Source organism: Emydura macquarii, unplaced genomic scaffold (genome assembly GCF_026122565.2).
Source record: "Emydura macquarii macquarii isolate MOO-44397 ecotype Brisbane River unplaced genomic scaffold, CSIRO-AGI_Emac_v2 contig_2636, whole genome shotgun sequence".
In the NCBI taxonomy this organism is placed as follows: domain Eukaryota; kingdom Metazoa; phylum Chordata; order Testudines; family Chelidae; genus Emydura; species Emydura macquarii.
This window is the reverse complement of record NW_027132773.1, coordinates 35,088,415-35,591,503: the sequence shown is the minus strand read 5'-3', so window position 1 is coordinate 35,591,503 and position 503,089 is coordinate 35,088,415. Positions and strand designations below refer to the sequence as shown.

At 41.0% G+C, this 503,089-nt stretch overlaps 3 protein-coding genes across 6 annotated transcripts; 2 read left to right on the top strand and 1 right to left on the bottom strand.

Annotated features, from left to right (window-relative positions):
• The first annotated feature begins 92,313 nt into the window (after positions 1-92,313).
• On the top strand, positions 92,314-375,445 carry SLC2A13 (solute carrier family 2 member 13). Its single transcript, XM_067564428.1, has 10 exons — positions 92,314-93,031; positions 154,410-154,569; positions 172,670-172,878; positions 233,270-233,378; positions 285,809-285,972; positions 292,610-292,730; positions 313,575-313,700; positions 372,996-373,117; positions 373,259-373,411; positions 374,659-375,445. Exons 1-10 carry the CDS (start codon positions 92,476-92,478, stop codon positions 374,883-374,885), a joined length of 1,947 nt encoding a protein of 648 aa, XP_067420529.1. The 5' UTR covers positions 92,314-92,475; the 3' UTR covers positions 374,886-375,445.
• A 25,114-nt stretch (positions 375,446-400,559) lies between these two features.
• Positions 400,560-501,041, top strand: ABCD2 (ATP binding cassette subfamily D member 2). Of its 4 annotated transcripts, none has more exons than XM_067563992.1 (10): positions 400,560-400,661; positions 444,535-444,715; positions 449,554-449,675; positions 454,264-454,432; positions 458,387-458,481; positions 460,288-460,433; positions 484,142-484,287; positions 493,259-493,343; positions 496,171-496,296; positions 500,052-501,041. In XM_067563992.1, the coding sequence occupies exons 2-10, from the start codon at positions 444,541-444,543 to the stop codon at positions 500,260-500,262; spliced, it is 1,275 nt and encodes a 424-aa protein (XP_067420093.1). In that variant the 5' UTR covers positions 400,560-400,661; positions 444,535-444,540; the 3' UTR covers positions 500,263-501,041. The 4 variants fall into 4 exon arrangements, with proteins under 4 accessions (XP_067420093.1, XP_067420089.1, XP_067420090.1 ...); XM_067563988.1 differs by lacking the exon at positions 400,560-400,661 and adding an exon at positions 441,308-442,593; XM_067563989.1 differs by lacking the exons at positions 400,560-400,661; positions 484,142-484,287; positions 493,259-493,343; positions 496,171-496,296; positions 500,052-501,041 and adding exons at positions 441,308-442,593; positions 479,089-479,186.
• Positions 405,574-429,170, bottom strand: REDIC1 (regulator of DNA class I crossover intermediates 1). The gene is made up of 13 exons (XM_067564599.1): positions 429,148-429,170; positions 423,963-424,002; positions 421,429-421,567; positions 420,479-420,611; positions 418,354-418,420; positions 416,154-416,354; positions 414,821-414,951; positions 411,021-411,553; positions 410,719-410,788; positions 409,152-409,212; positions 407,808-407,874; positions 406,707-406,789; positions 405,574-406,209 (listed from the first exon to the last, which is right to left on the bottom strand). Exons 1-13 carry the CDS (start codon positions 429,168-429,170, stop codon positions 405,574-405,576), a joined length of 2,184 nt encoding a protein of 727 aa, XP_067420700.1.
• Positions 501,042-503,089: the final 2,048 nt, after the last annotated feature.

Below are 503,089 nucleotides of genomic sequence, written 5' to 3'. Positions count from 1 at the left end.
CTCCCAGGCGTGTCTCCTCAGGGGCTGCAGCCAATCACCACTCCTATCTCCAGGGGCTCTCGCTGTAACGCAGCTTGTGTCCGTGGCCGGCCTGCTGGTCTTTGTATTCCTAAGAACCCAGCTCTCCTCTGCTGGCACCTCTGATACTCTGAAAGGAGAGCTTTCAAAAAACGAGACTCTAAATCATTCAGCAAATGGTCAAATCCATCCCCCGAATGAGAGGGCCTTCAAATAAAAAGCTCCCTTTCACTGTGTGTGGGGCTGGCAAGTCTGCCATTCAGCAACTAATTATGTAAGGGAGGTTTCAGATACATCTAAACATACTGCCAATATCTTCTATATTTAAAATAAGATTTAGAGTTACCTCACTGCATATCTGAAATAACTTTCAAGTAGGGTAATTGTCCCCCATCTTCCCCCCACATATGCTTCATGTGATTATATACAATTATCAGAAGTCAATTTAGCCAAACAATTGGTGAATTCAGAAAAGGGAATAGTGATAACCTATGGTAGACCAACTGAAAAGTGATTTAAAACTTGTAAACTTGATATAGCTGTATGGTGATGTGCTCTTGTGACAGATGTACACAACTAAAGGAAAAAAACCCAAAAGTTTCACTGTTCTAACCAAGTTATGTATCTGTTTGTTTAAATTCATTAATATCTGTCATTTCTTCAGAATGCTTGTAACAGATGCTAATAATCATTTTAAAATCCTCTAAAAATTAGAGTAAGTAAGTAAGAAATACTTTAACTAACCTTTAACAACCTTTTACTGTAGATTAACAAGTGAACTATTCTGAGAAAAGATTAAGTAAGAAGGAGATGATGTAAAAACAGATCGCCGAGGAACATAAACACCATGATGTATGCTTTCTCTAAGCTTTTCCCAACCTTCATTGCCTCAGATTTGTCAGTATTCTCTTGCCTCGTGTCTGGTACACTTTCTCCTTTACTACTCTTGCAAGAAGAAACCGTGTACTATCATTATTTCTGTTTTTCATCATTTTCAATAAAAGTTACTTTTGCTCCTAGCAGTTTATCATCTGTTACTACAGATCAAATTTTTAGTAAGTAAATTGTGACTATCAAGATAAAACGGTGCTGACTAAAATAAGAGAATACTTTAAGAACATTTATCTCTATTAAACCAGATGAATGTCTTATCCTTTTTGAAGGAACAAGATAGAAGTGTGGGGCTATTTGAAGGTTTCATGCTTACTTATATCCTAATGCCATGTTACTGGTAAACACGCCCAATGCTTAATTTGAGAACACCAACTTAATGCCTCTTTCAAAAATGTTTTATTTTTTAGACACAAGCATTCTGAAACACCTACAAGTTACTGGTTCCTGCATATGCTTGTTGACTAAACTCCATGGACTATTAGTATCTACTTGATTCTAAAAATGTGGGGCAATTCTCTCTGAATCATGCCATATTTTAAGTGTTTGTATACAAAAGCTTTTGTCTTGGTTTCTTAATTATAGGCCACAAAATTGTGACTGCATTTGTGACATGAAGTTTTAGCTTGTTTCCCTTTAAACCATTAAAAAGACCATATGAATCTGTGGTAGTCTGATGAAACAATTATTCATATTTAGAAACTAATTGAATGCTTTCTCATTTGTACTAGTACTAACTCAATGACAAAGTCGATTGAATATAAATAGATCCATATACATCAGCAGATCTAATGTAGTTTTCTTTCTGCAGAATTAATAGTTCAAATATAGAGATTTATAATCCACAGTGCTGATTACAAGTTAATTTTCACTGTTTTAAGGAATGGTGCTGGATTCTTGCAGTCCTGACTGTCAGACAGTAGCTAGCATCAGAGACTTCAGAGGAAGGTTTAAAATACTCCATAAATTGTAATCTTGATAATTACAATTTTGGGGGGACTCTCTAATCCCAACCATGAGGGTTTATATCTCTTCAAATGCTTATCCTAACTAGTATAAATTGCACATTTTTACTAATCCTATTCACATAACTGTCTAATCCTAAATTGAATCCTGCTGTGGATGATACTCTTCTCTTTTCAAAGGGTGATTATTCAGGTATTAACATAGAATTTTAGTGTTCATCTGTGTGTGACTCACTGCACCCCCCTGATCACCTTTATAGTGTAATTGTGTATTGTTTAATGCAAAGTATGATATGTAAGATGTTTTTGGAATGCTCATGATGTACTTAGCACTATTGTTATAGTAATATGTTTGTTCCAATGTCAAGTGTATGGTTATGAGGCTCTGCTATGTAGTGTTCCCAAAGATGTGTCCTCATAGTGTAAAACAGGTCCAGGCAAAACTTTCCTGGAGCAGAGAGGCATTTCACATCATTAAGGCATGCATAAAACAAACCAGCTCTTCCAGGAACAAAGGACTAGCCTACGTATCAACAAAGAATCACAGGGACTCTTTAAGTGAGCCACTCCCCTTTTCCTTGGCCAGCTTGGAGCCAGGATAAGGTAATGCTCACTAACTCAGGACATGGATGAACCATACAAGGACATTGTTTGTCACCTGACCCTGAAAGGGCAGGGGAGGGAAGCCCCAGAGGGAAGAAGAAACATTTTTAAAAGGGGAGACATTTTGCATTTGCTCTCTCTTCCATCTCCATCTACAAACACCACCAAGCAACTGAAGTGCTGATCACAGGGAAAGGGCCTGATTGGAGGGAGACCAGCCAGCCTATGGTGAGAATCATTTGATTTTGTAAGGTTGCAGAAAGCGTTAATTTAGAATCCAATTTCCCTTTTATTTTCTCTTGATCAAATCTGTTCTGCTTTCCTCTGAGTTATAATCACTTAATCTTTCTATACTTAATAAATCTGTTTATTTTATTTAAAGCAGTGCATTTGGTTTAAGGTGTGTTAGAGACTCCATTTGAAGTGACAAGGCTGGTGCATATCAATTTCTTTGATAAATTGATGAACATATGAGCGTTCAGTGGGCAGTTCGTAGGGTTGCATCTGGGACGGGGGATAGTGGCTGGGGTCATACCATTGCATAATCCCATGAGTGGCTGGCTAGAGGCAGCTCACTTAGTTGGGAGCAACTTACATGCTATAGGCTGTGCGTGAGCTGCACAGGAATGGGGGTTCACAGCAAATCAGAGTAAAATGGGCTCCAAGAGTGAGGGTTTGGGGTGACACAGCGATTCACCAACCCAGATTGCAGAGGGCAATGGCATAGTGTGAAGCTGCCAAAAGCTAATTTTAACCTTTTTATGGGAAAAGTTTGTCATTTATCTATTCAATGAGATAATTACTGAATTATTTTGTATACTGAATTTTGAAAAAAAAATTGAAAAGATAACTACATGGTTCTCATAGTTATTGAATAAGATATTCTTTCTTTCTAGAGTTAAAAATTAATTATTCATTATAATTAGTCATTTGGAACCATATATCTGCCTGAATATCCTTATAGTTTGTAGCTCTTGTACACGCTTATGGGCAGAATCAGTGTTTGCTTCCCATATTCTACTTCAAACTGGTTGAACTTTGATAAAGTTGGCCTGCTTTCTTTTTATGAGTCACGAAAGACTTTACCAGTCTTGTAGAGACTGTTTTTATGGTGTTTTGCTAGGATGGATGGAGTGGTTCTTAGAGGATTTTGCTGCTTACTCAAAGCTTCTAGGGCAGTGGTTCTTAACCTTTCCAAACTACTGTACCCCTGAAGCCTGAGTCCCACCCCCACGGGGCTGAGGCATGTAACTTAGCCCCTGTGGCTCCAGGCAATTGCCTTTCTTGCCACCCCCAATACCAGCTCTGCACTTGCGACCCCTCTAAAACTGTCACAACCCCCAGGTTAAGACACACTGTTCTAGGGGATTCTGATGAGGGAACTTCTTCTTTTTTTTTTTTTAGGACCGTAACACATGGGTGTTTTTAGATTTAGTTAGGTGTCAGTCCTCTCATTCAACCTGTGTGAGACTGATGAGAAATTGTGACATGGGCTGCAATGTCAAAGCATAAGATGACACATCTTTGTTAAATCTGTTCTCTGTACTTTATCTTCCTACACATTCTCCTCTGTGTGGAGAAGTAATGAAGTTCTGAACATTGTTTAGCATTTTGGGCCTTAGCAACTTTGTGCAGTGCACTCTGTAGAGTTTGCTTCTAGCTGCACCTTGCTGTGCCAAGAGTTCCTTGCTCTATTGTCTGTGTAGAAATATACAAGTGCAGTGGAAATAAAATTGGAATATCAGTGAGTATAATGGGGGTGAAATGATAAATTTTCTACTTGAGGCGATCACAAGCAGTCCAATTTTTGATGCACAACAGCCATAGTGCTCCAAAACCTTTTACTTGCACATGTCTTACTTTGAAGTAACTCCTCATGGAAGTGTCCTTGGTAGCAGGAATCAAAAGTTCTGCAAAATAAAGTGAAAAATTCAACAGAGATCATCTAGAGGAGAATATCTAGAAATATACTAGCAGTCTTGAGACTTCTGGGTAAAGCAGGTCACTGTAATTCCTTTGAAAAGGAACATCATTTGCATTTTGATTATCTACAGTCTTAAGATTTTCCCATAAAATCACTTTCACTAGGACAAATATTTTACTATATTTGACAGTGCTATGTGGACATGAGGCAAAATGTTTTAAGAAAATCTTGTGTGGCAGGGAAATAGCTTGCACATTGTGCAGTTATATTAAAAGCATATGTTAAAATATGTTCTTTAAAGGACAAATTAATATGACAGTCCATACTAGAAAAATACTATTAAATCTTGTTTGCAGCACACATTTTAATGTGTAAAATGCTGTTTATAAGAGGGAGATGCTGTCCTATTTAGTATGAAATAACTTACTTGAAAAGAATGTGAGTTGTACATCCTGTCTCTATGGGCTTTGTCTGTCCTCAGAAGCTTCTGTATATAATTCTGCAATAGGAAATTTAGATCAGGAGCAAATATTTCTCTTTTCCTCCAATTTTGTGTTATTCATAGCAAATGAAAATTCCTTCATGGATATAGCATGTAAGTCAAACATGCTGAAGTTGGCAAGCAACAGAGAAGAGTAAACATGTAAACTAATGGTACAGGTTTGAGTTAGAAAGTATTTCTCTCTGGTAATAAAACAATTCATTATTTATGAAAAGTAAATATAGTAAATCATTAATTGAACAAAGAAAAATAATAAAAATATCATTAAAGTGTCTGATCTTGCAATAGTTATATAGGATTTTATGCAAACAATATCTTTTGACTGAGCTCATTCACACAGTGAGGCAACAATAGGACTATTGATGTCAATGATCTTTTAGCCTGCATCAGGACTGCAGGCAGGTCTCAAAAGCCTGGACAACTTTTATTAAATAGCTTTTCATAGGCACTATATTAAAATATTTTCATAAACATATTAAACTAATTTTCAAAAAGTTCTGGTCAGATCAAATTGTGTTTTTTCTGCCTTTTAAAATGTCAGTGTTTTTTTTTTTTTTATTTTGAACATCAGTGCAAATTTCAAAATTCTGATGATCTTAGCAAGCAAGTGCAGATATAAGACAAGGTTTTTTTTTAAATGGAAAATGATGTAGCAAGACACTTGTAATAACGCCCTAACACCCCCCCCCCCCCGAAATTTAATACGAAAAGAAATACAGTAGATACAGATAAAACATATATTTGTGTGTGTGTGTAGTTTGAAAATGTTGAAGTCATAGTATTTCAGTCCAGCTATGGATTATCTATTTTACTTACCCAAAAACTTGTATTTTTAACTTCAAAAAGTACTGAGCACAATAACACTTGCCACTCTTATTCCAGGAGCTTCTGAGTTTTTTTCTCCAAAGGCATTTCCTTATCATTTAATATCCTGTTGAACAAATTGTAGGGATTATGAGTGATATACCCAATTTAAAAAAAAAGACATGAAGATATCTAAAATTTCACAGGATAGAAATGAGAATGTAAGGAAAATAATCTATGCTATCTGAACAATACCCAAATCTTCTGAAAGTTGAATTTACTCCTTAGGAAGTACAAAATTGTAAACTATTTGATGTTTTTGTTTTGTTTTTAATCCCTGAAACAAGAATACTGCATCTAAATTCTTTGTAGTCTTTTGCAGAGGAACCATAGGCTTTATCACTGCAACATTTAGCTCAAGCCTAGTACACTTGAGTTATTCCACTTGAGCTAGTTCAGCTCCAGTGACCACACTACAAAACAATACTAGAGCTATGTCAAGTGATTGGATTAATACTTATTGAGTTGAAATTTAAGCTTCTGCATCTCCACGGCATTACCAGTTCCAGTGTAAGTATCACTCAGAGTTTCAACCCATGTTCTCATGTTCACCCCAGCGGGCCACCTAGCTCCAGCTTAAAACACATCTTAACTCAAACTAGAGATTTTTTGTGTGGACAGGAGTCAGGCTGGGGCTCTATAAAAAAAATGTCATTCCCAACTAAGTGTTCTTGCTTAACAGTCCATTGGGACATCATGACTTAGAATTGACTCTTATGCTTCTCTGCTCTCCCCTCAGCTGCTCCTACATGGTGGCTTATATCAGGGATTCTCAAACTTCTTTTGCTGGACCCCCCCTTTGAAAATATTTCAGGCTGTGATGACATCCTCCCCAAAAAGGGATAGCAAATTACTGTACATACTTACACGAGCACTAAATGAAATATGTAATCATTTTCCCTGCATCAAAGGTGCTGTAGCCTTTCAAAAATAGTAAAGCAACAATTTACAGGAATAAATATGACGACATTTGAGAAACACATTTTCTGAAAGAAGAAAACAGTTGGGGGAGCTGGAAGCCTTTTCCAGTGATTGTGGCAATAATAACATTGTCCAATTTGTAGTAATAATCATAACATTATCCAAGGATGTGGCTTTATGCACAACTATATATGAACAAATATCTGGACACAATGTTTTGAAGTTTGAATATTTTCTATCGTGGCTCCTGGGAATGAGGTAGACCCTTAAATCATCCTCCACATTCAGTTTTGCCCAGTATTTTTTTCTTTAAGTACATCAAAGCTGAGAAACCAGATTCACATAAGTAAGTGGTTGCATATGGGAGAAGCACTTTACTTGCTGCCGTTGAGATTTGGGGATAGTCTGCTGTGAGACCAGAAGTCAACCAGATGCTGGAATTGGAATCGCTGCTTCAGAACACAGTCACACGAGATGTCAATCAATTCATCTTGAGCTTTCAGGGTGAGATTTTAATTTGGAGATAATGGGTAGTTGAATGGGTTTCCTATCCAGTTAAATGGTGGTTAAGTTTCATTCAGCAAAATATTCCAAAAACTGGGCTTGGAGTGTAGAGAGATGTTCAGTTATGTGTTCTTTTATATCCCCAACAGTGACCTTATTGGATGAGATTTCTAGGAGATCATTCAGTGTTGAAAATGTGAAAATTTTTGTTGTTGACTTGACTTCCAAAGATCCAGTTTTTTTATTAATGGCATAAATTTTGCCATTGAGTTTGAGAATTTGTTTCTTTTCCTTGTAGTGACTCATTCAATTAATTTAAACCAGCGGTTCCCAAGTCTACCACGTGGCATATCACCAACATAAAATGCCACTACCTGTAAGGGCGGGGAGAAGGGGCCAGGCCGGGAGGGGGAAGCAGTCATTGTATTGCTTGGGAATGGAGATGGCACTGGAGTGGCTCCTGGCCAGCTGCTATGGCTCCTGGGGGGGCAGAACAGCTGGGCTACCATGCTGCTTGTGGGCAGGGCTGGTGCTGGAGCAGCTCCTGGCCAGCCCCCCAGCAGCCGGTGGATGCAAACCACTGTTGGTACGTGTACCACAGTGCCCCTTCCTGGGGGAGGGAGGCAGAATGGCTGGGCTGCCGTGCTGCCTGGAGGCGGGGCCGGTGTTGGAGCAGCTCCTAGCCAGCTGCTGTGGCTCCTGGGTGGGCAGAATGGGCCAGGCTGGCATGTTGCTGGGGGGTGAGGCCAGTGTGCTGGAGCGGCTCTTGGCCAGCCCCCCAGCAGCAGGTGGATGCATACCACTAGTGGTATGCATAACCGCAGTTTGGGAACTGCTGATTTAAACGATCAGAAATATCTGTCAGATATGTGAGTGCTGCCAACCATTTGATGTTACTTAAATGCTTCTTAAGGATAGAATCCACTTTAGTGAGAAACAAAAGCACCTCATCTCTCAATTCAAAGAGACGGGTTAGAATTCTTCCCCATGACAGCCAGCAGAACTGTGTGCGCAGTAATAAGTGCTGACGCACCGATCCCACTTCTCCACAGAGAATTGTAAAAAGATGAGAATTCAGCAGCTTTACTTTAATAAAATTAATGATTGCTACAGCTTCACTCTGAATGGATTTCAGATAGGGAACTATGTTCCTACCCACAAGAGCCTCTCTGTGAATCATGCAGTTTGTCCACTGTCTGGGGCCACTTCTTTAAGTCTGCCGACAAGCCCACTCTTCATAATGGACATAACTTTTGTGGCATCAATGCAGATCCCTACACAGCTGTTTCATTTAATTAGTTCCGGTTATAAAGGCACTAAGGAACTTAAATACTTCTGCTTCTGTAGCCTATGTCAGCAGTGCCTTGCAGAAGAGAGAGTATTTTTTTACTGTGTTTTTCCAAATGTACTGAACATAGACCAGTAACTGTGCTATCCCTGAAACATTGATGGATTCCTCAATCTGTAAGGAAAAGAAGTTGCTCTTTTTAATCCTTTACACCATTTGCGCTCATATGTCATTGGACATATCAAGACAACAACTCATTGTATCGTTTGATGGTGGAATAGAGGTCAGCTGAGCAGCAGCATCTTTGCCAATTATAATCTCACACATTTGTTTAGCTGCAGGAAGAATAAGAAGTTTGGCTATGGTGTGAGGCTTCTTTGCCCTGATGATTAAAAGTGAAACAGCATAACACACCATCAGTGTTTTGGCTGTCCCAGTTGCTGATTTACATATAACAGTTTTTTGTTGCTCAAGTTCATGATGTTTTCTTTCATAAAATTCCACAGACTACTCCACATATGTATGGTGTTTTGTTTGTAAAAGTTGCTGGAATTTATTTGGTTTTAGACTGTTATTGGCCAAAACTTCACTACACAAAACACAGTGGGGACTTGGGTTGTCTTCTGAGCCAGTGTAAGTAAATCCAAAAGGAAAATAAAAACAACAATCTTTTCTGGTTTTTGTTTGTTTACCTCACAAGTCCTGACTCCTGTTCTCCACCATCTGTGTTGGCTTCAGCTCCCCTCTTCGTGCCACATACAACAAAACAATCCATTGATTTTACAAAATTAATTTATTTAAGAAATTTCAGTACTATATTTTATTTTTGCTACCTACTTTTTTCCCCAGGCTGTCTTCAACAATACATTACAAAAGTGGTACGTCACGTTCCATAACAACAAGGCCATTGCTTTAGGGCAGTGTTTTGCAACTGGATTGCCATGGAATTTTTTTAAAAACTACATGTGGGAACAAAATAGCCTTTTGATTGGCTGTCTGCCTCACTGCCCACCTCCTCCAGGGGCAGAGCAACCAATCAGAGCTCAGTCACCATCCCCTCTCGCAGATCAGCTCCTCTGCACCTACCCTCCTGGCAGTCTACCATCTACAGTCAATTTACCAAGTCTACCATCACTTTTGGAAATGATGCAAATGTGTAGATGGATGATACCTAAGTGATAAAGAAGTTGCCTAAATTGCTTTGAAAATTTTTGACAATGCCTATAGCCAAAAATGGCATGCACCTATGTAAAATAAAGGGCAATCATTAAACAGAATAGACTGAAATACAGCTGGGCCCAAATATATATGGGAAATTCATTTTGTCTTAGGTATTTTAAAGGCATGATATATAGTAAATGAATTATACTATCTTCATTTTAAGCTCATGAATTTTGGATTCTTTAAAAAGCTCAAGAAGGATTATAAACTACTTGAAAAGAAAAGCTCTCTTTTTGGAAATGACTTGCCCTTTTGTTTATTTTCTTAACTCATTTTTGTATATTCACTTGTTTTTAATCAGTCAGTTGTTTCTAATAGACCATCTTCATCCACTTTTTAGAAGCTATGTAGGTCCTTTGTTGTGGCCTTTGATATATTCAACATCACTTCCTCCTTCGAAACATGAGCATTCTGAATACTGGTTTCTGCTGTCTTGTTTTCCACTTGTTTTGATATTTATTTAAGCCTGATTAAAAGTATATTTGAGTGGAGGCACTTTAAAATGTTATGTTTGATCCTTTGCAATTTCCTCATGACAATTACATATACCTCTTTTCGTCTTGGGCTAACTGACAACCCATTTTCTAATTTTTCCATGACTTCAAGGTGACCAGGTCTCTTCCATGCATTCCCTAAAAATCCTCTCTTTCAAATGCACATTGATATGGGTGCTGTAGCCAATTAGTTCATTTTATTAAGAGAACAGTTCAGTCAAACACAGGAAGTAAATTCAGTACTTCTCTGTCAAAGGCATAGTCTTGCAAAAGAACTGACTTGCTGCAAGCAGCAATTACAAAGAGCTGGTTATGAGATTACAATGCAGAGAGATCAAGCAACAGTGGGTCAGGGATGTTTATTTGGGCTATAAGTGAGAATAGCAGAATTAGTTGAGAAAATTGAGGTGTTAGAACAAATCTGTAATATTCCAGAAAACATGTATCATCAGGTAGTAAATATAGAAGGTGAGGTTGGGCAGGAAATCCAAGGTGTCCCAAAGATAGAGAGTGAGAAAGATTTACGTACAGAGATGCAGTTGCCAGCTGTATATGTTGTTAATATAATAGCAGATAACCCAATTTCCCATACCTCAGTAGCCATCGTGGAACCTGGGAAAGAATAGCCAGTGTTAGGACATAGGTCCTCACCCTCATTTATCCGGTTGAGAGATAAGAAGAGACAGGAAAAGATTACTGAACGCTCTGGGGAGTTAGAAAAAGAGGAAGTGATAGACACAGAAGATTCAGGGGGAGTATAGGGGGGATTTGAAGAGGCTGTCAGCAGTGAAGAAAAGAAAAGTCATTCACTGAAAGTTCATCAAGAAAGGAAAAGGCAGGACGTGTGCATGGCAGGACACAATTGTGCTGCTTATTACAAGAAACCCACAGAACTATACAACTTTCTACAGATGCATGCAGGGATGCAATCTTAAGTATTGATGCCTCTCATGAAAGACAAATGTCTCTGCAATTTGTGATCCCAATCAATGAGTCTAATACTTTTCAGCCAATTGAGCCATAAGCAATAATGAAGAGAACAAGTGGAATACTTTATTATGATTCCCATATGCTCACTTTACACCAAGAGGCTTTGTGAAAAACAGATTCCCCACAAGTTCAGAACTTCACAAGATGCAGGCACTTAACCCAGTCAAAAGAAAATGTAAAGGGTTAGAACAAAACTCTCCACCTAAACTGTCCACTATGGAAGCTGCCCAAACTTGGGAGATACCTGTTCCTTTAAAAAAAGAGGAACAGGAAATCCCGATTATAATTGTAAAGGAGGAAAATTTGGAATTTTCAGAGCAAGAGAAAGAATCCACTTCTAAATTGGAACCTTCAGTATTAAATAGTGATGCCTTTCCAATAACAGTGGTAACAAATGTAAAAACACTAGATGCCATTGCAAAGATGATAGGGCCAATGAAAAAAAGAAGATCCAGTTGTAGCACGTGCAGCACATTTAGAAACAGTAGTAAAATTACTTCAGTTAGATGAAGAGAATTTGGTTAGGATTTTACAATTAACTGGTAACTACATTACCACCAGAATTATGAGAAGGGGAAAGATCATTTAGGAACACTGTACATATGATAGAACGGAATATGCATCCAGAACAGGCGGGGTTATTTTGGTAGCTAACATGAGACAGTGGGAGGGGAATCCCCCTGAGTTTCATAACAGATTATGTGATCTTGGAAATCCAATGAAATGCCTGGAAAGGAAACTGACCCTCAATATATCGATTTGTTAGTTAATGACTCTTTACCAGCAGTTCGGGGGAATGTTATGATGCATGTGCATTCCAAAAGTACTCTTCCAGAAATTTTGCGCTTATTGTCTAAAGCTTATAGTTATAGGTCTTAGGTTATAAGTTATATAGTTATATAGGTTATAAGTTTTATATATATCTATAAGTTTTATAGATATATATATATAGAGAGAGAGAGAGAGGTTATAGCTTATAGGTCTTTCTGAGTGCAACTGCACTTGCAACAGTAGCTTCTAAAGAAAGGCATGGAAAGGCAGGCCTAGCTTATGCCTCTAGAAGAATGAGCTCAATGGAACTTAAATATTCAAACTAAAGGGAGAGGTTCCAAGAGAACTAATCCTCTCATAGCAACTGTTCAAGGACCTCATGCAGACCAGTGGCTAAAGTAGATGGCCCTCAGAGTATGACACAAGGCCAACCAATTAACTCAAAAGGGTTGAGTAATAATAGGTATCAATCAGATCCAAAGGGTGTCATATCATGATGCCCCAAAACTCAAATTCCACACTAAAACAATCAAAGGAACCCAAATGAAGGAGTGTGTGGCATTTCACACGCTTCATCATCTTTACCAACTACAATTAGGAAACAATTCATACCTGATTGTCCTTGCCCAAAAAGCCCAACCTATTAACCCCCCCAATCCTAAACTGGACATGATTATTCAAGAACTTCATCAAATAGGGACATCCCTAGAAGCTCAGAAGTTTGACGTACAGGAAATGAATCAGCAAATGAACTGTATAATTTCAGGCCATCCCAACTCAACCCATTGAAGCATTAATCCTGGACTTTAATTCCACTTATGGAGTATGAAAGCCAGGAAGGGGGGAGAATGAGACCCACAAGGACAGATAGTGTGAAGCCAATTGGCCCTATGCAAATTTTTTTTTCTCCCAGGGGAAAACATTGCAGAAGAAAGGCAGATATGCAGGCATTAGTATCTAAACATAGATGCTTTTGTTAAACACATTCATCCAGTGATTACAATAGTCACTGCCATCTTTTCACACTTATGCAAGTTTCCTTCACAGAAGTGTTTTTTTGTTTTTGTTTTTAGGTTATTACCTTGTCTCTAGGAGTCAAACAGCATCCCAAGAGAAGACGGATGCAATTTGAGAATTGCCCACGCCCACTGACATGACTTCTTTATGATCTTTTCTAGGATTGGCGGGACACTACCGAGACTTCATTCCTAACTTTGTTTTCATTACAGTTTAAAGAAGGAGATCTTCTGAAAAAAAGGATTGCTTGGGCCTGGACAGACCAACATGAGAATGCATTTGTAAAATTAAAGCAAGTAGTAATGCAGGCAACTGTGCTGATCATTCCAGCTCCCAGCAAACCATATTACTTAGAGGTCTTTCTGAGTGCAACTGCACTTGCAACAGTAGCTTCTAAAGAAAGGCATGGAAAGGCAGGCCTAGCCTATGCCTCTAGAAGTATGAGCCCAGTGGAACTTAAATATTCCATTTGTAAAGAATATTTATTGGTCTCTAGCTGAACAACCAAGCATTCTGCATATTTTAGTTCATTTAAACCCAATAGTGCTGCATTCCACACACACCCCTCTCCAGTTCTTGCTTTCTAATCAATCAAGGATGGACAGGTGTCTAATGCTTGACTGCCACACTGGACTTTGTTTTTACAGGAAAAAGATATAACAGTGACCCCAGTATGGAGCTTATTTCCATTGCCAGGTACCCTGTTGTATTCTGGGAACGCTAATATGTATCCAGATGTTGATCAAGAAAAACCTTGACCAATTTTTTCCATATTAATACCTCCTCATATAAACATCACAGAAGCATGTTGCTTTTTCATAGATGGATCCAGCTACTATAATCAGGGGAACCCAATACCTTTTGTTGTTATTGATCCATTCTCTAAATGGGTGGAAGCATTTCCCCTTAAGGTAAATATTGCTTTAGCCACAATGTAGCAATGCGCTGTGGCCTTCCTCGGAACCTCGGAGAAAGGGTCGTGATGCCCCTGCTGGGCAGAACAGGGCCCTACAAGCCAAGGCAGGAAGAGGAACTATAAAAGGCCGGCCTAGCAGCTCAGTAAGGGGGAAGCTGCCGCCAGAGGCAGATGTGTCTTCCTGGAGGCTGTGGCCTAGGCCTGATCCAGATCTAGTGGCTGTTTGGAGCAACTGCCCCACTGAGTGGAGCATCCAAAACCTGCCCGGATTGCCGAACCCTGGTGACTGGAGAGGGCCGGAACGAGCCACCCGAGACTCCTGGGTGGGAAATATCCCCCGAGGATGGCCCTGACCTGGAGGAGCTGCCTGATGCCGGGGAACCCTGGGAGCTGACTGAACCCTGTGGACTGGAGGAACCCCTGGGACCCGGGACCTGGAGGAGCTGCCCTCCGCTGACGACACAGAGGAGTTCCTGGACCTGCCACCACTTGATGAGGAGGGACTTGTGGGTCTGCCGCTCGCCATGTACCCCAGCAACCCAGAGGGAGACTAATGCCTGCAGGTACCCGGGGACAGGGTGGGAGGAAGTGGCCTAGGGACACCTGACTAGTAAGTGGCTGAGTCAGGGCTAAACCCCATCAGTGTGTTGCGGCTGAAGCCCCGCTGACTCAGTGGCAAACTGCCTTGCCACTGATAGGGCCCAGGGCTGGGACGCAGTGGAGTCGAGTGGGCTTGCATCCTCCTCCCCCCTTCCCTAACCACCCTGTGAGGGAGTGCTACCCTCTGCGTTTGGGAGACAAAGGATCCTGATCTCTACTGGCCCTGCCTGCCTTCAAGGCCAGGGGCCCCAGACTATTTTACTAGCCCTGCCTGTGGGAAGGCCGGGGGCTACTGACTGCCCTATCAGCCCTGCCCGACTTGTGGGCCAGGGACTACAAACTGCTTGCCTGCCCCGCCCTGCTTGGGGGCTGGGGGGCACCAGACTGCTGTACTAGCCCCGCCTCTGGGAAGGCTGGGGGCTATAGACTGCTTGCCTGCCCTGCCCTGCTTGAGGGCTGAGGGCACCAGACACTCTACCAGCCCCACCTGTGAGAAGACTGGGGGCTATAGACTGCAAACACTAGGGGTAATTCAGATCCTAGGGATGATACTGGGGGTGGGAATATTTGGACTGATCCTGAGGGGACAGCTCCAGATGGTCATACCCCCCCCATGCCTTCCCTGAAGGACCATATGCCCCTTGAGAAGTGAACGCCAGGAATCACGTATGATAGTAGAGTTAACAGACTACCTTAAGAGACCGGAGCTGTGACATTGTAGGGGAGTGGATAAAAAAGAATTTCAAAGTGAAAAATGGAGAGTGAGTGGGTTAGCTTCTAGAGTTAATACATTAACTGCTGCAGTAGCCCAGGAACAATTAACTTCAGCAAAAAGGTCAATCTTGCCATCCATTTGGCATGCAAACAAAAGCACAGACACTGGGGGGAACAAATTTGGGGTTTGCAAGAGCAAACTAAGGCAGCTGTGTTGCAGGGATTGTACTTGGTGGCTAAATTGTTACAGGCAAAATGCACCACCTTAAGAAATAAATATAAAATGCATTAGAATCAACTCAGTGATGCTGCAGAAACAGCTGATAAACATAGCACTCAGTGAGAGAACTGAAGGTTTACGATAACAAAACCATGTTGCCAGTGAAACTTTAAAAGCTATGGCAGCAAAGAATGATATAATAAAGCTAAAATATAATAAATTGGATGCAGTAACAAGTGGTTTAAAGAAAGAGAGCAGAGAGTTAAAAGTAGCTTTGGCAGAAAATACTAGAGTTTGGAGGAATTAAATAGTTAGGAGTTGTGAAAATGTTAGAGTAACAGTTGTAGAAATGTTAGAGTGACAATGTTACAATAAAAGTCTTGATTTGATAATAAAACCCAGTCATGTAAATGTAAATATATGTGCAACTCAGTACAGTCACATCTGGTGAAACCCTGGTAGTTAAACAAATTATATAAGGGGTGGGGTCAGGTGGTGACTACTACTACCACTATGTTTTTGTCCCCAGAATCCTTTATAGCTATTCTGAAGGAAACTGGGTTCTTTATCCCAAAGGAATGGTCTGAAAATAATCAATTGTAAAGGATTGCTGCAGGCAGAGAGACAATCGGATTTAAATCATTTAACTATGTATGATTTAGTCAAAATCATTAAAAGAACATAAGGGTTTTGTATTAAAACTTAACTGCCTCCAAATGAATAAAAGGGAATGTAACATGTATACAGCTGTGTAAAAATAATTAAAACAGTGCAGAGGGTGTTAAGCAAAAGAGAGTGCGTGTGTGTGTGTGTGTGTGTGTGTGTGAGAGTGAGTGAATATATTTTGCAATTATGTAAGGTTTTAAGGATCTGAACCAACCCTCCTGATTTATAAAACCTTGTTTTGTAGGTTTAAGATGAATTGGTTGTTTTTTTTGGTTTGTTTTCAATAATGCCTGTGATGGGGCGCCTGCCCCTCGCTGGTCAGGAAAGGGTTAAGAGGACTCTGGGAGAGGCTGCACAAGAAGTAGCCAATAGGAAGGGGTGGCGTGGCAACCAGTCAGGGCCCAGGAGGCCAGTATATAAGGGAGCTGCAGAGCAGAGCAAGGACAGTGCCTCCTAGGAGCTCAAAGAGGAAGGACTATCTCAGAACTCTGGACAGAGCGATGGCTGGCTGCTGGGACTCAGCAGAGCCAAATGCCCTGAAGCAAGGGCAGAGAAGGTACTGGGACTGTGGGGAAGTGACTCAGGGAAATCTAAAGAGAAGTTGTGCTGGAGATGCCATGGAAGGCAGCCCCTGAAGGCTACCACATACATAGGGTCCCTGGGCTGGGACTCAGAGTAGCGGGCTGGCCTGCGTCCCCTCCCTTCCACTCTGTCAATCACCATTGGACTGGTGGCAGGACTGCAGTGGCCACAGCAGGAGGTGGCTAGAAAAGACTGCAGAATCCCTCCGGTCGAGTCACGAGAAGGAGGATCCAGCAGAGACCAGACTACATGTGAAACACTGCAGAGAGGGGCATCTGTCTGGCTGAGAACTGATTCCCCAGATAGCCATCAGGAGGCACCAAGCAGGTGAGGCAGACCCTATCACAATGCCATTAAAATCCATTTGAATTTCTCATTCAAAGTTGCAACACTGAAAGATCTTTTTGCCAGACACCAGCAGCTAATGTGATTTGACTTTGGTATTTAGCATTTAACCTTTTGGGTACTACTATGGTTTTATAAAGTTTAATATCTGTTTTAAATAAGGACCCGAGCATGTGGCTGTGGCTGTGGCAAGGGCAGCCAGAACCAGAAGAATGGGGAGAGATTCTGGAATTTTTTTTTGGTTTTTGGTAATAAATAGTAGCTAATAACTGCCTGAGAAGAACAAAAAACAAAAATTTAAAAGACAGTGCACCTGTGACGCAACCACAGGACGGGGATGTACAAAAGAACCATGTTAGAAACACTGAGGATACGTCTACACTGCGAAGTGAAGTTGATTTAATTTCAGTCGACATCCAACCACCGAACTAATGCAGTCGGTCAGGTGTGATCACATCACGCTCTTTGCATCGGGGAGTGCATGCCCATCAGCTGTGCTTGTATCGATGAACAGAGCATAGCTATTCCACAGTGCAACTAGCTGAAGGGGCTTTTGGGAAGATCTTTGGCCTCCCATGATGCAATGTCCTTCCTCCCCTGTTAACAGCAAACAAACATTTTTGTGCCACTTTTAGAAACCCTTGCTCAGCAGCGCATACTCCATTGTTTGAGAAGCATGGAGCCCACTCAGCTCGCACTATCGTTGTGAGCATCATAAACACCTCACGACTTATCTTGCAGTATTTCCAAAGCTGAGAGAGAAGCCTCAGTGGGGAAAATTATGATGTTCCTCAAGCCACTCTGCTACAAGCCATAGAATGAAACAATTCCCGGTTGCTGCTGGCTGTTGTGCAGCAGCTGTACTCGGTGGAGTGCCGTTTCTGGTCCTGGGAGACAAGTACTGACTGGTGGAATCACCTCCTTATGAAGATCTGGGATGACTAGCAGTAGCTGCAGAACTTTTGGATGCATAAGGCCACTTTCCTGGAACTTTGTGCAGAGCTGTCCCCAGCCCTGAAGCACAGGAATACTAACTTGAGACCTGCTCTGACAGTGGAGAAGCAAGTGGCCATTGCTCTGTGGAAGCTAGCAATGCTAGACTACTATCAGTCAGTTGGCAATCAACTCAGAGTTGGTAAATCCACCATTGTAGCTGCTGTGATACTCGTGTGCAGGGCCATTAATAGACTTCTGCTAAGAAGGGTAGTGATTTTGGGAAACGTGCAGGACATAGGGAACCCCATCGCGACAAACCCATCCACTAACTGTGGCATGGATATCTCTGTCTTAGCACCAGACCACTTTGCCACAAAGTACATAAACTGAAAGGGATACTTTTCCATGTTGGTTGCAAGCACTGGTGGATCACAAGTGGCATTTCACTGACATCAGTGTGGGGTGCTCTTGAAAGGTGCATGATGCACGCATCTCTAGGAACTCAGGTCTATTCAGAAAGATGCAAACAGGGACTTTTTTTCCAGACCAAAAAAATAACTATTGATGATGTTGAAGTGCCAGTAGTGATCTTGGGAGACCCCAGCCTACTCCTTGCTTCCATGGCTCATGAAGCTGTACACTGGACACCTGGACAGTGATAAGGAGCAGCTCAATAATATGCTGAGCAAGTGCAGAATGGTGGTGGAATGTGCCTTTGGATGTTTAAAGGCTCGCTGGCACAGTTTGCTCACTAGGTTTTGACCTCAGTGAAAGCAATATCCTCATAGTTATCTCTGCCTATTGGGTGCTCCATAATGTCTGCGAGACACAGGGAGAGACGTTTGTGCTGGGTTGGGTCATGAAAACAGATCAGCTGGCTGCAATTACCAGTGCAATGCTGAGAGCCCAACTAGGAGCTCTGCTTTTCAGGGAGACATTGAAAACCCATTTATGTAATGAGCTACAATAATGTGCTCCATTTATCTGTGCTGTGCCTTCTGTGAGATAGTGAGGGCAGAGGACAGTAGGAGAGTGCTGGAAGGGAGGTATGTCAGCCCAAGAATGCTCAGGGCTCTGTTCCCTGCGGATTAACTAAGTGCCATTAGGGGGCAATTAGGGGCAGCTGGGGCCAATGAAGGACCAGCCAGGAGCCTCATAAAAGCCCTCCGCCCCAAACAGTCAGGGCACAAGCAGGAGGAGTGCTGTGCTGTGCTGTGGATCGGATCGGATCGAAGTAAAGGGGAGTGGTGAGCTGACTTAAAGTGGAGGAGCAGAACGGAGTGCAGAGGCCTGTGGACAAACGGAGGTATCCGGCTCAAGGAGCCAGAAGGAGGGGGAAAAGTAGCTCAGGGGAAGACAGTGCAGCTGGGAACACGGTGCCAGCAGCACATAGCTGCCTCTCCTAGGGCCCCTGGGCTGGGACCCAGAGGAGCGGGTGGGCCCGGGTCCCTACCCCCCTCCTTAGGGAAGACGGGGTGACTGGACACGCCTGGCCCACTAGAGACAGTACAAGCGTGGGACCCACCAGAGGGGAGCTGACGGCTGCCACACTTCCCATAGTATCCCCTCTGTTGCATCACTGTCTCTGCACCTCCTCTTCCCCCACCACTCCCATAATTGTAATAAATAAAGAGTATTTAATTGCAAAGAAGTTGACTTTATTGTAAGTACATAACAGTCAATGGAAAGGAAAGTAATTTAACTGTTAGCAACCATTCTAATGGAAGTGGGAGGGGAGAAACAAACGCTGCTTGTCTGTGCAAGCACCAAAACCTGCACACTGATAATTCTTAGAATGGCTGCCTTCTCTTCCTACTCCCCACCCCTGGTATTGAGTGGAGTACATACTGCACCCTGCCCATCCTCCTCCTGAAATGCTCGGGGTGGGGGCCTGGGAAGAGGGCGATTGTTGCTGGCAGTTCTGCAGGGGCTGCAGAGGGAGTCTATCCTGCCGCTGCTGTTCCTGCAGCTCAACCAGATGCCTCAACATGTCTGATTGGTCCCTTATCCTCAGCATCTTGTCCTGTGGCATGCTCATGCTCTTGGACTACTTTCTTGCTCTCTATGTCCAGTTTTTCAGACAACAAAATCCTCCAGGCTCCTAGCTCCATGACCCTATGTGATATTAGTCTCCTGAGGGTAACAGAGGTGGAAAGGGAGCAGTTGCTGCAAGCATCTGGGTATGGACCTGGTCCTTATACTGCTATGCTGTGTTCCACGATGATGCCAGCAGATTTAATAATGGAGTGGCATGGAAAAGTGTCCTATTGTAGTGGAAGAAGTAAGGCTGCCCTCTCAAGAAACCTTCTGCACAGGATTGAAGAATACCTCCATTAAGGTTTCCTGAAGATATCAATGGAGGATTCTCATGCCATCCCTGTGCACACAAACAAGTCTTTTCCAGGGGCAACCCTCTGCATAGCTGGAACAATACAGAGCAGCCCATCCCCACTACACCAATTAATTTTTTTCATCTTAAACAGAACACAGAGAATGTAACCCCCAACACTGTGATTGAAATTCCATACTCACCAGAGGTGCCTTCCCTAGCATCTTGGTCAAGCAAGATGCTGTCCTGTGTCCAGTTGGGCTGCTCTGGGAGAGAATGGATACCCCACTCACCTGCCCCACATTCTTCTCCTTCCTCATCCACAATCTCATCATCATTGGCCCAGGACTCAGATTCCCCTGAGATATCAGTGCTGCGTCTGGGGGCAGTGGTGAGGTTGCCACCGAGAATCGCATGGAGCTTACCATAGGCACCACATATCTTTGGTGAATGACTGTTCGCCTCCCTTGTCTTTTGATACATCTGCCTGAGTTCTTTGATTTTTAACATGGCACTGCTGCGTTTCCCTGCATGCCCCTTCTCCAACATGCGCTGCAATATTTTTTCATAGATATTGACATTTCTTCTGCTGGATCGGAGCTGTGCCTTAACAGACCCTTCTCCCCACAGACCGATGAAATCCAACACCTCAGGTCTACTCCAGCTGGAGCATGTTTGGGGCATTCAGTCACCATGATCAGTTGTGCTGGCGAGCTCTCCAGGCTGACCAAGCAGGAATTCAAAATTTCCTGGGGCTTGACCAGGGGAGGGGCTTTTTCCTGTGTATGTTGCCGCAGAGCAGCGGAGTTAAAAACAATGTCCAAAGTGGTCACAGTGGAGAATGATGGGACACCTCCTGGAGGCTAACGATGTCAATTTATGCAATGCTCTGTTTACACTGCCTCTTTTGACCCTTCCACTTCGATTTTAGCGCTACGCCTCCCATGGAGGTGTATTTATTAGGTCAATGTTTCCGGCGAGTTAGGTCAGCAGAACAGAGCTGGCAGTGGGGATGCATACATTATGTGGTCAATGGAAGGTGGCTTCTAACTTTGCAGTGTAGACAAGGCCTGAGCCTTAAAGTGGCTCTGGGTAATCAGACTGTCACTTTAATAAGGATATATACAAATTCTATAGAACAAAAACACAGGGAAGTATGGAGGTAATTTCCTCTGTTTTGTCTGCATTCAGCAAGGAGATTTGTAAAAGGAAGGGGTATTTCAAGCTTCGTCCTCCTCCAGGGGGGTAAAAAAAGGTTTTATCTTTCAATACTTTAGGAAAAGCTGGCACCAGCTGAAGAGCAACCAGAATACTATGGATCTACTGTCATGGCAAAGATTGTGTTTTGTGATGTTTGTTTTGTAGCTCGCATTACTGTGGTGGGTATTAAAAAGGGAGGCTATCACAACACCTTCCTTGATTACTATAAGGAGCAGTACAATAAAGGCCTAGTAAAGGTCTAGCTGTCCCAATCATGATCACTTACGCCCAAGCCTGTCATCTCTCTGCCTTATATATGGTTTTTCTGACCTTTTCTGACTCTTTTTAATTGGTTGTTTTCTTAATGTCAATCAGCAGCTTCTTTCCACCCAGGGGTGTGATAATTTTTGACCAATTAACTGCTCAATAATTCAATTAGTTTCACCTGGTTTACCTCAAACTCTTGATCCTCCTCCAAGATTATATCATTTTCAACCAATCAGGAATCTGATATGCTAATTAGCTTTGCTTGTTTACTTCAAACTTGAACCTCCTGCTCCTTCCCCTTACCTACTGACCTCTCTCTATAGCCATTGAATGACCTTTATTTCACCCCATCCTATCTTTCTGCTATTGGTCAGTTTCTTAACACCTCCATTTTGTTTCTTTTCCCCTCTGACCAATGACATCATTGGCCACCATTCTGGATTTCTAACTAAAACTTACTCTAAACTATCGTTAATTACTACTTAACAGAAACTTTAAGTCTAAAACTAACTATATTGCTATTCATGCCGAATCATTTTGATACTGTCACCACTTTTGTTTTTCTTATCAAAGCAGATAAAATCTTTGCTTTTTTTCTTTCTTTTTTTTAAATACTTTTCTGCTTGCTTTTCAGTTGTGTGGCTAAATGCTCTCTCTGGTGCTGGTCTTTTATGTGGGATAGAGCAGCTTTAAAAATCTCTTGGATAACCAACACATCCCTATAATAGTTTAGTTATGGTAATGGACCTTGTCTCAATAAGTGGGTAACAGGAGGTGGCTTGCCCTAGGGGATTTGCAAGGGTTTACTAGGGGTTTCCCTTTAGATTATTGGAAAACTCCCCAAAACTGACTGCCTCACTTTACCATTAGGAGAACACGGATGCAGCCTTCTGCTCGAACACTCAGACAGTAATTTCTGTGAAAACAAAGTATGATTTTATTAAATACTGATCTTAATACTACTGGGTTCTTAAATCAAATATTAATACAATGTAACAAGTGGCACTGATTATAGGATACAATGCAGGACACCATAAACCATGTAACCTAATGCAGCACAGCACTGATCATACAGACACAGTGTTGTATACTACACGTCATACATTATAACATTCATCTATTAACATAATACAATATATCAAAAAAATTCCACTTGATGCTGCATAACACAATGCAATACAGTAACTAGTACCTTACTACAGTATAACAAATGGTGGCATTCTACATGTGGTGATCAGTCACATTTAGAATGGTAGTGACCAGCAGGCATCAGGTTCCTTTATCTAAATCTGAAAACTATGTCCATATGCACCCAATCATCCAGCTTTATTATCTCATTTATTTCCATTCATGTCTTAAAATCACTTAAAATAGAATTGTCATGCTTACTTCAATCTATTCTTCTTTCCCTCTGATTTGTCATGGGTTCTTCTGTTCTGTCAACTATTGCTTCTTTGCTCCACCATCCTGCTGTTCTCTTCAGTGATTTCTAAGCTCTTTTATGACTTCAGCTGCTTCTCCAGGGTTTCAGCCTTCTTGTACTTCTTCAGCCTTCTCATCCACTCTTCACTCCCCCTCTTCTCCTTCTTCCTGCTCTGCTGCATTACACCACACTCAAAGCCTGTCAGATGCCTGCTTTATATTCAGGTTTTGACCATTTCTGACTGGCTACTGTTTCAATCCCTGCCATTAGCATACTTGTTCTACCAGTTAGTTCTAAACTGCTCTGATTCGTTAGCTTTACAGACCGATTGCAGCTTCTGAGCTGATGCTGGACTTGACTGGGAACCTGCACTTTCACCTGACTGAACTCTCCCTTCAGATATTTGGAGTGAACTTTATTTCACCATAGTTTATCCATTTGCTATTGGTCAATATTATATCTAGGCCACCATTTTGGTCTTCTCACCTATAATCCTTGCAGTCACCATTTTGGATTTCTAGCCACAATCACCTAAAACTATCTCTAATATTCATTCTAAAAATCTCATAAAAACTAAAATAATTACATATTTAAGGTTCTCTCAACATTGTGGTTCACTATCACCATTTCAATTATACTAGTTAGACTATGCCAAATTATGATCTTTTTCCTGTCTCAGCAGTGTGACAGGGAGCTGTTTATGGTGCTGAACTTTAACTCAGACTGTAGTAGCTTAAGGAAAAATCTCTTGTATCAGTGCCCACCTTATTGGGTGATATACTTATTTATCAACCCAATATTTATAACTTGTTGGTGAGTTCAACAGATGTTTGGTTTTGTCCAGTAGTGACCCAAGGCTCCCTTCTTAGTACCAAGCAAATACTTCTTCTTACTGGCACAATTCCTCACTATCCTTGATTCTCACCAAGGCTACACATTTCATGTGCCACCATGGCTCTTTTTATACTTGAAGAGGGTACATGGTTCAGCTGCTTAAACTTTCATTTGGTCCAGGATACCAAGATAATCAGCATAACTGCCATCACAATCTGAAACAACTGTATTGAAACATCCTGTTGCTGTAGGAGACCAACCTAAAAAGATCTCCTATCAACTATGTTTGGTATCTTCTTTTATTTGTTCTGTAATTTGCTCAGTTTTATCAGTTAGGTGGTGAACAGTGATCATAACACTTTGTGCATTCTCTCAAGCTCTTTGTAGCTGTCCCTGTAAGTTAGGATGACTTATTAATTGTCTGACTAAACTTATATTCATTCCCCAATGATATTTGAGGAAACTTTTCATATATTTGAAACTGATCTCTAATTTCCTTACTTTTAATTTCAGGCAGCCAATCATCCAAGTTATGTCACTGAAACATTGGTTTTCATGAGGGTTATACGTTACGTTAAACAAATGATTGACCTCCAACAATTTACACCAGCTTCTAATACAGATGTGATTTATTTCCTATACACACAACCACAGATTCTTTAAATAGAAAAGGATCTAATTGGTAATGACATTTTCTCTTTTTGCATTTAAACATATATCAAATGGTTGTATTGCATCATTACAAATATATCCAATATCACGTTCTTCCATAGCTTCAAGTTCTACCGTTTTACATACTGAAGTTTGCTTTATAGCCCATAGTTTGTGTTCTATTGGATGCATCATACTATTGTTGATATTTAATCCTAATGCCACAATAGAGGGTATCCGTTCTATCTGAGCATCAGACATTAAGGCTATGTAAGTCGTAATTTGATTTAATTGTATTTCATATGTAAAAGTCACCATAACATAGTTTCTGTTCAGAAGCAGTAACATTTTCCACATTATACTTCTTATTTCTAATGATAGAATTCCACTCATTCCATCCCTTATGATGTCTTCAACCACATAATTAGTCCATGTCTATGCTTGTATACAAGCTAATGCCAGAGATACATTGCTTTGTAAAACTTCCACTGTGTACAATATAGTTAAGTGGCCTGCCTCTTGTAATTTTTCCCAACCAGGAAATAGACCGGTTATTAGATGATGACTAGTGTTTATCTAGTTTATAGATATTTTCAGGGGCTTAGACAAAGCTCCCAAATGCTGTCCTACTGTGTTTTGTTTGTTAGCTAGCACTTCCACATCTATGCTATTTAGTACTCCCAGGCCTGTTCCTGCTCCTCCTAGAGCAGCATCTACCAAACTTCTTTTTACATTCTTAGTAGAGGTCTTTGGTAACAGTTGGGTCTCTACTAATCTTTTCCATCCTATAAAGAGAGGTTCAATATATTTGGCACATTGTGGCTGTATGGATGAAATGTTCATGGAAGTTAAGTCTACTACTACTTTCTTTAGTGAATAGGTGGGATCTATTATTAACAGTCTTTTAATATCTTCCTTTACTACCTAAGGACCGATGTTAATTTGGATGTTAATCATGTTTGGATACCCATAAAGTGGTGACAATATTAAAATTATTAGGGCTGACAATTTTCCATGTCCAACTTCCACTTTTCCTTGTTACATTCAGCTATCCTTTACACCAATAAGAAATTGGCTTAGATCACCCTTTTGACACCCGTAGTCTTGCCCTACTAATTATTTGTACCAAGGTGTCGGCAGGTTTAACTCATTCCTTGACACAACCTTTTGCTGATGCACACAATGAATTGTTATTCTAGCATACCTTCCTCATTGATCAACGATACTAAGTAAAATATTGCTTATTTTAACATCGTTGTGGGTCCATCTTATCAGTACGGTTTCCCTTTCTTTCTATGTCCACTTGGGGGCATACCATTCTGAAAAAGGACAAGAGGGGTTTTCTTTTAAGACCTGGGTGCAGTTGTTTAATCCTGCATAATGCCATGCTTTGCTGTGTGGATGACATATCAATTATATGTGCCCATGTTTTCCCTGTGTTTTTCTAGATCCATTCACATTTCTGTACACTCAACACTACAAAGATATGGATATTTTCTCCTTCATCCCATGGATGGGGTGAAGTTACCCACTATCCTAGCATGATGGACTAAATTTCATTCCTTTTTATTGGTATCTATTAACCATTTATATATCATAGTAACATTATTTCATCCTTCTGTTGCCTGTATGCTATTTGTTGGTGTTTTAATAACAGGGGGTATTGGTTATTTTGTCAGGGGCAACAAAAAGACCAGTGGAACATGTGACTATTCCTGAACTATCTACTATGTTACATTGCCATTGTGCAGCTATAGCTGCTCTTCCCAATATAACGCCTTTCCCTTCATGAACTATCCATTTACATCCTGTTAGTCCTGGTGAGGGGAGATGATGAGAATTCAGGACTCCCAAGGCTTTAAAGGGCCAATACAATAAAATACCTGTGAGAGCTTTCTGTAACGGGTGTTTTACCCAATTTAGTCTGTGTTGGAAAACTTATGTCTCTCACAGATCCCATTGTAATTTCAGTTGTTTTATCCTCCTCTAAATATGGCAATGTAAATACACAGCTGACATTACATTGAATAGCAATTTAGTTAGGTTTGGTCCACTGGATTTTTGCTGTCAGCTTCGCAGCATCTGAACTTGCTCCACCATAATAGAATCCGGTAACTACTAATACCCAGAAGAGCCAGGATTAATAGAACTGCATCTTCCACCATCTGGCCTTTCTATTTCTATAAGACAAAATAACAAGAGACCTTTTTTCTCCCTGAGGAGTATTTTTAATTACAATATTTTATTGAATTAATGAATTTTTTATATAACAATTATGATTTATTTCTAATAATTTACTATGTACAATACTTAAATTAAACTATTAAAACAACTTTCTTAGTTTAAACATAACACTAAACCTTTTATTTGTTTATATGTATAACTTCCCTTTTTTTCTCTTCTAATGCCCCCATCTATGATAAGTCCCACAGTACTATTTACATCAATTAAGCCATCTAATTGCTCTATTACATCGATGCCCACAATTCCTCATCCATTGTTAGCTAGGTCCATCATGCCAGACCTCACATTATTGATTTGCTTATTCTCTATATTCACAGACACTGGCCGGCTGAGGATAATTAACATTTGGTTTCCCAATATTCCAGCAATTAGATACATGTCAGCAGTAATATAACACATCAAAATCTGCTAACGTATTTAAAATAGAAATTGTAGCACCCATATCTGAGTAACATATCATTTCTGTTTCCCATGAGCTCAGTCTAATTGGAACCAGAGATCTTCTATATTGGTCTAAAAATAAGCCTGTTATTATCATTGCTGATGGCTGCTCTGCTGATGGCTCATCTATCACTTGATTTTCTTCCGCTGCTTCCCTTAATTCTTCCACTGATATATCTAGATCCAATAAATCCTACATCTCTTGCTCGTTCAAATTAGGGACATCTTCAAACGACTCTTTCCTCTCACCGCATTTTATTGCTATCTTATTTATTCCCTTTTGTTTTACTTTTCCCTATTAAATAGATAATATAAAAAGATACCACCACATAAATAGTAGTATGTTATAAATGTATTTATTTACTAATTCTATAAATTTACTCTTGTGTCCACAGGACATTTTTGATAAAAATCTATTGACTATCATAATACTTTAAGGACATCCATCCCTATGATCCCAAATCCATTTGCTTCTAATTCCTTAAGTCCAAATTGCACAATCTTTATTTGTTTATTACCTATGTCAACTATTAATGGGATACTTAATGGGATTTCACTTATTATTCCCTGTATACCCCAAATTTCTGCTGTCCCTAGAGAAACATTTGGGATGAAATTGGGATATATATGGTATTTAGAAGCGGTAGGTGGATCCTGTATTTATATAACATATTTGGTGAGTCCTTTTATTATCCACACTTATATCTGCTAGAGGTCTTCCATGTCAATCTTTCCACAATGGTATTACAATTTGGGGTGTCTGTTCCACCTTTGGACCCAGGGGCCACGGAACGCCTTTTTGGTTGGGAGGGGCCAAACAAACCAACCAACCCCTGCTCCCCCCCCCAGCTCCCACCACCGATTTCTTACTTTGCGTTTATACTTAATGTCATTCTTTGTTACATACATTCTTCTCGTAAAACAGAGTATAATTTATTCTATCTTCGAGTGATTGCTCATATGCATTCCAATGTAGGTGTGTGCGCGCCCCGTGCACAGATTCCCGGAACTTTTTCCCTAGCAAGCCCCGCATGGCCAGCTCAGGCGCCCCCTGGAGTGCCGCGCTCATATCGCGGTATAAAGGGCGCTGCTGGCACCGCGGGTCCCCAGTTCCTTCTTTCCGCCTGTGACGGTTGCTGGAACTATCGCCTCTTGCTGCGTGCAAGTAGCTCATTCCCTAATTGTTTGACTGTTTTTCAGAGTTGTTGTTTATAGTGTTTATAGAGTTAGTTAGTTTATAGTTTAGTGTTAAGTCTGAACCCCGGACGGGGTTCCTCCTTCAGGAGTCATGCCGGGCTCCACTGGCTTTAAGAACTGTGTCTTGTGCACCAAAGCCTTTCCGATCAGTGACCCGCATGACCGTTGTCTCCGGTGCCTTGGGGAAGAACACCGTCGAGACAAGTGCAGAATCTGCAAGTCCTTTAAGCCTCGCACCCAAAAGGAGAGGGACGCGAGGCTAAAGGCAATACTTATGGAGTCGGCGCTCCGTCCAGCCTCTGAACCGTCCCGGTCTCCGTCGGCACCGAGTGTGTCGTCGGTGCGGAGCACCCCCCCACCGGCACCGCTTTCGGCACCGCAGAAGGCCTCCAAGGGTTCCAAGAAGTCGGCACGGCCCTCGGCCGCACCGGAGATCTCCCCCCGGCCCTCGCAGGGCGGCGGGAGCACGGAGACGCCCCAGTCACGGGCCGTAGAGGTTACTCCGGCACCGGGGTCTCCGCGCGGGTTGCCTCCCCCGACTCCTGGGGGTGGGGGAGTGCACCCGCAAGGGCCGTCGACGCCGGAGGCATTTACCGCGGCACGGGCCCTTATGGCCATGCCTATGCCTCCGTCCCCCCCTCGGCCGAGGGACAAGGGACCTGCGTCTCGAGGCAAACCCGCGCTGGGTGGTCTCGGTGGTTGGAGACGTTCCCAATCCAAGTCTCCTTCCAGACGGTCACGGAGGGTGGAGAGCGTCGGCTCCCCTCCGAGCTCCGACTCTAGGTCGTCGAGCGACTCGGCACCGGCACCGTGGGCGGTCCCGAGTCCGTCGCCGGAGCCGTGTGTCCAGCTCCAATGCCAGCAGGGACCGAAACTCGGGCTCGCACTCTTCGGCACGGAGCCCGTCTCGGCACCGCTCCCGGTCACCGTCGGTCTCGAAAGGCCCAGAGACACCGATGGCTCCGGCACCGATGGCTCCGGCACCGATCGTCCAGGCACCGTTAGGCCCGGCACCGATGGGGGCCGCACCGATGATGGGCCCGGCACCGGTTGGCCCGACGCCGACATCGGGGCGACGGGACTCTCCTCTACGTCGCCGTCATCGGTACCGCTCTCGGTCCCGGGGAGGGAAGCGGTACCGCAAGTCCTCTCACTGCAGAGGCCGGTCGGCTACGTCGTCGTCATCTTCGACTTCCTCGTATCGCCGGCACCGCCGATGTCGGCACCGGTCCGCGTCGTCCTCGCCCGACCGCTCTACGCGTCGGCGACATAGACGACGCACAGCGGGCTCTGGGGACAGGAAGGCTGTGCAGCTGCAGCAGCCTTCCCTGCAGGCCCCAGGGTGGACCCAAGGTCCTTGGCAGTGGCCGTACTGGGGGCCCTGGAATGCCACTATGCCCCAGGGCTCAGTGTCGCTGCAGTCGGCGGTGGCTCCCCCCGTACCTCCCGCACCTAAGGTTCAGGAGCAAGGGTCGGAGGATTCGGACCCAGGGGAGGGACCCTCCACTGCGCCCCTACCCTTCTCTTCCTCCTCATCGCCTGATGAGGCAGCAGCCAGGGATCGTAAGGGGCCCCTGTTTGACTTTAGGGCTCATCAAGACCTCCTAAAGAGAGCGGCTGAAAACTTAGGCATGGAGTTTAAGCTCATGTCCGAGGAGGAGGACCCCCTTTTTGGGCCCTCGAGCTCTCTGGGACCCTCATGGGCCACCTTGCCAGTACATGACAATGTCATGAAGATAGCCAGGAAACTTTGGCAGACCCCGTCCTCTCTGCCCTCTACGTCCAAGGGGGTGGAACGCAAGTATTATGTCCCCAAGGAACCATTTGAGTTCCTCTACAACCACCCGGCACCTTGCTCCCTGGTGGTCGATGTGGCCAACCAGAGGGACCGCCAGGGGAACCAGCGGAACACGCCCAAGGACAAGGAGGGTCGCAAGATGGACTTATTTGGGAGGAAGGTTTACTCTACTGCGGCGCTGCAGTTTTGAGTAGCGAACCATCAGGCCCTGTTTGGGAAATATAATAAAAACTTGTGGGCCTCTATGCAGAGGTTTGCCTCCCAGCTGCCCCCAGACCAGGAGGCAGACTTTTCCACTATCCTCCAGGAAGGGGCTGCTGTGGCCACCGCTGCGCTGCAGTCGGCTAGTGACGCGGCGGACACAGCCAGCAGGGCTATGGCCTCGGCGATAGTGATGCGCCGCTGTTCATGGCTTCAGGCTTCTGGCCTCACCCAGGAGGTACAGCAGGCCATTCAGGACTTACCGTTTGATGGCCTGGGTCTGTTCTCGGAGAAGACAGACGACAAACTCCACGCACTCAAGGACTCTCGGGCCACCCTGAAGTCACTTGGGTTGTATACCCCTCAGGCCTCCAAACAGCAGTCCAGGCCTCAAGCCCAGAGGCAACCACCACCCCCGCCCAGGCCGGCTCCTCGCCCCGCCCAGCAGAGGAGGGGTCGTGAGCGCTACCGCGGTCCCAGCAGAGGAGGCCGCCAAGGGTCCTCTGCAGGGGGCCAGCAGGGGCCTTCGAAAGGGGGTAATCCGAATAAACGTTTTTGACCCAGAACCGGAGGGTGGTACTCTTCCTTCTCTCTGGGATCTTGGCCGGCCGTTTGCAGATAGGCTTCGCCCTTTCCTTGCGGATTGGGAAGCCATTACTACGGACCGGAGGGTCCTGGAGGTGATTGCTAAGGGGTACTCCCTCCAGCTCACAGCTTTTCCCCCCAACACCCCTCCGCGGCTGTCCCCCATTGGGGATCCGGCCTCGGTTCAACTCCTTGTGCAGGAGATTGGGTTGCTCCTCACGTTGGAGGAAGTCCCACTGGCCGAAGAGGGCAGGGGCTTTTATTCTAAGTATTTCTTAATCCCCAAGGCGAAGGGAGGCCTTAGGCCCATTCTGGACCTCCGTGGCCTAAATAGGTATATTAGGCGGGTTAAGTTTCGTATGGTCTCCCTCGCCACAATCATTCCGGTCCTTGACCCAGGGGATTGGTATGCCGCCCTTGACCTAAAGGATGCATACTTTCACATCTCGATATTACCGGCCCATAGGCGGTTTTTGAGGTTTGTGGTAGCGGGACGCCATTATCAGTTTTGGTCCCTACCCTTTGGGCTCTCCTCAGCACCTAGGGTCTTTACTAAGTGTATGGCTGTGGTGGTAGCCCACCTGCGCCGTAAAGGTGTTCAAATCTTCCCCTACCTGGATGACTGGTTAATCAGGGGGAGGTCGAGTTCCCATGTGAGACATAGTCTGTTCCTCACACGCGAATTGTGCACTAGACTGGGGCTGCTTATCAATGAGCAAAAGTCCACACTCACTCCGGTACAATGTATTGAGTTTATTGGAGCCAGGCTAGATGCGGTACAAGCCAGAGCCTTCCTCCCTCAAGCAAGATTTGAGGCGATGGCAGCCATCATATCTGATCTCCACTTGTCCCCCATGACGACAGCCAGGCACTGCCTGCAGCTGTTGGGACATATGGCGGCTTCTACATATGTGGTGAGACTGGCACGATTGAGGCTTAGACCTCTCCAGGCGTGGCTGGCTTCGGTGTATGTACCACACCGGCATTCTCTAACTAGAATGGTCCTGGTTCCCCCACAGGTGCTGTCATCCCTCGATTGGTGGAGGGACCCGAGGGAAGTGATGATGGGCGTCCCCTTCAGAGAGTTCATCCCATCTGTGACGCTCATCACAGACGCATCCGATCGGGGATGGGGAGCCCACATTTCTCACGATCAGGGCACCCAGGGGCTTTGGTCACTGGAGGAGAGAGCTCTGCACATCAACGTGCGCGAGCTCAGAGCGGTCCGATTGGCCTGCAAGGCCTTCCTCCACTTCCTCAGGGGCAGAGTGGTCCGAGTCCTTACGGACAATACGGCAGCCATGTTCTACATGAACAGGCGGGGGGGGCACGTTCCTCGGCACTATGCCAGGAAGCCATTCACCTCTGGGACTTCGCGGTGAGGCACGGGTTTCATTTATCTGCCTCTCACCTCCCGGGGGTACGGAACAGCGAGGCAGACCGCCTCAGCAGATTTTTTTCTCCCCGCCACGAATGGTCCTTACACCAGGACATAGTGGCTTGCCTCTTCCAACGGTGGGGTACTCCCCGTCTGGACCTGTTCGCTACAGCGGAGAACAGGAAATGCCCGAGGTTTTGCTCGCTCAGGGGTCGTGAGCCGGGCTCTCTGTCCGATGCCTTTTTGATTCCCTGGACAGGGGATTTAATGTATGCTTTTCCCCCTGTCCCGCTCCTGCCACAAGTCCTCCTAAAAATCAAGAGGGACAGGGCGGACATTATCCTGATTGCCCCAGCGTGGCCGAGGCAGCATTGGTACAGCATGCTGCTCGACCTCTCCATCACCGAACCGATTCCGCTACCCAGACGGTGCGACCTGATCTCCCAGGACCATGGGAGATTGTTGCACCCCGACCTGGACTCCCTCCACCTCACCGCCTGGAGACTTTGTGGCTGACAGAGGGAGAGAGAGCCTGTTCCATGCAGGTTCAACAGGTCCTCCTGGGCAGCAGGAAGCCGTCCACGCAAGTAACATATAAAGCTAAGTGGCGGAGGTTTTCGGGGTGGGCAGAAGCGAGAGGGTTACACCCTAGCATCTCACCTATACAGGCCATCTTGGAGTACTTACTGCAGCTTAAACTGCAGGGCCTGGCTTTGGCCTCCCTCAAGGTCCACCTAGCAGCCATCTCGGCCTTCCACCAACCCATGGAGGGCCGCTCCCTGTTTTCTCACCCTATGTCGGTGAGGTTCCTTAAGGGGGTGGAGAGGACTTTCCCTCAGGTGCGGGACCCGGTGCCACCCTGGGACCTCAACTTGGTCCTTAACGGGCTGATGGGTCATCCATTCGAGCCCTTGGCTACATGCTCCCTTCTACTTTTGTCATGGAAGGTGGCCTTCCTAGTGGCTATCACCTCGGCCAGAAGGGTCTCCGAACTGAGGGCGTTAACCTCGGAGCCCCCCTACACGGTTTTTTATAAGGATAAGGTCCGGCTGAGGCCTCACCCGGCTTTTATGCCTAAGGTGGTGTCTCAGTTCCACTGTAACCAGGACATTTTCCTTCCTGTGTTCTTTCCAAAACCCCATGGGTCGGAGGAGGAAAGGAGGGGGCATTCGCTGGACGTCAGGCGAGCCTTGGCCTTCTATCTCGAGAGGACCAAGCCTTTCCGGAAGTCGACACAGCTCTTCGTAGCTGTGGCGGATAGGATGAAGGGCTTGCCTGTCTCCACCCAGCGCATCTCCAAGTGGATTACTGCCTGCATTAAAGCATGCTATGAGCAGGCAAGAGTACCCCTCCCAGGGCCGGTGAGAGCACACTCCACTAGGGCCCAGGCCTCTTCCGCAGCCTTTCTAGAAAGGGTTCCCCTGCAGGACATCTGCAGGGCAGCGACCTGGTCGTCAGTCCATACGTTCACGTCGCATTACGCCATCGTGGAACAAGCGAGGGAAGACGCAGGGTTCGGCAGGGCCGTGCTGTCTAGAGCAGGTCACCGATAACTCCTACCCTCCTCCAAGGTATGGCTACTCAATCACCTACATTGGAATGCATATGAGCAATCACTCGAAGATAGAAAACAAGGTTACTTACCAGTAACTGTTGTTCTTCGAGATGTGTTGCTCATATCCATTCCAAACCCACCCCCGTCCCCACTGTTGGAGTTGGCAGAAAGAAGGGACTGGGGACCCGCGGTGCCAGCAGCGCCCTTTATACCGCGATATGAGCGCGGCTCTCCAGGGGCGCCTGAGCTGGCCATGCGGGGCTTGCTAGGGAAAAAGTTCCGGGAATCTGTGCACGGGGCGCGCACACACCTACATTGGAATGGATATGAGCAACACATCTCGAAGAACAACAGTTACTGGTAAGTAACCTTGTTTTATTATTAACACACAATGCTAATCGTGAAATTATTTAAGTTACAAAAATCATACTGTGTACAGTAGTACAGGAAAAGTAACTGAAAAACATCGTTATAACACTCACCAATATTTGTCAGCTCCTTGCTTGTGAATATGGAAGTGCCATTTTATTGTCTGTGTGTCAAACTTTGCAAAGAAATCATTTTGTTGTGCAAACTCAGCTGCGGTAATGTCTGTCTGTGCATGGGTCTCCTTATGACTGTAGGCACACATTAAGTCACTCAATCTCATCTGAGTCATTGTAGATCGCAGGTAATTTCTAACATGACAGAGTGTGGAAAAGCATCTCTCTGCTGTTGTCATAGTCACAGGTATTGTGAAGTATAAACGAAATAGTTTGTGCATTTCTGGCAGTAATGTCTTTGTCATAGGCAATGCATTCATTGCATCTGAGATTGATCTAATAGTTGTTACCATTGTAGGTTCGTTTCCAGATTCTTTTATTGTATCTGGCAACATTTTCAACTGTATATGCAAGCAATCAAAATCAAAATCGCTAGCATACAATTCCAAAGCTGTGGGAGCAAAAGTGACATTGTCTCCTTTAGCTGCAGTGAGCAGAAGCTTCTCCAGGTCAATTGTCACATCAATGTCTTTCTGATCGAAACGATGAGCTAGTTCACATTCAGGCAAATCCAAATCTTTGTAATACTGTCTTCTGTAATATTCTGCTGGACACTGAAAGGTGTAGCCATCTTTTCCCCCATCCAGCATTTTTGGGGGTCTCTGGTGCCTTGGCAGCACAGGTGCATCTGTCAGATCTGTGGCAGCCTCTGTCACTGACTTGTAGAAACTTTCGCAGGCCTGTTCTGACCACTGCTGCAGAAGAAATTCCCGTGTTAGTTTCACTGCTTTCTGTGCATCCTGTAGTGTTGTGTTAACTGCTTGCAATGTTTTGGATAACTGTTCAGTGGCAGAAAAGACAAGGTAAGAGAGACCCAGACCATAAAATGTATTGAATTTTTCTAGCATTGCCAAAATGCCACAAGCTCTTCTACCATATTCATTGTGTGACTCCTCATTGATCTGTGTCATTACACATCACAGAACACTGTAATTATCTATGATGGATTTCACTGCACCAGTGCAGACAGTCCATTGTGTCGGATAGAGGGTGTGCAGGTTTTGACTTTCTGGGATTAATTCTTCAAAGACTCAAGCAAATGGTTTTGCTTTGGGGACTGCTTGATGAGATGGGTCATCTCTAACACCAAGTCCAATGCAGCCTGAACTGCTTTACAGTTTTTCCCTGCATCTTGCAGGCACAGATTTATGTAGTGGGCCAAGCAATGAATATGAACGGCTGCAGGATTTTTTTTGCTTAAATTGAGCAGCAACATCACGTATGTGACCGGATATATTAACTGCACCATCATATGCCTGCCCCCTGTATAGACCCAGTGGCATGTTGCAGCATATCAAAATGTCTTTTAGTAGAGGAGTCAGTTTTAGGTAAGTCAACAAGGCCAATGAAATCTCCGTGTATTGTATAATTTTTGTCTCAGCGAAATAAAGTGACCAGTTGTTCTTTGTTTGCAATATCCCTTGTTTCATCCACAAGAATAGAATAAAATCCCACCTCATACATCTTTGAAAGCAGTCTCCGTAAGATGTCATTGCAAAGGGATGAATTAATTCATTGACTACGTCATGGGACATTTATTTTTTCTCAGAAAGTCAGCAGCTAAGAGCAGAATAATCCTCGGTGCAAAGTTGCATGAGCTGATATAGATTGCCACTTTCGGAATTGTGGCCCTCTACTGTCAGTCCTTATCCCTTTAGGAAATGAAGGGATGTTAGCTGTTTAATTAGCATTTCTCGGTTACATTTTTGTTGAGCCTTCAGTTGCGAGTCAAGCTGAGTAGCAATGCTTGGTTGATGTGACATATATGTTTGCATTTGGGCCGTGGCTTCCCGGTGACATTTTGTTTTTTCATGTTCTCGGAAGGATTTGACAGCATGTTTCCAATTCTGAAAACCACTAACAGCAAATTCACCCTTGGTTTTTTTGGTCAGGTTTAGGCCTTTGACTGTATAGAAATGGCACTATGTGCAGAACAGTTTGCCCCATGTTTCACACTGTTAGCCAGTTAAAGTCTTTGAACCAATTCAATTGAACTGATTGAGTTTGCTGTGATGATCCAGTTCCCTGTACCTTTTTAGTGCCCTCCAGCACTGCAGGGTCATCTGGTTGACAAGGCCTGGCAAAATCCACGCAGGATTTGCTGGAGCAGTGGGTGGCAGCAGCGCAAACCAAGGAGGTAGATGCAACAGGTGGTTCTGTTTTCTGAACCTCATTATGAAAGTCTGTCTTTTCCTTAGTCGATTTTGGTAATGGTGCCGGTGGTGCTTGTGTTATATCTTCATCTCTCTTTTTGTTTTGCTTTTGAAAAAGTCTGTAATGGGTTTGTTTCATTTCATTTGTATTTTTTTTTCCTGGCATCCTGAATGTGTTTTTGCGACATTAGATGGGATGTATGCACAGACAATTTAGGTATTGACACCTGTAGGTCGGAAACATAATGTCTGTCAGGCACAAACAAAGCGGAAGTGTAGCTTGCTATTTAGCTAGCTATGCAGTTAAAAAAATAGATCTACAGTTTTAACCAGAATGGCAAGGAATGAAGCATGGTGTGAATCTACAATCCAAACATACTGTGCAGCCAGGTGAGAGGGCAGAGCGCACAGAAGTTTGTGCTGCTGGCACAGGCATGGGCATGACTCTGAGGGCAAAAACATCCAAGCCGGCTGAAATAGCGCACGGGTCAGGGAGAGCCCAGCTGAGTCCCACCTGGCTGGGTTTGGGGGTGCAGTGGTAGCAGTCCCTTTCCGACAGCAGCTACAGATGACATCTATACACTGCCTAAAGTTAAACAAGTGTGTCAGTGCAGGATCTGGACTCGCACAGTATATATGTTACAGATCCAACACAAACTAGATAGCACATGTTTATACGAGATTGTAATGACATATACACGATATCATGTATTTTATCACATCCCTATTTAATGCTTTTATTTATTCCATTGCCTTTTTTTCTCTCTAGAAAAAAAGCTATTTCCCCATTACCTGTTTGCCTTTATGTGTTTTGTGGAACACACACATTAACGAACATAACAATGGCCTTCCTGGGTCAGATCAATGGTCCACCTAGCTCACTATCCTGTGTTTTGACAGTGGCCAGTCCCAGATGCTTCAGAGCAAGTGAACAAAATAGGGCAATTCACCCAATCCTCTGGTACCAACTTCTGGCAGTCAGAGGTTTAGGGATACCCAGAGCGCAGGGTTGTGTCCCTGACCATCTTGGCTAATAGGCTCATAGAGGATAGGTTCACCAATGGCTATCTAATTCTATTTTGAACCGTTATACTTTCAGCCTTCACAACATCCCCTGGCAAGAGTTTCACAGGTTGACTGTGCCTTGTGTGATGAAGTACTTCCTTATGTTTGTTTTGAACTTGCTACCTATTCATTTAGTTGGGTGACTCCTGATCCTTATGTTCTATGAAGGGGTAAAGAACATTGCCCTATTCACTTTCTCCACACCATTCATGATTTTATAGACCTCGATCATATCCCCCGTCAATTGTCTTTTCTAAGATGAACAATCCCAGACAGAAGTTGTTCCACACCTCCTAATTATTTTTGTTGCCTTTCCCTGTACTTTTTCCAATTCTTATATATATCTTTTTTGAGATAGGGAAACTGGAACTGAACGCAGTATTCAAGGTGTGGGCATACCATGGATTTATATAGTGGCATTATGATATTTTCTGTCTTATTATCTATCCCTTTCCTAATGATACCTAATATTCTGTTAGCTTTTTTGACTGCAGCTGTAAATTGAGCAGATGTTTTCAGAGAACTATCCATGACGACTCCAAGATGTCTTTCTTGAGTGGTAGCAGCTAATTTATATCCCTCATTTTGTGTGTATGGTTGGGATTATGCTTTCCAATGTGCATTACTTTGCATTTAACAACACTGAATTTCATCTGCCATTTTCTTGCCCAGGCACTCAGTTTTGTGAGATCCCTTTTTACCTCTTTGCAATCAGCTTTGGACTTAACTACCTTAAGTAATTTTGCATTACCTGCAATATTTGCGACCTCACTGTTTTACCCCCCTTTTCCAGATCATTTATGAATATGTTGAACAACATATTCCCAGTATGGTCCCAGTACAGATCCTTGGGGGACCTCACTATTTACCTCCTTCTACTATGAAAACTGACCATTTATTCCTACCCTTTGTTTCCTATTTTTTAACCAGTTATTGATCCATGTGTAACCCACATAATAATTTTGCCACTGCTTTTAGCACAATGCTTTCAATGCCAGGCTCATGCCAAGGATTCCAAATTTGTTACCTTAAAACTCTGGGACCCACAAGGCCCTACACTGGCTTGGGTATACTGAAAATACCATTCCCTGCTCTATTTCTATAAGCAGGTAATTACTGTGGTCCACCCTAAAGGATTTACAAGGGATTCTTTTTATAATCACTGAGAAACTCCCTAGACCTGCCTGCCTCAGTTTATCCTTGAGAGGACATGGATACAGCCCTCTGATCAAAGTATTGACACTTAAACAGCAAATTCTTCAAAAACAAAATGTCTTTTTATTAACTACTAATTTTAATACAATTAGATTTTTAAATTGAAAGTCAATGCAGTAAAACATAGAAATAAGCGCTTAGTACAGTACAGAATATTATAAGTTATACGGTATAAGAATTCTGAAGATCGCAATACAGCATTCACAATATAATATGGTATTCCTTTACAGTGTTATGAATACTTAATTGCAGCACGTGTAACATAAATACAAAGTAACAGCATGAAACATAAGAAAATCCTGCATACATATTTCTAGGTTTTCCTCTTTTGTTTTAGTACTAATCAAAATGTCATCCACAAATGATATAATGCTATCTTCATTAGGCATATTATCCTACATCTTAATCACATGCATATGACATATAGCAGGACTTTTATGAAAACCTTGTGGAGTCCTGGTAAATACATATTGCTGTCCCTGAAACATGAATGCGAATTTACACCAAGAACTTTGTAAGGGTATGGCAAAAAATACATTTGCTAAGTCCAGAACTGTAAGCCACTGAACTCCTCCCATTATAGATGCTATTACTTGGTGGTATTTGGCTACCACTGGGGGCAGTCATTGGAGTTACAGTAGAACTTCAAAGATAGGAAAACTTAGGGAATCGAGATTGTTCGTAACTCTGAATAAAACAGAGTGTCTGCAGTCAGTGTCTTTCAGCTGAGGCTGGCAGAGATGTCTGCAAAGGTGGCATCTGGCAGCACTGCTTTGTTCGCAAGCAGCTCCCTGCCCTACTCCTGTTTCTTGCCTTTGGGCTGAACTGGAGGGACGTGCCCCGCACCACAGGTGCTACAAGTCCCTGCCCTCAGCCGCCTCTTCCCAGGGCTCATCCTGCTCTGTGCACCACCTGCCATGCTCCAGAGGCAGCATGTGGCATGGGGTTGGCACCAACTTGCTACCAGCGCCCCTCCCTCCCTTGCTCTTTGCACTCCCAGAGGTGCTGGCAGGATCCAGGACTGCCACAGGCAAAGCTTGACCTGTACTGGTGCACAGGCTGTGGCCCTTTAAAACTCTTCCAGAGCGCAGCATGCAGGCAGCAGCTCAGACTTCAGTTCCCAGGCTTTGGCTGCAACAGCAGCAGTTCCCACCCTAGTGTCAGCAGCTTCCCACCTCAGAAGCTTTGGCTGCCGCAGCAGCTCACACTAAGATTGCAAACTTGCTTCCCCAATGTGGGGTGGTGGTGGAAAACAGCACCTGTGGCTTACAGGAAACAGTGCAGACCTCAGGCTTCTTCTGCTCGGGCTGCCTGGGCTCACAGCAGTGCCTGTGAACCTCAATGTCTTCACCTCCTTCTTGTAAGTGGCTCCTGTCACATGGCAAGTGGAGTTGAGGACAGAAAACACGACTTTTAAGATGCAATACAGGCACAGTATAGTATCTGCTTCCCCCCGTCCCCACTACTGCCAGATTGCTTACTTTCGGTTCCACGTGGCGTGCAGTTGACTTGTCAGTTTGTAACTCTGGTGTTTATCTTTGAGATTCTACTGTACTTTATTCAAAGACCTGAAATCAACAGTTAACCTCCAGGTTTTACCATCTGCCTTCAGGACCAGCCAAATGGCTGTATTATTCAAACTTTGTTGTCTACTATAACTCCTTAGTCCGTCAGTTTCTTAAATTTTTTGCCAAACTTGCTTCTGCTTCCTTAGGATATTTATATTGTTTCTGGGGCAGGGGATCAGGTCCAGTAATCACAACTTGTGCCTCAATTTCTCCACATTCTGCCATATTAGTCACCGATATTTCCTTGTGCTTCTGTGCTATTTCCAGTACCTCTATTGGCCAATCAGGCCAATCTATCTGCTCAACAGCTTTAAGAACGGTCAATATATAACCTGCCTCAATAGTTATTGGTTGCTCTAGAACATCAATTTCACTTAAGGACATTTTCCACAGTATTTTAATTTACCAAATCTACTATCACTTGAAGGCTTCCTAGCACATCTATTCCTATTATACAATTGCCATTCAAATTTATTAGACCAAATTGTCTCAGTCCTTGTTTTCTTTCTTACTGAAAGCAAATTGGAGGGCCAAATTGTACTTTACTTTCTGCTTCATTACATCTGTGCAATTTTCTTGTTATTATTGGGGGTCCAAATAAATTCATTCTCCTAGTACTCATTAAAGAAGTGGCACCAGTATCTATTAACATATCTTGTCCGAATGCTCCCCTATTAAATATAACGTATACTGTAGGTCTCTCCCATTCATCATGTTTTAAATGTGCCCCTAGGTCAGCATGATATTTTGCTGATACTGGGGAGATGGGGGCACTTGGTCTCCCTATACTGAATTTTTCAAGTCAGGAGGAGCTGAAGGCATGCTCTTCTCAGGGTTTTCTAATTTCTACAGCAATTCCTTAGTGGGTAATCCATGAATTGGTCCCTAGTTTTGTATTTTAACAGCTGACTTCTTATTGGGTCTGGAACTCTCTGCTGACTATTCTGGTGAGGGTTATAGTTTTCCCCATTTTTCCCTTTATTTTGTTCTCTCTTGTCTTGTTTTAATCTTTGGTCTCCTTTTCCCTGTGGACCATTATAAGAGAAGGTAACTGTTGATACCTTATCCAGTTTCTTCTTTGGGAGTGGGAATATTTCCCTTTGTATTTCATATAATCTCTTTGCCTTTTTCCTATATTATGCAGACCATAGCCATTCTCAGGGTTGAACTGTTTCAGAGTATTAATGCTCTTTTAAATTGTGCTATATCCTATATTATTCTATCTGGTTGAACCAACCCAGAATGTTTATAGATTTGCTTTTTCCTGGTTATATATGGTTCCTGTCTTTCCCCAAGTTGCTGTTTTTCTCTCTAGGACAATACAACTGGATTTTTATTAGGGAAGAGGAATTTTAACACTTCTCCTATAATATGTCTATCCTTCTGGCTTCCACCACTCTGGATTTCATAAAGAAGTCCAGCAAACTCATATGAACTCGTATACTCTTTTATTAGAGCTGATAGATCTCCTGCTGTCAGTTCAGGCATTCCTGAGGTCTTGGCTAACCATCCAATTTCTATGCTCCTATTGATTTTCCCAAAGCTCTCATTTGCTCTGGAGTATAAGGTCTTTCTTCTGTTCATTGCTCAGACACTCCTCCGTCTCTATCTGAAGTAGTTTTGACATCTGTAGAAGTAATTACTGGCACCATGGGAGGAAGCTCTTCTAATTTTTTCCTTAGTGGACTGTAAGGTCCTAAAAAAAATTCTTTGGAATATTCATGATAGTGAGGATCCAGATCCTCTCTATCTGATTCTATTTCCTCACTTTTTCATGGACTACTACCAGACTTTACTACTGCTATTATTCCATTACTAGCTTTTAATTTCACTTTTAATGCACATATTTATTTTTTGCATGCCTCTCCTTATTTTTTGATTAACCTCTCCTTTCCTCCCTGCATTTGAGATCATTATGCTCACTGCAGCTTGACTATCTATGGCTTTCTGTTTCCATTCCTCAACTTCCTGAGCTCAATTTTCCTGCCCCCTTTTCTGTTAAACCCTTAAACAAAAATTGATGGGTTTACAATGGGGAGGTGATCTTTAACGGACCCCCCCCCCACAGGTTCCACCCCTTAACTGTTTCTAATCACTGGTGGTGATCTCCCTTAACCATAAAGGATAAGGAAACTGATATGATGTAATTAAAATAATGTTTTATTATTAATAACTTGGTGGTTAATTGAACAATGGCCTAAAGCCAAGACCCCAAACTAAACCAAGAAGGGTAATAAAATTAATTTACAGATTTGTATCTCACCACCATCCTCCTCAGGAGGACAAGAGAGAGGACCAGGTTGACACAGGATCAGGAGCTTCACCAGGGCAACAACACCAATGAGGGACACCAGGAATGCAAGGAACAGGAACCAAGATCTCAGCAGGTAAGTCTTTCTTCTCTTTCACAGATGTTAAGCAAGCACACAACTGTCTCTGGGGCAGACAACAGCGAATGCTGTCAGCACAGTCCTCATATAATGCTGTTGCTGGGCAGACTTTCTAGGTCACCTGACCTTCCAGGTTCCCAACCTTGCTCAAAAAGAGCAGCAAAGTCAAATAGGGTAGTCTGTGTTGGAGTGACCCCACCCCCATCAGCATGTGCGTGTGAGGTCATGCTGCACAGGGGCCACCATTTTGAAGATGTACTGCTCCGCCCCTGCCAGCATGTCCTTGCTCACATGATGTGTAGAGCGGCGCGCTGTCCATTGTGGCATCCCCCATATGATACTGGACAAAACCACATCCAGTTTTGTCTCAGTACTGGATGGAGAATGAACATTACAAAAGCAGGCTGTCTGGTGTACAACTGGATGAATGGCCTGTCTACCCCAGTCTGCCTCCACATGTTTCTGGATGAGGTCCTCACTGTTTGGCTTGTGTGGTGGCAGCACGGATGTGATAGAGTTGAAGCAATGGCCACAGTGCAAGTCCAGGGTAGTGGTGGTGCCAGAGCAGGGGCTAGGACTTGCCTGGGCAGGGGTAAGAACATGGAGCTGGGTGGTTGCTGAACTTGTGGCTGAAGCCGTAGTGGCAGTGTTCATGGTGCTACCACGAGTCACTCAGCACCTGAGACATGGACACAATACCCATACCAGGGGCAGGGAGTGATTTGGGAGGGGGCTGGAGCACTTCCCCAGCAGCCTGGCTGGGGGCCGCTTCCTGCTCATTAGACCCTTGGGTGCTGGCCACCTCCTCCACTGGGCAGACCCACCAGCCTCATCCCCCATCACCACCAATCTGTGGCAGCCGCTTTGTTTACCTATTGCTAAAGCAGCCTCTAGCTATTTATCATCAGTACAAAAACATAAAAGGCTTTAGTGAAAATTGATTTGAATTTAACATTTCACTGACCACAAAGATTCATGCCGTCACAGGAGAGATCTGATATTATTTTAACAGCTTTCATTCCCAGGCACAAACAGGGCAAATATTCTGGTCTCCAATCACTTGCTACATGCTTTTCTCATAAGCAAACATGTACCTTACTTTCTTATGCTTACCCAAAGTATGTAGGCAGAATTGAATAAACCCTGGTTTCTCATGGGCACAGCTATGACATGTCATAGTAGTCAAACGTCTTGTTAATAACCAAATTGGATGGGCAAAAGACGCTGAAAATAAAAAAACAACAATGCATGACAATCATGAGGTCTCAAGCTGTGTTAAAATTATGTTAAAAGGGAAAAATCAGTCTAGAAATCCAATACCAGGTACCAGGTAGAAATCTACAGGTACATACCCCACCAGATCTAGTCACTGGAATAGTTTGGTGTTTAATAACGAATTTATTAAAAATAAAGGAGAATTACAACAGCAAGAATAAACAACATTCAGGGTTACTGTGGGTTAAGGCTTGAAGTCCAGGCCCGTTACCATAACATAAATCCAGGGGATGAGGTAAGTAAACAGTCTACTTATGATTACTCTTCTCCCACCAGAGTGCAGACACCGACCAGCCGACTCAAGGATTTCCTCCTGGAACCACACTTGGACAGTGGAAGACGTCCCCTGGGACCAATAAGTAAGATATTCTTAAAAAAACCCGAGAGTTCTATTTCCTCCTTCGGGGGTCACTCCAGCGCTTCAGAAGGCGATTGATCTCTTCTCTGTTGAGACTGGTCCTGGCTGCCACTAGGGTGGACAGCTCCTCTCCTCAGCCTTGCTGTTCTTTTTATACCTCAGGCATGAGCCAATCAGAATACCCCATTTTTCCCCCTCTGCACCATTGACAGTACCAAGAGGAAATGGGTTTCCTGCCTCTGCACCATTGACCATACCAATGGCATTATGTTTCCCGCCTCCTACCATGGATCCCACTAATGGTGTTGGGTAGGGAGGTGGAAGCACAACTATTTACAAATTCTCATAGGATTGGGAATACACCTAAGAACTATTTACAACTGGTTCAGCACATTCATGCATGTGAGATGAGGGATGACAGGGAATCAAGTGAAACATGGGACAAGTTCATGATGCTGCTGAAAAATAAATGTCTTTGGGCCATTGCTTACTATACATCCTATACCTTCCATGTGGACCCTTCAGAATAATTGGTGTAGGCTCTGATACATGAATTAACTGTTATTCTGGGGACCTGGAATTAACATTTTGATTCTATAGTAGTATTCGGTTTTGTCTTTGTGTAAGGTTCTTCTTCCAAAGTAAACTTTTTTTTGGGTCTCATAGTTAGCAAGTGGCTAGATATTTTTCAGCTACTGTTTCTGTGAATGCAGCTTAGCAGGGTGGGGGAAGCTTTAATTTGTTTAAGACACATTAGGGATTATCAGACATTAAAAGACATTTTGGCTAAAAACTTTCTGTATGATCTCCTTTGTATGCTGTGAAAATCGGCTGTTATGAGAATGATACTTCGTGAAATGATAATAGTCTTTTTTCACGTGTAGGAATTTGCCTTAAATTGGAGTGACACCTGGTGGTTGACATGTCTTCTGTTAGTAATACTAGAGCAATGAGTGCCGGTATAGATTCTTTTTATGGTCAATCTTATGTTGAGGCAATTAAATTTTAGGGCACGACTACACTAGAGAGTTTACAGCGGCGTGGCTGCACTGATGGAGCTGCGCCACTGTAAGCTCTCTAATGTAGCCACTCTATAGCTCTGACAGGAGAGAGGTCTCCCATCGACTTCACAACTCCAGCCCCTGCGAGTGGCGGTAGTTTCTCCCACTGACATAGCTATCTCCACACCAGCGCTGTCCACACCGGTGCTTGTGTTAGTGTAATTTATGTCACTCAGAGACGTGCTGTTGGGGGAATGTAGTTTTGAGTTGCTTCTCTCTGGAATAGCAGCTGATGTTACTATAATTCAGAGTAAGAGAGTCTGGTTGAGTAAGAGAGCCCAGAGCAATCATGCCATAGTGTTATAGTGTGCCAGTGTGCTTGTGTGACTGTAACAAGTGGCTTGCCCCTCCAGGGGCCAACTAGTCCTGTTCAGTTATCAAAACCAGGTGGGAAGGGTTTGGGTGACCTCTATAAAGGGCTGGGACTGGGAGGGCTCAGTTACGGGGCACTGCAGGAGAATTGAAAGGTAGGGTGTGTCCTCCTTCCACCACTGAGAGGAGCAAGAGGAAAAGCCTCTGGAAGCTGTGGGCAGAGGAACTGTTTTGTTTTGATGTTTTGTCTAAGTTTTATGTTTGAAGAATTAGGGCTTATCTACACTTAAAATTCTACAGTAGCACAGCTGCTGCACCACTGTAGCAACTTCATATAGACACTACCTACGCTGACAGGAGTGGTTTTCCTGTCAGGGTAGGTAACCCACCTCTCCAAGAGGCAGTAGCTGGGTTGACAGAAGAATTCTTTCATTAACCACCGGTGTAGACAGCACTAGGTCAGGTCAGTTTACTTACACTGCTCAGTGATGTAGTTTTTTCACACCCCTGAGCAATATAGCTGTGTCTACCTAACTTTTTAGTGCAGACCAGGCCTAAACTGTGCCTGGAAAGACCTTGGGCATGGCAGTGAGTCCTCCCTAGGAATGTCACGAGATCTACCCTGAGTGAGAGAACTAATCTGAGGCCAGACTGGATAAGACAGCACTGCTACAGTGACATATTTTCTATATTAAATATTGTGAGATTTGTCATAGTGATGGATGCTAGGGATCAAGAGGAATGACTATGGATACACTTGGAGACTTTGCCTGTTAAGCCTAAAATGCCTATGTTACTCCAGAGGAACAAAGATAAAACTATCCATGTAAAGAATAAAAATTTGGAATCTTGAAAAAATGGTATCATGCAATCTTTCAGTCAGGTGGACAACTTCTGTTGAGAGCCAAGAAGGTATACAAGGTTTGTGTGCATGCAGCAGTGTTCCTTAATCTTGGTATGTGACAAAACTTTCCAGTACCTGATGATCTTGAGGATGACTGATATTAAGAGCTAATGACATCTATAAACAACTGATACAGAACTATTTCTCTGCATAAGATGCTTGTTGACTAATCTGCAGTGTTTCGTGTGGATGACTGACTAGTGAAATTGAGCAGTGGATTTAGAGCCAGAAATGGTATAAACCTACAATAAATGCCTGATAATGCAGAATGTTGTATTAACACAAATTGTCTCTATGTTCAGTATTCCTAAAACAACATATCACAGCCTGCTATATTGACTTGTCAGGGTTTTCCTATATTTGATAGTTTTTAATGGGTTATGGAGTTTATCCTTTAATATTAATTTTTTCTTAGTAATAGACTCAAGTCATTAATTTTATCTGTTAGGTTATACATGTCCTGAATATCCCTATCTTTTGAAGAGTACATGCACTCGTCCCCATCTCTTGGAATAACTTTTTACAACTGTGCAGCTGGCAGCCCTAGAGGGCATTATTGCTGAAATACATATGTGATTTAATCAAGAAATGTGTATACATAGAATGGCATCATCATGAATAATTTCTGCTACTTGAAAACTTGTGGGAGTGTATTATTTGTACCCTGACCTGATGGCTACCTAAGTGGACTTGCAGGCCTGGTGCTGGACACTGGGTCAAGTGAGGCTGCCTACAAGGAGCTGGAAGTTGGCCACTTTCACTCACCTCACTGGCGGCGAGTTCTGATACTAGATAGTAGATGTTCAAGGTCGTGATAGTTGTGTGATTTTTTTCTGTTCCCGTGTGAAAGGTGAAATCATATAATAGCCAATTAGCAACTGTGTGAATTTTGTAGGCAAAGATGATTAAAAAGGTATATAAGCTGGGAGGCAAGGGGGAATAAATGATTCCATCCGTCCTGCATCCTCTGTCATCAGCAGTGGAGCTCTCCACATGACAAAAACTGATAAGGAATAGAAATGTCAAACATTCATCATGTAAAGAATTGATAATTGGTTACTTCCCTATATGGATATATAGCTCACCAGCCTGTGTTTTCTCACCCACCTGGATGTCTTCTTATGCGTTGTAAATCAAAACTTAATTTAAGTTTGTCCAGAAATGGAGTATATATATATAACATCAATGACTTTGTGTTCACCAGCCTATGGTCAGCATGAGAGTGATTTTGAATAATTTATCATGAGAAAAGGAATTCTGAGAGGTCTGAGCTTTATTCTTTCTTACCATGTCACAGAACATTTTTACAGTTTTGTCACATCAGCACATGTTGGTGCATAAACAGAGAACATCTCTATTTAATATGTACTGTGCACCATCAGTGTTGTCATGAATGGCTTTCTGAATACAGTAAATAATATTATTTATGGGCTATCTGCTGACCCATTAGGCAGCTAGATTTCCCACAAACGCCTCACTGTCAGATGCCTAACTGATATGATACTTAGGAGTTTGGGTTAGCTGTGGCAAAGCGGGGAGGTTCATGTACGCGATGTCAATGCTTACAGTATACAAACACTCATTTTGGGAATGACAGATTTCTGATGTGAATCCTCACTAAGGGCTTAGTTCTTCATGGTATGTAAGCACATGCCTACTTTCCAGGTCTAGTGTAGTTCTGTTGACATCTGAGAGACTACTCAAATGCTGAAAGCTAAATACGAGCTTAAGTGCCTTGCTAAATTGGGGCCTAAATCAGTAGTAGTGATGTAAAAAGCTGTTGGAAACGATACTGATGCTGATGTTGCTATGCTCCATTGCTGCCTGTGCAGTTGCAGTACCTAACATCCTGAAAACAAATGGTATACAAGTGGAATTGACTGTAAGGGGTTAGTATTCTGAACACTTTCCTCCAAGACATGACTATGGAAGTTTCTCTGCAACAATGCTCTGTAGCAGGGCAGCCCACTCCTGAAGCACTCCCTTGGGGCTGACTATGGAACAACCATCATCCTGCCTCAGTTTCCCCATAAGCTAGGTCTTCTGTACAGGAATTCCACCTGTCTCTAACTGTTCTTGTGCCCAACCCAGGCTTCTTTACTACCCTTTTACGCCCACAGTCACAGGAGGATTCCCCACATTCTCTATATTAATCTCCATCCCATTCCTTATGCATTCTAACATCATGCCTGCTCTTTTGAACACATCTGATCATTGGGCAGAGATCTTCACTGAACCATCTATAGTTACACACAGGTTCATTTCCTGCATTGAGACAATTAATTCAGCACTTTATAGTGTATGAGTAGTTAACATTTTCCTCTCCAATGTGCATGAGTTTGAGTTTAATCAACATTTAAACTTCATTTGCCCTCATGTTGCCCATTTACTTAACTTGTTTAGGTCTCTCTCTAATTCCTGTAACAAGACACTGTGGCCTTCTTCAGAGCCTGAGCCCGAGGAAGGGTCGCGATGCCCCTACTGGACAGAACTAGGCCCTGCAGGCCAAGCCACCCAGCAGCAGAGAGGCGGAGCCAGGGCCAGGGAGGGAAGTATAAAAGGTAGGCCCAGCAGCTCAGTCAGGAGGAAGCTGCTGCCAGAGGCAGATGAGTCTTCCCAGAGGCTGCAGTCTAGGCCAGACCCAGGTCCTGTGGCTGTTTGGCACAACCACTCTGCCGACCGGAGCCTCCAAAGCCTTCCCAGATTGCCAGGCCCAAGTGACTGGAAAGGGCTGCCGGGCCCGAGTGACTGGGAGCAGCTACCTGAGCCCGTTGGGTGGGAGAAACCTCCTGAGGCCGGCCCTGACCTGGAGGAGCTGCCTGACATGGAGGACCCACCGCAGTGGACTGAACCTTGTGGACCGGAGGAACCCCTGGAACCTGGAGGAGCTACCTTCCATGGATGACCCTGAGGAGTTTCCGGACCTGCCACCGGTCAATGGTGAGGGACTCGCAGGCCACCTGCTCACCATCTACCCCAGCGACCCGGAGGGAGATACTTGGATGCAGGTACCCGGGGATTGGGTCGGAGGAAGTAGCCCAGGGACAGCCGACTAGAGAGTGGCTGAGTGTGTGGCCAGACCAGTCAGCGTGTTGCGGCTGGATCCCCGCTGACAGAGTGGCAAAATGCTTTGCCATTGACAGGGCCCTGGGCTGGGATGCAGTGGAGTCAGGTGGGCCTGTGTCCCCATCCCCTCTTCTCTAGTCACCCTGGGAGTGCTTGGCCTCCTCTGCACTGCTGGCTTAAGGACACCGAGTTTTCCCAGCCCCGCCTGTCTCTAAGGCCAGAGGGCTATAGACCACTGTACCTGCCCCGCCCATTTGAGGGCCAGACGCTATTGATTGGCTCACCAGCCCTGCCCGGCTTGAGGGCCAGGGGCTGTAACCTGCTTACCTGCCCCGCCTGCTTGAGGGCCGGGGGCCATTGACTACTTCGCCAGCCCTGCCTGGTTTGAGGGCTGGGGGCTGTATACGGTACCTGCCCCGCCTACTTGAGTGCCGGGGGCAACAGACTGCTTGTCAACCCCGCCCGTCTTGAGGGTTGGGGTCTGTAAACTGGGACTTTTGCCTGCCCCGCCCTGCCTGAGGGCCGGGGGCACCAGACTATTCACCATCCCCACCGTTTGATGGCCGGGGGCCATAGATCATTGGTACCTGCCAGCCCTGCTTGAGAGCCGGGGCCTAAAGATTCCTTTGCATGCCCCGCCCTACTTAAGGGCTGGGGCCTATAGACTGCTTGCCCACCCCGCCTGTTGGAAGGCAGGGGGTCGTGGACTCCTTACCAGCCCTGCACTTCGTGAGGGCCAGGGGGATACAGACTGCCAGGGAAGCCTGCCCCTCCTGGGGCCCAGGGCTACAGATTCATAAGCAGGGAGCTTATTCTCCTAGACAAAGGCGCTGTGGCTTTCCTCGGAGCCTGGGCCCGAGGAAGGGTCACGACGCCCTGGCTGGACCGTGCCACCAGCCTACATTCCTCAAAGTCCTCTCTTCTCTTGACTAACTTTATTATCTGCAAATTATGCAACCTCACTACCTGCCCCCCCTTACACCTAAGAGATTGAAGTCCAGGAGCTCCATGGTAGCATTGTCAAATGCTTCCAGTTCCACATGCAGGGCCAATTAGACAGGCAGAACTGTAGGGTCTCAGTGCGTGAGTGAGATTACGGCATTTGGAGGAGGAATTTAGGTTTATAGGAACTGGGAAAGAAGCAGCCTATACAGGATGGATGGGGTCCATCTAAACCAAAACAGAACCATATTGCTGGTGGATGGGTTCTACCTAAACCAAAACACAGCCAGATTGCTGAATGTAAAATTAAAAAGATTATAGAGGAGTTTTTAAACTAAGGGCTGGAGGGAAGCCAACAAATGCAGAGGAGCATGCGGCTCAGACAGAGACATCCTTGAGGGGAGGATTTGTTTAAAGGAGATATTCTATATCCTAGTAAAAGGTGAGGATAGAATTGGATAAAGTACAGGTAGGAACTGAAAAGAAACAATCAAATGAAAGAGTCCCATTCAATTACATCACATGAAGGCAGACAACTGAATACTGACAAATTTTATAAGTGCTCGTATGCATATGCAAGAAGTCTAAATATCAAGGTGGGTGAACTTGAGTACCTGGTATTAAATGAAGATATGGACATAAGGCATCAAAGACTCTTGCAGAATGATGATAATCAATGGGACATGGTAATACAAGGATACAAAATATATAGGAATGACAGAGTAAGTTGTGCGGGTGGAGAGTGGCACTGAATATGAAAAAAAGCACAGTCAAATATAATAATAATCTTAAATGAATCAAACAGTACCATAGGATCCCTATGGATGGAAATTCCATGCTTGAAGAATAGGAATATACTACCGACCATCTGACCAGGAAAGTGATAGTGAAATTCATAGGGAGATTAGAGAAGCTCCAAAAACAGGAAATGTAGTAATGATGTGGGGAGTTCAATGATCCCCATATTGACTGGGTACATGTCACCTCAGGACGGGATGCAGATATAAAATTTCCAGACATCATTAATGATTGCTTCTAGAGCTGCTAGTCCTGGAACCCACAAAGGGAGAGACAATTCTTGATTTAATCCTATATGGCGCACAGGATCTTGTCCAAGAGATTAATATAGCTGAACTGCTCAGTAATATTAAATTTAGTATCCTTGTAGAAAGGAAAATACCAAAGAAACCCATGACAGTAGCATTTCACTTCAAAAGGGGGAACTACACAAAAATGAGGAAGTTAGTTAAACATAAATTAAAAGGAACAGTCATAGGAGTAATGTGCCTTCAAGCTGAACGGAAACATTTAAAAAACTAAAATAGCTCACACTAAATGTGTATCCTCTCCCTGCCCTATGATTGCTAAACAAAAGAGCGGTTCAAAACAAAAAGACACCCTTTAAAAATTGAAAGTCAAATCCTACTCAGAAAAATAAAAAGGAGTGTAAACTCTGGCAAGTCAAACATAATTAAGCAGGCCAACAAAGAATTTGAAGAGCAACCAGCAAAGACACACAAACTAGCAGCAATTTTTGTAAAATACATCAGAAGCAGGAAGCCTACCAAACAATCAATGGGGCCACTGGAGGATTGAAATGCTAAAGGAGCACTCAAGGAAGACAAGGACATTGCAGAGAAGCTAAATGATTGGTCTTCACTGCAGCGGCTGCAAGGGAGATTTCCATACCTGAACCATTCTTTTTAGGTGACGCATCTGAAGAATTATCCCAGACTGAGGTGTCAATAGAGGAGGTTTTGAAACAAATTGATAAGTAATAAGTCCTCAGGACCAGATGGTATTCACCCAAGAGTTCTAAAGGAACTCAAATATGAAATTGCAGAACTGCTAACTGTGATAGTAACTTATTGTTTAAATCAGCCTCTAAGCCAGATGACTGGAGGATAGCTAATGTAATGCCCATTTTAAAAAAAAGTCTCAAGAGGCAATCCTGGCAATTACAGGCTGGTATGCCTAACTTCAGCCCCAGGTTTTCATTTCTGTACTCATTGCCCCTTCCTTTAGGGTTTGTAGTAACTCTGGGGTGGAGGAAACTATATGTCCTGATGACTCAAAGATGTGTAGCCCTGGCTTCTTTCCCTTGGCTATAGCTGATTGCCCTGGATGAGTCATCAAGCAGGTTGATCAGCACTGATGCTAATCTGCTTGAGGCGGTGTAACCCAGTAGCACAGCACAAGTTTTTGGATGCAGCTATATCACACCTATCCATAACTTACAATGCAAAGATGATTCATACACAAACAATATTATCAGACTTAGCAAATTATAACCTTTCCAATGGTACCATACATGGCATATCTTTCAAGAATCATTGACATTTTGTCATACTGGTTATAATAGTATTATAAATGGTCACTCATATTCCAGACAGTGTCACTGTATGAAGTCAATGTTCAGTTGTAAACTTTTGAAAGAACAACCATCATATTTTGTTCAGAGTTACGAACATTGCAGAGTTATGAACAACCTCCATTCTGAAGGTGTTCATAACTCTGAGGTTCTGCTGTATGTAATAAATACTCATGATTTATATCAGGTTGCATTTGGATGAAATTTGGCATTCAATTAAATGCAAAAAAGCAGCATTTAATTTCTTTTCTTAAATAAAATTGTCCTAAATGTGTTGGATACATAAGAAAAAATAAGTATTAATTGTATTAACAAAGCAGTTCAATTCATTGATTTGTTTCTGATCATCATATCCTTCAAATATTAAACATCTTCCACCTTGCCTTTATGCAGAAACTGGAAGATGAGCTTTCCAGCTTTTTCAACTCCTGCTTGTTTTCTCAGCTTTGAATGAACTAGTCCAAATGAAGAATTTTTTCTCTGTATCTTCAGAGCAGTTACTGCCTTCAAAAGCTGGCTTAGCATTTCAGTGAACTCTTACTCCAGTTGCTTAGCCACCAACTTTCACCAATTTAGTGGTTTGACTTCCTTTAAACATCAGCAAAAAACATGTATAGCTTGAATAGTTTGCTTTCAGCCCTGAAATTGATTATGGTTGGCATGATTGATTGGGTGATTATTAGATGCCATAATGGACTTGCATCCCTTTTTTCTACTGGCCTCTTGTGTCCAGTCATGACATAGTCCTCCCTCTTACTCCCTCTTCCCTGGGGCTACTAATAAGTTTGACAGGCTTTATAGTGGAGAACACCCCTTTATTCAATAAAGAATCTACCAAGCAAGAAAAGAAATTTCATCACCAATACTTCTGGTCCCACTCCTGTCCCTGGAGTTAAAATTCTCCTCTAAACAGCCTCTGAATCTTTCTTTAAAGCAAGAAACTTCCAGCTTTCTCCCCAGAGCTGGGATACAGCAATCTTTCCATTATCCTTCCTCACCGCTAGAACACAGTTCACACCAGTTTTCTGTTGTTCTTACACAACTCCCCTCAGTTTTCCTACCCAAAGCTGGGCCAAATAGTAAGCTTGTTAGGACTCAGACTGTTGAGGGAGAGAAACCACTGGGAAAGAAGGTCTCCCAGAGGACGGAGATCACTGTAGATTGATCATAATAAGTTTAAACTTTAACACAAGTTGTCATAAATTCAAATGTATTTTAAAAGCTTTATCTCTTTGAAAGAAAAACTTATTTATAATCTGAATTTAAAAATGTTTATTTCTTAAATGATTGATCTATATCCACCTTGCTGTGTATTGGAGACTGTTGGCATAGTATGAGCTCTTATGGATAACTGAGGATGGGTTCTAGTGCCCCTGAGAAACGACTTTGCAGTGCTTGGTGGAACCAGTGGGTAGTCTGTGATCTAACCACTTCTTGTACTGGAGACAAGTAGCTATTTATACAGCTGCCTGCAATAGCCATTCCATTTTACTGAACTGTGCCTCCCTCTCTTGCATAGCACCTAGCACAACAATGATCCTGATCAGGATGTTACTGCAGTAAGTCAGTGCTCTGTAGGCCCATTTATAACCATTTGACTGTGGAAACAAGTGCAGATTCATTGTTGGGTTTGGGGACGATGAGTCCCTCACGGCTTAATTTAGGTTTATGTACACAAAGTATTCCCTTTTAGTTACTCGTGGGATTTTTGCAGATGGACATCAGCAATTTATTGTGCATAGACAGGGCCAGCTTTAGGAGTAGGCAAGCAGAGAGGTCAGCCTGGGCATCAGCTTCCATGGAACTTCACACTGCTGTGTTGTGCATTCATTTTTTTTCTGCTCAGCTGATTGGCTCGCCTTTTGTTGTTGTAGTGGGGGGAAGGGAGAGGGGTTGGGAGGTTGGCTCAGCCTCTCTGGGTGAAGGGGAAGGGGGCCTGAAAACATTTTCCACCTTGTCTGGCAAAACACCAGGGGCTAGCCCTGTGCAAGTAGTAACAACAATTATTTCTTTGCTTTACTGAAGCAGTCAAAGAAGACATGGAAAAATGTTCACATCCCCCTGGTGAACTGCTAAAATAAAAGTAATGACCTAAACGGACTGATATTTTAGGTATTCATTTTATATTTTCAAAGCAAATGTACATCATGGAGGCTCTTGTCAAATTTACTGTTGTAATTAGATTACTAACTTCTCAGGCTATTGAAAGGGAACTTTGCTAGCCTACTTTTTCTAATCCATTGCTTATTCTTACTAGACTGTATGCTGTCTATTTTTCTCTTTATAACATTAATATTGTAATAAGAAAAGGTAAAAAGGAAACAATGCTGGTGGGGAAGAAGGAAGGGCTAGTGGTTAAAGCACAGAACTAAATCTTGAAGTCAGAGTTCTGTTCCTACCTCTACAATAGAGTTGCTTTGAAATTTGCATGTGCATTGTGCAAGTCAGACTCCATCTAGATTTTCCTAACTGTAAGGTAGGTATAATATATCTACACTACAAAGATGTTGGGAACTTTAACTCACCTAAGTATTTGTGAAGCAATATGAAGTGCTAGGATAGAATGTCATATTGCTTACACATGTGAATAAAGGATCAAGATTGCTCAGGGCCTTGATATCTCTGAATGATAGTTTTACCCAAGCTGTGCCCTACTGGAGCTTTGAGAGATGCAGAAGAGTAGTTTATCTTACTGTAGTGTTCATGATCACATGTCAAAATGGAAAAAACAACCCCAACCTAACTACTATCTAAACAGAGTTAATATGGGCAAGCTCAACACTGCATCTCACGCTGAAGGCAATTGAGAAGGAACTGAGGGTGGTTTGCCTGTATAGCCTTATATATCCTCAGTACAGAACAAGGGGGTGTGTGAGGCTCATGTGCAGGCACTGCTGCCAAAAATCTCAGATCCAAGGTGAGTGGCGCACACACAGGGATTCTACTTAGAGATGAATCAATGATTTAATCAAATCATGATCTTGAGGAAAGTATTAAAAATCAAACTTATTTAAGCATCCTATTAAATTCAAAAATGACATTGCTTCACAGTTTTCATTGTTTTAGGAATACTGAATAGTATGAGTGGATCCACTATATCTGAAACAACTCCTTGGATGCTAGTAATCATAACTGTTTCCCCATTATTTTTCAGTGTTTCCTCCCTTCCCCCCCCCCCCAATGTAAAGCATAGCTGCAGTTTATACTAATCAAACCTATTTTGTTACAACCTTAACATTTACTTTACTGTACTGTACAATACCAGTCCTGTGACGACTTATATAAAATATCCAGAAATAAATTATTGCGATGACTTACTAGTTAGCCTCTTCACCGTCCCAATCGCTGAGTTCATTAAGAATGTCTAACAGTTATTAGCTGACCCTTTCACTAACTGAATCGCTATTTTCTGCAGTAGCAAACTGGATTCCTGTTTCTGCAAACTAACATACATTAACTTGAAAATTCGTTATATGTAATTAGGAAATCAAATTGACACGGAATATTTTTAGAATGACAGTTGTCAATCCTGTTGTCTTGATGTGTTGAAGATACTTGATTTCCAGACACCCATTGTGGGCTTTCCTGTTTGTTGGTAGAGAAAGGATCTGAAATTTATTATGGAAATTAAATATTTCCCTTCATGAGCGGGTTTAAAGTTCAGTTATTCTCTATGACTAGCACTGTTTGTAACGTATGTTTGTAAGTTTGTACTGTTTGTTTGTAATGTATAGTAGCAGTTGTCTCATGTTTATATCATATTATGCCACACTTGTACCCTTTGCCACAGTCATATGCTGTATTACAAGTGCAACATCAGGTGCCAATGGCAGCCACAAGGGTGAGATTCAAAATGTCTAGGGGTCCTATTTAAAAAAATAACTAAAACAACAAAATCATGCCCCTGCCTTGAGGGGTGACTTAATTTCAGCTTTGGGAAAAATAAACTCTTCAGTCACCCTACGTGGGCAGTTCTTCCCCACTTGCCAGCATCCAAGTCTATGTTAAAATATGGAACACAGGAATCTTACTGAAGGGAAAGGGAACACAGTATTAATATAAGAAACTGAAGTTGACATACCAGGTCGACATACCAGGTGTTTCTTCAGCTCACTTCCCACCAGTCTGAGTAAGTGATTAGCAGAAGAAAGTCCCCAAACCATGATCGCCCAGGGGCATTGACAACTGGGGGATTTGGGAGAGGGGCTTTGGCAACCCCAAAACTAGGGTCTACATTAGTAAAGAAAACAGTTTGTAACAGAAGTTTGTTTCACTTACAATAAAGTGGATAGTTTAGTCACAGTACAGAATTACTCATTAAAATATTGCTTTTATTATTAAAGTTTTAATATTTGTGCTTTTTAATACAATCACAATACAAAAAGAAAAACAAAGTGAATGTTAAACTTATAATTACCACTTGCACAATATCTGCAACATTAATATTAAAATATAAAATCAAATACATCCATACTTTACAACTAACAGGGTTTGACCCAAAAAAACCCTCCCAAGTGGCAAGAGGGTCACAAGATTATCCTGTTCCTATTACGTACGCTCTAGTTCACTAAACAATATCCTTTGAGGTCTCACATGAAAGCCAGGTCACATGAGTCATGAATAATGTTGTGAAATGTACATAGAGATGCTTATATAAGGAGTTACGTATGTAAACTGAAAATGTATTTTGCTTCCCAAGCACCTAAAGAAATGCTGCCTTCCTTCCCCCTCCAGCCCCCAAATCTTGCTTTGTCTTAAGTAACCATTTCAGGAGTAGCCTCCAACTTTGTACCGTACAAACTGCACAACTTAAGAAAATGAGTGTGGGGCATGAGGGGTGGGGATGGGCTTGCATAGGTCAGGCCCAGTTGTGCAAACATACAGACTGTAGTAGTGTTAGGAGACTGTGGGGGAGGTGGTGGCAGGGCATGGGCCAGAAGCACAAGCTTGAGGTCTTCAGCTACCTGACTACATGGATAAATGACAGTGGTTCTGCAATGAAGTAGAGTGCAAAATACTTGCAAGGTCCTGTCAGTATGTGCTGGCTTCTGAATAGTCAGGAAACAGATATTTGCCATATACCTGACATCTAGACCCTTGGTGCATATCAAGAATGATACCAAGTGAATTTAGCATTGTGTGTCATCTGCTGCTGTGGCCTGACAGAGGCAGCCTCTCACTCAGATGGTGGGAGGGTTGATCCCCCAAAACGTGTGTTGATTATCACCTTTATGAGGGGCTGTGTTTGAGCTGGATAGCTACTAGTGCTGTTTTTGCTAGTGAGGTTTCCCTGCTGCCCATGGTCCTTGATATCAGATCATTCCATGTCTGAATGTCACTATTAGAGTCAGGGACATGCTCTTCCCTGGCCCCCCTAGGAGGTGGGAAAGCTGTGAAGAGAAATAGTAGGTGGAGTAATGGAACTGAAAAACAGTGGTTGGCCACAATGTGTCTGACTGCTTGCACTTTCTAGTCCCATGTTTGAAATATGAAGTGCAAGAAGAAAATAATTCCTTCAAATTATCAAGACGCATAAGACTTATCAAAAAGGGATGAGGAAAAATGACTGTGAGAAAGGAGAGATGCGAGATGGCACTGGACTACATAGCAACCTGTCCCCAGACCAGGAACGCACACAGCAGATAAAACTCTAAACAAAATGTGTAACCGTACCCTAGGTGCATCCTGTGACCCGTCCGTGCCTAGGGTAGCCACCTGAAAATGACACGGTCAGGGCAGGCTGTAAAAGGAGAGCAGATTCTCCCAGCACTGATGGGTGACATTGAAGTCAGGCTTCCCAAACAACCACAAATTGCTTCTGATTTCCCCTACACGGGTTATCAAGAAGTCAGTCCACAAAAGCACACAGCCCCCTTTACTGTATTCCAGTTCCTGGCTCCCAAATTAGCCACTAAGTCCAGTAAAGATACCAGTTCTTTAAACTCTATACTCTTTACTAAAATGGTTCCCTCTGACCCCAAAGGGTCAGCCACAGCACCAGATCAATATAAGTTTGGATCTTACCCAAAATATCACGCTGCCAGCCAATCCTTTAGTAACTAAAACTAAAGGTTTATTATAAAAAGAAAAACAAGCCATGAGAAAAATGTTAAAGGGTCAAAGCAAATCAGATACATACAAATGATTGAAAGTCCATATACATCCAGTTTACGGGAGAATTGTGGAGTTGCAGGCTTGTACAGTTCCTCTGGCATACATCCAGTATCGGGATGGGTCTTAGTCCTTCAGTTCAGTTGCAAAATGAATTGATCCAGAGGTAGGTATGTGTCTGTAGCTGAACAGGAACAAAGACAAAATGGTTTCTGTGGCTTGGCCTTACATACCCTCTGGCCTTGGCCATGCTGTCTTGTGGGATATTACAAGAACTAAAATGGAGTTCAGAGTCACATGAGCCAATCCTGGTAACTCTTCAGATACACCTTTAGTTTCTTCCTGGGCCCCTTGCATCCATGAGTGTCTTGATGGGCCATTAAGCAGGCTATTGTCCTGCCGCCATCCTATCTGGGGTGTTGCCCAGGCAGCACAATTTGAAATACAGATATCGCAAACATATCTATAACTTCCATTTCACATATTACACATGAACATAAGTATTATCATCTGACTTAGCATATTATAACCTTTCTAACAGTACCTGACATGGCATCTTACATGATATATTATGATTTTGATGCACTGATGTTAACCAATATGACAAATGCTCTCTCCCCCTCTCCCCAAATCTACCCAGCATGACATGCCCAACGTGAGACTGGTGTAGAAAGGAGTAATCAGAGCTCCTGAATACACCTTAAGGCCCCCCTCATTCAGACAGCGCAACACATCCAACCCAACCCTGAGAGACAGCAGAAGTGTCTGTCTCTTGTACGCTTTAACAACACTTTTAAGTAGCTTGTCATGCCAGTAAAGTCTCAGTGAATTGAATTTCTTCTGTTGCTCTGGTCTGAGGAGGGCCCATTGCTTTGCTCTGCTACTTGTTATAAATGGGTTTGCTCCCTGTTGTCTGACCATTTGTGGACCTCAGATCTTTGACTTCTAGGCTGGGGGGTCAGCGTGTGATGTTTTTCTTGTCTTACTATTTACTTGTACTCCCGGTCTGTCTCTGTCTGTTATCTCTGATCTTACGCTTGGATTGTAAACTCTTTGGGACGTGGACTGTCCTTTGTTCTGTGTTTGCACAGCACCTAGCACAATGGGATCCTGATTCATGGCTGGTGCTATGATAATACACATAAATATTCATAGAAAAGTAGGACTGGAAGGGATCTCAGTAGGTTATCTAGTCCAGTCCCTTGCACTCAAGGCAGGACTAAGTAATAACCAGACCATTCCTGACAGGTGTTTGTTTAACCTGTTCTTAAAAACTCCAGTGACTATGTCATGGGGTGTCAAATCAATGACAACAAATACAGGGATTACAGTTCAAGTGGCAAGAGTAAGTACTGCTGGCCTAGCCTACGGGACAGGTAGCATGGCCTAATGGCTAGAGTCCACAAAGCCACCCTCACTCACAAGGTAGCATAGCCTAACATCTTGGGCAGTCATGCCCAGCCCTTAGGGCAGTGCCCACATCCAGCAAGGGGTACTGGGTGGGGTAGAGGGACTTGGGCTCACCCTACTCCTTCAGGTCCCAACCCAGGGCCCTGTGAAACCAGTAATCTGTGACTCAGGCTTAGTTTCCCATTTTAAAAGTTGCATTCCCTGGGTTGCTTCCTACTCCATCAGTTCCCCTGGGGGTGTCAGCTTTCTATTTCTCTCATCCTCCAGGGTCAGCAAGCAATCCACTGTCAATTCCATTGGGTCAGCCTCTACTATCTGGAACACCACCAACTCCCTAACTGGCATCTGCATTATGCATCTTCACTTCTCCTCAGCCAGCCCAGCCCTTTTATATCCTGTTTCCAGTTAGAGCATGCCCAGCAAAGGCAAAGGGATATGGCCTCTTCAGCCTACAGTGCATGGTTAACCCCATCTGGGCTAATGTGGGGTAGATACACCCCATCACAGAGATTCCACAACCTCCCTAGGTAAATTTGTTCCAGTGTTTAACTGCCCTGACAAGTTTTAATGTCCTAAATCTCCCTTGCTGCAATTTAAGCCCATTACTTCTTGTTCTATCCTCAGAACAATTTTTCACCCTCCTCTTTATAATAACCTTTTACATACTTGAAAATTGTTATCATGTCCCCCCACAGTCTTCTTTTCTCCAGACTTAAACAAACCCAATTTTTTCAATCTTCCCTCATAGGGAAGATGTTTTCTAGACCTTTAATCATTTTGTTGCTCTCTTCTGGACTTCCTCAAATTTGTCCACATCTTTCCTGAAATGTGGTGCCCAGAACTGGACACAGTACTCCAGCTGAGGCCTTACCAGCATGGAGTAGAGTGGAAGAATTACTTCTCGTGTCTTGCTTACAACACTGTTGCTAATACATCCCAGAATGATGTCTGGTTTTTTTGCAACAGTATTATACTGTTGACTCATATTTAGCTTGTGATCCACTATAACTCCCAGTTCCCTTTCTGCAGTACTCCTCCCTAGGCAGCCATTTTCCATTTTGTAAGTGTGCAATTGATTGTTCCTTCCTAAATGTAGTGTTTTGCATTTGTCCTTACCGAATTTCATCCTATTTACTTCAGACCATTTCTCCAGTTTGTCCAGATCATTTTGAATTTTAATCCTATCCTCCAAAGCACTTGTAACCTCTACCGGCTTGGTATTGTCCATACACTTTGTAAGTGTATTCTCAATGCTATTATCTAAATCATATAGGAAGATATTGAACAGAATGGGACCCAGGACCAATCCCTACAGGACCCCATTTGATATGCCTTCCAGCTTGATGGTGAACCACTGATAACACTCTGGGGACAGTTTTCCAGCTGGTTATGCACCCACCTTTTAGTAGCTCCTTCTAGGCTATATCTCCCTAGTTTGTTTATGGGAAGGTCATACGTGATAGTATCAAAAGCCTTACTAAAGTCAAGATATACCACATCTACTGCTTCCCCCCCCTCCACAAGGCTTGTTACCCTGCCAGAGAAAGCTATTAGATTGGTTTGGCATGATTTGTTCTTGACAAATCCATGTTTACTGTTATTTATCACCTTATTATCTTCTAATATCTCTCTGTGGTGTCTCTGTCCAATCTGCACTATTTGCAGCATTTGTGCTTATCCTGCTAGTGTGTTCCTTTTGTACTGCAGTCCTTGTGCGCTGTGAGAGTTTGAGAATCCTGATAAGTTAACCAATAAAAACTGGGTTTTTGTTGTTGTTTTTTACATACCTGCTTTTTTGACCTACTGACCTGCAGTGCTGATCACATTCTTGATTTATGATTGGATCGAGAGGGGGAGTGTTTTGTATGAGGTAAGCTGACTTACAATAAAACACAGTAATGGAAGCCATGTATCTTTTCTGTTGCCCTCGCTGCTATAAAATAATACTTTAAAAAAAATAGTTTTAATTCCTTTGGAGTCTCAATATGAAAATTTAAAATGTAAGTAATCTCAAACATCTACCAGTAATAGTAGCCCATTTAACTGATCAACAGCTGATGAAAATCTAGGAGCTCTCTTATGTTAAATGCTACACTCACCCCTTTTCATATATGAAAAATAGGAAACCCTATTTTGAATCTGCTTAAAGTCTTTATTAGATAATGATTTTTTTCCAGGTGTTAATGTGTTTTGGAAGGAGATGCAAAAGGTAGATGCCTCAAATAATCCTTGTGCATTTAAACTAGGATCAAGCTATGACTGTGCCTTAAAGAGTAAGCAATGAAGGCTATGGTTTAGTTCAGTTTTCTTCAGTTCATTGTCCTTCTTTATTCCTTTATCTTGTGAACAGGTGCTCATATTCTCTGCAACTTTTTTTAAAACCTCCATGCTTTCCCTACATAGACTTTTCAACACTTTAAACCTGAGCATAATCTTGGCATATGTCTAAGGAAAACTTCACACAGTTTTCTGAAAACTGATACGTTACAGCTGACAAATGTCACAGCTAAACAGTCATTTTCTTTTTATCTACACAAAAACCCTTGTAGCATACAGTTTATAATTCCTTTGAGTCTATACAAGTTAGAATTTGTTCCTCAGTGCTAGCAATAAACTTAACAGCTGTTTTCTTTGAACTTGTCAAATTTTAACAAGTGACTAGCATAATGCAAATATTAAACACTGCACATGGCAGGCCTTACCCTAAAAGGTACTGAGAATGTCTTCTGCAAGGTTTCAGATACTATTCATGTTAGGGCTAACCTTTATGTAGCCCCTCCCCAAGATGTGGCTCAAGCCTTCTCCCTTCTCTTTGTCCCTGCTGCTTGCTAACACCAAGATTTGAAGTAGCTTTTCCCCTCTCACGTGGGTTGGATCCTGGTGCCTGGCTCCTCCACCCAAGGTGACTCCCAGGGGTGCTGTAGTACAGTGGTTCTCAACCAAGGGTACGCATACTTCTGGGATACGCAGAGTTCTTCCCAGGTTAAATCAACTTATCTAGATATTTGCCTAGTTTTACCACAAGCTACATAAAAAGCACCAGAGAAGTCAGTACAAACTAAAACTGCATACAGACAATGACTTGTTTATATTGCTCTATATACTATACATTGAAATGGAAATACATTATTTATATTCCAATCCATTTATTTTATAATTATATGATAAAAATGAGAACATAAGCAATTTTTCAGTAATAGTGTGCTGTGACACTTTTATGTATGATTTTGTAAGCAAGTAGTTTTTAAGTGAGGTGAAACTTGGGGTACACAAGACAAATCAGACTCCTGGAAGGGGTACGGTAGTCTGGAAAGGTTGAGAGCCACTGCTGTAATATAATCATATACTACTAGCTGGCAAGAATGTAAGGCCCAGTGCACAAGAGACAATAGAGTAAATAAAACAAATCCCAGCAAAGCAATGACACGTCCACAACAACATTAAAAGAAATGGTAGACTTTACTGGAACAGGAAAATAGAATATGGAGAAGGAAAGGGTTACATTAACTAATACAGTTCCTAACTTCTCAACAATCCCCTCCCTCCTTGGCACCTTCTTGAGGCAGATGGTAGGCTGAGGTTTCGAGTCCTGAGCTGGAGTATTGCAGCCCTGTGGCATTGTCCGGCTTAAACAAAAGTCATCTTTATCTTCTTCATCCCCTCCTGACTCCATACGGGCTCATTGGTTCTCCTGGTCTAAAATCCTCCTGGGGTCTCTTCTGGCTTGGCTCTAAGTGGCCAGTGCCGAGTCAGTGCTCTCTCTCTGCTGGCTGCTGATGACTGCAGTGCTGGAATAGCCTTATCCATGCAGCTTGATCTCCCAGTGGTGCAAGACCTCCCTTGGGGGGAGTGGGAATTTAGCAGGGACTCCATGAACTGTGCTGTCTCTGTTCCAGTTCCCAAAACTGAAACTAAATTCTTTATCCTTTGTGTAGAGTCAGGCTGTCTGTTCACTGGGGGGCTGTGCTACCCTGGCTTGTCAATGGTCTAGAGAAGTGCTTGTCCACCTCACCCCATGCAGAACCCTCCTTATGGGCCTCAGCAGGCATTTCTAGTTGTTTTTGTTCCCCCCTCTCCATGACACCAAGCATGCTGGGAAATGGAGGGCTCTGATAGCTGTTATAATTGTAGTCCCTTTGGTAGGACCCCTTACAGGTTCAGTCTAGAGCTACCCCAGCTGGCAAACTACAACTGGAGGTAACAATTTATAAAGCCCTAAATGACTATGGAGAAGTTTACTTGAGAAACCATCTCAGTCCCAGAGCCATATTGCCACAGTAGTAATGAGTGAAAGCATGTGAGCTATTTATTATCAATGGGGTTGAACAACTGGTAGGACATTCTCTGTGATGGGCCCAAGTCTCTGAAATCCATTACCTCACCCCGTCTGCCAGAGCTGTTTGCCTTCCAAGCACATAGTTAGACTCATCATCTTTAAGGTAGTTGGGAAGGGTGTACTTTGGGGGCTGAGATGCTTACTGTGAAGGGGATTTTGTTTCTCTTTTGCTGGTGGGTGTTTGGGATCTAATATGAACAATCCATTATATAAATATTATATAAATTATTATATACATTATATAAATATTGGAATACTGGAATTTTAACCAGTGTAAAGGTAGGAAAGGCAACAATGCAGATGAACACCCTATGTGTTTTAACTGTATCACACCAGCAGACTCCCAAAGCTATATACAATTTCAGTTCTCTGTGAGTATAGGTACTCAGAATGCCCGGTCTTCTCCTCTTCAAGAGGCAAAACCCTATCTTATGCCTAAGAATCATTAAGTACAGTGCTATCCTCTCTGATACTGCCTTTCCTAGCTCTCACTGAAAGTTAGAAGAGCCTATATTATATAATAAGGCATCTAACTCCACCCAGTGGCAGCATGCTTTGTTAAAAAGGATACCAGTGGGTGAAACTAGCTGATCCATATCAGAGGTCTAATTTTAAGAAAGGAAGCAGCTTTCTAAGGCTGTCTGTCTGATGTCCTTCCCTTAAAGAAAAATACTAGGTCAAAAAGGGGAGTAAATCCAGCTTGTTATAAGTACATTTCTCCCTATGACAGTTCACTTTGTCACAGACTGTGTACAAAGTTATCTGAGAGGCCATTTTTCTCCTTGAGCCATATTGCCAGAGTAGCAATCAGTGAAAGTACTGAAGTGAGAGCTTTCTTGTTATAAATGAGACTGAACCGCCAGATGAGCATTCTCAGTGAGCATCCCTGTATTTTGAAATGTATTCCCCACTACTCAAACTGGATCTCTTTACCTTCCAGATATGCTGTAAAGCCTGCTTTGGTTCCTTTGGGAGGGAGGTGTGTGAACATGTGCAGTCATCCATCCATGGGTGGCAAAGGTATCCCCCCTTGTGTCTTAATAATTACCAACCAGACACTTTCTTATGCACCAAAAAGCTTGGTTGCTGGAGTTTGATTTACTTTTCTTAGTCCCAGACTATTACGTCAGGTTCTTCAGACTTTGCACCTTCCCAGAACTGTCTTTTACCTACCCCCTCTTCAGGCTTATAGTTAAATTTATATTTCTACTTCCCCAAGGCCTACCTTCTTGCTGAGGTTTCATGTAACTTTCTTTGCAGCTAATCCCAGTTCTGCCCTCCCTGGGCCTACCTCTTCCTGAATGATTTGTGCTGCTCTTTGCAGTTAAGTGCAGTTCATTCCTGACCTCCCCAGGCCAACCTTTATCCTGAAGGGGTTTGCTGCTTTTCATAGCTAGGTACAGTTTATTTCTGGGAAGAACCTTTCCTCCACCCCTCTTCAAGGTACCCCTGTCCTACCTTCTACTTCTTGTTATACACCCAGTCAGATGTGCTAGGGTGACCAGATACCAACTGTGAAAAATCGGGACAGCGGATGGGGAGTATTAGGTACCTATATAAGACAAAACTCCCGAATATCAGGACTGTTCCTATAAAATTGGGGCATCTCATCTCTCTAAATGTTTCCCTCAGGAGGAGGTCCTGTTTAGTCTTCCGGGAGGCTGGATATCCTTCATTTAAGGAGCCAGCCATGCTGTGACAGGGCGGCTTGGAGACTGGGAAGGGGAGTTACATGCTGTGGAGAGGCTTTCATCTTTATTTTACTGGTGTGTGTCTGAAAATGTATTTAACAATCCTTTATGTAAATATCTGAATATCAAGACTGTGAAATTTTAACGTGTTATAGTGCCTTACATCAAAGTAACTACATTCCCACTGACTTAGTTAAAGGGACTCGCCACTTTACAGAAACAGACACCAAATGTTTCAAACCATTTATTATAGGGGTAGATGAACATTTCCCATTATAAAGGTGTGACGGAGTGTACAAACCCTGCCCAGGCAGGACGGGCTTAGGGAATTGCTAGTTGCTATGCCATTACCCTGTGATGGGGTGTAATCCCCACACCAGCCCTGAAAGGGTTGAATTAGGCCAGGTGGGCCCAGTCAACCAATTCAGCTGCAAATGGGTGAGATTTAGGCTGTGGAGAGGCTGCTGATTAGGCGGAAGCTCACCTGGGAGGGAACAAGCAGGGATTCTATAAAGGCAGGAGGCTGGCAACCCCGTTTAATAGTAGGGAGGAAATCTGCAATCTTTCTCGTTAAGGTACGGGAGAAGGAAGGTGGGAACAGGAGCCCCTGAGAAAGGGTTTACCTAGTAGGCCTAAGAGAGAGAGGGGTCTAACTAGGAAGGCTGGAAAATAAAAAGCGTGGCGCAGTATGGTAGGAAGTGGTCTGGGGAGAGAGCAGTAAGGTTGATGTAGCTGTAGACGTTAAGTGCTCACTGGATGAGACCACAGTGTAGAGGGTGGGTCTGTCTTCCCCTACCAGAGTGCAGCGTGCTGGTACTGCTCAGGGCAGTGAACTGGAAGACTGTGGAAGTGACACAGTAAGGGCAGAGAGTGTGCCTGACATTGCTTGTTCAGAGAAACTTGGAAAGACTGTCCTGGAAGGGGAAAACACAGTGTGACCTGGCTGGAAGGCTGAGTCATGAAGTGGCTGTGCTGTGACCCTGTTAGTGGGAGAAGAGAGGGGGCACTGACCTGGGTGGAGATAATCCACAGAATTGCCTGAACGGGCACCACCCTGCGGTGAGTGACACCTCCACACCTGCAAGATATGTCCGGACTATAAACAATTACTTCAAGAGACTTGCTGGTGGCTGACTAGAGATTGCTGAGCTGGAGCTCCCTGTAGTTCTCAAGTGTGGGGGGAGGTTAGGTTCCCCCACTAACTCACACCTGTACCCAGCACAAAGCCCTCATGGCCCATCCTATCTTCACACCTAGGGGCACAACATGGGGCAGGAACTTCCCCAATCTTGCGTGCTGGGTGAACCATACTAGTCTCCCTAGCATTTGGATTCAGTGGTCCCTTTGAGACAGCCTACTTATGTTGCCACCTAATGTAGTTTGTCTGTAGCTCAAGTGGTAGCAGTCTCTGTGGCAGTGCTGAAGGTTCAGGTTTCAAATTCTGCTAATGGTGCATGATATTGGGAATATTACAGTTACCCATATAGAAATTGTTTTTACTTATTTCTTAAAGAAACTCCAAAAAAACTAGGTAACTACATACAAAATCCTCTGTTCTTAAAATACTATATGTACTTTGCGGAGTCAAGCACCCAAAAGGTAGGAAATGTCAAATTTAAGGTTGCCTATACAGCTTTTAATTTCATGATCACATACTGTTTCTTCCACAGGACTTCTGCCTCATTTAGTGCACAGGATAGATGCACAAGGGGACAGAATTAGCGTTCATAAACAACTAAATCTAGCATTTCGTACTTTTCAGACTTGAACTTATAACCTAAACAAAGTTCATTTAACATAATATTGCATACCAAAAAAACCAAGCATGTATCTATAATGTCTTGTTTACATTGGCTAGAAGAGAGCCAGATTTGCAAATAATAAGAAATACATTGACACATGGAAAAAATACATGTATATTTATTGAATGAAAGTTTGATGTGTTTGCATACCTCCAACTAAATACCCATTTTTACCCACCAAAATTGAATTTGGTCCCCGCCTTCTCGCTGTTTGAAAATCTGACACTTAATAGTCTGAGACTTAGTTATAAAATATAATAAGGTTCACACTGCTTTTCAAACAAGTTTCGTCCTTATGTAGGGCCTGATCCAAGATCCACTGAACTCCTTCTATTGACTTCAGTGAGCTTTGATTCAAATCAATACACTCTAGAGATTCCTGTATTGTTTCCCAGAAATACCTTTTTTTTTTTTATTTTCTCACTGTGATACATTTCTTTTAACTGACTGTTTACATTATCTGACATTTCTCATGTTTTATATATTATAATTTTTTCCCAGTATTTAATGTTAGTTCATTCACTAGTAATGTATAAATGAGAGCATTTGGCACACAGTGTAGTAGTTTTCTTTTTAAAGGCAATATTCTCCATAAGGCATGGACAGATGTCGGTATCAAAACAGCAGATGCAGCAAATAACATTCTTTCTTTAAAGTAAGAAGGGTAATTTTATCTCTTAGAATATGAATAGCTCTTCAGTGTTAATATTATTAGACAGAAGGATGTTGCCTCTCGCAATCAAATCTCTAGCCACTGTTTTCTGAATCCTGTGATGCTGGTATTGTCCAAATCTCAAGGGCAGTAGCTTTTAGAATATAAGGACTACAATTATTTCAGATTTATAAAACTTCCTTTTAAAAAGGATTTACAAACTCTCTTGTCTGGATGAATAGGTCAAAACCCAAGAGGGTGACACTGTTTGCAGTGAAACTGTAGTGCTTTGTTTGCATAAAACAGATCCCAGAAAGCGTGATGGGTTTTACTTGAAGAACCTGGAGTCCTGTTAGAGAAGGGCAAGTAAAAGGACCTCACTCTCATAGATGCTTTTTTAAAAAAAGGCTTTTGCTAAAATGTCATGTAATAAAGGTACCAATCACTTTGAAAACTTTTACACATTGTTTCATGGCATACAACAGAGAATTAGAGTAAAAAAAAAAATCCTGTTGCTAGAAGGTTTCAATATAACACCACTTTATTTCTTAGACTTCAGATTGATAAACACACAAGAACCCAACAATAGAGACAAAGCAGGCTACTCCCTAAATTAGTGGTTTCCAAACATTTTTCCCCAAGGATCCCTTTGGCACCTTTCCAAGTGTTCTGGACCCTTTTCATTTCCAGTACTACTGCAATGCCCCTACCAGCGGAGGAACACCGCCGCCAGCGTGATTTTACATCCACAGTGTGTCATGCTGTGTGTAGGAGGCTATTTTGACAACAATGGCTCTGGCTCAAGGGAAAGACACCCCCACAACCACAGCAGACCCCAGGAGTCCAGGAACCCCACTTGGGGAACCACTGCCCTAAATCCAAGGCACAACTCACTCACCTTACTGGAGGCTGGCTGCCTGAGGCTGATAGCCAAGTCACACACGTCTCTGCAGTGCCCCCTTCCGGCAGGCAGGACCAGGAAACTGCCTACAAATTTAAAGGGATAGATCTCAATTTTAACAGTTTTTAATACACCACACAGATGATCTTTAAAGGTAGATTTATTTGTTAGGATTTTCACAGTAAAAATGAATTGTAGGATCCCGAGAGAAGCTAAATATTAAATATTTTCATCATCCAGTTTTCTGCAGTTACCTGAAGATACATGGCCCTACCTTGACCTTCAGCCAAGGGCCTTGTGGGTGTTTTTGCACACACATGCATCCCATATGCTCTGCTGTTTCAGCCACAGCTGGAGGCTGCTATAAACTGTGTTGCTTACAGCAACCCCTGTGGACATATGGCAGCCAGGAATCACCAAAGCAGAAGAATACCCTAGCCATGCTCCCTCTTCGCTGTGGTGGCTCTATACTACATAAGGACTCCCCTATGCTATGAAAATCCTTGAGTGATCAGATAAGCAGTTCTAGGCCAGCAAAGTGGTGCAAAGCTGGCCTAGAGTCCCACAGCAATCCCAATTCATTATGACAATGTGTAGGCTATTGCTGTTATTTTTAATCACTGCTACAAAAGGCCGACCCATGCCTTTAGTAACAAAATGTAACTTCTTATTGTGACACTGCTTTGCCCTTGTAGCTACTATTTTGCTTTGGACAAAGTGAGAACATCACTAATCCTTGTTCTGACTTGATAGGATGCCCTTATTTTCTGTGCCAGTTTGAAAGGGATGCCTTATTTTCCTATTTCCTTTGAATGTCCCTGTTATTTTCCTTTGCTTGTTACCTCCTTCAGTCTATCACTCTTTTTTCTGGGATATTTTTGGAACACTAAAAAGATTTACTTTAAATCCAACAGTTGCTTTTTTGTTGAATAATTATTGCTAACAAACTTTATCCTTTAATCCCTTACTCATATCATTAGCCACTTTGAAGTCACAGGGACTCCTTGCATGAGTAATGGTTGGAAGGATCATTCCCATAAGTGGTATCTTGTTGCAGAACAAATCTGTTGTGGCAGTCTGCTGTCATAAAACTGCTGCTTATAACAGATGCATTCTGTCCTATTATGTAATGGTTCCATCCTGTATTATCAATCACAGACACAGTTTTGGGATGCAACAGTCTTACTTGGTAAAATAAATTAAAATGAATGAATGAGCTAATCTTCTTGTATAGAAGTCATTTTTGGGGTTAGCTGTCACTACCTTTAGGCCTAGAACTACCTTTTAGGAATTAAAGTATTGCCTATAGATTGTCTTATTAAATAATACACTTTAGCACAGAATATAGGGTATGGCCTTCAGTCTAGCAATGTACAAAGTAACATGGCATGCTGCTTAGCAAGTAAGCCAAAAAGGAACACAAACATTGTACTGAATAGTCAAGTGCGTCAGATTATTCTTATAGGTGGAGCTGGTAGTGCTGTCTGGTGTTAAGGTTGCCTGACACTTCCCATTATCAGATCCTATTTTCAGTTACTTATAACTGTGCCAAGCTCTGATCATCTGGGGAGAAATTTTCCATGTTGGGTGTCTGTCTCCAGTTCTTTTTTAAGTTTCAACAAAATTTGTTCAGCCATTTTCAAGTATGAGGAGGGGAAAAAATGTTGCATTGCCCATGAAGTAGAAGTTGGATGGGGAAGTGCTCTGCGACTGCAGGGCCTGTTTCCATTCCCTTGTACAGTCAGACCGCCAAGCAGATTTCCTCTGGGCAGTGACCACTGACTCCCGAGATGCTCGGTGTCTCCTTCTGGTTACCTGAATTTTGACCTCTGACCATCATTCCTATCCCTGTTTTTTCATATGTTGTCCTGTAATTATTTGTTTTCTGGGTGCAGTTCAGAGGCAGACCAGCTGGATGTTGTACACCTGAATTAGGTTGCTTGTCAGGGGTGGCTAGAGAGGCTTGTGGACAGATGATGCATTCTGGAGGGTCTGAGGTGAGAGGTGGGCAAGGAACATCTTCCTGCAGGACCCACTCACATAAAGAGAGAGAAGCAGGAAGCAAGGCTGCCCTCACTCCTGGAGAACATGATGGGGGATGTGTGGGGTGGAGTGAAAGCTGCGTAATGAATAAGGTAGGGGACTGAAGGAAGGGAGAGAATGGTCTCATGGTTACCACAGTTGAATACTGCCCTGGAGAATTGGATTCTATCCTTGCCTCTGCCACAGAAAGTTCCTATGTGATGCTGGGAAAGTCATGTAAACCAAACTTTTCCCAATGGTGGCTATTAATTATGTGTTCCTCATTTTCTTGGTGTCCAACTGCTACCTAGGAGCTCAGCACTCACAGCTGCAACTGAAGTCAATGGGAGCTATGCTTTGGACATATGAAGTGCTATATAATACGTTTCCTGGAAAATCAGGCTCTGTGTCCCAGAATGGGCCCACAAAACTAGTGGACACTTGTGACCTTAACCTCTCTCTGCCTTGTCAGTTGGATTGCATGTGTGTGTTCTTTCTGTGTGCTGTCCCAGCTCTGCACAGATAGCTGGTTCAGCAGACCTCAATAGTGTCACCCAGTGTTGTTAAGTGCTGAAGGCTGGAATGTTGTTTGCTCAGTAACGCTGTTCAGGGTGCCCAAAGCTTCTGTCCTTGAAGCTCCAGTATTATCACTATTACCAGCAGATAAAGCAGCCTGTTCATTCAGCAGACCTCAATGATACTCATAAAGAGAGACCATAGAGACAGTTCGATGACAAAGGTGCTTGGTCGAATTTATTGCCACCTAGGCATAGTATTAATGCCCTGGCTCCATGGTTATAGTTCTACTAAAACGAATACCTAGTAGCAAGAAATGGCTCAGTCAGCAGCAGAAATTTCTGCTGTCCCCTGGGCCACACAAAGGATTAAGGCAACGTACCCCAACATTTATAGGCTGAGACAAACAACTGGAATGCATAATTTCCACATCACCTGACTTATTTTATGACATCTGTTTGTTACCATCGTTTGTTCCTGATATCTTGAACAAAACATTCCTATTCATTATTCTGTCAAACCATCTTATCTTATACTAAATCGGGGTGTATCTGTACTAGCCTTGAAATATATGTATGTAAATATCTAATCCTAATATGCTAGCAACACCTGTACCAAATTCATAAACTTATAAATGTCTACTTTAATACTTAGCCTAACTTTAATACATAGCCTCTGGTTCAGGCCTCAGATCTTGTACCAGGCCCACTGCTCTAGACTCTCTCTCTCTCTCTGTAACCCATTGGTAGAATGAGGATAGTAATAGCCCCTTGCCTCAGTAGAGTGTTGTGAAAATTAATTAATGTTTGCAGAGCACTTAGCTAGAATAGCAGTGAGTGCTACAGAAAAGCCTGTGAGGAAATGAATAATTCTGTATATAGAACAGGGTTTGAATAGCATGCAGTAAATAAGGCCCACACACTGAACAATGAGGATAAACTAAAATATTGAGCCCGTGCAGTTTTGCACCATTTATTCTGTGCATTGAATGAAGCAGTGGTACTGTAGGGGAAAAGTATGTGATCATGTAATTAAAGATTGTATTGTAATGCAAATGCACAAGAGCGGTGGACTGAAGTTGCATGGGCATCCTTAATTCTGGCACTTCCTAATGTTTGAGTTTTTAACTTTAGAATCTTAACATTCTTTTAAACATAGCTACATAATTAATACAAAAACTAGCGCCATAGATGCACATGGCACTTTACAGAAAAAAATGCATCTCCACCCCAATGAGCTATCTAAATTAGATACAACTTAGCAAGAAATGAATTTAGCAGGTGAGATAAAAGGGAAAAGGTCAGATTGTGGTTGGGGGAGTAGGGTCAGGCGAGCAGAAGATCATGATGTGTATTCAACAATATGCACAACTTCTTCTTTTAGCCAATATTTTGGAAGTACTGGTTGTGATTCCATAATTACTGCTGAATTCCCTTTTGCACTTAAAGCAGGGATTCAATTCTTGCATCTGAGTAATTCTTTTTTGTCCTGAATGAGCTTAATAATGGAATGACACAGCTTCTTCAAATGTTCCATGTAGTTAAAATTAATTGAAATCTTAGGCATAGTCTGTAGTCAAAGAAATTAGGTTGTATCTAATTTATGATTACTAGGCTACAGACAACTCACTTCAGCATCTCAGGTTACTCTTAAATGGGGCCATTGTGACATCAGAGGTAATTCAGTCAGTCATCCTCTTTCCTCTACAGCTAGTTTGCATACAACAGTTCTACTGATTGTACTGACTCAGTGGCATGAGGAAGACTTGACAGGTCAAGAGTGGATTACTTTATCACTGCTCCTTAAAAGTTCTGTGGCCACATGCAATCTTGGGCATCAATTCTTAAAAGGCTCTCCATAGCACCGCTTAACAAGGCAGCACTGCTGGGGTAGCTAAGGCAGGAGCCGTTCAATCATAGACATCAGGGCCTTGGCTCCCTTTCACATCACCAAAATGACTAACACAGCCCTTGCAACCAATATAAATTGCAAATAAAGCCTAGATTCTGCAGTACAGCTTGTATACGTACAGAACAAATATGGTTCTGCTTTCAAAGAATACATTTTCAGCATGGGAAGATGTTTGTGAAAAGTTTTCTGTTGATTTGCAATTTAAGGGCTGAGTATAAATGACAGTGGACTTCTGACAGGTGCCAATGAGTGCTGAGCTCTGAGATGCACACATGAAATTTAAGATTTTCAAAATCATCCAGGAAAAGTTTTGGTGTTTTAAGTGTCATATTAATTGATTTTAATGATTACACACCTAACATTAAAATACCCCATCCTATTTATGCCCCCATTTGTGCCTGGTAAACAGCCTCCAATAGCTTTCCTTCACTTCCATCAGATTAATAAATGACCTCTGTAACTGTCAAGAAAATTGGTGGAGAAAAGCTCGTCTTTGTTACTGTCCAGTGTATCTTCTGGGAGACTCTTCATACTACACCAGAACGCAGCTCACTTGTAATTCCCCCACTCTGCCACACACTTAAAAAGATTTTTTCTTTCATCATTTTCCCCTGGAGTCCTCACACATCTTTGAGAATGCTAAGGATGCTTTTATTCTTTCTCCTATCCCAAGTCATTCACTTTCTTTCTGAGTTGTATTTGGAAATCCAGCAGTATCACTCCCTGCTTAGCAGGAGATATTGCTGTTTTAAAAGGAATTTTCTCCCCTGAAAGTGAACATAACTCCGTAAGAAACAATGACTAAAGTGCAGATATTTCATACAGGGGTCCTGAAATGTGCTATAGGAAATTAGTTATTTCATTACTGAAGCAGTGGGCTTGAAAAACAGTGTAATGCAATTTGTTCACTTCAGTGTGGTAGCATCACCTATTCCCTTTTCATGTGAAGGTTGCTGAACTGTATGGCAACTTATACATTTTGCAGCTCAACAATCTTTCAGATGGGTGCATAAGTTCAGCAAAAATATGATTCAGGTGGACAGAAATGTTTGGACTAGGTTTGCTCTCTAAACTGCACGCTTAAGTAGTGAACAAGAGTGTAAAATTTTAACACGATTATTTTATTCTTTAAATAAAACTGTACTTAGGCAGTTCAGTGTACTGATAAATGTCTATCTAATGAAAATATAAAGACTTGCTCCACAGTCACTGCATGTCAACTAGCAAATTTGAAACTTGAATCCAGGCCCACTGACCGCAATTCCGGACCTCAGGGTAGAACAGTCAATGGCCCACCTAGAAAGGGAGGCTGAGGTCTGAGCAGGCTTCCACTGAATGTTTTTACTTATTTATTAAGTGTCGTGCAGGTTCCCGGGCTGCTGATGAGAATGCAGTCTCTGCTACTCAGCTTCCTGGATCCCTTGAACTCCCCAGGGAGATTACTGATGAACCTGGAAGCTAAGTAGCAGATACCGCCTCCTCAGCCACCTGGGAACCTGCGTGGTGCATAATAAATAAGCTTGGCTCAGGAGAGGGGCAGAGAGCACAAGTGCACAGAAAACAAGGGGGTGTGGAGAAGAGGGGATATGTATCTATCCTCCACTCTGCCCAAGCCCTTTTAAATCACCAGGCCCCTGGGCAATCATCCCCTTTCCATCTCCCTGTCAGTGGGCCTGCTTGAATCAGAGGAGGACGGTTGTTTCACAAAGAGAAATTAGCTGTTTGCCAGAGAAGCAAGTACTCCTTCAAAGAGGGGATGACCTGTAAAGCCACGCTGAGACCAGAACCATTTTCTTACATCACCCCAAGCAGGACCAATATTGACTACCCACGTTTATCCAGCCAACATCACACTGCAGTGAAGCCCAACATGACTCCTTTCTTTCACTGTATTCGACCCTACACCACTCAGGACCAGAACTTCAGTTGGAGGGCAATGAGTGTGGTTGTCTGAGCTGAGGAGGCAATTTGGTGAGGATCTGGGGGGAGATGGCTAGATTCACTTTTATGTGGGAAGATGACTTGGGCCTCCGGTGAGTCTGCAATAAGGAAGAGAGGGGTCAAGAAGAATCTGGTGGCCTGAGTCACAGTGAAAATCTGTGTTGTGGTGAAAGTAATAGCCACTGTAGCCTTTGATTATAGCATAGCATCTGGGCCTGTATTTACATGTTTAATCTATTGTAGCATTGGTATACATAGCACAGACCAACCACTGGTTTCTCACCCACTGTGTCTTCTAGACCTCTAAGCAGGTCTTGATGACATGTTGATTAAAAATGGTAAGTCCTTATTTCCACTAGTACTCCCACCTTTGCTACTACCAATGGAGCTACAGTGGTGGGCAACTTACAGGAAAAGCTCAGTGTTGACACGGATGAGATGCTGTTTCCTATTCCAGTGTGTCCTTTCCCTATTTCTTCCTTTGTCCTTAGAAGAGGTTGTAAGAATAGAATGTTAGAATATGGGTTGGGAGTGCCTATGTAGATGAAATGATGATGTAATGTTAGTGTAGGGTTTGTTATTTTAATACTTGTGTTAAGCCTCTGAGCATGCTCAGTCTGAAAGAAATGGTTCCAGAAGCCTAAGCAGAGTCAGAATGAGCTGAGTGTCTGTGCAGTTACATGTTTCACCTTTTCTAGTATCAGCTACATCAGTTCTTCACAACAGTATTCAAACATGGTAAAACTTTGCAGTAGACTAACTGAGGTAGACCTGGTAATTTTTGGAGAAGTGAAACATCCCATTTGGTCATTATGCAATGATCATCTTGTGTCCTAGATGGAAAATAGGCTAAGGCCAAATGTCCAGATTTGAGAGATCTCAATACCAGAGAGATATTTAAGCTATACAATTCAAAGAACATGAATAAAAAATACTAGGAAACTGGATAGACAGGTTTATGAACAGCAGCATCAGATATGGACACATTTAATTTTACAGTTGCATAGTTATAAATGAGGGGTGTTTGGATTTCCCTAATAGAAATTGGAATTCTGTAACTTGAAGTAAATAATTTGAACCTTCTGAGTTTGAAACAGCATCTTTGTTTCTGGCTTTGGGGTAAATCAGGAGGATCATCTTATGGTAATGTTTCAAATAGTACTTTTGTGTGATCAGCTGCAAGAATGGGACACCCTTGCCCTCTTCAATAACTACTTCACTTGGACCTGGCACGACCGTTTCTCTTCCTGGACTCATTGCTGTTTCTCCGCCACTCTCCCCTTACTGCTGTATTTGCTGTTACAAAACTTTCAACAGGGCAGATTACCTCTCAAAAGACTCTCTCTTTATTTTTCATTTCCTTGATTTCTAGTTTTTCACTACAGCTTCATTTAATATTTTTGCTTGCTCTCTATCTTTTCTTGTCACATTCATGAAGTGTATCTTTTTTTATTTTATCTGAGGGATATTAATCCTAATTATCGTTTCCCCGTTTGTTCTCTGATCTCCATTATTAATCTTTATTTATCCTCTTGGCCCTTTCCATAAATCTACCTCATCAATTGCACTCTTTGGAATGCTCATTCCATTTCCCACAAAATTATCCTTTTCATAACAATAGTTAAATATGTTTACATAATCATCTTTGCTTAAGGACTTGTTTGTATTTGACCTGGAGGTTGTAGGCCTAATTACATACAAAACTTTCTCTTCCCTTTTTAACTACTGCATTGAGTCAATGATGTAAACTAGATTTAACTCATAGGCATTTTATATCAGCAGCTTTTAAGCAGAAGTCCCTATTCATTTCAATAAGGAGTTTACCTAAATAATAATGGCATGATTTGGTTATAAAGTCTTCACACATCAGTGAATTTGCAACATTTCCTACTGGCAGCCTCAACCTTCCCATGAGATTAATGCATATTACAAACAACTGCTTGGCAGTGGTAAAAAATTATCCCTATTGATGCAATTTTCATCAGGATTTCATGAAACTATTCTTGAAATTCACAGTCTGATGGGTGTGTTGCATGCTGGTGAATTTGTTTAAACTTCTACCAGGTGCTCCATAAAAGATTCCAAATGGGATTAATTTCAGATGTGACCATTTTATTACTCTGTCTGCCAAATTAGTCCCTTACATAAAACCATTAATTTCAATGTATTTATACCAAGAATTAATTTGAGCCAATGACTCTCAAATTGGCTTCTTACCTACTGCAGAGTACTGTCCAAAAAATACTGAACAAATTTTGATTGATTCACCATCTGTCAGATATAGAGAATATGACAGATTTAATCCGTCAGTAACCAACTTCATCCCAATCTGTGTTCACTTTCATTTACAACCCTAGATCAAACAATTTCATATAACATGTTGCTCAATAGGGATAAATTTTCAAAAATGACAGCAAAGTCAACCTTTTAATGTGTTGAGTGAATAACCAGATGGTTTTCACTTTTTGAGGTTTTAATTTGAAGGTCATCTTTTACTTTGCTAAAATGAGGGCTTGTAAATATTCAACCAGTTTGAGTCAACAAATACGTATTAAAGAACCTATCTTGATCACTTTTTTAATTTGGTTTATTTAATTAAATTGTAAATAGTTAGTATTCTTTCCTTAAATTATCTTTACAGGGGGTTCCATAGTGGAAGGAGTAATATGGATGTGGTCTAACAATACTCTTTACCTTTTAAGAAAGTGGCCATTGTAAATTGGATTAGTTAAGTGAATAGTTAAATCTAAGCCTTTGGAACTAAAATCGATTTTTGCAGGTAATTCTTTTATTCATGTATGTATGTTTTTTTTATACACACTGAATGATAGTTATCCCTTCAAATACCTATCTAAATATGTTTCTGAGAATGCTGAGATCACTGAGGGATGATCTATTCTGCTAAGCCTATCTGCAGCATTTAAAGAGGTTTCTATCTGGCAGGCCGAACGTAAAGATTCTTCCGACATAGGTTTATTCTTGGATATGACATTTCAAGAGTGGTGTTTCTCTGGAGCTCTGTATCTTGTGGGTAGTGCTGTCCTGAGTCTTTAATTGTATACTGTCAAGTCTTATAATTTAAATACACTTTTCATTATACAACGGAATGAAGAAGGTAACCGATCACTCAAGTATGTAAAAATAAAACAACCCCTTCCTAATGATACAGTAGTCAAAGGTGTTTTTTGTCTATTTTGTTCAGTCACTTATTTTTAGCATACACTAGCCCCAATTTTTAAAGGGGAGCATCTGACTGGAGCAACAAATCTCACATTTGAAACTTGAGGGGGATTTAGGTGTAAAACTATCAGTTTAATGAGCCTATATATTCATTTGGGCACCAAATTTAAGTGCCCAGTTTTGAAAACTGGGTTTAGAATTCCTATATTTGTCAAATAATCAATTGATGGTATTTGCATGGAAAATAAAACTAAACAGCCACTTTAACAATGTAGTAGTAGTAGTACAGATATGAAGTACATTCTGAGATTTAAGTTTAACTTTTCTTTGAGGAGTCTGTCCCCCACATCTCAAATTTAACAATATTAGGGGACATACTGAAGTATTCTAGCGAGTGAAACTAAGGACTCCGTGCTTAATGGCACATGAATGGGGAACACATAACAGTTACTGTATTATAGTCTGATTTCATAGGGTGCTTGTATCACCTATTTTCTCAAAAGCTGAGGTTCTTTTCAAATATGGTAAGTAGAGTGGGTACCCAAATATCTGTACCACAGATGCAAATATTCTGAGTCAGATCCAGATGTGGAGGTGCAAAAGTAGTGTTAGATAAATGTACGTATTTATTTGATTTAAAGATTGTAAATCCAAGATGCAATTCAGGTGATAAGATGTCTAAGTCCTACACAGAGAAATCATATTTTCGCCTGGTTCAAATGGATGAAACACTATTGAAATGACAGAGTTGCATCAATTTACATCAGCAGAGAATTTGGCCCAGTGGATAGGCAGGCTGGAACAACAGATTGACAGGTTAGGACTAATGCACAAAATGAAGAAAAACTGATCAGTGACACAACATCAGGCAGACAGAGGAAATTCATAATCTTTGCAGAAGGGCAAAGGGCACCACAGAAATTGAAGCAGTGGCTTCAAAGAAACAGGAACTGTCTTCTTGAATACTGAGCTGTGTTGATGGAGTTCTGAGAAGTTCCTCTACTGCACCTGTGAGTGAGAAGCTAGACCTCTTTTTACCAGCTAATATCTGAGTATACTTATTTATCAATTACTAATAAACAAAACCTAAAAAAATGCTAAAAGTGCAAAGTCCAGAAATGAAAAGTTAGGAAATGCCAGACATAAGGTATATGCATAGGCATTATGCATATGCATTATGATAGTCCTGCACAGAATCACATTAAAAAATCTGTGAAGAGCAAGAATAGAAGCCAACTCTTTTGGGTTCCAAGCCAGTGCCTTAATCTTGGAGGAACCTCCTTTCTGGTTTTGCAACCTTCTACTTCAGTCACTGCTGACCCCATGTACTGAATGAAGCAGGGGGTCCTCCTTAAGAATAGATGGCACGTGATCACGTAATCAAAGGCTATACTCAAATACATACATACAAGACACAGCCTGTGTCTGTGGAGTCATTAGTGTAGCCAAGCACAAAGATTTGGTGAACTCATTCTTTAAAGCAATGTGGCTGTGGATGATATTTGATTCTGCCATATTAGAGACAATGTTCTAGTACTGGCTCTGCTGCAGATGATCTTGTGCAACCTCTGTTACACCATCTTTAAACTGGGGGAATGATATTTGACTGCCTCCTAAAGTAAGGAGTTGCTTAATGAGAACTGTAAAAATAGAAGAGGTGAGATTTGAAGTTCATGGCTTTCTCTTGGCTCTCAGCCAAGGACTCCTTTCCCTAGGTTAAAGAATATGCTGCTGCTGTTCTTTGTGTCCTATCTGCAGCTCCAACTCTGTTGAGCTAGAAAATATGCTTAAGATTTGCAGTGAGAGTGGTTAATCATTAAAACAAACTACCAAGGGGAAGTGGTGGATTCTCCATATCTTGATGCATTAAGACTAAGTGCCTTTCTGGAAGACATGCTTTAGCCAAACACAAGTTATTGGGTTTGATACATGGGTAACTGGGTGAAATTCAATGGCTTGTCATATACAGTCAGACTAGATGATCTAATGGTTTCTTCTGGCCTTAAACTCCATGAATCTATACACAGTGCACACTGAGGGTCAATGGAGTTAGCGAGCATGCTCAGTGCAGACAGAATACTCAGATTTAGTAGAAAGTCTCCTGTAAGATCTACTGAGAATGTACAAATGGAGATTTTCATAAATTCAGATTCAGCCAGATCTGGATGGATTTTCCCTTAGACAGCAAAAGACATCTTTCTGACCCCATGAATATTCTCTTGCCAAATATCAAGTTCCTGCTCCAAAGCATGGAGATAGTAGAGGTCTTCAAAGAACTAGGTAAACATTTTTTTCTATTCTCATCTTAGAAGTGGCAGAACTGTTTTTGCTTCATGCCAAATATGTTTCAGCAGTGAAGCATGGAAAATATCATCTTGTAATGGGGTGTACCAGGCCTGGAGGCCCTGCTGAAGGCCTTGCAGTCCTATCACACCTTGTCCCAGGAAAGAGCAGTAGAGGTGAATCCTCCAAGCTGCCTAGAAAGGCTGTGGGGAAGCAGCCAATCAGAGAGAGGCTGCGGGGAAGCAGCCAATCAGAGACCAGCAGGTGCATCTAAAAAGGAGCTGCTGGACAAAGCAGTTCAATTGTTGGCTGGAGCTAGGGGATTAAGAAAGGTGTTCCTGGCTGGCTACAGGGAAGCAGGACTTCAGCCCTGGGGTAAGGGTAAAAGGAGTATGGCAAAGCGGCCCATGGAACAGTAGTAGAAGCAACAGTGTAGAAGGGATGCAGCAGATAGCTTCTATTTTTAGGGTCCCTGGGTCAGGACCTGAAGTAGTGGGTGGGCCTGCCCTCTCCCACCACCAACCACAGTTGGAGTTGCTAAGCAAGGGTGTAGACCAAAGAAGGGGCTAAAGATCCAGAGGAGGTTGGGTAATTGTTGAACTTTACCACCCCCACCTGAAGGGATGACTTAGTTGGGGCACCAGATGAAAAGTCTTCTGGGAGGAAGCCTGGGGCACTGCTCCATTCCAGAGCAGAGCCCAGGGGGGGAGGGTTTCCTTAATTTTCCATTCATTCCAGTGTGTTTTTTATATATAAACTTATTTAGCCTTTGCTTTCAATTTACCTTCTAGCCAATGCTTTCTTGAAACTACAATGTTCTTTTGTCTCTCCCTTATGTTATTGATACATATTTACAAACTTTAATCCTGTTTAATTAATTGTTTTGTTTGAGAATATAGAAACTGGATTTGTGTCTCTTCAGAGGATGGATACACTTTGCTTTTCTTATCAAAGTACTGGTTGATAAAAATATCTATTACAGTTATTCTTTGGCAAGCAAATATTGTATTTTAATTTTTCTGTGCTCACAAAAAGGATTTATTTGAGCCTCGAGTACAAGTCAGCAAATGAAACTGAAATTAATCCCCTGTATTGCATATAAATATAGGAAACTCATAAAGCTTTTTGTTTGTGCTGTTGTATCTGTGTTGGTCCCAGTGTATGAGAGAGACATGATAAGCAAGGTAATATCTTTTACTGGACCATATTCTGTTGGTGGAAGGGACAAGCTTTCAAGTTTCATAGAGCTCTTTTTCAGGACTGGGGAAGATAACCAGAGTGTCTGAGCTAAATGCAATTTAGGACAGATTGTTAAGCATAAGGGGCTCATATATGCTGTAGGAGACCACTTAAAATGAAGTAGGCAATTAAGAGTTATTAGGTAGCAGGGTGTATTACAAATTGTTGTAATGAGCCATAAAACCAATGTTTGTTTAGTCTATGGTTTTTAGTGTCTAGCAGAGTTATGAATTTCAGTTACCAACCTTGTCTTTTGAAGGTGGTGTTCAGGATTCTTTTAAGAATTTAGATATGGATTGATCGTTTTGTGAAAAGTGTTTGCTGATGGATGATATGGTGTTTGTATCTCTGACCACTTTTCTGTGAGAGTTCATTCAAGAGGACAGTAATTGTCTGGTTTTGCCCACGTAGTTGCTGGGGCACTTGATGCACTGGATGATGTATATCATAACATGTGGCATAGGCATGTGTAGGACCCATGGATCTTGAAAACTGTTGTGTGGAGGATATTGGTCATTGCAGCAGTGGAGATACGTCTGCAGGTTTTGAATCTGTTGTTCTGGCAGGGTCAGATGCTGCTTTGAGCTGGTGTGCTCTGGTCTGTGGAGAGCTTGCTTCTGTTGAGGTTGGGGGATTGTCTGAACCCCCAGAAGAGGGAGTCAGGAAATACTACTTTCAGGATATGGTCCCTATCAAGTATGGTGGTAATTGTTTGTTTGATATCTTCATATGAGTTCTAGTGCAGGATGGCAGGAGACAACTAGGAGTGTGGGCTCAGTGTTTTGTTTTTTGTTCTTCCTCTGTATGGAAGCAGGTTCTCAGAGTATTTGGGTGGCCCACTCCATGATGCAATCTAATTCTCTGGTGTCTTTTTATAACCATGTTTAGTAAACAGTGTGTTGAGGTGTGTATCCTGGACTTCCTCTCAGAGTATATTCTGTGGTATAAGTGCCTGACTTTAGAGATCAGATTTCTTGGGGTGTGTGTGGTGGCTGCTGGATCTGTTGAAATAAGCATGGTGTAGTGGCGTACAGAGGTTCTCTGGTGCCCAGGGGCCAAGCCTACATTTGTAGTCCACCCAGGCTGCATGCCCCCCCTTCGCAGGACAGGAGGGGTCCCGGTGCTGCCCTCCAGCTACCCCAAGAGGGGGTCTGTACCTGCGGGGGGGCCGCAAATGCAGGCTTGGCTCCGCTGCTTCCAGCCCCCGTACTTACTTGGCACGGAACGCCTGCCTCTCCTGCCCCGCAGCCCGGCGTCAGTATGGATAGGGCAGCCTTACCCCCCTGGCCTGGGGCTGAGCCAGCCCTTCACGACACGTGGGGGAAGGTGCTGAGGGGCGCGCCTCAGATCCTCCTGCACCCCCCGCAACTGTCGCGAAGGGCCGGCCCAGCGCGCACACTACCCCTCCTCCCCACACACACACTTCAGCCCCGCAGCCCGGCACCGGGTCGGATGGGGCTTGGGTCAGCCTCACCTCCCCAGCCTGCGGGGAGGGTCCCAGGTTGGCCCTTCGTGACAGGTGGGGGCGCAGGAGGCTGAGGGGTGGCTGCTCCCACTTTCGCTCCTGCTCTCTCCCCCCCCCCCCCCACATTCTGAAGGGTTGCCCCCTCCCCCCCCAGGCTGGGGGATTAGACTTCCCCATCTGAGCTGGCGCTGAGCTGCAGGGCTGGAGCGGTGGGTAAGTGTGCTCCGGACCAGCCCTTCACGATGGGCAGGGGGTGCAGGAGGCTCTGAAGGACACAGATCCTCCTGCACCTCCACCTCCTATGCATTATGGAGGGCTGGCCTGGGCCCCAGTCTATCATCCCTTTCTCCTGCCAGCTGGAACAACCCACAAGACCCCAAATTTTGGCTAGCTGCTTGGGTCAAGGGGTAACAGTATCATCGTGATTACCTTCAGCTGAAGTACATGGTACTTATAGGGCAACTGCTCATAGCCAAATAATTTGAATATATGGAGCAGAGCAGAGGGCCTGTCAGAGTCTAAAAGAATAGCATTTCCACACTAACAAAAAGCTACCTCCAGGAAACTAAAACTGTAAGCAGTTTTGTACTGTCATTTATATTCATATTAGGCCATCTATCAGAATACCAGCTCAGGAAGAAAGGAGTAACATGTTTCACTAACAAAGTATTAGGGCTCTAATTCAATATGAGGTCCATAGCATTTTGTCTGTTTGGGTGCATTTATCATTAAAGAGCACTGTCCTAAATTCCACCCCAGTTAGTACAAACTATTTTTGGGGGACCATGGGAGTGAAGGTTATAGTTACAAACACCTGGGTGGTAGCCATTGTAAAGTTCTTCCCCTCTTGAAAGGGAAGAAAGGAGAATCCAGAGCACTGTGTATGTCTTTGAACAAAGATAAACGTGAAGTAAACCAAATATGGTCCAAATAACTATACTACCCATATGAAAACTAAAATATACTTACCTTTGTCTGTGGCTGGTATCTGAATTCAAGTCCTATTTAATGATCAGGTGCTTACTGTGAAAGCCCAAGAAAAAGAAGATAGACTATGAAAATTGATTTTTCAAAGCTGAAGATAAAGACACACAGTACCTGTTAAGGTGAATAAATGTTGCATGCATGTCTAAGACCCCTAGCTGACTTTCAAAATCTCAACAAATGTATGTTTGTTTTTGATCCAGTTTTTAGAATGCAAATCATCCTGTAATGTTAAATTAGGAATGGTCTCCAAATATCATACTTACAAATCATATGAATTTTATACTGTGTTCTGTATGTCAGCATTTATAAGACCCCTATTAGTGTGAAATCTAGGCATTAACAAAGATTATATAAAACAGTGGGAATCTGCCTAAAAGAGATGGGCAAATCCTCTGTGCTTCTATTTTGGATTCTGTTGCTGAGTTTCTTTGTTTTGGTTCTTTAGGGAATACTTTGAAGAGGTGAGTATTGCAGCATGATCTGAAGATGGCATGACTATTTCAGATCTCCTTTAGGAGAATGTTACAGAGCCTTGAGCCAGCTATGGAAAAAATTCTTCCACTGGCTCTCTTGGGTATATGCCTGGACTATGTTAATCATAATACACAGAACAACTGCAGCTTCTGGAGTGGCTGCTAGAAGAAGAGGTGGTCTGTGAGAGCCAGCTGCTGTGGTCAAAGTAATTGTACTGTACTTTATGTGGCCAAGAATTGGGTATGAATATGGTTTTGCTTATTTCTTTAATGCATTGTCTCCTGCACTTTAGATTTGGGGTCTCTATATGAGAGTACTGGGTACTGAATCTGTAACACTAGGTTAAGTTAGCAGGTAAGAGACTGACCTACCCCTGGAATGGTCATGTTCTCCTGACCACAGAATGGCTTGGAATTCCAAAACATCAATCATTGGAGAGCTCCTAGCTGTGAACAGAAGACTATTTTGGCTCAGAATATTTCTCATGGCAGAGTAAAGCTTTAGATCCTGATCCTGCAATTTGAGCTGTGGGGTTGGATTCTAGTTCCATGTTTGAGTGGGGCCCGATTGGCTCTGCATAGGAACTAGAGGCTGCCGGTACAGATCAAATTGTATGATCCAAACTGTAGTTGAGAACTGAATGTTGTTAATTGTTATACAGGTCTGATTCATGCCTGGTCCATATCTCTCCCATGCTAATTAATTACATACCTGGAAGGTCAAATCATACACATTTACAAGTATAATGCAATCCCAATCAAATTGGGTGAACTAAATACGTGATTAGTTATCTTTTTATTTTTAAAAGACACTGAACATTATTGCATCTACCTATTAATACCCAGACTTTAGAGAGTACCTAATCAGTTAGCAAAATCCTCCATCTGCTGTCTGGACTCATTATCAAACCAACATACACTGAAATAAATGGAAAAACTTCCACTGACTTCAAAGGGTGCTAGATCAGACCCTAGGAGAGTAACCTGAATGCTAGTGAAGTCAAATTGGGTTTCTAGAGGCAGCATCTTTGCCACATGAACAAAAAAGACCATCCTTTGATACTGGACTAGCAGGGGCTCTGCTAAATTTCTCAGGTGAAAGTCATTCATTTATATTTATTAAACCTAACATTTTAACCACCAGGAGGCATAGTTTTCCTACCAACTGCATGAAGTATTGCTGCCACTGTAATCTCTTTTGTGAAGTGAAATGCTCAAGCTTTTTGGTTGGTGAAAAACCCAGTCAAAACAGTTAAAAATGGAATTCAAGACTGTTCAATGTTTTATAATCTAGTTTCACTTCAAACTCCAGAAAAAGTTCCAAAATTGATTCTGTATAAGATTTTAGAATACCAGATTTACAACTGATTTTTTTACTCCATTTTTTACCTCTTTTAGCATAATCAAATCCTTTAAACTTTAAAAAGGTTAAAAAGTTGCATGATTTCACAATTTAAAAAAGAGATCCATTCAAAAAGAAATGATTAAATGTGTTGTCCTAGAATAGTTACTTCAATAATTTAAAAACTTCACTCATACTTTTGAGATGTCTGTCATTCAAATTGTCACCTCAATAAATCATATGTAGGATGGTATTAAAGGGACACTTACTAATATCACTTCATATTGGGGCTGTGTTTCTAAATATAAATTCACACTTTTTATATAGCACCTTCCAACCAAGAATCTCAAAGCTCATTAAATTTTTAATGAATATTGACAGCCATTATTTGAGATAGGCAGGTACAAATGGGAAAATAAGGTAGAAAAGCTAAATTTTTTGCCCAAAAGGTTTTTGGCAAAGCAATGAATATAAAACCGATTACCTGAGACCCAAGTGTGCATTAGCTGAATAACCCCCCTTCGCCCCTTTCCTGGATAAAAATTTCAGCTTTTACAAAAATCTAAGATCAACAGAGGTTTTAACAAAGTGTTTTTTAAATGAGATTACAGGTTTGGTTGATAAAGGTGGTAATGTTGACTTAGATTTCTGTAAGGCATTTGACTTAGTACTGCATGACATTTTGTTTAAACTAGAACAAGATAAAATTAACATGGCACACATAAATGGTTTAAAAAGTGAGAGTTAGCCAATGGGGAATCCTTATCAAGCAGGCATATTTCCAGTGGGGTCCCACAGGGATTGGTCTTTCACCCTATGCTCTTTAACATTTTCATCAATGACCTGGCAGAAATCAAAATAATCACTGATAAAGTTTGCAGATGGCACAAAAATTGGGAGAGTGATAAATAATTAAGAGGATAGGTCACTGATTCATAGCGATCTGGATTGCTTGTTGCAAGAAACAATGTTTTAATATGGCTAAATGTAAACATATACAGCTAGGAACAAAACATAGATAGGGCCTCATCATGTAAGTGTGGCCTATCTGGGAAGTAGGGACTCAAAAATATTTGGGGGTCACAGTGGATAATCAGCTAAACCTGAGCTCCCAGTGTGATGCTGTGGTCAAAAGAGCTAATGTGATCCTGGAAGGCATAAACAGGGGAATCTCAAGTGAGTAGTAGTAGAGATTATTTTACCTGTGTTTGGCTCTGGTACAACTGCTGCTGGAATACTGTGTCCAGTTCTGGTGCCCACAATTCAAAAAGGATGTTGATAAATTGGAGCGGGTTCAGAGAAGAGCCACAAGAATGATTAGAGGATTTGAAAACCTGCTTTACAGTGATAGACTCGGAGTCAATCCTACTTAGCTTAACAAAGACAAGATTAAGGGGTGACTTGATTACAATGTACAAGTATCTATGTGGGGAACAAATATTTAATAATGGGCTCTTCAGTCTAGCACAGAAAGGTATAACATGATCCAGTAGCTGGAAGGTGAAGCTAGTCAAATTCAGATGGGAAATAAAGTGTAAATATTTAATGGTGAGAGTAATTATACATTGAAACAATTTACCAAGGGTCATGCTGTATTCTCCATCACCCACAATTTTAAAATCAAGATACACTCTAAGAATTATTTTGGGGAAGTTCTATGGCCTCTATTTTACAGGAGGTCAGACTAAATGATCACTATAGTTCCTTCTGGCCTTGGAATCTGAGGCCATGCAATGTCTGTGGTGCAAACCAGAAATTTTCATATGTTACATGCTATCTGGCCAAGGGCAGACAAAACAAAACATCACATGAAGACAGTTCCTGCTCTGGAAGACCTTATATACAAAGCACCTGATCTGCAAACAAGTAACTCTACATGCAAATAGTTCTGCCTTTAGTGACCAAAAGTAATTTTCAGAGCATTGGCAGGATCAATCCCTAAAGACAATGGGCTAGTTTGACAAATGCATTTAGGTATCTGTCTGTTTAGATGCCAAACTCCAAAATTTAGATCCCTAAAGTCCTTCTCAGCTGCCACCTAACCCTGTAGGTGGTAACGTTCTGGCTAGAAAAATCTCCTACGTGCCTAAGTTTTTGCTGGTGGACATGCACACTGCTGCCTAAATTTTTATGCTGTCAAGCTGCTGTGGCTAAGCCCCAGGGGGATCCTTTAGATGTTCCTCTGCCTGTGGGGCCCTATGTGGCAGGCATTCTCAGAGACCGCCTTAGAGAACACCTATCAAATAAGGCCTTGCACAGAACACAGTGAGAAGGTTAGAAAAAGAGAGTGAGTGAGTCTATAGCATTGTGGTTAGTAAACTCATGAGGGAGACTAGGTTCCGGTCTGTGCTCCAATGAATATTTTATTCAAAGTGGAACAGGTTCAACAGGAGAGATTGAGAACTCACCCCAAAATACTTTCTCTCTGTAACTAGGGCACTCAGCTGGGAGCAGACCTGGCTTCAATTCCCTACTCTGATTCAGGTAGAGGGGGGAGTTGAACCTGGCTCTCCCATGTCCTGGGTGAGTGTGCTAATTACTGGGTTATTGGGGATATACACCACGACATCCACATGAATCCCAACAGAAGCATCATTTCAGAAAATTTGCGGTGGCAGGGGAAATTGTCTGCACCACTGCTTCTGCCTCCTCACTAAGGCCATGGCTTCTCATGAGGTGGTTAATGGGCTGGTGCCATCCTGGAAGGGCATAAGGAGGTGATGTACCAGTCCTATCCCAAGAAATAAGCAGGGTGGTGAGTTGGTGGGGGATTTCTCACCTACAGCTGGCCTGGAGCAGGGGTTGGGGGCTGGCTTGCTCCAGCTGTGTCTTCCTGCCCTATTGGTGGGGGGAGAGGGTTGAAGCTGACATTGCAGTTAGGAGCCCGGCACAGCAGCCCCTGTAAGTCCAGAAGAGAGACTGCAGCAGTGGCTGGCAAGGAGCTATGAAAAGTCAGGAATGGAGGGGGCAACAACCCTTTCTGCCCCATAGCAAATGATGCCCTGAATCCCAAGCAGATAGGTGCCTAACTGCCTTTTGAAAAGAGTAGGGCTCTTTGGAATTTCCTAGTGGCTAGCTTGGGCTGCTCTCCACTCAACATACTGGCTTCTGTCAATCCCATTCTTAGGCGGCTAACTCTCCTTATTCATTGAATAGAGATCCTGAGTGCTTTAACTCTGGGCTGAGGATTCCCTGGAGCAGCAGGGTGCCTAAAGATAGGTGTTGCAGTGCTAAACCTAAGTGTCTGCTGTAGATCTAGGCCCAGTGGAGTCTGAGTAGCACCCTGGAATTCTACAGAGAAAAGAGACACGTATTAGGAGAGAGAAGCAGATATTAGATATTCAGCTCTCCTTGACATACCTCTCTCTGTAAGTAGCTTGTATTGTTTGCATTGCATTACTTATTTTGATTTTTTTTTCTTTTGCTTGCCTTTGAGAATCTGAAATAGACTAAGGGCAGCCCTAATGCCTGCAGGGCTTTTTCCACTGCCACCCACCATCAGGCTTTCTCCTTGACTGTTGCCATCTCTTAGTACTGTCAGCAGTAAGTGTCTTGTTGTCTCCTCCCTCTCCGCTATACTATGCCCCATTGTCCCAGTGCCCAGAGAGCTCTGTGCACCTGGCAATCCCAGTGCTGGCTGCAGGGTGGTCACTAAGCAGTGTTGTCCACCTTGCATTTTAACTTTTACTGATATGAAGATCTGAAGTTGGTGTCACAAAAGTGTATACTTGCTTGTAATATTCTGTTCACAAGAATTTGGAATTATGCAATTGTTTTAGTTGCAGTTAATTGGTCAATTGGGTTCTTTGGGCATGTGCAATAACAGAAAACAGGAAATTGGTAAAGTCATGATCAGTGGAGTTTTATGATACAAGAAGTGATTCTGAATGACGGCAATCAATGTCAAAATACGATGTTTTATTTCTACCAAATTTTACAGACCTTTTAATTTATTTACAGATTTACTGACAGTGTTAAAATTGTACTTTTTTACTGACTGTCCATACATTTACAGATGGTTGGCAACCCTGTCATGGAGCAGTAGGGTGACCAGATGTCGATCTTATAGGGACAGTCCTGATATTCAGGATTTTGGTGTATATAGAAACCTATTTCCCTCGATTTCCCCCCTCCCGTAATGTCCGGTCCCCCGAGGGAGCAGTGCTTGCTGGCTGCCAGCCAGAGGCCCCACTTCACTGGCTGGGCATGGGATGCACAGACTAAGACCAGGTTCCCAACCCCGCAGATTTTTGCTCTGAGCTGCAAATACTGCCATGGACTTCCTTCCCCTCCCGCCCTCGCCTCTCCTTGGACGCCTGCGGCCCACCCGGAGGAGCCAGCATCTCACCGCGTCCCACCACCCACGCTACCCGCCCCCGCCCTACTGGGCAATCGCAGGGCACGTGGCTGGGCGGCTGCTGCTGGGCCCGGCCCGCTCACGCGAGCGATCGTTAACACTGGCCGGGCCCCCGCCCCGCCCCCTGTTCACATTTCCCGCCCCTCCTCCCCAGTCGCGCCCCTTAGTGTTCAGCTCACTCCGGGCATCCGGTCAGGGCGCAGGGCTTCGCGGTGGCTACCGTGCATGCGCCAAGCTCTCGCGCATGCTCAGTAAGCGCCAAGAGGGCCCAGCTCGTGATAGGCAGGCCAGACGGCCCCGCCCCCCCTGTGCCGGCCCCGCCCCGCCCGGCCAGCTGGGCTCGAGTCCCCTCCCCGTCCTCCCGAGCCTAACCAGCCAGCCTGCCTCCGGTTCAAACAACTCCGCGCCTGGGCTGGCTACGGGAGTGGCGGCCGCGGCTGGCAACTTTCCCCCAAGTGTGGGCGCGGGCGGGATCTATGCCCCCCAGCTGATCGCGGCCCCGGTAGGGCAGCAGCAGCAGCGGCCCCGAGCCCGCCCCCTCGCCGGGCGCGGGGGCTGAGCGGCGGCGGCGGCTGCCCCATGTCCCGCAAGGCCAGTGACAATGTGGAGTACACGCTGCGGAGCCTGAGCAACCTGATGGGCGAGAAGCGCCGGAGGCAGCAGGACGGCTCGGCCGGCTCCAGCGCGGCGGCGGCGGCCGGGGAGCGCAGCCTGATCGCCGCCGCCGAGTCCTGCTCCAGCATCAACAGCCAGGCGTCCGGCGGGGAGCTGGAGCGGGCGGCCCGGCGGCAGTTCCAGCAGGACGAGACCCCGGGCTTCGTCTACGTGGTGTCGGTGTTCTCCGCCCTGGGGGGCTTCCTCTTCGGCTATGACACCGGCGTGGTGTCCGGGGCCCTGTTGCTCCTCAAGAGGGAGCTCAACCTGGGCGCCTTCTGGCAGGAACTGCTGGTCTCCAGCACGGTAGGCGCCGCCGCCCTCTCGGCGCTGGCCGGCGGCGTGCTCAACGGGCTGTGGGGCCGCAGACCTTGCATCCTCCTGGCCAGCTGCCTCTTCACCGCGGGGGCCGCCGTGCTGGCCGCTGCCCAGGACAAGGAGACCCTGCTGGGGGGGCGCATCGTGGTGGGACTGGGCATCGGTGAGTGACCTGCGCTGCCAGCGCGCCTGATCCCTGCCGCTGCCCCTTCCCTCCCCGGCTCGGTTTCTCTCCCTTCCCCCTTTCCCTCCTGCGCCGCGGTTGTCCCTTCCAGTGACGTGTGACTTTGGTTCAGTAACTCGGGGAAGTCTGACCTGAGCGCTGACAGTCTCCGGCGAGTTCAGAGAAGAGCCGGGGAAGCCCTGGGAATGAGGAGGATGCTTTGGGTCTGTCCCTGCCTGCCCCCACCGCACAGCTCTCCCTAAAGGGAAATGCCACTCAACCTTAGACTGGTACAAGGGAGGGACCAGGGCTAATCCTTCAAGTGGGGGCACTACCACATGCTCCCCTCAGAGTGGGGACAGCTGGCCGCGATCGCTGGCCCAGAGAAGTGGGGCATCCCCTGGTCTAGGGATGGCATATACTTATTGTGTAGCTGGGAAGTGGGAGTCTGTTTCCTCTGTGTGCTCTGGAGGAATGACTGGGCTGGGGGTCCGAAGGTCCTGGATGCTGTTCTGTTTTCTATAGGGTTTCATCCAGGACTCATCACTGTAATATCTGAGCACTTCCTAGTAGCACATTAAACAGTGTAGCTACATATCTGCCCTGTGTGGTTAGCTCTCTCCTTCTCTCCCCAGAGGGAGAAGTACTGGCAGTAGACTGGCTGGTTTTGTTAGGTGTTTTGATTTTGTTTTGTTTTTTAAATGTAGTTATACCTGTTGCTATGTGTGTGTTAGAGAAATCAAGGTCAAAGAATGGGCTTTCTGCTTAGCAGAAAGTGGTGAGGCTTGCAATGGAATGCTAATTGGAGCTCTGCAGTAGACCCACTATGTGGCCTTGGGCAGGCCGCTTTGCCTGTCTGCCTCCATTTCCCCATCTGTAAACTGGGAATAATACTACATCCTGGAGGTTGTTTGAGGATTAATGTCTGCATATAGCTTTGAGTCTGTAAAGTGCTATATCAATGCTAAGTGTTTGGTGAGTGTGAAGATAAAGATCTGTCCCACCATTTTATTCATGCTCAATATCCTACTTTGTTTTTGGCCAGCACTCTGAGTAGGGTGACTAGACAGCAAGCATGAAAGATCGGGATGGGGTGGGGAGGTAATAGGTGCCTATATATGACACAGCCCCAAATATCGGGACTGTCCCTATAAAATTGGGACATCTGGTCACCCTAACTCTGACTTTCCTCCATCCATGACTATCTGCCTGGATGCTGTCATTTTTAGAAAACCATTTTCAAAACTGAGTGTAGAATGTTGCTTATCATGAAATTGCCTTCACATATTCCTACTTTTGGAATCATGTGCCAGGCCATAAAAACCATTAAAACAGTTAGCTGTGGGAGGAAATGAGCTGTAATGTGGGTGGAGTGGCACCTGGGTATTTTATGAATAGGTTTTTAATAGTTCCAAAATTTGTACAGAATGAGATTCTAAGAATAGGGATCTGTGGAGATAAAAGTATTTAGAGAACTACACTTACTGGTTAGTAACTCAAAATACTGATTAATTAGGAATAAGGCTATATGGAGATGAAAGCAAGTTTAGCAGCAAGTAGTAGCTACCCATACCACCAAAGAACAACCTTAGGCCAGGCCTACTCTAAAAAATTAGGTTGGCCCAGCTATGTTGCTCGGGGGTCTGAAAAATCCATTCCCATGAGCCATGTAGTTAAACTAATCTAACCACTGGTGTAGACAGTGCTAAAAGAATTATGTTGACCTAGCTTGCGCCTCTTGGAGAGGTGGATTAACTACAGCGATGGGCATAACCTTAGACTGTTCATCTTGGAGCATTCACAACTCTTTTATACTAGTGCAGATATTAAAGCAACATAAGAGCTGATTTTTGATATTTACCAGACACCTACCAGCTAGAATTGGATATGAGATGATGCATGTGTATGAGTGGGATCCTCATGTGAAGTCCGGAGCAACTGAGAAAGGAGAGAGTGTTTCTGTCCCCTGCTTAGGGACATCATCTTTCAGATTGGCCTCTAGTTGGTATGGGATTGTATTTTGTCATTCCAGCACACTTAGAATGGAGGGGTGCTGCCTTTCTCTCTCCAGTGCCTTCTGGCATGTGCAGTGAGATGAAGGAGAAGATCTCTGCTGTTTCTTTCCTGAACTTTCAGTTTTGGAGGGTCCTCCTCTATGAATATCTCTCACCTCATATCTAGAGGTGGACGGAGTGATCAAAAGTAGAGAATATGAAAAAATAGATTCTGGATTAACACACTTAAAGAATGGGTCAAGGTATCTAACCTCATAACAAATGTTCCCTCTCTGGGTCTCTGCTCTGTTGGATACATACTGAAGGTACAACTGTGAAAATAAACTAACAAGCTAGTACAAGTTCTTTGGTTCAGCTAGATAGCATTTGTTTTGGAAGCCAAAAAATCAGGATTTAGATTCCATTAGTGCCTTCTTGAGCAATATGAATTGCTATTTTGTTTCAGTGAGTGGCTCTTGATACACATCTGTATGGACAGTAAATACAGTTAGTTCTGACTAATGGCTTTTTTTCCCATGGTGTACTGGATGATCTTAAACTGTGAGCAATACTTACTCCGTTTTAATCTTGATGGGGGCAGGTGGTCTTTTGCATGCTAAATGAGTCCTAAATAACACCTTCTACACTCTAATATCCTGGGACCCACAGGGTTACAACAACACTGCACTCAATATTCTTGTCACTGACCTAGGTTGCCACATCTTCAGAGTTAAAACTTTTATTGCCACCAACCTTCATCCAAGGAAGATTGGATGGGCTCTTCAGAGCCCTTCAGTGCAGCTCCTTTGGTTTTTAGGAGATTGCTCTTCTCTGTCGTGCTTTCAGCCCTGCTGCCTGTTGCTATGTAGAAGAATCCAGTTTGAGACTGAGTGCTATTTCTCAGACATTGAACGAGCCCATTGTTTCAGACTTCTGTAGCTTGTTACATACATATTTGCTGTGATGCAATTCATAGTCTTTTTAAAGAAAAAAGTTAAACTGAGTCATAATGAAAAGAGATTGTTTGTTTGAGATAAAATTAGCCCCTTAATGTTTACTTTGTGCTACACATCTTGTCAATGTGTTCCAGTTAAATTTACTACAGTGATAATGTACAGTAAGAATATACACTGTATATACTGTTGATGGAAAGCTTTTGATGCACATTTCATAATTCTGCTACCCAAACATATTAGGTTAGGAATGATTTTTTTAACACTAAGCCCTCATACTTCGTATGCACACTCATTTCTGCATTGCTTTACTGTATCATGGCTACATACTGTGTATATTTTTGTGCTCTGTTAAAGTTGTATCAAGTACAACAAGGAAAATTGCATCATTACCATAAATACTTACTCCTGTTATAATGTTCTGTAATTGGGGTTTATGAACAATTGAAGATGATACACATGAATTGGAGCTAATTTGTGTTATTTACCTTTTGCATTTGAAATGTTTAAATTTATTTTCATTCCAGTTTAGGGCCTTAGCCTAGTACACTGGCAAACTTCTTTTGACTTCATTTGCTTCCATTAATTTCAGTGTCAACGAGACATTCTTGTTGACACTGAAATTAATGCCATGCTCAGGATTATTAGCGACTCTCTCTCAAATCAGTGCTTATATCATGGCTTCTAGTTCTGGGGGCAGAGAACCAGCCAGTATCAGGCAGGGATGCCGCTGTGGTCTGGGAATACAATGAGATCCTGATTGCACTGGACCTGGGAGTACACCAAGACCTCAATCTACTGCCCGACTCAAATCCAAGAAGCCTTTCTGGATACATACATCAACACTCCAGTCAATGGAAAGGACACAGTCACTTGCTGGTTAAAATCAATGGCCACTGGTCTTGTCCCAAACAAAGACCAGCTTCAAGATCCAATGAAAAACATCCAGGGATTCTGCACTTCCCATAGATAGTGGTCTACACTCAACAGTGTTCAGACAGTGTATGGAAGGTGTGGATATCTCTTCCACAAATGGAAAATCAAAGAATCACCAAATTGTGACCTTGGTGAGGTACAAACCATGCGACACATCATGAATAGCTGTCCCATTCATCCTTACAGTGGTGGTACAAAGAGGATCCATCTAGCTATCCCAGAAGCATTAGAATGGCTTTTGAATCTCAAAATGCAATTATAATCTCAGCTCCTTGCTTTTCAAATGCTATATGGAAGATTTACTTCAAGGGCACTAGGACTGACTGATCCTTTTGATTTGATTTTTGTGCATCTCTGAGCTCTCTTGCAAAGGTGTTTATTTATGCTGGTGTCAAACCAGTGTAATATTAGATTTTGGCTCCATATTTTTGAATGCAAATGGCTTTGTGGGTTAAAGTATACACTGGAAATCAGGAGTCAGGGTTTTATTTGTGGTGAACTCAGACCTCCTGTGTCATCCTGAATAAGTGACTTGACCTCTTTGTATTTCTCTTTCCCCATCTGTTCAACAGAGATAATACTTGTCTTGTAGGGGCTTTGTAAAGTAAATGTGCTGAGATTCTTGAATGGAAGGCACTGCAGAAACAGAATAAAAATTGTTGACCTCTCTTTCATGTGATGACGTTTTGATATTGTTTGTGTTTTAGTCATTCATTCATAAACTTCTAATTTTCTATCTGAGCAAAATAGTTAATAGAATATTTAATGATCAGAACAGGATTTGAACAACCCACAACCTTCCATGTAAAACGAATGTTGCTCTTATCAAGTAAGCTGTACAATCTTTTGTTACATTTTGAGTGTTACGTTAGCCACTAGAGGGAGCTTGGATAATCTCATGAAGACAACAGAAACTTGGATATTCTGAGTAAAATTTCTGTTTTGCGTGTTTCTGTCAGTTCAGCCAAACTAGAATCCTGGTATTACATATGAAAAGGAAAGGACAGCAGATGCACAACAACTCTTCCTCTCTTTTGCCATATATTTTTGCCTAAGAAATATGCCCCCTAAAAATGTCTTGTAATTGTATTAAAATATACTAGTTGTTGAAAAACAAAATGTAACAGAACTGGGGTGTGTGATAAAATTCAGTCCTATATGGAAAGCAATAGGAAGTCAGAAAAACACTATACATACTGCCAATCTTGTGATGTTAAACCTAACCTAATCTCATCTGTTTGCAATTTTTTTATTCTGGTGGTTATCTAAGATGCAAGTCTAATTTTCTTTCAGCATTGTCTACATCCCCATTGGTTTTTAAAAAATGAAGCCACAGGCTAGGAAAGAAATGGTCCTACATTTGAATTAGGATTGCACTGTTACATGTGAATGACATTTGGGATCCAACATACTCTGCCTCTATATGAGAAAAGGTAATCAGGATCTTGTACTCAAATTGAGCATTCTTCTCTCTGCTTCCATCCCTGTACCATTGCAAACTAAGAATTGTACCCTGCCCTCAGATACCCAGTAGAGCATATTTAGTAAAATGAGTTACTGTATTTGCAGACGTGCAATAGCAGTGGTGTCTTGAAATAGGTATAGTGAAGTTCACCAACTCATCTCATTCTGTCCTAGCTGCAACAGTGAGGCTCTGTTCACTGTCTTCATGTATTAAAACAGACATTTTTTTCAGATTAGTATTAAGGTTCTTAGAGAACTTGATCCTCAAAATTGTGAAAAGAAAACTTATAAACAAGGGGCATTGAAACAGGGACTACCTTTCAGTTTTTTGGTGTTTTTTTTTTTAAATACCTGACAGAATAAGTGTGGGTATAGAAACAAAGTGTCCACAGTGTGTGCCTTTTTGCCAGTGACTTGCATAAGGAGACATTCCTGGGAAAAAGGAACTTGCTCTCCAAGGATTGGCTGGTTTGTCTGTATATTGCATTAGCTCCCAAAGTATACATATATAAGTAGTCCTTGTTCTTGAGTGTGCAATCTGGAAAAATGGACGGGTGATGAGGAAAGGAACAAAGTGAACAGGCTCATGAATTGTCCATGACTTGTTAGTTCCATAGATTCTGAAATATATAATCATGTTATAACATAGTTTTTAGATGACCTGGCGGTGAGGGGGAAGAGTTTGAGGTGAAGGGGTTGGTAGAAGAAGAGGGAAAACTGAGAAGTGAAGTGGGAAAAATTGAGGGGCCTGGAAGGTCCTGACTTGTTTAATTTCTTTGTTTTCTTTTATACATGTTTGGTTTACTGTAGCTCTCCAGGATCAGGGAAGGGAGAAATTATTATTTCTCTTGACCTGAGCAGTTAACCAAATTTGGGGTGTTTGGGGTTGGTTCCAGTTAGGAGAAATTGTTAAGTCTGGTATTTTCTTTGTTGTAATCTTGTTTATTTACAAAGTACTCCTACTGGAATTCTGAACCACTGCGTGAGGCAGAATTAATGTTGCTCGCAGAATTTTTCCCCCGCACTCTGGGGATCCCGGTGCTCAGACACCGGGATCATCACTATACTGTGGTGGTTTGACAAAATGTGCAGAATTTTTAAAATATTGTGTGCAGAATTTTTAATTTTTGGCCCAGAATTGCCTCAGGAGTAACAAAGATTATACATGAAGTCCAGTGTCCTAGAACACAGTTGCGGATAGTTTTTGATCGGTGTTAGAAGCCTGCCTTTCCAACCAACACTTTGCATCCATCAGTTTTTTCTCTTAGGGCCTCGTTACCATCACCTCTGTTATGCCTGGTCTACACTAGACTGTTTTGTCGACCAAAGTCTGCTTTAGTCGACAAAACAGTGCTGGTGTACACACTGAAATCACCCCCAAGCTCCCACTGACACAACTGTCCTGTTTTTGCAAAACCGCCTTGATGAGAGGCATAGTTTTTTTGCTGAACTTAAATTAAAAAAAGTGTCAGTGTAGACACCATGGTTGGCTATGTTGCAGTAAACAGCCTCCGGAGGTGTCCCACAATGCCCATCCTGACCGTTCTGGCAATCAGTTTGAACTCTGCTGCTCTCCAGCCTTCCACCACTCCCCCTTTAAAGACCTGGGAATTTTTGAAATTCCATTTCCTGTTTGTCAGCATGGAGAGCATCTTCCCAGCTGACCATGGTGGCTCCACACAGGAAACACTCTCCTGCTTGGAGCACACCGGAGCTGCTGGATCTCATTGGCATTTGGGGAGAGTTGGCCATGCAGTCCCAGCTCTGCTCCAGACGAAGAACTTTGATACCTTCGGCCAGATTTCTCATGCCATGGTGAAGAAGGCCTATGAATGGGACACACTGCAGTGCCGAGTGAAAATCAAGGAGCTGTGGCAGAACTACCAGAAGGCCAGGGAGGCAAACCATCACTCTGGTGCAGAGCCAAAGAGCTGCTGTTTTTATAAGGAGGTAGAAGCCATTCTCAGTGGCGACCCTATCTCCATTCCCAAGACACCTGTGGATACCTCTGTGGCCCCAGGGCCAGCAGACACTGAAATCAACCCTGACAAAGTCGTTGACGAGGAGGTGGAGCTGGGAACCAGTTTGTTTGGTGAGGTTGGGTTCTCGATCCCAGAAGGTTGCAGCCAGTCCCAGCCCTACAGCTTAGGCATGAAGGAGAGAGGAGCTCTGGTAAGTTTTTAAATTGATGTTGCTTGTGTATAGGAGGCATGGGGGTCCTTTGTGTTGCTAAATCACAGAGGTAGTTGAAAGGGTAGAAATGCACAAGAGGAGCTGTGTTTCCATGTGCTTCCCATTCCCTTGTGCAGCTAGGCGGTGTGGCTGAGAAGCATGTCAATGTATGCCAAGATTTTATGAGTATCCTTCAGTGGAATCCCTAGCAAACTTTCCTGGAGGTACTTGCCAATTCTCTGCTTCAGGTTCCTCGGCAGAGCGGCTCTGTTTCTTCCTCCGTTGTAGGACACTTTCCCATGCCAATCGTCAATCACTTGTGCAGGGACCAAAGCGGCGCACAAGCAAGCAGTATAGGGACCCGGTTTGAAGCTGCTTACATGGAGGAGTTGCTCCCTAGCATCCCTGTTTACTCTCAGGAGCCAGATTTTGGCTTCTATGTCTCCCGCCTGTGGAGAAAGGGAGAAAATTTCAAATTGTGCAACCAATGTACCTACGTTTATGCCCCAAGCAACCACTCATCCGGAACCTCCACCCCAGTTAGATTGCCCCCTACCCCCTGACAAAACTCACCTTTCCTAGGCTGATTACAGAGCTGTGCTCTTCCCAGGGTACAGTGAGAGAGAGGTATGTTTAACAGTAATGCATCTATAGTATTAAGGCACCCACAATACTGCTTCTGTTCATTGTTTCTTGTGCTTCCACAGATGTGACCTTTGCAGCTAAAACCCCTACATTGGCAGACTGCCTCTGATTGATAAGGAAGTGACCTGGGAGAAACAAGGAGGAGATGTTTCAGGAACTCCTCCAGTCCTCTGAGGCAGCAAAAAGACAAAAGGGGCATGGAGACAATCTGTCTGAAACTCAGAAAATTGATAGATAGGAAAGGAAGGACAACCATGACTGGGTGATGGCAAGTCATGAGTGCATGATCAAGGTCGTAGAGGAGTAGACAGAGCTGCTAAAGACTATCATGACATTGTAGCATTGCAGACAGTGTTCATGGCCCCCCACACCCTCAAGCCACCACGGAACTGCTTTCCATGCACTCTCCAAACTCCCCACACACATTCCTACCAAACTCCTGGTCCGTTCATTAGCCCTTACACTCAACCTCTTCAGATAGCTACGAGAGTGACAGCTTGACTTACACCCAGCTGTCAGAGCTCACCCTGATCCACACTTTCTCCTCTCCAGCTCTGTTTTTTGGAATTGTGAACTTTTTTGCATTTAATAAAGACAAGCTGTGAGAACAATAAGCACTCTTTATTTCTGTGTTGCACACAGTACTTTCACCTGCCATTGATACACAGCTCAAGCTGGAGAGCAGTCATGGAATGGCACAGTGCTGTACACAAAAACTTCTTATTGTCAAAATGGGCCTTAATGCCTTCTTATAATCCAAATGGGCCCTCCTTATGCCCCTCTAATAACCCTAGCATCTGGCTGTTCACATGCAGATGCAAGGCGATCCGCTTCTGTGGTCCACCCACGGGCAAACTTTTCATCCTTAGCTTCACATAAATTATAGGGACCACAGCAGGCGGTGGTAACCTTGGAACTATTGTCCTCATTTAGGTCTAGCCTGCCATAAAGGCACCTCCAGTGTGCTTTTAATCTGCCAAATATACATTCAAAGGTCATTTGGCACCTGCTCAGCCTGTTGTTGAAGCACTCTTTGCTGCTATCCAGGTTGCCCGTGTAAAGCTTCATGAGCCATGGCATTAGTGGGTAGGCTGGGTCTCCCAGGATCATGATGGGCATCTCAACATTTCCCATTGGAGTCTTGGTCTGGAAAGAAAGTCCCTACTTGTAGCTTCCTGTACAGGCCAGTGTTCCTGAAGGTACATGAATCATGCACCTTCCCTGACCAACCCGTGTTCATGTCCGTGAAACGTCCAGTGATCCACCAGTGTCTGAAGTACCCCTTTCTATTGATGTACTCCATTGCAAGATGGTCCAGGGCCAATATTGGAATATGCATGCCTCTTTCACCCTGGCACAGTTACGGAATCCTATTGCCATGAAGCCGTCCACTATTTCATGAACGTTGCCTGGAGTCACAGTCCTTCACAACAGAATGCGGGTAATGGCCCTGCACACTTGCGATAACACAACTCCAGCAGTGGACTTCCCGACTGCAAACTGATTAGCGACTGACCGGTAGCAGTCTGAAGTTGCCAGTTTCCACACAGTGATCACCATGCACTTCTCCACTGAGAGGGCAGCACTCATTCATGTGCCCTTGCACCGCAGGGCAGGGGTGAATGCTGCACAGAGTTCCATGAAGGTGGCGTTGCGCATTCAAAAGTGCTGCAGCAACTGCTCATCATTCCAGACCTGTATAATGATGTGATCCCATCACTCGGTGCTTATCTCATGTGCCCAAAAGCGGCGGTTCACCGTGTGCAGCTACTCCATGAATGACAACAGTAACGTGCTGTTTGAATGGCACACAGCAGGTCAGGCGCCTTGGATTCCTGTTCCGATTGGGAGCTCATGATATATTGCGCGACCAGCCCTAATGTGTTCAGAACACTGAGAGCAACAATGGAGGGCAGTGCAGGATCCATCCTTTCAGACAGAGAGGGCTGGTGCTCAGGAAATGGGGACGCTGTTGAAAAATGCTACGAAATGCATCTGCGGGCGCAATGAATGATGGGATGGAAATCAATGCATCATGGGACATTGAGCCCACACCCATGATGTACCGTACTCCTTTCTGCCTTCCCACAACTCCTAGCAGCAGGAGAAGGTGGCAAGTTGCACAGAGGGATAGCTGCCCATCGTGCACTGCTCTCACTGTTGATGCTAGATTACCAAGTGTAGACGTGCTTTGGCAATGCAATGAGTGCTGTGTGGCCGGGCACAAGCGCTGTAATTACAGTGCTTTTTGATCACCAGTGTAACTATCATCAACAAACTTTCTTGTGTAGACAAGGTCTTACTGTCTGCCTGGCAGTCTTTCTGCTTCCCTCGCTCCTGCTTCTCATTCCCATACCTTGACTGAAACAACACAGTCTGAGCATCTGCTCAAATAGCTCAAATTCCTGAGGGTGTGTCTACTCTGCAGTTACAACCCAGGGGCTGGCTTGTGCCAGCTGACTCAGCCTGAGGGCCTGTTTAATTGCAGAGTAGATGCTTGGGACCAGGCTGAAGCCAAGGCTCTAGGACTCTGCAACCCGGGAGGGTCTCAGAGATTGGGCTGCAGTCCAAGCCCAAATGTCTACACCCCAATTAAACAGCCCCATGAGCCGGAGTCAGCTGTCATGGGCCATCTGTGGGCATTTAATTGCAGTGTAGACACACCCTGAGTGATCTTGGATGTGCCTTTGTTTTGGCTGGAGACATGCTCCTGTGTTTTGTGATGGAATCCACTTAAGTATCTCAAACACCTGGTTACAATATCTTTACACTTATCCTGAATGTAAGGTGCTAGTTATATCCCACCCCTAACAACAAGCTTTAACCCAAACCATAGCACTACCCTGCTGAAACTGCTCCTAGCTATGTCAACCCTCCTAAAGCTCACAAGAAGTGGGACTTCATCACCGTGTTTGAAAAGTTACTGGAAGTAGGTATGTCAAGAGCAACTTGCCATATTTAGTAGTGATGACAGAAACTCAATTCCTGAGCAATGCATCAACAGACTTTGTGCCTGCACTCCATCGGCTGGTCTGCCTCCTGTGCTCCTGTTCTCTCTGTCAGTCTGAAGCATACCCTTCCTGTGTGACACCAGCACTCAAAATGCTTGCCAAATGTAGCGAGTGTTTGTAATAGATTTTTTTTCCCAGCCTATGTAGTTCATGTGGATTAAATAACTTAGCCGTGTGTAAATCCTAGTTAACACACCCACACATCATGAACAGCATATTCCTGCTAGCATCCTTCCGCTGGATCACCATCCTGTCTTGTGACCACAATAAGGCTTATCAAGCTACCGGAGGAGGCAAAGGTTAAGATCAAGGGTTGGAATATATGGGGGGCTCCCAAGAGAGGGAGTTTCCTTGACCGTGAGGGTCAGCACCAAATATAGCTTTTGGTCAAGCATTAGTGTCCAGTATTGTCAATGTTTAATGCTGATCCCATTTGCACTCTATTGTTATTAGATGTTGTTTCAAATGCCTTGGACCATAATTTATACTGAAAACACTGCAACATCCCCACTAACAGTGTGGGTTTGTCCCCCTCTAGTAGCTATGCAACATCTTGAGGATTGAGCCGCACTTGCCTTTTAAACTAATGGCTTTAGAGCCAGGTTTTTAAAGCTATTTAGGGCACTTAAAGATGCACGTAGGTGCATAGCATAATTTAAAATATAATGTATATAATTTTCCCCCCAAAAGGGTGTAGGAGCCTAATTCCCCTTTAGCTCAGGCAGTAGAGGCTCATGCTTTTAAATCGAGAAGTTTGGGGTTAATTCCCTGACATATGACCAGAGTTGGAGTGTTGTTATACCCCACCCTACAGAGAGCAAAGAACCGAGCTGTCAGAATGAGTTATGCGCTCCTTGTGACTAGAGATGCTCATCCCAAGCTTTAGAGGTCCACAGCTATTCAGAGCCTCATGTGTCTGAAGGGATTCAATGCCTGCATCTAAATGCATGAACTGCTGGTGCATGAGCTGAAATAGCAGGTCCGTTAGCTCAAAGGCAGAGCAGACTCATAAACCACTGTCTGTGATCTAGCCCTTACAGGGGACAAAGCCCCATGATTCAAGATAGGTTACAGATGCATCTTCTGAAAACTTCTACCCTTCTATATTTGATATATTGCAGCATCTGGCCTCTGCATTTGCCCTCTACACCCTCTGCCATTGTATTGACATAGTTCCTGTGCTGTTTCCATAGTTTGTCATAAGTAACGTGTCAATATACAGGATGTTAACTTTTCCTAACCTTAATTACTAATACAAAACACATTACCACTTTTAACCCACACTTTCCCTAACTACTCATACCAAAGAACTGCATATGTTCAGTTTCTTTCCTCAGACTGTTCTAGTGCACTTATTTAAAAAGAGGCCTGAAGAAAATGGAGACTTTGGAAAATATTTGGTCACATGAAGCTTTTGGAAATAGTCATAACTAACCTCCTTATTTTTTCCTTCAAAAAGCCCTAAGAAATTCACGTAACTCATAAACTAATATGCATTTGAAATTGATCTGTTAACTCAACACAGATCTTGCAGAACACTTTCAAGTTGTTACCATGGAAATTTCAGTGTAAACTTTACTGTGTGGTGCTAGAATTTCACCATAAAAGGATACATGCATTTCTTGTACAATGTGTAGATTAAAGTATTTCAGTTCATGTTACGAAACATATATCATAAAACACACGGGCCTCTTAGTTCCAGGTTAGTATGTTGTACAAACATCAGCTTTTGCACTTCCTGACTGTAATTATAACTCTGCAACCTTAGCATTATATTAGCATAATGTTTACATTTAACTTCGTGGGGGGAGCCGGGAGGGAGAGGAAAACTTGTCCCTGTTTTAAAAAATAACTAAAGGAGTTGAAGACCAAATTGTAACTATTTTTACACATAGTGCAAAGTCCATGCCATTATTATATATGAATTCAGTTTCAAAATCCATTTTTCCCCAAGGAGGGAGATCAATGACATCAGTCTAGCAAGCATAAAAAAATATAAAAATCATAAATTACCCAGATGGATCTCCAGCAAAATAAACTGCTTAAATGGAAGAGTTTATAAACAGTTCAGTCAGTAAATATATATGATCAAGGGTATTACTGGAAGGCAACCATAACAGTATCATGGAGCTTTGGCTGAACTATAACACCTTCTGGTAGGGATTATTAGAATCTTTATGAAAAGTTCCAGAGGGGTAGCCGTGTTAGTCTGTATACAGCAAAAACAACGAGAGTTCTGTAGCACTTTAAAGACTAACAAATTTAATTTGTTTCTGCATATGCCTGCAGAAATTAAATTTGTTAGTCTTTAAAGTGCTACAGAACTCTCGTTGGTTTTTTTTTTTTTTTAAGAATCTTAATGTAATCAATGTAATGTCCCTTTTTAGTAATACAGTGGTTCCATATTCTTATGTACGTGAAGTTTCAGAAATTTAGGTTCAATTTTTTGGAGTTACATTCAGTAGAAATGTGTTGTGTTTCTAAGCTGTAGAACCCTACAACAGCTCTGAAAAATGGTTTTTTGTTTTTGTTTTTTCCAATTAGGTTTGCTTATTCTTGTTTAAACCAGATTGTATCTTTTGCATACCTATCAAGTGTAGCATCAAACAGGAAAATGTACCTGTGAATTTACAACCTTATATCTGTTGTTTAGAATAGAATAGAATAGAAAATGCATGGTAAAGACTTCATTTTGTTTGCTTCAACTCAGTTGGTTTAACAATTCAATTGCATCCACTAAAGCCAATTCACACACCACAATTAGCTGTGAGATAAGGAAATGTTAACAATAGGGGATGCTTCCATGCATTTAAAAGTGACTAACAAGCAGATGCTTCACTGTGATTGATTGCGCTTTAAGCATTGCTTCATGTCAACAAACTAAATCCCTAAGGTAGAGTAATCCGTAAAATTTCCAAGACTGTACATCCCTTCCAGTGGGATAGGCGTGTGGTGCACCGTACTTGGGCTAATTAGTTCAAAAGGTTTCCCATCCTATTAAAGTATGCTTCAAAGGAAGAAGATAAAGAATGGATCACAGAAAGTAACTCTTGTGACATTTCCTCCTATCTAAAGGAAATAAGCTGTTACAGCGTGCCTACTGACTATGAAGTGAGGAAACCATTTCATGATTATTGATTTGCATGGTATGGGTATATCACTGTCCTTACAGAGGGTGAGCTACACACGCAGAGCAACACAAATTGTTTTGGTGCATCCTCATAAAACATGAGTTATGACTCTTGTTATGGTGCATTCTGAGACCACTGATGCTCAGATCCCATAGGACCCATTACTTTTACTGGGAATAGGCTTTTTGTGGTTAGGTTAACATAGGACAGAAAGGTACAATCAGTATTTTAAACTATAAAGCTGGCATCATGAATGTGCATTTTGGCAAATGTTTGCATTAAGGTACCTTTTTGTGTGTTTACAGGCCCTTGCTTACAGGGCAGTTGAGGTCAGTAGTAGTTATGGGAGTCAGAAATGGGGAATCTGCCTGAGGAGAAAAGATAAGTCCAGTTTTATTCACTACCAAGTTTGGATCGCTAAGATTTTTCCCTCATAGATAGATCCCTGCTCCTACATTATTAGGTGCTGCTGACCTCACCAGTCCAGTTCATGTTGGGACAGCTCATCCTTGGTGGGAAACTGGAAACTGCGGGACAACAATTGCAGGAACCTGCAAAAGGACTAAAATGCTGCAGATGTCTGGGCATAAGCTATGTGGTGTTTGTTTACATTTTTGAAAAAGTAGGGTCCAGCTCTGTGGCGATGTCCTTCCTATGTTAGAGGGGAGTAAGATACACAGAAGGCAAATCCTATCCATCCTAAATCCGAAGGACTGACTTCAGAGTTGTTTGCTGTGTTGTAACTGCTTTGGTCCCAGGATATTTGAGAGACAAGGTGGGTGATGTAATAGCTTGTATTGGACCGACCTCTGTTGGTGATAGAAATAAGCTTTCAAGTTTATACAGAGTTCTTCTTCACATCTGGGAAAATTACTCAGGGCAGGTCTACACTTAAAATGCTGCATCGGCACAGCTGCAGCGCTAAAGATGATGCTATGCTAGCATAGTTAATCCACCACCCTGAGAAAAAGTAGCTGTGTTGATGGAAGAAGTTCTCCTATTGATATAGTGCTGTCTGCACGGAGGGGGTAAGGTCAATATACTAGCAATGTAGTTATACCAATATGTCTGTAGCGTAGGCCTGGCCTCAGTGTCACAGCTAAATACAAGAGTGGAACAGATAAGGAGTTAACACATGTTGCAAGAGACCATTCAACACAAAGTGGGCAGCTAACACCTCTACAGTGGCAGGACAAAGGAGGGTTAGTGGTTTACAGATTGTTGTAATAAGCCATAAATCCAGTGTCTTTATTAAGTCCGTGATTTTTGGTGTCTAGCAGAATGATGAATTTATGTTCCCAGGGTTCTCTTTTGAAGGTGTTGTGCAGGTATCCTTTGAGGACAAGGACTGAAAGATCAGATAAGAGTGATCGTTTTGTGAAAAGTATTCACCCACAGGTGATATGGTGTGTTTTGTCTGTTATAATTTTTTCTGTGTTTTTGTGTGTAGAGCTGAGAGACGGGACCTTGGGATTCTGTTCCCAACTCAACAGCTGGCTTGCCTTAAGCAAGTCATCAAATCTGTTTGTGTTTTGCCTTCGCTTCCTCGGCTGTAAAGTGGGAATAATATCATCTCTGCCAAATATTTTGAAAGCTCTTGGTGAAAGGTAATATGTAAGTTCAACTTTATCTAAAATCTGTTTTCTAAAGAACTTTGTAAAAATCTGGAACTGTTGAAGAACACATTTTTAATTAGGTTATCTTACATTGTCACATCTGATCTCATTTTAAGAAAATCAGCTCTGGGGTAAAAGCCAATGAGAGACTTGACCCTAAGGAGTAACTTTTAGCAAGTTATGAGCATCTGAAAATGGAAATTCAGTTTCACCAATAAAAGTAGCGTTGGTAGAATTACTATGAGCCTGTTCCTGCAAAGTGCTGAATGTCCTTGATTCCTGTTGAAATGAATAAGATTTGAGAATGGTGTTTTTTCTTTAGACACTCTCTTCCCCCTCATTCATTCCACTCGCTCTCTTATCCTGGGAGCAAAGGGTTTGTTTTAAAGCAGGCTAACCGGTCATTTTCTTAATGGGTATCATCAACTTTTGCAGAGGGTGTGTGGGGAGGCAATTCAGTGTGGAGACCTACAGCTCCAATAAAACAGTTTGCTATTCTGTGCAAAAGTTCTCTGTTCAAAATTAAAATATCAGCTCGCACTGTGGGTCAAATGTGTGGCTCACAGAATGCCAGTAAGCAAACTACTGAGGAAGAACTCTCTTCAGACCCTAGTCTTCCTGCCTGAAGAGCACACTAGTGTCATCTGGGAGTGCTGTAGGCCTGGGCTAGCTATGAACTGCCATGGGAGAGCTGCAGGAATTGCTCTCCTGTAGGGACTAAAAGCTTTATTGTATTCTTCTAGTATACATTTGAAACTTGCACAGTCGGACGGCATAGTAATGGAACCTGCCTGAAAAGATAGCTTTTAGGCTTGTAATATTAATTTGAATAAAAACTTGCTTTTCAGAATCAGTGTTCATCTCTTTGGAGCAAATAATAATGTGCCAAAGGTGTTAAATGGAAGAGGTATGACTAACCTAGAGCCAGCGTGGGCAGAATACAAAGGGACCTAGATAGGTGAAAGGAATAGGTAGAAAATAATAGAATAAGATTGTGGCAGGGCCTGGGTCTTGTGCAGCTCACTAAGCAAAGAGAACCCTCACTGGAGTATTTTGTTTAAATATGAGAGGTTTTTCTGTTCCATTTTGAGGCTTTTTTATGCAGTGCAAATAAGACTTTAGTCTCTGACCCCATTCCCCTTACACAGCTGAATAGACTTTACATTATCTTGATGTTTAAACAGGTCAACTCCTGTGTCTCTAGGAAGGAAGATGATGAACTAGCATTCTATGATGAGAACGTTGTGTATTCCACAGGCCTGAAATTATCCCCCAATACAGAATTATGATTGAGTTTCAGCTTCCATTTGAAAAAGGAACTGTTTCTGGTCCTTCTGGCTGTGGGGAAAACAAACTGAATGTAAACTAATGCAGTGATAGTGTCTTCCTGAGTCTATAAAGAGCCTGAAACAATAGATCTGAGGTGTCAGCTGCATAGCTCAACTGAGTCAGGTTTCTATGAACTCCATGATACCATAAGTTGGCCTTTTCCCAAGATCCTGCAGAATTCAGTGTTTCTGCTATGGCATTCACCATTTTGTTGCAGTCAGTCAAAGTACACAACATTTTGTTTTGTCTCCCAGCCTTGCCAGGAGTGGCCCACACTTTCTTCTTGTTCTCTAAATTTCCCTCTCAAGGGCAGCTTAATTGGATTACTGTTCCTTGCAGTGGTCTGTGGATCCAGGTATCAAGGCACTGATGTCCAGCTTATGGCCTAAGGAGTCGGGGGGAGGGGTCCAAAGCACTGGCAGTCTAGCTGAGAATAATGAAGCAGACAAAGCTGAGGTAGATGAGTTGCTGAAGATGGCTACAAGCTCCTTGTTTTCCTGGCTTATGTGTGGGGAAGTAAATTCAGAGCTAGGTTTCCTGGACAACATCACAGGAGTAAGGGACTGGGGGATGGAGGCAGGCTTCCTAGATAGCCAAGCAAAAAATAGTCATAAATAATTGTGAATAATTTTACACCAATGAGTATTTTCAGCTATGAGCCATAGTTATGTGTCCATTCTGTGGGTGGAGGGAAGGGAATGAAGGGTATATCATGGAGAGAGAATAAACTAACTGCAGAATTTTAGAATTCTGACTATGGAATTTGATCCCAGCGTGTTGCTGAGTACGTGAGGAGATACTGTTTATAACATATACTGGGATGTATTCGTATAGAGGAAAAGTTCTTTTCAAAGGATAAAGAGCTTAGCTGACTTCATCAAGTGTGAATAACTTCCTTGATCGGATAATGTGGAGAACAGACAACTGTATAGGCCAGTGTTTCTCAATTAAATTTGGCCACGGAACCCTTTTGAACTCGATAAATAATTGCAGAACCCCCCAAACTCTTAACAGTATTTTTACATATGGGGCCAAAAAAAATGTAGAAATAAGCAAATTATATACAAACAACTAGGTCAGCGTTTCTCTATTAAATATAAATTAAGTTACACTTACACTCGATACCCTCCACCGAAAAATCCAGGACATCTTCCCTAACAGAGTTCCCGCGGAACCCCAGGGTTCCACGGAACACCAATTGAGAAACACTGGTATAGGCCAACACCAACATGGAAATAATAAACTGTTAGCTGTACGATGGTATCAAGTGGTAAAGCAAATAAACGAAGCCTGATTCACCACTACATTTCACCAGTTTTAGGCCAGCATGACTCCCACTGATATCACATAAGCATGAAACTAGTGTAACAGAATGGTGAATCAGGCCCGTGAAGTGATAGAAATAAAGGAGCTACACATTTGAATTTTTGTATGTTGCTTTCTGCAGCTTTTTTAATGTTCAGATTAATAATACTTAAATTCTGTGGTAAATATGCTGAATTGTGCTGAGACATAGATTGGAAATCTTATGCTTTGGAATTTTTCTTAGCTTTAAGGCACTTCCTTATGATACAGTAAGAGAATACATACAATTTTATTATGTTCATTTAGAAACACTCATATTACTGGTCCTGTGCATTAGATCATTACTTTTGTGTAGTTTGTTGTATTTCTTACACTTCATTGGATTTGAGGTTTATTTTTCAGTAGCACTGCTGTTAAAATGAAAGCTTCCCATCTTGCTCAGAGCAGTGCTGCATTTCCTGCTTAAGGCAAAGGATAAATGCTGTTGCAGCAAAAAATATATATTCTTTTAAACTTCCCAGGTAGTTATCTACAGGTAGTTGTGTAAACACAAATTTCCAACCTGAGTGAACTAGCAGCACTTTACAGCATTTTCCGTTTACAGCATGGACTTTTATTTACCCCATGTTATCTGGCATAAACTACTACTGGGATATATTGACACATTAAGTAGTTTAATATGCATTTCCCCGCTTTGGAGGTAGAGATTTTCAACACTGTCCTATATGCTTTTTCTGTTCTGGGTATATACCCCATTACAGCCATCAGTAGTCACCACTGTAGCTTCGCCAATACAACCGCCTCATAGGACAAGCCAATCCAGGCTACTTAGTGTTTACCCACTTGAACCCAGGGCAGGCTCTGCTAGTCTAAATGGTGGCGTTGCCTATAATTAAAGATACGACCAATTTTGTGTCTACACTGGGAGTCTGCACCAGTGCAGCTAACCTAGTAGCTGAACTTGGGACGAAGCCTCTGACTAGATCAGCGGTTTCCAAAGTATGGGTCACGACCCCAGCTGGGGTCACACACTCAGCAGATAGGGTCATGGCGATCCCTCCTCTGTGGAGGACATAATTTTGCTTGCAAAGCATGACCTCGAATGCACAATGCACATGAGGTCACAATGCAGAGAGGACACCATTTTGCCCTACTAACTGGCATTCTCTTCACAGCATGAACTCACACACACCATACATATGAGGTCGCACTGTGCAGAGGGCACCATTTTGTAGAGCAAAATGGCATCCTCCATGCACTGTGACCCTCATACGTTGGGTGCATGCAAAGCCATAGTGTGTGGAGGATGGCATACTGCTCTTCAAAATGGCATTTTCTGTGCTGTTTGGGGTCCCGGCAGGAAAGACTTAATTAAAATGGGGTCATGCTGGCAGAAATTTTGGGAACCCCTATCTAGAGCAAGGCCTAAATCCTTGCTGCTTCAGAGTGTGGGCACCTGTTGTACACCTACCCCATGTGCCAAGATGTTCTGCTCCAACATATACAGCTGTAAGGCTGCATGTGACCATATAATATATATACCTCACTTCAGCATACGATTTTAAATACAGTAGATTCTGCTTAATAGCAATCCTGATATTAGCAACTCTGGTTAATGGCACCATTTTGCAAGGAATCAATCCCATCCCATTAGCCTCACTGTTACTGGGATTCCGATATTGGCAATGGCATGTAACTAATAGCAACTTTTTTTTTCCAGGTGCCACTTGCAGGTAGGTTTGTAAAGCTACATGTAGCCAGGGAAGGAAGTGCTGGGATGTCTTCCTTGGCTGCAGTCTTTAAACCTGTTTGTGAGTGTGCTCAGCCTGTCCAAGGGCTTCCTTGCTGGGGCTGTAGCCTGGCAAACCTGCCTGGATATAGGGACTGCACAGGAGGTAAAGGGCTGGGATGGGAAGAGAGGCACTGGGCAGGGCAGTCGTGGGGAGGAGGGCTGTAGCTCAGATGTTGGAGCTGTACAGTGCCTCCCCCTGCTCTATCCGGGCTGCGCCTTGCTGGGGGATGGCACACGGGGAAGGAATCGCTGGGACATACTGAGTCTCGACCGCCGGAGAGCACAGAGAGAGGGACAGTGCAGCTCCACAGGCTCCCAGGGCCCCTTCTCCCTGTAGAAAGTTTGGGCATCCAGTCTGCAGCCCCTCTTCCCGCTTGCAGGATTGCATCTAGGAAATGCATGTCCCAGCACTTCCTTCCCTGGCAGCTGCCTCGCAAACATGCCTTCCACTTATTAGCAACTGCCAGATAAGTTAACTGTTTGCTGGCAACGGAGTGTTGCTGTTAAGCGGAATCTGCTGTAATTGTATGTATGTCTAGGTATGTGTATACCACCTTTAAGGTTGCTACTTTAATATTAAAAAGTTAAAATGTGTGTACTAAAGAACATTACAAAACCAACCCTTTAACATCTGAAAGTATGGAAATCAACTGTTATGGGAAGGTAGGAAATTGCTAAATACCCTTACAGATCGTATATATCTTTAAATGCACACCAGCAAAATATGATCTTGCACGTTCCAAAAACTGCTTTAATTCTGATTCTGTGTTCCCGTCCAAGCTCAACCTGTAAACCAGACACTCTTAAATCCACCTATCTAGCTATCACACGTGGCACACAGGACATCTTCCACTTAAGCTATCCTTCACTGCTCAAAGATGACGACAAGGCCTGGGTTCTATTTTTGGCTGTGCCACATACCAGTTGCATGTGATCTTGTAAAAGCCACCTCATTTCAGTGCCTTGATTTCCCCACCTGTAACATGATACTGTGAGATCCCAAGGTGAAAAGCATTGCATAGGAGTCTAAATGTTATTGCCTAGACTTCATGAACTTCATATCTAACCGTCTATGCTTCATAACAGTGAATCAGTATACTAAACGATAAAATGGGTTGTGAATCTCAGGCTGCTCCTTAGTTCTCATCTCCCTGCTGCAGAGAAGGTTCTGTAGCTTCCACGCAGCCCCTGGGAGTGATTTTATTCTCCCTACATAATTAGCAGTGAGGATAGAACTGATATTCAGTTTCCCTCCTCCTTTGTATTAAATGTTGGTACCACAGGAGTTTGAAAGAAGATTTCAAGACACTATTTGAAGAAAATGTCCTAAGCTAACATCTGGTGTTCTTGAATACTATGTTATGTCTAGCTTTGCTATAGAAGTTGCTTCCTGTCTGGCCCAGCAGCTCTGTTTCAGAGAGTGACTGTCTGTTTCTGTTCTTTCTTCTGGTAGGTTATTTTGAAAAAAGTGATGTGGATTTTTAAGCTTGTTTGGTCACTGGAAGTTTGTGACAAGTTAATCCAAGATGGCAGAAGCATGTTGCCTATCAAAATGTAAATGAAGGGGTGGATTGATACGGATGGCTGCCAATGTAGTGACTCCCAATCTTTTGGAGTGGTTGGGTTGCTGTGCTTTGAAGCTGTCTGAGGGTCAAGTTTGAGAATAGTCAGTGTGTTGATTTGGAAAGGAGCATATTTGTTCTATGTTGGTTGGTTCTATGTGGTTGGTTTAAACAAGTGTTTGATCTTTGCACTGTGTTTTCTTGGTTTTTATACTTCATTCATCACTGTGGAATCCAAGTCTTTTACATAGCTGTGTGGTCTGTGTGAATGGTCTACACACAGACCTGACTTGCCACTTTTCTACCCCTCTCCTCTCAAGAGGCAGATCTCTCTTCCTGTATTTTTTTTATTTTTGGTTTTCATTGGTATTAATGGGGTTCCACTGCATGTCTGTACCAATAGTAAATAACTAGTTGGTGTACTTAAGTAGCACATCTGTACACTATATCCCATCCTTTCCTTGTGTGTATATTTATATGCCAGTAATGTGGTGCAAAAGCTTTATGGGGATGAATTTGGGATGGCTAAATTCCTTATGAATGGCAATGTCATGAATGTTTTACGCAGGTAATGCCCGACAATGAAAGTGGTATGGCTGCCACTTCCCAAGCAGTTAGATAATTGGGGTGAACCAATGAAACTAGATAGAAAAGAGCAAACCGTTAATTACCAATTGAGAGCATCTGGAATCAACCCAGTAACTTAAAATTCCTTTTTATAATGCAGTTTTAAGGTGCATCTGAAAGCGTGTCATTTTAAAAGAAGTACAGTATGCTGTGTGGTGTGTGTGTGTGTACACACCACTCACATGCTAGCTACCTAGCTAACAGCCTAGATGCCACTCTTATTTTTCTATTATTTAGATGCTGCCAAAAGTCTCAGTTCTTTAGACACTCTAAAAGTTACTAGGAGACTTTAGTTCAGATGCTGACAACACTTCGCAGTTAATTGTCTGCGATGGATCACTCGAGTTATGGTGTATTGAAAATGCTGTCCGCGTTTTTCGTTTCTTAGATATTTGCACTTTTCCAGTGAGTAGAAAATAATCTTCTAAAGTGGTTATAAAGGAGAGAAATCCAAACATATTCAGTACGAATGGGTAAGGTTCATGGATTTGAACTCTGGAGATTTTAAAAGGTAAGGTTCAACCTTGTTATCCACATGTGTAGTAAGTGGTGGAAACCTGAATGGTGCATTGTAGATAGGCACATTGTATCTGAAGACAGTCGCAGTAGCACTAGTCATTATTACATTACGCTGGGGTCAGTGCTGCTATGGAAAGGCATAGGCCGGATTGTACTGTTAGAAAAATCGTATGGGAATTTTCTACATTGGTGGCTGGAATAATAACAGGATAGTATTGGAGAACATGGATTTCTTATGAAGCCACTCTAAATGTGTAAATATGTGTCCTCACCTATGGAAAGGCTCATGCCACTGATTGACTGGTGCAGTTGGAAAGCTGTTTAATATTCTTATTTTATTTTCATAGCACAATAACCTGGTAACACTTCACAGAAATGTGAAAAGACACGGTCTCTGCCCCAAAAAGTTTACAATCCAAGATGGACAGATATAGAGAATGGAAAAAGGAGAAGAGGAAGGGGAAAGGAGTTAAAATAAAACCAATGTGAGTCATGTAGCAAGCTGGCTCCTAGTCTGCTGCCAGCATCTGGTACTAGAATGCACTTAGGCCCAAATCTACAAAGGATTTCAGTGGAAGTTAGCCTAAATAGCTTTGTGGATCTGAGCCTTCCTGACTGTAGCTAACTAGAACAGCCACTAGTAGTTCATTCCGTCCTACAATTGCCGCATTAGGACTTGGTTGTATCCACAAACTAGTTCTCTTCCATTGGGCAGCAAGGGCTCCGCCTAGCTGACTCCCTAATGCTGTTCTGCATCACATGTCGTTAGAGCAGCTCCAGCAGCTCTTGCCTTGATTCAGGATGTGAGGAAGAGGCTTTAAGTCTTTAAAAGAACAAAGAAACTTCATTTAAAAAAAGAAATCTCATTAGACTGAAATAGGGATTACAATCATTCAGCTTTCAAAAGTCAAGAAGTTTTGACTGATGCTTCACCGGCACCAGCTGGTGAGTTGCAGGTCCAGTGCACATGAAGCAGGTTGAGATGCCATCTCAACCTCCTTTTGAAGGAAGTTATGGGAGGAGAACGACAGGTCATTGTATCCTTCCTGGAGCATTAGGAATCTGACAACAAAAGCCTTGTAGTTGAGGATACTGTTGTAAAACAGCTCTGTGTTAATGAAGCTTCTGCTGTCAGCAAGGTGGTAGAGCAGCTGGGAGAGGGTTCTTCCCCAGCTATCTTTGAGGGGATAAGCACTGAGCTGTGGCTCCAGGCAAAGTGCACTAATCTAGACTCCACTCACTCTGCTTGACTTAGTCCTCTGTCTGACCCTGAGACTCCATTCATAGTTGCCCTATGGCCCATTCACACTGGCATACGTGGGAAAACTTTGCAGGCTTCTTACACTTCTTTGCAAACATTTCAGGAGTGCAAAAACTGTACATTTGGGATCTCTTTGGACTATTTTATAGAAAACCTGTTTTCAGTTTTTTCTTTGGTATTTCTGATGTAATTTCACTTAAAACTGGAAACCCTCATTGCAATGTTGTAAATCAGCAGTGATCCACCTCACTTCAAAAAGAGGCATAGCTAAAATTGAAAATGTCCAGACCGGTACAATGAAATGTGAAGGTTAAGATTACTTAATGTGAGCATATGTGAGGGAGATATGTAAAATAATGCACATAGCAATGTAAAAATGATGGAGCACTTGATGGAACTGAAAGAAAATTGTTTTCATTGTAGTCTATTTAATCCATCCTGTGACATTCCCCAAAAGAAATAATGGAGGCAAACCAGATTTTTTGCATGCAGGGCACATTATATCTTAAGAAGGACAATTATTGCAGCTACTTTAGCAAGATCAAGAATTTACCAGCAATATCACTTGAAAACTAAGTCATTCTTTCTTTCCAATATTGGGTGAAAAATTGACTATTTCCACTATTGCTTTAAGTGTCAGTTATGGACAGCTGCAAGTTACCGTTACTGGAACACAATAGGCTGCATAAACTGTACCCATTACATGGAATGGGTGCCTCTTGGAGCAAAAACTCCCCCAGTTTTCCATGTGTGTTTAGCTGCTTTTTACAATCATGCTGGTGGGTTTAGCTTTTTCTATTGTTCTGCATAGTGGTTCTCTAGGTCACCTCTCTTTCTGTTCCCAGGTGATGTCCATATTATCACTTGCCGTGGAAGTAGTATTGGTGGCATCGTTAAACTGTGTCCTAAATATGTCCATAGGATTACCCTGAACTATTTAAGTGTTTGAGCTGGAGCATATCTTTTTGAAAAACATCTCCATAGACGTAAACAGCATTGTATGCCCACCCTCTTGTGTAAAACACCCATTTTCTTCTCTGACTGATCAGAGGATTGCACCCCATCCTACTGAACACTGACCTGATCATGCATTTGTGATTACCAAGACTCTGACAATTGCAATGCCTTATCTAGGAATGAAGCCACATGCCCTGGAAAAAGCTCCAGCGTAGTTTAGGAATGCAGATTCCTTTCGAAGGACTGTCCAGCCCTCCAGATCCCTTTCTTGATAGTGAAAGCCTCTGTGGGTTTGGCTCTAGCTACTTTAGAGATAATCTCTGTCTTTGGTGGATATGTTCTCCACTGGAACCATGAAGCTGATGTCTGATAGGAGTAGGCTTGTGACTATGAGAGAGAACTTTCATAGTAGTTGGACCTAGATGAAGGAACTCACTCCCACAAAGGATAAGAAACAGCACTTTCAGAACTACAGCAACCTCACTATTTCAACTTAGCTTTAACTCGAAGTTACACACACACACGACCTCCTCACCCTCTGTCCCTGGTAAAATGAACCTTATCAAGCTATTTTTTCTACTGGAAGAAGAGAGACCATTTTTGAAGTACTTGGGAGGTGCTCAGATACCCCTTTGTTGAAGACCATTTATGTACCTAGAAAGAAAGACACTATACAAAAATAAGGTTGTTCCGCGTTGTGCTTCTGCACGAGTCATTTTTTCTCTCTTGAACCTGGCATACAAACCACAACCATATTCACACCTGAAACATCTTCAGCATAATAGGAAAAGGAGTATTAACTTAAAATGATTAAAAAATTGTTCTTTATAAAATGCATGGTGCTGAAATGTGTTTTGTAGTTTATCCAGTTATTTAGCTATTAGAAAGTGAAGGCTTGCAATGTTGGTTTTTGTTTTTTTTTTTTAAACAGTGATATTTATAAAATTGAGTTTGGTACCAATCCTTGTAAATTGGATTTCTGCCTCTTGCATAAATAGATAATTACCTATCTGTAAGTATTTCATATTCAGATAGACAGGGTTGCAAGACATATACATTTCAGTCTTTTTTACACATGACAAGCACAGATTCACTAGTGATGTGAATGTAAAAATTCTGTCTCCTTTAAAATTTCATACCTTATTTTTCCTAAAGTAACAGATTCATGTTTTGATTGTTCATAATATACTTCCAAAATATCAAGGATATTATCTAATTTACAAATATCCTTACACTGTTTGAGATTTATTTTAAAAGCTAATCCTGAGAGTAAAACTAGTGATCTGTTAAGCAAGAAAAAGAGGATTAGCATTGTCGTCATTGACAACTGAACTTGGTAGTGGACTCTGAGTAATTGCTCTTACATTGCTACTCAATGAAACTTTATTGTATTATATTTTTGCACAGACATTCTGACATCACACGCACAAATCATTTTAATAGCTACCCTCTTCATAAAAAGAGACATAATTAAAATGCAGGAAAGCTTTTACTTATAGTTTAAGTATCACAATTCACTGTAAATTAAAAGGAGGCTGTCAGGGTAAATTGTGGTCCAACTTCCAGCATTTAATTTAAAAATAAGCTTAATCAGAATGTTTTATGAACATTATGTTTTGTAATTCATTTTACTATGATGAAATCAATCTGATTTGGATATCCACCTTCTCCTGCACTATGTGTGACCCAAACATTGCTGCATGAGAATCAGAAAACACAGTTCACTAGAAAGGGATGGTAAACAGGAGTGAAATTGATTAGTTAAGTGATCCAAACTCAGTGTTAGTTCCTATGTTGTGTTTTAATTAAATGTTTGCTTATATCTTTCCCTGTTGTTGCATTCATGGGAAACAAGAGGGCTGTTCTTGTAGCTAACTTAGCCATTGTGATTTTGATAGATAATAGCTGAATTCTGTAACCCAGAAGATAAGGCCTCTTCCTTTGTTTTAAAAGTAGTGAACAGATGTTCTAAAGTTCTGATCTTACTATTTTTTCCTATGAATATGATTCTAAATTAACTTTATTTAATTATTTTCTCTTACATGCTTTTTCTATGATCCAAAACATTTCACATATAAGCCAACTTAGAGAACAGTCCAACCATATAGAGATTTGATATTGATTAAAAACAGCCACATTAAAAAAGAGTTTATCTTTTCAGTAAGATATAAGTAAGGCATTTTATTACACTTTGTAAGTCATCACAGGGAAGTTTTGAACATTTTTATGAGGAAAAGAAATGGTTTCACTGTGTGAATCTAGACCAGTGGTTCTTAACCTTTCCAAACTACTGTACCCCTGAAGCCTGAGTCCCACCCCCACGGGGCTGAGGCATGTAACTTAGTTGCATGGCGCCCCTGTGGCTCCAGGCAATTGCCTTTCTTGCCACCCCAATACCAGCTCTGCACTTGCGACCCCTCTAAAACCCCAGGTTAAGAAACACTGATCTAGACAAATGATCTAAACATCTGAGGCCTGGTCTACACTACAGAGTTAGGTTGACGTAAGCTGCCCTACATCGATTTAACTCTGTAAGTGTCTACACTAAAATGTAGTTCCCATCGATGTAACTTGCCCACTACACTGACTTAAGGCGTGGCGCTTAAGTTGATGTAATTAGATCGACACAGTGTCAGTGTAGACACAGCATTGCTGACATTGACTGTTGCTACCTTTCAAAAACTGTCCTACAGTGCCCACACTGACAGTTAACTCAGTGCAAGCACTCCTGGTGAGGACACGCACCACACACAAAAGGAGCGTAGTGTGGATGTGTAAAACTGATTCGATTACTGCAGTGGCTGTACTGGGGCAGAATGTACAGTTGGGCATGTGCAGGGCTATACATCGGCATAACTTAGGTTAACTTAATATTGTAGTGTGAACTTGCCCTGAGCCTCTTTCCTGACATGTAACGATATAGGCAAAACTTTCCTATCTTGCATGATGCTTCATTCATTCACATTTGTACAATGTTTTGCAATCCTTCCATTGTTTATTTTAAAATGCAGGCTTACGTGATGGTAATACTAATGCGATGGCTGTCCTGGCATCTATTTAGCTGAGCCACAACTGCAAGCACCTCTGTAACTGTTTGTAGGCCAAAGAACCGGTTTATGGCAGTCAGTAAACACCTTCCAGCATAACAATATCCGTGTGTGATCTCTGCTGATCCTTCCAATACAGTTTTTTAAAATGTTGGCATTCTCCCTGACTTATCTCCTAGACAGAAAGAAGAGAAGAAATAACGATGGTTGGGGAGTGCATCTGAGGGGTGCACGGGGACCCTGGTATTGGGGAAATGGGGGCCTTACAAACCCTTGCAAGGGAAAAAGGGGGTGCCCTCAGAGCCACTAACATGGGGGAAGTATGAGGGGTACACAGAACCCCTGACATAGAAATAGATGGGGAAGCAAGGGTGGCAGTATGTGGGAGGAGGTAGAATGGAGGAATGCAGTGAGTTTCTTGTGTGCGCAGTGACCTTGGCCTTCAGAAGCTACAAAGCATGTGACCCTCTTGTTCAAATTATTATGTATTAAGACCACTTAGGGTTAGGAAGTGTATAGCAGCTCGAGATTAAGTTATTACAACCTCTGTTGAATTTTTCCTTCTTTATCCCTTTTAAAAAAAGATGTTTTTGTGTTTGTGAATATATAAACAGCATTCAGAATGATGCTCTAATATTTTCTTAATAGGAGATAAAAGTTTTCATTATGGTACAATGCCATTCCTCTTTTTTTGAAATCCTTACCTTATCTAGAGTTTGATTTAAAATAACCTTGCTCTATGCTTCAAATACATGACTAGTTTGTCAAATGAAATGAGATCAGTCATTTTTATAACCATGTAGAACTGTAATCTCCAAAAACATAATTTTAAAAAGGTTAGCAGCATGTTTTTAACTTCTGGTGGTGGTAGTTCAACAACCTAATCTCCAGATTAAATCCTTTGAGAGGCAATTTAGCGTCATTAGGTATATCTGCACTGCAGACAGACACCCATGGCTGGCCCGTGCCAGCTGAGGTGGGGCTTGGACTTCCAGGCTATTTACTTGCAGTGAAAACTTCTGGGACTCTGGGACCCTCCCACCACAGAAGGTCCTAGAACCTGGGCTCTAGCCTGAGCCCAAAAGTTTACACTGCAATTAAACAGCCTCATAGCCTGACTCCCGTGAGCCTGAGTCAGCTGACACGGGCTAGCGGCAGATTTTTAATTGCGGTATAGGTACACCCTGGGGGCTGGTCTACACTGACAATGGAGGTTGACGTAACATGGCTTACGTCAACCATCTAAAGTATGCGTCTTCACTGGCATGTCAGTTCCATCGACCTAAATCGCAGTAAAATTCGACTTAATAAAAACATCTCCGCAAGTGGCGTAGCGCTGAAGTCGAATTCTGTGTGTCAAATGAGTGTCAGTGTAGGCAGAATGCAATGTAAATCGATGTCATTGGCCTCTGGGAGGTATCCCATAATGCTCTGTTCTGACCACTCTACACATTCGCAGTCTGCTGCACTGTGGCCACATAAACAGAAAATAGCTCCTCCCTGCAAGCCCAGGGAAATTTTGAATTCCCATTTTCTGTTTGGTCAGCGTGGAGAGGGCTTGCCAGCACCGCTGATCATGGCGACTGCACGCCCCAAATGGGCTCCAGCCTGGAGTCGACCTGAGGTCTTGGATCTCATCGGTCTGTGTGGTGAAGAGTCTGTTCTGGCTCAGCTCCAAGCCAGCAAAAGAAATTTAGATATTTACGAGAAGATATCTTGCGGCATGTTGGAGAAGGGGGCACAAACAGGGACATGCAGCAGTGCCGCGTTAAGATCAAAGAGCTCAGGCAGGCTTATCAGAAAACTAGAGAAGCTAAAAGCCGTTCTGGCTCCTCACCCAAAACATGCTGCTTTTACGAGGAGCTGCATGCGATTCTCAGTGGAGACCCCACCACTATGGCAGCATTGATACCCCACCACTGAGGAAATGATGAGGAGAACAGGAGGGGCAGGCGAGTGTGGTTATCCCTTCTCCCTGAAAATCAGGAGCTGTTTGCCACACAGGAGCAGCCCACCCAGACACAGGAAATCGTGACTGACTGGGATGCTGGGGAAGGCACATCTGGTGAGTATGTACTGCAAATTGCATGTCTTTGGTTATATCCCCTGTTCAGAATCTGTACCAGTGGGAAAAAGTGGTGTGTGAGGCAGTGGGGCTGTGCTTTCTCGTACTTGGTGCGCCTAAGCATTGAGTTCACCCTGGAAAAGATTATTTATGTGCACAGGGATGCTCTGAGAATCCTCCATGCATATCTCCAGGAAGCTTTCATGCAGGTATTCTGCAATCCTTTGGAGAAGGTTTCTAGGGAGGGCAGCCTTATTTTTTCCACCACAATAGGACACTTTCCCCTGCCACTCTGTTATTAATTGGCATCATCACGGAACACAGCATAGCAGCATAAGGGCCAGGCTGGTAGCCAGATGCTTCTAGCAAATCCTCCCTTTCCACCTCTGTGACCCTCAGCATGGCTGATATCACTCATGGTCATCTAGGGAAGATGGCGCACATTTACAGTAGCTGACTGAAGAAAGTTTTTCAAAGTGTGTGTTATTGCACAGCTGGGGATGGTTTCTTGGTTCAGCACACTTCAAGTCCCTAAGCAGGACGTTGTTGCAGTGGCCCTTGGGCATCCGCAAATGGGTTCGCATTTTTTTCCTCCAGAGACAGTTAACCCGTACTCACCCCTCACCCTTTCTACCACCTGTTAAAAGCCTGATTAATTGGCAGCCTGACATCCATGCTGCTCTAGGGAGCATGAACTTGTGCAGCATGGGCCCCGGGATTTCACTAACATAGATGCACTCACCCCTTACTTACCATGGCTGGAACGGCACTCCGACCCCTGCAATAGTCAGACAATGGTATGCGGTTGTAGCCTTCCCTTGGGAATGTTCAGGGGACTTATTTTTACATTGTAACATTGCTTTTCATCATTGGGATGAGTTAACAGTGGGTACCTTGTGCTTTGCTTCCCTCACAGTGGACAACGTGGCCTTCAACATGCCACTGTCTCATACTCCTGTAGAGTGCCTGTCGCAGATAGGAAAGTGGAAAAAACAAACAAACCCAGGATGACATGTTTAATGAGCTAATGAATGCCTCTGTGGCTGCTTACACAGAGCTAAGAGCGTGGAGGATTTCATTATCTGACAAATTGAACATGGACGTGGACAACAGGAAGGCAACACAGGAGTATGAGCGTTCAACACAAGAGGAGATGCTGCGTATAATGCGTGATCAGTCAGACATGTTGAGGCGTCTGGGTGAGCTTCAGGAAGCTCAATGGCAAGACAGCTCCCTCTGCAGCTCCTGCAAAACTCTGAGCTAACACATTCTTTCCTAGCCCCCACCCCAAAACGGTCTAGGAGGAGGTTGAACAGGGTGCAATACGTGCTGCATTCCTCGCCGGTTGAGGAGAGCAGAAAGAGGCGTCAGCCCCTTTAAGGAGAGGGGATGTGTGATTCTTTCGTGTGTGCATAGCCAAAATGGGCTCTGTATCCCTGGCCCCACAAAATGCAAGCAGAACATTCCATTTTCTTCCATTTTCCCCCTCTGTGAAGGGTCACCAATAAAGAAAGTACTGCTTTATAATTCATTACTCTTTATTTATTGATAAAAAGGGAATAAAGGCAGGGGAAGGTATCAGAAGGAGAGGGGGAAGGTTGGGGGGGAAAACACTGGTTCACATTTCATCACTGTTTATTTATTGATAAGAAGGGAATAAAGGGAGGGGGAAGGAGGGGGACTGGAATGGTGGGTGAGGGGGATGGGGGGAACTGGCTCAGTGGGGTATGGGTAGGGGATGCGAAGTGAAAGCACAGCACAGATAAGCATTGCACCTTACTGTTGTGTCTCATTGCAAAAGCGGTTTTTCAGTGCTTCCCTGAGGCGCAGCGCTCCCCGATTGGCTCTCAGCATTGCAGTGGCATCTGGCTGCTCAAAATTTGCGACCAGCCTATCTGCCTCCACAACTCAACCCAATGGGAACTCCCCCCCCTTTGTCTCACAGACATTATGGAGCACACAGCAGGCAGAGATAACTATTGGGAGGTTTTTTCACTGAGGTCTAACCTAGTGAGCAGACTTCACCAGTGTGCTTTTAAATGTCCAAATGCACATTCCACCACCATTCTGCACTTGCTGAGCCTATTATTAAAGCACTCCTCCTCGCTGTCCAGCTGTCTGGTGTAGGGCTTCATTAGCCCTGGGTAGGCAGGATCTCCCAGGATCACTATTGGCATTTCAACATCACTAATATTTATTTTTTGGTCAGAGAAGAAAGTGCCCGCCTGCATCTTTTTTAACATACCTAACAGAGTTCCTAAAGATGCGCACGTCATGCACCTTTCCAGACCACTCCACACTTATGTTGGTGAAGCAACCCCTGTGATTCATAAGGGCCTGCAACACCATTGAGAAGTATCCCTTTCGGTTTATGTACTCTTTGGCAAGGTGGTCCGGGGCTAAGATAGGGATGTACATGCCATCTATTGCCCACCCATAGTTTGGGATCCCCATTGTGGAAAAGCCTTTCATTATGTCCTCCACGTTTCCCAAAGTGTCACTACTCTTCTTAGCAGCACACTTGAATCACAGCTGCTCCCACCGACTCCGAATTGATTCCCAACTGACCGGTAGCAGTCTGGAGTTGCTAGCTTCTACGGAGCGATGGCCACACTCTTCTCCACTGTCAGAGCTAGTCTCAAGTGAATATTCATGTGTTTCAGGACTCTCCACAAAGTTCAGAGAAAGTGGCCTTTCACATTCGAAAGCTCTGCATCCACTGCTCATCATCCCACACCTTCATAATGATGTGATCCCACCAATCACTGCTTTTTTCCTGGGACCAGAAGCGGCATTCCACCAACGGCAGATGGTGCATGACAGCCTGCAGCAAATGGAAATTGTTTCGTTCTATGACTTGTAGCAAGGCAGTCTCTGTAAGATCGCAATTTTCAGCGCTGCGGCTCCTGTCTTGCCCCTGGAAATACTGCAGAATAAGTCGTGAGGTCTTTGTGATGCTCACAATAATAGTGTAGAGCTGAGTGGGCTCCATTCCTCTCAGGCAATGGCGTGCGCACAGCAGAGACTGAAGGGTTTGAAAAAATGGCGCGAAAAGGCAATCGTCTGTTTGTTTTGGACTGGGACAAGAAGGGGGGGGAAGGGAGCACATTGCATCATGGGAGGACGACAACCTTCCCAAAAGCCTCTGTGGCTGGTTGCACTGTGGGATAGCTATCCACGGTGCACTGCTTTGATTTTTGACCCAAGCATGGCTAGTGGGGATGCAATTCCCCGATGCAATGAGCGTGGTGTGATCACGCTCCTCCGACTTCTAAAATTCAGCAGGTGAAAGTCCATTTAAAATAAATTGACTTCACTTTGCAGTGTATACATACCCTAAGTCTCCTAAGGAGTCATAAGTCTCTTAATTTTTAAATCCTTGAGAAAACTGTTTACTCTGATTTATGTAAGTGCCAACCCTTGAAAGTTTGTAAAATACATTGAATCAATTTTTGAGTACTTGTCCGCCTTTTAAGTAAAAATAATCAAAATGAGTTCTTTCTGGAAAACTACACTGTGAACCACCTCTTGATGATGGATTGCCTTAATATCATTAGAGAGAAGTTCTGAAAACATTGTGCTAAAATTTTTTCTGAAAGCATCCAGGATGGAGCAGATTCAGTTAGATGCTAAAGGATGCAGGTTAACAGAGACAAAATGAGAGCTGTGTCAGTGATCTGGCAAAAGACTGCATGGTAGAAATATAGTTTGCCAAGGAAGTCCTAGTCCCAGAACAGCAATCTAGAACTTTGCCTATAGTCCTTGGGAAGACTATTCCCAACAACAGGCAACTTAACTATCTGTTTTCCCTTGTTACTCTTTTGGCTATCTTGTTAGCTGATTCTTTTTGCTGATTAGCTTTGTTCAATAGGCTAGACTGCTGTGGGGTAACAGTACCTATTACTTTTGTGAATTTATCAGGTTTCTAAGGGATTGCTTTAATACTTTGAGTTTAAATCATTCCAAGGAAAATACTCAATACCAGTTATCACAGACACGAAGCTTCTGTGAGCATGCAGTGCTTTGTGTGAAACTTAGTTAGTTTGGCATGAAATGTCATGACCTTTCTGTTCTGCAAATATCCCTAGGTAGCTTTTTGTAATGTGTCGTGAGCAGCATTGGTTCTGTGGCAGAAGTAAAATAGTTGGAGTTGCCTATTGTATCTTCTGTTAACTGTTGGGATAAGCCTAGTGAGTGGGCTCAGGAAGGTGTAAGCAGAAACCATGTGACTTGCTTCCTCAGAGGTAGTGATGACATTTTGTGTATGCTTTCTGGCCCAATCATGAGTGGTTTTCCTGGAGTGCGAATTACGGCGTTCACTTCACAAGGATATATGGAGTTTTAGCTCCGTCCCAGCACCGTGTGAGCTGCAGTAGCAGCAAAGAGCAGCATGTAAGGGCTGCTTATCTCCATCTCCCCACCCAGACCCTCCTGGATTGATAAGGAGCAGGAATTTGGCATTTCCTTTAAGGTTCTGGGATTGGGTCACAAGCTACTTTTTTTTTTTTTTCATGCCCATGTTCTGGAGATAAAAAAAACACTGATAGGGAAGAGGGTTTGTTGCTGGGGGTGACAGTAGGTTGTATATGGGACAGAGCCTGCTATCAGCCTGTTAGGTCAGCTTTAACACTCAAACATTTGGGTGCATATTCAAACCCAACTCTAAGCCCTTTGATGTATGAATTTCATATGCTTGAGCAAGTTGCCTGAATATTAATATCCTTTTTAAAGCATATTCTGAGTGCCTTCAATGCTGTTTTGTTCCTGCCAATCTCATGTAGTCGTTTTTCATTCTAACTACACCTGTTGATGGGATCAAAGCCCAACAGTTTCAAGTTTCTTGATCTTGAACCGAACCATAAAAGCATACATGACTCTATCCTATGCCTGTCTTGTAGATCAAATAGGTGGTCTAATACTGTATTTTTTGTCACCCTTCTAAATGCTAGTGAGTATGTGTTGAAAGTCTCTCTCTCTCTCTCTCTCTCTCTCTCTCTGCCGGTCAGCAGAGGAAGTGAGTTGTTAAGAGCCAAGGCTCTGTGACTGGGGGTTATAAGGTGCTAAAGCTTGAGCTAATGCTTTTAGCTTCGGAAGTCCCTTCAAGTGATGGAGACTCTGTAGAGAACCCTTCCTTACACTACCTTTCTAGTGCTTTATTTAGAGACTTCTAGCGCTTACACTGTGCAAACAACCATGTCTGCCTACATTTCACTGGAAAAGTTTTTTTTTCCTGGGATTCATTCTACATATAATTGATTTTGTCCCCTTTATTGCTAGTTATATCACAACGTCTCTCACTCTGAATCATTCTTCTCTTCATGAAATAAGCAGTTTGGAATACTCTTTGTAGCATAAGGAAACAAACGTGTTTATGAAGGACTTTAAGTTCCAAAAATGAACTCTCTCTACTTCTATCATGGATTAAATACAATAGTAATGTGTGAGGCTAGAAGTGACAAGACTGCTAGTTAAAGTGGCATTCTTAACATTAAAAGATACATTTAAAAAACGTAACTTAGTTTATGGGGCAAATAAATCTAACTTTCCAGCTCATATGCCCTTTCATGCATTACATCAGCTCGGTGTCCTTTGTTGGCCAATATGTCTGAGAAAGAAGGTTGTCTTCCTGCTTTTCTTGTTCTGCCACCTGCTCTTGCACAAGAGCACAGCCTCATTTGCTCCTTTGCTGCACTGGAAGTCTGTGTGCACACTCTTTTCCCCCTGCACTTTGTAGGAATATTATTTGGTAAAGCTGAACAGCTGCAGGCTTCAGAGCTGAAAATGTTTATTTCTTATTTACTGTAATGTGTGAATGTTATTAAAGATCACTGAGAAGCTGCAGTATGTTTCCAGAGTTTTTATTAAACTTCTTAAAATATAAACACAATCCATATTTTCAATCTCTAGCCCACCCAACCAGTTTCTTTTTGCAGCCCCCTAGACTCTGGCCCATTATCTAGCCAGTCTTACCCTCTGGCTTCTTAGCCAAATTTGAGTTTTCCAATTCTCTTGCCACCTGGCATCACAAACAAAATTAGGAATTGCCCTGATTCACATAATCCCCATACTTTTCTGTCCCCACGACAATATATGCAAGCCAAAATACCCTACCTCCAGAATTTGTCCTACAAAGCTGCCTCCCTCCCAGCCTTGGGCTCTCTGAGAGATGACAGTCTGTTCACGAGAACATCAGGGAAAGAAATTTGAGCATATTTACTACAGTAGAGATATTGTTTTTACATTTAATATCGTGTCCTTAAATCAGAGCTTCAATAGATCATTTCTTGTAACTGTAGGTTAACTGTGTATGGGGTTGTCTGATCAAGACAGCAAGTAAAGCTTAGAATGGTTTATAGTTCACAACCACTAATACTGAGTCACCAGATAGCACCATCACACATAGACCCACAAGTCTTTTTAACTGACTGCATAGATAGGGGAAATTCTTGTTAGCTGTGATCCAATTCTTTTTAGAAGCTATACATATCAGTGAAGATTTTTGTTCATTTGCCTGAACATTTTTAGATTCAGACCTACTGCCTACAAAGTATGACCTCCCTGTGATGCTGGCAGACAGGTGCCAGCTCATGCTGAAGCCCCAGATCAATTCACTTGCGTACTAGTATAGATCAAAGTAATTGTTAAAAGTATGAGAGTATTTGGTGTTTAAACTTTATGAAAAGTAATGGGATGTTACATGCAGTTTTCTTTTATCTGTATCCTGTTATAATGTGATAGAAAACGTTTACATGTGTATATCCCTGTAACTGAATAACCCATCAAAGGAGAAAGAAGCCTTGTAAAATGCAAATGAAGAACTTAAACAAAGAAGTGCTAATTTCAAAGCAAGTGATCATTGTGTGTCGTGATTGGAGATCAGAGACTCTAAATGCATTCCTCACTCTCTGTCATCAAAGGAGAAGCCCACGTGGATAGTGATACAGTCACCTTGTTTTCTGTGAAGAAGCTAGAAGTATGGATTCAAGAAAAGATCCTTAATCTTTGGACTGTTTGGATTCTAACAGGGCAGATTAACTGAACGATAAAACGGAGATTCCCCAGAGTTATTCTGGGTAGCCCTTAGACACATTTGGAAAACTGGCAGATTACTACATCTCTGCTACCATTTGGAATTATAGACTGTGACTCACCTGTACATATATTTTACCTGCTTTAAACTGTCAATAACTCTCACTTCCTTTCCTTAACTAATAAACCTTTAGTTAGTTTACTACAGGATTGACTGTCAGGATTGTCTTTGGTATAAGATCCAGAGTACCAGTTGATCTGGAGTGAATGACTGACCTCTTGGGACTGGGAGCAGTCTGTTATGATGTGACTTTTAGTTTGTGACCTTTTATCACAAAGTCCAGTTAATCTGCATGGTAAAATAGACTGGAGACTCCAAGGGGATGTAACTCCATGGTAAGACTGGTATAATGATCCAGGTGTTTACATTTGTCATTGGTTTGGTGAAATCTAGTTACAGAACACACTGCCAGTTTGGAGTGTCTGCCCTGTTTTCTGACAATCTGTCCTGAGGTAGGCACTCACAGTTCTGAGCCGCTCCAGACAGCATGACATCCCCTTCCTTCCCCCACTCCTAGATTAAACGCATAATGGGTGGAAAATCAATGGTGAGCTGAGTGAGGGGATGTGAAGAAGAAGGTCTAATTAGGTCATCATGACCCAGCAAAACTCAATTGTTCTATACAGACCACCAGATACCTACTTCTAAAACTTGCTACTGTCTCTGAGTCTCTGAATATTCAGTTCCCAAATTGGATTAGTATGAGGAACCAGGGTGGAACATAATTTATTTTCATCCAAATGATTCTAGGATTGATGACTCTGCCGCCTCTGTAGAGAATGGGCCATGACACACATGGAACCCCCAGGACCTTTAACACCAAGTGCAAATCTCTGCCACATAAGTTAAGGACCAACTCCATTAGCAGCAGACTCTTACACCCCCTGTGGGCCAGCCTCTGGAGGGTGATATGATCTCAAATTGTAGTCACTACAGTTGTCACTACTCTTTTCCTTTGCTTCTGCTTTTTGCTAGGAAAATACAAAAATCGCAAGCTGTCCAATTCTTTGTAACTCATTGAGATGGGACTATGTAGAGTTATTGTGCATTGTGGTTGTTCACTTACACAATAGGGCTTTCCCAGTGCCAGGGGCTTATACCACATAGTCCTTGACCTTGTCTATTCCAGTGTGCTGCTGCACAGACGGGAAAGTGCTGCTGTCCTTGGCACAGCTGCTATGAAACAGTATTCACTTTTCTCAGTTGCTGGTCTGCTCATCTACACTATAAATCACTCCTGTCATGAACTGATTTTCAAGGATAAATCTTGAAAATTGTTCCAAGTAAACATGGTTGTGCTAGTTGAGTGTTGGCCTGTAAAAATAGGAAATAAATGACACTGAAAGAAGAGCTGCTACTAACTGAAGTTGGTTGGTAGAATCAATTTCTTTAGATCTTTTTTGATTTTTTTTGTCGGGGTAGTGAACACATGCATGTATTCTTGCTCTTCTCTTAGGAAAAAAATTCAACCCTGGCATGTGCATTAAGAGACAGTATTCAGGAATATAACTCACTTCCTGAAAAGAAACTCTTATGAAGTTTCAAAATGCTATAGATGAATGTTTCATAAAACTAGGGCTAAAGGGGACATATTGCAGAGGTTTCATTTTTTTTAAATTGGTGTAATATTTAAGGTGCTAGTTTGGGACTGTTACCTCATATTGCCCATAGCCTCAACACAAATGGTGAATTATTAGCTGTCCTAATAAGCATTTTAATCTTAGAGCTGCAAAGCACAGGTTTGTTATTGAGTATACTAATTTGAATAATGATCAAATGTGCAGCTTCCTTAATCTTCTCTATTAGCATGTCTAATGATGTACTATTATCTTCTCTGATGTTGACACTGTCATCACTAATAACACTTCAGTTTTCTGTAACAGCAAAAAAAAAAAATCCCTGCTAGAATATTAATAAGCGTGATTAATTTTCTTTGCATCTTAGTCCTCATATCATAGAAAATTGTCACTAATGCATTATTGTGGAAATAGCTGTAAAATGTAGTTGTTTTGAAATAGATTGAGGTAACATTACTGGAGTGGGGGAGAAATACTGGTGGCTAGTGGGTCTCTGATTGAGACACACTTCACAATTATTGTCAAAAAGTAGATTTTTTTTTTTTTTTTTAAATTAAGATTAAGCCTCTTTTTCTTCACTGGCACCATTTAAACAGCTTCCCTCAGATACACAGTAAAAATAGTACTGCAATCATTTTGAAATTTGTTACTCCTTTTAATATGTTAACTAGTTTGTGGACTTATTAAAGCTCTTGACTGATACAACTCTGAAATATGAGCACATCTTTTTAAAAAAAATCATTTTCCAACTGGCAACAGTGCCTCATTTAAAGCCTATGTATCGAGAGCTGTGTCCTTTTTATCAGAAATAAGCTATAAACCCTTGGGCATAATTCATGGGAGTAAATTTGAAAGAAAATTCTTGATGAAAGTGTCTTTTGGTCTGTAGATTGTGCTGTTCTTCTGGGACTAATGGTTTAGAAAGAAAACAGAATAAAACACAAGGCTCGTGGCACCAACTTCAGGTTTCATGTCTGATAAATTTCTTACATCTTGAGTATTAGTCTTCATATAAAGTGCTTGGAAGAGCACATTATTCTGGTGTTCATGTCTAGCATGGCAAATGTCATTAGTTTATCTCATTTTTTTCCTTTGGAATTTGCTGGTAAATTGAAAAGCTTAAATCAGAATCAACAAATTTAGACTTTTTTATGCCACAAAAACATCTATTAAGTTGCGCAGTTTTTTATTATTGAAAAATAAGAGCATTTAATTCCTGATTTTGTTTTACAATAAACTTCTTCATCAAATTGCCTCTGCAAACCCTCGCTCTCTGCTTTGCTTATGAGACCAAATATTTACTAGCAGTAAAAACCATGAAAGGCCTCACTACATTGGGTTTTAGCACATTGTGTAAACTGGGTATACGGAATGTTTATTTTCGTTATAAACTCAGTTGTATAGTACTTAGTAGTGCAGATTTTGAATTCTTAGTCTCAAGTGAAGCTCTGGAAATGGAATATTGCTAAGTATTTTTGCTGGAAAAATTGTCCTTTTGGTGTCTGTCTCTACATACATATGGCACATGTTTATGTATTATAGTGACTGTTTAAGTAAGAACAGCATACTGCACCATTAATCTTAGCTCTGCTGTGAAGACTTAACTTGAGTGTAGATAATTCAAGTTAGTCTAACTGGAGGGAGAGCAACCACACTGTGAATAATATTTGAGCAGCAGAGCGTGAATGGATTAGTATCTGCTGAGTTAGGCTAAAACTAAAATGAACACATCTTCCTTGACTGGTCTTCAATCTGGTCTTCAAACATCACCACAATTGAGGTAAGGGTATTTATATATGGATGGGATTGATAGATTTAAGACCAGAAAAGACTCGTAGATCATCTAGTCTGACCCCCTGTATAATTACAGGCCATTGGTATTTTACCCAGTTGCCTCTGTGATGAGCCCAATAACTTGTCTGACTAAAACATACCGAGCATAATAATGCATCAGAAAGTGTGCCATTAATTTATACAATATCATTTTTCACTGAGCTGTCCATACCGCCTATTCCTCCCCCTCCCTCCCCCCTTTAGTGGTTACTATTAACTTAGAACCCAGTAACAAACATGACTAGTCCGCATTATTACTTCCTATATGCATTACCCTTAGATCTAGTCCCCCCATTTTGTTATAACAAGTTCTCCAAAATGGTAGAGCTCTTCTTGAGAAATGAGAAGGCATTTGCTATAAAATATTGCTCAAGGGACTGAGGAGTTTGAAAATGTTATTCACAGCTGAGGTAATTTCTGACCAGAAGGTCATATTTTACAGCTATTGCTAGAAATGTCTGTTTATTCATCCTTCTTTTTATGAACTTGAAGCAATGGAGAATACTCTCACCACATATTACTTGGCTTTTCTGAAACCTATGCTGCCATCTGTTGCCTGATCATCTAGAAAATAATAGCACCACTAAATGTTTCCTTCAGATTTTAAATAAAAATGTATTAAATAGTTTGTGTATCATTACTGCTTTGTTGGTTTTCCTTTGGAATTTCTTGGATAACAGGAAAATTGGGAGTGAAAATATTTATATGTTATACTCCTAAAGCCAAACACCTTGATGATTGCTCACAACACGTCTCTTCCCTCATTTGGCTTGATAAAAACAAATGGGATTCATGTGTTCGGATGAAAATAATCTTTACAATCCTGGCAAACATGAATTCTTATGAATAATATTGGAAAATCATATTTAGAAAGTGATGCAATAACATGAGGGAAATAATTCTCAGCATTAGCAGTACAATGAGTAATTTACAATAGTACAAGGGAATAACTACATGCACAGTAGTTCTTAGCTACTCTCTCTCACCAGTACTAGTTTGTATCTTCCATGACAGCGGTGGGACTACAGCTATCAGAGCTGACTGACACTTTCTCCTCACCCCCTGTGCATGGATATTATTCACTCCTACCCGTGTAGGCAGGATTTGTGGAGGAGCAGGGCTGTGCAGAAGTGGAGTGTCAAACACAGTGGATATACTTTAAAACAATGTTAACATTAGTATCAGAATGGGATTCCTTCACCAGCACCCACCTTGCACTGGAAAGAAAAAAGTAGCTTAAACTAGAGTGGGGAAGAGAGCCTGAGCCAGCCCTGGAAGCAGTAATTTGTGGCTCTCACAGTAATCCTATGCTGTGTGGCCAGCAGACAGTTACTAGCATGGAACTACTGTGGCTTCTTGCAGTTTAACAGTAGTTTGCATATATATGCTGCTTTATATCTTCAAGTACTGTTCATATACTAATTAATGTATGATAAATCCCAATGTTGGCAACTGTTCTGAATTATCAGAATAACCAAAGTTTCATGCTGGGCTCTTTGATGGTACATAAATTTGAGCCTCAGTTTTTTTCTCTTTCTGAGAAACGTTATTTTTCTTGAAACACACTCTTCTGGACAGCAATAAAAGCTAATCTACCCCCTAGCTGGTTGTTTGTGACCACTCTGCTGTGTTAATCAGTAAAGCATTCCTTAGCAAGAGCTCAACTTTTATCCTGCTGTGTAGACTATTAGCTGATTGTATCCACACTTAAAGATTAAATGCGTGGACTGCAGTCTCCAGGGCACTGTATATACCGTGAAGAAGTCCCTTGTTCTAGAGAACTTGAGGCTCCAAGTGTTGCTAGCTCTTGTGATCTTATCATGAGTCTCACAGTATTTTATTTTTTCTTAAAGCGCCAGCTCCTGGAATCATGTGATTTACATGAAAATAAATAAATGCTAAGTTTATAGACCTCATGATGGTGGAGAAAAGCTTGAAATCAGGAAGTGAGTGCACCCTAAAGGCCCAGATAGCAGAAGTCAATAAACTCTCCTGCCCCATGTAGTAATTAAAAAAAAAAGTTATTTCTGAGACAATCGTGCATGAAAGGGATACAGAGAGAGGATTTTTTTAATGCTTGGGCTTACCAATACCCTTGTGGCTGATTCTGAGCAGCATGCTCAGGGTCTCAGGGCTATACATGGATGAAGGTTGATGGTGAAGGAGAAAAGTCCTTCACTAATGGACCCAGCTCCATGCATTCTATTGCATTGAATTTTAATATAATTGAAAAATTAGAGAATTGATTGGCAGAGCAAAGTGAGGCCTTATGTTCAACTCGATGGCATTTCTCTCTCTTTGTCCGGATGTAATGCAATAAATTTTGAAGATGGCATCCAATCAGTTCCAAACTTTCAGGGATTGTTCTAGGCATTAATGGGCAGAACTCTATTTATTTTGATAAAAATTGGAGAACCATAAGGGAAATGGAGGACATGAAACACCTGGCAGCAGATCCATCAGCTTCAACCACATCTGTAAATGTCTATAGATCAAAGCACTGGTTGATCGCAGCACATAACACCTCCTCTCCCATATCTTAGCTCATCCCATCCTCCCAATACAGTTTAAAATATTGATGTCCTGAATGACTTACCTTTGGCTGGGGGGTAGGGGAATGGAGGGCACAGAGAAGTTTTTATATGGGGGGGGGGGGTATCCAGGGTGATTACAGGGAGCCCTGGAAACAGTGGGGGGTGGAACAATGCAACACAAAAAGTGTGTGTTTGTGTGTGTTGGGCGGCGGGATAAGAAACCCCTGATGTGTGCAATGTGCTCGGAGTACAAAAGGAGCAAAGTGTGCGACTCTAGTTTTTGTGTTACTTCATTGTTGATCCTGTTTTTATTTTTCAAGTAATGAAACATTAGCATACTATGGACTGGGTAATAGGTGCAAGCAGCATTTTGCCTGTGGAAAAACTCTTGTTCCAAGCTTCAACTCCTTACTGTAATATTTGTCTGCCTAAGCCCCATGTGTTTCATGAAGCAAATTATGTTCACCCCTGTGGTAAAAGCATTTTCTTCAGTGTGCTTTTTTCCAGGCCTGTTAAACATGGCTCCTCGTTTGTCCTACTCAGACTCATGAGTTGGCTCATACTTACATTTAAGTGTTATGGAGATTGGTATTCAATGTGGTCTGCACTTAAAATGCTCTTCTGGCCAGCCACTGCCCCATGCCCAGCTAGGAGCAGTAGTGACTTATTGAGGGTGGGCGTGCATGAGCCTAAATTAGAACGTGTCTTCAGTGGTGCTCAGTCCCACCATAAAATGCCCCAAGGAAGCTGCATACACAGAGGGCCTGTGGAGTGCTCTTGTCACAGATTTTGGGGAAATCTGAAGTGTTGTATGTTCATTGTCCAGCCTGTCATCAAAATTCTAAGAACTTTTGCTAAAGCATACTGTACAAAAAACTAACATACAAAGTCAGAAAGCATGACTTGTGGCTTGGCTGCTTGACTGTTAAAAACTGGGTTTCTCTGCTGCATCTTTTTCTGAGTGTCATAATTGATGGTGTGCTATGTAGAATTTAGAATAGCTGGCTTGTCAGATCTCAGCAGTTGTTTCTAATGTTCTTTTCCTCACACATTTTGTCACTTATTGCTACATAACCAATAAAGCTGATATTCTTGCCTACAGCAACAGTGCTTATTTGTTGAGAAGAGTTTAATATTGAGAGCATATTAGAAAATGTCAATTAAGTGTAAATTACAGTATTCTCTTGTGAGAGATTGAGGGGTGATTACTTCCCAGGCACCTTTCCTGTGCTAGGAAATCATTTCTGATTTAGTTTTAAATTATTTTGAAAGATCTATAACACTACTTGAAGTGATTATTAATTACATATTTTGCAATGGGTATTAAAACTGTAGTCTTAAAAATTTAACACACGAAACATGTTATCTAGAATGTCCATGCTTTATATCAGGCTTTCTGTTAGGAAAAAGTCATTATCCCAGTATACAATATCTAAAGCTGAAACTAAAAGAGCAAATTCTGTACAATATTGATATCTCAAATGCAATTTAATATCGTTAAAAACAAATCAATAATTTAAATGTTAACATTCTGAAAGCTTAAATGTGGTAATTAACAGTTTCTCCTGAAGATGTGTAGTCTTCTTGAAACATGGCCTGATCCAGAATAGATCGTGATGGTTTTTGCATTTGCTGCCTGCCTAGATTTTGTGACACCCATCAGTATTATGTCCAAGCACCTTGCTGAATGACAGCTAAACAAATTACAGTTTCTCTCTCTGATCTTTTCCTCCATTTTTCTTCTTTACTGTATTCTTACCTCTCTGTAGTACCAGCATATGCATATTGGTAACTCCAGTGTCCTATCTGTATCTCATTATTTCTTCCTTCCTTCCAGACTGGGGTTTCTAACAGCCAAGAAGTTTGGAATTTCAATTTGTTGCCTATTGTGATGCAAATCTGCTGGGCATATGCAGACTATGTCTAAGGGGTCCACGAAAGGAGACCATGAAAATAAAATTTCAGATCCCAGAAAAGGCATTGTTTTTCTGATCAATCAGAAGTATATGACTATCCCCACCTACAGGTCAAAACCCAGAAGTGCTGGCGTTACCATAGAAGTCCAGTTTAGTGCCCTTTCTCATGCTGTGTCAAATGCTGTTCCGAGCATATGCAACATGTATAGTTAAATTCTGTTCAGTCAATTTTCAATCCACAGGTTGAATTTCCAAATGGGGCCACACCTCCATTTGAAATTTTTTAGAGGTTTGCAGATGAGAGGTTGAAAACCACTGCACTGGAGGGATTAAGAGATGGGGACTGTGAGGCTTGGATGCCAGACAAAGAAGGGAATTTTTAGTGGCATCATTCTGGAGAGACTTAAAAAGGAGGAGGGGGATACGGGATGTTGTTTGCGGGAAGTACCATGTCATCATATGTATTTGTGCAATATATAGCACAGTGGTAGGAGTGGGTGGGGGAGGGGCTGTGATTCTGACTGGGACATGTGGGCAATATCCCAGTATGAATAAAGGATGTAATAAAGTAACAGAGGTGAAAGATGACTTAGGCTTGAGAAAATAATGTAGTCATCAATAGAATTGAAGAGTAGAATTTTTGGTGTGTTTTGAAGGAAGAAACTACATAGGGTTACCATATTTTAGGTTCCCAAAAAGAGGACTCCTGGCAGAGGTAAGCGGAGCTAAGGGCAGGTGCTACATTTGGGGGTGCTGGAGGGGGTACCTGAAGCGGGAGTACTCACTGGAGATGGAGGGCAGTGTCACTCCCTGTCAAGATGGCAGGGCAGCAGGCACAAACCCAGGATGCAGTGACAGCCATCAGTCAGTACCGTTGTGTGGGACCCCTTTCTCAGGGCTGAGAACTGGGGTCTGGGCAGTGGCATCTGTGGGCAGGGGAATGGACCAATCAGGAAGCGGACCAATCAGGGCTCTTTCTGAGCTGCAGCTTGTCTGCTCTGTAAAAACTCTGGATGTTTCCTGTTACTTGAAAAAACTGCCGGGACAGAGAAAGGAAGCTCAAAAAAGAGGGTATGTCTGGGAAATCCTAGACATATGGTAACCCTAAAACTACAGAAAGAACTTCATTTAAATTTCTAAGGACAGAAATTCCAGGCTTGAATAATAAGAGACTAGCAGTAGGAATATACTGCTGACTGCTTGACCAGGAAGGTGATGGTGATTGTGAAATGCTCAGAGAGGTTAGAGAGGCTACAAAAAAAGAAAACTCAGTAATACTAATAATTAATGGGGGATTTCAGCTGTCCCCATTTTGACTGGGTACATGTCACCTCAGAATGGGATGCAGAGATAAAATTTCTATATACCATTATGACCACTTCTTGGAGCAGCTAGTCCTGGAATCCACAAGGGGAGTGGCAATTCTTGATTTAGTCCGAAGTGGATCACAGGCTCTGATCCAAAAGTGAATATGGTTGAATCGCTCAGTAATAGTGACCATAATGTAATTAAATTTAAACATTCTTGTAGGGGGGGAAATGCCAAAGACGCCTGCCACAGTAGCATTTAACTTCAAAAAGGGGAACTACACAAAAATGAGGAAGCTAGTTAAATGGAAATTTAAAAGGAACAGTCACAAGAGTGACATGCTTGCAAGTTGCATGAAAATGTATTTAAAACGCTATAATAGAGAGTCAGACAAAATATATACCCCAAATAAAAAAAACAAAACAAAACAGCAAGAGGATCCAAAAAATGCCACCATGATTAAAGAGAGTAAAAGAGGTGGGCAAAGACAAAGACATCCTTTAAAAATTGGAAATCAAATCCTGCTGAGGAAAACAGAAAGACAAGTCAAGCATAGAAGTATAATTAGGCAGGCCAGAAAATAATTTGAAGAGCAACTAGCAAAATACACAAACACTAACAGGAAAGGGTGTTTTTTAAGTACATCACAAGCGGGAAGCCTGCCAAACAATCATTGGGCACTACTGGACTCTTGAGGTGCTAAAGGAGCACTGAAAGAAGACAAAGCCATTGTGGAGATGCTAAAGGACTTCTTTGCATCAATCTTCACTGCAGAGGATATGAGGGAGAGTCCCATTCCTGAGCCATTGTTTTAGGTGATATATCTGAGGAATTGTCCCTGAATGAGATGTCAACAGAGGAAGTGTAAGGATAAATTGAACAGTAATAAGTCCCCAGAACCAAATGGTATTAACCTAAGTGTTCTGAAGGAACTCAAATATGAAATTGCAGAACTACTAGCAATGGTATGTCATCTATTGCTTAAATCAGCCTCTGCACCAGATGCTGGAGAATAGCTAATGTAAAGCGGATTTAAAAAAAAAAAAAAAAAAGGCCCCAGAGGCGATCCTGGCAGAGGCCAGTAAGCCTATCTTTAGTCCCAGGTAAATTGGTTAAAACTAAAGTAAAGAAGAGAATTATGAGGCACATAGATAAGGCAATATGCTGGAGAAGCGTCAACATGACTTTTGTAAAGGGAAATCATGCCTTATTGATCTATTTGACTTCTTTGATGGGGGGAGGGGGTCAACAAACATGTGGACAAGGGTGATCCAGTGAATATAGTGTACATGGACTTTCAGAAAGCCTGTGATGAGGTCCTACGCCAAAGGCTCATAAGCAAAGTAAGGAGTCATGGGATGAGAAGGAAGGTCTTCTCGTGGATCAGTAACTGGTTAAAAGCCAGGAAACAAAGGGAGGAATAATGGTCCCTTTTCACAATGGGAAGAGGTAAATAGCGAAGTATTCCCCTGGATCTGTCCTGGGATCAGTGCTGTTCAACATATTCAGAAATGATCTGGAAAAAGGGGTAAATAATGAGGTGGCAAAGTTTGCAGATGATACAGAATTATTCAAGATAGTGAAGTCCAACGTTCATTGCAAAGAGTTAAAGGGACCTCACAAAAATGGATGACTGTGCAGCAAAACGGCAGATGAAATTCAATATTGATAAATAAAAAGTAATGGACATAGGAATACATACAAAATGATGGAGTCTACATTAGCTGTTGCCATTCAAGAAAGAGATTTTGGAGTCATTGTGGATAGTTCTCTGAAAACACCCGCTCAAATTGCAGCAGGTCAAAAAAGCTTACAATGTGAGAAACCCTTAGGAGAGGGATAGGTAATAAAACAGAAAATATAATGCCACTTTGTAAATCCATGGTATGCCCACACCTTGATTACTGCAGGCAGTTCTGGTCACTCCATTTCAAAAGAGATATATTAAAATTGGAAAAACTACAGAGAAGGGCAACAAAAATAATTAGGGGTGTGGAACAATTTTCATATGAGAAAAAATTAAAAAGACTGGTTATAGAAAAGAGACTAAAGGGGGATATAATAGAGGTCTATAAAATCATGGTTGGAATAGAGAAAGTGAATAGAGAAGTGTTATCAACCCCTTTACACAACACAAGAACCAGGTGCCACCCAATGAAATGAATAGGCAGCAGGTTTAAAACAACACAAGGAAGTGATTATTCACACAGTGCACAGTCAACCTGCGGAACTTGTTGTCGGGATGTTGTGAAGGCCAAACGTATAATTGGGTTCAGGAAAGAATTAGGTAAGTTCATGGAGGATAATCAGATAGTCAGGGATGCAACCCCCTGGTCTGGGTGTCCATAAACCTCTGGTTGCCAGAAGCTGGGACTGGATGATGGGATGGATGACTCAATAATTGCCCTGTTCTCATAATTTTTTTTGAAGCATGTATCACTGGACCTGTCATAAGACGGGGTACTGGGCAAGATGGATCATTGGTCTGAGCCGGTATGGCCATTCTTATTTTGTGGCCTGAATATGAGGGGAGAACAAGATGGGGGAATTGAAGATTCTCCATTGTTGCGTGCTTAAGTGACAATGAAGATGGTGATGGTGTCAACAGCACAAAGGATGTAGGAGGAAAAACCAAATACTTGAATTTAGACAACATTTAGCTTCAGCCACCCAAGATGAGATTTAAGGTATGCAACCTGAGATGCAAGATGGAAGGGAGCATACATCAGCATGGCTGTACTTCATTTACTTGTGTCTGTATGAAGATCATTGATACATATTGCACAGGCTTGGGTAATAAGCTTTAATCACTATAGCTTGTGCTTCCTCTACTAGTATACTCCACAAAATTTATTATAATCCTACAAAAATAGTTGCAATTGAACTAATAGTTTAATTTCTCAGGCGCTTCTAGGAAATTAGAATACAAACGATATCCTTCCTTTGATCATAAGATTGGTGCTAAATTCCTTAAACCCTGTTGTTAAAATCCTTGTCTGATTCTAATCTCAAAATCTTTAGTTTACCATACAACTGATGCTACTGATACCATTGCAGTTGCTGTGTTAGATAGAACAGGGCATGGTGATAAGCATGCAGCTGTAACAAACCTTCACACTTTCTTGGTGCCTTTCAGCCAAGGACCTTGAAGCACTTTGCAGACATTAATTAAGCCTCCCAACACTTTTATGATGAAGATACAGTGATCAGCATTACATTGACAATTACCATTTGCATGCAAAATTAATTTAAATGCAGCATTCATAGCATTCTTGTACTCAGTGTACTCAGAATTCAGGAAAAACAACGAGAGTCCTGTAGCACCTTAAAGACTAACAAATTTCTGGGGGCATAGGCTTTTGTGGGCTGCAACCCACTTCGTCAGATGCATGAAATGGAAATCACAGATAGGAAGTAGATATATATATCCAAAGGTAAGAAACAACAATGGGGAGGGCAAGTGCTAACAAAGTCAATTCAGTTAGAGTAGATGAGGCCTATTCATAACCGTTGATTAGAGGGTGAGAATGTGTGAACAGTGACAATTACTTCTTGTAATGAGAGAACCATTCCAAGTCCCTATTCAGACCCAGTCTGATTGTGTCGGGTTTGTATATGAGTTCCAGCTCTGCAGTTTCTCGCTGAAGTCTGTTTTGAAGTTTTTTTGTTGAAGTATGGCAACTTTCAAGTCAGCTACAGAGTGTCCTGGGAGATTGAAGTGCTCTCCAACTGGCTTATGGATGTTACCATTTTTATATCTGATTTGTGTCCATTTATTCTTTTGTGCAGTGATAATCCGGTTTGGCCAATGTACATGGCAGAGGGGCATTGTTGGCATATGATGGCATATATTACATTAGTAGGTGTGCAGGTGAATGAGCTCCTGATGGTGTGGCTGTTGTGGTTAGGACCTGTGATGGTGTCATTAAAGTCGATGTATGGGCAGAGTTGGCAACGGGGTTTGTTGCAGGGTTAGATTCCTGGATTAGTGTTCTTGTTGTATGGTGTACAGTTGCTGGTGAGTATTTGCTTCAGATTGGGGTGCTGTCTGTAAGCAAGGATACCTTTAAGGTGCTACAGGACTTTCGTTGTTTTTGCTGTATACAGACTAACACGGCTACCCCTCTGGAACTTCAGAATTCAGGGTGTTGAAAATTGATAATTGTTAAACTATTAATGGCAGCCATTGCAGCTTGTAACAGGTGGAGAAAACTGAAGTAGAAAGATGAAATGGCTTGCCTTAGGTCATACAGCAAGTCAGTGCCTGACTGAAATCTAGAACTTCTGAGTTCTAGTCCCTTGCTGCTGCACTCAACTATGCTGTCTTCCATGTATAATAAATGGTAGTCCAAACTGTTTGACGTATACTTCAGTTTCTTTATGGTAAATATTCTATGCTCTGATGCGTAATGGGTGACTTCTGATTTCCACCTAGACAGAATAATTTTCTCAAGTGTTTTTGTCTTTCTCAATAATCTGAACATTTATAACTTGGCATGGGACCAACATACCAATTTTGGGGGGGGATTTCGTAATGTTGAGTAGATGATTGCTCTTGTTCAATGTGAACAGAACAAATAAAGCCATCTTAGGTTGAGCCGTTTGAAGTATCGCAGCTTGAAACAAAATATTCTCTATTTTCTAATTAGGCAATGAGTCAAGGCTTATATGATACTTGGTTATTGTGATGCCTCAGGTATGAGGCAAATTGCCATGAACCTCCTTAGAAGCAGGAAAGTCCCAGCATGACACAAGCCATGGAATGTTTTAGGCTGATTTTATTATTCCAATATTTCATTCTAAATTAGAGATTGAGTTTTAAAAAACATAATTTAGTTATAACTATATTATTGCACAAATAATTTGAAGTAAAAATAAATAGATTCACCAAAGTGTTGTTAACCTTATGTATGAAGCTTCTTTTCCTCTGTAGTCCTGTTTCTAACTCTGTTGGTCAGGTTGTCTTACAAAATGAAAATTAAATGTGCATGTGCGATACCCATCTGGCAGTATCTGGATCTCCGCTTCCCCCTCAACAAGACAGTTCTGCAAGTAATCAGACTGCCAGGAAAACAACCTCCAGGGGCAGCTGTTCTGTACATTTTGGTGAACTTCAGCTTATTTTAACATGAATATTGCCATTTTCAGGGATGCAGAAGCATTGGGTTAAGTATCTGGGGATTTGGATGCTTATTTGGACCTATGAAATCCTCCTGTGGGGTACATCAGTCCTCAAAAAAACCAGCAACTTGATCCCCATCTTCAGTGGGGTGGGGACGGGAATCCCAAAAGTCATCTCTTCACTGACCTCTTTGGAGGCGATTGCCAACCTGTTTATAAGGGCATTGGATGGGACATACAGGCTCACTTGTCCCCCTGTTCTGTCCATTGCATGGCTCAGCATCCTGCCCCTGCCTCCACATTCACACGTCTTTTCTCTCCACCGAGGATGTGTGGTAGGTTTGAGGTTTTCCTTTCTGTATGCCCCCTACTCCACTCTCACCTTTGCCCTCTTATCTCCTTCTCTTATTCCCATGTCTCCCTTGTGACTGTCTCCCCTATATGCTATCCCACTAACCCTTGTCTTGTCTCAGGAGTGGCTGAAGGTGCAGCCATCTCAGCCAGCCTCTGGCTAGTTGACACAGCAGCTCTAGTGGCAGAGGCTGGTTTTGCAGCTTTTCAAAGACTTTTTATTTTAATTTTGCCTTAATAAACAATGTTTACATATTACATTGTATGTTACTTACTCAGGATATGTAATAATGTAAATAGCACAGAGATCCTGCATTTTCAATATTCACAAGTTTGGCGTTATTTTTTAAAAACAGCCTGCGGCTGCCACAGAGTTCCAGCCAAAATGGCCTCTTGGCTGTGTCAACAGATTCACTCTCTAAACCACTTTGCTCTGGCTGTGATGGGTGGCTTCCGATTTTCATCTAGGGGTTTAACAAAAAAACTTAGACATCCCTGACTTTAACATGTTAATAAAGTAATGTGAATTCCAGGCTGAAAGAACAGTGTGAAGACACATTTTGAGGGGAAGAAAGGGAGGAATGTGTGAAGACCCTCTTCTGGCCACCCCTAATCTGGCTTCTGCGGACCATTGCTGCCAAGAGTTTACTTACCTTTGGTTCATTGTGATACCTCTGAAGAACATGTTTCTTGCTTGTTGGAATACACCAAAGACATATGCTTCTGCAAATCCCCTGGCTGTTACCCGTTAAAGCTGTTCTTTTAACTATTAGCATATTAACCCACGTGAGCACACTGCCTTTCCTATCAGGCCTGCCTTGCATGTGTCCGATTGCCTTCCTGCTCTTGTATGCACATGCTTTCCTGGCTGGCACAAGACCTACATCTCTCTCTGCCTTACTTTCTGGTCTGAAGACTGGCACAAGGTATACCCTAGGCCTCTTTCTCTGGGCTGCAAGGAGGATGGGTAATAGTGAGGAATTTTTAATGAGCAGTTTTTAAAACAGTAATTTTTAAATATTCAAATCAGAAAGACTTTGAATGGATTTGAATCTGCATTCCCTGCAGAACTAGCAGTAAATGCCCCAATCTGGGCTCAGTGTTACCACACTAGCTAGTTATCTAGCCACTTCTGCATGGAAGGGACAGTATATAGGCAAGCCAGCTGGGCTGGAGCCCTGGTGTTGTCTTCAGGACTGGCTCACTATATTCACATGGCATTATCTTTCTGTATCAAGGCATGGTGTCTCCCCTCACCTTTTTCAGGTTGGTGACAACTTATCTAAAGTCAAAAATATTTTTGACCCCAGATAGTTTACCTTTTTACATTAAAGGTATCCATGATAAAAAAGTCTGTATAGTTTGTGTGTGTTGTGTGAGAGAGAGGAGGTTGAAAAAGAATACTTGACCTTGAAAGGTAAAGGTATGTGGGGAATAGTGGAGAGAGATTTGCTTTAGATTGTAATAAAATTTTCAACACCTCACAACTTCGATTGCCTTTTGTGATTTCCTCCCACCTCCCAGGGGCTTGCAACCCACTGCTTGAGAAACCCTAATCTAAGGTATATTTATGTCCTCAAAGATACACGAGCAGCTCACAATCTTTAATGTATTCATCCTCACAGCACCCCAGGAAGTAGTGAAGTACAATTATTGTACTTACATATGGGAAACTAAGGCACAGAGAGACTAAGTGACATGCTCAAGGTCACAAAACAAGTATGTGATAGAGTAGGGAACTGTTGCCCAAGTCTCTCAAGTCATAGGCTAGCACCCTAATGACTATATCCTTCCTTTCTACCATAGCATGAGCTCCTTCATACTGCCTGCCAAGGCTATAGTCATTTTCTTTACTCTTCCACTCCCTTCCTACTCTCCCCTCCAAAAAAAAAAAAAAAGGAATGTAGGGGAGGAAATACTTCAAGATACTACAAACGATTTATCAGTATGCACTACCACCAATGCCATAAACGTTATTTAGTTCAAACACTGGTGATATCAGATACTTGTTGGTAATGAAAAATGTGAAGAGAATGTATATCTAATACTGGTATGTGTTTGAAATTTTGCTTCTGGATTAAGTGACAAAATACAGAACACATAAAGAGCAATCTGGGTGCTTTTATAGTTGGTCTTTTCATTTGGCACTGAATGGTTAAAATAACTCTTTTTAAAATCTTTTTATCAGCATTAGGAAATTGTAATCCTGATGGGTCAGTGGTAACATTAAGAGGTATTGATGTATTTCTGGTAACTTAATTAGCTGTGGATTGGGGTGTTGTGCTGAGCGTGTCTCAGGCTTTTACCCATCACAACAAAAGATTTTCCCAGTGCCATTTTATTATTAATGATCTGTATTCCTCACCCAAGATTTTGAAGGCTTCCAGCAGGTCTGTAAGACTAACTTCTATACTAAAGATAGCTTTGTGCTCTTAGTGTAGTGAATCAGCCAGACTGCAGGGTACTTGTGAATCATGTTGCTTTCTGGAGTATGAGGTGTTACTTTTTCTGGCAAAGATGTTCAAGTCATGTGTTGTAACCCCCTTCACAGTGTGTGCGCCTATAACAATAATCATAATGGAATCTTCAGTATTAAGATATAGTTATACACCTCAGGCACACTCTGAGGCATAAGAACAAAAGGAGATTACCTTCAGTCACCCAAAAAATGCACCATTGCCAAACGTCTTGCTACTGAAGTATAGTTACTTAATATCAAAACTTTTATTTAAACAACAAATAAAAGAATATTTTTTTCCTAAATAAATTGCATTAATCACTTTAAAACTATTCAAAATAGATTATAGAAAAATAATAAAAAAGAGTAGGGCAACGTAATTTTTTGAAATATTTTTTTTATTAATTCTGATGTCCTGAACACATTGGTTCTCCTTCAATCCCGGCGTCCTTTCTATAGAGATCTGTGATCCAGCAGCCACTTCAGATTCTTTCTGTAATGAAACTGGGAGCTATTCAATACCTCTGTTCTAGGCTTCAGTCCTGCAAAGGATTCCATGACTTCAGTTGGACTCTACAAGGGTTCTCCCGCTTCAATTTCATTGCAGGGTCTAAGCATTTTGTTTTTATAGTAGACGGTAGCTGTTGGACCTCAAAATGCTAAAGGAAGGAAGCTGAAATGCTATTTTTAAAACTTGACCCTTCTCCCCTTGGTTTTCCCCTCTACACAGAAGTAATGGAATGTTAACTCTTTTATACTGTTCAATCACTAGTGGCACTCTGTATCATATCTCATGTGAGCATACAACAGCTATATCTGACAATACATTAAAGAATCTTACAGGGAACACATCTAGTGTGTATCTCTCTGAGAAGGAAGCATTGGCGAATCCATATCCATGCAGAAGCCTGACCTGCTAGTAGGAGCAGCCCTGCAAACTACCATGTACAAGGTTTCCATGACATGGTGTCAGAAGTAAACTAATGTTGGAGGAGAACAGAAATAGAAGGAAAGCAGCAATAAAGATTGTAAACGGAAGGAAAAGAAAGCAACAAACGTTGTAAGATCTTATCAACATACCACTCCGTGTCCCAAAGAACTTCTGTTTTGACAAACCTTCATAGTGGACAGACTGGAAGCAGTATTTTGCAAGATTTTGAATTGTGACAGAACTCCATAAGGAAACTGGAGATATTCAGGTATTCTCTGTAATTTATGCTATGGGAAAGCATGCAGAACATATCTTGAAATCTTTTTGCGTGTGCTGAAGATAGTCACAAAGATGACTATGACTATGAAAGAGTTTTGGCTATTTTTGATTCATACTTTATACCTCAGAGAAATGTGGTTTATGAAAGAGCATCTTTTTGCCAGAGAATTCAGGAACCAAGGGAAAATGTTGACTCTTTTAAAAGAGCTTTGTATACATTGGCTGAACATTGTGCTTTTTGGGGAATGGACAAATACCAGAGAGAGGCTAATTATAGGTCTTGTAGACAAGAACTTTTAACAGAAATTAAAATTGAAGATAGACTTAACCCTAAACATGGCTATCCAAATAGCAAAGCAGACTGAACTTGTGAAACAGCAGAACAAATCTGAAAAGCAAGAAACTCATTTAGAAGCTGTAAACAGATGCAGCATGAGTGCTAAAAGTAATTATCTTGAGACCCCTTTGGCTAAGAGGGGCAAATTCCAGGCAAACTACAAAGCCTTTCACAATAAATGTACAATGTTGAAAATTTTATTGCTCAATACATGTGTCCAACCAAAGGTGAAATATGTAATAAATGTGCAAAATATGAACATTTTGCAGCTGTTTGCTATAGTAAAAAAATGAGACAGCTAAATACAATTACAGATAATCAAGAACCATTTTTCTGGTATCTATCACATGATGACAGAGCCTGTCTGGAGAGTGAAACTGAATATTCATAGAAAGACTATTGACTTTAAAACTGACTCAGGAGCAGATGTAACCATCATCTTGGTTGGGATTTACAATCACCTTCAACTTCCCCAAAGCTGAAATCCTGTGAGGCAGACTTGATAACTCTGGAGGTATTCTGAACTGCATGGGCAAGTTCACTGCAGAAACAACTTACAAAGAAAAGGTATGCATTAAGAATGTATGGGATGAAAGACTGACAACTTTTTTTAGCAACAGCTTGGAAGCCATGACGGGCCTGATGAGAATGGTGGAAGAACTTGGATAATTTGGGGATACTGGACTTTTGAAAGGAGATCCAGTACAAATAACCTTAAGATACAATGCTGGACTTTATAGTGTACATGCACCTCACAGGATTCCTATTATTCATAAAGTGGAAGCTAAAAGAAAATGGAACAGATTGGCATTATCAAGAAAATCTGAGTCAAAAGTATGGGATGCCCCAATGGTACTGATTATTTAAAAAATGGAAAAATATTAATGTGTGGATATTAAAAGACTTAATGAAGCAGTTGTGAGAGAAAAATATATCCTCGCAACACTGGATAACTTCCTTCCTAAGGTGAAAAGTGCTATAGTATTCTACAAGCTGAATGCCTTGAGCAGGTTCTGGCAAATTCCTTTAGCCTGTGAGTTCTAAGCTGACTACATTTGTCACAATGTTTGGGAGATTTTGCTTTTGAAGATTACCTTTTGGGAACACTAGTGCACATGAAATCTTTCAAAGAAAGATGGCAGAACTGTTAATGAAACAAATGGAGTTGTAGTTTTCATGGACAATATTTTGATATACAGATATTCGATGAAGAACACAACAAAACCCTCAAAGAAATTCTAAGGCTAATCTGTCGGTCCTGATTGAAGGTAAACAAGGAAAAGAACATTTTCCAACTACTCCAAATTGAGTTTTTCAGACAAACAATAAACAAAGTTGGAATCAGTCCTAGCCAGGCAAAGTAAAAGCAATTCAAGAATTGAATGTACCAGAACTAAGATGTGTACTGGGGATGGCAGATTACCTTAGTCAATATCTACAGGACCTTTCTGCAGTGGCACAACCACTGAATGAACTGATTAAAGTCCAACACATTGTGTCTCTGGAGGTAAAATTAAAAAATTGCCTTAAAAAAAGGTAAAAGAAATGGTCTCAACAGCTCCAGTTCTCAAGTACTATAATGTGAAGAAACCACAATGGTCAGCGTGGATGCAAGCAGCTATGACCTAAGGTAGTGTATCGTTGCAACTATGTGGATTTGAGTGGAAGCCAATTGCATTTTGTTCTCATGCACACTCAGAAGCAGAAAAACAATGTGCACATTTTGAAAAGGAGTCCCTGGCAAGCTTATAGATATTTTACATATATTTGTGTGGATTGGATTCTTTTGCACTGTAAACAGACCATAAACTGCTCACAACCCTAATCAACAGAAAAGACTAGGATCAGACACTGCTGAGATGCTAATGTCTTTTGATTAGTTGAATGTGTTTAAATCTAATCTAAATACATTCCTAGGGAAAAGTCTGGTGGTAGCAGGCACTCCTGTCACAGAGCCGAGCATCACACTCAACTATGTATGAGCTCAAAGATGATGTAAAGATGTACAAGGATGTTGTGAACACATACAAATCTGTGTCAGAAAAGAGACTACACCAACTGCAACAAGCAACCGTGACAGACACACAACTTCAAGATGTTCTAAGTTACATTAAGATCGGCTGGCCCAAGTATCTAACGGACATTAAAGAAGTGATAAGAAACTACTTTGTGGCACATGGACAATTAAGCGAGTCAATTGGATTCATGTTTAAAGGTGATTGCATTGTAGTTCCAAATCAAATGAAAGAAGAAATCCAGAATCTCATTTATGAAGGGCATCAAGGACTAATTAAATGCCATGAACAGGCCAACCAATTAGTATAGTGGCCAGGAAACAGCAAGAACACAAATAATAAAGTGTCTCCATGTGAACATTGCAGAAATAATGAACCAACACAATGCAAAAAACGTTTAATAACAATATCTCTACCAGACAGACCTTGGAAGAGACTAGCTGCAGATTTCAGAGAACATCATTACTGGATCATAGTGGACTATTTTTCTAGGTATATATGAATAACATACTTGAAAGACATAACATGTCTGTGCTATCGAGAAACTAAAATGCACTTTTGCTCATTTCAGTATTCCAGAGCAACTAGTGATGGACTATGAACCACAATTTGCTGCAGCGGAGTTTGTCAGTCCAAACTAAATATGATTTTGGTCATATTATTAGCAGCCCACATTACCCACAAGCGAATGGAGAAATTGAGAAAGCTGTACAGACAGCCAAGAAAATCCTACATTAGGGAGAGCCATTCCTTGCTCTTCTGAGCTACAGATCCACACCAGTAACAGCTAGTGGATGTAACCCAGCACAACTCCAGATGGGATGACAACTGTTTCGACTAAGTTCTTTTCTAATCTCTGAAGTAGCCAAACATGAAGAGAGTAGCTGAATGAGATAAAAAGGCAAAAAAAAGCTTATGAATGCTTTTATGACAGATGTCACTCAGCTAAAGAACTGCTAGTTTTAGAACCTGCTGACTGTTTTGTATCAAACTGGATGAAGAACTTCAGCTATCATAAAAATAATTCCTTGGCAAGTGTGCAGAAACTGTTGACATCTACAGTTTGTTCCTCACAAAGAATAATCAACAGAGATGGCAGATGCAGAACAAGAAAATGACTCAAAGATTCCAAACCAATCATAGTCGCTTCAACTAATGGACAGAAAGATAACCAAGTTTTTACAAATTCAGGTCATGCAATTAGATAACCAGTATAATTCAGAGATACTTAGTAGATTGATCTGTACTGAAATTTAAAGATAGCATGATAGTGTAAATTTTGAAAAATGTTGAAAATGGTAAGAATATTTAAAACTCAAAGGGGGAGATGTAATGGAATATTAAACTGTAGTATACTGTTCAGTCACTAGATGGGGCCATGTGTAACATACCTTATTTGAGCATACAACAGATATACTGGCAGTTTATTAAATGATCTAATAATGAACACATCTGGTGTGTATCTCTCTGAGAAAGTAGCTTTGTGTCCAGTCCATATCTGGTAGAGCAGCCTGACCTGCTAGTAGCAGCCCTGCAGTCTACCATGAACAAGGTGTATGTGGCCACATAGATTTTGTTTAGACTCCCAGCTGAGCTGAGAACTCTGATAACTCTTCTAATTCAGTTTTAAATAATAGCTAACCTATGAAAGGAACTTGGCTGCTCCTTTAGCACTGCCAAAAGGAGGGAAGAGGAAAAAGAGACAAAGTAGTTGCAATGGCTGTAGGAATTTTATATTACATTTTGCTGATGAAGTGCTATTTGTGTGCTAATAAGAGGTAGTGCATGGTTGTGACCTCATCAAAAGGCTCAGCTACCCGTTCAGCGTGGGACTTTGCCTTTGGACACAGTTTGTTCTGTCCCTGCATAGTGTATTACACTGTGCTCCATTTAAACAAGCTTCAGTAGAAATATTTCCCTTCACTCCCCAAAAATATCTTTAATTTTAATTAGCCACACCCACTAGCTGTTACTGGTTGTTTCTCTCTGCCAAAAGGTATTTTTTATGTTCTTTGGAAACTGCACCATAAATTTGCATGGTATATTCAGATTTTCTTTTCTTCAACTTTAAAAAAATCATGTTTTAGATTTCTTACTCCGAATTTTTCATTTGGAAACATCCGTCATGGGGATAGTTAGCTACATTATGATAAGGCAAGAGACGACCAGGTATTAACCGGAATACCCAACATTGTATTTCTGATAACTTTTTTCATTGCATGGTCTGAATTACTCCTTATAAATAATTTGAATCCTGACAGACTTTCTCTTTATTCCGTGTGAGATAGCTACAGCTCAGAGAGCAGCCATACTATGAATTTTAAATTCTGTTAAACGTTAATGAAATTCCCCACTCGTAAGGGAAGCATGAGACTGATTTATTTCCAGAGGTGGATAGCACCTACAATTTCATTTGAAGCCAGGGAGAGCTGTGGTTGCACCGCATCTATGAAAATCTATCTGTAAGTGCGGGGGACTGGAGTAGATGACCTCACAAAGTCCCTTCCAATCCTATGATTCTGTAATTCTATAAAATCAGGCCCTATGTGTTAATCAGAGCTTTCAGTACTTTGCTAGTGGTTATGTATCTATTTAGATTATAAATGTCTGACTGTCTTTCATTCCAATTCAGTTTCAGTAGAGTACCTGCTTGTTTACCCTTGAACTAAAACTATAAATATATTTACTCATATTTTAACGTTATCTTTACTTCATCTTAGATGGTTTTTGCTTAAAAAGAAGCGATTTTTTTCACTATACCAAACTCTATTTTTAAATTCCTTTATGTATTGTGAATCTGTAAATATTCACAAACACAGTAACTATTATTACTTCCCAATGCATGTGTCCATCTGCTTCAGATAACAGTTCTCTAGAGCTTATTAGCAGTGCAACAAAATGCTGCTGTTTGTTTTCTCAATTGGAACTCAGAAATCAAATGCTTTCAGTTATAGACTCATGGACTTTAAGGTCACAAGGGACCATTATGATAATCTAGTCTGACCTCCGGCATGATGTAGGACACAGAACCTCACCCACCCACTCTTGTAATAGACCCTCCTAACCTATGACTGAGTTACTGAAGTCCTTAAATCATGGTTGAAAGACTTCAAGGTACAGAGAATCCACCAGCAGCAAGTGACATTGTTGTCACATTTATTATATACTGTATTTTAATACTTCATGACTAAGGAGAACGTTGTGTACAGTTTTGTAAGTTTAATTCATCACTTTTCTTGTAGGTGTGGCTTCTATGACAGTACCGGTATACATCGCAGAGGTCGCTCCACCCCATTTAAGAGGCAGATTAGTTACCATTAATACTCTCTTCATCACAGGAGGGCAGTTCTTTGCAAGTGTTGTTGACGGAGCCTTCAGCTACCTCGCAAAGGATGGATGGAGGTTTGTAAATTCTTACATTTAAAAGTGAAAATAGAGTTGTCATGACTTGGGAAGGAACTAGCTCGATGATTGAAAGAATTCTAAATTGTTGATGATTACCATAATTCATGTTTATAAAACAAAGCTACTGTAATAGTTTGTATTCCCCCATTGCCCTGCCCAGTACCCCACTCTCCCCAGAAGAATTCAGATGTCTAAATTTCCCTTCCCCCAAATATTTTGATTACATTCTCCCCAAAATAAAATTGCCACCCATGACTCATAAATTATAGAATTCTCCAGCTACTCCATTCAAAACTCCTTTTGTCTTAGCTAGGGATTTGTGATTAATTTAGCCTTAGATAGGTGAATTGAAGGGTGAGTTCACAGCCATCAGAGAGGTCTGTGACTTCTCCAGTCATTAGTAGACCTCAGTTTAACAGTAGAAGGCAGCAGAAGAAAACTTTTTTTTTTTTGGGCAGGGGGAGCGGGGAAGGGGCTGTAACGTGGGAAACTCTCAGTCAAATGACCCCACATTTTAATAATTAATGCTACATTGCGCCCCCAGGAGATGCACCAAATTTCCATTCCTGCTGTTTTATATAAATGGTGGGAATAGAAACCTTCTAGCTATTTTTCTGTATTTATGCATGCACAGTGTAAAAAATGTACATTTTCTTAAATACTCTTTTCAAGTTGGGTCCCCTAAAGATTTATGGATGCCATGTACTACCTTGAGTAAAATGTGACAGATTGAGATCTTTTTGACCTGCTTCACATTAATAGTTTGATCTCTAGTTCTGGGCAAAATAATCCTACCAAGAATTTTTTTTTAAATGGCTACTTTTTGAATCCTCTGACTCCACATTTGAGTTACTAACCCTACCTTGCACCCTCCTGAGGTATACCCAAATTTCAAAGAAATCTGACTAAGCTTGTTGATTTTAGAGGATTTAGAACACCTTTAAACAGAGATCATAACACAACCTTAACTATAGTGGCACTGCTGCACTACTTTAATAAAGCCAGCTTGCCTCTTGCATTTAAAATATATTAAAGTAAATATTGGCTCCTTAAAAAGGCTCAAATAAATGTGGCACTTTAAAAATGATATTTAAATGTATGCCTAATATTCTTGCTTTTAGCAATAATTATCTGTTGAGAATTGGATGTCATTTGTACTTAAGGGCAGCATTCTGTTTAAACCATGGATTGAGAATATGTTAGCTAATATCTTTTGTTTCGCTCTCTGGATTTTGAGTTTTTCTTTATTAGTTTTAGTCTGTTGAGCTTTGATTGAGTATCCATCCTATAGGGCTGTATATTTCAAAAGAATAAATAAAATAGAAATTAAGTCTTCAAAGAGAATGTACTAAGTTCTTGGCTTAATGCATTATAACTCTGGCTTTCTTTTTAAAGGATGACTTATAAATGTGTTCATGAAGGATAATTAAAATGGAACTACCCATTAAAAGATCATTTTAATGTTTAGGAAATTATTTTTACTTAAGTGTGTGGGGGATTCATTTGGAACATCTGTTCGGGAACAAGGGTGCGTGCATTGGTTGCAGAGTCTTCAAAAGAATTGATACCTGGAATGCTTGGATCTATATTTCATAGCTTTTCAATCATATCACTGTGGAGCTTCACTAATTGTCATTTAAATATAGATTTAAAAAGTAAGTAAAGGAATCCTTTCCCTTCATCTAAAATACCAGTGTATAAGGGAACAGAAAAGCCTTTTACGATATAAAGCATTTATTTCTAAGTATCTTGACTGATCACAGTTGTACTTGAGCGTGACATAGTGATCATTGCCACAATATTGGATTACATTTTAAGTGTGCCATATTGTAAGTATACCCAGGTATGGTATGGAGGAGGGATAGGTTAAACATATAGAGCAATCAATTTATAAGCTAATAATTACATATTATTAAGGTTGCCTAATACTTCTCATTACAAGGTCCTGTTTTCAGTTGCTTATAACTTTGCCAAACTTAACTGTTTGGACTGAAATTTGTATGCCAAGTGTCTGCCTCAGGCAGAATATTTTTTTCTGGAAAATTTCAGTCAAAACAGTTCCGCCATTTCTCAGGATGAAGCTAGGGAAAAATACCTTGTCTGTCCAACCTTAATTCAGCCCCCTTGTGTGCCTTCTGAATAATCTTTGATGTCATCACATACTGTTTTTTCCATAGGGCCCTTGCTTTATTCAGTTCACAGGGTGGACAGTGCTTATTTCTGTTTTCTCCTCACTGATCAGTGTGTGACACGAGACCTTAATTACTGCACGCTATTCAAATTCAGCCCTGTAGACAGAACTGTTAATTTCCTCATTGGCTTTTCTATGGTGCTCATCGTTACAGTGCTTCAAAAACATCACTGAATTTATCTGCACAACACACTTGAGAGATGAGGAGGTATTTATTATCCCCATTTTATAGACGAGGAACAGAAAGATTAAGGTCAAAAGTATCCACTTATTTTGGTGCCCCAATCTGAGACATCCAGGCCTTATTTAATAGAATTCTATAATACTTCCTATATTCAAAGCACAACTATTATTGACTTCAGTTAATGCAAATTACACCCCAGTGGCCCAAAAAATGAGGAACATAGTTAGTGACTGCCTGTGAAAAGTTGGTTTAGGTGACTTGTCTAAAATCACATAGAAACTCTGGCAGAGACAGACATAGGATTCAATTCTGCAGGGCAGAATTCAACTGTTTAATCATGAGACCTGCCTTTCTGTACTTGCAATCCCTGTATTATTTGCTACACACCTTCTAATTTCTGCAGCAAATAAGGTCCTACTGACAACAGCCTCTTTCAATACACAACCATGATCTATCCCCTCAGCATAAGCTATCCTGTGCAAGGAAAGAGGCAGGGATCCTCTGGGAAATATAGTATGTGATTATTATTTGATCACAATCCGTATGCCCAGGGGGCCAAATTTAAGTTTCCTAGGCAACCTAGTTCTGTTATTTCCTAAATTTTAAGTGCTTCACTTTGTAACCTTAATGATGTTCTTTTAGTTTTTGTGTGTAAAATATATTCATATGTATAAAATATATTCCCCCCTCTTTTTTGACCATTTAAAATACTCTAGCTCTTGGACAGCACATTGTAATCCATAGTAAAAAAACAACTATCCTAATCGATGAGTGTTATATCTCACTTGAGACCTACAGTACTGAATCATTGAGCCTGCCAGATCAGGAAGCTCACTCTAAGGGAGAATGGAGAGGACACCTCATCTAGCAGTGCAGGAAGAGCTGCTGTGCAGTGGAAAAGACTGCTTTGGTGTCTGCGTGAAAAGAATGTGGGAGCCAGGAACCTACTGTCAAGGATCTTCTATGACAGTGTTTCTTAACCTGGAGTTTTAGAGGGGTCGCAAGTGCAGAGCTGGTATTGGGGGTGGCAAGAAAGGTAATTGCCTGGAGCCACAGGGGTGCCATGAAACTAAGTTACATGCCTCAGCCCCGTGGGGGTGGGACTCAGGCTTCAGGGGTACAGTAGTTTGGAAAGGTTAAGAACCACTGTTCTATGATGTCCATCATCAAAGTATCTGAGCACAATTTGGGGTAGGGTGTGAAGGAAATCATCACAGGGCCTGAAAGGGGTAAAAGACGCATGTACAGAGAGTAGAATAAGTTAAAGTACCATAACTACAGAATCCCAGACAAAACACTTTAAGCTGCAATGTAAGTCACAAGTAAATAAAAAATGCAGGTTGAAAAATCATACAAAAACGTTGCAGTTATCAATAAAGTACTTTTGGAAAGCAAGGAAATTAAGTTAAGGCTGAACTTAAAAGAAACCCAAAAATCTGAAAATATGGAAAAGGACATTTAAGGTACTCAAGCCATTTTATTTCTGGCCTCCTATTTTCCCTTCCTTGTAACTTTATTTTTGGATCAAATTAGATAGTCTCCTGAAATGGCTTTCTAAATCATTTAATACTAGAGCCATAGATGAGAACATAATACATTTAGAAAAACCACTTTATTTGATGTTTTGCCAGTGAAGTATCAAAAATGTGTACCAGAGAGGGTTGGCTCTATAATTTAGATTTATTCTATATGTACACGTTTCTCATGAGATGTTTTATTAGCTACCCTAACCATTACTGTTTTCATATCAATATTATAAGTCACATGGACTGGGCTAGGAGGTATGTGTATGTGGATATGCTTGCGCTCTCTGATCACATTGCATAATTGGTGGCACAGGAATTTTAATGAAGAGTGGGGAATGAAATGACTGCCGTCAGTATGCTATCTGTCTAATCAGGAATTCATAAGGCGTCTTTCTGTGGACACTGCATGTCTGTAAAAATAAAGCCAGAGTCAGTATAAGAGCTGCATGACTAGGAGCAAGACATTCCATTTTTGTAGTCTCTGCAGAATGACATTTGGGTAGATACAATATTCTCAACACTTGATTTAAGCTGTTAACAGGGTTGAGGGAGGGCAGAGTTTAGGTTCTTTAGTGTCAACTGTGTGTGCCATACTTTGGATTGTTTGGAGTTATTTTTTAAAGTTACATTTATTTTTTACATTTCTTCACATGCTAATTTTTGATAACTCCCATCACAAATTAGTAGTTATCAGGGTCGGGGGAGGGGAAAGGTGGCATCCAGCTTCCTGCATTGGAGTAGTTTTTCTGCTGGTGGCTGCAGCCTCCCAATTCTCCATTTGTACACACAGTTGCACATTGTAAATTTCAAAGCACCCTGTGCTTTTGTGAAAGGAAGAAAGTAATTTTGAAATGATGCTCACAAAAGTCATAGAGTACATGATTCTCCACCTGAGTCCAGTGACTTCAGGATCAATGTCTCACTGTTGCCATGGGCTGCAGGAGATGGAGAGAGCCAGAAGAGTGTGTTGTCTAATCTCCTACATGGGGGGTGCTAAGGTTCTAAAGCTACCAGTAGCAGTGGGTTTGTTGAAAATTCTGCGGTCATTTGTCTCCTGTGCAGGGAACTGAAGATTGTACCACTGTGTAATCCTTGGTTTAAATTACTCATCTTGTAGAAGAGGCCCTTTAAAACAAGCTTGTTCTGTGTCTTGACTCAGCCCAAATCACTCCAAAATCAAATAGTGTTTAAATTAGACGTGCCTTATTTATTGAGAAATGTATAGCTAAAATTTAGGAACATTTTATCATGCATTTTCTAAATGTAGTTATTGAAGCAAAACAAAGTAAATTTAGCCTGTTTGGTATAATTTTGCATATACATAATGAATTGTAAGGAAAAAACAGCACAAGAGCTACAAAGTTATGTGCTTTCACCAGGTCATACCAAGAACTTTGTTTCTATTGTATTCAGGAAGCAGGGAACCCTCCTGTAGCCAATATATTGCCTTTGTATTCCCATGGTTGTAACAAAAATAGATCTAGCATCTTTCTCCTACTTTTAAAAGATAGTGAGTCCAAATTCTATGAAGGTTAAGTTTCTTTAAAATTTCTGATTCTCATACCACTGTAATTATAGGTACATTGTTATCCCTTTTTCTTAAAACAAAAGCAATATTTTATGTTGTCCACGGGCTCCCAGAATTTATTGGTTCACTTATTACCTTCTTAAAAAGTTGGTGAAGTGAATGGATGGAACAACAAGCTCAGGTATCACCACTGGTGCAGGTATCAGAGTTTGGGAACCTCTGATCCCAAACATTTCAATGTTTTGGAAGTTAAGAAAGTTCAATAACATCAATTCTAATATAAAACCAGCCACATTAAAATAACATTAGCTATTTGAATGGAGAAGTTAAATAGTCCTAATTATCTTCTAAACTTGATTAGCTGTTTTAGAGCTGGATGCTATTTTTGGTTCTGCTGTGGACTTGCAAGACTTGGAAGTTATTTAGGCTGGGATTTTCAAAAGATCTTAAGGAAACTAGAAATCCAAACTCCCTGAGGCACCTTTGAAAATCTCAACCTTGGTGCCTCGGTTTATTCATTTATGAAATAGAAATAATATTGGTGCATAATGAACAATGTTTGTAAAAAGCTTTAAAAGTAGGGCTGACTTCAAAACACTTCCTTTGTGCTATGTGGAACAAAAGAGAGACCTTCCAAAAACGTTAGTGGAAAAATACGAGAGAGCTACCCACACCATAATTGCCAGTAGTCCTGTGGGAGGCCAAGTTTCAAGTCTCTGCTCCAAATTAAACAGAGAGGGACTTAGACCTGGGTCTGCCATATACCAGGTGAGTGACCTAACCACTGAACAATTAGCTATTCTGGGGTGCAGGTGGCTCTCTCTCTCTCTCTCTCGCACACACGTACATGTTTTTTCATGACAATTTTTGAAAGGTCTTTTTTTCATTCCATGTCACAAAACAGAATTGAGACCCCCTCTGTCTAATTTGGAGCAGGGACTGAACTTGGGTCTTCCACATCCGCAGTGAGTCCCCTGATTACAGGACTGTTGGTTGTTCTGAACTTGGGGTGCATGCACGTGCATGCGTCTTATGTTGATAAGAAATCTTCTCAATCACATTTTAGCCGAAACTGATATGTGTCCACAGTACATTTTGGTTTTGATGAAATGTCTCTTTTCAATGGAAAAGAAGTTTAATTGAAAGTTTTTTTGACCAATTTTCACTAAGAATAATAATCCTAAATCAATTTGCACAGACGTTACATGTGGTCGGTCATTTATAATTCTATTTAGTATTACTTATAAAATATTGGTTATTTTAGTTCAAATGAAAACGAAGTATCACCAGTGTCATAAAGGGGAATGTGTTTTGATAACCTTTTCATTGTAATTCAGTTGTAGTCTACTACAGTCTGCTGTTCAAATCGCTGGTGGGAAAATACTTTTCATTTAAGAAAAATAAATTTTTAGAGATGTGTATCTGGCTTACACGTAAAAGGAGTGTGCTCAGTTTTAAGACTGAAAAGGTAGAAACGTGAAGTAATAAACTTGAGGCCAAAATGCCAGCAAACCAAAGTGCAGCTAGTCCCCACAGCATATCATCCTATTATGTGTCTAGACCATGTAGCTGTGTATCTTATTTAAACTGGGCTTTAAATCAAGGTACACTTGCTAATATAATGCCTCCCTTGACATAATACTGGTTAAAAAAAGAATAGTTCTTATGGTGGAAACGTCATTTGGAAATGAAACTGTGATGCACTATTTGATACGGTATTGGGCCCTTTCCTGCAGTTTCTATTTAGGTCAATCTCCCTTTGATTTCAGTAGGAATTTACTAGTTTGCTTCAATTAATGGCCAGAAATACATCAATTAGTGGCTACAAGTGTATTTCCCACCAATAGAAAGATAACATGCACCAACTGATCTCAAGGGTATAGATGGCATTTGAGAGGTGAATGAAAGATGTGGCGCTTTTATAATTTAAATGCCCCATGTCCTTAACTAAAATGCATTTTAATAATTAAGAACATAAGAATGGCCATACTAGGTCAGACCAATGCTCCATCTTGTCCAGTAATCTGCCTTTCAACAGCTGCTGGTTCCAGATGTTTTAGAGAGAATTAACAGAACAAGGTAATTACCAAGTGATCAATCCAATGTTGTCCAGTCCCAGCTTCTGGCAGTCAGAGGTTTAGGGACACCCAGACCATGGACTTGCATCTCTGACCATCTTGGTTAATAGCTACTGATGGACCTATCCTCCATGAACTTATTTAATTCTTTTTTTAAACCTAATTATACATTTGGCCATCACAACATTCTCTGGCAAAGAGTTCTACGTGTTGACTTTGCATTGTGTGAAGAACTACGTCCTTATATTTGTTTTTAAACCGGTTTCCTATGAATTTCGCTGGGTGACCCCTGAATCTTGTGTTATCTGAAGGGGTAAATAACACTTTTCTATTCACTTTCTCCACACTGTTCATAATTTTAAAGATTTCTATCATATCCTCCTCACCCCCCCCCTCCATAATTGTCTCTTTTCCATGCTGAACAGTCCCAGTCTTTTTAATCTTTCCTCACATGGAAACTGCACCGTACCCCAATCACTTTAGTTGCCCTTCTCTGTACTTTTCCAGTTCTAATATATCATTTTTGAGATGGAGCAACCAGAACTGCATGCAGTATTCAAGGAGTGGGTGTACCATACAGTGGCATTTTGATATTGTATCTTATTATCTATCCCTTTCCTAATGGTTCTTAAAATTGCTAGCTTCTTTGACTGCTGCTGCACATTGAACAGATGTTTTCAGAGAACTATCCACAATGACAGTAAGATTTCTTTCTTGAGTGGTAACACCTAATTTAGACCCCAATATTTTGTTTATATAGTTGGGATTATATTTTCCTATGTGCATTACTTTGCACTTATCAGCATTGAATTTCCTCTTCCATTTTGCTGCCCAGTCACCCAGTTTAGTGAGATCCCTTTGCACTCCATTTTGGACTTAATTATCTTCAGTAATTCTGTATTGTCTGCAAATTTTGCCACCTCACTGCTCACCGCCTCTTCCAGATCATTTATGAATATGTTGAACAGCACAGGTTCCTGTACAGATCCTTGGGGGAACCCTGTTCTTAACTCCTCTCCAATGTGAAAATGACCATTTATTCCTACCCTTTGTCTTATCTTTTAACCATTTACTGATTCACGAGAGGATCTTCCCTCTTATCCCATGACTGCATAGTTTGCTTAAGAGCCTTTGGTAAGGGATCTTTTCATAGGCTTTCTGAAAGTCCAGGTACATTATATCAACTGGATTACCTTTGACCACATGCATGTTGTCCCCCTCAAAGAATTGTAACAGATTGATGAGGCATAGTTTCCCTTTACAAAAGCCATGTTGACTCTTCCCCAACATATTGTGTTCATCTATGTGTCTGATCATTCTGCTCTTTACTACAGTTTCAACCAATTTGTCTGAGACTGAAGTTAGGCTTACGAGCCTGTAATTGTCAGGAACGCCTCAGGAGGCTTTTTAAAAAATTGGCATTACATTAACTATCCTTCAGTCATCTGGTACAGAAGCTAATTTAAGCAATGGGTTCATACCAGTTAGTAGTTCTGCAATTTCTTATCTGAGTTCCTTCAGAACTCTTGGGTGCATACCATCTGGTCCTGGTGACTTATTACTGTTTAATGTGTCAATTTGTTCCAAAACCTCCTCTATTGACACCTCGATCTGGCACATTTCCTCAGATTTGTCACCTAAAAACAATGGCTCAGGTGTGGGAATCTCCCTCACATCCTCTGCAGTGAAGACTGATGTAAAGATGTCCTTTAGCTTCTCCACAACGGCCCTGTCTGCCTTAAGGGCTTCTTTAGCACCTCAGTTGTCTTGTGGCATCACTGATTGTTTGTCAGGCTTCATGCTACTGATGTACTTAAAGACATTTTTTGCTCAGTTTTTTGTCTTTTGCTGGTTGCTCTGTTTTGGCCAGCCTAATTATACTTTTACATTTGACTTGCCAAAGTTAATGCTGCTTCTTATTTTCTTCAGTTGGATTTGATTCCAATTTTTAAGGGATAGCTTTTCGTCTCCAACTGCCTCTTTTACTCTGTTTAACCACGGTGGCAATTTTTTGATCTTTTTGTTATTTTTTTTTATTTGGGGTACACGTTTACTTTGAGCCTCTATTATGGTGTTTTTTAAACGTTTCCATGCAACTTGCAGGCATGTCATTCTGTTCCTCTTAATTTCTGTTCAACTAGCTTCCTCATTTTTGTGTAATTTCCCTTTCTGAAGTTAAATCGTACTGTGGTGGGTTTTTTTTTGGTATTTCTCCCCACAAAGATGTTGAATTTAATTATGTTATAGTAGCTATTACTGAGCAGTTTAGTTATATTCACCTTTTGGACCAGATCCTGTGCTCCACTTAAGATTAAATCAAGGGTTAACTGCTTAGTTGAGGAAAAAATAAAAACTACAAATGAACAGTAAATATAAAGGGCTTTTTTATGCTTTGCGGATGTAGTCTGACAAGCATGAAAGGTCTTGTTATCTGGACTGTATTTTTATATAATTATGGAGCTAAATTAAACTTTTTGCATAGCTTACAATTCACTGCATACAAATGAACTCCTACGCATGTTTGGGGAAACCTCTGTCAGTGTCTAAAGAATTAGCTTTTACAGTTTGGGGAGATTTGGGTTTTTATTTTTAAATCAGAATGACAGAAGAGCAAACAGACTGCAGTTGCTTGTAACTCAGAACAGTGACCTTATTCAAGTGTAAATTATCATCTCAGTTTATTTTAAGTGTCAGTTTCCTACTTTCAGTTTTCTTGAGTAAATTTATTAAACTGAAGTAAAAGATAAAATAACCTTTTATTCTTTATGTTCCTCCACTAGGTCCCTTTTAATTTTTTCTTCTGTTGCTTGATTCTAGATACGAGATTCTAAATGCTTGACTTATTACAAAAATATTGACTTTACTAGTATTTGTGCCAAAATGATATTAACCATTAGCCAAATGGCTGTTTTCCTAACACGTGGGATTGGGCCCTCTTAAATGGATTTGGCTTGGACAAATAGAGGTCACTAGTCCAGGCATCACAAAGATTTTCTGGCTGCTAGGAGTTAAGTCAGCCTGGGGTTTCATCAGAAGTGAATCTTACTGCACCTTTCCACCTTTCTGATAGGAAATGACCTGAGTCTCCAGCATGGATTTCCCACTCTTTGATTAGGAATTAGTGGGGGGAAGCGGATGACTCCTCAACTCTCTTTTTAGATTATGGTTGTCAGAACAGGGACTGTCTTTCTATGTGTTTGGAGAGCCCCTTATAAATTTTATTTATTTATGTCTATTATCCTACAAAAATGGAAACATGGATGAATTATTAACAAAGAGTACACAAGGAATAGCACAAGCATGTAGGGACAAAATCAGAAATGTTAAGGCACAAAATGAGTTACACTTAGCAAGGGACATAAAAGGCAATAAGAAGAGATTCTATAAATACATTAGGAGTAAAAGAAAGATGAAGGAAAGCGTAGGTCCTCTACTTAGCAGGGAGGGACAGATAATAACTGAAGGCATCAAGAAGGCTGAAGAGTTGAATGTCTGTTTTGCTTCATTCTTTACTAAAAAGGTAAATTGTGACCAGATATGTAACTCTATTAATATTAACAACAAAGGGGAAGGAATGCAAGCCAAAATCAGGAAAGAACAGGTTAAAGAATAATTAGATGTATTTAAGTTGGCAGAGCCCAATGAAATTCACCCTACAGTGCCTAAGGAACTAGTTGATGCAATCTCAGAACTGTTAGCGATTATCTTGGAAAACTCATGGAGGATGGGTGAAGTCTCAGGGGACTGGAGAAGGACAAAACAAGCTTGTTGTTTGTATACAAAAACTACATAGCAAGCAGACAAGAGGGTTAAAACAAGCAGAAGTCTACACACCTCTGATCTTACCTAAACCTTAATCTTTTATTGCCATTTCTGGTAAGTTCCACTTAGCCCAGTTATTTCCGTCTCTGGGCAGGGAGAGACAGACTGCCCTCTTGCAGTTGTTCTCTGTTGCTCCATGAGCAGCAGCTGCCCGTGCTTTCCCCTTCCTCGCCCCCCGCCAGCCCTTTTAATCTCAAGGCAGAGGTTTTTAATGGCTGAGGCTGGTGTAGCCTCATTGATATACTATACAAACAAGGTGCTTCTAGTGTGGATGCAGATTATAATTGTAAATGCACAGTTCTGTCATTATAACTGCATTTACCCGATGGCCTTTTTGTTAGCATAGCTATGTCAGTCATAAGTCACAGCCCTGACCTAAGTAGCTATGTCAGTAGAAGTTTTTAGTGCAGACCTTGTCTTATTTTTCTTTTTGATCTTAGGCTCTTGCCTTGGAATAATAGGACTGTTAACCTGGCTGGTTATTTCTCAGTGAACAGCTCATCCATTGTTTTCTTAAGGAACCTTGCTGCTATTCTTGGAGAGACCTTATACCTTTCATTTTGTTTCTTCCTTGTTCTCCCAACCTTCCCAACAGCCTCCTTTGATTTAACTCCAGGCAGTCAGACAGAATACTATGAAGCAGGTAAAATGAAGTACTTCTAATATTAAAAAAAAATTATAGCTATCTCCCTCATTCTCCACACCTCATTTCTACTATATTGAAAATTATTACAGTTGGAAATAATGTCTCTGTTCTGCTGTTTTTTGTGCGTACATATCCTTTCTGGAGTAACACACTTGTAGAAGGACCTGACAAAATTCTTCTGATGTTTCCATACTAAAGAGTCCAGAATCTAGCTAAAACATCTGGGTGAAAATTTTCAGCTAAAATTTTTTTTGTGGTGGGGAAAAAAGGTAGACTCAGCAATCTGAAAACATTTCGTGAATCTATTGTGTCAATTTTGCCAAATAGTTTTGATTAAAAAGATCTTTAAAAAAATTCAGAAAACAAAATATTTTGTTTTGACATCTTCTAAATTAAACTAGAATTTTTTTTATCTGAACTGACTTCATTTCAGAATTTTCTCTAATTTTATTCTTAAGAATTACAAATATTTTGAAAAATGTTCAAAGTGAAGCATTTGGTTTTGGTTTGAACAAAACATTTTATTTCACCCCAACTTTTTTTTTTTTCTTCAACTTTTCAGTTTGCCAAAAAATTAAAAAAGTTATGTTTTCAGTTTGACCCAAAATGATTTTTTCCCCCCACAAGTTTCAACAGACTGAAAAATCAATTATTCACTCAGTTCTGTTAACAACCACATTGATATTTTTATATAAATCTTAAGTATTTGTAATACTTTAGAGAAAAATATGCCAGTATAAAGATTATAGTAAATTAACAGTATTGAAAAGATATGGACTGTGGAGGAGATCGATAGTTCAGATATTCATCAGTAGGTGGAAGTAAACAAATGCTGCCTCACTTGGTAAACAATATGATGTTCATAGGTCTGTTCAGGTTGGTGATCAATAGCTCTAGTGTATGCCTGGCACTGCACTGACTTGCATGTGCAGACTACACTTAAAAACTATGTTGGTAAAGGGTCTGATTTTTTGCCAGAATAGGTAAGCTGATAAAACCCTAGTATAGAAGCAATTATACCAATTTAGTTTATTGTTAAGGTTAAGATTTTGTCATGTGTATTTTTAGTAAAAGTCATGAACAGGTCGTGGGCAATAAACAAAAGTTCACTGAATCCCACAACTTGTCCTTGAATTTTACTAAAAATACTCTGGGGAGTGGGGGCGCTGCTCCAGCATGAGCCCTGGCCCCGGCCCCAGGGGCAAGCTGAAGCCGAAGATGCCACGAAAGTCCACTGAAGTTACGGAATCCATGACTGAATCAGATCCTTCCTTATTGTGCTTTGCCAAATTAGACTTTCTATGATGGTATAAAGCACCTTCATGTTGGTCTAACTGTGAATACAGCCAGGGGTGTTGCCTCTTTAGCTACCCTGGCATAAAGGGGAAAACAAGGCCTTAGAGTTGATATCTTTATTATTTTTATTGCACTAGCAACCAAAATGACTTATGTTGTTATGAAAAAGTTCTGTTGGTTTTATTGTTACCTCATCCTCCCATCCCCATTCATTTTTCTCATCCACCTGTTGTGCTCTGTATGAAAATGAGACTCTGGGCTTTCAGGAGCAGGGACTGTCTTTTATTTATTTGTACAGTATCTAAACACAATGGGGCCCGCCTTGACCTTTGTTAGGACTTCCTGGTCACTGACATAATCATAGAAATGTAGGGCTGGAAGGGACTTTGAGAGGTCATCTAGTCTGGTCCTTTGCACTGAGGTAAGACCTGGTATACCTAGAACATATCTGTGACAGGGGTTTGTCTAACTTGTTGTTAGAAACCTCCAGTGACCTCCCTTTGGAAGCCTGTTCCAGTGCTTAACTATCCTTGTGCTGGCTATTTCTTATAACCCTATTATCCTCAAGGTGCTTACAGTAATTGTTCCAGTAACTTTCAAGGTTTTGAAGTTATGCTAACTGGTCTAGGATTCCCCCAGTAATCCCCTTTTTAAAGATAGGAACTGTGTTTGCTCTTCTTCAGTCCTCTGGGACTTCACCTGTCCTCCATTAGTTCTCAAAGAAAATTGCTAACAGTTTCAAGATTGCCTCATCTAGTTCTTTAAATACTCCAGGTTGAATTTCCCTGTCAACTTGAATACAACTAATTCATCTAAATACACTTTAACCTGCTAATGCTAATGAAAATGGTAAATACCTTCTCTAGTCTCTACTTGTCCTTGCAAATGCTGGGCATTAAATTAAAAAAACACCAAAGCAAAACCAAAAAATTCGACATGATTCTCCTGTCATGTTTATATACTCTGCTAATGCAAACTTAATAGTACTGTAGTGATGTCTCTGAGGAGGAGGAATGTTACAGAAGATATATTAAATTTCATATTGGATTTTTTCATTTCTGTTAGGCATTTGGCTTCAAATTCAAAGTCTTATACTCTCTATAGGAAAGAAATATATTAGATTTCTGAATGCTAGCTCACTAGATGTATGTTTTTAAAATTGCCTGAATGACATTAGGACCTGCTATACTATAATATACCAAATCTAGACTGAAAGTTATTCCCATTTCCAGACCAGGCAACTAGTCAACTTGTAGTAGATTTGGGCTCTTGGCTCTCCAGGTATTTTTCCTCTTGGCTTGCTCTCCACACTCCACCATGACTGCAAACAGAACTCAGGCATATTAATTATATTGATAAAGCACTTTGTTATGGACAAACCAGGAAATATTTATCTGTTGTCTATAATCTAGAGGAGTAACCCTCATAGACCAGGTTGAAAATCGGCTGTGCTGCTGCACTCCCTGCAATTTAAAGGAATAAATCAGTTATGTCCTATATTTAATGGTAACATTTATAGTCCACTCTCTTTTAAAACATATAACTTATTATTAGAGCTGGCCAAATAGTAGAAAAGCCATATGTTGAGTATATCATTTGATGAAGTTTACTGGTGTTCATTGAATAAATATATTCATTGAATAGTACATGATAACTGCATGGCTAATTGGGGAATTACTTAGTGAATACTGGTGATGTTTGTCAGATATGTTGGTCAAATACTTCTCAACCAGCTTTGCCTACTACAGCTTTCTTCTCCTGATTTACTTTCTCTTTGTAGTGTCCATTTTTCTTTTTCTTTTGGGATGTTGGAATATTGAATATTAGATGGGATATTGTTTCCTGAGTTGCCTTTACTTATCATTTCAACATCTCTCTCATGCCAGTGCTAATCTATTCACAAATAAAATTTGGAAATTTCTACCTGACAATTGGTAGCCAGAGGATTAAATCTGATAGCCACAGGTTGATATGAAAGATTGGGGTTGGTGCACTCTTTTCAGAGTAGCCAACCTGTCCCTCTTCACCTCAACTACTAGGTGCTCCTTCATCCTCCTCCACCTCCTCCATTCTCTGCCTCTTTGCACTGCTGTTCCATTTTCATTAAACCCATAAATAAAATTCAAAGAGGGCCTTTATATTGCTTCCATTTCCGTTCAGACCATGTTTTGGTTTATCACTAAATTAATTTGAGTAGTAGGCCTGAAATTAAATTCCTCTAATGTTTGAATGATTTCCCCCTCATCCTCCACTCTTGGGTCATCTCTTTATATTGTACTTCATGAAATGTCCAGAAATGAGATTTTGATGCCCTCTGTGTGGAAGCATCCGTCTTGAGATAGAAAAGCATTTGTTTTGCAGGTCCAGTTAAAATAACCACTGTTAATTCTATTAGTTCATGGAATTAATTCAAGATATGAGGGTGTTTATTAATACAGCAAAATTTAGTGTACAAGCTTGTAGGGATATGTTTTCAGCTAGTACAGTCAAGATAACTAATGAAGTGAACGTGTTATCTGGATATTTTACTTCAAATGGTCCTGGAAGCACTCTAAATGCAGCTATCTTCAGGTTTCTTTGAAGGCTAAGTGATTGTGGTGTTTTCACATACAGTAAAAGGATGACTTTTAAAAACAAATTACTTTAATTATGCTCTGTTACCTTCCTGGACGTTCCTTTTTGGAATACCCATAATCTTTAAACAAATCAAACTTTGGCTAGAAAAGCGGAAAGATTTTTTTTGAGGTAGGTCATGAAACTGGAGGACTTCTGCCTTTGCCTGATCTACTGTGACACTTTAAATGAAAGACCTTTTTGTGAGCTAAATAACTGTTACTTTGTCTTTTTCATTACCACACTGAAAAGCCAAAACACTAGCTAAACTTCATACACATGGGGATGCCTTGGAGTATAGTCTGAACAAAAATATGTAGAAAAACTTTGTTATGAGCACATATGATTGTGAAAACTAGTTATGCATAGGTAGAAACCTGCTGTAGGTTTGAATATTATGGAATATCCTGGATTCAGAGTGAAAAAGGTCACTTTACATCTGAAGCAAATGTGTCTGTTTCTAGAATTGTATGATTGGATATGTATATTCTGTAATTATATTCTGTAATTCTTCAGTGCAGTGTGCTACAAATATGTAATAGTTTTCAAAACAGTAAAACTGAAACACCAATATATTTGTGTTTGCAAATACATTATTTATTACTGCACGTATCTGTCATTGTATTATTGAAGAAATAAAACAGAAGAAATAAGCAGCACACAGATCAGAGCCACCCTAGAACTCTGTACTGTCAGTTCACTTTTGTCTTCTTTTCTAAATGCCCTGCATAACCAGGGCAAGACATAACAAGGTTGTTAATCACAGTTGGGTTCCAGCATTGGCAGCCTGGCTCATTCTCCCAGCCGTGATATTCTGTGATCATCTGCCAGGTTGTTAGATCAGCCAGCGTATTGGATATGGCCGAGTAAACTCCAACTCTGCATATGGGTGTTATTGTTATTTTGAGTTGGACTTTTAAAGACTCCAGAGCTGGATCAATCCAAACTTAGGAGGCAAACTGCCTTCCAAACCTCAGACATGAACTCTTCGTAACATGGGAGGGTCCTGTGTCAATTAAAATAATATTTCTCTGTTGCATTCGCGCATGTGGTCAGAAAGTTGTAAATATACCTGCTCCATAGATCCTTACTCCTGAGCACATGTAGAATCATACCAGCTTTACTGACCAACATAAGTGTGTTACTTTTTAGCCCTGCAAAGCGAATAAGACTATGGGAGAGTGAGGAGGAGTCTATTCTGATTCAAGCATCAGAAATAGAATTTGCCCTCTCTCCCTGTAACCTGTTTGCTGTTCTTAAAATTGCACTTTTCATTTCCTCCCTTGCTTCCTTTCATTGAAGGGATAAACCCAAGTTCTCCAGAACAAAAGATCAAAATTGTAAATACCCTCAGCTCCTTAACTCCTTAACAACCCAAGACTCTTGGCTCTTGTAATTGCTGACATGTGGGGCTTTTATCTCCAGCCTCATTCGTGTGAAATCGATGAGCAGCCAGTCTTCCAAGCATTTCAGAGCCAGTATCCTCAGCTGTTTAAGTTTCCTTCTGGTCCACAAGGTCCATCAGGGATGGGAAATAGAAGAAATTATGGGTCAGATAATCCTGTAAATGATTTTATACCAGTGTGATTCCACTGATTTCAGTGGGGTTAGTCCTGATTTACACTAGTGTTAGGTGAATATTGTGTTATCTTGTGTGTTTGTAATCTCAACATAGCTGGAGGTTGCCCAGTGAAGAATTTGGGACTTCTAATATCGCTGTAGCATTTGTTTTTGAGGGCTATTTTCTCCATCTCCTGGGATTTTTGTAAAACAGCATGGGAACGTCTTGGGGGAGTGTTTCATTTTGGGGCCATCAATTTGAATTGCCCTGTAGAAATTGCAGTTATAATAATTATTGAGTCTTCTGGTGGTGGTGCTGAGAAGTGACATCAGCCATAAAGGCAGATGATGTGTTTTAAAGTAATTGTTTTGTAAAGAGCTGAAATTGAAAGTTATATCTTGGTAGTGAATATTATGTTTTTTGACACTGAAGTTAAACTTAAGCAGCAGGACAATCTCTTTAAGATTGCTTTTGATGCTGATAGAAAATCCTGGAAGCTGCTTTTGTAAAGCATACATTCACCCATTTGGTTATTTAAGCTACATGATGTGTTTTCAGAAAGTGGCTAATGAGAGCTGGAGCACTTGTAAATTTCACTGCTAATAAGAGAATTTTTAAAATTTGAATTAAAGATATTTTTGTTTGTTTGCAGATACATGCTGGGCCTCTCAGCAGTTCCAGCAATTATACAGTTTTTTGGCTTCCTGTTTCTTCCTGAAAGCCCCCGCTGGCTGATTCAGAAAGGCCAGACTCAGAAAGCACGGAGAATTCTGTCTCAAATGCGTGGTAACCAGACAATTGATGAGGAATATGACAGTATCAAGAACAACATTGAAGAGGAAGAAAAAGAAGTTGGAGCAGGTAGGTTAGAAATTTATTGGTCTCTCTACCTACCTATATCACTATTGAGGCAAATAACAAGAAATTGTACATGTGGTAATATGTTGCTTTTTCCTAATCTTGATAATACGTGAAATATTTACATATTGGTAATTTAAGTCTAAAGAAATTCATCTGTAAAACTGAAGAAGCTATTTTAAATACTACCCTGATTTTAAGTGATAAAAAATGAAGCTATAAATTATAAGATTCTATGTTGTCACTTTTACTTTTTTAATATAGTTGTATAATAAATGTATGTTTAAAGAAGGAATAAACCAGGCATATACTTCACAAATAATCTCTATACTGTAACATAGAAATGAGGAGTCAATTTATACTTACGTTAAATATATTTATTTTATATATTTATTTTATATATTTATTTTTATCATTAATAAAAAAGAAATTGGGATGTAGGAAAACATACAAAAATAGAACGTAGGCAAGGGTTAAAAGGTTAATCTCTTAAATGCCTGAAGTTATTCAGAGGCTGTGCCCTGGCTGAGCAGAATCTCAGCAAGCAACTGTTGGCATGACTTACATATAAAATGTAAAATACTAACATATAGACATATAAAATACTAACAACATTTTAGTAAACACAATCTTTGGAAGTCATTTATGCTCTACCTTAAGACTGTGGTGTGTCATTGGAAGAGAGGAAGGTGATCAGAAAGAGTCAGCATGGATTCACCAAGGGCAAGTCATGTCTGACCAACCTGATTGCCTTCTGTGATGATAAAATTGGCTCTGTGGATGTGGGGAAAGCGGTGGATGTGATATGTCTTGACTTTAGTAAAGCTTTTGATACATTCTCCCACACTATTCTTATCAGCAAGTTAAAGAAGTATGGGTTGGATGAATGGACAATAATGGATAGAAAACTGGCTAGATCATCGGGCTCAATGGGTAGTGATCAGTGGCTCGATGTCTATTTGGCAGCCGGCAACAAGCAGATTGCCCCAGGGGTCGGTGCTGGGGCCGGTTTTGTTCAACATCTTCATTAATGATCTGGAGGATGGGGTGGATTGCACCCTCAGCAAGTTTGCAGATGACACTAAGCTGGGGGAAGTGGTAGATATGCTGGAGGGTAGGGAATAGGATACTGAGTGATCAAGACAAATTAAAGGATTGGGCCAAAAGAAATCTGATGAGGTTCAACAAGGACAAGTGCAGAGTCCTGCACTTAGGATGGAAGAATCCCATGCATTGCTACAGACTGGGGACTGACTGGCTAAGCAGCAGTTCTGTAGAAAAGGAACTGGGGGTTACAGTGGATAAGAAGCTGAATATAAGTCAGCAGTGTGCCCTGGTTGTCAAGAAGGCTAACAGCATATTGGGCTGCATTAGTAGGAGCATTGCCAGCAGATCAAGGGAAGTGATTATTCCCCTCTATTTGGCACTGGTGAGGCCACATTTGGAATACTGTGTGCAGTTTTGGGTCCCCTGCTACAGAAAGGATGTGGACAAATTGGAAAGAGTCCAGTGGAGGGCAATAAAAATGATTAGGGGGCTGGAGCAAATGACTTATGAGGAAAGGCTGAGGGAACTAGGCTTGTTTAGTCTTCAGAAGAGAAGAATGAGGGGGGATTTGATAGCAGCCTTTAACTATCTGAAAGGTGTTCCAGGGAAGATGGAGCTAGGCTGTTCTCAGTGGTAGTATATGACAAAACTAGGAGCAATGGTCTCAAGTTGCAGTGGGGGAGGTCAAGGTTGGATATTAGGAAAATCTTGTTCACTAGGAGGGTGGTGAAGCACTGGAATGGGTTACCTAGGGAGATGGTGGAATCTCCATCCTTAGATGTTTTTAAGGTGTGGCTTGACAGAATCCTAGCTGGGATGATTTAGTTGGGGTTGGTCCTGCTTTGAGCAGGGGGTTGGACTAGATGACTTTCTGAGGTCCCTTCCAATCCTAATCCTCTATGATTCTATGATTTCAGATTCCTTGTATTTCTTTTACATCCTTAGGCTATGATTCTGCATATGCCTGTGCATGTTTAACTTTAATCACGTGAGCAGTTTTATTGACTCCTTAATTGTTTTCCCTAATTTTGTCTGTGGTTGACAAGTAAGGAACAGTAATTATAGTAGTTCTGAAGGGATGCATGAAGTACAAGACAACCTTTGAAACTCATTATTTCTGAAATCACCAGGGAGACAACTTCTACCTCTCTGAGCTAGTAGGAAATGTAACGGGATTTACCTGGTGGTTGTGTATCTTAAATTTTTTCCTCTGATAGTACATAATCAAATTCCTGTGTTGCAATTGGCTTGGCATCTGCCACAGGTTAAGCGATTTGAAGTGTTTTGGAGTCACGCACATTTTGGTTGGGATTTTCAAAAGTGTATCGCTCAGGAGCACAAGTCAACTCAGTGGCACTTTTCATGAGTATACAAGTGTCATTGAATTGACTTATGCTCTTGAGTGCTTACACACTTTTGAAAATCTCACTCCAAAGCAAACATTTCTGAGTTATTCTGATTGTAACAGTTTTGGGCACGGCTTAAAAAAAGCAAGCAAATATAAAGTCCAGTAACCTTTTCTAGATAACTTTTGTCTGATAATATGATTTCTTACTTTAAATACATAAATAAAAACAGGTTAAAGTTTTTGTGGTGCCTGATTGTTAAAAATATATAGGAAGCTAGTGAAATCTAACTAGGTCATTAAGTCAAATAATGGACAAGCCTCTGACTAGTTATTTAAACTATTCTTTGAGTTGCTGAAAGTACCCAAAAGCATCCTGGCTCCTGATCATGTATCCACTCTTCTTCCAAGCAATATAAAAAGTACTGATGTAGCAAAGCACACTTTGCGAGTGAAAGCAAAACCGAAACTGAGCACATTTAAATTTGTTCAGGATCCTGTTGAAATTGCTGTTATCTGCACAAGGACTGAATAACTGGAGTTCACATGAATGTTGTATGTGGTGTGAAATTGCACAATCTGGATTCACAGTGCAGGGCTTCAGCAGAATCTCTTCCTTCCCCCATTCCTTCCACACACGTGCTACTTCCACCTGTGGACTAGATTAGTGACTGCATCAACCTCTATGCTACTTTGCATGGGCAGCTATATAATCATGTGCCTCTTGACCCCCTCCCTTGGTTTGCCCCAAATCCCAGTTTTTGTGCCAAACGCAGGAATACGTAGTGGGAGTGCAGAGGTCCCCCCTCCATGGTGACTTCATGTATTGCTCTCCCTATGTAACACTGTGGAGTTGAGTGATGCACTAATCCTCTGCTGTTGGGTGCAGTTCACCCAAAATGATTTATAAAATTAGACAATGTTGCAGTACATGGTGACCAAGCTATATTCTACTCCTATTTCAGACTTCCTAGCGATGGGCTTTGCTCTTTGATTAACAGTCTACCTGTGTCTGCCCTATCCCTCATAAAGTGTGTTCTCTGTAAATAATCCTTAAAGCTTCTGGAAACAAGAGGAAGGCATCCATCTCTTTCTTTTTTTTCCCCTCTTATCCGTCCAATCTGGAATGATTGTTAATTTTTGCATTCTGAATTCAGACCTTTCTTTGGGCTGAATATGAGAAGTGTTTTTTCCCCTTTGAAATGGTATATTTGATTAATCTTTGATTCCCTGAGAACTTGCTCCTGATTATCATAGTCAAAACTGGCATTCCCATTTCCAGTCTTGGCTTTTTTGTTCCCCTGCTTAGAGCCCATGTGTTATTTCTTCATGTAAATTAGTTCCTCCTCTTCACTTGGTTTCAGCTTGCAAAAAAGTTTCCTGTAAAGTTAATTGGGCCAGGAATTCTTCCCTTCCACAACCCTGAATACAGGTTATTCCTGGCTATCATTCAGTTTTCCAGCTGCTCCATTAGCAAACTGCACCTTATCAATATTTTTGCAGAGATTTCCATTTCCACTTCTTTTATTTCTTGTAACTTTTCTTTTATGACAATGTTTAGGTTCTGTCACTCTTTTCGAGTCTGTGGCATTTTGTTGCAACGATTTTAAACTGGTCTTCCAGAGAGGTCCTAGTGGTATGAAATTAAAAGTAACTCTTCCATTATTTTCCTTTGAAATGCCTTTATCCTTACTGAGAGTTTCACTGTCTGGCAGGCCTGCAGCCCAAAAAGATATTAGTGGGCTTGCTGCTGTGGACATCAGTTGAATTAGAGTGTCATGGAACATGGTGTTTCTATGATCCTGCATTAAGGATGCAGAGCTCCTCTAGGTCACCCTGGTTGAGGGGTTAGAACCCTGTATAAAACCAATAAATAATTATTGCTGACTCATACTTACCTCTAACAAAAGGTGTAAGATGGATTGTTGTCTCTGAGACAGAGGGAACTAGAGACTTGAACAGAAAGATTCGTAAGGAAAACCTAAGAACAGTGAGGTTTGTGTAAACAGCTTAGCCTGAAGCTTTTGTTGTCTGTCACAAAACCAAATACCAGGAAGGGTATAGGTCTGGATCTAGTCTTGTGTGTATACTTTGTAGGGAGCAAGGTGGAAAAATGTCCTGCTTACAGGAGAATTTCAGTTTCATTCTTGGTTTTTCAACAATTTGAGTTTAGATCCACTTTCTTTATATTCTAGTTGTTGAAAGGAACAAACAACTCTTCCCATCTGATAACACATCTTCTGTAATAGATTTTGACTCGCTTTGAGCTGAAGCTAAAGAACAACACTGTTGGATGACCTGCAATTCTGAGACCATAGGCAAATGAAACATGAAGATATCTGATGTTCCCAGAAATGTCTAAGGAGAGCACTAAGCAACATATTGTGAGATAGTGTAATTACAAAATGACTGCTGAAGTAATTTGGCCATGAATGTGGAAAGTGTCAGACAGTTAACTCATCTAAAATACTAAAGAGTAGATAAACAGGGCAGCAAATAAAAAGCTGTTTTGATGCTCCTTCCATTTGTTAACATGCCCTTGAAAGGTTGGCTGACTTTGTCTGCCACATTTCTAGTCTTCATTGAAAAGTGTATTGTATAATGAGCATAATGGTCATGTCCTCAGTGAGACAAATAAGGTGAAGACTGCATATTTTAAAAGGATATTTTTATTCTATTTCTAGCATTTTAGAGCCATGCTAAAATATTAGAAACTCTCCTGCCAACAAAGCTACTGTCGCTCACAGGGCTGCGGTACTGTAAGCACTCTAGTGTAACCATAGCCTAAGACGTCATTTTCCTAATAGTAAAGTTTTCTGAGAGTCATTTATAGACATCATTTTCCTATCTTCACAAAAACTAGCTTTAAGCCCTAGTTTTTAAGGTAGCATTTTGTAAGTAAAACCTTGGTCTGGAATTTTAACCTGAAAATGGAAGCTAATTACTTTGCCCTTTAAAGGTCAGATATTCTTCAAGGAAGGGTATGATGCAGAAGTAAAATACATTTCAGAACAAAATCCCCTTTACTTTACAGCCAAGAAAGAAAAGGCTTATTCAAAGGCCACTTCTGAAGACAAGACACCTTTCAGGCATTCACCACAAAAGTTCAGATTTGCACATTTCTATTTTTGCTTTTTTGTTGCCTCTCCCAGACAGGACAAGGGTAGAGAATAGTTTGACTCTGCCCACTGTTTCAAGAAAAGTTTGATGTCAGTCTGTTATTTGTTCAGACATTATCAGTAGGAATGGGACAGAGAATTCACTTCTGGAAAACTTATATTAAGAACTAATGGGCACTTTCAATAACTTGAACTTACTTCAAAGTTTTTTGGTTGGCTCAAGCTTTAACAGGGTGTTACATCTTTTAAAAAGAAAACCAGGCCTTTGGAAGTATAGTAAATCTTCCAGATATGAACTTTGTACCAGCCCCACAAAACAAAATTTAAAATGTAAAATGTAATAAATGTAATAACATGTAATAATTAATCAACAGAAAATTCAGACCAGAAATTTGGAAAATAACAAGGATAAATCAAGGATATTTGGTCTTCATCAGTCTTCAGAATATTTACCAGCATACATCAATTGCTTCAAACCAATCATCTATAGATTGGAATTGGATGGCAACACTATATGTATTATTATGTTAACTTTTGTCTAGCTATAGCTCAAGTTTTAAAAATATAGAGAAAGTGGCAGAGTTTGCTTCCATAAAGCAAAGAGTACATGTTCTTTTCTGCTTGGATTACACCAGTGAGAGTAACTAACTTGGCTTTTAAGTCAGTTTCCAGAAGTTACATACTTTCAATCCCAATTTCCATACCATTTAGGAGCTCAGTTGAATTCTAAAAAACTATAAAATCAAGATTAATTTCTTGAATTTGAAAGAAATAAATCAGTCAAATAAATTCAATATTATTAAAAGTCCACTTTATGGAATTGTATACTTGCACAATGCTTTACAAGCTTAAAGCAAGATACATTCCATGCTCCAAACTTTTTGCAACGTGATGGACAAGACATAGGTGAGATGGAGCACAACACTTCAGGTAAAAGAGCATGTGTAGAGGTGGTTGGTTTGAAAGATTTCTGGAAGAAGTAAGCTTGAATGAGGGGCAGTTGCTTGGCTGACAAGTAGAGAGATTATTATGTACAGCATAAATAATGGCAATGGGACAAAAGGAACAGGAAAGAGGAAGGACTGAGGGAAATAGGAAGGAATGAAGAGCAAAGATGAGGGGGTAAGGTTCTGTAAAGTTGAAGATAAAGCTGAGGAGCTAGGCTTACTCCTTCTCTGAACAATTCAATACAAAGATTCAATGGAGTTTGAATTATGGTGAAGATGGAGAGATGGCTTTTGTAGTAACATTTAATAAACTGGAGGGGGAGCACGCCTTTGATTAATAGGGGCTTCTTTTCTTTACAATAACTGTTTTGATGATGTGGATGGTAAGGAGGGCAGATTTTGATTATATTATGGTGAAAGTGACAACACTTAGTTCGTGGCCTGGGGCACATGCCATTGGGCCAGATTTATCAGTGGTGTAATTCTATTTACCTAATATGTTTGGACAATATTCCTTGAGGTTTGCTTCCCTCAAGATGACTGTGATATCTAATCTGCTACTAGTCTCAGTGCTAGAATTCGTTGGTGGAAAAAACATGCTTGATAAAGATTATAAATGTGTCCCTTCATGTTGGATGAAGAATAACCCAGTAATACTGAAAGAAGAGCATCTAAGTAGCAAGTTCAATGTAAGGTCAACTTGGTTGAGCATGTAGTGTAATCAACCTGGTGAATATTCTCTGTTTTTTGTGTTGATTTGTCAGGAACAGGGAAACACAACTTTGAATTTCCTGATTTTGTGTGCATGTGCATTAACCAGACAACTTGTGCTCTCTTTGAGCCTTTGTTTTTCTGTGATAGTCATATTGATATCATTTTGGATAAGAAATAAGCATTAAGGCACATCCATATTGTGCTTATGAGGAAATGAAATTATGCTGCCTTCAGAATATCTAATGGTATTCAAGAGTTCATTTAATTAAAAAGAAAAAAGTCTGGTTCTTCACTATTTGCCTGCAGGTTCCAACTTCAGAACTGAATACACAATTCCAAGAAGACTACCCCCACTGTAGCTGCATATTTACATGTAACATGGATTTAGGCAAAAATGAAGTGTTATGTGAAAAAGTAAAATGGGCATGGGGGAAAGGTTTTGACTAGGAAACAATTGTGACATTCCACTGCATTCAGCAATACGATTCATTGTTTGGTCACAGAACATACTCTGACAATTAAAATTGGAGGTAAGCTTGTAACCCCTTTGATCTCTAACCTTGTGTAGATGTGTGGGAGACTGTAAAATTGGTGTTTTAATTTGATGAATAAAAAGTCCATAAATTATTTAATAAATTGAAATTTGTAGGATGAAAGGACTAGAGTTGAAGAACAGGTTTTCTTGTTTGATAAACTTTTGTTTGTTCAAGACATTAGTTACTGAAGCATTAATCTTTTAACCTTATTTATAGTCACCTTGCTGAGTTGTAGGTGCCATGATTACAAGGCTACCTGCACCTCTCCCCCCTTCCTGGCACTCTGAGTTCAGAAATTCCAAAGCCAGAAGGGACCATTGCCATAATCAGTCTGACCTCCTGACTAACACACATTTCCTCACATAATTCCTAGAGCATAGCTTTTAGAAGAACATCTAGTTTGATTTAGAAAGGATCAGTGATGGAGAATCCATCACAACCCTTGGTAAATTGTTAAAAATGTATAACTTATTTTCAGTCTGAATTTGTCTAGCTTCAACTGCCAACCATTGAATCATGTGATACCTTTCTCTAGTAGATTGAAGAGCCTATTGTAAAACATTTGTTGACCATGTGTGTACTTATGGACTCTAAACAATTCACCCTTAACCTTCTCTTTGTTAAATAAATTGAGCTCCTTGAGTCTATCACTATAAGGCATGTTTTCTAATCCTTTAATCATTTTCCTGGATCTTCTGTGAATCCTCTCTAATTTATCAACATCCTTATTCAGTTGTGGCACCAGAACTGGACACAGTATTCCACCAGTGATTGCATCAGTGCCAAATGTAGAGGTAAAATAACCTCTCTATTGCTACTCAAGATTCCCCTGTGTATGCATCCTAGGATTGCATTAGCCCTTTTGGCCACAGTGTCACACCGGGACGTCATGTTCAGCTGATTATCCCCCATGGCTTCTACATTTTTTTCTGAGTCACTGCTTCCCAGGATATAGCATGCCTTACATTTTTTGTTCCTCGATCTATACATTTAGTCATACTAAAATACATATTGTTCGCTTGCACCCGGCTTACCAAGAGATCCAGATCACTCTGAATCATTGACATGTCTCCTGTGTTGTTTTATCACCCCATCAGTTTGTGTCATCTGTTAACTTTATCAGTGATGACTTTTTCTTTCAGGTCATTGAAAAAAATGTTAAATAGTGTAGGGCCAAGAACTGATCCTTGTGGGACTCCATTGGAAACACACCCACTCAGTGACGATTCCCTGTTTACAATTACTTTTTGATACCTCTCCATTAGTCAGCTTTTAATCCATTTAATGTGTGCCGTGTTAATTTTATATTCTAGTTTCTTAATTAAAATGTTAAGTGGTACCCAGTCAAACACCTTATAGAAGTCTAAGTATATTATGTCAACATCATCACCAAACTCTTAATCTTATTTAAAAAAAAATCATATTAGTTTGACTGGATCTATTTGCCATACACCCATGTGGTTTGCATTAATTACATTACCCTTGTTTAATTCCTTATTAACAGAGTCATTATCAGACATGCCATTATCTTGCCCGGGATCAATGTCAGGCTGACAGGGGTATAATTACCTAGGTCATTCTGTTTATGCTTTTAAGAAATTGTGCACCTCCTCAGTTGTCAGGCCTTGGGCCTTTACCTTTCACGGAGCAGAATTCCACAATTTTCATGCTCTTAGATGGTATAAAAGACTATGGGATTAGAACCTGGAACCATGTGAGGTTTCTGAGCCACTGATGCTTCCACAGTGTTACTGGAAGCTTAGGTTGGATTTCCACTGGAGGACTCTCTGAAGCCAAGCTCTGCAGGAAATATCACCCAGTGGGGCCCGAATGGCGACCCCTCACAATCCCACTGATTGGCTGATGCTAGTATTTAAACCAGGAAGCTGTCCTGGGGAGGTGCCTGAGCAACACCACAGATGGCCTGCTTGCTTCCTCTCCCGACCCTGCTTGCTGTAGATTCTAGACTGCAGCTTCTGACCTTGGTTTGCCCTTGACTTTGCTATTTACTTGCTGCCTATAATCTGGTGCCTGATCCTGACTTCCTGTTACCTTGACCTAGCTGTACCCCAACCCCGCTACTCATCACCTGACTGCGACTTAGCTTCTGATTAGTGCACACAGGCTACCCACAGCCCATCCCTGACAGATGGGGCCCTAGGCTACTGTACCATGTACATCAGCTGTTCTTACCCAGGAGATATGACTGAGCTTAGGCAACTGCAGTTTTTCCCTTGGGGAGTCTGTCACTGGAGACACACAGTGATTATCCAGATAGCCTTCTTAAACCAAAGTATTGTGTATTTTTAACAGCAGGAGCAAAGCACTAGTGGAAAAAAGAATTTAAAAACACTTTACGTACATGTTTCTCACCTAAAGGCTCAGCATCTTCAGATGGTAATTTAGGCAGGTCTGATTTCTGCAGACACCCCCAGCAAGGTGTCACATCTCAGTCTGGTTCCCCTGAACAATTGCACTCATCTCTTGAGAGAGAAAGAGAGAGAGCCCTTTTTTAAACGCCACTATAATTATTTTGATCTCATGTGTTTCAAGGTCTTTTCCTGTCCTGGCATTGTCTTCTAACAACCCTCAAGTGTTTGCTGAAGGGATGGCTTATCTTGAGCCATTCTTCTTCCTTCCTGCTTGTTTTTCCTGGAAGCCTCCTGTTTAGTTTAACAGTGTATTCATACATTAAACATCCCAATAACCATACGCAATTACTAAATTCTATTATATTGTTTTTGTACTCTGACTAGATAAGTGTGCAAGAACATACTCCTACAAATTTAAAATGTGGCTTCTACAAATACTTAGACATATTTGAAATTCATGCCCAGAAATAACTGTGGCAGTAAAATTCAATAGGTCAATTATTTACAGAAAGAAAACACATAAGACCTTATGTTTTTCAAAATCATTAGTGATTTTGAGTTCCTCAGTTTTTTGGAGTCCAATTTGAGACATTGAAGGGTCCTGTTATTTTTAAAGTACAGTGCACTCACTCTCTGAAATTCAAGCACACATAAAGTGTATGAATTTGGGCACTGAAATGGGATGGCACTCACATCTCGTGAGTGACCTCTAGGTGGGTGTATGTACCTGCACTCTGAGTCTGCGGTGACCTCTGTCGGTGGTTTCTCAGGCAGGTTTTCAAAGACTCAGCCCTCCGGGCGAGTCACACACAGTCTATATGTGAAACAAAACAGACCCCTCTGAGGTATACAGTCCCACAGGGACCTATCCCAGTACCCATCCATTTGGTATCTCCATAGTCTCCCTGGGCTCAGTCTTTAAAGAGTCCTGGCCCTGCGGGGGGCCGTTCCCTCAGAGCTTCTTTCTTGGAGACACTGTCTTTGCCCGCTCTGGGCTTTTCAGATCCCAGGTCTCCAGCTGGGCCACTAAACAGTCTGATCCCGTTCTGGGAGTGTGAAATGAAAACTACAATTTTATAGTACTGTGGCATTGATGATGACTGACTCCTGTGCCTAGATGAAGCTAAGCACAGGTGAAGGGGTCTGTTCTCATGGAACAGCTTTTCAGGGTTGGCACTTTTATATTCAACTATGTAGCTGTAGTAATGCGAGAGCCACCAAGTATTTCTTAACCACGTGGTTGCCCAGGAGAACAGTGCTTAAATGCTGCACTACACTAAAATCTTATTATAGCTGAAAGACTATTGCAGATCTTCCTTGTGATACTATATAATATTATATTATATATTAATTATATTAATATAATATAATTATGTATTAAATGTATTAATTTTGATATGAGGACTTTGGAATTTTAGTTAGAGGATTTGGTGGGGGGCAGCAAAGCAAATACAAGATTATATTCCTGTGTGCATGCACGTGTGCCTATTTTTCTTGACCTGCCTGCCTACTATAACTTCTTATACAGTGAGGGTTAAAAGTTTGAATGCAATGATCCTGGGTTTTTCCAATAATGAAATTTATATTGAGTCATAGTCTTACTGTAGTGCATCTGAAAATGAATTAAATTATGTGCATAAACCATTTTTAAAAAAGATATGTCCATTTGCAGTTACATATAATAGATTACATTAAACATAATTTAATTATAACACAAGTGTGCTGTACAATACTGAATAAAAGAAATTTCTCGTAGCTGAGGGGAACGTGGCTTACTTACAAGAGTGCAAGTATGGAAACTGAAATAATTAAGTTGTAATATCTGTTGTATTATTCACAGTGTAGATTAATGGATGTGTGTCAATCCATTTTTCTTTTTTTCTGGTGTTAAAATGAACACACATTTCTGTGGCATTAAAAGTTCAGTTAAAATGTAGGTAGTTCTGAGTGTAGCTGGTTTAGAATAAAGCTGGCAGCTTGCAGAGTAACTGGTATCTTGTAAGTGAAGCAAAACAGGATTTTATTAAAGGAAATTATGTACATGATATGAATAAATCTACTACAGCAGCTCGTTTTAAGGGCAGGCAGAGAGAGGAAGGGTCTCTCTCATTTCCAAGAGCCCACAAGGATCAGCAGCAGTCATATCTTCATTGAAGAAAATATTAATTTATCTCATCAACAGATAAAATAGATATTTTTCCATTTTAAAATATTGCTTTCTATTAATTTTGCATTTACATATCTGTAAAAAGAGAAAGTAAATACCCAGGGTAAAAGCAGAATTTTGTCAGAGCTGGCACTCTTCTCCAGTCTCATAGGCTTAGTATAGTATATGAATTTATTAAAACTTTTGTTCCACAAAATAAAAATTGTTCAGTGGTCTTTCAAAACAAAGTATCTGACATATTTTATCAAAGCTTTGCATGTTCTGTCTCTGAGGAATTGAACTCATTGTTTTGGTTATAGACTTTCTCAGCACTTTCAGAAAAATATAACAAAAGGTACTAATTAAGATAAGAATAAAGATATTACTAGTAAGAAGGCTTACCGTTTTCATTGATTACATTAAGCACATAATACCCAGGGCAAGAGCTGCTGCAAATAGCTGGAATTTTGAAATCAAAATCTACATTATTTTGAGAAGTTTTACATAATTTGTTGTCTTGAAGTTTTATGTTCTATTGCTTAAGGGTACGTAGATACTGTCTACATAGATACACACATTATTCTGAATGGGTGGTTAGCCATGTTTGCGTGTTGTTTTTAAATACTCAATATGTTAGAAAGTATTTAGCTGTTTCTTTAAACATTCTTTTAAGGGAGATTTAAAAGTTGTTAACTTCTAGCCTTCCGTTTAACAATGTACTGCGTGGCCAAGAATTTCAGAAGTGACTTATGTTTTTGTATGCCTTTGTTTTGGGTACCCAAATTGAGACCCCTTAAGAGGGCCTAATTTTCATAGGGTCAGTTTGATCACTTTCTGAAAATCAGGGCCTTTAAGGTGTTTCAAGTTGAGCTCTGTGGCTGATGGCCGGCTTCCCTCCAGTGGGTCTCGCACCTTCCTGCTTGTAGTGGGCCAGGAAGTTGCCCATCACCCCGTCTTCCCAGGGGAGGAGGTAGGGACCCGGGCCCACCCGCTCCTCCGGGTCCCAGCCCAGGGGCCCTAGGAGAAGCAGCTATGTGCTGCTGGTACTGCTTTCCAGACGGCACACTCTTCCCCTGGGCTAATTTTCCCCCTCCTTCAGTCTTTCTGGCCTCTTGAGCCGGTACCTTCCTCCTCACTGTTCCACCCCAGAGCTCTGCTCTCCAGTCCGCTCCTCTGCACAGCTCAGTACTCTTATCACCACAGCACTCCTACTTCCTCCAGCTCATGCCCTTTGTGTTTGGGGCGGAGCCCTTTTATGGAGCACCTGGCTGAACCTTAATCAGCCTCAGCTGCTCCTAATTGCCCCCAGTGGCTCTGAGTTAGTCAGCAGGGAACAAGGCCCGGAGCATTCTGGGGCTCACATACCTCCCATCCACCACTCTTCTACTGCCTCCTGCCTGCACCATATCACAGCTCCTAAAAACTGATATAGTCAATTTTTTATAAAAAATCTAGATTAATAGAAATCATAGAAATATAGCACTGAGAGGCATCTTGAGGTCATTTTGTTCATCCCCATTTGCCGTGGCAGCATGAAGTATACCTAGACCATCCCACAGGTGTGTATGTCTCACCGGTTCTTAAAATTCTTCAATGACAAGATTCTGCAGTCTCCATGGATAACCAAAACGTGTATATCTTTTGTTTTAAAGGCCATCATAATGATTCAATACCAGTTATATGAGAACTGGCTGGAGTTTTGGAACTTGATACAGGAAATTATTGGGTGAAATTCTGTACCTTCTGTTAAGCAGGAGGTCAGATTAGAAGATTATAATGGTTCCTCCTTAAAATCTATGAAATCTGTTAAATGTAACTCAGTTGATAACTTGCTTCCAATAATACCCTGTTATAAAATATCTTACTGCAGTTGTAAATGGGAAATTGGAAAGATATTTGACAACTTGTCGTGTTAGAATTTGGTGTTCTATCAGTTAGTATGAACTTGTTTTATTTTAAAGATGTATGATGGTAAATGTGGAGGATGTGTATGTGACCCAATCACATGGAGTGGACTTAGTTAAACATAATTTGTTTTTAATGAAGTTTGGCATAAGTAGTTTGTTAATATGGGGGCATGAACTGTTAATGCATCACTCAAATTACCTCAGGCATATGTGTCACAACACAGTGCCTGTCTTATTTCTTAATTATTAGCACAAAAAGAATTGGATAAATTCCCTCTCTCAGTACTGTAATTACTTACTTTGAGTAAATTCACTACATCAAGACAAATGAAAATGTTAATAATTTCACATGACATGCAGTAAGAAATTACTTCTGTAGCATGCAGAGCATGGGACAGATCTGAATCTTTTATTTCCCACTTTTATGCAAGTTTCTTTATTTTTTAGATTGTAAGCTCTTTGGGACAAAGATATTCTCCCTCTCTATATGTACAGTACCTAGAAAAAATAGGGTCCTGATCACAATCTCAGACTCTGTACACAAACATAACTATAATATAAAAATTTGTTGGAGTCAAGGTATATACCTTTAATGATGGCTTGTAATAACTTGCTTTATGTAGATTTTATTAAGACCTTTAAGATTTGTATATCTTCTTAAACACTATAGCTTTTAATGGCACCCAGTGCCAGAAAGTATCTGGGAACTTTAACAGAAGATAACTACAATCAGTGTTCATAAAACAGGACAACATGCCACACTCAAATGAAATCAAGCATGGTGAGAAACCATCATCCTTCCCCTAATTACATTACAGTATAATAATAATACAAATAACATCAGACAGCCATGCATAGGTAGATTGGTTCCAATATTTAAAGCTTTAAATACTAAAAATCATATTTGAAGCACATTGCCTGAACAGTAATCCATTGCAGAGCACACATAGATTGCTAATTCATGGATGAATGCCTTTAAAGTAGTTGTCTTGGTGTCCCATTTTGTAAAGCTGCTATCCCTGAGCCAGATTCTGCTGCTTTGGCTCGCATTTAGTGCCTTGGTCTGCAAGTTTTCCCAATTCGTTGAGGTCCCGAGGGTTGCCCGTGATGGAATTTGTTTCCCAGCTGTTTTTTTTTTTAAATGGCTTGCATACAGTGAAAGTATGCCCTTGAAGAGTTTTATATAAAGAAACAATTATAATGTCTGTTATGATGTGGCTCGCTACAAAAACCCAAGTTCTTCAATTTTTTTCACTTTACATACTTTGCCAATGTATGATGTAAGGAATCAAAGAAAATCTTGAAAATGTGTCCTGAGTCTAACTGATACAGCAGTGTCCATCTGAATTTCCAGAGAGCATGCAAACAAAAGCTCTGGGATAATAAGAGACTTCCATTGCTTTCTTATGAAGATCTACACAATGTAGTCTGAGTGACTGCTTATTTTGGTGCTAAAATGGTGAGCTAAAATGGTCAGAATCACCACCCCCACCCCTGCTCCCCAATTCAAGAAGGAGCCAGGCCATGGCCAGCCAGGATATCTAAACATCACCATGGGAAAGATGAGCCTGAAGAAACCAGTGAAGCTTTGTCAGAAAAAGAACTGTGATGTTGTCTTTTTGCAATAACAAGTACAACAAATCAGTGTTAAGTAATACTGTTGTAAACTTTAAAAGTGATGTTTTATTTTTGTGCTATGTTATGTGTACTGAAACATTCTTAACACTCAATATTGAATATATACATCACTTCTTTAAAATAAAAATTTAAGGAGTTATTTTAAAATGCTACTTAATTTATTTAAAATTATAAAGTGAGTAGAGCTTTTAACACCACATACCGGTGTGACATGAGGAATTATTGGTTTAATTTTCTTGGAAACACTGCCCAACACAATACTTTCCTTCAAACATTTTCTAAGAAACATTCCCTGCCATCTGCAAGCAACCAGCATTTGTGGTACTTCATGCCAGGCTCCAAATACAAAATATCAACCTCTGGAGCCCGGAAATAATCCACACAGCACTGTAGAATCATAGAAATTTAGAGCTGGAAGGATCACAAGAAGCCATCATGTCCAGCCTCTGCAGTGAGGCAGGCCAAGGAAACCTTGACTGTCCATGACAGATATTCAACTATTTTTTAAACCTCCAGTGATGGGGATTCCACAATCTCCCTTGATAACCATTCCAGTATAGTTAGTAAGTTTTTCCTAATATCTGACATGAATCTTCCTTGCTGCAGATTAAGGCCATTACTTCTTGCCCTAGCTTCATTGGACATTCAGAACAATTGATCACAATTCTCTTTATAACAACCCTTAACATATTTGAGGACAATTATTGGGTCTTCTCTCATTCTTTTTTCCTCAAAACAAAACTTGATTCCCCATTTTTAACCTTTCCTCATAAATCAGGTTTTCTAAACCTTTTCTCATTTTTGTTGCTCTCCTTTGGACTCTCTAGTTTCTCCACATCTTTCCTAAAGTGTGATGCCCAGAACTGGACATAGTACTCTAGCTGAGGCCTCACCACTGCTGAGCAGAGACAGACAATTACCTCCTGTGTCTTACCTATGAACCTTCTGTTAATACACCCCAGAATATTAGTCTTTTTTGCAGCTGCATCAGATTGTTGGCTCATATTCAATTTGTAATCCACTATGACCCACAGATCCTTGCCACCAGCCAGTTATTCCACATTTTGTATTTGGGCATTTGATTTTCCTTCCAAAATGAAGTACGTTTGCTCTTTATGACTTTCATCTTGTTGATTTCAGTCCTATTTTCCAATTTGTCAAGGTTGTTCTGAATTATAATCCTATTCTCCAAATTGCTTGCAGCCCCTCATGTTTTGGTGTCATCTACGAATTGTATAAGCATACTACCTAATCCATTATCAAAGTCGTTAATGAAATATTGACTAGTACTAGACCCAGAAATATCCCCCGTGGGACTTCACTAGATATGCCCTCCCAATCTAACAGTGAACTGTTGATAACTACTGTATGAATACAGTCTTTCAATCAGTTGTGCATTCACCTTCTAGTAATTTAGTCTAGACCACATTTCTCTAGTTTGCTTAGGAGACTGTCATGTAGGACTGTGTCAGAAGCCTTGATAAAATCAAGATATCACATCTGTTTCCCCCTTCCCCCATCCACTATGCCAGTAACACTGTCAAAGATTTTGTTAAAGACTGTATCATAATGCATACGCACAAGAGGGCTGAATGGAGGTTTCACAAGGCAACCTTAGTGTTGACATTTCCTAACTTTTGAGTTCTTGACTTTGCAACTGTCTTTAACAAGCATTAGATTAATAGATGCCAAGGCCAGAAGGGGCCACGGTGATTGTCTAGTCTGACCTCCTGTCTAGTCCAGTCTCTAAAATAATTCCTAGAGTATATATTTTTATATAAATATCCATCTTGATGTAAGCCTTGCCAGTGATGGAGAATCCACCACAAACCTTGGTAAGTGGTTCCAATAGTTAATTACTGTCACTCTTAAAAAATTATGCCTTATGTCCAGTGTGAATTTGTCTAGCTTCAACTTCCAGTCATTGGATCATATTATATCTTTCTCTGCTGCATTGAAGAGCCCATTATTAAATATTTGTTGCCCATGTAGATACTTAGACTGTAATCAACTCACCATTTAACCTTCTCTTTGTTTATGCTAAACAGCTTAAGCTCTTTGAGTCTATTGCTATAACACATGCTTTTTTAATCCTTAATCATTCTTATGGCTCTTCTCTGAACCCTCTCCAGTTTATCAACATGCTTAATGAATTGTGGGCACCAGAACTGTACACAATATTCCAGTAATGGTTACAGTTTACAGAGGTAAAATAACCTCTCTACTCTTACTGGAGATTCCCCTGTTTATGCGTCCAAGGATCTCATTGTCTCCTTTGTCCACCAAGAAATATGAATGACAAATACATTCCCAAGGAAACCAAACTGTTCCCCATTTAGGTTCAGTCAGTGCTATAAAAATGTTAGTGCTGGAAAACCTGGATATGTACCTGACCTCGGTGAGTGTGTCTGTGCTGGTATCTAGATATTGCACTGTATGATGTATACATTAAGAATGTCTGTAGTAGACAGTGGATTGTAAATAAAGGTTTCTAGAAACACTTTCAGCTTAGTATTTTGCCTGATTTCAAAAACTGCTTGAGTTATTTTCGAACAGATTTAACCAGTTTAATGACCTTTCCACACACTGGTGCCAACCTTTTTCTTTGCTCTCTTTTGGCTAAGTAAATGGGAGTTAACATGCACAAGGTACACTGTAGCTCTTTTGCACTGTGGTATGTACCATATCAGATGTATACGATGACATTTTTGTTTACTTTTTAGCAATAATGGAATTGAGATGTTAATGCTACATTGATTAAAATAAATTTGTGAGTTAGCAATAATTTCCTTTAAGATATAAGCACTGAAAATCACCACTCATTTTTCATTTAAACATGTAAAAAATAGTGCTCAAAGGGTTTAGTTTGCGTTGCTATAGTGACAAACAGTATTGTGTATTTCTCACAATAATTTTGGGGATTCTTGCACTTGCAAATGGCAGGGAAGAGAAAAATGTTTCCTTATTTGTTTGATTTTTCTTCAATCTTTCCACGCTTTGGAGTATGTGTGAACTAAAACATTGATTTGTATATGACTATTTTTGTAATATAAATGACTTAAGGCAGGTGAGCTCCTCAAAAGGAAAAAAATATACAAATATGTTATATCCAAATAATGTTCTTGGAGTGAACATTTTCAGTCTGACAGTTTTAAGCAACAAGAATAAATTGAAAAATAGTTCAGTCAGATTAAAGTACTTTTTAAGAGTTTTTTAAAAGCATGTTATTCTCCTTGGGGCATGCAATGGATTTTCCTTTTTCCCATTAGACAAATGCTACAAGGCATTTTTCAGGTTGATAATTATTCTTGTTTGTTGGTATAGTAGAGACTTTCAAGTATAGCCTGTACAGTTCAATAAATCTTGTCTGCTCTTTTGTTTCATTCTCGATAGCAAATAAGCAAAACTATATGTACATTTAAGTAACTTATATTTATAACTATAAATGGAGTGGTAGTTGTGATGCTGTCTGGATATTTTAGAATGTGATTTAATATCAATATTGCAAAATTACAATAATTTGTACAAGATAAGCCATGCCAGGTACCCTTAGAAGAGTTAAATTTGCTAAGTATGATGATATTGTTTATGTGTATGTGTCATATTTGTATTGGAAGTTATGGATATGTTTGATATATCTGTATTTCAACTTGCACTGTTTCTGGGTGACACCTGTGACAGGATGGCAGCAGCAATAAGCCTACTTAATGGCCCATGAAGGGAGCTCGAAGGTACAATGAATCCAGGGGATACACCTTATGAGTCACCAGGACTTGCCCAGGTGACCCTGGACTCCATCTTCTTTCTGTGAATTTCCACATGCTGCATGGCAAAGGGACATAAAAGGCAGCTGCTCCATCCCATGTTGTCTTCATTCCTGCTTCCTACTTCTGGATGAACTCATCTACAACTGAAGCTGTGAAACAAAGGACTTGAGATCCATCCATGCGCTGGATGTACCCTAAAAGGACTGTACAAGACTGCAAACTCCACGATTCTACTGAAAACCTGATATATATGGACTTTCAGATCATTTGTATGTATGTGATTACTTTAATCAATTAACATTTCTCTTATAGTTTGTTTCTTTCCTTTTATAATAAACCTTTAGTTTTAGTTACTAAAGGATTGACTGGCAGCGCGGTATGTTGGGCAAGATCCAAATTTATATTGATCTGGCAATGTGGCTGACCCTTTGGGGTCAGGAGAACATTTTGGTAAAGGGAATAGAGTTTTAAATAACTTATCTCTTTACTGGATCTAGTTGCTGCCTGGGAGCCAGCAGAAAAGGGGCTGTGTATTTTTTGTTTTAGCTTCTTGATAGGCTGTACGGGGAATCAGAAGCACTGTTTGTGACTGGTTGGGGAGTCTAACTTCTGTGTTACCCACCAGTACTGGGAGAATCTGCTCTCCTTTTGCAGCCTGCCCTGACCTTGGCATTATCAGGTGGTCTACTCTAGGCACGGACAGGTCACTGTGGTGTAGTTGGCAGGATCCACAGAACTAGATTGTTTGGGTTTTGGATCAGAACCCCACATTATACTGAGGATGTTAAAGGTTAAAGTCGATCACAATGAGTGATCCATGATCAGATGAAGCAATCAAGCTGCATGCCCTGAGAGAGACCTTGCATCTTCAGCTTGAGAGAGAAATGGCAGAACCTCGATTGCGAGAGAAGGAAGCCCTAGCCCGGTTGGAAAGAGAAGCTGGAAAGAGGCCTTTTTGCTGTTCCTGCAAAAACCTATTCAGATTTTGCTGTGGTTTATAAACCACAGAAAATCATCATTTGCTTGTGCACAGTGGAACTCTTTTTATTTCCCAACAAACTGGATGTGAATTTTCTGAGTATTCTAGCAGTTCTGTGCTCCTAAGCCCTGTGGAACCTTGTACGTCATTTTGAAGAAGCTGTGACTAGAACCCAGATCTCCCCTATGTAGCCATCCTGTCTCTCATAAAGAATCTATGACATTTGTGGTTAGGTATACTGACTTGAAATGAGGCTACTCCTGCATATGTGACCTACTAGTTCAGTGTGTTACATGGCTTCTTCAATGGCTGGAGGATAACAGCCTACTATTGCTTTCAGCTAATGGAGCTATTCTTTTAGCTTAACTAATAGGTCCTGGTTTCAGACCCATGATAACCCCTAGATCAGCTGGTAGTTACACAAAGATAGAATTTTTTAAAATTTACAAATAAATGGAAAATAAATAAAAACGATATTGAAGAACATTAAGACTGTAAAGTCAGGCACTCAAATGTTTGGGCAAATAACAGAATTAATGTTGCCTTGGCAACCTTAATTCTTCTCCTACGTAGGCATTACTCTTTTAATTGCATGAATATATTACTTTTTCCGCAGAATGCCGGTCTTCATAGGTGTATAGGATCAATGATAGTGAATGAGATTTATTTGAGGACTCCTTGCTTTATTTGCTGCAGAACATAGAAGATGTGTAATGGTTAACACAGAGTTCAAAGATGGCCTTATTGTTAAGGCACTTGACTATGACCCAACTGAATTAGATTTTCATCTCTGGTTCTGCCATAAAGTCTGGATAGGATCAGGCCCCGTTGTGATAGGTACTGTACATATACACAGAAAGGTACAGTGCTTGCTCTCCAGAGTTTACAGTATAAATCAGGTTGCCAATTTCCTGTCTTTTCATGCTTCTCACTTTTCCTATACTATTCAGTTGGCTTTATAGACAAGGAATCTATCAAGCAAGTTTTGCTTTATAAATACTATCAGCTGTACCATTTATGTGGTACCTGACATTTATCATAACTTCTTATTTGCATCACAATAATGCCTAGAGATCCCAACCAGATCAGGGCTCCATTGTGCAAACATACAATAACAGTGTCCCTGAGCCAGAGAGCTCATAAACTAAATTTAAGACCACATACAACAAAAAAAATAGAGGGAAGATGGCGATAATGGTAATTGAAATACAGTTTTGAACTGAATAACTGTGCTCACAATTGTAGCTATCAGGTCAGTTTTTGTTTGTAGTATTTTCTTCCCTTCCTTGACCCTAGAGGAACTGTAATTGTCCTGTTCCTGGACATAATATCTTCAATATTAGTATAATGTGTTTAATTTCTGAATTTTGCTGAGTTTCAGATAGCTAAGACAGTTACAGCAGTGAGACAAGTCATGCAATAAGTCAGTCGTTTGACCTCTACTAAACATGTTTATTGAGCACACTTAAAGCTTTTTCTGGTTTGAAAGCATTAACTGATTTATGGCTGTTTTCCATTATACCTGTATACACCAGCACAAACTTTCAAGTAGGTAGAAACTTTAATTTCTTCTTCAAGTGGTGGTTCCTATGGGTGTTCTGCTGTGGGTGTGCTTGTGCTACATGTGCCTGAGCTCAGAAAATTTTAACTAGCAGTGTCCGTTGATCTATGCTTATGCCTCCTTGTGCAATGAACCAAGGGCACAAAGGAAGGTGCAGACCAACTGCCTGTCCAGTTCCTTTCAACTACTGCTGGTCTGAGGCAGAATGCCTCAGTGGTCTGTCTACAGCATCACTAGTGTTCCCACTTTGCTTCTATCCTTCTCCTGTAAATAGTTTACCTTCAGATAGCTAATTTTAGTAGCTAATTGGTGTTTCAAGGTTCCATTGCCTGCCTCACCATTTGAGGTTCTTAGCATGGCTAAGATCCCCAGTTTCAAGTCCTGCATGACTTGCTCCTGGGTCTTCCTGGGGAGTGACCCTCATTACTTAAGCTTATATTGCCTTGGAGAATCACATTCTTTTCAAGTGCAATATTTGCCATTTGTTTCTACCTTGAACCTGACACCGCCATGAGTTCTGGCTCTGAAGACACCTCATGGAATGGTCAGTAAAGCCCCTGATCCTGGGTCATCTGATTCCCCTGCTCCCGGCCCCCAGTAATTGGCAGGAGGCACCTACTGGTGTCCTTCCTGGCCAGGTGGTCCCTACCTCCAGACCATCAGAGACCAGGCCTAAGGACATTAGCAGATGACATCCCCCTAAGAAGTGGGAAAATTTCCCTCCCAAGGCCTCTAAGAGGAGGGTCACCTCCCCATCACTTTCCAGATCAAGTGGGACTTTGTACCTCAGTATGGGTATGTCATGAGTTCACGGGGAACATGGGTCTGAACCCCAGTACCAAGGGCCAAGAGCTACAAATACTGCTGTAACCAGCGGCAGAAGCGGCAGGACCAATCCAGAACCAGCAAAAGGTGGGGGAGTGATTGCTGGATGAACTGACAATACCACCCCAGAGTAAGAAAAAGAACTCCGCAGTACTGACATTCACCACCCAACCTAAATCCATCACTATTAGCTCCACCAAGAGGCAGAACCCCCTCTCACTCACCACCTACTGGACATGGGTATGCTATCCTAGATGACCCTGGGATCACACTCGTGGAACTGGTGGTCTTAGGGAGATACCCACACTGTTGGTGCACCATTTGCTGGTACTGTCCACCTGCCAAGGTATCCCAAGATGAACAGTAACAATGGCTTTGCTGGTGGAATCTAAAATGTCCTATTTCTCTTGTGAGCTGGAGGCTCAGACACTAGCCCCTCTGCTGCTCCAAGGCATGACATTAGTTCTGACAGGTGTTCCCAAGTCTCTTGGGCGCCTTCGCACTCCTACAGGGCACATTACAGAATTCGGAAGCAATGGTACCCTCCCCATTTGGTACCAGCTCCTTCCCCTTAATATCTCACTCATTGGCCCTATTGGAGTTCTTGGATCCTTACTTCACACCTCCCAACTTCAAAGTTTCTGAGGGTGGGAGTTCAGACAAAGGTCACTGCATAGAAATGATTGTCAGCTCTTTCAGGAGTAGTATTTTGAGGAGGATCAATTCGAACAGACAGATCCACTTAATCCTCTTGCAGAACTTTCATCCTCATTGTCTGATGAGATGCTGGCACCGGCCTCACCATCGCCACCCGATGACCACAAGATGTTCCAGGACTTCCTGCAGAGGATTGTGGAGTCGTTCCAGATTCCCCAGAGGAAGACCCAGGACTCTACTCCCAAGTTGCTGGACATCTTTCCGCGTGCTGGCTCAAGCAAGGTGGCACTTCCGATCAATGAAACTAAGTGGAGCCAGCCAAGATGGCATGGCATATCCCAGTCACCTATATCCCCATTCCAAAAAGGACAGAGGAAAAAGTACCTCTAATGGTGCAGAATATTTGTTTTCTTACCCCCACTCTGAACTCTGGTGGTTCAGGTTGTTGCTGAATGCAACAGACTGAAGATATCATTTCCCCTACAACCATAGGGTTTTTGAAAAGCCTTAACAGAGCCTTTCCTCTGGGACTCAAACAGATGTCTCTTAGGGACCTCAGTCTAGTTTTGTCAGTGCTCATGGATTCTCCTTTCAAACACTTGGCCATCTGTCTATGAAGCTGGCCTTCCTGACTATAGTCACTTCTGCCAGAAGAGTAGGTGAGCTCAGCACACTCCTTACACAGCTTTCCACAAGGATAAGGTTTCTTTGAGGTTATATCCCAAGTTAATTCCACATACCTCAGGTCTTATACCTGCCTATATTCTAACCAGAACCTCACAATGCCAGAGAAGACAGGAAGCTTCCTTACTTGGATGTCCATCAAGCCTGAGCTTTCTATCTGCAAAGGATGAAATCCTTCAGGAAATCTTTTAGACTTTTCATTTCCATTGCGAAGAAGATGAAAGGGGGAAGCTCATAGACTCATAGACTCTCTAAATGGATCTCAGATTGTATCCTGCTCCACTATGAGTTGATGGAGCTCCTTCACCTCAAAGTGTAAGGGCTCACTCAACCAGAGCCCAGGCTATCTCAGAAGTTTCTCTTCTGGATGTTCCCCTCCTGGAGATATATAAAGTGGCAATGTGAGGCTTTGTTCATACCTTTATTAGACATTACAAGGTACTTCAGCAGACCCATCCTTCCATATAGCAGTCCTGCAGTCTGTGATTTAGATGAGCGCTGAAATAATATGCAGCATGATTCCTCGCAGCCTCCTCGATGAATACTGTTTGAGGGTCACCCGCAGTAGAATACCCATAGGAACCATCACTTGAAGAAGAAAAGGTTACTGACCTTACAGCAACAGATCTCAGCTAGAGGGCGTATCAAACTTTCTAGGTGGGTGTGGCAAGCCTTCCCACTCATGAGGTTACAACTCCATATTTGGCCTGGCCACTCTTCCATTGTGAAGGAGAGCTGGCTGGGCTAAATTTGAGTGAGTGGTAATGTGAGCTGGTGATTGGGGTCTTAATACCCACTCACACTCTCCAGTGCTGAACTTGAGAAATACTGCCCTGGAAACTTTATGAATATTAAGGTATGTGCTTTTAAAAGATTTCCTAGCCTATGCAGTTAGACAGCAGGGTCAAAGGACTGACTTAAAGCAGAAGTTCCTTTATTGGAATCAGCGTATTAATGTCCCCAGTTCCATCTAGATTATATTGGTAAGTCACGTTTTGTAAAGGGAGAGGAGTTCTCCAAGCTTAAAAAAAAAAAAAGTTGAGTCGGGGAGCATTATTCAAAAAAGTTTGTAAGCCCTGCCTTATAGTAAAGGAGTTCTTTTAGATGTGCAGTCCTGATGTGTATTCCACTACTCTCCCTCCTTCCTATCTGCTTTGGATCTTTTCTTAAGGTGATTCTCAGAAAGAAACTGTAGAGGTGACTCCCCTGAGGCCTTTGGTTTGGCATGCTGCTTGTAAAAATTTTTCCAGTCTCAGGCACTTGGAGTGCAGGTCCATAGGGACCACACATCTTGAAGAACTCCAGTTACTGCAAGGTTGGTAACCTTCATTTTCAGTGTGACTGCTGTTGCTGCAATTGTTTTCACAAGTTATTTTAGAGTGGTAGGAAAAGACGGGGCAGCATTTCATGGCAGCTCAGAATGACTTGTCAACACTGTCAATTTGCACTGTATTAAGTTCCACACATACATATTGCATGAGGCTGGTTTCCCTAGCGCAATTATGTCTGTGCTTCTTACCATTTCACCTTACCTACAATATCCTTTTCTGTTAAGAAAAAGTTTGCTTGAGACTAGTTCTTGCTATTCCTGCTAATGCACAAAAAGAATAGAATAAGAACAGTTCTCTGTATAACTTTTCCTTCCCATATTCGCCTGTAGCTACCCGTATAAAATATGATTGGAGATCACCACTTGTGATCATTTTTGACATTTTTTAAACTGGAGCTAGTTTTCCTTTTATTTGCCAATGCACTGTAACTTGTCTTGTTTGACAAACTTTAAGATCTCTTTCAATATGCAAAGGTAACAGTTGGATATTCCCAAGAAGTATAAAAATTCTGTCACTTTCTAGACAGACCTCTTTAGTAACGTAAACAGTGTATAAATCCTAACCTCTCATATGTAAATGCAACATCCCTTTGTACTTTGTTTAGTTTCTCACTTTATCTACCTTAGATAATATGGCAAAGAGGGCCGTTACTATCTGAGCACCTCACAATCTTCAAGGTGTGTATCCTCACGACACCCCTATGAGGTAGGGAAGTGCTGAAGGACAGAGACCCAAAGTATCTTTCCCTAGGTCACGCACGAAGCTGGTGGTGGTTCAACCCAGTTTTCCAGAGACCTGGGCAAGCACTATACACACTAACCCACCCTTCAGGTCCTTTTCTGAAGTATTATCCCCAGGGGCATATATTGAAGTGTCCGTAGGGAGGACTCTTCTTTACAGCAGCTTCAGACTAGATAACTGAAAAGGCTGAAATGAGAAGTGACATTCCTGTCAAATGTCCCCAGGCAAATGACTCTAAAACTATTAGTATCCAGGCTGTTATTCTGGAGCTAAGCTGTCTGGATTTTCATGTAGGTTTAGCAGTATGGAAAAATATTCTTTTTCATACCCTTCACTGAAGATTAGCCTGATTTATTTCTCTGAATGGCACAAATAAGAAAGTCATGACTAACCTGCTGCATTGTGAAACCAGGTACATCTAAATAAGATGTCTAAACAAGAGACAAGTTATCATGGAACTCAGGGTATTGCAACTAATCTCTTCCACTGCCACTGTCAACCTGTTTCTTAACTGCTGGGCAAACAAAGACTTAAAATACTGTAATTCAGGTCTCCTACTTTTTACGCTGTGTGCATTTTGAGTATCTAAAGCAATCAAAATGGTCTAATATTCTTTCTTATGTTATATACAGGCTTGATATTTGATAGACACTAACCTGTTAAACAAGGGCAAAGTAACCCAGAGGCAATCATTTAAAACTTGACATTAAGCAGCTTGAACCAAAGAATTAAAAATTGTCAGCTGTTGAATGAGACAGTGGGTTAGGCCAGGGCAGTTTCTGGAATCAGGTTCCCCATTGCTAAATGAGAGAGGGCAATCACATAACTCCTTTCCTTGAGGGTCTGTGACCCTAGAGTTCACAAATATTAGTTATGCTTAGAGCATGTGTATTTTCTAGTCCAGATAATGGCTGTCACAAGTTAATACCCATGCATGTGTAAAGTATGGACCATCTGAGATGATGTATGGGAGGAATGCACAGTGGCCCATAATTTCTTAACAAAAATATTTCTTTTATTGGTAAAATCTGATTTCGGTACAATGCTTGATCTCAAAAGGTTACTACTGGGATTATATAACAAAGGACTTCATGGGGATGGAGTTGTTGTTCTGCACTTTTTATTAGCAAATGATTTAGATAACAAGGACTAAGAAATTGGTTCTGTCACAATTTCCGCACTGACTGCATCTGACTCCATTATGACTTCCTTGAGAGCATCCCACCTGGACCACAGGTTTCTATCTGTCACATTTCTCGGGGAAGAGTCCTGCAATTCTCCCCTTATATATCAGAGATTTAGGCTGCAGTTCCTCCGGCAACTCAGTGTGTTTATTCCAGTAGGCCCAAGTTTAGTTCAGCCTGTGTAGCTCTGCTATCTCTCAGTCAATGACAGGGTTAACCAGTGACCATCTAGCCTTCATTAAGCATTTTTTATTTATTTGACAAAAGCCTTACAGAGAAAACATATATGAAAAACCATAAACTTAAACCATAAACTATTTACATTCAGTTCTTGGCTTACCAGACAGTCATCCATCTTCCATGTAGAAACCCTGCTAGGAACAAAGGCCTGGGTCCACCAAGGGAACTGTGATCCACAAAGCCTGAGTTAAGCACCTAGACTCCCTATACAGTGAATGGGGAAAGATAGGTGCCTTAGAATGTGATTCCCCAAATCCAGCATGCTAGGCAGGAAGCTACCTGAATTAGTTTATGGGAGATGCAGGACAGGGGTGTATCCTAAGCCCCATCCCTCTCACGGAGGTAGGTGCCTAAGTCTGGGCTGTAGGGAGATGCCTCTCTCTGCTTGCAATCCGTATTCCTTCTCCTAACTGACATCAGTGGCTGGGTCCAGGAGGCATCCTCAGAGGCTGCCTCACTCCACACAAAACAGCCCAGGTGGGTGTGAAAAGGAGGAACTTCTTTGTAACCTTTAACCCACAGACTTGGGTACTCAGCTGGGCTGTGAGAGGCCACCAGTTCAAGTCCCTCATTTGCCTGATGAGAATGGATTTGAACAGGAATCTGTCACCTCTTAGGTGAGTGGTCTAAGTATTGGACTGTAGAGTGATTCTCTTTCTCTGGCCCAATTAAATAATTGAATGATTAAATATTAAGTGGAACAACCTCAATAGAAGAGATTGAGGGAGACCCCCACCCCATCAGAATAGTCTATAGCGTACTGGTTAGAGAGCTCACCTCAGATGTGAGTAATCCCTGTTCAAATCCCTTCTCATCAAGCAGAGGGGGGACTTGAACTGTAGATCTGCCACATCTCAGGTGTGTACCCTTACCATTGGGCTAAAGGTTATAATGGAGTGCCTCCTTCCCAGCTGTTTAGTGTGGAGTTAGGTGGTATCTGATTATGCCCACTGGATGAAGCCCTGCACGTGAGTGAGGGGAATGAACACTTTTAGTCCCCTGGCTTATGTGTCGCTGTCGTCTTAGATGGGAGAGAGAAGTCTGGACATCTAGAGGGAGAAGGTAGTGCACATGCCCAGAGGCAGAAACAGGTGCTGAGGGAACCTTTACTGCAAAAGCTTAGTGGCCAAGTGAGTTTAGATTCCTGTAGGTTTAGGTGACTGCTGAGTGGGTGTTTTGTGAATTGCAGTGATGCCTGAAAACAGTTCAGGAGTCTAAATCTGGGGGTTAAGCATCCGAGTGCCTGTGTGGATCTGAGCTAAAGTACTTCATGCTCTTTCCACAGGCCTGTCCCTCTTCATCAGCTCCTTGTAAGTTCTGGGGTTGAAGGAGCGTTATGTCAGGGTAGGCTTGTCATACAATTTTTTTATACAGCGTTTGCAGAGTCTCTTGATCCGGGTTCAGTTTCCCCTAAGGGTGAGGCTGCACCAGACTTGCTATCTGCCTAGGGATTTGCATTTATTTCCATCCCTCAAGCCCCAATGATTTTAGTTCCTGCAGGAAACTCCTGTAACTCCCCCACGGAGCTAAAAAGCAAACCCAACGAGATACGTACAACACTGATAAAGCAGATACAATAATCTCAAAGATATTCCGTGTGTCTGTAATATCTGTGACAGGCACTATCAAAAGAGGCGTCGGCAAATTTTAACAAAGATTTGCTGCTAATTGTTGGGAGCTTTGCAGTAAAAAGGAACCAGGACTCATCCTCAGCTTTGATAATTAGAATGGTGGAATATTAGAGTCGGAAGGGACCTCAGGAGGTCATCTAGTCCAACCCCCTGCTCAAGGCAGGACTAACCTCAGCTAAAATATCCCAGCCAGGGCTTTATCAAGCTGCAGTTTAAAAAGGGCTAAAGATGGAGATTCCACCACCTCCCTAGGTAACCCATTCCAGTGCTTCACCACCCTCCTATTGAAAAACTTTTTCCTAATGTCCAACCTAGACGTCCCCCACTGCAACTTCAGACCGTTGCTCCTTGTTCTGTCATCTACTACCATTGAGAACGGCCTAGCCCCATCCTCCCTGGAACCCCCTTTCAGGTAGTTAAAGGCTGCTATCAAATCCCCCTTCATTCTTCTCTTCTGCAGACTAAACAAGCCTAGTTCCCTCAGTCTCTCTTCATAAGTCTTGTGCTCTAGCCCCCTCATTTTTGTTGCCCTCCACTGGACTCTCTCCAACTTGTCCACATCCTTTTTGTAGTGGGGGAGCCCAAAACTGGACACAGTACTCCAAATGCGGCCTCACCAATGCCGAATCGAGGGGAATAATCACTTCCCTTGATCTGCTGGCAATGCTCCTCCTAATGCAACCCAATATGCTATTAGCCTTCTTGACAACCAGGGCACACTGCTGACTTATATTCAGCTTCTTATCCACTGTAACCCCCAGGTCCTTTTCTGCAGAACTGCTGCCTAGCCCGTCGGTCCCAAGTCTGTAGCTCTCATGGGATTCTTCCATCCTAAGTGCAGGACTCTGCACTTGTCCTTGTTGAACCTCATCATATTTCTTTTGGCCCAATCCTCCAATTTGTCTAGGTCACTCTGTATCCTATCCCTACCTTCCAGGGTATCTACCACTCCCCCTAGCTTAGTGTCATCTGCAAACTTGCTGAGAGTGCAATCTACCCCATCTTCCAGATCATTAACGAAGGTGTTGAACAAAACTGGCCCCAAGACCGACCTCTGGGGCACTCTGCTTGTGACCGGCTGCCAGCTAGACATGGAGCCATTGATCACTACCCATTGAGCCCGATGATCTAGCCAGCTTTCTATCCATTTTATAGTCCATTCATACTTCTTTAACTTGGTGATAAGAATACTGTGGGAGACTGTATCAAAAGCTTTGCTAAAGTCAAGGTATATCACGTCCACCACTTTTCCCATATCCACAGAGCCAGTCACCTCTTCATAGAAGGCAATCAGGTTGGTCAGGCATGACCTGCCCTTGGTGAATCCATGTTGACTGTTCCTGATCACCTTCCTCTCTTCCAAATGCCTTAAAATGGATTCCTTGCGGACCTGCTCCATGATTTTTCCAGGGATTGAGGTCAGGCTGACCGGTCTGTAGTTCCCTAGCTCCTCTTTCTTCCTTGTCTTGAAGATGGGCACTATATTTTCCTTTTTCCAATCAGTGGCCTCCCCCAGTTGCCACGAGCTTTCAAAGATAATAGCCAATGGCTCTGAAATCACATCAGCCAACTCCCTCAGTACCCTCAGATGCATTGCATCTAGCCCCATAGATTTGTGTATGTCCAATCTTTCTAAATAGTCCTGAACCTGTTCCTTCAACACTGGGGGATGTTCGCCTCCTCCCCTTTCTGTGCCGCCCAATGCAGTAGTCTGGGAGCTGACCTTTTCTGTGAAAACTGAGGCAAAAAAGGCATTGAGTATCTCAGCTTTCTCCACATCCTCTGTCACTAGGTTTCCTCCCCCATTCTGTGGGGGGCCCACACTTTCCCTAATCTTCCTCTTATCGGTAATATACCGGTAGAAACCCTTCTTGTTCCCTTTCACGTTCCTTGCTAGCTGCAACTCTAATTGTGCTTTGGCCTTCCTGATTTCATTCCTGCATGTTCGAGCAGTATTTTTATAATCCTCCCTAGTCATCTGACCAAGCTTCACTTCTTGTAAGCTTCTTTTTTGTGTTTAAGCTCACCAAAGACTTCTTTGTTAAGCCAAGTGGGTTCCTACTGTATTTGCTCTTCTTTCTGCACATCAGGATGGTTTGTTCCTGCCCTCAATAAAGTTTATTTAAAATACAGCCAGCTCTCTTGGATTCCTTTCCCCCTCATATTAGCCTCCCATGGGATCCTGCCCATCAACTCCCTGAGGGAGTCAAAGTCTGCTTTTCTGAAGTCCATGGTCCGTATCCTGCTGTTCTCCTTTCTTCCTTTTCTCAGGATCCTGAACTCTCCCATCTTATGGTCACATGGTCTGGATCTATCTAGTTTGCCTGGCAGTTAAGTGGTTTTCAGTGATTTTGTCATTAATGATGATGCTACCTTTAGGTCTTGTGAATTAGGTCTTACAGAGTTGTCCTAAGCTTTCCTTTAAAGGAAGCAGGAAATGTGACCACCTCTCTGGTTAGAATAAAAACTGAGCACTTTCTTTGATAGTTCTTTACCATTAGATGGAATTTTCAGAAGAATAGTATTTAGTGTTACAGTACTTCAGTTGTTAATAAGATTGAGGTGATGGGTACAGCTCAGCATTATTTAGCTAGCACCTCTAGTTTTACGGACTTTTGATGGATCAGTATGGACATTTTCCATTATACTATTACACTTTTGCCACTGTAGAATACTACCAGCTTTTGGGACCTGTGAAGCCACAGTTGCCGTTCAACCTCCAATTCTAAGGGAGATGCTAATATCAAAGCTGTGATTAGGGGATGGGGATGGGGGGTAGGTTCTAGCACCTTTCATTGCAAACATAATGGTGAAAATGTTAATGCTAATGGCTGGTGTTGAAAGTGTATCACTGTGATATTTTCCAAAGATAATGAATCCCCTTCATGCAACCATTCAGGCTGCGCTTTGGAACCTGAGCAACCCCTGTCCAGGGGGTCCCTCATTTCTAGGGGTCAGAGATGACATCAGACCAATTTCTTCTGTGTACTCGAAAGAGATGTTCAAATTGTATTGCAGAATATTTGTATATAAAATTTGTTTTTAAGTTCACAAAATTTCTGGTTAATGGCATCACATTTAAAATGAAATATTTATTGAAAATATTTTCCATTAAATGGATGTCTGTACTTAATTTTGCCAGAAAAATGCCTGGTACAGTTTGAGTGTTATATAAATAATAATTCGGTTTCTCCTTACTTTGGAGAGAGAGAGACTTTATTCTTCTTGATTTGCTCTTGTCTTTTGACGCCAGTGGTCCTAAAGCATTGTGAAACCCTTAGAAAAGGGAATAATAAGCATGGATTAAATAAGAAATTATTCCATTTTTGTTCACTTCCGATCAGCTTCAGTTTAATTACTGTGCTGCAGTCATTCATTTTGTTTCTCCTGGTCTTTGGGTCTTGCTTGCTTTTGCAGCTGATACCCAAATATGCACTGTCGGTACAGTACATCTCTTTGAAGCAATGCTCTGATGGAAAAAGTCAATGACATATTAATGTGTTTATCATTATCTGTACTGACATTTCTATGTGCTGCAAAGAATCTTGCCATAGTTTTAACTGCTGTAGAAAACTAGTATAAATGTGAGGCTTCCAGAGATTATTTGTTTGGGTCACTGTGTTTTGGATGTATTATTAATACTTAAAAGACTTCACGTGCTGTCTGAAGCAGAGATTCTTCTTCCTATGTTTGAAACAAGTTAGCACATTTCAGGTGGCACTGCAATCTAAGAAATCCTTTTGATTTATGGTGGGATTTTCAAAAGTGCCTAAGGGAATTGAGTACAAGTCTTATCAATTTAATCTTGTGAGTAAAGAACAAATATATTTCTTTTTTTACTGCAAGGCTCATATTAAAAAACTGGAGAATGGGATTTCACCTGATGGATTAGGTGTTTGTGGCATATAACAGCCCTGTACTAATATTGCATGTGCTGAACCAACAGGCTGTGTTAGTGTTCCAAAGAAATGTCACTTTTGATTACAAGAGCCACTCTGCTTTTATGCTGACTGGGAGCGTCCAGACAGGGATCTACTGCAGCAGAGTATTTTCAAGTGCTCAGGGTTACAGGACAAGCAATGACACAGCCGTACTGGTCTGAATTGCATCCCAAAATGTGACAGTGTGTGTGTTTTGCTTGTGGTGTGACACCTTAGTTGTTGAGCATAGATTTCTTTCCTATAGCCACCAGGTCCACCTGAGTCCAAAAAATGAAAAGGTTGAAAGGAAGACTCTCTTTCTTGTCTCTTGACGTCCATAATCACTGCTTTCTTTATTGACTGAGGATGGAAAGTGAGCCCCTTTTTCTAACTTCAGTGTTAATGCAGCAGCATAAGTTGGATGCGAATGTTGACATGAATGGCTGCTGTCTTCTCACAAATACAGTCTCGTTATGTCTTAGAAGGGTCAAAATAATTTATAAATCTCAATCTCCGTATTGTAGCAGACTGGGACTGATATTGCGCTGGCTTCTTCTGAATCTATCCTGTACTCTGGTTTACAAAGAAGAATCAGTCAGTGTGGAAAAAATTCAGTCTTCACCTGAATAGCATTAGACATGGTATCTCCTGAGATTTGTAATTCATAAAATCTTAGTTCTCCATTGTTGTTGCAGAGATGCTGGTGGAGGATTTGAGTGCATGTTAATAAGATTTTTTTGTGAGATAAACTCTCAGTTCCAGGGGCAGCATAAAAAAATAGGTATCTGTCAGTACCATTTTATTCTTTAGAATAGAAATGGTTTTTCTTTAATGAAATTCAATGTCAGCTCATTTTTTAACACTTCACAGATACAGTTCATTAGGTGATTTAATAAAATGGAATGTACCAGAATAAAATAATAATTTCAGCATGGGTTGATTTAATTCAAAGCAAATTGCCACCAATTTTAATCATGATTTAAATCCACAAGCAATAAACCTTGATTGAATTTAATCAATTTTAATCTTGTTTTGCATTTGTACTTTTTAGTTATCCTAAAGAAAGGGACATGTTGATTTGCAACTAAACACAGCCTGTACTCTAAATTTGGTACTTCTTTTTGGTAACCAGGAGAGTACTTTGTACACATTTGTTTAAGTAATTATACAGCTTAACATTTATTCAGAGTTTTAATTTTTTACATTTTTGTTAAAAAATGGTGAATGATGCATTTCTTAATTAGTAGATAAATGTTTTATGTGTGATTTGTGTCATTCTGTTTGGAAAGAAATTGGAATTAAATTAATGCACAAAAACACCATTTTAAAATTGTTTTTAGTTAGATAAATCAACTTTAAATGTGCTAGTTACAAGAGGAAGAAAAAGTTTATCAAAACATGTTTTGCATTTAAAGCTAACTGATTTGTTAAACAAGGGAAGTATTATCTGTAGTTAGTGAATTAAACTGACTGTTTCTGGTCTCCATGTCCTTCCAGATTTTAGAACTAGTAGATCTTCTCTCTCACCACCTAGTGTTTATTCATAGATTGGAAGAGGAAAACAAGCTTTCCCGTTTTTTCATTCCCTCAGTTTCTTAACTTTGAATGAGTTGAAATGAAGAAATATTTTCTTTGTACCTGCAAGAGAGGCTACTGCTGTCAAAAGCTAGGTTAGCACTTCAACAATCTCTGGATCCAGGTGCTTAGCCAGTGACTTCCACCAGTTCAGTGGTTTGACTTTCTTTAAAACTTGAATCAAACACATACTGCTTAATTTTTTACTTAATTCAAATTATTTTAATAGATTATATTTAGTCCTTAATATAAATGGTTGTCATTTGAAATTTAATTTTCAATAGGTTTATGCTTAAAAAAGAAAAAATATTTCATTTAAATTAAAAAACAAACCCAACTTAAGTAATTCTTAAAAATGTGTTTAAAAATAAATCATTGATTTTTATCCACCCTCCATGATTCTCAACTGGTCTTAATCTTATATGTTTCAAAGCAATAACGCTGATAAAGGCTTAATTCTGGGGAGTGCTGAAAGCTCTCAAGACCCCACTGAAGTCAATGGCATTTGGGCATGCCCAGCAGTTGCAGGAACAAATCCTATCTGCACTGTGTTTATCCTTTTCTAATTTACCCTGTGTGTGTGCGGAAAAGTCGTTTAGAAAACCTTCATAATAAATAATTCAAGTTTAAAGAAACGTGATAGAAACAGTCTTATACAAATTTAGAAATTGAGGCAAGTACATCAAAAAAAAGTAAAAAAAAGTCTGATTAAGCTGCACAGGTGATAATGCTCTTATCTCTCTCTCTGTAATTGCATGTTGTTTGTTCCTTTGAATGTTTTCAGAACATAGAGGGTTTTCTAAAATTCTGTGTTAAATTCACCACAAGCAATACCAGAATGAAATTGCAAACCTATATAGAACATGAACTGTCATATCAGTTCAGAAGTTTTTATGAGCTAGTTTTTCCTTGATAAGCAAGTGTAGTTCCCATTGATTCTAATTTGCTCCCCACACATACTGAAGGGAAAACAAAAAAGTGAGTGGTGATTTTATTCTGATAAAGTGACAAAATAATTTTTTTAAAAGGTTAACTCCAGACACAGAATAGTATGGTGCTCTAAAAGCCAGTGTTGACTGGGAAATTGCTTGAGTGACCAGTCTATCCTGCTGAGCCAAAAAGTTGCATATATAGAGAGAGTTCAGCGATTAGAAGCAATACTGTATTTCAGTAGAAGTTTTATCCTGTAAAAATATATTAGTTATGGGAGCTAATACGTTTTTCTGTCACTTCTGAAATAGAAAATAAATGTAGTTCTTTCCTATTGGAGTCCTCATAAGATTTTTATTGAATTATAGGTTGGATATTTTAGAGAGTCTTAATTTGTAGTTTGTCTCTCTAATTTTCATCAACAGGCATGCAATTAACACATCTAGTTCTGTGGCAAAGCACTGAAATAATTTCAAGCAATGCCCATCTTTGCAAAAGATGCCCCTTAAGCATGACATTAAGTGCTGAATCTTTTTGTCATTTGTCATCATCTGTCATCCTCAAGTGTGGTATCTGCACCACTCTGGAGCAGACAATGCAGCCAGATCATGCTGGCAATTTAAACTGGTTTACATCTGGGTCATAGTAGAGTTTTAGAAGGCAAGGACAGGAGACTTGAACTTGATGGAGTGGAAGCGAAAAGCAGTAGAGAGGTCAAGGAGGATGAGAATGGAGTACCAGTCCTAATATTTGACCAAGAAGAAAACCTAGATAAATCCAATTTAATATTCATTGGATATATTTATTTTCAGTTAAATTAAATAAAGAATTTCTTCTGTGAGGTAAATATCATTATCTGATACGGGATTTTTTTCCCCATTGTGTGTATCAATGTTAGATAATGACTTTTTGAGATCATGTTAATACTCGTTAGATAAAACACTGTAAGAATTACTACCCCAGCTCCCACACATTTATCTGTTAAATAATATTGCTGAACTAACTCTGAATAGTATCTCAAAACAATTAGGGGGATTTGCACTCTTACTTGTCATGTTTTGTGTTTCCATACACAATATGGCAATCTATCAGCAATGGATGAGTAAAATGATCTTGTGGCATGAAGAACTGATAGTATATGTTGTGCTTTTTGGAACTCTGGAAGCCCAGTTACAAAATAGGGACAAACTGTTCGATTTTATTTACTAAAAGTTTTTGAACAACCATATTGTTAAATGTAAGCCATAACATGTAAATAATAGCTGCCTGATTCAATCACAATGCCTCCAGGAATCTGAGCGTGCGTGTGCGTGTGTGTGTCCGTGTCCTCTTCCCCCTCCCCCACTACATTTAGGGAAGTTACTATTACTGGTACTAGTTTCAAGTAGCTCTTGCTGGGTGGAAGCCCCAGGACTCTGGTTAGCCCCTGTGCTTTCTTCCATGGCCTTCCCTGTGCAGTGATGTGGGTAATCACAATGTAGCTATTTCCCATGAGAAACTTGTATGGTTTTAAATAAATGTTTTAAAATGTTTGGTATTGTAATTACATTTTCCCCTAAATAATATGCTGCTTATTAATTAAAACAAATGATGATAAAAATAGTTTCAATTTTTACATTGTGCCTCAGGATAAGATAAGGGTAAAAAATACAGCATGCAGCATACCTATACAAATCTATATGCAGTCAACTGAGCTTATTTTGCATCTCCTATCGCCCACTTGTAAACAATCAACCCCATCAGAAGTAGCTGTTAGTTGTAAAAATAATTAAAAAAAACCCAAGTGGCTGACAGTAAAAATTGAGAAATCCCACAGAAGGTTTGCAGTAAATCTCAATATTGGCTTTGAATGTGAATCCTGTTGTATATGCTTTAGTATACTCTAAGATAACTTTGGGTAAGTTCAATCTGTTTTATGTCATCAGTTCAAAAGAATTCATCACGTTGTACTGTTTGTGTATTTGTAGACTTCAGCAAATGGATTCTTTCAAAAATTATATACCTGAAGTTGCTTTCTTCCCTCAAAATACAATAATGTGTTTATATAGCTAATCCCATGAGCAGACGTCAAAGTGACAAACTTATGTCTGAGCTTGCCTAAGCAAACTAAATCTGTGTGTTCTCGCTCTGCCCGGCTCCCCATATCCCCTTTACTTTGCAAAGGTTGATTTTGAAAAAGGGGAAATGAAAAGTATGTCACCATAGGTTAGATAGCTATTGAGCTCATCATTACCCAGACCTGATACAGAATCCCCTTTTCTTTGGTGTATCCTAGCAACCAACATTGGAACACATGGGAAAGATACAGACACACAGGAATCCAAGACCTCCGCTGACTATTACAAAACGGTCACCTGTTGCAATAAAAAAATAAGAACTTAGCCCTGTACAATTTCTGTGATGAAAGCTTGCCTTGAAACTTATATCCAAACTATAAAAAGGCATGTGTGGGTGTGTGTAAGAGGTGGTAGTGGTGTCAATATTTTTTAGTTTTCAAAATTTTTTAAAGATTTAAAGAAAAATTGGGACTGTGGCTTATTTGCCTAAAGCATGAAAGGTCAATGCCTGAAGGAATCAGATATCAAATGTATTTTTAAAAAACTTCTGACTTGAAATATTAAAACCTTTACCCATAATATTATAGTGAAGTTATTTCTTTCCCATGTCTGAATTCCTTGTAACTGAAAATGTAGGCTTTAAATGTGTTTAATAAAAAAAGTCCATTAAAGATCCAAGGCTACAGATATATGTGTAAAATATACTATTGTTAAATTTTTTATGATATGCTAATCTGATGTCAGGCATATAATAGAATAGATTATATAAAATGCGAACCCACTCATGTAAACACACACATAAAATCTTATAAGTGAAAAATTGATGATAAGCTAGTAATACTAACTTCCATTGACAATGTAAAATTGGTTTTCTATTTTTACATTTGACAAGTCATCTTTAAAACTTTGTTCCTTAGCAGTGTGTGCTGGATGTCCCCCAAAAGCAGGATGTAAAAGGATGATTTAGAACATTATTATCCTCAAAACTTTCTTCTTTCTTGTTTCGTGTTTCTTGACATCCATGCTTACCAACTTCCAGTCAGTTATGGATGTTTAACCCCATTGACGAGAATAAGGTTGTACAGATTCACTGAGATTATAATTTAGCCTGTAATACTTTCTGCCTCATACTATACATCACCATTAATAATGAAAGGGCCCCTCTTAGATTCCAGGCTGAGGTTGCAGGCATGGCAGTTTGAAGACAGGCATGTAGGCACCTGACAGAAAGATGTTGCTACACTTTGTTTCTGGCTGTGGATGACTCACTCACTGTGTTTACACTCTGTTCAGATCCAATACTGATGGTGATCCTGAACTTAATACATTAAAGCAATACATTGCTAGTTCTAGGTCTGATAAATTATTTGTGCAATCAGCTGTAATATCCATGTATCTGTATCAAATCTTGTCATCACATATTTTTGATGGATGTGATTTATATTGAATTAGTAATGACAAAACTTTATTTGTGGGTGTTAAGACATTGGAATTCATGTACTTTTTTATCTGTTCAACTCCTACAATGAAGGACTCCCCTTGCTCCTCTTTGTTTTAGTATAGTGGAACCATCCAGTGTTATCTGTTATAGCTCTGACTTATGTGGATTTTTTTTTGACACCCACACAGTTCATGTATTATACTAGCTAAATTAAGTTGAATTTCTACATACTGCATTCATGTTTATAAATGGACTCTGTCTCTGTGCAGACATTACTTCTTTTGTTGACTTAATAAGGGATTGGTGTGTCAGTAACAGATGGGACTTTCCATGTTTAGAAAAGTACTTCAGTGTATATTTTGGAGTCTTCTGTATTGGAGGTAGCCTCCTTTATCTAAATGTATTCAGCAGTACAGGTCTCCATACCTGCCAGCCCATTGTGACAAAGACAACAACAACAACAGCAACAAAAGGAAAAAGAAAAAAAGATTTGCATTAAACATGCAAATTTGCATAAAGTATTGCCTGATAATGCTGAAGCTTCAAGATCCTCCCAAAAAATACGAATCCCAGTTAATTTTGCAGCCCAAAACAGGTCCTGTCCCCCAGGCCCACATCAATTAATCATGTGTGCCTCATCCCACCTGGCCTGGCGGGGGAGCAGATGCATATTAGTTCTGCAGTGTACAGCCCCACATCTGCCCCTTGTCTCTTCCAGCATACCTCTACTCCTCTTGAGCTCTGGAGATTCCATGTACGTGCCCACCCCCTCCTCTTGGACTAGGGGAGAGGGGTCTAATCCAGGGTTCTTTTCTTTTCCATCCTTTCTATCCCAGATCTTGAGGCGTCAGCGCCAGGGAGCTTCTTCTTCTTCTCCACCCCTTCCACTTTGAGGCCTGAGGTTGCTGGGCTAAGGAGGGAAGAGTAGAAGAAGAGTAGATATCTTTTTTACAAGAGTGTGGAGGAGGAAGCAGAGCCGTCCTGAACTACTTCACTCTTTCTGCTCCCCACTCATTTTGTGTGTAAATGGTATCTGCTCCTCCTTCTCACCCTCTTCTCCAAAATTTCTGTCAGCTCCTGAGGAGAACTCTGACTGCCACATGTAACAGTTCTGATTCCTTTCTCTTTCCCCAAAAGGCAGTAGAATGGGGAAGGACAACCAGTCAGCATTTTGCCCATTGTGTTGTCTGATGATACTTCACAGACACAGGAGGTCTCATACTATAAGTGAAAATTCCGTGTAGTTGGCAGTTCTGCATCTGATTGTCTTTAAGTGACAATATAAAAGGTTCTTGCTTTAATGTATAGACTACTGATTTATAAATACAGAGTTCTGACATTATAAATTGCCATGGTCAAAGTTAACTGATATGCTGTTCTGGCACTGAATTATGAAAAGGAATTCAATCTTCATTGACCGCGAGAAATAACCAGTGAAGATTTGTTGCTAGAGGTGGAAAAAAATCATGCCAATTTCTTTCTTTCTCACCAAGCCTCCCTTTTAGCACTTCCTGCCTTCTCCCTCTCCCCAAAAATTCTCTATAGGGAACTGTGAAGCTTCTGTGTGTCATAATTTATACATCTGCACAGAATATTGAAAAAACAAAATAAAAAAGCTGTGGTTTCAGTTCCTATGCTTCTGTTGGTAGGAAAAGTTAGCTTGTGCCAGAATAAGTTTTTTATAAAATAAAAATATTAGATACCCACGTGTAAAATCTGTCTACATTTGTAACATTTATATTCATTTCACAGAATTGCTAGTTTGACTGATGGTGTATTTCTAAAACACATGCATCTATGTATATGTTGTGTTTATATACATAGCTAGTTGTCCTGATTTACTTTTCAGTGTCATTCATATACCTTCTTTGTATGAAGAAGTTGAAGCAATTGTTTAGGTATGGATGGCTTTATAAATAGAGAGAGAGAGAGAGTGTGTGTGTTTGTGTGAGAGAGAGAGAGAGCGACCTTTTTAGACAAATACTTCAACAGAGCTAACAATCGTATATTTATTAAAAGATTTGTGATTTAGCATCTCTGTATGGACAGGTTATAATTAAGATATTTTATCCATCTGTTTCGTTCATTACTGCTTTCCTAAAGAAAGTTAGCCATGATCATGTTTCATATTTTTTCTTTTATTTTTACAAGGCACTAAAGGTATCATTATTACAGTTCCCTTAAGTAGAAGAATCTCAATTTCATGGGAAGTTTTGTCATTTTTATTATTTTTTTAAAAGTATTTAGAAACAGCGTACTGTTTGTACTGTGGCTTTACTATAAGATATTCTCTCCCCTAATGATTCTGTTCTTTCAAATCTCTCACCAAGACTCACATTTTCAGCAAAGCCCACAAATACTAACCTTCACAAGTAAAAATACTTTCACCCATTAGATTTAAAAACCAAAGAAACTCCAAAATAGACCGTTCCTCTGGGCATCTCACTGCATTTTGTGTTGTCAATCTCAGACTGTAAACTCCACAGGGAAGGTGTCATTCTTTTCTCTGTCATGACAATATGTTTTTCCATCTGGCATGGAACTTCTGGGATTTTGCTTCCAAGTGCTGGAGGCAGTTAAAAGGTTCTTCTCTTCTCTTCCCTTCCCTTCCCTTCCCTTCCCTGTCCGGTGCAGTCTACCTCGTAGCACCCCCTATAGTGCATCTGGAGAACTGAACTGACATTTCTTTCCAGTCTTGTTTCCAATTTCAGAGGCAGAGACTTTCTTTGCAGCTCTCTGGCAGCTCAACAGCCGCTAGACCAGTTAGCAGGGGAAGAAATGTGAAGATAATCCCCCATCTCCAGACTGTCATAGTGGCCCTACTACTTCTGTCTTTTCCCTGCTTCAGTTCCCTCTCCGTGCCCTCCTCCCCCCTCCCAACCTCTGTTTTGTTTGAGTTTCCCCATAATCTCCCTGACCAGGAATTTTCCTCTCCAGCCCATTTAGTAGGTTAGGGGAAGCTGACAGCAGACATAGTTGGGAAATGATGCTAAGATTGACAGACCTGAAATATCTTCCCAGTGACCTCATAAAGACATATGGTGCTCATATATAGGACACATGAAAAACAACTTTAATTGTTTCCTGACCCAGTACACCATCAACTGATCTGTTATAATTCATAACTTTATGAAGTATTCCCACTGACATCTTCAGGTTTGCCTGTCCTTGAAACTTGACAAAGTATGAATGGAGCCATTGCTTTCTTTCATTGATAAATGTGAGATTGTACTAATACTTTTGGCGTCTGCAGGTTCTTCAGACATAGCTCACTCTCACAGTTGTATTTTCATAGCAGGTTACATGCCACCTTCGGAAAATTGTCAAAGCGTTATGAAAAGTCACTACTGTGCATTGAGAGACATGCTTATCAAAGAAAAGAACTTGCCATTTTGTAGGGTTCACTCCAACCATAACTAACGTCTGTGGCAGATAGCTGGCATGGCTGTGGGGTTACCATATGCTATTTAGAGTTCTGATGATCATAATTGTCTCTTCTGACCTTAATCTGTGAAAAGCAGGGGATATGAGTGGAAGTGAATATCCCCGCTTTAGTAGCCCATTGGCCAGCCAGCACTGGCATGCCAGTGCAGTGAACTACCATGGAGAATTTATCAGCTGGATTAATTTTTAACTTTGTACAGTGCCCATACAGATTGCTCTGAAGTCCTGGACAAGGACTTGGTTTTGAACAGATACAATAGGTTTTCATTTGTGTAGTGTAAAATTCTGAATTTATTTAAGAGTGAGAGTCAGTTTTCCAAAGTAACAAAGCACAAATCCAGATCCACACACTTCTCTGCCACTGCCTGTTTATCTCTGGTGACATTTGCCCCAACCTTGGCCCTCTTTCTATCCCATTTCCCACACTCAATGCTGCCCTCACCCCTTCCTGTCTCATGCCACAATTCCTACGCCCTCTCCCATCCTCCCCTTCTGTTGTCTCTGGAATGCCCACTCCATCTAAAAAGATCAGTCATCCATGACCTGTTTGTATCTCTCTCTCACAGAGACCTGAATCATTTCATCTGACATCGCAGCTGCAGCTACCCTTTCTTACAGAGGCCTTTCCTTCTCTTACAATTCCCATGTTGGATCCAACCGTAGTGAGGGTGTTGGTTTCTATCCTGTTCCTTTCTCTTCCCACTCTTTCTGTTCTTTTGAATAGCACTGCATCCCACTCTGTCTTCTCCTCCTCACTGGTGCGGTCATCTGCTGTCTACCCAACTCCTCCCCATCAGCCTTCCTCTCTGATTTTGACTCCTGATCACCCTCTTCCTTGCCTCAAAATCTCATATTCTTATTGTCAGTGACTTCAGTTTCCATGTTAATAACCCTCTGACCCCTTAGTTGCCTGACCTCTTAATTTGACCTGCAACTCTGTTTCAGCTCTCCCACTCACCAAGAGAGCTGTTTGCTTGAGTTAGTCTTCACCCATCACTGCGTGCTCTCCTTCTCTCTGTTGCTTTGCTCCTATTCCTCAGTCTCTTTCAGCATTACCCCACAGATCATGTCACTGTGCCTCTTCATGACTTCCAATCCATCAGCATTTAATAACTTCTCATCTTCTCTCAGCCCTCTTCTTCCCTCCCTCTCTTCCCATTCTTCCATCGCTATGGTTATTGGCTCTCTCCTTGATTCACTCTCCTCCTCTCTTGACTTTGTCCCTCTCTCCCATCACAAGGTCTCCTCTGCCAAGCCCCAGCCCTGGCTCACCCCAGCATCGGTGTCTTCTGCTCCTGCTCTTGTGCTATGAAACAATTCTGGTGGAAATCCCATGACCAGGCTGACTTCTTCCACTACATATTTATTATCTCCCCCTGCAGTAGTGCCATCTTCCTAGCTAAACAACTCTACTTCTTCAACTTAATTGAATCCCACATCTGCAATCCCAGCCACGCTTTTGCCACCTTTGGACTCACTACTCACATCCTCCCCTCCTCTTGCTTCCGCTTTTCTCTCCGCACAGGACCTTGCTGATTTCTTCCAAGAAAAACTTGATAAAATGTGACGTAACCTTCCCTTCCCTTTTCTCCTCCTATAACTCTTGCCTTCTCCCCATCACAAACCTAGAAGTTGCTCATCTGTTCTCCTGTAATCCCTCCCCTTGTCCCAGGACCATCCCATCTCCTGATTTCCCTTGTGCCCACTCTTATTCCCGTCCTCAGTTTTCTCCTTAACTTCACTCCCCTCTGGCTCTTTCCTCTCAAGATGCTCTAATCTCTTCCAATTTAAAAAACTCCACCCTCGACCCCACTTGCCTCTCCAACTACTGCCCCATCTCCCTTTTGTTTCTAAGCTCGTTGCTTGCACTGTCTGGTGTTCCTCTGCTCCATTTCCATCCTAAACCCTCTCCAGTCCAGCTTCTGCCCCTTACACAGCACTGAAACTGCTCTTGCCAAAGCCTTTGACTTCTTCCTCGCTATAGCTCAGAACCAATATTCCATCTTCATTCTCCTTGACCTGTCAGCAGTGCTTAATCGGTAATGAAAGAGGTGCTGGGGTTTAAATAATTAGGTGCCATGTCTCAAGCAATTTTTTTGCATTTATAACTGATGCAGCAAGGCCACAGGTGCTAGGTCTATGAATTGCCAAACCCTGGCACAAATTAAACACTGCCTGTCAGCGGTCTTCAACACTGGTACCCATGTTCCTCTTCTTGAAATCTAGTCATCCCTGGGCTTCTCTGATTGTCCTCTCTTGGTTCTCCTGCCGCCTCTCTAATTGCTCCTTCAACTTCTCATTCAGAGGATCCTCCTCATCCTCCTCCAACTTTCAGGGGGCGGGGGAAGGAAAAGGGAGAGGTCCACAGGGCTGTGTCCTTGCTTCCCTTCTCTTGCCCCTCTACACCTTATCGCTGGGTAGTCTCATCAACAAACACAAATTCAACTTCCATCTTTATGCGGATGACTCACAGCTAAACCTCTAATCCATATCTGTCTTCTTCTGTCCAAACTAAAATCACAGCTTGTCTCTCTGATGTCTCCTCATGGATGGGTCGCTGTAAGCATAGCTAAAACAAATCTCTTGATATCCCCTCTCTTAATATCACTCTGTGCATCCCTCCACTGGTTTTCCCTCTTCTTCATTGCATCAGACGTAAGCTGCTTGTCTTCATTCACTATCAAGCCACTGACTCATGCCTTTGATCAGCCCATGAAGCCAGTCTCCATTGCCCACTTCTTACATTTTCAAATAAGTACATTTGTGCTTATCGCATGCTGTCGCTCATGCTTGGGAGGCGCGTCCCGTAATCATCTGTGTCTGCAAAGCTACCTCATTGCCTCCTGAAAGCTCTTCTTTATCATCATGCCTACAAAAAACCTTGATAATGGTTAGGCAGCTGGTGTGCTGAGACCCCTGTCTGGCATGCTGATTCCTTGTACTCCCCGAATAGTCTGTATTCATCTGTTGTCTTCTGTCTTAGTGAGTTCTTTGGGACAGGGACCGTCTCTTTTGTTCTGTGTCTGCACAGTACCTACCACAGAAGGATCCTGGTCCATTACTAGGGCTTCTCGGTGCCATGGTAATGTAAACCATAATAACTTATCACCATGAAAAATATTTAGCTGAGTTTACTGACGTCATGATCTTAAAGTTGGATCCTGAAAAAATACCCCCAAAGACTGTAATATAGAAGGTTTTCCCTTATATTTTAATTTTCTGGTTCCTCCGCAGCATAGAATCACTTTGTTGCTCTGTGTTGCTGAATGGTGGCTGGAATTTGAACAGGCTTGTGATGTGGAAGTGGTGTGATCAGGTGGCACATTTCATGTGCATCAACTGTCCTACAGCTCTGTGTGTTTGTCTGAGAGAGAGAGACACACACATCCAGTAGTGGCAGACACAGTGCAGATAGGTAGGTGCCCCAGCCCTTTCTTATGGGTTGGCAGGAAGGGTTCCATTGCCACCATCCATCCCAGTTCCTATGGTTTTACCTGGTCTTTCCGTTAGAGACCAGGATATGTCACTGTGATGGGCTATATCACCTCTTTGAGTCTTCGTAGGTAGACAGGGCAAGAACTCCTGAAACTCCTCTCTGAAAACTTAAGGAGAAGAAGAAATGTTTTTGCATTCTCCTTTTCCAGCTGTTAAAGGACTACTATTATTTTGGGACAGGAGAATCCCAGAGACTGTGGCATGGGACAGAGACGCAGTGGCAGTTTTGGGGAGTCAGAGAGCAACACTCCGACTTTGCCTTTGTTCAGAGTTGAAGACTGGAGTTCTCAAGAGCAGGGCAGGATGGGAGCTTGCCTGCCCCTTTGGCAGTGGATTGCCACCATGTGTCATGATTACTGTCTGTAAAACAGAGCACATCTGGCAAATGAATGATATTCAGAGATAATCCTCAACATGTATTGAAAGCATAACATAATTTTTAAATGACATTTTAAATTAATAAAAGCCTTAATGCTTCATTGATTAGAATAACATTTTCATGAAAATGCATGAAACCAAAACTGCTCCCATGCAAATTCTGATCTGCATCGGCTTTAGTACTGCTTTGCTTTTGTGTAGGAGAATTTTATTGGATTTTATTCAATGGTTAAATTGTGTTTCAGGAGTGGTAATATATTGTGGTTTTACCTACACAGAATAAAATAGCGATCCTGAAGCAAATTATTCCCATAGTTGAAACAAACTGAAGTTTGTACTCTGCCCCTAAAATAGAGCTTTCTGAGCCAAAACCATGTACTGGCTTTCCCTATGCCTGGGGCATATTTGTAAATCAAAGCAATATTCTTATGTACTGTACAAAGGATATCGTGTGAACACTTGGAAGTTGTACCAAAATTTACATTAGCTGCTTGAAACACTTCAGTTCTCCTATGAGTATGGCACATTGTACTTGGTTGTTTGTGCGTCAGAGCTGCACTTCTTGCTTTACTACCATGTTGGCCTCTGTTTGCCTCTGCTCTCAACTATAAAAAAAATTGTTCCTGACATTTCTCTCTTTTTTTTTTTAAAACCAAGAAAAAGCACCTGCAATGCAACTTACTGCTAGTATTGTAGGAAATAACATTCTGTGTCAATAGTATTATCATTTTGAGGCTTTCCTTGATGAGATCTCTATTAAAATTAAGCTTTTATCTCTGCAGAAGTCTGAAACTTCCATTCGCTTGACAGCTGGGGTGGGAGGGGGAGTGATTTGGACTTGCTTAATTCCTTTGCAGTGTTGGAGTGAGAATACTTGCATTTAAAATTATGGGAATGCCAATGGAGCCCAAGGCCAATCATAGTATTCTTAAACACATTTTATTATTATTAAATATTTTTATTCCCAGAGTGTCTAGGAGCTCTAATCATGGACCAGGACCCCACTGTGCTTGGCACTTTACAAACACAAAATAAAAAGACTATCCTTTCCTTACAGAACTTACAATCTAAAACAAGAGACAACAGATGGATAAACAGATAAACAAATGCGGGGAATACAAGGAAACAAGTGGACAGTATTGGTCAGCATGATTGGCAGTGGTCTTGGCACACTCATGGCCAAACTGTTGTTCATTTTTGTATGTATACTGCATTGTCTACGTTTTTAAGAGCTCCATAATTTGGGCTCATCTAGATGTTCCCCTCACCTTTAGGTGCCAGCTCAGTGGGGTCAAGGTTGTAAGTTACAAATTCAGGAAGGACACTGTGGAAGAACTCAGTCACTGAAAGATGTTGGGTACAGTTTTCAAAAGCACCTATAACACTTTTAGAAATGGGACTTAGGCTTCTAAATCACTTATGAAAATGTCGACAATGTCTGGAGGGTATACAGCAGCAATGGGAAGCTCCTTGTCATAGTCATAGAGTTTAAGGCCAGAAGGGACCCCCAGATCATCTAGTCTGACCTCCTGTATATCACAGTCCACCAATGCCACCGGCACTTACACACTAAAGCCAACAACCAGAATTAGACCAAAGTATTACAGCCTGCAGGAGACTAAATTATAATATGCTACATGCAGAGAATAGGAGGTGAACCAATGCTGGAGACCTGTGCAATAGCAGGGAATTGATTAACTGACTTGTCCAACGTCACATAGGAAGCCTATTACAGTGCCAGGAACTAAATCCAAATCTTTTGAGTCCTAGTCCAGGGCCTTAATCACAAGCCCATCCTTCCTTTCTTACTTCTGGCATCAAATTATAGGCCATTCTAGCTCACGATATGCTCTGTCCTTTTTGCAAAAGTCTCCCACTCTTCATTTGCCATCGACTCTGCAACATACAATGTGACTTGGAAGCCTAATGGTACAACATGTTATGCAAACAGGACCACCTTCTACCACTCATCATGACCCTCTCGTATTTCTCAACTTTGAATTTATGTACTTCTGTGTACTGAGAGCAGGTCTTGGGTTGTATCATTTGCTTGCAACGAAGCACTAATGAGAGCAACTAGGTAAAAACCAAGTACAGAGTGATTTTCGTTTTTTAACTTAAAAAATCAAGAATGATCTTGTGCTTCATTGGATCTTCCACAGCTTTATAGGGCACTCCAGCCAGCCTTTAGAGAATAATATCTTTTTAAAACCAAAGAAATTTGATTAAAGTGGGACATGATTAGTGATAACGTATTTTGTGTTATTACATAAATGTGATATTCAGGCAACGTAATTTTGTCTTCATTATGCTGAAAATTATTAGAGTTGTTTCCACTTAGGCAGATTCCAAATTAAATATACTTCACAGTACAGGAGATCTTAGTGTGTCTGTTTGTGATAGTACTTGTATTTTCAGTTGATGCCCTTCCTCCTTCATGATTCTGCTGATTTTCTGCCTTACTATCCTATGCGACTGTGCACTATATTTGTGAATGTAATTATGTCAGAACCCAAGTCTGTCCTATTAATTAGATGAAGAAAACAGCTTTAGTCTGAGTACATACAAACAATTGAATTGAAAAGAACAAAGAATTACTGCCAATATTCAAATAAGTCCAAAAAGGGGACCAAGCAGGAAACTCCTATAAAGGTCAATACAATGACAGTCTCTTCCCATAAACCTTGAAAACCAAATAGGCATTGTGGGATGAGGATTTATTTATTTTTTTTAAATCTATAAATTGTGAGACAAAGTTGGTTGCTGTTATTGATGGCATTATAAAATTAATGCACGAAGAGAGCAAGAGAGAGAGAGAGAGACAGAGAGACATTATGGATTATCCAGAACCTTGCAGTGGTCACAACCTTGTGTAGTCATTAACGCTTGTGCAAAATTAGAGTAAAATAACCATTCTGACTTCTTACTCGCTTTGCACAGTCACTAAAAAGTAACAAGGTTCCAGGCAATGAAGATTATATACTTCATTAAAGCTTTGTTACTGTCTAAAAACCCCCAAACTAGCTTGGACACGAAAATTCCAATGGATAATCAATATCAGAACCTAGAATATTTTGGAAGCTTTATCTTGGAAGAGTTCAGTTTCTGCTCACATTCTGCATTTTCTCTTAATGGTTACTAAAAGATCTCAGAACCAATACCCAAAAGGTCTAATCATTTCTTTTTTGGTTTCATTCAAGGTTCGAATTTCTTTTAGAATGTATTCTTTTTTTTTCAGTTAACTGCAGCACTTAAATAAAACAAGTCAATGGATTTGCTGTTTTGGTTTTGGTGTAACCTACATTATAAGGGTATGGAACTTTGTCCTCCTCTAGTGGCTGGTGCACATAAGAGGACCTGAGTCTGCCCTAGCTGCCAGCAACAACAGTTACTACGTTAGCTCAGTCAATAAAGGTTATGCTCTTAGAATCCAGTTCAGCAAAGTTCTTAAGCATGGCTGGGTCCTGCTGAATTCAGTGGTACTTACAGTTAAATGTGTACTTAAGTGCTTTGCTCAGAAAGATGGATTTAATAAAGTGCTTAAGTATTAGCAGCAAAGGTCTTGAGTTTTGAACCCATTGGCGGCTCATGCAGTTAGTGATACTGGGTATCATTAGTAAATCCATTGTTGACTTTGGTTTGGTGTTAGAAAACCACATGTTAAGCACTGAGGCAGACATTACATTTAAGTTGTGAATTTCCTGTTCCTGGGGGAGGGATGTGTGTGTGTGTGTGTGTGTGTGTGTGTGTGTGTGTGTGTGTGTGTGAGAGAGAGAGAGAGAGAGAGAGAGAGAGAATTTTGGAATCAATCAGCCATGTTGTAATTGCATTGACTTCAACGGTTACTTTTTACCAACTTTTAACCATACTTGAATGTGGCCCTCAATTTTAATTTAATGTAGTATTATGTCTTTTCATTTTTAATAAAACAGTGTCTCTCTGCTAATGGTATTTCATTTTTTAGAATGAGTTACACAAAGTTAGAGAAAAATAATTGATAGAAACTCTCATGCAACTCCACAGGACAAACCAGACTTCCTGGGAGCCAATCTAAACTAAATATATTATCACTGACGCAAACTAAGACCGAAGAACAAATTGTATCTGGAGTTTCCCATAGAGACTTCCACTGAGCTCCAGGTTACTTGATCAGTTTAAATATTTCGCTGCTTGTGTTTTTATTTGTTAGAGAATATTTCCATCCATTTTAACTCTTTTCAGGGGAACTGGTTTACCATTGCTAAACACTGGTAAGAGGCTTGGCTAGCGATCTAAACTAACCAGGAGGAAGGGACAGCTATTTGGAAATGAAGAACAGAGGTTGAAGTGTAGCTACCTTTATGTCTCAAAGTCTGAAGAAAATGCACCCATCATTCACTTCATGAGCTAGAAAAGCATCAGGCAAAAATTAACTGATTGTAAACAGTTCTGGGATCAGACTTCTGCAGTAAAATTCAAAGGAAAGTATGAGAAGTTAAAATATGTATTGCTCAGAAAATGAAGTACGATGACTAATGTAAAAATTAAGTGCCTAAACAGGCTGAAAGGATCCAATGAGAGCAGATTGCTAATTGGGGTTGGGAGGGACTTTGACACATACTCGACTTCCTAGGTTCTGTTCACATCTACTAATACACCCGTCCCCAGAGCAACGCTGCCATTCCTGCACTGAACCAGGGTGCAGCATATTGTAGATGTGTGTATATATAAAATATTTCAAATGTAATTTAATAACATCTCTCTAATATGAAACTCTCTCTGATTGGATTTTTCCCCAGATTCCTTCACTACATTTAAGATCATAAGTAGAAGCATCTTTTAATTCCAACATAATGGTAAATAGAGTGTGGTGTACTTCAACACTCTCTCTTTTAAACCACATTATTACCTTTTCCACTTATGCTAAATTGGTCTTTCTATTACACTCTTTCCCACTTTGTCAAAAGATATTTAGCAAGGCTGTAAAGAAAGCAGAAAGTGTACACATACAATTTACACATTGCTTATCAGTAGTCTTAAAAATTAAATTTCACAGAGTTACTGTATTATGGTGTTCCATCTCTGTTGTCTCTGAAAGAGCTGACAAGCTAACATCACAAACAGAAGCCTCTGCTTTCACTTCTCCAGTTCATTGCTTCTCCACACTCATAGCAGCAACTTTTCTCAGCTCCCTGTGGTATCATTTTAATTGTCACTTTTTGTCTGTGCACTGTCTGTTTCATCATTATTTCTGTGGGTTTTTGAAGGCTTTTATTACAGTAGTTTGTACTTTCCAGAAAGACTGTCATATGAGGCCAAAATATTCTTCCTTTACTTCTGCCCCATTTTGTTTCCCTACTTGATTCTACTGCTTGTCCTACTTAAAAGCATTCTTAAGAGATGCATCTGCCTCCTTCTTTGTGAATGTGCTCACGGGTCTAGACTTTCCATCAACAAAGCTTCAATTCAAAGAATACGTTATCAAAGGATAGATTTTTTTTTTCTTTTCTGACAAAATAAAATGTCTTTGTTTTCAGGATTCTCAGGAGACCAACCCAACTCACTGTTAAAATAGAAAAACCTATTTGCCGTTGGAGGTCTACCACCCTTCCCATGTTTTTGCTTCTGATGTTCTGCCAACCTTTCTACGTTTTTGTTCCATACCTGACCAATTGCATCCTGGCAATGTACTCCCCTAAAAGAAAATAGCTCTGAGCTGGGCAATGTAATGTTATCCTGAAACTCAGTAAATACATCATTTGTGTATTTGCTGTTGTTTAAATACAGCTGTGCCCAGTGTGCAAAGTCCTCTGCAGATATATAGGAAGATAGTCCCTGACCAGAAGAAAGGGGTGAAGGAAAAAGACAAAGTGGTCAGGGAAGAGATAGGCACAAGACTTGTATCACATTTTGGTACTGCCATATTTTCTAAGATGTAACATGGGTGATTTTTCTTTACAGGGGAGGGCACCGTGGGGAAGAGGTAGGGATGAAGGGAATGGCAGGGAGGGATGAGTATGGAGGATAAAAATGGGAGGGGGGAATGAGGCTCTGATGCTAAGGGATGTAGGTCAGAGGAGCAGGAAGACGTCACTGCTCCCAACCAATCAATAACATGTAGAAAATGAGCAGAGTTCAAGTCTGATTGTCCAATGACAAGGAATCTGATAGGGCAGCCGCCCACTGCTGCTGCTCCTGACTGATGAGCAAGAAGCTTGGGGGCTCGAAGGTTTCCCTTGGAGCTCCTCCTGCTGGAGCTGGGCTTCACATGGGCTGAGGCCTCTGGCACCTTGATGCTCCTTGTTGGGGCCTACTTGTTCCCATTGCAAGGCAAGGTGTGGGTTGGAGATCCTCTAATTTTATTCCTCTCTTACCTATTGTGTTGCAACAGTGCCTATTGCTTATCCCTAACGTGTACTTTGGAAACTAAAGCTGTGCACAACAAGTGCTGGTTGAGCACATATGCCTGGTGTTGAGCTCGGAGTGGTAGTCACGGGAAAAGTATTTTCCTTCTTGCTCTGTATCTCTGAATAGGATAATTCCTGTATTGCTCTATATAGATGGAAGAAAAGCCATGGATTGCCATCAGGATAAGATTTAGTCAGAGGAACTACTCTCTGGGTTGAGATTATTTATTCTAAACAACTGAGAGGTGGATAATTTACTGTTCCATGCCCTTGCTTCCTTGGAAATATTCCTTCTCAGTAACTGCAGAGTAATATTGATGCAGGCCTCCATTTTTTAAGCTGTTGCCACAAGCTGCTGCCTAGATTACTTGGCAAGATAATTTTGAAGACTTTGCAGATAACTTTGCATTGCCCAGTATCCTATGATAGTTGCCAGAGTGTGAAATTTTGCCAGGGACAGAACTAATAAGCTGGTGGTCTGGGGATCGCCAGATGGCTGCCTGTGCTTGCTGGTGGATATTAGATTGTTTTCTTCCTACAAAGATATGAGAAAAAGGCAGAGAAAAATATCCAAATATTCACCCAAATAAACTGTATTGGCAGAGCTGATGTTAAAAAATCGTGAGATTGGTTTAAAATTCATGAGATTAAAAATAAGAACAATTTGGAAGGGTTTTTTTGCTCTCTGCTCTTTGAGTCTGTAGGGTGTGCATGGGTCACATTTTCAAGCTTTTCTCCACATTCATGATCTCCAAAGCTTTTATTTTTACTTTTTTAAAGTCGAGTGTCACATAATCATGTGTCTCCAGAAGCTTTAAGTGAAACATCAAATAGTAGGAGACTCAAGATAAAATAGCTAGGGTTGGCAACACTGTGTATGTAAAACCTTCCACCAATCCCAGGACTTTTGGGTTTTTTACTTGAAAAATCATTCATTGAAAATAATTTTGTCTTTCTCTGCCCCCTTTTTCCTGGGCTCCCTCATGTCTCTCCTTCTGTTAGGACACTTCCAGGGCTGAAAACTGAAATTGATGTAACTTTCATCTTGATCTTGAAATAAATTATGTCTTCCAAAATCATGACGTTAAGTGACTATCAAGCTCCAGCCTCTCATTTGTTATTCAACGGCCCACTCTGGTTGTAATCATAGCCATGTTTTGTTGTCCTTCTCTGCCTCTCCATTCTTGTGAGCAGGCAGAATTCTTACAAATTTCCATACTTTACATTCACAATAACAGATCAGGTTGGCTAATTGGAGTTGTCACATGAGACACAAAAACATTCGGGTAAAGGAGACCATGAACAATACCCTGTCGGCTCTCCAAGGGGCTCCTTACTGAAAAAGAGAAGGCGGTAAGATGTAGGATGTGGCCCACAATCCTACAAATGAAAAAGAACTGCAGCTAAAATGAAAAAACCTAAAATGTAAAACGACAGAGAGACTTTATAATGATGTACAAAGACATCTGTAAAGGAAAATCCAACATTTGTTAGTAAATCCAAACGTTAACTAAAATAACCCAATGTGTTTTCCCACATGAATAACTAGAGGGGGGCCTAACCAAGTCCCCTTTATCTCCCCAACACCATCCTCATTTAGGGAGGGAAACCAGTAGGAGTTAGTGTGTGGCCCAAAACCTTTAAATCGGTGACTGATAATGACTGATGCATCACCCCTGCAAATAATGAAGAAACACAGCTAAAAGCGTAAAAAAGCTGTGAGAGAGATAGAGAGAGAGGTTCTGTAAGGTTAAAAAAGAATGTTTATAAGAAAAATTCTTCGGAGATTTTAAGTATTAATGCAAAATACCCGATGTGATTTAATTAGCAGTTGGTTTGATGGGAGAAGCATAGGGAAAAATACAGAGTTTTGCCCATGCAAAAAAATTCTAGTGACCTTTTCTTTGAAATTCTCTAGTGACCCCATGTCTGGAGAAGGGAAATTTGCCAGGGGCATGGCTCTTGTTTCAAGGATGTCTTGCTGTCTCCATGAAAACCCTCTGGAATTTGGCCAAGTTATAAGACTTCGAAAAATTGCAGTTTGCATGCTCAGTAGAAACTACTTAGGGCTAAAATCTCTGAAGCTTCCATTTGCTCTGGGCTGCTGGGGGCTGTGTCGGATCTTGGCCCGGGTCCAGATCCAGATCCAGATCCAGGCACTGGAACTGAAAAGAGGGAGATTGTCTCTCCTGTGCTCTAAATGCCCACCATCCTAAGCCCAGGCAGCAAAAAGGAGGAAACTGTCTGAATTGAATGCAGAGGATGAGAAAAGATGAACCTGCAGGAGTAGATTGGGACAAAGAAGTTGAGTGTGAGGGAGACGGAGGCTGGAGGTTGGTGATGGGGAGAGGGAAACTGGGACTGGGATTTGGAGTGGTGGAGAGACGAATTGGCTGGATAAGGAGAGTGGGACTGAAAACCAGTGAGTGAAGAAAATGAGGGGGAGGGGAGACAGATCTGATGGGGATCAAGGGTGTGTGTGGGGGGGGAAACTGAATGACAGAGCAAAAAGACTGCTACAAGGAGCTGGGGGAGAACTGAGATTGGATGAAAAAGCTTGGGGAGGGAGATTGGGACTGGGATCACTGTGACTGGGATACAACTGGAGCCAGGTGGAAAAGAGAGAGACATTGGATAAGTTCTGGAGGGAGACTGGGAGTGGGAGAGGACTAGATGTCGGGGGAGACTGGGACAGGGAAGTCCACAGTGGGAGACTAGGAGTGGCTGGGCAAGGAGAGTGGGACTGGGATAAGGAGCAGGGGTAGGGAAGGGCAGGTTGGAAGGGATGGGGTTGGGCAAAAAGGGTAAAGCTTGGGGAGAACGGACAGAAGCGTTTGTGATCGCTAGAGCACACCCCTCTCCAGAGATTGGAAAAGAACCCAAGATTTCTGAGTCTCACCATTCCTCTGCTGTCAGCAAGTAGCTGCAAAGCCCAGTGGCAAAGTGTGTCCCCACCCCTCCTGTGCTGGTCCCATAGAGACTGAGATTCTGGTACTGTTATCAGTCACTCTCCTACCTCCAGTAAAAGAGGTCTGTGTGGTGGAGCTAATGGTTCCACCTCTGCTAATGAACCATGTGGGTGTCAATTTGATGCCACGTAATGGGAATTTTCCCCCCCCCGGTTTGCTCTTTTAAAATTCTAGGAATTGACACAAAAAACTGCATTAAAATAACATTAAGATTGTGAAGTCAAGCACTCCAAAGTTAGGAAGTGCCAGAATTAAGAGTGTCTCTCTTAATTCACCCCTTTTTGTGCATATGCATTGTGATGCGGTCATTAGTTAGATGCTTGCATTCAGTGGACAGGATGGACAGTGCTAATGTAATCTTGTTCTCTTGTCATTGTTCAGTGGGATGCCCCAGACCTTGTTTATTGCACACTTTCAAACCCTGCTCTGAAGACAGAATTATGAATTTCCTTCTGGGCTTTGCTATGATTCTCATCATCACAGTGCTTCACAAACATCAATGAATGTGAGATGAGGGGGTATTATTATCTCCATTTTACAGAGGGGGCGCTGAGCCTCAGAGATTAAGGTCAAAAGTATCCACTAATTTTGGATGATCAATTTGAGACAACTAGGTCCAGATTTTTCAGTGTATGTTTAGCATTTTATATCCCTTCTATATTAAAAGCACAGCTCCCATTAACTTCAGTTGCCACTGAGAGAACTTAGCACTTCTGCAGGTGGGATCCCAGAATCTCAAGTCAGGCATCTGGAAGAGCAACACAGTCAGTGATCGCCTGTGCAATGTTTGTTTTAAGTGACTTGCCTAGAATCACATAGGAACTCTTTGGCAGAAGCAGGTATAGAATCCAGTTCTCCAGGGCAGTATTCAACTTGCTGTAATCATGAGACCATCTTCTCTCTTCCCTGCCTCATTCACTACATACTTTCTAACTTCTGCAACAAATGAAGCAGGGGTGCTATAAGCCAGTGGTTCTCAATCTGGGGACCGGAGCCCCTAAAGGGGCCATGAGCAGGTTTCAGGGGGTCTGCCAAAATAAATTGGGCTTCAGCCCCTGGTGGTGGGCTTTGGGGAGGGAATGTCACCTCCACTCCCTGACTCATCTCAGAGGGCCACGCAGCCTCTGGGTTAGCACCAGCAACAAGTTTCACACGGAGTCAGTAAAACAAATAGTCAGTTTTTTATTTTTTGTACCAGTCTTATTCTTTTCTTTTTTATATATAGTTTGTGTGTTTAACTGTATAGCTATCAATTTAATACATCTTTTAATCTACTGGATATGCAGAAAAACAGTTGTTGTGGCACAGGTGGGCTGTGGAGTTTTTATAGTATGTTGGTGAGGCCTCAGAAAGAAAAAAGGTTGAGGAACCCTGCTATAGACAAGAGTCTCCTTCACTAAGCAATCCTGATTCATCTCCAGAGCAGGTCCATTTTGGGCATCTAGTTTATGATCATGTAATTAAAGACTATCATAATGACTATCCACAAGGGGGGCTAAATTAAGGTTGCACAGGTGTCTTAACTCTGCCGTTTCCTATTTTTATGCCTAAAACTTATATATCAATGTCACTATTTTAGATGCAGGTTTTTTTCACTTCTAGAGGGGGTGTGACATATAAGTAATTGGGTTAGGGGTTCTGAGCCACATACCAACTCACTTTGGTTTCCCTCTGTAGGTAAGAAGAGCCTCAGGGAGGTCCTAAGGATTTAGGGAGGTTCCCCTTCAAATTAAAAGAACATTGAGGTGTTTTTGGTGAACACTTAAATTCTAAGAGGTCTTTTATTAAAAAAAAAAAAAAAGTTATTTTTTATAAAAATCAATTTTTTCCTTTACAGAACTCTTTGCATATATTTTTAATTACCTTCCCCTCTCTCCCCCTCACAGATTTGTTATGTTTTTAGCTGTGTTTTTTTTTTTTAATCATTTCTGGGGGGTGCAATACTTATCAGTCATTGGATATGGGGTTCCAGGCCAAACACCAAAATCCATTGGTTTATCTCTGTAGCTAAGATAGGCTTTAAGTTGGGGGTCTGGGCACAAGGTGGTAGGTCATACCCTGGAAGAGCAAGCATTTAGGTAATAGCATCATATGTGGTACATCTTTATTTTCTGTGAATCATTTACGATGATGCCGTAATCATTTTCTCTCCTTCAATCTCTTACTTCATCCATCAGTCTCATTTTGACATAAGTTAGGGGCAAGTTATTACAATCCTTTACTATGGGATATTATAATTCATTTCAATTATATGTATTGATATTACTTTAATTGAGGTAGATTTACTTATCTGAGACCATCACAATAAATAAATTCAGCCAATTCTATTTTATCAGAGGTCACACTTACATGAAGATCTAAAGTAGATGTGGGATTCTTTCATTTAATCAATTAAGCAGAGTGTTTCCTCGGAAACATCTTCTCTATGTCTGGGCTTTTTCTCATGGAAGAAGACAAGTATTGCCTTTACTAATAGCGTCTGACTCTGAAATGCCCCACCCATGACATAAACCCAGGGACATCTCCTCTCCCCTATTTAATATCATAGATCTTGTCTGAAAAGTATTCTTGTAAATTGATGACTGGTCCTGTTCAAGAACACCTTTTATTTTGCTGGCAGAAGGAGACACAGAGAATGCAAAATACTGAATACAATTAAAGGCAAGTGGTTTTCAATAATATAAGAATCACACACAATAGCTTTTTAAAAGCATCTGTCTTACAGATGCTCAGTCAGTTAGTTTCTTTGGATTTTCTTAGGTTTGCAAAGCTTCTTTAATGCTGAGATTAATGATGCATTTTATTTGTTCCGTCGCTTTATTGGTTTATATTGCCAAAAGCTGTGATTTTTATGAAAGGAAATTCTTTAGTTTTGTTTGTGTCTAATCAGATGTGCAATTGCCATAGCACAGATTTGTGGTAAACATTCTATCTTCTATCTTCAACATAAAGCAGGATGATCATTCTGATATATGTGTGACTCTAGGTCAAAAGCATGAAAAATTACAAATTTACTGAATTTAGCTGATGGGACATTTTAAAGGTATCTAGGGAAGTAAGATTTGAATCTCTGGTTAGCCATCTATTTTAGTGTGTTCTGTTTAATTCTGTACATTTTGTTTTCTCCTGTGCTGTGCCATGAATCTTCTTTTAATGATGGAGAGATAGTTGGTTGATTATTACAATTAGGGTGTCAACAAAAGCAATATTATTTTTAAAGTTGTTAAAAGTAGCTCTTGCGTAGGCTGGTTTGACCAGCTTTTAATAAGAGATTCTCTCTGAACTTGTTTCATAATTCAGTTGTTGAAACTACTTACAAATATCCAGCATCCCTGAATTAGAACTGTTTATATCATTGTATTGAAATCTTTCTTACTTTGTTAGTTAAAAGCCCTTAATTTCACAAGAGATTTCTACAGTTCATGTTAATCGTTAATCAGGAGCAATGTATTGAGGAGAGACATTGAGGAAAACCTAGAATTACAACCATAAAGCTTAGATCCTTGAGGACATCAAATCTGATTATTTTTGTTTAGCTGTATTATTCCTTTGACTGACTCCATTTTGATACTTATGCATATTTTGATTTTTTCATTAGGTGCTCTCACTAGGTATACTATATATAATGTATATGTGTAAAATATAGATAATTATGATCAGAACATCTTCTGTTTAATGGCACTATGGGCACAAACTCATTCCGTTAACCAACAGAGTCAAGTATTATACACTTTTTGTTTGTTTTCATGTTATACCTGTCTTTGTCACATTGTTTTTATGGCAATTAAACTTGAAAATTAAACTTGACAGGGAAAGAAATGTTTTCTGTTTGGCAAATGTGTTTCTGTCCTCCTAGTGGAGCACAAGGTTACTTCGACTATTTCATTTGCTGCTCTTTTAATGTCTCCACATTTGGAGGATGTCAGCAGAGGCATAAGAAAGTTTTTTGTCAATTAACTTGTGCTCCTTCTGCCGGCTCTACTGCTGGAGAGGAGAAACCCAGCTCGTTCCTAAATGTTTCCTCACCTTAAATCATTATATAAATTAAGTCAGTGGGATTTGGAGATGCGTTTTGATTGCAAGATCTGAATATGAACAGTGGCAGAGCACACTGATTTAGTTTCATGGTCTATGTTAATATCAGTGGAAGTTATTAATCTAAATTTGCATAAGCCTTTTTAATAAATGACCCTCTTGCAATCAACAAGATTTATTGGAATATAATAGGGATTTTTATTTAAAAAATAGTTACATTTGGGCCTAAACCTCCTGAAAGTTTCCTCTTTAGTAGAATGCAGAAAATGGGAAACCAAACCCAGTATGAACAAACTATTCCGAGTTTGGTGAAAGTGAGGGGGAAAATTGGCCTAACTGGGAGTACTGAACTGGTGGGTTAATAATAGATTTTGTATTTTTTTGTTTTTAAAGCTGGACCTGTGATCTGCAGAATGCTGACCTATCCCTCAACTCGAAGAGCTTTAATTGTGGGTTGTGGTCTACAGATGTTCCAACAACTGTCCGGCATTAACACCGTCATGTATGTATCAGTTCCTTCTTTCGATAAAATATTGGAATGATATTTCATGAGGTTTTTCAACTTTTGGGTTTTAGACTGAATATTAATGGGGTTCTGAATGATGAAATTGAATATTATATATGTGGAACATCACAAGTTTACCATATTTTGAGAATCACTAATTTAATGATGGCGATTAAATGTTTATTTCAAATTAGATGTTGATTTCCTTGCATCCTGCTTACGGTCAGAAAGATGGTGTAAAGCATTCTTCACAGGTTTGCTGTATGCCATATTCAGAGTCTCCTGTACTTCACTGGCAAAAACAGCATTTTATTATTGTGCACTTCACTGCTTTCTCTATTGCAGACCCCCTACTTCTCTGGTTGACTGGGCTGGATTTTACTCTGGCCTAAGCATGAACAAATTGTTAACAATGTTCTGTCTGCAGAATCTTTACCTTATGATATTTAGAGGTTTACACCTCAAAGACATCCATGTGTAATATTTGCACAAACAAAACTTCATTTGGTTGGACAGAGAAAGTTACATCAGGACATGCCCCACCAATTCAGATCTTTAGGAGCATGAAAATAAGTTAAGGGAAAAGTCTTTAGCATTCCTTGCCGCCTTCGCATCATCTACACACCTATAATTTTCCTGATAACATACTCTAGCACTCCCTAAAGCTTTCATTTCCGTCTCCAACACCTACTGAAAAACAATATGGAATGTAACTTATACACCCATGCATGACACTCTCACTGTAATGAAAAATCTGAAGAGCAACCTCATGCTCTTTTTCATCAACAGATTGTCACATCTGACTATCATGGTCTATTTCTGGCTTAATATTACTGCATCTGCTTTTAAGGTTCAACCTTTGGCACAACCATAAACTTAGAAAATGAGTAACTCATAACCACCCTCCCTAAATGGCATCCCTGCCGGGATGTGGCGGAAGTGGGCGAGATTGAGGAAGGAAAGAAGCCAGATGGAGTGGGGCAGTGGAGAGGGCTTTGGGGATTGGCCCTGAAGGATAGTGATTGGGGAGGACAGAAGGCCAGGGTTGCGTGTCTGGGGACTGCTTGTGTGGCCCATGCCACACTCAGTGCCCTGCACAAGCGGGTGCTGTGGGACCTGGTTGGACACTTAGTAGCCGAGTTGCCTGGTAGAACCCAGGGCCCAGGAGTCACAGCTCCATAGCTCAGCTGGAGAAGAGTTTGAATTAGGGCCCTGGCCACGCTGCCCTCTGCATGGGCTACAGAGTGAGCACGTGACACCCCATCACTCTCTGATTGTAGGAGCAGGGCATAGCTGAGACACATTGACCAGGCTCCGTCCCTCTCCCTACCTCCAAATGTCACTGCTTGCTCCCCTGAATGTTCCTCCACACCCCCTAGGGGGATGTGCCCCACTTTTTTTGCAAAACTGGGCATTAATATAGAATCATAGAATATTAGAGTTGGAAGGGACCTCAGAGGTCATCTAGTCCAACCCCCTGCTCAAAGCAGGACTAACCTCAGCTAAATCATCCCAGCCAGGGCTTTCTCAAGCCTCAGCTTAAAAACCTCTAAAGATGGAGATTCCACCACCTCCCCAGGTAACCCATTCCAATGCTTCACCACCCTCCTAGTAAAAAACGTTTTCCTAATGTCCAACCTAAACCTCCCCAACTGCAACTTGAGACCGTTGCTCCTTGTTCTGTCATCTGCCACCACCGAGAACAATCTAGCCCCATCCTCCCTGGAACCCCCTTTCAGGTAGTTAAAGGCTGCTATCAAATCCCCCCTCATTCTTCTCTTTTGCAAACTAAACAAGCCCAGTTTCCTTAGCCTCTCCTCAAAAGTCCTGTGCTCCAGTCCCCTAATCATTTTTGTTGCCCTCCGCTGGACTCTCTCTAACTTGTCTACATCCTTTTTGTAGTGGGGGGCCCAAAACTGGACACAATACTCTAAATGCGGCCTCACCAATGCTGAATAGAGGGGAATATCACTTCCCGTGACCTGCTGGCAATGCTCCTCCTAATGCAGCCCAATATGCCGTTAGCCTTCTTGACAACTAGGGCACACTGCTGATTCATATCCAGCTTTTTATCCACTGTTACCCACAGGTCCTTTTCTGCAGAACTGCTGCCTAGCTCGTCGGTCCCAAGTCTATAGCTGTGCATGGGATTCTTCCTTCCTAAGTGGAGGACTCTGCACTTTTCTTTGTTGAACCTCATTAATATAGTATTAGTGAATAATAATACTCTCAAATTTCACATGACTATTGTGTCATGTTAATATTAATTGGTTAAACTTTGATTTTTAATAATCATTTTATTTGCAATTTGCCCAAAACTTCATTACACCAGAAATATATTGAAATGTCCTAAGATCTATAGCACTGAGTAGCTGACTTTGCTTATCCTAAACTGCAGATGTGTTCAGATCAAACATCTTATCATGCAATAGTTTTTACAAACAGCTTGTAATTGACCTTATTTGATAGTGAGAGTGTGGTCAGAAGAAATGACTGCTATACACTATAGCTGGACTTTATAGACTTTATATAGAAAGATGCCTAAACCTATTAAAGCAGTGTTGATAAAGGAATAGCTTGTAAACCATTAACAGTAGCCAGTATTTTGAAAAAAAATCTGTATAGTTGAATTCCCTTTGGAGTGCCCAAATTTTGCAAGCTATGTGAACATTTTCCCATGAAAGCAGTTTCTTTATACAGGGCATTGGCCATCTGTTGATGGTTTGGTTGCACATAAATTGGGGAGAGCTGTTTTTATTTTCTTTTTAAAAAAATTGTTACCTTCAAGAACTGTCAGGCTGTGCAGTAGCTATATATGTAACCAAATGATCTTATTTTCACTGTACTCATCCTCTGTCTTCCTTCCAGCCTTTTTATGTGCTGTTCTCACTCTTTTTGCGTGATCTCAAATTAGACTGTATGCTCACGGGGGCAAGGATGGTCTCTTACCATAAGTTCATACAGCACTAACACAATGAGACCTGATTGGGACTATAGATGATAGTCTGTAGGTGATAAAGCACAAAAAGTTAATAATAATAGTAAAACTTTCGTATAAGCCTAGCTATGTTCCACTAAATGATTTAATTCCAGTTAGAAAGGACTTCTAACAACAGACCTAATATTAGTTTTACAAGCACCTACTATGGGCGTAATCTTCAGCTATGGCCAAGGGGCAGTCAGCCAGAAGTGTTTGAGGGGCAAAGATGGCTTTATTTCTTAGGGCTCCTCACAGTTGCCATGGCTGGTAATAGACCCCTATAAGGCTGTTTTGCCAGATGAGGTTCACCACAGCACAGCAGCAGTCTGCTGTGTTCCCTTCCCCCAGCATCCCCTATTGTGAGGGAAGGGGCTGACAGTTCTGGCTCACTGCTATCTGGGTTTTCCTTACTCTGCAGAGATCTCCACCTGGCCTGTTAAGCTGGCTTTTCACCTTTTCTGTACTGCCAGAGCACTCTTTTATCAGTTGATTTAATGTAGCTGTATTCAGGTCAGTACATATTCTGTTCTAGTCTTCAGGCTGGAGACTTTCCATCATTTGTGAGATGATAGATTCAGTATAACTGTGTCCCCCTTTAAAAAGACAAGGCTCTAGAAGCCTTGTACATTTTATTTAAAAAGTCAGTAGTTGAATGATAAATTAATGGTAGTAGTAAGATGAATTCAAGATATTTACTTCATAGAGGAGGCAGAAGCTTGAGGAATAGTATACCCACACTCTTCCTTATTTCTGTTTTACCACCCTGTACTGAAAAGAATAGTACTGTGTCAGTAAAAGAAATAGAAGTTTTGAATCTCAAAGACCAGGTGACTAGGAAGCATGAAAAAATCTGCAGGTTCATTAGACCTTCTGTAAAGTTTCTGAAAGAAAACTTTGAAAAGAAATCTTGTGTAGTTGTTGAGCATTCCAGGACTAGTGAACGCTAGGAGAACTCTCAAAAACGTAAGTGTAAAAACTAAAAAGAAACACATACAAACAGAAGTATTGTAGTGGTTCAGCTGAAAGGTTTAGGTCTCTGCTATATATTTTCCAATTGAAAAAGCAGCTAATTTACTTGGAGAACCCAATAACAGCTACATCAGAGAAATGGGTCATTTGTAATAGGCTTTTTTTTGGTGGGAGTGAAAGGGGAGGTATAAAGGAGCTCTTGTGAAAATTCCCATTGACTCTGTTTTTGCTATGCAATTCTATAGTAAAATGGGCTTGTATTACAGCATATATAACAAGAGATTCATATGACATCTACATGTATCAGATAGCAAAACTCCTGCAGCATATCCAGCTGCACGAAGGGACAAGACGTGAAGGCATAAATAGGAAGCCATTGTGGGTCTGTCAACACTGCAGTTAAAAACTCTCAACTGGCCCGTGCCAGCTGACTCGGGCATGGTTGCAGGGTTGTTTACTTGCAGTGTAGACTTCTGGGCTGAGGCTGCAGCCCGAGCTCTGGGACCCTCCCACCTTGCAGCGTCGTAGAGCCCAGGCTCCAACGCAAACCCAAACATCTATACTGTAATTAAACAGCCCCTTAGCCCAAGTCACCTGGTATGGGCCAGCTTCGGGTGTCTGATTGCAGTCTAGCCATACCCTGAAACTGCATGAGCTGGATGCAGAACAATGTTCTCTCCATCAAGGGCATGGATTTAAAAGGGAAATAAAAAAGCAGACTGTCTAAACAGACAAATATCAGTGGAGTAAATTTTGGAATGCGAATTTGATCACTAGAAGAGCAAATGTCAAGGACCAAAAGTTCTTTTTAAGGGACAAGGACACGAATATAGGATATATTGTTGTGGAAGAATCCTTTTGGAGCTTAAACGCATTTGGACATTTTAACTTTAGAGTTTGTGCTCTAAAGGTACACACAGATGCCTAAGATAGTATTTTAGAGGCAGGTGGTATATCTTGATTCTCCTCTTATCTCCATAAGATGCATTTTGAGAGCACCAGACCAGATAAAGCCTAAACAAAGGATTTTCTTTTCCAGATGGACCTTTAAATGTAATGTTATGGAGCCTTTTGATATTATCATCAACCACATTGTGCTTTTCAGTTTCATAACGTTTTTCTAATAGTTACTTCAACAATCTGAATGTTAGTCCTTCTGTGTTTCCTTACTGCTTAACCTTGGATTGTCATAAGTCTCTTTGATCCTTATTAGTCCAAATTAATAAACATGCCACTTGTCTTCATTTAATTGTAAGTGTGTTTGTGCCCTTTCCCCTCCCAACAAACAAATTAAATGAAACTGTCTACATAATACATCTGTGCCTGGACTTAGTCCATAGATATCTTCAGTCTGTAATAAGCTTGCATTGATTAAAAAAAATACAAAGAGAACAAGAAATGAAATCACAGAAACAAGCATCCATTTCCAGCTGGCAAGAAATATAGTGAGAGAATAAAATATACAACAAAGAAAAAAAAGCTCAATGGAAAAAGAGAGAAGAAAAATAAAGTCAAATAAGGCAGTTGAAAATAAGAGATAAAAATGGAAAAGACAAAAGAGGGGAAAAGATAAGTAGGTTATAGAAACAGAAGCTGAAGGAAAATTAGAAATATTTAAAAACAAAATGAAAGCGAACAAATATCACACTGAGTATAAATGAAAGAAAGAGAATAGAAACTGCATGGAAGACATAGAATTGGAGATAGATGGGAATGAAGCCAGGATGCTTTGGAACAGTGTTTCTCAACCTTTTAAGTAGCAAGTACCCCCTAACTTCTGAAAATTTTAATAAGTACCCCAACACTCAATTTTCCACTCTGAGAAATACAACCTTTTCCCCCTTTACTGCTGGACAACTGTATTTCTCATAAAGCAGGAGAGTTCTGAGTTCTGCAGTGCTGTGTGGCTGTGGCAGATCACAAAACCCCGGCTGTTTCTCCCCACCTTCCTCCTCCCCTTCCTCCATATAGGAGCAAAGGTCAGTGCCAGCCAATCACTATGGCCTGATGTCGGGGTCATGTGGTGTTCTCCTCACACAGGCGGGAACTTTTGAGATATGAGCAGGCACTAGCAGCCCACCAGAGTGGATAGCAGCGCTCCCCATGGCCGTCCTAGGGGGGTGCGGGCCTGGGGCAAATCAGACTGTGTGGGCCCCTCTTAAGATTTTTATACTGGTAAAGTCTGTGGGTATCATAGTTGTCAATTTCACTGCTCAGCTAGAGCAATGCAATTGACAAGAAGGCCTGCTGGTAGAGCCCAGCTCCAGGACTGGGCAAGCCACTGGGCTCTCCACCTGGCTTTCTGGGCACCGGGCTTTGAGCCGTGGAGAGGAGCCGCCACCTGGGCAAGTTGCAGTCAGCTGTTGTCTGGCTGCCAGCCCGGGAGGTGGGCGACTGCCACCTGCTCTGAGCTGGGGCAGAAGAGGCTTCCATGCAGGCTGGGCCCCGGGGATGTGGGCAGGTGGCAGGCAGTTGCTGCCCGTCTTCAAACTGGGGCACGGGAGGCTGTCTCTCGGCTCAGAGCCAGGGCGTGGGTGGCAGCCACCCAGCTGCAAGTCCAGCTTGCAAGGCGCAGGAGGCTGCCACTGGGCTCCCACCTGGGAGCTGGGACCAGGCAGGACCGGGAAGCTGCCGCCCGCTGTCCCAAAAAGCCAGCGGCTGCCGCTCAGCTTCCCAGGACTGGGGCGGCTGCTGTCTACCTCCTAGCTGGGAGCTGGGACTGGGCAGGAAGCAGGCGGCTGCAACCTGGCTTCCCCAGAAGTCGGCGGCTGCCACTCACCTCCCTTCACTGGATTTTTCACCACGAACCCCCTGCCTGTGTCTCGCATACCCCCAGGGGTACGTGTACCACAGCTTGATAAACTATGCCTTGGAAGATGGATAGATATTAGAGAGAAATCTATCAGACGCCTAATAAAATAAAGAAAAGCATTTCTTGATAGCTTTAATAGTCTCTTCTGCAATACACTCTACTGCGATTATAGGGCCTGATCATATGAGGTTCTCTGTGCCCTCAGCTTCTGTTAACTTAAATGAGATGTTGAAGGTGTTCATTCACTCACATGACTGTACCCAAACAGGGGAAAAGCAAGCTCCATCTACTAGTGCATTTGCTAATAGCTAACTTGGTAAGAGTATCCAACTGACAGCCATTACAGTAGGAACAGATGGGGAAACACTACAATTCATCTTCAAAAATAAAACACTGGAAAAATAGGTCACAAAGTAATGGTACAGATAAACATTTGTTAAAGACACTGTGGAAATTTAATGATGATCCTAATAATGTTCATTCTTATTTAATAATACTCTTCAATTCGGAATATTTTTAAAGTAAAACAATTAAAACCAACCCTCGCCTATCCACTTGAAAAAAAAATGAACAGAATTGTTTTCTGAAAAGGCCATGTTCTCCAGTAGTTGCAGCAACCTTAGAGGGCCTGTACCGTGTTTCAGCAATTCAAGATGTAGTTGGAGGATAACACCGGGACTCCAATAGTCCATACACTTATTGGCTCCTGATACTGCAAACCAACCGCTTCAGTTTGACAGATGTGAACAAGGACACCAGTAAAGGATTACCAAAGAGCAATTTCTCAAAGTCGGTAACGAATTCATATTGAGACGTGTGTGTGTGGCTTTGTGTGTTTTAAAGTATCTGTTTTTGAAAATATACAGCTAGCTATGTGTTCAAAATGACATCCAAGTCTGACGCATTTGTAGTTCATTCCAGAACAGAGTGTCTTATTTTAGCATATATTTTAATTTCAGATCCAGGAGCCGTAATGACAACCATCATTTATTTCCAAGCAGAATACCATGAAGGCTTTATTGTTGCACAAGTAATATCTTGCTTTCTCCTCTTGTTGTCACAATTTCTGAGATCAATCTATAGCTCTTTTAATCTCAGACTAAAGACAGTTCTGTCTATTAAGACCTTTTCTGCCCACTGTAAAACATTCTAAATAAGTGCTTGCTGAACTCAGATGGGGGTTTATAATATCTGAAGGACAACAAAAATCTCTCTAAACTAATTAATTCTGAATGGCTGTGGCAATCGTAAATGCTTTTAGCTACAAGTATTAGTGAGTTAACAGTATGCAGCCACTTTCAAAGGCAGTGTTTCAAATAGAGCCTGAGGCTTGTTTCATAATTACTATTTTTTAAAATCACTTAGTTATGGACAGTTTTTAAAAACTTGTCCAGAGTGGATGACATCATTTCACTACACCCCAGGTTGTCTCACCGAGACTTTGATGTCTTGCAGCAGATTCACCAGTCAGAAGTCAGACTGCACTCCAAGTTCCCAATGCCTGGAATGTAAGCACGTTGCAGCACGTTGACAGGTCTGAAACCACCTGGCACTGTCTTAGGCTATATCTGCACTACCACTTATGTTGCTATAACTTATGTCGCTCAGGGGTGTGAATAAGCCACTCCCTGAGTGACATAAGTTACACCGACTTAAACACCGGTATGGACCTAGCTACTACCTGTCGACATAGCTACCATCGCTCGTTGGGGGTGGATTAATTGTTAACAGCAGAGCTCTCTAGTGTAGCCATCACCTGGGTGGGAATCTGTTCCTTTAGTGTTAGGAAACTAGAACACAGTCTCTCTCTCAGGAAAAACAATCATTTTGATCTAAAAAGCACATTTTGTGGTTTTTGTTCCACTTGCCAATGCTGTGACAGCTACTCCTCATCATAAGATACGGAGTTTGAATAAAGTTCACCCGACAAGAGAGTGCATTTTATTAACAGGGCCTGGAAGGATGATGCATGGAAAGATTATGGCCTTGATGCAGCCAAGATTTCAATGAGATTATTCATGTGCTCTAAGTTAAGTACGTACTTAAGGGCTTTGCAGAGTTAGGGCCTAAAGAGGTACAGAGAAATATGTGTAGTTTGTCTAAGTGCTAATAGAGAAAGGTATAAATCCACATAGTGTAAACACAAAAGTGAGAGAAAAACTTAGGCCTGGTCTATACTAATGCTGAAAGTCAATCTAAGTTACACTAGTTAAGTTATGTAAGTAATGTAACTTAAATCTACGAACCTTAGATCAACTTACATCAGTGTCCACACTACACTCTCATTGAGGTGGATTACAGACATTGATGGGAGAGCACTCTCCCTTTGAATTAGTGTCTTCACAGGACACACTATCGATGCTGCTGCATTGATGGCAGCAGCGCCGATTTAACGCAGTAATGAAGACATGCCCTCAGTGTGGCACAGAGGTAAAACTTGGTCTAATGGGATGAAAGTAAGAAAAGGAAAACTTATTTCCTGACAACATTTGGTATTAGGCTGTGGGATTTGGAAAAGTGAGGGAAGCATTTAAAGGCTTTCTTGTCTCTTCCATTAAAAGAACATATGGCTCGTGTTAAAAAGTTGAAATGACTGTTCTTTGTGATTCTTCTTCTACTTCTTTTAATGTAAATGATCCTGCCTACAGCAATGACTAATGCATTGCCCTCAAATGCACTGCAGTACCTTAACTTAAATCACATTGGATTTTACCATTAGCTTTCTGTATGGTATATGTTTGAGGAAGGGTGGTGTCAAATTGCATGCGAAAATAGCTGTATCTGAACTAAATCAATACTTTTTTTCATCTTATGATGTGGGAATATCAGACTGAAGGACAGTGGTGTTTCTTGTAGACCAAGTTTTATGACGTGAGCTGTAGATAAATTACAGTACACTAAACTACTTTGATTTTCCTATGAAGTGGAGGATAATACTCTCATCCTCTGAAATAATAAAGGCTGCACCCCAGAGCAATTGTAACTCAGCCTCCATGAGTATCCAAAGCTTTAATTTTCCATGTGGTGCTTCTGAATTAATTTGACCTGGAATGATCTCATTGTGCTAGATTTCTGTTTCTGCCCACACATGGGAATATGGGAGTATAAGGTATAAGAAATACCCATATTTCAAAGGACAATGCTGAGGAAAGGAGAGCAGCCTCCATTGGGCTGCTACTCCCCCTCCTGAATAGGTGAGTGGGCACGGACACAGAATGAGTGGAGCCTTGGCCATGGTTTCCAGCATGCCAGCCAGTACAGCTAAACTAGAACAAGGGGCAAATAGTCTGTGTCAGGTTCAGGAGGGATGATGCAGATTATTCTCCCTCCCTGAAGCAAGTGGGGAGCCAGGGACCATATTGTGACTGTGATTCATAAACTAGGCATGATCTGCTCTAGGGAGAACTGCATGGTGTCCCTTACTCAGAGGATGTGGCAAAGCCACAACATAGCCTTTGATTAATGCCAGCAGGCTTGGAATTAAAATGGATGGAAGACTAGAAAATAATAATACTTCAAACTCTTTTACTGAAAGATAAAGAAAAGGGACTGATACAACTTTTTTCACTCTATTGTGCTGTATTTATATGATTACCAGAAAATTATCATCACCAAACTCATCACACCAGGAAATCTGTTCTTTACAACCAGGCACTCAGATACCACAGAATATGCTCTGAGGAGAAAGTCCAAGATATATACCTTAACACTCTCGTGGGAGACCTTCAAAGGCATAAAAAGGTTTTGAGTGCTTACCTGCCCTTTGGGCCTTTCAAAATCTTACCCCTGAGCATTAGGCTATGTCTACACTAGAGACCTTACAGTGGCACAGTTGTTCAGATGCAGCTGTGCTACTGTAAGATCTCTCGTATAGCTGCTCTATGCCAATGTGAGAGAGCTCTCCTGTCGGCACAATTAAGCTACCCCCAATGAACAGTGGTAGCTGTGTTAACAGACGCTCTCCCACCAACATAGCGCTGTCCACACCGATGCATCTGTCAGTGTAATTTATGTCGCTCACGGGGGTGTTTTTTCATACCCCTGAGCATCATAAGTTACACTGACAAAAGTGGTAGTGTGGACATAGCCTTAGGTATGAGAGGGTAGGTGAGGGCATCGACGTAGTGTTGTGAAGATGCTGCACTACATGAATGTAAGTATGTCGATGGGAGATACGCAAGCTACAACATGTACAATATTGTACAATATGTCCATATTGTAGCTTGCGTATCTCCCATCAACCGCCGTCGCCAGTGTAGGCCAAGCCTTAGTTACTATAAAGATGAATGTTAAAGGAATTACTATAACTAAACTTTTAAAATAGTTAATGTAACAATATTCCACCCTGGGCTATTAAAGAACAGGACTCGACTACTTCACTTAAAGGAGTAACTTTATTAGCTTATAGCAGTAATAAGTTATTCTCAATCTGGACCAGCCAGTAGAGGAAGACACTGCACCCTTAGCCAGTGCGTAACATTGCATTGTACAGTGTATTAATGCTATTAAAGTGTTGTGCTATAATCGTAAAGCACCTTTACACAGAATCAGAGAAATGTAGGGCTAGAAGGTACCTGGAGAGGTCATCAAGTCCAGTCCCCATAAGATGATTTAGACTGTAAACTGAAGTTGTTTTTGTTCAACCATCCAAAAATTGGAACAATGTTAAATTAAAGTCTGATGATTCATTAAAGAAGCTGGATTTTAATCTTAAATAGCTTTTTGGTTCAGGTACCTTTCCTGGTTGAAATTCACTTAAAAGTCACTAACAGTGAAATGTAATTAATATAAATGGAACAAAGTCAGTTTCATCTTGAAACGGGAGAAAATACATTTTGACATTATCTGTTCCAGGAATCATATAAAAGTTAAAGGGGTTAACTGATGTTCATTATTTTGAAGGAATAGACAGGGTTATTGTCTTTTTAATTTGGAACTTTTCTTTTCTTTTCAAAAGAAAATTATTCGAGAATAAATAATACATTTTCCATTTCTCATGAATACCAAGATGGTTTACATCAGTAAATCATCCAGAATATTGTCAGCACATTTATGGGAAATTGAAAGTCAAATATACTATTAATAATAGTGAGAATTTGTACCTTTGTTTTGCATTCTTTTAACTTCAGAGATTGTAGATGGTAAAATGGATATGCTTCAATTTTATTAATTCTGTGAAAGACTATGTAAAGATGGATTTTCACAATAAGCAAAACTTGAAAACAGAATTATTGATTTAAAGAAGAAAAGAAACGTACCTAGCCAATACCTTTGTAGTGTTCCCTTTGCTATAATTGAAGGCATTTGTGTATTACTAAAGATTTTTCCCTCACAGTCCAGCTTTTTCTACTTGAGCCTGTAGTGAAGTCATAATATTGTTTGATTTCAGTCTGTTGCCTTGGTAATATCTGTAATGTCAGAAATTCGGAATTATAACTTCACTGCAGGATCAAAAAGCAGGGAGACTATAGATCGTGTGGGAGGGAGCAAAAGCCTTTGTTGAAATATGCAGCTTGGGTAATTAGCAATTATGGTAAGACAATTAAGGAAAAATGTGAGAGATAACATAGCTTTGTTTTAAGCCTTGTATCATCGAAAGTTTGCCAGAGTACGTCAGCCAGTTAAATGCATCACATTAATATTTTTCATATGTAAAGCTTACTAATTAAATTAAACCAAAATAGTAACGTTGTTCATTAATTATTCATGAAGGATTGATAAGGAAATGTTCTTAAATCTCCTCATATTTTTCTGATGTTTTGTCTAGATACTCATTGAAGTACAATTCTATTTATCACGCTCTTCCCACACTTGTAAAATGGCATTGTCCTATTAAATTGTCTCTTGCACCCTTGATTAAACAGTAATAGGCATAATTAAAAGATAGTCTAGATACTAACAAAATTATCTTGCGCAAGGGCCATTCTTAAGATAAATAGTGTCCTGAAGTCAAGTACCTCATTAGGGCTTGAAAAATTGTTATGATATCAAGTACTTCTGACTCAACTAATTAAAATGCACAATAGTTTTTCCTTCAGATATAGTACACAGTTGGGATGTTTGTTTACATAATGTGTTTGCTGTACTGTGGAGTGTATAGAATGTAAGTTATGAAACGTTGCAACCGATTCTTAGTGACAAAAAGTGGGATGCTCTTTAATATCCAAAGTAATGGAATGATGCAAATGTAAAACAATTCAAAGTTGATAGTGTGAAACCTTAGGAAAGAGGAATAAAAATAAACTGTGATAGGTAACATTGTGAGACACTGCCCAGTTAGTAGTATGAAAGATTCAGTGCAGTGTCCCTGTGAAGTCTTTATAAAATTAAAAGAGAACAAAGAACAACATAAAGTAAAAGATGTGATGCCCTTTGGATTTGTTTATTCACCTTTCCCTTGACAACATGAGAACCAGTTCTGGAGATTAGATTACTCAGGGCATTTGAATATGAGTAAACTCACTGCAGTTTAAGAAAAAATAATCATCAAAATATGAGGTGAGGGAAAGAGAAAATAAATGAAATTGTATATGACACAAAAATATGCTCTGTATGTCATGCAGACTAGGAATGTCAAAGTTAATTAGATTATTAAAAAGTCCAAGCGACCTGGTACATTTATTTGGCTCCAATAGCGACAGCTTAAAAAGAGCACAATTCTTTGTGTTTATTCTTTACACACCTTGCATTTGTGTATAGACATCTAAGATGTTGATCAGATTCTCCCACTGTCTTCCCTCATGTAGCTCCTATGACCCTATTTTAATTTTCCATTCTCACCTACCCCCAACTTCCAGCCCTCCGTCAAACTCACCTTTCTTTTTACTTACCTGTGGGCTTTTGTCACCTTCCCCCTTTGAATCTAGTTTACAGCCCTCCCTCTTCACTAGGTTGGTGAGTCTTATATGATCGTATAGTTCTTTTTATCTACAGATCTCAGTGCATTTTACAAAAGAAGGGAAGTGTTGTCTCCACTTTTAAAAAAGGGTAAACTGAGGCACAAAACTGCCTGCAAGCAAGTCACAGCCAGAGCTGGGAATAGACACCTGGTTTACTGATGTACAGGCTGGTACTTTTATGTGTTGGACCATAGTGAGTCAGTTCCTCATGTGTTAACCTTCTGCTTTCCCAAGGCCTCTGTCTTCACTTAAACTCGAGCTTTTAGCCTGCCGTTTGAAATGCAGTTGCTAACAAACAAATAAATCAAGAAGATATCTAAAAGTCCTATCCACTTCAGCAGCAGCATATTCCCTGGTCCAGGTCATTGTATGCAAAGCCAGAGGTATTGTGCCTGAGATGGCTTCTGAACTTTCTTAAACGGGATAGACAAGCACTTGCTAATAGTTCTAAGAACATGTGCTCTTTCAGAAGTAGTGCTCTTGTGGGAAGATTCAGAGGAAGGAATTGTAGGATGACATCCACTCAACTCCAAAGTCCTGAAAGCAACTTTCTATCTCCTCGAGGATACCGCTGGAGTTTTGACTTTGTGCTCCAGAAACTAAGCCCTTCCTGGACACTCATTGTCCATTTTTTTAGGGGGAAGGTAGTCTTTTTAGAAGCCATATCTTCAGGTACGTGAGTATGTGACCTGGTGGCCCTCCCCCATCCCATTTTATAAGTATTATGAAGTAGTATTATGCACCTGTCCTAACTTAATTCCCAAGATGGTATCGAAGTTCCATTTAAATCAGGCTATTTACCTTCCAAATGTTTGTCTTACTACGAAGGACCTTAAAGAGAAGTTTTGGCATTCTCTATATGTATACAGTGCACACAGAGTCAATCTTGCTGGGACAGCCTCTTGTAGAAAAGTAGTCTTTCTTTTTGTACACTTCTAGTACCCTTAATGGGCCACAGCAGTTTTCCGCTTTGCTATTCCCCAATAGTTATATTCCTGTATCTTTGGAGCATGTAATTTGCTTGTTACTTTAGACCAAATTACATAAATGCTTCTACCAGTAAGCAGGGGGCTATGTACGAGAAGACAGGGAGAAGTTTCAAGAGAGGAACTTCGTAAGGCAGCCACTTCTTTTGCAAACACCAGGTGTTCAAAAAGCAAAATAATAAAATGGGCTTTAAAATCATGAGATTTACAATAATAAATTTTAGCTTCTTTTTATGTGCCATATGTTTTTTGACCAAATAGGATTAATAATTTCAGGCTTTTCTGCAGAACCATGAGAGCTACAAACCTTTTTTTAAATAAAAGCTGAGATTCTGATATATTTGCAAGGCTGGGGCTTTAAGAAAAACATCAAATACCACAAAACTGACCCCCTTGCTGGTCTTTAAATAACCCGTTGGGGTTAGATACAATGACCTTGTTGAATGGAGGCTTGCAGACAGGTTCTTAAGGAGGTTGTGTTAAAAAATTCTACGTTTGTAAGTTGCACTTTCACTATAAAGATTGCACCACAATACTTGTTTTATCTATTTAATACTATTTCTTTTATCTTCTTTACAGTGTAAATATTTGTAATAAAAAATAGTGAGCACTGTACATTTTGTATTCTGTATTATACCTGAAATCAATATATTTGAAAATGTAGAAAAACATCCACAAATATTTATAATAAATTTAAATTATTGTTTAACAGTGTGATTAAAACTACTATTAAATCTAGTTAATTTGTTTTTGCATTAATTGCTTAAGTTAACTACGATTAATTAACAGCCCTAAAAAAACATTTTTAAATAACTACCTTACCGGCAAATTCACCTGTTACTTTAAAAGCCTAAATGGGTTATTTTCCTCTCGGGCATCATTGTGTGCAAAAGATTCTGTATTCTAAATTATGTCTTGGATTACGTCTGTGGAACCCCATTGTATTCTACTTATACCCTAAGTCACAGCTTAACCCAATTAACTTTTATGTGTCCAGGCTTTTTAGAGACTCTCTTCAGCGTAGAACCTCATTTTAATTTATCAGTTGCTAAATATAAGTAAACCTCTTCGGACTGAGATTTTTCTTTTTCTAGTTGAGGTGCCTAAGTGTCGTGTTTTGATAAGGTTACCAGGGATAAACAGCCCCCCAAATTACGGGAGCGGTTTGAAGGGTGCTGTAAGACACTAAGGCGGTTCGTGTATATATTCCCTTTCAAGACAGAATGTGGGGTTTGGAAAAACGGTAACTTAGAAAACCTTGGCAAACTTCCTGAAAAAATTTGGCAAACTACTCAAATTCTTAACCACTTAATAGTCTTTATTTAACAACTTACTAATACAACTACTTGAATCAAACTTTTCTCTTACTGATTTACTTTATAAATAACTACAAACAACAAAAATTGATTACAGTGATTACATGTTAGACACAAACTTACTAATACAACAACTAAAAACTTAAGCAATTCGTTTTACCACAAATCTTGTTCCCTTATTCTGTTACAAATTCTTAAAACACAAACAAAGCTAAGAAAACAAAAAAGGCTTATACATACAACACTAACAATAGTTATTATTATTATTACACTTACAATAGTTCCTGGAACACAAGTAGAATTGGTACACCTAAACAAACATTGACATTGAGTACTCACCACATGTAGAGATGAACTCAGTAGCAGCAAAGTTAACAGATGTTTCATGACCTGGTCTTTTTCTTTAGAGCTCTATTTTTTCATCCAGGTGGGACCTCTATCGTATCCGCACCTAGGGTATTTTCCTCCAGGCAGAACCTCTATCATATTCACGCCCAGGGTATTTTCCTTCGGGTGGAACCTCTATCGTATTCGCATGCAGGGTATTTTCATCCGCAGGACAAGTCCCAACGGGTTATCAGCTCAGTTACCTGACTATTCTAAGGTGACGTAGGCGACGAGAGCTGGAGAGAGGCCAGAGAGCTGATCAGACCCTCTTGCAGGCACGATTCAGGTGTGCCCTTGGGGAGGCTCGGTGGTCCTCACGACAAGGCTCTTCAACTTTTGCTTTGTCTGACAACCCATTTATCTCCACTCCAGCCATACGTCCACCAGACCAATGATGGGCATTCCTACGTCATTTTGTCGGTCCCTCCTTGGGAAGGTCCCCAGGCCAGAAGTTTATCCGTGACCAGGTATAACTTGCCAAATAAAAGTTGCAGCAACTGCAAACTTCCAAATTTGGGCCTAGGAACTGCTGTGCTCGCAAGTTACCCCTATTTCAAGTTCAACTGGTTACTTTTTGGTCAGGGTTTTTGCTGCCTCTGAGCCCTTCTCCCATGGGGCTTACAACTTGTACCTCTTTGTCCATTCTCGAGGCCAACAACTTCTCCTTACCTCCTACAAAAAATAACTAGGAACAGTTACAAGAACAGATGGTTACAAAACCTTGAAGTATAATGAACAATCTGCAATGAACTTTCCCATTCATCAGATATAAACCAACTACTTGTTCTTTTCTCAACATAGACTCAGGGCACACACACAATACGATGATTTTAACCCGTTACGACACTAGCATTAGAATCTAGCACTGTTCATCTACTAGGAGGAGCAATATAATATAGTAACACAAATGATCAGGTGCATTACTGAGAGCAGATAGTACTAAAGAGGAGATTACAGATAGAAGGATAAGTAACAGACCTGAGTAAAGAAGAGTAAAGAAGAGATTTGCATTGGAAGAGATGCTGCATATGGGGCAGCATGAGAGAACCGTAAAGCATAATGTTGGAGAAAAGGACAAAGAATACTGAGGAGAAGAAAGGTATAGGGTGTGAGAGACAGGGCTTGAAAAATCTACTAGACACCTACAGGACTCATCAGACTAGCTAAAGGTTGATAGGAAAGACAAGGCTGAGAAGCGTAACTAGTGAAGTCCAGGGGTGACACCATGGACTGAAGCTGAGCCCACCTGGTGAGAAGCTGACTGCTGGGAAGGAGAAAAGTTTTAGATACAGTCTTAGATTTTTGCTTCATTAAGAGAATGTAATAAATAACTATTAATTCTCTGTTCAACACCATGATTCTTAAGCTCTAGTTTTTACAGCCTTTTAAAACATAACCTGTGGAAAAAATTTTGATGCAAAGGTTGGATTGATGGTAATTCAGACACTCCCCTCTGGTGCCCTTTTGGGCATCCCTGGAAGCAATGTTCATTCTCTTTGGCTGTGTTGAAGCAGAATCTACTTTTTCTTAAGTATTAAGGAGTGTAGAGCTGTTAACTTATTCAACCAGGGTTAAATAATGAAATCAGTAGCAGTAAGACTCCTGTAAGCAATTATCCTGCCTTCCACATTCTCCACACAGATTTATGTACTGCATAGGAGTACACACTTGCATGCTGCTCTAAGCAATTATCTCTGACTCAGTGTAATGAAATATCGTCTTTTTGTCAACTGACAGCTTTTTTTCAGGCGTTCTGCTGTGTGTATTTCTAGTATGTCTATCACAACAGTATTTAGGCATCAGGCGTGGTGCAGTCCATTCACAAATCACTGTCTTTCCTTCTCATTCATGAATGAGTAGGTTAGTTATAACAGTCTGACGGGTCTTCCTTTTCAGGGGTATGCTGAGGATTGAGCTGCTTCTGGTCCCCATGTGTCTGTTTCGATGTTTTTGTGTCATTGTATGTGCTGGATTATCAAAAGTGGCTACAAGTACTATGTTTGTGAGTGACTTGGGTTCTTCTTAGGTCTGCCCTCCATCTTCTGCTGAGTTCTAAGCCAGTGTCGAACTTGTTATCATTAATCTTTTCTCACACAATACTTATATAGTCTAGCATCCAGTCCCTTTCAAATTTTGGTTCTTGCTCACTGCTGCACAATGTGGTCTCTCAAAGGCTCCATGCTTGCTGTTTGCTTTACTATGACATACAGAAGTACTGGATATAAATTTATACCATACTTATAAGGGTATGAGACTGTTCTTCTTGGTTCTCTGAATTATCTTACAGCATTCCTAGGATTTCATCCTCATTTGTGAGCTTTAAATATGGTTATTATTAGATAGAAGACATACAAACACCTTCTATCTATAGTAACTTCTTAAACTGTGCATTTTAGTAGGGTGATGTACTAGTCCAGGGATTTATCCTGGCTTCACAGAAGATTTTCCCAACTGCAAAACTCTTTTTTTTCCAAACAAATATCTTTTGTTCAAGACCTAATTCATTCCTTCATGGCAATAGAATACTGTTTGCTCTTCAGACTAGCTAGCTGTTATGCTCACTGCCATAGACACTCTCCAGAGACTTCAGATCAGGACCACATCTGCTGTTGCCCCCTCTAATAAGGTTGCAATATTCATTAGATTAATTAATGCAGAAGTGAAGCAATAGGACATGGTTTGGCTGTTGGGACGAGTTGGGTTTGTGCAAAATTCAAGCTGCTCCAACAAATCTGTATTCGTCTTTGATTGTGGTCGATATAAGAGTTTAAATGTTCAATTGATTACCTTTATTTGTTTTAAAAATATCTATAGACATTGTAATTAAATATGAAAAGTAAAAACAAAAGCAGTGGGAGTAAATTCTTAGTGCAAGAGACTTTGCACACTTGTCTACACTTACACCACTGCAGCTGCGCTGCTGTAGTGCTTAGTGAGGGTGCTACTTATGTGTAGTTAATCTACCTCCCCAAGAGGTGGTAGCTTTGTTGAAGGGAAAAGCCCAGCCATTGACATAGTGCTGTCCACACCAGGAGTTATGTCAGTGTAACTGTGATGTAGTTATATCGACATAAGTTGGTAGTGTAAATTAGAAAATGGTAACAAGCATATTCCCCTTTTATGTCTGTACAGACGGTCCTACACGCAGCAGAGCAGATGGGGTTTCACTATGCAAAGTAGGGGATGGCTTATTCTACATGACCTAGGGCAGTTGTGTTCCAGGAGAGAAATAGGAGCAGAGCAGGAGCACATGCCGCATGGAGCCTGCTACCATCTCAAAACTGCAGTTGCTTTTCCACTGCATCTCTGTAGCATGTGAGGAATAGGATTCCTCCTCTTGCCTCTGCAGAGAGCCCCACTGTCTTGCCCAAATATTTGGTCAGGGTGTTGGGAACAAAACTGGCCCAGTAATACTTATTAATGGTAGCATGAGTTAAGTACCTACCTATGAACAATAGTTTAGTCTCCTATTGACAGTAATGCTTTGATCTAATTCTGGTTTTTGGGCTTGGTATAGAGGTGGCTGAGTGGCGGGTGTTGGCCTGTGATACACATGAAATCAGAATGGATGATCTGGTGGTCCCTTCTGGCCTTAAACTTTCTGATTATGACATAATTTTAAAAATTTGCATTTATTATAACATTCATCATTGATGCACTAGTATTATTAAAATTGTGAATTTCTTTTGTATCCACAGTATGTACTGTATACAGTATGCAATAATTTAAAAGGCTTTCTTCGTCTTTAAGGGACTAAATCTAGAGGCTTCATTTAGAAAGAGGAAATTGTTCAGTAATAAAGAAATTAAGCTATACAGAATCTTAGAATCGTAGAACTGCAAGGTCATCTAGTCCAGTCCCATGCATTTATGGCAGGACCAAGCATTATCTAAACCATTATCAGGTATTTGTCTTACTTGAGTTAAAAGATAAGTGAGAAAAATGTGACTGTTTCTGGTTAGAAAAAAAAAAGTAAGACTTTTTAGTTAGAATGACTGGAATGATAGGTCATAATTTTGAAGTGTGTGTAAATATATTGCCTTCATTTTGTTTAACTTTCTATCCACAAATCATAGAAAGAAAGCACATTGTAAAAACAAACTGCAGGTTTTGATTTGACAAACACCTACATGACAACCTCCTGACAGAAATACATATATTCAGTAATATGTACCACTTGCGGTGTTTGCAAATGAAATGTGTCTGGGAGGTGTGCATTATGTATACTGAGTATTGGAATTTCTCTTGTAAATCACAGTATCGGTTTCAGCCAAGTAAGAAAAAAAAGCACTACCCTTACTAACAATGAAACTGGGATACAGACATTGACATGATGGGTGTTTACACAGACCAATTCAGTGCCACACAACAATGAAAAATTGTGTTATTAGGGAGTGGTAAGACTCTGCAACTCTCAGTTGTCCATCACCATTGATTCATTGGCTCTCAAATGCTCCAGACCCACACTCTCCAGATACACAAAGGGATAAAGTGTGAGCAGAAGATGGTGAATGTGACTCCTACCTTGAGAGATGTCAGTCTTGTTTATGGAACCAAATGCCCTGGTAACACGGTGGAAAATCTGAGCCCCCACATGCAGAGAGGACACATGTTCTTCCTGGCATGTGGAAACCACAAAAGGGCAAATGTGTCTGCTGTTGATAGATAACCAGTACTTCCTTCAGAAGAGGTACCCTACCATTCATGTGAAACAAGCAGTGTTCATTCGGTGCTCAAAATGGTCACTTAATGCAAATGATCACACCAAGTACAACTTGCCTAACATCACCTTTGTGGTCAAGATTATCAAGAAGTATGTGGACTTCAACAATGTTTCATCTTTGCTGCTCTCTTGGGTCTCCATTAATGTGGATAGACTGTGGTACAGAGATAGCGCTGGTAGCACTTGTAGATTCTCCTACTCATTGGCAGATAAGACTCCTCCACACTGATACTATCTAATACCTGCCTTCAGAACCACTATTGGCAAAGTGCTGTTGACTTCCCAATAAGACTTAGCAGAGGTGAGTAAGAGTAGTTTCATTAACCAGGCTATGCTCGTTTCTATTGGATAGATCCCAGAGTAGCAACATGATGGGCAGCTTTTCCTTGCCCTTGAGGGCTCTTACCTACGGAGTCCCACAGGGATTTAATTCTCATAAAATGCAGACTTTTCTGTTACTTGCAGGTCCCAGTACTTGAGCAAATTAAGGATCTGAATGAAAGAAAGCTGACTTAAGTTTTACCCAAGAAAAATATTAGTGAGGCTGGTGGGAAGCAGAAAGCATTTCAAGCATACAATATGCGTTTTAATGTATCTAAATGTAAATATATACATCTAGGAACAATGAATGTAGGCCATGCTTACAGAATGAGGGACTCTATCCTGGAAGCAGTGACTCTGATTTGGGGGTCATGGTGGATAATCAGCCGAACATGAGCTCCCCGTGTGACACTTTGGCCAAGAGGGCTAATATGATCCTTGGATGCATAAACAGGCGAATCTTGAGTAGGAGTAAAATGGTTATTTTGCCTCTATATTTGGCACTGGTCAAACCACTGCTGAAATACTGTGTTCAGTTCTGGTGCCCACAGCTCAAGTGCTGATAAATTGGAGAGGGTTCAGAGAAGTGCCACAAAAATGATGGATTAAAAAACATGCCTTATGGTGACAGACTCAAGGAGTTCAATCTGTTTATTTTAACAAAGAGAAGGTTAAATGGTGACTTGATTGCAGTCTGTAAGTATCTATATGGTCTGCCTAGTAGACTGCCACTTAGACCAATGAGTACAAGTCACACTAATGGTCTGAACTTTACACTGACTCTATTTCCAGTGCTGTGTCTGCTTCAAAATCCTGGGGCAAGTCATTCATGCCTTCAATAGGATGGGAGCAAGGCTATTTTCAGACTGCGTCTCACTTTGTGAACCACCACAACAGCTGTCAATAATGGGAATGTTGTGGCTGATCGATCCCAGAATAAAACAGTCAGAGCTGTGCATTCTCAGTGACTGGTCCTCTGCTGTGGAATTCCTACTACTGAAGACCCAAATCTTAACTGCAGGGCAAAGCAAAGATGCATCTCTTTGTATAAGTCCTGCATCAGTGACAATGACTGGAGAATGGCCAACAGCATCCTTCCCGGAGACAAAGCAAGGACATCCCACTGAAATAAGCAAAGGAAAGTTTCAAATGGTTGCTTTTGAAACTTGTGTATATACTGCTTAAATTCTACACTAGTAGGAGTATTATACATCTCTGAAGTAGAAAATCCTTTCTGTTTTCATAAAGTGTTACAGTAAAATAGATTATAGGAAAAGTGTGTACTTCACATATATTGGGGGGGGGAGTCAAGGATTTTGTGAGGTTTACAGATTAGCGAGTGTTAGGGGCATTGCCCTACTGAAGGGCATCAAGCTCCTTGTTTAGTGAATGAATGAGTGCCACAGTACTTCTTGGTCCTGTCTCCAATACTCAGTAGTGCAGTGAAACGGGCCCTTTTACAATTGACTGATCCTCTCCTCCTTTATCTTGCTGTTCTCCTTCGGATAAGTGTTTATCCAAACATTCCAGTGCTCTCGCAGGATTGAGGAGACAGAATATACAGATTGGATTACAACATTATGGGGGAGGATTTAGAAAAACTCTGCTTGTGTTCCCTCCCCAGTACGGAGCCCAGCTGGGAGAAGTGAAGGTAAAGACTTGCCCTGCTGCTGAAGAGGATAGATCCTCACCTTTACCTTCTCCCCGCTCCAGTTAGCCCTTAGTAAAGGGCATGTTGTTAAGACTGAGCTCCTCAAACAGACAAATATGCTGCAGAGTGGGGACAAAAATGTGTGGGCCATCTACACTTGACCAGGTGGGAAAATTTCCTCTCCTTTACCAATTCCACTTCAAACCTCCCCTGCCCAGGTACTTTGATCTCTACTACCGATTGCAAGACAGCCATTTCCATCAATTTCCCTCCTCCCCAGGGATCCAGGTGGAGACTCTGGGAGTCAATCCTGTCTCTCCTGAGAGGAGCAGCCTTCAGGCATGAGTCTGTGTGACTTGTTGCCTTCCCCCAGTGTGATGTCAAGGAAGTGGCAGGCTTTCCAGGTACATAAACAACAATTGTTTTTATCCCTCTGTACAATCTAGTGACTTTTTCTTCTCCCTCCAACTTCACAGATGGAAACTGCTTTTTTTGTTGTCGTGATTGTAAAACATTCCCTCATGTGGACAGCTGCTGCAGTGCAGAGCTTCCTGCCTTCACTGAATGACCAGTGGTAGCCTCTCCTTTTCACACTGTGGTGGCGATATTTGTTTAATATGTCTGCTGGTTGCCCACAGACAGCCGTTTGGAAGCATGTAATCACTTCTGCTTGGTACTATGTGGAGGGAAAAGGGCTTTACTGATGATAACATCTGTCACCAGTAAATTATAGGCTTTAAAATTGTTTGACATGCCTTAAAATGTTAAAATTTCCCTTCTCTAGATAATGCAAATACATACTGCTTTTGACTGTAAATTATAGTAATTCTAACATAAAGCCTTTCCGGTGTCATTAATGGTAGCTGAGCATACAAGATTCATAAGAAGTCATCATAATTTTGTAATTCCACAATGTCATTTATCTATTATGTAACTCTGTCCTACAAAATGCTGTAATCTCAATGTATTGTATATCTCAATCAAATGTTTAAATCTAGAACATGCATGACTGCATCACATTTAAGACTTTGGAAGACTTTTGGAATTCAGCTTTAGTAATGGCTTTCTGCCATCTCTTTTTAATATAAAATACTATCTTTGTGATAAACGCACTCATGATAGTACATGTTAAAGTACAATAATTACATCTAGATGAGAAGGATACTAATGTCCCAGTGAGTCGCTTGCCAGAGCATTGATTGTATTTGTGAGCTCACTATTAGGCTCACTTTGAAATGTACATATTATGAATGCTTCTGTTCTTGATGGTTTAAATGATTTGCAGAAGACGACACCAGGATGCCACTTAGAAACTCAAACAGCTCCTTGGTGGAGCCAATGGAACTGCTGAAATCCCAAAGGTAATATTCACAATAGGATCACAGTATTATGAGCCAGTTCTGAACTGTGTGTATTTCTGTGTGTGTTGTCGTGGAAAAGAATCACACTGCTACATTTTAGAGTTGGATCGGGTGCAGCTTTAATTGTGACACACACAATCACATAACCATAGCTATGGGGAATACTATAGCCAGAGGGAAAACCCAGGTGGCTATAGGGAAGTCAAGCAGCATGTCTGGATGCTGAGCAAATGTACTTCACCTGGCTACCAGATACAAAAGACTTATATAGGGGTTGCTTAGGTTCATTTACATGTTGATCGTATAGTGGAATTTGATTAACAGTTTATACTTAACAGGAAAGACAATTATATATACAATGGGGTACGCCAGATGTCTTCACAGGAAAGACCAAAGAGTCACTTGATTATACAATGTGGTTATCAGGTACCCTGGCTATCACCCGAAGATGGGTGGTTACACAATACATGTTAAAATGCTAATTTGTATGGAGTAACTTCCTATGGGGCCAGGAAGACAGGGGGGCATGTACCGATACTTATTAGAACAGGAGATGTAGACATCAAAAGAGCTAGAGTTCACAAAAGGAGTTTGCATTTAGATTGTGGTCCTGAGACATCCTGTGGGATTTTAGCATCTTTATCTCAGGCTCAGTTTGGGGCATCCTGTCAATGATTTACCTGAGGGCTTCCATCACAGTTCAGGCTACCCAGTTTCAGGCCAGGCCTTCTATAATCAATTCTATGATTAATTCTTTGATTCCACAGTGTGTAAAAATTAAAACAGTAAACTTTCATTACATATATTATTTATTATCATGAAAACAGAACATAGAACAGCCTTGAGAGATCAACTTTTAGGCAGTTTTATTTGTAAATTAAATGTATAAATTTCACTGCACATATTGGGGGAAGAGGAGGGCAGTTGCCACATTACCTTATTTTGCAATATGCAAGCAGTGTGTCAGAGGGCAGTATAAAGCCATGTGTATGATGGAGTGGGGTTTGCAGCGTATTGCACCTTTTTTCCTTGCATTGTTTCTGCCAAAAAGGGCCCAGAAACAGGTTTGCACTGGTGCAAGTGAATCTGGCTCTGAGCTACAACCCATAGGACTACCTTGCCCTTATTATATTCACTGCTTTGCATTATATAGTATTCAGCAGCACTGCAAGGAACGTATGGGCCTATATCCTGTAAGACATTAGCTTCAGTGAGTTAGCATAAGACTGGAGGCCTATGAACTTTGAACTGATAAATGGCCCAACAGAAAACCCCAAGTATTGGGGAGCTGAAAAGAGAGTATTTAAAGGGAATTTCTGACCACAGGAACATGACTAGTGAATATAATAATAAAGGCAAGTTAGCCCTATGGTTTACAGGGCACACACTTTTTTTTTTAGTTTTTCTTTTTGTTTGCTTTTAATTACTTCAAGATTTATTAATAGGGTCTCCAGGAGGAAGGTTGGGATGGAGGAAAGAGAAATGCAGTCAAATGTAATTATTCTTCGAGTGATTGTCCTATGTGTATTCCACATGTGGGATATGCATGCACATCATGCACCTGAGTCTGGAATTTTTTGTAAACTGTGTCCATTAGGCCACACGTGCATCATAGATCTCCTTGCTCCCCAAACCAAGGGCATAAAAGGTGGTGCGGGCAGATGCCTCTACAGTTCCATCTTACTGTTAGATGGTCTGACTCAGAATCTTTGGTGTCCTCAGCTCTCTTTTTACTGCATCGTTTACTACATCATTGCTGTTTGCTAGAAGCTGGGAATGGGCGACAGGGGGTGGATTACTTGATGATTACCTGTTTTGTTCATTCCCTCTGAAGCACCTGGCATTGGCCACTGTCAGAAGACAGGACACTGGGCTAGATGGAGCATTGGTCTGACCAGTATGGCAGTTCTTATTGCTGTAAGATATTGTATATAGTTAGTTTTAGTAGTTTTTGGTAGTCTTTATAGTATAATCTACATTGTATAGACAGTGCTTTTTCCCCATTTTTTCCCCACCTGCAGACTTTTACCCCCCAGAGAGGCCATGCCTAAGGCCTCAGGGTTCAAAAACTGTGTTTTCTGCCCTGACTCCATTTCAGTGAGCAATGAACATCAATGCTGCTCTGCTCCCCGGCTAAGGGTCATGTTTCTGCCAAGTACAGCATCTGCTGCTCTTTTCCCCCAGAACTCATGAGGGTTGGGAATTGACACTCAGAAAACATCTAATGGAGAAGGCAATGAAGCCCCAGTCAGATCCAGGCTGGGGCCCATTCCCCATCCAACACCTCAATTTCACTAAACAGGCAGCTCCTCTCTGAGCACAAGCTCAGGAATGGGAGCTAAGACTGTTAAGCCTGAAAGCAAAGACTTCACATTAGAGCAAATCACACTCTCATAGACTCAGGCACAAGCTGTCTTTGTCTAAGACTGCCCAGAAGAGAGGGGATCCCCTCCCTGAGCCAGTCAAAGTTGAGAGAACTGGCATGCACAGGTGCTGAGGATGTAGGCCCAAGGGAACCTTTTCAACAAGAGGAGGCATACAAGGGTATGGACACAAGATGGATCCAAGTTCCGATGGTGAAGGCTCAGGATAAAACAACTCTTGCTGCTCCCATCCGCTTCTAGAGCCAATGTGGTACTGGTAGTGACATAGCCCTGAAGGGAGCTGACCACCACTGTGACCAGGGCAGCTCTGCTTTGATGGCTTTGCCAGTGGACTCTCCTTGTACCCCTGAGTGGTCAGAGACCTGTGTCTCCCTGGAAAATATCTTTGCTTTTTCTTATCCACATTCACCTCTCCTATTGGGACCATCTTTATTCTGGGACATGGATATGGCAGAGGAAGAGGCTATCCTGGTACAGCAGAGTCTTTCTCTCAATCCCCATGCCAGCCTTGAGGTGCAACCACCATCACTGTGGGTTCTGACAGAGATAGGGGATTCATCTTTCTCTTCAGATGAGTCTGAGGCCACGCAGGAGCCTCTGCGGCATAAGACAGCAGTAGCATGAGACAGAAGATTGGGGTTCCGACTTGCAACCACATATGATAGGCCAAGATACAGATAGTATGCTATGCCATTGAGTCCTCCTCTACTAATTGATCCATTCTACTGGCAATACTGGGGACCATGGGAACCCCACCCTAGACACCCAGGATTATTGCAGGAGTCCTATTTGCCATTACCCTGGCACCCAAACCAGCCTCATTGGAATGTTTGGAAGGTGAAGGTGAGTGAAATCTGGTGGTTCTGGAATAATCTCGTTGGCTTCACTGGATGAGGCATTTACTCCATCTTCACCATCTCCTCTAGATGACATTAAACAATATCAAGAGTTCAAGCACAGGGTGACTGCAGAGCTATAGATTCAGCTTGAGGAAGTCCAGGTGCCTCAGCACTGTTTACTAGACATTCTGCAGTACTTCCGGTCCAAGGCAAGTGGTCCTCCCCATCAAAGAGGCCATCACAGATGTTGCAAAGATGGTTTGGCACACCCCTGCTTTTTGGCCTAAGAGGGCCAGGAAGTGATACTTTTTTCTGTCCAAAGGAGGGGAGCGGAGGGGAAGAGTTTTTGTTCACTAACCAACTGCCTAGCCCTTTGGTGGAGCTGGCAACTACAAAGCAGTTCAAGCAACAATACCCAAAGACTGCTTCCTCTGACAAGGGACACAAGCAATTCAACTGTCTAGGGAGAAAGGTCTTCTCTTCCACCTCCCTGCAGTTCAGGATCTCAAATTATCTGGCCATTTTGGCCAAATATGAATTTACTAATTAAAAGTTTTTGGAATTTAAGGACAAGTTTCTTAAGGCCCGCTTCCAGGCCTTAATGGAAGAGGACATATTGGTGACCAAACTTTCCCTCCAAGCTGCAGTGGAAGCAGCAGGTGCTGCATCTAGGTGGATAGCTATGGCCATTGTTATCAGGAGAGACTTGTGGTTACAATCCTTAGGTTTCTCCAGAAAGGGACAGAGTACCATCCAAGATCTGCCCTTCGATACTATCAGCCTATTCCATGAATCTCTCCACTCCCTCAAAGACTTGAGGACAGTGCTTTGCTAGCTGTGTATTTATGCCCCTGACCCTAAAAGAAAACATCATAGACAGAGTGTAGATCACCTCCACATCCGTTTTATCACCAATGTCCTCAGGAGCCACCACACAAGAGGCAGAGGGTGTACAGACCTAGAAACCCAGACTGTGTAGCATCCACCGCCACATAATACTCTAACCCCCAAGGAAAGAATTTCTTTTAACTGGACTGTCAAGATCTGAATTCCTTTCCTGATGCTGCTTCGTTCCCCTCCTCTGATATTTGGAGGCCGCTTTACCCAATTAGCCAAAATGTAGGGCCTAACTACAATCAAATGAGTATTAAAGATTATTACTGGCCACTATCTGATCAAGTTTCTTGTACCTCCCACCACTTTTTATGCCCTCAGTTTGGAGCATGAGGAGAGCTACGGTGCATGTGCAGGCCAATGGACACTGCTTACAAAAGATTCCGGATTCAGGTGCATGGATTGCATGCATATCCTACATGTGAAATACAGATAAGGACCACACATCTCAAAGCACTGCCATTAGAGATAAGTAACCTCAACGTCAAAGAAGTCAAACTCAGAAATGGGAGCAGATGGTGTTAGGATGAGAATTCGCCTTAGAAGGTTAATGCCAGAATGTGTGTTGAGTAAGAACGTGAGGGATGAAGTGGAAATTAATTGGCACATGAGAAGAGAGAGACTGTTCCCAGAATGGGGTGTGGTGTGAGGAAAACGCCAAGAGAGAAGAAGACAAAGGAAGTAGTTAGCAGGGCGGATTAGGCAGAAGCAGAAGCAAAAACAAGATTTGAGACCGAAACCAACATGATCAGAGCAGTGGAAGAAAAAGAAGACCCATCAGTTACAGTCTGTCATACCATGTACTGAAATATAATCCTGCCGCTAATTATTCTGTTATTCATTTAAAAAATATACATATACAGGCTTTAAAAAACAGAAAGTGTTTGGGATGCCAGAGAATCTACATTGATGTATATCAGATTTTAATATGATGTTTTAATCTCATTTATCTTCTGTCACAGATTGGCTGGCTCTTTAATGGGAGTTGGGCCTAGCTTCATCTGTGACTAAGCTGCCGTCCATCTGATACTGTGAGGTCAGGGATCAGGTGATAGCTTGACGATCACCTGGTCCTCATAAACACCAGCAAGGAGGACAGTTGAACTGCAAGGAGTAGATAGGCTTCTGTAGGAATTGTAGGCCTAAGTAGTAGGTGTAGGTAGTATTTATGCTGAAGTGCTACAGCGGTGCAGCTGCAGCCCTGCTTCCATAGAGTTTCAAGTGTAGGCAAGCCCCAAGTATTATGCTTATCACACTTTCTTTCCAAATGGTTGCATCTCTAACTACAGTAGAACCTCAGAGTTATGAACACCAGAGTTATGAACTGACCAGTTAACCCACACCTCATTTGGACCCAGAAGTACACAATCAGGCGGCCACAGAGAGAGAGAGAGAAAAAAAGGTCTCATTGACTTCAGTATGGTCAGGATTCCATGCAGAGTTCTTGGATTCCCTCGAGTTCTTTAGACCTCTACCATGGGACTTCTAAGTGTAAATTTCTGTACACAGCATGACATATACGAGTGGCAATTGTGTAATGATTTAAATGCAATTCTGCTAAAATGGCCCTACAGGTCTCAGCATCCCAAGTTTCTGAGAAGAGAAAAATGTCTATGTCCTCTATGTTTCCATACTAGTTTTTACATTACACTCATATTCCTAAGGGAATTCCTCCATTTTGACTTTCATGTAGTCTTTCTTAGTAAAGAGACAGCATGAGGATATGCATGGCATAACCACATCAAGAGAGTATAATGGAGGTATTCTAAAGGTACAAACCAAAGTGAATTTTGTTAGGCATCATAGTATATAAATAATACATATGAGAATAGCCATGATAAATATTGTTGAGGTAACAGAAGAGTGAGTCAGGATGGAGAATCACAATGAGTCAACACTTTTTTTTTTTTGGTCACTATATTTTTTTCCCTATGTAGTTTGATTCTTGGTCTATATACATACTATTACAGCAGCAATTCTGACAGAAGTGATGTACTATAATAGAATTGCCTTAAGACATAATAAACATGGAATATTATGGTGCATGACACATACTGCATCATTAACAGAAAACAATGGAGGTTGTTAAGAAAAGAAACTTCCTACATAGAGTCTGTCATTCATTTTCTGTGGCTTAATCAGTATTGCTGAGTGATTAAATGTGTAAAAGTACAATTAATTACTATGTAGAATGGAATTCATCTTCTGGATGAGGTGAGGCATTATTATTTACTGACTAATTCTACATCCATTACACTTTCATGATATAAAACACATTCCTATTCTCTTATGGACTGCATAAATTGGGCTCAGTTTGTTTTTCAACTTAAATATTTTATATACTTTGTGTTGGTACAGCATATAGCATTAGCTAATGTGCCATTTACTAAAAGTCCAGTAAATGTATCTTAAAGCATTTCGTAAAAATCTTCTGAGTAGCAGGAAAGAGAAGAGTAAGTGGCTACATTTACTAGTATGCTTTATTATTTTATGGCCTTGGCATTTCTGGAACTAGAAGTCTGAGAAGAAAAACACCACATAGATGTTTTTATTAAATGTAAAAAATCTATGCAATTCCAAGGCTTGGAATTCAGCCATGATCCAAATAGAATGCAAATATACAGACATACATATTTATATTTCCAACAGTATACATTGCATTTTTTTAAAGATTGATTGATACTTTCCCTGATAATAATACAGTATTTCAACAAAACATCAAACTATTTGTATGATCTAGGTAGCCATTGGATGTAGCCTATTGGTGAATCTGACTAGAATATTGATTCGTTTTTTCCAGATCTCTCATACCTATGGGGACTGTAGTTCAACAGAATGATAAATGTAAGAGTGGAAGTATTGAGCAAGATACAACTGAGTTAGAAAAAGTCCAGAAAAGGGTGATGAACTTATTGAACTGTAAATCTCTTGTTTACCATTCCCCTGCTGATCAATGGTCATTTAATGCCCACCTGGGTGTGGGTTATCTTCTTTGTTGTCACTAGAGCACTAGCAGTGGGCGACTCTTTCTTTCCTGGCAGTGGTCTGATAGTCAGTCATCAATTTGTAATACATTGGTCGATAAACGCATCCAGGCTGGTTGGGGTTCTACCCGCGCTGGCTTGTCCTTGACATCATTATTCAGGTGGAGCCAGAACTGGTGGTGCTGAATGGTCCTGTTCCGTTTGGTGTCTGCCACAAAGCACCGAAAGTCCACAACATAGCTGGCCTCCAACCAGGCTCTCTGTCACATGGCCTGGAGAGTAGCCTTACCTGTGTTCATACAGTTGGGTCATCAAAAGCTACCTACTGACATGGCATAGTCAAACTGGCCCAGGAGAAGACCAGACTTCTTGAGCAAAGGAAAGGCCCAAGCCACTGCTTCCCCAGTCAGTTTTATAAAAACTGCTTCTCACACATTTATTTCTAACCGCAACTTGGCTGTGATAGTATGTGTATGTAATTCTTACAAAGTCTTTAAACAAATCAACAGTAGTAACAATATTTAGTGATGTAGAGGCCAGTTGTGATGCACATCCATAAACTGAGCAGTACCTTACTCCCTAAGTAGTCCTTTTGAAATCGATGGGACTATTCATAGTGTAAAGTAGTATTCAATGGAAATAAGGGTTTTGCAATCTGGTCCTTCAATAGCACATGCACTATATATAGACACAAATCCTCTCATCACCCCATGAAGGCGGTGGTATCAACAGCACTTTACAGATGGGAAACTGAGGCAGAAAGGTTAAGTGACTTGTCAAGGCTACATAGTGAGTCAGTGGCAGAACTGGAATTAGAATTCAGTTCTTGGCTCTCAGCTTTGAGTTCAAACCACAAGCCTCTCAGGGATAGGGAATATAAATTAGGTACAGTCAGGCATTCCTGAACATAAGGGATAATTGGTTTGAATACTGTGAACTGGCAGAGATGTAAAACTTCCCAGCTTAATTAGATGCAACAAAGAAATCATAAACATGAAAGTATATTTTACCCAAGGGCAACAATGAAAAACAGACAGCTGATGTGAAAAACGTATTGGTTGATGCAATTAACCACAAAGCCAATGCAGTATCCACCCTTTCTCATAAATCTGAGTGATTATTTAAGAAATGAGTTATAATGTGGATTCAAAAGTCACTCTGTTTAAAATATTCAGCACAGAATTATTTAACAAAATCATCTGTCAATACATATGTTTTATGCAAGAATTTAACACAAGTCATTTTATCTTAAGCCTTGATGTTTTCTTTCATGCTAATTACAGCAGTTTTACTCAATTGTAAATTTGGTGTCTTTAAAAATTACATAGATATGGATTAAAGTTTAAACTGATCAAAGTGAGGTCAGTAGGATGTTACATATATTTATATATATATAAGTTGATATACCAATGGCACTTTTGTACGTTAGTTCAGACACAGAATAAGCGTGTTAATAAATCCTTCCCTATATATTTGTCATATGAAAGTAGTTGCAACGATTTAGAAGATTTGTTTATATAAATTAAGAAAACAAGACCTAAATTTGGTTATATAATAGGAGTATATAAAGTAATTTAAGTTCTCCAGTTGAGAAGTTAGTGGTTGAGTTTATTGCCAGAGATAGTCAAGCATTTTCTGCTTAACCAAGTATGGATCTTATGACATTTACATTTTTCTGTTATTCACTGCAAGGTAGTTTTTCTTAAATAAACTATTTCTCTTGCATTTGTATCCTCAAACCTTGTTTGGGAATGACTTCTTTCATGTCTTCCTTTTAATCTTCAAACACTACTTTAGATAGCCCTAATAATTTTGATGTATTCAAAGAATAGCTTCTGGAGTTTCAGAAAAAAGCTTACTTTGTCTTTTTAATAGCTTGCAGAGTCACAATTTCTGAATTTATGTACAATAGGCAGGCTATGTAAAAGACGTGGACTTAAAGCAACCATGAAATGTTTTCCTTAGTTCAGCCATATCTTTTATAGTATATTCTTTTAAAAAGGTTCTTGGATTTCTAATTATCTGTCACAGAGCTGTTTTCTGACCACGTTTACCTACCTCTCAATACTATATACTAGTACTGATTATATTTAGCAGTTATAGATGATAAGTGCTGCATTAATCTCAGACCTCTTTACAAGTGGTAAGTATCAATATACCCATTTTATAGATTAGAAAACCAAGGTGCAGAGAGGCTAAGTGACTTGCACCCATCTTCATATCAAGTTTGTGGTAGACCTTAGTCACTTTGCCATGTTCTGAACTTCTGTTGATATCATTAAGAGGAAGGTTTAAAGGCATTATATAAAGATCCAGACCTCTTATAGCTAGATTAAATATTTTGCTAAATATTTTCAAATATCAAAGATTCACATTTTGGGGCTAATGGTTGGCTCTCTTATTATTTTATCCGGGCTAGTTTTCCCACTCCTAAAAGGAAAGAAACAGCTTCGATTCATTAGTAATGTCACTGCTGTCAGAAGGTCTCGCTGGATCATAGCTTCCAGAAGTTAGTATCTGGGTCTTATAGCTACCAAGGGGTTTTTTGGTTGCTTTTTGATCTCCCGTGATTGTTACTTCCCCTGATAGAACAGATTAAGCAGAATACAACTATTAAGATTATGTGTAACAGGGGCAGACACTGCCAAATTAGTATTCATGTTGCACACATTAGGTTTGTTGCGCAGTTTATATATATTGGCGGGAGAATGGGGGGTGAGGGAACAAAGTTAAGTCTATGTGAAGCATGATTCTGAAACATTTTGAAAATGTCTTGATACTTGAATCTATGGCCAATATTTTCAAACCGGGGTTCATAAAATAAGGTTTATAAATCCATTTCTAGATATATAGGTAAAAGTGGCCAGATTTTCAAAGTTACTCTTGACTTCCCTGGTATCTCTGAATGCTAAGCATCTCTGAAACTTGTGCAATTTTATTTAAGTTCCCATGTACAGATAGAGGACTCTAACATTAGACACCCAAGTCCGGGCAGTTTTGCCAAAATGTTTATTACAAAAAGAGTTCTAACCTGTACCCCATTGTACACAAGCAGCAAGAGATGAGTTCAGATGGTTACGCTACTCTGAAATTATCCTTTATTTTAAAAAAAAACCCCTACAAATAAAATTGAAAATGTACTTTTCAGTGTAGTAATATAGTTATGATAAAAATGCAGCTATAATCAATATTGCAAAGTACTTTATAAGTTTCCAGTAATTACAGAGTATTTCCCTTCCCTTTAATAAAGTTACATTTTCAGCATGTTACTAAAAAGAGTGTTGTGCCAAATTATGTGCACTACTCTGGATTTTTTACTTGTCTGTAATGACTACTGCTGAGTGCACATATACTCACACGTTATATGATCTGTTGTTGTTCTACATGCCGTTCACAGACAAATGTCCTAATGAATTAGCAAGATTTTTCTCAGAATGGCTATAGGATTGGGGCAGTGGATTTTTGAGTTGCACTCTCATAGACTAATTCGGGATGAGTAGAAAATTTCTGCCACATTTGGAAGTTCCCCGAATTAAAGTTTATATAGTTTGTTCCACTATTATTTGGCATTACATACAGTGGGAGATTATGGTGACTTTAAGTACTTTTGCATGCATGCGTGCACACACACACACACACACACACATGTGCATGCACCCTGGGCTGCTCCAGCAGCTAGAGAAATCCCCAGCATAATGTAGACCAGTGGTTCCCAACCCATGGCCCGCAGGCCAAAAGTGGCCTGCCACTCCTTTCCCACTGGCTCCCGAAGGGAGCTGCTGCTTAAGGACCTGGCAGAGCATGTTACTGTGGGGCTAAAAGACTGGTGCAGGCTCCTTGCTGCAGCCAAGGGAATGGGAGATCAGCGCTCCTCTCCCCCTAGCTGTAGCAGGGAGCACGGCAAAGCTCTCCACCTGGGTCCCGAGGTTCTGGGATCCCTGCTGGAGCCAGAAGGAGGGGAGCATTGATCTCCCATCCCCCTGTCTGCAGAAGGGAGCCACTGCCCAGGGACAAGATGGAGCACACGGGGCTACAGGACAGTGCAGTTTCCCTGCTGCAGCCAGGGGGCCGGGAAATCAGCAAGGACTCCTTCCATCTGGGTGCTTGGAGGGGAGGGGGCTGCTGGCGGAAACTGGTGGCCCTTCAGAGTTGCAAAAATGCTATCTCTGGCCCTCGAGCCAAAAATGTTGGGAACCACTGAAGTAGTCAATCCTGGAGGCTAGTCTACCATGTCCTGTGCTTTGGCCCAGCTCAGGACATGCCTTCACTTGCCTCTGCACATCCTCTAAACTGGACCTTGGAAGGGCGTCCTTTGAAGATGGGCTTAGGGTTGTCTACCACAGTGCCCATGTTGAGAACATCCTCCCTTGGTCAGAATCAGGGCTTTTAGGGTACTTTTTTGCTGCTCCATCCGTTTTACCCAGGACAAATTAATTGCAAAGTACTTTATAAGTTTCCAGTAATTACGGAGTATTTCCCTTCCCTTTAATGAAGATACATTTTCAGCATGTTACTAAGAAGAGTGTTGTGCCAAATTATGTGCAAATTCCGTGGCCAGGATGAATATCTCATCTGTAATTTGTCTAGTTTCAACTTCCAGCCATTGGATCTTGCTATACTTGTCTGTAACATTAAAGAACCCTCTACTATCAGAAGTCTTCTCCTTGTACAGGTGTTTATAGACTGTGATCAAATCATCTCTTAACCTTCTCCTTGATAAGCTAAATAGTTAGACCTGCTTAAATCTCTTCCCAAAAGGCATGTTTTCCAGACTTTGGATCATTTTTCTGGCTCTTTTCTGAACCCTTTCCAATTTTTCAACATCCTCTTGAAGAGTGGACACAAGAACTGGATGCAATCATGCACTTAATGTATACCACAGACATGGTAATATCAATATTCATGTAGCAATCTTAAATTTTATATTTCTGGCTTCTTGCGATGTGTAAAAATTCATCCTGTATGATGTTTATGATGCTTCTTTCTCTGGAGTTAAGTATTTTTGAGCACCCATTGTAGGTTAGAGATGTATATGAAGCTGATTAACTAAAACCTAATTCCATCAAACAGTGTCTGGGCTATTTGGAAGCTTTTTTTCATAACTAGATCCATCTCTCCTTTCCCAATTTGTTCTTCCATGTGGTCTCAACAGTTTTCCTATTTTTCCATCTCTGTAAGATCAGAAATCTTCTCTACCTTTTGTAGATGACTTATTTTGTGGAGTCTATGTATCTGTTGTATGTCTGGGCACTATGTACTTCTGGGCCTCCCCATCAGAGATTTCTCAGATTGCACTGTGTGTCTGACACAGGAAGACAGAGAAGCATAAAACCCGGCAACAGATGTAGGTCCCTCAATGGGACTATGTACAGCTGTGACCTCTGAGGAAGTTATAGTAACAATCAGAGGATTTGCTGGGGAGAACTGAAAGCTAGGGACTGGGGTTGTATCTATTCCTACAACTTCAAACACGCTACAGGAAAATCTCAATTTACTGTTGTTAATGATGCAAATTGGTAAATAAAATGTTACATGAAGATGCAACAAATGAAAAGTCTTGGGCACGGCAATGCGTCATCTGGTATTTTACTGTATTCTTGGTTAATAGATTTAGTCAATATATGTTCTAAATACTTGCTATTCTGCAGCAACAAGTTAGAGTGTGTTAAGAGTAGAGTGGCATATATAAATATAAAATACACACATGCACACTAATAATAAATAAATATAATATTTGAAATGAGAAACTGCTGTGGTGCAGCAGTGATCTTCCTCAGCATAACATCCCTAGCACATGGTTTCCCCTCCCCCCCTTCTTCCAACCACAATATTAATTGCTTTGTCTGTTCCTTTCCATTTATTTCCAGCCCCTGGTCCTAAATAAGATATTTTCCTCTGCTTTTGTTTTCCTTCTTGCTAGAATCCCTTTATGGTGAGTCGGTCTCCTGAGTTACTTAACCCAGAGGAACGGGCATGAGTACTTTATCCTATAACACTGCCTTACCCTGTCCCAGCTCATGTGCTGATAGCTGGTTTCCTTTATGCAGTGCTGCCAGCTAAACTGAAGTTTTCTTCTTTCATCCTCCTCCCCTTCCTTCCAAGGCTGCACATGCATCATCTTGCCTGCCTCTTAGCTGGGCTGGGAAGTTGTGAGGGAAGTATTTAAGCCCTGATCCAAAGACTGGTGAAGTTAGTGGGAGGTTTTCTATTGACTTCAAATGATTTTAGATCAGGCCCCTTACTGCATGCTCCTTTCTGGCTCTGGCCTGCACACAGGAGCACCATCCTCCCTGCCTACTCTGTCTATGGCAATAATAACCATAGAGATGAAAGGGAAGAGGGAAGATATCAGTACTATAATACAAAGCAGCTGCTGGCTTCCCCAGCACTAAAATTGTCAAAAGTCTGGCACACAACCACCTAAACAAAGGAGGCTCCTCAAATGTGGGACAGATGACCAGTTTCTACAAACCCAGTTAGGATCACAAACCCATAACATTCCTGGATCGCTGAGGAGGGTGGTTACCCCAGCATGTGTTTAGCTCTACCTGTTTGGATAATTCACTTGGGGGTCTTCATTCCTTTGATGCTGTGGTATAAATGACGAAGTTCCATTAACTGTTTGATAACCATTTTGTGGGCCTTTTGTGAGAATTAATTACAGACATTCCCACAAGCTTTGGTTTTAAAAGATAAACATTCCTGATGCATCAGATTTTAATTAAAGTGGAAAAAAGGAGAGAATATTAATAAGGTTTTATGTATACATGAATATTTGCAATGTCACTAGACCATTAAGAACTTTCATTGTGCCTCAGAGAATTATGCTGATCATCAGGTGGATAATTTCATTAGGGAAACAAAATTCTGTGTGCAGGGTCGATGGTGTTTATTCATACATTTTTAAGAATTCTATATTTCTTGTTTTTGATGCTGTATGGGTGTTATTTTAAACTATTGCCTTTCATGTTGGTAATGGTAAATGTAAATTAGTCTCCTTTCAAGAAAGGAAATCTTTATTTGTAAAAATTCTTTTGGTTTCCATGAAAGTAATTATTTTTCCTAAAATCTAGTCACCCATCATTGGTGCCTGAGTCTCAGGAGATTTCACTTCCTCAGAGAATAACAGATGAACTTCTGGTTTTTTTTTCAGTGTGCCTTTTTATGCATGTGGGAAATGACATTTTTTAAAAAGCTGTTAAAACATTACTTTTGCTCTACTTCGCCCTGGTGAGGCCTCAGCCAGAATACAGTGTCTAGTTCTGGGAACCACACTATAAGAAAGATATGGACAAATTGGAGGGAGTCCAGAGGATTAGAGCCCTGCAATCCAATCCTGACCCGACGGGTTTGGCTCGGGTCTGCTCTCCTCCTCTTGCCCGGGGGTTGGCGTGGCAGTGGCTGCTCATGCTGGCATCTGCACGCTCTGTGCCTGCTGTTGGCTGGCCCCTGATGCATGGTGTGTGAACTTCTGAGTGAGAAGTGCTGCAACACCTCAAGGTACTCAGTCAGGGCAGGGCAGGTCAGGTGGGTTTGGGTCCAGGTTGGGCCTAAAAATTGGGATCCAATAGAACTCTACAGAGGGAGAAACAAAAAATGATAATAGGCTTAGAAAATCTGACCTGTGAGGAAAGGGGAAAAGAATTGGTTATATTTAATCTTGAGGAAATAAGGGTGAAGGGGGACCTGATACAGTCTTCAAATATGTTAAGGGCTGTCATAGAGGATAGTGATCAGAAGGTAAAACAGAAAGTAATGGTCTTAATCTGCAGCAAGGGAGATTTAAATTACATGTTAAGAAAAACTTTCCAACTATAAGGGTATATGTTCTGGAATATGTTATCAAGGGAGATTGGAATCCCCATTATTGGAGGTTTTTAAAGGACAGATTAGAGAAACACATCAGAGAGGGTCTAGGTATACTTTGCCCTGCCTCAGCACAGAGGGCTGGACTAGATGACTTTACAAGATTCTTTCTGGCCCTACATTTTTGTGGTTCTATGATTATCGTGCATCTGCACAAGGGGGCCTAATTAAGGTTGTACAGGCAGCCTAACTTTTTAGGACCTGACTTTGAAACCTTAGCATTCTTTTAACATAGTTTTTTGTATGCAATATATAATTTATATTACATACAGTGCAACTTCCTTATATAAATACAGTATAGATTGACACTGGAGGCACTATAACCTAGTTCTTTGCTGAATAAATTGGCAGAAATTATGCTAAATCTGTGTCCCCTGTGAGCTGCTTTAGCCAAATAGATGCATTTCTAGGAATATTCTCCAAGTTGTAACAAGATACAAGATACTTGTATCTTGTTACCAGTAATGACAGAAGAGTAAGACTGATCAACAAGTACATTATTGGGAAATAGGGAATAAGGAATCCATGGTTGTGTCATATATCATGGCCATTGAAACAACTAATTTTAAGATAACTGTTTTCATAGATATCACATCCTTATATACTGTAACTCTAACTAAACTTTTGTACATCACATTTTTATAAAACAAAAAGTAAAGAGCTCTTAATTTTTTAAAAATATTTTGATTTAGATAAATAGCTTAGCTACTGCAGTGATGGGTGGCAATATAAAGTCTTAAGATACTGTGGCAAACAGCTGGCTTCACCCTAGTGGGTCTCATGCTTCTACCCCTTGTAGTGGGCCAGGGAGTCACCGGTTACCCAATCTCCCCAGGCTGAACAAGTCTTTTGTCCTTTCCCCTCAGCATGCCCCCAGGTTCTGGCGGCGGCAGCAGCAGCAACTTCCTTCTTCTGTGGCTCTCCCTCCCCCTTTAGGGAAGATAGGGTTTAAGTACACCTGGACTAGCCCTTCATTGGGTCCAGGTGTCTCTAATTGCCCTGCAATCATTTCTCCTCTGCTTTCAGGAAAAAGGGCTTTTGGTGTTCTTGGGTTTACATACTGGCCCTGGTATGCCCTTTTGAGGCCCTCTGGCCTGACTTTATCACAATACATATTTCCAAGGGGTTCTACTAAATGTGAAATGGGTCTCTTCAAGCAGGTGGAATCTTTATAAAGTTAAAACAGGGATAATGATAGTGATCTCCTTTGTAAAGCACTTTGAGATCTACTGATGGAAACCACTGTATAAGAGTTAGGTATTATATTATGAGGTGAGAATTACAAAAATAGACTAATTTATAGAAGAGAAGAAGAAAAAATTGAGATTTGCTTTTATGCATCATGCTAAGACTCATGATGGGCAGTAATAAATGGTCAAATCCAGCTGCTATAATCTGGAAATGTCATCTCATTACTTTTGTCATTACTGTGTCAACCCCTGGTGCCTGCATTTAATTCCAAATTCTGCTGCTTGGTCTTCACAATCGCTGTTTCATTCCTTGCTCTAGCTAAACACATTTCTTTAATTGGTTTAACTTTAGAGTTCTTTAGCTAAATATAAACTGACTTTATTAACTTCAATCCAGTTGGGTTTTTTTAAAGAGTTAAAAATAATTTGAGATGCTACACTTAATTTAGAGTGATCAGCTAGCAAGTGTGAAAGATTGGGACAGGGGATGAGGATTAATAGGCACCTATATAAGAAAAAGCCCCAAATATTGGGACTGTCCCTATAAAATTGGGACATCTGGTCACCCTAATTTAATTCTAAGTTCCCCCCTGCCATTTTGTTTCACAATCACATTTTCCTATCTTTTTTTTTTTTTTAATGATCTTTTTCTACTCTTTTGCTATGTGTAAAAGATCCACAGAAACAGGAGAAAATGACTGAGCCTACAAGGGAAACTGACTATATCCAAAGAGCTGTTCAGTGCACACAGTAAACAAATGGAAAATTGAGAAGTAAATTTTTCTCTGATCTTCCGGTTTATAGTAATAATGGGTGTTATTTGCAACAAAGGTTAAAAATATCAGAGAGATATGATTGTGTCTCTTTTAATTGGGGAAATTGACATACTTCAAGTATGGATAGGGATCTTAAACATTTCAAGGTATTATTAATCCTCAGTGCATTCTCTTAATTTGCTTAATAGTGATATTGTCTCTTTGAATACTAATGCCTTCCTCCTACCCCCATATTTTCTTAACAAAGTTAAATGGTGATCATTAAAATCTTTTCAAATGACTTTGCACTTATTTTTTCTGTATCCACAGTATATCCTAGATATAGAAAATTAAGATTAAGATTTTGTCACAGTTATTTTTAGTAAGTCAAGGACAGGTCATGGGAAATAAACAAGAATTCACGGAATCCCAATCTCTGCCGCCAGGGTAGCAGGGGAGGGGGCTGACAGCCTGCTGATCCCCACCAGCATGGAGGCAGAGGAGGAAGGGGGAAGGGTGGTGCTGGCTGACAGCCCAAGCCCTGAAGTCGCAGAGGTCATGAAAAATCATGGAATCCATGTCCTTCATGAGAATCTATGAATCTCTGTGACAGACTTGTAGCCCTATAGATAATTATCTATGTACAATCCAAAATTCTAAGAATTTTAATGTTATCCTCGGTACCTAGAAAGGAACAGTATGCTGACTTTCACTAATACAGTCACATTTTAGAACTGTGCTCAAATGTCTGTACACTACAAATACTGTGGAATGTTCTAATGTACGTAATACACAGGTTCCCCTAATAGTACAGAATCCATTTACAGAGTCCATGTGATCTGGTGCGAGCAGTTGGATGGTACAATAACATTTGCTTCACGTTGAAGCATGATATGTCCTCCATTCCTCCAGAATACAAATATGGGCAAGAACATTTCATTTGTGTTGCCGTAAACCCTTATCCTGCAATTTATTGTGCAAGAGTGGGCTCTTGTGCCCAAATGGATCCCCACTGAAGTCAATAAATTGCAGGTTCATGGTCTTAAAGTGATTAACTTTGTTTTGGTTTTAAATGGACTGTAATGGAACGTGTGTATTTTCTAGTCCATTCTCAACTTACTGCAGGGAGAATGCATTTGAAGTAGAGGTTACTTATGCTGTTGTGTAGTAGTCTACAGATGGGTGTGAGACTATCTTGTATTATCTATATGGTGTATAGGATGCTTGCTTTGTCCTTTTTACTGCCCTATGGTCATTTAGTTAGGGAGCTAGAGAGCCAGAGAACTACAGGGTCTTGTTTGTGTCCAATGGATGGAATAAAGAAACCCCTTTATATTATTATCATTGAGATTTATCTCACTTCTGCCACAAGGGATACCACAGGCATACCTAAATCTGCTTAGTAATAATCAATACAGGCAAGCGTTAAGAGTCTTTTGGGGGACAACAATGGAGATGACAAAATGTTCTCTTTTGCCCAGATGAAATGGCTATTTGGGATTTACTCAGTCATGTTGAATAATAAAATATGACAAATTATGTTTTAGAGGAGCCATAAAATCATATTAACCAAGAAGGTCTCTGTAGATATATTTCTTTTATATTCTCTGATACAAGTATTGTACCAGTTTGACACATTTAAAAATCATGAAAATATGTATCAGAGTCTGTAAAAATGTTTCCTAGTATTCATGGTACTTGATTGCTTTCCTGTTTTTCAGTCCAGTACAGAGTCTGATAGTTGGTGCTAAGCCACAGATGTATGGCATTACTTAAACTTAGGGAGGGTTAAGATGGTGATTTTAGGAACTGAAAAGATGCAACAAAATAACAACGGTAGAAATCTAGGTTGCAAGGTACATTTTAGAATTTGAATTGGAGAGAGTTATAAATGCTAAAGAGGAAAGCAATCAGATAATACGATCTCCAGAGAGAGTGACTGCATAATAATTTGGAAATGAGGCAGCATGATAAGAGGGAAACACAATAAAGATGCATGTGAGGAATGCACTGATAGAGTGGGAGGAAGTTGGACAAGATCAGATTGAACTAATATGTCTGACTTTTGGCCTAGTTACCCATGACTCACTGAGGTGGAAATCCAGAGGATTAATTTAGTTGTTCAGGTGCATTAAATCTTTTTGAATGGTAACTTCTACATCAGTTTAATGGATGTTAGCCTAATCTGAAGTTCTGTTAATTAAATGGAGCGCATAGAATGTTTATTTTCTCCTCTTTCAGTGAGTAGCATGCAGATGGACCATGCTGCCATTGTGATTCAAAAGTCTAATCTAAATATGGATGATCTGTAATTTTACGGTGGTTGAAGTAGTTTTGATAAATGGACAATTTTCACCATTTACAGAAAGAAAGACTTGAACCTTTAATGGAGAGAATAGAGTTTATAAACTGCCTAGCAGTTTTGCAGTACCTTCTGATATGGAAACAAACAAGGAGCTGAAGCATTGATCCACTACTCAGTGAAACACCAAAAGGAAAATTATATTTTTGTAGGGGAATTTAGAGGCTGCTGCAAATCTGTTAGATAAACTAATGCTGTAATCTCTGAACTGAGGCTCGGTCAGAATAACGAAAAGATAGTTTTACAGTTTTTGTGTTCAGGTTTGTTACACATACTAATGTTAAAAGGAAATGTGAAGTTAGATGTCATTGCAGTGACTTTCTTTTTTGTATCTTCATTAAGTTGAGCTACTGGAGGTTCAGAATCAGAGAAGCTTTGTCCAATAAAGGCAGATTTAGCACCTTCCATTTAAAAGCAAACCTTTGCTAAGTTACCACAAAATAGCTGAGCTATTGTTGTTATTGTTATTTATGTGTATTATGGTAGTGCCTAATGTTCCCAATCAAGATGGGGGCCCAGTTGTACATAACAATATGAAATAAGAGATAAGACAGACACAGGGGCCGAGAGAGGTTAACTAAGATTTGACTAAGGTCAAAAGAGGTCAGCAGCAGAGCAGGAATAAGAATTTAGGTCTCCTAATCACCAGTCTAATGCCTTATCCGCTGTACTACAATCTTGTATCAGTGGACACTGCGATATCTCAGATACCAGTAGGACATGCATGATATGTAGGTACAAAGATGAACCCTTTTATCGCAACACAACACTTGAGTTGGACTTTGGGGTCACATGACCAAAGGCCTGCTGCATTGCCATTGCCCTGCAGCCCTTTGCTCACACAAATACAGCCCAGGAGCAACTTCCTTCTGCTAGCTCTGTGGTCACTTACCCCCATGTTCAGCTCCCTTCCCAGGCTCCACTCTGCTCCGCAGTCAGCGCACACAACTGCAGCTTCTACCCTCTTTGGCTCCTTCGTAACTACATCAGCATCTCTCTCTCTCTCTCTCTCTCTCTCTCTCCAGTTTTCATTCCCAGTGCTTCCACCCTTGTGCACACAGCCCCTTGCTTCCCCCTGCTCTCATTAGTTGACTGCTCCTTTTGCTCAGGAACTCCATCAGCAGCTTCACAGCTCATGCTTGTTTTCTTCATTCTCCTTCCTCCCTTTGCACTTGTGCACTTTCAAACATACAGGGATGAAGGGGTTAATGTGCTAAGACCACAAATAAATGACTAAAGAGGAAGGCATACACACCTGTGGTGCTAGATACAAAGTTTACTAAGTACAGCACCATTTAAACCGTTTCATCTTAATGTGGAAAACAAAGACATTGTTTTACTTGAAACTCTCCACTAGACTCTGGTGCAGGTGTGGTACCACCAGAACTCGTGGTCAGCAGAAGCTCATAGCTTAGAAGTACTGTAAGTTACTGGCCTCCCCTGCCTTCTCTGATACTCCCTAAGTGGAGAATGACAAGCCAAGGGCAACAGTTTTCTTTTTCTGGAGTTCTATAGCCACCGTTACTTTGTAATGCAGTTTGCTGTAATGTACTTGTTCAGGTTAGCAATATTTAATGGCTGCCTGATCTTCCCCCACAAAAAATGACATGCTAATATAATAAAATGCTTCGTGTCTTGTATTTTTCCATATAAAAGCATATATTGAAAGTTCACTGGAGATAATTAGGGAGACCTATTAGATATCCTCATTTATATGTGTAGCTGACAGTTGGGAAAAATAGGGAAACATGAAATATATTAGAAACTTTTTAATGAATGTTTTTATGTCGCTTGTTTGGCTCTTGCTTGCTAGGTAAAAGGAGAGTGTAACAAACAGTCAAGGTCAGACACCCTGAGAAGAGAACAGAACGTTTAAACCCCCAAAATGAACAGTTAAACCACTGATTGAATTCTGTATTGTTGCATATTGAGAGGTCTTTTATGAAAGCTTGTAATGCTCCAAACTTTATGGTCATTATGATATATGTATACAGACTGTGGTTATGCATCTGTGTGTGTACAAATATAGAATACAGTGCTCATAATCTGTGTTGCAGTTTTAGCTACATCTTACAGTGGGGAGGAGCACCTCCCAAGACAAGTGTTTACATGAAACTGGCTCAAATAACCATCAGTAGTTCAGCCCAGGAAAAGACAATGATGGGCCATTAGAGTTAATGGGAAGACATTCAAGCAATCAGGTTAAGGGGGAATTTCCCCCATTCTGAATGACTATGAGTCACCATGCCAGGAGTGGGAGGGATGAGTGGAGATAGAAAGGAAAAGGAAAAACACTTTTTAAAAAAAGGCTTTATTCTTAGATTTTTGTCCAGAAAGTGAGGGACAGCCTCTAGGGGATAGCTGTCCATGAATGCTGGATCCCTCCTATAGCTAGGGGGGCATGCTGGAAAACTGTTCAAAGGCAATAAGTAACTTGCATTTGAAAAGGGATTTTATCTAATATAGAAGCCTGAGGTTGTGCCTTAATGCTTATTTTCTGTGTAACTTGTATGCTTGTTTTCCCTTACTATTTCATCTTTGAATCTGTCTTTTTTCTATTAAATAAACTTTTTGTTTACTTTTATGCCAAGCATGTCTCTGTTTTGCAATCCATGTGGAGTGTGTGTGCGCCAAAGAGAACTGATAACTGGGGCCTGGTTTCACATCTTCAGGGAACAATCTGAATGTCTGGTAGCTAAGAAATTGGGGTAGCGGGATTTGGGGATACTCGGGACTGGAGGGCTGTTGATGTTACCCTGACAGGAGTAACTAGGCTGGTGGAAGTCAGGGTAAGACCTTATGTTTGTGGGCTGCTACTGGTGTCAGGGATCTGAGCTATAGCTGCACTGCCCCCAAAGTTACAGCGCAGGTGGTGATGGAACTCTAGCCAGCCTGGGTGGTCCCCATAATGTCCCAAAGAGGCAGGTATGTTTACAGGCTGCAAATCCTGGTTCACACTCATGGGTGGGGTGATCTTTCCTTGTTCATGCTCTGGGGTCTCTTTCCTTCCACACCTTGACAAATAACCAGATATTCTCTTTTCTATATTTGCTTTAACTGAAATGTACACATCACATTCCAGGTAACCATCCTCTACCCAGAAAATGTTCTCCTAAATGCCCAAACTCAAAAACTGCCACGTATTACCCAGATACCAATGCTATAACCTAGGCACTTCTTTGTCTGACCTTATGATCACCCAACAATACTTAAACACCTTCTCTTTGCCCATGAACCTTGCATTTGTTCACTTACACTATTGCACGTTAATATCCCATTTCTTATTCTTCATGTTTTGTCTTGTGCTTTGCAGCAGAAGTTGTTGAGTGGTGCTGCCAGGATGTAGGAGTATTTGGACAATATGTCAATGGGACTTTCTATAAGCCCAGATGTGTTTTGGAGATAGTAAAGAAATCAGTTCATTGGCTGGGACAAGTCTCAGTGCAGACCAGGCGTGGGTGGATACACTCATGGAGCCCTTCTTCTGGAAGTCGTCAGGCCCATTAAGATATGAAATGTTTAGGTCTTTTGAGTCCCTTCATTGGCTGTCCTACCCCATCACTTCAATGCAAGCATCTGGGTCAGTATCAGTAGGATTTGGGAAAGAGTTTATTTCTTTTCTTTTTTTTTTTTTTTAAAGGAAAAAAAAAAAGAAAAGAAAATCATTTGGGGGCCTAGAAAAAGATGAGAAAGAGACCTGCCTTGATAGTAATTTTTTATTAGGAAATAAGAATTTAAGCCTCATTATAATGGAGGCTGGGATTACATATTTATATTTCCTTTCATTTTCAAAAGTTTGGGTTTTTTAGATATTTTACTATTAGTTCTTTTTTCTTCAATATTTAATAATTCATGTTTGTTTCCAATACTCTATTCGCAATATCAGATTGTCTCAGGCTGAGTCACCTCAGTTAGTTGGGCTACCCTTAAAAAATTGAGTTTCCCCTCCACCCACTTGTCCAGGCAGGGCCACTTTTACTGTTTTTTAAAATGCTGAGGAAGGTGCTTTTGGGTTAAAGCCAGCTATACATTCTTTTTTTTTACTGATTCTGCAAATTATGTCTTCTCACCAAAAAGCTAACATCATTACATACAGAATTTATAAGAATGACCTTGGTCTGCAGGATAGATTGGAGTGGCGCATCATAGAGGATACAGGCAAGCAAAATTGGGAAACTGAGGATCTGACAGCTGATGTCATTTTTTCGATTGAAAGATACAGAACCTGAAACATTAGGTTTTTTTGTCTGCTTTGTAAATGGACTAAGCAAGAAAATCTAATGCATTACAGATTGTCTGAGGACCTGGTTGTAAATGAGGATTTTCCTTTCCTTTCAACAGGATGTCATTTTAAACAATGTCAGCTCTAGAGGAAAGAGATGAAATGTATTGTTTCATTAGAAGCTGAAACCTGCCTTGCTATATATTTGTGTGTGGATAGCAAGTACTTCATTATATGAGGATTACTTTCAAATAATGTGTATATTTAACTCCTTGTGTTTACAGAATTAGTGATGTGCATTTGACTTTGTAGACTGTGATGTGTTAAAGGCCAGCTTTCTTTAAGTTCAGGAGGCACAACTTCAGAAATCATGTTTTATTTAAGATACTTTAATATGCATATGATTGCATAACTTTACATAATCATATAGATTTGTGATTGTCTTTCTGTATTCATCTGCTTTCAACGATATTACATGTGTTTCAAAGACTGTCCTTTGCAATTTGCTTTAAAAGACAACATCCTATACATTGATTTTGATGTCCTTTATAATATTGGGGGCAAGTTCAGTGTTGTCTGTAATACATAGTGTCTCGACTTGACCTTTCTGGGCCTAATGGTTTTTCCCCCTTCTCAGGAGAAATGTAAAATGGGCTGTCACTTATTGCTTGTTACATTTAATAAGCAGCTAGAGCTATGCACATTGATGATAGAAAGAGAAATAGTGAAGTATGGACTCAAGTGCTAAATTCAGTCAATTGTTATTTCTTATAGCTTGACCCTAACAGATACTTTTTCAGCTGGGATTTTTATCCCTTTATGTTACCATACCATAATAGAGCTGGGTCAAATCCAGAACTTTTATACTAATCAGGCTTCCACACACCAATGCCTGAACTTTAGCGGCTTCTGGTTTGGTTTTGCAAAATGCAAACTGCCCCAGTTTGCTCACCACAGAAACAAGACGCAATAGAAACCTTTTATCCAAACTATCTACCCCACCTCTGAAACTTTTGTGGTTCAGATAAGTGCTTAAAATCTAGTTGAGATAGATGCAATAAATGAGTGCAACAAATATCTGGAAGGAACATAGAGAATGAAGGAAACAATAATGTGAATGTGTTTGCATAGAGGCCATGCATGTGGACGCCTACAGGGTTTCAAGTTGATTATTTTTATTTTTAAATAAATAATAAAACAAAAAAAAAATATCAGAAATCTGTACCTCACTGTTAACAGCTGGCAATTTCCTGTAGACATGATAGTAGAATTGAATCTTAAGGCGGGACTTGAAGGAGAAGAGAGTAGAGGCTTTTTGTGCTACTTCATGGGGTGAAATTCTGGTCCCATTGAAGTCAATGTGAATTTTATCATAGACTTCAATAGGCCAGGATTTCACCTATGGAGTCCATTTCCTATGCATAGTAGAAAATGTGAAGATGGTTGTAGGAGACTAGAGAAATGAACAAAGAAGGCAAAGCATCACTGTATGAGCAGGCAGCAGTAAGAGTAATGCAATAAGTCGCAAGAGTGGGTAAGTAAGGAGAGGCTAAGTTGTGAAGGGCTGTAAAGATGAGGACCGAGATGCTTGTATTGAAGTGATGGGGAAGGGCAGCCAAAGAAAGGATTCAAAGGGCCTAAATGTTTCATATCTTAATTTCATGTGAACATGAAATGCTATAATTTCATTTATAAAAGAAAATCTATACCACTGCAAGGTGCATTTGCACTGAATGCTTAGCCGTAGGTTGTTTGCTGCAAATAAGAACTGTATGCTGTCCGAAAAATAAAATAACAGAACCATCAAATTTCAGAGGATGGAGTCTGGGGCATTAAAGAAATGAATTGGCATTTAATGCAAACTACATTGAGACCAGAAATAAAAGGTGAGCTTTGACATTTTGTTGGGCAGTTGCTGCATCAAAACCTGAGGAGCTGTTATGTATTTGAAGGCGTTTCTGAATGACTGAATAATCGATTCTTCAGTCAGTGCAGCTTAACAAAACAAGATGAAGATGGTTGTGTAAAACAAACCAACCGTGCATATTTTGTTGAAGTGTGAAATACAGCTCGCCAAAAGGGTAAGAACTGGCATGCAGGCAAAAATGTCCATTTGCTGCTTATTTTTTAATTGTGCCCATTTTAATTGACACCTCAAATTGCTGTGTTTCCTCAGCAAATGTTGGTTTTTCTGAAAGAGAAATAATACTATTGTTCCTGCTCTCAAGGTTCTACAGTGTGATAAGGGGTTTTTATTTTTTCTGAAAGAAGATTGCTTTTTTAAATACAAACAGCTATTAAAAAGATAGAGAGAGAACAGGAATCAGGAACCAAAGCCCATCACTTTACACAAATAAACAAACAGTGTTAGTTGGCACTTTAGTTGGTGTGCAATAGCAGCATCTGAGCCTTCACACAGCAAACCAGATACTTCAGAAGCAAACCAAATAAATTAACCGAGCAGGATAAAACTAGCAGAAAATTGGTGGCAGGCTAGCAGCATGGCCGTGACCTGATTAATGAGCTGTTAGTAAATGCTATGTGATTAATGATGAATCCCAATCCTGAGTCCTATCCTAAATTATATTTACTAAATGAATGGTTAGTGTCAATATTGCTCATGTCAGCTGTTAATGGTAATAGTATCAGAGTTTGTTCCTGGTGCTGAACTCTTAAGGAGTTTAAAGGAAGAGGAGCCATTACTGCTGCTCTCAAAAGACATCCGCCCTGATTCTGTTGTTGCTGTATCTGCATTCATTTAGACAGCCATTCTTGCTCTTTTAAAATAGTGAAACTTAACATTTTGTATTTTCATCTGGGTGGGGGTGTGTGTGTAGAGGCTTCCTAGTCCCACCCAGACCCTACTCCAAGTTATTTCTAATGTCCTTGCCCCTAGTTCATAGCACACAAGGGGTTCTCAAAGCAAATACAAAAAGGCAAAAGAAAAGTCCTTTCCTTAATCTTTCACTTATGGGAGAGGGGAATCCAAGTCAAAGTAAAGAAAGGGGGAAGGGTGGCCTGTCTTTCAAGCACTCCCCCCACCACCCAGTCCATACTCCCCAGGAGCTGCAATCCAGAGCCAGGACCAGGAGCGAGGCCACACTCAGGAGCTGGGGCCAGAGCTGCGGCTGGGAGCCGGGGCCGGGGCTGGATGGCACTTCCTCCCCACCCACCATGGGGACTGGCCCAGGCCTCACCACACCTCCTTGAATGTTCCCCCTTAGGGGGGCAGGCCCCACAGTTTGGGAACCTCTATATTAGGGTCTACCACCTGCCCCTCTTCTTGGGGCATCTTGCTTTGGAGCTGCTCTGCCATTTCAGGGCAGTGAGGCCTGCATATCTCTCTCCCTCTTGGCTGACATGTCTGTGGTGTAGCAACCCTTCTCCTCTTCACCACAGCTTCCTGTGGCAGGTTTTCCCTTTTTAAGCTCCTCCACCTCCAGGCAGAACAAGCCTTACAGGTGCGCCTCATTAGTGCTGAACAAGCCCAGAAGAGCTTGTTAGTCTCCTCTCCACCAGACTGAGGGCATGTCCCTTCAAATCATCCCTTTTTCTTGCTCTTGTTTATCTGTCTTCCTTCCGATATTTAAATATTGCAAAAGAGCTAACCTTCTAACACTCGGTGCTCTCCCATAACAAAAATTAGAACTGGAATTACAGCCAGCAAATACAATTTAAACGCATGCTCCAGAATCGATTATTAGCTTTTCTTTGTCAATGTTCAATAAAAATTTTACCTGAAGTGTTTGAGACATTTAAAATAAATTAGATTAGATAGGGCAAAGCTTATGTGAGATTTGGGTAATGGGGAGTTTTGGATAAATGGAGCTCTGGTGTATTTCTCCTGAGTTTTTCATTGACTTTTCCTCTTTTGACGTCAGCACAAGTCTGCTCCCTTTTCCAATGAGCAAAAATGCTGTTTATCATAAGGGTAAGATTCAGGGCAAGACCCAGTGACCCTACAAGCTAACGTAATGATTGCTGTTCTTCTTTTCTCCCTTGTGAATTGTGATCCATTGTTTCCCCTGCCAGTGAGCAAGCAGCTGGAGTTTTTGTTTTGTGGTTTTTGCTGCAGAAAAACTTCTTGCCTTGAAATGGCACTGAATATATTATGTATGGCTCTAGTTAAAGCACTTTTAAAGGTTATGAAATCTCTCAGCAGCTTGTTCTCTCCTTGAGGATAAAGACCATTCTCCACTTCACTTTAGCTAAAATATGTTTAACTTTTTAACAGTGAGGGTGATTGACTATTGGAACAAACTACCAAAGGAAGTGGTGGATTCTCCATCTCTTGGAAGACTTCAAATGAAGACTTGGATGCCTTTCTGGAAGCTATGCATTAGTCAAACACAAGCTATTGGGCTCAATATAGGGGTAACTGGGTGAAAATCTATGGCCTGTTTATACTGGAGGTCAGACTAGATGATCTAATTGTCCCTTCTGGCAAACTGTATGAAGGAATCTGTGATCAAAGCAAAGGTCAAATCAGCGGTAGTACTTATATTTGACTCTTATTCATTTTACAGGTACTACAGTGCAACTATTTTGCAGATGTCGGGGGTTCAAGATGACAGTCTTGCAATCTGGCTGGCAGCAGTGACAGCATTTACAAACTTCCTTTTCACACTAGTGGGAGTCTGGCTAGTTGAAAAAGTGGGTCGCCGGAAACTTACGCTTGGTAGCCTAACAGGTGAGAAATTACTTGGGGAATACTGATAGATTCATAATGAAAGTGAATAAAATGAAAGGTTCTGAATGCTACTTTGATCAACACATTCTTCTAAAGAAAAGTAAAATAAACTACTGACTCGTTATTTTGCCTCCACACATATACATATATATAAATAAAATGTGTGTGTTTAAATACATTAAACTGAAGTACACAGGGCCATTTAAGAATGAAAACAAGGGGAAGCTAGGAGCTAAGAATAAAAAGCAATATTTACATTTATCATAAGGCGTATATTTATTTAGCTTCAATTTCTGCTTCAGGGCACAGTTGACAATAATATGTATACCCTTTAAAGACTTTAATTTAGGAACAATCAAATGTGTCTAACTTCACAGTTGGTTAGTTTTTAAATATATAAAATGGCATATGTAATTTTTAGATACTAAAGTGAATTTGGAACATTTTGTCAGAAACTACTATGGAAAGCAAAAAAATAGATAGTTGCTGGGTCCTTTTAAAAAGAAAAGAACACTGTTCTTTTCATTGCCACTCCAAATATGAAATAGTAAACACATCATAGTTAATGGTTTAACATAAAGTGGCCAATCCAACATGGTCACATGAGACACTGAAGTGTAAAATTCTGAATGCCATATGAATTTTAGCCATTAGATAAACATTATTGTATAATGGCATTAACATCACACTTTAACTCAGTCAAAACAATCACTTTTAGGAAGATGATATAGGCAGAGCTAGTAGCACTGCCTACACTTAATGTAGCCCAACAGTTCTCATTATAAGACCCTGTTTTCATTTGCTTATATCTTTACCAGACTTTAACTGGCCTGACATTTTCCATGCCAAGTGTCTGCCTCAGGTTGAAGGGTTTTGTTTTGTTTTGGAAATTTTCAACTAAAACAGTTCTGCCATTTCAGAGAACAAGATTAGAGAAACATACTGTGTTTTGCCCATTTAAAACAAAAATTATAACTGTGTAGTTGAAAAGTTCTACTTCCTCCATACTTTGGTGCAGGAACTTGAAATTTGACAATGGTGGTCTTTGTATCAGGGATCTAAACATCTTAAGATTAAAAATAACCAATTAGTTCATTTAATAACTTATTTGCCAGAGTGGAACACCAATACATTTGGACAGAAGGGTTGAATCTGGACAGAGATAATTTCGATAAAAGAGCTATCACCATTAATCATCTACCCAAATGAGCTTAGAGCCAGAATGTTACATTAAGGGTATGTCTTCGCTGCCGGCTCCGTGGTGAGCGATTCAGCGTGATCAATTGAACGGGTAGTGGAGACCCGCTCAATCAATTCCAGATGGGCTCTCTGGTCTATGCTGGCAATCCACCTCCCTGAAAGGAGAAAGGCTGCGTTGACAGGAGGGTGTCTCCAGTTGACGCAGCACCATGAAGACACTGCGATATAGCAATGTAAGTATGTTGACAGGAGTGTAGACTAGGCTTAAGTTATTTGCCTCAATAGTATCTAATAACTTAGCTGCTCCCCTAGCAGGCAGTTTAAGGACATTGCAGGAGACAATATAGCATGAGATAGCAAGATACATTCCTTGCATTCTTGTAATCTTTAGTATTGTGTAAAAACCTGTATGAGTATAATTCAATACAGCCACAATGAGAAAGTATTTCCTGAATTTTAGCTCAAGCAAATAAGTTTAAGCTTAAAATTGTAAATGCATGGAATGGGTCTCCATGCTAGCAACAGTCTGTTGCAATCACTAATTAATGTTGAATTACTTACTCATGTCTCTGCAACCTGCATCTTTTATTTTTCCAAATTTCTTCTGATTGTGCTCCCTAGTCATGCAATTGATTTATCAAATCCATCTTTATTGCTCTGATAGTTTTCATGCTGTTGACCTTTGTTTAGATTTCCTAGTGGTTTAAAGCACACATCAAAGTAATATGAACTTCGGTGAATCCAGACCAGGCCACATGTTTAGTTTGTAAATTGCTTATTGTATATCACTCTTACACCGATATATAACTTTGTGTGAATTTGTCTAACTCTGCCATCTAATGCTATTTACTCAGTTGATAGTCGTTCTCTTTCTGTGTGGTATATCAAATGCTATAGTGGGGCATGAACAAAAGCAGAATTGTATTACTTTCTTATTGCTCTCCAAATCTTAAAACCTATTTCTTGCAGTGATGCAATACTAACCTTGTACTCTCTGCTGGGCATAGTGTATCTTTCACTGTCTCAGTGCCAGAATTACAAACTGACAAGTTTTCCTTTTGGGTCTTGACCATCAGGCTTTAGTCACTGCCTCTGGAATTTTTGGGCCTTTTGTGACCTTGCCTTCTGACTAATATATTCAAAGATCATAGATCTGAAAATGTTCACACAAATATCTCTTGCAGAGCAATTTAGTAAAAGAACAGATGGCTAATGTAGTAAAGCTAAGAAGAATACTGTAAGGAGCATGTGTGTTTATGATACTTAGCTGCAGAACAGAATTAGTACATAAAGATGTCCTTTTCTAGGTTCCTTCTCTGAACTGAATTGCCTTCTTTCAGTCATTTAATCAGTGTTGTGTCACTTTTAGTCATCTTTATCCTGTGGCCTTTGAAAAAGGAAAAATGCAATATTAACTCCTCTCCAGCTTAAACTGAAATCACATGCTATTTAGAGCTTTTCATGGGGTGCTTAGCTTTTAGGGTTTGGGGTGGGAGGGGCAGCGTTTTATTTTTAAGTCACATATTCTGTGATGATTTCATTCTTGCATATCTTTTATTATTGTATTTTAATTGTCTGTGCAGCATACAGAGCATCTCATCAGGAGGGATGCTTAATAAATAAACATCAGATCCTATGTTGATCTTTAGATCCTCTAGTGGACAGAATTCTAAATAATGTGTTTTGTTATGTTGATAAGTGTTCATTTTTCACTCTGCTACTTGGAACTGCCTTTCAAGGGAATTGGGAAATCTTGAACTCTAAACCTGGTTAAAACAGGTGCTGCCTCTGTGGGTAACCTCTCTGCTGCCAACTCTCAATATGTAAAATGAGGATAATACTCACTGACTGCATAGATACATAAAAGCCAAGTGTATGAAAAATCTGAAAAGTGTGCCTTTGCATACGTACAAATGTATGAAGTTATGAAAAGCACTGTATAAGTCATAAGTATTTTACATACGTGTAACAGTTATGCACATTAAGTACTGTCTTGCTGTAGTGCCTTGACATTTATCGGACTAGCTATGATCTGTAGAATCATTGTTAATGGTTGAATAAAAAAAAGTAGATTTACTCTAAATTCATTTTCATAAACTGTGATACAGACTTTTTCCATTCTCTGCCAATGTTCTATAAAGGAATATTTACAATTTGAAGCTTGGCATCTTCCCGAGTTTCAAAGAGCTGGCAACATTTAAAAAATATCCTACCATGCTGATAGATCACTGAAAAGTTACGTAAATTACCATATGCTTCTTTCTGCCAAAACAAAGGGAGAAGACTGCCAGAATTTTTAAATGGTTGGCTACTGACTCCACTTATTTTCAAGCTCCTGCTATATCTTGATGACAGTTGTCTTTCTTTCCTTTATTCTGTATCTTCAAAAGCTGGTCATTAGATGTAAAATGTGCAGAGATTTTGACAGGTGTAAGATCCGTTTTAGTTTTTTTTCTCGGGCTTTGGCAGTCCGAAAACACAGTACTAGTACATATGACAACATTTTAGCTTTATGTAAGAGAGAGGACATGAAATATCTTCAGAATACTTAATTTTTTAACCTCAGTGAATGATATGCTGTATTGTTTCGTGGTGTTAGTCCGAGGAAAGCTTTCCATGGAATGAAATACTATAGAATTGCCTATTTGCCAAATCTGAATATTTTCCTACTCCTTTGGACAAGGGGTTAAGGGGTTCAGGGATTAAGGAAGATGTTTCAGTATTAGGCCAACCTCTCAAAAGATGGACAAAGCATATTTAGAATTAGTATAAATTTGATGATAGTTCCCTGTGTGAAACATGTCTAAAAATGTTTGATGTTCTGACTTATAACACTTGGGAAGTACATTAAATCCAGGATGAAATCCAGCATGCCCAGAGCACCGTCATAGTTGATGTAAATAGTCATAGTAGCAGCACAAAGCCAGATACAGACTAAATTGAAAATCCACATTTTTATTCTGATGATGGCTTCATAATTTCTCCAGAGATTTAGGCTTCCTGATTTGGTTTAAGCTTTTGGAATAAGAAACAGAACTACCAGCATAAATAAACTGACTGTGAGTGCTCAAAAAAACACCCAGTTAATGCACACACATTCATGTTGGCCATATTGCTGGCAAATGCCAGTGCACAGTATTATAATACCAGTATAATAAAACTAGTAATACAATACATCAGACAAACACTGCTACACAGGAAATTATTTATTATTAGTAGTGTTTTTCATATTTTGGAAGTTGGTTTTCTCAACAAACCTATGTTTTCCTTAAAAAACGTAAGAACCATATTATGTGTAGTTCTTTAAAGAATATCTGCCTAAATGTTTAATGTGTAAGCTAGGCACACACAAGTATGCATGAATTTTTAGAAAATGTGAGTTTTGCTCTTCTTCTCAGATACAATTGCATTCTGCCTGCAATACCTTTGTTCCCCATGGGGAAGGAACTGGGTAAAGTATTTTTCACTTATCCTGAACTGTTACGTAGTGTTGCTGTGCACTTCTAAACTTCTACTGCATTCCACTTGTATGGTGTTGAAGTGGTTTGGGAATCTATCCCCATATGTTATAGAAGGACTTATTATCTCTGCATAAATAAATAAGATCAAAGCTAGCTTCACATTATAAATATTTTGTAGGATCCTTGGAATAAAAGGTGTTACGTAATATGCATTACAGTATACTGTATTACACATATAGACATATACAGATATTTTGTGTGTGTGAAATGTATACTTAAATAAAGGAATGCATGAGGGTGTGGTATATTATAAAGATTTTATCAGCATGAGTTTGGGATCGTTTCATTACTCATGAGTGGTAAAGCCATAAGTGAGCTTTACAAACAGTTCCAAATCAGCTTTCAGTAAAACCACTCCATCATGTATTTCTCTCTGTGCCATTTATATTAGAAAAACACTGATGTTGGAATGGTTTGGAGAGGTGTTTTTTAATTATAGGCACTAGTTTTTGTATCCCTCCATCCTGACACCAAGTCTCTTTGTCATCATTAGTCGAACTATACAGGGTTCAGAGGGAGATATAAAACCCTCTAAAATTAGCTTAAATTGGTTTTCTGTACCAAAAGATGCTACATTTTAAAGTTCTAATATCTGTGGTCTTTCCAGGACTAAAAAATGAGCGCTGAGTCCTACTGGGAAGTTGAAAATCATGATCTTCCCTTTGCAAATCATGATCTTCCCTTTCCAACAGCATAAAGCTCTGTATGGCTGCAAGATATCAGGTTTTGAAGTCACACTATTTTTATGTAGAGAAAAGCTTTATCTGGTGTAGGATTGATTCTTGTGCATCCTGAGCCTTGAACAGGTGAAATATGGGGGAGGAAGAGAACCATTTTGCTGGTGGATTGATATTAAAAATGTATTTAAAGTTGCTTAGACTTTTAGAATGAGTCTTGGAAAGATGGATTATTGGGCAAAGGGCAGGAGTGCTGGTCAAAAGTGCTGGTCAAAATATCTTCATTTAGCAAATGACTCTGACATGTATAATATTTCTTTGTAACTTATCACATGACTATCAACTTCATATATATGGTATGTAGAAAGATATGTATATAAACACAAACATAATATAAAGTATGATATGTCATTATATAGTGATTATGCTTACTAGAAATAAATAACACAAGGTATAAAATAGATAATACAAGATATAGTACCCGGTACGGTATTTTTCCCCAATAGCAAAGTAACCTATGTTAGTTGTTAGGGCAAAGGTGAAGGCTAAGCAATATGTTATCAGTTTATATGGTCCAATGTTTTGTGCTAGGAATGAAATATTTTTAATATATTGCATGTATCATTTTTTGCTTATATCATCCCCTTTTGGTGTTCTATATTGTGACAATATCGTCACAGAGACTCCTGGGGGCAAGTGGATTGGTAGAAGGGGTTTGATTCATAACAGCATGTTTATATTTTTTGGTAGCATTACTACAAACTGAGCTCTGTGGGGAAAAAAACATATTGATTTTCTTGTTTCTAATAAGTACGGATTTTGTGCTGCAGAAGTGTGTGGCTGTTATCCTTCTTCCAGTTGGGTCTGGATGTCTGGGAGCTAGGGATGTAGTTATTTACAAGCCACTGCTTAAATCTGCTTTTTGAACATTATTTGTGTCACTGAAGGGAATACAAGTTAATTCATACAGTATTCAACTCTGTGTTTTAAAAAAACCCTCGAACAACTGAATAATTTAGTATTTGGATAATAAATCAGGTGCTGTTGAATTTAACAACCCCTAAAAAACAAAGATTTTTTTTTCCTCAGATCCTTGTAACAACAGGTTAGCATAGCAAGGAAATACTGTGCTAAGCTTCATATAAATTAGGTGTCTTCCTTTTTCCAGACATAGGTCTATGCAGCAGAGAATTATTTTGCCTCCTTTGAAGTAAAATCACATTATTTTTGTATTTTTAGGTACTACTGTAGCACTCATTATCCTAGCTCTGGGATTTTTGCTGTCAGCTCAGGTTTCTCCTCGAGTCACTCTTAACTCAACAGATCCTTCAGGTCAAAATTCTACTTGCACAAACTACAGGTGAGATTTCATGATAACTGATTTGTTAAATGTCTTCTGGAAGACTTTTCCCAATTTCTCAGGTTTTGCAACCCTGTTAAAACACATAATGTTAATATCCAGTGAGAACAAGTCTCTGAATGGTTTTTTTTAAATGTAAGCAGGGAATGTGCTTGCTGTTACTAGTCTGTTCACATACATTACACTGCACCACAACTGTGAGCTCTCCCAGAGAACATTTGTGCCCATTGCCCTTTATTTTACTGGTTTTTAAAGGGTTCTGTCTTTTCAAATCGTGATAATTACATTAATACCCATTAATAATGAATTCAAAACCAACATAATTATTTTAACCTTTATCTATGGTAAATTGAATTTGCACTTTCACAGATAGCTCACATACTGTCTTTGTTTCAAATAATGGATCACTTACTGAGAATGTTTTTCTAAAAAATATTCTATAATTTTCTGTATTTTGAGTTTTCGTTCATTTTTTCCTAGTAAATAAAATATCCAAACTGATATGATATCAAAATGTGTGCCTTTCTGCATGCCAAAATTTAGTAAAGAATAAGCATCTTTAGACTTGACTTACCTATTGAAATGCATAGGATAACAATCTATAGCTAGTCTTTATCCCTTTGCAGACTGCAGTCTGGTATATGTGCTCCTCAGCATTCATGTGGTTGGCAGGCTGGAAAATGTTAGTGTTCCATTGAGAAAAGTTAAATGTGACTGAATTCAAATGTTATAAAGGCTGAAACAATTCTTGTTCCAATCCAGAATCTTTGCCTGACAGGTTAAGATTGCAGTACAAATGAACCTTGTGTTTATTTTAGAGATGAGTGAATTGAATAATTTCTCAAATACTGTAAATATCCATGAAATTAATATTCAGTTGTCTGTCCCTGTTATCTGCTATGCTGTCTCAGCATAAGAACCCAGGCTGATCAGTGATTTTCTCCATACTCTGTTTGGATTCGAATAAATTAATAGTGGATAACTAACTCCTAAGAGATAAAAGGGGGTTGTGATGATGAGGACCTTCCTAGGGGGCCCTGGGAATGGGAGAGGCAAGTCTAGCTGCTCCAGAGATGTTGGAAGAGGTGGCAAGAAGTATATTTGGCTGCTTTTCACACCCGAGAAATGAGTCTGGGGAGAGAAACCTTATACCATCCTGGGGAGTGGGCAGGGTCTGGGCCTCTTGGAGAGAGTGTAGCACAGATGCTGATAACTAACTTGAATTCAGGGCTTTGGATACCATTCATGTATTAGATTCCTGAATGCAAATGTCATCCTTTTATCTTTTCACTACCTCAGCAAAGATTTCATATACTACATCGCCTCGTTTTGATGGTTACTCATCCTCTTTCTCACATGGATCTAGTTAAGAGATAGAAAAAAGAGCCTAAAAAAAGGTCACTTTAGAGGGTGAAAGGAGAGTAACAGTGGGATGGCTCAAGGATCCATACTAGGTAGGACCTGTGCAGTCCAAGAGCTCTGTTTGTCATTTGAAAGTGGGGTGAATGGTAAGTGGTGCAACATTAGCAAGGACACAAAATTATTTAGGTTAGTCACATCTCAGGAGGACTGTGCTGTCCTTCGAAAGAATCTAACAAAGCTAAGTGATTTGCAACCTGATGCCAGATTAAATTTGATGCAGACACATTCCAGATACTTCCCATTTGGAAGAATAATTTGAATTACTTGTACACATTGTTGATTTTGGAATTAACTGTAACTAATATCATTGTGGGCATCTCAATGTGTAGTTATGGGCAAAAAAAGCAAACAAGTTGTTAGACCATTAGGAAAGGGATGCCATTATATGAATCAATGGAATGTGTTCATCAAAAATCTTGTGTTCTTTCTGACAAGCAGTGACCAAAAGTGGACATAATAGATGAGGTCCAAAGCAGGGGAAAAAGAAAAAAGGATTAGAAGTCATGAAAAACTTCCATATGGGGAGAGATTGAAAAGACTAGAACTGTCTGCATAAAGATAAGAGTGATATGTGAAATAATGAATGGTATTAAGAAAAGGTCTCAGGTGCTCCTATTTGTACTCATAGCACAATAACAAGGAGACATACAATTAAACTAAAGATAACAAAGTTAAAACTAAAAAGAGGAAATGGTTTTCCACAAAACACATAATTAACTTGTGGGCTTCAGTGCCAAGAATTTAGCAGAAATCAAAAAAGGATAAGACATTTGTATGAATAACCAGAATGTCTACAGTTATATTATATAGAATAAAATTGTAAGTGGGATACCAATCCTCTTGATTCAGTTCATCAGCATACCATTAATTTCCTGAGGTTAGAAAAACCTTCTCTTATAAGCTTGTTATCCATTACTGTCAATTATTGGGGGTTTCCCTCTTCTGAAGTATCTGGTATTGGCCATTGTCACTCACAGTACCACAAAACCTCAGAGTTCCTTGCTCCTCCAACCAAGACAATAGGAATAGAAAATTACCAATTTTTGCGGGTTTTCAAGTGAAGAAAAAGCTATTTAAAAAACACTTAGTCTCCTAGAAGAGTTCAGCTCCAACCTGCCTCCCTTCTAAATCTTTTCAGCCACAAGTACAGAATCCAGGAGAATAGCTTCCTCCTGATAGTCTATTCCTGTAATCGACTTCATACATAGACATCACACTCTGGTTCTACTCTGAAAAGTGGCTGTGCTAAAATGGCACCTTAATACTTAGTAGCTTTGCTTCCTGTGTACTCAGAGTCCTATCACGTGACTTCACTGGTTAAAATAAGTTTTAACTACCTTTGCTCCTGTTAGAACTGCAGAGCAGAAGAGGGAGCTGGATTCTATTCTTTCTCACCAGAGCCCAATTAAGAACATAAGAATGGTCCTATTGGGTCCGACCAATGGTCCTTCTAGCCCAGTATCCTTCCAACAATAGCTAGAGCCAGGTGCTTCAGAGGGAACGAAAAGAACAGGGTGATTATTGAGTGATCCATGCCCTGTCATCCAGTCCCAGCTTCTGGCAGTCAAAGGTTTAGGGACACGCGGACCTGGGGTTGCATCCCTGACCGTCTTGGCTAATAGATGGAGGATCCCTGCAGGATAGCTGCTTCAGTCTTTCTCATTGATTAGACGTTTCATAAGTCATAAAGAGGTCTATATAGGGGTTTCAAAAGCAAGAAATAACAGGACTTCAGGGAGGGTGCCAGCCTTGTAGCCACACTGGAGAACTAAGAGGCACTTTCAAAAATGCCCTTAGTTAATGGCCATGTACACAGGTCATGAAGCTAACCATATCCCCCTTAATGTTGATCTAGATCTGTCCTATGAGGCAAACACCCAACTGTGGGTATGTCTACACTGCCAAAAAGAAACTGCAGCAGCGAGTCTCTGAGCCCAGGTCAACTGATTCCAGCTCATGGGACTCGTGCTATGAGGCTAAAAATAGCAGTGTAGACATTCCCACACATATTGGAGCGTGGACTCTGAGATCCATCTCCCCTTCATCGGGCATGAGAGCCCAGGCTTGAGGAAAGTCTACACTGATATTTTTAGCTTTGTAACACAAGTCTGAATCAGTTGGCCCAGACTCTGAGACTTGCTGTTATGGGGTTGTAGATTATTTTTTGGTTTGTTTTGTCTTGGATTTTTTGCAGATGTACCCTAAGTGGTTGAAGTAAGATCTTTACAAGTTTTGATTACCGCTGAGTAGTAGTGTGTGGGTGTGTTTCTGATACAGGCTGTAAAATAACTGTAAAACTGAAAATAAAGTAACTGTCTTATATTCCATACTACTGTCCATGTAGTCTACTGGAAAACAAAAATTCTCTGGCACTTAACAGATTGTGAATAATTTGTTTAAATTTGCATATTTGTTTTGTAGGAATGAGTGTGGTGTCTATAAAAGAAGCCTAAATACTACTCCACATGTCCCATTTGTCTGCAGATTGTTAAGATCTGTATTCCCCAGCTCATCTTTTACAGATATTGCTAGAATAAGATTGAAGATAGAACAGACTCAACCAATAAAAAAACCCACAATTGCTTTCCTGACTCAAAAGTAATTTCCATGTGTGTGTGTTTTCCCTATGGTAGTTTAGGGGACAGCTATCCCCACATGGAAGACTGATACTTGCATTTGGTTTAAGATCACAACATATCACAATTCATCAGTACCTTCAAAAATAATAAAAGAGCAAAGGGATTGAACTGCTTTGAAGTGTAAATCAGAGCAGAATTTGACCTTAATCCTTATTTACAAGGATATTGTGGAAATAACATATAAACTCTGACAGGCTGCAGTGTCCTTTATGCTCGCCTTGCCTATTCACAGATAGAGTTGGGCCAGGGAAGAAATACTGAAAAAAATACCCGGTGTAGGTCATCTCCCAAGCTCCTTCCTCAAATCCAGATTGTGCTCACAAACTAGGCTCCACTCACATAAGATGTCAAAAGAAGATGACACTCATCTTTCTTCCTACAGTCATGTATTGCTCACTAGCAAAATCATCATATAATCATAGGACTGGAAGGACCTCGAGAGGTCTTCTATTCCAGGCCCCTGAACTCAAGGCAGGACTAAGTATTATCTAGACCGTCCTTGACAGGTGATTGTCTAACCTGCTCTTAAAAATCTCCAATTGTGGAGATTTCACAACTTCCCTAGGCAATGTATTGCAGTGCTTAACTACCCTGACAGTCAGGAAGCTTTTCCTAATGAAAACCAACTGAAATCTCCCTTGCTGCAGTTTAAGCCAATTGCTTCTTGTCCTGTCCTCAGAGGTTATGGAGAATACTTTTTCTCCCTCCCCCTTGTAACAACCTTTTATGTACTTGAAAACTGTTAGCATGTCCCTCCCTCAGTCTTCTCTTATCCAGATTAAACAAACCCAGTTTTTTCAATCTTCCCTCACAGCTCATGTTTTCTAGACCTTTAATCATTTTTATTGTTCTTCTTTGGACTTTCTTCAATTTGTCCACATCTTTCGTGAAATGTGGCACCCAGTTAAACACAATACCCAGTTGAGGCCATATCAGTGCAGAGTAGAGTGGAAGAATTATTTTTCGTGTCTTGCTTACAACATTCCTGCTAATACATCCCAGAACAACGTTTGCCTTTTTTGCAGCAGTGTTACACTGTTGACTCATATTTGCGATCCACTATGACCCTCAGATCCCTTTCCACAGTACTCCTTCCTAGGCAGTCATTTCCCATTTTGTATGTGTGCAATTGATTGTTCCTTTCTAAATGGAGTACTTTGCATTTGTCCTTATTGAATTTCATCCTATTTATTTCAGACCATTTCTCCAGTTTGTCCAGATCATTTTGAATTTTAATCCTATCCTCCAAAGCACCTGCATCCCCTCCCAACTTTGTATCATCTGCAAACTTTATAAGTGTACGCTCTATATCATTATCTAAATCATTGATGAAGATATTGAACAGAATTAGAACCATGACTGCAGGACCCCACTTGATATGCCTTCCAGCTTGACTATGAACCACTGATAACTACTCTCTGGAAATGGTTTTCCAACGAGTTATATACCCACTTTATGGTAGCTTCATCTAAGTTGTATTTCCCTAGTTTGTTTAGGAGAAGGTCCTGTGAGACAGTATCAAAATCATTAACTATGTTAAAGTACAAATTAGCATTAGGCTTCAGAGAGAAGTTTAGCTACCAGAGTTCAAGTTAGCAGCCTCCAAAAATGAATTGGCTCAGAAATGAAAGGGTTTAAAATAAACTAACCATTCTCTAATACTGGCCTAACTGCTCTTAACTCCACAAACTGCTCCCAGCCTCTCCCCTAGGGTTTGTTTAGCTTTGGAAAGAGGTCGAGATTCAGTAACTCATGTTAGCTCACCGCAATATCTTTCCCAGATCTTAACAAACTTTTAGCAAATCAAAGATCCAGTGGCTTGGGCAAACCATTCATCTCTTTTCAGGGAAACAGACCCAGTTTTTGACAGCCCTTATTGTAATTTTGTTCGATTTTTCAGTTTCTCTGTTCTTCTTTCCTTAATTTGTCTCTTCTCTTTACCGTTCTTTTTTGTTTTTCATTGACAGTTTGATCACCAGATGTAGAAGAAATAGTGCGGAGTTGTCCTTTTACCTGAAAAATATTTTTGTCCTTCGTACTAGCTGCAATGTGAAACTAACAATGGATGTGTCCCTCCATGCCAGGTTAACTTTTAAATACAGACATTATTTTACCTCTGTATTTGGCATTGGTAAAATACTGTGTCCAGTTCTGGTGTCCACAATTCAAGAAAGATGTTGATAAATTGGAGAGTTCAGAGAAGATCTGCAAGAATAATTAAAGGATTAGAAATCATGCCTTACAGTGATAAAGTCAATTCAGCTTAACAAAGAGAAGGTAAAGGGGTGGCTTGATCAAATTCTATGAGTACCTTCATTGGGAACAAATATTGATAATAGAGGGCTCTTCAGTCTGGCAGGTAAAGGTATAAAACAATGTAATGATTGGAAGTTGAAGCTAGAGAAATTCAGACTGGAAGTAAGGTATACATTTTTAACAGTGAGGGAAATCAACAAGTGGAACAATTTATCAAAGGTTACAGTGGATTCTTCATCACTGGAAACTTTTAAATCAAGATGACATTATTCTAGAAGATATACTATAGTTCAAACGAGAATTATTTGGGGGAGGTTCTCTGGTCAGCAGATGGTCAGACTAGATGATCACAATGGTCCCTTTTGGCCTTGGAATTTATTAATGTATTTATGAATGTAACTGTTCAACTCACATCATTGTGGGTACAGTGCAAGGACTTTCCTGTTCAGTTTCTTTCAGAACTGGTTGCCTTCAGAGTTCGTTTAAGGTAAAGGAACCAATCTGCTATACCCAGCACACAGACATTGATTGTGGTATTCATTCTTGCCTGAGTCATCCTCACACAATTAATCTTTCTAATCTCATCAAGCAAATATGCATCACTAACTAAAATGAAGCCATTCATGCTTAATAATATTATACATCAGTTATATTACACAGTTAATAGCTGTAAGTATTTAATAGTAATTAATAATTTTATTTATAAAGCACCCCCCACACACACACACACAACAGCTCCTCCGGGTGCTGAATGACAATCATAAAAACACATTTTCATTAAGTAAAAAGAATATATAATTGAATTCAACAATAAAATGGTATTGTCTGTATTCTCTTGAAAAACCCTGTAAAACAAATAATTGAAACTTGTTTTACCCACAGTTCATACTTTTGTATACAGTCAGTGAGTATGAAAAAATGGGCATTGTACCTTACATCTGCCCCACTAACCCAAATTCATAACTTTGATTATTTAAAATGCAGTGATCAGGATTTGTGATATATTGATATTGCAGACCTCGTATCCTTTAAAACATTATTCCAGTTCTATTTTTCTGATATTAAAGAGACAGAACTACCAGGCACCCTAATAACTGAGAATTACAATGATAAACACAAAAACAACGAGAGTCCTGTATACTTTAAAGACTAACACATTTAATTTCTGCAGGCATAAGCTTTCGTGGGCTGTAACCCACTTTGTCAGAAATGAAATTTGTGGTTGTTTTTGCTGTATACAGATTAACACGGCTACCCCTCAAATGATAAACAGTGATAGCTTTCTTCTCCAATGCCCAAAAGAACTAAAAGTAAATTTAGGGACAAATATATGTTCCAGAATACTTTAGCCTCCTCTAGTTAAAATTCAATTAAAATTCTAGTGAAGAGCCCATGCTGTAGAACTGAAGAATGACCTTAGTACAAATCCTGAAATGGTTTAAGTACGAAAGTCATTTAATGTGTTAGCACTTCACCTTTTGCTGCTATGTTGCTGCTCTAAATCAAACCTGATAATGTAACTTAAAATAGTAGGGGACAGAAAGGTCCATTTCAGCCCAGTGTATTGGGCATTCTTCCTATTAGTAATGAAAGTTGTGTGCATAACTCCTTTCACATCACACTGAAACACAGCTCTTGATAGCTGTTCATTTGGAACATTAGTGACGAACCTGATCCAAAGCCCTTTTCCATTGACTTCAGTGGTCTTCAGATCAAGCCCTGTATGAATGGGGGAACATCCAGTTATTTCTACCATCCAGTAGAATAACTTTGGCACTTTTACCTTCATTCCTGAGTTATTTTTTTTTAAATGTTAATCACAAACAAGGGTTAAAAAGTACTGCTGTAAGGTAATTTGTGAAACCTCCATATGTGGTATTATTATGGTATATATGCGCAATACATGTTAGTCACAAAAGGGTGACTTTACACACGTGAGCAGATCTCATATTTTGTCCAACAGAGGGCAACAGAATGCTCTCTCTCTGTCTGAAAGAATGGGTTACAAATGCATGTACATTATAGATACTATAAGTATGTTCTTATCAAAGGCCTCTGTACAATAAAGTCAGCGGTTATAATTATGTATTTATTATTTGTATTACCATAGTGCCTAAGAACCCTAGTAATGGGCTAGGACTCTATTGTGAGAGGCACTGTACAGATATAGAACAAAAAGACTAGTCCAAAGTGCTTGCACTCTTAAGATAAGAGACAACAGATGGATTCAGACAGAAGGTGGAGCACAAGGAAACAACACAATAATATTGGTCAACATAATAGACAGTAGTCTCAGCACACCAGCTGGCTAACCATTGTCAAGTTTATTTTTGTTGGCATCACAGCAAAAAAGGGTTTTGAAGGTGGATAATGATTTAGATTTGCAGACATTTATGGGGAGTTCCTCCCAAGCATTGGGGCATCCTGGGAGAAACCAGGAAGGTGCATTTTTGAAAATTTAACAAAGGGGCAGTAGAGGCTGGTATCAAGGGCCAACTGGAGATAGGAGCAGAACTCTCAATAGTGAATGAGAGATGATATATAGGGTGGTAATAGGCTGGGAAGGGCTTTGAAAGTGAAGACAAGCAACGTACATTTGATGCGATAGAGAAGGGAGAGCCAATTGAAGGATGCACAGAAAGGGGCAACAGGCTATGACAGTGATCTTTGCAGCAGCATTCTGGAAATGAGTAAGGCAAGATTGCATTTGTCAAGGCCAAGGGAAAGGATGTTGCAGTAATTAAGATGCGAAGCAATGAGAGCCTGGACAAGGGATCTAGTTGTAGGAATGGATAGAAATGGCCATATTTTGAGGTGCTAACTTATGCAGAAAGAATCAGTAAGATTTAGACATAGCCTGGATGTGAGGACCTAGAAGGAGGTCCAAACTGAAGGTAACGCTCAGGTTATGGGGCTGAGTGACAGGCAGGATGGTGGTGATATTCACAGTGATCAAGAAAGGAGGAAATGGAAAAGGAAGATTAGGAGCGCTGTTTTAGACATGTTGTGCTTGAGCTATCAGCTAGACATCCATGAGGAGATTGAGAGAGATGAACTGAGATCTTAGTTGGACAAAAGGAGACGGGTCTGGAGTAGAAAGGTAGGTCTGAGTCTTATCGTCATAGAGATTGTAGTTGAATTTGTTTTGTGGATGAATTTCTGTGGAGATAAGGTGTAGAGGGAGAAGAGAACCAGTTATAATAATTGGTTATTTGTATTACATCAGTGCCTCGGGGCCCTAATCCTGGATCAGAAGCCCATTGTGGTAGGCGCTGTACAAAGACAGTCCCTGCCTCAAGGAGCTTACAATCTAACCTTACAGTCTGTTCAGAGCTGTTGTTTATTACTTGGCTAATGTTTCTTTTGAACTGCCTGGTCTCTAATCTACTATAATAGCTTTATTCCATGTGTTTCATATTGTAGATGGTGGCCTCCATCATTGTTCTGTGACATTCTGCATTGTGAGAGAGACAGATTCCACAGTCAGATAGGTCTTTTCCATTTTTAACTTCTATAATTTCATGTGGAGATATTTGGAGATGCTTGGGGAGGATTTATTAGGAATTTGGGGGGATCGTAGAAAAGTCAAGTGGATAGAGAACTGAAACAGGAGTTCCTGGATTGCCCAGAGTAAAGTCAGAAGATAAATCTGTGGGTGGTAGGGTGGTATTGGGGAACTGGGGTTTATTGTGTATGTAGGCAGTAAGCCAGGGCTAAAGGAATTTTTTTCGGAGCAGTGACAGAATTTGCACCAGCATGGGAAGGAAACTGCAGCTAGCAGAAGGGGAGGGAGAGAGGAATGCTGGGATTCTGCTGAAGCGGAGAGAAAGCAAGAGAGGGGCTGAATGGGGAATATGCACAAGTTTCAAGTAGGAGACCTGAAGCCAGGTTAGGGGATGAGGATAAGGTATAAAGCAAATCTGTATATTTTCCAGATGAGCACCCTCACCTGTCATTGAAATCAATGAAAATTGTAGGTGTTCACTAACCTTCAGGTGGGGCTCAGCTCTTTACTGGACCAAGATCTTTGTCAAGTTTGCAGTGAATTAGGCATGACTCCTTACCTTATAAGGTAAAAACCACACATCTCTTAAACTTCACAGCAGAACTTCTTAAGGTGTACAGGGGAGAGGTTGCCTTCTGCAGATCTTCTAAAGTGTGTAGGACAGAGCCATTACTGTCCAGCCTAGCACTTCCATAGTATGGAATATCGAGTTTAAAATGACTTAAGAAAAAAAGAATCCTAGGAAATTTCATTAGAAAACAAAGTTGAAAGTGTTAAGATTGCATAGTTAATCACTCAAAAGTAAGAAAATGACAAAATTACAGTTGCATCTGGAGTCCTAACTCTTTCCCTCTCACACCCTTATGTTTGTTTAAAAAAAATCATGATATATTATCTTAATTTTTTGTATCATTTTAGGCATACAAATGTAACATCTTGCAGACCTGGATGCTTTTCTGTGCATGCCAAACAATCCTGTGATTTCTTGGCTTTTGACTGCTTAACAGAGCAACTTTAGCATTCTTCCTGAGTCGCTTTTTAATGAAATTTAATCTAATTAAATTTAAATATTTAATTATTTAGTGTCAAGATTTAGGTTAATCTTTGGAAGTAACACAAGGATAATCAGTAATACTAAGTATGTATTAATTCGTTGCATGAGGTAATTAAGGGAAGAGACCGTATGAATGGGATTACGTGACAGGAGCACTGCCTGCTGCTACTTACAAGATGCTTTGCTCCTCTGCGTGAGTAACTGTGTACTCTGCCTCTGCGGTAGGACAGTACAAAAACATATTACAAACTAAAAGAGAACTATTAAGCCCAGAATAGATTTTCAGGACCTGTCTTGATTTGCCTAAACAGGCAACAAGAGTATATTAATAGTCTTCTGTAATCAGTTTTTGGAAGAGGATTGGTGTACATAAAAGAATTCAAAAGAAAAAGTTGAAAATTGAGCAAAAGCTGTACAAAGAACTCAAAAATCTTAAAATAAATCAAAACTGAACAACCCCAGAACTGAGGTTCAGAGTAAGAAAAACTGGACGATTCTCTTGTCAAAAAGAGAAATGACGTCCATAGAACAAGCTTCCAGAAAAAAGACCTTTACTGCTAATTCACACCACAAAAAACACGCATTGTACTATTTGCATTTCAAATTTAAGAGCCTCTGAGGCACACAGAAAAGGCAAACTGACAAGGACTTTACAGAAAGTTCACGCATGAGGTGTAATTGTCTGACAAAATACAAGTGCAGAACATCCCAACCAATGAAAAGTGAGGAAAGAAGCAATTGCAGAACTTAAAATGGACAGTGACTAAATTCTACTCACCCTGGGAGAATAGGGAGATATAGTCTAAAATATAGTCTATTTTATTTCTAGTTGGACTAAGTTATTTATTTAATGGTAGACAAATCCTGTAAATCTGAGTATCAGAAAAGCTATTTGCAATGAGCGCCAATAGGCTGTCTCACAAGTGATTTCCCATTGTGAAACAGCATTCTCCAGAGCTAATTTTCATAATAAAGGCTGCTTCCACATAATTTTCACTTTTAAAGCTGCGATATTAAAAAATTGAATGGTTGCCTTTGTCAGTTGCAAGTGTCCTAAGTGATGAATGGCTTTTCATTTTTAAAGATTTTTTAAATCCCTTTCCCTTTTCTCCCTAGATTTCCTCTCCCTCCCACCGATCCACCCCATTCCATGCCAGCAAACTGACAGGTAGCCAGGCAGACTTCAGAACCTGCCTGGCAAGAATGGTCCTGTTGCAACTTTGTTGAAAATGGAATTGTCTCCATTAGATATTTTGATTTTACCTGATTGGCTTTCTCTGATGAAAAAATGTTCCACTGGAGAATTTCCAACCAGCTGTATTCTGGAGCTTCTATGGAACGCTGCTGGGGAGATGGCACCTCCTTGTCGCCTCCCCCATGCTTCAGGTTAAAAGCTGAGGGATCAGCTCAGGGAACACATTTCAATTTGCAATCATTTTCTTCTTAACACTGTCACCTTTGAGGGCTACAGTGTAGAGCCTTAAGGGCCCCTGATTGGACACCACTGCTCTGTGGGTGGGGTTGAATACATGTCAATAGTTGTAGTGTGTACTTGAGTGTCCATTGGGAGATGAGTACATGCACACAATTCTGGCACATGTTTGAGTGTTCTTTGGGGCTACTGGTGACATTTCATAATGCTGGCGGTCCACAGTGATATCTGCTAAAGCAGTGTTTCTCAACAACTGGTCCATGGTCCGGCACTGGTGCCTGAGATCTGACACAGTATAGGAAGTCTGTCCTTGGTATTAAAAAGGTTGAGAAACACTGTACTAAAGCAATAAAGATTACGATGCGCACAGTACTTTTTTGTATGCTACATGTAGTATAGCTACATCACAGTTCCTAAATACATAAGGATATGTGATTAATATATTATATGTACCATAACATTTGCTATTTAGCAAATAGTTACAGAGTCACTGTCAGGAAAGACATAAGGTTGAAAGATTATTTCCATTTTAAGCTCTCTTTAAGAACCCCTTATATCTTTGCAGGCCAAAATGATTTCTTAAACTCTTATGTATGTTCTGTGCCAAATTGATTTTTATGTGGGATAAAATTTAAAGCAAACTATCTATGCAAGTTCAGGATGTTAATGCTCTTAATTTTCCCTTTCTCTTTCTCTCTCACCCCTTTCATTCTGCATCTTCTCTTTTTACTTTTTGTTAACTGGGATAGCTTAGTCTGTGGTGCTGTGAAATAAGTTTTTAATATACTACAATGGTGTATGCTTACAAGACATACTGGAATAAACCACTTGACTTTACTCAGTCTTGATCTTAGAAAAAGCTATGAATTACCTTTCTAGATGCAATCAGTGCAAAAATTCAGCTTCTCCGTTAACATAGTGCATGGAAGAATGCAAGATGTTCTGACTCATCAAGCCACTTGCAGTACGTAAAGCTTAATTGTAAATTATGTCTGAAAAGGCTTTTAAGTCTTTTATCTACTAGATTTCTAGTTTTCCTCTGACACAGACTGTTCTGCCCTCCGAGATTTTAGGTCATACCCTGACCTGAATTTATGTACAGCCAGTAAAATAGGCACTCCTGGTCCAAGAATAAATGGCTTTTCAATGGTTGTCATTTGACTTTCCTTTGGAACACAGTTGAAGGCTACAAGCAGATGAAATAGAAAGAATTCATTAAGGTGGTGCTTCAGCCAAGCTGCGGAAAAGAACTCTGGTTGGTTTTTACAAATTTATTTAAACTGTGCTACTGAAACAAGCAGCCCTTATTCTACTTGCTCTCCACTGCAGTTCAGCTGAGTATGCTCACTAGGGCCTGAGTCACAGCTAAGCTGGGAATCACATGAGAAGAGCCTGGAGTCAGTAACTGAAGCTTGCTATCATTTTCTTATTTTGTTTTTTCTGTTTATTTTTTAAATGCGTTGAGCTTCACATTTCACAGCTTGATGAGCAGTGGGACCAGGGCAGATTGATAGTTTACCTGATACTCAGTACATGCAAAGGCTCCTTGCAAACCTCAGCAGTCCAAGAAAGCAGAACTATCTGTTCACCCTATTAGAGAATAGTGTACCTACAACTCCCTTGTCACTCTGACTCATCCTCATTCATGGAATAATAGAGTCATATACTTTATCTGCAAATTGAGCATTCTTTCCCTGCATAATGTAGTGACAGGGCATATGTAATCTTTGCACAGATTGTTCTTAGAGGACCAACAGAGAAATAACATGCATGACTCTTTATAAGGTTTTATAAACTATGGCAAACAGTACTGTGCCAGGATATACTTGAATCTTCGTGACCATATCACCTTATTCTGATCCCACCAACTCTTACAAGCTAAGCAGCCAAGAAAATTCAATATCTGGACGGGAGATGTTGAAGGAATACTTGGGTGCTGCAAGAAGCATGGTCAGCAATGCAGGAGATCGTGTTCTTTTCTCTGAGTTAATACTGAACCATGGCTCATGCATCCTATTGGCTCTTAACATCTCCCTTCTGATACTTCATCCTTGCACACCACAAAGATGCACAGATGGCGTGCGATATAGAAAGCGGAGAAGAGGAGGCTGATAGGTATCAGTGGCAGAAAACACATTAGGTCTGACTGGCTGTAGCATAGGTACATTTTTGAAATCTCATGGCACTGCCCTACAGAAAACGCTATTCTGCAGAACAATTCCAACTAGTAGGCAGGAGATGAGTTTTCTCTGCATAGGTACGTAGTTGCTGGGCTGTCTGAGCTCTCTCTGTTGGTCTGTGTGAAAAGTTTTCAATCTGCTACACCAACACGAACGTTCAGATTTTTCTGCATCTGTGATGGCAGATTATGCATTCAGAGTGGACACATCTAATGTCTCTGCCTCTCTGAATCCCTGAGGTGGAAGTGTTTGGGGAGCTTCTGGCTGCAGCTTGCATTTTGGAGCCACATCCTTCATGGCTGATGAGAGTTTGTGGAAAGGAAGCATTGGTTCACTGTAGGTGGAGATGATGGTCAGTGCCTTCTTTAAGAGGACAAGGTTCCATCACCTTTTATATAAGTTTTTATTACATACTAAAGAAATCCCCTGTTTATTTTCAAAGTCTTGCTTATAATTGCCATGTTCCTACCGTATTATTTTAGGATGGTAGAAGGCCAGGGGCAGGTAAGGTAGAATATTGTTCGTTTATTTTCTTTTGATTTAATGATTTAATGATAAATGTTATCAGACTGACTTGGGGAATGTATGTGAAGTTTATATCATCAAGATTCAGATACACTCATATCTGTACCTGAAGTATGTGGAGTTCCTTGACACCTTTCAGTCTGGCTCCAGGCCAGGGGATGGCAGAGTCTGTAGTGGTCAAATGGATGGTTGCTGTTGTCACAACAAACTGTGATCAAGAGTCCATGCTGATTTCTTTAGCTCTACCGGTTGCCTTTGAGACTGTGCATGATGGTTACGACCAGGACGTGAGCAGTCTGACCTAATGGTCAAAGCAGAAGTCAGGTCAGGTCAGATATTGGGAGGTCAGAGTCCGACGCAGCCCAGAGGGCACATGAGAGTCAAATGTCAGGAGGCAGGCAGGGTCAGGTTACCAGAAGATCAGAAACAGGAGACAAACTTGAGAGCAGAACCACAAATTGATAAGCAGAGTGAGGCCGGGTCAGGATACCAGGAAGTCAAGCCAGGGGAGCAAGAGTGAGAGCAGGAGCAGGAAGTGCAAGGTAGATCCTAGTTGCATAGGAAACTTTCTGTTCCTGGGCTGGGTTTATATAGAAGCTGTGGATGAATCAAGACCCCCAGCATTCTGCCAGTCAGATTCCAGAACTTGAGTCCTCGCTTGGGGTTCGACTTCTGCCCTAGCAACTATTAGCAAGTTGTTGTGTGGCCGGTTGGAGCTTGCTAAGCCCTAAGAGTCCTGTTGCTCCGAGTTTGAGTTCCACAGTCCCTAACAACGATGGCCACTGGCATTGGCAGATCCAGTTAAGGTGATGTGGAGTGGTGGGCAGTGGACCCAAGGGACTAGTCTAGGGCAGTTCCTGATCTACCCCAAGGCTTTCTTGTGCGACCTGCTGTGCATTGTTTTTGGGAGAACGCTAAAGGAGATAATGAGGTGTTCTGTAGTGTGGTGCCATCAGTATGAGGGTGACATTGAGCTTTACATCTCTTTATCATCCATCGGGACAGTGCATTCTTTTGTCTTTACCAGTCCCTGAATCCTGAATACAGGATATAGACTGAAGCGTTGTTAGTAGGTTATTGAAAATGTCTTGAATATAATCTGTCTGGAAGAGATGGTAACTAGGAGAACTGCCTCTAAATCAAGGGGATTTGGCCCTCTTCTGTTGCCAAGGTTTTCAATCTTGTTTTGATTCTTGCCTGTTTCTGGTGCTTGGATACCAGATACAAGAAGTGGCCAAGTACACTTTTATCTCCTACAGAAGCACTGGAATAGTTCAAGATATATTAGACTTTACTATTATTCTTTCATTATTATTTTATTAACATGGAATTGAGCCATAAGAACCTCTTAAAATGACCTAAAATAGCTTTTCTATACCCGGACATCAATTTGTAAAGTCTAATCTTGGGGATTTACAGAGCTAGAAGTGAATGCAGGATCCCTTTTGGGAAGCTGGGAATCTCTCCTTCCAAGATATTGATCTTTAAAGTCATGACATTTTTAGGTATAAAAATAGTGGTACAGGACTGAAAATTACAAAGGTAGGTGAACAGTATTATCCTCATTTTTCAGAAGGAGAAACTGAGATACAGAACTGTTAAGTGACTTACCTCACACAGTGAGTCAGTGAGAGAGCTAGAAATAAAATCCACGTGTCCTGACTTCTTCTCTCGTGTCACACACATTTGACCACATTTCCACCCAGAAGCAGACCTAATAAAAGGAAAGAAAAATTCTAGGGAAGCCTTGAGCCCCTGGAGTTGTGTTTCCCATAATTCTGACTCATAAGTGGTTTATTTGGATGAACTGGTGAGGCCTGAATGGTGGTTCCTTGTCCATTTCATCTGTCTCTTCTGTCTCCAGTTGAAGTCTCCCATAGGCCCCAGAACCTGTTTGACTGCTCTTCGGTAGCTTTTATTTGGTTCACTCACAGTGCTCCTCTGAGATCTCTCCTACCCTTTTTTTTTCTCAACCTCTGAGGAGAGTATCTACACAGGTAACTTTTCAAGTCTTATCATATGCCAGGTAGTCCTAATGACATTATACCCAGAGAGAGAAGCTTAAATGGCTTTTAGTGTCATCATAGACATGAGATCTCTCCATTATCTTATTCAATTGTCCTTTTCTGTGTTTTTTACACACTGTAATTGATGGTTTATAGAGGGTTTTAAAAGAGAAATGTTTTAAATGAAATAATGACAATGCACTTCTCTCCTCCTGAGTGTTTGAATTTTGTAATAACTTGTTTGTTAGATATTTGCTTTTGTTCTTGCATATTTTATTATAATTTAATTAGAAGTTATGAAATTATTCACTGCTAGGTGGGAGATAGTGATTAATCTATCATCATGCAACTAATTTTAGTGTATTTGTACACTGCAGTCATACCGATTGTGATGCAGCATATGGATGATGAAAATATCCATAGTTACATTTGATAGGAAGGAGTTTCTGGAACTGGACACTTCTGAAGCTAGGATATTGGCCTAGATGTTACAACCAGTATCCTCAGGTCTATAGCTGTGTTTCTGTGGTAATTTTTATGTTCCTAAATAAAGTTTGAGGGTTTTCTCACGCTTAAAAAGAAATCATATGACATGTTATCACCATGTTAAAATCAGCAATATAGCCTTCTGTTGTCATCACAGCATCATTTTCACTAGTAGGTCATACAATATTTTATATACCCATTATATGCCATATATGAAATGTGCTGACACGCGCGCACACACCTCTATGATTTTTTAAAAACACTTTATCCTGTTTTATTTGAAGTCTTCTGTTACTGTTAACTGTTTTTGCTGTTGAGCACAGCTGCCTTAACAATTGTTAACAAAATTTAATTAAGACTCACTAATGTAATATTGGAATTGTTGTTTCCTTTTGCAATTGATAATTGCAGGACTATATTTTTCTCATGTAACCATGTAAGAGAAATATTCTTATGAAGAAAATTACCTTTCAAATTGATATCTCCCTGAAAGCTTTTTCTATTTCTGTTGCACAAATTATTAGATTGGCGTGTTTTTATATAGCAGCATGAGTGAAATTAAGTTGATTTATCCTTTTACTACTTCTTTTTCTTGGAAAACTTTCATTTTTTTGCAGTTTATATCATTCTGTAGAAACAATTGATTTAATACAGTATTCCCAGGCAAAATATTTTGTTGAACTAGCTAAGGTTGTAAATACCTATGTGTTATATAAAGGGAAAATGTCCTTAAGAATATTAATTGTCTCAAAAACACAACAGTCTGGAAATTCTAAGGTAAATATTATATTTTAAAAAAAATCCCAAACTTAATGAAGCAGAGACTGCAGAGTTGATGTTACTAAAACAATCTTAGCTCTGTCCCCAGCTCCTGTCCACCCTGCAAACTCATCTTGTCTGAATGCATTTTAGAAACATTTTGATGGAGATTTTCATGGACTTTGTGAAGTAAGGTTTTAAGCCAGCAGCTGTGGGACCCCTTGAATACCCTAAATCTGCCTGTTGATTTAATTTGCCTATGGAGCTGAGGAATTTTGGAGTACACAAGTTGAGTATACAATTAGTTTGTCAGCAACAGTAAGGTAGTCCAGTTAGATCACTTGTCAGTTTTTATGAGTCGTTGTGATGAAAATGCACCCCAAGAATAGGATTGTTTACTGTAGCTTTTTTGTGGTACAGGGCCAAAGTTAAGGCTGTCTGTCACCTTAATTTTATATATCCAGACTTTGTTATGTTACATTTTTTAAGTTTAATTTTAATTTGGAACTTCCAGGCTTTTTACTGTTTTATTTTATGAGAACTACAACACTGTCTTATTTTACCCTCCTTAAGTAATTTAGAAACATTTAGAAACAAAAAGGTTTAAAGAATTGCTCAGTGACAGGAGTCCACATAGAGCTTGAAAGGAAAATTAAATTGCAGGCCACCACCTTGCTTCTCCAGTGCAGCTCCACTCCTCATGTCATGAATTATGTACCACCATCACAAAGAAACTGCAACAAGATCTTGCACTGTGCTCTGGAGGTCAGCAGATTCAGGTTCTGAAAGATCAGAGAGGGAAGATATTCTAGGGTACGTTCCTGCACGTTTGTCATTCGTGTGAGTAAGGACTGCAAGATGGGGCCCCTAAGAAGTTAAATGTAACAGTTACTTATTTTATATATTTTTACAGTTTGCTCCTTTAATTCCGTATAAAAAACCCTGAATGCTCTACAGTACTTCACCTGGAATAACATGTTGTTAGGATACATGCTTTTTCAAATTCTTACAACTGAAACATAGCAACAAAGCAGCAGCAGTAAATATGTATATCATGATTGTACCCAAAGCCCCGTTTGAGATCGAGGCCCCCTTTTGCTGGGTGCTCTAAATCACAGAAAAGAGACACAAGGACTTACAAAACACAACTGAATTTTTATCCTGAAAACATGTCTAATAAGAAAAAGTGTGTTCCTTTTTCATAGACTTGCTTCAAACAGTTAGCACAGCTATCTTTTATTTATTTTTTTCATGCCTTTTAAAAAAATTATTATTATTACTATTATTTACTGCTGGTATTTATTTGAGGAAGTTTATTTAGCTGTTCAGCTTTTTTTTTTTTTTGACTGGCGCTTTTAATTCTATACATGATATGTTCACCTAATTATGTGCAAGTAAACTTTAAAGATCAAATCATGAATATGAAAGAGATCATAACACTTGAAGCAGTCAGATTTTGTATTTAGATGATATATTATTAATTCAAAAGCTGCAGTATGTACATTACCAAGATCCCAAAGGCAGGATAAAATTTGGGTTTTCAACTTCCAGAACCCTCATCAGAATAAAAAATAAATAAATTTTAAAATAATAAATTTAAAGAAATGAAAAAATAATTCAGCATGCGTCTTTGAATCTCAATCATTGCCACTACGCTTCTCTTTCTATTGAGAGAGATAGTGGAGGGGAGGGAGGGCAGGCTACACTATCTCTTTGGTACTTACTCCGATAATAGGGAATATGCATCTGCGTGCCTTACAATTTTTAATGTGTTTTAGCCTCACAACACCCTTGCGAGGTAGGGAACTGTTATCCCCTTTTACAAATGGAAATTGAGGCACAGAGAGACTAAGTGACGTGCTCAAGGCCACCACAAAAAGTCTTTGGCAGAGCAAGGAATTGAACCTGGTCTTCTAAGACCAAGACAAGCACACTTACCGCTGGACATCCTTCCTCCTCCTTACCATTTACACTGTAGAAGAGAGACTATGAAACAAATAGCTATACAGCTACTATTTTCTTTCTGCAAGATTCTTTTATCATATAGTGGTTTAAGAGGATTCAATATATATGGGCATTGTAACTATAATTGTCATATTATAGCCAGTCACTTTAACCAGTTGATATGTAAAATTAATGTAATATAATGTAATTAACAGTTATTTATTTAAGTAAATTTTAATTAAATGTAGCTTCTAGATAAATTCCTCTTTTAAAAAAACATTTATTCACCTTTGTATAAGGATTATGTGCGATTTGCTCTTTCTAAGTCTGGGTCTTAACGATCCTCATACTCTCAGGGTACTTTCTCTGTTTCTCAGTCAAAAATGTTCTGTAAGTATTTTCCCAATACCAGTGTTTGATCGGCTGCAATTTAGTATGCATTATTTTAATGTTCACCACAGCACTGATAGGGGATGCAGAATCTCCCCTTCACCAGCATGTGGCGCAGAAGAAGAAAAGGCAACTTCATGCTTTTAACCTGGCATGTTCAGTACAAACTCTTAGGTAAATGTTTCACTTCACATGTATAGATAAAAAAAATATTATTTAGAATGTCTGTTTGTTTCTCTCTTTCAGTTATTGTAATGGATGCATGTTAGATCCAGATTGTGGTCTCTGCTACAAACTGAACAAGTCGAATGTTGTTGAGTCCTCGTGTGTTCCGGTTAAGAAAGAATCTACAATGGAAGCAGCATGGGGCAGGTATGCCATTTCGAGAGTTTGTTTCTTAATTCATAACAGGCCTCAATCAAAATTTAATTGTAGGCTGCTGTGAGCATTTATGCTTTCATTGAAAATGGTATTCTTTCCAGAAGACTGATCTTTTGACTGGTATTTTTGACATTATTATTTCATTATAGTGTATAGTACGTGTTTCCAGTGTGAAAAAGGTTCCATGTGGACTTCATTTTTCAAGAAAAATAAAAACTGTCTAGGAGTAAAGTACTTGTGATGGTTGACGTAAAGGTCTCATTACATTTTTCAGAACACTAATTGCGAAGAACGATGAAAAATTAGTACTTGTGCTAGGACTGAATGATAGCTTTGAAATACATTATGCAGACTTCTGTGCTGCACAGATGAAGTGACTGAAAAGGCAAGATATACTGGGTATGTTTGTGTATTGATACAGCTGTACACACACATATGTTTGAGTGCTGCTACTTGAAAAGGGTGGCAAACCTTTAGGATCAACTCTAAGGACACTTCATTTCCTTGCTATTTTGGATTTTTTTTCTTCTGAGACTGCCTTCAACTCCCCCTGCCCTCCCTCCGCCCACTACAGTTGCATTCAAAGTTGTAAAGTTTCATTTTCTTTTAAATGGTTTCTTTAAACCTTACCTTTGTTCAAACATTTTAAAATGAAGGCAGAACTTATAGGTCTAGTCACTCAGCTGAACAAATCTAAAATGTCAGCTGAATGATGTGTGCAAGAATTTGTGAGTTCCCTTGTTTTTAAAGTGGCAACACTTGTATACCTTGTGCTTGTATGTGAATGTATATGTATACACACACAGAGGTTCCCAGTAAAATGTCAGCAGTTACCACACCCTTGTGCATGAGGTAGCATGGTGCTTAGAAAGATTCTGTGTAGTGTTCACTTTTATAAGGCAATCAATCACTTTATGACCAGGAACCTGTGATAGTATGGTTTAAAGTTTTTATCAACATGAGTTTGGATTGGTGTGAAGCCACCAGGAAATTATATAGGTCATATATGACTGCTGATAAAACATTCCTACCTCATCTCATTACCATGTATTTTGTTCATACCACATGTTCCATAAAAGTGTTTTAGAAAAGTTTTAAAAGTTTTTATTGGAATTGCTTTTTGTCTTTTTCCAACTTCAAAATCAGGTGCCTTAGCCACAATGAGTCTCATTGCCCAGGGCTCAGAGGAAATGAAAATAACAATCTAAGTAAATAATAAATGTTGTGTCTCTGAAAAGGACCTCATCTTTCTTTTCTATACATTAAAATGTTATGTCCAATCTCTTGGGGCTTTCCAGGCATAGGGGTGAATGATGTGACTCCATTAGATCAAGGGATATTATGTTTATTCATTTATGAAAAAGCATCATTGCTGTTTTGCTGTATCACCATACTGTGGCTTGATTTTAAAAGTTGTTGGATAATTTTGTGACCAATAAAATTTGCAGTTAGAAAACAAATCTAAAATAAAGGCTATAGAATCTCATATGTAAGGGACCAAAGTGTTGGCTGTCTGGGCTGGTGTTCACAAGCCAAGGATGGCCACAAGGCAGTAGTCCGCGGGTAGGGATTGGAATAATCACTACAGTCGGGATTGATAAACAAGCGTCAGGCTGGAGTTGGAAACCAGACGACAGAAAACAAGGTGTGATCTGGAGTCACATCAGGCCAGAAGTCTGTGTGGTTGCCCAAGGCACCCACCAGGGTTAAACAGTGCCATTGGATGGTACTTCCTATAGCACCGTATCTCGAAGAGTGTTCTTGGATGTGGCTCTGCCCGGCCTGCCAGTGGTGATGTGGGCATGTCAGTTGTTCCAGGCTCCAGAGACCTGTGTTACTCATTCTACAGATCCTTATATCCTGCTTTGGAGTATATAGTGAAAAGCTCCCCTCTAGCTTGCACAATTGTCCCCAATATAGGCACATTGGCTAATGCCTTGATTTTCACAGGAGCACCCACAGCTCCAATATTCTTTTATTTGTCAGGTATTAGGTCTTTCTTCATGTCCAGGATCAACATTTGTTTCATGTACTCTAGCATTTTAAATACCATCTCTGTAGCTAGGGAAGATGTAATAGTATACAATAAGACTTATCTGGAGACATAAACTTGTTACAAACAATTGCTAGGTAAATCACACTTATTTATTAAGCAGTTTTCTTGTTTAACTTGCAATGGACATGGGCATCTGTAATCTTTTTATTTTCCTCATCTATCCTTCAATAGTACTATTCTCTACCGCTGTTGACACAGATAACATATGAAGGAAAAAATAATTCTGTTTCATAATATAAATTATCATAAGGACACTGATCTAAACATTTTGCCAGATAATTAAACTTATTTAGGTTTATAGTTACTCTGAAAACCTTGCCTAAGAGGAGGAAAACTACTGCAATACTCACTGTGAAGATGTGGGGACTAGAACCCAGAGCTGCAAAGCCTGGGACAGTTAATAACCACAATGCCACCAGGAGGCCATGCAGAGCTACAGCCAGGGAACACTGTGGAGAACAGATGCAGCAGGAAATATCACCCAGGGAACCCAGAGTGACAGTACCCTGCAGCCCTCTGATTGGCCAACTACCCTATTGAACCTGGAGGGCGCCCCAGGAAGTTGTCTGGGCAACAACGCAGACTTGTCTCCTGATATCTGGTGTCCAATCCCAGTCTGACTGACTCTTGCCTCCTGACTCTAGCATGGTGCTACTTTGGATCTCCAACTTCAGCCTCATTCTGACCCTGATTCCAGCCTGGAACTACCTCTGGTCTCCAGTCTCTGACCCCATCCTGACTTTTACCCTGACTCTTACTTATTGAAACCAGCTCTAGCGATTCCTCTGACCCCTACTCACCGACTACTATCCTTGACATGTGGACCCCAGCCCAGCTGTGACTGCTAAGCCAGACTACTTGTGTCTGGTCTCTTACAGTTTGCCCAGACCCAGTTCCAACCTCCTTCCTAGGAGCCCATTAACTGGCATATGAAGGGGCAGGTCTACCGTCACCCACTGGATCCAATGGGGTACCAGACCTGCAAGGGCGGGTCATGCAACTCCAAACCAAGAATCATCTGCTGCGGTTCCACGTGGTGCAGCTCCTGATGGAAAATCAGATACTCCACGAGCAGCCAGCACAGTCCCTGGAAGAGAATTCTGTGCTCCAGGCTTGGGTTGGGCCACTGCCCTTTGAACAGGGCCCCACAGCACCACTGCCCAAATGTTTTGACAGGAACTGTCAGAAGTTCAGAGGGTTCCTGAACCAATGCAGGCTCCTTTTCCTGCTCTGCTTTTGGATGTATCCCACTGGCCAGGCCCGGGTGGGACAGTTTGCAGGCTGGAATAGTGCTGGATCGGGCATCCCCGCTGCTGAAGTAGGACAGCCCTTGTTAACGGACCGATATGCCTTCCTGTGAGTGTTTTCAGCAATCGCTGGCGACCCTCATTGCGCTCACTCAGCAGAAGCTGCACTATGAAGGCTCCAGCAAGGACAAGGGTCAGTTGCCTCATATATTGCCCACTTCCATCGACTTGTGGTTGGTGTTGAGTAGAATGAGGCAGCCCAACTGCATCATTTTCAGTGTGGACTTAGTGAGGACATAAAGGACAAGCTAGCTTGTGTTGAGACCCTGACCTGCTTGGATGCTTTCTCTCTCTCCACATCAGCAACCAGATGTGTGAGCAAAAGGAGAAGAGAAGGGTACGCTGCCACTGCTTCACCCACACCCTTAACCAAAATCCCTAGGGCCCAACCATGAACTGATGTAGGTTTACCTGGGTCACCAATGCTTGACCCTGGAAGAAAAGGAATGGTGACAGCACAATAACTTATGGTTTTATTGTGGAGCACCAGCGCATGCCATGATCTCTTGCCCATTGCAGACCTCGACCTGCAAGGAATCAGGAAACAAGCAAGGCCAGGCCATATGGGGAGGAGGCCAGCCTGGACACCACCAGAGCACTGTGCTCTGGAACTACTCCCAAGCCCTCAAGAGAAAACCAGTACAGGACATGTGGGTCCTCCCCACACTTCCAAGGATAAAGTTACATACCATGGAGGGGGCCAAATGGATTCCCCCTTAGTGGGCCCTGATTGATTCCAGGACCACCAATTACTTCATAGATGCTAAAGCCACTCGAGCGCTACAAATCCCCCTCCATGTAAAGCCTACATTAGTTCTTGCAGAAACAGCAGATGGGTCTCTCCTTGGGGCCAGTAACGCAGGAAATAGTTCCCCTAGAGGACATAATTCAGGGCCATCGGGATGTGCTACAGTTCAGTGCGATCCATTCACCACACTTCCCCCTAATTTTCTGCATCACCTGGCTGGAGCAACATGACCCTGGCATCTCCTGGTGAGAAAAGAGAATCAGCTTCCCCTCTGAATGCTGCCAAAGAGTCTGCCTATGTGCAGCCGGCCTCAACCCTTTGACCCAGGATCCTGCAACTGATTGGAAATGACAGCGCCTCTGGGGGCACTCCAGATGGCTAGCCAGAAAGAGTCACTCCCAAGCCCAAGTCCCCATCTCCCTGAAAAGTATTGGGTTTATGTGGAAATTTTTTAAAAGAATGCAGACATACTAATTCCACACTGGGTCTATGACTGCCCCATAGACCTGCAACCTGATTTAGTTGGGGTTGGTCCTACTTTGAGGAGGGGGTTGGACTAGTTGACCTCCTGAGGTCCCTTCCAACCCTAATCTTCTATGATTCTATGAACCCAGGGCTAAGGCCCTTATGGATAGATTTATGTGATGGCTGAGCCAGAATTGGCAGCCCTTCATGCCTACATCCAGGAAAATCTCGCCAAGGGCTTCATCCAGCACTCCTCCTCCCCAGCAGGGGCACTTGTCCTTTTTGTTAAGAAAATGTCTATGCAAAGGTGTAACATTCTGTCCTGTTGGGCCCTAAACCAGGTAACTGTCCAAAACCAGTTTCCCCTGCCCCTAATCTCGGTGTTACTAGGTTGTGTACGATCTGCCAGATTTCATCAGCTGGTCTTCTGAGCCACTTACAACCTAATGTACATCAGGGCAGAAGACAAGTGGAAGACTGCCTGTCGAACCTGCCGTGGGCACTTGGAATATTTAATAATGCCATTCAGACTGACCAGCACACATGCAACCTTTCAACACTTTTTGAATGACATATTTAGGGACCTCTTGGACCAGTCTGTAGTCATCTCTCAATAGCATAATTGTGCTTTCAGATAATCCTACCCAGCGTTGTTACCACATTCATTCCATCCTGGAAAGACTACAGAAGCATGGCCTCTTTGTGAAATTGGAAAAACATACCTTTGACCAGTCTTCCACAGAATTCTTGGGTTACAATCTTTCCTCAGAGGGAATCAACATGGACCCCCAGAAGGAAAGGCCATTTGTAGTTGGGGAGTACCCAGATCCCCACAGGAGTTACAGCGCTTCCTGGGCTTTGTGAATTTTTACCAATGGTTCATTCCAGGCTTCTTGGGGCAAATAGCCCCTATGACCAACCTCCTCTGCAAGAAAGTCAAATTTGTTTGGTCACGCGAAGCTCACCATACTTTCAAACAGCTCAAGGCTTCTTTCACTACTGCTCCCATTCTAGCACACCTGGCCCTGGCATTCATAGTGGAAGCCAATGCCCTCAATGTAGGGACCATACTCTCTGAGGTAAGGTTCAAAACAAGTGTTGTACCCTGCACCTACTACTCCCAAAAACTCACCATTACCAAGTGGAATTATGGGATATTAGATAAGGAACTACTTGCAATTAAATCAGCCTTTGAAGACTGACATCATCACCTTGAGGGAGCCTGACACCCAGTGCAAGTCTCTTCTGACCATAAGAACCTTGAATATCTGTGGAAGTCTCAAGCCTTGAATCACAGACAGCTCAGGTGAGCATTATCCCCAAACCCTGCAGCTGCCGACTAGATCCAATGAATTCACCATATCCAGGAGAAGCTTACGGACCACTTCGAAGATGCAAAAAGGAGACTGCAAGTGATATGCAGACCATTGACATCAGGAAGACCCAGCTCTCATAATGGGTCAGAAGGTCTAAGTTGCAACAAAACTCCTCCATAAGAACTGACTGTCCCACAAGCTAGAACCACCACCTCCTTGGACCATTCTGAATTTGTCAGCAAATCAACCCTGTCACATTCAAATGGCAGCTCCCTTGATCCTTTAAGATACATCCTGTTGTCTATGTGTCCCTCCTGAAGCCTTAGAAAAAGGACCCCTTTTCTGATCGGTCCCAACAGCCATCCCTGCCAGTCCAGGTCCAAGGGCATGAGGTATATATAGTCCATGCTCTAGTGGACTCTGAACTGCAGATGGGGAGACTGTGCTATCTAATCAGCTGGGAGGGCTATGGTCCTTAAGAACTGTCCTGGGAACCTGCTGCCCTGGCCTGGTTAAAAACGGTTTCACCAAGGCCACCTGGATAAACCAGGAGTGCCAACCTGGAGGAAGGTAGGTAGTGGGGTAATGTAAGGATATTGAGATGAGAGCCTGGGTCTGCAGTGCCTGGGATGGCTGACATTCCCACAGTGCCACCAGGAGGCCATGCAGAGCCATACCCAGAGAGCAGTGCAGAGAATAGGCGCTGCAGGAAGTGCTGCCCAAGGGACCCAGAGTGACAGTACTTTGCAGCTCTCTGGTTGGCCAACCACCCTATTTAACCTTGGAGGGTTCCCCAGGAAGTTGTCTGGGTAACAACAGAGACTGCAGGCCTACTGAGGCTTCAGACTCCATCTTGTCTCCTGGTCTCTCTTCTTTGATTCCAGCCTGACCCTGACACTTGCCTTTTTCACTCTAGCGTGGTGCTACCTCTGATCTCTGGTTTCCAACTCCAGCCTGACTCTGACCCTAATCCTGCCTCCCAGTTCCAGCCAGGTGCTACTATCTCAATTTGGAGAGAGTGCAGCGGAGGGCAACCAAAATGATTAGGGGGCTGGAGCACAGGACTTATGAGGAGAGGCTGAGGGAACTGGGCTTGTTTAGTCTGCAAAAGAGAAGAGTGAGGGGGGATTTGATAGCGGCTTTTAACTACCTGAAAGGGGGTTCCAGGGAGGATGGAGCTAGGCTGTTCTTGGTGGTAGCAGATGACAGAACAAGGAGCAACGGTCTCAAGTTGCAGGGCGGGAGGTCTAGGTTGGACATTAGGAAAAAGTTTTTTACTAGGAGGGTGGTGAAGCATTGAATGGGTTACCTAGGGAGGTGGTGGAATCTCCATCCTTACAGGTTTTTAAGCTGAGGCTTGACAAAGCCCTGGTTGGGATGATATAGCTGAGGTTAGTCCTGCTTTGAGCAGGGGGTTGGACTAGATGACCTCCTGAGGTCCCTTCCAACTCTAATATTCTATGATTCTATGATTCTATGATCTCTGGTCTCTAATACTGACTTGACTTTCACCCCGACTTTTGCTTACTGAACCCGGGTCTCACGATTTGTCTGAGCCCTGCTTACTGACTGCTGTCCCTGATGTGTGGACCTCAGCCGAGTGGTGAATTCTAGGCCAGACCACCTGTGCCCCAGTCTCTTACACTCACATTATAGGTCTATAAAATAGATCCATCCCCATGTTTAGGAAGTACGACTTTTGCTGGCCCCAAATTTTGGCCCCATTGCACTGATAATCTGGGTTGTGTGCTGGGCATGTTCTCCTAAAATGGGTCCTGCAGGATGTGAAGTAACCATGGGGCCAATCAGTGGCTTCTGTTCTAGCCTCTGTGGTGGAGTAGCTACCATAGTATCTCACGCTCTCCCCTGTACACCCATGTGGGGGAATGGCCATGGATCAGGAAAGTGGTCCTCCTCCATTTGCTCCCAGATCCTTGCTGTATGATGGTCCACAGGGAATCCCCTTGGATCTGGGTTCCAAGTTAGCCTAAGTGCACATTCATGCAACCCTTTGCTGGTTCCTCAAATCCGGGGCTCCCTGTGCAGCAGAACCTCTATACAAAGAGAAGTGGTAGAATTTTCATTAAAATGGGGAGATTTCTTGAGTAAGGACTGAGAATTAGGCCCAAAACTGTTATTCAGAGCAATAGGTATTTAATAGCTATACATTTAGTTTCTTATTAAGAAATGGTACCCTTACACAGTGTGTGCATACCAACAGTGGAACAGAAATTGCCTTTCTCTGCATGCTTGAAAATGTTTTTTCATTTGACAAAGTTATTCTGTCTGAAGCAGAACTGATGTTGGCACAATCCCCTTAAGTATCCTATGTATGTTTAAGATGGAAAGATGTTTAGATGATCCCAAAGAGAAATTGCGTACTTTGTCAATATCTCCAATTCATACATATACATAGTTTCTTTGCAGGGTACATCTCTTCTGATGGTATGATTCCCACCCACAAGTATTCTTCCCCTAAGGAAGGCATGGCTTGTAGTCTGCGTAAGATTAGAATGACCTATTGAAAGCCCTCCGAGGCTTTTAAAAATAAAAACAAAACCTGCATTATTCTTCAGTAATGGCCCCCTAAACATCATAACACTACTGTAACTTGTAATGTTTTGGACTACTATTGTAGAATACTATAGATATTTTTAAAAAGGTTTCCTCTCCTCCTATTATGTATCAATAACGCTGCATGTGTGTTTATAGTGAACGACAGCTATTCACAAGTACAGTATGTTCCAAATCAAGAATATCTGTACGGTGGAGGAAAGGAAGATAGAGAGTTCAGTCTCTTGAGACTACCAGCAAAGCTGTTTATGTTCCAGAGGTTGCCATGGTAACCTGGAAAGACAATTAGAGCATCAATGTTTTTTACAGGAAAAATATGACACGCTGATTCTCTCAAATGTAGGGAAGTCCATGGCAGACCGTGGCACCAAGGGACGAAAAGAACCACTCAAAAATAAATCCAACCCAAACCTATGCTATGAGAAATGTGCAGCCAGCATAACTATTAACTGGCTGACAACAAGGAATTGGAGGATGGTGGGCAGTTTCCATAGAGAAAAGGCAAGAAGAGATGTTGCATGTTTGATCTGTTACATAAACATGACTCATATGTCAGGTATACTTGAGGGTAAAACGCAGAGGGATAGCTCATCTAACTCATTAGCAGAGACACAGCCGGCTTTGGCATTCTTTGTATGGGCTTGAAAAACGGTTTTTGTATGCACTGCCAACCTTGCTGAAAGCCAGGGTGGGTGGGTTGCTCCAGCCTCTTTAGAGCCCCGCTGTCCCGCAGGCTTCCCACTGGGAGCCTGGCTGCACAGAGGCTCCCAACTCCTCATATGGAGCACGGGCTCCCTGCAGGGAGCCTCCACACAGCCGGGCTCCCACCCAGAAGCGGGGAACTGGGAGCCCAGGGGACAGCCCGGCTCTAAAGAGGCTAGAGCACCCCACCCACCCTGGCCTTTTGGTCAGTTTCAGGGCTCCAGCACAGAGCTGTGAAATTGATAAGAATGATAGCCAACAGCCAATGTAAGCAACCGGCAATGTTCTACACGAACATGGCGTCAGCCTAACTGCACCGACATGAGCCCTACGCCTTGTGTGGAGGTGGAGTTGTGATGTCGGTGTCATCGGGCACTTACGTTGGCAGGACCCAGGCTGTAGTGTGTACACTGACATCATTAGGTCGACGCAAGCTGCTTTATGTCGACGTAACTCTGTAGCGTAAACCAAGCCTAAGTAAAAGGAAGGAAAAAGAGTGGGAATCTTCAGATCATTACCAGCAACTTTCTATGGGGGAAGTAAGAGCCCAGAATGTGGAGTTGATTATTCTCAGTTCTGTGCTTAATCCACTAGACCACACTGCCTTTCTTGAACTGCTCCTGCACTTCCCAAATTAGGAACCAGAGACAGTCTATCACTGCAAATAAATCCTTAGTCTTCTCAGAAGCTATGTGACTTCTCTCTGTGCATTTAATTGACCCCCACCCTCAGGCCAGTCTAGAGGGCTGCAGGGAGTTTTAATTCTCAAAATATGTAATTTTAAAGAATTTATCTCTCCAAGAAAAAAAGAGGAGAAAAAAGTAATGGGACATGTAATTAGCCTTGATGCATCTGTATCCTCAGTGCTGTAAGTGGGACTGTGGATGTGGGCCCCCAAGGTTGGCTCTGGGCACAGTCAGGATGTGGATAGAAACAGATCAGCACCCAAGGCTATAACTTTATGCACTAGATCATGCATTAGCACTGCGGTACATAGGTGTTAGCAAGAGCTATGTGCATTTTACTTTATAATCAGTTGGCTATAGGGGTGTTGTCGGCACACCTCCAAGAATTCAAGTTCACTATTCTGATTTTTTTTTTTTAAGTATCCTGATTCATCAAAATATAAATTGGACAGTTAGAGACCAAATTTTGAGAGACCAAAAATCCTAAATAGATTCCTCCTATGGGGACATTTTAAAAGTTTGCTTAATTTCAAAGAGATTTAGATATTACTGATCATCTTGGTTACCTCCCTGTGGGTTAAACTTTAGTCTAGAGAAAATATTTAAAAGGCTTTGTAAAGACTCTGATTCATCCCAGGTTTTCTGTTGACCGGTACATATCAGACAAGATCACTGAAAAGCAATTAAAATACATTTTTCTTTGTGGAGATAGTAGATTTATATGGAGGGGTGAGCTGGTGGAGATTTACTAGCAAAGAGTCCTTTAACTGTTTGTAAATGACCCTCCTGTATTTTTTTGATATCCAACACAGAAATAAGCTCATTGTTACTCAGTTTTCCAAGCCACTAACCAATTTATATAGTAGCTTCTGATGTTTGATGGGTATACTATGAATCACTTTTTAAAAGACATTTTATTTACGCTCAGAAATGTGTGTGTGCATTTGTATATTTAAAGACTCTGAGTCTCTCTTGGTTTCTTCATAGGAGCTAGTTGTGTAAATCCCCCTTGTACAGCAATCTGAGAGCAGTAAATACTCTGAGAATGAAGTTCTCGTCAATTCAAATGAAGTTGCTTGTTTTGTATTACGGGGAGAGTATCAGTAAAAATGACAATCTTCAGAACCTTTCCATAAAGACTTGCATTTAAAAGTTATTTCCGTGAAAACTGAAGTGTTGAGGAACCCCTTTTCTCTTTATATTCATAAAATTGCTCCTGCATTTTTTAAATGGTAGCACCACAAAGTGAATAATTAACTGAAGTTACTAGCTAGGTCTATCATATTGCCAACACACAGAAGGACTACATTAACTAACCAAGTACTCCCAAAAGGATTTCTTTCTGGGTAGTGTATGTGACCCTTAATATAATTAAGTCATCTAAAATATCCTCAGCCTTAATAGGCTGCAGAAAACAGTATTATATTGCTTTTCTTTCTCACTGGGTCATTTTTAGAAAAAAGAATAAGGCCTGGTCTACACTGGCAGTGGAGGTCGATGTAACATGGCTTACGCTGACCCCCTAAAAAGTATGCGTCTCCACTGGCACGTAAGTTCCGTCGATTTAAAGTGTGGTAAGAGTCGACCTAATAAAACCACCTCTGCAAGTGGAGTAGCGCTGAATTCAAATTCCATGGGTCGAATTTGCGTCAGTGTAGACAGAGCGCAACGTAAATTGACGCCATTAGCCTCCTGGAGGTATCCCATAATGCTCTCTTCTGACTGCTCTAGACAGTCATGCTCTGCTGTAATGTGGCCACATAAACAGGAAATAGCTCCTCCCCTCAAGCCCCGTGAAATTTTGAATTTCTGGTTTAGACAGCGCAGAGAGAGCTTTGTGGCTGAACTGCTCATGGCGACTGCACGGCCCAAACTCACTCCAGCTTAGGGTCGACCAGAGGTCTTGGATCTCATCGGTCTGTGGGGTGAAGAGTCTGTTCTGGCTCAGCTCCAAGCCAGCAAAAGAAATGTAGACATGTACAAGAAGATAACTTGCAGTATGTTGGAGAAAGGTCACAACAGGGACGAGCATCTGTGCTGAGTTAAGATCAAAGAGCTCAGGCAGGCTTATCAGAAAACTAGGGAAGCTAACAGCCATTCTGGCTCCTCGCCCAAAATATGCCACTTTTACGAGGAGCTGCATGCAATTCTCGGTGGTGACCCCACCACTGTGCCACCACACAGCATCTATACCTCTGAAGAATCCCAGTCCAGAACAAAAGAGGAGGACCTTGTGGACAAGGAGGATGAGGACGAGGAGAGCAGGGTGCAGGAGAGAGGGATATCCATTCTCCCTGAGAGCCAGGACCTGTTCGTTATCTCAGAGCAGTCCAGCCACACACAAGACAGCAGGACTGATCGAGATGCAGGGGAAGGCACATCTGGTGAGTGTGTGGCAAATCTTTTTTTTGATGGTTATGTCCCCACTCCAGCTTCTTAAAAGAAGTTTGTGTTTTTCAGGGAAGGGTCTTACTGGGTGGTGGCAAACTTCAGTGGAGGGTTACTCCCAGAACAGACTATTTATGTGCAGAAGTATACTCTGAAAATCCTCTGTGGATATCTCAAGGAAACTTTCACACAGGTAATCTGTTAACCTTTGCAGAAGGTTTCTGGGGAGGGCAGCCTTATTTCTTCTGCCATGGTAGGGCACTTTTCCCCACCACTCTGCTATTAAATGAGCAGGCATCTTCATGGAACACAGCATAGCAGCATAAGGGCCAGGCCTGTAGCCCGATGCTTGCAGCAAATCTTCCCTTTCCGCCTATGTTACCCTCAGGAGACTGATATCACACATGGTTACCGAGGGAAGACAACGCAAGTTTAAAATACCCGACCAATGCAATCATTCCGTTTTATTTCTCTGCCATGGGTGGGGTCCCTGGGCACCTCCTCAGGACTATTCCTAGTCCTAGTACCTTTGCAATGGGCATTATGGGTCGGGATGCTGGTTGTCCTATGTTTTCTGCCTCTACAATACAGTGTCCTCTAATCTGTTCTGCCCACCTCTTCCCAAACCAGTCTTTGGAATGTTACAGGGGAGCCCAGTGATCCCTCTCCTTGCTCAAGTATGGATTGTGGATTTTAGTGCTAATGAAGCCTCTCTATAACAGATGCAAGGGCCCCTTGCTTACCATGTCTGTAACGCCAGTCTGACCCATCCGCTACGTACAGATTGGAATGTGGGTCTGGCTTAGCCTTGTGAACATGAAAGGGAGTACTTTTTACATTGTAACATTTCCTTTACTACTTTGGGTCAGCTAACAATGGCAACTTTGTGCTTTGCTTATCTTACAGTAGACACCTCGGCCTTTGGCCCCCCTTGCCGAACTCCAGCTGAAAGTCTTTCCCAGATTAGGAAGTGGGAAAAAAAAAAAAAAAAAAGCGGGACAACATGTTCAGCAAACTAATGAATGCCTCCACGGCTGCTGACACAGAGCTCAGAGCCTGGAGGTTGTCATTGTCTGAAAAACTAGACATGGACATGGAACACAGAAGATCTGCACAGGAGCAGGAGCGTGATACGCAACAAGAGATGTTGCGTATTATGATGGATCAGCCCAACATGCTGAGGCATCTGGTAGAGCTCCAGGAAGAGCAGCAGCAGGACAGACTCCCTCTGCAGCCGCTCCAAAACGCTCTGCTGCCTACCACTTTATTATCAGCCCACACCCCCAAGCGATCTAGGAGGAGACTGAGCAGGGTGCAGTATGTGCTGCACTCCACACCAGTGTAGGCAAGCTGAAGGACGCGATGGCCCCTTTAAGAACTGCATGCAACCACAGTTGCTTCCACAGTGACACTTTACAATGTTAACTTATCCTCCTTTCCTCCCATTAAAATGGATCACAAATAAAACTTTGTAGCATTAAAAAACTTCTGTCTTTATTCATTCATAGTTTGGGTGGGGAGAGAAGGGGAGGTGGCCACTGGAGCAAGGGTGAGGGATGGGAAATAAAGGCACAGCACAGACATACATTACTGCAATTCATTGCAAAACCGGTTTTTCAATGCTTCCCGAAGCTGAAGTGCTCCACGGTTGGCTCTGAGCGTAGTGCTGGAATCTGGCTGCTCAAAATTTGCAGCCAGCCCTATCAGCCTCCACGTCCCAACTCTGGGGGAACTTTTCCCCCTTCCTTTTGCACAAATTATGGAGCACACAGCACACAGATATAACTGATGGGATGTTCTTTTCACTGATGTCAAGCCTAGTAAGCAGACATCTCCGTCTGGCTTTTAAACAGCCAAATGCACATTCTACCACCATTCTGCACTTGCTGAGCCTGTTATAGAAACATTGCTTCTCGCTGTCGAGGTGCCCAGTCTAGGGCTTCATTAACCAAGGGAGCAAGGGGTAGGCTGGATCCCCCAGGATCACTATTGGGATTTCTACATCCCCAATGTTTATTTTTTGGTCAGGGAAGAAAGTGCCCGCCTGCATCTTATTGAACAGACCCGAGTTCCTAAAGATGTGCACGTCATGCACCTTTGCATGCAACCACATTGATGTTGGTGAAGTGTCCCCTGTGATCCACAAGGGCCTGCAACACCATTGAGAAGTATGTCTTCCAGTATAAGTACTCTGTGGCAAGGTGGTCAGGTGCTAGGATAGGGATATGCATGCCATCTATTGCCTCCCCATAGTTTGGGAACTCCATTGCGGCAAACCCGTCCACTCTGTCTTGCACGTTTCCCAAAGTCACTACCCTTCGTAGCAGAAGTCTATTAATGGCCCTGCACACTTGCATCATAGCAGCTCCAACGGTGGATTTACTGACTCCGAATTGATTCCCAACTGACCGGTAGCAGTCTGGGGTTGCCAGCTTCCACAGAGCAATGGCCTCTCACTTCTTCATTGTCAGAGCTGGTCTCAAGCGAGTATTCACGTGCTTCAGGGCTGGAGACAGCTCCGCACAAAGTTCAAAGAAAGTGGCCTTTTGCATACGAAAGTTCTGCAGCCACTGCTCATCATTCCACGCCTTCATAACGATGCGATCCCACCAATCTGTGCTTGTTTCCTGGGACCAGAACCGGCACTCCATGGACTGAAGATGATGCATGACAGCCTGCAGCAAACGTGAATTGTTCCACTCTATGGCTTGTAGCAGGGCGGCCTCAGTAACATCGCTATTTTCCGTGCTGCAGTTCCTCTTTCACCTTTGAAAATACTGCAGGATAAGCTGTGAGGTATTTGTGATGCTCACAATGATAGTGCAGAGCTGAGCGGGCTCCATGTCTCTCCAGAAATGGCATGCACGTGGCATAGTAAAACAGCATGAAAAAGCATTTGCACTTTGTTTGAGAGAAGAAGGGAGAGGAAGGGAGCACATTGCATCATGGGAGGATGACAAGTTTCCCAAAAGCTTTTGCGGCTAGTTGCACTGTGGGATAGCTACACAACGTGCATTGCTTTGAATGTCGACCCAAGCATGGCGAGTGGGGATGCAAGAGCCCAGCGCAAGGACCGTAGTGTGATCACGCTCCCGCGACTTCTAAAATTCAGCAGGTAAAAGTAATTTAAAGTAAATCAACTTCAGTCTGCAGTGTAGACATACCCTAGCATATTTTCTGAATTAAGTAAATCAGAGACTTGGGGAGAATACAGCCATTCTGATTGTAAAGTGACTGATCATTTGCCAAAAGCTGAAAATTGCAGATTGTTGTACAGTAGTAATCACCATTATCGGTGCAGTCCCAAAATAACAATATGGCCATATTGTCCCATTTGCGTAAATACATTGTGCAGAATTGTGCTGACTATTTCATATAAAATAGATGAAAATAGCAATGAAAAAATGTATTTTACTGTTACAGGTTCTTCAAATTTCACTATGAAGCCTAAAATCTGACAAACTATCTTTTCTTTGAGAATGGAGTATGGGGTCACTTTCGTTTTTCCTATGCTGATCCTGACAACTCCATTCTTAAGAGGTAGCAGGAAATTTAGAAATCTTGGATGTACACTTCAATACCCTCTCCACTAACTACTAACAGAGTGAGCCACCAGAACAGCAGGACAAAACAATGTGTATATTAGGTCCACAATCACAAAAAAGTTGCTGCTCTTGTCACTTTGATGATCAGGTGGTCAGCCGAGTAGATGGTATTTTAACCATCCTTTCCTGTCAGCCCTGAAAAATCTATCAACTTGCGGGTAACATTTTTTAAAAATGACCCTGTCAACCTTGGCACTATCCCTTTAAACAGTTTTTAAAATAAAACATCAATTTTTTCATATTTGTACATAAAGAATTCAGATTAAGGCTGGGTTTTTGTCATAACTGCCACAGAAGATACAGATTTCTTTGTTTTTAAAAAATTGGGGAGAGGGAGGAAATAAGTAAATTCATGACTTTTTTGTATATGCTGTGATTTTTGTTAGTGACTGGATGTCAGACAATTGAACAAACTTCACTGAGATCACTTGAGTTCTGTAGCTAGGCTAACAGGGAGCGTGACCTGAGCAACAGTTCTCCAGAAACACAATAAATCAGACCCATAGACTCTCAGCGATGGCTTTAATTCCACTCCAGCAGCGACCTATAGTGGAATGCACAAAAATGCACCAAGTCAATCATACTATGAAGAGAAAATTTCTTCTGACTCTAGCTGATTATCAGTTTATATCCTGAAAGCAAAAAAGAACTTTTTAACCACAATTGGGATTTACAAAAATTAGGGCTGATTCATTTGGAGACTCCGTTGTCAAAATGGTTCCGTTTCCCATTATTTGTGCTCTTCTCCAAACCTGCAGAGCAATCCCGCAGGTGGTCCTTTAAGCCCATCTAGACTCCCATTGACTTCAGTGTCTGATAGTGCAATATGTCTTTTCTACCTCTGTCTTTTAGACTGTAACAACTTTGGGGTTGACAAGCTGCTTCTTTTATGCCAGGTAGGGAACTGAGCACACTGTCACCTCCTAACAAATAAATCCTAATCAATAATGTTCCTCAGTCCCCTCCTGTGCATTATTTTGTATCCACAAGTTATTTTTTCCATTTAAATGATTGTTTCTATATCCTGCTAAGTGATCTGAATGGTCATAGGAGCCCAGTGGGCCTCTGTGCAGGCATGTGACCACCCACCAAGATTATTTTGCACAGTCCAGGCCATAATCATTACAATTAAAAAAATAAGTTATGGGTGCAAGAAATACACAGCCGAGCATTCAGGCTAATTTGTTTTAGGGTGACAATCTGCTCAATTCTGTAAAAAGAATAAATGGAACTCAGCCCTTGCCCTGAAGAAAATATGGTTTAGAAGATGGATACAGTGAAGGCAGTGTCATCCTGGGAAATGCAGAGGAAGGGAGTTTGCTTGAAATTGGAGTGGGGGACTGGGAGAGTTGGGGGTAGGGGGTTGTTTTGTTTTACGTTATCCAAAAAGAGCTGCTGAAATAAAAGCAATTAAGAGATCACAAAGCACAGTGTGATGTACAGTTATCAGGAGACCTGAGTTTACTTCCCAGCTCAGCCACAGACTTCCTATGTGACTCTGAGCAAGTCACTAAGCTACCCTGTGCTTCAAATCCTCATTTATAAAATGGGGGTGTTCCTTTACTTCAGAGGAGTGCTATGATGATAAAACCAATTAAAGGTTGTGAGGTGCTCAGATACTACAGTGATGGAAGATAAGTACCAAGATAGATGGAAGGATAACAAACCAAAACCACCACCATCTCTATTAGAATATTTCCCTCAAAGAAAAAATCTGCAGGTGGCCCAGACAGTGGTGCACTGGTTAGGCGAGTACTCAAAATAGCCTCACTTCCCAAGCCTCTATTTTTCTTTCTTGGGTAAAGTCAAAGAAAAATTAGGGGTGAATCAACTTCAGCAGCAAAATTCTGTTGTTCTCAGATATACTACAGTCTAAAAGATAAAACATAATGGGAGGATGAGATGAACAAGCTGGTGTGTCCGATTCTTAGACAGTCAGGTATAACAATTGCAGCTCACCATCTTCCTAGTCAGTATCATGTTGCTGTGTATTGTATGCGTTGTGGAAGGAATGAGTCTTGAGGAGGGACTTTGGCATGGATTTCCCACTTGTAAGAGGTGGCATGGGAGAAAGAATCAGGCAACTGAAGTCAGTGTCAGTGGCAAAATGAAGGCAGACATCCATAAGATAAGTTCTGCACCACCAAAGTTGTGAAGGGCTTAGGAAACAAGGTAAGAAATTTGTGTTTGCAGTGCAAGAGGGAGGAGTCAGAGGAGAGACATAAAGAGGGGGAGGAGATCTAGTCAGACAAGTCAGGACAATGATCTTAGCAGCAGTATTTTGAATGGATTTGAGCGGGGCAAGGTGGAATCATTGAGGTCATAGAGGAGGAGATTACAGTCCTTAAGGCATGGGATGATCAGGGCTTGAAAAAGATTTTTGACAGTGGCCAGAGAGGAAAGGTCAGATCTTGAAGATGTCATGCAAAAAGAAGTGGCAAGGTTTAGGCTATGTCTACACAAGGAGCACTTTTCCAGTACAGGACACAGCTATGCTAGCAAAGCTGGGCTTTGTACTGGTATAATACTACTATGCCCCACAGGCGAAACAAGCTATACTGGGGGTAAAAATGCAGTTCTACTGATGCTACTGCATCTGTGCTAGGAGCTATTGCCAGCACGGCCATGCTGGTCAAGGATCACACCTCTTCACACACCTGACCGACATAACCGTGCCAGCAGAAGTCTGTAGTGTAGATCTGGCCTTAGGTATACCCTGGGTATGTGGATCAAGAAAGGGCAGAATTTAAGTCAAGATTACAGGAGTTCAGCCAGCAAGTCAATCATCATAGAAAGACAAAGAAGTTGTCAGAATATAATGCCTTGTTTATTTTGTTTCCAGCAAAATTCAGGTAAAGGTGAAATTCTGTATCTTCTGGAATGCTCCTTTGGCTAAGAAATCAATAGAACATTTTAATCTTGAAAATGCAGCTTGCAATCACAGGTCTAATAACGTTGTCACTGTTTAATAATAAAAATTGACACAGAAGGCTAAATTGTTGAAAGTGTTAATTTTGTTTTAGTTATCGTGAAACCATGTGAGGTGGAGAAATCTTGTTTGGTTAAGAGCCTTTTGCTTCATCTAGGAATTTATGTTTGCTGTCTTAACAATATATGGTCAGTGTAGAAGAAATTATGGTGCTTCAACTGCTTAACTATTCTACTGGACCTTAAAGAAGGGGCATTGCTGTTGTGTTACACAGCCAGACAGATAAATGCTGTAATAGCTGTTAGGTTATTGTATTTACTCCTCTGTGTATATATGGGGATATACAATATCCATGAGAGAGTTTTATTAATTTGTTCTACATTCTTTATGTATATAGAATTGAAAAAAGAAAACTTATAGGAAAAAATCTATGTGACTTTGGATGATAACATAATAATAGTCCTATATCTTTTGCCCTTTTCATCATGGTCTTCCCATGATTTTTCTTTAAAATTATCATTATAAAATTGCAGTCCTGCTTATGATTCACATGGTTGTGATAGTAAATGCCCTTTCTGAGAAAATTGCAAAGCAAATTACACCATAAAACCTACATAATTTTTTATCATGTACATTTATTACCTTTAGGTTGCACTAAAACACTTTGTTTCAGTCTGATATTTTTTTAATTGAATGTACTTTTTATTTTTAGGGTCTAGAACATGTTTTTTTCATTCTTCCCACTGTTAAATTCTGTATTTCTTAAGTTCGTAGTTGAGTAATGTTAATTCACAGTATAGGAGGAAACAAATTAAAACAATTCCAAAGTGCAGAATATTTTATGCTGTTCTTTGTTAGCAAATAGTTTTATTAACTTTTCATTAGAGCCTTATGTTCCATGAAAGGTTTTTTAAAAGGTATAAGAAATTTTTTTAGTACAATACTTGAAAACAAGCTAGTATTTTCTCACATCTTAGAAAGAGAATATTTAATTTGCTAATCCATTGATACTTAGCCACAGAAGACTGATGTTCTCTAAGGGAAGGAAAAGCAATGCTGCCTTTCTTTACTGTGTGGAGTAACATTTGTATCTTGTTCATGTTTGGCTAATTCTTAATTTGTTTTGTTTTATTTTCAGAAAATCTAATGGGACTTCATTTTTTTTGTCTTTTTCTCTGATGCCTGAAGACACTTTATAATTAGCAGACAAATATAGTGTAGATGTACAGCATATATGAAGTTGAGGCACAATCTTTCTGTGTACAGTATTGCATATTGTTCTCTGCTGTACAGAAGGGAAGGCCTTTTATGAATATACGTGTGTTTTTCCCCTTGTTTCATTAAGCCCCTCAGCAGCAAGTCACTAGCTTTTCTCAACTATCTTCTATAAATGTTTCATGTCTTGCCATGCTGCAGTTTCATTCCAGGCAAGACACTGTGTTCCATGAGAAATTAAGGTTGGTAGCAAGTAAGTTACGAAGGGTATAAGACTGGAACAGAAATAATTATCCAGCTCTGGAGGCTGTCATGGCCACTCCAGAAGAGACAGTGTGAAGCTTGAATAGAATGAAATGGCATCCATTAGTTATGTAGGATCCAGGCCAAAGCCATTTGAAATCAGTGGGCTTCAGATCAGTCCCCTGGTGTATTTCTACACATTTAGAAAACTCAGGAAAATGGTTGGGCATTTTATTCTCTTTGTTAAAGCCTCCACATTAATGTTTGAGATGATATCAGTTCCCAAATGGTCAGAGTGGTGGTAACAGAACATTGAAATATATAGTCCCCATGTTTTATTTTTTATATATATATATTTTATATATATATTCTATAGATGTAGATCATTCCCAATCTTAGAACTCCCCAGATTGTACAAGTGTCTCAGACAATGGGAATACTCTTTGTTTTGGAATGGGCCAGATTCTACTGTATATTCTAATAGTGAATAATGTCCTTTTCAGAAATTTCCTGAACCATTGCATAGAATTCTATAGCTGTGATATGATTCTCTATTAACCTTTGTAGGATGATTCCCCTGTGCAAAGGATGTAATTTTTAAATAAATTCTAGTGGACTTTTCCATAGAGAGAAACTGGAACAAAATCTGATTGCAGGTTAATTGGCCAGGACACCAGGATGTTCCCAGTAAACTGGGAAATCTGCTCACCATCCAGAAGGTCATGGGAAAGTTTTTATGAATTAACACACAGGTGTGGTTCTGAAAATCATTGTGTTGTTCTTTGAGATCAAAATGAATCAGTGGGTGGGATTTTCAAAAATGCCTCAGTGATTTAAAGCGCACTAAACCCATTGATTTTCAGTGGGACTTGTGGTCCTTATTCATGTAAGTGCTTTTTGACAATCGCACCCAATCACAATGTAGTAATGAGTTTCTGTCCTGGGATAAAATCTTCTGTCCTTTTCCCCTATTTCATTCCTTTCTTAAATCTTTCCTTCCCTCCTCCTCTTCACTTATCTTTTTGTTCTTTTAAAGATGCTGTTTAGTGTTCAACAGTCATTTGAAAAAAGAACAAAGGAAGAAGGGAGGGGAGAGAGAAGAGACAGATTTGTGCCTGACTGGCAGTTTTTATTAATTACAAGAACAGCTTCAAATTCTGTCACATTTGAAGTAGCTGTGGAATAGGAGAAAATAAGTGCCCGTAGTATAAAGTGTCCACGAATTGTGCCTTATAGCAGTAAAACACTGGGTTACAATAATTTATATGCCAAGGTGTTGAAATTAGTACTCTGTATCAGTGCAAGGACAATGCTCTGTGTCTTGAATTTGGATTCCTATCCTGCAGGAATACGGAGGGCTTGGCGCATTTCAGTTGTCCTCTGCTCCCTTACGGTGGAGTAGAAGGAAATTAATCTTGTCTCCCTTTTAAATAATTCTTGCCCTGTGACTAAGCTTATGTGGGGAATAACAAACCACAAATAACCCTAGAAGCAAATTTAGCATTGCCCAGATACACAAAGGAGCACAAAAAACCCAACCTGCAGCTTTTCCAGAGTGCATAAGAGAACTCACAATCCCACTCGCAATGGCATTAGAGTAAACAGGGGGATCATGCAAATTCTCATACCCCATTTCTGCCAAAATACATGGTGGAGAAACAAAAAAACACCTCCAGTATAGATATAATGCAAATAGGAGGACTGTTGATAATTAGCTCCATTGCCTCCTGTTACCTGTAGGCCAGACAGCAGCTTTGCCTCCCCTCTTTGATGTGTTCTCAGGATAGCTCTCCTAACACAGAGAAGAAAGAGGAGTTGTCATTCTCCTCACTGCTGGGAATGAGTCTGAGGGGGTGAGAGGGTGCATGAACCTCTGGAGAAGAGGAGCCCCACTTCTAAGCAAGCGCTACAGTAGGGTAGGCGGTATTCCCTCCCTTGGTTTGGATCAGACCTGGAACCAAAACAGAAGGAGCTGATTTGGAGCTGCAGCTTTCTGGCTGACCCCCTCTAAAGCTCAGCAAGGAGGAGGTGAATAAGATCTGAGGCTTTGGTTCATGCTCATCTGTAACATTCATCTCTCAATACCGTTTGAAACAGATTTTTTAAACCCTTCTTTAATGAATTCTACTGGGGAAAGCCATCAAATGATTTTTGTTCACATTCATTCAATGCTGACTTTAATCATCAAATTTAACATTTAAATTTTAAACAGCCAGGGGATGTTGTGAATCCCAAAAGTATAACTGGATTCAAAAAAGAATGAGATAAGTTAATGGAAGATAGATCCATGAATGCCTATTAGCCAAAATGGTTAGGGACACAATCTTATGCTTTGGGGGGGTTCCTAAACCTCTGACTGCCAGAAGCTGAGACTGGATGACATGGATGGGTCACTTGATACTTGCTCTGCTCTGTTCGTTCCTTCTGAAGCATCTGGCATGAAGCCACTGTTGGAAGACAGGATACTGAGCTAGATGGACCATTGGTCAGATTCAGTATGGTCATTCTTATGTTTTTAAACATATGACCATTCTATAACAAATTGACTCGGTAGAAGAAGATCTCTTATAGGGTTTTATACTCTGGGATTAATAAAGTAAAGTAAAGTAATATCAAATGTTAAATTAAAAAGTATTTTTCTTAATTTGAAAAAAAAATGTGAAGGTTTGTTTTTTGTTAAGTGGCAAAGTCTATTCAGCAGAATGGAACCTTTCTCCTGATGGACACTTTTAGTATAAACTGCTTTCATCTCTTCATTCTTATACACTTTCCTTTGAGGATCATAGTGCTGACCTGATAGGGTTATATGACTGACTATTGCTAAGTGAGTCATCATGTCATCTGATGTAATAAAGATTATCATCTCTACTCTTCTTAAAAAGAGGAGCCTTGTGTGGATTTTTCTTTCTGAAAGAACAGATTTCTACACTAGGACTGTTGAATAATTCAATATCTTTGATTAGTTTAATTCACAAGAATTATTATATGTGCTGCCTGCATCTGTAGCTCATTTCCTTGAAAATGAAAGCAATGACATTAATCCTTCGCTGGCACAAGTTGAGCCAGAATTATTGATTGATTTGGTTCAAAGTCAGGTCCCCATTTTAAGTTAATTCATGTGATAATAAGGACAAAGAAATGAACAACAAAGTACAAGAAAAAAATATGTATATTTGGGGACAGTGTCTCACTTTAGGAGATTTGATTAAAGACTTCTAATTGCTTTTATACATAGATTATTTTTCTATAGCCTTTTTGCATTATAATATATTGAGTAGGTGGTAAGAAGGAATCAGTTTAAGAATCTGCATGATTATTTGCTCTTAAGGCTTTCACTTCATAGTTTCCATTGTATTTAGCACTGGTTTTCTTTTTGTTTTAATACCAGGAGAGGCACCACAAGTAATTATACCTTTAAAGATCATTTAAAAATTTTAATAAGGCATCTTGTGGATGGGGTTGCACTTGATTTCTGTTAGGTTACAGGCTAGAGCATTAGAAAAACTCTGGGGCCATAAGAGAACTGGCAACCATATCGTGCAGCCCTCCAACTATCCCAAACTTTTGGTATATTCACAAATGTTTCCAGATAAGTGTAGGGTCCCTGATATCTCAAGTGATGGTTATAATGTAATCTTTTCACTTTTGTACTTATTTTTATAAAATTCCTTAACTTGCAATGGTTTTGAATATATTCTGCATCTGAATACAAAGAACCAAGACACAAGTATGAGAATAATCAGTTACTACTCTAAATCATGAAATAATTGTCTGACTGTAGATAGATACTTACATAAGGGACAAGATGGGTCAGGTAATACTTTGTATTGGACCAACTTCTGTGGGTGAAAGAGACAAGCTTTCAAGCTTACAGGGAGCATTTCAGATCTGGGTAAGGTACTCAGGGTGTCATCCATAACCCACTAACCCTTCTTTGTCTTCTGACTGCAAAGGTGTTAACTGCCCACTTCAGCTTGAATGGTCTCTCACAACGTGTTAATTCTGTATGCTAAACAATCTGTTCACCTTGTATTTAGCTGTGACACTCTTGAGTACTTTCCCAGACCTGAAGAAGAGCTCTGTGTAAGCTCAAAAGCTTGTCTCTTCTCACCAACAGAAGCTGGACCAATAAAAGATGTTATCTCACCCACCTTGTCTCTCCAATATCCTGGGAACAAAACAGCTACAATAACACTGCAAAATACTTACATGGCATTTGATTTCTTTTTTGTCCCCTTGCTGTAAAATGCATTTGCAATAATGAATTAACCAGACTAATACCATGAGACTGTTGTCATGCTTGTGAGGTAATTGTGTATAATTTTCTTTTTATATCTGTTAACACCAATGTATATATATATTTGTTGCTTGCTTTTCCCCAGTTGGCTGGCTGCTTCCTTATCTGTCCTTCAAACAGTGGGCTCCTTGCAGAAGGGATTGTTCCGCCTTCTATGTTTAGGAAGCATTTACCTGGAAATAAATACATACTTTCTGTGATTTTTTTTAACTTTATTTTTAACACCACAAACAAAAGTTCTCAAGTTTGCATTCTAGATAGATTTTAACTATAGAGTCAGAGATACTGTTGCAGGAATGTCATGAAATATAATGCTTAAGTCTAAGGTTACGTCTACACTGACAGCGGCAAAGTCACCACTGTCAGATCAATTTCTCTGGATTGACTGAGCGGTCAGCAAAGACCCGCTCAGTCAATCCAGAAATCGACATATTAAAACCACCTTCACAAGTGGCGTAGCGCTGCATCGACGGGAATGTGGTTCCCATCGGCGCAATGCAGTGAAGACGGCACGCAGAAGAGAAGCAGAAAAGGCAATGGGAGTTATGCAAGTTTTTTGCGTAGCTTGCGTAACTCCTGTCGACTGCCGCCAAATCCCGGAGGTAAGTGTAGACAGAATCTAAATCATTATTACATGAATTGAACTGTGAAATTTCAAAAGGGATGACCTTTTCCATGTAATTGTTAAGATAGATATCTCAAAATATACTGTAGCTGCTGTGAATTTTCCTTTACATTCTTTATTCCTTTATACTTTTGTTATTTAAAGAGCTGAAATGAATTACACAGGAAATGCTTTTAAGCCTCACTGTAACTTTAGAACAGCAGTTTTGAAGGATATGCATTGGATATGAATGAAATTCATAATGATGCAATTTAGAGTACCACCTGCTAACTTGTTATAGTTATGAGTGTGTCAGCATTTCCAATATGGAACATGTGGTTTTGTGAAGCTTAAAATTAGACCATAAAAATTCACTGTTCTCTGAAACTTGGTATATGAGGTTTCAGCATGGGAGTGATATTTTCTTTACAATCTTTTGGTTTGTCCATCTGAATGTATTAGATTCATAAAGTTTTGTTACTTTTGCAATTTATTATTGTTTTATGGACTGTACTGGGGTGTTCAGAAAAGTGAAACCATAGCATTGGAATAGGTCATACTTTGTTTGGAAAAAGTTGTGCAAACTTCAAACAATATTTCCCTTAAGGCACCTTAACATTGAGTTACAAGCAACATCCTAACTTTCATTGTCTGGGCATCTTCTGAGAACAGGACTCAGAATCACTTTCTGCAATTGTAAATTAAGTGATGATTTTCAAATGCCGACAAATATCTATTGGATGTGTGCACTGCCATTTCTGGGAGTCCTGCGTGCATGTCAGAGGACAATATTACTGTAAATTGAGACCATCAAACTTATTTTCACTTTTGATCTTAGTGAAATTTGAACACAAGACCCAAGAACTGAGATTGTCATTAGCTGCACCACTTAGCTTCCCAGCTTTCAGCATAAACATACACTTTTACAAGTGTGTAATTCAGAATTTACTCAAAGTAAAAAGCTGAAATGTGACAGCAAGTAGTCTATAAATGATGCAATTAGTGTCAATAATTTGAAGGGGGATATTAAATAGCTAATTAAACAATTTTTCTACAAACACACTTCCATAGTTCAATACATATGTTGTTTTGAATCAAATGCAAATAAAACATAACCAAAAACAACAAACACAAATCAATGGGGTCATTTAATAAAACATACATATGGAGATGACTAGGATGGAAGTCTGGGTAGTCTGTCTGCAACTTTAGCAGGTGTAGATTGTTCTGTCTTACTGAATAAAGTAACTACTACTACTGAACCTCAGCGGCTCTATGGTCCCATGGCCACTTCTTGTTCTCATAGCAGTTCTTTGTGTAGTAGCAGCACTGTAGGAATCACCACCAGGAGTCTGTATTTGCTGCTTCTGTATTTTTTCAATGTCAGTGACTAAATGGGAATGTGTTACTTCTGTCACTAGCATCCTGGATGACCTCAGGAATCAAAGAACTAATGTCGTCCGGGTTTAGGTATAGCCTGTTCCATCTGTAGGATTGACCTTCAGAATTTCTGACTTTGGTTCAGGTGGCGTGGCAGGTACCTTAGCTGGTTGCCAGACATTTTGTTTGCAATGAAATATTCTCACCCGCTTGAAATGAAGATAACCATTTGGTATTCTTGCAGTATTTCTTCTGTTCTAATTTCCTGTCATGTAGCTCTTTTCTAGCTTTAAGGTTACATCGTGCCTGAGGTTAGCTCATAAGCTCTTTAGGGCAGATGTCTTGCATTTTTATGTTTTCAGATGCACCTACCAAAGTTTTGGGCACTGTTATACATAATGAGAATCTTGAGAATCCTCTCTTTGTGTGGGGTATAGAGTGCAAGGCCATTGCTCTCTGGCACAAGAGTGATACTTATGAATAGAGCTGGTGAGAAATTGTTCAACAAAATGATTTTTAACTAGAAAACTGAATTTTTTTTTCAAAGGAAAGGTTCAATTTCAATGCAACTTTGGTCATGGCGGTTTCTTGGGTCCAGGATGGAGTTTCTGGTCAAAGAGAGACCCACCCTGGAACAGCCAATAATATAATAGTTATGGTACTCACCTGGGATGTGGGAGAGCTGGGTTCAAGTATCTGCTCTGTCTAATGTGGAGCAGGAACTTTGAACCCAAGTCTCTCACATCTCAGGTCAGTATCTTAACCAGCTGGCTATTCTGGGGCAGGTCGCTCTTAACATCTTCTGTTGTAGCTGTTACATTTTAATTGGAGCAAGTACTTGAAGCTGAGAGTCAGTTTCTCTCTTTCTGGCCCAGTGGATACTTCCACAAAGTGGAACAGGAGTGATTGAGAGGGACAGACAGAGAGACTGACTCTATAGACTCTGAATTAGGCGGATCAGGTACTTGAACTTGGGTCTCCTGCATCTAGGCCTAACCTTGCCACCAGGCAATTGGCTGTTCTGTGGCCAGTGGGTCTCTTTCTCTCTGTGGTTTTTTCATGAACACTTTGAACAAGTCTTGGTTTGGTCCCAGTGTGGAACGGGAACATTTTAGAAATCTCAACTTTTTGTGGGATGGGTAAAACCTTTTGCACCTCCCCTTTACTTCTGAGGTCAAATGAAGTTAAGCACTAGGTGCTGGTACTCTTCATGGTGCAAAAGTTAATTCCAGTCAACCCTGCATGTTTTCAAGACTGCAGGGAGAAATAAGAAATGGGTTGTGGGCAGAGAATGGGCTTGCCTGGGAAAACCTAGGTTTAAGTAGTGTGATCTTCAGTATGCAGATGAGGTGGCTTTCTTCTTGTTACTAGAAAGGAGTAACTTTGAGGGCTGTGAAGCAGCACTCTAATGTGGATAATCAGGCTCTCTTTCTTGCTCAATACTTGATATCTAGCATTTCTATGTGCGAGAATCCACAGCGTCAATATGTAGAAATTAACCCCTGACTGACTGTCTGTGTGTGAGAGTGAGTGAATGAAGAAGTAAAGTGCAGGTCCTCATAGAGCTAACAAGTTTTTGTGCTTCTTCCTTTAACAAAATGCATGTATGATTGGAAACCTTGATGATAAAGGCTGTTGAAATGTGGCCATTAACACCACTGAAAATTCCTATTTTACTAGGTGCCATACCAAATATTGGACTTCCTAAAACTGCCTGAAACCCCAAAAAGATACTGTATTGTTTCATTAATGTCACTAGCACCTGGTTCCATGAAGTCAAAAAGACTGATTGCAAGGAAGTCTTATGAAGTACTGCTCATTACAAGATGTCTGTACTTCTTACACCTTGGTCTACCTACAATATTGTAAGAAAGAGCAAAACTTTATGATTACATCAGGCCTGACTATCCCTTGTGATATTTATGAATAAAATTGCCACAAGTCTTAACTACTAGTAAGTAGGCTTTGCTGTAATTCTGAGAGGTTATGATTTCTTTATGTTAATAAAGAAAGAAAATCTCTTCACATCTATTTAGATAAAATCACAAAACAAGTTCACAATCAAAGTTGAGAAAACTAAGTTATAATTAGAAAGATAGCATCTTTAAAGTAAGAGAATCCTTACTAATTATTTTAATCATCTATGACTCAGCAACTAAGGATAAATGGTATATAGTTAACTTAATTACTATATCTTGGGAACCACTGATGAAAAAATTACCTGTTCATCCTAAATTCTCATCCATGTGCGTTCTATCTACAGAAGTGTGGAAATTATGCACACAGGGATCATTGTTATTTATTTCTATTACAGTAGCACCTAGAGCTTTCAACTGAGATTGGACCCCACCGTGCTAGGCATTGTACATGAACATAGTAAGAGACAGTCCCTGTCCCCAAAAACTTATTATATTGCAATTCTTACTTCCTGTATTCAGTTTCCTACCAGTCTGACTGAGTTCTGATCACTTTCTAGAATCTTTAGTCAGCATTAAGGGCCTGACCCAATGCTCTCCTGAAGTGAATGGAAAGATTTTCATTGACTTCAGTAGGCTTTTGATTTGGCCCTAAGTATGGCCATTTCTTATACCATTAACATATAGGCCATCAGTATCAACACTAAGCATCAGACTAACTAAGCATCTCTCCTAGATGACTGACATCTACAAGTCCAAACAAGAGAACCTTCAAGATCTGTTACACAAATAGTTTTAAAAAAAAATTAAATCTGAGGTCTAGAAATCAGTAAATAGATTAAACATATAGTGAACAGACAACAGTTGGCAGTGGACACCTTGACCCTTGAAAATGCTTTATTTGATTTTATGCGGTCTACTAAAAACTGTTTAAAATATGAAACAAGTAATCTTCAGCACAATTTGTTTCAGTAATTTAATTATGTATCAACTAAATAGTAATTCAGCCAAGGCAATTTAGCTGGAGAGACAGGATGATGTAGTGTTAAATCAGGGACTCCTGAATTATCTAATCCCAGCACTCTACCACTGATTTGCTGTGTAAATGAGGGCTAATCCCATAACCTCTCTTATCACATAACAAACACAGAAATAACGGACAACTTCTGCACAAACGAGCCCTGTGTCTGCAGGAGCAGGACTGTTGCCAATTAGGTTAGAGGTATGTACCATTGAGCTGTATCTGTATGGTGAGTTTGCACAGTACCAGGCTGCACCATGTCTATCTCAATCCACCACTTTTAGCCCCCAATCATGAGCATCATGCCATTGTCATTAAAGAATAGAATTTTTTTTAATCCCATGTATCTTCTACACGTTGCAGATCAGTGTTAGATTAATTTATAGGCAATTGTCTTTAAAATGTATGCTTTACTTCTCAGCTGGATCTTTGAGCACTAGTCCCTCGAAAGTCAAAAGAATGTCTGTTCAAACAAGATAATGATTCAGTAATATTTTACTCTCTTCAAGCACTTCAGACAACTCCATAACATATATCACTGAGTGCTAATAGACAGTGTCCAAACCTTTTAGCTTCTTTGTGTGTAAATCATCGTACTGCACTGGTTACTTCTGAATATCCATCACAGCAATTTACAACCTTCCTTCCAATAGTTGCTCATCATTGGAATTCACAGAAATAGAAATTTAGTCACAGTTGTCAGAGATAATAGACAGTTCGTTAGTGAATGTTCCACTCTGATTTCAAATCATTTCACAGAAATGAGTGAATCCTTTTTTTTTTTCCTTCCGACATATACATGCATATTAAAGAGGCTAAGTTGGCAGCTCTAGAAAGTGAACAGTTCTGTTTATCCACAGAAGATATACTGGACAAACAGTGGCACTACAACTTACTCCATCCACTCACAAATACACAATCCCAATAGTAAAAACAACGAGAGTCCTGTAGCACTTTAAAGGCTACATTTACACTGACGGCGGCAAAATTGCTGCCGCCAGATCGATCTTTCAGGATCAATTGAGCGATCAGTGAGACCCGCTCAATCGATCAGGAAGTCGACTGAGTAAGTCCACCCCCTCAAGTAGCGTAGCGCTGAGCCAACGGGAACACTGTCCTTGGATAGTTGATTGAAGATTCAATGAAGCATTAGTGGAAATGAAAACATGCAGCAAGACACTGTCAGAATTTTGAACGAGAAGTCTCATAGATCCAAAATATGACTTGTCTTTTATTGTATCTTAAATCTTTGTGGAGATTATCATGTTTTTCTTAATTTGGAAGCTGTTTCCCTTAGGGTGTATATACATATCACATACAGATCTGAACAACTTCTTCTCAGGTATCCCAAATATATAGGAGGGAACCTTGTTGTTTAAAACGCCATAAAATAGTTCATGCCGCTGCTTATAACAAAATTCTGGAGCATATCTACATGTTTATAAAATTGTTGGGGGGTTCTTTGGCATTCCTGGAAACAAATAGAATCTATCTTTTTAACAGAACGAAAAAGATGACAAATGTTTCATTTCCAGAGGTAGTGAGTTCAGCAATATCATGAGATGCATATCATTAGAAAGAACAGACACAAAAATTATGTTTAAGTAAAAAGTTAAATGGTCCAGATGAATGAAGGGGAAATAGGTATTTCAGTAAGAACCACCAAATTTCATGTTACTTGTGATATTTGATATAATTCCTGACAAGATCAAAGTTTGCATCCTATAAACTAAAGAATCCGGAAAAACTATTGAAGAACTTGATCTTAGAATTCAGTGCAAAGTTGCTTTGTGATTGCTCATGGTAAATGGAATCTATATAGGAAGTTCAGCCCAGTAATATAACTCTTAGATTGTGGACCACTTGGATTCATCATTGTGGTGGTAAATGTATTTTACCCATCATTGCCTTTTTCACCTTTACTGGACCCCATTGCACTCTTTCTCTAATACTTTGTTTATTTTCATTTTGTTGTTGCAAAAGGAGGAATGTGTAGGTCTACTCTTGGTGGCAAGTAGGTAACAGGCAGTGTAAATTAGAGAAAGAAGGTTGGTGAGAGAGACACCAACAGAAGCTCATCCAATAATAGATATTACCTCACCCACCTTGTTTCTCTAATATCCTGGGACTGACATGGCTGCATATAGTATGTAGACAGTGAAGTTCTGCTTAGAGAAGTAAAGTACAGACGCTCCAGAACTCTACCTGGCTCTCTACATGCCCCAGCAGTGCCTCCCACGTCTACACTGCTATATTTTGCAGTGTCATGTCCTAACCTGTCATGTCCTGGAGCATTGTTTCCCTGTTGCAGTGAAAGACTGGGAGGGGAGAAAGGCTCCAATAGGGGGAAGGCAGTGGGGAAAGGCTCTGGTATTCAAATCTTTACAGATCTCAATTTCCATCAGATCTTAACCAGGTCTCTTCTTGAAGACCACCTCTTTGCTAGGCTTCAGAGCCTCCCGCCCAAGCCTCAATTTAAAAACACAGTCTACACAGCTATTTTTAAAGCGTTAGCATGAGCCCCACTACTCCATCTTACTACTACTACTACTGTCTACCTGGGCTGGTGAGGCATGCTTCCGCAGGCTGTGTAGATATATTCTAAGTACTTGATGTGTGTGCACCTTCAGGTATTTAAAGACCGGAATAGTAGAGCTAGTTGAAATTTTCAGTTCAAAACCTTTTTTTTAAATGAAGATAGATTTGTCTTTGAAAATTCTCACAGAAACGTTGGGTTTTTTCCTCTCTAAATGTTCCACATTTTTTTATGAAAAAACAACTAGGAAAAACATTTTTTGATTTTTAAACTGAAAACCAAAAAAAAGTTCCTTTTTTTCTTTTTCCTGTGACACCCCTTTATTCCTTCCTTCCTCTGCCCACCTTTTTTTCCCCCTTTTCTCCTTTTTGCCACTGAAAAAGGAGGAAAAGAGGGGAGAGAAAAGGAGGGGGAGATAAGACAAGTTGGGAAATGTAAAACTATTTGTTTTTTAATTAGGCGGAGGGTCGCTAAAAAAAAATACAAAGGTTTTGGAAAGTTTTCAGAAAAAAATGAAAATTTTACACATTTTTAATTAAATATATTTTATGATTTTTTAGTCTGATTTACTAAATAGCCAAAATTGTGCCTGCACTTATTTTGTATCTGAAAATTTAGGATTAAAGTGGCCAGATTGTGAACAATGGTGTTAATGTAAACTGCTTAAATTCAAATCTGAGTAATCACCAGTTACATTTCTACAGAAGATACTGTTAGTAATTAGTCAATTGAACATACAGTGAATACCTGTTCAAAGCTTTTGTCTAGCTTTTCATAAGCTTTCAGCTTTTTTGTTTAAATTTTTAGTTAATTTGTGGTTTGCACCTGATAAAATTGTGAAACTGTACAATGAATTATTAATTATTTTTAATTTTTATTTCAGTAAAATCCACAGGCCCCAATAAAGATCAGTGCCCCATTGTGCTAGGTGCTATACAAACACAGACACACACAGTCCCTTTCCTGAAGAGTTTATTATCCCCTTCTGCCTCTAGACTACTAGAAATAATTTAGGAGGAGAAAAAAAATCAGCTGCAAATAATATAATCATTGTTCTTATGACAAAAACAGGCATTTTCCTATTCTTTTTCTTTAGATGCACTGTACATTAGAATTCCTATAATGGATGGGCCCAATGAGAACTAATAACTGCTATAAAGTTTCAAATAATAGCTCTTTAAAACCAGCATAAATACAGTGATCTGCTTCTCCCTGTTTTGAGATCTTTTCACATGCTCAGGAGAACATAAAAGAAAGGCCAGATAAATATGCCTGATATTATCCTCCTAGGAAGTAGAAAGGTGTCTTTATTGATTCATGAAAGATATGATGAGGAATGAAGCTGGAAACACATGAAGACAGTGTGACAAGAAGTAAAGGTGCATTGGAGCTAATGGTGTGAAGGAAGCCACGTGGAAGATGTCAGTGAAGCATAAAAGGGGGTCTGAAGGCATGTAACAGAAAAAATCAAAGACGCTTGGAAGTAGAATATGTCAACATCGAAGAGGACTCTCAGTTCAGAAACCAATCCAAAGCTGAACATTTTTAGTCAGAGGCTGAACTATGTAAATATTTGTATAATGACTTCTAAGTAGCAGTGGGTGGAATTGTTTTGGTAAATGGTAAATTCACCAGAAAATGTCATTTTGGGGCATTGAAACTATTCATATACACGGGTCAAATTTGACAAATGGTTTTAGCTGAAAAATAAATTGATTTATTTTCCCCAAAAAAACAAAAATAGTTTATTTTTACCATTTTGAAATGAAACATTTCAACTTTCAATTTCAAAATGATATTTTGTTTTGAAATCTAGCTATATTTATTTTTTAAAAAGAGTGAAAAACAACCTCAAAACAAAACAATCTTTCCTCCAAAAAGCAAAACAAACCTTGTTTTGATGTGTTTTTTGTTTCGGGTATTTTATTATAAAAAATTTTCAGATTTTTGTTAAGTGAGAAAAACTGGGGGGAAAAAAAAAACAGTTTCAGTTTGAAATGAACCAAATTCTTGTTGGTAGATATTTTAGTTCAATCCTCAAACTGAAAAATCAATTATTCTTTCAGCTCTGCTACTAGGGTCGATACTAACTGCTGAACAAAAAATATCAGGATAAATGACCACATAGGTACTCATGTTCAGCTGCTGTGTACTTTACATTTTATATTCTTCCTTGGCCATGAGACACTTTAATCTGGAATCCTTAACTTCTCCAGAAAGTAACAGAGCAGATGATAACATAGAAGAGATTCAAATGTATAGCATAGCTCACTGTGCAGCATCCCTTTTGTGCAGCAGGGCCCATTGTGGGTAATTGTTTTGTCACGTGTGAAAGTACTACCGCATAAACCATCCTGATGCCTTTAGTCATCCCATTAATGTTACCAGTTGATTACATTTTTGCCTTTGTTCCAATATATGCTTGACATATTAAAACTTGTTTTCAGATGATACATATAACACCCTTGGGGAAATTCTGCGCACAATATTTTAAAATTCTACAAAATTCTGCATATTTTATTTGTCAAAATCACACAACATAATCACACCAGTTTCAATTATTTTGGTACTTTATTTCAAAACACCCATCAGGAGGTATGTCTGTAACAGGACAGACAACCAAAAAAGATTCACGAAATGTTTTTGACAAATGGATTCCAAGTGGAGGCATATTAATACAGAACTTTGAGTAGTAATTCATTTAAACTACAATACAGAAACGTATTTCCTGCATCCCTCAGAAGCAGTGCAAAGGCTTGGGGGAGTCAGGAGTAATGGAGGAGCTGAGGGAGAGGGAAATAATTGCTGGGAAGAAGCCTGGGAGTGAACCTGGAGGGTTGTTGGGTTTGGGTGTGAGAAGTATGTAAACATTTTTGGGGGTGGGAAGGAAGGATCGTTAGAATTGGAGAGCCTCCCCATGCAAAGGCCATCCCCTAGCCTTTCCCATTCAGTCAATCATACCTGCTCCTGTCCCCATGTGTCTCTGCACCCCCGCTCCATATATCCCTGCATCCCCACTCAGCCCCTCTTCCTTTCCCCCCATCCCCATGTGTCCCTGCACACTCAGTCAGCCTCCCCCATCGCCATGCAGCTCTGCACCCCCACTCAGCCATCTGCTCTCCTTGTCCCCTTATGGCTCTGTACCCCCACTCAGCCACCCTTCCTCCCCAGTGCCTGTGTCCCTGCACTCTGTCCCCTCATCCCCATGTGTCTGCACCCCCATTCACTCACCCCTCCTCCTCCTGTTCCCAGAGGTCCCTGCACCCTCATTCAGCCCTCCCAGCCTCATGTTGCCCTGCACACCCACTCCCATTCAGCCCCTGGCTCAATGCTGTCACCCCACTAGCTCCTGGGCCCCGCCCCAGTCTGTGTGACGCCCCCCCTCACCCCGCAGCAGCCCCATGTGCCCTGCTCTGTCCGTCATCCTCCCAACATCCCATGCCTCCTCACCTGGCCGCGCAGGCCGGGCTCTGTGAGGAAGGCAGCCACTTCCCTGTTCCCACTCCAAGGCTGGGTGCACCAGCCCTGAGCTGGCTGCCCTCTCTTCTGGCACCACTGCAGCCCCTGGTGGGTGAAAGGTGTAATTGCAGGGCCTTCCCAGCAGAATCTATTTTCTGCGATGGAGGGGGGATCTGCAGGGGGCATGAATTCTGCATGTGCAGTGGCACAGAATTAAGGATTCTCAGTGCTTTCATAGGAAGATGTCTGGTGCTGGTTTTCCTGTGCTTTCTGTGAAATACAATAGTTAAAGTCTGTTTAAAAAAAAAAAAGGATTTATTAATTGAATTTCTGATTTTTAAAAAAAAGTAACTTTCAGTTGTTGAAACTTTAACTGAAAGTTTGTCTTCCTCTTGTGGTGATTTAGTGCTAATGTGGAGACACTGTAGAAGTGTGTTAATGTGAAAATAGATTCAGCTGACATCTCATAATGCATTGAAACTCTATTATTATTAGTCTAGTAGAGAGCTACAGTTCCTTTCATTTTAGCCTAACAATGTTGGGTAGCCAATTAGAAGTCATATTATCCTATTTACATCGATCATACTGAGATTAGGAAAATAGGTTGTGTTAAAAACATGCTATTGTCTTTCTCCCATCCTGGGTCAGCCCTTTCTATTTAGACTGTAAGCTCTCTGGGGTAGGGACTGTCTTACTATGTGTTGTAAAGCGTCTAGCACAATGGGGCTCTAATCTTGGTTTGGGCCTCTTGGCACGTCTGGAATAAATACTGTAAATCTCATGAATTCTGAGAATCTGTAGGCACACAGGGTCTGATGTAAAGCCCTTGGAAGCCAATGAAATGATTCCCGTTGACTTCAGTGAATTTTGGATCAGGCCCATATTGCCTAAGGAGGAATGATTGTGACACAATATAACAGATGTGCTCTGTACCAGGAAAGTCAAGAGCTAACTTTATTAACACATCCAAGAAATTCATGTATATCACTACAGATTATAACACCAACTAGATCTGGTTCTAAACACTGCTCTGAGTAGTTGCCTTTCACAGCCTGCTCTAAAACTAAGTCCACATGCGCTGTTGAGACAAAAATTCCATTCCCTTCCTGGAGTTTGGATCTAGTAGCAAAGAAATGTAAAACAATTACATAAACAAAGTTAGCTCAAGCCTTCTCCCTGGGTATGGCTGCTCCTAAAGTTCCTGCTTCAGAACTGTTGACCCTACAACCTAGGGCTACAGACACCCTGCCCATAGACGCATAGGGTACATGGTGCTACGTGCCACAGTGAAAAAACAGCTGTAACCACACTGCTGTATGTATCTGCACATGTCAGGGAATGACTCTGATGTGGGAGACAGTGAGGAAAGGCTTGGCAACGCAGAACAGCCTGAGTTTTTTCCCACTGCAAGAGTCAGTCTTTGTGATGAGTAAAGGTGCTGGGAAGTGCCTGCTGCTGGAGCCTTTCCTTGTCACAGGGAACTTCTAGAGTCTTTCCAGAGAACAGTCCAATCAAAAATATATATTTACTTGGCACTTCAAAAGGGCTAATTTCCCAAAGCTGAGAAAAATTATGAGCAAAATTGATTGAGAGAAAAAATTAGATGGAAAAATTTGAATGAAAACTGGGAGTTCTATAGGAAGGGTTTCTTAGATGTCGTAAAAGCCACAATTTCATGATAAAAAAATAATACAATATGCCTTAAACCCATCCAGGCTCAGTGGTGAAGAGAAGGCAACAATTACAAATAAAAAAATACTACTACCAAATGAAGAAAAGTGGAGATAGACAGCAATAGACATAAATGAGACGTTATGAAGTGTAGAAAATTGATAAGGGAAACTAAAGACATCAGTTTAAAATCCGTGGCTTTCAGTGTATAGGACAATACAAGAACAAGTTTTTAAAGTATATTAGGAACAAAAGAAATCCTATTAATGGTATAGTTCATTTACTAGTTGGAGATGGTGAAATTGTTAATGATGCAGAAAAGGTAGACGTGTTCAATAAATATTGCTGTTCTATATTTGGAAAGAAACAGGAGATTTACGCATATCACATGAGGATGGTGAAGTATTTTTCAGTCCATTAGTAGCTAATGAGGATATTAAACAATATCTACTAAGGATAAACATTTTAAAATCAGCAGGTCCAGATAACTTGCACCAAAGAGTCCTAAAGAGATTGCTGAGGAGTTCTCTGGTCCACTACCATTATTTGTAATAAATGTTGGAATATTGAGGAAATTCCAGAACACTGGAAGAGTGCTAATGTTGTGTGACTATTGAAAGTGGTATGACTCGAATAATTTTAGGCTGGTTAGTCTGACATCAATCATGGGCAAAACAGTGAAAAAGTTGATACAGGATTCAAGTGAAAATAATTAAAAGATAGGAGTATCATTAATGCCTGTCAATATGGCTTTATGGAAAATAGGTCTTGACAAACATGATATAGTTAATTTAGTGGTTGGAGATGGTGAAATTGTTAATGATGCAGAAAAGGTAGACGTGTTCAATCAATATTGCTGTTCTATATTTGGAAAGAAACAGGAGATTTACGCAAATCACATGAGGATGGTAAAGTATTTTTCAGTCCATTAGTAGCTAATGAGGATATTAAACAATATCTACTAAGGATAAACAGATCAAGACTGGATGTCTTTCTGGAAAATATACTTTATTCAAACATTAGTTGTTGGAATCAATGCAGGGGTAATTGATTGGGTTAGACCTTTCATATGCAGAAGGAGCCCAGGCAGCAACTGAACCAGGAGTCAGCCCAGTTCGGAGTGGGGAGTCTGGGGGGCAGCCCGGCTTGAAGTGGGAGCCTGGGGGCAGCTGGGCACTAGCTGGAGCCCCCCACCTGCCCCGGGGTGACAGCCTGAGCTGTGAGCAGGGCACAGGGTTCACAGAAGGGAGCTTAATTGTCTTTCTTGTCAATTTCACGGCTGTTGGAGCAGTGAAATTGACAAGAATGATAGCCCACAATCTCTCCAGCAACTGAGCTCTTCCAGCAGCAGCTGCTCTTCCCACCCTCCCAGTGGCAGAGGCTGATTGCGATTACTGTGGTAACTGAACTTTTGGTATAGTACTGACCGGACACCGCACAGGTCCCCTTTCAGCCACATGTTCTGGTCAAAAACCGGACACCTGAGAGCCCTAGGAATGGAATGCTACTCCTGGAAAGCAGTGACGCTGAAAAGGATTTAGGGGTCATAGTGGACAATGACAACTCAATATACACTACCGGTGCAATGCTGTGCCAAAAGGGGCTCATGCAATCCTTGGATGTATAAACAAGTGAGCAGGAGCAGAGACGTGATTTTATCTCTGTATACAGCATCAGTGAGATTGCTCATGGAATCAAAACTGAATAATGAAAAATTGGAGATGGTGCAGAAAAGAGTCACAAAAATGATTTGAGAGCTGAAGAAAATGCCTTACTGTGAGAGATAAAAAGCTCTATCTTTTTAGTGTATCAAAAAGAAGATTGAGAGGTGACTTGACTGCAATGTATAACCTTCACAGAGAGAAATACTGGGTACTAGAGGGCTCTTTAATCTATCAGAGAAAGGCATAATAAGAAATCATGGCCAGAAAGTGAAGCCAGATAAATTCAAATTAGAAATAAAGCACACATTTTTAACTGTGAGAGTGATTAACCACTGGAACAAACTACCAGAAAAGTGATGGATTCTCCCCCTGTTGAAGTCTTCAGATCAAGACTGGATGTCTTTCTGGAAAATATACTTTATTCAAACATTAGTTGTTGGAATCGATGCAGGGGTAATTGGTTGGGTTAGACCTTTCATATGCAGAAGGTCAGACTAGAGGATTTGATTCTCTCTTCTGATCTTAGACTCTATCCATGAACTTGTACCACAGTCGTCTTTGACATCTGTTAGTAGCATATTATCCATTTTCTGTTTATTCTTAATAAATGGCTAAGAAGAAGTCATGTAGCCTTCTTACTACATTCAGCAGGTAAAGTCTCATTTTTAGAGATTACTTAACCAAGCTTAGACTTAACATGGAGCTAATTTAGAAATGTATTAGGGAGATGTGTGATTTTGTTAGAAGCAGTTTCACTGTAGTCATTGCTATTTTACATCTTTTGACAGTTTGTTGACAGAGTAATAGCTCCAGCATTTTATTGATTGGATAAAGAAAGCTGCAGCTGCAAAGCAGGAAGACAGCACAGATTTTTCAAACAGCCTATGAAAAATGCTAGTATCAGAATAAAACCTTTTAAACATTTTGAATTAAATCCTAGGAAATTAGCATGCATGCATATGTGCAGACAGTAATGGGCAGAGTTAGACATAGTATAGCATATTAAATCTGATACAAATATGTGCAACATTTTACACTCTGCCAAAATTTGAGGAGCATGATTGAAAATACAATTATTAAATTACATTTGTTATTTTCATGGAAAAATTATGCAGCTAGTTATTTTATGCCTGTGTATGCTTAGATAAATAAAGCACTGAATTTTTTTTATATTAAAATATGTATGAGATATAGAAATAAAGCTTCATCATTGATTTGAGGTACTAAGATTCTGCAGAGCTTCCTGGGAGAGGGAAGATGAGAGAAGGTACAGAAAGCAATATCCAATATGGGGAAATTGGCACTTACTACAGTGTACTGACAAGTGTTTCTATACAGTCCTCTGCTAGGATCAAACCCTCTCAAGTGAATTTCATGAGCCCTAATAAAGCTACTGCTAAAGGATATTTTCTTTTAGCTAAAGTGGCAAAGACCAGGCATTTAGAACAGAATAAACCTGAGATCTGTCACCACTTATGATGGTGAGGTGCTGGATGGCAACAACGTAAAGTGATGACAGTAGCATCCAGGCCTGCTGTGGTGGCTAGAATTACACTAGAAGTAGAGAAACAATCAATTTTGGGGGCACTTAGATAAACAAAGGAATATTTGAAAAAAATGAAACGCACTGGAATCATGCCTTATTTGTAATGGCACAAATTACAGTACATGCAACAAACATATACATAATATTAAAGCAAAATGACATATGCACTAAATTTTGAAAATATAGCCCTTTATTTAAAATAACACTGCCACAGTTGGCACCCTTGTGAGCAGTCAAAGAACAGGCCATGGGCTGAAATGACAATGATACTGATTTACTGACGAAGTGGTCGTTTCAGGTTAATGTTGAGTTGCCTTGGCCAGACGATGTAAGAAAACTTGCACTGCAGTTGCACAGGCTATACTTACTTTGAGTGTTAATAGCACATATTTCCCATTGCTATCAATCCAGAATTTTTAACCATAATATAATTAATATCTTTAAAATATCCCATGTGAAAAAGAAAAAAAAAACCCCACTGTCCCAACATTTTTATTCCTGGTTTATTTTACTTGTCTCCAATTTTTTTTAATACTCTGTCAAAAACTGGAAAAAAACTAAACTTGCTTTTTTCTAGTGGCAACGTTTTCTGTTAAAAAAAATCCCCTTTATGTTTCCAGTACTTCTTGAAATGAACGTCACTTTTGGAACACTCTGTGCATTAGTCTTATGGATGATGGCCCAGCTCTGGAAGTAAGATTTGGTATTTCATGCAATGTTTAGCACTTACAGGGGGCTTGACGTTTTCAAAATGCTGTAAAATTAATAATCCTTGCAACACCCCTGTAGGTGTAGGTATTTAAGTATTATCATCTGTATTTTACCAGTGGCAGAACAGAGACACTAAGGACCTGATCCCAAATCCACTGAAGTCAGTGTAAAGACTCATGCTGAGTTCAGTGGATTTTGAAGCAGAAGCCCCTATTGTCTGGAATCAAGGCCACACAGTAAGTCAGTGGCAGAACCAGGCAGAGTCCATCACTTCCAGCACCAAGCTCAGTCCACTAGACTAAGCTGTAATGCGCTAGCAGTACAGCATAATGTTTTATCTAGGTCCTCTAATCAATAAAAATTAATGTAAACATCTCATATATAAACGAAATATATTATAGGTGGGACAGGTAGCACCATCTATGATTAAGCTTACCCAACACTTCCAATTATAAAACACCTGTTATAAAAATCATGTACATATTTAAGTTGCTTAGAACTTTGCCAAATATATAGAAAGCAGGTCTTTTCCTGCTACCTTACAGTAGTTCCAACATAGCTTCATTGCTAAACATGAGCGGGTCGACGCTGACCCTGAAAAAAACACTGTGACGTTTTTCTTTTAAAGATCTTCTCATAAACTTGTTCAAAATTTCTGCTTTTGTCCGAACTTTACAAAACAATGGTGTCTGGCCAACAGATTCCTCTGAAACACCAATTGTAATGTAGAACTTTTATTGCAAAAATAATTCACAGCATAATACAGTACACAGTGAAGAAAGCTTCTCACTCTGGCAGCTGCCAAGAGCAAAATGGCTGAGCTTTTGTCTGCTTTTTATTTATTCTTGTAACTGCTTTTTATTTCCCAGACCTACAGTAGAAACTGCCAGTGAATATTTTCTCATTAGTATTGTTCTAGCCATACTAGCTGTTGCTGAACTTATGTTCTGTTCACTGCATTGAATAGAGACAGAAACTACAGTTACCACTACAGTTTCACATTTATTAGATACTTTGGCCTGCTGCAATTACTATAGCTGTTATTCAGTTAAAATGCCAAGCCATGTTTCCCTTCTTTGCCGAGGAATATATAATCTAAGATTCTCCATATTTAGTTGGTAGACATTATAGTGCTGGGACCTATAGAAAGCTCTAAGAATGACAGATGGATAAAGCTTTGTCATCCACCAAGAATAGTATTCATATTTACTCCTGTTTAATCTCATCAAGAACTTTGCAAACATGACATTAGGTTTCTTGCCCAAATTAATCTTATTTTCCAGTATCTTTCCTTTTGGTGGATGTCAATATTTCAAAAGCCCTTTATCACTTTTAGCAAAATGCTGCAACTGTCAGAAGATGCCTCTGATATTATTGTGTAACCAGAGGTTAAATAACATCTAGCTAAACATAGTAGTAAACATTATGAGCACATTTGTCAAGCCTGGATCTGTTTTGCTTTTTAAATTGAGTCTGATCATCTGGCATAAAATATTTTACTCACATATTGGTAGCAGTGTGTATTTTAATGATCAAGATGTTACTCCAGAGCTTTTTGTATGTTACAGATATAAGATTGTGGATGTCGACATAAGCTCCTCCAGAAATGCTTACATTTTCAATGGGTCCATCCTGAGGCGTGTGAACCAGTGACTCAGAAACTGTGAGAAAATATGCCTATTGATATTTCAGAATTTAGTTGCTTTTGAAATCAATTTATTCTTCATGTTTTGGCAAAGAGAATTATGCTTTGGGTCTTAGTTCAGATGGCATTAAGACCCACATACATATCATCTGATGCCTGCATTGAAAGGAATACTATGCTTTTGCTCCAAAATGTACGTTCTGCTTCATTGGTTGCCTCCCCAGATTCACTGAGGATGTCTCTATGTGGAGATGAATCTTAGTTATTACATATGGCACTCAGACATTATGAGGACGAGGACCCTAGAAATACTAATGGGAGGTAGTGATTCTTGGATTTGCACACTGAGACACATGAATCTGGAATTGGTAAAAACAGGTGGAACCTTGCTGTGGTTGGATGCCTTGACATACATATATTGTGATGTCTGTGATATAGACTAAGTCCCAAGCAAGTGTAGAGATGCTATCTTTCCTTTATGCCTTTTTTTCACCTGTGATATGCTGCACGCTGGGACAGAGAAACAAAGGAGCACAGGAAAGGTGAATTGCAGGCTACAGCTAGAGAGTAGTAGGAAGTTTTGTTACCTTATTTCTCTGTACAGAGTTTCTATTTTTAAAAAGTTAATCTTAAATCCAGTTGTCTCATCTCTATGATGCTATAGGACTAAGACCATGTCTGAGGCTTGCAAAATTCAGCTCTTATTCCCCCACAGTTAGTTCCTGTGATTGAGTTGCCACATTGGCAGACCTTGAAAGCTAGTTTCTGCTGAATCATTGGTGGAACTAACAAAGTATTAGTTTTCTCTAGATTCTAATAGTGGCAATAGTTAATGTTTAATTGTTTGTCACTGTTGAGTCCTCCAGTGAAGATTAAAGCTCTGGTTTCAATTTAGTAAGGATTCTTTATTCCCATGAGCTCATCTCCATATCAGTGTGTTGGGGGTGAGGAACATCAGACTGGAGCTGGCTGCTTTTTCTAGAAAGCAATGGAAGAGTATCAAGAGAAGAGAGTAGTAAGGGATGCGGGTCAAAGCAGAGTTGTACAGCGCCTCGGACATCAGAGTGAATAGTTTAAATTTGATGCAGAAAGTGAAGGGAAGCCAGTGGTAGAAGTCAAAGGTGCGTGATGTAATCAAAGAAGAAGGCAAGGAAGATAAATTTAGGATGAACTGCAGTTGAACAGCAGTGCCAGATAAGAGGAAGTTGCAACTGTTGAGACAAAAAATGACCAAGGTGAAAACCAGGTTTTTAGATTTAGGAATGGAGAGAGAAGGAAGCAGTTCAGGGATGTTTTATGGAAAGAAGAGACAGGATGTAGTGGGAGAAGTACTGGAAGAGTTTGGGTAATGCCGCTATGGCCTCAGTTCCCACAAAGAGAAAATCCCAATTGTAAATCCCCTCCATTTGGTAGTGTGGGGTAATGCTCACTGAGTGACAAACACAGTTCTGGGGATCAAGTGTTCGCTGTTATAAGTGATCAAACTTAAAAAAATTCCAACAGCTAACTGGGCAGAGGAACGTTTAGTGTAGGGCAGCTTTTGCCGAAAAGCAAGAAATAGGTCTTAAATTCAGGTGTCTCAGGCTTCAAAGGTTTGGATGGCAACTGATCTAGAAGAAGGGTCAACAAAGTGGGATAGCGCCAGAGGGCTACTTCGCACCTAAATTCTTTGTATATCATGGATTCTTCACACTCGAGTCATTTAAAATATGCTGTCTCATTTGGGGTAACCAACATGCCATCTTTTGGATGATGGGAAAGTGGGTGAGGTCACTGGAACTCCAAGCCCTATGAACCCATGCAATGGGCCAGAAGGAGTGGCAAAGAATTATAGACACCTTCAACCCTGTATAACCAGGGAAAAGAGTGAAGTGAAGTGTTGGATGCAGTAGGAGAAGAAGAATTCCTAAATGAAACCAAAATTTCATACCTAGGTGACAGACAGAGAAGATGGTGATGTTATTAACATGGATTGGAAGGTGAAAGTTTGCATCAAGTGACAAGACATCAAGGTTGAGGTGCAAAACTGACCTGCAAGGAGATATGGACTTATGAGGTATAGGTAATAGTTAACACTGTGAGTATGAATGAGTTTGGCTAAGGATAGTGAGTAGAGGAAGAAGAGAAAAGGGCCAGCAACAAAATCCTTTCTAATCCCACCCTTCCCAACTCATCTCAAAGAGAAAACAAATATTTGTGGGAGATGGACAGTGGTATAAACGTATGGCTGCTCAGACAAAGTTATGTGATTAAGTATATTACTGTAAAGCTCATGGCTAAGAATGTTGTATTAGTCTCCAAGTTTACAGGAACATTAGATTTATTACTGTACTGCTGCATATTGCTTTCTTCCTGCCATATGGAAAAATAATTTAGATAGCATTTGGAATATTACATCACTTCTGGGGTGCAGGAAAGGTTGTTTCGTTTTTTGTTAGTTATTAACTTGACTTTTTATTGTTGTTTGTTTTCACTATTGTGGAGAAAACGTGTAATTTAAGGTTCTTCTTCAACTGGATGCAGCTGTTTATTCCACTCTGGTGTGTGCACACCCAGCTCACCAGAGCCAGAGAATTTGCCCAGCAGTATCCATAGAAGGCAGAGCTCATGCCTCCTAGCCATAGCCTCTCCCCTGGCTCTATGAGGCAGAGCCACCTTGACCACGCTCCACTTCAGTTCTTTTTTACTGCCCGTGGCTAGAGTCGGAGCTCTTTGTGTGATTCTTAACCTGACAATCCCTAAATTCTTGACTTAGTTGTTCTAGTTGTATATAATTAGTTAGTACCCTTAATAGTAGTGTTAGTAAGTTAGATTTGTTAAGTGTTTTCCATGGTGATGCCCTCACCAGTTCATTGACCATCCTGTTGAGGGGCAATCCCAAACAATGACTCTTACACAAGGTGCTTACTCTGCTTAGGCGAGGCTCACCTCAAAGAGTGGTGTTCAATTTGCAAATTGTTCACAAAATGCAAACAGGTGGCTAGAGACCTTTGTCTAAAACAGCACCTTCTCAAGAAGGCCATGAGACCAGTTTCGGCATCAAGGCCTACATTGGATAAGAAGTCACCCTCAACCTTGGTGAGCAGTACCAGCTCATGGTTTGAGACTGACATCTCTCCGAAGAGGCGAAGAAGCCGATTCCCATCGAGTATGCCGAGGAAAAGGTCTTGTAAGATCAATCGAGGGCACTCCAAACCTTGTGGAGACTCTTTCTCCTCCTATTGTGGGAGTACACACTATTGTGGGAGACTCCATACAATCGACTCCGGTTCTGGCCCCAGCGCATCTGTTGAATTTAGTACCAATGAGAGTGATGCTGGCACTGGTTGTTTTCATGCCGGCAGCAAATCAGGTAGCAGTGGACCTCCTCTACCTTTCCATCCTGAGCTCCCCCGTCAACACCACATCCCGATATTTCCTTATCACAGAATGTGGAAGTGAGGCCGGTGCTGGCTTCAAGGGACTTCTTTGGGACCAGAAAATTCCTCAGCACTGCCATGCTTCACAGCATTAATGTTACCATGGCAGCATTTCCCACCCTCCACATCAGCACTGTCAGCGGCATTGGTGATGCCACTGACTTCAGTACCAACACAACTCCCAGCACCAGAGACAACTGAGCCGTACTCAGTGCCAGCTGTGCCATTTCCACCATCGGCACCAGTCCCTTCCTCAGATGTGTCAGATGGGTTGCTCGTGCTTTTAGGGCAGCTTCCACTTTTATCCCTGGAAACCCAGTCCTCCTCCTGCTCCTCATCACCTGGCCCATATCCAGGATTGTTCATGGAGCAGCATCAGTACTGAGATTGGCACTTTTCCCAAGGTAGGGAGAGAGGGCCCTGGCTTGGCACTTACTGACCATCAATGCCTTACCCCTATGCCCGGTGGCCTCCATGGAATCTGAGGGATGCTCCTTGAATGCAGAGGTTGCACTTCTCATCTTACTGCAAGGTGGGATCATTGGGCACCTCAGTGGTTGGGACTGTCGACCCACCACAAATTCAAGCACCGGTTAACCTTCCCCTTGTGGAGCCTCCGGCGTTCTCCTGTCCAAGTCTGCCAGTTCAGGACCAGGACCAGGACCCATCATTCACACAGTTACCTGCCTTGTCATCATCCCCAGATGAGTCAGGCACTGATGTACCTTTCTCCCTTTATTGCCTGAGGATTTCAAGGCCTACCAGTACATTTTGTGGCACATGGCTGCTTCTGTGGGCATCCAGGAGAAGTTCCTGTAGGAAAACACCCATAAATTGCTAGACATCCTACAGCTGTCTGCCCCAGGAAGAGTGACCCTCCCCATTAACAAGATGCTCCTGGAGCCTGCAAAGGTTCTTAGGAGCATGCCAGTTTCAGTGCTGGCTATGGCAATGCATTTGTCCTGATGTAGGGATTTGAGGGGTTTTACTCCCACTCGTTCCCTAATTCCCTGGTCATAACTGAAGTGAATGACAGAGGTTGGCATGGCAGATTTAAATCCATCCCTCAGGACAAGGACTCTAAAAGAATAGATTTAATGGGTAGAAAGATCTACCCCTCTTCCTCCTCCCTGCAAATGTGGGTTGCAAACCAGCAGGCACTGTTGTCCAATACAACTTTGTAAATTGGATGACTATGTCTAAATTTACAGATCAGTTGCCTGAAACCTCCAAGGAGGAATTTTTGGCATTTATTAATGAAGGCTGCTTGGTGGCCAACACATTGCTACAGTCAATGTGGCAGACACTTCCGCCAGAGTGATGACCTTGTTACCCGGGGTTCTGCCAACCCAAAGCTCGTGATAACTTTATTTTGTGCAAGGTTGTGTCAGGAAATAAGTCAAATGGAGACACAGCTGTCCAGCCAATAGATGGACTGGTAGAAACAGTATAACACAACAGTGCTCTTACTACAAAGCTATGCTTTACTTAGGCTCAACCACAACACGAGCATGCTCCTACTTTGAAGGTATACTTTTACTTAGGCTCAAGCACTTACACACATCCACAACAGGTTAGTAAAACACCGCAATCCTCAACCCTTAATAATTATCGAAGTCTGAGGCAGCTTTCGAGTGGGAACAGCGACAGCTTTCCGACTGGCCAGATCTTTCAGCTATCATTTCAGAATCCAAAAAACACACTCACTCACTCCCTCACTGCATCCAAACAGAGATTCCTCCCCTCCCCCCTCCCCATTTATCCTTGTTAGTAGACAATCACACATCAAGGAACAAGAAAAAAAAACTTCAAAAGCTACACTTAAGGTTACCAGAGTACTTAATTAGCAAGGTATGTTCTGACAGAATTTGCATATCTTGAGGCCAGGACAAACATCTCCCACTGGGCATGCATAAATAAGCTTATTGGTCTTTCCCTGAAACACAGATCCCAGCACATCCACCAGAGCATCAAGGAGGGAGAGCAGGGTCAGGCAAAGGTTGATAAAGGGGCGCCTCTCCCCTCCTGGCTTAGTCATGCCAAGGCTGCACAGGCCTGCTGAAAGGCCTATCAATTTTGGCTGTTGTTAGCAACAAGTATGATACCCTATCACATGGTCCTTTGGCCTTTTACTGGTCTATTCAAAATCTTCCCATATAGCCTCGGCAGTGACCAGGAGAAGGGTGTTTTGGCTGCAAAATTTGGGCATTGCTCCTGATGTGCGGCAGGGTATGGAGGACTTGCCCTTTGGCAGATGGGTGCTCTTTTTGCAAAAAAGGGTGAAACTTTTCATTCCTTCAAAGATTCTAGGGCTACCCTACGTTCCCTGGGGATGTATACACAGCAGTGCAAAGTTGCCATTATGGTGGTCAGCAACAGTGCCAACAACAATACTGCCCGCAACTCTCCTTTGGGCAATCTTTCCCTCCCCTGAGACATTGGGACTACCTCAGAAAAAGGCACAGGTCCCAGAGATGGGGGCATTCGGGTTCTGGGTTTGGCCAGTTGAAACACCCTCTCCGAGCACCTTCCAAGCACCCGTTTTGACTTTTTTGTTCAGAACAGTGGTCCATTTGTGACTCCTATTACCTCATCCCCCGCATTCAGGGACAGGCTTGCCTGCTTTCATAATGTTTGGGGCTCAATTACCACTGACAGCTGGGTCCTAAGCACTGTCAGATTGGGCTAAGCTATCCAGTTCCTCTCTGCTCCTCCTCCTCCCCATCCCTCTTCAGGGACCCCTCTCACGAGATACTGCTCCTTGAGCAGGTTCAATCTCTACTTGCTCTGGGAGCAGTGGAGGAGGTTCCTCTGGGGCACCGGGGTCAAGGTTTTTTCCCCTTGTACTTTCTGCTTCCGTAATCCAAAGAAGGGGTAAGAGCTATTCTCAACCTATGCAGCCTCAACAAATATATCAGCTACATAGGGTTCCGAATGGTCACCCTATCAACTAACCTCCCCGCATTGACTCAGTACAGCTGGTTTGCTGCTTTGGACCTTCAGGATGCTTATTTTCATGTGGCAATTCTCCTGAGACACAGAAGAGCCGATTGCCATTTTCAGTACACAGTCTTTCCTTTTGGTCTGTCTTCAGCCACTTGGGTTTTTACCAAATGTATGGTTGTGGTGATAACGTACCTCAGGAGGAAGGAAATCCATGTCTTCCCATATCTGGACGACTGGTTACTAAGGAGCAAGTCCAGAGAAGAAATTCTTTCTCATGTTCACGTTAAACTGCACTTGCTTGACCATCTGGGTCTCATCCTAAACACAGGGAAGTCAACACTGGTTCTTCACTCAGAAAATCGAGTTCATTGGGTCCCTAACAGACTCTACAAGTTCAAGAGCATTTTTGCCGACTGACAATTTTCAGACAGTTCATCACTTTTTTCTCAGTATGCAGTCTCAACCTTCCGCAACGGTTCACATGTGCTTGAGACTCTTGGGTTCCATGTCCAAATGCACGCAGGCAGGCCTGCCGACATAGGGGGCAAAAGGGGAAAGTGCCCAGTGCCCAGTGATTTTAACAGGGGGCCGTGCCATGGGCAGTGGGGTCAAAGCTTCCCCGTCCCTTCTCTTCCACCAGTGGCCCCTGCCCACAGTCCACCCCCACTTCGCCCCAGACCCCACCCCACCCCACTCGCCATCGCGTCCCTCCCCACCAGCCCACCTCCCCGCTTGGCCCCTTTCCTCTCTTCCACACCACCATTTCCCCACTTGGCCTCCCCACAGTGCATCTCCCCTCCCTGCTCAGCTTCCCCCGCTGTCACTCTCCACATGCATCCCTCCTCTCTTTTCCCACTTACTCCCCCACCGCTGTTCGCCACGTCCCTCCTGCCTCCCTCCCTCCCTGCTTAGCCCTCACAGCTGTCTCTTGCCACCTGAGGGAAGAGGGAGTGTGGAAGAGAAGAGGGGGACTGAGCAATGAGGCAGGAAGGGTCGTGGCGGTGAGCAGGCCGAGTGGTGGGAGGGGGTGTGGCCTGAAGCGGGGTTTGGGGCAGACTGTGGGCAGGCCACGGGCGGAAGAGACGGAGCGAGATTGTTCTGCCTTGGAGCCCAGAATTCCTGTCAGAGGGTCTGCATGCAGGTAATTCAATTTGCCATGTTGCACTTTCACCCTCTACAAATGTGGCTCACGACAGTTTACCATACAACCCTTTACCCCTTGGACAGGTTTGGTCTGCTTCCCTCTATTGATCCTGGACTCTTTGAACTGTTGGATGGTTCAGAGGAATGCCCGTCAGGGTGTTTCCTTTGTCTAACCCTTAACAATCAGAACTGTGGTCACCAACACCCCCTTCATGGGTTGGGGAGCATATCTGGGGTCGCTGAAATTTCACGATCAGTGGTTGGAGCAGGAAGCTGTACTACATATCAATGTGCTGGAGCTTTGGGCCGTCTACAATGCCTGTCACACTTTTCTAGACCACATCAGGGGTTCAGGGGTTCGCATACTTACCACCAATATCATCATACGTATTATGTGAACAGGCAAGGGGGAGCACACTCCAGAGTCTCTGCCAAGAGCAATCAGACTGTGGTAGTTTTGCATTGAGGCGAGTATCACTCCAATAGCTGATCATTTGCCCCAGTACCAGACTCATCTCATGAACCATCTCAGCAGGAATTTTTCCATGAGTCACAAGTGCTCTCTGAAGCGCGGTGTTCTGCAAGTCATCTTTGTGGCTTAGGACATCCTGATGATTGACCTGTTCCCAACAAGGAACAACAAGAAATGCCGTCTGTTCTGCTCTCGAGGGGGGTCTCGATCTGGGCTCCCTGACCGATGCTTGCCACCTCAGCTGGCAATCAGCTATCCTATTTGCTTTTCCTCCTATCATCCTCAACCTGAAAGTGGGCCAAACCCATCCTGATTGCCCCAGCAAGGCTGAGACAGTGTTGGTTTCCCAGCCTTCTTGTGTTGTTGATTCAGCCTTTATATCCTTTCCTCTCCATTCCAGCCTGCTCACACAGAAACCATCTTGCACTTTGCATTCCATTCTGAGATCCCTGCATTTCACTGCATGGCTGATCCATGGTTGAATGAGGAGGAAGAGTGATTCAGTCACTGTTCAACGTGTCCTATTCAATAGTAGAAAGACCTCTAGCAGAATGGCCCATTCAGCAAAATGAAAGCAGTTTTCAATGCAGTCACTGACCAGTGGGGTTCAGCCAACGCTGTATTTGCTGCATCTTCAGCTGCAGGGCCTTCAAGTTGCATCTGGCGGCGATCTCAGCATTTCATCCGCCCATCCATGGAAGATGAGTATTTTCCAATGCCATGGTAGCAAGATTCTTAAAAGGAATTCTTCGTCTCCATCCACTGGTGTGGGAACCAGTTCCTTTGTGGGACCTTAACATGGTCTTAGAGATTCTGATGGGACCTCCATTCAAGCCTCTGGGATCTTGTCCCTTTCCTCTCTTGGGTCAAAAAACTACATTCCTGGTGGTAATAACATCCCCAAAGAGAGTGTGTGAGTTGCAGGCTTTGATGGCGGACTCTCCCTACATACAGTTTTCCAAGACAAAGTGACCTTGCGGCCACACCCCAAATTTTTGTCTAAAGTGGTCTCTCAGTTTCACTGGAACCACGTCATGTATTTACCCATGTTCTTTCATAAGCCATATTCATCTCAGAGGAGCAGGACCGTCACACATTAGACGTCTGATGATGTCTAGCCTTCTGCGTGGACAGGATTAAGTCCTTTAGCGTTCACCTCCCCTGTTGGTGTTATGTGCAGACCCTACGAAGGGGCAAGAGGTCTCTTCACAGACAGTCTCTAAATGGGTAACATACTTTGTCAAGACTGCATACAAAATAGGTTCGTCTGTGCCCCCTCAGTGGAAGCAAGCCCATTCTGCAAGAGTGCAAGCTACATCAATGGCATTCTTAAGTGACGTCTCAATATTGGACATTTGCAGGCCTGCCACATGGTCATCAACACATATGTTTATGAATCATCATTATCATCATTATTGCAACATCCAGAGCAGTTGCAAACTTTGGGAAGGCAGTCCTATAGTTCTTGTTTAAAAAGACTCCAAGCCCCACCTCCTGTGTGTACTGCTTGTGAGTCACCAACGTGGAATCATGGCTGCATCTACTTGAAGGAGAAGAAACGGTTCCCTACTGTAACTAGTTCTTTGAGAGATGATGCAGATGTGTATTTGACGACCCACCTTCCATCCTCTCTGCATCAGAGTCTCATCTCTGGGCAATCAGTTGGAAGGGACTGAAGCGGGGTTGAGGCAGCGCTATCTAAGATGGCCCATGGAAGGGCTGTGGACATGAGTGCTCCCTCGTATGGACACTGCTAGGCAAAATTCCCGGCTGTGGTGTGCGTGTATACACCTAAGAGGAATACACATCTGCATCACATCTCGAAGAACCACAGTTACAGTAAGTAATCGTTTCTTATTATTGCATTAAAAAGCATTTCATTTTACTTTTTATGCCAGACAAGTTACTTTTTTTTAACTAGAATCTTTCTTTTCAACTACAGAGCATACAGTAAGAAAATACTCCTATGATCATCTCTCTCTCCTTTTTCCCCCCTTCTCGTAATAGAGACATTGGTTGGGGAGAGGAATGTTTGTAAAACTACAGGTGATGAAACCTGGCTGCATTTAAAGAAAAGGATGGGTTTATATGTATAGATGTGTATGTATGTTACATTTTCAAATTGAAAATCCGCCATAAGGGATTTTTTACCATTCTTCAAATACCTTTTCAAAGTGCAATAAAAACAAAATTATGGAGTTGTTTTATTTTTTAAATGCGGTTAGCAAGATTTTTCCGTTCCAAGGCCATCTCAGCTAGAGCGTAAAGATGCTTAGCGGGAAAATCACCTGGACAGTATAACGGGAACTGTTTTTAATGTAAATATTAGGAAATGCATCCAAATATTTATGTGATTAGCCCAGATTCTTGATTTTGCAGGATGAGCCTCTGGTGTTGATCACGAAGGAATGCAAAGATGGCTTTAGACTTTGCACTCCTCCAGTCCTGGTGCAGTGAGCTCCAAGACTGTCCCAGCTGAAATTTAGATCTGCCTAAATGCCGAGTTCTGGTAGATTAGATTGCCTCTGTACCACTTGAAGATCCACTTTACACAAGGAGAATCCTCAAGTGGTCAGATCAATTAATGGGCTAATTCTGCTTTACACCAGGGACTATGAGGCAGAGCAACCAAGGTGAGTCAGCACTATTATCTTATAGTAAAAGTAAGTTGTGGCTCATCATCTTCATAACTTGGCACAGGAATTTGGCATTAGGAGTATTAATAGCCCCAAAGTGGATTTACACTGCTAAAGCAGTGAGAAGAGAGTGTTGTGTAAATGTGAATGAGACCCAATATATTTGTACATCATTAGCAACTAGGATTACACGTCACCTCCAGGTACAGGGTATCATTTTGAAATGTGTTTATTTTACCAAGAGGTTAAAGAGACGAAACATAACGCTGATGAGTTTGTAGAAAATTGTTTTATATCCTTAGACTTTATCGACTAAAGCTTTGAACTGTGAACATTTTTAGTCTAAAAGGCTGCTGACCAGGCCAGAATGTTAACAAAGAGAAGGCCATCAGCTTAATATATATATATATATATATATATATATATATATATATATATAAAATACTATAAATAAATCTTGAAGGTGGGACTGGATGACAGGGGATGGATCACTTGATAATCACTGGCTCTGTTCTGTTCATTTCCTCTGAAGCCTCTGGCAGTGGCCATAGTCAGAAGACAGGATAATTGGTCTAGATAGACTATTGGTCTGCTCCAATATGGCCATTATTATGTTCTTATTGTCTATTTCATGATATTTCACCTATGTGTCACCCTTACAAAAGAGAAAAAGTTCATAGGAATTAGAGAATGAAGAGATCAGTTTGGTCATCTTCTCTTCCCTTGTTGATTTTTCCCCCAATATACTTGCTAATGATTTCTCTGATGTTCTAAATTATGCCCATGCTGGTATTTCCAGTGTTGCTCTGGGGAGTTATTCTGCAGTTCAATTGCCTTTGTTAGGAAAATTTATGCTGACTATCAAGGAAAATGTCAGTTTCATCCCTTACTCCTACCTGTACCACTTTGGACAACTCAGAACACTTCTTTCTCCTCCTGGGTGCTTATATGTTTTTTAAAATGCGTTAATATATTGCATATTAAGAATACGCATTTACAGTTATAAAAATCTAAAGACAATTGAAGTCCATGGAAAGACTCCAGTTAACTTCAACAGACCTTGTATCAAGCACTTAGAAAATAAGGTTTTTCAAATCTTACTAACTACAGTCTCTTTTCTGATAAAAAAAAAAAAAAAATGCATTCTGTGATCCCAGTGAAATCAGAAAGTGACACACTTCTGTGTAAGCATAAGAACTTTAAAACTATTAGCAGCATTTGACCTGAGACTTTCTATATATAAATGGATGTATCAAAAAATACATAACCCAGTAAATTAATCATCTGTTTCAAATGAGTTTGTTCCATATTTACCTCAAGTAAAGGAGAGTGCACACTTCTCATTAAAATCAAATGATCTTATCTAACATTAATATAGATAAGAGTCAATAAGCATCTCAGCTGAGTTCAACACAAATAGTGTTACCACATGAATGTGAATTACTATAAATTGGCTTCTATCTGGAACTCCATAGCCTACTATGTCATTATATAAACTATTGCTCTAGATTTGTTTCCCGCCTGTGAGGTTGATAAAATCTTCTGTTAGCCGTTTGAGTGCTCCTGAGATACTGACAGTAATTTGGGGTGGATTTCTCAATATGCTATGGTTTTTAGTTTCCATTAATTTTAAAGGGTTTGTAGAAAATATATGACAAAAGCAACTAACGTGAAAATATTTTAACTGTGAGACTACCATGTTTTCACTTCAGCAGCAATTCGAGTGGTAGTGATCTTATAGTTATATGGTGTGACACGTTCTTGTTATTTATAAACTCTTTGTGCTGGTACCTGATTTGCATAATTTCTTTTGTAAACTATTGCCATGGAATTTTCTCCTTGTATTTGCATTTCCATTAAAGCAAAGAGATTGCTCAGAACTATCATAGATATTCCATTCACGCAGTTCCAAATACTGCCCTTTATGTGGTAGCATGCTGTATAATTATTTTCTTAGTAAAATGGTAGATGATTGCATTAGACTACATTAACAGTACTTCATGCAGCAGTCAGTGTCTAACCTATTGGCCTTGCATTTATTTTATTTATTTATATATCTTGATGTGTCCACTTTCAGCAAGTGCAAAAATGTATCTCTATCTGTAGCTAATGCTTTTCTTCCGAGTGCCATCTCATTACAGCGAAGATAAACAAAGCACAGAGGATCATACCTGCCCAAGTTTCCACTAAAGTTTAGTTTCCAGTGCTGTTTTTTCCTATTCCTGTGACATTGAATCAGCTTTCCTTGAAACAGAACATCCTCTCAGTTACTGACGTTTCCAGAGAGCACATCAGTGGCCCCAGCAGAAGGAGGCTTTTAATGACCTATGCTTTTTTTCCCTGTATGCTCTATGTTTATTCCATTCTGTCAAAAGTAGGAGGACAAAACTGGAGAAAAACTGTAATAGAATGAAACATCGAAGCCTCTTGGTGGTGGTGCCTATGTGACTCAATAGGTTGGTTTATGCCAATAGATATATCTCCAAGATGATAAATCAGAGTAACATCTTTGTTTACTGAGAGAAAAATTCATAAGGAAGCAGCAGATTCTTCTTTGATGGGCAGCTGCCATGCTGGCTGAAAGGAACAAAAAAGCAATTACAGTATTGTTTTCAACAAGACATTTTAAAGTGATAATCAGCTTGTATTCATTACTACGCACCTGCACATGAACTAAGAGTAACAGTGAAAGAAACAAATGTGGGCTAATGAAACAGTAGGACATAGTCTGAGCAATTCCATGATTTGATGGTGACGCAAATGCAAATGAGGTGTCCATGCAGAGGTGGACGGGAAAAGGCTATACAGTCACCAGGTGCTAGGATATTAAATATATCAAAAACCATTTGCTCAGTATTTGAGGAAACACCAACTTACACACCAGGATAGTCTTCCAATGCAATTCACAATCTTGTGTGAATACCACACAGTGGACATGGCATGAATCAAATTGAACTCTTACCCATCAGCGAGGAATGCATGAAACCTGTTTACATTGTAAAAGTTTGCCAAAACAGGGGGAGGAGATGTAATTTTCCTAGCCATTTCAGTACACAAAGTGACATTGAACTAAGCCACAAACAAAATATCACAGGTGAGATAAGACAAGACCCGGCGTAATGTTTAACAGTTGGGAGAGCCAACCAGAAGAAATGACAAAGATTATAGCAGTTTCCTTGATTGTGCATAGTCCCTCAGTCTTAATCAGGTTTGCAACCTGGGATTTTGTAGATTACCAGCTGCTTCTGGTTATTCATGTAGCAGCACTTGCTAAAGATCTGTTTATTATTTCTGCCTGGCAAGTTGATAGCCATCTTCTGGGGGGTACTTCACTGGCCTTGGTTATCCATGTGTTTGTTTCCTGAAGGCAGGAAACAAACCAGCAGACACTGAATGACACAGGGTTACTAAATGTGTCCTTTATTGCAGAGGGTAAATTATGGTTCCACAGGTCCATCAGAGTTAGGCGATGAAGGGTGTCACTTAACAGCTATGTTCACCACGCATGCACAGCCCAGCTTTCGTAGCTTACACCATTTGAATAAAAGTATTCAAAAACGTAAGAGTACTGGACACATGCAAATTGGTGATTTAGAAATTCTTATAGCTCACTTAAACTAGAGAAGAGTTACGGTTTTTTTTCTGGCTTTAAATGTGCATTGACAATCTATCCAACGTTTTTATATCCAGTGATTATTTTTATATCTATTTTAAGGATGCCTGGATTTTGGATTTCCAGGCATCCTGATGTCGGGATTTGGGTTTGTTTTAAATTTGAAGATTACTTAAGAAGGTAACACTTAGCAGTTAACATTTAATTGATCTGTACGCTCAAACTTAATAAAGATCTTTGCTTTAGGTTATATAGTGGGTATATTCCAAGTAGGAAGTATTATGTCTTATCAGCCTGATTGTTATCTATATGTAACAGGGCATGGCCCTCTGCTCCTGTCTTCCTGGACAAGTGGCTCTAACACCCCTGGTTTGTAACCACCACCATGTAGTTATAGCAGCACTACTCTCTGAGACTTCCATACAGCAATTCTGTCATCATCCCCTTTTGCCAGAAAGAAGAGGTCTCCATTCAGAGATCTCCCTTTACTGTGGCCCTGATGGCCTGACCCATCCCCACCTCTCTCTGTTTTTCTCCTCAAACTTCCCTCCTGTGCTCCTTTTCTAGCAATTTAGCTCTCTCTGCCCCACCTATTTTAGTAATTATCCACTCCTTCCCTCAGTCAGGCCTGGGGGGGAGGGGGAACAAATTGGATTTGCGGTGACCAGGGTGCTGCTTCAGCTGGTTCTCAGCACTCTGTCACAATTTAGCATTCATTTCATAAACCAGTAGAGTACCAAGTTTAAGAGGGGGTAGCAATTTTTCTTTTGGAGTTTTTTGGGAGCCAATTGTAGTAATGATAGGCCCAATAATACATTCCAGATGGTAACTCCTGCTCTTCCTCTCTGCTACTTATTGCCCATTTACACCGATGCATCCTGGTTTTCATATCCTTTTATATGAGTGTGCAGCTGTATCTGGAATTTTTAACCCCCTACAGATGTTCAATTCATTGTACTTTCTCCTCTTCAAATAAGTGACATTGTGTCCAATGTTAAGGGACACTATCATCTTAAAAATCACATTTCTGACTGAAAATGTGGTACGGTGATAGTCAACAGTAACAGCTAAGGTTATTATAACTAAAAAGTTATTTGGGGAAGGAAATAGCTCTTTCAAGTTTGTTTACTTTATGCATTTCACAGCACAGTTGTGTGTAGTCAGTTTCTCTCTGACCATTTCCAGAGGGGTAGCCGTGTTAGTCTGTATACAGCAAGAGTCCTGTAGCACTTTAAAGACTAACAAATTTAATTTCTGCAGAATGCCTGTTTGTTAGTCTTTTAAGTGCTACAGGACTCTCGTTTTTTTCTCTAACCATTGTAGAGTCAGTTAGTTAATTTCTAACTTGCTGAAATGATCCCTATAAACGTCAACAGGGAAGCAGTAAAATCCTCACAAAAATAATTAATGAATTTTAAAAAGCCAGAACGTACTATTTAAAGAGTGCTCTATCAGAAAGTGGATTTAAAAAAAAGTCAGTTTCAAAAAGTTCAAGTTTTTGGTGTCCCTGTAAATTCATAAAAACTAAAATACTACTAAACTAGTTCATTGATGATAACCTATTTGATGATACATTTTGATATGCTTTTATATGCCTAGATCATAAGCTCTATTTTGGACACATTATTTCTGGAAATACACAATTTCTAAATAAATGCAGAGTGAAATGGAGAAGCATACTTTGTCTCCACCAATTAACATACTTCTCCTTACATACATTTTCACTCATGTCGTACTGTAGATAGACCTTAGTGTCGTTTTTAGAATAAAATAGCTTTTTCCCCCAGTTGCACAAACATGCTCTTCTTAGTTTTTGGTACACACCAGTGTCTTACTGGTTATGTCCAAAGATTCCAGTGTAAAAAATACATACTTTATGAGTTAAAAGCTCAGCATCTCACACTTCTGGCATGAATACACTATTGTTGCAGCACTTTTAGCTTACAGGCCTGATGCTGCTGTTATGCAGGTGAGTAATATTTATGTGAATTGGTTTTGGTGGCACTAATCACGTACAGCAAAGACTATTCATCTAATGGAGGATTATAGGATTGGGCTCCAAGAACATGAGTACAGTATTTAAGTGAAGGACCTCTAGTTACTATTCCTTGGGCAACAATGTAAAACACAGAATGTCTTTGAAATAGGCATGTATCTGAAAGTAGTGTTTGGCTCCAAATAGCTTTATTAAATTAAAGAACAATTCAGCTTTCAAATATTATAATTACTTGATCTTACATATTAAAGGTGTTGAAAATGTATTTGCTTGTTGTTTTTTCATTAACACATTCCAGGTACCATATTTGTATTGAAATGCTGCTAATTTCTTTGACAATGATTATCTAATGATCATTTTATATGGTTATTTTTCAGATGTTCAAATGAGACCAGATTTAAAACAGAAGAGTTATTTTGGGCATACAATTTCTGCCCTACTCCATACTCTTGGACAGCACTTCTGGGCCTTATTTTATACTTGGTTTTCTTCGCACCTGGTAAACAAATACTTGTTTTAGCACATAAAAACTTTAAGTAAATAGCAAACATTTAACGTTCTTAATGGTCAGACTACTTGATGCTTCTCTTACTGTTCAAGCTGATTGTTATACTAAAATTAATCTTTTTTAAATTCTCAGGAATGGGACCAATGCCCTGGACAGTAAATTCTGAAATCTATCCACTTTGGGCTAGAAGTACAGGAAATGCATGTTCATCTGGCGTAAACTGGATTTTCAATGTTCTGGTGTCACTGACATTTTTGCATACAGCAGAGTACCTTACATACTATGGTAAGAAGTTGTGTGTGTCTTGATCTGCAGTATTAGCATTTGTATTGTCTGACATGGCACGTAGATTTACTACTGTTTAGATGATGGCTATATTAGCTGTTTTCTGGTATGCCATTTCAGCTGCAAAGCTCTTGATTAACACTAGTTTATTAACTTTCACTCTTTCAGAAAGGAATTTAGAAAGGTAATTTAAAATGAGGAAAATGAAGGAAACCTGTTTAATGAAATACTTTGGTGCCCATTTAAAAGGGTGGCATTTGCCTACTTTTATCACAGTATCTGAGTCTTGTCTACACTACACAATTAAGTCAACCTCTGTTAGGTCGACATACAGCCACCTTCTGCCGGAGGTGCGCATCCTCACCAGGAGTGCTTGCAGCGACTTAAAAGGGGCGGAGGGTGGGGCCGAGAGCCCAGGCTTTCAGCTCCCCACCGAGTTCCCTGCTGGGAGCCAGCTGCCTGGGCTGGCAGTGCCAGGCAGGATGCAGAGCTGACAGGCAATGTAAGTAACATAGTGACACTGTGTCGCTCTAATTACATTGACCTAATCTCTGTGCCTCTCGTGGAGGAGGAGTTATTAGGTCGGGGTAATGAGGAACTTACATTGGCAGGAGCAGTACTATAGCGTAGGCTCTTACAGAGTTAGCTCGATGTAAACTGCCTTACCTCGACCTAACTCTGTAGTGTAGACGTGGCCTGAGAGTCTCCTTCACGTCATTACTGTCACAGATCTGGTGATAGGACTCCCACATCTGGCCATGTGGTCATACAGTCATTGTAAATAGAAATTAGGTATAGGATAGATTCAAGAGTCTTAGTTTAATCTGTGCAATCCTTTTGACTATTTTTGTTAAAGTTTCTCTGTTTTTTGGGTCTCCTCGGGGCCCATTCAACCAGGGGGACAGCCGAACCTTCCCTTTTATGTAGCTCTTTACTGTAGACCTCCAATAATGTTATTGCTATTTATTTTAACTGATGGGAACTTAAAAGGATCTGTATGAGCTTCCATGTTACTTTAAAAACAAATGGAGTATTATGCCCTTGCAAATTTGATTTATGATAGAGTGATCTAAACAAGCACCCTTTTCTCATGTCCACAGACATGTACTCCTTTATTGTAATGCTGCAGCTCATATTTCACAAACCTCTTGGATTTCTGTAGCCTCCTAATTCTGTGGGAGATGGGGGAAGGGCGGGGAGAAGGGCAAAGTTCTGTAACCTAGTCCGTGTGTTGTTTTGTATTGCAGGCGCATTCTTCCTCTATGCAGGGTTTGCTGGCATGGGACTCATTTTCATCTACGGCTGCCTTCCTGAGACTAAAGGGAAAAAACTAGAGGAAATTGAATCTTTGTTTGAAACCAGGCTATGTACATGTGGTATTTCAGATTCTGATGAAGGGAGGTATATTGAATATATTCGGGTGAAGGGAAGTAATTATCATCTGTCTGACAATGATGCTTCTGATGTGGAATAATTTTCAGCTGCTGGTGTATTAATCATTTAAAAGCCTTCTGGGGGAAGAGCAGCTCTTGGTGACCTCAATGCCCTGCTTCTGGTCTGGTTCTCCTTTCTGCTGCCTAGTTACAAATGCCTTCGTGTCCTAAAATACTTAATCTGGGAGAAAATAAAATGTAATGTTGTTTTCTTGATCATGGGAAGTAATGGTTTCTAAAGGGGATTTAATTCCTTGATTGTATGAATTTACCAATGGTGTGCAATACAGGTACTCCAGACTGTGCATTATACCAAATGAAATGCATACGATGCACCATACTGTATATCCTTATCTTTCTTTATTGACAAAAGTAAAAATAATGCATTGGCTTATCAGAAACCAGATGAATCAAAAACATAAGAGTATATATACCAGGTAACACGGCTAGATTCACAAAGGAACTTTAACTTCAAGGCACCTATAAAATCACTGGGATTCACAAAGCTTGAGTTAAGTACTCAGCTTCCTGTGCAATGACCGGAGGTAGATAGGCACCTAAGAATGGGATTCACCAAAGCCAGCACACTGGGCAGTTTCCTGGCTAAAATAGCCATGGGAGATGTCAGCGATAGGGGTGTGTCCTAAAACCCGTCCCTCTCAGAGAGTTTGGCACCTAAATCCAGGTTGGAGGGAGGCACCTCCCTCTGCTTACGATTCTCAGCTGCAAACCCTCTCTTGGAGATACACCAGGGGTTAGGGCACTCACCTGAGAGATGGGAGGTCCCTATTCAGGACCCTTCTCCATCTCAGGTGGACGGGTGACTTGAACCAGGGGCTTCCACATCCCTGATTAGTCCCCCAACCACTGGGATAAACGTTATGAGTGAGGTTCTCCTCTTCCTCTGCATCCTCCTCCTGTGAGCATGCTTATAAGATTGGGCCCTGCAGGCGAGTTAGGTGGAGGAATGCCTATCTTGTGCACTACACTGGGGCTTAGGCATCCAGACACAGTGCGTGTGCTCAGAGGCACAAACATCAGCACCGAAGAGAACTTCTAATGCAAAATCTTAGGAACCTACAGGATTCGGCAGCAACTGAGCAGGGGTTCTGTGAATCCCAGTGGTGCCTAATCCTGGGATTTAGGCACCCAAAAGGGCAGTTAGGTGCCGAAATCCCTTTGTGATGCTAGCCCTGTGTGTATGGTGTTCTGGCTACAGCAGGCTGTCGAATGTCTCTGCTATGAAATAAACAGAATGAAAAATCCGCAGGATGCTGTAGCAATAAGCATTTGAAATTATAACACAGTTTGAAAATACAGATATCTTTTGCCTTTATGGGAGAGATGTGTCTCTAAATGTCCCTACTGGGATTCCACTCGTTTCTTTGCAGTGATCTCCAGAGGTCTGTAATAAATTGCTCCATGTTTCAACTCTAGTGTCACAGTGGATGTCGGTTCAATTACTCTATCCCGCTATTGATCTTTGACCATATATTATGATCAGTAGTTGGTATTTGTGAGCTAAATTGCCAAAGAATGACCTTAAGCTCACAGTAAGGTGTAACTGAACATAGGATTGCCTGGACAAATAAACTGACATATATTGATAAGTGCCACTTAAAGGCCTCGGTTAACTGGAAATAAGTGATTTTTCATTCCCATTTGTGCATCTGAGCATTCAGGTACATGGCGAGTGTTGAATACAAATATCATCAGTTTTAAAAAAAAAAAAGAAAGAAAAATCAGGGTGAGATCTTGGGTTGATAAGTTCACACCAATCACTGCCCTTTTGCTCTTTAATAGACATGTCACTTTCAATTTATGTCTTCTGTGCAAAGTAAATGATTTCTAGCAGGTCTTTCCTCCCTTTAGTCAAACAATGTCTTTGGATCCGAAAGGAAAATTAGCAGTATTGAAAAGCTCATATTTATACATATTAATTGTCTTATGAAGCATTGCAAAATTGTCAGGAAAATTCGCCATGTCAGGCGCAAAAACCTGCTCACCCACATTCACCATGGGAATGAAAAAATTAATGGTATTTTATTCACCTGCCAAAAAAATTACTTGCATTGGCAAGTAGAATTTTATAAGGCTGCATTAAAATTTTATGATTTTTTTTCCTCCCTCTCCACTCTCACCCTTTTAGTCCTTCAGAGAAATAAGTTTTTTTAAAAGCTGGACGTTCAAAGTCATACCTCTGAAATACTGAATGGAGGAAAAATCCCTTTTTGCATATACTGTTCCCTGCCTTTGTTTTAATGTTGTACAATTTTGATGAAAATATATGAGGTAGTTAGGCTTTAGGTTTAGTGGCCTTTTCATGTATTCGGAGACATATTCTGAATGTGGGTTTGCTCTCTAAGAACAAGAATGTTATTGGTTGCCTAATTATGTTTAGTGGGTCAAACATGGATGATAAGTTTTTATTGTAACTCTTTGATAGATCTGATTTATATTGCCCTAGATAATTTTATACAGGGGTTTCTCTTACTCTTTGAGTTTCCATTGAATTGTATATTTTGTCAGTTGGGTGTGGCTGTCTTTTTAACTTTGTAAAAACTGTTAATGAAAGAAATTTTTAAAAAGCCAATGTTTTAAAACATTCCTCTGTAATTTGGTTGGAAAGGGAGGAAATAAGCACAATAAACAGGGCTTTTAAATAAGTCAGTCACAAGTTTTGGCACGATTGGACTCTGAACATGTACCTGCACAGTTAGAAGGCGAGGCTCCCAAGCCTCAGATCTCTGATCTCATTTTGACACACACCATTTTTATGCTCTTAAATATGAAATCTTGAAAATGTTCCATCATGTACAAGTTCAAATATATACTCTGTTAGGCATACCGTTGCCAGTTTATAGTCTTCATTGAAGGCACAGCATAGTCTTAAATATTTATAAGGTATACTTCTAAAAGACAAGAACAAAATACTTGTATGGGTAAACTGGCTTCTGCCTGAATCCCAAAAAAGTCTATTCTCTAAGGCCCTGATTTCAGAAAAGAATCCCTATTCAGGACAGCACGTAAACATGTGCTTAAATGCTGTCCTAAAATGGGGGATAGACTTTAGCACATATCTCTCCTAAATTTTGATCTTTGGCCCTGATCCAGCAATGCACTTAAACATGTGCTTAATTTTAAGCATGTGATTAGTTCTACTTGATTTAAGTGCTTTTGCTGGACTGGGGCCTAAGCCACTTAAAATGCAGCTGATCATTAATAGCTTCAGTGATCAACTGTCATTCTACTGCACCAATATCCATCATTAGATGAAATTATTGCACTGCTGTCACTCATTTGACACAACTGAAGTAAAGTTACTGTAATAGAAATTGTCATAAGATCAGTGACTTGTTTTTCTTAAAACGCTGGGGCTTTTTAGGGAAAGAAAACCATTATCCTTTGTCAACAGCGTTTCTTGGACATTCTCATAAACGACATTCAGCTGTGCACAGGACTCAGCTATTTTTCTGACACCTATGACTTTTATCTTATTGAAGACAATTTTCTAAAATCATGCATGACATTTCCCTACTCTCCAGGCATAGAGGCTAAAAACACAATGCATTTCAGCTGTGAATGCAGCTGAGTAATGAGGGCACAAAACCTATTGGCTTCTTTTATGTCACTTTCTTTCTGTCCCCCTCTCCCCCCAGTGGAGTTGGATTTAAGTCTTCCTCTTACTATTGCTTTATACAAAGGTAATATTCCATCTCTTATAAGTATTAGACATAATACCAAGAATTATTTATAATAAAAACAAGATCAACTGAATACTTGAAATTAATCTTACATAATTAGGGTTTTATTGTTAGAATCTGTGAACATTTATAATGTATGAAGAAACTTAAACAAATATTTCTATTTTGCAACAGGTTTTTATATTTCTGCATATTTTAAGTTCTAGGAGATTTTGTTTGCATGGTAGACTTACTAACATTCCAGATAAAAGGATATATATGTACAATGTAGCTAAATAATTTCTTGTGACAGGACTTTAATTTATAAAAGAACATAAATAGTATGTCGAAGCACAAGATCATTTTTATGAAATGCTTTCTGCAGAAGATGTGAAATTATTTCTTCATAAGTACTACATGCTTAATTCAGGTGCATCGGGAAAGTTAACGTAGGGATGGTGGTATAAATTTTGTCTAAATTGGCAAATCAGTTACTGCAGTTTGATGCTTCAGATCATGTTGGTCTGAAAACAGGTAAAGGAGATGTTAGTCCAGATGCATATTTTATTTCCTTAAATTTAATTAAAAATTAATTTGTTAATCCATTTTAGAATTCTAAAGCTTCTTTAATGTCATTTGCAAATTGTTTCTGCCCTACATCAAATAGTTGGTCCCAAAAAGTGGGGGAGGGGTGTTTGGTTTTGTTCTTTTTAATTTGATTTTGAAGATAACCGTTAAAGTGGAGTAAATCCTTTTGGAATCATTTAGAAATCTTTTAGTAACGAAGTTTTGTTGCTGTGCATACACAGTAGTTAATTTTCATCTTGTGAGTTGTAGTGATAGCAAGTCAGAATCTTATAACAAGGGAAAAGGCATTAAAAGAAATGTTGTGCTAACTTCTTTTTGAATAAAATAGAAGTTGCAATATCTCTCTTGTATAGGAGTTAGTGCTGGAGAAAAAAGACCAAAGCTATCATATTAAAAGACTCAAAGTAACATTACAGTTGAGACACCCATTAAGGAGGACAAGGAGTTGTCTTTTACTTACCTCATTATGCATCCTCTAATAAGCAGGCACTTGGGAACGTGCAAGGTTATTCAGAAACGTGAATATGCCAAAAGGGAAAATCCTGCCACCTCCTCTGCAGGTGTGAATGAACCTCTGGCAGGGGCAATGCCGTAACTCTGCTCCATGGGAGGGCAGAGAATTGTAGAGGCCACGCAGGAGTACATGCCCCTTGTGTGGCATGGATCCCAGTTCCCTGGATTATTCCCATTAACTTCAGAGCAAGTGCTCCACATGAAATTAGGTGGCCTGGCAGGAGTGAGCTGGAAGAAGGATGCAACCGCTCCACATGTCCTCCAGTCCCACATTCTCATAGGAAAGTGGGGACTCTGGGCTGGAGCTTCGGTAGAGGAGATCTAGGAAGAGGGAGCTGCCTTTCCTCTGGCACTTCCATTGTCCATCTGAGTTCCTGGGGTCAGGCATTGGAGGGAAGTTTTAACCATAAGGATTTAAAGCTCATTGAATTAATGGGAGCTTTTCCTTTGACTTTCGGGGCTTTGGAACAATCCCTCTGTGTAGGAGTAGCTATGTACAATGGGTTAAGATGGCCCAGAATCATAATTCTGTTTGTTTGTTTCTCACCTTTTCCATTATTTTAACAAGGATTTTTTTGTTTTTAACTTTACCTGTAATTTAGAAACAGAAGCTTTATTGTCCAGACACTGTTCAACAAAAGAGAGATGCGGCATTCCATGTTACAGAGATATTTTAGTATAAAAAGTGAAGTTCTGCTAAGCACTTTAAAAATGCAAAGATATTTGTGCACTTTTTATGAGAGATTGAAACTGACCAAATCCCATTCCTCTTCATCTAGAAGAAAATAGAGCTTTGTGTACCAGGCCAGAAGCAGATAATCCACAATATGTGCTTTATGGCAAAATGTGTTTTATTGCGGGTAACATTTACAGCTTACATGTAGCTGCTGCCTATAAAAATGACTCTGAATTATTCTCCAGATTTAGACAAGTCACCTTTTTTGTGCAGAAATACTTGTTGTTTTCTATAAAACTTCATAGCCTTGTGTACAGTACAGTTAAGCATAATCCATGAAGTGGTTTAGGTTGTGGCAGTGTTAAAAATGTCAGAACAATAAACTCTTCTAGGTGAACATTGTTAAAGATATATTGTTGTTCGGGTTACTAGGGGGAAGATTCCTTAAAGATAACTATCTAGATTTTAAAAGTCAGAGAAATTGGCAGTTCTTACCTATTTTGTGTATATTTTCACATAGAGGAGTTTTTTTGTGCCAATAATCATTACTGTAGTGTTTGTAACAAAGTGTTAATGGTGTTCCAAAGTACTGTAGATGAAAATGTTTTAGCCACACAATCTGTTTGTGTTAACTGAGGGCACATTTCTAATCTCACTTACATCAGTTTCTCAACAGTTGACTTCAATGGAGTTACTCCTGAGTCACACCAGTGTGTAAGTTAGACCAGAATCGGGCCTGAGGAATCCGGAGTTTTGATCAATCGTTACTTTTTTATGTAGTAGATGTACAAGTATGTTACATTTGAGTGATTTGACAGGTGTAATTATAAAGCTCTAAATATGATTCTGTTAAACTGTACACTTTTTATTTGGATTTTATTTTTCAAAAATTAGATTGACATTTTAGCATATTTATATGGCTAGCAAGGGGTAGCTCAGATTAGTAATGTCCATATGCTTAAAAATACAAATAAAGTTAGTGAAGGTCTTAAAATACAGGAAAGTTTTTCCTCACTACCTTAAACATTCAGTGAAATTAAGGATTGAAAATGTAACCAGCATAATTTCTACAACAAAGGCTCAGCCTTGTGGGACAGATCCTCAGCTGGTATCAAATCATGTAGTTTCATGCTTCGGCAGACCACCTGCAGTTAATGCCAGAGTCACAGTCCAGCAGAACACATAATCACATGCTCAGTTTTAAGTACTTGAGTAGTCCCAGTGTAGTCAATGGAATCAGTCTTGAAATTAAGCATGTGCTGACATGCTGTGCTGGATCAGGCCCCAACCGGGGATCAGGCCCTAAGTGTACAACAACTTCTCATTTAGACTCTCTTAGAATCTTTAACTTGATATTTCTCTAATAAAGTCAAGTTTAGAATACTTGAAAACAAAATAGTATTTGAGACTAAATTTAGTTATATTTATGTGCTTATTACTAACACGTACACATGTGAAGCCAGTAGGCATATACTAATCCCTGAATGCATGTTACAGTATGTAGTACTTAACAAATGAGTTTTGGCAAAACTAATGTGAATATGTTATTCACCAGCCTGTTGAACACGTGTTGTTTCCTTTTGCAGCCAAACAAGTCTATAATATATGAAAGTGTTGTATATTTTATGAAATTTTAGTGATGTAAAATTAAATGATTGTTTTATGTTCTAATGGCTTTACATAAAAAAAAAATATCTTCAAAGAATTGTCATTGCCAGACTTGTAAATGAACAAAATAAAAGGTGAGATAGTTAATTACAGAATCCTTCTAAGGGTTTTATTTGTTACAGAATTTAGGTCACTTTTTATAGCTGGAAAAACAAATCGTCTAGCAAAATGAGCTAGAAAATTATATATAAATGTTGGCCTACATGATATTAAAATATTTTTAATATATTTGCTTGCTATGCTGTTAAATAACACTAGTAGTTGAAAGCCCAAGGTGACACACAGATGAATTTCATAAAGTCATGTGAGTAAAAGAGCCAAAAGTGGCTGAGAATTTAAAAACGGAATGGTAATAGACCATGAATCCCCCTGATGATTGAACCTGGTAATATTCTAAACAAAAAGAGCTTTCAACCATGCCTGCAGCAGTTTCCATCACTTCACGCTAACTCCACAGACATTTTAGGCAGAATGACACACTGACATAGAATCGTACTGTTGCCCCTATTAGCTCAAGTGGCTAGCCAAAGTTTGGGCCTTGGGGATGTTCCAGCTGAGAATAGAAATTGGTGATAGGTATTTCTTTGATGTAGTCTCGCTTATTTACAAGGACTGTATAAACTAAAGTCCTGTGTCTCTGAATGCAGAAGGAACCAAGAACAAAAGGAGCAGTTTCTTAGCTTACCAGCCAACACTAGACCCAAAAGCACTCTCTCTAGCTTTTGCCCTGTCACACTGTGGTTACAGTCTCCTGCTTGGTTTTTTCTGCTTGCCTCTTTTCCTCTGCCTTTCTGTCTCTTTTTTGTCTGTGAGCTCAATATCTGTGTGTTCTCTCACACTCCACCGCACCACTTCCCAAAATAATACTCTGTCCAAAAGCTCCCGATTGGATCCACACACCCCTTTTGTCTTAGGTGGACATATGTTTACAGTTACATTAATTGAAGAGTGAGTTCACACCTATCAACCTCAATGGGGCTTTCCAACCCATAACAAGGTTTTTAACCCAGCTCATAACATTATCATATAGATATCTCCAAAAAAAGGATGTTTTTCTAGTGATGGTGGCAGCCTCACATAAAAATTGACTGGTCTACTTTCCTGCCTGGAGCCTTTAAATAAAATGTATAATGGAGCTCTGGATGCCAGGGCAGCCCTGAAAAAAAGCCCTCTCTAAATAAAATGCAGCAACCATCATATGATTTCTTGCCAGCAACACTACACAAGTGTTTTTGATGAGAAGTAACGAATGATGATCACCTCACTTACAATTACAGGAGGCACTGAGGTAGGCGGAATATAATTACCCAAAATGGAAGATGACATTGGTAATCCGGTTTACATGCCTATTCTTCTGAAAAGCACCCTAGGCTTTTTTAGCACTACAAATGGTCAGTGCATTATGTGTCATCTGAAATAAGGTACTCCAGCACCCTGCCTCCTTAACATCATTCTGTGGTGTTGCTTTACTACTGACTGCAAGGGAAGCGTACCACCTACTGGAGCACTAACACAGCTGCCTTCAGTGTCTGGATAGTTTGAATACATCTCCCATCCAAGTACAGACCAATCTTGGCTCTGCTTCACTTATAACAAAATCTAGTGGTGTAGGACGGAACTGATACACAAAGCTTTTGTCTGGTTGTGGGGACCGGGGAGAGGGCTGAAGTCACCAATGTATAGCCAAAACTGCCATGTCACAGAGTACGTCGTTTAATCAAAATGAGCTGCAGCTAAAACTGTTCACAGCCATTTGATGGTGTGTACTGAATAGTCCAGCAACCAGCTAAACCAGCCATCCCAGTGGCTGCTGGGTCAGCCACACTACCATGCAGAAGGATGGGCCAGGAGGGCAGCTCCCCCAGAGCTCCTCCCCAGAGCTGCTTCCTTGACTCAGCCTCTACAAAGGGAACAAGGCCCAGCAGCTCCCTTTGAAACCAAATTACAATAGCTGTGTGACTCCCCCAAAATCCTGCGCCAATGAGGCCACGCGGTGGACACACGCTCGCACACACTGTCTTAGCAATTAGCCCTACCCCTACCAATGCGTGCTCCTGCTCACTTACATTTTCAGGAAGGCCAGACTTTAAAAGAGCAACTCTCGCGATTCTGAGTGAAAATGGTCTTGCTGTGCACTATGTCCCTCTATCCGCACACACAAAGGCCCCCTTTCACATGTGTGACAAAGCTGCAGCCTTTTCACATGAGTGCGATGAGCACAGACCCCAAAAAGGTAGGGCTTGTAGAAGAGAGAGTGGCAAAGGGTGTTTGTTGAGCAAATTCCCTTTATCTGTGACAGAGCTCACCACCAGGAGTGAGCAAAGGGAGGCAAAGCCCGCTGCACTGACGGGTTATGCTTTATTAGGTGTCTTGTCAACGTGATCGACATTATCCAGTCTGAATTCACTGTCATTATAGGCATACATCAGCTGCGTGGAAAGTGAAAGTGGACAGAACATGGGCTTTCAAATAATCCTTTTCTGTGCTGCCTAGCATCCCGTTCTGCCTCAGCAGTATTCAAAGAAGAGTTACCGTTCAATCAATGGACACAGCTTCAGTAGAAGAGAAGCCAGATTCTGCAAACCCGTACTGAGGTGCGCAGTACCTGCTCCCAGGAACATGCTCAATGACATGAATGCAATTGCTCATCTGAGTAAGGCTTTGCAGGCTCACACCCATAGACATCAAACCTTTGAGGCATTGTGGTTAAACGCAAATCATCCACACAGGACATTGGCATTCACTCCACTTTCCCTGTGAAACATGGACATGTCCCCGCCTTTTGTCTGATGCTGTTACAATCTATACTGCAACAACATGAATCTGCTACAGAAGGTAAGACAGGTAACGCAAGAAGGTTGATCTGATTGTATGAGGCTGGGTCTATGCATTCCCTGGGTAGCTATATATGCTTACTACTTTTACCTGTAGTGCTCTCACCCCACCGCCCTCCCTTCCCTTTTTTATCTTTTGGTTTTTATCTTTTGGTTGCTTATGACCCTCACATATTGGCACATCACGTTGAGATTGCACACGCCTTGGGACAGGGACCCTGGGTGAAAGCCTGGCTTATTGACATCAATAGTTTTGCCACTGACTTCAGTAAAACCAAGGTTTCACCTCATGTCTTTATCGTTGCATATGCCTAGTGCATTCTGGGTCCTCAAAAAATAGTAATTTCTGTGCTTGAACATGCTCGCATTCTTGTCATAAGAGTGACATTCACGCCTGTGCAGAGGGCCAACACAAGGACTACCTAAGGGTGGGAATGGTTTCTAGGCCTTGTGCTGACCCTCTGCATAGGGTTAAAATTCACCTCATAGAATTCCACTCTTATTTCCATATTGCCAAGCAGTTATTTGAACACCTGCACCTGCTCACTTATCCTTTACACCCACAACTTCGGTTCCAGGTCTGATTCTGTTTGCACTTTTAGAAATTGTAATCAAGGCATAGTGAATCTTTGTTGTATACACTGTGGTTACTTGAAATGTCACGTACTTAGGCTAACAAAAGGTAGGAGCTGTGTAGCTTTGTTTTAGAGACTGAGCTCCTTAGAGCTGAGAACTATGTCTTTGGGCTTCTCCACATGAGAATGTTGCACCAGTTGAATTTAAGGTGTGATTATAAACCCATTTAGTTAAACTGGTCCAAACCCCTGTGTGGATGCTCATTTTGGGGTGTAAGGCGCAGTCTACACTTAAAATTTAGGTTAGCATAGCTCTGGCACAAAAATCCACACTCCTGACCAACATAGTTATGCCGACCTAACCTCCAGTGTACATGCATCTGTGTCAACAGAAAAATGTTCCCATGACCTAGCTACTGTGACTCAAGGAGCCGGTGGTGGTAACCTGAGAGAAAAGCCACTTCCATCTCTGTCAGCTGCATCTACACCAGTGGGTAATTCCAGCATAGCTACGACGCCATAACTGTGTCACTGTAGTCCCCATAGTGTAGACATACCCTAGGAGTGACTTATTTCAGTTTGGCTTCAGTGGATTAGGAACAGGTTTAAAAGTCAACTGAAATAAGATATGCTTAATAAGCCAAAAAAAATGTCCACACTTGGCATTTACACTAGGTTAACCAAATCCATTTTAAAAATGGATTTAAGTTAAACCAGTCCAACATCCATGCATAGACCAGGCTTTACTCTGTCTGTAACACCCTGTTGAAGTGGATGCAATGGGAAGGACATTTCCTCTCCAGCGTTAACCTTGCAGAGAGCCACACGGTTTCCCCTTCCTCTCCTCCCCCAATTTTCACTCCCCTTTGGTAGCAGGGGAGGCAGCAGCAAGAAGGGGAATAAAACAGTCTAGGAGCTATTCCGGTTCAGTGCATTTCTCCATCGTATGTGGCTGCTCAGTTCTGAGCTCAGTGTAGTAATAATAAATGGGCTTCCTCTGCGGCTTGCAAAGCTGCTGGAGAGCTACTCATCCCAGGAAGCATGCTCTCCATAAAAACCACAGGCCTTCTGAGTGGGTTCTGTATCGTAACTTTGTGACTTGCGGCTGTAAGGTCTTCAAGTCAGGTGCTCTCTTGTGTGTTTGTTTGACACCCGTCATCCATTGTACAGACCAGCACACATACACAGTGCAATATTAAAATGGCAGCATTGCATGGAGTTAAAATTAAACGGCTTTCAAATCAGGTTTCCTTTTGAGAAGGTTAACTGCAGTATAGTCGGGTATATCTTCTGGGGCCAGTTCCTAATGCAGGCAAAAAAGAAACCCCCATTGAGCTCTATGAGAGGGTTTTATCCAGTGGACCGGATCTTATGAAGTCTGTCAGTATAAGTCACTTCTTTACATACAGCAGTCCTTTGCCACAATTAGCAGATATTGATTATACTGCACTTTTGAATTTCAAATGAGAACATTTCCTATCTGGGTGTTGATAGAATTCATGGAGGGAATAAAGAAATGCAGTGTTTTGAAAAGATCAATAAGAAATGGATACTCACGGTCTCATAACTGCTGTTCTTCAAGACGTTGCATAAGCCCATTACACTGTAGGTGTGTATGTGTCTTGTGCTTCAACGTTGATGGTACTTTTGGGGGCAGCCCTGCATGCGCCCTGGCTTTCTCGTGCTCCCAACCAAGGGCATAGAGATACGGAGCTACCCCTGTGGTTCTTTCACACCAGGATCCTGATGATAGACTCTAATATGTTGGGGAAGGAGGGTGGATTATGTAAAGCAACAGTTCCCAAACTGGGATGCATGACTCCTGGGGGGGATGATAAAGATTATAGGAGGTCCATCAGGCTTCAGTAATATTGAGATCATTTAGCCCCCCCCAAGCTCTGCACTGGCCAGAGTGGAGGAGCAGCCCCCTCCTGAGTCCCGTGACAGTGGGGGCCTGGAGCAGCCTCAGCCAGCCCACCAGCACTCGCCACCTCCATCACCCTCTGTCCATGAAGGACAGGAAAAGGCGGGGCCACACGGGGCATGTGGTGGCAACTGCACCATGGAAAGCTTAGCTTCTTACTCAGGTAAGAGTAATTTATTATTAATGTAATTTACTGTTCATCATCATCATCATCATCATATGTGTTTATAGGGGTTATATGTATTTATGGCTGGTGAGGGGGTGGGTGGGAAGGGGGGGGGGGCACGTGTTTTACCTAGTATTAACTAGTGAGGCTTTCACTCAGAAAGGTTGGGAACCACTGATGTAAAGGAGAGATGCAACACATCTCAAAGGACATCAGTGATGAGAAGGTGAATGACTGGCTGTTCTTCGAGTGCTTGTGTTTGTCTGTTATCAATAGAGGTGGGGCTAGGAGCCTCATCGGAAGAGAGACTGTAGGACCACTTTTCTGACATTTGCAGCTTCCCAGGATGCAGCTGTAATTGCATAGTAGCTAGTTAACGTGTGGACCAAGGATTATGTCGCAGCTCTGCAGATATTCACAATAGGGACCTTGTTCACAAACACCACAGAAACTGAGAGTCCTCATGGTTGAATGGACTGATAGCTTCATGGGAGGTGTGATACTTTTGGCAACATAGCTCATGACAGTGTAACTGGTAATCCATTTAGTGAGTTGTGTTGTCAAAGGATAACCTCTCATCTTGTTCGTTCTGCATAAGATATGAAGAGCTGGGAAGAGACCTGAAAAAGGCTTTAGTCTAAAAAGCTAAGGCCTGGCACACATCTAAAGTGTGCAGCCTTTGTTCATCCTCATGAGAATGTGACTTTGGAAAAAAGACTGACAACTATATAGATGGATTTAGGTGGAAATCAGACACCAGCTTGAAAATAAACTTGGAGTGGGAGGAGGGCTAAGCTTCACATTGTCCTTGTAGAATGTAGTGTATGAGGGATCCATTACCAGGCCATGCAGTTCCCCCACTCTTCTAGCAGATGATGGCCACTGAGAAGGCCACTTTTACTGATGGGTATAATAATGATCAGGAAGGTAAAGGCTCAAATAGTGAACCCATAAGAGCTGACAGCACTAAATTGAAGTCCAAACATGGAGTTGGATTTCTGATAACTGGAAACAGCCTGACCTTTTAGAAATCTGATTCTCATAGGATTGGAGAAAATAGTCCTACCAATAAATATGGGGTTGCAAGGCTGAAATTGCAGCCAGGTGCACCTTAATAGAGCTGACCATAGTCCTGATTCTCTGCAATATAAAATATAGTCCAAAATCTTTTGAATTGTGGATTAGACACATCATAGCTAGTCACCCAGATGGAGAAATGTTTCCATTTACTAAGGTAAGTAGCTGTCATGGAAGGCTTCCTGCTATTGAGCAGGACATGCTGGACTCCCACTGAAGAGTTCCCTTCTTCGGTATTTAACCACACTGTGAGGTGTAGCACCAGAGGGTTAGGATGCAACACTCACTCTGACTTTAGGATCTCAAGTCTTGGCTCAGTGGCAGAAGTAAAGGTTTGCTGGTGGATAGCTCGTGGAGGTTTGAGTACCAAGGCTGCCTTGGCCAGGCTGGAGGGATGAGAATCATTCTGCTTCATTCTTACTTCCGCTTAACAGTAACTATGGGAATGTGTGGCATTGATGGGCACTCATCAGCATGTGCTTGCCCCATGGGAAAGAAGAGTGTCTGAGATGGACCCAGGACTGTGACCTACTCTTGGACAGAACTGGGGACATTTCCTGTTCTACTGAGTTGCTAACGAATCTACTTGCAGAAATTCTCCTATCTGAAATGCTGATCCTGGCACTGTTGCATTAAGAGATCATTTGTGATCTAGCTTGAAGGATCTGCTTGGGCAGTCTGCCAGGCCATTCTGTACTGTTGACGCACTTGGAATATATTGCATGCTACTCAAGAACATTTACATGGAACCTGGCCTCATGGGTAGCCCACAAGCCCCAAGCCTGACAATCCCTCAAATGAGCTCCCCACACTATAGCTGACACGTACTTTACCAAAGTCATAGAGTGGAGCAATGGAGAGAAGGCGACTCCCCCGTACCCATTGTCCAGACTCATCCATCAATTCAGAAATGATAACACCTTGTTGGGATGCATACTAACTTGTCCAGATAGAATCATAGAAATATAGGATTGGAAGGGGCCTCAATAGATCATCTAGTCCAGTTCCTTGCACTGAGGCAGGACTAAGATATAAGTATTATAGACCAATGGTTCTCAAATGCGGCCACCAGGGGGTTTCTGTGCAGCCACAAGCAGCTGGGGGGGGGCAAGGATCCACCCAGCGCAGCCAGGTTTCACCTGACCACAAGCCAGGACTTGTTGGGAGCAGCCCCCAGAGGGTGAATAACCCCCGGCCCTTGGCTCCCAGAAGCACCTTCTGCTGCTGGACTGCAGTGCCAAGGTAAGCGACCCCTCCCCACCTCGGCGTGTGTCTGCCTCGGGGTCCACACCCCTCCCTGCCTGCCACTGGCTGTCCGCCAGTGCCTGGGGTCCCGACTCCCACTCCCTTCCCTCCCTGCCTTCCAGTCCAGTTCCTTGCACCCTAACCCTAACCCATCCCCCTTTCCTCCCTGTCAGCTGCTGGATTGCCTCCAGGGTCTGACTCCTTGCATTCATCTACTCATGCCCCCCACCCCCTGCTGGCCACACCAATGCTTCTGGGTCCCGACTTCCACCCTCTTCCCTCCCTGCCTTTCCGGTACCCAACCCCCGTTTCCTCCCTCCTGCCAGCCGCTCAATTGCCTCCAGGGTCCTTGCATTCATCCACTCCCTATAACCATGCAAGTGATCCTCAGCAGTCCCTTCCCTAAGCTGCAGTTCTTCTCCACACCACCAAAGCAGCCCCCTCCCTGCCTCTTGCCAGGTGGCTCAGGGCAGTTGCTGCACATGTAACCAGACTGGCTGCTCTGCAGGGAAGAACAAGTAATTCCCTCCAGCCACCTGGCAGGAGCTGCAGTTCTTCATGAGTGGGGCAAGTGAGGCAGCCTTTCCATTCAGAGAGCTCCTCAACTTTTGCTAATATTCTGATCCACACAATTGATGCATCAAAACCCAGAACTTATTATTTGGACATGTATATGTACATATTTATTTGATTTTCCTAATGTTAACTGAGTACATTAGGAAAAATTGTCAATGCGGCCACCAGCAAGAGTTGGTGGCTGCACCCTGAGGCCACCAAAAAATTGTTGTGAGAACCACATCCCTGACAAGTGTTTGGCTACCCTGTTCTTAAAAATCTCCAACAATAGAGATTCCACAACTTCCCTAGATAATTTGTTCCAGTGCTTAACCACCTTAACAGTTAGGAAGTTTTTCCTAACGTCCAACCTAAACCGCCCTTGCTGCAATTTAATCCCATTATTTTTTGTTAAAGAGAACAATGTATCATCCTTCTCTTTGTAACAACCTCATACGTATTTGAAGACCATAAACATGTCCCCGCTCAGTCTTCTCTTCTCCAGACTAAACAAGCCCAATTTTTTTCAATCTTTTCATGACCTTTAATCATTTCTGTTTCTCTTCTCTTGACTTTTGCCCATGTCTTTCCCGAAGGGTGGTGCCCAGAACTGGACACAGTACTCCACTTGAGGCCTTATCAGTGCTTTGTGGAGTGGAAGAATTACTTCTTTTTTCTTGCTTACAACACTCCTGCTAATACATACCAAAATGACGGTGAATTCAAGGGCAGTAGACTGACTTGAGCCATGTCTATATGGCACAGGAGATGCAGCTTGACCTGAAGGGTCACATATTTACAAGCAGCCATGTGACATAGGAGCATGAGGCAATTCCTCACAGTGGTTTGTGGTTGATGTTTAAACAACACACACAGGTTCTGTATGGCCAAGGTCAAATCCAGAACCGCACCAGTTAATTCTAGTCTTTAAAAAGGTGACAGGATTGACTTTTCTCTGTTTATTTTCATGTCCAAGCTGCTGAACAGAAGAGTCAGATGGATTATGGTCTCTGTCTGATGACTGGAGTGATCCTGTACCAAATAATAATCCAGGTAAGGATATACGTGGGTGTCCCACTGGCAGAAATAAGCTGCCACCATACACTGGGGAAAACCATTAGTGCTGATGATAGTTTGAAAGGTAGAATGGTAGATTGATAGCGTAATCTCCTCCTACCATGAACATTAGGAACCGCCTGTGGCCAGGATAGATTGTCACATGGAAGTAGACATCTTGTAAGTTGAAGGCAGTCTCCCAGATCTAGAGAGGGGGTAACAGAAGCAAGAGAAATCATGTGGAATGTTAACATTTATCTGATTAAATGCTGAAGATCTAGAATGAGTTTGGGATCATTCCGGCTTTGGTTATTAGAAAACATTGGGAGTAAAATGTTGCTGCTCTGTTGAGGAGGCACTTCCCTTTATAGCTCCCAAAGAACATAGAATCTTCACTTCTTGTCTTAGCAGAGTTTCATAAGATGGGTCTTTGAACAGGGGCTGGGACGGGAGGGATAGAAAGAAACAGTAAGGTGTACCCTGGTCCCTCCGTGCATAGCACCTACCTGATGGCATGCCATGCTCTTAGGAAATGGAATAACCTGTTTCCAGATAGAGGGAGATGGCCGGCATGATCAGAGTTGATTGACTGCTCTGTCAAGGACAGCATGCCTAACAGACTGCTTAAAGGTTTGTGGTTGCTTCAATGAAATAACCGTGGAGTTAGAACATGGAGATTTTTGAGATCCTTCTTTGAGATCTTTCTTTGCACGTAGAACAGTCAAGCTGTCTGTAGGGGGAAAACTGCTGTCTTATCTGGAATTGAGGCTGATATTTTGTCCTCTTTGTGTCCAGTGTGTATAAGTCTAGGACTTTCAGATGGCTCTTGAGTCTTTTCATGTGTGTAAAGCCTCATTAGTTTTGGAAGAAAATAAAGCATAGCCTGTCAAAGAAAGGCCTTTAGTCATCTGCAGTGCTTTTGCAGGACCCCTGATGACTGCAACCATGAGGAGTGGTACATAGTTACTGCCGTTGCCATGACTCTTGCTGCAGAACTGGCTGCATACAAGGAAGCCTGCAGAGCTGATTGAGAAACCAAATGACCTTCCACCGAGAATGGCTGGAAATGTTCCCTAGAGCTTTCAGGCAATTTATCCATGAACTGAGACATTACCTAAAATTTGAATAGTCATACTGGGCCAAGAGGGTGGTTGGCAATGCAGAGCTGAAACTCTGCAATTGAATAAATCTTTCTACCAAAGAGATCTACCTTTTTTGCATCCTTTTCTTTGAAGGTAGACTCAGCTTGACTTTGACAGTACCTTTTGTTCACCATGGCCACTAACAGTGAGCACAGTGCAGGATTTGAATAAAACTGCTCAAACTTTTGGGTTAGAACCTGGTTTTGCACTCCATGCACCTAACCACTGATGGAACAGATGAAAGGGGGTTGGCCCCAGTGACTTGATGTGCTGTATTATCATCTCGTTTATAGGAAGAGCTACCTCCCTTGCAGTAGCTAGGTGCAAAATGCCTATAAACTAGTGAGGAGTCTCCTTCATCAGCTCCATCTGAATACCAAGAGATGTAGCCATCCTTTTCAGGAGCTCTTGATAGAATTTGAAGTCATCCACTACCAGGGAGGAAGCTTCTGGCATGAAAGCCTCATCCAGTGATGAGGATGATATTCAGTGGAGGCTCAGCTTACACTGCCATGATAGACTATTTGTGCAAGGCAGGATGGGTAAGGTTCAGCAAATCTGTCTGGAAGCTGTTTGGTGCTGACCATTTTGGTCTCAGTACCATCGGGGGAGGCCTTCTTTCCTGGTGATCTGCTTCTGTGAAGAAGCAGAGGTGTCAGAGTTGATGCTGGAGGCATTCCCCAAGGCATCCAATATGGCCAATGAGGAGGCTGATATTGTACCAGAGCCATTTGTGCCTAGAACAGGCTTCTCAAAACTGGGTTTGACAGAGCCTCTTCTATGGGAGCAGGGAATGGGTTCCGGAGGCAGCCCTGAAGTGAGAGACCTGGGAACCCACTTCAGACTCTGACAAAGAGTAAGAATACTATGAAGGGCAAGACGGTGCAGTACCGGGAGCAGTTCTCAGAGCCCAGAATCTGGATCAATGTCAAGACTTCGGCAGCATCAAAAGCTTCCTAGCTATTGGTGCTGTGCAATGAGGTTGAGCTGGTACTAGGGATCCTAGACATCATCATCAAACAGGCTGATGAGCACAGGACCAGATCTGAGACTGATGGGGGCTGCAACAGACCCTGATGTCACTGCTGATGACTGCAGTACATGCAACAATGTTCATAGAGGGTCTTTGCCCTGAATCAGCAGCAATGGCAGCATCAATAGGTACAATAAGTGTCTCGCAGCCATGTAGGCCTCTGGTGTTGTCCACACCAACACGGGTGGCTGCCCCGCTGTAAGCAACAATGATGGATCTATGTCATCACTGATGAAGTAACTGGTCTTGACGATCCCAGGGTAAGAACCAGAGACAACAGTATTGAGAGCCACTGTGAGCTGGTGGTACCAGACAGCCAAAGGGCACACTCTGCCTTTAAAATACCGGAGCAGCCTTATCGTCATCATCATCTTATGCTTCAGAGGATGGGAAATGTCTGAGCTCTTATGCCTTGAAGAAGAAGGCCCTGGTGAAGGGGATCTCCCACGGTCTCTGTCTGCTGGCAAGGCCAAGGGAGCAATCCTAGAAGGAACGGTCAATGAACTCCCTTTTGCCAACCCAGCAGGTTCCAATGCCAGGCAAAGTGCATGAGAATATATCTTAGGGGCTCTTCTTGCTTCCTCATTCTGGATTTGAAACTCCAGCATATCAGACACTTGTTTCTAATGTGACCTTCACCCAAACACAGTGAGAATACAGATCATTAACAGGCACTGGCTGATTTCAGCTGAAGCAGGGCTTAAAATCAGGGGACCTTGGCATAGGTGCTTCAGGTACCAGGGAAGGCCTTGAGGCCCCCTGAATCCGGAAAAAATGAAAAGAGAAGAAAAAATGTAACAAAGAACATAGGGATGTCCAGAGGATGAATAACAAGTACCACGAGATAACAAAGTAACAGTGAGCAACTTTGTTCACAGAGGAATGAGGCTGTAAAGTCTGGAAACAGTCCAACTGCCAGCCATGGAGGTAAGAAGGAATGGGAGGATGGCTGAGGTGGCTCCACACCTTTATGTGTTTAGTAGGGAGCAGGAGGAAGCCAGGTGTGTTACCCTGAACAATGAGTTTTGAGGCACTGCTATAGTAACCTGCCTATCCCCCCCTTAGTCTGTTCTTCTCAAGGCAAAAGTTCCCAGGGTTGATAAGGAAACACTAAAAGGACACAGATGTTACCTTCTGGTAAAGCAATTGACACAGGCAGTATCCTTTCCATAACAAAGTAACTAATAATCCCTACTACAATATGATCTAAACATCCTAAACAAGGCACAAAATCCCTTATTACAAATTAAAGGGCATTTAAACTACAATAGCATAGAGTTTAAATGATTCTATGCAACGCAATTTGTTGCAAGTGGCCAGTTTGCAACAAATTGCTGACAGCAGATCTTAAAGTGCTTTAAAGTTTACATAGATAAGAATGCATAAAATTCTGTTATTAATTGCAACATATCAACACACACACACACTAACCCTATATACTATTCTATACTTATCTAAACTATAATTAAAAGAATATTAAGCTTACTTTATGAGTCCATTGTTAAAAATTACTGCTGCTGTTGCTGCTGCTCAATTCCTGGTCAGTCTCTGCTCTGCTCCAATTTTTCTCTCTCTCTTTTTGCAGCAGCTTTTCTGACTTCTCTTCATGGTTTTCCTTGCTTCTCTCCTTCTCAGATGCAGACTCTGGACTCTGAAACTGTTATTGTTGCTGGCAGCTGGCCCTTTTATACTACATTGTAGCTCTCTCCTTATATGTCTTACTATTATTAGAAGCAGGCACCTCACATGCTCAGTCTTGACTGTTATCTCAGAATTCTGAAGGACAGCTCTGACCTTTAAAGCAAGTTGTGACTGGTCTGGGTGGGTTCTGACGAGCCAGCTGCTCAGCTAACTGACTTCTCTGTCACCCCTCCTTTACTGCACATGCTCAGTAGCACTTTGCTGTTGGCTGGCAGGTCTTTGACTGGGCATGTTTTGCACATGCTCACTGCTGTCATTTACCTCAGAGCTGTGATTCTGCCAAGCCACACACACACATGTACTTGGCTCTTTGCTAGGGTGGAGTGACTTTTGCCTCTTCGGAATAGAGATCAGAAGTACAAAGTAGAAACAGGAGCATTTCTCTGGTAATAGGAGCAGGAAGGTCTGTCCCTGCAGGTACCACTAGGAAAAGCTCCATGGCCCTGGAGCAAGAGGCTTGCACTTACCTACAGTGTAATGGACGAATGCAAGCACTTGAAGAAGAACTTTTATTCTATAGTCAAATTAGAGGCACATAAATGAAAACAATAACATGCTGTATAACAAGGGACAGAAATCCATATTGTAGCTAATACTGCACCTGTTCTGTGCACAATCCTGTAACAAGAACATAGTTATGCGGGATAGCCACAGACCGATGGTTTATACCTATTTAATAACAACATAAAAAAAGGGAAAGAGGAAAAAAACCATAAATCCATATTCTGTGTATTAATATTTGGAGAGTGTCATGAATGTGAATAGCACTTTTCATGTATGTAGGAATGCCAGAGACGCTGAGGAAATTACAATCTGCAGTGCATACACACAGCGCTTACTGTTCAGGCCCAGTTACAGGAGTAGATAACATCAGAGCGGAGTTTGCGCTAGAGAGCAAACTGAAAATGAAGTGAGAGGGTGCACAACATGGTGGAATAGCGAGGCTGTTCCAGGGGAGGGGGGGGGGCATCAGAGAGGGCACCGACTCAGATATGGGAGTAGAGAAAGGGGGCATTAAAGCCCCAATTCAGCCAAGTGCTTAACCAGATGCTGAAGCTCATCCCTATTTAACAAAGCTTTTAGGCATGTGCTTAAGTCCTACTGAAGACAGCAAAAGAGAAAGGGGCAGAAGGGAGCATGTCAATGTTTGAGGAAGAAGTAAGGAATCCAGAAGGATCAGAGGAGCAGTTGGCGATACAGCCAGGACCAGACAGCAGGGGAAAGGCTGGGATGGAGAGTTAATTTGAAAATTTTCTAAGTGATGATTAGGATCTTCTGGGATTCAATTAGGTTGCCAAGGAAATGAGGGTACGAAGAGAAAAGACAATTGAGAACAAACCCCTGACAGATGTCAGAGTGAGGAAGCAGGAGATACTGAAGGAGGAGAATCAGGAGAGCCCAGAGACATGGTTTCTCTGGGAGAAGAAGGTCTCCTGGCAAAACAGCTATTCTAGAATTAAAAAGCTGCAGAGACCAAGGAGAATGAGTGTGGCTGAGAGGCCTTAGATTAGGGTAGAAGGAGGTTCCCAGCTACAACCCACACAGCCCGTATTAGATCATAGGACCGGTAGGAAGTCTAAGCATCTGCAGCAGCTTAATTACTTGTAGTGTAGTTTCAGGAGGCATTTCCAAATAGTGCCATAGGTATCAGGCAACAAAGAGAGTTTTTCTGCCATTAGCTAAATCCAGGAGAGCAGAGAACCATAGCTATATACATGTTTTTTCCAGGATCTTAAAAGGGTCTTTTTGGCCATCAGCATATTTCACAGGAAATACTTTTTACTCCACTTCCTCTTACACTACAATAGATCAGTGATCCCCCCAAATCAGGATTTTAGTGTTATTTGCCAAGACAGGTCCCAAAATCTGAGCTTGAACCCCATTCCAAGAGTGTATGATAATTAATGGGACATTCCCTGGCCCTGCCAATGAGTGAAGCTTTTTCATTATCATTCCTCCAACAAGACGATTATTGTGTTTAATTGCATGATGCAGGCATATTGATACCTTTTAAAATGGAAATAAATATTCGCCGCAAGACACTTACTACGTTAAATGGAACTGTATATAAAAAATGTCTTGCTGCAGTGATGGTGCTCAAAATGCCTATACAGAAAGACAGTCATCTGGTATTTCTCTTATAATCACCAATTTTCGGAGACTTCTGACTCACAGAGCTGAAATGTAAAATACAAGTTGTCAGCCCAGGTGCAATTTTGTTTTCAAGATTCATCATGATATGTGCACCCATGTAGCTGATAAAAATCAGAAGGTTTACATTATAGATTCATAGTTTAAGGCCAGAAGGGAACATTAGGTCATCTAATCTGATCTCCTGTATATCACAAGCCATTAAATTTTACCCAGCTGCCCCTGTATTAACCCTAATAACTTGTGTCTGGCTAATAATGCAGATCTGGTTTCCACCACTTTCTTTGTAGTTTGCTCCGATGGTTAGTCACCCTCCCTCTTTAAAATGTGTGCCTTGTTTCTAATTGTCTGGCTTCAGCGTCCAGCAATTTGTTCTTGTTATACCTTTCTCCAATACATTAAAGAGCCTTTTTGTACCCAGTATTTTTCCCCCATAAAGGTACTTATACACTATAATCAAGTCACCTCTCAATCATCTTTTTGATGAACTAAACAGATTGAGGTCTTTAAGTCTGTCACTTTCTCCACCTCTCGAGTAATTTTTGTGTCTCTTTTCTATACACTTGCCAATTTTTCAAAATCCTTTTTAAAATGCAGACCCCAGAACTGGTCACACTATTTCAGTATCACTCTCATCAATGCCCTATACAGAGGGAATCACCTCCCCACTCCTACTCACTACTTCCCTTGTTTACACATCTAAGTACTGCATTAGCCCTTTTTGCCACCGCATCCCAGCACGAGTGCATATTGAGTTGCTTGTCCTCTATGGCCACTTAATCCTTTCAGAGGATACGGCTTTCTGGGACAGTCTCCCATTCTATGGGTATGGCCTGCATTTATTGCTCTAAGATACAGAACTATGCATTTGGCAGTATTCAAATGCATTTTGTTTGACTGGGCCCACCTTACCAATCAATTCAGATTGCTCCATAAGATGGCCAGGGCCTCATAATTATTTACCGTTCTCTGAATCTGTATGTCATCTGCAAATTTCATCAGCAATAACTTTATATTTACTTCCAGATCATTGATAAAAATGTTGAATAGCAGCATTGGGTCTGATACTGATCCCTGTAGAGTACCTCTATAAACTACTCAATGACGATTTGCTGTTGACAACTACTTTTTGAGAAATGTCATTTAGCCCGTTCTGAATCCATTTAATGTGTGATTTATTGTCTTGTATAGTGCTAATTTTTAAATAAAAATATCAGGCAGTACTAAGTCAAACACCTTACAAAATTCTAATTATATTACATCTATGCAGTTACTTTTGTCAACCAAACTTATTTTCTCATGAAAGAATGAAATCATTTGTTTGACAAAACCTATTTTCAATAAAACCATGTTAACTAGCATTCATTATATTCCTATCCTTTAATACTTTATCAATTGAATCAGCTTTTTTATTACTTTGCATGAACCTATCAAGCAAACCAGCCTATATTTACCCTGGTAACCCCATATGCCCTTATTGAATAGTGGCATAACATTAGCACCCTTCCACTCTCGGAATTTCCTCAGTATTCTAAGATTTATTAAATATTAACAATGACAGACCAGAGATCTCCTCTGCCAACTCTTTTAGGACTCTTGAGTGCAAGTTATCATGGCCCACTAATTTAAAAATGTCTATCCCTAATACATGTGGTTTAACATCCTCCTTCATTTCTAATGGACTGAAAAGTATTTAATCATCCTCACGTGATATGAGTACATCATCCTGCAAGTATGAGATAAGAGTAACCCTTCCTAAATGTGGGAATCACAGCCCGTAATAGAACAATACTTTGTGGGTAATTATATTCCTTAAATAAATGCCCTATTTAATCCTATCACACTAGAACAGCACCAAAGCCCATGCTATAGCTCTCACTAATCTTTCTTGTTTTGTCTAAGATATTTGATCAGATAATCATATCCTGCTTGACTGTCACAAAGATGAGATGGCAGTTAGACCAGGTCTTTAATTCTCTATGGTGTCTTCCTCCCTTGCCCGTCTGTTTTATATGTGACAATGTCTAACAAGTTTGCTGAGGAGTAAAGGGGGAGGCTGTATGTATTGTAGAACATCAAAGTTAAGTCAGGAGTTGGTACTGGTGCACCCCCTGCTTTCTTATTACTGGGCAGAGATTGCGTGGTAAAGATAATGTAAAAATAGTCACAACATAGCAAGCAATTTTCGTATAAGCTGGATAACGGGATGACTTATGCCCCCTGTCTGTTAATAGCTGAGATAACTTTTACATAAAATCTCCCAGTATGTCAGAAATTATTATTGAGTATTAGATTCATGGGGAAAAGTTGAAAGCTTAAGATAACCCCATAGGATCCAGCATCATGTATTTGTTCAAAATTTGATTTGTATCACTCCCTAGTCCTGGCCAGACCGGTGTTGTATTTCAGTAAGTATTGGGGCTCACCACAGCTGTTAATTATCTGTTAATTGTGTTTACAACCACCTAGACCAGGGGCAAGGAACCGGTGGCTCAGTAAAATGCTGCCGCTGTCCATTGCCAATGAAATCTGGAGCAGTGACAGGCAGGAGATTTGAATGCAGCAAGCCGAAGGGAGATGAGCCAGCACTGAACAGCTGCCTCCCTTTGTTTGTTCACTGCACACCTGAGTCCTTGATTCCATCAGCCCTACAGCTGGAACACAGCCCATGGAAAAAAGATGAAGCTGCTGCACGGTCTACTGGCCAAAGGAGGAGATCCAGGTTTGGATTGCTCCATCACTCATGACAATGACAGTAGGGAAGAGAGCTCCCACGTGAACACTCTAGCCTGTGATCCCATTATGTACTAGTGGCCTGTTGTTGCCTATTAGCAACTATAGTCTCCTGGTGAGTGCTCATTTATGAGCAAGAGCTGGGAGATAGGCTAGCCCAGCTGCTGCTGCTGTTCTTCTAGGGAAGGGAGACCCAGCTGCCACAGATACTGCTTTTCAGGCAGCCAGGAGGGGGTCATGACCCCACTCCCAGGCGCAGGTGTTCCAGGAGGAGGTTGCCACTCACATTTATTGGAACAGTGGTCTAGCTGAGGCCTTCTACTGGGGGTGGTAGAAGAATCCTCTAGTGGGGTGATGGTCTACTACTCCAGCAGATGGCTCTAGTGTGAGTGGGACAGGGCCATTAATTCAGCCTTTGCTCTTCCAAAATATCACAAAAAAAACCCTGAAATGTGACAGGAAAGGCTGTGATTTCTTGGAAATGGATTGACATTCAAGTGAGTATGAGAAAGAGATATGAGGTAAACAGCCTTCTCTGATTATGGTACTCTGATGTTATTAGATTGAACCCGCACCACCCAGTTTGAACTGATCATCCTGGGAGATCTATTTCAATACTTTGATGCTCTTGTTTTTTTGTTTTTGTTTTTTTATTTGGGATGACAGACATAGCAGATTTCAGCAGGGTCAAGTCTATTTGGGTTCCTGCCTGTAAATAAATGGTCCTGTGGTGCAAATTGGGTTTCAAGAAAAAGTTAGTAGTACAAATGCTGAGGTTAGGATACAAGGGTAGGATTCTGTCTGTGCTAGCTACTAAGACTTCATTATGGACTTCATTATAGCACATGTCAAGTTTTTTTGAGATCTCAATAGGATATTAAATGTGCTTTTATTCCTTCGGGGAAGCATATGAACAGAATGAAGGACTAGGTAAATGAGACACATGCCTATTATTAATCTTTTGTCCATTCTGTAAATTGTATAGAATGTTATGGTGAATGTATTTGGATTATTTGATTATATGCATTATTTGCATGTAAATACTTTAAAATACCTTTTGTAGTGACTCAAGGGAACATGCTGCCATATTTATAAATAGAAAAATCAGTTTATTTCTTTTCATTGGTTTAGCATTATAAGTGAGAAGTGTTGAAGAGTGAGTAATTGGATTTTACATGCTCTCATCCAAAGGATTTGGAGTACGATTATCTACTTCGATAGATACGTTCCTGGCACAGAATTATTACAGTAGATCCTCAAAGATACGAATACTTCGGGAATGGAGATTATTTGGAGCTCTGAACAGAACATCATGGTACAGTCCCCTGCAGTCAGTGTCTTCCAGCAGAGGCTCAGAGAGATCTCTGCAAAGGTGGCACCTGGTAGCACCACCTGGTTTGCAAGCAGTTCCCTTCACTTCACTATTCCTGTTTCTTGCCTTCGGGCTGAACTGGGGGGGGCTGCCCCACACCCTTGGCACTACCAGCCCCAGCCCTCAGTCATCTCTCCCCAGGGCTTGCTGTGCTCTGTGCCCTGCATGCCACTCTCCAGTGCCCCGCCTCCCCACCTCGGAGGTGCTGGCAGGATCCAGGAGTGCAGCTACGGATAAAGCTTGGGCTGCACTGGTGCACAGGCTGTGGCCCTTTAAAACTCCTCCAGAGCGCAGCGTGCAGGCAGCAGCTTGGACTCCAGCTCCTGCTCCAGGCCTGGCTTTGGCTGCAACAGCAGCAGCTCCCACCCTAGTGCTGGCAGCCCAGCTTCCCCCTCAGCAGCTGGAGCTGCCCTGCAGCTTCTTTCCTGGGCCTAGACTGAGCTTGCAAACTTGGCCCCCTCCTGATGGAGGGAGGGGGGGATGGATGGTGGTGGTGAAAACAGTGTTACCCCTCCCGGTGGGGTGGGGTGTGGGGTGAAACAGCACCCACAGCTTACAGGAAACAGTGCAGACCCCAGGCTGCTGCATGCTTGGGCTGGCAGGAAGGGCTCATCGCAGTGCCTGTGAACCACAGTGTCTTCACCGCCTACTTGTAAGTGGCTCCCTCACATGGCAAGTGGACAGGAAACTCAGATGTGCTGACCTTTAAGAGGCAACACAGGCACAGTATAGTATTTGCTTTCTTTCCCCCACCCACCCCTCCGCTGCTGCCTGATTGCTTACTTCCAGTTCCACATGGTGTTCGGTTGACCAGTCAGTACCTAACTCTGGTGTTCGTATCTTTGAGGTTCTACTGTACATAATATAGACATTTAGACCTGTGTCTGATTGGTTATTTACATGATACAGTCTCTCTCTCTGGCATATACTCAGTACAATGCTTGCTTTTGCCATTGAGCTGCATGTTTTCAAGTTTAACTGGAAGACTATTTAGCCTAAACTGAAAACTTAGTAAACTGGTAAGTACATTCTGGACAGAATGAGCTGTTTTGGCACCTGAACCAGAGGGGAGGTACAAAGCTTTGCAGCTTCCCAGTCTTGGAGCACTTAGTCTCCCTCTACCTAGAGCAATTTTGAACAGCTTCAAGCTGGCTCTAAACTATCTGTAGCCCCAGGGAACCTTTCCAGCATTCCGATATTGTGAGAGTGCAAATTCATCCACTTTTCCCTCAGACCCTACCTGTAAATTGGGGTAGAGGCCAGTCAAGAGCTGCCAAATTATTCTACACAACCAAGTGATTGCGCTTATTTTGGGGAATTATCAAGAAGCTGGTTAAAACAGCTTTATGGCCTCTTTGCACTGCCAACATCCGTGGCAAGGACCTGTCTCAGAGGTTGAAGGTGTTGTTCAGGATTCCTTTGAGGATGAGGACTGAGAGCTCAGATATGGAGTGATCGCTTTGTGAGATATGTTGGCCCATGGGTGGTATGGTGTTTGTCTTATCATTTTTCTGTGTGAGTTCATTCAAGAGTGTAGTGATTGTCTGGTTTCATCCACATACTTGTTGTAAGGCATTTGATGCACTGGATGAAGTACACCATGTGTTGTGATAGGCACATAGGGGACCCCAGGATCTTGAAAAGTGTGTTGAGGGAGGGTATTGAACATCATAGTAGTGAAGATGTGTCTTCAGGTTGGCATCTGTTCTGATAGGGACCAGTACCACTTTGACTCGGTGTATCCTGATCTGTGCAGAGCTTGCTTCTAATGGGTGAGAATGGGGTGCTTGTTTGAAGGCCAGAATAGGGGAATCTGTGAAAGATTAATTTCAGGATGTGGTTACCCTCACGTATGAATTGTAACTGTTTGATACCTCATATGGTTCTAGTGTGGGGTGTTAGGTGACAGCTAAGGGGTGTGGCCAGTCGTGTTTTTTTCCTCTGTATTGAAGCAGGTTCTTCCCATGTGTTTGGATGGCCCATTTCATGATGCAATCTACTTCTCCGGTAGAGTGTCCTTGTTTAGTGAAGGTGATTTTAAGTGTGTAGCCCATGCCTAAACTCTTTCATACATTTCCACCACAACATCAACAACCATCACCCATCCATCACTCTCTCTAGAACGCTCCCAGACCAGTTTCAGTTTCGTAGACACCACTCTCAGCTTCAACGATGGAACCCTACAGATAGCTATATACAAGAAGCCCATGGATCATCACACTCACCTCCACAGATCCACCAGATAGACCAGGAAATCTGTTATCTACAGGTACTCTGATACCACAAATTGACTTTGAAGAGCAAGTCTGGGATACGCAACTCAACATGCTTAAAACTTCCTTCTTGTGGCACAGTCTGCACAAGTTTCGCAGATGTGTATGCAGTGTATTGTTATGTCCCTGTTACAACACACTATCTTACATACTCGTAGCCCATATTTGTTATACTGTATGTCACATTTTTACTAAATATTGTCAGGAACTGTGGGGACAGTATTTCAGATGATATATCAAGATTGTGCTTTTAGCAAATCATAAATATGATTAAGATAATTGTATTCCCTGGCAGAAAGAGGATCACTGTAGTTTCAGGAAAAAAAATTACTAGGAAGCTTGTTATTGTGTTCTTTGAAGTCAACTTGAGATAACATGAATAAAGAAAATCTGCTTGTGTCTGGCCCCAAGAATCAGGCTTGCTTTTCGCTGAAGACTGGTCCGATATTTCAGAAGTCTTGATAGGCAAACCTCCTACCACATTAGAATTGTGAATGTGAAAAGGCACTCTCCGAAAAATTTTAGTGCTCTCAAAGTGCAGAGAGATCCATTGAACTTTCTGACAAGCACATTTTTAGAACTGTCCTAGTCTTAAATCTGCAAATTGCTGAGCACTGTCAACTTTCTTCTTTAAATAGCTCCATGTAAGTGTCCCTTAGCTCCAAAAATAAAGTGTTGTAGAAAGTGCAACCTATAACTTAGTGATGGGCCTGGGGATAAATAACGTTCTGCTTACAATGGAAAAGGATTTTAGCAATACAGGGATTGCACACATCCCTTCAGCCATGAATCCTCTCTGGTCAAAACTGACCTAGCAGAAATAGAACCAGTGAAGCTATCAACAGGAGCTAGCAAAGGAGAAGCCACAGCATATTAATCTTGTAAAGAAAATCCTCTGCACTGTTCAAAGAACAATTGCTAATGTATCTTTTGACTAAACTCATTTCTCAACAAATGGGATTGTTGCAAGCAGTCAGGAGGCTAAGGCTGGAAAGGAAGTAGACAACTCTAGAGGTGGCCTTTTCAGAACAGGATTGAGCTACATGGGTGGGAGCTACACTGGGGGGAGATGTGCACTTGTACTGTTGGTCATGTAGGTAAATAGAAGATTTCAGTTGTAGTCTACCTGGTACCTTTCATGAGAACTACATTTTAAAGGGGGGTGAATGGAAAATAAGGTGAAAACAGTATTATGGGAAATACAGCTCTTTATTTTTCAAGACTTACACAGATATTGAACTGAATAAGCAAAGGTTAGAACTCAGCATTTTAATTTGCAGGCAAATGACAAAAAGATGAGTCTATTTACAATCAGAGAATGAACCTAACATCACTGCTCATTTCAATATGTAGTAGTAATTTCAGCTTCGTCTGTGTGCACAGATGTGAATTTACTGATGTATCCAATTTTTGTGATTTTAGTATATGTGTACTGTAAAGACTCTGTGTTAAAATGGGTGCATAACCACACGTTTCTGTGCACCAAGGGCCCTATCCAATGTCCTTTGAAGTCAATCGGAATGTTTCCAGTGACTTCAGTAAGAACAGGATCAGTCCCAAACCATAATGTTATAACTGCATGGTGGAAATGAATCTAATCAATAAGGGCTATTTTCAATAAGCTACTGCAAAATATTGAGTACATTAGTTGTGTGGACAAGATATTTTTTACTAAAAACAAATGTACCAAATAAAGGAAATGTACTGTGGAATGAACAAAAGCCCCCTAAGAGAACAGGGAACGTTGATGTACCCACAATATGTTTAATAGTTTTCCTTTGTACTCAGTTGTTCTTTCTTCATTATATTAATATAGTTCAGTGCACCTACAGTCATCTTGTCAGGCAAAGTCAGATACTCAGTTTCAGGAGGAAATTCTGCAGTGATTGTTGATTTGCCTGTACTTGAAGATTGAAATGCCTCATCTGCTGGAATTTCCTGCCCTCCAGTGTTCTCTGCTTTGCTAGCATTAGATAGTATTTCAGCACTGTGGACAGAAGAAAGATTATTTCTGCAGCAGCATGCTTGTATTATATCACATTGTATGGCAGTATCTAATTTTTCTACCCTTATATTAGGGTTCTGAGTTTGTGACCAAGCATCACATCTTCCATTGCGATTAATATTCATCCTTTTAAATGGTATATCTGATGAGATGTGCTGGGGCTGAGCAGCATGGTCTTTATTTTCCTCCTCTGGAGCTTGTAAACTGGGCTCTTTCTGTTCAGGAGTGATGGCTTCTTTCATAACCACACCAGTGCAGGGAGGGAATAGCACACTCTCTGTGCAAAAGCTGTGTTGTAGTCCTTTGCTTGTTGAAGCTGCAATTGGAATGGTGCTGTTCATTTGAAAGGAGCTGTCAGAAAGACACTTCTTTTCAGCAGGCTCGTCCTCTTCAGACTGTACAAACAGATTTGAATGAACGCAATAGTACACAAGTCCAATAAGTTGCTATCAGAACTAAAGTAAGTAAAGTGAAAAGGCCAGACCTATGATCTTGTTTAAGAATAATTTAACACCCCCCTCCAAAAAATGCACCAAATTCAGTTTGCTAACACATATGTAATGTGTAAGGCACTGCATGGAGCTGAGCAGAACTGTGCCCAACATCTTTATTTCATTAGATATTATCAAAATTCCCTATGGGCCAATATCACTTACAGTACATGCAAGTTACTGCTTAACTGGGCTTTTTTAAAGCTTAAAACTGATGCTTTTTTGTATTTCTCACAAGTGATGTTTGCTTGTATAAAGAAAGTTTAACAACAAAATTAAAGGTAACACAGTAAGTACCTCAACATGTGGTTTGGCACCAGATACCATGGTGATGAGCTCTTACAAATAAATGCATAATAATTATTAAAAATAAAATATCAAGATAAAATTGCATTGCTTACCATCTCGGAACTAGTACAAAAACTACTGTCTGTTTGCTTTGGAGAGTAAGTGGGGGATTGACTGCTCAGTGATGATTCAATGTCTGCAAAATGAGCGTAGAGTGAAAAAAATTAGGTTCAAACAAACCAACCTCTCACATATTGTATGCACCGGTACAATGCTTTAAAATAACATTGACCCAACTTATAAATAATTTTAAGACACTATTTATAGTATTGGGGGTTAGCCAGTTCATTGTGCAATACATTCTAAAGTGCCTACTCTCCCCGCAGAATAGGTGTTGCCTCCCGGTAGAATCCATGGGAATTATACTCATGTGATAAGGTCTCAATTGAGCCATTAAAGTGCAGCCCTGGACTGAACGCAGTGTGGAGCTGCACTATCTGATTCAAGCTCCAGGGAGAATGTGCTAGCTGCTGTTGGGTGTCTTGTGCCCCCAGGAGCTGGGGATGTTCCTGGGAAGCCCAGGGACTTCATCTATGCCCTGTTGCTACAAAGGGACTGAAGGGGAGGGAGAGGAAGTGTGGATTCTTTGTAGACTCCTACCACTACTATGTCCCTGTGGAGCTACAGGACATATCCTGGTAGTAAGAGGGTGAAAAGTCTAGTAGGAGACTTGGCTGAACTTTCAGTGCAGGGACTAATTCATGTCAAAACATTTACAAAATATTTTCAAGCTAATCATGGTCTGAAGGAATAAGAAATGAAGCAAATGAAAAACCTAGATCTGGAACCATCACCTGGTACTACCAAATGCTTAATATTCTCAGACTTGTGCTGCAGTGTTCATAGCAGCATTGCTAAGCTATCTAGTGGAATTTTTTTTAAATGTTTTTGCCAATAGTAGCAGAAATGGGTCAATGAAAAAAATTAGATCAATCACTAGGGAGATGCCAGCTTTAATCTTTTTAAATACTTTTAATTGCTTGTATCTTATGCATTAAAGTTCAGATTTCTTCATTCACTGTTAGCTGAATCAGACGTATTAGTAGCTCACAAACAGGATGCAATCAATCACTTTTACTTGACTTTAGCTGTAGCTGTATCAGTTTTACATGGAGAAAATCTACTTTAGAACTAACTGTGTAAATGATACTGACCCTTTTCCATCTTTCCAAGCTTTGAACTCACTTCAAAATTATACTGCTCCTCTTCTGCTGTCAGAACCTTTTTTTAAAAAGAGACTGAAAATGTATTCACTTCAATCATAATTTTCTGCATTGTGTTCCTTTATATAGAATTTTTTTCTGTATCCCATGGGATGAGGATACTAGAAATCTCCATGATGATTCAGCCATGCATCTAGCCTGACCTACCAATGTGATCAGCCTTTCTCTCATCTTGTACCTGGCCTAAAAGAAGGGCAAGGAACTGGCAGCTGGAGCAGACCAGTCAAGTCAGGAAGACAGGATAGGGAATCAGGGTTTCTGATAGGAGGGGGATCAGGCAGGAATTGCTCCAACCCTTCTACCTCCTAAGCCTACCCTAGTGCCACACAAAACTTTGGAAATTTAGCCAGATCTCACACAATAGCCACATGGCAATTATCTAGTTCTCTTGTGGTTAATATGCCTCCACCTTATAACTGTTGTCAGTTGATTCACAGATTAAGAAATATAAATTAGTTGTCAGATCATTTATTATAGTCGGCACAGGTAGTGCTGCCAATAGTTAAGGTTTCCTGACACTTTCTATTGTAAGACCCTATTGTCAGTTGATTATAACTTAGCCAAACTTCAACCTCTTGGGCTGAAATTTTCCAGCCTTGGGTTGAATTTTTCTGGAAAACCTTTGTAGAAGTGGAGAGCAGGGAGGCAGGCCAAAGTGCCTCCTCCCTCTCCACAGCTGGCTGCTCCAGGGGTGAGGCCGCTGCCCTCTCTTCTGGTGCCATAGCAGCCCCTGGTGGGCAAAAGGTGTAATTGCAGAGCTTCCCCACAGAATCTATTATTCTGCTTGGGGATAAAAAAAAAAATCTGCAGGAGACATGAATTCTGAGCGTATGTTTCTTTTGTTAAAGAGTGGGATGGTGCTGAGAAGTACGAAGAGCCAGGAACCCCTTTCCCATAGGGTTACTTGCACCATATTTTGATCAAATGATGAATGTTAAGAGCTCCACGTAAAGAGCAACACAGAGGAAGCCACTGCAGTGCACAAGTATTATTGGGCCTACAAAACCCATGAACAATGCTACATATTTTTGAATGCCATCTACCAGTTCCTTATCTATATAGCTATTTACATATACACAGCTATAAAGCACTCTCCTAACACTGAATGGTATGTGGCAACATCTTACACAGCACCCACTCCCAAATAGTACCTGTCTGCTGCCTTCAGGAGGTGCAGCAAAGAATCTGACCCAAAGTGTCTGGCACCAACGTTTTGTAGTATATAGCACAAGTATATCTGTCTCGTTAAGCAAAAGCTAAGTAAAATTCTTTTACCTCTTCGAATCCCAAGACTTGTGAGCACCCATGAGTAGATTGTTCCAGAGGAGCACTGTCACTAAGGAATACAAATAAAATAAGGTCCTAAGACAAGAGATTCATACTGGTTTTCAGCCTCTAATTACTCAGGTTAAAAATACTACTACTGTTAACCTTACAGTCCACTTTGATTAATAAATCAAAGCAGTACTGCTACCTGTAAGCTCATTGTCACTGCTCTCTAATTACAAAATGCATCCCACTATTACAATTTGTTAAAATTGTGGGGGTTTTTTAGTTCTCAAGATTTAATACAAAGAGTTTGATTTCAGAAACATCACTTCTGTGAAACAGCATATTATTAAATATTACGGAGGACAATGCCACTTTGTAAAATTAAAAGACAGACTAGCTCCAGAGGAAAGACTGTAACATAAGCTACTTGAGGTAACCTTGAATGTGGATTGTAAACATTACCAAAAGGTGTATGTTTACTTTTAGGGTTAGGTCTACACTGCATACCACTAGCAGTGGTGTGTAGGGTATGTGTAGCCATACGCCACTGTGAAAGACAGGCTGCATCCACACATTTTGGTGGCCACGGGGCAGGGAGCGGGCAGAGGAGAGAGGCTTTGGCAATAAGATCTCCCCCTAGCCAGAGCCTTTCCTGGCTGCTGGAATCTTTCACTGCAGCAGGGAATCTTTCACTGCACAGGCAGCTTCCTCTGTAAGCAAAAGGCTCCAGCAGTGTAGATGGGGGAGACACAATATGAACGTGTAGAGAGCCATGTAGGGATCATGTATCCTGAGATTCTGGCATGTCTTTACTCTCCTCACTTAAGCAGTATCTCAACATCGAGTTTGCTACTTATACTCATTCTAAGGCAGCCTGTACAGTACATACTCTATACAGCCGCATGGACATATGGTTTGATTTAGTTGGGGTTGGTCCTGCTTTGAGCAGAGGGTTGGATTAGATAATCTCCTGAGGTTCCTTCCAATCCTAATCTCCTATGATTATATGATTTAATGTATGAACATACTTCCCATTAATAGAAATGGGAATTGCGTGCAGGAACATCAAGGGGAGAACAGACACTTACACCAGGGCCAAAGTTGGCCCTGAATTAAACTGGTGCAAATCCCACTTGAAATCTCTGCTCTAGTCCAAGGCAGGAGAGGGATTTGATAGACATATTCACACTGTTTTTGATATGAATAATGGCTGCTTGTTTTTTATAAAAATTTTCACACCATCTATTTCACTTATTTTTAAAGCATTTTGCATTAGCTGAGTCTGAAAGGCACAATCTAAATACTAATTCTGTGCAGTAGAGGATGGTGCATGATCAGAAATAATTTGTATATTAAATATTTGCATACTTATTATAGATGCAGTAAAATGCATGCGCTGCAAAGCTAATCAAAGAAATCCTCATGTTCTTGTACACAGTGGATGAAACTGTGGACCCACTGAAGTCAATTGGAGTCTTGCCAGGGACTTCAGTAGGGTCAGAATTAGTCCCATTAAGTCTATCATATCTAGATATCACCTTTTAATTTAACAATTGCTTATAAAACTTACTTATTCACCGTTGAATAATTCTGCATTTTTTCCTCTAAATTGATCTTGTGATTGTGATTTGTAAATGCTCCTTAAAAACAAAAAATTAAACCTTGAATTTGAAATACAATTTTAAATTAAAACAAATTATTCCATCACAATTTTGATCATAAATTACTATTAAATGACATTAGCTCAGAAGAGGATTACCATTATATAATTCTACATGAAACAAAAATACTGCAGTGCCTAATTTCAGAACATCTTTCTCATTATGACATACAAATCCTGTGGATCACTAAAACAATGCCAAAAATACTTACTTGTTCTTTCAAATTTTGAAGGATTGTCTTGGTTTTCAGAAGATATAAGGTAAGGTCCTTCATGGTATTCTTTCAAGTGGTCTTTATTAGGCTGTTTATTTTCTTTGTGGCTTCCACATGAAATATTCTTACTTATAAAGAAAGTCTGCTCGGGACCTGTGAAAATCTCCTTAAGGCATCTGTCTGCAGTATACATTTCAGTACATTTAGTCACGTTATAAATCTCTCTAGTATCATAAGGGCTACATCTGTTGAATATTTCATTCCTATCATCTGGATCTGTAAATAATTGGCTGATATTGCCTTGGTTAGCAAAAGTACTACAATACTCCATGGAAGGAATATTATGAATCAGCTGTCTCTCATCTTCAGACAGTGCTAGAATACAATGACCACTTTCATCATGAGTGTCATTTGGTGCTGCTGTTTCTTGTAGAATACCAAAGAATGGTTCTTTTATTTTATTGCTGCTTCCAGAATCTTTACCGGTAATTAAACCTGAAGTACTATCAACAGAGTTTATATATTCTGGACTTTGAGGAAAAAGAGAAAAAGTCTGCTCAGTACAAAAGTAAGCAAAATACTAAAAGCTTCAACATTACCAATTTTAAGTTAAGAATCTCAATAAAACTTTACTCTGTATTCTCTCCACACTTACTTCTATCAAAATGTATGTTCTTTTAATTGATACATTCTCCTGTATTGTGGTTGTGGTTTTATAGTAAGACAAAAATGTAGAACCTAAACCTGCAGTTTTAAAGAGAATTAGAATTTGATTTCATGCCACCTCTGAACATAACAAGACCTGAGGTATATCCTCTTGCACAAGGAGCTGTGAATAACCAAATCAACCACTGTATGTCACTGCTGCTCCACTCAGCTGAATAGACAGTGTACTGTGCACAAAATTCATATGCAAGACAGCCTTCTTTAGGTTTTTAAAAGTTGGTTTGTTCTTGTAGGATAAAATTCACCTCTGTACAGAAGGCCCATGCCAGGTCACTGTTACCGCATAAGTCACTGTTCTTAAGTGGTGACTAGGCCTTCTGCAAGCTCTCTGGACAGAAAGGAATTTCATTTGTATCTACTGGCAATGATTTACATTTGGGACAGATTTTTTTAACATACATTTTCTTTTGCCCATTGTACAACTTTGGCCTACAGTAGCAGTGACATTAATGACCACTATAATTAAGGTTGCATAAATATTTGCATTCTAAGCTCACTTGACCCTTAATGAAATTTTCAACTTTCAAACTGAAATTTTCCAGTTTGGACCCTACCTGCAGGATAACTTTTTGGGACGTCTAAGTAAATAAGTTTAACTGTTTTTGAGTGTTTTTTTTCTGAACACCAAACTACTTAAACATCTGGAAAAATCTTTCACTGGAGAGAAGTGCTTTGGGGTGTTCTGGTGAAAATTGTTTTTTGATTTGACCAAGTGAAGAGCCTTTGAGAAAAAAAAAAAAATCACACATATAGCACACATTAATGTAACAGTGCGCATTAAGGAAGGGTACACAGTGTGTACCTGTGCAGCATAGTTTTTTAACAGAAATACAGAGGTAACGTGCAAAACCACATTAATGCTCTGATACTACTGACAAAAGCAAGAGTGCGCAAATTTAATGACTGATGATTCATCCTTTAGTCTTGTCACCAATGCACAGGGCACAACTACATGAGAGTCGGAGAGAGAAATGCCACAGTGTTGCATTCCATGGTAAAAGTTCTGTAGTGTCTTTGTTAGGAAATACTAGAAATTGCACAGAGACTCAAAAAGATTATAGGGTGAAAGCAATGTCCTTTGCCTATGTAAAAACTGGCAAACATTTAAGTTTTAGGAGACTGACTGCATGAGAGGCGGAAAAATGTTGTTATTAGCTGAAACCTATGGACATACATCACTGTAAGAATGTAACAGAATTTCCTGAAGCAACACAGAATTCAGGGGCTCTGCTCTCTTGCGTCTGTCCTCCTCCCAGCTACTTTTTGCCACTCTGACCGTCTTTTAATTACTACTTATTCTGCTGATTTACCTTCCCTACAGCTCCTACCTTGTAGTCCATAATCAGTTGAGTCCTGGACCCAGTGACTCCTCCCATTAGGCTGGTAGAAGGGCTGACCAGGAACCCAATAGAAGCTCCTAACTCATCTCCTCTCACTTCATTTTCCCACAACTATTGTCCCATCTCCTGTTCTTTCTTTCCCTCAAATGGTATCAGTCATACCATGCTGTTTCTGAAATGGCTTTCAGTAGTGTGACCAAAGCTAACTTGTGGTCATTTTAATGACTCTCAAATGACACTTTTTAATGCTAAGTAAAAGTAAGTAATCTATGACCTTGTCTATTACTATTTAGCATCATAGCTATCTGGCATTTTTACATTACATCCAAGTTTTTGGTTACTGTTTAATAAGCTTGTGGGTGGCCACAGCTTTCAGATAAATGCAATTTATTATAAAAAAAGCCCCTCTCCTATAATGTCCTAAGGTTTCATTGTACCTTACAAACAGTGAAAAACTCATTCTCTACCTTTGAACAACTAGCAGTCAAAGACAAGATAAGATGTGGGACAACAGTTCAGACAAGAGGTTGTGGGGATTATAGATGAGGATAATCAGGTATGGAGGAGGGGAGATGTGAAGGAGTGAGAGAAGGGATCTCTCATTCAGCAAAGAAGAAAATGTTCCAAGATTTAATATGCAACCCTTGAGTGGGAGAAGTAGACAAAGAGACAAAGTGAGAAAGAGGACTGAGAAGAGTGAAGGGGTGTGGGAAAATGAAAGGGGACATGTAAGTGAGACACGATTATGTTGGGCTTTGAACGGGAGCATGAGGAGTTTGAATCTGAAGCAATGAGGACCAGGAAGTTAATGAAGGGATTCCAGGATGGGCATGATGTGGTCAGAGTGAGAGTACAGGAAAAGGTCTTCAGTCATCTGCATTTTAGATAGGGTGGGAGAGGTGAGAAGCAAATATAAGTTAAATTTATGATGACCAAGGTTAAAGTTAGTGGGTCAGTCCAGTGTTCCTGTAGCTAGTGCTGCCTGCCGCCGAGTGAGAAATGCATAGTCCCTTTCTTGTAGGTCCAAGAGAACAGACTGGGAGTACTTCACGGACAGCACAATAATGGGAGCTCCTCTCATCATTCTACATTGATCTCTCCAGTCAATGTTGAACACAATGATGGATTCCAAAAGCCATTCCGTCTAGCCCTCCTCAGTCAGATGGTGGATCAGGGACTTGAGAGCGAGTGAAGGAATAAACTGGGAGGAAAATTAGACTCCTTAGGAGTCCAAGAAACATGCAGAGAATCCCTGAAACAAACTTGAAATAAGATATTTATTATAAACTGCGTATGACCCTAAGTCCTCAGTTAAAATAGGTAAGATTTTTCTTTTATCGGCACATTTTTCAAAATTATTTTATTTTCGGTTCCCGTTTCTCCTTTGTGAAAAGGGAATGATTTCATGGAAAAAAAATAAATTCTTAATTAAAAAAGGAAACTAGAAGAATTATTTAACCAAACAGAAGGAAAATGCATGCTTTTGTTCCCCAAATTACATGTATAATGGAGGAATTCAGTACCACTACTGAATGCATTGAGAAAAACAAACAATTAAATATAGGATATTGAAGTAAAATAACATTTTGATGTATTTCAGCAATTTAAGTAATCCGGTATGTTTATCATTTACATTTCAGCTCAATTTAATTTTCAAAGGCATTGAAGTACAATGAAAAAAATCATGGGTCTTGAAAGTCCTTTCTTTTTAAATGCAAGATCTCTGCCTACCTATTCATTTTCTTAAACACTGTTCCCAATGGCATTGCTGTATTGGACTTGCTGAAAATGCATTGCCTATTTTGGGATTTTGATACCCAAGGGTCTGGACAGATATTTCCCAGCTGAAAAAATGGTAGAAACTGTCAAAATATATACAATAGTTAATATATTTTAATATTTAAAATGACATTACATAACTATATTAACCATTTTGATTCTTCTGAATATTTTACAATACAATTCAATGAGAAAATGTCCCTTCTATCTTTATAGAATAAAATCTTTTGGTTTCCCCCCAATATAGTTGAAAAAATGGAATAATGCTATCTATTTCCATAAATTCTTTATGGAGGAAAAGTGGAAAACATTCATTGAACTGCTCCATATAAAACGCCAAGTCTTACTTGCCTTATTCACATAAGTGGCTCAATTGACTTCACTGAGGTTCATATTTTAAATACTGGCTATCAGCCAGCTTGCAAGCAGAAGGCCTTCAAATGTCTGTCTAGCATCCAATGCCATCAGAACAACAACGAAGCCTCATGAGATCTGACTTCCTGAACTTGCATTGAGATGCCATCACTAATACACATGTAAATCTTTTTCATTCCATGGAAAAAGTATTAATTTTCTAAAAAAAAGGTTTTTAGCAAAAACCCACCCCCTTCATTACCATTCTATGCTTTCACAAGATTTTTCAAATCTAAAACTAGCAAAATAAAGCTATGAAATCAGATGGCCTAAGGATGGACAACTGTCATTAATTGCATTCAAATAATATATCAAAATATTGATGCAAGTTAAAAGGTATCCTCTGGAGCAGGGAGACAAACTTTTTCAGAGCATTGACAACATCTTAATGGAGAGATTTTGTAGAAGGATGTTGTGATTTATTAGCTTATAATGATCACCTTCCTCCAACTTAATCAAACAATACCCAATTATAGCAATCGCTTATGTGGGAAAGTAATATTAGGAAAATATGTATTTTAGCTGCCTTTACTTTAATGCAGCAGAGGGAAACAAAGGAGAGTCAGCACCATATGACCAACCAGCTCTCCACAGACACCACCAAGTGCTCTGTGTGTAGCCCATAGAGCTCGCTTAGCCTTTACACTACTGTTATATATTCATGAATAAGAACTCAAGACAAAGTTCTCTGCATGTTTATAAAATCAAGCTTGGCTTATTTTCAAACCCAATCAACTTTTAAAAAATTAATTTCACTCTAAATGTTATTTGCACCAATCTGTAAGAAACCACCTATTGTTTCACTAGACCTATCCCAAAAAAAATGAAATTTCATTTAATACAAGTCCTCTGAAATGACAAAACATCAAACCTGTTTGTGTGGCTTCTCCTCATCAGCCAGTTCCCAAGAACTGCATGCAAGGTTTCTTCTGAAATTTTGTTCTGGAGATCGTTTGTAATTAGAAGACCAGGAAACCGAAGAGGACACTGGATAGGAATTGCAGTCTGCTGCTAGATTGTACTGATGTTTGAGACTATAGTCTGCGCAAGTTGATTCCATAACTTGTGATAACTTAAGTACACAAAAGAGACAGTTATCTAAAAATATTTTGATTTAACATTATACTTTCAGTAAAATTCTGTATTTTACAGGTTACATATACCTACTACAGGAAAAATATAAATATTATGGTAGGAATATTTTCACTAAGAAAAAATTCTGCTAATGCCCCATTTCAGCAATTCACTTAAGCATATACCTAACTTTAAGAAGGTGCATAAGTGCTATGATGAATAGAGATGGACTTAAACATATATTAAAGTTAAATATATGTTTAAGTGCTTTGCTGAGTTGGGGTTTAAATGGAAGATATTTCACTTTAGAATGGAGAACCGTCCTGTGTGAGGGAAGGTGCCATGTTGGCTCCATGCTGGTCAGCATATAAAGGAGATTTGGAGGCAGACTAGGTGAAATGCCACAAGATCTGCAACTACACAGATCTGGTGGCCATTAGAGTCAACGTAAGGAGCACAGTGGCAATGTCTATTGTTCAAATTTATGGACAATGCCTTTGCATTGCAATCCTCTGGCTTGCCAATAGGCTGGAGAATGTGAATCTTCAGCCCCACTCTCTCTGCTTAGTACCTTGTACAAATCCCACTTTTTCAGGCTTTGTGCAGGATGGATAAATTTCACCCAAAGAAATTGTTATTTTTACTCTTTTGTAATAGATTGAAAGATACATTGAACCAGTTTTCAGCCCACAAGCTCCATTTTTGGATGCAAACAAGCATGCAGGTGCAAATGCTGGTGCATACTTTTCATAACAGCCTGACACCTGTATGTGCACAGTGTTAGCAAGTCTTTGAACATATGAAGAGCAGGCACAGATCTGTACACACAAGTGGAAGTCAGGTAATGGTCCATTTGACAATTTATCCCATGAGTTCTGATCATTCTATACCAATCTAAAATAATGGACTCTCTCTCTCCAACCAGTAAGAGGGATATAGCTGTAACAGAAGACTTTTACTAAAGTGATTTCTAGGAAAGTAATTTAATTTATTGTAAGCTGTGATCTTTGTTAAAATACATTTTCATAGCCAAAAATCTAACTTAGGCTAAGTAATTCTCCTTTTCTCAAATAGGAAATTTAATCCTACAACCAGGTCTATCTTTCTTATTCTAATAAAACTTGGCCTGACTGCATGACTTTAGGAACAACTGATCAAATTCTCCACCAACATAACTCCACTGATTTCAGTGGAGTTATGTCAGTAAAGAACTTGGCCCAATTGCTAGGTCTATAGAGATTCTCTCTCTCTCTCTATTCATAGAAGAATCTGTATTTAGTAGCTACATCTGAGTAGCTGATAGTAGCATCCTTTGAATAAAGTTATTAGAAGCGTAACTTTTGCATAGATCTAATACTTTAATGTGTGTGTTCTAAGGCCTATACACACTACCAAAGCAAAAATGATGACTGAACTTTGTTGTGAGACACACACAACAATTTGGTTTGGTTAGCCTAGGAAGAGACATAATGGGAGTTTCTAAAGCGCCTAATTGAGTGGAGCACAAGTCCAAAGGGGGTGATGCTCCTAACTCACTTAGGCACTTAAAAGTCCCACTTATACGTTTGATTCACTTAATGGATTTTGCTGATGCAAGATTACACAACCCAGGATCTCAGTGGCTGACAGTCTGAAGAGTGCAGTGTCATGAGCTACCAGCAACCATTTCTTCCATGCTGCTCCCAGCGAATCAAGCTGACTTTATGTACATTTTACATAATTTGCCTTTTGTTGTTCCCATTCCTTTCCCCCTAATCTCTGTGTGCTTTTTGTCCTTTTACTATAAATTCTTTGGAGCAGAGACTGTTCTTCTTGAGTGTTTTGAAACCACATAGAATAATTTGGTAGATAATTTTAATGATGCAATATAGTCTTAAAGAGGAAAGCGTCACTTCACGTCAAAATCTGTGAGATTAGGCATTATTTAAAAAAAAATTTTAAGGGTCATTATTGTTATATATTTCTAATTTGACATCAGTTTTGTAAACTTAACTTACCTGAGGTTGGTATTTCACCTTGTCTGAGACATGCTTTCTTCTGTTCTCTAATACTTGTTTTTGTATCCTTGTAACAAAATATAAGAAAAATGTCTCTGACATTTAGGGTTCGTGGCCAAAATTTTCAAAAAAGACTCATGATTCTGGGTACCTTACTTGAGACATCTTAAAAAGGCTTGATTTTCAAAGAGCCCTGAGCAAACACCATATGCAAATCCAGCTCCTTTAAGATGTCTCAAGTTGGGCACCCAAAGATTGAGGATTCAAAATAATGTTTGAATACAGTGGCCTGCTCCTTAGATACAGCTACTGCATGCAGTGTTTTACCTGAGTAAAGAAAAAGAGTAATTAATCACTTCTGAAAATCTTGGGCCTCATCTACAACTTTTTGTTTGCTCAAAATACATTTCCAAACTCCTTTATATTGGTAAGGATGTTTGTGACTCCCTCTAAGTGAAACTTAAAGCACGGGTGTAGAACTATTCCAACCCTAAAATATTGTATTTGTTTTCCTACTCACAAATTTACATTTCTCCTCAGGTGAGCTTTTCAAAACAGGACTATCTGGATCACAAGACACCTATAAGCACGGCAACACAGATATTCCTCCTCAGTGCAGATTTCCTCACCTGGGCAGATCCCCCACTTCAGATCCAGAACAGTCCTAGGCTTCGAATCACCCACTTTTCCTCCAACTGCCTTCCTCCCATGGTGTCAGTCTTGAGAGTGGGGAGATGACGTCCTGATCTCTATACAGTATTTCTATCCTATCCAACATAGCCAGTGCTGTTAAGCATCTGGCCCAATATCTGGAAGAGACTGAGGCATGGAAAAGACCTAGCTGGCTACAACTTAATCTGGGGAAGGCTAGGGAAAGCAACAAGAAAATCTAGTAAGGATTGTATCTGCCTCTCTGTGGAGGATGCGTGCCTGCCAATTCATAGATTCTGAGATTTTAAAGCCAGAAAGGACCATTATATCATCCAGTCTCACTTCCTGTATAACACTTCTCTGGACCCTCTCAAATTTTTCAAAATCCCTTTTAAAATGTGCACACCAGAACTGGATGCTCTATTCCAGTATCAGTCTCACCTCTCTAACTCACCACTCTCCTGTTTATACATCCAAGGATTACATTAATGCTCTTTGCCACAATATCACACTGGGAGCTCATGTTCAGGTGTTTGTCTCTATGGTTCAAAATCCTTTTCAGAGTCACTGCTTTCCAGGACACAGTCCCCTGTTCTGCAAGTATGATCTATATTTATTTGTTACTAGGCTGGCAATTTGGAGTGTTGTTGGATTCCCAGCTGCTGTTAAATGATCACATGGCAAGTGTTTTTCCATCTTGCTCCAGTTAGGAGATAGCAACCATTTCCTCTGGATGCAGACCTGTTACTGTGATCCCTGCCTTTGTCAACTCAACATTAGACTACTGCAGTGTGCTCTACATAGGGCCATGTCTTAAGTCAACTCAGAAACTGCTGCAGAATCTAGCAGCCCTCTTTTTGAGCAGTGTATCTTGCTGACAGCACATGATGTAAATACTCTAGGATCTGCAAAAGCTGTCTGTAGATTGCAGGTAGAATTTCAGGTGTTGGTTTTGACTGAAATGGCTTGGCACCTACTACTTACTTGAGAGACTGTTTCTCTCCCAAAGCCATACTGCCACATCACCAATCAGCAGAGGTGTTTGATGTTGTTTAAAAAAAGGGGGGGGGGGTGGAGGCTGTTGGCAGCACGGTCTGTGTGAGGGGTCCTCAGCTTTGGAACCAATCCTTTTCCTTTGTTCTGAAATAGCCCAACTTCATTGACCCTTAAGCCCTGCAGCATGCTTTATCTATTTAACCAGACTTTTGGGGAGGGAGGAGCACAATAAGGGCTGTTAAGGTGGATTGAGTATCTATGGGACTGGTTATTTTTTTGATTGGGGTGGTGGAAGTTGCTGGTTTTACTCTTGTTCTGATTGTATTTTTAAATTTTGCGAAGGTGCCTAGATCCTTGGATAGGCACTTTTAGAATACATCTTTTATAAATCAAAAGGAAGAAAGAAATGGCATCATGGAGCTCTTATCTTTGCTGAACTTCATTAACATTTGACTAATGTCCATAATTATTCAAGTACCTGTTCTGGATGTCATCTAGGCCTATTTTAGATGATGTACGTTGTGGTGACATGGGAAGTTCTATATTGTGTCTCCTTATAGGAGCTTTTATTCCCCTGTTCATATCCACATGGACTGGTTTTCTCACTCTGTCTGTAATGAAGGTGTTCAGAGTATTAGTCACTGAGAGATCTGTGATTTCTGAATTTTAATAAGCATGCAGAACCCACCTTTCAATCTACATAAACAATATAAAACACATACATTCTGCTTTATTTGCCATTATCACTATCTGCACTGCTTACTAACAAATCTATTTTACAACCATTATAATATACACTTTTTTATCCATCGGATTCTAGGCATTGCAAGGCTCTATTACATTTCTCATTTAGTTTCTGACTAGAAAGGTGTTCCCACAGTCCATGAAAAAACATGAAAAGGCAAGACCTCTACAGTGTGATTTATACAAAAAATGCAATACAGGACAACAGTTAAGGTTCAGGAGGTATGGAAATGTGATTGAAGATACCAGTACGGGAAGTCTGTGAAAGGAGTGAATTTTGATGAGGGATTTGAAGGAAGCAATAGGTTGTTCCAAATGTAAGGTGTTCCAGAAAAGAATGCATTAAACTGGAAGGAGAATATGAATAGAGTGTTTAAGAAAGAATCACCAGCAACAAAAAAGGGATGTATGATGAAACAAGTGCAGATACTTAGCCAGGTGCAGAACTGTGAACAGCATTGAAGGTGAATTTACACTGCTAGCCAAGATTATTGGGTTCCTCTTCTGTCCTCTGACTTTGTGTGGTTGATATTTTCACTTTTAGTTAGATTTTAATTAAAGATAAATGGAATTGTTTTTATAATCTGACAGAGGGGTATAGAAGAGTTGAGGCAACAGCAGTTATAGACTACAGTAAATGGGTCTTCTAATTATAAAGTCTGACTGTTACTATATTAAACTCACCAGCATTATCTTTCTTGGTGGCTATCTGGTTAACAACATACAGGTTGAGGAGATCTAAACTGACTGTTGAACTTTTAGACGGTGATGATACTCCTAGCAGCTTCATCTTTGATCTAAGCTTTTTCTTTTCAAAGTATTCCTATAATTTTTCAAAAGACAGAACAATAAACTGCTTGATATAAACAACAGAGCATCATGTATACCGCTACGGTGCATTTTCATGATTTAGCAGTACAATTCATGTTGTAATCAATAAAACCACATGGCTGAATCCCTACATACATAAATCTAACATTTCAATTCACTTTCATCTCTTTTAAAAAGATTATTTCTTGTACAAATATTATCTGAATTTCTTTTTTAAAGCTAAATGAATCATGGTGCTTCCGATGGAAAAATTCAGTCCCTGAACTTTCACTGTTTCAACCTTCACCTCTTAATTTAAAACCTTTGAAATTAAGAGAGTGCCAGACATGGGTGCTGGAACAATTTGTACAGTGGGGGTGCTGAGAGACATTGAACCAAACTGTAAACCCTGCATATAATGGAATCCACTTCAAGCCACAGGGTGCAGTAGCACCCCCAGCACTCCTAGTTCCAGCACCTATGATGTCAGACTCCCTTGAGAAAAATCTTCTGTTTTTCAATCATTTGAAAAGCTGAGATTCTTTATGCATATTATAAACCAGCAAGCAAATCAGCAAGGATTATATACACATGGCCATCCACAAAGATGTAAAGAGCTTATTGTTCTCTTAGACTGTCTTCCTTGGCACAGAATATACTGTCCTATGACAAAAAGAAAAAAGAAACTCCCATGGCTGCCCTCATGTAGCAAGAGTTTAAAGCAGATCTGGTTAACACTTCTGATGTCTATCGGTTATGTAAACAATTCAGTTTAACCCTTAAATTCCATTCATAGAAATGCAGGGAACAAGCTTGGGATGTTGCAGAAGAACAGTTTATTAATAATTATCCTGAGATTATCAGTATCAAATGCAGCAATTAATAATGAACAAGTAAATAAAAACAATGATAACTTTATTCATTTTAGCCACCAGAAGGACATCAAAGACTACAGACTGTAATAAGATACAAAATGCTGCAATCCTTCTCATGGAAATATAATTTTGAATTTGACTAGGGACCCTCCAATGTGATATGACAGATTTCTTATATGACTTTTTGGTAAATATATTCCAGAATAAGCAATTGCAGAATAATCTTTTGGGTTAATAGGATATTGGTCTTTGCAAAAACATTCATATGCTTCAGATAAAGATATTTCCAATTAGGAGGACATTGGGTCAAATTCAACCCTAGCATAAGTGAACACAATTTCCACTGTTATCCTCTTCTAATCCTTTCATCTCCCTCAGTGTTCTTAACACTGCCTCATAACCTGCCTCGTCTCCCACTTTTATCCATTCCCCCACCCTCTTCCTCAATCCCTTTTCCCCTCACAGTACATGAATTCTCTGAATGCCTCTACCCACAAAATCCCTCCCTTATCAGTGTATCCAGATACTGTCCCATAGACCTTCCTATTACCTCTACATTTATTACATGCACTGTTTACAGTTATTACCTCAAATGCTCCTTCAACACCTCGGTTGATCCCCTCAAGCCTGGCTTCTATCACCTCCCCCACAGTGGAACAGACTACATACATGTGATGTTATTGATTAGCCCAATTAGCCCTTAATGACCAGCTGCCCCATATCCCTTGTGTATCTAAGGGATTGGGAAAGCATGTGCGTGCACGCATGTGGGAAACAAGGAGACCCCAGAGGGTCATTCTATTGCATAGAGTCTTTGCTTCAGGAACTGGCTACATCCTGCAAGCCTGCTTTTCCTCCTCCTCCTCCTCTTCCTCCTCCATGGCTTGGCAAAAGGTGTCGCTTGGAGCCTAGTCTCCAAGATCTTTTCTGTGTCCAGGGTGGGTGCAGGCACCCCATGGCTGGGCTTCCCAACCCTGCCTTGCTGTTCCCAGCTCCTGCCAAGAAGGAGAATGTCTGTTTTTAGAGTTACATCCACCCTCCCTGCTTTCTTTCACGTTGTTCAAAATTTCCTTGGCTTATATCAGAGCTAAATTTGATCCACTCAGTACACTTTGGAAGCCAGAAAAAAATACTTACAGATTCCTATGTTTAGTCCCAGGAAGAGTATATGTAATTAGCTATTAGTTGAAATGATCAAGTAATTGAGTATTGTCAATCTGCAAGCCACTCCTGCAGTCAAACCTGCATAACAGGCATACTCTTGTAATGGGGTAAGAAATTACTAAACCTTACACTACCCTTTTGCATGGAAATACACACACAAATAATAATAAAAACAGGAATTTAGCATGAGACTCTCCCAGACAAAATATTTGTGCCCTGAAATGTTACTCTGAATGTTTGCACACTAGTCCAATTCCATAGCGCTGTACCTCCCTTCAACTGCTTTAAAAATTATCTGTACGTGAAATCAATGTTAAACCACTTCTTTTAGATATGTAAAATATATTATAAATAACCATAGCAATTTACCTTTTGCTTTCTCCTTTCCTGTTTAAGTATGATTCTGCTCCTGAAAAGTGGCAAATAGTTAATTAGTTCTTCAAAAAGGGATTATTATTTATTTGCAGTGTAGTTTAAAGTTAAGGCATGAGGCTGTAGGACTGTAATTTCTAGTAACACTAGTGGGAGCTAAATGTGTAAACCCTCATGTCTGAAGATGAGACAGTGGGCCAGTCCTCAGCTGGTGTGAGTCAGCTAGACAATTTGAGCTATGTCTATTTACATCAACTGGGGATCTGGCCCACTGTCTCTAAATCAGGGCTACTACATACATTGTGCACCCAAAAGTCCAAACCTTTATGTGACTAACCAGCTATGTAATGATCTATTTTTAAATCCTTAGAATAATACAAGAAATGTTTGACAATAGATATATTCCTGCAATTTTCCAACAACCCCTTTTCTGCCTTTTGCACCATGGCTCAACGGACGTACAGAAGTTATAATAGCAAGGAAAAACAAAGGCTAATATATATAGCTCAAATTCCCCACCATTCTAGGCTTCAGAGATCATAACCCACACTTTGAATTGAAACCATAACTAAAGGTGGTAGCCAGTGCAAATGTTATGGGATCATGGAATCCAGCATCACTCAGATGGCAGGGAATTACATCTGGAGCTTCTAGGCGAACTTCAAGCCCTATGCACAGCATATACATTTATTTATGCTTTACTTGGAAGTTGAAAAAGTGTTGGGTTTTTGACCTTTAAAATCATCTGATGGTTTGGGTCCATCCACATGTGAAACTGTGATGAGGTATCCACCCTCACACAAGGCAGAGCAGGTTAAATCAGGTCAATTAATCTGATAGACTGCACCTAGGGGAGATTCAGGGCTTGAAAGTCTGATTGAGCCCAGCTGGGCAAAGGTAGGAAGAGTTTATATAAAGCCAGTAAACTGAGCCTAGAAGGGGGCTGTAGGGGAAATAGCCTGCAGTTATTCTGTGGGAGATGGGAACTGCTACAGTGTTAAGTAGTCATTCCCTTGGTGGAGGTGGGGTTGGTAAACCTAAAGAGGATAGGAGAACAGATAATAAAGAAGTGGGAAGGAATCCAGGGAAATAACAGGGTCTGGGAGCAAGCAGACTGTGGTTGCTAGACACATCGTTCTTGGACTGAAACCCAGGGTAATGGATGGATGGGTGGGCAGGTCCAGGTTCTCCTATCAGCTGCTGGGAAAGGAGCACAGGACTGGGCATTGAACTGGAAGATTGGATGAGTGGATGAAGACAGCTGATCCAGTGGGACTTTGATATGCTGAAAGGATTGTACAGTTACCTGTTCAGAAGGCTGAGTCACAGAGAGAAGCATGTGGCATCTCAGAGACTGAGTGGGGCCCCAGAGAGAATGAGAAGACAGAAGGGATGTCAGACCTGGATGGTGCTAATCCCCAGAGTAGTCAGGAAGTGGTGCTGCCCTAGCGGTGAGTGGACCTGTGACCGAGACCTTGTGTCTCCTGTTTTAACATGGCAGCTGACACCACGTGAGATGCTTGAGCAAACAATCCTTTCTTGATATAAATGGAGGCAGGTGCTACTAGCAGAATGTCTTGGTGAGGAACTGACTTCCCTCTCTGGTTCACCATAGCCTTAATTATTTTCAGGACACAGGAAGAGGATTGACTTTTTTTGGTCTGGATTCCAGTGGTAATTCTGGGCCTGGATTCCAGCCCCAGGGATGAATTCAGGGTGACCAGAGGTGATTGAGGGGCCTGAGTATGCTGGATTGGGAAATGTATGGGACTAGGAATGTGAAGAATGGTGGTCTCTTTTTCTGCAGTTACCAGGTGGGAATGGGATGTCTCCATGGAATTGTACACTTTAACCTTTTGCATAGTGTATAGAATACTGGATAAATATACTTTACTTTATAAATATACATCAAATATGTAACTGCAGAGGGTGGAGCCCCCAATCAAAGACAGTTTTTCTGTCACCTAGATGTAAATCCCAGAATTAACACTGAAATCCTGACACACAATTAACAGCCGTAGCGAGTACTATGATAATACATAAGAGAGAGAGAGATTAATTTTGCAAAATGTATCTTCCTAGCTAGTCTGTGATACATACAGGATAGTACTCCCAAACGTTTAGGCCAGTGTCTGTCAAGCTGAAACATTCCCCATGTACCTAGCTCTCAAAAATTTGAATCTTACAGAAAGGTTTCCTTATACATTTGGAATAACTTTAGTCTGATTCTCCATATGTTGTTGGGAGGATTACAAAATTCTGTTTAGCAAGGCTAACTTCAAAAGCCTGGTAAAATCCTTTGAGTTCTAAATTTCTAATAGATAGATGGTGCAGTGCTTTCAAAAATAAATATGGAAGTTTTTCAAAAATGTTTAGTATGAAAATGTTAGCAGGCCTGCTGGTGGTGACTTTACTGTTTCTGTACAGCTCAATAGTTTCACATCTGCCTCCTCAGAACTTGATATCAAAATAGCTTGTATGATAGAAAATACACATTGCCAACTTTAAAATTTCACTGTTCAAAGAGAATGGATGATCTTGTTACTAGGAGTTATTGGGAGCAAAAAGCACTGCAGGGTTTCTTCTCTAATCAAACTTTGGTCTACTAAATCTTAGGCATTTTATTCTCAAAGTTCTTCTCTGTTCAGGCGATGAGCTGGTCTCCTTTTAATTTCTCAAATTGAGACACATACATTTGGCTTAGATGATGATGAAGATATTGGATATGATTAGCAATAATGCAATAGATGATGATAAAAAGTTAGTCATTTCAGACCACAAAGGTTACAGAATATAAAGTTTCAAACTTTGTTGCCAAATTGCAAGAAAATGAGAGAACAGCAAGATGGGTTGATAATTGATTAACTTCATTCTATTACAACTAAGAATTAAAATATAAAACAAAGTTAAAATGACCTGGAAACTAAAATCAGAAATGTAAAGTTAAGAGATCTCTAAATAAATGATTTCATTTAAAAGAAGTCTGAAGATTTACAATGTGTCTTGGATCATTAGATCTGCCAATTAGGCCTTGCCTACACTGGCAGTTTTAGGAATATCACCTACCAGTGCTCTACTACCACGGCAACTCCACTGGAGCCCTAGTGTAGATTGGCTGCCAGCATTGTGTCTTCCATATTTGCTAGAACAATGGTGGGAGATTTCCCTAAAACTGTTTTTATTCTTCATCCTTCCAAAATACCATATGATGTTTGTTACAGTAGTTCCTAAGGACCAACTAAGAATGGGGCCCTAATGTGCTAGACACTGTACAGTCCGAGTACAAGACTCATGCCCCAAAGAGATTACAATTTATATATACAAAACAGACATGGGGTAGAACAGAGAAGAAGAGTGAACAATGTGATGGCAGCAAACATGTTAATTTGACTTTTTCTGTGCGCGTGTGTGTGGGGGGGTACTTAAGTGCTATGATGATACTCATTTATTATAAGAGGGGATAAGCCAAATGGAAGGGCAGGGGAGAAGAGGTCCAGGTGTTCAGTGAGGGTCAGGTGAAAAGTGAGGGGGAGGTTTGGGACAAACAGCTAATCAATATAGGGCAAAGAAAGTCCAGTCATAACTGTATATTACTTAAAACTTATGGCATATTGGGGCAAAATAATAAGATGTCTATAATTAAACAAAACCTATTTTAGTGACCAAGGCCCCCCATCCTGTAATGGAGCTTGAAGTGGGCAGACTTTTGTGCCTGTGCACAGAATCCATTTGCCAGGTTCAGACCTAAATGATTTTTAAAAAAAAATTCTTAAACTATTTTCTGGTTTGAATAAAAAAAATCCTTCCTGCTAAGGAAAATGAGTAATAACTAAGGCTACGATTTCTAAAGATGTTTAGGCTTTCTTGAAAATTCCACCCTCAAGCTATTCTGGAGTAGTAGATAATCTTCTCGAGCATAATCAGAATGTGAAAGACAAGAAGTCGATTCAAAGATGTTTTACCTTTCCCTTCTTTCTGAGGAGGACCTAAGCTAAGAGAGACAAAGGGAGAATATACTCATACAAATCTGAGATTCTACCTTACTTGTTGCAGTCTGCGTTAGTAGACCAGCGTTCAGAGAAAGGAATTTCAGCATTATTGTGCAATCAGAACTGAGGGTAGCTTGATACAATACATTGAAGTGATCAATCTTGTACAGGTGGAAGAGTGAACTAGATGATCTAAAATCTTTTCCACATCTAATTCCTGTTCTATACAAGCCACAATTATTTTCTCTGAATTAGTGATGCATGCGTCTTTGCTGTACAAATGTTAAACATTTCATGCTACTCAAAACTTTAGACATGTATTAATAGATTGAAACCAACTTAAAATTTTGTATAGAAGCTTCCTGTACTGACAGTATCATGATGCTGCTGATCAAAATGGGTTAATATGTCAAAAATACCTGTATCAGTTAACAGCATGCACATTTCATTCATGCAGGCATAGTAAATCCAGATCAGATGACACTGCAGTAACTACACTTTGTTATGGCCCCTTCACTGAGCCCCACTCTGTCCAGACCTGCAGGAGTGGGAGAAGGTCCCTTCACATATAGCCCAGCACCCCCCAAACAAGTAGGGGGTGGAAAGTAATTGCAGAGGAGCCTCTTCTGAATATCCCACCTTACCCAGTCCTGGGAGGAGAATCCTGTGCACAGCACAAATAGGGTAGGGGGAAGACCGGAGAAAGGAGGTCCTTTCAGAGAGTCTGACTTTCACCGAGGCTGGCTGACCAAAGTGGTGGGGGGGCAAGACCCATAGTGTACAGCCCTACACTGCCTAGTCAGGAGGGGAGGAGGAATTTGTAGATCACATTGTGCACAGCCCCATGTTGTTGGTTTTGGCTGAGGAAGTGTGAAGGCTCCATTGTGCTCAGCCCCAGGCTGCACAGTCCGGGCCTACATTCTTCCCCCAACAACTAGGCACCCAGGGGCTGTGTGATGGGGCCTACATGCTTCCCCCACCATCGCACACAGCCCAGTCTGGTGGGGGGGGAGAGGGGGAATGTGTAGGCCTCATCACGCAGAGCCCCAGGCTGCCCCGTCATGTGGGCTGAGTGTGTAGGCCCTATTATGCACAACCCCCCGCTGCCTGCTCTGGGGTGGGGATCAAGGCCTCACACTGTCTAGGGGTATGGTGGTACCTTAATAAGGAGGCCCTTGATGAGCTTTACTCACCGGGAGCCACCAACCCAGTTCATTGTGTGAGAAAGAATGAACGTGGGATGCTTAGAGGGCTGCTCAGGCGGTGTGACTCTCTCAAATGACACCGCACACCAAGGTAACCGGCCTGCAGTCTGGTTCAGCTGGGACTGAGCAGGGGTGGTTCTATAGTGACTGCTCTTAGCCAGTAGGGAGCCTCCTGTCTTCCCCTCCCCCTGCTGCTCTTGCTGACAGAAGGGCAGCCAGCCAACTTGGACTGCTGAGAGAGGAGCAGAAGAAAGGAAGTGGAGCTGGCAAATGCACCAGTAGGAACTTGCCAGGCTTGGGGGACAGACCATGAAGGAGACCCCTTTACACAGGCTCTGAGATAGGCAGAGGCTAATGGGAAGCAGCAGAATGAGCTGCGGGGAGAAGGGAGCTCCAGGGTCCTCCTGTTCCTTCCTCTGCCAACAAGCTGTTGCCGGCTCTTGTGCTTTTATTGTGAGTCAAGCAATATTTGGTGTTTTTCATAAAGCCCAGCTCCTGGAGTCAAGTGATTTCATAAGATTTTCAGCTTTCATAAACAGAAATAACTAAAAATTAAAAAATAGGAAGTTTGTAGCCTTCATGACTGGCAGAAAACAATATCCTATCGGCTCAAACACCAGACGACAAATTAAAAGAGCCTCAAATGTATTAATTTAAAAATTCTTGGGATTTTATTAGACCTGATTTTTGGGACCTGATTCATGATTTTTGAGCACTTGGGGTTGGCAATCCTGAGGAAGAGTAGGGGGGCCAGAAATAGGTGTCTGCCACCCCACATATCACTCCAGCTGCTCAGCGGGCTTTCTGAGGGGGGAGAGGGGAATCACTGTGTATTTCTCACTGGTGAGAAATATCTGCATTGGAGCTATACGAAACTTGGCAGCTATATTTTTTCAATGTAAATTATCCACAAATCACACAGGGACAGGCCTTTAGCTCAGGAGGCTCTCCCCATGTTGCAGTGCCAGTGCTTGACTGTACATCTCTTACCGTGCCCCTGGGGCTTCTCCCTAGCAACAGGGCTCCTTTCTCTCTCTTTCTCATAGGCTCCCATTAAAATAATTTCAGAAGATGAGCCTAGAGTGCACACACTTACAAAGTTACCATTACACCTCTGCACAAAGCTTTCCCAGTGATGGTTGCTTATTGGGCTGTGTCTACCCTAGCATTTTTCAGGACATCATTGCACAGTTGCCTTGCCATCAGCACAGGACCACTTGTGGCTGTGCTAATATAGATAGGGCTCAGAGGAGATCTAGGTAATGTGGTATTGAAACGCCTCACTTAACCTTATCTACACCAACACTCTCACTGAACAAATATATATATTTTAATCTCAAAAAGATTTCCATTATAGTAATCATAGATGTAACAATAGTAGATTAAAAAGTTTTCATAGAAAAACATGATTATTAATTGAGGGTGTCCCTCAAATTATATCAATCAGAAAGATTTTAAATGGATTTTTGTATGCTTTTGTGTATTTCTTGAAGTACCCATTCTATTTTGTCTGCATCTCCATACAGTATAAATGTTTAACTTTCTAGGATTATGGCTATGAGGTAGTTTTAGACCTGATATTAGAAGGTACAACCCCATTGACTTGAAAGGCGAATATGTCGTCTTATTCCAGAGTTTGGTCTTAGAGGTTTGATATTTTTTATACTATCTTTGTTCTTTTTAATTATTCTGCAGTACTTTGTAGAATTAACTTAAGTCAAAGGAAAGAAAACAACTTTCTCACTTGTTTCATTTGCTGGATCTGGTAGTTAGGAAAATTGTCATGAATGAAAGATAATCAAGTGATTTAAATCTTCAGTGTTAAATATAATGATTCCCTTCTCACTGCCCTTCAGATTATATTCTTGAGACTGAAATGAAAAATACTTTCAAACAAACTTAACATAAGGAGTCAGATTTATGTCAAGCCCAGTAAAGTCAGTGAAGTAATAACAACAATACTTAGGCAGTGGAGAACTGTAGCGCGGTGTCCATGACAGCACTTTCTGGCTTTATTCCAAGCATCTACAAGCTCCACAGGGTTATTACTGATCTGGTGCAGCCAGGTTAATTGAGGGTGAATGCATGGCTGGTGCCAGCCCCGTGACCAGGCAGTGTCCCCTCCTGACCTCAAGTCCAATCTTCATAGGGAAGTAACACCAGGGATGAATTTGACCCAGGATTTCTAATTTTTAAATAATGTGTTTTCACTGTCAACATCTGAAAGTTTTTCAACAATGGGCTGAGGTATGGGATGATGTCGCTCATACAGAGGATCTAAGACACTATTATTCTTCCTTCTAAAAATAAATAAGAGATATTGAGTTTCATGGTGTTTTTTCAGTTGGATTTCTGTGTAGTGAAGTAAGTACAGAACAAAGCCGTTTCCTCTGTGCATGAAACTGAAATAACCAATGGGAGAAATCCTTGAAGACTTCACTTATTTGGTAACTTTTTTTTGTACAGCCACCTCAACACCCAATAGAATTCTGTCTTGGATTTCTTTGTCAGGCAAGTATTCACTATATTGGTCAATTTCTCCATGTAATTATCAGTTGCTTCACTGTAAACCATCATGCCTTATAAGCTTTTCATTTCAGTAGGTATCTCCTTTTACTGGCTACTACGTCACTTCATCTATTACAGAACATACCTTGTTTAACCAACAAGAAATATATTTACAATTACTTTCAGATACACTGCCTCATCTGTATTCACTTGTGAGCTCATTTCTTTCAAGGAAAACCAGCAGTCATTCATTATAATACTATAGACCGCTAATTAAACATTTCAGGGGTTTAATTTAATTTTCGTTTCCCCAATCCCATCACATGATCATCCCACTGGAGGCATACAAATATTTGGGGATAACTGTGTTTCTGAGCTGCTTTTGGCTACCAATCCAACCAGCAGTGATAGGTAGCTAGATCTGTTGCCAAAAGAAATTCAAATATTAATCCTCAACATAAAATTATATAAATCGCTTGATTTTTTCCCCCCACTCTATACCTCTCCTCCATTCTGATATTTTCCTTCTATATCATCACATTTTGGGGTAGCTTATCTCCTTTTTTGAGCCTTTTCTGGTCTCTGCTCCCTTCTGCTTTCCCCCTTCTCCACGATCTCACTGAGACCCTGTCTACACTTACCTCTGGGATTCGGGGGCAGTTGATGGAAGTTACGCAAGCTGCGCAAAACACTTGCGAAACTCCCGTCGACTTCTGGGCTCCTCTTCTGTGCACCATCTTCACTGCCACTTGTGAAGGTGGTCTTAGTAAGTCGATTTCTGGATCGACTGAGCGGGTCTTCACTGACCACTCAGTTGATCCAGAGAAATCGATCTGACGGTGATGACTTTGCTGCTGTCAGTGTAGCCATAGCCTTAGTCTTTATAAGGGAAGGCAGAGCTAAATGAGAGTGAAACTGATGTCCCTGCTCAGCAAACTGAACTTCTCTTGTCCTGCCCTTTCCTGCAGGTTGCATTGCTGCAGGTGAGCCACTGTGAGAGGCAGTGTCTGCAGCGTCTTACCCATATCCCAGCCTCAAGAGGCATTCACCTCCCCCACCCCATCCACCCTCAGTGCTCCCATGTTGAACTGCTCAAAGTGGCTTGCCAGAAGTACTTGGGAGCAGGGAAGGTACATCTCTAAAGCTGCTGCTTTTCCTTGGGCACAATCAGGTCAGCAATTTGCTGCAGAGGTGAGCACTGACAAAGCTTGTGGCCTCTGATCAGCAAGGACTCCAAGTCTCCGCTTTCCTTCAGCGGGACTGTCTCACATGGAGGGAAGTGAATTAGAATGGCTAGTGTAAAACCTACAAACTAAAAGGAGATATACAAAAACTGATTGTTCAACTTATTTATTAGAAATAAACGTTGAGTTTTTCCATGATTATAAATGATTCTTATGTCTCTTAACGAGTCCTTTCATTTTATAGTTTCCAGCAAGTGGTCTTAGTCTAATACTGGTTATGGTAAAGGAAGGGGTGGGATCCACAAAGGGTCTTAGGTGTTGCAACATTGAACATCACAGGACCTAAGTTTGGGGCACCTAGAAATCTACAGGGACAACACTGCAATCCACAGTGCCGAGTTAGATCCCTATACAATGAATGGGGAGAGAGAGGCACCTTAGTATGTGATCCACAAAGCCACATGCTAGGTGGGAACCCATGTAAGCTAGCTGGTGAGAAATGCCAGTGAAAGGTGTGTGTGGTAAGATCTGCTTCTCTCGTGGAGATAGGAGCCTAAGTCTGACTGCAGGGAGGCAGCTATCTCTGCTTAGTGGCCTGTGAAAGTTCAGCCCCACAACTGACTACAGTAGAGAGGTAATCAATAGAAAGGGGACCCCATAGTGCACAACAGAGACAACACACTGCTCTTTCAGTAATAACCACTTCTATTAGCCAACCATACCACAATACACACACTGCAATCTGGTAGAGAAGGAGAAAAATAAAAAATGTCTAGCATTTGCATTACTCACACCATTCTTTGTGGAGGAACCCAAAATATCAGTCATCATCTTCATTGTCATAGTCATCACAAGTGGGTATCATCATGGTGTCTCCCAAGGCACACAAGCTGGAATACAGCTTTTATAATGTGTTTTGCTGATGCCCATTTTGCCTAATACATATTCAGTAGGGGTTTCAGCCCCACTTCCTTATCTGTATTTCCTCATTTACTAATGCTAGGATGCCCTTCTCTCATAGATTACTGAGTCTTTACTTCAACATATATGTCAAATAGTTACCAGGGCATTCTTGTGGTTGGACATCTGTTGATGAGCCTAACTTAAAATATCTAAAGCTGGTATACACTGGCATCTTGTGGTTACCTATCAGCAGTTTAGCAGCACATACTTAAAACATCTCTAGTTTGTGACCTCCTGTAATACAGGGGCATTTGCATTACTGCTTTAATCCATATCTATACCTATTTTATCATATGCCCATATTGCCATAGCAACATAACTGGCTGCAGAGAGACTTTCTGTTTTAAAGTGTTTGTCTTTAATTTAAAAAAAAAAGTAACTCTACAAAGATAAATATTTCTTTACATTAATTTGCTAAAAAGAAGGCAGCCCCAAAAATTCACTTTTAAAAGGCAGATGACCTCTTGAGATTTATTCAAAATGGAGTTAGCCCCAAGAATTCTATTTGCAAAGTGAGGGCAAAAAGTCTAAGGTAGTAACTCAGAGTTCCATTATTGGCCCTTGGAGATATTTGCTGTTAGCAGTCACATATCGGCAGCATGCCATTGTAGGCATTTTCATCGTACCATCCCCTCTATAAATTTAGCAAGTTCAGTCTTGAAGCCAGTTAGGTTTTTTGCTCCCATTGGAAGTCTGTTCCAAAACTTCACTTCTCTGATGGTTAGAAACCTTCACCTAATTTCAAGACTAAACTTCCTGATGGCCAGTTTATATCCATTTGTTCTTGTGTCCATATTGGCGCTTAACTTAAATAGCTCCTCTCCCTCCCTGGTATTTATTCCTTTGGTGTATTTATAGAGAGCAATCATATCTCCCCTCAGTCTTCGTTTGGTTGGGCTAAACAAGCCAAGCTCTTCGAGTCCCCTCTCATAAGGTAGGCTTTCCATTCCTCTGATCATCCTAGTAGACCTTCTCTGCACCTGTTCTAGTTTGAGTTCATCTTTCAAACATGGGATACCAGAATTAAACACAGTATTCCAGATAAGGTCTCACCAGTGTCTTATAACCTGGTACTAACACTTCCCTGTCTCTACTAGAAATACCTTGCCTGATGCATCATACGATTGCATTAGCCTTTTTCACAGCCACATCAGATTGGCAGCGCCTAGTCATCCTGTGATCAACCAATACACCCAAGTTTTTCTCTTCCTCTGTTGCTTCCAATTGATAAGTCCCCAGCGTATAGCAAAAATTCTTGTTGTTAGTACCTAAGTTTATGACCTTGTACTTTGCACTATTAAATTTCATCCCATTTCTATTACTCCAGTTTTGAAGGTCATCCAGATCTTTTTGTATGAAATCCCAGGCCTCCTTTGTATTGGCAATACCTCCCAACTTTGTGTCATCTGCAAATTTTATTAGCACATTCTCACTTTTTATGCCAAGGTCATTAATAAAAATGTTAAATAAGATTGGTCCCAAGACTGATCCTTGAGGAACTCCACTAGTATCCTCCCTCCAGCCTGACAGTATGACATGTTGTCTCCTCTTTAACCAGTTCCGTATCTCCTTTGAATTTTCATATTAATTCCCATCTTCTCTGATTCAACTAATAATTTCCCATGTGAAACTGTATAACGTCTTATTGAAATCCAGGTAGACTAGATCTACTGCATTTCATTTGTTTGAAAAACCAATTATCTTTTCAAAGACCCCTTATAATCCTGCCATCCTTTTGCCATAGTGAAACCACTGGTTCCTCTATAGGAAGGGCCCTCTTCACATTTCCTCCATAACGAATGTCAAATTGGTTCAAGTTAGATGACTTTGGCTTTTTATGACCAATTTACACTTGACATGTCAACTTATACCATTGTTTACATCACTGCTGAGTAAACTATTAACTCAGAATTGTTAGCAAATCTTTGGGCAAGTCTGGTTCTTCTGCTGATCTGAAGACAGAACTTTACAATTTCATCAATGTAAGGCAAATATTGCAATAACATTTCATAATAAATTTGGGACAGCTGCAAGATTAAGACAGACATGAATAATTCCAATGCTAATATCTGTAATTATGCAGTTTGTTGTAAGCAGAATTGTTTGTATGCCTCTTTCTTGTTTATGCCTCTGTCTTTGAAATCAAGATTTTCACCAGTAAAAATGTATCTTAAAAAAAAGTCATACAAGTCAATGCTTAGCCACTAAAAACAGAAGTCTTTGATACAAACATATGTGATCATTACTCAACTCTTCATTGCAGCAGGTGCACCAGATAGACAAATCCACATTCCAGAAGTCACTATCTTTTCTTTCTCAGTAAGGGAGAAACAATGAATTTACAGTTCTTTCTAGAATAGTCGGTAGTTCTGAACAGTTTATGATCAATCTGTCGTTAACTATGCAATCACTAGGACCACTTGGCTGGAGTCCCATAACAAACAAGTCACGTGGGCCTTAAACTTTGGTACAATATTGATTTATTTGGACCAACGCAGTTGTTACCAAAATATATATATTTTTGCACAGTGCAGCTTGGTAGCTTAAAATCAATACAATGTAGTCTAACCAGAATAATAAATTTCCAACATCTATTTTCAACATAATATTTGGTGCTTCTTGTTTGGCTCAAATCTCCACATGCTAGACATACCACTTTGTGTATATGATTATAAGCCAATAACTTCTCAAAAGCAGAAGTTTATATTGAGCAAGTTTTTGCTGTTGACACAACATTTCAGAGGAAATGTCAGGTTCCTTAAATGCTTTCCTGATTAAAAGGCCTAATTTGACATTGGCCTTTGGAACTGGAATTGGGCCTGATCCTGCAAACTTTTGCTTACAGGAATAGTCCCTACTTATGTGAGTTGTTACATTAAATTAAACGGAACTACTCCCAGGAGTGGAAATATTCATTTGAATAAGGATTTGCATGATAAAGCACTAATTCATTTGGCTCAGATCCAGGTTTATCATTCCTACAATTGTGTGTGTGTGTGTGTGTGTGTGTGTGTGTAAAACCATATGGAGTGAAATTAAAAAAAACATGGTCACAAAACACTAGGAATGCTATGATATCATAGAATATTAGGTGGAAGGGACCTCAGGAGGTCATCTAGTCCAACCCCCTGCTCAAAGCAGGACTAACCTCAGCTATATCATCCCAACCAGGGCTTTGTCAAGCCTCACCTTAAAAACCTCTAAGGATGGAGATTCCACCACCTCCCTAGGTAACCCATTCCAGTGCTTCACCACCCTCCTAGTAAAAAACTTTTTCCTAATGTCCAACTTAGACCTCCCGCCCTGCAACTTGAGACCGTTGCTCCTTGTTCGGTCATCTGCCACCACCGAGAACAGCCTAGCCCCATCCTCCCTGGAACCCCCTTTCAGGTAGTTAAAGGCCGCTATCAAATCCCCCCTCACTCTTCTCTTTTGCAGACTAAACAAGCCGAGTTCCCTCAGCCTCTCCTCATAAGTCTTGTGCTCCAGCCCCTAATCATTTTGGTTGCCCTCCGCTGCACTCTCTCCAACTTGTCCACATCCTTTTTGTAGTGGGGGGCCCAAAACTGGACACAATATTCTAAATGCGGCCTCACCAATGCCGAATAGAGGGGAATAATCACTTCCCGTGACCTGCTGGCAATGCCCCTCCTAATGCAGCCCAATATGCCATTAGCCTTCTTGACAACCAGGGCACACTGCTGACTCATATCCAGCTTTTTATCCACCGTTACCCCCAGGTCCTTTTCTGCAGAGCTGCTGCCCAGCTCGTCGGTCCCCAGTCTATAGCTGTGCATGGGATTCTTCCTTCCTAAGTGGAGGACTCTGCACTTGTCCTTGTTGAATCTCATTAGATTTCTTTTGGCCCAATCCTCCAGTTTGTTTAGGTCACTCTGTATCCTATCCCTACCCTCCAGGGTATCTACCACTCCCCCCAGCTTAGTGTCGTCCGCAAACTTGCTGATATGTACTCATATACTGTATATCTTAGAAATCATTTAGAGTTGAAGCCTAATATTTAATTGAGTAGCTCTTAATGCAAATAGAAGAAGAAAATATTTGCATAACATCACAGTACCTAGTTTACAGAAGGGCAATAGAAATAATAAGCATTCATCCAAAATGAAGACAGTTATAATCCACTAACATTTATGGAAATACAGAAGAAAAATATCGAGTTCAAGTAGAGGTTATAGGAACAATTGCGTAAGAGGCTAAGCCACTGAAATTAATGGTGTGTGTGTGTGTGTGTGTGTGTAAAAATAAATTATATTTTAAATGTAAAAGCACAAAATAGAAAGAATATGGGACATTCCTTATCTATCTACTTTAAATTTACCTTTGACTTTCATTTCAAATCCTCCAAAGTCACACCAGCCAGCTCCCACTCTACAGTGACATTCCACCATCCCTTATAGCCTCCATGGGATCCCATGGAACTGGTCTAGAGGAGATCAGGTAAGTGGGCTTTTGCCTCAAAATTTACATTTTATTTTATTATTCAAAAGATATAAAATACTTTAAATTTTTTTTTTTTGGTAAGCTGGATGATATCATTAAATGTTTCTCTTACCTATCCCCACCCTACATTTCAGCCCTAGTGTTTCTATGATGGCCACAAGTAGTGCAGACTAGGGCATTATAGTGGTGCAGGAGCTAGTAGGTATAATATACAAAAAGAACAAATCCCAACCATATACAGTTAACTTTGCAATAATTTCCTAGGCAGTTTCCATTCTAGTTCCTAAATGTTCATGTATTTGTAAAACTTATTCAACCTAACATTAATCATCTCTATCTATGTTCCAAAGAATGTAATATTACCTGAATACAACTCATTTCCATATGCAATGATTCTATTCTTTCCATCCTCACAACTTTACTATTGGAAAAAGAAGAGCCTATTAGATCTCCAAGTTCAGAGCAACATGAAGGTTGTGGTACTCTTTGTTCTGCTTGCGTTTTGGCCTTTAGAAGTAATTCATGTCTTCCTTATTTTTCCTTTTCAGGGATTTTTCTTCCATTCAGAAAGTGCATACAAGTGACTTTTAATGTATTTGTTCAAACCCAGTTTTATCATTAAAAAAGAAGCCAAATTACTTTAAAAAACAAAAAACAAAAACCAAACACATGCATATCTCTGAATCTCCCTGTATGCATGGTAGAAATTACAACAGTGCCCCCTTTCCAGTGTCCATTACTCTAATTTATTTGAATTCACTTCCTATTTTTTTTTTTTTTTAAATAAAATCAGTTAGTAGAAATTGGGTAGACCCCATAGCTTAAAAACAAACGAGATATTACTACAGTTTTGGTAACTGTTTCATCAGTGTTGCCTGAGAAATTTTATTATGCAATGATAAAATCACTAGTCACAAGCATTCGAGAAAGTCCAACAACTACGGTTACATTCCACAAAAGGTGTAATTTGTTTATAGGTTATAGAGAGTGACTGCAAAAGAGGAAAAAAATCTCCGGGCAGCAAGAACAGAAGAAAGTGGTCAATTCAACTAACAGTTCAGACTTTTCCCAGGCTTTCAAAAGAAGAAAATGTATTGCTCTTATTGATTACAGTACTGTATAGTCAGGAAATTTTTGTTTCATTTTAATGTTCCCACAGCTTCAGGCTTCCAGACTCTGGTACCGCCAAAAGTCAGCAGATAGCAGAAGCGAAGTTGGGCTCTATGAACTTTTCCCTATTTAAAAAAAATGCTGGGGTGGGGGAATATTGCAAGTACTGTAACTGTGGTTTGGCAAACCAACTTTAAGATAATGTTATGACTAATGCACAAAACAGTACAAATGTGGAATCATCAAATGGAACTTGCGAGTTTAAAAGAATGTGAGTGCCTGAACTAAGCACTTTCTTACTCAACATGTCTAGTTCCTGTGTATCTTTGAGTCATATGTTTTCTGGTTATTTTACTGACAAAATAATAGCTAGTGCAACAGGGTAAATTCAGCTGTGGAAGAGTTAGAACAGAGTGTAGCTATCTCATATATCAGTAAAACTGCTTTCTAAGATCTAATTCATTATATTTTGATTTATACAGTAAAAAGTTAAAAAGGCACCCATCCAAACCATTAGCACCCTTGACAGTATTTAGAACTACAAATATTCTAACTCCATGGTTATTACATCTCCATCCCTTTTACCCAACTCCTCCAATCAACAATGGGTACACAACTGAAAACATTTCCTGCAACCCCATAGGGTAGCCATTACTATTTCTGAAACATCCAGAGAAAAATGCTTCCTAAATGTAATTATGTAAAAAGTCTGTTTTATAGCAGTAATATGAGCTAGTTTTACTCTGCATAAGCTGATTTACGGAATAGTTAATCTTTCAGTGCACCTTTCAGTGGCCTTATGTTAATGAATATTTCTTATGGAAGTTTGTGATCCTTAGTTATATTAGTCATATGGTTATTTCTAATCATGCATTTTCAAAACTGATTTACCCTCCCCCATCAAATGGGGGAAGAATGATTGCATTTATAGATACAGTGGCTGCACTACTTCACTTTTTAAAATGTGCTCAATTATCTTTTTTTTATACATTTTCTTTCCTTCTTGGTCCTAAATACCATACTCTTACTAAACAATGTATGTTGAAATAATGAAGGGGGAGGAGGGACAATAATGGGAATTGGGGTGAGTAAAAGAAATGAAAAAGGCTAGAGAAACATGTTTGTATTGTCATTCTTTATTGTGGATTTGTGATATGTTATAATTGCTAATGGTGATTCAGGTAGCAGGAATTCAAATCTCTTTTGGGGAGGGAGACACATGATTGACAATACAATAAATTGTATGTAGTAGTGCACAGAAGCATGATACAATTTTTTTTGGGGGGGTGGTATTTCCAGTTTACATGTATTTTTCGAAATATTCCTACAGGGGACCTTCCGATCCTTCACCCTGTCCCAATGGCCTACCTAGATTTAGAATTCAAAACCCCCAGCTAGTTCAGTTCCCTGGCATGGAACCTATTCTTCCTCTGTAGTATCCTCCCCCCATCCCGTTCACTTGATTTCATTCTAAATGAGCTGCAAGGCTGGGGCCATGCCTGAAGCTCTCTCTTAGAGCCAGATTCCGATGTTATGTATAGTGGGGTAATTTCAGTGGAGTTATTCCTGATTTTTTTTTCTCTTCTCCCCACCCCAGAGTATAGGCAGCTTCCAAGCATCCCCATCCCCCTCCTCCTAAAAATTCCCACACATCTTCAGTTCCTCTTTCTGTGGGTAAATCTAGAAGTGTAAAACCAGCGGCCCGTTGGTGCTTCTTTCCCCTCCTCCCCACAACCTCTGATGCTCCTCCTGCGTGGTCCTTGCGATGCCTGGCTGTAAACAGGCAAACGGCACTACATTAACGCCGCATTGATGATGGCCTTGGCTCAGGCCAATACGTAGCCCACGCTGAGCAGCCGAAAACTGAGTCAGGTGCCAGAACTGACCGGCCCCGCTCCGCTCAGCTCCTGGTGCACGCCGTCTAAACGCAGCCCGCTGCCGGTAAAGGCATGACTCCAGATTGACCAGTGGGCGTGGCTTCTTCCCCAGCTCTTTGCAGCATCCAACGAGCGGGCGGCGGGGGCGGAGCTGGCGGCGGCTGATAGCGCAGCGTGCAGCGACCGAGCTGAGCTCTCCGTCCTGCTGCGTGCAAGGGAACCATCCTCCCACGGAAGCCGGGGGTCCGCCCGCCTCTGTCCCGACAAGGGCGGCGGGGAAGGAGCCGCGGCCGCTTCTGAGGCTCCATGAAGATCTTTCCTAAGCGACCTTCCACCGGGGCATGACCCAGCGCCCGAGCATCGCTGCTCCACGCCGGCCCCTGCGGCTGTGCGACATGACCCAGCTGCTGCGTGCCGCAGCCGGGCGAGGGAAGTGGACCAGATCCAGTGCGGCCAAGAGGGCTGCCTGCCTGCTGGCTGCGGCGTATGGGCTGAAAATCCTCCACCCCGTCCTCCGCAAGCGCCTGCAGCAGACAGCTTGTGAAAAGGGCTTGCAGGCTGCCTGCCGGGCTGGAGGGGGCCAAGAGCCGCTGCATTGCAGCCGGATGCGGGGCAGAGCCTCCCCGGCAGTGAATGCGGAATTTTTCCGGCAGCTGTTGGAACTTCGCAAGATCCTCTTCCCGAAGCTGGTGAGCGCGGAATCGGGCTGGCTCTGCCTCCACTCCGTGGCTCTGGTCTCCCGGACCTTCCTCTCCATCTACGTGGCAGGGCTGGATGGGAAGATCGTCAAGAGCATCGTGGAGAAGAAGCCCAGGAGCTTTGCCATCAAATTAATCAAGTGGCTCATGATTGCAATCCCTGCCACTTTCGTGAACAGCGCCATACGGTACCTGGAGTGCAAGCTGGCCCTAGCCTTCCGTACCCGCCTGGTGGATCATTCCTATGAGACCTACTTTGCCAACCAGACTTACTACAAGGTGATCAATATGGATGGGAGGCTGGCGAACCCTGACCAGTCCCTGACTGAGGATATCATGATGTTCTCCCAGTCAGTGGCCCATCTGTATTCCAACCTGACCAAGCCCATCCTGGATGTCTTGCTGACGTCCTACAGTCTTATCCAGACTGCCAGGTCCAGGGGAGCAAGCCCCATCGGGCCTACGCTGCTAGCGGGACTGGTGGTGTATGCCACGGCGAGAGTGCTGAAAGCCTGCTCGCCCAAATTCGGCAAGCTGGTCGCAGAGGAGGCTCACAGAAAGGGTTATCTGCGGTACGTCCATTCACGGATTATAGCCAATGTAGAAGAGATCGCCTTTTACAGAGGACACAAGGTAAAATGGAAATAAAGGCGAGGACTAAAATCTGAGAGGGTTCAGAGCTGTTGCTCTGCTACTAGATGTGCTCTACTGCATAGGCGTGCGCAGCACATTTCATTAGGGTGTGCACCCAGGGAATTTTCATGAGATTTTCAGGGGTGTTGATTTCATGAGTTTCGGTGGTGCCTCCCTGTATCTTGCTATATGACACCCCTGTATTAGGGTATGCCTGGGTACACCTGGCACGCCCCGTGCGCACACCCATGGCTGCAGTGGTTCCCAACCTGTGGCCCAGGGATTAAAAGTGGCCTGTGGAGGCTTTCAAAGTGGCCCACCACTCCCCTCCCACTGTCTGCAGAAAGAAGCCATTGCCTAGGAACCCAGGTGGAGCGCATGAGGCTACAGGATGCATTCAGTTTCCCTGCTGCAGCCAGGGGGATGGGAGAGCCTCCTCACTGAACTCCTTCCCTCTGGCTGCAGGGGAGGGGATGGGGACTGCTGGCAGAGACTGGTGGCCCTTCAGAGTAGTAAAAATTATACCCGTGGCCCTCGAGCCAAAAAGGTTGGGAACCACTGATCTACTGTAATGCTGGCCATGTGTCCCCCTAACCTTGCTCTGAGAGAGTTGAATTCCTCTGATACCTAGACCTGTTTATGATCTGTATACTCTCACACAGTGTATGGAGAGAGACAGAAGTATAGAGTATTCCCCATTTTATTTTTCTCTTAGAGTATTCCTATTTCTGAGCAGCATCACATTTCTCCAGTAAACTTTAATTTCCCTCTTCTCCTTTCCAAAAGATGCCCCACTTCTTAACCTTTCTATGCTCTTATTTCTCCCCTAGTTTATTAACTAAGGATATTTAATGGTACAGAAATACTATTTCTCTAATTCATGCAAAAATCAGTAGCACCCAGTAATCTAGAGGAAAACTTGGCTATAGCTTAGATGGCAACACAATCTTTGGCATTGTTTTGTGTAGCTAAGCAAAATTGTAGTCACTACAATCTTAAAATTGCTGAAGTACAATACAGTATTTAGACTATCCGTGACATAAAAGTAACAGATAATTTAAAAATCAGCATATTGAAGAAATTTTCCAAATTATATTGTGAATTTTGACTGTAATGTGTTAAAATGTTTTTATAAAAGTTTCACATAATGTGAAAAAGAAAATAGTGAAATTTGACTACCCTTTCAGTCAAAAGTATAAGACAACATAAACTTAATTTTTATAGTAGCATTAAGCACCAAAAACTGTCTGCAGCACTGCATTAACTGTAGCTAAATTAAATTCCAACACTTTTTTTCCCTATTCCCACTTTTGTGTTGGTTCAAATTGACTGCATTATGTCATACTGATTTGTCACTGTTCTCCACTCATTAACTCCTTGATGTACATTATCACTTCCTCTTGGCACATTGCTGAAAGACCTGAAATACCAATTTGAGGCATCAGTTCTTCAGGTTTACACAGGCAAAACCCTCATTGAAATAAATTGGAGTTTTGCAGGCTTGACTCCCCAGATGATGCTTAATTCGTGGAGTTATAGTTTTAATTTACAGGTGTAGAGTTCTCAATCCCCTTCATTAAACCCATAGAACTGTTCTTGCTTCGATTGTAAGGAACAGCTTTTATTGTTTGCTTGTGTTTTGCTCTGTCAGTGTAAAGTGGGTGTAAAACTGCCTGAGTGGGGTAAAGGGGTATTGGTATAAATCAGAATCAGGCCCAATGAGTTCAGTGACCTATGTTGATTTATACTGAGAATGTGGCCCTTTGTATAAATAGGCACCACAGAGTTTGCTGTACCGATTGCAGGATATAGTGAAGAATTCAAATCCGAACACTGATCACTCGATTATGTTATAATAATTATAGGTGTGTGTGTGTGTTGTACCTATATGTGTTTCAATATTTATTATACAGTGTAAGTACTTACATTTTTTAATTATAGGTGGAAATGAAACAACTACAGAAAAGTTACAAGGCTTTGGCAGACCAAATGAACCTCATATTGTCCAAACGTTTATGGTACATCATGATAGAGCAGTTCCTGATGAAGTACGTCTGGAGTAGCTGTGGGTTGATTATGGTGGCTGTACCTATCATCACAGCAACTGGATTTGCAGATGGCGGTAATAATACTTTTACTTAATTTCAAATATTTGTTTAAAAATATTACTGTAGAGTAGTCATGTAAGAAGATTGCATTTCATTTTAATACTATGTATAGCTGCAGTGCTATAATATTCAAACACTGTGTCACATCCTTGTGTCGCTCCTGGCATGTGTAAAACTTTACAAACAAACTACTTGAAGAAATATCAGTGACAAAAAAACATATCTTTGAACTTAAACCCGATAAACACCATAAATTCTGAATCAAAGGCTAGGTTTTTCAAATAAGATGTTCAGGTGACCTGTGGATAACATTTTATAAATATCACTTTAAGCATTTACTGCTCTTTTTGATGTATGAAGATGGTTTCACAAACTTTAAAATAAAATATTGGTTTTTATATTTGCAATATCAAGAATATAAGGTACCTTCTTTGCTCTCTTCACAGGAGGCCTTACGTAGTGATGTCTTAAAGTTTGTAACCTAAGCTGTAGCCCTCATGCCCCAACTAAGGTTGGGAAGGCATGTCCATTCTCAGAAAGTCTGCTGCTATACTACTAAATGCTATCTATCTATCCATCCATCCATCCATCTATCGGTTGGTATTTCTGTGATGCTCGCTCATCACCTTAGTATCTGAGTGCTTCATAAACATTAATTAATTAATTAATTAATATTTATTTATTATTATGTCTTGACATGTGTAAGAATCAGCATTTCCTATCTTCTCTCATCTGGGGTACAGAAGGGAAAGTGAAACTCAGGTTACAGGCTTGTGTGACATCACTATTCAGGTCTTCTGAAGATCATATCCAGATCTTCCAGCAATGGGAGTGAAGTAGGGTCCTGATTTTAATATTATTTCAAATGTTTAAAAAAAAAAAAAAAAAAAAAAGTCAGCGAAAAACGCAACTTGGCAGGGCAGGAGGCAAGAGGAAGAAAGTAACATAAGAAGCAGTAACAAGGAAAAAAATTTGTTTGCTTGTTCATTTTGCAGTTAACATATGCAACTCTGTGTAATTAAAATTTATATACTAACGTCCGTAGAAGGGAAATCCACAAAAGAATACAATGATTAAAAGTTGCTGTTTCTTACCTTTTTATATACTGCATATTAGAGCTTAGAAACTGGAATGATAAACATTTTAGCAATACCTACGGTAAATCAATGGATAGAGAAAGACTGACTCTGAAATTGGCTCAACAAATCTCCATATACATGATTGGAAAAATAAGGAATCTTAAAAAATTAGTAAGATTCACTATGCAAAGACCGTGTAATGCTTTGTGAATGAAAAGATCAATTTTAAATCCAGTACATTTAACCAAGAACCAATGGAGCGTTTCCAGAACAGGTGAAATTTGTGGATTTTGTCTGAATTTGATAAGAAATTTTGCAATCATATTTTAAACAAAAGAGTTTATGCAAGTCCATATTACACAGTGCAACCCATAAGGATAACAGTGCTTTAGTACTTTGGTAACAGAAGAGAGGTTAACCAACTTGAGCTACTTTCTGCTAAGATGGAAATGAGTGCAGTGTGGCAATATCCCTTAACTGATAAAGAGCTTATTTAGCTACAGAATGTAAATGTCTCATCCCCAACAATTTACCCAGGAGTCAGAAATAGTTGAGATGTCCTTCAAAATGAAAAAGCCTCTACAAAGATGTATATAGGAAAGGAGCAATATTTCACCCATATCCATCCTACACTAAGTAATATTCTCTGACATCCAGAAATGGACCTCGGTCAAATATGTTTAAAATGTAAACAGAGCAGAAGGTCAGAAAAATAAATCTGTCTTCTCCATGTCAATGACAGCCTGCTTCATAATAGTGAAGAGTATTTGCCAGGAGGAACATGCAAAATGTTAAAGCATAGAACTATTACAGAACCCTGAGGCATTCTATAAGAGCAGGGACAAAATCAGAAATGCATTATTAATGGTGACAAATTGACCCCATCAAGTGGTAAGAAGTAAACCAGGTATGCTAAAAATCCAACAAGCCCAGCTCACTGCTGAAGGTGATTTAGTTGGAGAAATAGTACTGTATCCAATCAGGTCCAGTGTGGGAGGCAAATGAAGTTGGTTCAAATATGAGGAATTGGATCTAGAATCATTGTTGATGAATAAATCCATTAGAATCCAGAAGTGTTTAGAACTTATGGCCATGCCTGAAATCAGTCTGAAACTGTTCACATAGATGGTCCTCAGACAGGAGGGATTGCATCAGTACAGCAATAGCCTTTTCTACGCTAGGTATTTGTGTGTGTTTAAAAAAAAAACAACAACCCCATACACACCACAATGCAACCTTCTCTGATGTCTCTTTGCTGTTACAGTATAGAAGTTTTGTAAGTAGTTTTATAATACTCTAGTATGAAAAAAGGAATCCTACAAAAAACACCAGTATACCAAAATATCCTGAATGTAATTCATTCCCCTGGAAATTAAACATTAGTGACAATGAGTTTTTAATTTCATTGGGCACAACAGATAGGTTTTTTCCCATAAAACAAATGGGATTAATAAATTTTATATGTGAGAAACATGTTAAACTACTGACATAGGTTAGATACTAGACTAAAGAGAGACCACTGGCCTACTCTGTTCTAATATGGTACTTCCTCTAACACAGAAGAAGTCTGTATGTGGAAAAAATTAGAGAAAATGGTCAAGAAAAGTTTATTTTGGGAAGTTCTGGTGGTTTGATTTCAGTCATGCAATAATGGAGAATTGTGTTCTGGAACAGTTTTAAAGTTCCTCATTTCTACCCAATTTAATTCCACAATGACATCTAAAATACTGACTAGATTAGTAAAACTTGGTTATCTGCCAAGAAAAAGTTGAAATATTCTGAATTTTTTTTAGTTTTGTACTAGTGAATTGGCATCACTACCTGAGGGCTGGATTCTCTTCACACCCTTATTCACATGAGTCCTCCCATTGGAGTAAATCTGACTATTTACATGAATAATAACTATCTATATGAGTAAGGGTTTTCAGATCACACCCTGGTTGAGGAAGGTTCTGTCCTTTTTTTTAAAAGAAATGCATGCCTCTCATTGTGTACTAGGTGTGTATATCCCAGTGTGCTGGGTGACACATTACTGATTTTTTGTAACTTAAACTAGAAAATCCGAACAACCACATTTTTCTTAAAAAATTCAGAAATTGAATTTTGAAAGACATAAACTGAAGCCAAACTGGGGTCTTAAATGTCTGACAGTAACTTCCTATATAAAAACTTTGGTCCAAAATATTTAAGCTTATCTCTGATATAACTCCACTTACATCAATGAAGTTACATCAGTGATTTATTTATTCAGTTTGGTGGCTTGATAAATTAAAACAAATTAGCATTTGGATATTAGCTCCAAAAAGCAAAAAGAATATAGAGACAGCCAGGTACAACTAGGTTTGATACTGGATTTGTGTTTTCAAACACTGCAGAGTCTGACCTGGTCATGGAGGTGAGACAACCACTCACTGTGCTTACATTGCTGTTCCATTACCTGCCATAAAACAGCACATAAAATGACCATCATGTTACACCTGTAGGAAACTGCTCACAGATTTTCTTGACTAAAAGCACTGAGCCAACATAATAGAAGATATTTTAATAACAATTCCTGATATAGAAGTTGGCATACTGGGTCAGCCTACTAGTCTAGCTAGCCTAGTATTTGGCAGTAGCCAAACTTCAGAGAAAGACAGAAGCTCCACCCTGCAGCACCATTAACCAGTCTGTATAATGTTATAGACTGGCTAAGAAGAAAATCCTCCCAAGACCCCTCTTGCAACCTCACACTTTACATGTGGTTCACCCCATATCATTGTCTTAATTTACTTAGCTGGAAATGGTAAGGATTATACATTACTCAATCTTAAAAAATTCAGTCATATTATTATCTTGATGATTTGGTGGAGGAGCAAATTACAGGTTGGCTCCATGCTGTATAGCATTTTCTGTGGGCGTGATGACGGCAAGAGATATCACAGTAGCAGAATTGGACTCCAGGCATGAAACACTTTAAAGAATGAATTTTTCTCTGGGAAAACCAAACACTTCATATGACAATATTATATTTAACCATAAACGTGTTTCTTTTTCCCATGCTCTCTATATTTCAGCTGCCATTTTTGCCTTTGTCAGTTAAGGGTATTTTCTCACAACACAGCTCTTCCTGCTCCTATTTGATTCAGAAGACTTTTCATGCTAACAGGCAACAATGTTATAAACAAAGGATTATGACTTCATTATGGGATCAATCAGACAGAGAAACTGGGTTGTGAGAAAGAATGCTCTTATTCAAACACAGATCCCTCTCATAATACCAAGAGGAATACAGAAACTTACTGACAAAGTAAATTGCTTTCTTATAAAATATTCTAATTTTGCCAAATGTGCATCAGTATGAATGCTCCCTTTTAAGTGGAGTGAAGAATTAAATAAGGTTGAAAATGAGTAATAGCAGGACTAGTAAAAACAAAACAATGAAACTGAAATTCTGTTTTAGAACGTTGCTTAGGTTTGACTCATTACAGTTGTGGTAAAACTCAGACTGAGTAATGGTACATTAAAAAGAAATATAGGCTGACTGTTAAAAAGAAAAAAGTGTGACTTGTGTAAGAAGAGTACTTTCTCATACTCCTACTATTTTTTGTTACTAGACGTTTTATGCTAATTGCTTGCTTTTCTGATTCCTTTCGGAAAGTTGTCCTCATAGAGTTAAGATTATTTTAACTCTAATATCTGTTTTAATAAAGGCTCACATTTTAACCATAATTTAATTTTTAGAGATATTTTTCAGAAGATTATTTGAACAGAAGAACATTTTTTGCTTTTAGAGTTAGAAGATGGCCAGAAACAAGCAATGGTTAGTGAGCGAACAGAAGCCTTTACTACTTCACGAAATCTGTTGGCCTCTGGAGCAGATGCCATTGAAAGGATCATGTGTTCTTACAAAGAGGTATTGTGTGTCATTTGTAGTATACAACAGAAAAGAAAAATAAATGAAAATAAAACAATTCGCAAATGTAAGATTTAAAAAAAAAATTATTTTGTAATATTGGGGCAAATTCTGCTGTCCTTAAATCAGTGGGAGTTTTTCTTGAGTGAAGACTGCAGAATTTGGCCCTTAGTAACTTAGGTATTGCTAGTATTTTTAATATAGGGATAATTTGTGGTCCATGAGCATAAACCACAACAGCGTTTTCTAGACTAAAGCCAGGTACTGTGCATTCTTCCCAAGAAATTCTGCTAATAGACTGTGATCTGTTTCAATATTTGGCTTACACTGTAGAGAGACTGCCAGGTTACCAACTATGTGAAGGCGTTACTATTAGCATTCAATGTTACAAATGATTTGTATAATGCTATACATTTGACATGGTACCTTACAAACAAGGCTGTTTTTAGGACATGGAAAAAATATCCACCAAATAATAGGTGAAAAACAGTAAACTCATTTGACTTGTAATACAACTTCATTTCAATCCATAGAGCATGAGGTGAAAGACCAGTGAGCTGAGCTTCCATCTTAATTTTATACATAAAATTTGGCTTAAGTAGTATTGGGATACTACAACTTCATATTTTATTCTAAGTTCACATTTTAGGCAATTTGCATAGAATGGCAATATGCTTCTGTGATGAAGTGGAATTCTCTTAATGTTTTGTATGAATACTCTGTGTGTGCCTTAGTACCCCTTTGTGTTGCACAAGTATCAAGGTGGTGGGGTAAGGGTGTGTGATCATTTCAGAGAACCTCTAGAGAGCAAGTGTGACTGACCTCTAGCTCCCTGGGCCCAGACAATGGCTGGACACGTTGTATCCTGGCAACTGGTGGCAAAGGTCAGTCAGAGGTGGTGGAGAACAAAGAGAGAGGTGGAGGCCAGGTGACCAGTTTGCCCAGGAAAGAGATAAAAGATGGAGGAGGGGCAACTGGGCATGACTGAGGGTTGGCTGCTGGAAGCTAGTCAATCTCTTGGTTTGGGACTCAATGGGGAGAGCCCAGGGCTCTGGATCCCCTAAGATGGACTTTGCTAAATGTTTTGGCTTCCTGTGCTAACAAGATCTGTTCTATGCTGTGTTCCCAATTACTGCTAAAACCTTCTGTTTACCTTGCTGGCTGAGAGTCACTGCTGACTGCGAAGTTGGGGTGCATGGCCTCTTTAGGGTGGGCATGAAAGGTTTCCCCCGGTGTCCTATCCAGGTGGACTCACTGTGGGGAGCTCACAGTGTGAACAGGGGCACTGAATGCTCCGAGGTCAGACCCAAAGAGGTACTGAAGCCCAGGAGCCTAGTGAGAGTGTGCCCTTGACGGGTTGTCCTACTGTAAGAGGGTCCTGTCTGAACCTCATTCAGAGAGTACCAAGCCTGTGAATCCGTGACAGCTTCCAATGAACTTTAATATTTTATGGTAATGAAGTACAAATCTCGCTCACTTTAGTCACACAAGCAGCCCTGTAGAAGTCAGTGGAAATGACCTCGTTAGTAAGGTCGGCAATATTTGGCCCTTCAGGCTTTTTATCTGTAGGACACCAGAGTAAATCCAAATGTTCTGTTTTTGGTGGGTAAGTCTACGACAGGGTCATGCTTTGGAAACTGTTACCACTTGGAAGCTTTCCTTCAGTGTGTGAGATGAGATGATGATCACTAACAATGAGATTCTTGAGAGAACCGGCAGACTACGCTGTGTGCTCGCAGGCTTTGCTGGCTGGGACACGTGGAGTGTATGCTTCAAGATCGTCTGCCAAAGGCTGTGGTCTATGGCCAACTCAAGAACTACCTGCGATGCCAAGGAAGGCCAAAGCTTCAAAACAGCAACAAGATCAAGCAAGGTCTCAAGAAATTCAGCATTCCCACTGACAACTGGGAGAGCCCTGCCCATAACTGCTCAGTTTGGAGAAGCAGGATCATGGTTGATGCAGTCATTGTGGAGAGCCATCAGAGAACCCAGGCTGAGGCCTGCAGACGAGCCAGGAAGCAGAGCGTGCTCCAACCTCCATCTGGCGAGTGGGCCTGTAGCCACTGTGGGAAGGTCTTCCACTCGCACATTGGGCTCATCTCCCAAACTACTGTCAAGCACCATTGGCTGACTGACTTCATCGTGTTTCATTTACTCTGTCAAAATGTTGGATGACCACATACAAGCTTTCAAAACTGTTACCCCTCTCTTAGCTTTCCTGCAGTGTGTGAGATGAGATGGTGGTCCAAGTTTAGTTGCGAGGGTACAGCATTCAGTATCACAGGTATCGTGGTTTGGAATGGTGGTTTGCAGTCTTAGCACAGGCCGAGGATTGAGGGACTTGATTCAACTCCCACTGAATTCATTGGAAAGACTCCCAATGACTTCAATGGGAGTTGGATCAGACCCTGAATAGGCTTGGACGCCAAACTACATTGTCATATTTAGAATTGGTCACTGCAGGTCAAGATGGGAGGGCACACTGGTGAGACAGCATGGAAAGGCTTCACTGCTGCTGTCGATGTGGTATCTGCTCTATTGGTAGCAGGAGTTTTTCAGTCTCAAGTACTGACAATCCAATTCCCTTCACAGGTGTTAGAGACAAAAAACTGCCAATGCAAGTCAGTGTAGGCTTACTCATGGAGTTGAAACATTGCGAAACCCATGGTAATCGTCAAAAGTTCTAATTATAAACTCCTGTACACTTATAAAACCGTGATTGAGAGCAGGACTATAATTCATAACATATAGCTGTTCTTGAATTTTGTGCGATTTATGGAACTTGTCTAGAATTAAATTTCCTTACACCAGAGTTGTCTGCTAACACCAGGTTTGGATCTGACTATCTCTCAACGCTTTATTACAAGTAGCTAATTTCTTTGCTTTTTAAGGCTATGCCTGCATGACACACCACTTTCGATGGTGTGTAAGGTATGTGTGCTACATGCTGCAGTAAAAAGTATGCTGCATTCACGCTGCAGTGTGTAGCTACACGTGTCAGTGAAAGGCTCCGGCAAGGGTGAGGGAGCTGGGGAAGGCTCCAGCAGCTCCCTTCTGTCAGAGCCTTTCTCCCCTGCTTGAGTCTTTTCCTATGAGGGAAGAGCTCCAGCAGTGAGGAGCTGGCAAAGACTTTCCCCTCTGCCTCACCCCTGCTTGCATATTTTCCTGTGGCAGGGAAAGACTCCGGCAACGGGGAGGCAGCAGGACGCTATACTACTAGAAATAGCAATGTAGACAAGGAGGCACAGCTTGGGCAAGTTGGAGCTGTGTTGGATTTGTACTCAGATACATACCCACACCCTCCTTCAGGTGTATCCCTATTGTATTTGCCTAAGTCGTGACTCTCTCTCTACACTGCTATTTATATCAATGCTGGGGGAGCTTCGGGGGTATGTACTCTACATGCCACAGAAAGAAGTGTGCAATATAGGCACACCTTTGCACTCATTGTCCTGCTATTCTTTCCCCTCTCATAGCTTTCAACATCAGAATTTGTGTTTCGTGAATCTGGTAATCATACAGTTATATTAGGAATAATATTTCTCCCTTCAATCTTCTATATTACTGCAGATGCTTGGGTGTAGTTCATCTATGCTAGCAGATGGAGACAGTATGTTGAGCCTTTCTGGTGAGGTCATCACCTGCAGCTCAAGGGCTTGCCAGGTCCCGGCACTCATTTGTTTCTGTCCCCAGCAGATTGAAGATCAGTATCTTCAATGGTTGTGGAGAAAGACCTGAACAAAAGAGAGAGTCCTTGAGGAGGCATCAAAGATCTAAGAGGATTTCCAACTTTGCACCAATATGAGGCTCCATAAGAGGCACAGACTGCCTGGAGCAAAATGAGCTAGCCCTTACAGAAGTACAATATGGCTAACTGGTGCAGTAGTTTCAGGACTAGGAAGCACCCATCCTGCTTGGCTTTCATGCAAAAAGTAGACTTACCCTCACAGGATTCCTCCCTTGCGAGGCAAAAGATGACAAGGTAAAAATAAAAAAGGGCAAGGTAAGGGTGAGAATTACCTTCCCCAAGACCCTATCAGCCCTGTCCCCCATAGGCCACCTCAATTTCAGGGGCTCCAAGGTCCAGGCGGACATGCAGATCTTTACCCAAAGAGGATTCATGGGATCTTTGCCTGGGACTGCTGGAGACCCTTTCCTTCATTTTTAGCTACCTCTCTCCTTTGAGTCTCAGCAGTGTGTGTGCTGTAATTCGCACAATAAATAAAATTATAGGAGATTCAGCTGACTGAAAGGAGTCAGCAGCCCCCCTGATTTGCTGTTGATGATATCAGTAAAAATTCTTAGGGCCTTCATTGGAGCTCTGCCAATTTATGTTAGCTGAGGATCTGTCCCTCAATGTAATGTCTCCATCTGCTGGCAGATAGGAACTGCACGTGTGCATCTGGACGGTCGGAGAAGATATTAAAGATACTTGAGGAAAAATTCCCTTTTATTCTTAATCCAGAATTAAATCTAAGTAGTACTGAGTTAAAACGACTGGGAATGCTGTCCATAAATTATTGGACAAAATATTTAATTTCCAGTTTCCAGATAACGTAATTTAAACAGTTCATTTGTTGTTTCTCAGGTCACTGAATTAGCAGGCTACACAGCTCGAGTGTACAACATGTTTTCAGTCTTTGATGAAGTGAAAAGGGGCATTTACAAAAGAACTGCTGCTGTTCAAGAGATTGAAGCCAACAGCAAGAATGAAGATAAAGCAGAACCTCGCATTGATGGCCCCTTAGAAATCAAGGGTGGGTAATTCATGTTTTGATACTTTTCTCTATAAACTCAGCCTAGTGTATAACTTTATTGGTGCAATAGGGCAGCTGTGTAAACAAAGTCTTTCTTTATACAATCCTCGCTGCTACTTCAAAGTTGCCACAGACCATCTCCCTTTCCATTGCATATTCCTAACCCACTTCTTTGCAGTTTCCTATTCCTCCCAGCAGACATCCCTGAGATTCTTTACCAATGTACTCTCACAAGGGCTGGCTGAAAATTTTCCATGAAAACCGCAACGGAAAATTGATTTTTTACTTTTTTTCCCCCCCAGAAGGAGTCTGCTGTCCTTTAAATATTTCTATTTCTCATTTAAAAAACTGAAACCTGGAATTTTTCATCTAAAAAGAGAAAAAAATGGATTTTTTTCAGTAGAATTTGGCCAGAGAACCTTGGTTTTCAATGCCTGAAAACCAAAATATATTCAGTTTTCAGATTTTTAGCAAAAAGTCAATTTTCCACTGAAAATTTTTCTGATCAGCTCTAATTCCCACCCTCCTGCTTGCCTTTCTCCTTGCTCCTCTTACCCTCTATGTTCTGTCATATCTCCTCTGTCTCGTCCACCTAATGCCTGTGTATGTGCCCCTCTGTGACTGAATTCTTACTATGCTTCCTGGGGTCCTTTCTGATCCTAACATTCTATGATTCTATGCCCCATTACCCACCTTCTGTCTCTACCCTTCCCTCCCCCATATCCAGTTTCTTTTCCAATCCCCTCATATGGCCTTTTGCCATTTACTCCTCCTGATTACCCACATTGGACTCCTTCTATTTCCTGCTTCCCACCTGCTGTTGACAAACCAAATCCCTTCCCTGCCCCCAAGTTAACTTAGCTATTCAGAGGCCACCGAGTTAAACTGCTGGATGTGAAATATTTTCTTGTTTCACTTACAACACTAATGCCCTTCAGCACAGATTTCTCTACAGGGTCATAATAAACACCCTGAGGCAGCACAGTCATTTCCTGTGGAATCAGCTGATTTCTTGACCTTGTAGGACATGACAATATGTGGTTATTAATAAACAACATTTTGTAATAACTTCATTTTGTAATGTAGCAGAGAAAAAGGTTTTGTAGTCCATATGGTAGTAAATTAATGAACTTAGCCCATAGGCAATTGTTCTTTAGCATGACTACCTAGTTATTTTAAAGACTGAATGCAGTTCAGATATGAGAAACCTGCCGATGTTTCTGTGTGGCATAGCATCCTATTCTTTTTCTTTTTTTCTTCAGCCCATACCAGGTTTTTGATTCCACTACAGTTGCAGAGGCCACACATTTTCTGAGGCTCTCCCATCAGAAGTTCCACTGTAATAATATTTTTCTTCCTTTTTTTTTTAGCCTTGAAAGTTTCAGAAATCCCTGCATAAGGATTTATAACAGTGGAGGGGGGTGTGTGTGTTTGTATCTATCTGTGCACATGTGCATGCTCTCATGTGTGCATACATGTAAGTCTATATACTGTTAAAAGAAAAATCCATATTTTAAATTGTCTTTTAAGACCATTTTATTACATAGCCCCACAATACTTATTTCCTCTTAAATCATCAGGTATAAACTTGTGCCATCAAATAATGTTATATTATCCTCTGTATTTACTACAGTCCATAAATGTACTGACCTAGGCCAAGAAAGAATGACAACCTTCTAAACAGACAAGGTGGGAGAGGTAATATCTTTTATTGGAACAACTTGTGTTGGTGTGAGAGACAAGCTTTCGAGCCACACAGAGCTCTTCAGCTTGTCTCTCTCACCAACAAAAGGTGGTCCTATAAAAGGTATTGCCTCACCCACCTTCTCTCTCTAATATCCTGGGACGAACATGGCTATAACTATACCGCATACAGCCTTTTAAATACTTCAGTCAAATAACAATAATATATTACTGTACTATAGTCATTGCTTATTTTATAATTCAGAATTATAAAAAAAAAATCATTTAATATTTGTAGAAGTGCTATCAAATTATCTGCCTCGATACATTAAAAAACAAAACAAAACAAACCAACCACCTGCCACCCCCTTACATTAAGAGAATATTAAGGTTGCAAAGTCAAGCACTCAAATGTGAGGAAATCCCAGAATTAATGTTGCTTGTGCAACTGTCACCACAGTAGCTGCATATTTTACAAAGGTTAATGAACTGATCTGTACAACATCTGTTTGAGGGTATTATTATCCCTGTATTGTGGCTGGGGAACTGAGGCATGGAGAGGTTAAAGACAAATATGTTGTTTTGGATTATTTAGCATTTTATAACACTTTATGTGTCCAAAGTGCAGCTTTGACTTCTGCTGCAGACATGAGCACTCCTGAAAATCTGGTCCCAGCAGTCTGATATTAGGCACCCAGCTGTGGTCAACTGCGAACATTTTGCTCCAAGTGGCTTGTCCAGCACCACATGGCAGAGGCGAGGAGTAGAACCAGTTCTCCAGGATAGCATTTTAATTCTCTAACCATAAGACTATACATTCTGTACTGATGGTCTCCTGCCTCCTTCACTACACATTTCCCAACTTCGCCAACAAATGAGGCGGACAACAGATGGAATATTCAGAGAATGTAGCTGCCAAACTCATCTTTATGTTCAAACTTTTTTTAGAGGATTATAACTTGGCCAAATTTGGCTGCATGTTCATGGAGATGGCATAAAGCACATCCCTGACATTAGGGCGACTCTGTCTGCCAAATTTCAAGTCCCTGTTCCAAAGCCTGGAGGCAACAGAGATTCTCAACTAAATTGTTGTAAGAACTTTTTTAACATGGGCAGAACAACTCTATTATCCCTAATCTCATTACCAGAAACCACCAAACTGTTTTAGCTGAAATTTTGCAAAATTCAGCCTGAGGAAAATGACCAACATGGAGAATTTCAGCCCAAATAGTTACAAATTGGTGAAGTTATAACCCCGTTTTCAGTTGCTTTTATAATGGAAAGTGTAAGGCAATCTTCATTATAGACAGTGCTACCAGATCCACCTGGTTTTTAATTGTTTTTCTTTATTTGGATTAATTTAAGATTTAACAAAATATGCTGTTCTTTCATTCCCTCTTGCTCATCAAAAGCATTTTTCTGATGTTTTTTGGATTGAGGGTGGGGTGTGCTATTGTTTTGCCAGTGCATGTGAAACAAACATTATATTTCTGATTTTTTTTTTTTTATTATTCTTGGAAGTACTTAATCAGTAGTTCCCATGAATTTGTTGCAAAATATCTAAATGCATGATTGATTGAGTTTACACATTAAATCCCATGCTTAATCCAAAACAGTGGATATAGCTATTATATTATAACATGATATATTTGCATATATTTCCATAATCATTTATAAGCTATCTATGACAATCTTTTTGGCTTGTGAGGCCCCAGATTTGTCTGAAAAGATGGGAACAGGCCATAAATTGCCTTCCCCTCTGGTTTCGTTGCTGAAGGAGATTGGACTGGACTGTTAATGGCAGAGCTCTCATGGGATGTAAAATTCCAAAAAGAATGGGGTTCCAAGCAACATGTGTTTATGGCTGGCCTTGAAATATCTATTCGTTTATGGCTTCATAATCAGTAGTACTTAAAATACAGCACAATGTGTAGAGCTAGGTTTGAATAAACAAGCTTTAGCAGTAATAATAATTGGCACTTATATAGTGCTTTACATTTCTAGAGTTCTGTACAGACATCAACTAACTAATCCTCACAGTGCTCTAGTGAAAGAGCTAAGGGTTATCTCCCCAATTTGGCAGAAGGGTTTTAAACTGAAGCACAGAGAGTTTTAAAATACTTGCTCGAGGCTGTAAAAGAACCAGGTTTGGAAGTCCAGAAATTCATGGCTTTCAGCCCTGTTCTTGGACTACTAGATCACACTGTCTCCCTGAATGTTTCACTAACTTTTTTTTTTTTTTTTTTTTTTTTTTTTTTTTGTAACTTGTAGGAAATGTTATTGATGTTGATCATGGAATTGTTTGTGAAAATGTTCCTATTATTACCCCAAATGGAGATGTGGTGGTTTCCAGACTAAACTTCAAAGTAAGATGATATGCAAGAATCTTCTGATTGTTGCCATCACATTAACACAAAACAACACAGAGTTCATGTACCTTTTGTTAAATACTTGGAGAAGAGGGGAAGTCAAGAAAGGTAGGCATAGTGGTTCACTAGAGGCAGATATATACAGTGTATCCTGCTCAAAGAAAATGGAGAGAGAGGAGAGGGAATGGATTGATTTGTGCCATTGTCAGATTAAAAACTATAGCTGGATTTTCAAAATTGCTTAAGGAAGTTCTGCAATCAACTCCCATTGAATTTCTATGGGACTGAAGTGCTTAATGCCCGTAGGATCCTTTAAAAATCTTCCAAGTCCACAACATTAGTGCGAACAGCGAGACTTCACTTGACCACTCCAAGGAGTAATAGTAACTAACAGTTGACAGTGTAATTTGCAGGCCCAATCCTACAGTCTTTGCTTAATAATAACTCACATTGTTTCGGATAATTTATTACAAATAGCATATGATACCTGTTGACAGCACATTGTTAATGCATTTCATTTACTGAATTACTCCAAAATATGTCACAATATTGAATGTTAGTGCAGTAATTACTGTATATAGAAATAGGTGAAAGCATTGGAAAGTTGCATGAACACTTCAGCTACCTCATTTATGCATCTAATTGCTCATGTTATCTCTGTATGTGTATACTACATGTGTGCGAGAGACAGAGAGAGAGAGAGCGTCTCTGAGGAAGTAGTCAGCACAGGGCCTTTAATTTGGCATAACTCCCAGTTACTTTAAATGTATTTCTTTTAGCACTATAAAATGCTGGATTCACATTCAGGCAGAAATACCTCTGTACACTTTACCTAGTAGATTGATAGAGAGAATTCACGAACAGTGCCATTGTGTGTGGTGGGGGAGGGGTCTATAGGGTGAATAAACAAAGGCACATATAAATAATTCTGTCATTTTTTTGCATTTCGTATATATCATCAGAAATGGCATTTTGAGGTTATTTTTTTTGTCATTTGGCCTTGCTTATGCAGCTTCAGTTCATTCATTTAAGATCATGCCATGCATCCCTATTCACTGCTTTGTGAGTTTACCCCTTTCTGACTGATTCACACATACAAAAAATTATACCATATGCTGTGTACCAAGATTGTTCTGGATTTTAGTGTAGTTTGTAGGAATGTTAAGGCTTGTAAGGTACTGAGTGTCCTTAACTCTTTATACTCCCCTCAGATTGAAGTCAGTGCATGCAAGTACTTGAGGGGAGTATTTGGCTCTAAGTATGTTTTGTAGATGCAGTACAAGGAATATTGAAATTCAGATTCATCATAGATAGCGACATATGGTTTGTGGGCGTGTTTTTCCCAGCTTTATGTGAGTAGGGTCTAATTCTGCTACATGTTAAAATGAACTGCAGTCAGATTTTATCCAAGACAGAAAGTGCCCAAATGATGATAAAGTAAAAAAGGTTTCAGGGCTAATGACTTATGCCCCTCCAGAAATAGCCTTGTATAAGAAATACCATACTCATCTGGATTGTTTCCGAAATTAGAAAAAACACCTCTAAATTGCATCTTTGGAGCTGATAAATATGATTTCTTCTGGTTCCTTTGCTTTTGCTCTTTGAATCCATGTTATATGCAAATGCAGTTTTTCAAGTTGAGACTGAATAAGAGTTGTACAAATAGGGAAACTGGCTACTTACTTAAAATAAATGCTTAGGTGGCTTAATTTGGGGGTATGCTAGACTGTGTCATTATATGTTACATAGTGAAAAGTAATATTTTGAAAGGTGTTTGTTTTATCATTTTCATTACTATTTTAGGTACAGGAAGGAATGCATCTTTTAATTACCGGTCCCAATGGTTGTGGAAAGAGTTCTCTTTTCAGAATTTTAAGTGGTCTATGGCCAGTCTATGATGGTGTTCTCTACAAACCGCCTCCCCAGCACATGTTCTATATCCCACAAAGGTATGTGCTTTGCCTACACTGGAAATACTTTTTTCCCAGTTGGTGAGTTTTGCTGCACTGTACTGATTTCTAAATCCCTGGCACCTAGAGTTAGTCTAGAAGGTGATAATACCTCACTCTGTTACTGGAAAGTGCAGAAGAATTGCCACCACATTCAGTTGTAGGAGGAGAGCTCCCATCAGCAGTCACCAGAGTGCCAGGGAAGAGTCCACACACAGCTAGAGACGACTGGATGACTGAGGAACACCAGGGGACAATTCAGGCTTTGGAACAGTTTCCTTTTCCATCAAGCAAAACTTGAAATAAGCCAAGTAGAGCTTGTTTTTAAAACAAATGTGAAATTAAAGTATCACAAGTGGGGAGCTCTTTTTCCCAAACTTGAATTACAATTGAAAAAAACCTAAATTTTGTGATAATAAACCAAAACCCAATCCAGGATTAATTTTACATTATTATTTTAAAACCTGTGTTCTGTTGCCAAGGAAAGTATGATGTTTTGAATGTTTCCTTTGTAATCTGTACTAATGTAGGGCTCCCAGAACACAATACAATCCAGTATTTCCCTTTAGAGTTCTAACTTACATGTTTCTGCAAAAGCTAAATCAACCACTGAAAATCTTTGCTTGCCTTTTGTAGTTCACCCTCTTCATTTGGGTAAAAGTAAATATTCATGATACTCTTTGTGGTTCTGCTTAAAAAATACCAGTGATAAAGTAGGATGGAACATAAGTGATGGATAGATTTTTTTTCTCTGCTGCTAAACAGAAGCCTGCGTGTAAGTATCACAAAGGACTGTATTGTGACTAGATAGTATCATTAAAGCTCAGCACTGAGTAGAAGGCAGTGAGGAGTTGAAAAGCCCCAAGAGGAACTTCTGGGGAACTATTACATCACTATAGAAATCAATGATACACTCTCATCTGGAAGGAAAAGTTTAAATAATAAGCAGTATAAAGAAGCAAAACCAGGCATTTCTCATACCCTTTCTCATAATAACAAGAAGATATTCAGTGAAACTGAAAGACAGAAAATTTAAAATTGATAAAAGGATACTTTTTTACATGACACAATTAGCCTGTGGGACTCCTTGCCACAAGGTGATATTAAGGATCAAGAGTTTAACAGGATTCAATAAAATGGATAATGAGCACCATAGTTACTTACTAATCCACATTTAGTAAGGATTTACAAAAAAACCAGCAAAGAAGTTTGGAAAGGATATAAACTGTCATGCTTCAAAGCATGCTACTCAGCCTGTAACTGAAGTGGCTAGGAAAAACTTTCCTGATGGGGACTTTATTTTATAATTGTTCGCTTCAGGGTGTCTTGCACCATCACCCAGAGCATCTGGTTCTCGCCACTGTTGGAAACAGAATGTTGGACTAGATGGACCATTAGTCTGAATAAGTACGGCAAGTCTTATGTTCTATTTAAGATTTAAAAAGCCAACTCAAGAACCAGCTTATTTAACAGAAATAGTAAAGGATAATCATCCTCCAGTGTGTGTGCAGTTCTGTCACAAGCGAGGCAGAGCTGCAATGAGAAAAAAGGCTATTTTGGAAAAGGAGCAGCCATTGTCCAGGGCTGCTAATATTCTTCTTGGCTGGTAACAAAGGTCCTGTGATCCTAATCCTCCAGCTCCCCTTGAACTAAAGCAATGAAGGAAATGGCATTTGGAACTTCAAGGGACTTTTTTAGGCAAGGGGAAAAACGGTTTAAAGAAGAAGCAGTCCTTCCCATTTCCTTCCTGGCTCCATCTGAAACTTTTAGAAGTGTCAGGAAGGGTTACATCTTACATTTCCTTCTGACTGTGCTAGACATTTAGATACTAGTGAGGCTGAAAGTCCACCTGGAGGAGCCACTTCTGTTTTCAACATCTCTTTTTTCTGTCTCTGGAGAAGGCTTCCCCAAACTTCTCTGCAGGTGATTCTTAGCTGTGACATGAAGAGATCACCTTTAGAAGGGAGAGAATAATTCTAATTCTTGTCCTCCTTGCTGAGATAGCAGACAAAGGTACCAATTGAGGTTACGGTTTTGTGATGTGCATAGATGTCCTCTTGGAAGTAAATCGAAACCATCAGTTCATTCATGTAGACCACTAAGTAGCCATTAGACAGTATCACTTTCAGTCACTACTTGTATCACACTTGTTTGTAATTGTGACATGGAGGTGAAAGGAGAACATTTGTAAATTCCTTGCTTTTAAATAGGTCTCTCTTTTTTTAGTGTTTATAACTTTGTCTCTGCACTGTTAACATCTCATTACTTTCAAAGTAATAGATTTCTTTGCTAGAAGCTTTTTGAACTCTGCCATATAAACATATAAATAAGCTTTTGCTAGAAGTAGAATATGACAAGTGCTAGAGACAGGATTATGTGTCTCTTCATCTTACTCCTAGCTTTTCTCGCTTTCCTCATTTATAATCTCCAACGGTATATTAAAAAGCTTTAGTGTTGAGATATGTTTGCATAAACATTTTATGATGGCTAAGTTTAAGCAAGAAATACAGTGTAATATAGAAAGATGCTGCATATTCTAGTGTGCTTCACTAGGTATGCTGTTAGTAGGCATAAAGCATGACATTTTAAGGTGCTGGCTACTGTATAATTATCTTTTTCTCTCTAGTTACAAATAAATGAACTGATAAAAGAGCCTGGTCACAACACTCTATAACAAACTGAGTTTTATAAAAGCAAGGGCACTCAAGTTCATGGCTGTTGCAAAATAAGACTATTCCTTCAGTGTATGAGTAGTTGTAGGGTAAATGGGGTCTTTGGAACTGTTGCCTGTTCTCTCATTTTTGAAAAATCGTGAGCGCCAGGACCCGGTTGATTGTAGTAGTAGTTATAGAAGAATGGATTGCTTGTGAAAAATAGTCTGTTCCTTGCATGCACGCTACAAAACAGATTCTCAAAACAAAAAGCTTAACACATGAGTAGCTCAAATTACAGTCTCTATATAATAAAATAAACTCAAGTACTCAAAAGTTAGGAAATGCCCAGTTAAGATTTCCTTTAGTGTCTTTATAGGAGTGTGTTGGGGAATTTTTACAACAGTGTGCCGGTTGTCTTTCCTGGCTATCAGGTCCGTTTCAGAGCTCTCAGTTGGCTAAGTTCCAACTTAGGTCAGGTGGTCCCTTAAACGTCCTCTCCTTCAGAGATCAGCAGGTCACCTTCTCTCTGGATCTGGGAGGCACTGCTCATGTGTAGTACCTCTCTGATGTCCTCCCCAAGGACAGAAGATGCAGTGTGAAAGCCACACAACTGCTACATGGAAGCCCCTCAGTACTGCTCTGTGGGTGCAGAATGTGTCTGAGACATGCAGCTGTGGCAGCGCTCCATGGCACAAAAGAAGCAGGGTCAGGAATTCGTTCTGTGTGCTTGAAAAACTCTTTAAACAGTACAAAGGCATTCGTTTTTCAGCAGGCAAAGCAGTGAGAGATGGAGTTAGGACCCTTCTAAAATCTGAATAGAAAGCTTATCTGTCTTATTGGGTTGAAAGGTTTAAAGTCCTCTTTTGAGGAGAGGGAAAGTCCAACTCTCTGGGATATTAATTCCTTAAAGCGGAGAAGCTTTAGCCCTCAGCCAGTAAGTAGCTTGTATATTTTTTTTTTATTTTTTTTTTTTAAAGACTAAGATTGAAACTTTTGAAGATGACTGGATGGAAATTCCCCTTCTCCTCTCCCTCAAGTTATTTTACCTCATTTATGATCAAAACTTTTCAAGATCTCAAAGCAGGGTCCATATGAACCGGACAGGATTTATTTTACTATTCTGGGAGCCCTGGAATGAACATGGCCAGTAGAATGGAACCACTTCCTAGGTAGGATGCTAGGCAAGTATTCTGGCTGTAGCAAAGGGTGGAATAACTAAAAAGTTATTGCTGGGGTTATTTTGAGGCTGTTGAACCATCCCTTTTTGTAGTGTGTATTTGTATTCCTGTATTAATTGTATATTGTGTTTTTAAATACTTAGCTTGTTCCTGACTATAAGAGGCAGAGAATTATACCCAGCAGATTGTAAATTGTGCTTATCACTAATCAAATCACTACTTGTCTTGGAAAATCTAATCTGTGGGAACCGTTTACTTATTAACCTGTTACAGTTTGCTGCCTGGTCAGGGTGACCTTTTAATTTTTTTGTTTTAAATAATTTAGAAATTGCAGACTTGAAAAGATAACACTCTGCCTGTCTGCCTGACTTCCTGAAGAGGACCTGATGGAGAAGAGGTGCCAGGTTTTCCATAAAACTCCTTTGAGTCAGACACATAACTATGTATCAATCTGAGATGATTTGAGGAGGCTATAGGCTACCAAATAAGTGAGCCATGGTCATGCAGACCCTATTTAGACCACCACTTTCATTTGCTCACAGAAGAAAAATTTGTTGCATAGCAGAATGCTCTCAAGCAGTTGTATGTTGTTGGTGCAGTGAGTTTGGTGGATGAAACATAGGGTGGTATATTAGATTACAGCCATCCCATAAAATACTATAGTTTAAAGAAACGCAAAAGTGTATTTGGACTCCATTTTATATTTCCATTTCAATATGGGCCTGTAATAGTCCTCGTGGTTTAGGTGGCCTAGTGATTAGCACACTTAGTGTCCCCTCCCAGTGGGCAGGTTTTGCAGTCACAGCCCTCTTTTAACCAGAGATGCAGTGAGGAGGGCAGTGGTAGGGGAACCTAGGCCCGCTCACTCCACCAGGCTCCAACCCAGGGCCCTAAAAGGGTCAACAGTGTCTGGGACCTGAAGGTGCCTTCCAAATACCCTCCCCAAGCTTCCAGTCCAATATACAGTGAACAGAAAAGGAAAAGGCAACTGAACCGTCAGCCCCAACTGGGCTTAGTATATAGTCTTAATCCCTCAGGGAGGCTTCTCTGGCACCTTTGTCAGGAGCCGTCGGGGCAGGTCTGTCCCCCTCCCCAGCCTCCTGGGTTGAGTTGCTCCCTTTTCAACCCTTTCAACCCAGTTGTAGCAGTTGCAGTTCTGAGGGCTGGAGGGAGAGCTACCTGGGTCCAGTACTGTCCTTCAACACCTTCTGGTATGGAGTTTGCATATCCCATCACAGTGCCCTATTCAGTCCTCTGTAAATGGGCACAATTCCCACTGAAACCAGCGTGAGCCACACCTGTTTACTTGGGGGTGAATGTGGTTCTTTGTCAGCTTTTTTTTTTTTTGCACAGACCAATTTGGTAAGTGCTCTCACAGATGAGAACAGCTGTGTGTCAGAGATTGTTGAGTAAGAAAGGAAAAAAAAATCTCCTTTGCTGATATTAGCACTAGGCAGGCAAAAGATGAACCACAACAAAAACTCCAAAGTAACGAGGGGCTAAATGGAATAATTACCATTTCATTGCCGGTTTGATAAGTAAAGTCCTGTCCCAAAAATTCATGGACAGTCAGCTGGCTCATCTGAATTCAAAGCCGAAAACATAACTATGAATTGTAAAAAGGTCAATTATCTGCTTTTATATTATCAAATTTCTGCTGCTATGGAGACACTTCTCAGTAGCTTTACTTAGTGATTTGTAGATTTTAAAACTGTGCATCACCTAAACCCCCTATTTTCTATTTCTTAGGTTAACACTAATTAGGCCTGTCATCAACATCAACCTTTTCCAGGTTCTCTATCTGCCAGATCACTATGAGATTTCCATTAACATTTTTTGATACATAGGGCTAAATTTTACTGCACTTGTTTAGTCCTTGGTTGAGCAAAAATTCTCACTAATGCTAATGGGACAATCGTCACTCACATGGACTCTTAGAAAGAGCAGTTCAAGCACAGTTCAAGTCTGCGACAGTCCCTGTGCTTCAGTGGTTTTATAATGGGGAAGTGAAGGAAAGGCTCTTTTCCCTTCTTTTTTCTCCTCTGTGCTACCAGGATCACTATAGTCCTTAATGACTTTTTTTTTTTCAAGGGTGGATCAAAGTTAGGCTATTTATTCCTTTTATATTCCCTTTTTAATTGAATGTAACTCATCAAGAGGGCAGAGTGTTACAAAAGGTGGATTAATTTATGTGCCTAAGAATAAAATGTAAGGGACAAGGAAAGCCATGTTTTTTTTAAAAAATCCAGAAGACTTTTAAAAACTAAAACCCCCAAAAAGCATGCACAGGACAACAAGAGAACTAGCTCTAAATATGTGAAAATGGAACTTTTCCTTGACTTTAAAGAATTAAGGAAATACACCCAGTGCTGCTTTAGTAGAGAGGCTATTTGCACAGCCCACAGCAGCAAGCCTCCCAGCCTGGCTCCACAGACTTCTTAGGCTTTCAGGGTTCCTGGTAGCTCTTTGAAAATAATTGTGTAGACAGCTCTTTGAAGTTGTGACTCAGGCGGGAGATTGGGCTATGACTCAGGGTATCCTGGCTTGTCCAGACTGGCCTCTCCCATTCTCTCCTGGTTTTGGGAGAATATTCTGGCTCTTTGTGGAACCAGTGAACTCTAGAACTCCATTCTTCTTTTGATGAAGCTAGTGCTCACTCTTCTCTTCCCTGTGTATCCTCACTCTTCAAACCTCTTTAGCTGTAAGGAAACACAGCTTCCCTCAGACCATCTTGTCTCCGATTTCTTTCTCTGTCAGTATAATCCTTGGCAGGATCCAAGACCAACATCCCAGTGGGTTACCTTGACAACACCACAGGGTCGTTCATTCGAATGTTTCAGGTCTGTAGATCTTCATTTCAGCAGAAATGTTCTTAGGGTTATTGATGTTCGTTATTCACCATACTCTGCTTATAGCATCAGGTTCTCATTGCTTTGGGCAATTTATCATTCACTCCATGCTCATCCGTCCGTTGGACCTTCTATTCTGATTTTTCACAATCGTCCTTTTCCAGCATATTCCTAAAGCAGCCAGCCTTAGCACCTCTATCTTTCTTACAGTTTCATCTCCTGGATGAAACTAAGCAAGGAAAATTTCAGTCCTAGATGATAACTTTTTTTCAGTATGTTGTTATAAGCATATAATAACAGGGGTGCTTCTTTGAGTGCTTGCTCATGTCCATTCCACTATAGGTGTGTGCATGTCTCCGTGCACGGTTACCTGGAATTTTTTTCCCTTTAGCAGATCCCGGAGGGACGGCTCCAGCGCCCCTTGGAGTCCCATGCACATGCTGTGGTATATGAGGCGCTGCCAGCCCTACACCCCCTCAGTTCCTTCTTTCCGCCCGTGACGGTTACTGGAACTAGTCCTGCTCACAGCAAGTACTATTCCCCTTGTTTGAACTTGTTGTTATTCTAAGTTAGTTTTAGTTAGTTAAGTAGTTGTTAAGTGTTGTTAAGAGTAGTTAGAGATAATGCAAGTCCCTGCGGGGACTTCGAGCGGCCCGGCTATGCCCCGGTCGCCGGAATTCAAGTTGTGTGCCTCCTGTGGGAAGGCCTTCCCGCTCAGTGACCCCCACGACCGCTGTCTTAAGTGTTTGGGGAAAGCACACAGAAAAGAAAAGTGTAAACCGAGGACTCAAAAGGACCGAGAAATCCGGTTGAAAGCCCTGCTGATGGAGGCAGCGCTCCACCTCGGCACCAAGCGTGACGTCGGTACAGAGCACACCGCCGGCACCGGCCTTGACTCGGCACTGCGCAGTATCGCTGGCACCAAAGAGGAAGAAGCAGTGTGTGGAACACGGACGCTCCCCTGCACCGTCAGTACGGGCAGGGTCGAGTACGGAGATGCACTGGACCCAGCCCGTCGAGTCTTCTCCGGTGCCTGCATCTCCGGTCAGGGAGCCTCCCCCGATTCCTGGGAGTGGGAGAGTGCCCCTGCCGACGCCATCGACACCAGAGGCTTTTCAGGTGGCAGGAGCCTTGTTGGCCTTGCCTCTGTCCCCCCTCCGCTGAAGGAGAGGGGTTCGGTGTCATGAGGAAACCCGTGTTGGGTCCCCCTGAAGGGCGGTGGAGATCCCCGGTACGGGGAGGAAGATCTCTCGCTGGACGGCCTCCGAGGGTAGAGTAGAGCCGCATCCCCAGCAGTTGCTCCAGGTCGTCGTCATCGAGCCGACCTACTCCGATACAGGACATGGAGTCTCCCTCTCGGCGCCGTCATCGATCCCCGGCACTGGAGGTAGCACATGCCAGGAGGCGGCACCGGTTGAGGTCTGACCAACATGGGATGGGAGAACAGAGATCTCCCCTCTAGTGGCTGATGGAAGGCCAAAATGGCCGCCAGATGAACCTTCAGCAAGGCCAGTGCCAGACCCCGGAGCTTTAGCTGGAGCAGGTACTCCAGGATCACCTGTACAGGCGAGAGGCTGTGCAGAATGCCCCGGGACTCTGACCAAGAGGTAAACCATTTCCACTTAGCCCAATACATGACCTGTGTAGAAGGCTTCCTGCTGCCAAGCAGGACTTGTTGGACCTGCACCTAGCAGGCTCTCTCTCCCTCCATCCGCCACAGAGCCTCCAGGCCGTGAGGTGCAGGGAATTCAAAGGTTCCATTGCTGGGGACATATGAATTGGAGTAAGAAGGGATTCAGTCAATTGAGGAATAAGTCTGGTTTTGTGTTTGATGTTCGTGTGAGTAATGGATTTAGAGAACTGCTTACAGACACGCAGAATATGAGCTGTTCAATCCTCATCTCCAATAAATTAACCCTGCTTCAGACCCTGGACACTCTTATGAGCTCAAACAAATAATCATTCCGCATTGTGTGATGAGAACAAATCTTCTGACAGGCCTAGGGTAGAATCACTAAAACATTTTTAGTGAGACAAAGTGGGTGAGGTGATATCTTTTATTGGACCAACTTCTGTTGCTGAAAGAGATGAGCTCTTTTTCAGACCTGTGTAAGCTTAAAAGCTTGTCTCCCTGAACAACAGAAGTAGGTCTAATAAAAGGTATCACCTAGGGTTGCCACCTTTCTAATTGCTGGCAACCAGACCCCTGAGGCCCTGCCCCTGCTTCGCCTCTTACCCCCAAGGCCGCACCCTCATTGTTCATTCCTCCTTTCTTCTCCTCCACCAGTCGCTCGCTGGATCATCTCAAGAAGCCTGCCTGCAGGTAGGAGGCAGCCCTACCTGAGCCAGGTCTGGCATGGGTCAATGACCTGGCACCCTCCCCCTGCCCTGCGGCAACTGGACTTTTAGTTCAGGTGCCATATTAGGGTTGCCAGGTCCCCGAAAACTGGGCACCTCACAGCCCTAAATGGCACATGGACACAGAAACCAAAACCTAGATTGTCTGGGTGAAATCTCTCTAATATCCTGGGACCAACGTGGCTACAAAAACACTGCATAAACCGGTTTTTGTAAGGTGTATATCTGCCAGGGAGTAGATGGCTTAGGGGACTGATAACTGGCTATTATATTATTTTGCAAATATCAGTAGTGTATTGCTGGGGCCCCTGGATGCTCTAGTTGCAGAGCACTTTGCATCTATATTTCCAGTTCAGATCCGGTTCAGGCCAGTAATGCATAAAAGCTAGGTCGGTTGGGCAATCCTCTCCATCCACTTCCTAGTGGACACTTGTCTTCATCACAGAAACCAGTCCCTCTCTAAATTGGCAACTTTTATTGGCAAGTTTGTCTCAGCAGAGAGGCCAAGGATTGCTTTGGTACAGCGACCTAATTACTGTCTTGCTTAGAAAGATAGTCTCTTCAGAACAGAGTTGAGGTATTTTGTCTGGGAAGCTTGTTTTACTGCCTATATCTATTATTTAGCTAAATGGAAGGCTTCATTCTCCAGGCTTATCAATTTGGCAACTTTAATGAGGCATATAGTCACTTAAATTTGTGCATGAACCAAGTTCCCCTTGCTTGTGACCCACAGCAGAATTTGAACCCTGTTTTTTAGAACACCAGGGGAAATGCATTAACCCACTGAGTGACTGACACACACAAACAGGGGCAGAAACAAGATGGGTCATGTCACATGACTTATTAAATACAATGCTGTGCATGCAGCTAATGGGTAAAATTCATTCCTTTGCAAAGGGACATGAGAAGACACATGCAGCATCACCCCCATTTTGATGCGTAAATGAGTCTTAAGAAGTGCACTGACCTTGCGCTGGCCCTCTGCATAGGGATGAATTTAACAATATTCATAGCACGCCTTTAGATTATTTCTAGATACTTCCCCAATGGTACAGAAGAGTTGAATTTAAGACAAAGCAATATCAGAAGCTGTCATGACACCCAGCTATGATCACAGAAGTATTTCCATCAGTATCTCTCACAACCAGCTGTTCTGTGCCTTCTGATGTACTTGGGTGCCTTGCTCTTTCCAGCCCATCGGACTGCTGTGCTCACTTCCTCAGCATGCTTCTCCATAAAGGATTGTGATCAAAAAGCACCATGTTTAGTGCCAGTGGCTCAGTGTTGTTCTCATACCCTCACTTGCATCTGTAAAAGGCCTGAATACTGCACCTCACTTAAAAATATGGAGAAACAAGGCCTTGAACATTTTGATCTGAAAAAGACCTAGGAGAAACATTTTAAAGTAACATTGTCAGACTAAACTTGACAAATGTTTTATAATTTCATACACTGTAAGAATGCAAGTATACCTGGCTGATATTTATGGACTTGATTCAGAAAAGCAGTTAAGCATTTACTTAAAGTTAAACTGTGTGTGGTGGTTGAGAGAAGACTTTTGAAACTTGGTATCGGTGGTAAAAGAAAGTGCACAAAGTTAAGTTTTGGATTTTATCTATGTGTGTTGGGGACAGCCTTGCACGCTAGATGAATCAATTAGTAGTCAGTGTTTAGATTTCTCCACAGAAGCTAGACCATCAAATTCTTGTGTTCAATTTGGATTGTTCATTCCAACCCGAAACCCTTAAGTTGATTTCAAAATACTATAAATGTTAAATTGATAGAAGAATACAATAGGGAATATTTCATATTTCAGGAATATGTTGTTTTAAATATCATATTTGAGTTATTCAGGAATATAAAATAGCATATTCTAGTGTCTTATGCATGTATGTGTGGTAAGTAGCAATTTTACACCATAACACAATTTAGGAAACACTGGAAATTTCAAAGGACACAGTCGAGAATACTAAAAATCAATCAGGAACAGTAGGCAACTCTGTGAGATTCCTTGGCACTAAACAATATATTGTAATGCATGATTCTTTGATTTACTGCAGAGATTTTGCTCTATTAAAGGGTATTTGGTGGTAGGAATGTTTTCTTTAGATGGAACTGTTTCTGGCTTACTTACACACTTTTCATGACCGATGAACATTGTAGCTACGTATAAAATAATTATTATAGTGGGGCTGGTAGTACTGCCTATTATTAAAGTTCCCTAACACTTCCCATTATAAGACTCTGGTTTCATTTGCTTATAACTTTGCCAAACTTTAAGATTGAAATTTAGACTGCAGTTTTCCATGCCATTAATATACAGTCTGTTCCTGAGCTGTGCATAACAGTAATGCAATCAATATTTAAAAACAGAATGAAGATGTGCCTAAACTGATTATTTATGATTATTTATTTATTATTTGTATTATTATACCTACTAGGAGCCCTCCTCATGGACAGAACCCCATTGTGCTTTGTGCTGTACAAACATAGGACAAAAGAATGTCCTACCCCAAAGAGCTTACAATCTGCACTGGTTGCTTGTTAGTTCACCTATGGCAGCGGTTCCCAACCTGTGGTCTGCGGATCCCTGGCTACTACAGGGGGTTCATGAGGCTACTACAGGGGGTCCGCGGAAAAGAAAAATAACATCCTCACCAAGGAAATGTACAATTTCAAATAAAACTAGTAGCATGTGATGGTCCATGAAATGTTTGGAGGTTGAAAAGGGGCCCACACACTCAAAATGGTTGGGAATTGCTGCCCTGTTGGATTTAGGTGGTTGTTTTTGACCTTCTAAGCCATGAATGATCTGGGTCCTGCGTAAATGAGAGTGACTATCTATGTCACATAGTGATCAGCAGAGACCCTTGAGTTGGAGCACTTTGGTTTCAAATGGGAGGGGATGGCTCACAGAAAACTGATCCATGAAGGGTCCGTAACTTTGGAATTTGCTCATTCCTATCCCTTAAATTTATTGACCTTCATAGTCTACTACTAGGTCCATCTATTTTCCTGGACTATTAGGGAGAGAGGAGAGGCATGGAAAGACTGCTTGCTTAGGAGAAGTGGAATACTTTTTCATTCATCTGCTTGATTAATTTGACTTGTTGTGTAAAGCTGGGGTAATTTCAGGCTGCATTTCCTATCTTTATTTTTTATGGATGTGGTGTGTTTTAGGTTAAAAAATTCTAGAGGCTGACTTGGGTGCTTTTTGCGGTATACATTTAAATATAGAGGTATGACCAGGCCAAATGGAAATATAGTTTTGGTGAATTGTTCACAAAAAGTTCTTTAAAACTACAGCCAGTCAAATAGCATGATGTGTAAGTGATCTTGGTTGGTGATGGTGAATTGATAGTTAAAGCATGTATTTAATTGGTGTGAGAGAGTTAGTAATATCTGAAGCATGCATTTACAATCCTGGTTACTATTTCTTCCTAGGTTCGTTTCTCCTAGAGATGTGCTTGCACTTTCTATAGAGAGAGCCACAGAATCATTAGTGTGAATTTTATGCCTTTGATAGAAGATTCTAATTATATGCGCTGAGAGTGAAAATATCTTTTGTGCTCTACACTTCATATCTTGTAAGCTGTTAGTGGGTGTAAGCTAATTACATTCAGCTTTGGTAATTGATCTACCTGAAATATTTAGAAGATGTTCTGGATAGCTTTTGTATGTGTGGAGAGGAAATTTTAGTATAGGTTATTTTAAGCACAGATAAATTATTTATAACTCCTGAAGGAGTGTAGAAACTTTAGCTGGCCCTTAAAAAAAACCCTTGAACTAGATACAGTAGAATCAAATACATTATGAACTAAGGCTACTGCTCTCTACATAACACTGCATTTAACTCATCTTCATTTCCTCCTATCTTACTTTTTTTAATAGTGCCATGTTCTTCTATGCTAGGACTGGTGCCTGCAGGAGAACATAACTAGTGTTCTTTCAAGACTCTATAACAGCTCTTAGTTATGTTGTGCTGCAGTGATTGTTCTTTGTCTGTTCACCTTATTAGTCCCAGCAAAGCGTTAAATAGGAACTGACATCATCTCACTTTATAGTTGTAGGCTGGAATTTTCTAATGTGCTCAGATCCAGATTCACAAAGGAACTTAGATACTGCAATGCTTAGTGCTACAATGCCTAACTTTAGGCACCTAGAAAATCATAGGAACAGCACTGTGGCCCACAAAGCCGGAGTTAGGCACCTCAGCTCCCTGTACGATGACGGGAGAGGTAGGAGTCTTAAAATGTGATCCACAAAAGACAGCATGCTAGGTGGGAAACTGCCTAAGCTAGCCAATGGGGATGCTGATATCAGAGGTATGTGCTAAACCCTGCCTCTCTGTGAGTTAGGCACCTGTCTCTGTGTAGTGATCCACAAAGGGGAACCACAAAAAAGCTGGAGGAGGTGGTGATGCCTTCCTAACAAGTTTTAGCTCAGTGGCTTGAGTACTCACCTGGAATTTGGGTGTCTCGGGTTTTGCCAAAGAAGGGAAGAGAATTTGGACAGGGATCTTCTACCTCTCAGAAGGGTGCTTTAACCACTGAGCCTTGGGAAATTCTGATGTGAGGCTCCCTTAGTCTCTCCTGATGAAGCTATTCCACGGTGGATTAATAATAAAAGAACGAATGGAGCAGGGAGACTGGACCCTTACAGAGACTTCGGGCCAGAAAGTGAGAAAATGACTCTGTAGTCCAGTGGTTAGAGCACCCACCTGGTATGTGGGAGACCTGGGGCCAGTCTCCCTGCTCCAGTTACTGTTTCATTATTTATCTGCAGTGAAGCAGCTTCAAGAGGAGAGATTGAGGGAGCCCCATGTCAGACTATCTCATATCTTAATGGTTAGAGCATCCCCCTGAGAGGTGGGAGACCTCCGTTCAAATCCTTTCTCCCCCTTTGGGAATGAGGGGGGAATTGAACGTGGGTCTTCCACATCGTAGGCGAGTGCTCAAATCACTGGTATAAAAGTTCTCAGGTGGGTAGCAGCACTACCGCTTCCTCCAGCCAGTTTCTGAATGGACCTCACCTGGTAGGCTGCCTCTGAGCATGCCTATCAAATTGGGCCCTGCATGTGACTTAGGTGGATAAACACCTATCTTCCCTAGTTTGTGGATCACTCTGTGGCACAGGCAGGAGACAGGTACCCAGATGCCTACAGGGAGGCCACGGTGCACATGCCCAGAGGCAGGAGCATCGGCATGGAGGGAACTTTTACCTTGAAAACTTACTCACTGAGTGAGTTTAGGCAACTACTAGGTTCAGCAGTTTTGTGGATTGCAGTGGAGCCAAAACTGCCTAAATCTCAGAGATTTAAATCTCAGGCACCTGAGTCTGGGGTTCAGGTGCCTAAGTACCTTTGTGGATCTGGGTCTCATCATTGGTCTAACTCTGCTCCCAGTGAAATCAATGGGAGTTTTATAATAGATTTCACTAGGGAGTGGGGTTAGGCCAATGCTGAGTTTGTCTGAAAAATCCTACCCATAATTCTTTTTTTGTCAAGAACCCAGCATCCCAGCATAGTCTTCCTCTGCCGCACCCCTATGTTAAGGCGGTCTCTTACCATACTGAGGCAGAAACTTAAAAAGTGTGTCAGTCTGAGTGTGGTTTATTCGGCTTTTACGTATCCTTTTATTCAGGGTCACCACCTTTTCCTATATAACCCAATCCTTCCCTCTGAGCAACAGTGCCCATCTGATGTCCTCCAAGATGATGATGATATCAGTCTGTGAGTCAGCCGCAGAGTTGTGACAGAATGGGGCAAACTGTCCTGCTTTTGCCTATTCCCCATTCAAGAAGGAGCATTTCTGTGACAGTTTCAGCTCCGGCCAATAGAGGTAAAGTGGTCTTAATCACTTCTGAAATCAGGTCTCCTGTGTGCTTTAGCTTTTCATTTGGAATGAGTTCTGTGATACTCTAGTACTAATTAAAATATTAATTAAAATATACAGTAAGTGCATTAATTATTACATACAGCTTTTAATTAGTATTGTGAACCATTCAGACTACCTGAGAAATGATCAAAATGTAATCAGTTACAATAATTTTCTATAGTAAAATTATGGTTGTTTAGAATTCTTAATCCATTCTATAAGCACAGTTTACCTTAAACTGTTTTGAACTTCCATGCAAAACAAAACAAAACAACCTGAATAAATTCAGGTAGTATTTTTAATTGCTGTGTTGTAGATATGAATTATTTTTTCTAGTTTGGAATAGGAATTTCCAGGCATTCAAGCATAGGTTATCCTCACCAGCTATCCTGATAATGCCTGTGCTAATATGATCCTCCACAATTCAGGACAGTGACTTAGCAAATGCTAGTACAGTCTGAATGGAGCACCAAGATTTTCTCCTATTATACTTGTGGACCAGCATTACTCCTTTTTTCTGGTAAACTCATCATCTTGTTCACAACACAGCAGCTACATGCTAACCCTGTGACTAGAGAGATGAATAGCCATTACAACATGTCTTTCTGAGCTGTGCATAACAGTAATGCAAGCAGTATTTAAAAAAACACACAACAGAATGAAGATGTCTAAATTGAATAGTCATGTAATCGTGCTGCTGCATCTTTTGTCCTTCCTCATCGTGTCCCCTCTCTTAAGATTTCATCACCTTCATGCATAGTGTAAAACTTAGACCGTAGATGTTTTGAGTCCACAGTGTCCTGGCATGGAATGTGTGTTGGTATCATCTTTCTTTAAAACTCACGTAGTAAGTGAAATCCCATGCTTTAGGGACAATTCCCAGGTTATACAGTAAAACTGAAAAGCTACCGTTCTCTAGTCTGCAGAAAAAAGCAATGAATGGACAAACTAGAAATGATTGACATAGCAGAACCAAAAATCAGACTGAGAAAATACCAATTCATGAAAATATGCTGCCTGATAGAAGCCCTGAGACTCTACTAAACCAGGTGAAAGTCAGAAATGTGCCATAAAATAAAACACAAGCTTCCTCAGATTAATCATAGGGATGGAAGGGATCCCAAGAGGTCATCTAGTCCAGTGCCCTGCACTCATGGCAGGATCAAATAATATCTAGACCATCCCTGACAGGTTTGTCTACCCTGATCTTAAAAATCTCTGGTGATGGAGATTCCACAACTTCCGTAGGCAATTTATTCCAGTGATTAACCACCCTGACAGTTGAACATTAGGGAAAACTGCCTAACCTAAACCTCCCTTGCTGCAATTTAAGCCTATTGCTTCTTGTCCTGTCCTCAGCGGTTAAGAGGAACAATTTTTCTCCCTCCTCCTTGTAACAACCTTTTTATGTACTTGAAAGCTGTTATCATGTCCCCTCTGTCTTCTCCAGGCTAAACAAACCCAGTTCTTTCAGTCTTGCCTCATAGGTCATGTTTTCTAGACTTTTAATTATTTTTGTTGCTCTTCTCTGGACTCTCTCCAATTTGTCCACATCTTTCCTGATATGTGGCACCCAGAACTGGACACTACTCCAGTTGAGGCCTAATCAGCGCGGAGTAGAGCGGAAGAATTACTACTTGTGTCTTTCTTACAACACTCCTGCTAATATATCCCAGTATCACGTTTGCTTTTTTTGCAACAGCATTACACTGTTGACTCTATGCTTGTGGTCCACTATCACCCCCAGATCCCTTTCTGCAGTACTCCTTCCTAGGCAGTCATTTCCCATTTTGTACATGTGCAACTGCTTGTTCCTTCCTAAGTGGAGTACTTTGAATTTGTCCTTATTGAACTTCATCCTATTTACCTCAGACCAATTCTCCAGTTTTTCCACATCATTTTGAATTATAACCCTATCCTCCAAAGCACTTGCAACCCCTCCCAGCTTGGTATCATCTGCAAACTTAAGTGTACTCTCTATGCTATTATCTAAATCATTGATAAAAATATTGAACAGACCCAGAACTGATCCTGGCAGAACCCCACTCGTTATGCCCTTCCAGCTTGACTGTGAACCGTTGATAACTATTCTCTGGGAATGGTTTTCCAACCAGTTTTGCACCCACCTTATAGTAGCTCCATCTAGGTTGTGTTTCTCTTGTTTGTTTAAGAGAAGGTCATGCGAGACAGTATCAAAAGCCTTACTAAAGTCAAGATATACCACATCTACTGCCTCCCCCCATCCACAAGGCTTGTTACCCTGTCAAAGAAATGGATAGCATAATTTTAAAAAAAAATATTGAAGAAGATCCCATAAATAATAGTGTGTTAACAGCATGATGCAACTGTGAAAAAGGCTAATATCAGCCTGGGGTGCAGTAATGTTATATGTAAGGCACGAAAGATAATTATCCCTCTCTGCTTAGCTCTAGTGAGGCCTCTGCTGGAATCCAGTGCTGGTGCCACACTTTAAGAAAAATGTGGACAAATTGGAGAGAATCCAGAGGAGAGCAACAAAAATGATAAAAGATTTAAAAAAATCTGACCTATGAGGGGAAAAAACTGGGCATGTTTAGTCTTGCGAAAAGAAGTCTGAGGGTGACTTGATAAGTCTTCGAATACATTAAGGGTTGTTATAAAGAAGAGGGGTGATCAGTTATTCTCCATGTCCACTGGACGAAGGTAGGACATTAAGTAATGAGCTTAATCTGCAGCAAGACAGACTTAGTTAAGGTATCAGGAAAAGCTTTTCAACTGTAATGATGATTTAGCACTGGAACAGACTTCAAAGGAAGGTTGTGGAATCCCCATCACTGGAGATTTTGAAGACCAGGTTAGACAAACGCCTGTCAAGGATGGTCTAGGTGTATTTGGTCTTTACTTAGTGGAGGGTGTTGGACTAGCAGAGTTCTCGAAGTTCCTTCCAGGCCTACATTTCTATAATTCTATGAATAGAATTCCACATAAACTTCCCTTTTTACTATGAGGACTAGCTAAAATGAGAGGTTAACTATCACTAATACCCAGTCAGCATGTGCCTCTCACTACATGGCATCTAGCTATGATACTTATATGGCTCCCATCACCATGGTTTTTTAGCACCTCACAGTCTTTGGTATATTTATCTTCACAATGCTCCTGTGCGGGAGGGCAGCGCTGCTATTCCCATTTTATAGATGGGAAACAGAGGCACAGAAAGGCTAAGTGAGTTGCCCAAGGGCACACAGGAAGATTGTGATGGAGTAGGGAATGGAACTGGGGACTTCTAAATCTCAGATTGTAGCCCACCAACTCACTGGACCATCCTTTCTCTCTTTGTACTTTTGGTAACTTACATTTGCAGCTATACTGCCACAAGATTTGTTCTTGTCAGATATTACTAGCCAAGAAGAGTGAGATGTGTTCGCTAGTTGAGTATTTAGATGGGAGGCCATCAAGGAAAATCCAGTAGCTACTGAAAGTGATATTGGTGATTCAGTGAGTGGCAGTCTTCATTCTGAGTCAATACCAAATGAGCCTCTTACTAGCATGGGAGTGCAGTCATTCAGGTGTAAGTTAAAACTGAGGCCCTGAGAGCTTGTGGTCATTAAAGATCCCTTGGCATTATTTGCAAGAGTAGAATATTATCCCCAATGTCCTAGCCAAATTATAGTTTGAGTAATTACATTCTACCTACCTAAATCTTCCCTGCAGTTTCAATTAATTACAGTTTTCTTATTCACATCCTGATCTAAACGTAGGGTTCAGCTGCTGTGCCCTGATACTGTTGCTGCATTCAACCCCAGAGACTGCTTCATTTCCGGAGTGGGTAAAATAATTCCATAAACTGCTTTGGGATGGTGAGAGACAAGGTGGGTGAGGTAATATCTTTTATTGGACCAACTTCTGTTCGTGTGACTCGAAAGCTTGTCTCTCTCACCAAGTTCTTCATCAGATCTGGGAAAGGAACTTCCAACATCACAGCAAAATGCAAGCTGGGACAGATTGTTCGGTGTAAGTAGTTAGCACATATTGTAAGGGACCATTGGAGGTAGAGTGGCCCATTAACACCTCTGTACTTATAGGACAAAAAGATGGGGTTAGTGGGTTTATTTATTACACAGATTGTAATAAGAAGCCATAAATCCAGTGTCTTTGTTCAGTCCATGATTTTTTATGTCTAGCAGAGTAATGAATTTAAACTCCCAGGCTTGTCTTTTTAAAGTGTTGTGCAGGTTTCCTTTGGGCATGAGGATTGATAGATCAGATATAGAATGACCACTTTGAGAAAAGTGTTCATCCAAAGGTGTATAAGGTGTTTTTGTCTTTTTATCATTTTCCTGTGTGAGTTCATTGGAGAGCATAGTGATTGTCTGTCTGATTTCACACACACAAATGTTATTGGGGGTATTTAGTGCACTGGATGAGGTATACCACATATTGTGGTAGGCATGTGTAGGATGAATGGATTTTGAAATGTGTATTGTGGCGAGTGTTGATCATTGTAGCAGTGGAGATATGTCTGCAGGTTTTGCATCTGTTGTTCTGGCAGGATCTGGTGCTGCTTTGAGTTGGTATGTCCTGGTTTGTGGGCAGCTTGCTTCTCATGATGAGGTTGGAGGATTTGGGGGGTTGTTTGAAGGCAAGAAGTGGGGGGGGGGTTCAGGTATAGGTTGTAGAATAGGTTGTAATCGTTTGATATTTCCATGGGCTCTAGTGTGGGGTGGTAGGTGACAGCTAGGGACTGTTATTTCTGTATTGAAGCATGTTCTCTCAGGATATTTGTGTGGCCCATTCTATGATACGAGCTACTTCTCTGGAGGAATGTCCTTGTATGGTCAATGCGGTTTTGAAGTGTTAAGACTTATATCTGGGACTTCCTTCTCAGAGCATATTCTGTTGTATCTGAGTGCCTGGCTGGAGACGACAGATTTCTTTGTGTATCTGGGGTGGTTATGGGATCTATGTAGTTGTGGTGATCTGTGGGTTTCTTGTATGTGGTTCCATTGTTGAAGCTGATTGTCATGTCCAGGAAGTTGATACTAGTGTGGGAGTGTTCCAGAGAGAGTTTAATGGATGGATGGTAGTTGTTGAAGTTGTAGTGGAAATCTGAGGGAGTTTAAGCGGTCAGTCCAGAGGATGAAAGTATCATAGATGGTTTTGTAGGAAAATGACCGAACGGTTGTCAGAAATTCCTATTTCTGTGCCTCTCTCACTCCAAAATGCTGGTGCTGAAAGCAGTTTAACTTTCACTAAATGCTAGTAGAGTGATTCCCAAACTTTTTGCCAGCACAATCTCATTTTAATGAATTATTTTCATATTTCCTCCCATGACCTCAGACAGCACAGAGCAAAATGGCATCCTCCTCCACAGTGTGACCTCGTACATATGGTGTGTGCAAGGTCATGCCACATCGGGGATGCCATTTTGCTCTACAAAATGGTGTCGTCCTCACAGCATGACCTTGTACTTATGATGCATGTGAGGTCACACTGTGTGTGGAGGATGCCATTTTGTAGAGAAAAATGGTGTCCTTCATGCATCGTGACCTTACATGCGAGGTCACGCTCTGCAGAGCAAACTGGCATCCTTCACACGTGAGGGATGGCCGTGATCCCACCTGCTGATGGCATGACCCCATTTAGGATTGCAACTTAGTTTGAGAACCACTGTGCTAGCATAAACAGAACACCATTGCCAGCACTGTTACAGAAAACGCAATTGAGGCCTAGGCCAATGTCACTAATAAATGTAAAACTATGCAGGGCCTTAGTCCTGTAAGTCTATAACTGTCAGTGTCATGAAATTCCTTCCATTTACCCTGCAATGTGGTCTGATCGGTGTCATAATATCAGTGGGTTAGACCACCCCCTCCTGAAAAGACTCCCATGGGAGGAGGCCGTGAAGACAGAAAAACTCTTCAGGAGTAACTTTGCAGCTTTCTGTAAACTTGCCCCTCAAAGGAGATGTGGGGGCCATGGCGTTTGCCTGTGTAAGACCTGCCAGCCCCACAGAACCTGGAATCTGCAGAGAAGGGATTGCCCATATCTCTGAGCACTGAAAAACTAACAGTAACAGCAATCCACAGAGGCAAGAGCTGTTTACGTGGAGCTCACTGCTGGCCCCACCTCACTGCTCCTTTGGGTCTTCTTGCCTCTGGTACCACAGCTCTAACAGGAGCCGTACTGACTTCGGCAGATGATCAGCAGCAGCTAGAAAGGATCCAGAGGGAGTTAATGAAGCTCCCAGTTATAACAACTTCCTCCTGGATTTCTACACAGAATGCAGGGGGACAGTGTTTACAACTGGCTAGATCCTGCACTGGCTTTGCCTGCACCCCCAAATATCCCATAGATCACCCCCAGGGTGTGTCAACCGCATCCCAGAGAGTGCAGGCTGGTGATAGGCAGGAAGGAGAATAGGAGCCCTCTACAAATGCATTTGCTAGGACAATCTGGGTAATAAATATCAATCTAATCGACACCAGTGTCTATACAAGGTAGTAAATGTTTTTGAATGGAGCCCAGGTTGGTTCCAGGACCTAGAGGCAGATGAGCTTTACCTCAGTGCTAAGGCAACCTACTAAGGAACTCATTACAGACAGAGTAATAAAGATTTCATCTGTCAACCATTGAAATCAGCTCTTGGGCCTCTGAACCACCTGCCTTGCAATTCACTGGTAGCACAAAGCCAGTGAATACAGCCCGCTGAGGGTTCCCCAGAACAGAACCTATGCCACAATGCAAAATTACATTTACTAACTTAATCCAGTGTGCACTGGAGGATCTGGCCAAGTGGATGCAGGATTGGGCCTCAGGCACCTGAGCAGGTATAATACGATCAGGACCCCAGCTGTTTGGGGAGTTCTTGTTAACTACTAAACTCTGTTCCTAGAACTGTGCCACTGTTATCATCTCTGGCTGTGCTTCTGAAAGGGAGTGGCAAGGGGCTACTGGGGCTACTACTGATACTGCTGTATCAGCTTGTTCTTCATAGTTACCAAGGTGGGGAAAAAAATCAATATTTGCCATATAGAAAACTAGAGAAGCAACCTTCCCCAAATGGGATTGTGTTTTGGTTCATTCCTAAGCAACATACAGTGCAGCTAAATTCTACAATGATGGGGCTTCTACAGATACCTGTAATAAATAATTAAGGCCTGATTCAGGAAGGTGCTTAAATACATGCCTAACTCTAAATACATTAGTAGTCCCACTGAGGTCAAGAGTACTGATCTAGTGCTTAAACTTAGACACATGCACAAGTACTTTCCTTAATCAGCCCCCAGAACAGAATGGGTGTTTTAAGAATATCTCACTGAGAAATCAAAAATAAACAAGTCATAAGAAAATACTTGCATCCCTTCAGCGTGTTATGTAATTTTCCTTTAGTCTTCAAATGTTACTGTAATAATGACATAGTGAACACAAATCTGATGGTTGTATTTGTACATGTGAGGCAGAGACCTAGCTAGGAATGGAAATTTGGGTGGGCCCCAACTTATAGCAGACAGGCAATGAATAAAGGTATGTCACAGCAAATAATTTATATTAGATTGTAAATTTCCTCACATTGTGTACATTTAAAATAAAGTTGGTATATGGAAATGATTGGGACTTATGACAAATTTGCACCACCTGCCTCACAACCTTTCAGTGAAATACTGCTTGCCCATAATTTGTTGCATAGGAGGGAAGATCGCACCCAAACATTTTCACAGTAACTTTGTCTTTGATTGGCCAAAGTCTGCTACATATTTTTAAAATATTGTGTTTGTCCAATATCTGAGATGCTGCCTTTCAGGGTGCTTGGTTAAAATAAATAAATGTTTTAAAAGCCTGTTAATAAATGTACTTAAATTTGCCATGCACACTGGCTCAGATTTGGGTGGGCCTGGGTGCTAATTGGGTGCGCCATAGCCCACCCATAGCTACACCCATGATGTGGGGTGAGATCCTCACCTCTACTCCAGCTCCTTTATACCTGATGAAAGTGAAGGAGCAGCACAAAGGGGACCTAAAAGCCAGTAATCCAGGCATGGGTAGATTTCTCCCAATATAGGCACTGCAGAGACACTTGTAAGATTGTCCTCTGAGGATCCCCTTACAAGTCCAGGCTTAGGGGTGTATAGGGAATGGAAATGGAGTGTCAGCAGTGGGATCACAGCATTGCAGAGATTGAGCAGCACTGGTGCCTGTCCTAGGCTACCCCAAAGAGTCAGCTCTAACTCAGTTCTCCATAGCTGTCTGAGCTATGCCTGTTGCTGCTGCCCTCCATCCTCCAAAGCACCTCAGGATGGGCAGGGTGAAAAGGTGGCTTTGTGGTACCTTCCCCCTTGCCTGTGAATTCTGTGGTGCACTTCTAAGAGGGGCAGCACAGAATTTCACTCTTGCTAAGTTTTTATTGTAGTTTCATTTTGGTGTGTATATGTTGAATTAAAATTTTAATATCTGAAAACAAAACACAAAACAGTATGCTGGGTTGTTGGGTTTTTTTTTTTTTCCCCCTTCAAATAAAAGGATTCCGACTAAGTCATGAAATGAATGTTTATACGGCTTTAACTATCATGTTGTTTTCATGCTAATATTATCCAACTTGCTGCACTGTAATCAGCCTTTATGTAAACAGTGCATTGTCCCCAGAGTGAATTTAGAAAAACATACACCCACAGTGTATCCACAGATAATTACAGTTTTAGAATCAGTATTTAAGGCATTATACACCGCTCATAGAACATCAGCAAGATGCACTAAATAGTAAGGCAGAAAAGTGACTTGATGTTAGATTACTAGTTTCCTTTTGTTGTTTTACAGGCCCTACATGTCCATTGGAACACTACGTGATCAAGTCATTTATCCGGACTCAGTGGACGACATGCATGAAAAGGGATACCAAGACCAGGATCTGGAATGTATCCTACACGTTGTTCATCTGTATCACATAGTTCAAAGAGAAGGAGGTAAGTCCCATATTTATGTAAATAACTGAACATCTCATAGGCATAGATGTTAGTGTAATATTATGAAAATATTGGGCCTAATTCTCCTTCTCACACATGTCTTAAAACATTGCAGCTCCATTGACTCTACAAGATGCAAGTGAGAGGAGAAGCAAATTCATTGTCAACTATCAGTTATATCTCCTATAAGGTTTTGACCAAAGCAGACACATTTGAAGCACTATTCTCGACAAACATCCCCAGACTGAACTAGTTAAAAATAACTAAACTACAGTGAGTGTCCTTTAGAACCATAATGTTTGCCACTTGCAGTGTAAGTTACCATGGCATTCCCAGTATTCCTCCTTCGAAGAATAGGGAACACTGTAAATACCTTAGCGCAGTAAATGTCAAGATATGAATGTCTCCTGTTGTATCTAGGGAGCTGGAGCATTTTATGTCGGTGTGTTTTTTGTTCTGTTGTGTTTTCCTGCAGATTATTTTCATAGTTCTGGTCCCACCAGTCATTTATTTGTAGTTTTGACTTTACCTCCCTTGCAATTTAGTAATTGATTTGTTACAGAATTACTAGCATTTAAAAAGCAGAAAGATACCCAGAAGGAGGCTGTAGGAGGGCAGGCTGTGCAGCTGTTGGTGCTGCTTCTTTAGGAGGAGGTACTTTAGGTGCAGTAATTCACATTCTTCTCTTGGAGACCAAATGTGTCATTCCCTCAGCATAGTTCATCCCTGATGGCTCAGGCAGTAGGAATCTCAAAGCCACTTTTGCATTCCAGTTCCTGCATGGGAGTCCATTATTCTGTTAAAAGACCAGGATATTGGTTTCTTTCCGAAAAACATCGTACTGGTGACTTTTTGTGGTACTGTGGAGTGTGGGTAGTAATTGTTGTCGGGAGTGTAACATTAGTAATTACTTATGTCCATGTGTGTAATGATATTTTCTGTACCTATCCCGTTTTCCCCATCCCTCAATCCTGCACTCATATTTTTACCTAGCTTAATATTTCTCACCTGAAGAATTTAATGGTTGGGTGACCTAGAAGCCATGATGGTTCTGCCTTTTGGGTTATTGGGACACTGCCCTGTTCAGATAAATACGAGAATATAAAATCATAGTCAATTAAATTGATTTTTATCTCCATTAACATTAAACATTCACACCTGTTAATATAACACACACAAGACGAAATCTGTTAGCCAGAGGTAGATGCAGAAAAGTCAAAGGAATTGAGAATTAAAAATTATAACTATTAATAGTCTCAAATTAGCTTCTGTAACGGAAGGTTGGACCCAAAACAGCAGCAGTCAAAGCAGCTAAGCTGTGGCTGTTATGGGCAGCAGCAAAATGAGCCCTGGGGATAAGGTGGGGAGGAAGTAATGTCAAAATAAACCCAAAACAAAACACAATAAATGTCATCAGAACTGAATAGGAAGAATGGCTCTGTTTTCCCCTGCTTTTTTATGCTATCTTTCCACTATGAACTATTTTTCATAGTGGAAGGACATGTTACAGACATTTCAAATAGCAGCTTTAGAAATATTTTTTAAAAGAGAAAAAACATTTCATATCAAGCATCTATAATAGCAATAAACCACTGTGTGGTATAGGCTGTCAGTGCTTTCCTGAGGTCCATGGCAAAGCACGAGGGTTTCAGCCACCTGAAACATGCATCAGTAGCCTATGAATGGCTTGCTGCTCTATAAGTGAACACATGCAGCTAGGTAGAGAGACAAGGTGGGTGAGAGAGTATCTTTTTTTGGACCAAGTTCTGTTGGTGAGAGAGACAAGCTTTCAGGCTTACACAGAGCTCTTTTTCAGGTCTGGAAGGTTACTCAGCCTTACAGCTAAATACAAAGTAGAACAGATTGTTTAGCATAGGTAGCAGATGTTCTAAGGGACCATCTAAATGGAGTGGCCCATTCACACTTGTGCAGTTACAGGACACAAAAAAATGTGTGTGTGTTTGGGGGGAGGGGAAGGGGTTAGTGGGGTTACCGATTATTGTAATAAACCATAAAGATAAAGGCAGTTACAGTGCCCCACCTAAGGAGCAGACACTGCCTATAGCTAGTGCTATGTACTGCCAAGTGGAAGGCCCACAATCAAGGTCTTGGTCTTTTGTTTCTGAGACTGGAGGGCTTTCAGTCAGCCTTTTATCACTGCCCTCCATTCCTGTTCTCCTGCGTGGCATTGTGGCCTCAGATTTTAATACATGCTTTATAAAATAATTCAAATGACAATATTATTATTAGTTGTATTGTGGGAGTACTCAGAGGCCCCAGCTAGTGTCAGGGTCTCACTGCACAAGGTGCTGCACAAACACATGGTAAGAAAAGTCCCTGCCCCAGAGAGTTTGCAATCTAAAAAGACAAAAGCAGACAAAGGGACTAGGAGCGGGTTACAACATAACAGCAAAAAGGTCAGAGCCATGATAGACTCTCAACTTGTTTGTGCCATTTTCCCCCTTCCTTCCTCTTCACAAGACGAACAACATACAAAGAATGCAGAAGAAGGATGCATTCAAAATATGTTTACTTTTATATTCACTACATACAGTTGGCATATGTACATGTTAATAGACATTATACACCTTTTAAAAAATATACTTCACGATACCCAACAGGCCCTCAGTGTAACCATTATTGGTTTAACCAATTTCTAGTAAATCCTGTGGAATACCTGCAAGTTATTTAAATAATGTACAGATTTTTATTGTTTTTTAAGAAAGGAGCAAGATGTATATCTATAACAGACAGCATTTCTCATGATTTGTTACTGTTGATCCTCTTGTCCTTCATGTCCCACTCTCTTTGTTTCACATCCCTTGCTGTATTATGTCTCTGTTAGGTTTGTGTCCTGAGGACTTTACAGTCTGTCTATATTTTAATCATCTGTGATTGCTGAGTACACATAATAAGGCTTTGTGCTTCACTCCCTAGGGGCTGGGTTGAGAGAGCCAAATACAGTCTGGAGTAAGCAAGCCTGATTCCTGATCTCATTGTACCAGAATAATTCCACTGTCTCCAGTAGAGTTACTTCAGATTTACATCAGTACAAATATAATCAAAATCTGACCCACAGAAACTGCTGTGGAAGTCTTTGGACCAAGCTCAGTCGTGATGCAAGTTGAACACTGGACGTAAATTGTTCAGAAGGGCCCAATTCCTACTCCCACTGTAGCCAACAGCAGACGTTCCAGTGACTGCACTGGGGCTAAGTTTTGGCCTAAAATGGGTCAAAGTGGGTGTAAGAGAGAGAGAAGTGACTTGCCGAGATTTGGTATTCAATAGATGTACTAACCACATGTAACTTACTCTTCATGGGGGCAGAAGGAGGATGTGACAGGAGAAGCAGCTAACCAGTGGATACAAGAAAAAGCAGGCCTTTCCCTCCCCAACAATTGAATTTATGCTGATTGATTCCTATAATTTCTAAGCCAAAGTTCAGCTCTGGCATCAGCAGACAATTTCCAATGTGAGGTGCGCTCCCTTATGCTAGGGGCTGGATTTGCATCCCCCATTATTGTTTTCCATACCATGCCTAGGGGTCATCTGACCCCAGTCTTGCTCAGGGATAGGTTGCTGCAGCTCACTTAGTGATAAGTCACTGCAGGCTCTGTTGGAGGAAAGAGTCAGGACAGCTGGGTGAGCAGCCCTGGTCTGGCTGTAGGTTTGCCTCACACATCAGGTCACTTACCTTTGTTTCCTAACCAGCTTACAGCAGTTAACTTATACCACCACTGGATTTGGTCCACGATGCGCAAAAAGGACTTGAATGATAAACTGTCCTACTCAACTAGGGGAACCTAATATTGTTTTGGTTTATAAAGCCCACACCACCACGCTGTCAAGGCGCTCAGGATGCTGGCCGATTTAATCAAATAAATGAATAGAAACATAAAATATATTAGAAATAACAAATAAAGCCACGGTCAGCATCTGATGCTGAAAAGACAGGGCCCGTAATCTAGAGTAAAATAAAAAAATAAAAAAAAATAAAAAGGTAACTATGGGCCTGTGGAGCTTTAGTTTAGAAAATGCAGTTTCCGCCTCCTGCGTCAAACTGTGTACGTATTTAGCACCTGTCAGTGGCACTGCAGCCTGAGGCACACTGATCAGCTTGTCACACGATAAAATCCCCAGACAGCTGTTGTAACCTGTCTTGTGTTTGCGGCCAGTCCTGCTGGTTCCGGCACTGATGCACTACTGAGCAAGTGGAATTAGTTCATGACTTTGCAGCACGCTGGATGATTACCATTTTGCATTGCGGTAGCTTTAGGAGCCTTGTCAGGACTTGGTTCCCACTGACCTCAGCACTGTACAGACACACAGATAGATATGGCCGATGCGCCAAAGTGTTCATAGACTGGTAACTTCAGTTCTGTAGGTTTATGCTTTTGCCAATGAAGCTGCACCGCCACTGACCCTCATGAGCTCTGTGTGCCAATTTGTCTATTTTTCAGTGTTTCAAAAGGATATGCAACTGTCTATTGACCATTTCGCAGTCGCAGAACACCATCCCTTCCATGTAGATGGGACTCATGGGATGTACCTTGCTGCAGCCGCAAGTGCCCACTTTTTGTTCTTGAAAGCGGGAGGGAATGATCCAGGAGCCTGTATAAGGAACTGAATTGGTGGTGCAATCAAATCTACAGCAGTTTAGACATGAGCTTCCACTTATGATACTCTGGCCAAGAGCACCACTGGCTGTTAAATGTGTGCCATTCTGATGGTCTGATTTTTTTTGTTTTGTGTGATAGCTTTGTTACATATATTCTGTCCTGTGACTGAACCAACTTTTTAACTGTGAAATGTCTCTGTATCCATTCTAAAATCCCACAGTCCTCCTTTCACAAACAATTTTGGTGAGAATTTTCCCCCCTCATTTGTAAAATGAATGTGTGTGTGATATTCAGTATTCTTTACACCGGTGTTGTGTAATCAGAGACCAAGGGAAAGTGTAAGGTCTGGTCCTTAACCTCTCTGCCTTAGTTTCCTCATCTGTAAAATGAGTATAATAATTGGCTGTGTCACAGGGTGTTTGTTGGACTTTTATTGAAGTCTGCAAAGCACTGAGATCCTTTGCTGAAAGGTACTATATAAGTGCAAAGGATAGATCCATGTGCAGTTGTAACTGTAAATATAAACTCTGAAGTTGGTTTATTACAAGCTACACTAACTGTTCAGAGGAAGATATGACAGCATTGGAAATTAGCCTTCATTTTAAATTTAGCCCAGGGGTAACATTTAAATTATGTTCCCTTCCTAATCATTATTAAATTCTTATGGTTCTCAGGGCTAGTCTACACTAGAAGTGCTACATCGGAGCAGCTGTGCCGCTGTAACATATCTGGCAAAGGCACTGTCTGCTGACGGGAAAGCTCTTTCCTGTCGGCATGATGACTCCATCTCCACAAGAGACGGAAGCTATGTCAGCAGGAGAGCATCTCCCACCGACATAGTGCCAGTGTGGACAAAGCTTAGGTGGCTGTAACTTGCGTTGCTCAGGGGATGGCTTTTTCACACCCCTGAGTGATATAAGTTATATCAGTTTAAGTGGTAGTGTAGAGCTGCCCTAAGTCTGATGGAAGGGATGGAAGAGGAAGGCATTAGAGCAAATAGGGCAGTGGAAACAAGCTAAAATGCTAGAATAAGGCTAAAATATAAGTTAAAGTGGACACAAACCTGGCCATTTTACCCTGATAAACGGAGGCCACGTCTACTTTTGGAGGGGACTATAGGAGAAATTTACTAAACAGGTCATGTTCCCTCCATTTTCCCGTAATCTTTCCTCCTTTTTGCCTTCCACCACTCTTGTACCATATCTGGGATAGGCTGTAGGTGGGCGCAGTTTCCCACTCAGCACATGCGCGCGCACACAGACCACTTTGGATCCAGAACATTCATCCCAATACGTTCCTGGGGTTTCCTTTATTCTTAACATTAAAAAAAGAATAAAAACATCAGCCTAAGCTACTTCCAGAGTTTAGCTGTTTGCATGCCTACTACCCTCTGTCCCTACCCCAGTTCCCTTTGTCTTAAAAAGACAGGCCAAAACTTCTTTTCCTCTGTGTTAGAGCTCACCAGACCCATGGCATCTGTCTGCTGGGGTGAGTCTGCAGAATAGCACTCCATCTCTGTGATGTGCTGGGTCATAGCACCTGTGACACTCTGTCACAAAGAGTCTCTCCATGCAGTTATCACCCGTGACAGAATTCACCCAAATGTTAACTCATTTGGGAGACAATTAAGCAACTTTCTCAATAGGAAATCAACTGATGGGAAGCAATTTACACCCCCTGTTCTGAGAGCCAGATAGATCCTCCAGATTTGAGTCAAATGTAATTCTAAAGAATAATAGAATCTAGGACTGAAAAAGTTGTATATTTCCATCATGTACATGTATGAATAATGTCACTGTGTTACTGTTTTCCAATCTGGCAGACAGAAAATTCTAGGAATTCAGCTGCCAGCATTACTGATTCCCACTTTCATTTAGCTTGACCTCCCATCAGGAGACTTACTGAGGCTTCTTCAATTACAAAGGCACAGCGCTGGTGGGCCCTGGCATAATTCCAACATTGTGTAGCCCCAAGTCTACAGCACCCTTGCCAAACCCTGCCTGCACTTATCTAATCATAGACTAAAGCCAAGAAATGATGCAGCCTAACTTGCTTGCTTTACCTTGTTTACGGTCTCATCTGGCGACTGTTGGTTTTGGAGCAGACAGCGGAAGCAGCAAATGATCTTTGTTGGTCTCTTTCTTCCTCTAGTTACAGTGCTGTTGGGTTGATCTGGAAATGTATCCTCCTCCTCTTCCACCCCCTCCCCCATCTGTCAGACTGTCTGTCTCTCTCCTCAGTAAATGATTGATGGGAAGAAATGTGCTTACCCTAGTTCCCCAGGTTCGGTTTCTCTTTTAAAAATAATTTTTTGTTTTGATTTGTTCTATCTAGCTTAATTTTATTAAAAATTATTTTAATAAGGTAACCTGTATTATGTCAGAGTGAATCATGCCATAATAACTGACATTAACACAACTCCACAATAATAAGATTAGTAAATAAAATGCATTTGAATATTTTTTTCCACCCCCATGGGATTTTTCTATGAGGAAGAGATGGTGTGACCCGTCCATGCCTAGGGTAGCCACCTGAAAATGCTAAGGTCAGGGCAGGCTGTAAAAGGAGAGCAGATTCTCCCAACCCTGGTGGGTGACACTGAAGTCAGACTTCCCAACCAGCCACAAACAGTGCTTCTGATTCCCCACACTGCTTATCAAGAAGCCAAAATAAAAATATACACAGCCCCCTTTACTGCATTTCAGTCTCTGGCTCCCAATTGGCCACTAGGTCCAGTAAAGAGATCAGTTATTTAAAACTTTATGCTCTTTTCCAAAAACATTTCTCCTGACCCCAAAGGGTCAGCCACAGTACCAGATAAATATAAGTTTGGATCTTACCCAAAATACCACACTGCCAGCCAATCCTTTAGTAACTAAAACTAAAGGTTTATTATAAAAAGAAAGAAACAAACATTGACACATGTTAAAGGATTAAAGCAATCAGACAAATACAATTGATTTGAAAGTCCATATATATCAGGTTTCTAATATAATTGCAGAATTTGCAGGCTTGTACAGTCCCTCTGGTATACATCCAGTACCTGGATGGGTCTCAGTCCTTTTGTTTCACAGCTTCAGTTTAGTTGTAGATGAGTTGAACCAGAGGTAGACTGAAGACAAAATGGATGTGGTGCAGCTGCCTTTTATGTCCTTTGGCCTTTGCCATGTTGCTTGTGGAAATTTACAGGTATAAGATGGAGTCCAGGGTCACATGAGTGATTGGTGTCTCATCAGGTATATCCCTGGCTTCTCCCCCTGGGCCCATTGTACCTGTCAGTTTCCTTAATGGACCATTAAGCAAGCTAGTGCTGCAGCCATCCTGTCTGGGATGTCACCCAGAAACACAGTACAGTGTGAAATACAGATAAAAACATATCTATAACTTCCATTACACACACAACACATGAACATAAACATTATCATCTTACTTAGCACATTATAGCCTTTCTAACGGTATCTGACATGGCATATCTCACATGAATTACTATGATTCTGAGGTATTGATGTTAAAAAAATATAATTAATCCCTTCCCCTCCCCTCCCAATCCAGCCAGCGTGACAGATGGTAAAAGAAATATTTAAGGGAAAAATCTAACTATATAAACAGTGTGTCAAGTTTTATAGAAGTTGTGAATCACTTTTTTTATTAAAGGGATGCAGAGGTTTTCATGCAAAAAATCTGCATGTGCATGCATGCTGCACAGTTATCCATCTTCGGCTAGCTGCCCATTTGTGCGCCCAGTCTACATTCACAGTTGCAGAGGCATGTGTGTGCATGACATTTCCAACAGGGTCACCAAAAATCTGAGTGGACATCATGATTACCTGCAATAGTAAGGGAGTCTCTCTGTAACTGTTATGGTTTCATATTTTTACTCATTGAATTCTCATTTGTTTTCTTAAATTTCCTTTCTCTTTTTCCTGTAAGTTGATTTTTTTTTTAAAATTCCTATCCAACTTTTAAGAAAGAGTTGCAAACTCTCTTATGGGATAAACATGCCAGGAAAAAAACACAAATAGATTTATACAGCTGAAAAAAATACATTTCTCAAAGAGGTGATGTATAAAATTTTCAGAAGTGCATAAGTGACTTAGGAGCCAAATCCCATTTTCAGAAGTGGTGTGGGATTTAGGAGCCTACTGTAATTGAGAATCTAGGGGATTTATGATCATAAGTGTCTTAGGCACTTTTGAAAATTTTACTCAGTGCCTTGATTTACCTCCTCTCCCACACCACTGGGAATTTTCTTTCTGCTTTGAATTGAGGATTAATGACATGCAGGGACATAACACGTCTCCAGTTTACATACATACATTGTAGTTCTCTGTTTTGTTTGTATCTTTTTGAAGGCTGGGATGCTGTGATGGACTGGAAGGATGTCTTATCAGGAGGAGAAAAGCAGAGGATGGGCATGGCTCGCATGTTTTATCATAAGTAAGTGTATTCACTTGCTCTTCAGACAGCCAAGCTTTGGAGGCTTGTGATGATAGTTTGAGCAGTGACAGTCTTTAAACTCCATATAATATTGCAGGCAGCTGCACAGGAAAAGAGACTTCACTGTTTATAAGAGGCCCATGTGTATGAGTTCAGTTTTTTAGTTTGGGTGATGTTGCTTTTAGTGACAAAGCATTGCTTTTTCCAGACATTACTTTCTTTGGCTTAGTCTACACTTAACTCCGCGATTTGGCAGCAGTCGACGGAAGTTATGCAAAGTACGCAAAGAACTTGTGTAACTCCCATCGACTTCTGTGCTTCTCTTCTGCACGCCGTCTTCACTGCACTGTGCCGACAGGAACCGTGTTCCAGTCGACGCAGCACTACGCAACTTGCGGGGGTGGATTAATAATGTCAATTTTTGGATCGACTGAGCGGGTCTTCACTGATCGCTCAGTCGATCTAGATAAGTTGATCTGACGGCGGCGACTCTGCAGAATGCTATGTTGGCAGGAGAGTTTCTCTCGCTGACATAGCTACCACCAGTCATTGAGGTGATTTTATTGTGTTAGCAGGAGTGCTCTCTCCTATCAGTATAGAGCAGCTATACAAGCGCTTTTACAGTGGTGCAGTTGTATTGGTACAGCTGTGCCCCGTAAGCTTGCTAGTGTAGACATTGGCCTTATATTGCAGTAGTGCCTAGAAGCCAGCCGGGTCTGGGCCCTATTGTGCTAGGTGCTGTACAGACATATACCAAATAACAGTGCCAGCATGGGATTCAAACCTAGATTGCCTGCTTGGTATTTTATCTAATAAGAACGTAAGAACAGCCACACTGGGTCAGATCAGTGGTCCATATAGCCCAGTATCGTCTCTCTGAGTGGCACGTACCAGATGCTTCAAAGAGAATGAACAGAAAAGCGCAGTTTCATCCTCTCTCATCCAGCCCCAGCTTTTGGCAGTTTGGAAGTTCAGCGACACACGGAGCATGGGTATGCGTCTGTGACCATCTTGGCTAATAGCCATTTATTGACCTATGCTCCATGAACTTATCTCATCCTTTTCTGAACCCTGAATACTTTTGGTCTTCACAATATCTCATGGTAACGAGCGCTATGGCTGATTGTGTGTTGCGTGAAGAAGCATTTCCTTTTGTTTGTTTTGAAACTGCTGCCTTTTAATTTAATCAGGTGACCCCTGGTTCTTCTGTTTTGTGAAGGGGTAAATAACACTTCCCTATTCACTCTCTCCACACCACTCATGTTTTTATACACCTGTATAATATCCCCGTTTGGTCCTCTCTCTTCTAAATTGAACAATCCTAGTCTTTTTTTAATCTCTCCTTATGTGGAAGCTGTTCCGTACCCCTAGTCATTTTGGTTGCCTTTCTCTGTACCTTTTGCAATTCTAGTATAACTTTTTTGAGATGAGTTGACCAGAACTACATGCAGTATTCAAGGTGTGGGCAAACCATACATTTCTATAGTGTCATTATGATATTTACTGTCTTCTGATATATCCTTTTCCTAACGGTTCCTAACATTCTGTTCATTTTTTTGAGTGCCATTGCACACTGAGTGGATGTTTTCAGAGAACTATCCACGATGATGCCAACATCTCTTTGAGTGGTAACAGCTAATTTAGACCACATCATTTTGTATGTATAGTTGGGATTATTTTTCCAATGTGCATTACTGTGCACATATTGATCCTGAATATCATCTGCCATTTTGTCACCCAGTCGTCCAGTTTAGTGAGAACCCTGTGTAATTCTTCACTATCTTGAGTAGTTTTGTATCGCCTGCAAACTTTGCCACCTCACTGTTCACCTTCTTTTCCAGATCATTTATGAATATGTTGAACAGTGCTGGTCCCAGTACAGATCCCTAGATTTACCCCACTATTTACCTTTCTCCATTGTGAAAACTGACCATTTGTTCCTACCCAGTTACTGTTCCATGAGAGAACCTTCCCTCTTATCAAATGACTGCTTACTTTGCTTAAAAGCCTTTGGTGAGGGACCTTGTCATAGGCTTTCTGAAAGTCCAATACACTATATCTTCTGAATCACCCTTGTCCACGTGCTTGTTGACCCCTTGAGAGAATTCTAACAGATTGGTGAGGCATAATTTCCCTTTCAAAAGCAGAGTTGACTCCAACATATTATGTTATTCTCTGTCTGATAATTCTGTTCTAGGGTAATCTATCTATTCCATTCCAAAGGAAGTAGTGTAGTAGTTCTAAGGTATTAAATAAGCCTCACATGTGTAATTTAACATAAACCAACTTTGAGTAGCTGCCTACTATGCTCCTTTGTCAGCCCTTTAGGCAGCGCAAAGCATTTCCTTTCTTCAGGCATTGTTTTCTTCCATTGTGGCCTGTGGCGTATGAGCCTGTGATCTGGGATTGAACCCAGGTCTCTTGAATGGCAGGGCAGGGTATTATCACTGCTTCATCAAACTGGACTCCTAGGTTAGGATTTTTTATGTATTTTTATTAGTACTTCTGAGCTTCTGTTGATGTCATGCAGCATTTGCAAACTTCTCACTGATCTACATGTAAAGTGACCCCTACTCTACCCCCATGCACTAGTGGGATATAATTAAAGACAAAGGTAGTTTTCCCAGAGTGAGGACTGGGGCCATTGCAGTGTTGGGTACCAGTTCACAGCACTAGGTGAGTCACAATGGTCTTTGAAAACCAGTAATCTCGCCCAACAACGAGTATCAGCTCTGTTCTTTAAATTAAGCATCATACGCATGTGTCCAGTGCATAGGAACATTGTCCAAAAACTAAATGAGTAACACGTTTTCTTTTCTTTTGAAAGACCAAAATATGCATTGTTGGATGAATGCACGAGTGCTGTAAGCATTGATGTTGAAGGAAAGATATTCCAAGCTGCAAAAGGTGCTGGGATATCCTTGCTTTCTATCACACACAGGCCTTCTCTTTGGTGAGTACATCCAAGTACTTATAATGGGGGTGGGTATTTTTAGCTTTCTACCAGACGATAGACTGGCTTTTTCTTCTGTGTTCCAGTACACTTGTTAAATCAATATCTACATTCCTTATAAGATAACTTGACTACAATAATAGACATGTAACTGCATTTAGCATTGATTTTTTTTTTTTGTACACCTATTTATTTTTAAATGCATTTGAGTTTTTTACTCTTAATAGCAACAAGCCAGTTAATTAATACATCATGTCAGAGCTGCAACAAATATCACCATATTATTCTGTAAACATGAAGGGAAAAGATAAATAGAATGGCTACTTCTCAGGCAGGTTGTCCATTGCTTGGGAGAGGAAGATGGCCAGTATGTCACCATGATAATCTCCTCCTTTTTCTTTCACAAGGAGGAAGAGACCCATCATTTTTAGCATCAATTATGCATTCTCATCTTGTAGTGTTCTTTACCTCTCAGTAAGTGCACCACCAAGCAGAAAAGTTATATTTCATATTTACAAATCAGGTGGTTTATACAAAGAAAAATATTAGTGAGAGAGACCTTCCTAAATTAGGCAGTAGCAATTATAGAAGATCCCAGCATAGGAAATATTTTTGTAGAGCATGTCAAGTAGTCAGACACGTACAAATGTTCAATTCAAAGAAAGCAAAAAAGCACAAATCTGTTTTCCTAAAGGGGAACAATAGCTTTAAAATCCAAGTGCTCCACTGTCACATTCTTTTTTTATTCGGTGACAAAAGGCCTTTTACCGACTTGACATCACAGCTGAAATATGCTGTATCACTGTACCATTCCCTTAGCTACTCTGGGGAAAAGAATTGCTTCTGCAGTATTCTTCCCTAGCCAGTGAGACTAGTCACAGAACAGAAAGTAAAGCATGTGTACGATTGAGGCCTAAATTATGAAAGAAGCTCAAATGACAGGAAATCTGGAAAAATAGATATTTGCCACCCAGATGCTTAGCTCCCATATTCCACTTATTTTTAAAAGTGATTAGATTACATTTAAAAATAAAAAAATCTATTTAAATATAAAAAGGGTCAAGATTATTTTAAAACCACTGGACAAGAAAGTAAGTAGTTTATTAAGCACAGGAGGTCTAGCCCACGAGAGAGTGAGAACCCAGAGGGAGGTTCCACATATTGGTTTGGATTGAAGGTCTTTGGAGGCCTATGTTCCCATGGTTTTTACTTGTTTTCAGAGAATTATGCTGATCATGTTTGCATTTCCTCCTGTAATCTCCATTTGTTTATCAAAATTATCAACTGATCTGATAATTTCATATACTTGTGGGGAATATATACACTGTGCAGGTGGAGGTGTGGAGATGATGTTGTTGGTTTTGAATGGGAAGAAGAAAGTACCAATTTCTGAGAGAGAGACTTAAAACGTCTTCAACTCAGCTATGCCTCCTGTGATATATCAAGGGCAGAGGGCAGCAGGAGAGTGGGCAAAGGGAGGTATATCAGCCCCAGGATGATCAGGGCTTTATTCCCTGCAGCCTAACTGAAGTCATGAGGGGGCAATTAGGAGCCAGCTGAGGCCAATTAGGCATCAGCTGGTGCTCCATAAAAGGGCTCCGCCCCCCCCCCCAAACTCACAGTGCACAAGTTGGAGGAAGCAGAGGTGTTGTGCTGTGTGGAGTGGAGTGGCAGATCGGAGAAGCGAAGTGGGGGAGAGCAGAGGAACCCCAAAAGGAGGTACTGAGCCCAGGAAGGGGCGGCAAGGACATAGGGCCGGAGAGGCCAGAAAGACTGAGGAGGGAAAGTAGCCCAGGGGAAGAGACTGCGGCTTCAAAGTACAGAGCCAGCAGTCTACAGCTGCTGATCATAGGGCCCCTGGGCTGGGGCCCGGAGGAGCGGGTGGGCCTGGGTCCCTCCCTCTCCTCCCCCAGGGAAGACGGGGTGACGGGCACCTTCCTGGCCCCCAATGGGAGTGAAGCACGAGATCCACTGGGGGAAGCCGGCCATCAGCCACACTCCCTAGGTTTTGCAGTGCAGAGACTGAAGATCAGATTATGAAATGTTCTCCTCAAGGACAGCACTGGGCAATATGTTTTATGTTTCATGCAGCAGATTGGCTGCTCTCCCAAACAGCAATAATCAGCCATCTCAGACTATTTTCTTCTCAGGACAGTATCTTCTTTCTGATTGTGACTTTGGGAGAGGATGTCAAAGGATTGGTTAAGCAATCTGTGTTATACAGAACAATGTGTGTGAACTGGTACTTATAAGGATACAATTACATCTTATTTGCTGATTATGTCATAAATTGTGGAAGTTTATTAAATTATCCCTTTATGGAATTGCATACCTTTTTATAAACACCACTTGTGATGTAGCTCGATGTCAATAAACTTCACTATCAGTTACCCAGCTCGTAACAGCACATCTGTTGGAGTCCTCCTCCCCCCCCCAGTCTTTTAAGTGTCTGTATGTGTCTTGAAAAAGCCCCCATGCACATCTTGTAATATTTCTTTGAGCACACACCCGACCACTGATTGAAAAGTCTGACACCTGTGCAGATTTTTTTTCACCACTTGCAAATCAAGTAATGCTGTAGGACTGGAGTGTTTGGACAAGCAAACCTTACAGTCAGGGCTTGAAATTCAGGAAAACTGTCATGTAACTTAAGATAAAAACAGTCTCACCAACAGTATTCTGCTGCACCCCATCCTGCAAAATAGGGACCTATGGATCTTCTGGTAGGAAGATATAATGTCACGTAGAAAGTAACATAAATAAAATTAATGGGCCTATATGCTCTCTCCATTCCATGGAGTGGAAGGGGCCATTTTATATAAATGGGGGATGGGGCTTGGATAGTGGTCCCATAGCTGTGGAGTTGTGTGAGGACATCTGTGATGTTCTTGTGTGAAGTGGATTCCCTGCAGCATGAGGCAATCTGCTCAGGTAAGTGCCTGTGGAGAGCAGCTGCTGAGTCTCTTCAGGTGGGTGGGCAGAAGAGAAGGAGCGTCTCCCAGCCCTTTTCCTTGGGTGGTTGAGGAGATGTAGTGATCTTGGCTGCTTCGATTAATGTGGCCAGGAAAGGGGCTCCCTGATGCTATTCCCCTGTGGACAAGGAGACCCAGCTGCTGATGCTGTTAAAGTATCTGAAGAAACAGGGGTCTTGCCTGGCAGCTGCTGTTAGGGAGGCTGAAGGGGAGGCAGCCTCAGCCACCATTACCATTCCTCATTGGGCAACCAGGAAGTAGGAAACAGCCACCTCCACCCCCTGAAGCAGAGGGCCCTGGGGTGGCACCCCAACAGCCCAACTGAGGGTGCCCACGAGCACCGCCTCAGCAGGGAGTTCTGAGAGGGCAGGCACAGGGGGCTCATTTGCTGCAAGCCGCTGCTTGTCATTGTCTGCACTCAGGGTTCAGCGCCCATGCAGCTACATAGGCTGCTGGCCAGTAACTGATGAATCCCTATGTAGGAAAGGCCTTAGGGTAAGTCCCAATGACTTTTAATGAGACCTAGGCTGCGAAGTGCTGAAGTCTTTTTTTGAAAATGGGACTTAAGCTTCCATGTCACTTACTCGCTTTTAAAAGCTTTCCCCGGTGACTCTAAAAATGGCCAGTTCTCAGCAGTGGTGATATTGCAGTGTTGAAGATGTTTGATACAAAATAAGAGCCTTGCTCAAAACCTTCCTTAACCCAGTTAACACTCAGGAATCTCATATCTAGCTTATAAAGATGTCGCAAAAGCCATTACTAATACTTTAAATTCTTCTGCAGGAAATACCACACTCACTTGTTGCAGTTTGATGGAGAAGGAGGCTGGCGTTTTGAACAATTGGACACTGCTATCCGCTTATCACTCAGTGAGGAAAAACAAAGACTAGAATCCCAGCTTGCAGGAATTCCTAAAATGCAGCAGAGACTGAATGAACTTTGCAAAATTTTGGGAGAAGATTCAGTGCTTAAAACAATGGATAAAGAGGAATAAATATCTTAATTTATGTTTGATATTTTTTATTTTTATTTTTTAGTTAAAAGTTTTCTGAATGTAAAGACACTTGTTTGCATGCATTGTGGTAGGCCTAGAGAAATGTAAGTCAGCAAAAAAAATAGTCCTGTATAAGATTTTAGCTTTTTAGTATTAAGGAAGAAAGTATTTTGAACCCTGAAAAGTAGATCAGCAAATGCACTGTGTAAAAGATTAGTCATGACAGCTTACAGTAATTCATAGTGAAAGCCCAATTCACTGCAGAAAGTTACCACCATGGTTAGATTTGCTAGGTGAATTCTTACTTGGAAGTTGACGCGCAGAATGTGCTCTCATGCTAAATTGCCATGTACATATGATATGCCTGCTAAACACAGCAAAACTGGCATGTAACTCAGTCATGGAGCAACACAAGCCACGCTTTGGGTGAGTATGCAAATGCATGCAAAAACCTAATTTGGGTATAAGGAAACCTTTTTTTTTCTGTCCACATAAAACTGATCTATTCCTCAGTTGGGCCATATGCATGTTGTTAGCTGTATTTCCATAGGAAATAACATGACAGGCAGCCCAGAAGATAACTGTCATAACCACACCAATCCAACTGTCAACCAATTAATAGGGATTTAACAAGATATATAATACACATGTACAGTACAGTGTGCCACAATGCATAGTTTCAGAAGCCCTTTTTCCTTGTGACGTACGTTAACTCCTAGTAACCTTCCAAGAGATTATGTATGCCCGTTATACAGTGTGCTTTGGTATGTCGGTAGGGCACTGGGATCCTGAGTCAGGAGATTAGTTGGAGTTCTGTTCTTGGCTCTGCCTCTGACCTTCTGTGACCTGAAGCAAGTCACTACCCCTCCCTGCCTCAGTTTCCCTGTCTGTAAAAAGGACAATGGTACTTGCTCACCAGTGTAAGGTACTTCGTGATTGACTGATGATCTAGGTATTTTTATTAATACACTTCTTAGTTTTCATGAGTTACCACCTTGAGGATAAAAATGCCCAGCAATTACAGAATTCTTTAAAATGTTAAAGCACTGTGTAACCATCAGTCAAAGCTCACAGCCCCTCAGGAAGGTGGGTAAACATTGCTATCCTCACTTACCAATGGGAGAACGCACAAGTTTGCAGCCACGTTTTCAGAAGTCTCTAACTGTGTGTGCACCTCTCTTTTTTTACCAGCTGTGGCTGCTCTGAACCGCTGGCAGTCAGCCTCAAGGTGCCTCAAGTGCAGCATCCTTCTGAAAACGTTGACCTTCTTAGCACCTCGCCCAAGGCCAAACATGACAGTGAGTCAGTGTGAGCGATGGGAATGGATTTGAAGTGCTCCTGAGTTCCAGTGCCTCCCTTCTAGATAAAAGGTTTGCTGCATCCCGTTATTTTACTTGGCAGCGGCACATGGGTAGATGAGATAGTATGAAGAGACTGCAGTCCAGAAATGTGCAACTATCCCTTTCCCTTCTGGTATGACAGGCCCACTCATGGACAGCTCTGGAAGGTAGAACAAGAAGAGAATGCTTTTGAAAGTGTTTAGGCTGCTTTGAACAAACGAGAGGCCAAGCAGAGAGGAAGTGGATCTGAAGTTTGGTGGGTCTGTTTTACTTAAAAGAAAAAGAGTTAATTCCTAGGGGATTGCTGTGTGGCTAGTACTTTTCAGGCTGACAAAGCTCAGTTGCAAAACACAAGAGATGTGTTAAGGCTAAGGGAGAGGTTTTAGGCCATTTGCTTAGCTGTACTGACTGCTGGCTCTTCTATGCAGTATTTCATGCTAGAGTTGCATTGACATTAGTTGCAGAGAAGGATGCTCAATATACTTACACTAGAGCAGACTTCAAAACGTCAGCTGGTTGATGTAGATGATATCTTTGCTGCTGCCCTTAGTTGGGGTTTCTGTCAGGAGGTCAGCTGTATCACCTGCTAGTGCTCAGAGATGACTCCAGAACCAGCCCGACTGTGTCCCCTTTCTGGTAAGCATCACTCAGTTTTCACAGTTCAAGAGAGGCTGTTGTTTTGTGGCAGTGCAGCCATCTAGCAGACACTTATCTGTACCTAGAGATTGTAGCATCTGAGCCACTCACACTCTGATGCATACTTAGCCTCACAACATCCTGTTCAGTGGAGAAGTACATCTTACAAAAAGACAATGTGATTTGCTTAAGGTCCCAAAGGAAGGGTGGGGCAAGCAGGGACTTGAACCCAGCTCTCCAAAGTTCCTGGCTAGCACCCTAATCACTGGACTTTTTTTCCTCTCTCTCCTTTCTGGGCTTTCTGCTCCCAGAGATCTCCACCAAGGACTGTACCAGACCCTGGTATGAACCTGGCCCTTAGTCTGTGCAGCTCAGTCCCTTTATCTCCCTTATTCCTAAAAGGAATCTTGTATCTACCCTTGTATCAGTTGTTTGCTGGTCTCATTAGGGGTATCCTCAGACAATCCACTGAGATGTCTCAGCGCAACAGAATGGAATGGAATGCCCCCGAGAACATTTGAAAAGAAATAGGAAATTAAGTACCTAACATAATTACATGTTGTGGTGTAAAGCAAAGAATGCAGGTCACTGACTTGGCTGAGGACGTGCGTGCATTTTAATTTACAAGCTTCTCTGCACCTCTCTTCCCAAAAAGGCTAGCTTTCATTCCTCTTGTCTTCAAAGAAAAATTTATGAAAATGCTTAGAGAAAATCTTTGTTACAAATAAGCATAACCTGAGAAAACTGACTTTTGAAAAGGGAAAAGGCCAGTGTATTTCTGCGTTATACCACTGTAATACATAGTGCTGCCCTAGGCATGCTTCCCACGTACATGGGGTTGACCGGTAAAA

Excerpts from the sequence above, each read along its gene's own strand:
- SLC2A13 (XM_067564428.1), top strand. The coding sequence starts at position 92,476 with ATGTCCCGCAAGGCCAGTGACAATGTGGAGTACACGCTGCGGAGCCTG. Across the intron at positions 154,570-172,669 it reads CTCGCAAAGGATGGATGGAG|ATACATGCTGGGCCTCTCAG; the intron begins GTTTGTAAATTC and ends GTTTGTTTGCAG. Across the intron at positions 285,973-292,609 it reads TACGCTTGGTAGCCTAACAG|GTACTACTGTAGCACTCATT; the intron begins GTGAGAAATTAC and ends TTGTATTTTTAG.
- REDIC1 (XM_067564599.1), bottom strand. The coding sequence starts at position 429,170 with ATGAACTGGGTTGGTGGCTCCCG. Across the intron at positions 410,789-411,020 it reads TTCAAAATTTGAAAGAACAA|GAGCATTTACAAATCACAAT; the intron begins GTAAGTATTTTT and ends TTTGTTTTTAAG. Across the intron at positions 406,210-406,706 it reads TTTGTACTAGTTCCGAGATG|TCTGAAGAGGACGAGCCTGC; the intron begins GTAAGCAATGCA and ends CTGTTTGTACAG.
- ABCD2 (XM_067563988.1), top strand. The coding sequence starts at position 441,604 with ATGACCCAGCGCCCGAGCATCGCTGCTCCACGCCGGCCCCTGCGGCTG. Across the intron at positions 449,676-454,263 it reads TCATGTGTTCTTACAAAGAG|GTCACTGAATTAGCAGGCTA; the intron begins GTATTGTGTGTC and ends GTTGTTTCTCAG. Across the intron at positions 484,288-493,258 it reads CATAGTTCAAAGAGAAGGAG|GCTGGGATGCTGTGATGGAC; the intron begins GTAAGTCCCATA and ends ATCTTTTTGAAG.